Genomic DNA, 493,201 nt, shown 5'->3' with positions numbered 1-493,201 from the left:
AGTGCACGCTCTGCTATTGGCGGCCCAGGTTCAGATCCCGGGCGCGCACCGATGCACCGCTTCTCCGGCCATGCTGAGGCTGCGTCCCACATACAGCAACTAGAAGGATGTGCAACTATCTACTGGGGCTTTGGCGAAAAAAAAGGAGGAGGATTGGCAATAGATGTTAGCTCAGAGCTGGTCTTCCTCAGAAAAAAAAAAAAAAAAAGAAAAGAAATCCATTTCTTCCCCAGAAATAATGAACTTAAATCATTTGTCTGAACTGAAGCTCTCATGATCTTTGGAAGGGCTGCCTTTGCCAGTGAGGTTTCTGAGAAATGACTGCTTGTTCCCGAAACCAGAGGGAGCTGGCTGGAAGCACCACCGTTCTTCTTCAGAGTCTCTTGTTCTGGAGAGAGGCAGGGTTGTCACTGGCATACTAAATCCTGCTCCTTGAGCCAACTCCTCCCTCTTCGGCTTCACCACTTCCCCACCTCTGCAGAGTCATTTTCAGGTGTCAACATGATTTATTTGCTCTGATCTTTTCATTCTCTGAGCTATTTAAATGCCCCATGAAAATTTTCTTCCTTGAATCATCATGCAACAAACTGGAGGAAATATTTGTCAAACCAGCCCGGGAGGCCGCATGGTATGGTTGGAAAGAATAAACTGAAAGAAGACTGGGCGAGCTGTTATTCGTTTACTTCTTTTGGCTTGGTTTCCTTATGTGGAAACCGAGATTGGACAAGGTAAGAACTGCCACCATTCCTGGAAGACTGACATGCTAGGTACTGTGCAGTGCCTTCACAGCCATGACCTCACGACCCTCATGAAGCACCAGAGGCGGTCAGAACTGTCATTCTCCTATGTTATGGGTAAGGAAACCAAGACTCAGAGAGGTGAAGAACATTCCTGAGGTCACATATAAGAGGCGGAGTCGGAACACAAACGCAGTCTCTGACGCCAGAGTCTGTCCCCTTGACCTTGTTGCTGAAGTGATTTAGTTATTCGCACAGCTCTACAGCAGGAAGGGCCCCTCCAGACGAGAGTGTTTTTCATGGACACTCACACTGCCAGAGCTGATTTTGAAGAAGTGACTGCCAGTCTGAAGATCCAAGGTGTGTGTCTTGGGATCCTTTATGTACACAAAGTGTCACAGACAGAACAGAGAGGGATGAAGAGCAGCCTCGGTCCTCAGGAAGACAGCTAAATGAGTCAGGAAACAGATTCCAGCAGCACCTCTTCCCTCATAAGACCTCGGGCAAGTTATCTCACCTCACGTCAGTAGACTGGAAAAGATCCCCACCCCTCAAGTGTGCTGACAGCACTGGTGACCAAGATGCTTGTGCGGGCCAGGATTCCTGGAACACAGCAGGTGCTCAGTATAGGCTGATGGAGTTCGGAGAGAAAATGTAGGCGTTGGCAGGAGCTGTCGTCTTCCTGACTTTCAGAAACCAAGCTAAGGGTTCTTAACCTGAAGATCCCCTAGAAGTCCGTGGACCTCTGAAATTGTATACAGAAGTCTGTATTTTTGTATTTTCATAATATATATTAATATGTTAATTAACGTTAATATAGTTAACATATTTAATGCTTACTGTGTGGTACGTTCTGCATATGTTATCTTATTTCTTCTTCTCAATAACCCCGTGGAAGTAAGTACTATTTATTATCTCCATGTTATGTCTGTGCACTGTGAGGTTCAGACATCTAGGAATGGCAGAACCAGAGAGTGTGCCTGGTCTGTGGCTCCACACCCCAGCCTCTTACCACTGCGCCAGTTGCTCTGACACTTTGCTGGGAGAAGGAACAGATTCTCCAGGCACTCGTGATACAGAGAAATCTACAGCCCGTGGATCTGAGTGAAAGGAGAAGAAATTCAAGTAGGTTTGCTCTGTCAGGATGAAGGGCCTGAGTGGGGAGTGCTGCCTCAGGGAAGGCCTTTTTCGTTTTTGTTGTTCTTGCTTCCTTGCTGTGGGTATTAAAGCTCCAGTGTACTGGATTTGCAAAGTTCTTGGAACCACTTGTATTCCAGAAGGGTCAGAGGGGCGATTTACTGTGGGAGAGAGGAGTCCATTTCCCCCCCGGGTTCTGGAAAGGGTGGCAACAGGAGGGTACGTATACTGGCCCTATCTCACCGTCATCTCTCTCAGACTGCAGCTCCGCACGCCTGATGGCATTGCGTTCTTCATAACTCCAGAGGGAACCCTGTCCTTCTGACATCTCGGGAATGTGGCAGCTGTGTGTCAAGAGTCGTCCAGGGCAATGTGACAATGAGCTGCCCTCACAGAAGGCCCCTTTCAGGTGTGCAGTCGGGATGAGCTGTTCCCAGTAGAGAGCAGATGGGAGTAGAAAGACAAGGTGTCAGAGGGTAAGGGCAAGGCAGGACTTAGGCCCAGATCCTGTGCAGGTAACCCTCAGGCCGAACAGATCGGCACTTTTGGGGTAAAATTGCCATAGAGCAAATCATTACATTGTATGATGTCCCTTAGATAAAGACTTTTGGGACAGATCTCTCTGAGCCTAGACCTGGGAGGTAATTTTGCTTCCTATTTAGCTAGTCTTCATTTTCTACTGTGTTTTCCTTTTTGCCCTGGCTGTGAGGAAATTCCCCTTGTGTTGGGGATTGCTACGGTTTCCTCTGTCAGGGTTTCTTAATAAAGTTCTTACCCCACCTCACCCCATTTCAGTCATTTTATGTTTAGTGTTTTTGTGCTCGGATGTGTGTTGTAAACTTTTGGAAAAGAAGCAGGGTGTGAAGAAAGCTAATTGTGTGGTACAGGAGGTCAGACTGCAGAGAAGAGGGTAGCTTCGTGGAGGAGGTGGGATGGGTGGCTCCATGTGGAGGGTGGGGCATTCTAGGCAGAGGGCACAGCCTGAGGGGAGGTACAGAGGCCACTGGCACTCAGGGCTGCTTTTACTAGTGAACCCCTAGAGTTCTTGGGAAATCTGCATCTGGTTGGAAATAGTGTTTTCCAAACCAAGCATAGGGACAATAGAAAGGAAGTAGTAAGAGTAAGGTCAAGAACCCAGAAGAGCAGGAGACAAGCAGTACACACAGAGTGTACACATAGAGTTGATGGCCCACTTTGAGCTTGGCCCACATGCCATCCTTCCCTTCTTCCCTGTTCCCTCGTCTCCCAAACACACCTCATCAGTGCTTTGACCGTGAATTGAGTAATCCTTTGCTGTGGGACCGAAGAGAGGGGAATCCCTCAGTTTTATTGCCAGCTCTGTGTTCAGTCATGTGCCTAGTGATGTGGGTGTGGGTTCTGGGGGTGACAAAGATGACATGTGGTTAGATCTTGGCGCTGACAGTAGGTCACTGTGCCCTGGGGAGGTGCTTAACCTCTAAGCTTCAGCGAAGTCGTCTGTAAAATGACGATCGTAGCACCCGTCTCTGGGTGGCAGGGTCAATATGAATTGAAAAATAGCAGCTGCCTAATAAATGATCCTTTTTTCCTCCTTTCCCATGGCCATTTGCCAAGGAATAAAGGATCTTACCATGGCTGCTGTGAATCTTCACCCATCCCTATTCCCCAGTGCCACCTCCATCCCCCTTGGAATACTGCGTCAAGCCAGAACAGGTTGCTTTTCACTGGGGTGTTGGCTGAAACCACACCTTGGGCCTGGCGGTACCTGCTCTTATTCCACAGACCGCTCCCATGGCCACCTGCAGGAACTGCCCTCCTTGAAGCCGAAATGGGAAGGAGTGCAGAAGTGCGTGATGGGATGGATGTGTGAGCTTCGGTTGCATGGGACACCAGGGAGGTGCTGGAGTGGGCTGAAAGAGTCTGGTGAGAATTTGTCAGCTCATCCTAATGAAAACCTTTGAAAATTGCCGCATAGTAGAGGAATGAGAGCAGTACCTCCCCCTTGGTGTGGTCGGTAAGATTAAACAAGTTCATGTACATCAGGGGCTTTAGAACAGTGACCACCCGCGGTGCTCAGTGAGTGCTCCCTAGCTGGCAGCTCTGGCTCAGCAATTCCCCTTTGTTCCTGTATCCTAAGGAAATGACTGTGCAGCATTTTTTATAATAGAGTGAGAACTGGAAACAACCTAAATTTCCAACACTAGGGGAGATAGGCTATGATTCACTCGTGGGCTGCAGTAGTATGCGATCATGAAATAAATCATTTCAAGCCAGAAGAATTTCATGATAAACTACTGAGTGAATAAACAAAGGTTATAAAATAATCGAGAATGGATCCAGTTTTAAAAGTAAACTTTTTATTTGGAATAGTTTTAAGTTTACAGAAAAGTTTCAAGGATAGTACAAAGGGTTTCTGCATAACACTTCACCCAGCTTCCCCTAATGTTAACATCTTACATAACCATATACGTTTGTCAAAACTAAGAGACTAACACTGGGACGTTATAGACTCTGACTTGATTTGGTTTTCACTAGTTCTTCCACTAATGCCCTTTGTTGCTCTTCCGGGATCCAACCCAACATATCACATTGCATTCAGTTAGCTTCTTTTTTTTTTTTAAGTTTATGTACATAGAAAAGCATCTGGAAAGTTATGGATGAAAACATCAACTGTGATCATAGCTGAGTGGTGGAACTAAAGCACATTTTTTTTTTTATAATTTATTTATTATTTTTTCCCCTAAAGCCCCAGTAGATAGTTTTTTTTTTTTAACAATTTTATTTATTTATTTTTCCCCCCAAAGCCCCAGTAGATAGTTGTATGTCATAGTTGCACATCCTTCTAGTTGCTGCATGTGGGACGCGGCCTCAGCATGGCCAGAAAAGCAGTGCGTTGGTGCGCACCCTGGATCCAAACTCCAGCCGCCAGCAGTGGAGCGCGCACACTTAACCACTAAGCCACGGGGCCGGCCCCGCCCCAGTAGATAGTTGTATGTCATAGCTGCACATCCTTCTAGTTGCTGTATGTGGGACGTGGCCTCAGCATGGCCTGAGAAGCGGTGCTTCAGTACGCACCCGGGATCCGAACCCCAGGCCGCTAGCAGCGGAGTGCACGCACTTAACCGCTAAGCCATGGGGCCGGCCCTAAAGCACACTTTTATTTTAAAATTTTTCTTGGGTCTTCTAATTTTTCTATTTTAATGTGTCACATAATTAACAAAAACAAAACTAGTGCCTTCAGGCTGACCTGGTGCCCTCTGTGATTACTCTGACTGTGGCTACTCTGTGTTGTGATCATTCATTTGTCCTTCTCTTTAGACGGAGCTCAAAAGGAGGGGCCGTGTCTGCTTCATCCCTCTTTCCCCATCTGGCAGCACAGGCTCAGGCATGGGGGAGGCACTGATGTCTGGTTGAATGAGCCAGTAAAGTCAGAGAAGTTTATTGCTACCAACTCTCAGAGATTAACTAGTTTTAGCACTCTTTGAGCTCAAGGAAATCCCAGGCTTACGTTTCCCCAGTTTAGGGACCCTGGCAGAAGTACAGGACCTGTTCTTAAAGTTTGCAGTCTCAGGGCTGACTCTCATGCCCATCACTGAATGAGCCATTGTGGCCAGGGGCATGGACTATGCCAATAGGTCAATTGACCAGTCCTTTAGATGGTATCCAAAGAAAAGTCAGGGTTCTCCTATCCAAAGGAGCAGGGACGGATGATGAGCAGGTTAAATGCAACATCAGAGCCAGGCCAAAAAGCAGGCATTTTAATCCATGATTCTTTCTACCAGACTATAAACTTGAGGAGGGTAGGACCACATCAATACTGTTCATTCTTAAATCCCTAACACTTAGCATAGTGCTTGGTATGTAGTAGGGGCCTAATTAATAAATGAGTGAATAAATACATCTTTTGGTAAACAAAATCGTTTAACTAGATGGTGTTTGAATCAGGATGATTGTTTTTTGGCTTAGCTTAGATCATGTGCCTCACCCTTACAGTGGGGGGCAGGATGGAGTAGAATCAGCTTCCCTGAAACCATGTGGATTCCCAATGGGAACTGAGACTTTGGAGAAGAGGAAAGCAGTCTAGATCCTGAGGAGGTGACTAACTTAGCTGAGGTGGGTCGGGGAAGGCCTCAGAGGAAGGGACATCTGAGCCACACCTTAAAAGATGAGTAGGAGTTTACCAGGCAGCCATCAGGGACAGAGTTTTTGTGTCAAATAAATGTGTTTTATAAATTGGGCTGCCTTTCCCTGCTAGGCTCCTACCTGAGCCCACCTTGCTCCTGTGGGAAACAAAGAAATGCCCTGGAAACCCATCCCCAGGCCAAGAGTTCTTAGAACAAGGGGCAGGAAGGAGTATCACCTGCAGGGTAAAGTCTGGACTCATCAGCCTGCCACACAGAGGCCCATCCAGCTTTGTCTCCCCTCATATTTTACCCTCTGGCATAACAGAGGTGCCTGAAATCAGCACCACCGTGTCTCTCCTCCCTGAGTCTCCCTCCTCTCCACACCCACATGGCAAGCTCCAGTTCATCTCCTAGAAACGTGACTGGTCCCACACCCCACTCAAGCCACGTGGGCACCTTTTTATTTGTCCTACCTCCCCAAATGACTGGGGCTCCTTCAAGGACAAAGAGTAAGTCTCAGTCTCCTCTGCTCCCCTGATGCCTAGCACAGGGACTGACCCTGAGCTGCCTTTCTGGATGGATGGTTGGAAGTCCTTCACTTCAGCAAACATCAGGCATCTGCCTCCAGCCTGCTGGTGCTGAGCCAGGCAGAGGATACAAGAAGCACAGGGGACAGTCCAGGGAGAAGCTCACCTGTTAACAGGTCATTGCAGTGTTGGGTGATACGAGGGGAACTCAGGAGAGAGCGACTGCTTTGTCTGGGTGCCCTGGGGAAGGTCTGCTGGAGTCAACATCTGACTGGGCCTTGCAAGTGGTGCAGGAATTTGCTGGGTGGTGAAAGAAGGAAAGACTAGCTTGTACAAGGCAGAGAGGCATAAAAAAGCACAGCGTGCTCCAGAGATAGCAAGTATGTGTTATGGCTGGAGCATGGGAGGAATAGAAGGGGGCTGGGAGAGGAGGCTAGGGAAGCAGGCAGGGGCCACAGAGGCACAGACCTTGCCCTCATGCCAAGGAGTTTGGATGCATGTCTTACTGCCAGTTGTTGAAGCTTTTCAAACAGGGAAGGAATGATGTGGTCAGTTTGTGTTTTAATGCAGAGGAGAGAGGGCATAGAGATGTCCAGGGATTTGGGCCACTTTAATAGTAATAACAACAGTTAACACTTATTCAGTGATCACTTTGTATGGGCCCTGTTCTACATATTACCTCATACATATTAACTGATTTAATTCTCCCACGACCCTATTTTAAAGATTCAAAACCTGAGGCAGGGCTGGCCCAGTGGCGTAGTGGTTAAGTTCCTGTGCTCTGCTTTGGCGACCTGGGGTTCGCAGGTTCGGATCCTGGGTGCGGACCTATGCGCTGCTTATCAAGCCATGCTGTGGCGGTGTCCCATATAAAGTGGAGGAAGATGGGCACGGATGTTAGCCCAGGGCCAATCTTCCTCAGCAAAAAGAGGAGGATTGGCATCAGATGTTAGCTCAGGGCTAATCTTCCTCACTGAAAAAAAAAAAAAAACACCAACAACAAAAAACCTGAGGCATAAAGAAGTTAAGGACCTTGCTTTACTTGGTAAGCAGTAGAGCCTGGGTTTGCATTCTGGCTGGCTCACTTCTGGGCCTGTACTTTTAGTTACTGTGCTATATGGGTTCTCATCATCATCATAGTAATAATAATGATGCTATGCTAGTGGATGTTTGTTGAGTGCTTCTTCCATGCTGGACTGTGCTCTGTGCTCTTCAGACTGTTATTGCAGGTTTAATCAGATTCTAATCAGATTGGCAAGGAGGACACTGTCCAGCTGGAACGCCAGCCCCAAAGCCTATAGTCCAGTGCAGACACTGCTCCAGGCCTTGCTGTGTCTGAGCCACCCAGAGGGAAGTGACCTGGCCACCTCTCCAAATTGCTGACAGTGACCTTTGGCAGGGGTAACCAGAGCCTCGTGCTGCAACTGGCTGAGAGCCCGGCCAGAAGGGCTGAGCCAGTATGGAGTGAGCAGCTGTAGGGGCTGGGCCCCCGGGGCCTCCAGGCACCCTGGCCTAATGCCAGAACGCTGTGCAAGACTGCTTCAGCCCAGAGCTGGGGACAAAGCATCAGGACCCCTGGGTTTGGGGCCCAACATGGTCACTGATGTGCTATAGGATCTTGGGCAAATCCCTACCACTCCATGGGCCTCAATTTCCTGGAGGGTAAATGACTAAGATTGCCCCTGTTCTTGACCTTGCTCCCATATATCGCCTATGATGGGCAGGGCACTGGGCGTATCACAAAGTAGTCTCTCCTGGTGCCGGGCCCTGTGCTGGGCACTGGGGCCACAGAGCGGGGCTGAGCTGACCCCTGCCTTCAAGTAGCTCCCAGTCAGTGGTGGGTTGGGAAACAGACAGGAAAACCAGTCAGAGCACAGTGTGGTAGGTACTGTACTGCCTAGAGAGAAGGATACCCAAGGGGGGCTGTGGGGCTCCAAGGAGGGAGCAACTGACTCTGCCTGCAGTGACCTGGAAGTCTTCCAAATAGGAAGAACATGGAGGTGAATTGTCTTGCATCTTCCAGGTAGAGAAGAGGATATGCATTCCTGTTGAGGGAACAACTATACAAAGGCCTGGAGGCAGTAAAGACCTGGTCTGTTGAGGAAAGGGTGAGCTCCATGTGGCAGGTGGTAGAAAGGGGAGTGTGTGTGAGTGCAAGGAAATGGGGCTATAGGGACAGGTGGAGGCAGCAAGGGGCTGAATTGAGCACCAAGTTGCCGGAGCCACAGCCAAAGGCTCCTAGGCTAGAAAGAGCAGGGCCCACATACAGGCCTCACAGGCCTCTGGGAGGGTCCAGAACCTCTGGAGTCCCAGCTTGGCCCACGCCACCTCCTCCCTTCCCCCAAGGCCAAGGCCATCCTGCCTTCCTATTCAAGGCGCTCTCTCCCCTCCAATCTCAGATGAAGCCCTTCACAGAGCAGCCCGTTCATCCCCGACACCTCACACTGTCAGCCTCATCCTCTATTTTCCAGGTTTCTCCAGCAGCCCAGTGAGGCAGCTGAGACTCAAAGAACCTGCCAGGTGATGCAGAAACAATTACTGAGCACCTAGGGGTCAGGCCCCATGTTGACCTCTGGAGAACAGGCCAGACAGGATTTCTGCAAGGACCCCACAGTCTGGTTGGGAGGACAGACACTAAACAAGTGAGCATGTCAATAATTAAATATTTACCATTGTTTTGGTTGTTTAGAAAAATATAGGTAGCTGGGGAACAGAACTGACCTCTCTGGGCAGACAGGGAAGGTCTGAGGATGTGGAGGAACCAGCTTACTCAATGAAGCAGCAGGGGGAAGAGTGTTACCAAGTCAAGATGACTTGTCCAAGGTCATCTGGCCATAGGGGGGATCTGACTCTAGGCCCTTGGCCTCACAGTCCCCTCCCATCAGTATTTTGCTCTCATCATTCAAATGTCAACAGCAAAGAATTTTCACATCTTTGATCTTGCTGGATCCTCTGTGAGGTAGGCCCCATGATGCCCATTCAGAGAGAAACTGAAACCTAGGAAGTCCAAATGATTCACCCATGTCCACACAGCAAGTCAGAACCAGGACAAGAACCCACATCTCTGGGCTCTGAGATAGTCAGATCATGGAGGAAAATTGCAGCTGTCTTTCCCAGCTTTGCCTTTGACCAGACCATCCCTGGGATGACAGACACCCAAGGGACTTTCCTGGGAAACAACTTCCTGGAGGGACATGAGGGCGGCCCAAGGAATATTTTTGACTTGGGGACAGCCCCGTGCTGAGCCTAAGGGTGCCCATGAACCCCAAATAGTTTTCCTAGGCTTGCTGGTAGCCCAGAGCTCAGAGAAGACACTCAGAGTATGGTTCTTTCTGCCCTTGAGGTTACAAACAGGACTGCTTTTGGATGAAATGGCGCATAAGCCCCACCAAGGGCTGGACAGGCCTCTCTAGGGATATGGGCACTACCATCAGAAAGACCTGTAAACTGTAGGAAGCTCTAAGCCTTTGGGCACTGGGCCTTCAAGCCCTGAAGTGGGATGGGTATCTCTGGAACCTAAGGGAGTCTCGACCCCATTCAGAGGCCTCTGGGTCCCAGTGGGAGGGTCTCTAGACCCTTGTAGAGAGGATCTTTGCGGTCTGATGAGGGATCTTTGGATACTGTGGACCTGGGGAAGGGGGTTCTAATAGTAACAGATCACTCGGCAGAAAGATGGGAACAGTTGAAGTGTTTGAATATATTTGGGTGCATATATTTGCTGTATCTATGGAGTTTCTTCAGTCCCTTTCATTCTTAGAGCACTCACCCATTGATTGTCTTATGCATTCCACATTGGCCCTCAGAGCCACATTTTATGGAGCTAAAGAGATTGAAGATGGAGAAATGAAGAGAGCTGCCCAAGACCCCACAGAAAGGCACACATCTGGAGTCAGACCTGACCCTCTCCTGTGGCTTCCATCTACATTTGTACCCTCTGCCAGCCTGGGGCCCTCCCTCCCCCAACCCAGCCTGGCCTGGCCTTTCCAGCTCTTGCTGAGCTGCAGGCCTTAGGAGCAAAAGAACCAACCCCACTCCTTATCTGAGTTCTTCTTTCTGAGAAAGCCCTGTCTGGGGAGGTGGGAGGAACTGGGGCCTTTAATCCTGGCTCTGCCTCCTTCCCTGCATTGCTGTGAGTTTAAGGGAAATCGTGGATCTGAAAGTGCTTCATAAACTGAAAAATGTTGAACCAACACAAAGAAGGGGAAACCACCACTCTGTTATGTACAGAGATGAGTGATTTGGAGTCAGGCCTTCGCGGGGCTCACAGTCAGAGGAGACAGACCCACAACCCCAACATAGCATAAATAATGTGACAGCCAAGGAGTGTGCTGGGCACTGTGACGGCACAGATAGCTCCCAGGCAAGGTAAAGAAAGCCCTGAGAGGAGGACACCTTAGAGATGGGCCCTGAGGGATGTGTGAGAGTTTACCGAGTAGACAGAAGAGAAGACACACGTTTCAAAGGAGGGAACAGTTGGTGCAAAGGCTGGAAAGGGGACTGACTCGAAAGGATATGGGGTCCAGCTAGAGCGTCCAGTCGGTGATGGGGAAATGGGTCTTGGCAAGGCAGGCCAGGGTGGGACAGGGGAGAGAAGAATGTTGGAATACTGGCGAAGAAGTTTTGGAGCTCTTTTCAGTAAATGATGGGAATTCTAAAGCAGGAAAGTGGTACTTATGCAAGGAATTATTATTTCCATTTTTCACAAATTTCACAATAGAGAAACAGAACCAAGCAAATGGAGATATATATAGATATCTCCATACATATATTTTTATATACACTTATGTTTATATGTTTATATATACTTATATCTCTAAGAGATTTATTATATATATTACATATGTAAGAGACTTATTATAAAGAATTGGCTTATGTGATTATGGAAGCCAGCAAGTCCCAAGATCTGCAGGGTGAGTCAGCAAGCTGGAGACCCAGGAAAGCCAAAGGTTTATTTCCAGTCCAAGTCCAAAGCTATCTGGGCGCCCTGTGAGCCAGTCAAGTTGACACATAAAATTATCACAGCCTTACAGCTTAAAAGTGGCAGGGCTGGGGTTCAAACCCAGGTCTGTGTGACTCGAGAAACTTTTGCTGCAGCAGCCACTAGGCAGAGATCCAGGGCTCTCCTTTCCCAGCCTGGACTCCAGCCCCATGCCAGCTGGAAAGAAGCAGCCAGTCACCAGCCAGGTTAGGCTGTGGGTCAGTGAGATAACCCAGCAGGACTTGGGGAAGGAGCTAACCAGCAGCCTCTTTGTTTTAGGCAAGGCTTTACAAAGGGCTTTATATCCTCTTGGGAGGAGAGGTGAGGCCAAGGGGGTTGAGGCTTCAAAGGAACTGCTGGGTGGGAGCAAGACCTCCTCCTCCTTAGTCAGGCTGTGCCTGACTGAACAGCTGTGCCTCTGTCTCACTTCTCCCCCTGCTCCCTGGCCTGGAGAGTCATTGCTTTCAAGATTGTTGAAACTGGGAAAGCCCCCAACCTTCCCTTCTTCAAATCAATTCCACATCATTATGCAGATGGCAGAACAGAGATCCAGAGGGAAAAAGGGCTTCCCTATGGTCACTCAGCCAGTCCAGTTCTCTTCAACCCATGTTTGTAGGTCTTACTATGTTCTACTGTGTAAGGGGCTTAAAATGTAAAGGGAGTAAATAGGCAAGTCCAGAAGTGTGATTGAGGGACCCTCTCCCCACCAGCCTGGGGCCCCTAAGGAATAAATATTGACCCACCTCTGTGCCTCCAGTGTCAGCACAGGACCTAGCATAAAGGAGGTGTGTGGCTATTCAATAATATCCCCACATGTTCCACAAGGTCCTGGGGTATCAGAGAGACACAGAGGATGGACTCTCAGCAGAATCTTCGTGATGTGGGGCTCGTATAAATGTGGGTGGTGAGAGAAAAGGAGTTGAGGATGATACATCCCAGGTTCTAGGCTTCAGCTCCTGGGTACTCTAACTTTGAGGATAGTTGGAAGAGGAGCAGATCTGGAGGGAAGATGACAAGTACAACTGGGACCTTGAAATCACGAGTAAAGGTCTGGAGGAGGAAACGTACCAGGCTTGCTTGAAGAAGGTTGTTGTTGTGTCTTTGAGAACGGGAAGAATTAGGTATGAGTGGTAGAGGGTTTCGAATGGAGGCTGAGGTTGCTTCTTGATCCCTTTTGGGAGAGCCACTGAAGGTCTTTAAGCAGATCCTCACGGAGATGATTCCAAAGGTCACTTCCAGCAAGCATCATGGGAATAGGACACCCCAGATTCCTCAGGCAGTCAGGAGAGATAAAGCTGGGCCATGCACATATCAGTGTCCAGTTTCTTCCCTGTTCACCCTATTTGAGCTCAGCAACCCTGAGAGTGGCGAGGGGTAGAATACCCATTGGGCAGATGGAGAAACTAAGTCACGGAGAGATGAAGTGGCTTGCCCAGGGTCACAGCTGGGAAACAGAATCACAGGGCCCAGGACATTTGGAGCCCATCCCCCTCCTTTTTTACGAGAAGGAACAAGAGGCCCAAAGGGGAATGTCCCCATTTTGCCCATGAGGAAGTAGAAACACAGGAAGGTTGGGTCTTCTCCAAGACATACAGTGAATAGTGATCAAGCCCAACTGTCCTGGGTGTTTTTCCTCTCTCCACAGGACTGAGCCTTTCTACTGCCCCCAACCCAGAATTTACAAAATACTTGTCTTGGCCACAGTATCTTGGGTTCAAGATCATGCCACTGCAGAGCCAGATGCAACTTCACTGTCACTCAGTACTGAGATGCAGAGAGGGGAAACAAAACTCCCATGTCACCAGCAAATCAGGAGCCAACTCCAAAGGCTCTTTCCCTCGGCCATCCCTTGGAGCAGCAGAACAGCGCTTGACTGGTGGCACCAGCCTCTGGGTGACCCTGGGAAACCTCTCTGGGGAGAGGGAGGTTCTGAGGCCCAGAGATGGCAAGTGGCTGGCCTGAGGCTCCACAAGCTAAGACCTGTTGCTGCCCTATCACAGCACTTGGTGAACACCAGGTACTTTCTGAGGTGATGGAGGATGGGCGGGGCACAGCGCCTGCCCCAGATCCCACCATGAGAACTCATCAGGAGCAAGGGGCTTTCCACCCAGATCCCCGAAAAGTTGCTCCATCATTCTGTCTCACCACAACTGTTTCCTTCTCTAAAAACTCCCTTTCCCACAGGCCCTGAGACCAGCCAGGCTCTCAACACAGAGGACCCAGACTAGCTTCTTCAGCTGTAGCCACACCAGGCTCAGGACTGTCCCAGGAGGCCCTCTTACCTCTGCCACTGCCACAAGCTGAGGGTGTATGTGGGTTTGGCCGAAGGAAGGGCTGGGCCTGAAGCTACCCGCGGAGAGTAAGAGGAATATGCTCCCAACCCTTGCAAAGCAGTTTATGTAGACAGCTCACTTAACCCTCACAGCCATCCCGTGGGGGTGGGAACAGTTACTGTCAATGGCTGTTTTACAGGTAAGGAAACTGAAGGCACGGAAGGAGCTCAGGGTAACACAGCTTTTCCGTTTGACTCTGAACTCTGCTGCTGCTAAGGGTCTGCTCAGTGGTGTCGAGTATCAGGTTTTGGTTTTGCTTTTGCTTTCGGAGATTTTTTTGGAGCTCGCCTGGGAAAGAGTTAAGATTCCCAACCTTGCCAAAGCGGAAGGGTTTCCAGGGATGGGGAAACTGGAACGGGTAAGGAGATCTGTCTTAGCAAAGGTCACACAGCAAGTGAACTAACTGGCTGGGGTCAGATTCGGGGCGGGAACCACCTGCCAGACTTGCACCCTGACACCCGGACGGCCGCCTCCCATCCCTAAGGCCTCAATTTCTCGGCTATCTACGTCGGGTGCCCTTGCAGAGCTCATGCCTCGCGGGGGGGCCGCAGACTGTGGGGGCTGCATTTGTGGAAACCGGTTTGGTTGTGTGGGTGCATAGGTTCCGGCCCCGCCTCCTTAGGCGTGGGCCACACCCCCAGCCCGGGCTGGCCTCCTGGACCCCCTCCAGCCCCGCCCCAGCCCCGCCCATACACACCCATCCCGTGAGGCCTTGAAAGGCTCCGCCCCCAGCGACGCTCCTGCTGTGAGGGGCGGGGCCTCTCGTCCCAGTCCTGGCCAGGCAGGAGCCCCGCCCACCCACCTGGTGAGGCCCACATTGGGAGATGGAGAGTTCGCTCCCCTTAGGAGAAAAGAGGGTTGGGCTGGTGGGCGACGCCTGCTGCTACTGACTCATTCATACATTCATCCATGCACGTGTTCAATCTTCCCGACGTTTAGTCATCCATTCCTTCAACAAATTCCTATACAGCACCTTCTAATTCTCTCACGCACACTTCCTGACAGCCACACTGGGTCACGCCTTCTGCTGGACCCTGGGGACACAGAAATGAACAAGATGGACATGATCTCTGCCCTGGAGGAGTTTAAGAGTGTAGGGGGCACGGCAGCGCGTGTCGATGCATTAACAGAAGGGCGAACGCGGGCCAGAAGCAAGACAGGGAGTGCGAAGTGTGGGAGCAGCCAGGGAAGGCTACAAAGGGGAGTGGCCTGCGCCTGACCTGGATCAGGAAGGGAGCAGCAGTTGGCCCGGTGACGAGTTAATAATAGTGACAACCCCATATAAACTCTTTGCAGGCTCTTACTGTGAGAGAAATGAAAGGATTAATTTTCACCTTTACCACAATCCTGGGAAGTAGATATTATCACCCCCATTTTACAGATGAGGAAACCAAGGCTCCAAGAGGTTAAATACATTGTCCAAAGTGATACAACCAATAAATACGGAAGCCAGAATTTGAACCAGGTCTATCTCCAAATCCAGTGCTAAGTTTAGACCCAGATTTAAGTTTAAAAATACAGGACGTTAACTGTAAAGGCCTGGAGGCTATACCCAAAATATTAGCAATGGTAGTCTCTGGGAAATGAGTTTATATTGTTATACACTGACATACATTTGAATTATATATGAGACAGAGATATCTACATATGTTAGAATTCACAATTATCCCTATGGTACATTAGTTTTGTCTCCAATTCTTTTTCTTCCCCCAGAAATAGAAATTGCTTGAATGTGGATTTTTTTTCTTGGTTACAAAAATGTAGGATCATATTTGAAAATCAGCCCATTTAAAAATAACCATTACCGGTGATTGTATTTCCTTTGTGTTTTCCTAACTTACTGCATCAAGCATGTACTATCTTTGTAATTCGAAAGTAAATGTTATTTGTCAGCAGTGAATTGCACACATCAAGAACTGGAGTGACCCAACCAGCCAGAGCTCAGGCAGTTCCTGAGAAAAAAGCCTGGGGGTTTTGGTTGACCTCAGACCAAAATGAGTCAGCGGGGTGAAGCAGCTGCGAAACGCCAGACAGACAAGTAGAAACAGGGCTCCCGGATTAGAGAAGGAACCTCCCCTGCTGCTCAGGGCTGGTCAGACCTCGTCTGAGGCTCAGGCATGCTGGAGAGAGACTTGAGCACAGCTGAGGGAGCATGGAGAAGAGGCACCTGGGAGGAGGTCTTCATAATGCATGCACAGTTGGCATGCAGGTATGAGCAGGTGTCGACCAGGGGGCTTATCCTGCCTGGAGAAATAGTGAGCAAGGAGAGGCTGGAAGACAGCTGTGTGGGTGACAGGTTGCATTAGGAGACCTCCCTAATATGTACAGTGTTTGTAGGACGTGAGGGGGGAGAGATACATGCCCAACTCAACATCTCAGAGGAATGTGCTAGAACTACCAATAGTAAACAATAATGGTAACAGTAATGAGAATTGTTTGTCAGGTGCTTATCGTGTGCCAAGCTCTGTGTGCCTAGCACATTATATGTAATATAATATATATTATACAATATATAATTATATTCATTATGTTAAATATTATATATAATATATGGTATATTATATAATGTATAATATAATTTTATATATATATAGTGCTAGGCATAAAGAATATCAGTGGCCGGGCCGGCCCTGTGGCTTAGCAGTTCAGTGTGTGCGCTCCGCTACTGGTGGCCCCGGTTTGGATCCCGGGCACACACCGACGCCCCGCTTGTCCGGCCATGCTGAGGCGTGTCCCACATACAGCAACTAGAAGGATGTGCAACTATGACATACAACTATCTAGTGGGGCTTTGGGGAAAAAAAAAAAGGAGGAGGATTGGCAATAGATGTTAGCTCAGAGCCGGTCTTCCTCAGCAAAAAGAGGATTAGCATGGATGTTAGCTCAGGGCTGATCTTCCTCACACACACACACACAAAAACAGAATATCAATGGCTTTCAAACTTGAGCTACACCAGAACTCTCTGGAAGGCTTCTTGCAACACAGATTGCAGGGCCCCACCCCAAGAGTCTCTGATTCAGAATGTCAGGGGTGGGGCTAATTCACAGGAGATATTAATGAGGCTGGTCTGGGAACCACGCTTTGAGAACCACAATATACGTTATCTTATTTATTTGTCACAACCACCTTACAATAGAGGTTCTGTTATTATCCGCATTTTACAGATCAAAAACAAAACAAAACACATCATCTGAGGCTCCTCACAGAGGTAAAATTACTGTTTACAGCTAGTAAGTGGCAGAGCCTAGGTTTGAATCCAGGTCTTTCTGACTCCAAAGATCATGCTTAACCAAAACAATCAGTTCTTTTTTTCAATTAACTGATAAATAGAAATCAAGATTCTATTCTATGGTAACAAACTTGTAAACTGTTTCTTCAAGACAAAAAATAAGAACAAAAATTTTGATACCTAGAAGAGACTGGGCAGGAGTTACCAGTATTCCAGGGGCAGAGAAATAGCAATGCTTTGGGGGAGGAGGGGGTGATGATTCAGTCCCCCTTCCCACGTTGGGAGGGGCCTTGGGTTCTATCATACCCAGGATTTCTCAGCTCTTGCAGCTCCAGTATCTCACGTTATGGGCTCTCTGCTGGGGCAGTAGTTTTTCCCTTTCTTATGATGTGATTCACCAAACATGTGTTGAGCATCTTGCTCAATGGAGCAAGGTAGGCTGAAGAATGTCCACTCAAAGGTATCAGGTCCTAATCCCCAGAGCCTGTGAGTGTTACCTTATATGGCAAAAGGGACACATTTTACGGATGAGATTAAGGATCTTAAAATGGGGAGATCATCTGGATTATCGGGGGGCAGCACAATGTAATCACAAGGGTCCTTATAAGAAAGAAGGCAGTGTGTGAAGACAGAAGCAGAGAGAGAGAGAGAGATTTGAAGATGCTCTGCTGCTGGCTTTGAAGATGAAGGAAGGGCCACAAGCCAAGGAGTGCAGCTCTAGAAGCTGAAAAGGCAAGGAAACAGATTCTTCCCTGGAGCCTCCAGAAGAAATGCAAGCCCTACCAACACCTTGACGTTAGCCCCTGTAAGACCCATTTTGAACTTCTGACCTCCAACTGTAAGATAAAATTGTCTTTTTTTTTTTTTGCTGAGGAAGATTCGCCCTGAGCTAACATCTTTGTCAATCTTCCTCTATTTTTTTAGTATGTGGGCCGCCAGCACAGCATGGCCATAGGTCCGCGCCAGGAACCAAACCCGGGCCACCAAGGCAGAGCATGCTGAAGTTAACCACTAGGCCACCGGGGCTGGCCCAGAATTGTCTTCTTTTAAGCCACTAAGTTTGTGGTAATTTGTTCCAGCAGCAATAGGAAACTGATACAAATGTAACTGTCAAAAATAGCAAACTGCCTCTGGTCCTCACATAAGTGTGTGAGAAAATAAATATACACACATCCACATTCACACTCACACTGCCTCTGGCATGTGCATGCAGGGGAGCAGGTGCACACAGATGCATAAGTGGCTTCCGGCCTTGAATAGTGAGAGCACCTGTGGCCACCTAGCCCCACACAGACCACTTCTGGTTTTATTTCCACAAGTAAGTAAGTATGATTCATTCCTTCAATAATTGTTTACTGAATACCTGCTCTATGCCCAGCATGGTGCTGGATATGGGTACAGAGAGATGAGCCAAACAGATCCTCATGGGGCTTCTGGGGTAGGGTGGGGGACAGAAATTCAATACTCTTTCACATTCATAATTATAGCAAGGGTGTCTCTGAAGGGGCTTCAGTTCTAAAATCAGCATTCAAGTGGAAAGGGCATATTATTCAAAATTACATTTGAAAGCCCTTAAATTACCTATAATGCACAATAATTCTTTTGCATGCTTATGTCTGAGAACTAGGCTGAAGGAAGTAACTAAAGGAAAGGGTGTCTTGAGATACCTGGACACCGAAGCCACTCTGCCTTTAAGAAAAAGCCTCCATCTCTAGGGATGAATTGAGGTTGGGCAGAGAATTCAAGAGTGCTCCTGGCTGCTGCAGGGGTGATTCCAATCTGCCTCTATATTAAGCATCTGTCATCTTAGTGCATGTTAAAAAGTTAGTTTGTTTCTGTGAGGATAATACCAAATTCTGGAGTTGCATCTTTGGAGGTCAGTGGTTGGAGGATAAGTTCCAAAGTTGGTATTAGTTAAATGTGCCTCTGATGTGAGTCCACAGCAAACCATGGTCAGTGCCATTATGGAAAAGAGCTGGACCCATGCGAATCTATGGTTGGGGGAATGTGGGGGCTCAAGGAGGCCTTTCCAAAGGAAGTGACATGAACTGACACCTGAAGGACAAGAGGGCATTAACCAGGCAAAGCAACAGAAGGCGAGAATATTCTGGGCACAAAAACCACCCTAGCAAGTAGCTGGAGTTGAGGCCTCCTCTGTAGGCCTCAAAAAGTGACACCCACAGCCCCCTTGGTGTCCAGAGGAATGCTGAGACTCTCTGCCCTAACCCTGAGACCGCTAGGCAATCCCTGTCTGTGAACCTCGGGCCCTGTTCCATTTCCCGGGAGATGCTGGGGATTTCTTAAGACTTGAGATTTCTTGTTTATGCCTGGGGCACTTTTTGTTTCTGGAATGGTGTGGTGAAGCTTTTCAGAAAGTGGTCCCAGAATCTGCTCTGACATTGACTTGCTGTGTGACCTCGGGCCTTGATTTGTCCCTCTGTAAAGCGGGGGTCGGGGGCAGACTGAGCCCTTCCAGCTCTGATGCGGTCTCTCTGGGACTGAGGAGAAATAGTGCCCTATAGTGGATTGAAACCCAGGCTGTGGCACGAGCTCTTAGCGTGAGTTCTGACTCCACCATTTACTGGGACCTTGGGCAACTCATTCCACTTCTCTGAGGCTCCGTCTCCTCATCTGAAAACAGGGGCCTTTGTTCCCATCCCTCCGGATTGCATGAGGATTAAACGAGATCATGGACATAAAGCATTTGTTGCTGTGCCAAGCCCAGCAAATGGCCGCTGCTGTCCTTTTTTGTAATGGTTGTGAAATGGAACATGTTAACTCTGCTAATTGCTGTGAAATGCACCACCCTCGGGGTTTACCATCAGTATAATCTCTACAAGCAGCGTCAGAAGGTCCTCTGATGGGTGTTCAGGGAAACACCCAGAACTGGGGAGCTTCATTTTGGCAGGAAATGAGGAAACTCCTCACAGGGAAAAGTCTGCTGGGTAGGCGGTAGCTGCACTGACTTGTGGGTACAAAGACGATTCCCAGACTGAGCTGCAAGGGTGGGCCTGGGATGGAGTCTGGGTGGCCCTAATTAGCTCAGGGTAGGAAAGGAAATGTCCCTTGCCCTCAGCTGGTTCCAGGGCCAGGACAGGCTGGGGCAGGACGGACAGGAGGAAAACTGAGTCTTCCCTCACCCATGGGCCCCGCCCCACCATCACTCTGATTCTTACCAGCTGGTGTCTACTCATATTGCAGCTTATACAGTCTAACTACTCTTTATAGAAGGGATGGGAAACTGAGTCCCAGAAAGGGGCAGCAACTTTCCCAAGATCACACAGAACCAGACTCGAAGTCTCCAGGGCTCAGATCCAAGAATCTGACAGCATCAGGCAGCCTCCTTGACTCTGTCAAGTGAGTGAGGAGCTGGTTGTTGCCTGGCAACCGCAGTAGTCCCAGATGTTTTCTATCTCCACATTTCCATGGGAATCAGGCCAGCCAGTGACAGTTGGGCTCAGACCTCAGAGAGAAAATGTCTCTGGCTTAAGGGGCAGTAGGGAGAAACCTTCTCTTGTCCAGGCACTGACCGCGCAGGGCACAGTCAGTTCCCCTCAGGGTTCTGGAGCTCCTCCCCAGCAGCCCAGACCCGTTTATCTTTCTGGCTTAGGGACAGACTCACGTGATTCCTTCTCTCCAGGCAGAGCTGAGCTGTGGGCTATCATCAAGAGAGCAGCAAGTGCTGGAGGAGAAAATCCTGCCAGGCCCTTTTAGTCACCTTTGGGAGGCACCTTAAGAGAGCAATTTGGAGTCACACCTGGGCCGAAACCCTGGCTCTGCCACTCATCGTCTATGTGACCTTAGTCAAGTCACTCTGCCTCTCTAAGTTGGTTCCCTCATCTGTAAAATAGGGTTAATAATATCTACCTCTCAGGCCTATATAAGGAGTAAATGAAATAATAAGTGTAAGGTATCAGGCATAGAAGTAGGTACTCGGTATTGATAACTGTATTAGTTAGCTTTCTCAATTGTAAACAAGAGTCCACTCTAGATCATCTCGCAGAAAAGAGCCAGAGAATCAGGCTGGGAGGCCACACAGCAAGGAACAATAGCTCCAGAATGCTACTCCAGTAGAGACCTTAGATGCCCCCAGCTGCCAGCACACAGCACAAATATGGCAACGTGCACCAGGGATGCTCTGCAGGCTCAAGTCCACCATGGCATCCCTTGTCCTTCTCCTTTCCGTTTTGGGATCAGGTACAGGAGGAAGGAAGTAGAGTCCTGGCTCCCATGGCTGGGCTGCATAAGGGAAAAACCAATAACATACATAAGCACTATACACCAGGCACTGCTTTGAGTGCTTACAACCCTAGGAGAGGGATACTATTATGAGACCAGTTTATAGATCTGGAAACTGAGGCAGAGAGAGATTTCCCTAACTTGCTTGAGATCACACAGCTAGTAAGTAGTGGCACCAGGACTGGAATCCTTGAAGCCTGGCTCCAGAGTCTATGCTCTTAACTACTATCTCTGTTCCTAACGTCCTGAACTGGAACTCGGAATAAGGTACCCTGAGAAACAGTGTTATACATGATGGGGAGGTTTTATCATAAATATGACTAGATGGATGGATGAATGGACTTAATTAACTAATTCAACTAGTATTAAGTGCTTTCCATGTTCTCTATGATCAGCACTGAACAAGACTAACATGGCCTCTGCCTATAAGGAGCTTAGGGCTAGTGGAGGAAACAAACAAGAAATAAGCCAACACTCAAATAAATAAAATAATCACAAATTATGATAATACTGATGAAGGAAGCACAAAGCGTGGTATGAGAAAGAAGGAGTGAGGGGGTGTCAGGGGTAGGGAACACTCTCTCCTGGCTCATTCTGTTCCAGCCATACTGGCTCCGTGCTGCTCTTTGAAATCACATGAGCACACTTAGGGCTTTTGCATCGGCTGTTCTGCTTAGAAAAAGGTTTCCCCAGGTACTTAGATGGCTAAGTGCTTCACCGCCTTAAGACTTTGCATACATATCACCTTCTCAGTGAGGCTTTGCCTGATACCACTATTTAACAGTGCATCCTCCCTCCACCCCCACCCCCACCCCCACCCCCACCCCCATCAGCACTCCTTATCCTCCTCACCCAGTTCAGCCCTTATCACGTTCTAATATAATTTACTTACTGTGTTTACAATTTGTCTGTTCCCCCTTGTAGAATGTAAGCACCATGAGAGCAGGAATCCTCGTTCCATTCACTGAACAGTGTGTAGCACATAGTAGATGCTCAAAAATATTCATTGAATGAATGTAAATAACGTCCCCCAGGTCACACGGCTGGGATACAGCATGGCTGTGATTTGAATCCAATTTTATTAAGCTCCAAAGCTATAGAATCTTCTTCCTAGGGCTGTTATAAGGCTCAAATGAGGTCACATGTGTCAGCCACTTAGCACAGTGCCTTGTACAAAGGTTAATGTACAATAAATATGAGCCATCATCATCATCATTATTGTTATTATTATTATTATTGAGGGGAGCCCCCTCCCTCCTCCTGGGCTGATTTTTCTAAATACCGTAATAGTTAGGTCTGCTCTTTGGGGTGGGACTTCAAGCCTGACTTGGGCAGACACACTGACATGACCCGCAGGCAGGAAAATGCAGGTATCTCTGGTCAGTCCAAGTCACAGGGATCCCTGCCCACTGCAGGACCCAATCTTCTATGTGGCCTCGTCCACTTTGTAACTGACCTGAAATTGTTCTCCCACAATTGCAAACAACACAGACTTCCTATGTTTTGAGAAAGAGGAAGTCCTGCCAGCAATTTACCTTGAGTCATTTGTTTCGAGAAGGAAGCCTGGGCAGTTGGCAGAAGGTAGCATAAGGAGGAGGGGTGCCCAAAGAGAGAAAGGAGGCTTGGGTTCTAGAAAGACGTCCACCACATCTCAGCTGACTACACTGAGCAAGTCCCCTCTCTGGCCTTAATTTTCTCATTTGGAAAATGGGACAATGATCTTTACCTCACATGCTTCTCTACACAGTACTAGTATCGATGAGTGCCTGTGTGTCAAGAGCTGGGAATACTAAGCACTGTGCAGCTGGGAGGACTTGGAATGGCATCAAAGTCCAGAAATTACAAATACACAGATCTGGATTCAAATCCTGCCTCTATCACTTTCTAGCTGTGTGTCCCTGGGCAAGTAATGGAACCTCCCTGAGTCTTGGTTTCTTTTCCTATAAAACAGATTCTTGGTTTCCTCAGCTGTGAAATAATAGCTTATCTCCTAAACTGGTTTTGAGGGTTGAGATATGCCTATCAAGAGTTAGGAAGGAGCTAGGCTCAGAGCAAGCTCTTAGGAATTGTGGCTCTTGTTTTTAATCCTCGATGACCTCTCACTTCCTCACATCTCCCCTGCATGCTGTCTTGTCTAGTCCCAGCTGTGTTCAGGACAAAGCCCCATCTGAGATGGTTTCTAATAGACCTTCTCCCACATCTGTGAGGCCACATACAATTGTTAAAATAGAGGATAATTTTATTTTATTTTTTTACCGATTACAAAAGTATTAAGTCCATGGTAGGAAAAAAAATATATAAGCAAATAAGTAAAAAGAAGAAAATAGAGATTACACATAACTTCACCACCCAGAGATAATCACTGTTGACAGTTGGGTGACTTTCCTTCCTGATTTCTTTTTAACGCACGTGTAACAGGATGCGAAATGCAAGTTTCCTGTCGTTTTTTTATTTTGGAGCAGAGGCAACGAATGCCAAAGACCACCCAGGCAGGGCATGCTGAACCGGTTCTACCAGCATTAACCCATCACCCACCTCTGGTTGTCACGGAGTGTGTGTGTGAGAGAGACAGAGAGGGAGACAGACAGACAGACAGACAGAGAGGAGAGGCTGGTTGTGGGGGATTTCTTTTGAAGAGGATTGTTGATTATTGTTTGGTCCCCACTGCAACACTCCCTCCACCCCGGAAGGGAGGGGTGGGGGTGTGTCTCTTCCTCACTTTAGGGTAGAGGGACTTGAAGGGAACCACTTGGCGAGTTTCAGATGTGCCTCAGGGTTCAGGGAGCAAGGAGAAGGGCAAGTCTAAGGCAATGGCCCACTCCTCCATCACATGCACTTCCCTAGCAGACAGCTCATCATGCTGAATTATAAATGTCCGTTGAGTTGTCTGCCTCCCCAACTTGTCTGGAAATGTCTTTCAGACAGTCTGGATCTTTTACCCCCTGCCCCTGCAGAAGGCCAGGCACTTAGATGCTTCATAAATGGTGAATGAAGGGAAGACTGAAGAAGCTGCGGAATAGAAAGCGGAAAGAAAAAGGATTTTAGAACCACACAGATCTAAATTCAAATCCTGCCTCTGCCACTTTCTAGCTGTCTTCCCCTTGGGGAAGTCATGTCATCTCTCTAACCTCATTTTTCTCACTTGTAAAATGAGGATAATTTGAGTATCTGTTCTTCAGAGTTTTGAATGAAATGAGATAAATCACTACAGCATAGTAGGCGTTCCAGCAAGGACGAATGAATGAAGACACAGTAGCGTTGGAAACTCTGCAAACCAGCTGGGCCTTCTGAGAATTTTCTGTCTGAACTGATTCAGTTCTGGAACTTCCAGATCCTGGTTTCCTTCCTTGCTCCTTCCTCAGTTGTCAGCATCAGCAGCATCATCATCAGCAGCAGCAGCAGCAGCAGCAGCAGCATCAATTATCATCATCTTTATAGCAGCAACAACAGCTGCTGTTTGTATGGCAATTCACAGAAATTCTGTGGCCTGATCTCATGTAACTCTCACAATAATCCTGTGAGGTCTGTATCATAATCCCCATGTAACAAATGAGGGAACTGAGGCCCACAGACGGTGAATGACTTGCCCAATAGGCACAAAGATCTGAGACCTGAGGGCACTGCTTTTGGCCTTCCTTAAACAAATTGACTCAACATGTACTCAGCACTCACTGTGTGCCAGGCCCTTGAAGTTAGTGGCGTGGCTCCTGCCCCCTTAAAGATGAGTGGGGAGGACAGACATGCAAGTGAAAACAGTACCTGTCATTCTACACGGTAAGTGCTGTCCAGGAAAACCCCAGACAAAATGACAGGGGTTTTGCTGGGGGCAATCGGCTGGGGAGCAGGTCCAGTCCACTATTTTCTCTCTGTGGCTTTGGGCAAGTCACTTCACCTCTCTGGGCTTTAACGTCTTCACCTGTAATATAGGGATTATAATAATAGTGCCTCTCTCATACAATCACTGTGGGGTAACAGAGAGACTATGTCTGTAGCACAGTGGCTGCCACAAGCAAGCACTCAATAAATTGCAGCTGGTTCTTCATTATTGTAACCTAGATGTCAGCAGTGGCCTCCTGACCCCTTGAGAGCCTCACAGGATGAGCCCAAGCACCCATTCCAAAACCCTCTCCAAGATTATTGCAAATTCCCAGGAGGTTTTATTTCTCCCCTGTTCAACTCCTGCTTCGGCCTGTGCTGTCTTGGTTAGCACTATACCAAAACAGATGTACAACTTGACCCCTTCAGCCATTTCCACCAACACCCTAGTCAGGGCAGCCTCGGTGAGTACAGAAGACTTTTTTGAGGATTGTGAGGGATGGGAGACAGAGGAGGAGATAACACCATAGCTACAAAAAACCTCAGGGTGAGCTGAAAATACCCTGGTTCCCAAGACAGCCTCAGCTGGCTCTTCTGCTTCTCTCGACACTGTCCCCAGCCCCTCAGCTGTGGGCCAACTCCTGTCTCCTGGCAATGGACACTTGCCATTGTTTGGCTATTGTCTCCACTCTCTCTTCCTAAGGAGCTCTCCTATTTCCGTTCCAGGCATTATTCCACTGTGTGCAGCCTTAGGGGTTGGGGAGGTTGGCTTCCTCTCCTATCTCCCCCTCACCGGCCCCCACCCCACAAGTCAAAGCACTACAGGGCTCCTCTCTGGCCTTCAGGTAGCCCCCATAAGGATGGGAGGAAATGCTCGCTGTCATTCATGGAAGTTGATGCTGGTGGGTGGGTGACCCTGGCTGGCTTCCTGCTGCCTACCCCTCCCTAATACCCTCGGTTCCTGCACATTTCCCAAACCCAGTCCTGCAGTTCTGGTAGATTCTCTGAGTCTTTGGTAGCTTAAAACAGTCATTTTAGGAACAAATCCAAATTCCAGTCTTCTTCTTTGCTGCCTCCACAACAGCTGCTTCTCAGAGCTTCAAGACCACACCTTCACTCTGAACAGTTTTTCAAAGTTTTTTCCCAATGAAAGCCTCTGTTTCCTAAGAGAGGAGGTCACGCGCTAAGGATCTATGAGCTGCATCTGATTTGCAGGGATGTTTAAAAAAATAAATCAACATTTAAAAATTGAGAGAGGGGCCAGCCCGGTGGCACAAGTGGTTAAGTGCGTGTGCTCTGCTGCGGCGGCCCGGGGTTTGCCGGTTCGGATCCCGGGCACGTACCGATGCACCACTTGGCAAGCCATGCTAGGGCGGCATCCCATATAAAGTGGAGGAAGATGTCGCATGGATGTTATCCCAGGGCTAGTCTTCCTCAGCAAAAAAAAGAGGAGGATTGGCAGATGTTAGCACAGGGCTGATCTCACAAAAAAAATAAAATAAAAAAATAAAAATTGAGAGATTACACATAAAAATCTAGATCTGTGGCTTTTCTTATAAACTCAGAAAATCTGGAATCATAGGACCCACATTCCCCGCAAGGAGCATGTTGGCCTGAACAGAGAGCAGGGTCCCTGCTCTTCAGACAGGTTTTTCTTAGGCCCCTGCCTTCTGGCCTTAATTTATTTCTCCTGCTTGACCCCTGTAGGCTTTCAACTTCATCACCTTTGCTAGGAAGCATTTCAGTGTCAGTTCCCACCCTCTGTTTCATTATTATAATAAAGTTGGGTCTACGAATGAATTTGCTAAGCTCACAAAGGGCACCCTAGGCAGAAGGTACAACAACAGCAGTCACTTAAGTATGCAAGCGATGGCTGTTCCTGGAAGGAACAAGGCAAGGGGCCCAAAGGGACTGGGTCTCTGGTGCAAGAGGGCAGTGGGGCTGAAAAGGTTAAGCTGGGGCTTGTATGAAGGGTCTTAATGCCCTCTTATAGGGCACTAGGGGCCAGTGTGGGGTTTGAAGCAGGTCGACACAGCATGAGGTGTGCATATGAGAAATGTGGCTGGGAAGCTCGTGGGGCAGGGTAGATAGAAACCCTCCCATCCCCCGCTGTCCCCGCAGGAAGCCCAGCGAGAGGCTGGGGCAGTGTTCCAGGAGGGCGAGAGATGCTGCGGCCGACTGCGTGGCAGCGGCGGTGGGAATGGCTGGGAGGACGGCAACGGAGGGATTCCGGAGGCAGCCTTGTTCGGGAGTGGGTAAGCCTGACCTTGACGGAAAAGACTGCAGGCGCTAGGGCTGCCACTCGTTCGCCTCCCCTCTCCTCCCCCGCGCCGCAGGGGACTGCGGTGGAATTCCCGGCCCCTCGCCGGAGCGCCCCCCCGCACAGCTGCGGCACGCGACGGGCAGGGGCGGGATGGCGAGGTGGCAGGATGGCGGGGATGCCCGTCTTCCCTGGAAGGCCGGGGAGGGGAGGGAAGGGGAAGCTGGTCACGTGTCGCCGCCACCGGGCGCAGCGCGATTGGCTGGTCCAGGCAGCCCGGGCTGCTCGGGTTTGCAGGCACGGAGCAGCGCCCTCCCCTCGTTCCGGCGCCCGGGCTGGAGTGGGGGGTGGGGTGTGGGGAGGTGCACTGGTTCCGCGCGCGAGCTGGCTATGGCGGAGGTCCTGCTCTCTCCGCAGCTCGTATCTCTGCCAGGTCCTACGCTGCTCACTACGGTCCTCACTGCAGCTTGGGAGGTCTGGTTATTGTCTCCATGAACATATCCATTCTCTGCTTCTCTCCTGCCTTCCCCGACTTGCCTCTCTTCCTACCGGGAGGCCAGCTTTGTTTGGTCTGGCTGAAGCAGGTTTCTGTTAACTTGCCACAATTTTGTAGTTTTGGGCAAATTAATTAACCTGGCTGGAGGTGGGGAAGATCAAAACAGAAATCCCACAGACACCTAAGTCCCACACATCCAAACCAACCTTATTATCTCCCCAAACTGTTCCTTCTTTGTGTCCCCATATTTGTTTTCAGTAGAAACCCAAAAGCCATCTCCATCTCACTGTCCCCCATCAGATCTATGACAAGTCCAATCAAATTTACTCCAAATATTTCTTTTTGTGTGTGTGAGATCAGCCATGTGCTAACATCTGCCAATCCTCCTCTTATTTTGCTGAGGAAGACTGGCCCTGGGCTAACATCCGTGCCCATCTTCCTCCACTTTATATGGGACACCGCCACAGCACGGCTTGCCAAGCAGTGCGTTGGTCTGCGCCCGGGATCCAAACCGGCGAACCCTGGGCCGCCGCAGCGGAGCGCGCAAACTTAACGCTTGCGCCACTGGGCCGGCCCTCCAAAATATTTCTTAAACCTCAGCATCCAGTATTTTTCCTTAGCATTTATCCTGATTTGTAACTATGTTTATTTGTAACTGTTTTTGTATGTTTTTTTCCCCGCTGACTGTAAGCTCCAATGAGATCAGGGACCTTGTCTATTTTGCTCATTGCTATATCGCCAGACAATACCAGGCACATAGTAGGTGCTTAGTAAATGTTAACTGAATGAATAGATAGATGCGTAGCAAGTCCTGTGCTAGATACTAGGTATGGAAGGGGGCACAGATGAAATATGCAGTTCTATCCTCAAGAAGTCATCTATCCCACAAACATCCCTGAGGCCTTCTCTACACCAGGCCCCGGGAGGGGCCAGTGCACAAGATGAGTAAGACTCCATGTCTACCTTCCCCCCCATTCTAGGGGGACCACACATGACTAACCTAGACAATAAGACTGGTATTGGAGGGGTCAGGTGGTGGTACATACCGACCTCTGGAGTCAGTAGAGTCCAGGATTTAGAATCCAATGATCTGGCTTCCCAGACCAGTTTTGCCGCCTTCTGGTTGTGTGACCACAAATCTCTCTCTCTGAGGCTCCATGTTGTCATCTTAAAAATAGGGATAACAATACCATCTCAAAGGTCTGACAGATATGAATGAGATAAATGAAAGCAACAAGTGCCAGGTTTTATGACAATGTTTAGTGTAGATGTGTGACCATACCTTCTAGTTTGCCTGGAACAGATCAATTAACACTTGTTGAACCAGAGCAATCCGTAATAGCATTCCCTTTCATTCTCAAAAGTATCCTGGATTTGGATAGTAAATTATGTGGTCATCCTAGTAATAGGTGTGACACTAGAGTTATCTACATTGTGCCCTGGAGACACAAAGGAGGAAGGGAGGTGGGTCTGACGGTAGAAAGGGGGGTGGTGACCATGGAAATGAGCCAGGAAGTATGCATGGGATGACACCAAGTAGAGAGGGATAAGAAAGGCATAACAGGCAGAGAAACCAACATTTGCAAAGAAGCACAGCTTGATAATTCTGAGCACGTTTAGATAATGTCAAGAAGCCCAAATGCCTCTATTCCCAGAAGCACAGAAGGAGATGAGGCTGGCAGTGGGAACTGTAGAAAGTTTTCAGTAGGGGTTGATATGAGCCCATGGCTTCACAAGCTAGACCAATGGAGGAGCTGAGGCGAAAGTCCAGGCAAGGGAGATAATGAGGCCTGAACCAGGGTGAGGTTCCATATGCACTTTGGAGGTTCCACAAGCACTTTGGAGGTTCCACAAGCACTTTGGAGGCAAATAGGACTTGAATTTCGTGGTCGCAGGACAGGTCAGAGGCAGGAGGATTTCCAGGTGGATGGGGAGGCCATTCACTGAGGTGGGGGGGAGGAGGAAGGGCCAGGAGACCCACGAGACAGGAGGCAACCCAGATTGGACTGACTAGGCCCAGTGGCATTCAGCATCCTGATCCAGAGGAAAAAGGTAGGGGTCACAACAGATAGCAGTCACTCCTGAGGCCAGAGGAAGGTGCAGTCAGTATTCAGGTGACATCTGATTAAAATTAGCTTTCAGAGCAACCTTGAAAGGCAAGAGAAAGCTCAAAATAGAGCCTCAAGTAAAGAAAAAGCAGGTCTTGCAGGCTAACTTCATTGTATGTATGGCTCTCCTTGATCAAAATGTTCCCACAATGCCCCACTACCTAACAGAATATAGGGTGAGGTCTTCAGCCTGACGTTCAAGGCTCTTGGTGACCTGGCGCCAACCTATCTCTGGTGAACTTTTCATATTTCACTTGCTTATGTTTGGCCCCTCCCTTCTTGTGAAAACACAAGAATTGCTCCTCCCCCTGGTCCAACCACATGGTCCAAGTGAGGACTATCAATCATGGCATCCCATCCCCCATGACCAAGGGCCCAGTTGCCATAGTACTTGTCCCAAATGGTTACACAAGCCAAAAATCACTCTTTTGGCCTAGGCTAGTTCATGTTGGGCTTCTTTTCCTTGTAGCCAAAGGAGTCATTATACAGAACCTTTCCATTCTGTCATCTCTCTCACATCCTTTCAAACATTCTCTACTCCTGTCACACTCTGCCACTCACACTTCCTCAGACTCAGATCATGCATTCATACCCCTAAGCCTTTCCTCCAGCTCCCTCAGTTTGGAAGGTCCTTTCCCCTTCTTACAACTTGTCAACTCCTACTCATCCTTTGAGACCCAGCTCAAAGGGCTCTTCCTCAGGAAAGCCATCCCTGACCACCCTGAGCAAGGCTTACTAGGCCCTCCTCTGGCCTGTCACAGCTTTTTGTACATGTCCTCATCACCTAGTATCCCAATGATCTGCTTTCTTGTCTGTAACCCCCATGAGGCTATGTTTTTCATCTCCATGACCCTAGTGTCTGGCAAAGGGCCTACCACACAGTCAGTATAACAAATGTTTACTGAATGAGTGAATAGATGAGTGAGAGTCCTTCTCTCTCTCATGCCATCTCCCTGAGTCACTACTCAGTTTTTATCAAGTGAAGACACAGAAATAAAGTGGGAAGAATTGCTTTAGTCCGTGATTCAAAGTTGGTGGATTCAGGGGAGAATAAAACCCAGTAGAAATGGGGCCATTGCAAAGTCCAATGGCATTTATGAGAGGTCAGTTTTCTGCCAAAGCACGGATGGTGGCAGCTTTGAGCTGAGGCAGAGTTTGTTTGGGAGCCAGAACCAAGATAAGCAAACACTCGGTGTGTTGAGCTTTTCAGCAAGCTAGGATTCTAACAGCTGGTTCTGTCCGCTGCACAGGGAGAAGCATCTGAAAGCATCTGGGTCTGCCTGGAATCAGGGGTCCCCATCTTCTTCAGCACAATCTAACCCAAGGAACAAGTCAGCCCTCTCCCTGACCCTTCATCCCCACCAGAGGCACACACCTCCTCAAAGGGGGCTCTGTAACTTATCAGGCCATTGGGCACTGAGAACAGAGTCAAAATTGACTATAGGAAACTGTGGCTGAGATAATATTGCTTATTAAGTAGTCCATGGTTCCGCTCTACATTTCCCAGCCTCCCTTACAGTTAAATTGGGCCTGTGTAACAAGTTCTGGCTAATAGTCTGTGAATGGAAATAACATGTCATTTCCAGGCTGAAGTATTTAATTGCAGGTGCACAACCCTCCAGCTCTCTCTTTCCCCTATTGAGGCAATCCTAAAAGCCTCGTGTTGAGGTGGTGGAGCCCAGGATGGAAGGGGCCTGGATCTCTGAGTTACCTAATGGAGTAGAGGAGAGCTACTCTGGAAAGTACCTTGACCCATAACAAATTTTGCATGAGTGGGAAAAATATACCATTGTTGTATTAAGCCATTGAGATATTTGGGTTGTCTGTTAGCACAGCAGAGTGTAGCCTCTCTGACCAATATAGAGAAATTAATTGTTGTTTTAGCCATCCAGCATCAACCCTTCTTCCTCCATGAAGGGAAACACTCCTCTTCCTTATAAGACTCTTCAGTATTGCCAAATCCAGGGGTCACTTCCCTGTTCTTATCTTTCTTGATTTCTCAGCAGCATTTGTCACAATTAACCACTCCTCCCCAGAAACATTTTATCTTGGTGTTTGTGACATCATGCCTGCTTGGTTTTTCTCCTATCTCACAGCCTCTGCTTCTCAGTTTCTTTTCCTGGCTCTTCTTCCAGTTTTACCTCAAAAGTTTGAAGTTTCTCAGGACTTATTCCTGGGGACCTTTCTCATGGTTTTAAATACCACCCATGAAAAAGACAGCTGGTTACCTTCCAGTATTCATTCTACCATCCTTGATTAATAACAGAGCCCCTATTTTTAAGGGCACATTGTGCCCAGTTAAAAAGACTACACTTCCCAGTACAGCCATGTGACTATAGTTTGGCCAATGAGATGTAAGCAAAAATGTGCAGGACTTCCAAGGCAGCCTTCTTAAAAAGAAAAGGGTGCATCTTTCTTCCCTTTTTCCTCCTCACTGTCTGGAATGTGGGCCATAATGAGGTGACCTTAAAATTGGAAACCAAATGCTGAGGATGGCAGAGTAGCCCTGAATTGCCTTTTTTTGAACTTATTTTTCATTAAGAGAGAAATAAATTTCTATTGTAAGCTATTTTTTTTCTTTTATTTGCAACTGAATCTAATCCTAACTGATACATTCCCATTGCTTGCATTCCATTTGGAAGCGAGTCCAGATCCTCCCTCAGTCAGAATAGGAAATTAGCAGAAGAGAGGCACTTCCAAGCAGAGAAAAAATGCTGGCCCTCCTTCCACAAAGTGTAAGTAACCAAGCTACCAGGAGGACAGAATGGGAGATGGGCCTAAGAATACAGTTTATTAGCTCACAGAGAGTATTGAATGCTAGATTAATAAATTTGGACTTTACTTTGTAAGTCCCTTGCAAATAGGGAGACCCTGTCTGTCTTATCTAGCAATCCCTTCACTTCACAGATGCTCAATGAATGATTATATTCTTTATTTATTAATGCTGTTTGCTTAATAAACAAAGGAAATGTTGCAAGGTGGACCAGTTGGGAATCACCATGTCATTTACCCTTATCTGCTTTCTACAGATGAAGTAACTGAAGCATCAATTGCTGGAAGTGGCAATCAGCCTGTCCGTGAGGAACGGCAAACCGAAAACTCTACCTTGGGGATGACAGAGGTAGGAGTGACACCATCGAGAGACCTGACCACAAAAGGCAGTAGGATTGCCGTGTCCTCAAGATGGCTGCCCCGGAACCACATGACCGGGAGGGGGCGGAGCTCCGCCCCAGCACGTCCGGCCCCACCCCACTCGGCCCCGCCCAGCGCCCCCCTCCGGCCGGGGCTGGGGCGCGGGTTGTGAGGCGTCTCGGTGAGGCGCCTGCGCAGTGGGCAGCGGCCCGCGGGGCGGAGGCTTTATAACCACTTCGTCGGCAACGTTCTCCTTCTATCTCGGGGAGGGCGGCTGGGGCGGCGGTGGCCGGGGCGCCAGCTGAGGGGGCGCTGAGGCAGGAGCTGTGGCGGCGCTGGGCGCCCGTTGCCCCTCGGCCTCTGGGGACCATGGGCTCCGAGAAGGACTCCGAGTCGCCGCGCTCTACATCCCTACACGCGGCCGCGCCGGACCCCAAGTGCCGCAGCGGCGGCCGGCGCCGGCGCCTCCCGTTTCACAGCGTCTTCTCCGCCTCGGCCCGCGGCCGCCGCGCCCGGGCCAAGCCGCAGGCCGAGCCGCCGCCCCCGGCCGCGCCACCGCCGCCCGCCGCGGCCCCGGCCGCCGCCCAGCCCCCGCCGCCCGAGGCGCTGCCCACCGAGCCGGCCGCCGAGGCCGAGGAGGAGGCCGCGGCGGCGGCGGGGCCCGGGCTCGACGATGAGGAGGCGGCGGAGGGCGGCGGCCCGGGCCCGGAGGAGGTGGAGTGCCCGCTGTGCCTGGTGCGGCTGCCGCCCGAGCGGGCCCCGCGCCTCCTCAGCTGCCCGCACCGCTCGTGCCGGGACTGCCTCCGCCACTACCTGCGCCTGGAGATCAGCGAGAGCCGCGTCCCCATCAGCTGCCCTGAGTGCAGCGAGCGGCTCAACCCGCACGACATCCGCCTGCTGCTGGCCGACCCGCCGCTCATGCACAAGTACGAGGAGTTCATGCTGCGCCGCTACCTGGCCTCGGACCCCGACTGCCGCTGGTGCCCGGCCCCGGACTGCGGGTGAGCGCGGGGGCGTGGCCGCGGGCTGCGGAGGGCCCCCGGGCCTGAGAGCTGGCCCCGCTTGTGGCCGCCCGTGGAGGCGGTCCTCGGCGCAGCGCGTGTGTGTCACGGGAGGGAGAGGTGAGAGACGACCGGTGGGAGGGACAGGAAGGCGGCAGCTGTGGCGGATGGTAACCGGTACCCATCGGCAAGCCCAGACGAGTGGGGCGAAGGCACGCTACACCCCACCCATGCCTGAGGGCTGGAGGTAGGGGCTGAGCGGTCGGCGAGGGGAAGGAGCTGTCCATCAAGTCAGGAGGCAGGGAGAGGCAGTTTTTTGTGGGGTGAATGCCCGTCTGTCCAGAGGGAGGCGATATCTCTTAATGAGGGGATACCTGGCAAAGGACGGAATGAGAATATCATTCTGAGGGGCAACGCTTCAGAGGGGCGTGTCCACTGGCTAGGGGCAGACGTCGCAGCCTTGCAGGAGAAGGTGTGTACTTCCTGACCACCCCTGCTAAAGTTGGGATGGACGTGCCGGGAATGGCACTAGCGGTAAAGGACAGCTCGCTGGCAGAGCTCTGGGGGCTCCCTGGACATGGTGTGTCTTCTGTGCCAAGCTATTGGGAGGCCCGCTGTGGTTCTTACACTGCTGCCTTGGGCAGGGTGAGGGGTGGACAGACCCTTTCTTTATCCAGAGAAGCAATGGGTCACTGAGAAGAAGGATGCCCAGAGGTTGATATGGTAGGAGAAAGTGTTTCCCACATTCGCTATCTTGAGTTCTCGATGATGGTCTTTTTAATACACTATGTATGCTGAATTTTTAAGGTCAGTGAGAAAATATGCGATATCTGCAGAGACATAATACCACCGGATATCACTATCTGGAGCATTCAGTGGAGACTCCCTTTCCCCCACTTTTTAAAATCTGATTGTGTGCTACTGTCAGTACATCCCATGAATGTATGCAGCAAAGAGGGGCTCATCTAAGTGGTTGGGAGTCAGACTGTGCCATTACCTGCTCTGTGACCTTGGGCAGATCATTTTATTCTTGTGTGTCATGTTTTGGGGACAAAAAGATGCTAGGGACTCCTTGAGTGTGTAAATGTAATGCTAGTAAATAGCTGCATGATCCTTTGCTTCAAAGGAGTTAAGAAAGGCTTTTAATTGTAGCCTATATATCAAGGCTGTTTTAAGATTGCGGTGATGCTGCCGTTTGTCTCCTTCAAAAGAAATCCTCTTCGAGTGTTTAGAAGAGTAAGAGTTAACTTGTTCTATTTTTCTTTTCTGCCAAACTTGTTTAGAGATGGGTGTGTTATTTAACCTCACTGAGATGAGGTTTCTAATTTTCTTTGAACTGTTGTGGTCAAAGGTACCCTGTAGATCTATAGTAGATCACTTTCACTTTCAGTTAATAAGTATCAGAAATAACCTTGTAGGCTCTTGGAAGAGTTTGCTTATATCTGGTGATCTGGTGATCTTACTGGCCTTAAAAGGTTAATTTATATAGTATTCACGTTTTACAGACACTGTTAATCTATTGTCTGAACCAAAGGAATATTTACTTAAGAGAACACTGCATGGTTAATTTTGGAATAGTGCTTTAACTCCTTTTTGAGATGTGAATTTCCTTGAATTTTAACTCAGAAATATGGCACCACTGATTATCTTTCTGGAAAAGCTCACTTTTTGTTTTTTATTTCTCTGAAGTCAATCTCTGTCTTTGCCACATCAATAAAAATGGACAGGAATTAATACAATCTTGATGATGACAGCTCTAAACCATTATGGATTTGGAAGTTATTAAAGAAGTGGCCATTTCTTATTTTAGCCAACTATTGAATTAGTGTCATCCAGAGTTGTTTTTTTTCTAATTAGTTAAGAGAATTATAACAATTTTATACATAATATTAAAAAATGTGTTATATGTGGGTCTAAAGAAAGTGAAGTCTGGGGAAAGAAAGCAAACTGGCATCGGAGTACCCTTGTGCCAGGTGTTCATAATTTAATTTGATCCTTACAACATTGAAGAAACTGAAGTTTAAATAAATTGAGTAACTTATTCAGGGTCATATAACTAGTGGGTAGTGGAATCAGGCTTGGAACACTGGTCTTAACTCCAACCAAGGCCAATATTCTTTCCTCTCAACCTCTGTTTTATTTTTTTATTTTTTATTTTTTAAAAAGTGCCTTTTCTTTTTTTTAAATAATTTTATTTATTTATTTTTTTCCCCCAAAGCCCCAGTAGATAGTTGTATGTCATAGCTGCACATCCTTCTAGTTGCTGTATGTGGGACGCGGCCTCAGCATGGCCGGAGAAGCAGTGCGTCGGTGCGCACCCAGGATCCGAACCCCGGGCCGCCAGCAGCAGAGCTCGCACTTAACCGCTAAGCCAGGGGGCCGGCCCTCAACCTCTGTTTTAAAAAGTGTGGGCTTGTCAGCTTTATTGGGGATGCTACTATTTTGATCATTTCATCATGTGGCCTACGGACAACATTGAGAGAGCCAAAGATGCTAGAATCTAATTTCTTTTATGATTCTTATTGTTAACAGCCTCTTACCTAGTGTATTTTTCTTGTCTGAAATAGGCCTAATCCTTTCCTGTCTTGAGAGGCTTAATTAATGTTTGCAGAGTGTTTTGAGATCTTCAGTTGAAGGTGTTAGATAAACAGGGAGTAATTTGAACATTCTTTCACTTCCCAAACTGCTGTCTGAGTCCCCTGGGGATGTGGCCAGTGGTTTTCACCTCTTTTTAATGCTAGGAGAAAAATAGCTTGTTTTGTTTTGTTTTAATCAAACTATTCTATTCTTTGGGGTCTGTTAAAAATCACGGAAGAGAAGCCTAAGCCTCGGTTACCTCTTCTTCTCATACCTGGCCATCCTTACTGCCCACAGATCAAGTTCTTGCCATCGAAATTTGTCAAGTCCACCCTTTGCTCTGTGTGTGTGTTTGTGTGTGTATTTGGCAGGGTAAGGGAGCATGTGAGTGATCTTACAGAGTTCTGATCATTAGTTCATGGTGATTACTCATGATAATGAGAACACTATATATTAAAAGATTCATTATTTGTTTAGAAAATATTTGTAGAACAGAAGAGAGAGTCTTGAATTTTTCTTTTCCCATACTTGAATATGATTTATGTTATTTGTGAGTAAGGGAACCAATTTCAGTGGGGAAACATTTGCATTATTATTTAATATTATGTACAATATTACCAAGTGAATCTTCCCCCCCCCCCCCAAAACCCCAGTAGAGAGTTGTATGTCATAGTTGCACATCCTTCTAGTTGCTGTATGTGGGACACGGCCTCAGCATGGCCAGAGAAGCGGTGCGTCGCACCTGGGATCCGAACCCAGGCCGCCAGCAGCGGAGCACGCGCCCTTAACTGCTAAGCCACGGGGCCGGCCCCCAAGTGAATCTTTAAAACATACTTTGAAATGAGATAAAATTAATTCAAAATACAAATAACTGACATTTATATAGTTGTTTATAATCTTCAGACTATAACCTCATTCAGAAATAATTTTATTTTAGTTTCATCCAGGTAGATGGTGGTAAACTCAAAGGAGAAGCCAGTTCAAAGAAGTTTAAGTGTGTGGTCCAATGTCTCACAGCTAATAAATGGTGTGGTTGATCTGTTACCCCTTAGAGCCTTTGCTTAAGCATGTCTTTTTAGAAACCCCCAAATCATGTAAACATAATGTTACCAATCTTTAAACCCTTTCAGAATCTCTAGAAGACAGAGGGGTGAGCAAAGGAGGCACTGGAAAATTGACTGGTGTACAAGGGCAGATCTTTCTGTACAGATGAATAGGAGAAAAGGCTGTCTTGACCTAAATTCTTTGTGCAGGTCCACCTCTCCAGCCTCTCATTGCTGCCTCTGTCTCCTGCAGAGTTCCCCCTCCCACATGACCCCAGCAGGTACTATCAACTATTGGTCTTCCTGGACAACTGGACTGGACCATCCCATAAACAGGAAGCTGCTGTTCATCTCTAGCGCATTTATGAGGGAAGAGCAAGTTCCCTGAGCAAGACAAATTTCTCAGTCAGTGAAGAATTTTTTCCTTTCTGAAGCCATCCTGGACCTCTTCTCTTAATTTAGCTCTGTACCTTCTGTTTCACAACTCTTCTTTCTCTCCCCCCCCCCCCCCCCCCGGCCAGCACCATCTACATCATCCTCTAGCCCAATACGTCTTTCTCATATTTGCCAAAGTACTCATTCTGAAGTGGAACATTTTATATCACTCCCCTGTGTAAAACTGTTCATACCTGACCTGTAAGATGACTTCTTACATCTTTAAGAGCTTATTATTTATATGATCTGTCCTTATAATTTAAGCCCCTTTACAGTTTCCAACCATCTTTTGATCTTATTTTCTATTTTTCACCTATATCAATATTTCACAAGATATATTATAGGCATTACTGGAAAGAAAAATGTTTTGTGATCAAATAAGCTTGGGAAATATTGAATTGAACAAAATAAAGCAAATTTATTTCTGAGCTTCTTAGGCCCTTTAAACATGCTAATATACACTATAAATCTTGTTAATACTAACATGCAGTATAAATCTTCAATCTGGTATAATTTCCCCATACTTTGATCACCAGGAAACATGTTTTTGTTTTTTTCTATGGCATCTTGAAGGCTTCACTGAAATTTTCCCTGACTATTTGCAGTTTTCTAAATTCCTTTAGTAGTTATTCTGGCCTGCCTCCTGTTAGTGTCCTTATTTAACAATGAGTCTTATGCTCTGAGTAGATTGAGAGCGCCTCTAGTCAAGGATATCTGTATTCCAACTTTTTCTACAACTCTATGAACAAAATCTTTCAATTAGGCCCCAGAAGAATGGGATGAATTGTTGAATTTTGATAAGAAAGATAAAGAATACGAACAGCAGCATTTTTGGAAGAGACGACATAGATAAGAGGAGGGTGGGCAAGAAAAGGACAGACAGGTGATCATTCAACAGACACTTTTGAGGAATTACGTAGTGTTGAACCTTAGGTGAGTACTGAGTATTACAAAAAGGTCTTAGACGTGGTCCTCTTGACGGGAAGTTTGGCCTGGTAGAGGAGATAGATGGAGGGATGGAGGGATGGATGAATAGAAATGCAGTGTAATAAATACTACAGCAAATACAAGTGTTCTTAGAGGATAGATGAAAGGTTTTGCATGATGGTATCAAGAAAGACTTCATAGAGGAGGTGATATTTGATCTGGGCCTTGAGGAATATGAGTAGGAATTCATCCCAGGAAAGCAAAGATTAGGGTAGAGAAAAAAGCATCTCAAAGCGGAGTGTTATGAGCAAATGCGTGGAGGTATAAAAATACAAGACTAAGTCTGGAGTCTAGTTTGGTTAGCCTCAGGATGCACAATATGGGGAGCATGATCTGGGAAGTGACTAGAGATCAATCTGAAACGGTAGGTTGCATTCAAGTTGGTGGGCCTATCTGTGCTATGCAGAGTAGGACTTTGAAGGACTTTTTTCTTTTTTGTTGAAGGATTTTAAGCAAAAGAGTAACATATGATACTCTGGAATTGGAATTTGGATTAGAGTAGGGAATAAGGAGACCAGATAGTAGTCTCTTGCAGTTGTCTGGCCAAGAGATGACATGGTTTTTGAACTAGGGCAGGAAAAAGGAAGATAGTAAGGGTACGGCTGGCTCATTGTGACAACTTGGCCCATGTCTACCACCCTTACACCTGCTTGGGGTCCATTTGTAAATGAAGTTATGTGGCCTGGAGCTGGGAAGTACAGACACAATATAGGAACACATTTCTTTAACTACCGGAGTCTGTTGGAGCATAATCAAATTCATACTAATGGGATTTTTTTCCCCGGGGCTGAAGTTAGGTAACGCTGTGGTCTAGCTTGTCATACATTATGATGTTTCTGAAGACTTAGGAAATTACTAACAAAATTAGTAAAAGTTGTATCAATTTAAGGGGGAAAAAAGGATGCATCTGTATTTGTAGCAGCATATAATTTCCTACACCTTCCATTTACCTTCTAATTAGCAAACGTGAATGCTTAGTTAAGCTAAGAGAGCAGGATAGGAGAGAGGCTCCAGTGTAGGACATGGAAGAGAAGGAACAAATAGTCAAGGCAGATTTGGTCTCGAGGATGAGGTTTTTTCCAACTACCTGGGGAAGAAGATTGCCCTTTTCAGAATGTAGGAGTTTATCCCTAAAATGGGCTTATATAAAATTTTAGGATTAAGTTGTAGTACCTGGCATATATAGTAAGCCAGTTGATACATGGATAAGTTTAAAAAATTGCTTCAGGGCAGAGTAGTGGCTTAGGAGAAGAGATAGAATGCCCTGGGGACAGCCAAAAACCCAAGCAGGAGAGAATCTCTATCATTCATTCAACACAGCTATTTTAAACATGAATCAGTGTGGTAGACCCTGGAGATTAAAAAAATGGATGATACTTTTCCTTGAGTATCTGGTTGGGGAAACACATATAAACATAATTAAAATATAGTGTGATAAGTATTATAAAGTAATTATGCACAGGCATGAAGTAGGCAGCCAGCTGCCTGGAGAGGTTAAATGGATTTTATAGAGAAGATGACGTTTGAGCTGGTTCTTAAATGGATTAAGTATTTGCCAGGGCAAGAAGTAAGGAAAGGACATTTCTAGGCAGAAGGAATAGAGTATGCTAAAGCCCAGGATGTAGGACAAAATGTGCTGTGTTTTTATACCATACCTTTCAGGGCAAGATCTCAAATGCGGTTTTAGAACATGTTTAGTTACACTTGAAGGTGGCAAGCACCTATACCTCCATTTTGGGGATAGAAGCTAAGGTTTGGAGATTTTAATTAGCTCAGTGTCATGCAGAATGAATCAGGGGCAAGGAGCCCAGGCCAGTCGCTCAAAAACAGGAATGCCAAGTCTCATGCCCTGAGTAATTCTGTGTCATTAATAGATTGCTGTGGGTTCATGAGTATTTGGGGTTATTTTACTTCCTTGGAATCAAATTCCACACCCAAAATTGACATTGTCAATCTTATCAAATGTTCTTATTTAAAAAAAAAAGAATCCGTTAAATATTTACTCCCACCATGGGAAGTAGGAATGGATCCTGAAATGCTCAAGGGCTTCCTGACTGGCAGTATATCTAATTTGTATCATCAGAAGTTGACTTAATACTTTTCTGAGATCATTCAGTACCTTTCCATTTAACACAAAATAGCAAGCAAATCACTTTCTTCAGGAGAAACGTTGTTTATCTTTAGTAGTTATTTTGCAACCAGGTGGGGTAAATTTGCTCAGAACTCCTACAGGATATGAATCATTTGCATTCATACATTGACCTATTCTCACTTTGCTCTTTCTGAGAAGAGTTTTAATACAGCCTGTATTATATAACATAGATGATACCTTGTCATCGGTATTTTCAGTGTCATTCTCAAATCAACTTGCAGAATCTATGATAAACCTGAGAGCTTGAGCTCCTATTATGAACGTTCAAGTAAACAAGCTGTAGAATAAATCCAAGAAAATGTTATTAGCCTTTTGTGTAAGTTCTTTGAGGTCTTTAGCTGTTGGAGGAGAGTGTGGAATAGGGAGCAGCAAAGCCCAGATGGCAACACCTAAGCTGCAATCATTGACCTGTCTAAAAATGATGTGAACTTTCACCACTGCTGTCTTCTTGTCTCTTTTTGTTTCTTTAAATTACTTTTAAAAAAATTTTTTGTTTTAAACGAGTGTCCACTTGTTAGGGTAATCTGAGCATTTAGTTGACAGAATTAGTCAGAAAGGCTAATAGTAGTAAAAATATCGGATTGTTTGTGGGAGGGTAATTCTTGGTAAATAAACATGAATTATAAGAGGCAGTTGATGCTGGTGCTGATAGATTCTGAATCGCCCATCTTTACTAAGAGTATGTGTCAGGAGAGAGAGAGAGAGAGCAAGAAAGAGGGAGATATGGCCTTATTGTATATATTAATTAATAAGATAGATGAGTGATATTCTTGGATTCTGGAGCCTGTCAAGAAAGAAGGTATTCAAGGTATAGATTTGAATTGGAAAAAACAGAAAGAAAAAGAAAAAAGTATAGACAGATAAAATGAGCTTTCAATAGATGTTGACCATGAATCCATCTATGGCTGTTGTCTCTCAGGCTGTGGTCAGACCAGCTTCACTGTGGAACTTAAAAATGAAAAAGTATACTTGCTTTAATTTTTGCTATTTATTTTACAAATGTTCTGTCCTTTAAACAAATTCTGATTTCTCTAAATATAGCAAACCATCAGAAGGAAATAGTTTTGTACACTGTTATTTATGAAACTTGCTCTGGCCAACTGCTCCTAAAGCAGTTTAAACTGTGACTGAATACATGTTAGAAATTCAGGCTACGTATGATATTTTCCTCTGTTTTTCCAGGAAATAAATGATTTGTGTTTTTAGAATCTCAAGGAGGAACTTACTTTCTCACACAGAATATGTTTTACGGTTTGTTAGGCCCACTGGTGCATGTGTGTTCTTTTGTCTACATCATATGTAGTAGTGGGGGGCGCCAAACAGTGTCACCCCACTGTAACTGATGAGTAATGTCTGTCTTGGTTAGAGCATTCTTACCTTACTGATATCTCTGACTATTTCCTTACCCAGTTATGCTGTTATTGCCTATGGCTGTGCCAGCTGCCCAAAGCTGACCTGTGAGAGGGAAGGCTGCCAGACTGAGTTCTGCTACCACTGCAAGCAAATATGGCATCCAAATCAGACATGCGACATGGCCCGTCAGCAGAGGGCACAGACTTTGCGAGTCCGGACCAAGCACACTTCAGGTCTCAGTTATGGGCAAGAATCTGGACCAGGTATAAGTTGGCACTGTCTCATTTATCTCTTTATTTCATATTTCATAATATGAGCCCAAAGCTGAGAGAGATTACCTTACTGTATAACCAAGTATTTTCTGGGATCAGAGAGCAGAAAATATTTGGTAATATTTCAATATTATATTTAATATGTAGCGTCCCTCTCTGACCATCATAGGTTATCCAACCCACGTAAAATCGGAATACACACAAAATTGAATTCTCTAGTTTCTACCTTCTTAATAATATGTCTCATATTGGAGCGCAGTTAGGTCCTTTTGCTAGGGGCTTTTTCAAAACTTCCATTGTGAACAGAAGGACATTTAATTAGTGTTAAACCTGTGCTGTTTTCCCCTAGCTTTAAGTGCATTGCTGCTTTTGGAAATAGGGTACAGATTGAAGGAAAGGAAATATTAATGTGGGTTAATGATTAACCTTAAAAGGAAGACTATCACACATTCAGTTCCCACTTTCACAAGTCAGGGTAAACCTATTAAAAATGTCAGTAGGTTTATTGCCTTTTATAAATGTACTTTATTTCACTGATGTCATTTGGGAGAGGCTAGTAGGAAAGATTTTACCATTCACTTTTTCCTGGCACAGCATAATCTCCTAAACTGTCATTTTAATAGGATAGTTTCCTAGCTTGCTGTGAAAATTACCAGGTGTATGCTACACAGCATACGCAATTCTTTTTAGATTTTGAATTTGAAAGTATCATGGGAAGGGGCTGTGGGTTGTATTAACAGCAAATTACAGTGATACTTGCTGAGCCTGAGAAATGAGTTTCCTGAGCTAAAGTTTTTTAAAACTTAAAGCCACTTCCAGGCTGCAGACTATTCTTCCCACAGGAAGACTCTACTTTTAATTCTGCCAGCCTATTGGCTGGTGAAATTCCATTTTTCTTGGAACCGTCTTTCTCTCTAGGGAAGTCTCCTTGCTCAGAGTGTGCTGTGTAGGATGCCAATTTTTGGGATAGGCAGCTCAATACGAGACAGGATCTGTTTTATGAAATTTCCTGAGGTCTAGACATAGCCAGCCTTCCAACGAAGTGAGCTGCACAATGTGGAATCCTCTGTCAAGAGTTCTTGACTGTCTCCTCATTTCTTATATATATTCCAAGGAATAATAAAGTCAAACAAAGTTTAACTGGGGGTATTTTTCTACCCATTCTTCTTTCCCCCCTTAGCAGATGACATCAAGCCATGCCCCCGATGCAGTGCTTACATTATCAAGATGAATGATGGAAGCTGTAATCATATGACCTGTGCAGTGTGTGGCTGTGAATTCTGTTGGCTTTGTATGAAAGAGATCTCAGACTTGCATTACCTCAGGTGAGAGAGGAAATGTGTCCATTGCTTTTATAGTCTTGTTCTGTTATTGATTTAGGGAAAAGGATGTCAAAGAGATGTAGTTGTCCTCTCATTAGAGCATAAGGAAGCCATAAAAAGTTCCTCTGAAGCACCTCTCTGATCATGTTTTTCTCCAGCTCAGCAACTTCCAGGGACCATCTCCATTACCTTCCAGATAGAATTCAGTTTACCTAGCGTGACTTTTAAGGCTTTCCACAGTCTGGCCCTAATTTACTTTTCTAGCTTTTTCCATTTTGCTTTCATACATGCTATATTCCAGATAATCGGGGCTTGCTGTTCCCTGTATCTCTTCTGTTCTGTTTTACCTCCAGACTTGTTCATGTTCTTTCCTTTACCTGGAATGCTTTCCAATCACCTCACCCTCCCAGCATCCCCCCTTTTATGTCAACCTGTTCAATTCTTATCGACACTGCAAGGGCTGCTTAAATACCATTTCATCTGTGATGCCTTCCCTAGTTTTTTCTGCCTCATTCTTCTCTATTGACATTCCTTTCTTTTTTTTTTTTCCTTGTGAGGAAGATCAGCCCTGAGCTAACATCCATGCTAATCCTCCTCTTTTTTTGCTGAGGAAGACTGGCTCTGAGCTAGCATCTATTGCCAGTCCTCCTCCTTTTTTTCCCCAAAGCCCTAGTAGATAGTTGTAGGTCATAGTTGCATATCCTTCTAGTTGCTGTATGTGGGACGCGGCCTCAGCATGGCCGGAGAAGCGGTGCATCGGTGCGCGCCCGGGATCGGAAGCCAGGCCGCCAGTAGCTGAGCGCGCGCACTTAACCGCTAAGCCACGGGGCCGGCCCCTCTATTGACGTTCCTTAAACGTTTCTTTATAAACATCATCACTACTTTTACTTAATGTACATGTCTAATTTTATTAAACTACGTAAGTCTAAGGTTGGAGTTACCTCTTTACAGTTCCTTGCGTGTAGTGAGTTTCCAAAGAATTCTTGAGTGAATATTAAAATATTGTCCTGAAGGAGTTACTATTTACAAACTTAACATTCATTCACGTTGTGTGGATGAAGCACTTTCATTTCCAATTTAGCAAACATTTGAGTTTTTACAGTGTACCAATTACTGGGGACACAGAGGTGAATAAAACATGATCCCTACTTTCAAAATTGCTTATCCCTTCTAGTAGAGAAGACAGAACAAAGGAAGTGAGCAAAAAAGTTTGGACACAGGTGTAAAAGTAGCCAAACTCAGAGTACAAAACTGATGTAAAGGGTGTGACAAGTCTTTTTATGTCCTTTCCCAGGAACATGATTTACAGTATCTATCAGATGTAGTAGGAGGTATGCCAAGAAAACTATGCAAATCAGAGTGTTCGCTAGGTACAGGGCACAATGCGTTTGGATAAGATGTCAAGTGCGTAAGCTGTACAGCATATCAGGTAGTATCAGTCAAGGAAGCTGGGCCGGTTTTGAGGGATTAGGGAGGACAGAGTTCAGCAGGAAGTAATAGAAAAGAGGTTTCAAGCCTGGAGCCCTGCCTTTCCAAAAAAAAAAGAGAAAGGAAGAAAGAGCCTAGAGCCCTAAGAGTCTGGCCTTGTCCTTTGCTTCCCCTTGTGTAATCTACTCATTTCCTGTAATCTCTTGTAACTGTTAATCACTCCTATTGAAAAGAAGGCTCTTGCTCTTATCAAGCCTCTGGTGACAGCAGCTGCATTTGTAATATTGACATTAATTTCAGCATGTTTCCTCTGCAGCCCTTCTGGCTGCACATTCTGGGGAAAGAAGCCATGGAGCCGTAAGAAGAAAATTCTTTGGCAGCTGGGCACATTGATTGGTGCTCCAGTGGGGATTTCCCTCATTGCTGGCATTGCCATTCCTGCCATGGTCATCGGCATTCCTGTTTATGTTGGCAGGAAGGTAAGACATGCTGAGTTCTGTGCATGTTCCGTCTTCAGGTTTATTGGTAAAGGTTTGAAGGAAATGGGGAGGAGCTTATGTTTCAGAGCTGCCTGAAAACCAGCTGGTTCATAGATAAAAATAACTTTAATTTTTTAAAGGGATTTTCGTAAACCCCCAAGAGATCTGAAAGTTCTTATTAACATCCTGGACCTAGTTTGTCTCAGTGACTTAAAGGTGAAATGCTTAGTTCACTCCCCTGAGTTATTTTTTCTCTTCTTGGATTAACTTTTTCTGTATTAGTTTATATTGTTCTGGTCTGAGTTAGGTTAAAATTTGAGAAAGATGCCTCTTTGGGGTGGGGAATATATTTTAATATAGATGACTTATAAAGGAATGTTCACTTGTCCTTTTTATCCCTGGTGAAAAGATTGATGTCCTAACCTGCTGACCTGCATTTTCTTTCTTATTCTTAGATTCACAGCAGGTATGAGGGAAGGAAAACCTCCAAACATAAGAGGAATTTGGCTATCACGGGAGGAGTGACTTTGTCAGTTATTGCGTCCCCAGTCATCGCTGCAGTTAGTGTTGGTAAGCTAGCCAGGACTGCTACTCTCCTCACTCCCCCCACTCCCACCTCCCTTCTGTCTGTCTCTCTCTCTCTGCCCCCTCTGTCTCTCTCTCCTCCGCTCCCCTCATCAGCTTTCTGACTATAGCAGTTTAGCCACCTGGCCAAATGTTTCACCCTAGAGGCTCCTATATTTTATGCCAAACCCACTTCAGGAGTTAACTGTATTAGGCACTATTGTTATGATTATCAGCCACGCTAAGTTATCAGAGTTGGGGGTCTTTCCTTCTTAAATTAGTGCCTAGAACTCCACCTGGCACATACAAAAGGTTGAATTAAAGAATATTACTTTAAGGCCTGGTTTTTCACCTTTCATCTTCCTTCTTCTCCACTTGCCATGGAACCCAGAGAACAAAATTAGTTTTATTTTGATTTGCTTAATGCCTCACAGTATTTTGGGACACATGAGGGTTTGTTTTAGAATAATAATAATATAACTAACATTTATTGAGGTTTTTCCATGTGCCAGGAGCAGTTCTGAGTTTTTTGCATGTGTTAATTCATTTAATCCTCACAGCAGCACAATTATAACAGAAGAGTGCATTAATTTGCCCAAGGTCACTTAGCTGGGACATGAATCCAGGCAATCTGACTTCAGAGCTTGTGCTCTTAACAACTAAGCCATTCTGCCTTACACAGCAGTAAGGTTTTGGAATTAACACTCTGGGAGGGGGATCCTAAATCCCAGGACTCACTTATTCAGTGGTTTTTTTTTTTTTTTTTTTTTTTTTGTGAGGAAGATCAGCCCTGAGCTAACATCCATGCTAATCCTCCTCCTCTTGCTAAGGAAGACCGGCTCTGAGCCAACATCTATTGCCAATCCTCCTCCCCCTTTTTCCCCAAAGCCCCAGCAAATAGTTGCATGTCACAGTTGCACATTCCTCCAGTTGCTGTATGTGGGACGCGGCCTCAGCATGGCTGGAGAAGCGGTGCGTCGGTGTGTGCCCGGGATCTGAACCCGGGCCACCAGTAGCAGAGCGCACGCACCCAACCGCTAAGCCATGGGGCCAGCCCTATTCAATGTTTGATTAGTGATTGGTTCTTGGATTAGCACTTCAGCAGTGACTAGATGGGGAAAATGAAAGCAACATATATTTACTGTGCTGGGCACTATATGTGCATTCTCTTTTGATCATTGACAACCCTGGGAAGATATGTCCAAAGTCATACAGCTAGTAAATTAGAGCCAGGATTCTAATCCAGGCCTTTCTGATTCCAAGTTCAGCCATCATTCTGTTATACCAGGCTGCCTCTTTGGGACAGCTGTCTTTTGTCATACCTTGGTCATTTGTAAAGTGGTTTGTCTGTGCTCAGGCTAGGAAAGAAAATTCAGGGCAGTTGCAACCTGATGGCCTGCTGACATGTTTCCTTCTCTTCCCCCAGGTATTGGCGTCCCCATTATGCTGGCATATGTCTATGGGGTTGTGCCCATTTCTCTCTGTCGCGGAGGCGGCTGTGGAGTTAGCACGGCCAACGGAAAGGGAGTGAAAATTGAGTTTGATGAAGATGATGGTCCAATCACAGGTAAAAGGAGGATTTTTAATTTCCCTTTGAATTTATGGGACACAAGATAAAAATCAGTAAAATTCAGCACATTTTACAAAGAGATTGTCATTGAATTGCTTTAGATAATGAGCTTTGTAGGGGGCAGAGTATTTTTAGCTTTTCATTTCTTTGTTCCAGTTATTAGGTGAATTCCTCTGGTACTTGCCTCTGTGTGGCAGGTACAAACTAGTAGGATTCCAGTAACTCTAAGTATGCTGATAATAGTAGCGAGTATAATAAAGTCTTATATCTGCACAGTACTTTATAATTTTCAGAGGACTTTGCACAGTTATTATCTCACTTGGTTTTTACAACAGCTCTCTGGAGAGAGAGGACGTAGGCTAAAATTATCTCCATTTAATGGGAACTTCTTTTAAGCCTTTGTCTCAACATCTGTTAAGTGGGTTTAAGAGCATCTGCAGAGCTAGAACTAGAGCAGGTCTTCTGACTTCTACTTTGATGTTGTTTCCACTTCGCCGTATTAACTAACCTGGAGCACAGAGATCCCCAAAGGTTTTTCAAGCTTCCTACTAGAATCAGCATGTGGCCTAAACATATTTTGAAATCTTCTTGTTTGATCAGATGGCATCTATGGTGTCGTGGAAAGAATAGTGGGCATGGAATCAGAATTGTACTTTTGTGTGACTAGCCATGACCTTGGACAAGTCATTTAGTTCTAGGCTTTCATTTCCTCATCTAAAATTAGGGCTATTAGTGCCTAGTTTGGGGGAAGATTAAATATTAGCATATGTTAAAATACCTGGTGTGTGGTGGTTGCATATAGTAGCCGTTCATTAAGTGAATAAATGAGTATTTTTCTGCATGAATATTCTCCACTCTGAAGAGTCATTGCAGGAAAATGCCAGACTCTGTTTTGATGCTATGCTATCTTGAATTGAGATGTTTGGTTCCATCCCCAGTGGCAGATGCCTGGCGAGCCCTCAAAAATCCCAGCATTGGGGAAAGCAGCATTGAAGGTCTGACTAGTGTATTGAGCACCAGTGGAAGCCCTACAGATGGACTCAGTGTTATGCAGGGTCCATACAGCGAAACAGCCAGCTTTGCAGCCCTCTCAGGGGGTACACTGAGTGGTGGCATTCTTTCCAGTGGCAAGGGAAAATACAGCAGGTAAGCAAATAGACAATTTCTGACAGAACCAGTTGGAATTGTAAGAAGTAACATACCTGTATTGAGTCATTTCTCTGTGCCAGGCATGCCCCGTATATCATCTCATTTTCGTTTAATCATCAGTGGTATTTTTTTTTTACAATTAGAAAACTGGCTCAGAAAGGTTAAGTGACACAAAGTTCAATGTTCTTTCCATTGCACCTCCATATGAAGAATGACCTTGACTTCAGATCCTCCCTCTACTACCTTAGGCTGTCTGCTTCAGGAAGAAAAGCACTCATTTTTGTAGAATTCCCAAGGCTGTGCTCTCCATTAGGCTTGTCACTGGCTTTTAGTTGAACGGCGTTTATGCTGTATTTTGTTGGCTTATTGGTGCTGTGATCCTTATTACATTCCTATTCCCGTTTTATAGATAAGGACAATCAATTCTATGGACTTATGTTGAGAATATGTAAAGCTTTATGACCAAAAAGGTTGTGACTTGCATAGTCATTTCACCATTAGACAAACCAGAACATCTTCAGCGGAGCCTAACAGATGTTACATGAAAAGCAGTTAGTTGAGTGCATTGGAGAAGAAAGGCCTGAGGGGGTAGGGGGAGGAATAAAGGTGGGACAAAACAAGGTAAGGGAGGTAGGAGAGATGGTTGCCTTTAGATATCTGAAGGGCCTTGAACTGGAAAACAGGATTAGACTTCTGATGCATGCCAAGAGGTAGATTAAGACGACTTGGCAGAAGCTATAGGGAAACTAATTTTGTTTCTTTATAGAAGTCCAAAGAAGGAATAGATTACCTTTGTAGATACTGAGCTGCCTATCCCTGGAAGTGTTTAAAGTGAGACCAGATGGCCATTTGGCTATTAGAGGGAGTCAAGCAACAGATGGCAGCTGGAGTGGATCCGACACCTGAGTGCCTGTCAGTCACCTAGGAGACTCTTAAAAATAGATTTCAGGGCCCTATCACAGATTAATAAATTAGAATCTCCTGGAGTGAGACCTAAGGATCGGTGTTTTGAAAAGGCTCCCCAGGTGATTCAGACTAGCATGTGGGAACCACCTAAGTAGATGGCCCTTGTGAAGGCCTCTTCCAATTCTGAGAGTGATTCTGTGTCAGAGCTGAAACTAGAGCTCAGGTCTTTGACTTGATGCACTTGCCATTGCACTACCTCATTTTCCTGGACCGTGTCACGTTCCTGAGGGACATCTGAGGCTGGAGCAGCAAAGCAAAGACACAGGCAGAGGGATGGAGGTTGCTTGAATGTGCAGCTGCAGGCTGATGCTGACCTGTCTGCATCTCATGACTCGAGTTGTCTCTTGTTAGGGGATCCCGCCCCCACATGCCAGAGAATTCACTGTTGCGCTTTCTTAAAACCAACACCCCTGTAAATAAGCAGACATAACTGGAGACTGACTTGCTGAAACTGTAGCTTAGCCAGTCCAGCTGTTCCAGTTCTGTGAAAGCCTTTTATAGGAAGTGAATGAGTCAGACGGGTTTGACTGTGAAACTCATTATGAGGAAATACTTAGTGTGCAACAAAATGGTGTTGGAGCCAAGAAAGGAAATAGTTATGGGTTCTCAGCTCTGAGACACCACTGGGAAAGTTTGCTGCTCTTGGAGGAGGTTGGCTCCTGTATGTCCTTCAATCTCATAGCCTGGGGGTAATTTGGTTGCTAAATGTTTGAGTTCCTAGTATGTGTAAGACACAGAGGGTAAAGTGTGAATGAGATGTGGTCTCTCCTTTCCAGCTCACAGATGAGTGGGAGAGAGATACATAAATTGATATAATGAATAGATAGGTGCTGTGGGAGCACTTAGCAGGAAGTGACTGGTTTGCTGGGAGAGTGAGGGGAGATGATACTTGTTTTGTTCTTAAGCACTGGTATGAGTTTGTCACATAGAGAAAGGAAACTTTCAGAGAGAGGGAATAGCATGTGCAAAGTCATGGAGGTATAAAATGTGTATAGGTGTGTGAGGAAAGAAAAAATTCATGGTGATTATGATTTTAGGACCTATGGTGAGAGATGGAACTGGAAAGAGAGCTTGGAGGCAGATCAGGAAAACCTTAAATGCCTGCTGGCAATAGGGAGCCAGGAGAGGACTGTTGGAGTGATTGGATCTTTGTCCACATTGTCACTGATCTGGAAGTGGTTTGACTTGGACTGAGGGCTCCTGGAGAAAGAGCCCAGTTGCAGTTATGCAGGCAGGAGATGTGGAGGGCCTGAAGTTGAGCAGAAGCAGTGGGGATAGAAAGGAGGGGACGATTTCAGTAGATATTTAAGAGAGAAAATGTGTGAGCATCTATTTGACAATTGGAGACGATCAGATCAACTCAATTTGCAAGAGAATAATGGAAGAGATCTGTGCCAGGAAGCAGACTGTCTCGGAATACCCAGGTCTGATATTAACTTGAACGTCCCCTCTTTACACAGGTTAGAAGTCCAAGCCGATGTCCAAAAGGAAATTTTCCCTAAAGACACAGCCAGTCTTGGTGCAATTAGTGACAACGCAAGCACTCGTGCTATGGCCGGTTCCATAATCAGTTCCTACAACCCACAGGACAGGTATGTGAACAGTCAGATGCCCAGGAGAGGTTGCATTTTTGGTTGGGTACTAGGCCTTCAGAAGCTCACAGCCTCATGTTAGGGCTCTGTGTACCATCTAGTGGGGTGTGCGGTGTGTGTACCGTGTGATTTCATTGAGCAAGTTCTTGGTATGGGAGTTTTTGGCATCTCTTGATTGATTCTTCTTGTTAGCACTTGATTTTCAGAGGTTTTTTTCTTTCTTTCTTTTTTCCTTTTTTTTTTGGTCTTTTCTTGGCTACTGCAACTGTAATTATTCACATGGAACTTAAAGAGTTTGGTTGGTGTTCATTGATGTCTGTGGTCTATGGTTCCCGCTCTCATGTGGCTCCTGTAGGCTATTTCTCTTTGTTTCTGAGAAGCTAGTGTATCTGCTGTGGTGTGATTGCAGCGCTCCCTGCTGGAGAGATTCTGATTTCTTCTCATTGTGGCGTAGTAGTAAAAAGCTACGCATCTTCTTTCACTCTCATATTTTGAGTAAGATACTGTAAGGCTCTGACCCTTAGTTGAATTTTGGAAGCTCTTTTTTAGTTGTTTAAAGAAATTGGCAAAGATATGTGTGTGTGTGTTTTAAATCAACAAAAAGGATCTAATTGTTCTTCTCCATCTTATTTTAATGTTAGGTTAAATTTTTATTTTTGTTAAAAGTGAGCTCTAGTCTACTTTTTACCTATGTTTTTGGACTTTCTAATTCTGAACCCACAAACTGCTTTTACCAACAGGTATAGCATGACCCATACATGACTCAGCAAAGTGGATTTTGTCTCCACAGAGAATGCAACAATATGGAAATACAAGTGGACATTGAAGCCAAACCAAGCCACTATCAGCTGGTCAGTGGAAGCAGCACGGAGGACTCGCTCCATGTTCATGCTCAGATGGCAGAGAATGAAGAAGAAGGTGGTGGTGGTGGTGGTGGTGGCAGCAATGAAGAGGATCCCCGCTGCAAACACCAAAGCTGTGAACAGAAAGACTGCCTGGCCAGCAAACCTTGGGACATCAGCCTGGCCCAGCCCGAGAGCATCCGCAGTGACCTGGAGAGCTCCGATACACAGTCAGACGATGTGCCAGACATCACCTCAGATGAGTGTGGCTCCCCTCGCTCCCATACGGCAGCCTGCCCCTCGACTCCTAGAGCCCAAGGTGCACCAAGCCCAAGTGCCCATATGAACCTCTCTGCCCCAGCTGAGGGGAAGACTGTCTTGAAGCCAGAAGGTGCAGAAGTCAGAGTATGAAGTGGAATGAATGCTCCTGTTCTGAGAAGCACACTTGTAACTGCATCTTTTGGAATCTTTTGGGGGGAGGGGTGGGGATTTATGTATTTTATTTCAAAGATTCTCTGGTCACAGGTTTTCCCCAGGGAAATTCTGAGAAATTTGCAATTTCTTACCAGATAAAACGTGGAAATATTGCCCTTAGTCCCACCCCAGCTCCTCCCTTTTTTAGTTTTAATTTATTGGTTAAACTGATGGTGGCAATCCGTGAGGTCTGTCAAAGAGTGTACAGATGTATGTGTGTATATTGTATGTATGCTAACATTACTGAAGGACACATTTTAATAAAGATTTCTGTCGTAATTCAACTCATCTCATTTTCCTCAGCTTGGATAGTCCTATGGAGCCAAGTGTTTGATTGAAACAGACCCACTATGTCTTTAACAGTCTCTAGATCTGAGTTTTCCTAACCCCAGGGAAGAAGGATTGTATTCTAATCAGACTGCAGTGGAGTCATTTATAAACCCATGACTCCTAGCATGACAGGAAGCAAAGCTAGGCTTGTTTTAGACTATGTAGTCAGACTGAAGGATTAGCTGAGTCAGCCAGATAGTGAAGCTGTAGATAAAAATGAACCTTGTTTGCCCTCTAGAGGCAGCTGGGCAGTTTTCCTGTTAAAGCTTTATTTACCCTTTTCTGCATTATAGTCACTTATTAGAAATATGCTTCAGGGGAGGGAAGGGCTGGCAGTTCCAGTGGCTCTTCAGAGATCCCAGTGAATGTTGTAGGTTTACAACTTGGGGAACAGAGTATTCTTACTGAGGAAGAAATGTGCTTGATTCTGCACAAACACCAAGCAATGACCTAGATGTTTGTTATGCTCTCAGGTTCACATGCCCTGTTCTGAAAAGCTTTCTCAGTTTTGTCAGTCTAGTTTAAATAAGAGAGGCTAAGGAATCTGACTAAAATTTGTAGTAAGAGGAGAGACGAGACATGCTATCAAAATCTCAACATATTTAATTTTTTCTGGTCTTATAAATTCATCAGAATTGAGCTTAGTACCACTTGGGATTTTGTCTGTCTAGAATAATGGCATTAAGAAATGAAAGCTCATACATGGTATAGCAGAAAAGTTAAAAGATGCATGAGACTTGATGTAAGATTCCAAATCTGGCAGTAACTTACTTTGTAACTGTGTGAGTCAGTTACTATCCCATGCCCCTAATTTCCCCAACTCTCAGACAGTATTGAAAGAGCTTCCAGTGCCAAACTTCTCTGTCACCTTAGCTCTGGGCCCAGAGGAAGAATTGAAAACATACTTTCCCTGAGGACCAGATGGCTTTCTGTTTCCTTTCACAGATGCACCTGCTCTCTGTCGTCCTGGCCTGTGCTTTACTACAATGAGGAGGATGAGTCTGGACAACAGCCAACTTGGAAGATTCTTATCTCGTGGCCACTGTAGCCAGACTTAGCACGTTTCCCTGCACCTGGGACAGGAAGTGCCGTTAGTGGACTTTGGGTCTCTGGAAGAGAGTGCCCTAGAGGGTATCATTGTGTGAAAAAGGGAACCTGTTGGGAAAAGGGGCAGACAGTCTGAAAATCTCTGAAATGCAAATTATCAACTCACGACTTGCATTTCTCTTAAAGCCTCATCAAGAGAGCAGTTAACTTGGATAAAGTCAAAGACATCTGTTGGAGGGACAGGAGTTTGCAGCAAAATCTGTGTTATCTAGGCTCCACTTCTTATTGCTGTGAGACTTGGGCAACTTTGAGTCTGTTTTTACTTAGAATGGGGATAATAATCCTAATTATGGAGTTGTAAAGATTAAGTGAGATGGTGTACTGAAAAGGCTTTTGGTAAAGGCCCACGTTTTTTCCTCCTTCAGGAATAAGAAGAAATAAGAGAGATTAGGGGTGTCATTTAAGAAAAGCCCAGAGGCTATGAAAAACTAAGCTTACCCTAATCCTTTGCAACACTAATGTTGTATCTCCTAGACATTAGCTGCTGAAAAGGCCCATCAGCACCATCTAGAGGAGAACATGAGTAATGCATTGGAAAAGTTGGTTCTCAGCTTAGAAAATGTGGAAAGTTTAATTTCCTTTTTGAACAGCATGCATTCATTCTGAAATACCTACTGTGTTTCAGGTATAGGATGCAGCAATAAGGAAAACACAGACTTTCTGTCCCCATACAACTTACACTCTAGTGGGGAAAGGCAGTGGGGTATATAATCTGGATGAGGATAAGTGCGCTGAAGAAAACAAAGCAGGAGGAGTGAGGAGAGAGTGGTAGCTGGTGCTAGGTGGGTGGCATAGTCCTGAATGGAGTGAGAAAGAGCCTAGAAAGTCATCTAAAAACAGAACACACCAGACATGAGGAATAAAATAACAAAGCCCCTTTGGTGGAACATCCTTAGTCTGCTTAAACACACACACACACAGCGTAAGAGTCCTGTATGCTGGAACTAAGTGGACCAAGGAGGAGAGGAGTAGATTAGTTGAAGAGGTGGCTGAGGACGAGGTTAGGTAGATTAGCAAAACAATTCTGAAGACAAGGACATTTTAGGTTTCTCTGAGGCCCGGAAGAGAGGTAATTTTCAAAGCCAGAGACAGATGGAGTGCTTGCAGTCAACTTGCAAAGAGGCTAAAACTGGGAGAGGGCATGTGTGGTCACCAGTCCTAGTTGGATGGGCCAATGGAAAGAAACGTGTGGATATGGTAAATGGATACTTACTCATTCCAACCTCTTTCTAGTACAATTTCCTGTACTCCAGAGGCTTGAAAGCTAAAAGCTACATATCTTAAACTTCCTTGAAACCAATGTTCTGAATGTAATTTAAGTTTTGCCAGTTAGATGCACAAACAAGATGTGGAAGGAGAAAGTGATTCAGGGGTCATCTTCAGCTACTCTGACTGTTGCTGCACAGGATGTAGAGATGTTAGGTTTCTCTTCAATGATATTCCAGTATCCATCAGTAGTTTTGTGGGTGTTGAAGGGCTTCCTGATCCATAAATAACAGTGATGTGTGTTCTCGTAGTCAGCCTGTGGTGGTTTCCTGATTTCTCATCTTCATGACAGTGGCAGAGGTAGCATCTCCCATGCTAGACCAATCTGGGAGTCTTTCCTGGAGGCCCAGCCTAGAGCCCACTTTCCTAGGCTTTCCAACTCTGGTAAGCATCTAATTTACATATATTGAATCCTTTTCTACTTAAAATAGGTAGAAGGGTTTTGTTTCCTGGCAACTACTGAACCCTGACTGATAGAGTATTTGGTTCCAAAAGTGGTTATAGGCAATAGGCCCTCAAATGGAACTCTTAGAATAGTTATGACTAAGTTGGATTTGAAGGAAATGAGAATCTAGTTGCCATTGGAAAATGACAAACTAGTAGGCAAAGATTGCTTACATCTGTGGTCATCTGAAATGAAATGTCTTTTGGAGGAAAGACTTTGGCAGACCAAGTGGCTGCCATGATAGACCATCTTGTAAGAAATGAGGGCTTAAATGATGGTGGCTATGCTAGACAGGTTAAAGAAAGAAAACGAAAGGCTCAAGACTTAAATTTTTGGCTCAAGGCATGTATGGGAGAGCCCCAAAAGAACTTTTTCTCTTGTAGCCGTAAAGCTGACATGAAAATCAGATGGAGATTCTGTGTTATTGAATTACAATATAAGTTAAATTCATATCCTTACCATGTCTCTTATGTGAAAATTAGGACATTGTTTGGGAAAAAGTAGGACCCTGAAATGAGGACATTTGAGTGGATTTGGATAAATCCTAGTGTTCTGAATCCACAGACTCCACTTAGCTTCTCTTACCAAGCCAAAGCAGCCCTTCTTCCCTTCTCTTACCAAGCCAAAGCAGCCCTTCTTCCCTTCTCTTACCAAGCCAAAGCAGCCCTTCTTCCCCTCACTGATATGGCTGGTCTCGTCTTACTTGGAGACCCTGGGGTAGTTGCCTTGAAAGGGAATGCCAGTACTTCTCGTGTCCCACCCACTAACCCTTATTGCCAACAGATCTGTAACTAGACTCAGATCCCAATATGCTTCTGGAAGGCAAACACAAAGTCTGATCTGAGAGAAGGCTACAGAAGAATTGTAAGATTTTGCTAATTTGAATCAGCAGAAACCTGGGGAATGCATGTGGACTGGATTCTAAAGGTATTAGACCAGGAAGAAAACATAATTTTATTCTCATTTGGGTTGAATTTATTAATATGGACGTGCTAGAGATTCTGGATTTAGTATATTGGCTTTAGCGGCTAAGAGTGGCTCTTAGCTGGTTGGTTGGATGAAAGCTGGACTTAACAGTGGTCTACACACAAAGAAATTGAAATGCCAAAAATTCCTTAGTATAGCATTAGAAGACAAATCCAAACATATATGAAGATAGAAACGTTGATACCAGTTTATCATGTGTGATCTGCTCATCTAATTTTGCCCTCCAAATTGCTCAGAGGATATTCCTTTCACTAAGGAATTGGAAAGTACATAGATAAGGGGAACACTCTATCTTGAAAAGTGCTGTAGTGTATATCCTCCATAGGCTGGGAATGAACCTAAGAGATGCTGCCATTGAAATGGAATCCCCGATGTCAGCAGAGATGATGGGATCCTGGAGTGGCAGGGGCCAAGGGGCCATACCAAGGCAACAGAGCTGGAATGATGAAATATAACCTACCTGGTTTGTATAACACAAAACAAAACTCCAGGTCTGGCAAAGAAAAGCCTGTTTTGAGTCACCAAAATGGAGAGTTACGGACACTCACTAAATTCTCAGACCCAAGGCCCTTGAATAAAGGGATACCCTTTATTCCTCCAGAGATACCCTGGAGGAAGCACACAGCAATATCACTATAACTGAATTGTAAATCTTAGTCTTTCACAAAGGAATCTTAAGGCATTTACCTATGTTCCTCTGCTTAGGGAAATGGAAGTACCCAGGTCTTTAGGGAATACTTAGAAACTGGCCCTTAGCCACCAGTAATCCCAAAGGACCTAAAAGGTCCTTGTGTTCCACTAGTTAGAATAGAGGGTTATGGGGGTGTTATGGGTTGAATTATGTCCCCCAAAATCAACCTGTTGGACTCCTAACCCCCAATACCTCAGAATGTGACCTTATTTGGAAATAGAGTTGTCACAGATGTAGTTAAATTGAGGTCATACTGGAGTAGGGTGGGCCCCTAACCCAATATGATTGGTGCCATATAAAAAGGGGAGATTTGGACACACAGACACAAATGCAGGGAGAATGCCATGTGAAGATGAAGGCAGAGATGGGGATGATGCAGCAGAAGACAACGAATGCCAAAGATTGCCAGCAAACCACCAGAAGCTAGGAGAGAGGCCTGGAACAGATTCTCCCTCACCACCCTCCGAAGGAACCAACTCTGCCAACACCTTGATCTCGGACTTCCAGCCTCCCAAACTGTGAGACAATAAATTTGTGTTGTTTAAGCCACCCAGTTTGTGGTATTTTGTTACGCAGCCCTAGCAAACTAATACATGAGGGTCAAGTAATTTAAAAGGAATTTTGGCCTGTGTCTATCTTGCATATTCACCCTGTGGTTATTTTTCAGTTCCTGCAGGCACAATTGTAATAGACATACTTGGCCACTGGCAGAATCTTCACGTTGACCCATAGAGTGAAAGCTATTGTGGTAAGAAGAGCAAAGGAAAGCCCCTGGAGCTGTACTTCCCCACCAGAATCATCATCCAAAAGCAATAGTGCATCCCTGAGGGCATGACAGACATTACTGCCACCAGCAAAGACTGAGAAATTCGGGAGTGTTAATCTCTGTCTTATCTGCATTGAAATGATTTGTTTGCGCTGTACAGGACTTGACTTGTAGCTGTTCTAATCTCTTTATGAAGCAAATCAACACCTGTCCTGGCACCTGCAGCCATGCAACTATTGATCTGAAATATGCCTATTTTCTGTAGCCCAAAGAGCAGAAAACATCAAAGCAAATTTCTTTCACCTGTCAGGGTCAACAGTCCATCTTACTGTCCCACGCCTGGGTTATATCACCTCTCCAGCTCTGTTGAAATCTCATCTGCAGGCACTTTAATCATCTCACATTTCCCAGAACATCACTCTACATGTGATGACATCATGTTTTTGGACCTAATAAGCAAGAAGTAGCAGGTATCTAAATGCCTTGGTACAACACATGTGTTCTAGAGGATAGCAGATAACCCCTGTGGGAATTAAGGGCACTTCCACCTCCATGTAGTTTTTAGGGATCCACAGTGGTAGTCTGGAGCATGGCAGGTTATCTAAAGTGAAAGGTGAGCTGTTGCCCTGTATATCACCCACCACTAGGAAAAATCTTGAGCATCTGATGGATCTCTTTTGATTTGGGATGTGACATACCACGTTTGGTTATGCTTCACTGACTTGTTTACCAGGTAACTCATAAGGCTACCAGCTTTGATGGGCCCAGCTTAAGAGAATGGTCACCACTTGGTACAGGATGCAGTGTAATGGTTTGAGGTTTATGACTTAGCAGATCCAGTGGTGTGGAAATTGGCAAATAAGCATACTGTAAACACACTGTGGCAAACTTCCATAAAAGAATCACAGCACAGAACCTTAACATTTTGGAGTCAAGCCGTGTGTTTTTTGGCAATGGATATCCTTTGGAGAAGCTGATGTTGGTTTACTGCTGAGCCCTGCTCCATGCTCTGGGGGGACCAGCTGGGCACTTAATAGCAGATCAGATCCCTTCTGTCACAGAGAACACAGGGATTTGTCCTCACTGGAAAAGATGCTCATACAAGATATGGATTGTTTCCATGCATGCCTAAAATATTCACCAAGAATAAATTTTAAATGAGAAAAATCCCAATTATTATGAAACCAAAGACATGCCCCCTAGTTATTCTAAATTTGATTATATGTTCACATTGAGAAGCGTAGTGGTTAAGATGATAGACTCTAGGAGCCAGAAAGCCTGGGTAGGAATTCTGACTCCACCATTTGAGTAACTTATGACCTTGAGCAAATTGCTTAACCTCTCTCTCAGTTTCTTCGCTTGGGACTGTGAGGATTCGATGAATACATATAACAGTGCCTGGCCTGTAGTAAGTGCTTTAAGTATTAGCTAGTATCATTTTCATTTATTATTATCATGATCACGATCATCGTCGTCATTATTATCCGCGAACTTACTGAATGCCTTATTCGTCATGGAGTATTCCATACAACACTGCCTCTCATCAAGTGAGGCAATGGGCTAAGACCCATGGGATCATCCCGAAGCAGCAGGCCTTACAGAACAGCAGAATGACTCAATAAAGACTCCTTTATGGTGCTACTGGAAGACAATATCTTGTGAAGTCGAAGGTTTTGTCTTATAGGATGAGGTATGTATTCTGGAACAGTGACCACTGTATACAACCCACTCACAAAAGTTTTGCTTCTTTTCCTGTGACTTTGGTCTTTGTTAGTTTGGGAGTCTCAATACCTAGAGGAGAAATACTTCCACCAGGGGACACAGCAATGAGTCCATTGAACCAGAAGTTTTCTGGCCCACTTGGGCTCCTCATCCACTGAACCAATAGCCTTAAAGGGGGCAATTGTGTTATGTGGAGTGATTGATCTTGATCATCAAGACAGATAGGTTTGCTGTTGTTCGATGAGGGCAGGAAGGGGTATATCTGGAGCCTAAAGGACCCTCTGGGGGCTACTTCTAGTACTGCCATATTAAGGAGTCAAAGTTCTGAAAGGCTAGACCAGCAAGGGCTCACTTCCTTTAGGAATGAAAATTGGGTCACCACATCAGATAAAGAACTTCATCCAGCTAAGGTACTGGCTGGGGGAAGATGAACTTAGAATGAGTAGTAGAGAAAGAAAGTTGTGAATATAAATAACTAATTCATGAAAAGTTGAGAAATGAGGACTATATTAGCACTTCATATTTTTCCTTGCTCTATTGTGTATGTATTTATAGACACCAACCCATTTCTTTCCCACTTCCCACATTTTCCCTAGTATTGTAAGATGTGTTGTTGGTAACGATCGTTTAGTCCTCAGGTTACAGTTTGCTGAGGTAGAATCATGACTGAACTAGAATGAACATCACCCAGAGATGGATTTTGGATCTCTTCTCCTAGGGAGAGGGCTTAGATCCCTAAAAGGCCAAAGGATGAGTTGGCGTAGATATGGTGAATTGTCTGTCAGCATCCATTCCAATCTCTTCCTCATCCTGCCAAGGCTGCGAAGTCAAACACTACATTGCCCAGAATCCCTTGCAGTTAACATTTTGCATGCAAATTAGGGTCTATAAATTGTATCCATTTATATAAGAGTTGGGAGGAGAAAGTGAGGCCAAGGCCATCTCCCAGCTGTGTGGTTGTTGCTTCATTTTTGTGGCAAAGTAGGGTTGCTTCAGCAGCATTCCAGTGTCCAATCACTAGCTTCATGTGGTTGAAAAGCAGTCGTGGCAGCAGCAGAGGTGACGTTTAGTTTGCAGCCACAATGGGTGTGTGTATTTTAACCATCCTATTTTTTTTATTGAGATATAATTCTTATAACAAAGTTCACCATTTTAAACTGTACAAATCAGTAGATTTTAAATATATTCACAAAGTTGTGCAACTATCACCATCTAATTCCAGAACATTCCCATCACCCGCAAAGAAACCTATTAGCAGTTATTCCCAATTCTGTCCTCCTTCCTGCCCTGGCAAATACTACTCCACTTTCTGTCTCTATGAATTTGCCTATTCTGGATATTTTGTATAACTGAAATCATACAATATGTAGCCTTTTGTGTCTTGGCAAGAGGTTTTCAAGTTTCATCCATGTCATAGCATGTATCAGTACTTCATTTCTTTTTATGGCTGAATAATATTTCATTGGATATTATGTGGATATTGTATGGATATACCACATTTTGTTTATCCATTCATCAACTGATGGACATTTAGGTTGCTTCCACTTTTTGACTATTGTATCAGTGCTGCTATGAATATTGGTGCACCAATATGTGTTCAAGTCCTTGCTTTCAATTCTTTTGGGTATACACCAAGAAGTGGAATTGCTGGATCATACAGAAATTATATGTTTAATTTTTTGAGGAACCATCATCCTGTTTCCACAGAGGCTATATACCATTTTACCTACCAGAAATGCACAGGGGTTCCAATTTCTCTACATCCTTGCCAAGAATTGTTATTGTCTTTTTCATTATGGCCATCCTAGTGGGCATGAAATGGTATCTCATTGTGGTTTTGATTTGCATTTCCCTAATGACTAGCGATGTTGAGCATCTTTTCATATACTCCTTTGTTATCTGTATGTCTTCTTTGAAGATATATCTATTCAAATCTTTTGCTCATTTTTTTTTTTTTTTTTGTGAGGAAGGTCGACCCTGAGCTAACATCTGCCAATCCTCCTCTTTTTGCTGAGGAAGACTGGCCCTGGGCTAACATCCATGCCCATCTTCCTCTACTTTATATGGGATGCCGCCATAGCATGGCTTGACAAGCAGTACGTCGGTGCGCGCCCGGGATCCGAACCGGCGAACCCCCCGGCCGCTGCAGGGGAGCGCATGCACTTACCCACTTGTGCCACCGGGCTGGCCCCTCTTTGCTCATTTTTTAATTGGGTTATTTGTCTTTTTGTTGAGTTATAAGACTTCCTTGTGTTTTCTGGTTACAAGTCCCTTAACAGATGTATGATTTGCAAATATTTTCTCCCATTTTGTGGGTTGTCTTTTCACCTGATATATTCTTCAATGCAACTATTCTAGTAGTGCCCTCGTGACTCATCACCTTCATGATTGTGCCAGAGTAGGCAGCTATTCTGGGGTCTTGTTCTGAGAGTCACTCCTGGAGGCTCATCCTAGAGCCCACTCCTCCAAGCCCTTCCAACTAGTTTTTTTTTCTTTATTGTGAAATTTTTGTTGTACATTATTGTTTGTCAGTCACCATATAAATGCATCCCTTCACCCCTTGTGCCCACCCCCCATGCCCCTTGCCTCTGGTAGCCACTAAACAGTTCTCTCTGTCCGTGTGTTGGTTTATCTTCCACTTATGAGTGAAATCATGTGGTGTTTGTCTTCCTCTTTCTGGTTTATTTCACTTAACATAATACCCTCCAGGTCCATCCATGTTGTTGCAAATGGGACGGTTTTGTCTTTTTTTATGGCTGACTAGTATGCAACTAGTTTTTTAAATATCTAATTCCCTGTATTAAATCCCTTTCTGCTTAAAATAATTAGAATAGTTTCTGTTTCCTGTGGCTGATCCCTGACTGATATACAACACAACTTGAAACCTTCGAGCAGGGATATGATATGCCATTTCACTAGAGCTGATGTGCAGCCAAACTATAATAATAATAAATTCCTAGAAAGTCAGATTTGGAAGTACCTTTGAAGATCAATTGATTCAACCCCTTCATTTGTCAAAGGAAGGAAGGAAATTGAGCCACAATGAGGAAGACACGAAAACCATGAAGCTGAGTGCCTGCAACTCCCTCAGCCTCCTCCTGAGGCCAGCAGACCTGAGCTGATCTTGCTTCGTGAAATCACTGTGATGTAGGTCACGTAAATCTAATGAGGCCAGCCCTGCCAACCTTCCTGCAGCTGACTGGACACAGGATTTGGGCCCACGCCAAACACTGCTGTGAACAAGCTACATGTGGTGGAGGCCAACCGCCTGTGTGAGCCTGTCTGGTATGGGAGATATAAGTGCTAGGAGCACAGCCAGGGCACCTCACTGGATCATTGTTCCTATTCCCCAGGGACCTGCTTGGGGCTGCTGAGATGGCTTCCCCTGATAACCTCACCTCCTCTGTGTCCTTATTGTAGCCCTCATCACTGACTATCATCTGAGCATGGCTTTTCCTTGCATACCTGAAGAAGTTCACGAACAGACACCAAACATGGCCACTGATTTTCTGGAGATCACACAGCCAGATCAAAAAAGCAGCAGACCACAAACCCAGATCCGGAATGCCAGATATCATGCTCTTTCCACTCTGACACGGCTGTCTTACATGCAAATGTGAGAGAGAGGGCTTCCTGGGTGGAGGGTGACAACGAGAGAAGACTGCTGGCACTGTGGGGTTGAGTTCTGAGGCCTGAGTAGTCATCAGAAGGATCTAGCGAGGGCAGGATAACTGCCCCTCCTCTTAACCTTCATTGGAGATGCTACTTAAGTTTTCTTTTGTGGGGTCTGCCTTTGTGAGTGGCTTGGGATATAGTTCCAGATCTGGATATGGTTCCCCGCTTTGCCATTCCTTAGGCACCTGCCTTTGAGGAAATCCATTCATTGCCCACTATATATGGACAGTTGCTCCGTTCAGGCTTTGTGCGGTGTCAATAGAAATTGACACCCACAGACAGACCCAGGCCCTGGAGATGGGGAATCACCCATGAAAAAATGGCACTTGAAACCATAGATGTGAGTAAAAGGGGAATTGGCTTTCTCTTCTCATAAACCTTTAACCAGTGACCACAGGGATAGGAGCAACCAGAAAAGGGAGAAGGAGAGCCAGGAATGAACAAAGTTATGGAAGCCAAGTGGGGTGAGAATTTCAGGAAGGAAAACATGGTGAGCTGACGTGTGAGATGGGTCAAGCTAGCCGAGGACTGGATTTGTCATGTGGAAAGTGGTTGGTAATTTAGAGAGAGCGATTTCAGAAGACAGCAGCAACAGAAAACTGATTTCATTTAGTTGAGGTGTGAGTGAAAGGTGAGGAGGTAGAAATCGCAGACAACTCTCCTAAGAAGGGGAGGAGGTTTGTTTTTTCAGGAGGATAGACTTAAGCATGTTTGGAGGCTCAGGAGAAAATAGAGAGGGAGAGAGTGACAACATAAGAGCAAGAGGAAGATATTTGATGATGTTTTTTCTCTAGGAAGAGAGAGGGATTGGAGCAAGCGCAGAGGCAGAGGGTTGACTATGGACACAAAAAAGAGCCCCTCCCCTCTCAGCTTGGAGGGAGGTGGAGACGACCATGAGACTTTGTTTTCTTCCTCAAACAGGATAATCCTCACCATGAGAAGATATAAAATGCCTGCTACAGAATAGCTGGTTGATAAATATCAGTCCTTTCCTCCCCTCCCTGGCTGTGCAGCTTCAGTCCTCTGAGGCCACATGTGACGTCGCTCTGGGATGTCACGAGGCTAAAGAACATAGCTATTTTTTTAAATAATTTTATTTATTTATTTTTTTTTTCCTCAAAGCCCCAGTAGATAGTTGTATGTCATAGCTGCACATCCTTCTAGTTGCTGTACGTGGGACGCGGCCTCAGCATGTCCGGAGAAGTGGTGCGTTGGTGCGCGCCTGGGATCCGAACCCAGGCCACCAGCAGCGGAGCGTGCACTTAACCGCTAAGCCACGGGGCCGGCCCTAAAGAACATAACTAGAGCTGAAGAAATTAAAGGCAATTCCAAGCTTTTCTGGAATTCCAGGAGAGTAGAGGCTGCTTTCTCCCGAGGTTCCTAAGCTGAGAAGTTGTAAGCATGGATCCTCCACTACGTGGACAGAGACTGCCTGATATTGAAACCAACACAGAGGAAGGCAGAGCTGAGAAATGGAGAAAGGACAAGACACTGAGACACCGTGGGAACACACCAGATGACATCATCTCAGTGCTGGGATCTAACCATGTCTGAAGCCCCTGAACTTTCCCGTAATGTAATCCAACAAATTCCTTCCCCCTTACGCAAAGCCCATTTCTGTTAGGATTCTGTCACCTGTAGCTGAAGAAGTTCTGACTAATATAGGAAGTGGGGTGTTGCTAAGGATGCCCGTAACTCGTGGAATTGGCTGAGTTGAGGGAGTAAAGAACAGTGAGGATTTCCCTATCCCAGGCTCAGAGGTCAGCATTCCCGGCCATGCGGCTGCACAGCCAGGGTCTCCTGAAGCTCAGCCCATGCATCTAACATCAGTGAGAGCTTTAGGGAACTTGGTAGAAATAAGTCAGGAGGTTGTGTGTGTGGGCTATTTTCCCAAGACTTCAGTTCAGAGTCAAAGAGACAGATTTGGCAGAGAGAATAATGAATAATAAAAGATAACATTTCTGAGGCACTCATCATGTACCAGGCTCTATTCTAAGTGCTTTACACTTATTAATTCATTTAATCTTCACAGTAACACAAAGAAGTGGCTACCGCTGTTATTCCCCATTTTATATTTGAGGAACTGAGGCCCGGAACAATTCGCCCAAGGTCACGAAGCTACACAGCAGTACAGCTGTGACTTGAATCCAGGCAGCCTGGCCCCTGAGCTCATGTGCCTACAGCTTTGCTAAGAGAGATTGCCTGTAGCCAGCAATCCAAGCTGATGCAGGCTGATGGTCACGTGCTTTGCAGGATTGAAAAAGCTCTTCTCTTTCTGTCAAAGCTGAAGTGAGTGGGAACAAAGGCAGGGAGGCAGGAAACACAGCCCCTTCCCAAGCCCTTCCTACCTGTCCCCACTGGGAGAACAGTTACCCTAGATAAAGAGCCTTCCACTGGGATGCAGCCTAGTGGTGGGGGGCAGCCAGCTGTGCCTTCCTCCCGGGCCTGGTGTTCACAGTGCTCCAAGACAGAGGTGAAGAAGGAGGCCCTGAGCCGAAGACTGGGAGGTCCTGTTGCTAAGAAAGACTCCTTCTCTTTCCCTGGCACACCAAGATTCAGGGACCATGACTCACAATTCTTCTGACTTGGTTATTAGCCTATGGCATTATCCAAATGTGAACAGTCAGAAAATGTGCCCAACTTTCAAGGGAGTGGTTTTGCCAGAGAAACACCAATCCTGGCACCTAGGAGCCTGCAATTGATCAACCACTAAGGCAATGTCTTGGCTCCAAACAATACCAACAGGAAATCCTCAAAATCCTTCTAAGATGTGGCCACAGAGTTACAACGGTTAGGGGTGACTCCCCAACATGGCAGAGCAACAGACTGGCCTCACTCAACCAAGACACGGAATCCTTGCTGTTTTTGATCTGCAGGATGCAATACACACCAAGGACCATTGGGTGTTGTTTCCCCTCCTATCTTTTTCCAAATGGGGTGGCTTATTTATAATTATCTTGTGTTCCTTCCACCAATCCTCCAAGGTATTAGGGGCTGATTAACTTCATTATTTATCTATAGCAGTGTTTCCCAAACTTTTTGGACCTCTTTACAATCTGAAAAATTGAAGACCTGAAAGAGCTTTTGTTTATGTGGGTTACATTATTGATGCTTGTCATATTAAACATTAAAATTAAGAATTAAAAAAATATTTATTGAGCCAGCCCTGATGGCCTAATGGTTAAAGTTTGGCACACTCTGCTTCAGCAGCCTGGGTTCAGTTCCTGGGCTCAGAACCACGCCACCTGTCTGTCAGTAGCCATGCTGTGGCAGCTGCTCACATAGAAGAACTAGAAGGACTTATGACTAGAATATACAATTGTGTACTGGGGCTTTGGGGAGGGGGAAAAAAAAGAGGAAGATTGGCAACAGATGTGAGCTCAGGGTGAATCTTTCCCAGCAAAAAAATATGTATATATTTATTAATTTAAAAATAATAAGCCCATTAATGTCAACATAAATAACATCTTTTTCAATGCAAAATAATGACATTTTCCATATCAAAAAAATTAGTGAGAATGACATTTTTGCAAATCTCTTTAGTGTCTGGCTTAATAAAAGGCAGCTAGATTTTCATATCTGCTTCTCTGTTCAATCTGTTGAGATATGTTGTTTTGGTTTAAGTACATGAAGAAAATTCAGCCTCATGCAGATGCATAATTGGAAAAAGGAGTATTTTTAAAGCCTTTTTAGGTAATTGTGTATATTCCTCTCTGATACTATACCAAAACTTGACAAATGATAGTTTTGTACAATTTAGTTTCAATGTGGAATCTGAAACCATATTGATGAACTTTTCATTAAATTAAAATACAGTGGTCTATCTTGCACTTTGAATGCATCCTTTATCCATGCATGATTTTGTAACATCATGTATTGGTCACTTGGAAAATATTGGTTCAGTAAGTTATATAGCTCTTTCAAATGTTAATACATTTCATTATACAATATTAAAAATCATATTCATTAATGTCACCACTGATCTTATCAAAAAGTCTTTAAGTATTGGGAAGCTATTAAGCTCACAGTGGTGGATACAAATTTTGCAAAAGTCTCATTTTCATTCAAAAGCTCAAATTTTATCATTGGCAGCAAATACTGTCAATTTTTTCCCTTGAATTGACAGTCTCATTTCCTTCATTTTAGAGAAAATGTCTGCAAAAAACCCACATTTGCATAACCATCATATGTCTTTCAATCCTTCTTTCAAGTAGAAATGGTGTTCAGGAAAAAAAGCAGCTAGTTCAGCTTGCAACTCAAACAATTGCACAAGTGCTTTTCCTTGAGACAACTGTGGTACTTAGGCTCCAGCAGAATTCTTCCTATTCTGTCAAAATATTGAAAAGAAGTATACTCAAGGGTGGAGATTTAATAAAGTTAATAATTTTTACTGTTTCATCAAGTCATTCTTAAGTGAAACTGGTATATTTATTTCTTTTACTGTGCATGCATGGCAGTGATGAACACAGCGACCATAAGTACAGCCTGAAGCCACAGCCTTGCTTTGTGCTCAGGGGCCAGCTGTTTTGCCCACCATTGCTTTTCCACCATCCAAAAGGCAAAATAATGCCTTAGTATTATTATGAAAATAGGTTTGACTTCACAGACCCTCTGAAAACTCTTGGGGACCCTCAGGAGTGGGCAGACCACACTTTGAGAACCACTGATTTGATGCTTTATTCATCAGTTGACAAATACGTATCAAGCACCTTCCATGTCCCGGACACTCTTCTAGGTACTGAGTATTGAGTGGTGAGCTGTAGCTGAGATACTCAAGGCCTCTGCTCTCATAGGGCCAACATTCTTGTGCTAAAAGTAGAAAATTGATAAATGAACAAGATTATTTCATCTAGAGAAAAGTACTTGAAGAAAATAAAACAGGATAATTTAATAGAGAGTGGCTTGGGGATAATGTACCTTCATGCTTCAATACAGTATCCACTAGCCCCTTGTGCCTATTTAAATTTAAATTTTAATTACTTAAATAATTCAGTTTCTCAGTCACACCAGCCACATTGCAAGTGCTCGATAACCGCATGTGGCTAGTGGCTATCATATTGGACCGTGTGAACACAGAACATTTCCATGATTAAAGAAAGCTCTATTGGACAGTGCAGATTTAGACCGTGTGATAGAGAAAAGCTCACTGAAGATTTGAGGACAGAGTGTTGAAGGCAGAGGGGACAGCAAGAGCAAAGATCCTAAGATGGAAAGCACTCTGGTGCGTTGAAAGAAAAGAAAGATGAGCAGTGTGGCTGAAGTGCAGCAATTGAGAGGAAAGTGGGAGGACATGATATCACGGAGGTGGTAGGAGCCAGGGCGTGTCGGACATTGCAGGCCCGGTGAATCCCTGCATAGGCCGTTAAAGGAGGGCGTTGATATGACCTGATTTATGTTTTCGAAAGATCGCTCTGGCTGCTATGTGGAAAATGTATTGTAGGGGTGGAAGTAGAGGGGCCAGTTAGGAGGCTACTGGATGCAACGAGTGACAATGGAAATGGAGAGAAGCTGTTTGATTTAAGATGTATTTTGGAGATAGAGAGACAGGACTGGCAGATGGAAAGAATTTGGAGAATGAGAAAAAGGGAGGAATCAGGAATGGCTTTTATGCTTTTGGCTTGAGCAACTAGTTAGATAATGGTGCCGTTTACTGAGATGGGGAAGGCTGGGGGAAGAATGAATTGAAGAGAGTGGAACTAAGAGCTTTTCTTGGGTATATTAAGCTTAGATGGCAAGTAGGCATTCAAGTAAGAGATGACAAGTAAGCAGTTGGATGCACAAGTTTGGCATTTAGTGAGAGATCAGAGCTGGAGATATACATAGGAGTCATTGACATATTGATAGTGTAGAAAGACAAGGGACTGGGTGAGATCACTGAAAAAGAGGGTGCAAGTATAGAGAAGAAAAGGCCTTTGACCAAATTCTCAGGCATGCCATCATGAAGGATCGAGAGAGGGAGATCTCAAGAAGCTGAAGAATTGTTGAGAAGGTATTAGAGTGAACGAGCTGGGAAGAAAGGAGATGGGTGTCAGGGAGTAGGGTGCTGAGATGTGAGGTCTTAGAGGTAGTATATTATTGATGATGATAAGGTCAAGGCTTTGACCTTCGAATGGGTAGTTGAGGACCGGACTTAGAGATTCAAGTCCAGGAGAGGGAAATCAACTAAAGAGAGCAAGCATGAGTGGTTACAGAGGTAGGAGGAAAACCTGAAGGGTGTGGGGTCACAGAACCAAGAGAAGCACGTTTTAAGCAGGATGGAGTAGAAAATTTCTGCAGAAAAAAGGCATCTGGGTTGACTATTGCTGAGAGGTTAAGATGACAACCGAAAAGTGACCATGGGGTTTAGCAACATGGATGGCGTCCTTGACGAGAGCAGTTTCAGTGGAGTGGTGAGGTTGGAGGCCAAAGAGAGTAAGTGAGTTGAAGAGTGATGAGATTTGAGAAAGTAGGAAGGGAGGCAGAGAAATGAGTAGTGGCTGAAGGGCAGGTAGAGTCCAGGGAGGTTTTGTTTTGTAATCGTTTTAAGATGGAGATATACAGTACGTTTGGGTGTTGACTGGAATGATCCATTGGAGAAGAAGCACTTGATGTAGGGAGAAAAAGGATATAATTACAGAAGCAAAGCCCTTGATAAGGAGAGAGTTTAGCCTTAAAAAAGAGCAAGGGGACTTCATTTATGGTAACAGAGAAGAAGGCAGAGAGTGTGGGTTCCTGTTCTGGGTGTGGTGATATAATTATGACTAAGCCTGGTCTGAACATTCTTGTACAAATTTTTGTATGAATACATGTCTTCAATTCTCTTGGGTACGTACCTAGGAATGAAATAGCTAGGTCATATGGCAATTCTATGTTTAACTTTTTGAGGAACTGCCAAACTATTTTCCAAAGTGGCTGCACCATTTTACATTCCCACCAGCAGTGCATGAGGGTTCCAATTTCTCCACATCCTCGTCAACTCGTTACTGTCTGTCTTTTTGGTTACAGCCATCCTAGTAGAGATGAAGTGGTATCTTATAGTTTTTATTTGCATTGCACTAATGACTAATGGTGTTAAGCATCTTTTCGTGTGCTTATTGGCCATTTGTATATCTTCTTTGGAGAAATGTCTATTTGAATCCTTTGCCTATTTTTCAGTTAGATTATTTATCTTTTTACTATTGAGTTGTAATAGTTCTTTTTACATTCTGGATGCTAGACCCTTATCAGACATATGATTCGCAGATATTTTCTCCCTGTCAGAGCTTTGTCTTTTCACTTTTTTTTTTTTTTTTTTTTGTGAGGGAGATCAGCCCTGAGCTAACACCCATGCTAATCCTCCTCTTTTTGCTGAGGAAGACCGGCTCTGAGCTAACATCTATTGCCAATCCTCCTCCTTTTATTCCCCAAAGCCCCGGTAGATAGTTGTATGTCATAGGTGCACATCCTTCTAGTTGCTGTATGTGGGACGCGGCCTCAGCATGGCCAGAGAAGCGGTGCGTCAGTGGGCGCCCGGGATCCGAACCCGGGCCGCCAGTAGCGGAGCGCTCGCACTTAACCGCTAACACACGGGCCAGCCCTCACTTTCTTGATAATGTGCTTTGAAGCACAAAAGTTTTTAATTTTGATGAAGTCAAATTTATCTATCTTTTCTTTGGTTGCTTGTGCTTTTGGTGTCATATCTAAGAAACCATTGCAAAATGCAAGGTCATAAAGACTTACACCTATGTTTTCTTCTAAGAGTTTTATAGTTTAAGTCTTTGATTCATTTTGAGTTAATTTTTGTATATGGTATGAGGTAGGGGTCCAATCTCGTCCTTTTGTCTGTGGATACCCAGTCGTTTCAGCTACAGTTGTTGAAAAGACTATTCTTTCTTCCTTGAATCATCTTGGTACCCTTGTCAAAAATCAATTGACCATGTATGTATTTTTATTTCTGGTATCTTTATTTATTTCTGGACTCTCAATTCTATTCCACTGATCTATATGTCTATCCTTATGCCAGTACCACATTGTCTTTATTACTGTAGCTTTGTAGTAAATTTTGAAGTTGGGAAGTGTGAATACTCCAACTTGTTTCTTCTTCAAGATTATTTTGGCTATTCTGGATCTTTTGCATTTCCGTATGAATTTTAGAATCGGCTTATCAATTTCTGCAGAAAAAAGGCAGCTTGGATTTTGATAGGGATTGCACTGAATCTGTAGGTCAGTCTGGGGAGAATTGCCATCCTAACAATATTAAGCCTTGCAATCGATGAACCTGGGATGTCTTGCCATTTATTTATATCCTCTTTAATTTCTTTTATGTTACTGATGTTAAGCAGAGGAGTGACATGATCTGATTTATACTTTAGGAAGATTACTCAGTAATGAGGAAAAATGATTGAGGGGCAAGAGATGCTACATGAACAAGGACAATAGCAGCAGGGACAAAGAGGAAGGCACCTGTTAACAGAAATATTCATGAACTAAATCAGCAGGACCGAATGATTGACTTTATGTAGAAAGAGAGGGAAAAGTAAAGAGTGACTGCCAGGTTTTTGGCTTGGGTACATCATGAGGCCACGAACTGAGACAGAAAATACACAAGAAGCAGTTTCGGGGAAGAGAAGAAATGATCAGTGGGTCTGTACCTGTTGAGCTTGAGATGACTGGGACACCCAGGTGGAGAGGTAAGGTAATTAGATATTTGAGCCTGATGCTCAGGAGAGTTGTCTAGTCTGGGGACAGTGATTTGAGAATCATCATATAAAAGGGGAACCGTGAGACTGCATGAACCAACCAATGGGAACAATAGGGGAAGTAGAGAGGATGCAAAGGAATACCAATATTTAAAGGTTGAGCTGATGACAAAAAGTCCACAAAGGAGACTCAGAAGGAACAACCAGAGAGGCAGGAAGATAACCAGGAAAGAGGTGGTCTTTAGGAGTGCAGGGGGAGTGGCGAGTAATAATAAGCTATGAACTGGGATGCTTCCGTTGGATTCAGCAGAGTTAGAAGTCACTGGTGACCTAGACAAGGGCTCTTCCTGTGGGGGGCTGAACCACACTGCTGTGGATTGAGGAGGAGGTAGGAGTTGAGAAGATGGAGACAGCAAGTAAACAGAATCCATTCCAGAAGTTTGGAGGGGAAGGGAAAGGAAGCGGTAACTAGAACTTTAAAGTAAGTTGAGGGAAGGTGTGTTTTTGTAGGATAGAAAAGACTTGGGTATGCTTACAGGCTGATGGGGAGGACTTAGCAGAAAGGGGGAGGATAAGGGATGGAGTGGGGTCCAAGTGGAGCTGGAGGAACCACTGGGAGAAGGAGTAAGGAGGTGAGAGGATTTAGAATAGTGCTTTTCAAATTTCAATGTGCATACAAATCACATGTCTCAAATCTCCCTTCTTCTCTCCATCTCCACAGCCACCATCCTGGTCCAAGTCCAAGAACCCTATACTTCTCATCTCTCCCTGGACAGCTGAGCTGGCCTTCAGATCCTCCACCTTGTGGTGTAGGCTTGGTGGTGGAGAGGCCAGGAGGGGCCTAGCTGAATGGAAGAAAATAGAACAGGCCAGTGGCCTCTGTGAAGTGAGAGGATGAGGCAGTGGGAGTCAGAAGATGGGCATGCTGTAGGAGAGGGCTTTGTGGGATGCCTGAGGTTGGGATTTCAGAGGGGACCATTCAAGGCATGGCCCTGGAGAGAATGGCTAGGGTCATGAGGAAGGTCACTGAGGAGCTCAAGGAAGGGTATTGGAGGGTCCTTCACATGGATGAGCAGGACATTAGGACAGATCACCTGACCAAGATCTGGAAACCCAAGTGCTTGACGGATGGAGACGGGGAGAGCAGGGGCAGCAGATCAAGTGATGAGAAAGGGGTGGCAGAGTAGAGCCAAGCGACGGGAGTCTCAGAGGAGAAGGAGAAAATGACATATGCACATAGGAAAAATCCTCCAAAATGTGAATGGTGGTTGTCCGTGGGGTAGGGAGGATTATGGGTAGTTGTGATTCCTTCTCTATATTTTCCTATTTTTCCCCTAAGTTTTCTACAAGGAGTTTTTTTTTTTTTTGGTAATATAAAAGAAAAAAATACAAAGAATGACAAACAGCCCATTCACACCATCTAGCATTCGTCGTTGTAAACATGCTACAGTCCTCTTTAATCACCTCCTCTTCTCAGACAAGCGTGACCAGCTGGCTTTTCATTTTATGTTCATGTACATACACACCTAAGATAGAACATGGCAGGGTTTGTGTGCAATAATTTTATTTACCTGGAGGAACTGTTCTTATAATCAGGAAAAAACAAAAATCTTTTTTAAGGTGAGGAGGGGTTGCACAGGGACTGGAAGCCTGAAGCCCCCTCCCCAGCTGAGCAGCCCAGCAGGGAGGCTGCCCTGGGAAGACCCAGCCTCCGGGTTAAGTGCACCGGGCCACACTTGGTCGTTAAATGTTCCAGGAAGAGAGGATTACGCCTTATATTTCTCTGGCTAGGTTTCAGCTCACTCGCATATCTCTCAAGTCGTTTATGCCTCAGAAATCTGGGAAGCAGGGAAGGCAATCATTATCCCCATTTGACAGATGGGGAAACTGCCAGGGAAAGGCAGTGAGCTGCCAGGGTGTCACAGTGAGTTGGTGGAGGACAAGGGACTAGAGCTCTGGCCTGCAGTTCTTCCCAGAACTTCAGGCCAGTGTACAGAGGGGTGGGGCAGAGGCAAGGGACACCATGTGGCTGGACTTTGGCCTCTTGGCAATAAGGAAGAGAATTGGCAGTAACTTCAGGCAGCTAAAGCTAGGCCACTGCCAGGAAAGTGTGTCTGGGGAGAAACAGGTGGGACTGTTCCTCCTCAGAAGCCCCAGAGAGCAGGCCCACGCCCTGGGGGCTATGGCTCCCCCCATTCCCCCCCCCACACACACACACTCAGAAGTTAGGAGCAGCCTTCACAGTTAGACAGGCCTGGATCCAAGTCTCAACTCTACCATTGATTCATGCTGTGTGATGTTCGAAAAGCCTTTACCTTTCTGGGCCTCAATTTTCTCATCTGTAAAATGAGGTAATAATCTTTAACTCTCAGTATTGTTCCAAGGAGAAAAAGAGAGAATCCTCATCTTTGCATCTGAAAGCAGAGACATTTGAAAGGTCTGGTCCCCAACCTAATTCCAGAAGGTCCCAGATGGGCTCGGTGTTGATGAGACTGCCTGACACCAACTGGTAGAGAGGTCGCATGCACGCACGTGAGATTTGACATCAGCTTTGCAGTGACCACAGGTGCTCACCAGGGCAGCCCTTGGGAGGTGGCCTTTGTCATCAGAAAGTTGTTGGTGGGGGCCGGCCCCGTGGCATAGCAGTTAAGTGCGAGCACTCCGCTGCTGGCGGCCCAGGTTCGGATCCCAGGTGCGCACAGAGGCACTGCTTGTCAGGCCATGCTGTGGCAGCATCCCATATAAAGTGAAGTAAGGTGGGCACAGGTGTTAGCCCAGGGCCAGTCTTCTTCAGCAAAATAGAGGAGGATTGGCATGGGTGTTAGCTCAGGGCTGATCTTCCTCACAAAAAAAAAAAGAGAAAGTAGTTGGTGGAGTGGGGGCAGGGTGGTAGTGATGGGGCCTTTCCTTCCTTCCTTCCTTTCTTCCTTCCTTCTTTCCTTTCAACAAAAGCAAGACATAAATGAATGCTTATTGTAAGATTCCAACAATGCAGCCATGTGCAAAACAAAAAGCCAAGTCCTTCCCCTCGCTCTCCTCCAGGCCCCCTCCTCTCTTGGCTTTCACTTCGGTGCTATCTTGCTCTTAGGAACAACTTGTCCATAAACATCATGAAACGCATGCGTATCTTTGCACTCTTTGGTCTGTAGGATAAAGACCTAGAAATGGAATTGCTGGGTCACAAACGCAGTCTGACCATTTACCATAGGAATGTGTACTGCCCAGTTACTAAAAGACTGTCTTCATGGACAACAACCTTTGAATGCCAGCCTGGGAGGGCACCAGCCCCATGGCTTAATGAACTGTCCCCATCTTCCCTTCCACCTTGCAAGCCTTTCTCTCCACCCTACACCCGCTGTGCACTGTCCCCCTTCAGACAACAGATGACAGGGAAACACGTCTGCCAAGGGTTTACCAGACAGGCCTGCCTGACTGTGGTGGTCTGCAGATGCCCTGGGGGCTTCCTAGGTGTGGTTCCCTAGGGCTCTGCTCCCTCCTTTGGTGCTACTGTGCTCTCCAAACTCCAGGGGCTCTGTGTGCTGACCCAGGCGCCCGACTCACAAGGCACACAGTAGGCACTGGAACAGGTGTGCAGAAAGGCACGCATTCGCCAGACATCTGGTGTCGGATGCATCTAGCCAGCCCCTGCCCTCAAGGCCACCGACCAGTGCCATGAGGGGTGCAGACTGTGAATAGATGCTGTCCAGATACCACGTAAGCGCCTCCCAGAGGCCTGCTCTGAGGGCCCAGAAAGCCCAGGGAGGCAGACACAGCATGGCCACATGGGAGAACATGTCACAGAGGGCTGGGTGGGAATCTAGTCTCCAGCTGGCTCCACCACTTCTGGCTGGGCCCTCTTGGGTGAGGGCACTTCTGGGCGCTGGGGATGAAACAAGGCAGGGCATGGGTCCATCCTGGTACATTAAAAGGGCTCAGTAACCAAAAGCCAGGGTTAGTAAAGCTCCTACTATGTGCTCCTGCTAGGTCTGCCTTTGTAAAGATACTCTAGAGTTTTCAAAGCACTTTCTTATCTCATTTTTGTATCTCGTTTTGTCTCACCACCTTAGGGGACAGGAATTATGATTCCTGATTTTCCAATGAGGGAACAGAGAACCCCCCCAAGACGGAGAAGTAAAGCGCCTTGCTCAGCGTGGCAGATGGAAGAATCCCAGGCCAGGGCAGAGAGAGACAGTGATTTGCCTGAGGCCACCCACTGCTGCCCCTCCCCTCCTCTAGGAAGAAGTGGATTCTCAACCTTCACCCTGGGGGCTTTCCCGTCCAGGTGCCCACCAGGTCACGGTAACCGCAGCTCACACGCGTGTGGCCCCCAACTCACTCCCTAGGCCGGACGACAGCGGCTCCTCTGAGTTTCCATCTGTAAAATGGGCATAACTGGAGTGGAGGTGGGCCACGAGAGTGTGTGTCGGGGGTGGGGGGCGGGGGTGCAGGCACCAGCCGGGATGCGAGGCGGGCTCGGGTGGGTGGGGCCAGCGCCGTGACTCGACCGGGCAGGCCAGGAAGGGTTGCCCAGCCGGTCAGACAGGCCCGGGATGCAAACGAGCCGCCAGGGCCCTCCCGGGGCTGGGTCGCCTGCGGGGTGACGGGAAGGGAGGCGGGCCGGGCGCCGGGATCCCGGGGCTCGAGGCGGGAAGTGGGCGCGGCGCGGGCTGTACCGGGCGCGCGGCGGCTGCGGACGAGGATGGGAGCGGGGGCCCCCGGCCTCCCGCAGCCTCTGGAGCCCCGCTGAAACCGGCCGCGGAGACCCCGCGCGGGAGCCGAAATGTGTCTGCGCTTTGGTGAGCGGCGGGGGGCGGCCCGAACCCGCCCCAAATCCTCCTGCAGGGGGCGGAGCACTGTAGTGGGAGCCCGGGGTCCAGGCCGCCTGCTCTGCAGGTCATTTTCCGCTCTCGGCCTCAGTTTCCCCAGCAGTGAGATGGAGGGAGGAGGGCTGCTGGTATCTTCTCGATGTGGGGTAGCACCTTTGCCTCTCGCCCCCACTTACCTTTCTTGCGGAGGAGGGACCCGCCCAGGCGGGAGAAGAGACGCTGGAGAGAGCAGCCCCCACATCCCCCAGAAGGAAGAGCAGAGGGAGGGGGATCCAGGGCCCAGGGAGTTCTGAGCCTGAGGCTGCCTGCTCTTAGGCTTCCTCAGCCTTGCAAGGGGCTCCCACTTCTGTACCCTCCTCTCCCCCAGCCAGGCAAGGAGGGAAGGGCCATTGGCAAACAGGATCTGGACGGGAGTGAGAGGGATCTGTCGCCTCCCCTCACTCCCTGGGCACAGGGATGCTGCTCTTGGGCATCAGACAGACCTGAGGAGTCCCCACTCTCTAGCTAAGAGACCTTGTGAGCCTCAGTTTCCTCGTCTGTAAAATGGGGATGGTAGCTCCACCTTCTAGGACTACCCTGAGGGTGGAGTTAGCTCCTAAGAGTAAAGAGCTGACCACTCTGCCAGCCACACTGCTAAGTGCTCCAAGAATGGTAACTTAGAAACAAAGGAGACTGTCCAGTGTCCAGGCACAGCCCCGCGCTGGCACTGTGCCTCCAGTTTGACCAAGTCTTGGTCCTGGGATGCTGTTGTTGTTACTGAGCCCAGCCCTGAGCCAGGTGGTGTCTGGGCTGCCAGGTAGGTGGGTGGATGGGGTGAAGTGGGTCAGGCCCCTGGGACGAAGCTGCCTGCCCCTTCCTGTTTGGCTGGCAGTGAATCTGGGTGATGCCACTCCCGTTCCACGGTGCCTGTCCAGCCCATGGTCTGCCCTCTGCTTCTCCTAGACCTGGTCCAGCTCCAGAGGGTTCTGCAGGTTCCAGGGGTCTCAGAGAACAGCTAGACCAACCCATCCCGATTTACAAATGGGAAATCTGGGGCCCAGAAAGGGAGGGTCTGGTGCAAGGTCACGCAGAGGGCCTGTGACTGAGTGGCGCCATCCCTCCCTGCCTCCTGGGGACTGCCTCTTGGCACAGAGCCCTCAAGAACATCCAGTCAGTCTAGTGATTTCTTTCTTTTTTTTTTAAGCTGCAGAGCTCCCATGTATGAAATATGATCCAATCGTCTCGGCCACAGATGGGGAGACTGAGGTCTAGGAAGGGACTCACAGGTCCCACCAGGAGCAGCTAAACAAACAAGGGAGCTGTTTAGTTCTGGGGGCCCGGCCAGTCTTCCAGTCTCTCAGAGCTGGTCAGAGTAAGGGGGATGGCGGGGTCAGAGGGCCAGCCTGGTGTGTGCCCTCGAGGGCAGAGCCAGAACCCATAGGGGAAATCCAGGGAGCAGATCTGGAACAGCCCGAGCTACCCAAGGAGTGGGCGTCCTATTCCTGGAGGTGTGCAGAGAGGGGCTGGGCAGCCACTTGGCCATTCAGTGAGAATCTGCTTATGAGTCCCTGGCCTTCTTTTGACCCCAGCCTCCCCCGCTTGCCCCCTCCCTCCCCAGTGCCCCTGCACCGAGAGCTTGCTTTTCCTAGCACGCCCAGCGTATGTCCCACTTTCCCATCCATCTCCTCATGGGACCCTCCTTCCCCGTGGGGAGACAAGGGTTCTTCTTCCCATTTTACAGATGGGGAAATGGAGACTCAGAGGCTTGAGTTTCTTGCCTGGAGTCAGTTCAGCAACTGTGAGTTGGATATCTACCCTGTGCCGGGCCCTATCCACCAAACTGAATCCCGAGCAGGATTTGATCCCTGTCCAATGAAGTAGGGGCTCCTTGGGGCCTGGACAGTGACTATCAAGCTCACTGTGGCACCTTGGGGCCTGGCACAGAGCAGGCACTCAGTGACCATGAGTATCAGTGAATGGGGAACTTGGTGGAAGGATCATAGAGCTAGAGACCAGGGTTCAAATCCTGGCGCTGCCACTACTACCCTTTATTAAGTACCACCTGTGTGCTTTTCCAACCTTGGATTCCAAGGACTCTCAGGAAGGCATTGTGAACCCCTTTTCCAGATAAGGAAACTGAGGCTCAGAGAAGACAAGTCACTGGCCCCAAGTCATCCAGAAGTAGACTTAGAATCTAGTGTCCATCACTCCTGCCAGGGCCTCGGTTTTCTCCTCTGCCCCACCCAGGACCCTGACACGGCTGTCCCCGACAGGTGGCCTGAGTGTGGATGACTTCCGGAAGGTGCTGATGAAGACGGGGCTGGTGCTGGTGGTGCTGGGCCATGTGAGCTTCATCGCAGCTGCTCTCCTCCATGGCACAGTGCTGCGCTACGTGGCTGCCCCCCACGACGCTGTGGCTCTGCAGTACTGCGTGGTCAACATCCTCTCTGTCACTTCTGCCATTGTGGTATGGCCTGGTTGGGAGGGTGGCTGGCAGGAGGAGGTGGAGGGGGCCTGAACAATCTTTGCTGAGTCCCACCCAGAGCCTGGAGTGGGCAAACAGAGAGCCATAAGCACTAACCCCCACTCCTCCACTTACCAACTGCCCAAGTCACTCAACCTCTCTTTGCCTCAGCATCCTCATCTGTAAGATGGGGATGGTAACAGTGTCCACCTCAGAGGGTCCTGGTGAGTATTGAATGAGATCATCCATATGAAGTGCTTAGCACAGTGCCTGGCACATGGTTAGTGCTCACTCCTGAGAGCTAAGATTATTATTACAACAGGGAAATACTCAAGACAGCGTTGAACAGAAGGAAGGAGCATCAGCTCAGCTTGGGAGGGTGCACAGAGGTGGAGGCCCCTGAGCTGGGTACTGATGGATGAGTAGGAGTTCAGAGATAGGCTGAAATTACCATCCCCCAGGTATGAGGCATGCTGGGGCTGGCCAGTAGGAAAGGAAGCAGGGATGGCATTGCAAGGACAGAGAGTGCCAGATACAAAGGTGTGGAGGTAGGAAGGGCTAAGATTTGTTCCGGAGACACTGAAAAACACAATTGGGCAGGAGCTTGCATTAGGCCTGGTCTCTGGCAAGTGCTCAATAACGGTGGCCATGGTATGACCAGCTGTCAGACCCTGTCTGATGAATCCATGAATGAAGGGGCCTGGTATTCTCAACTTCACAAAACCCTTGCCACCTGTCAGCAGAGGTGGCTGCAGCCTTTGAGGAACACCCACACATCAGTGTCTGGGTTCTGTCCTTGCCACCTCCTGGCTGAGGGACTTATTTCTCTCTCTAAGCCTGTTCCCTCCCCTGCAAAATGAAGCTCAGACAGCCTGCTGGCCCCAGGGCTTGGGTGAATGAGGCTCATAGGCCCCAGCAGGTAGGAGAGCCTCGGCCGGTGGGACAAGGCTGGGCTGTGCAGATGTGTGCGGGGTCCCTTGGAGGTACTATTATTGCTGTTTGTTCCTCTCTTCAGCTTGTGCAGAAGGCAGGGAAGGCAGTGAGCTCAGGGTTAGGAGGTCCACCAGGGATGGGCTCTGGGCTGGACCACTTCAGCCTTGCCCTCATTTCCTCTGTTAATCCTTACTGCTCCCAGCAACATGGGGCCATTATTATCCCCACTTTCCAGAGGGGGAAACCGAGACTCAGGGATTCACCCAACCTCTTGCTGATACAAAGAAACCACGCTGGATTTGAAACAACTTGTGTCTGACACCCAAGCCAGCGTTCTTTCCGTGAGCTCATCCTGCAGAGCAGGGCTTAGCCCAGAGAGGTTGAGGCACTTACTTGTGGCTGCACAGTGAACTAAAGACACTGTTGGGCCCCGCATCGTCTCACCTGCCTCCCATGGGTCCAGCCCATGCCTGGTGCAGTGAGGAAACTCAAGGAGGAAGCCTGGCTGAATGGAGCCCCAAAGATCCAGAGGGCAGCTGGTAGGGTAAACAGTGGGCCCACCTCTTGGGACTGCGGATGGTTGGGGAGGCCTGCAGGAGGAGGAACCAAGCAGGTAAAGAGGAGCAGGAAGAGTGTTCCAGAGAGGGCACTGTGTGGGTAGCATCATGAGCAGGTATGTGTGGGTGTCCATATCCAGGGCAATGAGGGAAGACACTGGCCGGGGTGGTTGAGAAGCTGATGGGACTGGGGCCAGGTCATAGGAGCCTGGGATAATTTAAAATACTCCTAAGGGATTTTGAATTCTACTCCATAAAGTGTCCTGATTTGTTTTAAATAACAATTTTGTTTTTAGCTCTTTGCCAGTTCCTTATTTTCTTCCAAAATCTTTTCCACTCCAAGGAGACGTGTCGTATTTATCCTGTGATATGCCCCTGCGGCCCTGGGATGCACAGCCCCCTGTTTGAGATAGACAGCTGTAGGCAGTGGGGAGTCGTGGAAGGTTGTGGGCAGGGAGTGATTGTGCTTTAAAACATCACCTCAGGGCTGGACCATGAGGAGGCAGTGCTTCTGTGCAGATCTGGGTAATGACCCCAAAGCTAAGCAGGGGTAAGGGGTGGGGGTTTGAAGGGCCAGAGTTGGCACTGGTAGAATCTTTACCCAGAGTTGCCTTGACCCCTGCCCACTCTCCTCCAGCAGGGGGTCAGGGCTGACTTGCGCCTCCCCTACAGGTCATCGCCTCGGGCATCGTAGCCATCGTTTTGTCACGTTACCTCTCCAGCATCCCCCTGGTATGTGACACCTCCTGGGATGGGGCTGTAGGGGTAGGGGCAGCAGCGCACGCAAGGGCCGGGGCTGCTTGGAGGGGGTGAGGCTGACCCCATGGGGGCCAAGCCTGACATCCACTGACCAGTGGCTTCCCCCGTCCAGCGCTGGACAGTGTTTAGCTCGAGCGTGGCCTGTGCCCTTCTTTCTCTGACCTGTGCTCTTGGCCTCTTGGCCTCGATCGCCGTGACCTTTGCCACCCAGGGCCGGGCACTGCTGGCCACCTGCACCTTTGGGAGCCCCGAAGTCCTGGCGCTGGCACCCGACTGTCCCTATGACCCCACACGCATTTATGTGAGTGCTTAGGCCTGGGATGGTGGGGAGGGGAAAGGGGGGACCCCAAGGTGCTCATCAGGGGTGGGAAGGGTTCTTGGAGTCCTGCCCTCCACCCCCAATCCCAGGTGGCCATCTCTGTCCCCTGTGCCCCCACAGAGCTCCAGCCTGTGCCTCTGGGGCATCTCGCTAGTGTTCTGCGTGGCGGAGAGTGTGTTTGCTGTGCGCTGTGCCCAGCTCGCCCACCAGCTGCTGAAATTGAGGTCCTGGTGGGGGAAAAGCAGCCACCACATGGTAAGGCCTACTATCCCCTCCACAGCCCTGACTCCCCATATTTCCTGGGAGCCCCTGCTGGGGAGCCCAGGCTGGGCCGCCCCCACCCCTCTGGATGGGGCCCTCACCTTGAGACCTGGGGCAAGTTTTTCTCCCCAGGGCCAAAGGGAGAGGCCTGGAGGCTCAGAGAGGTCAGATCTCCCCGCTAAGTCACACAGCTGACATGTGGCTCTCCCCCTGCCCAGGATGAGTCTTGAGGGAGGGGGAGGAGTATCTGGGCTGGAACTGGGGGCACTCCAAGGGTACAGCTTGGCCGTTGCTTGGGGAGGAGTAGTGATGCCCCTTTGCCCAGCCCTCCCCTCCTCCCGTTCCCTGGGTCTTCTGGAGGAGGAGACCCAGACGCAGACCTAGACCCAGACCCAGCAGGCCTGACAGCCTCCCGTGTCTCCGCAAACACAGGAGAGCCCAGAGCCCGTGGAGGGCCAAGACCTGCTGAGCTGCACCGCCTCGGAGCCGCTGACACTCTGACAGCTGATGCCTCGCCTGGGCCCTCTAGCCACTGGATCCCTGCAACCAAGTCTGCACCGTGACCTGGCTAGGATTCCTGCAGCCAGCCCAAGAGGGCTCAGTGGCCCCTCGGGGACCCAGGTGGGGCTTTCAACCGCGTCCGCCGGCCACTCAGCCTACTGCACTGAAAGAGACTTTATTCTGAAGTTATTAAAAAGAACAGAGATGCTCCACATGGTTGCATGCAGCGGGGGAGGGGGCTCAGCCAGGGGGCCTGTGCTTCCTTCTCACACAGGACACTGTGGGTGGGGCTCTAGGTGTGTCTGCCCATGTGTCTGTGGGCCTTTGTGTGTGTCTGAGAGAGGCAAAATACATAGAGGGCTCCGTGGTCTGTGTTCCTCCAAGTGCTGAAAGGTGGGCGGACATTCATGGGACCCACAGCTGGGGGGCTGGAAGCCGGAGGTTTTCCTTTTGCACTGTGGCCTCCAGGCCAACAAGAGCAGGTGCAGGAAGGGTGGAGGCCCTCCTGCAGGGAAGGATGGCTCAAGGAAAGCTTTTCCCCGCAAGCCCCCACACGTCTGGAATCCTTGTCTCCCCTCCAAATAAAAAGACAGCCTCCTCACCTGGGCATGATTCCCCCTTCCAGCCAGGCTGAGATCTACAAGGTGAGGGGAGCTTGCTCGGTGGTTGGGGGAGGGAAGTCTGGCCTCGTGGCTGTGTGTGAGGGGTGGGGGAGGAATGGTTGAAGTTCTATCTAGGTAAGGTAGGGCTGACTCGGAGGCGCAGACCAAGCCAGAGCCTGTGTCTGTCTATCATTGCCCAAGGGAGATACTGTCTCTTGGATTGGGGGATGCAAACCACTTGCTTGCTTGGGCCTTGGGGGGACTGCAGGGTTCCCTTCTCCATAGGCCCCCAGAGTGCAGACCCTGAGGGGGTGCAATCTGACCCCCAGCCTGGATAGACACAAGGGAGAGGAAGCTGAGAGCCGGGAGAGGGCCCGTGAGGGCAGGGAGGCGGGGGAACCTGGCTCCTCGCCCTCAGAACTGGGAGGCGCTGCTGGGGTCGCACTGCAGCAGACGCACGATGGACGGGTCGCTTTTGGCCCCGCGGATGAACTCCTCCAGGGACAGCTTGCCTGCGGGACGAGGGGAGAAGTGATGGAGGAGAAGGCAGCCACGAGGCAAGGGGAGGCCGAGGAGAGCCGCGGGAGAGGCAGGGGGAGTGGCGCCCGCCCCGCCCCTGCCCCTGCCCCCTCACCGTCGTTGTTTGTGTCCATTTGGCGGAAGATTTTCTCAGTCCTCTTTTCCGGGGTCGACTCGTCCTCCGGCATCTTCATCACGGACGAAACCATCTTGTAAATGGCCTAGGGGGCGGGAGGGGAAGGCAGGGAGTGAGGAGCGTGCCTGAGCCCCCCACCCCCAACATCCAAAAACACCCCCAGGTGCGCTGATGATCGCCGCCCCCGCCAGAGTGAGGTGGCGAGGGGCTCACGGAGCCGTGGAGAACTAGGGGGTTCAGGAAGGAGTGTCTGGGAAGGCTTCCCAGAAGAGGGGGCTGACCAAGTTCCCTCGGAGCGCTAGTTGGGAAAGGAATCGCTGGCAGAGGGATCTACATGAACAAAGGCACCGCGACGCGAAGCTCTAAGTGGGCGCTGAGAATTTTGGGGTGGCTGAGTGCAGGGGGTCAAGAAAGATGATGGAGGACATCGGTGCCCAGGTGGTGAAGGGAGGTCCTAGAAGGCTGGTTTTAGGAGCTCGTGGCCAGCTAAGTACTAAGTGAGAGCTGCTTGTCAGCAACACTGGGGCTCGGCGGCCCGCGCTCGGTGGCCCACAGGGGACGCTGGGCCGAGCAGGTGGCACTGGGCTGCGGTGCCGCTGTGGCCGGCAGGGGGCGCAGGGCCACACTGAGGGCTGAGGGCCCGAGGCAGCTGGGCCCAGAGGGGGCGTGGATATTATGCAAATAAACGCAAATAAGCATCTGCTGGGGGCGGGCCCAGGGCTGCAGCCGCCACGTGCAGGAGCTCCGGAGGCGACAGGAAGGACGTGTTTTGCGCAAAATGTACACAGAACGCGTAGGGCTTGGCCTGTGGGAAAGGCTGAGTCCCGGTGTCCCGGAGCTCAAGCAGCTGCCCAGTCGCCTTAATCTTCCAGCTCTTTGCTACTGACACCTCCTCCAAGAAGCCTCCCTTCTCCCATCCCATAAACTTCCCTTGCCTCAGATCCAGCTTCAGCTTCTGCCCTGCTCTCTTCCCGCCGCATTTCCTTGGGTCTGTCCTCCATGCGGCCTCTGAAAGCTCTTTTCAAACACGGATCTCCCCCATCACGTCCTCCGCCCAGTGATACGCCCCCTCATTCCCATCACACAGGCCTTCCTCCAGGCCCGCCATGCACCCGGCTCCTTCTGGATGCTGCCCCACGCTCCTTCTGCTGCCTCCCACTCCTCCTTAGGGCTCAGCTTACACGGCGCTTTCTTAAGGAGGCCTTCTCTGATCCAGGGTGGCTCAGAGCCCATTAACTGGTCCAGAGCCTCCTGGGCTTTTCCTCTGGGGACACCTCTCCGGAAGTATTTATGCTTTTGTAGGATTGCTCCTAGTCCTCAGCATACAGACAAGGACCATCCACATCTAGCTAGTGCCCATATTCCCAGAATGCACAGGGCCTGGCATCTGGCAGGGACTCCCCTATTTAAAAGCTGTTGGCACCTCTTGCTGCCCTCTGTACCAAGTCCAAACCATTCATCCCTTGGCAGTCAAGGCACTTCACGCTCTGGTCCCTGCTGACCTCTCCACCATCAGGCATCCCCTGGTGATTCTGCCACAACCAAGCCTCCCTGCTCCTTTCAGGTTTCCCAGCATTTACAGCCTCTCCCTGGAACAATAATACTAGCCACCATTTATCAGGCACCTACTATGTGCCAGGGACTTTACATGCATTATTTCTAAACTTCACAACAGTCCTGAAAAACGGGTGATAAGAAATCAAGGCTCAGACAGGGAATTGATAGCAGACACTGGATTAGAACCTGCTCCCTCTTAGCGGTTGGACAGATGCTTGTGGGGTGGTGATGACCAGCAGGGGCTTTGAAGTAAGGTGGACCTCGAGTGGTATCCTGGTTCCACTAGTCATTTGCTGTGTAGCCTTGGACGAGTACTTAACCTCTGTGAGCCTCAGTTTCCTCATCTGTAAAATGGGTGTAATTACATCTCCCTTATTAGGATTGTCTACAGGATTTTTTTTTTCACTTTTTTTTTTTTGTGAGGAAGATCAGCCCTGAGCTAACATCCATGCTACTCCTCCTCTTTTTTTTGCTGAGGAAGACGGGCTCTGAGCTAACATCTATTGCCAATCCTCCTCCTTTTTTTCTCTCCCCAAAGCCCCAGTAGATAGTTGTATGTCATAGTTGCACATCCTTCTAGTTGCTGTATGTGGGACGCCGCCTCAGCATGGCCAGAGAAGCAGTGCATTGATGCTCACCCGGGATCTGAACCCGGGCCACCAGTAGCAGAGCGTGCGCACTTAACCGCTAAGCCACGGGGCCGGCCCTGTCTAGAGGATTAAATGAGGTAATATGTGTAGAACAGTTGGAACAGTGGCTGGCTAGAGTAAGTGTGAGTAAATAGCTCATATTATAATCTTTACTCATCCACCACATCCTCAGGTCTTCCTTGCCCTTCAGTCCCCTGGACTCCCAGATGTCACATTTATACCCCTGTCCCCGAGGTGGTCAGTGTGGCCTGCACACTTGTCTCTCCCACCAGAGTGGGAGCCTGGAGATGCAGCGCAGACCACAGGGCTGGGAACCAAGAAGAACTGAGTGAGTGACTTAGAGAGTTCTGCTCCCCTTGTGACAACCCTTCTCCTGGGCCTCCTAATTAATTGTCTGGAATTGCTGTTCACTCATTGTTTCACTGGAGCCAACTTGTAATTAATCAGTCACCAGGGTTTGCAGAGCTCTGTCTGCACCGGCCGTCAGGGGCCGCCGGGCTGCTGTAAAGGAAACCAGGAGAGAGAGAGCAGAGGCCAGCCAGGAAAGGATGCCCAAGGAATGGGACTGGCTTGACCAATGCCCTGGCTTGGCGCCTCCATCAGGGCTAAGATTTACGAGTATACACCAGTGCAACCACACTAAGTGGTAAAACTTGAACATCCCTTTGGATTGGTTGGTATCCAGCTGCTGCCCAATCCCTGAATGTTTCTCCACCACCCTGACTACCCTGACTCTTCTGCCAGGACCCCCAGAACTCCTGCTATACATCAACTAAAGTTAACACCAGGCCCACTGGAGTCACTGACAAACATTAAGACTTCCCCCTAGTAATGGGCGTAGAGAGGGCACTACATCCTGAGGCTGCCCATTCTACTCTGGCTGGAGAGAGCAGACCCAGACCCTTAGCGAGAGAGAAGCCAACATCAGGAGTCCAGTAGGGACTGGATGAGTTGGAAGGGGGAGCAGTCAGCAGAGCTGAGGGACCAGAAGGGAAAGGATTCAGAGAGGCAGAAGGAAAGGGAGCAGGAGCTTGTGCAAAGCTGTGCGGCAGGATTACTCAGGGCACACTCCAAGGATGTTGAAAAGGCCATTCTGGCTAGAGCAGAGAACGTGCAGAGGAGAAAACAATAACCGACACTGGCTAACGTGTACCGAGTACCGATTACATGCCAGGCCCTCTGCTCCAGTCCCTATCCGACTTGATGCCTACACTAGCCTTCTGAAGTAGGGGGTTAACACCCTCACCTTACAGGTGAAGGAACCGGCTCAGGGAAAAAGTGAACACAGAACTGGATAGGTAAAATCGAACCAGAGGCCTGAGGGTCTTCAATGCTGGGCTGAGGGGATGGGTTTTTGAGATAAAGGTTTTTGAGATAAAGCTAACATGTGTCACATTTAAATTGGTAGTAAGAAAGGGCATTCATATTAGGTCCTTAAATCTCCCCGTGAGGTCGGCATTACCAGCCCCACTTTACAGATGAGCAATCTAAGTGTTGAGGTCACCTCCAGAACTGGAAGCCAGACCCCTTTCAAGAGGAAGCTCTTAGCGATGGCCAACTTGAGCTTGACTCTACTCACATGCTGTGTGACCTTGGGCAAGTCACTTCACCTCTCTGAGCCTCATGGGGTTATTGTAAGGATGCACTGAGTTCACGGGTATAAGCACCTCACTTAGCACTAGGTTCTTGGTGGGCCCTTAATCAATTAGTTGGAAGGTGGCTGAGTATCCAGATGGAATGTGGATGATGGAGCCAGGTGGCTCACTCACAAGCTGTGTGGCCTCGAGTAAATGTCTTTACTTCTCTGAGCATCCCTTTTCTCCTGAGTAAATGAGGATCAATAAAACATAACTGCCCTGTATTCTGCAGAAATGTCAAGTCTTAAAAGACAAAGAAAGGTTGAGGAGCTCTTACAGATTAAAGGGAACTAAAGAGACATGACGACTAAATGCAACGTGTGATCCTAGACCAGGGCAAACGATGTATAAGGAACATTATTGAGACAGTTGGGGGCCGGCCCCGTGGCTTAGCGGTTAAGTGTGCACGCTCTGATACTGGCGGCCCGGGTTTGGATTCCGGACGCGCACCGACGCACCGCTTCTCCGGCCATGCTGAGGTCACGTGCCACATACAGCAACTGTAAGGATGTGCAACCATGACATACAACTATCTACTGGGGCTTTGGGGAAACAAAAAAAAGGAGGAGGATTGGCAATAGCTGTTAGCTCAGAGCCGGTCTTCCTCAGCAAAAAGAGGAGGATTAGTATGGGTGCTAGCTCAGGGCTGATCTTCCTCACAAAAAAATAAATAAATAAATCAAACTGTTAAAAAAAAAAAAAAGACAGTTGGCAAAATTGGAATATGGTCTGTAACTTGGATAATAGCATTGTCTCTGTTAAATGTCCTGACCTTGATAATCATATTATAGATTATGTAAGAGAAGGTCCCTGTTCTTAGGAAACATATCTTGATGTATTTGGGGTAAAGGGTCATGTTCAGAACAACAACAAAACATCACACACACGTGCATACACACGATGATAAAGCAAATATAGTAAAACGTTAATTGCTGAATCTGAGTAAAGGGTATATGGGAGTTTTCTCAACTTGTCTTAAATTGGAAATTATTTCCTAATAAAGAGTTTTTTAAATAGGTCGTAAGAATAGCACCTGCCACTACCTACCCACAAGGGCTGTGGAGAGGATAAAAAGGCAGGGTGGGTGCAAGCTGCTGGGCCCTGCGCCTGGCATTCTCAGGGGCCCAGGGGCCCACCTGTACAATCTCGAGCATCTCCTCGCGGCTGATGTAGCCGTTGCCGTCCAGGTCGTACATGCTGAAGGCCCACATGAGCTTCTGCTCCAGGCGGCCCCGCGAGGTCACGCTCAGCGCGATGATGAACTCCCGGAAGTCGATGGTGCCATCGCTGTTGGTGTCGAAGGTGCGGAAGACGTGCTCGGCGAACTTGGAGGCATCGCCGTAGGGGAAGAAGTTGGCGTAGATCTTCTTGAACTCGTCCACGTTGAGGATGCCCGTGGGGCAGTCCTTGAGGAAGCCCTTGTACCACTCCTGTAGCTCCAGCTCTGAGAACTCCGTGTTCTCCCGCAGGTCCTGCAGCATCTCGGGCCGCAGCTTGCTGTTCTGTTTGCCCATGGCCGCCGAGCCAAGTCCCACCTGGGTCCCCCAGGGGGTCAAGGGGCAGAGAGGAGTGGTCAGGCCCTCCTGGCCCATTGACACCACTCCAGGAGGGCCCCCAGACACCAGACACCCAGGCCTCTTTTTTGACCCAGTGAGAGGGAAGAGCTGGCCCAAGGTCACACAGCCTGTACCCAGGCATCCTGCCTCTGTGACATGCTCCACACCATTTCCCCAGACCTGACAGTTCCCCAGGGAACAGACCTGGGGACGGAGGAAGGGAAGGGGGCTCACATTTACTGAGGCCCTTCTCAGTGCCAGCCACTGAGCCTTCACAGGTGTGTACCTTTCACCCTCACAAAGTGAAGCCTGGGGGTCAGCCCCATTTTACAGATAAGAAAGCAGGCTCAAGGAAGTGAGGTGACCTGGTTCAGGTCACACAGCCATGGAGTGAGAGGGCTGACTCCCAGAGTGGACCAGGAAGGTGCAGAAAGGCCTTCTGGTCCTCCTCCCTCCTACCCACTGCCCCCTTGTTGCCTCCCATACACCTGCTCACCACGAAATACACCTGCAGCCCAGACACTGACCTGGTCTCTCCCACACACACGTGTGCCTGACAAGGGCAGCATAAGGCAGGTGTTAGCCTGGGCTCCAGAGCCAGACCACCTGGGTTTGAATCCCAGTTCTGCCTCTTACCAGCTATGTGACCTTGGGCAAATTCCTTAAATTCTCTCTGCCTCATCTGTTAAGCGGGGATAACAGTACCTACCTCATTATTGTTGTGATTAAATTAGTTAATACATGGGAAGCACTTAGAACGACGCCTGCACATGTAAGTGCTACATAAATGTTAAATAAATAAAAATAATTTACGTGTACCCAGATGCCACAAGACTCATGCACAACAATACACAAATGAATACATACTGACACATATGCTACACAGCTCACCAAATCCACACACTGGATCTCATGCCACTCACATACCAGCCCATACTCACCCATGGGTCACCATGCCTCCACACATGACAACATTCCCTCTGCCCCACAGCTCACATGTACCGACACACGGCACCACGCACGCACAACTCCCATACCCTGTGCATTGAGACACACCAGCCCACAACCCCACATCTCAGACATGCCATCACAAGCCAACTCCCATGCTGACACCTCTCACATGGCCAGCTGCACGTGGGACCCTCAGGCACCCTTGTCATCTTTCTTTCTTTTCCCAGGGGTGCTGCCAGGTCCCAGGAGAGGAAACTGCAGCCCTTCTCAGACCTACTAGGGGACCCTTTTCCAGGGATAACCCTAGCCAGCCAACCCTCCCCCAACACTTACCTTTCATCTGGTTCAGAAAGGCCCCCTCAGTGCAGGCGGCTAGTGTGTGGAAGGCTGAAGGGAAGGCACTGGAGTGGAGACAGCCAGGCAGTTCCGGGCAGGGATGTAGGGGTGTGTGCTGGTGACTCTGCCCCCAGTGTGGGGCTGTGAGACAGGGCGAGGGGGGTTGCCTGTGAGTGCATGTGCTGAAGCTCTGTGCACATGTGGGTGAGTGTGCGAGAGCATGTGCTCGTGTATGCATGTGTCCTCGCTTTCTGCATTGCATGCCTCTCCGTGTGTTTCAGTCCATATCTGTGCATGTGCACATATGTGCTTGTGACTAGGTATGCACTCATCATAGTGTGAAGGGATGTGACTGTGTGGCCGTTTGGGGGACCTGTGTGTGTCCTCAGCAGTGTGTCACATGCATGTTTTTGTAAGTTGGTGATCCTCCTTTCTAAATCAGCCTCTTCTGCCCCAGGCTGAGGACCCACTGAACAAGTGTGTGGGAGGGGACTGAGGAAATGCATGGGGCTGGGGCGGCGGTGTCCCTTAGTCCCCTCCTCAAGGTCTAAGGAATTGGGTCATCAGGGCGGAGGCAGAGAGATGCGTTGGGCAGAAGAGATCTTCCAGTGCCCCCTCTTCCCTGCCACCCTCAGAGTTGCCCCTCCCAACTGGAAGACTTGGAAACGAGGGTGGTAGAAGATTCTGTTGTCCCCGCCAAGACCCCCCGTCCCCAAAATGGGAAGGACCCACAGCTCGAACTGAGAAACCTGCTCCGGGGACCCTCTCCAAACCTGTCCCCAGCTGTCGCCCTGAGCCCCCGCCTCAATCCTTTCAGCCCTCGGAGAGCGCCGGGCGCGTGGCCCCTCCTGGAGGGGGCGCTCCGAGGCGGCCGAAACGCGACTCCTCCAGGCTGGCCACCGGCGGTCAGGACCCTGGAGAGCTCCGCGCGTTTCCTCGGGGGAGCCCCCAGTCCCTGCGCCCGCAGAGGGAGGATTCCCGCGAGGCGCGGGAGAAGCGGGGTTGGGGAGCCCTGGACGCGGCCCCTCCCTCGGGCATGCCGCCTCCCCGCAGCCCCCAGCCCCGGCCGGAGCGGCCCCCACTCACCCAGCGACGCGGAGACACCGACTGCGCAGGGAAGGCGGCGCTGCTGCGGCGCGCGGCGGCAGAGGCGGCCGGAGGGGCGGGCGGGGGGCGGGGGGACGACTGCGAGGGAAACGCCCCGCAGCGTTCGCCCGGAGCCCCTCCCCTGGGGGGTCCCCGATCCTCCCTTTCCCCTCTAGTCCTGTGGCGGGGAGCGTTGGGCTAGGCTCCGCCCCCGCCCCTGCTGGGAGAGGGAAGGGGACGCCCTCACTTCTCCGGCCTCCCTCACGAGGGAGCACCCCACCGAGGGAGGAGGACTGTGGTCCCCATCTCCTCAGCGTCTCAACTCAGGTAGCCTGAACGGGGTGGGGGCGTCAGTGCCCAGAGACCTCTTTCCTAAGCGCCGCTCCACCCGCGTTCCTCCTCCATCCCTACCTGGACGCGGAGCCGCACTTCGCTCCGAGGGCGGAATCCGAATCCTGGGCGGCTCGCTAGGCACCCTGCCTGCCCCTGCGCCTCAACTCCGGAGCTAACTGAGCTGGAGGTGCTTCGCAGAGGGGGCAGCGCCCACTCCTCCAGTTGGTGAGGTCTTCCAGGGCCAGACACGCCCCCTACCCCACCTCCGCCTTTGAGAGCCCCGCCCCCATCTCCTGCCCGCCTGTTCGGATCTCATGCCCAGGACCCCCTCACAATGAATCCCACCTCCCACCATTGATCTGAACTGCTCCTCCCACTCCCCCAAACTCCAGTCAAGGAGTTTGGGAGGAAGGGAGGAAACCCCCTTCCTCCCTTCCCAGCCTGTGCCAGTGCAAGAGTGTGACACAGAGGGCTGGGGAGCATTTCTAGCCTGGGGGTTCTGAGGTAGAGAGGCCCCCTGCCTGCAGACAGGACAGCCCCTTTCCAGAGTCGTTGACCCCATCCCAGCTCCTCCTGCCCTCAGCCTCATCAACAAGCTCCCCACCCCCACATTGTCCCCACCTCACAGGTGAGAAAACGGAGGTTCAGAGGGGTTAAATGATGTTTCCAATGTCTCACAGCTAGTGAGGGGAAGGCTTGGACTTGAATCCGCGAGCCCTCATCCATTCATTGCACAAGTATTTATCAAGCACTAGTTCTGTGCCCAGCACTGCTCTAGGCAGGGGGGTTACAGGAGCCGACAGTGAACAATGGACATAATACACAAGTCAATTCTATAGTGTGTTAGATAAGTGTGTTGGGAAAAGCTGAGATTGGTGTGCGGAGGTTGGGATACTGGCAGTGCTTAGGACTATGCCTGGTACTTTAGGTTTTGTTCCAGGCGAGATGGGAAGCTCTTGGGGTTTTGAGCAGAGTGAGAGGGTCTGACTTCCAGGTCAAGCTTACCTGGGCATTCTGCCAAGAACAGACTTCGAGGTGGGGGCCAGGGTGGGAGCAGGGGGCCATCTCAGGGTGAGAGATGACCAGGGTGGCAGGGATGGGTCTGGTTTCTGGGCCTACTTTGAAGGTGAACTGACAGCATTTGCCTTCTGACTGGACAGCTCTTTCCAGTTCAGTGGTGCCAGCTGGGACCCTCCTGGCTCCGTGGGGCTCAGGCCAAAGCTCCACCTCCAGGTTCCCAGACCAAGCCTCTCAGGTGGTCAAAGTCTAGCCTGAGTCTCTCCTGCTTGAAGGCAAGTGAGGAGTCTCAACTGGAGGAGCTGGGGAGCCAGGCTGCCGGCAGGGGGTGGGGGTGGGGGTGCAGCTGGGCCCTCCAGAACACCAGTTCTTCTGTGTGCCTTGGCTCTGGTGTTGGGACCCCCGTAGAGGCGTGAGAGACGCCAGACATGTGTGGGTGGTTCCCAGCTGCCTCCTGCCTGAGGACCTGGGGGTGGGGAGAGACTTGCTGCTCAGCCCCCACCCCAGGCCCCTTGAGTGACAAGCTGCCTCCCTTCTCCACACTAGGCCTGGAGGGCCTGCTGTGCTCAGGGCGGGGAGAGGGGTCTGCCCTGCAGTCACTGCCTCAGCCCCTCCTCCCCCTCCTCCTCCTTCCTCTCTCGCCTGCCTGAAGCCTGAATCTTCCCAGCCTGCTCTGGATCCTCCTCTCCATCCTTGCAGGGTCTCAGTTCACTCTCATGGGGGCTGCGCAAACACTCTCACTGCTTCCTCCCACTGCCCTGCCCCAGCTTCACCTCCTCCAGGCTGACTCCTTGACTCAGCCCCTTAGGAGCCTACTTCTCCCCAACCCACTGTTTTTCTTCTCTGTGAAGATGTCTCTGATGCGCTGCCCTCAGGACCCTAGTCTGCATTCTGTCTCTCCAGCAGGTGAGGCTTCTGAAGGCATCTTCCACGGGGTGATCCCCCTCCCTTTGACTTTCCCCGCACCTCAAATGAGTAGAGTGGATCAGGGAGCAGAGTTTGGGCCCTGGTAGGCTCTGCTGGTTACTTCCCATTAGCCACCTCGACCCTCCCCGGGGCCTAAGAAGCACTGGGAGGCCCCCCTGAGCCAGAGAGAAGGCTTGGGGCTCCCCACACTGCACACCAAGGCCCCTGGACCAAGACCTAGTACCCTGAGATATAGCCCAGGAAAGGGGGGCAGAGGACCAGCTGTCAGGAGGCCTGGGTCCCTCACTTCTGGATGACCTGGAGCAAGTCTCTTCCTTTTCTGAGCAGAGAGGTTAGACAGGTGACCTTGGTGCCTTGAGATCCCCCATTGAAACCCCTGACCAGAGTACTGACAAGACAAGGTCTCATTCACAGACTCCCTGGCCCCTCAGGCCTGAGATTCTGGACATGAGCATGCATCGACGAGGCCCCGTGACCCTGGAACCCTGCCGATTCGCCTTCTAGGAAGGCCTGTTGCCAGGGTAGGGGTGGGGGGTGTCCTTGCTGATGATACTCAGTCCCCTGCCTCCCCAGACTGAGGGCTTTAGGAGGCAGGGAGAGGCACGGCTTAGGGTAACTGTAGAGGGGAGTTATTGAGAGAACCGAGCAGTGGACAGGTCCGTGGGAGATGGAAGAGAGAGCAAGTCCCAGAGGAGAGGATGTCCCCAGCATCTGAGGAGTGAGGTGAGGGGTACAGAAACCAGAGGTGGCTACCGACCTCCAGCACTAAAGAGGGGCAGCCCAGCTCCTGGATGCCAGAGAGAGAAGCAAGTGGAGAATGAGTGGAAAGGGGACCACATGTCTCTTGAGCACCTACTGTATGCAGAGTGCTTTGCACAGTTCACCTCATTTGATCCGCACTAATCCTGAGGAGTCAATAATGTTACTGCCATTTTACTGATGTGGAGACTGAGGCTTCAGAGAAGTGAAGTCACCTGCCCAGGGTAATATAGCAAGAAAGTGACAGTGCCAGAATTTGAACCCAATTTCGTGTGACTCAGGAGCCCAGGTTCCTCCCTAGGAGCCTCTCAGTGAGGTAAGTGGAGGTAGCCCCTCTCCAGCCCCCTCAGAGACCCAGCCCCCACCCTCCCCCCTTTGGTCCCAAATGGTTTGGAAAATCCTGATGGGAGCAGATGGTGGGGACAGATGGAGGGAAAAGCATCTCGGGGCTGAATTACACAAACAAACATTGATAAAGTGATTAAAACCTCAAGCCACCCCTTTCCAAAGGGCCCTGCCCACCCAGCCTGGAGCACAATGGACACTGAGGTGGGGACCTGGGGGTCTCTGGATGCCCCGCATCTTAGCGCAGTTGATCCCAGCTTCTGCCAGCCCCCCTTACTTCCTGGGGACCACCCCCGGACCAGAGCCCAGGGCGGCAGAGCTGCCAGGAGCACAGCCCGGGAGGGGGAGCAGGGTAGGCCTGGCTGTTCCCACAGAAGCTGGGCCACGAGGAACAGAATGGGGGCGGAGGTGGGGATGTTGGGAAAGTCCTGGGAGCTAGGACTGCAGACCTGGTCAGGGTGAGCGGGGGGTTGTGGTGGGGCTGGGGTCCCTTGAACAAAGCTCGATTTACAGATGAGGCTCAGAGAGCTGCCGTGCCTGCCCCAGTCACACAGCCTTGTGGCTCCCACAGAGGAAGGATGGACCCTGACCCACCTCCCACCCCCACAGTGTAGGGGGAAGACCCTGGAAGCTTTAGATGGTTCCTTCATCTGTAAACTGGAAAGAATAATAATAGACCCCCTTTGAAGGGTCATTGTGAGGATGAAGTGAGAGCAAGCCTGTCAAGTACAGGCGCTGGCCTGCACGTAGGCAGTGCCCAACTAATGTGGGCTTCAGGCGGCTAATAGGGAATCCCTAGTGTTGGGGGATCCGGAAGGTTGGGGCTGGTTGGAGATGGTCCCTCTACAGAGCCGAAGTTTGGGCTTGAAGATCCTGCTCACAGAGCCCCCAAGGCTGCCAGGATCTGCAGCAGAGGGATGGCTGCAATGGCCCCAAGAAGAGCATCAACTCTCCCCTGGGTAAATGCGTCTGATCCCTCTGCCAAGCCCAGAATCCAGGGCCCCCAGGGAGAGAGACAGAGGCCGCACCTTTGCTTGTCCCTCACTACGAGCTTACAGACTTCCTAGGATGATGGACCTGGGTCAAGATCCTGGGGCGACCCTTTCCCAGCTTTGGGAAAGTTGGCAAAAACAACCCCCCTGACCCTCTGGCTCCTCCTCAGTGAAGCCCGCATTTCCAGCTGCTTCCTGGACTTGCTCCCAGAAGCCCAAAGTCACCCCGGACTCAGGCCAGCCGATATCTAACTCATCACCTTCCACCCAGCCTGCCCTGCACCTGGGTCCCCCTCCACCCACCAGACAGCCCAAGGCCCCACCCCACCCCACCCCATCCAGGACCTCTCCCTCCTCTGCATCCTATGCCTTCCTTCTCTCGGGCCTGCCCTCTCCTCCCCCGCCACCTGCCCCACCCCACTCCCTCCTCTGGCCCTCTTACAGCTCTCCCTGCCTTCAGTTTTTCTAAATCCAATCCCCTTCCTCCCTGCTTAATAACCTTCCATGGCTCCCAACTGCCTGCCGTGGGAAGCGGACATTCGAGGCTCTGCATGACATGCCCCAACCCTGCTCTCCCACTGCAGCTCTTACCATCCACCTTCTTTAATAACTCCCACCAGTCCAGCACCTCCTCTCCCAGAGGGCCCGGCTCTCCCCTGTGCCGAGAGAGGAGGTCTGGAGTCAGGCTGGGGAAGAAGGGCTCCCTGACCCCCATATCCCTGCATGTGAGTTTTACCCTAGGTGGGGGCGGGGTGCGGTGGTGCAGGCAGCTGGGGTCACGTGTCCGCCAACCCTTGCCTGCACAGTAATCCTCTTCCCTCTGCTGGTGAAAGCAACTCCTAGCTGGAAGGGCCTCCGGCTCAGCCAGAGAGGGACAGTGACTTGCCTGAGGCCACCCGGCCAGGCCCACCCTGTTGCCCCCTCCTCAAATCAGAAGTGACACTTCTGTGACAGCTTTTCTGACAGATAAGCATGTGGATCTTTCTTACGCATTTCCACCGCTGGGGAGCTCGATCTTGCTGCTCCTGTTGTCTCTGACCATTTGAAAATTGTTCCTCGGTTCATAGAAAATGGAGCGATCACTCTTGGAGGGCACGAGGCTGAGTGTTCATTGTAACTTTATAAGCAGTTCTGTCTGGATGAATGACAACCTGCATGCAGGACATTCGAGACTTGAGTCAACTTCTAAAGAGTCTAGATTTTAAAAAGAAAATTTTTCCTGAACTGGGATCTGCCTCCCAGAAGCCTCTCGGCAGCCCATCTCTGCCCTGAGGGTTTTCCCAGGCTGAAAGGTCACCCGGTGCCCGTGGTCCGGGGTGACTCTCCTCCCGGCCTGCTCCTCACAACTCAGAAAAGTGGTTGGACTCCCCAGTCACCTGTGGTGTGGCTCCATGGGCTGAGGGATTGCACGTATGGTGCAGGGCTGGGCCCGTGGAGTGGAGGCAGCAGACTTGACCCCACCACTAGCCAGCTGTGTCCTCCTGGAGCCGCAGCCTTCTTCTGGGAAATGCCCCCTTCCCAGGGCTGCTGGGAGGAGCCCGCAGGACACTGTGGAGGGGAGTGCACATGAAGGAAGCTGCTCTGTGACACTCCAGGGCTCAGGGGTGCACACTCATACAGCCTTGAGGGCAGGTGCCCTTGGGAGAGGAAAGGCAACACCCAGCTCAAGGCTACTGCTAGCGCCTGCTATTATCCCCACTTTTCAGAAGAGGAAACTGAGGCACAAAGAGATCAATTTCCCGGCCTAAGACTGTCTGGGCTTAGAGCCGGATACAAGATGGACCCCGCTCTATTTCCCGAGCTCTTTCCAGTGGGCCAGGATGCCTGGGAGTAGTGAGGGCTTCCCAGAGGGTCCAGAGGGACCCAGAGTCCCAGAACCCAAACCCCAGAGGCCGAGGTTGCCACATCCCAGTGACCTCATGCTCCTGATCTGTCTCTCTTGCTGGGAAGACCAAGTCAGCTCTCATTTTTGGCACTTTAGGCTCTCCCGGAGGCTGGGGATTGCCTCTTTGTCTCCATAGTAACAGTGAACAGAGGGGCCTCCGAATCAGTGCAGGGATAATGCACGGGCACGTGCAAGGACGCCTGTGCCCTGGGAATCCCCGGGATGGGCAGCCTCGGGTACACGCACACATACACATGCACACTCACACTCATGTATGTGTGTGTATCCATTGCACATGCATACACACCCAATGCATGTGTGTTTGCACGTCCATGCCCCCTGTGAACACACATGCATACACAGGCACGTGCACAGCCACCTGCCATGACCCACTGCCATAACCACCCTGGCCCACTCAGGTGCAGGGAAGGTCATGGGGAAATGAGGGACTTCCACTTAATAATAAAACCCACTGCTGCATTTATAGATACTTACTGTGTGCCTGGTGTTGCATTTTCCTTCTTACATATAACATCTCCTGTACTCCCCACAATACCACTCTAAGATAGGTGCCCGGTGAGGAAACAGGCTCAGAGAGGTGGACTGATTTGCCTGAGGTCACCCAGTAGGCATGGGCCAAGCCAAGATTTGAGCCCAGGACTATTTGGCTCCTTCCCTCCCTGCCAGACCCCTCGGTGCCAGACCCATGAGCACTCACCCTGGACCCACAGACACGGATGGGGAGGCCTGGCAGCAGGTGGGAGCGGAGCTGAGGCCTCCCAACTAGAATGCCAGGGTTCCTGGGCTTGTGGCTCAGGGTCATCAGATTCCTGTCTGTCCTCCAGCCATTCTTGAGACTGAGGTGTGAAGGGAGGTCCGGAGGACAGGAGGGGCTTTCCTTCCTCTTATTTCTTCCCAGTCAGCAGAAAAGGAAGCTTGAATAGCAAGAACAAGACCCCCCGGGAATCTCTTGTGGGTGAAGCCCCCTGGGTTCCCTTGTGAGCTCCCTGCCCTTCCAGCAAAGGCAGGAATCCAGCTGCTGGGGTTCGGGCTCCCTGACCTGTCGGGCCTCTCAGGCAGACCTTGGAGAAATGAAGGGTCCTGACCCCAGAGGCTAGGCCAGGGGGCCACCCTGAGCAGGGAGTTGGGTGGGGGGATGTCTTCCAGAAGGCAGCTTACCGCAAGAGGATGATCTGATGGTGAAAACACGCTGCTGGGAAGGTAGTGAGCTCCCTGTCACTGGCGGCATCCCAGGTCGGTAGGCACTGGATGCTCGCTGGTTAGAAATTTCAAGATAAGCAGTGACTGAGTCCTGCATCAGTATCATCATTGTTGTCGTCACAGCTACCAATGACCTTCGTGTCAGGCACTTTAAGATACAACACAACTGCCACCACCGCTGATAAAATAGCAGCGTCTATGTATTCAGCCTTACATGGTGGATCTTCATTGCCTCCCACAGAACCCTGTGAGGCAGGCACTACTGCTAGGCCCATGTACAGAGGAGGAACCTGAGGCTCAGGGAGGCAGTGACTTGTGCACAGGGCAGAGGCAGCAAGATTCAGGCTCTGCCTGGCTGCTGAGTCTGTGGTCTGTCCACCTGGGAGCTGGTCTCCTGGGACTGGGGCCGGAGGGAGCAAATCAGGGGGCGGGGTGGCCTCGCCCACCTAGGGCTCTCAGTCCCTGGAGCCTTTCCTGTTCTGGGCAACACTGGCCTCACTATGGCCAAGGCGGGCGCCCTCTGCTGGCCATTCCTGGCTCTGCAGAGCCATGTTCCTTCAGGCTGAGGGATGCCCTCTGGTACCAGGGATGCGGGAGGAGGGCAGACCCCTGTGCCTTGGCCCCTCACTTCAGATGGTGGTACCTGAGGTCACCCAGCCAGGGGTCAGCTGAACTGAAGTTTGAGCCTAAGGGTTGTCTGATTCCCAGGCTCTTGTCCTTCCACCCCTCCCTGGTGGGGAAGCGTTTTCCCTCCAGCTGCCACACTTCTTGCCACACCCCCTCCACACCTGGGCCCCCTGAAATAGGGCCTCTGACCCCACTGCTCTTGAGGGGTCTTGGTGACTGTGGTTTGTAGCTGAGAATCTGTCTCCAAAGACAAAGCTGGGGTCCAGGGTTTGAGGCAATTTGAGGCATTGAAGCAGTCACTGACTGGCTGTGTGACATTGGGCAAGATTCTCAACCTCTCTGAGCACCGTCAGATGGGAGTCGGTTCCTTTGTAGACTCTGAAGAACCGAAGAATTTTTGCGAGGTCTCCTTTACCCAACTAGAAGGCCTTGACTCAGCCCTCTCCAGCTCCTCCCGCTCCTCCCTTTCTCTCTTCCTCCTCTTTTCCACCCCTCAGCATTACTTCCACCACTCTGTGCTGTGGATATTATTATTACCTTCCCTTTCAAGAGGAGGCTTTTGAGGCTCAGAGAGGCAGAGTAACTGGCCCAGCGGCACCCAGCCAGGTGTTTCTGGCTTAGAATCCAGACTTCAGAGAGTGGACCCCTGCCCTGTTCCCTCTTCCTCTCCTCCCTCGTCACTCACCGCACGTCATCCATCAGCTCCTTCTACAGAAAGTGTCTCAAATCCTCCATAATTTCTCTCCCTGGCCCTTGCCACCACCCAGACCAAGACGGGTCATTTCTGGCCTGGCGACTGCAGCAGCCTCCTTGCCTCCTCACGGGTCACCTGGCCCTGTTTCCTGCAGTCTGGTCTACCCACTGGAGCAGGCAAAGTGAGCCTTTTAAAATGTAAATCGTATCACCTCATCACATCTCTCTTTAAAGCTTCCACTGCAAGTGGAATTCGTCTAAATTCTCTTCCACACCCCCAGGCCCTGGGCTGTCACCCTAGCCACCTTCATTTCTTTCTTCTTGCTCATGAAGCCCCAGTCTCACTGGCTTCTTTGAGTTTCCCGAACATGCCAACCTTGCTCCTGCCCCAGGGCCTTTGAACTTGCGGGTCCTGTGGTTGGAGCACCTTTCCTGTGATGTGTGCTATCCCTGCCCCCTTTCTCTTCTTCAGATCTTAGCTCAGACGTCACCCCCTCAGACCACACTACTTAACATGACCCCACCCAACCATTCTTGACCACTTTACTCTTTTTTTCATAGCCCCGTAAGTCTCTGAAGATATTTTATTTAGTCATCAGCTCACTTGTTTATTGCCTGTCTCTGCTACTGGAATGTGAGATCCCTGGGGGTGGGGATCTCGTCATCCTGTTCACAGCCGTGTCCCCAGGACCTAGCGTGGCGCCTGGCACTCGGGAGGCGCTCAGTCAGTATCTGTGGAATGCATGAAGCCCTCCTCAGCCCTGACTTCTCTTGCAAGCTCAGAACAGTCTTTCAACTCAGTCCTAGTTCTCCTGCTCCCACTGTCACAGCCCAGAGCTGGCAGCAACCCCTCCCGCCCCCCCAACTCCCTGCCACCCTACTCTGCTGCCCCTGCTTCCCCTCCACGTGAACACTGTGCTCTCCCAGGCCCAGGGCCAACAATTCCTTTTTCCCTCGGCCCCTTTCCCCTCATTTGACTAACTCCCACCTGACTGTCAGTACTTAAGCTCAGGTATCACCTCCTCCCAGAAGGCCTCCTTGCTTTCCTTTCAAGTTAATGCTCCCTTCCGGCCCCTGTAGATCCTTGGTGCCTCCTGGTCCAGAGGGCAGTCCCCTCTCTGTATTTTAAAAGTGTGTCTCGGGCCGGCCCCGTGGCTTAGCGGTTAAGTGCGCATGCTCCGCTGCTGGCGGCCCGGGTTCGGATCCCGGGCGCGCACCGACGCACTGCTTCTCCGGCCATGCTGAGGCCGCGTCCCACATACAGCAACTAGAAGGATGTGCAGCTATGACATACAACTATCTACTGGGGCTTTGGGGGAAAAAAATTAAAAAATAAATAAATAAATAAAAATTTCAAAAAAAAAAAAATAAGAGTGTGTCTCCCCTTCTCTACCATGGGAGCCTCAAGGGCTAGGACCAGTCTGGTTCATCACTATGTCCTCAGCGCTCAGCCCCAGGCTGGCCTGGTGCAGGCATTCAGGAAACAGTGAGCTGAGCTGGCCTCATCACTTCTGGGATGAGGATTTGGGGGACTGAACAGGCCAGACTGCGTCTCCCAGCTGGATGACCCATGTGAGATGCTTCCTCTTTGAGCCTCAGTTTCCTCATCTGTAAAATGGATATAACAATCCCGACTTCTCAGGATTGTGAGGATTCAAAAGAAGCTTCTCTCATGTATGTAACATGCCAGCACGTGGAAAATGTTGGCTGAGTGGTGGGTCCCTTCCCCGGTGCGGTCTCGGCCCTGGGCTTAGCCACTGTGTCTGTGAGCAGCAAGCCCCCTCGTGTCCTCCAGGGAAGGAACATGTATGTCCTCTCACAAGCCCTGGGCCCCAGACCCCGCCCTGGGAAGTCTCCAGAGGTGAAGGGAGGAGGGAGGCAGACTGGATCAAGCCCTGAACTTGGAGCCACGTAACTGAATTTGAGACATGGCTCCATAATTCACTGGCTGTGTGACCCAGGGCAAGTCCCCACACCTCTCTGAGCCTCAGCTTCCCAAGCTGGGATGGGAGCTAATAACACGTACCAGCCTACGACTCCAAATAACACGGACAAAAAGCCAAGTCCTTGGTAGGCATTTGGTTATTATATTCCCAAAGTGATCTCCTCAGTTCTCCTGATTCTTCCTGTGATTTGGAGTGTGTGTATCTTGGGGGCCCCTAGACAGGGCCATGACCATTCTAGGTGGTGAAGATGAGCCTCCCCATTCTAAATGGTCACCTGGGATCTGGCTTGGGCACCTGCAGCCTGAGTTAGGTGCTGGGACTCCGGACTCTGGACACTGAGGAGGATCCAAATGCTCATGACCTCAACGGGTGTCCATGTGTAAGTGACCAGCCAGCCCTTAGGAGTTGTCCGTGGAGTTCTCCAAATGGAGACCAGCGCAGCTGGGTAGGACAGAGGCCCACCCCTCAAACCCCACCCAGATCCCCGCCCACGCAGTCACTTATTCTTCCACTGCTGTATTTCCAGAATGCTGCACAGAGCCTGGTACAGAATAGGTGCTCAATGAACACACGCTGGAAGAACAAATTGATTCCACGCATCCAACAGACGTTTACTGAGTGTCTACCACTCTTAGCCCTGAGCTGATAGATGGTGTCCAGATGGTATAAAGTAACTGGTCCTGACAGCCTCTCCAAGATCACCCAGGCAGCCTCTAGATCCTCCCAGCTCTTCCCACCCCGACCCAGCTTCCACTGGTCCCAGGCTCCAGGCATCAGGACTTTTCCCAGAATCGAGGTAATGCGGAAGCACCGCCTGTCTTTCACGCCCCCTCCTCCAGCCACCCTTTCCCATCCCTCTCAAACCCTCAGACACAGCCATCTCCCCCCTCCCAATGCCCTACATCTACCTGGGGATATACCTGGAGAGGCCAGAAGGTGGCGCCAAGGCTCCCTTTTCCCGAGCACTGAACTGGACTCCAGACCCCACCAGGACCCTGTCCCTCCCTCCCTTTCTCCCCAGCAGGGACAGGAGTGGATTCTGTGACCTCTAACTGACCCTTCTCCTTCCTGCTGGCTCCTGCGATGAGGTCTGAGGAGATTCCAGTTGCTCCTGCAGGCCCCGGGTTGTCTTTTCCTGCCTGGTGAGGGGGTCCCTAGGGGCCAAGCTGCAGCTGCTGGGGCGGACTGGGCGGGGTGGGGCCGACAGCAGCTGCGGAGAGAGAAGAAAGAGGGAGAAGAGAAAAAGGAGAGAGAGCTGCTCTGGTTCCCTGGCTCCTATCCCAAACAGGTGGAGGTCTCCACTGAGGCTGACCCCAGGACCAGGTATGTGGCTGAGGAAGCAGATGGGGCTGGGAGGGGGTCAGTCTGCCAAGTGGAGCAGGCCTGGGGGTCCTGAGGGGCTGGCCAGTTAGACTGTGCTGCTCAGCAAGAACACCTGAGCCCCCTCCCATCTCACCCCTTCCAAGGTGACCGAGTAGAAACTTGGGGGGCAGTGCGAGGAGTCCTGGAGTGAGTATTGGCAGATGGGGGCTCTATTGCTGCTCTTGACTCACTGCGTGGATTTGCACCAAGCTCTTCCCATCTCTGGACCTCAGTTTCTTTTTTTTTTTTTTGTGAGGAGATCAGCCCTGAGCTAACATCTGCCAATCCTCCTCTTTTTTTGCTGAGGAAGACCGCCCTGGGCTAACACCTGTGCCCATCTTCCTCCACTTTATATGGGACGCCGCCACAGCATGGCTTACCAAGCAGTGCGTCGGTGCGCGCCCGGGATCCGAACCAGCGAACCCCGGGCCGCCGCAGCGGAGCGCGCGCACTTAACCGCTTGCGCCACCGGGCCGGCCCCCTGGACCTCAGTTTCTTAGTCTAAATTTGTAGTAGTGGGGGGAGATCTTGACGATGTTCCGGGGGGATAACTTTGCAAGGTGTCCCCTTTCCAAAAAGGATTAGCCCTTCCAGAGGCCTCTGGAAGACCAGAAGACCTTCAAGACCCAAAGGAATGCCCCCCTAATGGTGGAATTTCAGACTGGGGGCCAGGGGAGGGCTCATTTGCAGAGATGGGTGGGGCTCTGGGGCCCTGGTCAATGCCTCTCTCCTCAACCTTGTTTCTCTGACTGGGACTCAGGGTGGAGAGTGTCACAGGGTGGGGGTGGGGGTGGGGGTGGGGGTGGGGGTGGGGGTGGGGCCCTCCCTAGCTGCGGGGTTCCAGAGATCCTCTCATCAGGGAGAGGGTGGTAGGTGCAGATGAGGGCATTTCTCTGCCACTCCAAGATCAGAAAAGGAGTGGATTGGACAGAAGCGTGTGTGGGACGAGGTAGGGACGGTGTCCCCATATGGATGTCCCCAAGGAAGTGAGGGAGGGGTCATCCAAGCCCTTGTATGAACTGTGGCTGCTCGCCAAGTCCCCAAAGCCCCCTGCACTTTAGAGGCATTAGCTCATTCATGGCTCTCAGTATTCAGCCGGCGGAAAAAGGGGGGTGGGGTGGGATGGAGCCACTCCTCCTTCACCTTGCTCTTGGGAAGAGATTGTTCCAGATTGTTCTCCGGCTGGGGAGGAGCTGGCACAGTCAAGTGCTAGGATCTCAGGGATCCCAGGGTGGGTGTGTTCGCTCTGGATGGGGAGACAGTCCAGGCAAGCACAGGTTTGGGAGTCGGATCAGCCTGTGTTCAAATCCTGGCTCTGCCTTGGGTCCTTGGACAAGTAGCCTCTGCAAGCTGCCCTCTCCTCCTGTGCACAATGCGGACAGCAGAGCAGGCCTTATAGGGTCGCAGTGAGAACTAAGCCACAGAACGCAAGTAAAGCCCTCTGCACACCTAGGAGACCCTCATTGTCACTCTCGTTATGGGGATAAAAATGGAGGCCCACAGAAGGGGAAGGATGGGCCCGGGGTCACAGAGCTAGGTCCTCCAGTGAGTCAGAGGACCCTCTTCTTGGCCCAACGGTAAACACCGAGCACGGACTGTATGCACCCCAGCACCTACTCAGCACTCTATAGTGGCCCCAGCCCCGCGATGATTACTTCCCTCTGCCCACTCCCGCCCCAGCCAGCAAGGCCTCGGGTGCGGTGGAGTGAGGCTGGGGACTCGCAGGCCGCGGGAGGGGAGGTCAGCTGTGGGGTGGGGTCACAGATGGGCATCTCCGTGGCACTTGTCCTCCCTGTCTCTTGGGAAAGGGCAGAGAGGGGGTCGGGTCAGGGCTGTGGGGAGAGAGGGGCTGCCAGGCTGGAGCTGAGCACGGTGGGGCGCAGAGAGCCCGGCTTGCACGGGCGAGAGGGGGAGCCGCCCATCCGCGAAGCCCCGGCGCGCCCCGGCCCGGGCGGATCGGGGAGTGGGGGCGGGAGTGGGGGCGCCCTCCGCCCCTCACCCCGCCCCCGCGCCTCTCCCCGCAGCGGGGGCGCCCCGCCCCCCGGGCGCCCGACGTGGACGCCGCCGCCGCCGCCGCCGCCGCCGCCGCCGCCGCCGCCGCCGCCGCGCGGGAGTCGCTGTCCGCGGAGCCGACATGCAGGCGGCGCGGGGCGGCGCGGGGCGGCCGGGCCGGGCGGGCCGCGGGCCGGAGCGCGAGCTCGAGCGGCCGCCGGGCGCCGGAGCCGCGTCCCCCTGCGCCGCCCCGGGCCGGCCGGCCGAAGGGGCCGCCATGCCCCCCGGGCCGCCCCGCGCCGCGCTCCGCCTGTGGCTGGGCTGCGTCTGCCTCGCGCTGGTGCAGGCGGGTAAGGGGGCCCGGGCGGGGGGCTCGGCGCGGGCCGGCGGGCGGGCTCCTCTCCTGCCCCAGCCTCGGCAGTCAGCTCCCTTCCCTGCTCCGTGGGGAACCCGTCCCTGCCCTACTCACTGCCCCCCTAACCCCACCCCCAGCCTCCTCCCTGCCTTCCTGACCCCCAGAGCCGTCCTCCAGCCCCTAAACTCCTTCCCACCAGCCTGGCCTTGGCGTCTAGGGTCTTGTGATCCAGTCCCCTCATCCCATTCCCCTGACCCCAGGCCTTTGCCTCAGGTGCCCTAGCTCTCTTCTCTGGCCCAGGGAGCAGCTGAGGACACCAGTCCCCCACCTTGGGCCTCCCTCCCTGTCCCCAAAGCCCTGCAGGCCAACTCTGCAGTTCGGAGCGGGATGGGGTCCCAGTGTGCGTGAGCGTGTGTGAGGGGGATGGGGGGGACTGGCACCCTCCGGCTGGGGTGGGTGGGGGTGGCCCCCTGAGCCTGGTGCAGTCAGGGTCTGGCCTGCCCTGTGGGGCCCGGCCTCAGCCTCCCCCAGCCTCTCCTGACGCCCTGTCTCTGTCCCTTTGGCTGCTGCTGCCTCGCTTATCTCTCCCTCCACCCATCTCTCGGTGGCTCAGTGCTCGCTCTCTCTGCTTCCGTCTCTGTGTCTGTCTCTGATACCCCACTGTCTGTTCTTTGGTTCTGTGTCTGCCACCACCTGTCTGTGTCTGTCTCTTTCCATCTCCACGTCTGGCTTTGTCTCCCAGCCCCTTGGGCCTGGAGTCCACTCATCTGTGGGATGAAGGGTGCTTCTCAGGCCCCCATCTTCCCCTGGCAGTACCTGCCCGTTGGGAGAGCTATAGAGGCTTGTGTGACTCCACTGCTCCTCTCCTGGAAGGTTCTTCCTTCCCTGACCCCCACCATCCTCATCACTCTCCCTCCTACTCCCTTCTTCACTGCTCCTCTTTCATCCTTTTCCTGCATCCAGAAGGCCCTACCTTGTACTCTTGACTCCACTGAGGGGCCCTACTCTAAGTGACCCATCTTCCCCTGCCACCTCCCCACCGGCCGCTTGGGGCTTGCAGAGAGTGGAGAAGAGGCTCACATAGACCCTTCTCCAGGCTGGTTCTGCCTGGGTCACCACAATACTGGGGATTCCTCTCTTGATCCTCGCTCTCATCCCAGGGCTCACCCAAGCCTGGCTCTTCTCGACCTCTGGCTCTTTCTCCTTCCCTCAAGGTCACTGACTTGACAGGGCAGTACTGTGGAAAAAGTACTGGATTGGGAGTCCTTTTAACTGCTTTTCATGAGACTAACCTTCAGCTCCTGCAACCCCAAGTCACCTATGTCTCCTCCATGCCTGTCCCCTCACCTCTTACCACCCCTCCATTAGATCTGGCCCTGGCCCAGGCCCATCAACCTTAGCTTGGACCCCTGGTAGGGCCAGCTGTGGCCACCAGGGGCTCCCACCCTGGACACAAGGAGCCTGGGGCCTCTCAGGCCTGGGTCTTCAACCCGCTAGGAAACTGAGACCCATGTGCCAACCCCATTGGAGGCCTGGGTTCTTCCTTCCCCCACTGCATGGCCTTCCCCAGGTTCCCCTTTCTCATGTATGGGACAGTGGGCTGGGCCTCTCAGCAGGGGGTGCTGAGGCTCAGGCGCCTCCCCACCCCCAGACAGCCCTTCGGCCCCAGTGAATGTCACTGTCAGGCACCTCAAGGCCAACTCTGCGGTGGTGAGCTGGGACGTCCTGGAGGACGAGGTTGTCATCGGATTTGCCATCTCTCAGCAGGTAACCCTCCAGGGTCCCTGGGAGGGAAGAACACATCCAGGTAGTAGTGGTGGATGGGGGAGGAGGGGTGCAGAAAGAGGAGAGAGGAGCAAGCAAGATGGGCAGAAAGTTGCACATATGGCTTGAAAGAGGGGCCCAGAAGGGAATCGGTCAGTGAAAGAGGGCTCGGGAGCCTTTGATTGGAATCTGGGAATTAAGAGCATGGTTTTGATCTTAAACAGACCTGAGTTTGGGACCTGGCTGCAGTTCTCACTAAGTGTATGGCCTTGGGCAACTTCCCTAACCTCTCTGAACCAATCTCCTTATCTGTAAAATGGAGATAATGATACGTCCCACGGAGATGATGAGATGCGTAAATAAGATTGTGTGTAAAAGGTTTAGCAGGTAGCCAGGTGAACCCTGTGGGTAAGCCGCAGCGTGGGGTGGGGGACGGGGCACTGAAAACAGTGGGCCCGGCCTTTGCCTTGGCAGAAGAAGGACGTGCGGATGCTGCGCTTCATCCAGGAGGTGAACACCACCACCCGCTCGTGCGCCCTCTGGGACCTGGAGGAGGACACTGAGTACATTGTGCACGTGCAGGCCATCTCCATTCAGGGCCAGAGTCCAGCTAGCGAGCCAGTGCTCTTCAAGACGCCGCGCGAGGCTGAGAAGATGGCCTCCAAGAACAAAGGCAGGCCCGGGTCACCGTCAGGAGGGACCGGGTGGGGTGAGGGGTGCTCAGGACCAAAGCAGTGGGTGGCCTCAGGAGAGCAGTAACTCCCCCATGGCTCCCCCCGCCCCCTGCTGCCTAGTGAAAGAGTACCTGGGAGAGAGGAGGCTCATGCTAGTCCCCTAAGACAATGGGTATGTAAACGCTGAACTGTGGACTGAGTCCTGTCGCTCCACCCCAAGTAGCCGCTCCACCCCAAGTAGCCGTCAGCAAGTTCTCGAATCTCTTTTTCTTAGATGTGTGGGCACCTATAGAAATGAGCACTTCCTCTCTTGGGCTTGGCCCTGGAGGAGTGGCTGGGGAGGAAAGGAGCCCTGAACCTAGTGTCCCTCTCCCCACAGATGAGGTGACCATGAAGGAGATGGGGAGGAACCAACAGCTGCGGACAGGCGAGGTGCTGATCATCGTCGTGGTCCTGTTCATGTGGGCCGGTGAGTCCGGCCTCCGAGCCCTTCTTCACTTAACCTCTGGGGAATGGAGGACCCTGACCAGACCCCTTCTCTCACAGAAACGAAGGGTAAGGGGCTTGGAGACAGCTGAGAGAAGAGGTGAGGAGTCTCTAAGTCCTGCTCTGGGGACCAGACCCAATCCCTTCCCTAACTCACCCCTCACCAAAAAAATAGCACATTGAGCGCTGTCTTTTAGGATTACAGGAGCACCTGCCCTTCCCCTCCCTCAGGAGCGGTGCAGGCTCCTGGGGGTGGGCACATCCACAGCCCCTTTGCCTTCTGGCCATGGCTGCTGCAGGCTCTCCTCCCTCTTCCAGGTCGCTGGGCCTCCAAGTGCTTCAGGCCTGGGCAGCTCAGGGTTGGGACACCCTCTTAACCCACTCATCCTTCTAGACCCTGCTCTGAGACCGCCTCCCTAAAACCTCCCCAGCCACACATCGTGTGCCTCAACGCCCCCAGCACACGAGTTAGTTGGGCTCATGTCTCTCTTTTCCCACTTGCCTGTGAGCTCCCTGAGGATAAAGACCCAAGTTCATCTTTGTACTCAATTCAACCAGCATTTACTGAACAGCCACTCCATTCCAGAGAGTGGTGCTACGATCATGACTAAGAGGAGCCCTGTGCTTGCAAGGCACTCGGTCTGGTAGAAGCCAGGCCCATACTTAACTATAATTCAGTGTGATGAGAGCGGAGGAGATGGAATTAATTCTGGGGCTAGGAGTAGAAATCAGGAAAAACAGAGAGAGGAGGTCACATGGGAATTGAGCTTTGAAGGATGAATAGGAGTTCACCAGGCAGCCAAAATAAGGAAGGGTGTTCTGGGCACGGTGTCTTCAAGAAACAAATTAAGCTCCGTCTGGCTCAGTGCAGCTGTGACCCAAGAGAGAAGGCAGAAAGTGGGGTAGTAAAGGAGAGTGAGGCTGTACAGCGAGCTGGAGTCCATTTTGAGGGACTTGACCCCCAGGCCAAAGCCGTATTAGCATGGTCGTTGAGAGGGCACGCTCTACTGTAAAAGCGTTTGGAAAAAAATGTTTCGTAGGCACATAGAAAAACAGGCACTTGAAAAAAAGCAGGAAAAACAAAGGATTTTACAAAAGAGGAGGTTTGCTTATGGTGCATTATTAGACTTGGCACAGACAGTATTTACATAATCATCACAATATAAACACAGTGAATTAACCCGAAATTGTGCTGTAATTTTGTTAGGATTATGGGGAAGGAAGTAGGAGTTGTTACGCTTTATCTACCATGATGGGAAGTCAACAGATAATATCTAAAACAGATCAAGAAATAGCACTATAAATCAAATATAGAGGTAAAAATGGGGAAAACGCCTACAAGAATTGGAGTTGGCTGCCTTATAACTATGTGATTTTCAAAAAATGGTATGTTCATGTATTATCAGTCTGAAAGCAATAAACATTTAGCAGAGTGCAGGCCCACATCCCAGCTTCACCACCACGTGAACTTGAGTGAGTTGTCTAAGCTCTGCATCAGCATCCTCGCTCCTGACCTGGGGCTGATGATACCAGGTACCCTTGGAGAGCTGTGAGGATTAAGGGAGATAGAAAATGTCAGTGCACAGCACAGGGCCTGGCACATGCTCCATAAATGCTGTTGTTTCTATTTCCCCCTAAAGGAAAAAGGGGAGCTTTCTGAGGTTTAAAAGAAGGGAAGGGAGGAGACATGATCCGATGCATGTTGTAGGAAGATCAAGCCAGCAGCAGTGAAGGGGATGGCTGGTAAAGGGACAGGTGGCGCAGGAGCCAGAGGCCAGAGGCAGACTGTGGCAGTAGTGCAGGTGAGAGACCATCTGGAGCTTGGTACCCAACAGGAGCTCAGCAGGTGCTGGTGGGAATGAAGCGGGAGGGCAAGGATTTGGGGTATGGCCTCTGACTGCTCTCCCTTGTCCCCCCCAGGCGTCATCGCCCTCTTCTGCCGCCAGTATGACATTATCAAGGACAATGAACCCAATAACAACAAGGAAAAAACCAAGAGTGCGTCAGAAACCAGCACACCAGAGCACCAAGGCGGGGGTCTTCTCCGCAGCAAGGTGAGGGCAGGACTCTGGTGGGCAGCCCCATGGCTTGTGCACTGGTAGGCCCTGGACTGCAGAAGGGTCAGCTCAGGGCCTGGTATGGCTACAGCTGGGCAGAGCCAAGCTTGGCCACTGTGTGACACGGGGGACACTGCAAATTGATTTTGGATCCTCTCCTTTTACAGGGTGCCAGGGTCCAGTGGAGTTTTTTTTTTTAAAAAAAGGCAGTGAATGGGGAGGGCAGAATTCTTGGTTGGGGTGAGACAGCAAGAGTCAGGGGTTCAGGTGCTTCACCTCTTTGTGCCTTCATTTCCTCTTCTGTAAAACAGATATGAAAACCTTTTCAGTGCTTGCTCTGAGCAGCTCAGAAGACAGACATAGAGAATGTGTGAGGATCTCATGGTTCTGACGATGATTACCCAACAAACATCTGGCCCTCTCTACATTTCCTCCTCCTTCCATCTCCTTACCCGTCCTCTCTCTTGGCTTCTCTCTTCCTGGCGCATTTTCCTGAAGCCTCTTATTAACCCCCATCTCCAGAAGCACCTCAACAATGTCAGTGGCTGAGGCTGCGCTCAGAGGCAGATCTGCAGGATGTGAGAGAACCAGCCAGCAGGATGGCTCTGCTGGGGGTGGACTGGGAACCAGGGGCCGTGGGCCCAGGACCTAGTCTTGGCTTTTCAGTGAGTGAGGCCGAAGGCTGGGTTTGAGAAGGCAGAGAGACAAGACATCCAGGCAGGGCTACTCCTTTCCTTCCACACGAGACAAGAGCCTGGCTTTTAGGCTGCAGCCTGCTGCTCCGTTCTTTCTCGTGTCCTCTCCCTGTTTCCAGCCTTGCAAGGAGTCTATTCAATTAGCCCTGGCCGCTTCTCTCATTTTCTTCCTCCCAGTTTCCAAACAAGCTCTCAGTGAACATCATCGAAGCGTGACTGCCTGTCTGCAGGGAGAAGGATTTCATTGTTCTCTGCCGATCCCCGGGTCCACGGGCACAGGGAAAGGGAAGACTGTGGTGGGGGAGGCACAGCTAGCTGCAGTTCTCCCTCTCTCCCCGTCCTAGTCTGGTGAAGGAGGCTGAACTACAAACCCAAATTCTGCAAAAAAAAAAAAACAAGCCACAAAACTAAAAGGCCTTGCCCTGTTCTGGAAAAGGCAAAGCTGCGTGAGACACAGCCTTCTTTCTGCCTCCTCACCTCTCCTGGACTGGCTTCCTGAGAAAATACGCAAAGCTCCTGGGAGATGACAAGCACCTGGACTGACTCAAGCTGTGTCTTTCAGACCAAGAACCATCAGGGAAGCCATGGGGCTGCCTGCTTGGCAGGGTCATGGCTGCCATCAAGCCTTTTCTGGATCCAGCCATCAAGAACTTGTTTGTGGTGTGATGCAAAACTTTGCGTGCGTGTAAGATGTTATCTGTTTTGTTACTTTTGGAAAACGTAATCGAAGGGCTTCACTCTAGAGGGCAGAGGGATTCCCCGAGCTGGTTGCCTACATCCTCTGTCTTCTTTGGCCCTTATTTTGACTGTAAGATCATCAGTCTGGGGTCTTAAGAAGACAAAATAGGAAAGAGACCTGGAAGGTATTGGCCCCATTTCTTGAGAAAGTTCTCTTGGAGTTGTAACATTGCTGGCTTGCACAACTGAAAAGGTACGTCCACATGGGACATCCTGAGGGCTGCTAAATCACCCACTCTGGGGTGGAAGCTGCTGGAAGGCAGGACTGAGCCATTCACCACGGACAGTCAGAGCAGCCCTGGCTTCTGGGGTCTCCATATCTTGCCATCTCATCCAGGGTTCTGTGAAAGCTACCCAGGATCCTCATGTCCTTCCCTAGAGCCTGAGTTGTATGAGGTGACAGGTCTCTCTCTCCACTGCCCCTTTCTGGTTAAAAAAAAAAAATGGTGCTTGATAAGGGAAGGCAGACTCCTCCCTAGGACTGACAAGTTATGGCCGCTGAATGCCTGCATGGGAAGAGATGGACTTCTGCATCTTCCATTGGTGGCTAAGGACGGGCATGCGGGAGGACTGCGCCTAGCACAAGCCTGGCACAAGCCTGGCACAGTAGGTGCTCAGTGGATACCTGTTGAACTGAATGATAAGAGCAACGGCCCCCAAGCCAGAGAGCTGAAAGCCATTACCCAATGACCGTCCCTTCCTTCCAGTCTACAAGAGCTCTCATGGCTGGGTGGGCCACCACTCTGCTTTGCCTGAGTGTGGCAGCACAAGGAGGGAGGAGAGATAGGGTGAAAGGCAGATGTCAGCAATACTAAGGGCTTCCTCATGGGAGGGCATGAGGCTCCACTCATTGTCCTGTGACTTCCATCCCTGCTGAATGGGGCTGCAAGGCCAAGGCTCCTTAGGGGAGAGGTCCTTACCTCTGATCCAGTTAGAGCAATAACCACTTTTTAAATGTAAAATAAAAAGACAAATGAAAAGGCACATCCTTGTCTTCTGGTAAATGCCCAAATGTTGCCCTCTTTTTCTGGCAATTGGCAGCAAGTCAGGATGTGTGGAGGAGGAAGTCAGTTCTCTCTCTCCATTTTGGCCTGCAGCTTCTCAGGGACATGCCTGCCAGCCAAGCTAGAGTTGGAAGGGAAATCTTGAACAGATGGGGGTGCACGTGTCGGAGGAGAAAATAGCTGCTCCATCATCCTATTACTGAGGCCCCCCCCAAATCAAGCTTGGGCTGCCTCACTGCATAGGTATGCAGGCTGGTGCTCAGTTTTTAAAACAAAGGGTTTTCCCCTCTGCATGGGCTGGGTGCTTTCCCTGGCCAAAGGAATGCAGTTCTCTTTCTCCACAGGGTGGAGGAGGGGAGTGAAGAACTGCAAAAGCTGCTTGCTGCAGCTCAGTATTCACAGCATGCTGTTCTGGGCTGTTAAAGGAACATCGTCATGATCCCAACGGCAGGCTGAAAGGTAGAGTAATGGTGCCATTAGCCCATGAGCAAACCAGTAAATGGTGCACCTCAAACATTTCTGTCCAGAGCCAGCAAGAGCTTGGAAAGAAAATGTCAGGTGAGCAGGGCTTAGGGTAGGCTGTTCTGGAAGTTTCTGAGAGCAGAAGGAAAGCAAGTCTTAGAGGCTGGGTGGGAAAGTGAGAAATCGATTAGCACACAGAACTCTAATAAGCCCGACCTCAGAGAGGTACTTCCCAGGCCCTCTGTGCCCGTCCAGTGCCAAATGATGGAGAAGCCCCCAAGTCAGTATCAGGTATAGATAAGCTGTCAGTGGAGTCCAGGGAGCACTGCTCATGGGAGAGTCCTGTCTTCAACTGATCTGTGCCTAGAGTACATCAGCTGGGGATATAAGGTGTGAGGGGAGAGGAGTGAACAATACTCCTGGCTTAGATAAACTCCATTCCCTTTAATCACCTCCCTAAACCCCCAGGTTCTACAACAACTGAGCTTTTCCTGGATCAACTGTAGTTGCACAGTAGAACCCTACAGCTGTGGCTTGTGATGTGGTCTTGTGGTCACCACTCACTTAGGTCTGCATATTCCTCACAGCTTGGGAAGGGCCCAGGCAAGTTCTTTGAGGCTAAGAGACCTACTTGACCACAGCAGGCTTGTGGAAGGAAAGCTGGACTGAGAGGCAGAAGACCCTGCCTTGTAATCATGTAACACCTCATTACTTCTCTGAGGGGGGACCTTGGTTTCCTATCTCATAAACAAAAGAATGAGAACAGAGGATTCCCAGACCCCATCACCACCTAGAGTAGGAGCCAAGGGGCTTCCTCACACCAACAAGAGGGAAACCCCAGGGTCTGAGGAGAGGAAAGACTGGTGAGTGTTTCTGTGGGGAAGGAGTCCTTTCCTCTTTTTTTTTTTTTTTATAATTTTCCCCCCCCAAAGCCCCAGTAGATAGTTGTATGTCATAGTTGCATAGCCTTCTAGTTGCTGTATGTGGGACGCGGCCTCAGCATGGCCGGAGAGGCGGTGCATTGGTGCGCGCCCAGGGTCCGAACCTGGGCTGCCAGCAGCGGAGCACGCGCACTTAACCGCTAAGCCACGGGGCCGGCCCTATAATCCACTTTTAAGATCTCTAATTCAACCCTTACAGAAATATGTAACATTTCCTCCCTCCAGTCCTGTGATCTTTCAGACTTCTATTTTATTTCTCACCCTCTTTAAACCTATTTGACAATTTTTGGATTTTGCTTTTTAGAAGTAGCTTCTAAGAACAAATTGCTTCTATAAATGGGACACCCCCCGAATCCAGCCCCACCAAGCTCCATCAGTATATTCCCAAACCCTCAAATGTCTCTTGAAGCTAAGCTGAAGGAGATCTTTGTATACAAATAGTTCCTTAATGATACATTCCAGGACTATCACATGGACTCTTTAAAGGTCGTCCAAAGGATTACATTCCAGCCCCTTCTCAATGGGTGCCGGGGAGGGTTAGATTTTCTGTCTATGGCATGTTCCAGTTGTCCTAAGGGGAGGACAGGTGGGGAGGATTGACAAGGCAGGAGCTTGTTCACTAAGGAATTCCACCACTGACCAGCTGATACTTCCTGTGACAAGTGGAAATTTTTTTCCTGACAGGTGCTCTGGCATACAAAGCAAGCATACCCTAGAATCAGCTTAGGAATAATTGTTTTCTTTTAGAAAAGCAGGACGATGTGAAGAAAAGCAGGGAACTCTTGCTTTCTAGTTGAGGTTTTTTCTTCTTGTAAAAGCTCAAAACAGGCTGGTTAGAGAATGAACCCATTCATTTTAGAGAAGGTCCATTTCTCCTCCTCCTCCTCCTCACTTTTTCATAACCTAAAACAAGCTGAGGGTAAGGGACATCACCATTTCAGAGAATGCAGCCTGGTCTCTGGAACCTTTGATGCCTACAATAATACACTTTTAAAAAGGAAATAAGCAATTACTGGGCAAAGGATCATCTATAGCTGACAGGAACAAAATGGATATGTATAGGTCAAGAGTACTTCTGACTCAGACAACAATATCAAATAGCTGAGTAATTAGCAAATTTATATTGAACCTTTTGCCTGGACCATAGAATATATACTAGACAAAACTTATAGAACAGCAGGACAGAGAGCCTGTCCAAACACGTTGCTACTTATTTTCTCAGCACGAGTTGAGATTTTAGAAGCATTGGCTAATAGAGGTGATAAGCTATTATTGCCTTCCCTTTTATCCTTGCTCCCAGGGGTAAGTCTAAGAAGCTTGGTTCATAAAAGGGATCTAAGGAACGCTATATCTCCCAAAGCTACCCACACTTATGCAAACTTCACCCCAGGTTCTAGGAGCAGTCAACTTCTGAGAAGTTGGGTTAAGAACAACCATCAATTTTGTACTATCAATTCTGGTTTTTCACATCCCTTTCAAAGGGAGAATGTCCCAGGATAGCTCGGCTTCTTCCTTAATCAGTGCTAGCTCTGGAGAGGCAGAGATGGGGCGGGGGGTGGGGGGTGGTGGTCAACCACACAGCCATGGGAAGGAATGCAAGGCAATACCTGTCTGATGGGGCTGAGCCACCTTCCCCCTCTGCAAAAACAGCAGCACAGAGATATTTCAGGCTCTCTGTACATCAGGCTCCTGACATGCACTATATGTAGCTGCAAATTCCAATCAATTTAAACATTTCTTAACTGCTGGAACGCCTTTCTCAACACTGTAATTTACCCTCAAAAGAACAGGGAGCATTCACCCTCGCCTCCCCAGTACCACATTCTACTAACTGCCACCCCCTCCCAAACCCCACTAACCTACCTACGCAAAGGAGGGAGGAACCCTCTTTCAAAGCCCGCAACAGACGGCCACAGCACATATGCCACTGACAAGAACTTTTATTTCTTTTTAATGACATTAAACACAACTGCTACAAGGGAAAAAACATGATAAAGAGGAGGCACCAAACTTCAGTTTCATAATCGATCCTGACAACAACTCCAGTAAATCAGGGCCTGTGTTAGATATAAAACTACAGGTTATTTCAGGCTCTTTACTTACAAGTAAACTATGTAAACAGCACATTTTTACTCTGCTTTGTCAGGACCCCTGTGGTGAGAATGTCATCATGAAGAAAGCTAGGTAGGCAGTTAAATGCACATAATGCTTACTCAAATAAAACAATAAGGCAAGAATTCCACACGAAATATTAGACTTAGGGGTCAACACCAAATATGATTAAAATCCAGATTCTACCCACTACCATCTTTAAGGCAAACATGCCTGATAATGAGTTTTCTTTGGCTTTGCTTTTCTTCTTAAAGAATATCATGTTAACCGCTAGAGAAGAGTTCTCTCCTCCCCCTGTCCAACAGATTTAATGAAGCTGCTAAAGCTTTGGAAAAACAGAATTATTTGAGCATAGAAGAAATGTGATCGTCACATTTTCTAGTTAACCCGTCACTCATTTGATTTGGCAAAGGCGATGCTCCCATTACACATTCAGATGTAAACCCTCCTGTACCAGGAAAGTGGAACAGGAGTCTTACATTTTTGCCTAAGCAAAATGCTGTCCCTTCACTCCTTGGGTTATTGTGGGGAACTACACAGTTGCAATGCTAGTTATTCCAGCTACAATTAATTTTAACTATGCTATGGTTCCAAAGGTGGATGTTTGCTTATCTCCATCAAGCTAATTTAGGGAAACCTGGAAAAGTGATTATGTAGTAAATGCCAATTATGCCAACTGAAATAACAGATTTTGACTCTTGCCTTTCAACAGAACTTCTTTGCATTTTGGTCCCAGAATCTGTACCAAATGTCCAAGAAAAAGAGAATCCTTGACTGGATAAAAACAGTAAACATTTGGGGATATCGATCTAAATTTAGTGATGGCTTGAATGACCAAACTTTTCCCAAGTCAGTTTCTAAACCAGGGTAGGATATTTAAGACGGGATACTCACATAAAAAGATAGGGCTGATGAAACAACAAAACCAGACAGATGCAGCTAGCCCAATATCACAGGCTGTGCTACAGCAACTATGTACAACCTTCACAGAGACTGAACAACAATAGCACAAATGCCGGACTGCAAAATCTCCCAAAAGATGTCTAGCAGTGTCTGTAAAAGAGAGTAACAAACTCCTAAGACATCCACTAAGATGGCTGCACAAAGTCTGTCAACTTGAATTAAAACACCAAACCTTAAGATCAGGTAATGCTTTTGTGCGGAAGCTTCATCACAACTATATTAGACCCACTTGAGCAGTTTTGTGAAACTGCACCCGAGTTTTGACCAAATGAGGAGATGGTAACATCCAGGGTGTCTAAAGGCACCTCTTGTTAACTAATAAGGGAGAGAAAAAAGTACCTCTCCAAAGTCTCTCCCATAGGATGGAGGCTCACTGACCAACACATCAACTCATACTTGAAGTTGGGGTTCAGTAGATGAAACTGAAAACCAACTGACACCTCAATAGCACTGGCTTTCTGGCCTGTCCCCTACAGTCAAGACTCTGGGTGGCCAACTCGTCAATAAAGACAGCAGGGAGGCTCTTCTTAAGAGGCATATATATTTCTAACAGGATACAGGACAACACTGGTAGAACCCTAAGGAGCATAGTGGTCACTGGGGGAAAAACAAGGAAAATCCTTGAAGAAAGGCCGAGAAGACAATCACAAGACCAGTCACAAGACCACAAATCAACAAGGGTTAGTCAGTAGTCTTCTGTCAGAGTTAAGATGTGTAAGATTTGTAAACACTATTGTGCAAAATCAATTTAATGAAGAATGAAAAAAAGCCAAAAAAATAAAGGCAGCTAGTAGGTACAGAAAGGAGAAGATTTACACTCTTAATTTGTCCTTTCAACAGGATTTTTGTCCTGCTCCATCCTACTTCAAAGGTCACCAACTTTAAAATACTGACAGGTATTCGGAGATTCAAATAAAAAAATAAGAGGGGTTGTTAGAAGTGACTTGTGTCCATTTTTAAGTCAGCAGCAATAATTAACACTGGTTTGCAGCCTGATAAAGAATCTCTTCCTTACAGGAGATTTTGGGCACCAGAAGTAGACTCTACCTCTGCATAGAGGTGGGTGTTTTGCTTGAGCCTGAGTGTTTTGGCTTAATGTTGGCTTTCAGGAGGCAGCCACCTTCACTTTAAATAAAAAAATAAAAACTAAATCAACTTAACACTGCTTAAAAACATACATACATACACACACACAAACAGGAAGGACCTTATACAAAAAAATTCAAGTCAGCAATGGGCATTTCCAAAAGGTGACAAGTTCTTTAAATAAAAATCTTGTGAAAAATAAAATTCAAAATCTACAAAGCACAAAACAGCACAAGAAGATGAGATGCTGCTCTGGACAGGACCTTGGATAGGGACCTTCACTGCTGATGGGGTGAGACAAATGGACTGGACCGGAAATCTGAAAGACGCTGGAACCGATGGTGGCTTCGCATGTTCCTGTCAACCCACTGAGTCAGACTATATCTTTGCAGAGGTTTCTGTCGTTTCCGGGCGTAGTTTCTATCAGGAAAGAGGGAAAATAAAAACAGGAAAGATGCTAGGGTTTCAGCTAGAATGGCTATTTGTATACAAAAAAGGCCAAGACAACTATTTTAAGAATATCATTACTTTTGGAAATCGGATATTAATTTTATATTTCGATTCTCACAATTTTAGAAATTTTATACTATTTATATGAAAGTCATAACATTATAAGTGCTATTTCCTTTCAACTTTCAAAGCCACCTAATTCCCATGCAGGTATTATGGTGATATGTGCCATATACACAAACGTTCTAAGAAACCTAATGTATAATGTACACTAATGTTTAAGTAGGAAAAAAATATTTTCTCCCTCCAGAAACACTTAGAACAGGATCTATATTTCATTGCTTGCATCAGACCTGTACCTCCAAGCGGACCTCATTGTCTGACACTGCTTAAGGTTGCTCAGGACACAGCAGTTAAAATTAGAATAAAATTCCCAGAGAAGGTAAATCATCATGTGAGTATCACATTGCAAGTTCAGAGGCTGAAACATTAATAGCACAGACTCAAAGTAAAGTTTCTTGAGAGTCTCCTTTAGTCATATGCTGGGCTAGGGTTCTGAAGAGGACCCTCTGAGATAACATCATCCCATTCTCAACTCCAGTTGCTCCTAATAGCCACCTGGGAAGCTTTTTAAAGATACAGATTCTTGGTCCCCCCTCTCCCTCCCAGACTTAAAGACTTAGAATCCCTGGAGTCAGGGCCTGGACATCTGTATTTTTAGACATCTCCAAAGGTGATTATGAGCAGTAGCCAGGGTTGAAAATAATTATAACAGTACCTGACATTTATCTAGCCCTATATGCAAAGTCCTTGTTGAATTCTTTAAATACCTCATCTCATTTAACGCTAATGACAATCCTACCCCAGAAAAGGACTCTCATTAACTCCTTGAACAGGTAAGGAAACTGAGCCTCAGGTTAGGTAACTTGCCCAAGGTCACACAGTGGAGTAAGTAGAAGAGCCTGGATTTAAATTCACATCTGACTCCAGAATTTATTTCATAACCATTACACTACACTGCCTTTCTGAGAACTGCCGTCATTTTGGCAACTATAGAGGAAACACTAAGTGTAAAGGCCTTGGAGGTGGGAGCATGTCTGACATATCTGAGAAATAGCTAGGAAGCCAGTGTGACTAGAGCAGAGTGAGCAAGGCAAAGAGTAGCAGGAAAAGAGGTCGGTGAAAACCAAGTAAGCCCAGGCCAAAGCATATAGGCCCTTGCAGGGGATGGTGAAGATGGGAAGATGTGAAATGGGAAGCCACTGGAAAATTCTGTGCAAATAAGAGAATCCAACTTATGCTTTAAAAGAATCTCTTTGGCTGCTGAGTTGAGAATAGTAGACAGGCAAGGGCAGAAATGGTGAGACCATTTAGGAGACTTGCAATAATCTAGGTGAAGATGATGAGAAATGATCAGGTTTTGGATATATTTTGTATGTAGAGCTTACAGAATTTGCTAATATACTGAATATGGGGTAAGAGAGAAAAGAGTCAAAGATGACTCCAAGGTTTCTGAGTAACTGGATCAAAGTAACAATAAATCTGTAAAATCACACTGCATCAAGAATCCAGAAAATCTCAGAACTAGAAAGGCCCTTTGACATCAATTAGTCCATCATCTTAATTTTACTGATGTGAGGGCCAGTGAAGTGACTTGACCAAAATCATATAGTTAGTTAAAAATTGCAAAGCTAGTATTAGAACGCAGGTTTCCTGAATTTCAGTCCAGTTCTTATTCTATTATACTGTATAACTTCTTTTTCTACCCCTGGAATTAAACAACAATCACAACCCCCAACTCCCCACCACATCCCTCCTGCAGCCAAATTCTACCCTTTTCCTCTTTCTTATAATTACCCACTCACCGCATGGTGAGGTCTGAAGGATGCTGCCATTTTGGGTCCTGCATATGAACTTGATCCACCAAGGCATGCAGCTCCCCCAGCATACCTGTGATACAGAGGGATCAGTGATTAGGAAGCAGCTCAGTGAACTACCATGTCAGCCTACGTCAAAGCATGTGCTTTCAGGGAAAGAGAAAACAGGCACTGGTCCTAATACTATCTAATTTATGATTATCACAAGCAGTCAGCACAAAAACGACAAGCCAGAGAGGGGAGCTTGCCAATCTTGGATAATGATGATGATGAGGAGGAGGAGGAGGAGGAGGAGGAGGAGGAGGCAATAATGACAGTCACTATTCATTCATTCAACATTTATTAGTTCCTACAATGTGTGAGGAACTTTACTTGTCCCTAGAATACAGCATTAGACAAGGCACTGTACCTCAATGAAGTTTATAAAGGACACAGGCAATTGCCAAACTTGTGATAAGTGCAGTTGACAGGAAGAATACAGGGTGCTATGTGAGCACAGAGACTGGGGAGTGGGGGTTAGAGAAAGCCCCCTCCAGGGGAAGTAGACTATAAGCAGGAATGTATAGAAGTTAGTGAGGTAAAGAGGGGTGGGAGGTGGGGGTGTCCAAGAGAAATAGCTAATACAAAGACCCAGAGATACAAGACAGCAAAATAGATTCAAGAAACAAGAGAAGCTGAGACTAGAAGGCGGATGGGTTCTTTTTGCTAAACAAGAAAAATTGCTGGAGGAAATTTCTCCAACATGTGAGAGCCTGGCAAGGTATAAGGCACTTTACACATACCTTACTTAATTCTAAAAAAATGTTATATGGAGATAGATGTTATTAACATCATTTTAGAGATGGGAAACTGTGGCTTAGGGAGGTGAACTTGCCTTAAATGCTTATTAAAGTGGACTCAAAACTAGCTCCTGTTTGATTCCATGCTTTTGCCACTATTCAGTAATGCTAATTTTGCACTTAAGGGGTGAGACTTAGGCTGAAGCTTACAAAATCAGCAATTATGGTTACAGAGAATGAAATAGTTTCCCTAGACCAGTGGCTCTCAAATTTTAACAGGCATCATAATCAGCTGGAAGTATTATAAAACAGATTGTTGGGCTCCAACTCCAGAGTTTCTGATTCTGTAGCTGTAGAGTGGGACCTGAGAATCTGCATTTCTAACGAAGGCCCAAGTGATGCTGATGCTGCAGGTCTGGGAACCACACTTTTGAGAACCACCGCCCTAGACAGTGGAGACCTTTCTTCCAGCTAGTTTACATATTTCTCATTACCTTATCTATTATCTACTATGCTCTCAAGAACCAAGAGCAGTTTAACTAGGCTACAGACCATCTTTTCAAGTTGTGGTAAAAGATACATACTTAACTTTTAGGACCAATTTAATTTATTTGAAGCCTCAAGAAGCCAAGCTTTGTAGAATAAGTACATACTTTGGAGTTACGCAGACATGAGTTAAAATTCCAATCCAGCCCCTAACTAGCTCTGTGACCCTGGACATATCATTTTACTTCTTCTAGCCCCACTTTACTCATCTATGAAATGTGGATAATAATAATATTTAGCTTGAAGTTGAGTATTAGGAATATACTACATAAAAGACCTAGCATATTGCCTGGCACACAGACAGTGTGCGTAAGTGGTAGCTATTGTTATTATGGTGTTACAGCCTCAGGCTTATGTTAGTTTGCAAAGACTCTTCAAATCCTGTGACAATCAATTTTCCTATTTGTAAGGAAAAATGCTTATTAAATGGATCAGTCTACACATAAACTATGACATGTTTTATAGCACTGAGCAGAAATTTCTTCTCTAACCATGAGATGATACTTTTCAGGAAAAATTTATAGATTCATTACATTAAAAGGTTCTGTGCAGTTAAAAAAGCACAACCAAGGGTAAAAAAGACAATTGACGAAATGAAAGATATATCTGAAACATATTTGGCAAAGGTTTAATTATTCTACAAAGGTAAGTCTTCTCATAAAACAAAAGAGGTCAAGGATACAAACAGGTAATTCACAAAAGTAATATAAGTGATTAGTAAACATAATGTAAGATGTTCAATCTCATTAACACAGAAAGCAAATATATTAATCTCACTTCTTGAGAAGGAAATATAAATCAGAAATGAGTTTCCCCTTTAAGAAGGGAAGTAGCTTTTGATTAGAAAATCCTTTGCCTGCTGGATTTATTAAGCTAAAATCAAAGCTCTCCATTCAAATTGCCTTTTCTGTACCCTACTTTCACATCAGTAGCACCCCACTCCCTCTAGCCCCCACAAAAGGATGTTTCAGTGGGAGGAAAAAATCGGCTTTGTAAGAATTTCAAGATATAGTTTCTCTGCCAAAGCATCACCAAAGGAGGACTGGCAAGATTTGGAAATTCTGGTGTCCAATCTCAAAATGGAACAAGAACACCTGTAGACCATGTCCTTCAGTTCATTCATCTCTTACCACTTAGATTCTATAAAATTGTCCTGATGATGGAGACTAAAGATACACTATAAACCTCCTACAAAGAAACCTCTTCACTTTAAACTAAAAGAAGAAGACTGGTCGATTAGACTCAAGGAGGCTTCAAGTATTCAACTGCTAGGAGTAATAATCTAGCAGCAGCAACTTACATATAGCACCATTTATCAGGCACTGTCCTATGCGCTTTACATATATTAACTTATTTATTCCTTATAACAATCCTATGAGGTATTTTCCTAATTTTACAGATGAAGAAACTGAGGAACAGAGAAGTAATTTGTCCAAGGTCATACACCCAAATTCCAACAGTATAATACCATCATAATGTGAGTTTCCTTAACAATTTTTCTGGGACTAACATTTCATAGTGGGGATTAGAAAGCAAGAATCATATCACAATGTCTCTTGTATACCCAGTTGGTACCTGGCACAGCACTGAGTAAACAGTGGCTCAATAATTAGGTCTTAGCTCGTGTACCAAGAAGTGTTAGTTTTCATTAGCACAAAGAACTTACTGATGTACTACGGTAACCTTTATTATTAATCAGACTTAATGATCTAGAGATAACGGGAGCTAACATTTATCAAGCATGTTTTATGTGCCAGGCACTTTGCTAAGTGCTTTGCATGTATCCTATGATTTAGTCCTAACAACCACATGAGGCAAATCCCATAAACTCCATTTTATTCATGAGTAAATTGAAGCTTAGAAAAGATACTCATCTATCTTCTAGGAAATTGGAAAGCCAGGATTCAAACCCATGTGGGGCTAATAATCAAAAAACCTTATTTCAGCTCATAGCTGCAATCTCTTCTTCCTCCAAATTTAGAGATGCTACAAGAATGGAAATATCTGAATTTTCTCTTCTCTTCATAGTCTCTAACAGATGGGCTTTCTTGGACCAACAATCAGTACCATGGGTTTATTTTAAGTTGTGGCTAAAAGGTGTAAAGGCTGTTCCTTGTTTTGGGCTAAGAATGAAATTAAGAGGAAAAAAACGCAACATTTCAAGAATGAGATCAGCAATTCATCTAAACTTTAATCTATAAATATGTAGATGACTAGTTTGGGGGAAAATCCAGTCTAATAACTGTCTTTAGTAAGATAAAAGTGAATCAATTGTTATAAAGGAGGAGGAATGATAATGCTGAGTGCTTGCTATGCCAATGGCCCTTCTGACAGGTTTTATATGTCACCATACTCTGTACCACATGACCCTACTCAATCAAGTGTGGCACATGACCCAAGAACAGAGAATCTCTCAGCTGGCTAATGACCTAAGAGCTCCCATGGCACCAACAGGTCATTAAGTGAATCAATCAGATACTCTCCTTTGGAATGTGAATGTGAACTTTGGTAATGAGAACAGCACACAGGCAGGGCTCTAGGAGAAACAAGACACTTGAGATAGCTAATAGAGAGCAAAAGAAGAACTGGTCAGAGAGACAGATAAGATTAGAAGTATGAGAATCACTAAATCAGTGGGGAAACCTGAATAGGGAACAAAGGCACCCATTTTTGAGAGGGCCTGGCTCTATGGCTAATTCTTTCTACTTTGAGGCCTGGCTATGTTGTTGAGCATCTAATCTTCATCTTTTCCTGTAAATCCTTAAACTCAGTTACTTAAAGGCAATCACAATGTCTCTATCTCATGCAATCAAAAAAATACCTAATACAGGGAGGGAATGAAGAGGGAAGGAAGGGAAAAAATGTGCTATAGGGGTGTAGGCCACTGCTTTTACAAATAGATGAATGAAATAGGAATAAAAAGGAAAAAGAGATTAAGTAGAAAGCAAGAAAGCAAATGTGTCACCTCTAGGTCAACAAAATTGCAACGATATAGTACAAATCTTAGCTGCTTTTCCTTACAGACAAGGCAAAAAAGCGAAAGAAAGAAACAGGAATTATCATGTAACTCATTTCTGAAGTGATTATATAGGGGATATTGAGTGACATGTGAATGTCCTCAACAGCAATGGCAAATGCAGAATCAGAATTTACATCACCATTGCTGCTTATGATCTTCAGTAAAAATCAAAGCAGAGACTTTCACTTCTAGTCACGATGAATGGGCCTACCTCCCATTGTAAGCAACTAGAAACGGCAAAACAACTATTTTCACACTGCTCAGAAGTGTGATCCCTGAGGGAAGAGAAACAACTGAAGTGAGTCTTGAAACTTCTTATGAGTCTATGAGTCTATGATTTTTCAAAATAAAAAGTTTTCGTGTGTGTGTGTGTGTGTGAGGAAGATCAGCCCTGAGCTAACATCCATGCTAATCCTCCTCTTTTTGCTGAGCAAGACCAGCTCTGAGCTAAGATCTATTGCCAATCCTCCTCCTTTTTCCCCCAAAGCCCCAGTAGATAGTTGTATGTCATAGTTGCACTTCCCTCTAGTTGCTGTATGTGGGACGCGGCCTCAGCATGGCCAGAGTAGTGGTGCGTCGGAGCGCGCCCGGGATCCGAACCTGGGCCGCCAGGAGCGTAGCGTGCGCACTTAACCGCTAAGCCACGGGGCCGGCCCCTAAAAGGTTTTTTTAAATGAAGGCAAAACAAACACTTTGTAAATAAACAAAAGCAGACCTGCACCTTTTGTAAGAAACTAAAAGGAGTTCATCAGGAAAAATGAAAATACCAGATGGAAAGGAATCAAGAGCACTGGAAATGGTAAATATGTGAATAAATATACAAGACTATTCTTTTGGCCGGCCCCTGTGGCTTAGCAGTTAAGTGCGCACGCTCCGCTGCTCGTGGCCTGGGTTCGGATCCCGGGTGCGCACCAACACACCGCTTCTCCGGCCATGCTGAGGCCGCGTCCCACATACAGCAACTAGAAGGATGTGCAGCTATGACATACAACTATCTACTGGGGCTTTGGGGGGAAAAAAAAAAGATCTTGCACGCTTTTGTTAGATTTATTTCTACTGCTTATGGGTTTTATAAATAAATTAAAAAAAATTAAAAGACTATTCTTTTCATTTAAAAAATGTCCTTAAAAGATAACTGACTGTTTAAAGTAAAAATAATGTATTCAAGGGTTTAAAATATATGTATATGTAAAACATGAAAATAACAAAAACAGAATGGAGATTTCGAAGTATACTGTTGTTAGGGCCTTCAATTATATGTTAAGTGGTACATTATCTGAAGGCAGACTGACAAGTTAAAGATCCATATTGTAGGGCCGGCCCGGTGGCGCAAGCAGTTAAGTGCTGCGCTCCGCTGTGGCGGCCTGGGGTTCGCCGGTTCAGATCCCAGGCGCGCACCGAGGCACCGCTTGTCAAGCCATGCTGTGGCAGCGTCCCATATAAAGTAGAGGAAGATGGGCATGGATGTTAGCCCAGGGCCTGTCTTCCTCAGCAAAAAAAAAAAAAAAAAAAAAAAAAAAGAGGATTGGCAGATGTTAGCTCAGGGCCAATCTTCCTCACACAAAAAAACAAGATCCATATTGTAAACTATACAGCAATGGTTTTCAAAGTGTCTCCAAGGATCCCTGGGAGTCCTCAACACCCTTCTGAGGCTTCACAGGGTTAAAACTATTTTCATAACAACACTAAGATGTACTTGGCTTTTCCACTTGCATTCTCTCAAAAATGTACGGAAGTTTTTTCAAGAGGCTACATGACATGACATGGAATGTAGAACCACATATGGGAATCTAGCAGTCTTCTATTAAGCCAGACATTAAAAGAGTTTTGTAAAAATGTAAATCAATGCCATTCTTCTCTCTAAATTTTTGGTTTTGTTTTGGAAAATATAGTTATTTTTAATAAAAACATGTTATTTATGTTAACATGCAATAAGTTGTTTTTTTTTTAAGTTCTTTTTTTTTTTTTTAATTTTATTTATTTATTTTTTTCCCCCTAAAGCCCCAGTAGATAGTTGTATGCCATAGCTGCACATCCCTCTACTTGCTGTATGTGGGACGCAGCCTCAGCATGGCCGGAGAAGCAGTGCGTCGGTGTGCTCCCGAGATCCAAACCCAGGCCACCAGCAGCAGAGTGTGCACACTTAACCACTAAGCCACGGGGCCAGCCCTACTGTTATTTTAAAATATATTAATAAAAATTTTAACTATTTATCAGTTCTAACTTTTAATATGGTTTGAATATAGATAGATATAACCCACATGAACAAAACACTTTGGGGTCCTCAATTTTTAATAGTATGAATAATCCGTAAGAATGTAAATTGGTCCTGAGACCAAAACCTTTGAGAACTACTACCCTAGAGCAACCACCAAAAATAAAACAAAGAAGCAAAGGTAGTAAGTCAAGCATGGAGACAAAATGGAATACTAAAAAATACAAAAAAAAGGCCAGGAAAAGATGAAAGAAGAAACATAGATAGACAAAAAGAAAACAAGTAGCAAGATGGTAGATTTAAATCCAACCATATTGATATTACATTAAATGTGATTGGACTAACACTTGAATTAAAAGACTGAGACTGTGAGACTGGAAGAAAAAAACCAAGACCCAACTATGTGCTGTCTATAAGACATCCACTTTAAACATAAAGATATAGATAGGTTAAAAGTAAAAGGATGAAGAAAACATATCATGCAAACACTAGTGAAAAGAAAGCTGGAATGGCTATATTAATATCAAAGTAGACACCAAAACAAAGAATATTACGAAGAGTAAAAACAGACAGTTCCAAATGATAAAGGGGTCAATATATCATGAGGATATAATATTCCTAAATGTGTATGCATCCAATAGCAGAGTTTCAAAATACACGAGGCAAAATTGACAGAACTGAAAGGACAAACAGAAAAATCCACAATTAGAATTGGAGATATGGGGCTGGCCCCATGGCTTAGCCGTTAAGTGTGCACGCTCTGCTGCTGGTGGCCCGAGTTCGGATCCCGGGCGCGCACTGACGCACCACTTGTCCAGCCATGCTGGGGCGGCGTCCCACATACAGCACATAGAAGGATGTGCAACTATGACATACAACTATCTACTGGGGCTTTGGGGAGAAAAAGGGGAAAAAAAAAAAAGAAGGAGGATTGGCAATAGATGTTAGCTCAGGGCTGGTCTTCCTCAACAAAAAGAAGAGGATTGGCATGGATGTTAGCTCAGGGCTGATCTTCCTCACCAAAAAAAAAAAAAAAAAAAGAATTGGAGATATGAACACTCCTCTTTTAGTAAGAAAATCTGTAAGGATATAAAATCGAACAACACCATCAACCAACAAAACCTCACTGAAATTTATAGAATGCTCCACCAACATGAGAATATACAATTTCAAGTGAACATGGAACATTCACCAAGATAGACTATATGCTGGAATATAAAGTCAGTCTCAGTATATTTAACGGGATTGAAATCATACTGAGTATATTCTCTGACTACAACAGAATTAAACTAGAAATTAATAATAGGAAGATAGCTGAAAACTCCCAAATATTTGGAAATTAAGCAACATACTTCTAAGTAACCCATAGGTCAAAAACGAAATCACAAGGGAAATTAGAAATTGCTTTGAACCAAATGAAAATGAAAACATAACATCAAAATTTGTGGGATGCACCTAAGCAGCACTCAAAGGGAAACCTGCAGCTTTAAATGCTTACGGAAAATGGAAAGGTTCCATATTAAAGGTTCCATATTAAAAAGCTAGAGTACAAGAGCAAATTAAACCCAAAGTAAGTGGGAGAAAAGAAATAATAAGCATTAAGTGAAGAAAAAGACAAAATAATAGCCAAAAACAATACAGAAATATGAAACTAAAAACCTACTTTAGGGGAAAAAAATCAATAAAATCGATAAATCTTTAGATTGTGCAAGAAAAAAAGGCAAATTACCTGTATTATGAAGCAGTGACCATCACTACAGAGCCTATAGTAATTAAAGGAATAAGGGAATATTGTGAATAATTTTATGCCAATGAACTCATCAACTTAGATAAAAGGCACAAATTCCTTGTAAGATACAAATTACCAAAATGGACTCAAGAAGATAAAGAAATTCTCAAAAGCCCTATATCTATTACATCTGTAGTTAGAAACCTTGCAGAAAAGAAAACTCCAGGCTCAGACAGCTTCATCGGTAAACTCTATCCAAAATTTAAAGGAAGAAATGATACCAACCCTACACAAACTGAGAATACAGAGGAGAAAACAATTCCCAACTCATTTTATGAAGCCGGCATTACCATGATACTTAAACCAGAGGAGGACAATACAAGAAAAACTAAAGACCAATATTCCTCATGAACAAGACATAAAAATCCTTAAAAATATTCACAAATTAAATACAGGATAATTCATCAAGACCAAGTGAATTTATCCCAGGAATGTAAGTTGGCCTAATAGTCAAAAACTCAATATATGTAATACACCATATTACAGAATAAAGGAGAAACACCATATGACCTTCTAAATAAATGCAGAAAATTCATTTGACAAAATTCACCACTCATTCATGATAAAAACTCTCACCAAACTACAAACAGAAGGTCAACTGCCTCACTCCATAAAGGGCATATATGATAAACCTACAGCTAATATCATACTTAATATACTAGAGGTCCTAACCAGTGCAGTAAACCAAGAAAAAGAAATAAAAGTCTTCTAGATTGGAAAGGAAGAAATAAACTGTCCTTATTTGCAGATAATATTATCATGTTAACATAGAAAATTCTAAGGGGTCAATTAAAAATTTAACAAAACAGGAAAATTTAGCATGGTTGTAGGGCATAAGGTCAACATATAAAAATCAATTGTAGGCTGGCCCCGTGGCTTAGAGGTTAAGTGCGCGTGCTCCGCTGCTGGCGGCCCGGGTTCGGATCCCGGGCGCGCACCGAGGCACTGCTTCTCTGGCCATGCTGAGGCCGCGTCCCACATACAGCAACTAGAAGGATGTGCAGCTATGACATACAACTAGCTACTGGGGCTTTGGGGGGAAAAAAATAAATAAATAAAATCTTGAAAAAAAAAAAATCAATTGTATACCTGTATGCTAGCAATGACCAGTTGGAAATTGAAAATTTAAAAATTACCATTTATAATACCATAAAAAAGCATAAGAAACTTATGAATGAATTAACCAAATATGTACAAAATCTGTACAATAAATACTACACAACACTGCTGAGAGAAATTAAAGACGACATAAATAAATGGAGAAATATATCCTGTTCATGAATTGGAAGGCTCAATATTGTTATCATGTCAGTTCTCCCCAAACTGATCTACAGATTCAGACGAGATCGGGCGCGTTCAGGGTGGTATGGCCGTAGACTGATCTACAGATTCAATACAATCCCAATGAAAGACCCAACAGGTATTTTTTAACAAATTGACAAGCAGAAGATGATTTAAAAAAAAAAAACTATGGAAATCCAAAAGACCAAAACAATTTCAAGACTTACTACAAAGTTACAATCAAGACAGTGTAATATTGGCATAAGAATAGACATATATATATCAATGGAACAGAATATAGAATTCAGAAATAAACCCATAGAAAGGATAATCTTCTCAAGAAACGGTGCTAGAAGAACTAGATATCCATATACAAAAAAAAGAACCCAAGCCTTTGCCTTACAAAAGCCACAAAAAATAGTATAATCACTTTGGAAAACAGTTTGGCGGTTTGTCATAAAGTTAAAAAAACACTTACTATATGACTTAGCAATTCCACTCTTAATTATTTACCCTAGAGAAATGAAACCACACATCCTCACAAAAACCCATATATGAATGTTCAGAGATGCTTTATGCATAATAGCCAAAAACTAGGAACACAAATGTCCATCAACATGTGACTAGATTAAACTGTGGTATGTTTTAATCTAGTCAGTAAAAGTATAGAACTATTGATACATGCAACAACATGGATGAATATTTTAAAAATTATTGCAAGTAAAAGAAGCCAAACACAAAAGAGCACCTACTGCATGATTCTGTTTATATGAAACTCTAGAAAAGACAAATGTGATCTATAGTGACCAAAAAGAAATTAGTGCTTTCCTAGGACTGGGGTGGGGGCAGGGACACACTGACTGGGATGGAACACAAGGGAAATTTTTGGGATGGTGGGAGTGTTCTATGAATTTTGATTGTTGTCATGATTTCACAGGTATATAAATTGTTCAAAACTCACCACAATGTACACTTAAAATGGGTGCATTTTATTGCATGTAAAGTATACCTCAATAAAGTTGATTTAAAAAAAAAAGTCAAGGCATACTCTCAGATAAACATAGCAGGCTGACTGTGTCAGTTTACTACGATCATCTCAATAGATGCAGAGAAAGTATTTAACAAAATCCAATATCCATTTCTAATAAAAACTCTAAAATTAGAAATAGGAGGAAACGTCCTCAAGTTGATAAAGGGTATTCAAGGGACACCTATAGCTAACATAATCGTTAACAGTGGGAGACTAAACGTTCTCCTTCTAAGATCAGCAACAAGTTACTTGTATTACTTGTATTCAACATTAAACTGAAGGTCCTAGCCAGTGCCAATATGGCAAGAAAAGTAAATAAACGGCAGCCACATTGGAAAGGAACAAGTAAAAATGTCTTTATTTGCTGATGACATGACTGTATATGTAGAAACTGATGGAATCTACAAAAAAGGTACCAAAACTAATAAGTGAATTTAGCAAGGCTGCAGAATATAAGCTCAATGTAAAAGAATCAACTAAATTTCAATATATTACCAATGAACAATCCTTGGTAAGGATGGGAGCAACGGGAATTCCTACACTGCTGGAGGGAATATAAGATAGTACGACCACTTTGGAAAACAGTTTGGTAGTTTCTTTTTTTTTTTTTTTTTTTTTTTACCATTTATTTATTTTTATTTTTATTTTCTTGTTGTTGTTGAGGGAGATTTGCCCTGAGCTAATATCTGTGCCAATCTTCCTCCATTTTGTATGTGGGCTGCCACCACAGTATGACTGACGAGTGGTATAGGCCTGTGCCCGGGATCCGAACCCACGAACCTGAGCTGCCAAAGCAGACTGCATGAACTTAACCACTAGACCACCAGGCCAGCCCCTGGTAGTTTCTTAAAAAGTTAAATATATACCTACCATATGACCCAGTCATTTTACTCTTAGATATTTACTGAAGAGACATGAAAGCATATCTATACAAAGATTTGTGTATGAATGTTCATAACAGCTTTATCTGTAATAGCCAGTTAGAAACAACCTAAATGCCTATCAGTAGGTGAATAGATACACAAATTGTGGTATATCTATATAATGGAATACTATTCAGGAATAAAAAGCAATAAACTACCAACAAAACGATGAATTTCAAAATAATTATGCTTTGAGAAAGAAGCCAGCCTCCAAAGAGTATATACTGTATGATTCCATTTATATAAAACTCTAGAAATTACAAACTAATCTATAATGACAGCAGATCAGTGGTTGCCTGGGGACTGGAGGGAGCAAGGAAACACAGAGGGAGGAATTACAAAGTGGCACAAAGAAACTTTTTGGTGTGGTACGTTTATCTTAATTGCAATGATAGTTTCATGGGTGTATACATAAGTCAAAACTCAACAAATTGTATACTTTAAATTTGTGCAATTTAATGTATATCAATTGTAACTCAAAACAGAAAAATTATCTTGGGACAGATAATAAATAAATTCATAAAATAAGAACAACATGATATGAAAAGGTAACAAAACCGGAAAGACCTCTTGGAAATCATAAATGTGAATGTAAAAATAAAGTGAACAAAAAGATAGTAAATATCCTGGAAAGCAGAATAAAGAGACAGAGGCAAAATAAAGAGAGAAAAGATAAGAGATATAGAAGATCAAATCTTGGAAATTCAATATCTAACTATTAGGAGTTCCTTAAACAGAGAACAGATTATACAGGAGGGAAACAATTATCAAAGAAATATAAGAAATTCTCATAACTGAGAGATGTATGCCCAGATTAAAAGGCCCACTAAGTACCTACTATAAAGAATGGAGGGAAAAAGAAAAAGAAAGACCTGCACCAAGACATCTCAATAATTAGTACAAATTTTCAGAATACAATGGATAAAGAGAAGACTAAGAACTTCCGGAGAGAAAAAGAAAGGTCACATACAAAGGAATAAAAATTAAATTGACAACAGACTTCTTAACAGCAACACTGGATGGATGCCTTCAAAATTCTGAGGAAAAATGATTTTTCAATTTAGAATTCTTTATCAAACTATCAATCAAGTATGAGGATAGAATAAAGACATTTACAGATATGGAGGGGCTTCCCAAATGTATCTCCTATGCACCCTTTCTTAGAAGTTCTGAGGATGTACTCCACTAAAACAAAACATCAGGAAAGAGGAAGAGGAGCCAGCCCAGTGGCGTAGTGGTTAAGTTTGGCACACTCTGCTTCAGCGGCCCGGGTTCACAGGTTCAGATTCCAGGCGCAAACCTACACCACTCATCAGCCATGCTGTGGTGGTAACCCACATACAAAATAGAGGAAGACTGGCACAGATGTTAGCTCAGGGCCAATCTTCCTCAAGCAAAAAGAGGAGGATTGGCAAGAGGTGTTAGCCCAGGGCCGATCTTCCTCACCAAAAAAAAAAAGAAGAAAGAGGAAGAAATGAGATCCAGGGCCGGCCCCGTGGCTTAGCGGTTGAGTGCACGCGCTCCGCTGCTGGTGGCCCGGGTTCGGGTCCCGGGTGCGCACCGACGCACCGCTTCTCCCGCCATGCTGAGGCCATGTCCCACATGCAGTGACTGGAAGGATGTGCAGCTATGACATACAACTATCTACTGGGGTTTTGGGGGAAAAAATAAATAAATAAAATTAAAAAAAAAAAAAAAAAGAAGTTTAAAAAAAAAAAAGAAATGAGATCCAGGAAACAGGATTCAATCCAGGAGGGCGGCAAAGGGAAATACCAAGATGACAGCTCCGTAGCAGGCCTAGAGAATAACCAGTGCAGACTGGAAAAAAAGAACATAAGGCTCTAGGAAGAAGGCTCCAGAAAAAAATAAGAAAAGAATTAACAGATTACGGGGTATGTCTGAGCATTTTCAGGGAAGACAGGGGAACAACTGCATTTGTAAAAAATTTAAGAATAAATTCATTTGTAGTTTAAAAAAAAAGTGAGATAATTAACAACTCCAGAAAAACAAATAATTCAAGAAAGACAATGAAACCATAGTATACTACTTGGCTTTCCAGTGAACAATATTTGATTAGCTGTAATACAATCAATATGGTAGACCCCCCTTATCTGAGGGGGATACATTCCAAGACCCCCAGTGGATGCCTGAAACTGCAGATAGTACCCAACCCTATATATACGATGTTTTTTCCTATCCATACATGCCTATGATAAAGTTTAATTTATAAATTAGGCAAAGTATGAGATTAACAACAGTAACTAATAATAAAATAGAGCAATTACAACAATATACTGTAATACAAGTTATATGAACATGGTCTCTCTCTCTCAAAATATCTTGTTGTACTGTATGCACCCTTCTTCTTGTGAAGATTTGAGATGATAACAATGCCTCCATGAGGAGATGAAGTGAGGTGAATGAGGTTTGCATTGTGATGTAGCATTAGGCTACTACTGACCTTCTGAGGATACATCAGAAGGAGAATCATCGAGTCATGATGATGTCGATGGTTACCTGAACTGCCGCAACAGTTGATCTGATAACTAAGACATCTACTAAGTGACTAACAGGTAGGTCGTGTATATAGTAGACAAAGTGGGTACAATGGACAAAGGGATGATTCATATCCTGGGCAGGAGGGAGCAGGACGGCATGAGATTTCATCATGATACTCAGAACAGCATGCAATTTAAAACTTATAAATTGTTTATTTCTGGAATTTTCCATTTAATATTTTCAGACTGAGGTTGACAGTGGGTAACTGAAAGCACAGAAAGCAAAACCACGGATAAGGGGGGACTACTATAGTGATTTAACAACCATTAGGATAGCTACTACCAGAAAACAGAAAATAACAAGTGTTGGCAGGGATATAGAGAAACTGGAACCTTTGGGCACTGTTGGTGAGACTGTAAAATAGTGCAACCACTGTGTTAAACAGTATGAGGTTTAAAAATTAAAAAGTAGAGGTCAAAAAATTAAAAGTAGAACTACCATATAATCCAGCAATTTCACTTCTGGGTACATATCCAAAAGAGCTGAAAGCAAGGTCTCGAAGAGATATCAGCACACCCATGTTCCTAGCAGCACTATTAATAATAGCCAAGAGGAGGAAACAACCCAAATGTCCACTGAAGGATGAATGGATAAACAAAATGTGGTATATACATACAATGGAATATGATTCAGCCATAAAAAGAAAGGAAATTCTGGCACATGCTACACCATGGATGAACCATGAGGATATCATGCTAAGTGAAATAAGCCAATCACAAAAAGACAAGTACTGTATGATTCTCCTTCTGTGAGGTATCTAAAGTAGTCAAATTCAGAGGAACAGAAAGTAGAATGGTGGTTAATAGGGGCTTTGGGGAGAGGGAAAAGGCTAGTTGTTTTTTAATGAGTATAGAGTTTGAGATTTGCAAGATAAAAAAAGTTCTAGAGGTCTGTTTCACAATAATATGAATAAACTTAGCAGTACTGAAGTGTACAATTAAAAATGGTTAAGACGATAAACTTTATGTTATTTTTTTACCACAATTAAAAAAAAAAGATTAATAGGATCATGCCAGAAGACACAGGAGCCCACTTGAAGGAGTTCCCATTGGTCAAATTTGGCATAAATTGAGCATCAAAAAGAATAATGACTATAATTGATTATAACACATTGATTTTTTTAAAAAATCCATGAGGTAATAGTGATACTAAAAAAAATTAAAAATCTTTATAGAAGAATGCTAGCTAATAATTGTAGAAGACATGATATATTTAGAAAATGAACTTTTTCTGTGCAACTCTGTGTAGTAGCTGATTCAGGCAAGGATCATCAATGAATGCTCAAACCATTAAGTGAACAATTGTGAAACAGGATGTTAGAATGGTACCAAAGCATTACCTTCTGATGACTTACTAATTACAAAGGGAAAAATGTACCTTACAATGGAACGATATGGCAATTAACACTTTAACAAAGTGATCAAACTTAGAATCACTATTAGCGGAACAACCTATCATTAGGTGGTGCCTCCTAATTTGATACAAGATGAATACACCAAAGTACCTGTGAATTATTCCAGACAAAAATGCTTAATCTGAATCTCATCCTTCCTCTAGACCCAACTTCTAGTTTACAGGAAATACAGGGGATGGAGGAACAAGTTAAACACCACCACAAGGAAACAATCAAACACAATTCAGAATGTGGGACAATCTACAAAACAAGTGACCTAGATTAAGAGAGACTAAGGATACAATAACTAAACACATGAACTTTGATTAGATCCTGTTTTAACAATTTACAAGAGGGGCCCAGCCCCGTGGTGTAGCAGTTAAGTGCATGCACTCCACTGCTGTCAGCCCGGGCTCAGATCCCGGGCGTGCACCGACACACCGCTTGTCAGGCCATGCTGTGGCGGTGGCCCACATGAAGTGGAGGAAGATGGGCACGGATATTAGCTCAGGGCCAGTCATCCTCAGCAAAAAAAGAGGATTGGCATGGATGTTAGCTCACGGCTGATCTTCCTCACAAAAAAAAAAAAAAAACCACAATTTACAAGAAGATATTTTGGGGACAACTGGGGAAATTGGAATATGAACTAGATATTAGATGAAATTTTAAGAAATTATGATTAAACATAAATTTCCAATAAACATAAAAAATGCTTAACCTCACTATTAAAACAAAATATGTTAAAATTTACCTATCAAATTGGTGACAATAAAAATAAATAAACTTTGGGGGGGCAGGACAATCTGGTAACATATAACAAAGGTTTTTAAAATATTTATATACTTTACCCAGCAATTCCACTTTTAGGCATTCATCCTATAGAAATAAGAGTTGTATACAAACATTTATTGACCAGAATGTTCACTGCAGCATTACTAATGTAAATGGACATGACCTAATTAACCAATGGAATAAACTGTATAATACTTTGTAATCATTAAAAATCTTATTTTGAGATATTTAACATGGAAAGGTCCTTAAAATACATTAAGTAACTGGAAGAGGGTAGTAATTTTTTGTGATCCTAGAGGGCAGAACTAGGAACTACCAATGGAAAAAGGGAAGCAGAGTTCGGCTCAATGTAAGGAATAACTTTCTAACAATTAGAATTTTCTAAGCAGTGAATGGCCTTCTTGAGCTAATGAGTTTTACATTATTAGAACTCTAAGCAAAGGCTGAATGGTCACTTGGCAAAGATATAAAGAATAGATTTATGTATTAGGAGATTAAAGAGAAGATCTTAATGGTCCTTTTCTACTCTAAGAAATAAGTCCATATAACGTTTTCCATTAGCTAGGATGTCAGGAAGGAAGTGGTTGGTATTTCTTTGTAAATGCTATCAAAGACTCATCTGGCACTAAACTAAAAAGAGACTATACCTATATTAGAATAATGGAGTTGAAGGATGATTTATATTATCATATTCTATATCAATAATATACACATTGAAAGAAGATGATTATCCCAATGGAGAGGATTCAAACTGAATTGGCAGGAACTACATTTGAATCTGCCCCCTGCTAATTTCTCTGTGTCTAACAAAGAACCTGAAGAGTTATACTTTTCCACAGTGAAACAGTACTAAACATCTCAAAAAGAAGGATAGGAGGCACTACGCTCCCTCTTTTTGCTTCTCGCTGCCCTGTAATTCATATATAGAGGAGATGAAGAATCTGCTCCTGCCTCCCCTGCAGTATGGTATATAAAAATCTTTAAAATTTGGATGTATAAATACTGGGCAGTGGGAAGTGACACAAGAACTTAGTATCACACTGGGTTCCTGGAAGGCCTGTGAAATTTTTAGAATAACTGGTAATGTTGAAAATTCTTAGATGTCAAAAAGGAATCCCCTGAAAGATGCATTTTAAAAAACCTTTTATTACGGAAATTTTCAAATATACACAAAAGTAGAGAACAGTATAATGAACCCCCACATACCCATCACTCAGCTTCATTTATCAACATTTTGTTAAAGTTGTTTTCTCTAATTTTCCAGGTTGGTTTTCTTTGAGATTTAAAAATAAACACGATGTCATACTATTTTAGCTATAAAAACTTCAGTATGGAAAGATACACTTTCTTGCTAATAATACTAAGTATTAAATAAATGTTAGTTGCTATGACTAGGTACTGTTCTATGCATTATACTTGTACTTACATGTAAAATTTTCACATAGGCTAAATAAGCCTCTTTATTATTCCCATTTTACAAATGAGAAAACTGAGTTTTTACTGGCTCAAGGTCACACAGCCAGTAAGCAGTGGTGATAGGATACGAATCCAGAAGTTAACTCTAGACTAGACTTTACTCTCCCAACCACTAAAGTATGCTGCCTTTCCTCTACACTAGTTGTTCCAGTTGTTCCTCATGGGATATAGATTGTTGTGAGAAAATGGGAGAGGGACTGCTAAATGGGGAAGAGACTGGAAAAGATGTTATACTATGAGCAGCTGCTCATTGCTTTTCTTGTGAAATTTTCTTTTTAAATGCCCCAAATGAGAAAGGAAAATGTAAATGGATATCATCAGTGTCAACTGCCTAGGCTATAAAAGAAAGTCAGTCATCTCATGGAGGGAAAAGCAATGAACAAGTCTCTTCCACAGAGGTTGAATATAGACAAACTTCTTTTAATCTTCCCCTCCAATGATCTGAGGGGTCGGGGGAGGACTGTATCTAGTTCCACCAAACCTTTAAAATAGTTCAAGCATAAGGATCTCACAAGCAGAGGGCTGAACAATCAGTACAAGAAGTATTTGACGGCTTAAAGAAATCTTTGAGTAAAAAAATTAAAGGACCTGGAATAAAAAATTCTTCTGGCTGATGTCTCAGAGTTCTAAACCTTTCACTCATAGCCTTATAACAAACAGAAAACTACTAAATAATTCAAGATTTGTCAAAGAAAGGGGAGTGTTCTTCAATCTTCAGCCAAAAATCCCCCTCAAACCCTCCCTAGTGATTTACAATAGATCTTAGCATAATTGAAATAATTATCTTCTCTGTGGAGCCCACCTAGGGCAGCCTCCATCCTCCACTCTCCCCAAACACAAACAGAAGGGCTCCTTCCCTGCTCCTACCGCACTTTATACATACAGTCATGCATCACTTAATGATGCGGATACATTCTGAGAAATGCATCATAGTGCGAACATCATAGAATGTATTTTCACAAACCTAGATGGTATAGCCTACTACATTCCTAGGCTATGTGGTACTAATCTTATGGGACCACTGTTGTACATGTGGTCCATTGTTGACCGAAATGTCGTTACGCGGCACACGACTGAAATTCTATTAGAGCACTAATCAATATTGTGGTGTAATTATCTTTTCCTTCTCTAGACTACCAATTCCCAGAAAGCCAAGACCCTATCTTACTCCTCTTTATATTTCCAATCCCTAATCTTCAAACCTAGCACCACTGAAAGTACTTGAGAAAGGTGTGCTGAATGAATAAAGAAAGAAGCTAAAGATGACAGAATATGGAGTGATCTTTATGAGAAGAAATTCTTTAATCAGTATCTCTAACCTCTGCACCTTCAGTACAGCCCACAAGTTTCCCTTTAGGAGTTTTCCCATCAGCCAATAGTTCAGAATAAATGATAACCTGGACTATAGTCTCTTGAGGGCTGGAGAAAGAATCTAGCCATTTTGGTTTGCAATAGCTTTTAATGAAGCAGAGAGAACTCAACTGGAAGGATCTGGAAGGTAGTCAAAGCCTTTCAAGAGCTTTTATTTAGATGCCAAGATGCACGATGGTATTTGAAATGCCTGCTTTTTACATTTAAATGCTGAAGGCAACAGAGAAAATAAGTAATTCCAAATAAAAACCCAATGATTACTAAGCAGCACCTGGTCATCCACTTCTACTATTTTTCAGACAGAAAATCCCCAGCAAAAAAGTACAAGTCTGGTTACAGCCCTCAAGCACAGGGGAGGCACTCTTCATGTATTAGTATGAGTCTCCTTAGACTCCTCTCTAATACTGGTCAGCCAAACCACTTTGAGGATTATCAGGTTAGGCAATCCCTTGAAGTGAAAATCTTTGGGTAAGGAGGTTATCCTTCTCACCAATTAAAGAAAATTCAAAACAATCTCCCAGTTTAAACTATGGGGGCCAGCCCCGTGGCTTAGCGGTTAAGTGCGCGCGCTCCGCTGCTGGCGGCCCAGGTTCGCATCGCGGGCGCGCACCGGCGCACCACTTCTCCGGCCATGCTGAGGCCGCGTCCCACATACAGCAACTAGAGGGATGTGCAACTATGACATACAACTATCTGCTGGGGCTTTGGGGGAAAAAAATAAATAAATAAAAATTATTAAAAAAAAAAAAAAACCTCCCAGTTTAAACTATATTCCACTGGAAAAAAAAGTCCCATCACATCTTTTACATGCCATTCTTTGGTTACCATGTTACCTTGGTTCGAGTCCTCTATATGAGCAATGACACTTCTCAGATATTTTTGCTTCTGCTGCTCTAGATCCGATTGTGAAAACGTCGTAACATTAGTCCTTGAACAAAGCAAACCAGGAGTGAAAAACAGTCCATTAGAACTATGAGTACAGTGCTTTGTAGAGAGAAGTCACATACTGCTAATCAGTTAGAACAACTAACTTCCAGAGGCAAAATACTCTCTAAGATCCAGTGACAGAAGACAGTATTAGTGTTATGTGTTAGTAGTATGAAGGTGAAATCAAGTATGGAGTTGAGAGACAAAGGAAGAGAAAAAATAGATACAACCTCCTGTTAACAAGACATGGCAAAGTGAAGAATACCCAGTCCCCAGAGAAACAAAGTATTTGTCGAGTAATTCAACATTAGTCAGGAAATAGCTAAATTCATAGAGCCACAGAAACACTGAGATAAAGACCAAAAAGAACCAGCTGGATCTGGTTATTAGAACATTGGTGACCTTGGCAAGAACAATTTCTGGCCCTTGCTCATACTGACTGCACTGTACTGAGAAATGTGTGGATGAGAATATTGAGATAGTAAATTTATTACTGTTCCAAGTAGCCTGATTTTGAGTTCCTTGGTATAATTCCCATTGTAAGCAATTCACAAAGTTTCCATCACATATGCAAACAAAACAAAAGAAAAAAACCCAGGAAACTGGAATTAGGGGTGGTAGTCAAAGGGGACTTTAGCCTTATTTGTAATATTTAAAATTTTTTAAAGCAGAATAAATATAATATCTATGTAATAAAAAATTTTTTAAAAATCTCATTGTAAGGAAGCCAATCTGACTCAACTTAAAAAAACAGCTTTGCTAACTGAAAAGGCCCATGTAGAGACACTGCCATCTCCTGGCAACAAGAGAACAGACTGAAAAGGTGACCCAAATTTGCAACCTCGGTAAGAATTTTTCCCTAAGGGCAGCTGTATGCAAGTTGGGAGAGATGACTAAATGATTTTCTACATAGTTATATTTTAACATCTTTGTTAAAACTATTCTAACCTATCATATCTGTGATCAGGCTTCTCCACACACGGAAAAAGAAATCTTACATTTGTACAGTGCTTTCGCTAATGTGTCTTTTTTTTACTCTTCAAAATAACCCTGTAAGGCAGCAGAGAAGGTATCATTAGCCTCATTTTATTGACAAAGAAACTGAGGTCAGAGATTATTTGACTTGCCCAAGGTCACACAGCTTGTTACTGGTGGTCCCAGAACTTCAAGTAAGCTTACTCCTGGTGCAGGGTTTTTTTCTCCACACTAACAGGAAACTGAGGAGGGGAAGAAAGCAATTTAAGAGAACTAACAGAAACCAGGATATTTCATTATACTGTTACCTTGTTTTGGCTTGCAGAACAGGAATGACTTTACCTAGTCTTCTCTCAGGGACTTTCAGCTTCCCAGAATCCTTGTCAAGAACTTCCTGCTTTTTTTCAGCAGAGAAGGAATGCAGAAGCAAAGACGGTCTTTAGTTATAACAAAACAACTCAAGACACTATTTATGGAAATATTCTTGAACTAAAGGCTACATAGGCATATCCTTGAACCCTACTGTGTACCAGGCACTACGGCAAGTGCTTTAAATGAGCTACCATAGTGACTGTAATCTTAAGAAACCCTAAGTGGTAGGGATTATTATACCTATTTAACAGATAAGGAATCAGGCTCAAAGAGGTTAGGTAAATTGTCCAAGACTTTTCAGCTCTTCAGTGGCTGACTCAGAGCTGGTACTGTATCTAATATAGCATGGCAACCAAAGATCGAGATTTAGGCTGAAACCCAAAGGAAGGAGAAATAATAGTAAAATCTTCATCATCTTAGTAATTATTTAATAAATGGTAATTTAATATTATGTACCAGTTACTATAAATACATTATTTCATTAATCTTTACTATACTATGAAGTATTTACTCCAATTTACAGATAAGAAACATGAGGGTACAGAGAGGCTAAGTAATTTAATTTGCCCAGGGTCACACTGTTAGTCAGGATTCAAACCCCAAAGCTCAGCTATACATCTTCTGAATGAAAATAATTTCATTTTTCTCTTCACTTTGGAAAAATATACTTACTTTGTTTGATGAACTGGAAACAACCGGAAACCTCATTTCACAACTTGATTCATGTGATCCACTTCTCCAGGATGACCCCGTATTAGGAGTCTCTGAATGGTCCAAGATCTGAGAGAATACAGGCGTAGGTTTCTTACTGTCAGGCATATTTTTATCAGAGACAGTTTGCTGAAAGTTATTGTTTGAAGAAGGGAGCAGGGGCCCATCCCAGGCAGAGTTATTGGGGCTGATCCCTTCAAATTCAGTGCAAAGTTTGCTCTCATTTGGGCTAAGACCATCTTCTCTCATCTCTTCTCCAAGGGAGGAGGGTTTTTCAATATCTTTGGACGTATCAGTCTTGTCCTTATCAAGCACAGCATCACAAACTGTTGGATCAAATGGTGCAACTGTTATTTTTATAAGATTCTTTTCTAGTGCAAAGCGTCTGTTTAATGGTTTAGTAGGAGTTGGTCCACGACCAACTGATGTACTTAGTTGAGGTAGTTTGGAGAGGCCAGGGGTCTCAGGTACTGGTCCCAAGCTGTACAACGAATTTTTCTCTTGGGGAGTGTCAAGGAGAATTTGACTCCCTCTCCCTCCCTTCTCAACATGCCTGCTGTCATCTTTAAGCAACCCTCCTCCCCAAGAAAAGTGCTCATTTGACAGGTCATCATCAAGAGCATCATCATCCTTCAAGAGCTCCTGAATCTCTTCCTCCGTTAAACTCAAATGGCCATCATCTTCTTCTCCATCAGACAGCTCCAGCAAGGAGTCATCCAATCCATCCTCATCCAAGGAACCCCATGAAAATGGGGCATTGTCTTTAGGCAAGAGAGAAGTACCAGAAGACTGTTCAGAGGGCACTAGTGAGCACGTCATATCTGGAGAAATAAGAGGCAGTTTCGCTGAGGAACAGGAAATACCCTTATACCAACTCCAATCTGCTCTATAGAGTGGTGGTGTCCTAATATTTCAAAATCTTTGCGCTGTGACTTGTAACATGAGAAATAATTTTAAAATATTCAACCTTACCAGGATCACGGAAACACGTATTAGAACAATGAGATACTTTTTTCCCTATCTAAATGGTAAAAATTAAGATGACATGATAATCTAGGTTGGTGAGGATGTGAGAAACAAGCATCCTCACACACTATTAGTGAGAGTAGAAGTCAGCACAATATGTTGTGGAGAGTAATCTGGCAATACCATTAGACCCAGCAATTTTTTTTTTTTTTTGTGAGGAAGATCAGCCCTGAACTAATATCTGATGCCAATCCTCCTCTTTTTTGCTGAGGAAGATTGGCCCTGGGCTAACACCCATGCCCATCTTCCTCTACTTTATATGGGATGCCACCACAGCATGGCTTGACAAGCGATGCGTTGGTGCACCCCCAGGATCTGAACCCGCGAACCCTCGGCCACCAAAGCTGAGCGCTACGCCATGGGGCGGGCCCCAGACCCAGCAATTTAATTCCTAGAAATTTATCCTGCAGAATTATCTGTACAAATGCACATGGATACATTTACAAGGATGTTCAAAACAGCCAAATACTGGAGACCTTAAATGTCCATTGCCAGAACTGTTTAGTAAAACCATGGTACATTCATGCTATGGAATACTGTACAACTATTTAAAAACACAATGAAGTAGATCTGTAATTACTATCATGGAATAATATCTAAAACATACAAATACATAATGTAAAATACTTGGATTTCAGTTGACACTTTTTAAAAAACAAACATGTATTACTTTTGAAATTAAAAAAAAAAAACAAACAACTTTAAGAATACAAGATAAAGAATTGTCTTCCATACTGTGTGGAGCTGCTGGCGGGATCTCTGCCTTTGCCACGAGACCAAATGGAAAAAGGTTTCAGCTCCTGCTAGCTGTTCCTTTCAGGAGACTTGTCAAAATGATTGACTCCCACCTTCCTGCAGGCATAAAGAAAATTAGAGGATCTTTTCATCACTTTCAACTCTGCTAATTACAAAGTCAACTGTATTATGCTTTAAGGTGCTCCATCTATTAATTTTGATCTTGGTTTTTTTAAATACCCCAGAAAGTTGGATTTTGAGTCAAGAACATCAAAGAAAAACCTTTAGAGGAAAAATTATGCAACTAAGAAACTAGTTTTGTTCCTCCCAACACTTTGTACTTTTTTAAGAATATAACTTGCTCTAGTAGAATGAATACTGGCTTGGGAGTCCAAAGAACTAGGTTGTATGTAGTCCTGGTGCTGTCACTAATCACCTGTAACAATTTGGGCAAGCCACTTAACCATTTGGACTTGTTTCCTCATTTATAAAATGGGGAAAAGGATGGAGTAGGGGGACTAGGTGATGTCTAAAATTTCATCAAGATCTAAGAGTTAATCATAACCGCACATACAAAAGTTTCATTTTAAGTACATATATAAATGCAAAGAACAGTTTTGGAAAAATACAACACAAAATTGATGACTGTTATAACCTGCAGGGGGATCAAGAGAGGTCAAGAGGAGACTTTAATATCATTTTACTTTTCTACCTGAATATTTATATATTACTTGTATAATTAAAACCTAGTTCTTAAAGAGCTAATGATGGGCTAATGTATAATTATTTTCTAGGTGGGAAAGGTGATAGATAGCTGATATTTCACATATCACATGTCAACATCTCAGAAGCTATAAGAAATGCTTAAACACTGAATTCAATACTTTGGAAAATTCCTTGTAGCCTTTTAACTGTGCATTTTCCCCCACCCAACTTCCCTCTGTACTACACCCTGAATTTTAGCTTTAGTTCATGCATTCTTTCAGAAAACATTTTCTGAGCTACTATCATCACACAACACCGAGCTAGGTAGTGTCTCTATGTGACTTCTAAGAAACAGATACAGTTTCTACCCTCAAGGAATATATAATCTTGCTAGGGAGACAACATTGAAAGTTATGCACCAATATGAGAAAATATAAAATGGTATGGACAATAAAGTATTAGAAAAAGTTAGAGGGGAGGAATAACAGAATTTTAGAATTAGCAGGGATCTATGTAACATACAGCATGATGACTATAGTTAACAATACTGTATATTTGAAAGTTGCTAAGAGAGATCTTAAAAGTTCTCATCACAAGAAAAAAAAATCTGTAACTATGTGAGGTGATGTACGTTAAGAAACTTATTGTGGTAACTATTTCCCAATATGTACATATATCAAATCATTCTGTTGTATACTTGAAACTAATATAATGTTATATGTCAATTATATCTCAATAAAACTGGGGAAAAAATAAATAAAAGAAAAAAAAAAGAAGGAACCTGGTTAAACTTACTCATCTTAGAAATGAGATGGGATAGACAGGGAAGAAATATTAAATACCTATTACAAACCACGCACTGTGAGACATGTTTTACAACTATTAATTTAACCCCTCAACATAACTCTATAAAACAGAACTTACCAAAGAAACTAAGCTTTCTGTTCTATTTAAACTTAGAGCTGCTAAGACTTTTTATATTATTTTACCAATATTCCAGCAATTGTTGTAAGAGAGTTCCAGGCACTGAAGCAGATGCCTCTATGAAGAGAAAAGTAATTTCTCTGCCCAGTGACTGGGTTATTTTATAAAGTGAAGTTATTTCTTTAGGCAGCAGTAACAAAAAAATTCACTTTTGGAAAATTTTTTCTTTTACTTAAAGTCTGTGGTTGTCAAGCACAAGTATTACAGACACTGGGGTTAAGCAGCTACATTTCTGAGAAGCCCTTTCTGAGCCACTATCCCCAATCTCACTCCAACTCCTTCCAAAAGGTCTAGTCCAAGCACTTGCTTGACCAAATGAAGAGTTGAATAGATTTCCACACTTGGGAAACTAAAGTTCAAGGGCATTAAGCACACAGAACTAATAATGCTAGAACAAGGATCCAAACCCAGATCTAATTCCAAAGGCAATATTTTTTCTTCTGTTTCTTCTACCACCCTTGTGAAAGACTTGCCCAAGGTCAGTCAGCAAATGGCAGAGCCTTCTAAACTCAGTATAGTCTCTAATATACTATGAAAGATGTAGGCACCAAAGAGGCCTTTTGGTCCCTTGGCAAAAATAATTTAAGCCACTTATCATGCACAAGCTTCCCTTGACTTTCCAGGTGGAATGGAAGAACATGAGAAATACCCCTGAATGTGTCACCGGAAGAAAAAAAAAAATCATTATTTGCACTGTACTGTGCATACATAGGACCAATATCCTTCACAACCACTGAAAGGATCAATTCCTATGCCACATGACATCCAGAGGCACAGAGCTGGCTCTTCTGAGCTTCTCTCCTAGAACATTCCAATAGGTCTGGGAGCAAAAGCATGCAAAAAAATACCATATACATATAATTTTTAACTTGCACAAATCATTCTCTTCACAGTTTTATTTCCTCATTTTTTTTTAAAGATTTTATTTATTTATTTTTTCCCCCCAAAGCCCCAGTAGATAGTTGTATGTCATAGCTGCACATCCCTCCAGTTGCTGTATGTGGGACGCGGCCCCAGCACGGCCGGAGAAGCGGTGCGCGCCCAGGATCCGAACCCGGGCTGTCAGCAGCAGAGCGCGCGCACTTAACCGCTAAGCCACGGGGCCGGCCCCATTTCCTCATTTTTAAAAATAATTTTTATTATAATTTACAATATGTAAAAAAATAACACAATAGTATAATGAACCCCCATATACCCATCACCCAGCCCCAAAAGCTGCTGACCCCTGGGTAATCTTGCCCCATCCACCTCCTCCCTTTGCTGAACTATTTTGAAGCAAATCCCAGGCATCACATCACTTCATCTGGAAATAACACGAATTTCTTTCATAAAATATCCTGTTCAGATTTCCAATTATTTTGTTTTTTTTTTTTAAGATTAAAAAAATCAGTATCCAAATAAGTTCCATACATTGTGACTGGCTGATAGATCTTTTAATCTATAGATTAAAGTGAGTATTTTAATCTAGAGATTCTCCATTTTTTTCCTTGCAATTTATTTGTTAAAGCAATACCATAAATTGTATATGGATACATATATATTATTAAATTATAAAAACGTGCATGGGAATAAGAAACACCAAATTCAGGAGAGCGGTTACCTCTGGTGGTGTGGAGGAGAGAGGAATGCCAAGTAAGCATGGGTAGCTTCAATTCTATCTGTAACGTTTTATTTCTCAAAAAAAATTAACAAGAAAAGATCTCAAACAAATATGGCAACATAAGATAAAGCTGGATGGTGTGTATAATGGTATTCAATTATTACTTTGCTTCCTATAATTTTTATATGTTTGAAATATTTAATAAAAACATCTTAAAATTAAGACAGTGGGCAAAGATACAATGATTACATTCTGAAGCTTCAAACGTCCTCCCCTGTAAAACAGGGACCATCATAGTACCTACCTCATAGAGCTGTTGCAAGAATTAAATGAGGTCATGAACATAAAGCACGTAGCACACTACAGGCACGATGTAAGAGCTCAATAAGTAGTGGCTATAGTTATTATTTCATCCCATCATCATCATCTCCCTAACCCCTGCAAAGTCTTAAGCATAAGAATGGTAGGAAAAAAGAATGCTAAACTGGTAGGGAATTTCCCCTAGTCCTTGCTTGTTAAGAAATTACCCAAGGCTGGGCCAGTGGCATAGCGGTTAAGTATGTGCTCCACTTCGGTGGACCAGGTTCACGGGTTCAGATCCCAGGCGTGCACCAACGCACCGCTTTTCAAGCCATGCTGTGGCGGCGTCCCATATAAAGTAGAGGAAGATGGGCATGGATGTCAGCCCAGGGCCAAACTTCCTCAGCAAAAAGAGGAGGATTGGTAACAGATGTTAGCTCAGGGCTAATCTTCCTCACAAAAAAAGAAAAGAAAAGAAATTATCCAGTATGCTCTAATCTCTTCTAGTTTAACCCAGCATTCAACCACATTGTCACTAAATTAAAGACCAGGCTGTATGACAAATTCTGCAAATTAATGGTCACTGACGTGTATAGAGGCATTGGACTAAAATTCAGAGACCTCAGCAATTTACTTGAAGTCTGTGAACCTCAATACACATGAGAATACTCCTCTGAAAAATGGGGGATAATTATTCATTGTTAACTTCACACACATTATCGTGACAATGAAATGAGGGGATGTTTATGAAAACACGACAAACCTAAAAGCCCTATACTAATGAAAGTTGATATTTAATGAATTTGCAAGGGTGGGGAGAATCTCAGTTAAAACTGAAGTTCTAAAGTGCAGTTCCACAAGACAGCCTTAGTATTTCTGTCTGCCATTCTACCATCAACTGCCTTTCTTGGCACTTGCTTTGTAACCTCCACCCAAAATATGAGGATCTCTTTATTTTTAAGGGAAGAATCTTCTTGCCATCCCCCAAGTCTCTCTTAATTCCTCTGCTCCCCATCCCTTCTGTGACCCTATTCTGTCCTTCCACGTCTCTCTCACCTGTCCACCCCCTTCTTCACACTTCAGTTTACCACACCCTCGCTGTTCTCTAACCTCCTGGTTGCAACCTCAGAAACTGGTTCCCTTTCTATTTTTATCGTACCTAAGAAAACCTATTGCCTTAAAGCACAAAGCTTTATTTTGTTCAGGCCACTTAAATTGCAACACCAGACACAATCCCATATCCCTCTTTCAAGGCTTTAAAACCAAGACCCTTACCAAGCTGGATCTGACAGGTATGGCCAAGGGTAAGGATTATTTCCAAGGGATAGGACTTCCCCACCAGCCTTTCATTTCCAACCTTTCCCATATGCAATACATGCGAGGGACAGAACACAAAAGGCACTAGGTAGGCTTTCTCACGCCACAAAACGGGCATGTTTAAACAAAATCAAAGTGAACTGAAATTATCTGTACGAATTCTGCAACTCCCTTTGAGGTAACTGGAAACACTGTGGGACAAAAAACAACCCAGTGCTGGAAATCTCTGCTTTAGGTAACATTTCACTAGATAAGGGTGGCAGGACTCTTCTCCTACATGGGCATAGAGACCAAATATTACTAAGCTGCAGTAACAGGTTTCTTTTTAAAAATAAATAATTTAAATAACGTAAACAGGTTTGCTAAAGCTTGGGGCTTCTAACACATCCACAAGAAACTGGAGATCAGGTTGGGGCAGGAGGCCGGCAATTCGATCACTTCTTGGCCCTCTCTGGGCACCCCCCAGCGGTGCCAACTGCCTTCCCTCCCGCCCAGGAAGGAATGGGTGGCGCCCCCAGGTCCTGAGAGCCAGGGGGAAGAGTGGCCCAAGTCCGCTCGCCCTAGGATACAGCTTGGCCTCCCCCTGCTCTCCCGGAGAAATGCAACAGCCGCGTCTCAGCATCACCCTCGGGGCAGGCCCTTCGCACTTGCCTCCTCCCTCGTCCGAAAAGCCCAAAAATTCCCGCCTCCCCGTGGAAGGCGGGAGAAGCGCGGGCTGGCTCCCCGCTCCTCCCCCACGCAGGGGCAAAGCCGGTCCCTCGGCGGGCCAGCGCGGGGCACCCCGCACCCCGAGGATGGCTGCTCACGCCCCCTGCCCAGCCGGACCCAGGCCCCGGCTCTCTCGAGGGCTGGGGCATCCTTCTCTCCGCCACCTGCAAGGCCCCGCGGAAAGACCGCGATCTTCTCCCTAGTAACACCCTCCCCTAGCGGGTCAGGGGGTGGCGGCATCCCCCCACCTACACAGCGCTTCCCCACCCCCACAGGGCGGAAGCACCGACGTCGCTCCGCTGTCTCAGGTGGCCAGACGGCCTCCCTTTTCCTCAGCCGGGTGAGGGGCAACTCTCGCCCGCCGACATGTACGTGGGGGGCAGGGACACTCCCCCGTCCCGCCGCCATCACCTCAGGGACGAGAACGAGCCCTTCTCTCAGGAGGGCGAGGGCTTCCCAACCCTTCAACGGGGCGGACGGGTGTGCAACCCCCTGGAGAAGCAACAGGCGTCCCCATCCCCCTCCCGGCCGGGGACCGCCGACCCCCTCGTCCCTCCCGCTCTTCACCTCTGGAAGCTGGGCCGAAGCCTGTGCGAACGACTGGGCCTCACTCCGCCCCCAGCGCCATTTTATCGCCCCCTCCCCGACCTCCCCCACCCCGAGGCAACCGGGCCAACGCCAGGGGGAGGGCAAACAGGCAGTGATTGGCAGGAAACCGCCCCGCCTCTCAGAGGGTTGCGCCCCGCGCAGGCGCCGCAGCCCCGCCCGCCGCAGCCCCGCCCTTCGCACCACCAACCCCGCCTACTGGCTCCACCCCTCCTCGTCTCATCGACCCGTTCGACTCTCCGCTGCTCCTGACTCTTTCCCGGCCACTGCCTGGCGGAGAAGGGCCCAGGCCGAGCAAGCCGAGCGACGAGCTCAGCTGATGCAACCTAACCGGACCCGCGTGACACTTCCCGGCACGCGGCGGCGGCGGCGGCGGCGACCGAGGAAGGGGCGCGAGTGCCGGGCCGAGCGCGGGAGACAGGTGACGGAGCCATGGGAGACGCTCCGAGCCCTGAAGAGAAGCTGCACCTTATCACCCGGAACCTGCAGGTCGGGCCTCGGGGTTGGAAATGCGCCGTTGGGGACTGGGGGCCCGAGGTCCAGTGATCCTAAGCCCCACTACTGGGTCCTAAGTGTGTGGGCCCGGGGACTCCGCGCCAAGGCAGCTCGGAGAGTCTGCAGCTCTCACTTCCGGTCGGTCAGTCAGTCAAAAAGTCAAGCAGCAGTTATCTGGGTGCCACAGAAATCACAGTGGGCTCACCTCCTGTGTGCAGTTACCGTGTGTTGAACCAGGCTTTAATCCAGGACTCCCACCTCACCCACCCTATTGTGCGCCAGGCGCGATGCTAGGCGCTGGGGATACGTCAGGGCCCTGCCCTCCCAGAACTTGTGTGGAGGGAATCAGGGGTTAAAAATGAGCCATAATCCAAATACTTAATTACAGTTGAAGCATGTTCTGGAAGGTACTATACGTGGGGCTTTGATAGGAAATTAGGAGAGAGGGCTAGGGTAGTGTCAGGGAAGGCTGAGGAAGTGACCTCTAAACTGCGCCCAGAGGATGTGGATCACCTCTTCACTCCCATGTGTTCCTGCTGCTACCAGGAAGTGCAGAAGTTAACCAGAGGAAGAATGGGGGGGAAGCATCTCCGGTAGAAGAAACCCAGGTCAAGACCTAGTGGTTCAGAGGAGGCTAATTTGGCTGGAGTAGAGTGAGCAAAGTGCGGATGAGATACTTAATAAATATTTATATTGTTCATTCCCTTGCCTCCTGCAGGCCTCTGATTATTGTCACATCAGGAAGGCCTTTCCTGACCACTTTATTTAAATAACAAACTCCCTGCCACCAGAACTGTCTCATTCCTTGTTCTGCCTTTTTGTGGTGTTGTTTCTCCATAGAATTTATCACCATCTGACATACTATATGTTTTACTTGTTTGTTTAGGAGGAGTAGTTTAGGGACCAGATCATGAGGGCCTTGTTTAAAATTGAGGTGAGCAGTCTAAGAGCATTTACATTGGTTGAGCCACAGCTTGTTTTTTTCTCTTTGTTGAGATATAATTCACATGCCATAAAATACACCCGTTTAAAGTGTACAATTCTCGGGCCGGCCCTGTGGCTTAGCGGTTAGGTGCGCGCGCTGCGCTGCTGGGGGCTTGGGTTCGGATCCCGGGTTCGGATGCCGGGTGCGCACCGAGGCACCGCTTCTCTGACCACGCTGAGGCGGCGTCCCACGTACAGCAACTAGAAGGATGTGCAGCTATGACGTACAACTGTCTACTGGGGCTTTGGGGGAAATAAATAAATAAATAAAATTATTTAAAGAAAAATGTACAATTCAGTGGGTTTTAGTATAGTCACAAAATTGGCAACTATCACCATTATCTAATTCCAGAACATTTTCATCACCCCAGAAAAAACCTGGACTCATTAGGAATCAGTGCCCATTTCTCCCCTCCCCCCAGTCCTAGGGAAACACTAATCTACTTTCTGTCTCTACCTTTTGCCTATTCTGGACATTTCATATAAGTAGAATCATACAATATGTGGCCTTTTGTGTCTGACTTCCTTCAGTTAGCATAACGTTTTCAAGGTTCATCCATATTGGTGCACCTGTCGGAACTTTATGCCTTTTTTATGGCTGAATAATATTCCATTATGTGAATATACCATGTTTTGCTTATCCATTCATCAGTTAATGGACATTTGGGTTATTTCCATTCATAAGTTGTTCTTAACCAGAGGTGCTTGCATGCTTCCCGTTAGCCAGATCCTTCGTTTTCTACCTCTCTCCATAAAAATAGTGCTGATTGGGGCAAAGGATAGACAAAACTAGTGGTGTTGACTCACTCAGGTTTTGAAGGGTAAGTGATATGACCTTCCCTTGGGCGATGAGAACCATCCAAGTGTCCAAATAGCCAGGGGGTCAGAGGATGCAGAATCAGCCTCCAGCTGGCTTGGAACACAGGATTTATAACAAGTCCTCCTAATAGATGATTCAAACCAGCAAAATAGTTTTTGTTTGTCATGGCTTTCAACAGCCTCCCCAACCATCACTTGAAGAAACACTAAAGTCTTTTTTATCAGCAGCGTACTGGCCTATTAGGATTTTTCCAATGTTATCTTAGGGCAAAAGAAAATCATTAAAGTATTTAAACAGGGGAATGAGTTAATCAGATTTTGGGTTTTAAGATCTCTCTGCCTACTTTTTGGAACATGGAGAGAGGAAGAGTAGATATGGGAGACCTGTCAGGAGGCTATTCCAGTGATCCTGGTGTGATCTGATGGGGGCCTAGACTAGGGTGGTGGCATAGAGACAGAGCTGTTTCAAAGTAACTTATGCAACTTGGTGAATGAGAGTACCATTTACTGACCTAGGGATGAAACCAAAAGTGAAAAAGATGCTTGGGGAGGGAGGCAGGAAGGAGAGAGCATGAGTTTAATTTTGAACACATTGAGTTTGAATTAACTGGGCTGATAACAAGTACACAGTTCTGTATATGTAGATGTGAGCAGGAGATCTGGGAGTTACTAGCTCATAAGTAGTAATGGAAGCAAGGGGATCAGTTAGGGAGAATGCAGAATTAAGAAAAGGAGAATAGGGGCGAGTCCCGTGGCCTAGTGGTTAAGTTCAGTGTGCTCTGCTTTGGTGGCCCAGGTTTAGTTCCTCGGCGCGGGCCTACACCGCTTGTTGGCAGCCGTGCTGTGGCAGTGACCCACATACAAAATAGAGGAAGACTGGCAAAGATGTTAGCTCAGGGTAAATCTTCCTCAGCAAAAAAAAACAAAAAAACAAAAAAAAAAGAAGAGGAGAGATAGGGCCCCAAGGATTGCTAATATTTAATGATTAGGAAGAAGAAGAGTGGGCTGGCCCCGTGGCTTAGCGGTTAAGTGCGCGCGCGCTCCGCTGCTGGCAGCCTGGGTTCGGATCCCGGGCGCGCACCGCCACACCGCTTCTCCGGCCATGCTGGGGCTGCGTCTCACATACAGCAACTAGAAGGATGTGCAGCTATGACATACAACTATCTACTGGGGCTTTGGGGTGAAAAAATAAATAAATAAAATCTTTAAAAAAAAAAGGGAAGAAGAAGAGTAGCTGCAAAGAAATCTGAGACCCAGCAGCCAGAGAAGTAGGAGGAAAACTGAGAGAATAAAATAGAGGAGACCAAAAGAGGAGAATGTTTCAGGGAGGAAGTTAGGCCTAAAAAGTATTCGTTGAATTTAGCAACGTGGAGGCCATCTGTGATCTTAGCAAGAGCATTTTCGGTCTTGTGATGCTTGGAATGGGAGATGAGGAATGGAGACCAGAAGTAGGGACAACTATTTCAAGAAGTTGGCTATAAAAGGAAGGAGCATGAGTTAGAGGTAGTTGGAGGGGAAGATGTGGTTAGGGACATGCCCCATTCCCCTAACATCAGTGTCATTTTGCTGGAATGGTATTAGCAACAGCACCAACCTAGGTTGGCTCTCACTCAACACTGAGAGCATGGCTGGACCTCCCTGCTGGCTCTGAGCCTGGACCCCTAGTGACACATGCCTTTGTTTTCCTTGTCACAGGGTAAAGGATGAGCAAGGTGGGGCACCAGCATTAAACCAGCTCTTCTGCTTCCACAACAGGAGGTTCTGGGGGAAGAGAAGCTGAAGGAGATACTGAAGGAGCGGGAACTTAAAGTTTACTGGGGAACGGCAACCACAGGCAAGCCTCATGTGGCTTACTTCGTGCCTATGTCTAAGATTGCAGACTTCCTGAAAGCAGGATGTGAGGTAAGAATGAATGTTATAAACCAAGCACTTGCCTTATGGGAATGGCCAAAAAAGAGACTTAACAAGGGCAGAGCAGGGAGGGTGGTTTGGAGGTATGTGGACAAAGTCACATTGTGGTGGCCCCTTATCTCTTATGTCCAGGTAACGATTCTGTTCGCGGACCTTCATGCATATCTGGATAACATGAAAGCCCCCTGGGAACTTCTAGAACTTCGAGCCAGCTACTATGAGAATGTGATCAAGGCAATGCTGGAGAGTATTGGTGTGCCCTTGGAAAAGCTCAAGTTCATCAAAGGCACTGATTACCAGCTCAGCAAGTAAGTGTTTGATCATCCACCCTCCTCATGGCTCTGGTGCTTCTAGCTAATTACAGCCCTGTGGAGTGCAGGCACTCTTTAAATTTGGATTAGAAGCTGTTTGGCTCTACCTATTAAGAACCATTTAAAAATTTGTACTCTTTGTCTTTTTAATTCCTCCATCAAAAATGTACTGACTAGTAAATGCCTGGGTACTGTCCTATTTGCTGGAGATACCAGTGTAACCATAACAAAGTCCTTGGCCTTGCAGAGCTCATAGCATATGGGAGCATGATGATGAACAATTCAGCCTCCCTTTCTCCTTCCAGCCTCTGCAAATAGTGATAAAAGAAATGTGAAAGAAAAATATTTCTCATTTCTCACTTCCGCAGCAATTTGTATTGCTTCGTATCTTTGTCAATTTTTTTCATATTTGTAATGTTAGCATACATATAATTTTGTGTCCGAATTTTTTAACTTACAGTTTCCTAAGAAATTCCCCCATGGTACCTCATAGTCTCCACATTTTTTTATTTTTAAAACCTCTCAAATAAGCCATGTATCACTCTACTAGTCACTTTTGCATTTAAACCCTTAGAACATCTTTCTAAGGTAAGCACTGTTTTATCCTATTTCACAGATAAGGAAAGAGATTGAGATTGTTTCCCAAGTTCATACAGCTAGTAAGTAGAAGAGCTAGGCTGTGAACACAGATCTTTTGCTTACAAGTCAATTTCTCTTTTTACTTCATCTAACGTAATTTTCTTTACCATTCCCCACTGTTATGTAGAAACATATAAAGCATGTAAACATCCTTATATAGACAAATATTTGAATCTACAGTCTCGGTAGAGTGCCTGAGATTTCATTCATTTTTACATTTATTCTGCATATATTTATGGAGCATTTATTATATGGTAAGCACTGTTCTAGGTGCTGGGTTTAAAAAAGTACATTAAAACAAAAGTCCCTGTCCTGAGGGGCTTACATTCCAGCGAGGGAATACAGAGGCAAAACAAATAAACAGGTTTTTTATATAGGTGGTGATAGGTGCTACAAAGCAGGCAGGCGGAGAGGAGAAAGTTCTCGGGGAGTGGAGGGTTTCTATTTAAATAGAGTGGTTAGAGAAGACCTCTATGATAAGATGACATTAGACAGAGACCTGAGGAAGGTGAAAGAGTGAGTCATGCAAATATTTATTGAGTTCTTACTACATGCCAGACACTGTTCTGGGTGTTGGGATTATAACAGTGAATAACTCAGGCAAGGTTTTTATTCTCCTAGAATTGAACAGAATTGGGGGGAAGATGGGATAAATAAAACTATCTTGTTTCAAAAGTCCCTTTGATCTTTTTCTCTATACAAAAGTGACTTCAAAGGAAGATGGCTTTGTAAGTGCATGCTTTGATGCACTCCTTCTGTTCCAGACACAGCAGTGATAGATAAAAATATAAAAATAAAAAACCAAAGGACAAACGAAAAACAAGCTAAACATCTCTGTGGTAAGAGAGACAGAGTTGTAATGCAAATTGGTGAGTTGGGCTGAAGTTATCAGTCTGCTGTGTTCCAGTCTGGAAGCCATCAGTGGGGACAAACCAGGCTTACTGCTTAAAGCCAGAGAATAAAGTAGGGCTTTCCCCCTTTTCCCATTCCCACCCCTACCCCTCAAATAGAACCCGGGAGTGGGAGCCTGAGTCTTTAGGGACTTTTTATCAAGCTTCAGGCCTATGGAGACTGGAGTATGTGCAAACCAAGAATTGAACCAAGCTGCCCACCATTTATGATTGTTATATCCCTGATATTACCAAAAAGACATAAGTTCTAAAATGCCAAGGAATTATGTCCATTAAAAAAAGGAAATTATAAAACAGAGGCAGAAATGAAACATGAATATATAAAAATAAAAAGAATCATTTAGAAATCTTGGAAATGTAAAAGTCAGTCATTAAAGTCATTAAACATTTCATTGTTTCATTAAAAACAATGAAACAGAAAACCTTGAAACGAACCTTCAATAGAGAAGATCAACTCAAGAGTGAACACAGTTGAAGAGAAAGTTAGAGATTTGAAAGGTAAATACTAAGAAATTCACCCAGGGTGCAGCCTAGAGAGATGGACAGAAAAACTGTAGGAGTGTTTGAGATGTAGCTAGGGACTTTTGTTTTCATCAGTCTGGCAGACTAGGTACTCTGACCAGCCTTCCTGCTGAAAACAACTAAAAATGCTAGATAAATTTTTTTTTAAACTTCCTAAATACTTCAAATTAGTCAATTGATGAATTAGTGAAGAATACTCAGTGGCCAGAAACCAAGTGAAAGTGGGAATACAAAAAGATACTGTATTTCAGTTAATCTAAGATGCCTTAAAAAATACTGCTAATTAATCTATAACATGCCATTGTTTAAAAGACTTATCTAGATTTCAGAGATGTTAAATGTTAAAAAAAAAACGTGTCTTGGGGCCGGCCCGGTGGCACACGCAGTTAAGTGCCCACGCTACACTGCACTGGCCCAGGGTTTGCTGGTTTGGATCCCGGGCACTCACCAATGCACCACTTGTCAAGCCATGCTGTAGTGGCTTCCCATATAAAGTAGAGGAAGATGGGCATGGATGTTAGCCCAGGGCCAGTCTTCCTCAGCAAAAAAGAGGAAAATTGGCATTGGATGTTAGCTCAGGGTTGGTCCTCCTCACAACAACAACAACAAAAAAATGTGTCTTAGAATCTATAAAATATAGATTTTATAAAATACTCAATATAATGTCCAGTAGAACACTGAAGACTACTTGCACTTTGAGGGAGTTCACTGAATTGTATGCACTTGAACTTTGGTTTTCGTGGCCTCACAGAGCACAATGGAAAAAAAAGAGAAAAAAACATAAGAGAACTAGAGTACTAGGCCAGGAGGTCAAATATTTGAATAACAAGTGTTCCAGAAAAGAGAACAAAGAATCAGAGCGGAGGAAATCATCAGTGAAGTAATTTAAGGAAATAATTAAATGACGTGAGTTTCCAGATTGAAAGGGCCCATCAGGTACCTAGCACAATGAATGAACATAAACGCACATTACAGTGTATTACCTTGAAATTTCAAAACACTGGGGACAAAAAAAAGTATTCTACAAATTTCCAAAGGGACAAAAGAAGTCATATACAAACTGTCAGGAATCAGAATGGCCCTGCGTTTCTCAAAAGGGACACCGAAAGCCAAAAGGTGATGAAGGAAAGCCTTTTAAATTCTGAAGAATTCCCAATGTAAAACTCTATACCTACCCGAACTATACCATTCAAGTGTAGGGGTAAAATATCTGAAAAAAAATATTTTCATGTTTTTGGCCATTTGTGTTTCCTCTTCACAAGTGTCTATACAAGTGTTTGGGCCCATTTTCTACTTTTTTCTTTTAGGAGTTCTTTATGTATTCTGGATGCCAAATCCTTTGTCATTTATATATCATGGGGATAGAAAATTAACCACTGGAATAGACTAGAGAGTTCAGAAATAGATCCTCACAAATATGGGAACTTGATATATGACAGAGCTGGCATTGCAGATCAGCAGAGATAAAAATAAACTTTTTAAGAAAAAATGGTGCAGAGACAATTGGTTATCCATATGGGGGAGAAAATGATCCCTCTATTCCAAGTGGATTAAAGATTTAATTGTAAAGGCCAAACTATAAAACATTTAAAAGACAGTATATAAGACTCTCTTATGATCTCAGGTTAGGGAAAATTAAACAAGACACACCAAAAGCACAAATCACAGGAAAATAATGATGAATCCAACTTTAATACATATAACTGGCAGAGGTTTACCATCTGGTATTATATGTCAAAAACTACAAAATTAGTTGTCAAAAAATGAGTCAATCCAATAGAAAAAACTTAAATAGGCATTTTGCAGAAGAAACTGAATGACTAATATGGACCAGAAAGATGCTTAACCTCCTTGGTTGTTATTTAAAGAAATATAGACTAAAACTGCAGTGAGAAACCCTTCATGCTTACCAAATTGGCAAAATTTAAAACAACGACAGTACTAAGTAATAAAATTGGTAAAAGACACTTTGGAAAATAGTTTAGCATTATCCACTAAAGTTCAGGATGCAAATCCCCTATGATCCAGAAATTCTACTCCTAGGCGGATATAAAGAAACTTACACATATATACCAGGATGCATATATAAGAATATTTACAACATATTATTTAGAGATACAAACAGTATAAAACTGGAAAGAAATAGAAAAGTTGAGGATAGGGCCGGCCCCGTGGCTTAGGGGTTAAGTGCGCGTGCTCCACTGCTGGTGGCCTGGGTTCAAATCCCGGGCGCGCACCGACACACCGCTTCTCCGGCCATGCTGAGGCCACGTCCCACGTACAGCAACTAGAAGGATGTGCAACTATGACATACAACTATCTACTGGGGCTTTGGGGGAAAAATAAATAAATAAAATTATAAAAAAAAAAAGAAAAGAAAAGTTGAGGATAGCAGTTACTCTGGAGGAGGAGGAAGCAGGACAGGATCATGGAGGGGCACCTAGGAGCTTCAGAAGTAATTAGGTCCTTTTCCTTAAACTGAGTGATGGGTTGTTGTTAGTGGCATGGAGTTGATTCCCACTCCTGTCGACCCTCTGTACAGCAGAGCAGAACCCTGCCAGTGTTTTTGTGCCATCCTGTCACTCCGGCACTGTATCAGACAATTCCAGCGCTATATCAGACAGTGCGCCACTGCTATTCATAGGGTTTTCATGGCCAATTTTTTCAGAAGTGGATGGTCAGGTCCTTCTTCCTGGTCTGTCTTAGTCTGGAAGGTCTGCTGAAATCTGTCCACCATGGGTGACCCTGCTGGTATTTGAAATACCAGTGGCATAGCTTTCAGCATCACAGCCACACGCAGCCACCACAGTATGATGACCAACAGACAAGTGTGGTTCCCTGACCAGGAAGCAAACCCGGGCTGAGGTGGTGAGAGCGCCAGATCTTAACCACTAGACCCCCAGAGTGAGTGATGGGTACACTGTTATTCATATTGTTAATTATTCCTTACATGTATTTAAGTTAAAACAAAACAAAACAAAAACATGGGAGATAGATTGAGAAATTCTGGAGTTTATTTAATAGGCGTTCCAGAAGAAGAGAATGGAGGGGAATAGCAGAGAATCTGTATTTCAAGAGATAAGTGAAGAAAAGGGTTAATTAAAGCCATCTTTAAAAAGGAAAAACATAAAAATGAAGTAGTATTTTGAATGAGAGGATGGAGCACTCACATTTTAGAAATTCCCAGGCAGTGTTCTCTTTGAATGGCTTAAGACTGGGAGAGTGAATTAATGTGCTTTAGGATTCATCTGAGGCCTGAGCCCAGTCTTAACAGCTGCCCCTCTCGTTTTCTCTTCAGAGAGTACACGCTAGATGTGTACAGACTCTCCTCCCTGGTCACACAGCACGATGCCAAGAAAGCTGGAGCTGAGGTGGTAAAGCAAGTGGAGCACCCTTTGCTGAGTGGTCTGCTGTACCCCGGACTACAGGTACTCAGGAGGGATGGAGTTGCCCGATGACCTTTTCTGCTCTGTTTCTACCTACTGGTCACAAACCTCTCTCTCAGCCCCAGTTAAGCTGACGTACTTGCTGTTCCTTGACCGTGGTGTAGGCCTTCCTTCCTATCTCCCTCCTCCCATCCCCCCTTCCTGGAACCCTCTTTGACTTCTTCAGCTGTAGGTCCTCCTCTACCTGTCTGTCCTTTAAAACACTGCTCATCTCACCCATCTTCTTTATGTTAATCATAATCTGTTAACTGAAGAAAATTAATTTCAGAGTGACGTGAAAATGAATTTTAGGCATGATCCTATTTTCCATTGAACAAAACAAACACATCATATTTTGTGTATGTGCATATTTGTATGAGTCAGGAGAAAGACTGAAAAATGCAAACCAAGCTGTTAATACTGGTTACAAGCTCAGGAAGGTGGGATGAAAATGAAGACAGACTTAACTTTGTCTTTGTATCTTTCTGTGATGTTTGATATTAGAAAATTAAGTCGTCCCTTGGTCACCTCCAAGTGATCTTTCCAAAGGTTAAACTCAGAGACATTCTGGATCTGCACTGCCCACTATGTGGCCTCTAGTCATAATCATATGTGGCTGTTAGCTATTAAAAGTAATTAAGGGCCGGCCCCGTGGCTTAGCGGTTAAGTGCGCATGCTCCGCTACTGGCGGCCCAGGTTCGGATCCCGGGCGCGCCCCGACGCACCGCTTCTCCGGCCATGCTGAGGCCGTGTCCCACATATAGCAACTAGAAGAATGTGCAACTATGGCATACAGCTATCTACTGGGGCTTTGGGGGGCAAAAAAAAAAGGAGGAGGATTGGCAATAGATGTTAGCTCAGAGCCGGTCTTCCTCAGCAAAAAGAGGAGGATTAGCACGGATGTTAGCTCAGGGCTGATCTTCCTCACAAAAAAATAAAAGTAATTAAAATTGAAATTTTTAGTTCTTCAGTTACATGGGCTACATTTCAAGTGCTCCCAAGCCACCTGTGGCTAGTGGCTAACCTTTTGGACAGCAGGGATAGAGAACATATTCTTCGTCACAGAAAGTTCTATTGGACAGTGCTGTTCTAGATTCTTCCTGCTTGCTCGCCTTTCTCTTCCTCTCCTTCCTCTTGCCCCCATCCAGTTAGACACTAAATTTTATCAATTAAGTCTTAAAAATCTCTTAAATTCGTTCTTGCTCTACATCCCCACTGACTTGGTTCATCGTTATTTCTTACCTGGACTCTCACAGCAGCCTTCTAGCTATTTTCTTTGTCTCCAGCCCACAGGCCTCCACTCCGTGCTCTGCCCTCTTACTGGTGTGATCTTTCTATAGAACAGGTCAGGTTTCTCCCCTCCTTAAAACTCTTCACTGGCCAGGATGATGCTAGGCACCCTAGCATGACATTCAGGGTCCTTACCTACTTTTCTAACCTCTTCACTAACCACTTCCCACATCCCTTGAAGTTTGTGCTTTTGCAAGCTGAATCGCTCATCATTTACCTCAACACTTCACACCTCGGTGCTGTCTCACATTCCGTTTCCTCTGCACAGCGAAAAATATCTGTGTATTCAAAACCAAGCTCAGACCACAAATCTGATTCTAGGAAGCCTTCACTGCCACCTGTCTGACCAGGTAGAGATAATCATTTCTTTCCTGGTGTTAGCATTGTTTCTTAAGTGAGCATTTAGGTTAGCCCTTAGCACACTGTATTGAAATGATCTGTTTACATGTCTCGCTCCTCAGCTGGGTAATTGGCTTCTTGACGGCAGAGTCTGGGTCTCATTCATCTCTGCATCCACAGGGCTGGCACTAGGCCTGGCATGTAACTGTTTGTTTACTAGTTCAGTCTTGCCTTTTTTTCCTGAGCTGTCACCGCACTTACTTCTTATGCCACTTATTTGACATTTGTCACAGGCTACCTTATTCACTGGGTAACTTTGATGTGACTATGGTCTGTCTTCTCCTTCTTCCCTCCCTTCCTTACTGGATTGTGGCAGAGACCCTTCTTATTTTTTTACCCCAGTCCATCCACATGGAGTACTGTTCACTGCAGGCACTCAGCAAATGTTTGTGCAGCTCTTGAGGCCAGCAGGGAGGCTGAATGCTGCTTATTTGCTTCCCGGCCCTGCCTTCTGAAAAATCGAGTGGTTTTCACAAGTTTCTGATTCCTCAAACTCGTGTAGAAGTAATACAAGTGCAGTTTATACTCGTGTGTTTCTTTCCACAGGCCTTGGATGAAGAATATTTGAAAGTAGATGCCCAGTTTGGAGGCATTGATCAGAGAAAGATCTTCACCTTTGCAGAGAAGGTCAGTGTCCTCCTTCCTACCTTTGTTCTTTTGAGCCTCAGAGGTATACGATAGAGTTTATTGAATGTGTCGCTCCCACCAGTCATAACCATATGGTATGGCAGGTATTTGTCTCCTTCTTTTGCAGATGAGAAAACTGAGGGTAGAGAGAGTGAGAAAGTTGTCCAGTATCACACAGTTAGTGATTGAGCAAGAATTAGCACCCAGATCTGTCTGACTCAGAAGCCTCTGCTCCTGCTGCAACCACCAGGATGCTGCCCCCAGACCTGTGGGATTTGCTTCTTTCCTAATAGCTCAGTTTCCAGGGAAGGACACTACTAGTCAGAATTACTGCTCTTTCCCAGAGTCTTTGGGCCGTATTGCTCTGGATCTTACATAAACCATTCGTCTCTGAGATGAGGTTTAACAGGGTTTAAAGGAGGAAATCAGCACAAACTCACAATAGTTCTTTTCTAGGAAAGAAACTGAGTAAGTTGAAAGGGGCTGTTGAGAAGTGGTTGATATTATTGAGAGCTCAAAACCTCACATTGGCAAGGGTGTAAAGAAAACACTGGTAGTGGAAATGTGACTGCCTGCAGCATGATTTGATATCTCTAAAATGTCTCTACCATTTTCCCTAATAATTTTAAAAATTTGTCCTAAGCAGATAATTTTAAAAATGCAACTTGAGTTATGTATAAAAGTATTTATCACCTTATCAATTTAAAGCAAAAATCCAGAAATAAACTTATATCCAATGGCAAGAGGTGGGTTAATACATTATGATAAAACTTCACAATGGAACATTATATAATATTTTTAAATGGTTTTTGGATATTTAATGAATGGGGAAATGTTTACACTGTAAATTTTTTTGATTAATCAAGTATTTCTTATTATTCCATTTTTGTCTCCTCTATTAACATCTTAGTTGAACCTTCTTTTGTTATTCTAGCAGAGATATGGCCCATAGCTTGTTTTTGTATGACTCAGAAGCTCTAAGAGGGGCCGGCCCCGTGGCTTAGCGGTTAAGTACACGTGCTCCGCTACTGGCGGCCCGGGTTCGGATCCCGGGTACGCACCGACGCACCGCTTCTCTGGCCATGCTGAGGCCGCGTCCCACATACGGCAACTAGAAGGATGTGCAACTATGACATACAACTATCTACTGGGGCTTTGGGGGAAAAAAAAAAGGAAGAGGATTGGCAATAGATGTTAGCCCAGAGCCGGTCTTCCTCAGCAAAAAAAGAGGAGGATTAGCATGGATGTTATAGCTCAGGGCTGATCTTCCTCACAAAAAAATTAATTAATTAAGAAAAAAAAGAAGCTCTAAGAATGGTTTTGGGCTATAAAAATTATGAAGAAGAATATGCAATAGAGATCATATGTGGCCCACAAGGCCTAAAATATTTATTATCTGGCCTTTATAGAAAAGTTTTGCCCACCCCTGCCCTATTGAATACATGTATCTTTGTAATTTATTACAGTTTGTTAGATATTTTTACCATTTCCCAACAATGCAAGAACCTACAACAATTTTACTCCATTTAACACCCTCCTGCCTTTTGTGCTATTGTTGTCATATATTTTACTTTGACATATATTTTAAATCCCAAAAACTTTATTATAATAGTTTTTTAAACAGTCAATTTTCATGTATATTTACCCCTACTCACCCTTTCTGATATTCTTGATTCCTTTATGCGGTTTTGTGTCTCTCTGCTTCCATCTGGGATCATTTTCCTTTGGCCTAAAGATCCCCCGCTTAGTATTTTACGTTTGTAGTCCAGGTCTCTTGGTAATGAGTTCTTTCAGTATTCTTTTGTCTGAAAACATCTTTCTTTTGCTTTCACTGAGTGTTAAATTCTAGGTTTGCAGTTATTTTTCTTTCAGCACTCTAAAGAATTGTCCTGTTACCTCTGACTTCCATAGTTTCCATTGAAAAGTCAGGTATTATTGTAGGTATTATTGTTTCTCCTTTGAAAATAATGTATCTTTTCTTTGTCTCGATTTTCAGCAATTGGACTATGATGTTTTTAGCTATAGTTTTCTTTGTACTTATCCTGCTTGGGTTTTGCTGAGCTTTTTGAGTCTGTGGGTTGATGTTGTCATCAAATTTGGAAAATTGTCTCCTATTATTTCCTTAAATTTTGCTTCTGTCCTATTCTCTGTTGCCTCCCCTGGGACTCTAATTTTATAAAGGTTTGACATCTTGATCATGTCCCACATGAGTCTCATATCCTCCTCTGTTGTTTTCCTGTCTTTGTGCCCTCTGTGCTTTAGTTTGGATATTATCTGCTGACTTTTCTTCAAGTTCATTAGTCCTGTCTTCTGATAAATCCACCCAATGTTGTACTGTGCCATTTTAGAACTTCCATTTGATTCTTTTCTATAGATTCCAATTCTCTTTTACAGTTCTCCTTTATCAATTTTGTCCATCTTTTCCTCTCTTCCCTTTAACACACCAATTATAGTTATTTTCTCATCTTGATCTGCTTATTCCAATATCTGGATTGTTTCTGGGTCTGCTTTTATGACTGTTTTCTCTTGACTATCAGTCACTTTTTTCTGCTTCCCATTTCTACTACTTTTTATTGTATCAAAGACACTGTAGATATGTTGTAGAGGTTCTGGATTATGTTTATAGAGTGCTATGGTTTCTGTGGGCTGTTAGATTACTTATTTATCTCCTTGATCCTGTCGGGGGTTGGTTTTAGGCTTTGTTAGAACAGATCTGTTTCAGTTTTGCCCTTATTCCTATGATGTGGTCCTTATTCTTAGGATGTGTCCTTTCTGGGGTCGCAAACTGGAATCTCAGGGCGTTCACAAAGCTCTGTCTGCTTTGATTGGACCTAAACTTCAACCTCTGTCTCCCCACCACTGTGCAGCCTCTGAAATCTCTGCTCAGGTCTCCAGTCTCTCGGAGCCTATTCTCTGCTGGGCTTCCTGGCATCTCTCTCTTTGCATGCATAGCTATGAGTCAATCAAGAAATCAGCGGAGCCAGCCCTGATGGCCTAGTGGTTGAAGTTCGGCGCTCTCACTGCTTCAGCAGCCTGGGTTCATTTCCCAGTAGCAAAGCCACACCACCTATCAGTTGCCAGGCTGTGGTGGCGGCTCACACGGAAGAACTAGAAGGATTTACAACTAGAATATACAACCATGCATACATTCTTTGGGGCTTTGGGGAGGAAAAAAAATAATAAATCAATGGAGACTTTTGCCTTAGATTTTTGGATGGGGTTCCCTTCTCCCTAGAGCCCTTCCCAAATCCTAGCCTCCTGGCAGCCGTGACCTCCAATCTCTGTCTTCTCTGCTTAGTCAGACTGCTACCCTCTGCTTGGTCTCTTTATCTCAGCACTTGTTTTGGAAAAAACACCCTCAAGGAGAAAGCCAAGGTGAGTGTGGGGTCACCTTTGCTTCCCTTCTCTCAAGATTTGTAGCCCTACACTGGTTGCTGTCCAGCATCTGCAAATGGTTATTTTATATATTTCCAGCTTTTATAGTTCTTTGTGGTGGGAGGATAAGTCCAATAGCCTCACAACGTAATACTAATAGAAAAGCAGTAGGGAAAAAAGCTGTGTTTATATTATGATCACCACTGAAAAGTTATATATTCGGTACAAAAAAGATTGGAAAGAATACATCAAACAATTAAGTGACTGGCCAAGTTAGATGAGACAGCGGCACCGAGGAAGAATTTATACTAATATCTGCTTTTGTGTGTTTCTTTCTAACCCCTCAGTACCTCCCTGCACTTGGCTACTCAAAACGGGTCCATCTGATGAATCCTATGGTTCCAGGATTAACTGGTAGCAAAATGAGCTCTTCAGAAGAGGTGGGTTGCCAACTCTGAGTTGAGTTTAGAAATCTTCTGCAAGAGACAAAGAGATTGAGGACTCAAAAGAACAATAACCTGGCTAACTAGAATTCTCAAATATTTGAATTATAAGGCATCTTAAGTTATCTAATTAGTTCTAGTGGTTCTTGAGTATTGAAGGACCCAGGAAGCAGTCCTGATGGGATCCAATCCTAATTTTAACAGTTTTACTGCTACTGATAAAAAGCACAAGCAAAAGTAATTTCTTCATGCATAGAACTGTGATAAAATTCAGCATTGTTGGGGCCGGCCCAGTGACATAGTGGTTAAGTTCGCGCGCACCACTTCAGCGGCCCAGGGTTCACTGGTTCGGATCCCAGGCGTGGACCTACACACTGCTCGTCAAGCCATGCTGTGGCGGCATCCCACATACAAAATAGAGGAAGATTGGCATGGATGTTAGCTCAGGGACAATCTTTTCAAGCAAAAACAGGAAGATTGGCAACAGATGTTAGCTCAAGACCAATCTTCCTCACCAAAAAAAAAAAATTCAGCCTATTAATGAGAAGGGTGTGGTTGCATTTCACCAATTAGCATCTTGAATCTTAGGGTGATATTTGAGATAACTAACATGATAAAATGATATCTTTTAACATTTAAAAGTCCTGCCTAGGGGAAGTACACTTTTGTTCTGATCACTAAGGCCATCAAATAGAGGAATTAGTGGAACCCAAAGATGTGAAAGGTGGAGTTCTGGGTTCCCAAACGTGACTGATCTTCAGAATTACCTAGGGAATTAAAAAAAAAAAAGAGTTGATTAGACCCTGTCCTTAGAGATTCTGATAAAGTGGTTCTGGGGAACAACTCAGGAATCTGTGTTTTCTTTCAAATCCTATGAGGTGATTCTGATTGAAATCATATTTGGACACTCATCTAGTTCTTTAAGTCTGACTTCTCGATCTTAGTCTGAGCAGAAATTGGTAAATATATACATGGAAACTGTTACTGTTTTTTTGGGTTTTTCTTTTTGAGGAAGATTAACCCTGAGCCAATCCTCCTCTTTTTTGCTGAGGAAGATTGGCCCTGGGCTAACATCCGTGCCCATCTTCCCCTACTTTGTATGGGACACCGCCATAGCATGGCTCGACAAGCAGTGTGTAGGTCCATGCCTGGGATCCAAAACTGTGAACCCCAGGCCGCTGAAGTGGAGCGTGCGAACTTAACCGCTATGCCACCAGGCCGGCCCCTGTTATTGTTGTTTTTAAAGGAATAGGCTCATTCCTTTTTCTCCCACGTTAAAATGCTCCATGTGTCAGTTGTTTCTCTAACAAAGTATCATGTCACTTTTCCTATTTGGTGACATTCACCATATGTTAACCCTGGAAATCGGTGCTAGCAGTGGTTCCCAAACATGACTGCATCAGAGTCACTTGGAGAGCTTTTTAAAATACAAATGCCTGGCCCAACCCCAAGAAATTTTGATTCACTAGGTTTGGGTGGAGCCCAGTAATTTATTTATTTATTTATTTATTTGCTGAGGAAGATTGGCCCTGGGCTAACATCCGTGCCCATCTTCCTCCACTTTATATGGGATGCCGCCACAGCATGGCTTGCCAAGCGGTGCGTCAGTGCGCGCCCAGGATCCGAACCTGTGAACCCCGGGCCGCCGCAGTGGAGCACGCACACTTAACTGCTTGCGCCACCGAGCCGGCCTCAATTTATATTTTTTAAAAGCACTCCAGGTGATTCATATACAGTCATATGTGGACTAGAATTTGGTAACCACTAAACACACATGAGCAATGAGCTCTGTCTCACTCTGAAATGAGACACAAAACCTAGTACTCTAGAAACGAAAAATGGCTCTAGGTAATATATAATACCTGGTTTTGGTGATTGCTCTGAAACAAGTATCCTCACACATTGCTGATGGTGATGTCAATTAGTATACCCCTTTCAGAAAACAGTTTTGGGCCTAGCAGTTTTTGGTAGCTTAAGGAAATAATCCTAGAGAAGGCAAAAAAAACCTCTGCAAAGATACTCATCATGGCATCATACAGTCATGCACCACATAACAATGTTTCGGTCAGTGACAGTCTGCATGTATGACAGTGGTCCCATTAGATTAGTACCATACAGTCTAGGTATGTAGTAGGCTATGTCGTCTAGGTTTGTGTAAGTACACTCTCTGATGTTTGCACAACGAAGTCACCGAACAATGCATTTCTCAGAGCATATCCCCATCATTAAGTGACATTTGACTGTATATAATTTGTAAAAATTAGAACATATCTAACAGTTCAGAAATTGTTCAATAAATGATATTGTCACTAATAATTGGGAATATAATACAGCATAGAAATTATAAGTGAAGGCTAGGTAGCCACTCAGAAATACTTACGATAAGTCTTAAGTGAAAAAACAGAACATTTATTCTTTTTTTTTTTTTTTTTGTGAGGAAGATCAGCCCTGAGCTAACATCCATGCCAATCCTCCTCCTTTTGCTGAGGAAGACTGGCCCTGGGCTAACATCTGTGCCCATCTTCCTCTACTTTGTATGGGACGCCGCCACAGCATGGCCTGATAAGCAGTGTATCTGTGCGCCTGGGATCCGAACCCGGGTCACCAGCAGCAGAGCGCGTGCACATAACCACTACGCCACGGGGCTGGCCCCAGGACATTTATTCTCTAACTGCAAATTTGTAACAGTTCCAAATGCTGTTGGCAAGGCCAGGGAAGAACACAGAAAAATTAATAGTTTTATTTGTTGGGTGGCAGTATTGTGAGTGATCCTTCACTCTGATTAATTCTGCTTTTGTTAGAGTTGTTTAATGTTTAAATCTTTGTTTAAAAAAATTAAATTACACAGATTAGTTGAACGTATTCTCATTTTCAACCACAAGAGGTCCTCTTCTCCTCCATGGCTTCTAGGATTCCAAGATTGATCTCCTTGATCGGAAGGAAGATGTGAAGAAAAAACTGAAGAAGGCCTTCTGTGAGCCAGGGAATGTGGAGAACAATGGGGTTCTGTCCTTCATCAAGCACGTCCTCTTTCCTCTCAAGTCTGGTAAGACACTCCCTGTTTTCTTCTCAGAGGCCAGGCTGAAAGAGCAGAACTAGTGCTGTGATAATGCTTGTGATTTGTCAGAGATCTTCTTCCAGGGACAGGCTTCCCTGAGTCCCTGCTCTGCTTTCGCATATATTAATGTGTGATTAGAGTTGGGATATCATTTAGTTGTCCATGTGTTTGTTACCAGGTTAGGTTCTAAGTGGGGTGTCAGGGTGCGCAGAGGTGGTAGAAATGAGGGTGGAGGCAGGCATGTTGAACTAGAGGAATGCAAAGGAAAAGTGAGACATGATTCTTCCCTTTGAGCTTGGATGCTATCTAGGTATATACAACATTGCCACTGATCCAACTTAAAAACATTAAAATGCCGTATTTTAAAGTTCAAAATATATGGCAGAAACTACAAGTACCCATACATTTGGGCTAGGAATGCTGACTCTGCCATTATCAATGAGTTTGTTGGTATGGATCCTTTTTCTTATAGAGTTTGTGATCCTTCGAGATGAGAAATGGGGTGGAAACAAAACCTACACAGCTTACTTGGACCTGGAAAAGGACTTTGCTGATGAGGTAATACCAGAGGAGAAGTAATCCACACTGAACTCATTCTGACAAACCTCTCTGTCTTGGCCTAGCCAAGTTTCTAGTTATGTGCCACAGGGCTCTCTGTCTTGATGCTCTCCAGGGCTATATATTTTGTTAATGGCTTAGATGAGGATTCGGGTGGTTCACAGATTAAGTGGGCAAATGGCACAAAGCTAATATATTGATGTCCTAATCACTCTCCAAAGGACTTAACCTGGAATGAGGGAGCAAACCCAAGAAGATGAAGCATTTCAGGAACGGGTCAAAATCAAGGTTCAAAAAGAGACACAACTATAAAAGGACAGAACAGAGGCTACTGTTGATTTCAACAAACAGTTTAACGGAAGACTTACTAGGTGCCCACATGTTAGGCACTGTGCTAGGGGGCTGGCATTACAAAGAGGATTAAATCCTCATGAAGCTCATAGTCCAGTAAGGGATGTAGACATGTAAACAAGTATCATTCACTGTGTTACTGTACAATGAAGACATATACATGGTCCAGAAATAAAATAGGAGGAAGGAATTAACTGGCTCTCTGGGAAAGCTTTGTGGAGGGGACAAGATCCAAACGCTGTTTCACTTGAGGATTAGGAGCTCATGAGGAAATCTGTGAGGGAATAAATAGTGCAAAGACATGGTAAGATGAAACAGCGTGGTATATAAAAATACAAGTGGTTTGGTCTGACTAGAGTCTAAAAGGTGAGGGGGAGCATTGTGGGAGAGATAGGCAGGGCCAGGTCATAAAGGGAAGTCGTAATACTAGTGTATATGGGGAATAAAATGGGGGATTTTGATAGACTCTGAATTTGAGTTGAATTGGCAATGTGATGGGACTGTAAGAAATGTTAATGATGCCTTGACCTGAGTCATCAGAAATGTAGAGTCCAGAACCAGGGAGTTGATAGTCCATTCAGTTCTCCATTGTTCTGAGTACCTTTGGGGTTGTGCACTCAGTCCTGGACTTCAATTTTATAAGGTTTATTTGACCATCTGGGTGTGTGGGTGGGGAGAGGAAGGATGCTGTGATAGGGAACAGACTCAAAACCATGTCACAAAAGCATAGTTGAAAAAACTGGGGATGTTTAGCTGGGAAGCAAGAATGTGTTCAGTCATCCTCAAATACGTGAAGGACTCTCATGGGAGACGGGTTGAGTTCCTTCTTGTGGCCCCAGAGGGCTAAACCAGGACTGCGGATGGGGAGCACAGGGAGGCGTGTTTAAGTTCAGCGTCAGGAAGAACTTGCTAATGACCTCAATTGTGTGGGGAAGGACAGGGCTACCTCACTTGACCTTGGGTTCCCATCACTGAGCTGTCCTGGCAGAGGCCAGGGGATCACTGGAGGCAATGTTGTATAAGGGTTTGAGCATCAAATAGAGGAAAACACTTGGTGACCTCTGAGCTTTGACGGGCCTTAAAAAGCCATTTTTTGATGTTTCACAGCTGTTGCTCTGAAACCCTTCTTACTACAGTCTGAGGCAGGCCACAGAACCCACAGTTCACGCCTCAAACCTATGAATAGTCCTTTGTGGAAATAATGAGAAGGAATAGAAGAAATGCTGCTGAGAAAAGAGCCTGGAGCATGTTATCCAAGAGTACTTTCTGCGTGGTGGACATGTTCTGTCTGCACTAACACAGCCGCCACTGGCCACATGTGGCTGTTGAGCTGGACAGTGTGACCTCAGTGCAACTAAGTAACTGCATTTTAATTTACATTTAAATATCCACACAAGGCTAGTAGTTACCATACTGGACAGTGCAGGTCTAAAGATTTTCTATCGTTAAAAATTAAACATTCCTGGGGCCAGCCCAGTGGCTTAGCGGTTAAGTGCATGCACTCCGCTACTGGCGGCCCGGGTTGGGATCCCGGGCGTGCACTGATGCACCGCTTCTCCGGCCATGCTGAGGCGGCGTCCCACATACAGCAACTAGAAGGATGTGCCACTGTGACATACAACTATCTACTGGGGCTTTGGGGAAAAAAAGGAGGAGGATTGGCAATAGATGTTAGCTCAGGGCCGGTCTTCCTCAGCAAAAAAAAGAGGAGGATTGGCATGGATGTTAGCTCAGGGCTGATCTTAGACACACACACACTCTCCCCTCCCCCGCCCCGGGAAAACACCCTGCATCCTGTACTCACGTTATTCTTGGTATATTCAGGTGTCATGTGCCCCGCTTGAGTGTCCCATCTCACCAGGCCTTGTACACTTTTGCAGGTCCTACACCCTGGAGACCTAAAGAATTCTGTTGAAGTCGCCCTGAACAAGTTGCTGGATCCCATCCGGGAAAAGTTTAATACCCCTGCGCTGAAGAAACTGGCCAGCTCTGCCTACCCAGATCCCTCGAAGCAGAGTAAGGCCACTTGGGGAGTGGGAGGGCCAGGTAGGGGGGTGACATCATTGGGATAGAGAGTCTGTCAGTGGGCCTCAGAAAAAGGTCTGTCTTAAATTGAGGGCCCAAGAAGCCAGGGGATCTGAAGGGCAAGAACATCATACCCCATTGACTCCTGGGAAGGAACTTGACTCATCTTGATTTGGGTTTGGTCGATACTATGAGGTGATTACATCCTGCTGTACCAGCACTGCTGGAGATGCTGGTGTGAGACATGTACTTAGATCCTTGGAGTCTGTGTTCACTAAATTCACCTCCTCAGTTAAGGAGATCAGTTGGGTTAGACCATGAGGGTGACACAGCAGCTTCTTAGAGAAGCTCATCTGTAGACTCACCCAGTTCCTTTCCGTGTGCTTCTGACTGGCTCTTTGTTGGCCATCCACTTATCCATGATGCTGAGATATTAACATTGATAGTTTTGTGTGACTCTCCCAGAAAGATTCCATAAATATATGTGGAATACATGAATGGAAATGCCTAAGGGTGGCGAAGCTACTACTGTGCCCTCCCCTCCCCTCCCCTCCCGCCTAATAGCTGTGGGAGAGAATAGAGGAATATCTGGCATGCCACTTCTCAAAGGTTGCCAACCCTGTTTTAAGGAAGGTGTAGCTCAGTGGGTGGATTCTGGGGATTCTGCACTAAATCCTGCTAGTGTCCTCATTTGGTGGGATCGGTAGTTGACCTGTCATGGGGAAGGAGGAGAGTTCTGACCCCTTGGGGTTCTTCTCATTCCTAGAGCCAACTGCTAAAGGCCTTGCGAAGAATTCAGAACCAGAGGAGGTCATCCCATCCCGGCTGGATATCCGTGTGGGGAAAGTCATTAGTGTGGACAAGGTACTCGTTTTGCACCACATCCCGGAGAGGCAGATACGAGTCAGGTTTGTCTGTTTCCATCTGGAGGAAGCCTGGCCTGGGATGGGAAGTAACATCCCTGAGGTCATATTGCAAGTCAGAACCCAGGTGTCTAATTCCAGGCGTCAGCCTTTTCCCTTTGCTGCCCCGGACCTTATGCAACCAAACACAGCCAGGAACTCAGAGTAGGGGGCGGATGTTAGTCAGAAGGAACTTGTTTATCTGTTAAATCCGGTCTGATGGGCTCACCTGCTCTCTACCAGCTTGTCTAGACTAGCTGCAGGCCTTATGGATCAGCCACTTTGTCTCCCAGTATTCCCCATCCCCCAGAAAATGGTGAAGGGAGAAGGACTTCCTTTTCCTAGAGACAAAAGATTATGCAACCAGTAGCCTGGGACCATTGCTGTGGGCTCCGTTTTCTCCCAGCATTGATTTGCTTTTCACTGTATAGACCCAACCACCAAAACTACTCTGAGATAGCTGCTGATGCTCTTTCAGATGGTGAGGCCAGCAGTGTCCTCCCATCTTCCAGTCCACCTAGGACTGCTCTCGTGCAGCATGTGGCCATAATAGTAGCCGCCCAGACAGTCAGGCCCTTTAATCTCTGTTAGAGATTCCTTCCACCTCTTACACAAGTAATTAGGCTCATTGTACTCAAATCCTGCCTCGATTGAGAGGACAAGGTACCTTCAAGAACCATTCCCCTGGAATCATGGACCTGGAAAGAGAGTTAGCTCTAGAGGGTCCCTCGGGGGCCTCTGTAGGGAGTGGATACCCCTTTCTGGAGTCGGTTCACCAGGCCCCTGATCTATTCCATTATGATACTCTCCGGGACTGACATCTCATACTGGCAGCACCCAGATGCAGACAGCCTGTATGTGGAGAAGATTGATGTGGGGGAAGCTGAGGCACGGACTGTGGTGAGCGGCCTGGTGCAGTTCGTGCCCAAGGAGGAACTACAGGACCGGCTGGTGGTGGTGCTGTGCAACCTGAAACCCCAGAAGATGAGAGGAGTCGAGTCTCAAGGCATGCTTCTGTGTGCTTCTATGTGAGTGAGGACTTGAGGGGCGCAGGACCGGGGGAGGCCAAGAGGAGTGGGGAATTGGCCCACGTGATGCCCTTCCACATGCTAGGTGGAAGCCCTGAGAATACTTTCCAAAAAATGATGCATGGATTATTTCCTGTACAAGTACTGTGAATGAAGCATTTTACCTAAAGTTAATTTTATTAAAACAGAATTTGAAGGTTCAAAACAGTGTGTACAATGCCCAAGTCTCACTACTAGTATTAGGTGGAGCCAGGATTCAAACCCAGTTCTGAGTGGCTGTTAAGGCCTTGCTCTCTCTGTTATGTCATACTTCCTCCCTAAAAGCCCAGATTGGGATCTCTCTCCTGACACAGGATTTCCGTTTAACCCAGGTTAATCCAACCCTGGTGATATCCAGAGATGTGGTACCGCAGTGAGGACCCCCCCCTGGGGCTCTGGTGTTGAGGATGCCCTAAATCCCATCAGGGCCCTGATGTAAAAGCCCTGGTGCTTTGGCCTCCACAACAGCTGGAGGCAAGCGATAGCCTCACTCTTCCCTTGTCCTGTGTGTCTTCCCAGAGAAGGAGGGAGCCGCAAGGTTGAGCCTCTGGACCCTCCTGCAGGCTCTGCTCCTGGTGAGCGAGTGTTTGTGAAGGGCTTTGAGAAGGGCCAACCCGATGAAGAGCTCAAGCCCAAGAAGAAAGTCTTTGAGAAGTTGCAGGTAAGAAGCTGTCGGTGTTCCCCTCTTACCTGGGCCACCTGGGCTATGTTCTGGACTGCTCTGTTACTGACTCCACAGCTGGGCTTTCCTGCATCTAAGCCCCTCTCTTCCCTCTTCATTCCAGACCTTTCTGAATGAGGTACCTGAGGAGCATGGGGGCCCTCACATGCACTGAGCACTGACGCTATTTGAGGCATTTCCTCCCTTAATCTTCAGTCCATGATAGGAGATTATCCCCATTTTACCTAGCAGGATGCCTGCCAAGTCCACACAGGTCACCAGAAGTAATGGAGCCAGGGTCCTTCCTGCCCACCTTGACCTTAGAGCCCTCATTCTCTCTTCACCCTCGGGACATTGACACACATATGGCCTGCCCCTGTGATCCCTGAATTCATTCATTTAACAAATACTGAGTCACAAATGTATATGTCAGGTACTGTTCTATGTGCCAGCCTACATCAATGAATAGGGCAGCAAAAATACACTCTCCTCGTGGAACTAACACCCCATGTGACTTTTTCTAGTTAATTACCTTGTTGCCTCAATTAGACAGTGTTTCTGGAGGTCGTGTAGAGTGGTTTCTATCTCTTTCCATCCTCCTGCATGTGGCAAATGGCTTTGTCCCCTCCCTCCTTTCCTGGCTTTGCAGGCTGGTTTTTTGGATCGTTTTTTTCCTGGCTATAAAATATTCATTGTAGAAATATAGGGAAATAAATATATAAAATTATATATATTTATATAAAACATAGGGGGAAAGGAATAAAATAAAATATTCATAGTCCTGCCACCTAGAGATACTGAAAAATGTCATTTAGTGATTGTTTTCTTCTGCACTTTTTTATGCATGGAGATAATATATTTGCAGTTTGTGTCATACGATGGTGTTTATTCTGCTTTTCTATTTAACTTTTTGCATGAAAAATTTCCCCATCTTCTTAAATATTGAAGGTAGAATCTTTATTATATATAGTATTATGTCATAATTATCATAATTTAACCCTCATTAGACCTTGAAGTTGTTCTCAGTTTCTCATATTAGAATGCTCTGATGGATGTCCTGGCACATAGTTCTTTGCACTTATTCATTATTATTTTCTTAAACTAAATCCCTAACATGAACTTACCTGAGTCAAAAGATATGAACATGAAGGCTTTTGACAAACTGCTCTCTTAGAGAAGCTGAGTCAGTCCACACTACTAGTACAAAGAGGGTCTTTGTTTTCTTGCAGTCCCACCACCATCACTATAATCACTTGTTTGTTTGTGTTGCCCAGGCTGACTTTAAAATTTCTGAGGAGTGCATCGCACAGTGGAAGCAAACCAACTTCATGACCAAGCTGGGTTATGTCTCCTGTAAATCGCTGAGAGGGGGGATCATTAGCTAGCCAACCCAGCATCGTCCTCCCTTCTCCCATCATCCCAAGTCATCTGCTGTCTCCTCAACGTGCTCCTCCATCACCCATTTGCCCATTTCCCAGGACACTGAAGCAGGAAATTTGGGACTTTATTAGGTGCAGAACTTGGTAAGGGGCAGCTAGCTCATTCTTCCCCGAATCCCGGATCATCCTGCCTGGCTGCAGTGCGGGGCTGACCTCCCAGGTAGTAACAGGGGCAGGGCAGCAGCAGGGAGTCCAGCTCTACCTTCTTCCCTTGGCAGCTGACTTGAGAAATCTGGTTTCAATATAACTCAAAAAAAAGTTTGTACCACAATCCTTCTAATTTGAAAAATATTCGTTCCCAAGTTTTCCTCGAGTTATCCCAGCAGCTGTGCCTCTGGCTGTGATCTGGTGCCTGAACTGGGCTAATTACAGCTTCTCTCCAAACAGGAAATTGTGGGATTTGAGAAGGGAAAACAGAGAACCTAGTGGTCTACCAAGTGGTTGGCCACTTTTCCCAGTGCCTGCCAACCCTGAGGCTTGGCACTGGGGGGCAAGGCTTGCCCCCAGAGCTCCTGGAATTTTCCTTGATCCTGCTAGGTTGGGACACTCCCTAAACCAGCCATGTGTTGTTAACATCAGAAGTGGGGTGGATGGCACAGCCTGGTTCTTTCTTCAGAGAGGGTGGGGTACTTCTCCATAAGGCATCTCCATCAGAATCACTAACCATCACTGTCATGAATTCAAATAAAATGTCTGAACAAGGGTATCTGGATGGGGCCTGTGTGAGCTGGGCATCTCAGCAAAGAGGAACACAAGTGTGAAGCAGCTGCTGGGCCCCTCACCCAGCCTGGGGCTGCTTGTATCTTGGACTTTTGACCCTATAATGGGAGGGGAGGGAGGAGAGAGAGAATGGATGACCGACACCTTGAGTTTCCCTTTGGCAGTACTAAGCAGAAGAGGCCCACTTTTGGGGTCCAATGCTTGCAGCGGACATAACATTTTTCCTTCTAAATGTGGGCCCGGCCCACCGCCCTGTCCCTCCCCCATTAAGAAGCAGCAGCCACAGCCAAGTTTTAATCATTTAATTAACACCTTTGAATGAAACACACAGAGCTTTTTCCTGTGTCTCACTCAGGCTTCAGGGAAGAGGGAATGGATTGTTTGTATAGACATATCAAAGACTCAAAATTTTAAAGAAATATATATATATATATACTTCTCTCTCTAACATTTTCATGGAAATTAAAAATCAGAGGCTTTTGGTCTTTCCATTTTCACTAGGTCAAGCTCATTTACCCCAGAGGACAAAGAAGGGTTGCCTCTTCTAGATCCTCCCTTCTCCTTAGTACTCTGTCCCACCCAGGGGGGAAACAAGCTCAGGAGATTCTGAGGATAAGGAGCTCAAGTAACATTGGGAAGAGAGGGAATGGAAAGAGATGGAAGGTGGGCTCCCTCCCACCTCCAGCAGCTCTGAGGCTGCCAGGGCCTGGTTTCATAGAGGCTTTGACCGGGTCCTGGTTCCCAGGGGGCTGGATCAGGAGCTCTGAGCAGAGCAGTGCTTACTGACTGTCCTTCCCCAACTCACTGGGCAGGCGCAACACAGACCCAGCAGCAGCTTGCTGTTACCCAAAGGGCAAGGGAAGAACATTGGTTTATAGCTACAGGGAGAAGACAGTAGTGAAAGAGGGCCAGAGGAACCGAGGCTCTCCTACCACATCCCCTGTGTTCCCAGCTCTTGTTCCGGGAGGGGGCCAATCTCTCTCCTTAGTGGAGGAGAAGCAGCTAAAAGCAACGTTCCTTGCCAGGCTCAAGCTTGAGTCACTGTTGAGGAAAGAGGGTCAAGACAGAAGGGGTGGCAGCCATGCTGCTGCGGAAGTCCCAGGGGCCAGTGGGGAAGCCATCTTACCTAGATAGGTAGCACAGGCTGAAAACAGAAAGGTTGTTAAAATTCCTGGAGAAGAGATCAGTAGAAGAGGCTGATGTCTAGGGGGCAACCACCCAGCCTGCTCCCTAGGAGCATGGAATGCCCCTCTCACTGACTAGGGAAGAGTCTGGAATAGAATGCACTTTTGGCTTCCCCTCCTTGTCACTCAGCATCTGCTCCCCCCAGTGGAACCACCTGTGCTGAAAGGCAGCTGCAGAAAGGACATGCATGGAGACAAAGAGAAAGGTCAGAGAATGAAATCCACAGGGCCAGGCCAAATAAGCTCTTCCCCTGCCAGACCCTCCCCTCCGTCCACCTCCTCAGTACTTCCTGCAGAGCTGAAAGGGACCCAGCTTTGCCACAGCCCATGGGCTCCTGCCTCTGAAGTGTCATGCCTGCCTACCCCAACCTGATCAAGTGAGACAGGGCAGATGCCTGGCATTGCCAAGTGCCCACCGAGATGACCCCCTATTCTGTTCTCCTGCTGAGGACACAGAGCCTGTGGACCTCCCCTCCTCTGGTTCTTTCTCCCCCAACCCACTTGGGGCCTGGCAAACTCCCGCTTCTTGTCCTCTGCATGGAGCACCTGGCAGAACTGGAAGGCAGAAGGGTGGTTGGTGGTAAGTTGAGGCACAGGAAGGCTAATGCCCACTGCACCTTTGTGCTTTGGAATTCCACAGTCCCACTCCTGCCTCCAGCCTGGCGAAGCCTGTGGGAATACAATGACTTGCCCACCTCTAAGAACTAAGAAAAGGAGCAAACTGGATCAGAGGGAGGGGACAGACTGGTCCCAGCTATTGGGCTGGCTACCAGGGATTGACGCTGCTGCCATGTAAACAGGCCCTTGGAATGTGGCTTCACGGGCCCTGGAGGATGGACATGCAGCCACTTTTCAAAAGTGCTTTGATTCTGGACTACAGTATGTGCATGATTTGGACATGAAAAAAAAAGGAAACAAAAGAAACTCGAGGTGTTCTGCTCCCAACTCTGTGGCCTCAGGGCCAGCAGGGGGCGCAACCACCCACTCCCACCAGCTACCTCTTCAAGATGAGGCTAAGGCCAAGACTGAAGTGGCAGCTGCCAGAGGTGAATCCAATCCGGAAAAGGCATGAGTGCTGGGTGACGGAGGACAGATCAACACCAGGCTTGCATAAATATTGAAGGCTGTGGGTTAAGGCTGCAGGCATCCTCTCTGTTAGGTTAAGTTTCTGCTGTATCTTCTCATCCTTGGAGCTGCTCAGGTCCCTGAGATTGTATTCCTGGGATGGGCCAGCAGTGCCAGTGAGGTGCCTGGTGGTCAGACCAGCTCTTTCTGTGGGTCTGTGGGAAAAAAGAAGGAACACTCAGCAAAGGGACCTCCCGCCTTGGTTCTGATCACTAAGGGCCCAAGGCACATCCTCACCCCCTCAATTTACTGACCATGCAGCAGCACTGGGCTAGACACTTCACAAATGCTGACACTCATGCAGTATCACTGCCCCACACTTTACAGCAAGGAACTGGAGGCCAGGATCGGTAGATAAAATGGCAAAGTTGGAATCAAACTCTAGTTCTGACTCCAAAGCCCCACACACCATGCTCTTTCACTGTAGCTCATCAAGGTGACAGTTCACCCTTCCCAGGCATCCTGAGACCAGAAGAGTCTTAAAGATCCAAGAGCAACTCCCTAAAGGCAGAACTGCAGCTACCTATTTCCCATCACCAGTGATGGGCCCCACTGCCCGCGGTACCTGAGCTAGGCAGGCCCAGCTTCCGCTCCTCTGGATCCACCAGCTGCAGGACACCTCCATTCTCCGCTAGCTCCCCCTTAGTCCTGTCCTCGGCAGGGGGGAGCCCGTTGGTGGGAGGAGCAGTAAGAGGCTCAGCCTGAGAAAAGCTGGGGGAGGCAGGTGGTGGGGCTCCCACAGAGGGCTTGCGGGCCACGGGTGGGGGAGCCTTATGTGGCTTCTTTGTGGCCTGGAGTGGCCGTTGCTCCGAGATGCTCCGAAGTTCAGCCACCAGATTCCGCTGGAGATCAGCCTGGGTCTCGGGGGACACGGACCGCTCCAGCTGCAGCTTCTTAGTGCCCTTGGAGAAGATGAAGCTGGCCGTAGAGGCAGAGGACTGGGGAGACCGTGGCTCACCCTCAGGTGGTCCATTGGGCTGGGCACTCACAGGGCCCTCACTGGCAGCCAGACTGGAGGCCTTCAGTCGGACAGCAGCATGGAGCCCTGAGGAGGGGGCAGGTGCTGGGCTGGCCCGCCCTGACAGGGCCCTTCGAAGTGGCTTCTGGGGGGCCAATGGCCCTGATGCTGGGGTTGCAGCCACTGTGGGACCACCCACAGAGCGCAGTCGGACCATCTGCAGGAGCGAGGGCGTGACCAGGGGTGCACCAGCATCCTCCCTGGGAACCCCACTGCCCTTGCTGCAGCCCACGGGTTCTCTCCGAGGGGCCTTGGCCAGAAGCCGTGTGACAGAACCAGCAGGAGGTGGGGCTGGTGGAGCTGGAGGAGGGTCTGGGGTACCATGGGGCTGGCTCTGGGAAGAGACAGTAGCTGAGGAGGGCAAAGCAGCCAGGGAGCTGACAGGAGGCTCTGGGGGGTCTGAAGGACCTGCAGGCTCAGGGCCAGTCACGGAGAAAAAGGCCTCCTCGGGTGGAGGGAAGTCAGCCATGGAGAGGTCCTGCTCCTCAGGTGCAGGAGGTGGCGGTGGGGGCCAGTTGGGATCTTGCAGGGGCTCCTCAGCAATCTCTGGGGCAGACGGGACCTCCTCAACCACCTCTGGCTTCTTAGTGGGTGGTGGGGGTGGATGATAAGATGGGGGTGGAGATGGTGGGGGTGACTGGTCTTTGGAGGCAAGGGAAGACTCCTGTGGTGGAGTCAGGGATGTCTGGGGAGTGGGAGGGAACTCAGGACTCACATCAGCGGTAGAGGTGGGCCCAGGGACCACAGCAGGGGCAGCCAGAGCAGGGGCAGCTTGGTTAGGGCTCTTAGGCTTGGAGGGAGGTGGGGAGAAGGGGGCAGGCACCTTGGGGTGAGGAGGTATGACAAACCTGTCACCCAGGATGGTCGACATCTGTGGACCAGAGCGTTCTGAGGGGGCTGGGTCAGAGGAGGAGGAGCATAGAGACGTGAGGGAGGAGGAGACAGAGGCCCCAGGAGATCGAAGGGAAGTGACACGCTCTGGCTTAAGAGGTTGAACCTTGCCTGGGGAAGCAGGGGCCCCTGCTAGACTCTTGGGAGGGAGGGTAGGGGTACCACTTTGGCTCGAGTATCCACTGGAAGGTGAGAGTGTCCGTTCTGGGGAGCGTGGGGGGCGCCGGGAGCCACCGGGAGACAAGCCAGGCACCCAGCTGCCTGCTGAGTTGGATGGACAGGGTGCTGCCCCCATCCCTTCTGACCCACCAGTGGTGGGCGGCCGAGGCAGCTGTGGCTGCTGCTTCCGCTCAGGCTTGGGTGGCAACCCCAAGGGCCCATCAGGTGCTGCTGAGCCCCGCTGATGGAGCGAGTGGGTCCGGCGGGGAGGAGGTGGGGGCCGCTTCAGCTTACGTAGGGACACACTCCGGCCAGACAGCTGCCCACTACTCCGAATGCTGACAGTGTCTGAGGCTTCAGCCGTGCTGCCCCCACTGGGAGAGCCCCTCCCACTGCCCCCCTGGGGAGGGGGTGCCACACTATTGCTAGCCACAGAGCCCTCTGGCCGGCCCTCAGAGCCACCCTTAGAGGAAAGGGTGGAGCCATCAGACACAATGGTCTCGGAGGACTGAGAGTGACTCCAGGTGTCACTGGAGGAGGAAGGGTGGCGGCTGTGGGGACGTGGGCTGGAGACTGAGGAGAAGCGGCCCAGTGAGCGGACGGAGGCCGGGCTGGCCGAGAGCAGGCTGCAGCGGCTCAGTGTGCGCAAGCTGCAGCGGCCCAGGGCCACCACATCCACCGTGGGTGGCAGCACAGCATGTGGGATCAACTTCGACAAGTAGGTGGCCTGGGGCGAGATGGACATGGCCGGGCTCATGGGCTCTGGAGGCCCGGCCCCTCCTGTCAGTCCAGGCACTGCTAGGGACATGGGCCGGCTCAGTGGTGGGGGCCGGGCCCCTGTGGACCGGCCAACGAGGGTGTCATCCCGGTAAACGCGGTCGATGTGGCGCTGCAGCATGGCCTCTGCCTCGGCACCGGCCTCCGCCTCTGCCTCCAGCGCCTGCAGGGACACTCGGGCCCCTGTTGCTGAGGCCAAGCCCACCGGGTGGCCATCCACTGTGGGGATGCGCACAGCATCCCGTGGACCAGGAGGCCGAGGAGTACCTGGTGCCTCACGCTCGTTCCGCAGGCCTGGAATGGACAGGGAGGACGTGGCAGTCAGCAGAGGGGGTGGCCAGGGCTCCCCACCCACCACTGCTGCCCTCCTAATGCGGTGCTCACCGAGTTCCTTCTGCACATGCTGCGGCAGCCCCAGCACGGTGCTCCTCCGCTCCCGCCGCCGCCGCCCTGACTTTCCGGATGACTTGGGAAACGAGTCATGGGGTCGGAAGGTGGAGCCTGGGGGCCAGTCCAGAGGAGAGAAACCGTTAGAGCAGGTCTCAGGGCACAATGTGCAGAGCACTACTTCTGTAGAATATTAATAAGAGCTCTGCGAAAAAAGATTTCCATAGTCAAGTAGGCGTGGGCAAAGCTAGGTTAAACAAAGCTAGATGCTTTTTTTCTGTAAGACTTCTGGAAGGCTTTATTAGATCAATAATGATCATTTCCACTTAGTGAACACTTAACGATGTGTTAGTCAGCATGCTAAACATTTGTCATTCATTCCAATAATATAAGTACTCTTATCCTCATTTTTATAGAACATCAAACAGAAGCTCAGAGAGATTAAGGGTTGGCCCAAGGTCACACAGCTGGTAAACAGCAACACCAGGCTCAAACCCAGGTTTCCCGACTCTTAACTGTCCTGCTTTGCAGTTAATGTGCATCATGAACCTCCAAGAGGACACAGGGTACAGTGTTTCCTGAATTCACTGAATCACAGAGCCTTGGGAAACACTAGATTAGGAGGAAAAGGGGAAGCTGCAGGTGCTGGGACCCAGATGGTGCCCACCACCCCCCTCCCTGTCCAAGAACCCTGGCTGATGAGCAGACACCTTTGCGCTGGATCATCTCCGAGCGGATGGAGAGAGCATCCTCTGCCGTGGAGCTCTCAGCTGTGTAGGATGTGGTCTGGCTGCAGAAGGAGATGCTATCTTCATCCGGCCCTGTCCGGGAGGACTGTTGAGGGAAGAAGGCGATCAGGCCCTGGCTCCAGACCCAGGACCACCCCAGAGGCCTGGGTAGGGCTCACTGTTGCCTCTTCAAGGCTCTTCTTTGGAACTTTTGACTCAGATTCCCCCACCCAGCATCACCCAGCACTGAGCAGACATCAGCTAGAATAGCCCTCAGGGGTCACCTAGTCGAGCCCTTCATGATACAGGAAGGAAACTGACATCCAGAAGGGTTCAAAGACATACTTGCCAACGATCAAGCAGAGACGGAAGAGTAGTCAGGACTGAGCTGGGGGCAGGGCTCACCTGGATGCTTTGGGTGTCTCCATGGTCCCAGCCACCCTTGTTCAGTTTCTGTTTTTCTGGAAGACACCAGAAAGGTGTGTTAGGCTTGACCCCTGACCTTGGGAGCTGAGAGTAGCACTGGAGGGGAGTGGAAGGTTACCTTGGTGCTGTAGGGAACGGAGCCCCTCCTGGGCCTGTGTGTGCAGCTCTTCCAGGTGAGGCGGCCGCCCGCTGGGGAAGAAGACGTTGTCCTGGTGCTCATCCACCACAGAGCCTGGCCCCTGGCCCGGCCCCACACTTAGACGTTTGTCACTCTCAGCTTTGGCAGAGCCTAGTGGGATGGAGGAGGAAGAGAAGTGAGGCCCGAAGGCATCTGGGCCCTGGGGATGCACAGGCACCATAACAAGGGCACCTACAGTCCCCAGACTGCACACGGCCCCTGCACATACGTGCAATGCCCACTTCCCCCAATCTGTACACACAGCCCACAGTTCTGCGGTATACACTCAATACACACAGCCCCCATGTACATACACAAACTATACCCAAGTGTACATATATCTGAGCATCCATACCACACAAAGGGCCCCAGAGAGGGCAGCACATGCAGGGCACACTGGCCCACCGTATATGCACACACCACCCACAGGCTTCAGTATGTATACAAACAAATAGCACCCACGTATAAACACATCTGGGTACTCACACAGCACACAAGGGCCCACACAGAGCACACCCAATCCCTAGGTATACACACAACACCCACAGTCCCCGTTCTATGCTTACACAAACAGTACTCAAACATACACACAACTGCGTATCCACACATCACTCAGGGGACCATGCAAGACACCCCAGTACACATAGCCCATAACAAATACACTTCTCGTCTCCAGAGCCCAAGCTCTACTTTACAGGAAAACAAACCACCCTTTTTGTACACCTCCTTGGCCCAGGTCCAGGAAGAAGACACATGGGACACTAGGAAGGGGTGGGGGCTTGAAGGGGTCATAACCAGATCCCCAGGAAGTCCTGGGGGGAGGGACAAACCAGGGATATGGCCTCTTGAGTCCCCTACTCACCCATGTGGCTGTCCCTTAGTGGAAGGATGGGCAGGGGAGGGGAGGAGGACCTGCGCCCCTCTACCCCTAGAAAGGCAACTCCATCCTCTCTTGGGGGAACAGTCCCAGGTATCCCCCTCTCCTGGAGGCCCTGGCCTCTGATGCAGAGGAGCCAGAGATCCATTACAAAGGATCCTGTTACAGGCCCCGCCCATGGGGGAGCTGGTCATCTAATCCTGGGAATGGGGGGCTGTGTCAGCACTTTGCAGCCCCAGCCCCCCTTTAAATGGAACCCACAACATAAGCAAAAGCGCTGGGAGGGTCATGTGACCTTGGCAGCACCTTGTAGAGGGGCAGGAACAAAACAAGCCCTTTAAAGGGCCACACCCCAGGATGCCCCAGGATCCGGGTCTTCAGTTCAGACACCTGCCCTGTCCTTCCTCAGCCCATTCTTCAACAGCCAGCTCCTGCCCCAGGGAATCCGCAGGAATCCCACAAAGTCAGAGCTGGGAGGTCTCCCAGGAATCCATCTAGCCAAGTCTCACCTAATCCCCTGATTTTACAAGTTGGGAAAACAGGCTCAAAGAGGCAAGGCCTTCCCAAGGTCACCTGCAAATCAGAGTCAGACAGAGCCAGGACTAAACTCCAGGTTCCTAGAGGGGATTCCTGGATCACACTCAGATGGGGACCCTCTGGCCCCCACGTCTTACCCCAGGCCTGAAAGCCAAGCTCCTAGGGGGAGGAAGTGGCATAGGCCCCTCCCTCCAAAACTTCACCCCAGGGCCTCTAAACAGGATTTCCCTGACCATGCTCCCCAACTTCCAGGGGCACTACATTCCCCTCTACTCTGCTCCTCACATCCCATCCTCCTCCACACACTGACTGACCTGGCAGCCGGTGCCCTACCTCTCAGAACTGAGGTACTGGGATGTACCCAGTAAGGTGTGGGTACCCCTGGAGGGAGGCAGTCTCGCCCAAGGGCTGCAGGCTTCAAGGTCAGAGCCACCCGGATCCATCCTCCCAAAGACAAGCAAGGCCCAGACAAAGGCAGCGGGGGAGCGGCTGGACAAAGGCTGGGCGGACAGGGGAGTCTGGCCTCATTACTGGACCCATCCCCCACCCATTACCCTTCCCCGGCCTTGATCCCTCATTCTACATAAGGGTCTGGCAAACGGAGGTGTCGGGGATCCCTCCTGTCCCCCCAGCCACACCCACTCACCCTTCTTCTTAAAGACCCCGAGGAGCGCCGGGAGGTGGCGGCCCAGGAACACCACCATGACTGCGGGTACCACTCGGACCGTCCCCTATTCCGACCTCTCCAGAAAGCCGGGCGGCGCCTTCACCATAACCCAGCACTAAGGGGATGCGAGGCCGCCCGCCCAGCCGCAGAGCGCCGGCTCCAGGCAGAGGAGGGGGAGGGGCTGCTCTCCAGGTCCTCCTCCCACCTTCGCCACTGAGCCCGCCCACCCGCCGGCCCCGCCCCTCAAGCAGAGGGCAGGGGCATGAGACATCCCAGACTCTTGAGGGGGAAACTGAGGCCCGGAGTCTGTGGCTGCTCAGCTTTGGTGGAGAGGATGACTAGGAGGGCCAAAGATACTCGATTCCAGGGGCAGACCAGTAACCCTGTCCCTAAGTCATTTTCCAGTCAGGAGCCAGAGCTAAGGCAGGGGTCTCGGCTGCCAGATGGTAGGCGGAAGAGCCACTAGACTAGACTTGGCATGGTGCCGACCCCCACGTCCTCCTGGCTGGTGAGGGTAACTCCCAGGGGAAGGAGCTCAGAGCATGGAGTGGCCAGGCAGAAGCCCAGGACTGCCTGTGGTGAGGGAGCTAGCCCAGGACACAGTACTGCCCAGAGTGGAATCACAGTGGCTGGTGGTAACAACCTCTCATGTGTATGTTCAGCCTCCCACTTTCCAAAGGACTTTCTTCCCACTGTGGTAATGTGACATCAGCAGCCCAGAGAAGCACTGTGAACTCTCCAGGGTCACACAGCAACAGGCCTTCAACACAGACCTCTTGCTGCTCTAGCCTAGGATTCTCCCCACTGGCCTCACTCTGTGACTCGGTGACTCTGCTGCATCACCAGGTGGGGAAAACAGAATTAGCCAAGAAACAGCTCATAGGTAAGGGCCGGGGGTTGGGAGGTTACTTGGAGGGAAGTAAGGTCTAGGTTCAAATCCAGCTCCATCACACACAAGTCATGACTTCACATGGAAACAAGGCCAATAACTCCTTTTTATAAGATTGTTGTATCCATTCATTCAATCAGCAAATCTTTATTAGACTAGTATTGGGAGCTACGGCTAATGGAGGAGAACTTTATGTTGTTCACCAGTATATCCCTAGTGCCTACATCAGTGCCTGGCACATACTGTGAGTTCAATAAGTAGTTGACAAATATGCAAATGAGGTAAACTAACAATACAATTTTAGATAATGAAAACCAAGGAGCTGTGACAGGAAGGGGGTGCCTTTGGGGGCATCAAAGAAAGCCTCCCTAAGGAAAGGCCATTGGAACTGAGACCTAAAGAATGAGAAGGAGCCAGCCAGGGCAAGTGCTGGGTGCAGAGCCTTCTAGACAGAGGCAACAGCAAAGGCCTTGAGGCAGGAGTGGTGAGTTTCCCAGGACAGAGAGGAGGCCAGTGTGGCTGGAATGGTGAGCAAGGGAGAGAATAGCAGGAGGTGAGAGGAGGGCAGGAGCCAGGTTAGGGAGGGCCCCAGAGGCCTTGGCAGAGTCTGGATTTTATTCAAAGAGCCCCAGGAGGTCAGTACCAAAGGTTAAGCCGGGAGTGACAGTGTTAAAATAGATGCCCTTGGCAACTCCAAAGAGTCGCTGAGACTGTGGAAGAGCAAGTCTGTGAGCTGTGCAGTGCTGTCCCCCAAACTCGCCTAAGGACACCCCTCTCTCACAGCACCTCTCTCTCTGAGGCCCTAGGGAATCTAAGAACCCACAGTGGCGCCCATGCTGCAAGGCCCCTCTGCAGCCCCTTCCCCATTTGCTGCCCCACCTCTCAGGGAGCAGTCAAGCAGAAGGCTGAGCCCTTGCTCTCTGGAGAACAAACTTCTGTGGAGCTGGAGAGTATATACCCACAAATCACTGAAATCTAAACAACAAGCCCAAGAAGTAGGCACTTTTACCCCCATTTTACAAATGAGGAAACATAGGCCAGAGCGGGCAAGCAATATAAAGCTGGTAAGTGGCGGGGTGGCATTTGCACTCAGGACAACTTGAATCCAAAAGCCACGCTCTGTCTGCTGTGCCAGCTACAAACCTGACCTCCCCTCTGAAGAAGGCTGCCAGACTCTATCATCCCCACGAGTTCCTGGTTTCTTGACCACATCCTCCCCTCTTCTCTCTCTTAGGGCAGACCCATCCACCGCTCTTATTAGTCCCACTCCAACAGAAAAAAGCAGGAAACTGTCACTTGTGATGAATTCATGCCAGGCACCACGCCAGGTGCTGCTGGAAGGCAAAGTCTTCCTGCCCTCATGGATCTGACAACAGCCCTCCAAGACCAGCTATGCAAAGATACTCTCCCCGTAATTGATCATGGACCTGTGAGGCTCAGAGAGCTAGGTGACTTCCCAAGCTCTGGCTGGCTCCAAAACTGGAGCCTTTAACCATACAGGACACAGTCACCCTTAGCTTCCCCCTAACCAGGGAAACTAAGAGCTGAGCTTCCCCTAAGTCGGGGGTGGGGGAACATCAGCTTATCAAGGTCTCAGGTCCACAGCTGGCAGTCAGGGCCACAGCTGCAAATTCCTGATCCAAGGCTCTCACACTTGATAACATCTGGTTGCTCCAGCAACACCCCTCCCCCCAACCACCCACAGCTTGGCCAGCGCCCCAGGCTTCTCTGAGCCACCCCAGACACAGGTCTACACACCTGTGGGTTGCTTGGGGCGGAGCTCAGCAACCTGAGTCTCAGGTGGAGAGCAGGTGCCTCACAAAGAAACTGAGGCCCAGACAGTGGAAGGACCTCGCCCAAGGTCACACTTTGAGTCCGTGTTCCAGGACCTTCTGCCCCAGCACAGTCCAGAGGTGCAGCCTGGGGCTGAGGCTCACCTAGCAGCCTCCGCCTTCCCCTCCTCCAGGACCTGCCTGTGGGAGGATTCCCGGAGCTGAGAAAACAGCTTGCTCCTGGCCACGCCTCCCAACATGCAGGGCACACCAGGAAGCATACATGCAAGTTCCTGAGCTCGGATACAGTGCCCCAGCAGAGGTACGTGGCACACACCTCCAAAATGTCACTGGGGCCATCCTCATAGGTGGGCGCCCTCAGGACCACGTCCACAAAGCACACTCAGGCCACTCTAGTCCATGTCCTCCTCACGCCCGAGTGCCACCGCACAGACTCACGCACGGCCCTGCCAGGCGGCTGCATGTACAGGAAGGCAGGTGCATGTACCCACCACTCTGGGGCTTTCCTGAGCCTGGGGACAGAGAGAAATGGGGGAGGGAGCCCCCACCCCCAAGGCCACATGCACATCTGTGCGCATGCGTACCCACTGTCTTGGCAACATCCTCCATGGGGTGAGGCCTCAACCTGCCCCATTCCAGAACAAGGGGCGGGGGCTGTGGCGCGCCCACAGCCAGGCAGGCCTGACTCAGGGGAGAGGAATGAAGCGGGGAGGGCACAGCTGCCCAGGTGGCCTCACTCAGGAGCTGGAACCCTCCAGAACTGACCCTGCCCCCAGCCCCCTCCCACCCCTCTCAGGGCTTAACTGCCCCTGGCCAGCCCAGGAGCCAGGATTCAGGGTGTTCAGAGGCCCTAAGTCTCAACCCCTCACTGTACCTGTTGACAAACCAAGGCCCAGAGGGCCTTCCCATAGGAGCAGAACCCAGGGTGTATGTAGATTTTATTCTTTTAGAAGCAGGACAAAGGGAAGTGAATATAACAAAAGCTTTCAGGTGGAGGCACTTTACAGTTCTCTAAACACTCTCTTCTACTGTCTAGCAGAACACCTAATAAGAAACCTGAAAGGTATACGTGACATTCCCTTTTTACAAATGAGCACAAGGAGGCTTGAGGGAAAGTGACTTGCTCAAGGTCACCCAACCAGGAAGTGCCTGAGCACACATTCGAACCTGGGGCTCACCCCAAAGGCCTTAGTGGTCCTAAGTCTGAGGAAGTTAAGGGGTCAGGGAGGCTGCAGCCCCAATCCCTGCCTCAAGAGGGGGAGCTCTGCACCCCACGTCTGCAGAAGGGGAATCTCCCTCTTTCCTTCCCTCAATGAGAAGCCCCGCCCTAGCAGGGGCAGAGTTGACAAGCTGGTTCTAAGGTAAATATTGGGGGGCAGGGAGTGCCCGGGACAGGGAGGGGAGGATCCCATCCCACAGGTGCCTGGGGGAACAGGCAGCAGTGCAGGGAGGAATTAGCTACAATAGTATTAATAAATGTCATAATGAGTTTCCAGGTCAGTATCTGCTCCCCAAAATGACATAATAATCTCTTTCCACCAGGGTGCAATTCTGACTTTCCAAAGTCCTTTCCTTTGTTGCTTCAAGGCATGACTATCCTCATTTTATAGATGCAGGAGAGGCAGCCACCATGAAGCCAGGAGAGGAAAAGGCTGGGAGTCAGGAGGTCTGGATCCCAGGCCTTGAACAAATGAATTAGCCTCTCTGGGCCTCAGTTTCCTCATCTGTAAAATGGGACTAATACCCACCTCACAGAGTGCCTGGGAAAGTTAAAGAAAACCATGCAACCAAGTGTGAACACAAAATGTTGTAATCGGAGGGAGCTTCTGCCTCTCCGGATATGGGGGTAGGTAAAGGGCTCTCTCAGGCCCTTCTGCCTTTCTACTTACAACACAATGATAATACACTAGCATTTACTGAGTGTCAATTGATTGAGACACACATGGTTTCACTTAATCCCCCTCACCATACAGAGGTACTCCCTGAGGGTCAGTGACTTGCCCAAGGTCACATGGCTAGGAATGGCAGAATCAGGATGTGAAACTAGCTCTGATTGGCTGCAAAATCATGTTCTTCCCATGCCACCAGAGGCCTCCTCTCCCACCCACTTCCGAGCTCTCTTCAAGTCTCAAGTGGAGTTAAGGACCATTATTAAGATAAGGTCTGATAAGGGACACTTAACATCAGCTCCCTATCAGCTCCTCAGTGACCTCGCCCTATCTGGCAGCCCTAATCCCCATTTGTGAGGGAGAGAATTCCAAGTCCAGACCAGATATCCCACTGCCCTGGGAGTTAGGAGTCCTAGGTTTGAACTCTCACTGCCTCTCAATCACAGTAGGACCCTGAGCCAGGCACTGCCCCTTTCTGGGCCTCAGGTTCTTCATCTGTGAGGTGGGAGGGTTGGAGAGATGATCTCTAAAGAGCCCTCAGCATGCATGACTCTGCCCCTAGAAGGAGGGCAGTGGTCCCACACTTTGGGGCAGGGCCTGGAGCAGCAAGGAGGTTCACCTTATCTCAAATCCCTCAGACCAGAGAGGGCTCGGCCAGCCCCTTATCTGGAAGCCCAGAGCTCCCCAGAAGCAAGTCCGGATACACAGTTGATCACAAGTCTCCCCGAACCCCCAGAAAGGGGAGGAGACAGAGGGAGAAGCTCAGGGGTGGAGGGGTAGAGGAACTGGTCTTCTCCCAGCTGTGGGACCTAACAAAGACCCCTGGCATTCCAGTTCCAGAGGCAGGGGAGGGATGACAAGAATTCTAGGTGGTCTGACTCCACCAACAACTCAGTCCCTTCCCTTGGTCTCCTTATCTGCAAGATGGGAACAATAAACGCAACCAGGAAGAGGGCCCTGTGTCTACCTGACAGTGCAATGCATGGGAATTGGAGGAGGGTGGTGCGGTGGGGGTGCTCCCTGGGCTCCCAATTCATATCCTCCACCATTCCCCCAACCTGCCAGGACCAAGTGCCCAGCTGGCCTGGGGAGGGGAGGGTTGGTCTGGATTCCTGAGAACCAAGGCCAATCCATCCCAGCAGGTTACAGTGTCTTTCCAGCAGTGGGGAGGCCTCTCCCCATCCACCCTCAGCCCTCACCCTTCTCTCCTGTCCAAGGGCATTTGGTCCACCAGGACCCACCCTTCCTTGAATCTCAGTTTCTCCCTCCTACTTCTCACCTGCTCCCTCTCAGAGCCCCTGGGGGCTTCAAATCCTGCTCCCCCACCCCCAGCACTTCCTCCACTTGTGCTTCCTACAGAGCCCAAACCCTCCAGGGCCCCAGGCTTTCTTCGCCCAGAGGACTTGCAGGCCCCTCAACCATAAGAGGAAACCCATCTGTCCACAAACTGGTTAAGGGCACAGGCTTTGGAATCTGACAGCTCGGGTTTGAATCCCAGTTCAGCCACCTCCTTGCTGAGTGGCCTTGGGCAAGTAACTTCACTTCTCTGGGCTCCAGCTTCCTATCTGTAAAATAGGGAGAATAACAGCTTCCAGCTTGTAAGACTATTGGAGGACAAATGGATTAATCCATGTAAGGGGTTAGCATAGGGGCTTAGTATCCCTGCTACCGTCCCCCAGCCACATAGCCTCAAGCACAGAGCCTTCACAGCCCTCTCTGGCCCTTACTCACAACATCGGATTAATCCCAGGTCCTATCCCTTCTGCCACCTCCTCTGCAGTCTCTGCAGCTGCCACTCCTCGCCACTCCCACAGCCGCCACCCTGTCCCCAGTCCTCACCCCATCACCTCTTCCCTGGATTACTGCAACAGCCTCCAGACTGCTCTCTGAGCTTCCACTCTCACCACTCCACCCTCCAACTTGTTCTGCCTGGCCCCGCCCCCGCCCTGAAGCCATCTTCCTAATATCTCACTTTCATAGGTCCCTCCCTTACTCAAACACCTTCACTAGCTCCCTATGGCCTGTAGACTCCAGCCCTCTCAGCTTGCCTTGCATTCTTTCCCTCCTCCTCTCACAGACTAATCATATGTCCTCAAGCCCCAGTCCCATACCTGGGCCTGTGACAGGAGAGGCTGAGGCTGGGGAGGCTTTAGAATCCTCGGCACAAGTAAAACCAAAGGGACTGAAGTTTGCATTCACAATGGAACTTGTCCCAGGCACAGGGAAAGAGCCTCAACTACTTTCCTCTCCAACCTCCATGCTCAGTTTCTACTCCATGCCTTTGCTCACGACCACTCCCCGCAGCTGAAATGTATCCGTGGCCATGTTCTCTCATTTAATCAACAATTCAGGACTAATTCCAACCCTGCAGTTACTTCAAAGTCCAAATTAAGACCATCTCCTCAGTTTTCTAAAAACTGGCCCCAACCCAACAGCCTTTTGATATATAGCCTAGAACACTCCCCAACCCCCAACACTTACTTCTCTGTTGTCTTGACATTGTTTTCTGGTTTTTTAGGAGCACCTTACAGCCTGGTTGACTCGAGTCACAGCAGGAACTGGCAGAGCACAGGGCTGCTAGAAGGCGCTTAAGGGCCAGCGGGCAGGAGACTGTAAACAGCCCTCTTAATCTCTCTCTCCCCCACCACCGACGGTCACATGTCTGGACCCACAGTTGGTTTTCAGGAAACCGTCAGATCAGAGTGGCCATGGGAGGGCAGATGAAGAGCCCCATCCCAGGCCCAGCCCCACTCCCTCAGTGCAGACTCTAAGAGCAGAGAAAGGTGGGCACAGCCCGGATTTCAGGATTGCTGGGCCAAGCTGTACTGGGAGGTCCTGGAGTCTCTCATCAACCCACCTTCTGAGGAATCCTAAGAGATCCTACCAGAACTTAATTAACCCTTTTCCTATTGTTATTTTGATTATCATTATTATTTCTCAAACCACCGCAGGCAAAAGCCTTGGACAAGGCCTCCTTCTCTAGACCTCAGTCTTTTCATCCACGAAATCAGGTAGCAAGGACTGTAAGGGTCCCAGAAGTCACCTAAGCTAAGCCCCTCTAACTTCACAGACAAGGCCCCCTGTAGGAGCCAGGGAGGTCCAGAGAAGTGAAAGCAATCTGCTCAAGGTCACCAGATCCATATCGAGAACCCAGACCCCCTAATTCCCAGCCCAGGCTCTTTCTATCCCCCCTGAGTGGAGGGATGAGATCATCAGGCTCAGTTCTGAACCTCTAGGAATGTGGGCCATCCTGGGAAGACGTGGGTGGATTCTCCCACCACAGCAGGGGGCCCCCCCAACCTTCTCCAGGATTCTCTCACTCCCAGAGCAAGTACCCGCCTCTGTCAGAGACCCCTTATCTTCCTGGGAGGCAGTGGATCCACCACCCTGCCCCTACCCCATCTGTGGATTCACCAGGTGGGGGAACTAGGCACGCTCGACAGCTCCTCCTCCAGCACCCCCTGGGACTCTGGGGGATACCCTGAACTGCAGCACCCGCTGGGGGAAACCAGGAATCCTGTCTTCCAGCCCTGGGGTTGGAGGCCTTCCCCATTCTCCCCACCTCCCCCCAACTTGGAGGCTGGAATGTGACCCGCGGAGGGATCCCGCAGCACGCCGGCAAAGGCTGCGTTCCAGCTCGGTGGCTGCACTGAAAAGGGGGAGATGCGGCAGCGACCACAGGGGTGGGGGGAAGGGGGACGCAGAGAGGCAGCGCCGGCGCGGGCGGGGGTGGGGAGGGAGCCCAGAAAACCAGTCCGACTCCCAATCGCGCCAGATGGAGGCGGCCCCGAGCCTCCAGCCCCCCGTTTCCTGCTTCCCCTCTCCACCTTTGTCTCCCCTCCCTCCTGCAAACTTTCAGCCTGTTGGGGGCTAAAGCCTGGGGAACAAGTGTGTGTGTGTATGCACAAGTGCCTTCGGGTCTTGCAGCCTGAGTGTGTGTCTGGTTGGTTGTGCAGTTTTGAACCCGTGTGTACATCTGCGTGCCTAAGACAGTGGGCAACTGTACCTACATGACTGATGTGTGTATATGATTGTGTCTGGATCTGCGTGTGTGGTGTAGTTCGTGTGGCTGTGTAAACCGTATGGATAGGTATATGCACAGTGTCTCAAGATCTGTGCGTCCTACAGGGATGGTGTGGGTGTGTTTGTGTGACTTCGTGTCTGCATGTCCGTACATTTGAGTGGGTGTTGTGTGACTGTGTCAATTGCGAACATGTACGTGTGCCCGCCTGTGGGTACTCGTGTGTACGTGTGTCTCTGTGTGCATGTGAGGTGTGGGATCTGTGCGGGGGATTCCCGGCCCCCCACACTCACACCCACCAAGCCCCGGGAGGGGGCAGCAGCGGTGGTGGCAGCTGCGGCAGGGAGACCCTCCTCCCCGCCTGCCCCGCCCCCACTCCCGGCCCCTACCTGCCGGCCGCTTCGCCGACCGCCCGAACCGCCAGAAACTGCGGACCCGGGGGCCGCTAGGGGCCTTCCTCTTGTGGTGTGAGTTGCCCATGGCGGGCGCGGGAGCCGGCGCGGTAACCCGAGCGCAGCCCAAGCAGCCCGGCCGCCGGGCCCGCAGCCCGCGGAGCGAGGCAGTGAGACGCGCGGGCGGCCACCGCAGGCGCCCCCAGCCCCAGCTTGGCCACACCCCCGGGTCCTGCGGCCAATGGTCGGGCCGGGGCGGGGCCGATGGAGGGGCGGGGCCTGGTGCGCGTCCCGTAGGCTCCGCCCCTCCTAGGACCTGGGAGACCTGCTGAGCCGCCCTGCCCAGAGTGCTTCGGAAAAGGCCCGTCCCGTCCAGGTGGGGCAGGAAGGTCGCCTGCTCCCCTAGCCCAGGGGCTGCCTCTCTGAGGACTGCAATGGCGCCGAGAGAACTAGGGGACGGGCTCCAGCAGGCGGGGTCCAGAGATCTGCTGCTGCTTGGGCCCACCAACCACTACCCCGTGAGTGTCTCTGTGCCTGTGTGTACAAATGTATCGATCTGACTGTATTTCTGTAGTGATGGTGTTCAAAGTAATGGTAGCACTTTTTATACAGCAGTCCCCTTTATCCCAGGGATACGTTCTAAGACCTCCAGTGGATGCCTGAAACCGCAGATAGGACCAAATCCTATATATACTATGTTTTTTCCTACATATACATACCTATGATAAAGTGTAATTTATAAATTAGGCACAGTAAGAGATTAACAATAATAACTAATAATAAAACAGAACAATTATAACAATATACTGTAATAAAAATTACTGTAGATCTTAGCAACCTCAGCATATAATTTTTCTCTTTCCTTATTAAGTGGAGAACTTTCACCTTTTCACTTAAAGGAAGCTCTTTATGGCTTCTTTTTGACATACCGGAATTGCCAGCATCACTACTCTTGCGCTTTGGGGCCATTATTAAGTAAAATAAGGATTACCTGAACACAAGCACACAAGCACTGTGATATAGCGACAAGGTGACCTGATAACCCAGATGGCTACTAGGTGACTAACGGGCAGTAGTGTATACATGGATACACTGGACAAAGGGATGATTCATGTCCCAGTCAGGAGGGAGCTAGACGGCGAGAGATTCCATCGAGCTACTCAGAACGGCAGGCAATTTAAAACTTATGAATTGTTTATTTCTAGAATTTTCCATGTCATATTTTCAGACTGCAGTTGACCACAGGTAACTGAAACTGCGAGAGGAGAAATCATGGATAAGGAGGACTCCTGTATAGCACTTACTATGTGCCAGGCACTGTGATAACCACTTTCATGCATTACTTCATTTTTCCACAAAACAATTCTGTAAGGCAGGTACTTTTATCATCCCCATTTTACGGATGGGGAAATTGAGGTTCCATGAAGTCAACTGACTAGCCCAATATCAAACAGCATTAAGCTCAGAGCTAGTACTCAAACCCAGACTGACTCCAATACCCACTGCTCCATGCTACTTACCCCTCCACTTTATCTGTGCCTCTGCACGACCTTGAAGGCAAGCACGCAGTTGGGCATTTGTAATTGTGTGCTTTAAGGTGACTGTGTAGTTGTGTATCTGTGACCCTGAACATGTGGGTTCCCCTCTGTGTAATCATGTGTATGACTGTGTGCCTGTATCCATATAGTTGAGTCTGTTTACATGTCTGGATGTGTGCTTTTGTGTATCTTCCTATGTAATTGTGACTGTCTCTCAGGGTGGCTGAATATCACTGATTTTTGTGTATTTGAGTGTGTAACAGTCTGCCTGTGTGCATGTAAGTGAAAGTTTGTAAGACTGTGTAATTGCATGTGCTTTTGTGTATCGATATGACTGTACAATTGTTTGTTGAGTGGATGCCCACATCTACATTTGGAGGGTGTGTTAAGTAATGGAGTATATAGGTAAACGTACGTGAAACCACCCATGTCTGTGCATCTGTGGAGCTATGTGCCCCTCACTCATCTCCCCTTATACAAGTCTTGGTCTTTCAAAGCTCAGGCCAAGCTTCACCTCTCCTGAAAGCCTTCCAAGCTGCCCGAGGCCCCCACCTCTGTATCCTCGCAAGTGCCCTTGTGCCCAGGGACCTGTCCAGGGCCCCATATCCTGGGCAGTGACTCTCCTTTACCATCACTCTGTCCTGTCTCTCCAACTAGGGGCAGCATGGTGTAGCAGAGAGAGCACTGGGCTGGGAGTCCAGGGCCTTCAGTGCTAATCCTCATATGGCTCATCCTTTCTGCCACCTGGGCAAGCCCCTCACTACACCACGCTGCCTCTTATACCCAGTGGCTCCAAGACACCCTGTTCTCTTCCTGCAAAAAGAGTCATAGCTGTTCCCCATCCTCCCTGAGGCCCATCTCTTGCTAAAAGTCTGAGCTCGACAACAGTGTAGTCCCTGAGGGGCTGGTATTTTCTTCATCTATCCAGAAAATACTCATTGAGCATACACTGTATACCAAGCTGTGTGCACGAGGCCCCTGCTTTGCACAGAGAAGAGGGTCCTAGTGTCAAATCTGGAAGAGATCTCAGAGATCTGCGAGCCCAATTCCCTTAATTTAGAGATGAGGAAACTGAGGCCCGTGAAGAAGAAAGGTGGTATGGGGGAGCAGAGCGAACACTCAAGAGTAAAGTGCAAATCCCTTGGCATGAATGGAGTGAGGACAGGCATGCAAAGAGCCTAGAAGGATGTCTGGAACCTGGTGGGTGCCTTGGCCTTTGCAGGAGGCCTTACAGGAGCTCCCTCCGCCCACCAGTTCAGCCTCATCTCTGACCACGCCCTCTCATTCTCAGAACCCCACCCACACAAAACTGTCTGCCACTCCCCAGTGCACACCTCCAGGCCTTCAGACATGGTCCTTTCCTCTTCCACCTTCGCCTGGAAGATTCCTTGCTATCCTCAAAGCCCTGCTCAACAGTCTACTCCTCCAGGCAGTCTTCTTTGCATCCCCATCTCCCACAGGCATTAGTGCTGTCCTCTGACATAGTATTGATCACACCCTGTGTAACACCATCCAGCACTTGTCTCAAGACAATGGTTTGTTTTGGTATCTCCCTTTCCAAACAGAAAACAAGCTCCTCGAGGGCAGTGACTGTCTCACTCCTCTTAGTAACCCCAGGCTCAGCATAGTGTCTGGCACACAGTAGGTGTGTCACATGTGTTGAACAGAAACTGGTGGAGGTGGTGATGATGGCACTTCCTACTGGTGGAGATGAAGAGGCACAGGCAGGAGAGTCCAAGACACTTTCCCATCTTACATTCTTTCACGACAAAGGCTGAGCTTCAGGATCCAGAAGGAGGAGTTCTGCCTACAGCCAAGGGCATGAGAGAGCCTGAGGTAGGACTGGTGGGAGGAAGTAGGTGGTATGGAAGGCGTATGGACCAGAACTCCAGGAACCACAAGACAGGGCTTGAGTGCCTTGTGACCCTCTTGGAGAAGGGTGGTAAAGGCCTCGCCTGGCTAGGGGCTTGGAGGAGAGGATATCCTAAACAGACCGGAGGCCCTACTTGGAACAGACCCCACCAGCAGCCTCCTGGGAATCATGCACTTTGCCAGAAAATTTGGGGTTGAAACTCTCCGCAAGCTGAGCTGTCTCCCCTCCATGCCAAGCACAGAGCTGGGCACCCTGTGAGTGGAGCTGAGAGCCTTTGATGAACCGACCCCCAAGGACAGTGGAGCACAAGAGCATCGAGTCCCGTGGAGTGCAATAAGAGGGGAGGTGGACAAAGATTTCATCCTTCCTGCCCGAGGACGCTGCTTCCACCTACTTCCTTCCCCAAGCCCGCCAAGGAGGTGGTTGTGGCGTCTGCAGATGGAAGGTGGAGGTGTGTATACCTGCTCTCCCCACCCCACCACGTTCACTGTGGCCCAAACAATATACAATGCTTCCTCTCATTAGTTTTCTTCAGCATGTGACAGGCCAGGAGCAGCTGAGACAGCTTTGAGGGTGTGGGGAGAGGGGGATTTCCAAGGGGCAGGTGGGTGAGTGGAGGCTCTCCCTCCACCCTCTACTGACAACCGAGTATAGATTTTTCTGCCCACAGGATTTAGCCACCCCAGTGCAGACCTTGCTGGCAGCCTTGCTTCAGGGGCAGGAGAGGGAGAGAATAGTGGGTGGAGGGCCCCTCCCAGCCTGAGGGGGATTTCCAGGAGAGCGCTGGGATGTGTGCCATGGTGGGGATTCGGGCCTCCACGAGGAGGGAGAGGGAGAGACAGCTGGAATGAGCACCTGAAGGTGTCGGTCTTCCTTGGCCTCAGCTTCCTGCTCATCTCGTCCTACCCCTGGCAGACGCACCTCTTTGGGAGGGATTTTGCATTTGAGGTCTGAACAAAGGAGCGGAGAAGCTGAGGTCAGCCTGGCAGGTGTGGGCTCCTGCTCCACCTCTAACATTGGCTGGCTGTATGACCTTGAGCAAGTCACTTCCTCCTCTGGGCCTCAACTGCCTATCTGTATGTGCCATGAGGGCTTCCTGTGACATCTCAGGCTGTTAACTCTGAGCCTCTTGGATCCAGAGATGCCCATGCTTTGGGGGCCCATATCAGATCACCCACCTATCACCCAAAGCCACTTAGTGCCAGTCCCTGTGCTGGGCAGGGCAGAGGGAAAAGACAGTCAACCCAGCTCCTGCACTCAGGATGTTCAGAACAGTGAGGTACGGCACTCCCTGTGCCCCACAGGACCCCAGACAGCCAGGTGGTCTCAGCCCCTAGCAGATGCCTTGCCTGATTCTGGCGCTGCAAATCCCTCAACCCCAGCTTCCCCTCATCCTTCCATTTTAGCTCAAGTGTCACCTCCTCAGGGAAGCTGTCCCTGATCTCCCCCTGGGATCGCTGTGCTCCCTCGTTTGTCACACTTCTTGACCCTCAATTACTGCTCAATGTCTGCCCCACCACCACCACCACCAAATTGTGAGGTTCGTGAGGACTGGGACCTTGTCTCTCATTCATCCCCAGGACAGGGTCTGGCACACAGTTGGTACTTGTTATCTGATAAATACTTAATAAGTATTTGTGAAATAAATTACTGAGGTGCCCTCTCCCATCTGGACCCAAGACAGACAATGCCCATCCCTTCACAGGGGCCTGGAGAAGGCAGACCCAGACTCCTCTATAGAAGCCACTCCCCCCTTGGATGTATCCTACAGCAGAGGGAGCCCTAGCCCTATCACAGTAGTCCAGGCCCCAGGCTAAGACACTGAGATGCCCCCACCCAAGACGACGGTGGCCAGAAAAGCATATACTGTCCAACTCTAAATCTCTTAAGCACCCTGCTCTAGAGTCTGGGGGGCATTAATTTCCCCAGGAGTCTCACAGAGATGATGACACTGGAGCCAGGCCTTGAGGGATGAATAGGAGTTCACTGGATAGAAAAGTGAAGAGAAGGGGGAACAGCACATGCAATGGCATAGAATGTGGAAATCCATGGAGTGTCCATTGAAAGGCAAACAGATACCACCCTGACCTCAGAGAGGCGAAGTGCCCACCAACCAAAGTGCCTTTGGGTCCTCACTTTGCTTTACAAATACACAGGCCCCTTGCTCAGCACAGAGATGGCATAATTCACACTGCAGTCTCCTCACCCACCTTCCTATGACATCTAGGCCACTGGGTCCCGATGTCTCGTCCACCTGACTGGCCAAAGGTGGGCTCTCCTTTCCTGGACATAGCTCCCACCCCCATGCTCCTGGCCCCTACCAGCTTGCTCCTCCAGCCCATTCTCAAACCCATAGAATTCTAGAACTACAAAGGGTCTCAGAGGCTTTTAAACCCCATCTTTGTCAAGATAGGGCATGTCTTGCTGAGAGCAGGGCAGAACTTGCCCAAGGTCATACAGCAGAGCAGAACTCAAACACAGGAGTGTCCCCACAACTGCACACCAAGGGCAGTTCTGCCTGAGTAGCCAGCGTTCATGGGGTCCAATCTGCTGGGCCTGGCGGGGTGGCTGCTGAAGTCTTGCTATGAGAATCAGAGCCATCCCCACTCCTTCTACCCCCCAGCCACTGCCCAGTGCCTGAGAAAAACCTTCGAGGGGCTATATACTCCTTTCCCCAAAGCTGGTTCTAAGATTCTACAGAGTCAGAAACACATCCATCTCATATTATTTTGTTGGGAGGGTGGCCTCTGGAGGCAGACTCAGGGGTTCTGTCACTGCCACATCCCTCTCATGCAAGCAGGAACCTTGCTTGTCTTGTCCCACGTATCTGCGTCACCCTGAACAGTGCCTGACACTATATAGTAAAGAATATATCGGGCCGGCCCCGTGGCTTAGCGGTTAAGTGCGTGCGCTCTGCTGCTGGCGGCCCGGGTTCGGAACCCCGGGCGCGCACTGACGCGCCGCTTCTCCGGCCATGCTGAGGCCGCGTCCCACATACAGCAACTAGAAGGATGTGCAGCTATGACATACAACTATCTCCTGGGGCTTTGGGGGAAAAATAAATAAATTAAAAAAAAAAAAAAAGAATATATCTTTTTCAAATGAATGAAGCTGAGTGACCCTTGATCAACTTACTTTCACCCTCTGGGCCTACTTTCTCACCTATACGTGGTGACAACTGCCCACCTCCCAGGTTGTTGTGAGGACAACAAGGGAAACCATTCATGAAAATGCCTGCCCAGGGTCTGGCACATAGCAGCCTTCATGTTCCCCTTCAAATTAGCCAGCACCCTGCTGTCCTTCCACACTCTGCTCACCTCCTCCAGAAAGCCTCCCTTGATTATCTACTGGGCTCCAGTCCTGGCATCTGTCCCAGAAACACTTCCTCCCCACATACTTGTCTAAAGTCCAGGTGATATTTCTGGAAAATATGGATTACTGTTTGTTTTTTGACTTTTTCTTATGCCTGAGTCCTCCTGTTGGACAAAGGTAAGACTCCACCTTCTGTGGATCCCCCACAACAGGGTATCTGAGGTGTAACCAAGTGAGTTGTTTTCCAAACATGGATCAGGATGAACTTAGCTAATGCCCAAGTCCTCAGCATCACACCAGCAGAAACCTGCTACCGTCTAGACCATGCTCCACAGTGCACAAAGCATTTGCATGTCTGTTATTTAATTTGATCTTTGAAACACCCCTGTAAAGCCAGGATTTATTATCCCTATTTTAGAGGTAAGGAAACTGAGGCTTGGAGGTGTTAATAACCTGCCGTGCCATGTGGCCTGAAAGGGGCAGAGTAGGGCCCAGGAGAGAGTTGTCCTGTCAGCCTCAGAGCCCATTGCATCTAGACTGGGTCCTTACAACTCAGGTGATGAAACTCATCAACACAGTAACAGCAACCCCTGGCATTTCTAGAATGACTCCACTTTCATATATTTTTCACATTCTCTCGTGAGAAGCTTGGAGAGACAGAAAGCTCACAGACTCATCAAGACAACATCTAGACAGAAGGTCACCCCTGTGAGAAGGTCCCCCCTCTCTTCCCTGAGACAGTAATGGAATCAGTGAGGCCACAGAGAAGTTGCCTGCCCAATGTCACGGGGCTGGCTAATAGCTGAGCCAGGATCTGAACACTGATTTGCCTGACTCGGACGCTATCAAGTTCCCTCACTTCTCTCTGGGCCTTTTCCCATCTGTAGAATGGGTTGGATAAAAAGATCTTTAAGCCTTACCCCTTGGTCTGTGTCCTTGGGAAAGTCACGAAAACAGTACCAGTTTTGGAGGCAGGTGATTTGAGTTCAAATCCCAGTTTAAGCAAATCAATCACTCTTTGTCCCTGAGCCTCAATTTTTTCATCTGCAAATGGGCTCAAATGAGATAATGGATACAGGGCTCCTGGCACACTCAAAGTAATCAATAAATGTCAGATGTCCTCTCTTCTTTCTGTGCAGGGCAGTGAAGGGAGCAGAAGAGTCCTGGAAGCCAGGTGCTCAAAATCTATTCCAAGCTCAGTTTTCTCATCTTGTAGTAGGGGAGTCAAATTAGGGCAGCCGAGACCTGCATCTATGGGTCTTTGGTTCAGAGATGGGGATCAGGGAGAGAATGACCTCCCCAGCAAAGGCCCCTGACCTCCCAGGAATTTTCTGTGTGTGCCTCTTCTCTATCTTCCGCAATCTCCATTCTAAACATTTTCCCCAGAAAGAGTTAAGCCTTCTTTGGGCTTCCCCTTCCTGATCAGCGGTGCCAGTGGAGATTAGAGAGATCAGATTTATTTCTCTTAATAAACAGAAAAGAAGTTAGGCCAGGCAGGTGACAAGGAAACAATTGGAATAATAGAAGGTTGGAGCAAAAGGGAGCAGGACTTCCTCCAGTTGTACCTGAGGCCACCCCCCCCCCACCTGAGGAAACAACAGCCAGGGGCAGGGAGGTATTGCCCAAGCACGTGGGCCCAAATCAGGCCGACCTGCTGCCCAGAAAGCCCAGCGCTACCTGACACCAAACACGAGGCAGGGGGAGGCCTGGCCACTGACCTAATGACCCCTAACCAGACTGTTGGAGCAGGGACCTACAGGGTCAGCTTTTCCAGCTCCTGCCTCGACACTGGTCTCCCAGGGGAAAAGTGTCCACTACCAGCCTTCTAACTCCAATCTCGACAGTCTGACCACAATCCATCCTGCTGCAGTTCTGATCCACACCCTCTTGAGCGAAATGGGGATGACTTCAGACTGAATCCCAGTGGGGCAGCCCTGGAACAGACTCCACGTCCTGTTGGGGTTGCAGAGAACTTGCAAACACTCCTCACCCAAACCCTTCCTCAGGGCCTGGCCCAGCCATCCCAGCCCCAGCACCCTGACTTCTATTTGTGGCTGGGCCACAGTGGGGAAGGGCCCATATCCAAAAGGAAGATCATCCCGGATGCAATCACACAAGAGGCTTTTCACCCTCTTCCTGGCCCCTAAAGCGTTCCTTCAAATTCTCCTCCAGAGGCGGTTAAAGGACACTGGGAGAGTAAACACAAGCGGAATGGGATGGGCCCACACACGCCATTTCCTCACCTCTAACACGGCAGCAGGAACCTAGGACAGGTAGACAGCAGGCCCCAAGGAAGCCCCACCCTCTTGCAGAGTCTCATGCCCTCTCCCTCAAACAGGAGACAGAGGGGAAGATGAGGGAAGAAACAAGCAAGAGGCCAAAAGAAAAGTGACCCCAGCAGAGATGAGCCAGGTCAGCCTCCCTTCATCCCGCCCATCCACCAGGCCAGAGGGAGCCCAGAGGCAGGGAATTAGCTGTTGTATTTCAAGTACCCACCCCAGCCCAGGTACAGCCTCTCCATTAACTTGGGCCTCAGTTTCCCCATCTGTAAGCACACTTCCAACACTGGCAGTTTCTACCAAGGCTGGGGGGAAGGAGTGATGGGGAGGGGCGGTTGGTTCACATCAGTGAGCTGACCACCCCAGGAGGTGGATGTTTGTGGTTTGGCCCAGGTGAGTGGTGAGAAGGGCCAGGTGGGAAAAGCTAACACTGTTAAGAACCTAAAGCATGCTATGGTCCACGTTGGGTCCTTTGTGGGGTTAGACACTCATATCCACCTGGACGGCTGACACACCTTTTGAATGCAGTTGACCCTCCAGACCCAGAGGGACCCCCCTACCAGAGATGCAAGGCCACTTGCCTCTCCCATTGGCCCCAGGCCAGAGTCAAGTCCCTGACCCCCTGACTCAGCAGAGGGCAGAACCTGGGTGAGCTTGGGGGAGGGCGATTGCCTCACCGTCCCAAGAACCAGGCTGTCCGCACTTCCTGCTCAAGCCAGGGGATCCCTGCCCCAGCCGGGGGTCCCCTCCCCCTAGAACCGGGCAAGGCTGAGTCTGGGAAATTCCGGGGTCGGCGCAGAATGAGGGTGCTCCGGCTGAGCCTGGGGCTCTTCCCTCCCCACGCCGCGGACCCTCAGCGGAGCCACCCTGGCCGCACCCTCGGCGCCGCCCGCTGCGCAGCCCAGGTGCCCGGCCGCCTTACCTCGGCCTTTCCCCTTGGCCCTCCTGGCCTTGTCGTCCGCCTTCTTGGCCCGAGGGGCGGCCGGTTCGGCGCCCTCGGCCCCCGCCGCCTTCTTCTTGCGCCGCTTGCCCCGCAGCCAGCTGAAGGCGCGGCGGAGGCCGGACGCGCCCGAGCGGGACTTCTTCCTGCGCGGGGGGCCGCCCGGGCCCCCCGGCTCGTCGGCCGCAGGTGCGGCGGGGGGCGCGCGGGCCGCCATGGCGCGGCGGGCGGAGCTGGCGGCGGGGCCCCCTGCGGCGGGGCGCCCATGCGCCGGGGGCGGGCGGGCAGGCGGCCGCCGCGGGGAGACGCGCCCGGAGAAAAGTTTGGGCGGCGGAGGCAGAGCGAGCGAGGAGCCGGCGGGCGGGCGGGCGGCGGGAGCGGCGCCGGAGGGGCGGGCCGGGCGGCGGGCGGGGCGCGGAGGCCGGCCGGGAGGGAAGGAGCCGGCGAGGGAGCGGCCGCGGGCGGGATTGGCGCTGCCTGCCGCCCCTCCCCGCCTCCTCGGCCCGCAGCCCCGGGCTGGGCGCTCCGGCCTCGGGGAGGGCGAGGTCCGGGCCAGAGAGAGGTGGTCCGGAGCCCCCGGAGTCGCGCGGACCGCCTGGGACCGAGAGGGCGGGGCCGCGGGGCAGGGCCGGGAGGGGCGGTCCTGAGGGTCTGTCTCCGCGGGCGCACGAAAGGGACCTGGGTTTGGGGAGGTGGCGGAGCGCTCAGGGAAGAAGGGAAGAGAAATGCTGGAGTTGGACCCCAAGAGAACTTGATATCCTGAGTTTGGTCTGGGAAGAGATGGGGTATTCTGGAATAAGGGAATTCTGAGAATTCTTTTCAGGGCCCAGTCACTATTGGAGGTTTTGCTCTAGAGACCGAGGCTTCAGCCCACCTGAGACCTGTGACCGACAGTGGGCCTTCCTCTCCCATCTGGCGGGTGGGAGTGCCCCTTCCCTTCTTTCCTTTCCCTCCCCACACCCTCCCCCAGACTCCGACAATCTCCATGTGGAGCTGGGACTCAGGCCTCCTGGGTTCCCTCCCATTTCACCCTTTGGTGCCGAGGATGAGGAGAGCCATGCCTCAGTTTACCCTTGGGCTAGGCCTGGGTTTGGATTTCCCACTGGGATGCTCAGCACTGATTAGGGCTGATCTTGGCCTTGAACTCACAGCTTCTAAGGTGCTTTGAGATCCTCTGTAGGTGAGAAGTGTGACTAAGGAAGGTAGTAAGGAAGAAAGGCTTTCAGAATCATGAAACTGCTGTGCTCATTTCCTCCAGGCCTCTGGCTCTTTATTGTGGCTGACCAAACACTTTTATATCATCTGATCCCACAACAAGCTATGAGGGAAGCAGGGCAGGGAGTGTTACCCCACAGCACAGAAGGGACACTGAGGCCAGGAGAGCACAGAGGTGGTCAGCAGCAGAGGAGCCAAGGCCAGCAATCTAGATTTTGTCTCCGCCTGGTCCCCACGGGCTGGAAATTGCCCTAGGGGCCAGCTGTGGGTTCAGCACTCTTGGACTCCCTTCCTGGGTCCCCAGAAGGGCATCGTGATCACTCCACCCTTAGAGTTTGTCTTCATCACCCAATGTGACCCTTGTCACATGGCTTTCTCCTGGGCCTGGTCTTCATGAGGGCAAAGACTCGTTTGTCTGGGGCACCCAGCCCAGTCAGGCCTGGCATAGTGTACACGGCACTCACTACAATATTGTAGAATGATTAGAGTGCAGAGTGTGACCTCCCTAACCTGCCTTAGCCCCCTCAGTGTCCGCAGGGGCTCGGCTGTGGTAAACCTGCGCCATCACTGACGTTCCCCCCACTGGGGGGCCTGGGGCAGATCACTGTCTTTGCTGGGCCTGTCTCCTACCTAACCATTATTCATTCAGGTCCAGCCCGCAATCCTGGAGCACCCATTCTGGATCAGGCACTGTGCCATGTGCAGGGATCACTGGGCCCTGTCCTCACAGGGCCTAGCACGAGCCCTGAGGACCCTGCCTCTCCCTCAGTTGGTGAGTACCAAAGGAAAAGTAAATAGGCAGGGCTGAGACTTGGAGAGAGAGCAGTGCACAGGGCCTTGGCCTGTTGGATAGCCTGCATGCATTGGGAGAAAGGAAAGCAAACATACTCTGGCTTTTGGAAGGGGTGATCAGGACAGTAATATTAGTCAGTCTTGCCCCCACCAACTCTTTCAGCGCCTCCTTCTTCCCAGTGGCCAGGACTGGCTACATAGTTTGCAGGGCCTTTTGTTAAAAAATTATTAAAAATTTCAAGAGGGCAACAGCAGGGCATTCAACCAAGCATGGGGCCTTTCTGAGAGCAGGACCATGTGTGACTATGCCCGTGAAGTTGGCCCTGCCAGTGGCTCATATAATTCTTCAGCAAAGGCTCCGCTCAAACCAGAATCCTCAGGAGTCAACTCATAGATTGGGTCCCCTGATTTGGAGGTGGGGAGAAGAAGGAGGGGAGTGGGGAAAGGTCAGGGTTGTATTCCCTTCGCTGCTCCCAACTGTAATTCCCAGACATTCTACCTGCCATCCCCAGCCTGGACCACCCTCAGGCCAGCAGCCCCAGCTTTCCCTCTTGTCCCCTGGCCTGCGGGACAGACATGCTTCTGAGACACAAAGAGAGGGCTAGCCTGGGAAGGGCTAGCCTGCAACCCTGCTCTCTGGATTCATGAATGCTCAGCTCAGCCACATTTCTTTGCTGGCCCTATGGACATCTGAGGAAATTGACTTGCCAGCAGCCCCTGTCGGCAGGGCCCAAAGTCCATCCTGGAGCCAGACTGTTACCTGACCAGGCAGGAAGCTGCCAGCCTGTCCCCAGGGAGGAACCAGCAACAACCAGGCTTGGGGCAGCAGCCCCTGGGCCCTCCAGCTTTGTCTCCTCTGTTTTTGGAAAACCCAGGTCTACCCCGATGTTACCCTCACACCCACCCAATGCTCCCCCACCCCCCACCCTTGGGAGACCTGCCTCTCACAGGCTCCAGCTTTGTCCCCTGCTGGGCCTGGCCTCCTCCCCACAGACTCCAGACTGGGCAGCCAGGCCAAGGTGTGGCTGAGCCTCCCTCATTTTACAGGGAACATCAGGAAGGGAAAGCACCTGTATATCACACAGCCGGGGTAGGGGCACCTGTGGCTTCCCTCAGTTCTTAGACCAGTTAGAGGAGCTGGAATTGTAGCGGAGGGTGGGGCAGTTCTGCAAAGTTGAAGATGTCGACAGATTAATAGTATTCCTGTTCCACGGACAAGGAAGCCTAAGGAGAGGTGGAGTGACTTGCCAACAGTCACACAGCTCACCTTTGGGCAGAGGTGGAATTTAAACTTGATTTCTGTTCGTGTGTGTTTGTATGTGTGTGTTTCCTAAGCGAACACCGGTTTGTACCAGGCACCTGCCGCCCCACCCAAGCTGCTTTCAAGAGTTGGCAGTTAGATCCTAGAAAAGGGGAGTATTTATCCTGAGGCGACAGCTTGGCCTCCAGGAACCTCCAGAAATGTTCTGCTTAACTTTGAATGCACCTGCTTGCATTCTTCTGGGGAAACGGTCCACAGTGTTAACCAGATTCTCAAAGGGGTTCCTGTTTCAGGCTGGACTAAGATTCTACCCTTTGATCCTTCTCAGTGGGGAGAGAGGATAGAAAGGAAGTCCTCGAATCTGGGGGATGCCCTCTGCCTCTCTCCTCCCTAACCTGGGGGTGTGGGGACGCTGCAGGTCCCATCTCCACAGGGGCCATTCTTGTGTCCCTTACTCTGTGGCTCCTGGCATCTGTGGCAGGGTCTTAACATTTCAAACAACTTCCCTGCTGAGGTCTTCTTGGATCCTCCCAGCAACTCTTAGAATCAGGCCCCAAGCCTAATTCCACCCATTTACCCTGCTGAGTTGAGAGGTGAAATAAGGCCCAAGGTGTTAGTGGTGTGTGGCTGGAATCCTGGAGTCTTGTGGCCTCCCAGCTCTGAGTTGGTGCCAGCTCCTAGGAGGTTGAGGGAGGGAAGGAAAGAGAGAGAGGAGGGGGAGGCAGGAGAGAAAGCAGAGATAGCTGTTGCCACAGCCCAGTCTCCAGTTGGAATGAATTCTCATTCCCTTCATTCTTTCAACAAATATCTTCTGAGCACCAGCCCGGTGCTTCAGGCTTCCAGACTGACCAGTTATTCTGTGATCAGATTGTCAGTCTCTTAGCCGTATGCAGTGGAGAAAAGTGGTTTTCAAACATTTTCTCTTAGCAGTGGAACTTGTATTTTTCCCCTCAAACAAAAGCCACTTGAATTTTATCTGATAGATAAAATGGATAAGAGCTATGTTTTATAAGTATATATTTATTTTATAAATCAAAATTTATAATCCTTCGGGGCCGGCCCGGTGGTGTAGCGGTTAAGTTTGCCCGCTCTGCTTTGGCGGCCTGGGGTTCGCCAGTTCAGATCCTGGGCGTGGACCTACTCACCGCTCATCAAGCCATGCTGAGACGACGTCCCACATAGAGCAACCAAAAGGATGTACAACTATGACATACAACTATCTACTGGGGCTTTGGGGAAAAAAAGAAGAGGAAGATTGGCAATAGATGTTAGCGCAGGGCCAATCCTCCTCAAAAAAAAAAAAAAGACTTGTAACTTTTAGTTACCACAAAGTAAATCAGCAGAAACAATGACGATATTTTGATGGATTAAAAATTTGAAACCCTGCTGAGTTATAGGTGATGGTTATGGTTTTAACTGAGAGCCAGCATTCAATTTATTTCTGCGGCAGTTTGTTTCAGTCGGTAATTAGAAAATACTGTGCCTCATAGACAAGCAGAGGCAAAAGGTAAGAGGTTTAACAACTTGGTAGAAATGTCAGGAGAAGCTTTATTCTGAGGTCTGCACAGAAATGAGTTATCCAGCCAGCCCAGCTTAATGGCTTGTCAAAAGTTAGCCTAACCTGGTTCTCAGCTCAGTCCTGCCACTAACTTGCTAGGTGTCCTTGGGCAAGACAGTTGCTCTCTCTGGGCACCAGTATCCCCACCTGAACATCCGATTTCACCTAGGAGAGGAGAGTGAGTGTGGAGGTATCTGAGTGTGTTGAGGTGTGTGTGTGGGGTGCAGCACACATATGTGGAAGCTTCATTACTCATCCTCACTGCCCACTCCCATCCCAGTGCTGGGCTGAAGAAGGGGCCCCAAAACCACTGAACTGCCCAAGTCCGAAAGCAGAGGCGAGTTGCCATGGAGACGTGCTTTGTTTCCCAACTGTCTGGCTGCATCTGACAAGCACAAAAAGCCAGGCCAGATGGACACTGACCTAGGCTGAGAGAGCAGGGATTTCCTGACCCCATGATCCACAGGGCTCACTGCTCTCCAAGGAGAGGGGTTCAGTTCTCCGTTTTCACTCCTCCAACAGGGGGATGACCAGCCTGGCCTGCCAGCTGATAAGGCTTCGTGTAGGGGGCTGCTGGGTAGGGCTCTCAAGGTGTTTGCGTACACCCACTCCACCAGTCCTGGGCAGCAAGACTGGCCCTGTGCCCAAGGGCAGGGCTAGGAGGAAAACACCCACACTCAGAGCCTTCTGGAAGCTGGGGGAGAGGTCAAGATGTGTGGGCAGAGCTCCCTGCCCATGGTCAGCGGGAAATAGCTGGATATGGATTCTCAGGGGCCTACACAAACACACTGAGACACACAGGTTGACACACCTACATGCACACCAGTTCACGCTGGCATACCCAGAAACATGGATATACACACCAAAACACAAATCCAGATACACACTGACACATCTAGATACCCATAAACACTCAGGTACACTAAGACTGACCTCTAAACACATATAAACACACACAGATACAGGCACATACTGAAACACAAACTCATATACAGATGTATCACACACACACACTAATAACACACCCAAACACATACCCAATTACACACAGACATGCTAATACACAGACACACATAGATACACAAATGCACACATTCCCAATTGCACAGACCCTCATACACAGACATCCATGGATACAAAAACAGGACACACACACATACTCACCGGCTCGTAAACCAGAGAGAGAGATACAGAAGGCCTGTTACACATAGGTAGCTAGATAGAGATATAAAGAAACAAACAGTTACACATAGAAACACAGATGCACAAATACCCAACACAGATCCAGGCAAGGGGAAGAGAAGAGAGGAAACTAACACCTGGTGAGGGTCAACTCTGCACAGGCAGCATGAAAGGGTTTGGTTTTTTTTTTTTCTTTTTGTGAGGAAGATCAGCCCTAAGCTAACCTCCGATGCCAATCCTCCTCTTTTTGCTGAGGAAGATTGGCCCTGGGCTAACCTCCGTGGCCATCTTCCTCTACTTTATATGGGACGCCACCACAGGATGGCTTGACAAGTGGTGCCTTGACGCGCACCCGGGATCCAAACCTGCGAACCCCGGGGTGCCAAAGAGGAGTGTATGAACTTAACCACTATGCCACCGGGCTGGCCCCATGAAAGGGGTTTTATCTGTATGATCTTTTTAAAATCCTTCCAACAATCTATGAAGTTGGTAGTATTATCCTCGCTTTTTACAAATGCGATAATATAGAATATACACACCTATAAAAGACCCAAACAGGGCCACCCCCATGGCGTAGTGGTTAAGTTTGGTCACTCTGCTTTGGTGGCCCGGGTTCACAGGTTCGGATCCACGCACAAAATAGAGGAAGATGGGCACAGATGTTAGCTCAGGGCCAATCTTCCTCAGAAAAAATAATAATAATAATAATAAAATAAATTAAAAATAAATTTAAAAAGGCCCAAACAATGAAGTAAATAGAGTAAAATGTGAAGGTGCCTCTTCACACACACGTGGGGTTCCCCGGGTGGATATTAGTGGGCAGTATATACTTTTTCTATGCATTTACTTTGAAGCCTTTAAAAATACTACAAGTTTGAACAAAACCAACTCAGAGAGGTGAGGAAATTTGACCAAGCCCAGACAACTAGTTAGTAGCCAAATCAGGAGTTGGATTTAGCTCTGGCTCGCTCCAAAACGCTCTTTCTGCTGCCTCAGCCCACAGACAACCACAGAGATACAAATTCACAAAGGGGAGGCCCAGGGGCAGGGGGCGGGGCCGCCCCTCTGGGCTGGAGCAGAAGGCGGGCCCAGCAGGCTCTCGGCCTGATTGCTCTGGGTCTCTTGGGTGGCTCCTCTGGCTAAAGGCGTTGTCCTTGTAAATTCCTGTTAAGGGGCAGATATATTCCTGGGACTGAAACCTTTGATTCATTGACCCCAGGTGAGCACCAGGCAGGTGACTAAGTGACACACACACAGCTCCAACCCCCAGGACTATCACACCAGCTTCCCCCAGTCTCCTAACCTCTCCTCCCTCGATCTCTTCGCCACACGCCTCAGAGGGACCTTTTCTTAGGCTAAATCTAGACCTTGTCCTTCCGCTGCTTAAATCCCTTCCTGTTGTCTCCAGGATAAAGCGCAACCTCTTGGACACACAGGGCCCTTCATTCTCCACCCAGCCTGCCTCTCCCCACTTTTCCATTTGGCAAAGCGCTTCTCCTCCTTTAGGACCAGCTCAAATACTCTTCTTGTTGAGCCTCCACGGATACCCTGAGCAGCTTCCAGGTCCTACCCTAAGTGCCTTATGTAATCACCTCCCTCAATCTTTACAACAGCCCTAAAGAGAGAAAAAGTATTGTCCCTATTTTACAGATGGGTAAATGGAGGCCCAGAGAGGCTAAGTCCCTTCCTCAAGGTCTGATTTTCTCAAAAGTTGGTCCTTGATCATGTCACGTACAATCACATTATAGCGAACGTGTTTTCATCACCCTCCCAGCTAGACTAGGTGCCCTGGAGAGCAGGGACTGGCCTCCATTTCTGACTCTCTGGTGCCACCACAGGCTTGGCACAGTGGGGAGGGGCCCAGTGAATGTTGTTGAATGGGGTACCCATCCATTTGCTGTCCCCATGAGTGACAGAATAAGAGAGAATAGGAGAGACATGTTGGGGGTCTGGGGTTCCCTGGGAAGGCCCCTGCTAGCTGGATTCCCCAGGAAGTCACTGAAGGCAAGAGTTCCCTCAGGATCTGGCTGTGGCTGCCCCTGGACCCCAGGGACACCTGCACAGACCCTGCTGGGGGAGCAGGCGTCCTCTGGCTCATCCACATGTCCCTTCAGTCAGGAGCTCTCAGCCAATCTGTTATTAAATATTTACTGTTTCCCACTCTGCTCAGCTTGGTGCCAGGCCCCAGTGGAGGGGACCAGAGAGCAGGAGACAGGGAACTGTTTACAGTTAATGATCACCTACCAGGTGCCATGGAATCCTCCCAACAGCCCTGCAGGTTGGGTTCTCAGCTCTATTTTTGCAGCTGGAGAAATGAAGCTCAGAGAGGGGAAGACACTGGTCTCCGCTCACACAGCCTGTGAGCCAGGAACCAGAGTCAGGTGTGTGCACATCGTCCCCCTGCATCCTGCACCCCACCCCCAGCCGGAGAGGATGTGGGCCGACTCGGAGGAGACTCGAGGAGGCCGTTTTCGAGGTGGGGCTGCAGCTGGAACACAGCCTGCCCTGGTGGATTTTCTACAATAACAGCTTGTGTTTGTGCAGCACTTTCCCTTCCATTAGCTCACTCAGCCCTCCCCAACATCCCCTCGGGTGCCTATTATTATCTCCATTTGACAGATGAGGGATGGAAGCTCAGTGAGGTCAAGTGATTTTCCCAAGGTTGCACAGCCCGTGCACAGCAAAGCAGGAGTAAACTTTTGAACCCTAATCCTCCTCCTGGGTCTCCCTGCTGCCTCCACTTCTGCCCCCTCCCAAAAGTCCTCCATGCTGCCCCCAGGGAGCCCTCTGAAACAGAAATGTGAGCTTCTAGCTCTAAGGAGCCGCCAGTCTCCGCCTCTCATACCTCACACTGCTGCACCTTTGCCCATGGCTGATCTTGCCCTTAAGGTGTTCACAGTCTGGTGAGGGACATGGAAAAACAATTAAATATAACAAGATAATTGCTGTATTAGAGGTTTGTATGGAGGAAGCCAATCCAAGAAGCCTTCCTAGAGAAGGCAAGTGTCCCTTTCAAGCTCCTATTCAGCAGACAAGTGCCAACTCAAATGCTACCTTCTTTAGGAAGGCTTCCTGGATTGGCTTCCCCCATACAAACCTCTAATACAGCAATTATCTTATTATATTTGTTTTTCTGTCTCCCTCACCAGAGTCTGAGCTCCTGAAGGGCAAAGACAATGATTGTTCAAGTCTGTCTTTCCTGCTCATAGCTTTGCATTCTCAGTAAGTACTTGTTGAATGAATGGACAACATCCCTGAGGGCTGGACCTGGTGGAAGACTGTGGGGCATTAACAGAAACTGGGGCATCAAGAAGAGAAGCTGGTGTTTGGGGAAGAAAAAGAAGGGATGAGATTTTGCTTTTGGCCATTTGGAGTCAAGTTGCCTCTGGGACATCCAGCTGGACGTGCCCAGTAGGCAGGAGTTGGGGGTGGGGTGGAGAGGAAAACTGACCAGGAAAAAAGGATATTAACAGCAACTACCAGTAACTGAATACTTACTATGCGCCAGACCCAGTGTGGAATGCTTTACGTGTATTATCCTATTTGATCCTCAGGAGGTAGGAAATATTAACCCATTTGATGGAGGAGGAAGTTGAGGCTCAGAGAAGTAAACTAATTTATTCAAAATTACATAGCTAGTAAAAGGTAGAGTCAGGGTTTGAACCCAGGTCCACATGATGCCCAAGTCCATACACTTAATCCCTCCTCCATACGGTAGACCAGCAAGGACTGAGGTTATAGAATATCTATCTTTAACAGGGAGAGTAGGAAGCTGAGATCAGAGAGGGAGCTGTCCAAGAGATAGAAGGGAAACCAGCAGGGTGGTGTTTGAGGCCAAGAAAAGAGCTCCAAGAAGGGCCAGGTCAGCAGTGATCTACTGTCCCTGAGAGATCGAGCTGGGTTGAGTGAGGCATTTGGCAACTAGGAGGCAACCTTCCAGAGAGCTGCTTCCATGTGTTTCGAGGAGTCAGTCACAGGACCTGCCGAGTGGGAGGCGAGGAAGTGGAGGTGGTTGGCTGGTAAGAGAAGGAGAGAACAGGGAAGGAAGGGAGCACCCTGTGAGTATGTGGGCCTAGGGAGGCGGGGCAAACAGGTTTAGACTGGCCTGGAAATACTGAGGATAGCAGCGCAAGCAGGTGGGAGGAGGAGGAGGGGGTGAGTATTTGAGCATTTTAGGGTGAGTCAGCGACTGGACTCAAGGACACCCTCTTCCTCAAAGAATCTCTGCCTTGAGAGCCCCGATATCATCCTCCTCTTCTGTCCCATCCCCATCTTGCAGGCCAAGCCATGCTATCCTCATTCCTCCTTTCCTCCCCTCCCCCACTGGTCCCCTGAGGATGTTCAGGACCAGCTACCCCCCTCCACTCTGCTGTCTCACCCTCCCTGGCCCTGCCTGGTGAGGCAGGCAGGGAGGAGTTTCCAGGCAGGAAAAGGCTGAGTCACTCGGCCACACATCTGGTCTCAGATCTTGATACCCAGCTGGAAGGGGCAGGAAGGAAGAGAGCTCCTCCCCCACTAGCTTTCCTGGCCAGTGCTCACATTGCTGGCTGTGTGTGGCAGGCTGGGAGAGGAGAGCCCCTGTCATACCAACAATCAGCCTTTGCTGGGCTGCTTCACCCACTCTAGCCAGGGTCCTTTGCTTCCGTGATTGCCTTTTCATGCTCAGAGCAGCCCTGAAAAGTAGGGTTTGTCACCTCCCTTTCACAGGTGAGGAAGCTCAGAGAGACAAAGTGGCTTGGGCAAGGTCACACAGATTTGGAGAGCTGGTCCATTGGTGTCCCCATCCCATGCTCTAGGCACACAGGAGGGGGTGGTGTTTAGAAACAATGGACAAAGGGGCAGAGGGGCTCAGGCATACCAGTGGGTGGTGACTGCAAAAGTTGGGTGGGGAGAGCATGGTGGCCTATGCTCCTGCCAAAATGGCCGCTTCCCAAAGTCCCAGTGGCGGGAAGACCCTCCTTCCTTCCCCACCCCCTGCTCTGCCCCTGCTGTTGTTGGCTCAGCTCTGAGCCATCCCTGCCTCATTCCTCAGCATCATCTTTCATCCTCTCCTCACCCCACCATGCTGAGAGGAATAGCAGGGGCCTTGGCAGGAGGTGTCCTGCCCTCCTGCACTCTGCCAGGGCACAGTGTTCCCATTGTCTGGAGCAGACAGAGGTGTCCAGGTCCTGGGGAGGGCGGGGGGTTCATGCCAGGCCTCTGCTCTCTCCCCGAGCTGCTCAGCAGCCTTCTCTGGGGCCCGGGCTGTTTTTTCACACACCATCCAGAGTAACATTGGGCAAGTCCCTTTCTTCTTCCTATATGGGGCATCCCACATATCTTATACAGAACAGCATGCAAATCGGCATTCTTCCATAGACCCAGACCATCCCTGAATTAACTTTTGATTGATTTAATGGTATTTAATGTGGCTAGAGTCACAGCTGTGCCACTTGCTATGTGATCTTGGGGCAAATTTCTGGATTTCCCTAAGTCTTGGTTTCTTCCTCTGTAAAATGGGTATAGCAATAATAACACGTCCCTCCCCAAGTGGTTGTCAGGGTTGATTTAGATAATGCCTAAAGCAGGTACCACATAGTGTTTTTTTGTTTTTTTGTTTTTTTTTTAAAAAGAGCTAGTATTGGGCCAGCCCCTTGGCTTAGCGGTTAAGTGCACGTGCTCCGCTGCTGGTGGCCTGGGTTCGGATCCCGGGTGCGCACCAACGCACCGCTTCTCTGGCCATGCTGAGGCCGCGTCCCACATACAGCAACTAAAAGGATGTACGGCTATGACATACAACTATCTACTGGGGCTTTGGGGGAAAAAATAAATAAATAAATAAAAGTTTAAAAAAAAAGCTAGTATTATTGAGGGATTTCGTATTACAAAATGAATTCATGCTCGAAGAGAATCTGGGAAATGCAGAACAGCACAATGTCATCAATAAAAGTCACCTGTAATTCCACCCAGAAGGACCTTTTGTGATGATTTTCTTACAGAGTAGAATTGCCCTCCCTCACCCTCCAGGGGAATGACCATGTGCTTCCAGGCTGGGCAGATAGTGTTGGCGGTAGATATAATCTGCATTTTCTGCACTCTCTCTGGGCCTCAGTTTCCCTGTCTGGAAAGGAAAAGGTTGAACTAATCAGGGAAGACAGATTTAATGTCACATGCTAACTGCTGCCTCAGTGAAGTGGCTCTGGGCTCAGAGTGCCATGATCAACTAGTCATGTCTGCCATGGATGCAGAAAGGGGTGGTGGTGGTATGTGTATCCTGTGTAGCCACTGTGTAGAGTCTAAGAAATCCCTAAGAACCACTTCAGGTTTCAACCTTCTAAGAACGTGTTCTCCTTCTCATTCTACTCCTTGTTCTAGATCATGGCTTCCTCTGTGGAATGGGGAGGGAATCCTTGCCTCTTCTCCCACCTCAAGCCTGTCCTCAGCATAATTCTGGGGTCTAGTACCCAAAACAGCTCCTATTTAACATTCTGCATTGTGGTACCTTCTCTGCAGAGCCCAACTAAGGCTCTCCTCCAGTCAGGCTCCAAACAGGGGAGCTGGGGAGGGAGGATGGTTTGAGTGTTCTCCTCACTAGAAAGGAACTATGCAAATAGCATGCATACTAGCAGCCATTCCTCACCAGCCCAGGCTTGGATATTTGAATATTAAATGATCCTATGCAAATGGATGCAAATTAGCAATTCTCTCATTAGCAGCCCCTGCAGTTCTTTGGGCAGTAGGGCCTCTGCCCAGCCTGAGTGGATGGGCCCAGGGTCAAGACAGCCCACCCTGCAGGTGAGAAAGGGCAGTGCCTGAAGCACTCAACTGAAAGATTTAAAACTGGATAGGGCCAACCCAGGATGCCATATAACTTTCTGGAAGCTGCCTCCAGCCTACAGGACTCCAGAGGTGAGAGGAAACTCCCAGCAAATAAGAAAACTTGGGAAAGGCTCCCTTGCTCTCCATGGCCCCAGGCCAGACCTCCATCTCATTGGCTTCCAGGGACTCAATCCCAGCCCTGGCTCCCTAGCCCCTAAGGCCTCACTGTTTGTTGCTCAGGACTGTTTGGTGTTGCCTGCCTGAGCCCCCATCCCTGCACTGAGCCCCCATCCCCTCACTGAGCCCCCATCCCCACACTGAGCCCCCACTCCCTCACTGAGCCCCCATCCACACACTGAGCCCCCATCCCCTCACTGAGCCCCACCCCATCACTGAGCCCCCATCCCCTCACTGAGCCCCCACCCCCTCACTGAGCCCCCATCCCCTCACTGAGCCCCCATCCCCTCACTTAACCCCCACCCCCTCACTGAGCCCCCACCCCTTCACTGAGCCCCCACCCCCTCACTGAGCCCCCACCCTCCTCACTGAGCCCCCATCCCCCTCACTGAGCCCCACCCACTCACTGAGCCCCCATCCCCTCACTGAGCCCCACCCCATCACTGAGCCCCCATCCCCTCACTGAGCCCCCACCCCCTCACTGAGCCCCCATCCCCTCACTGAGCCCCCATCCCCTCACTTAACCCCCACCCCCTCACTGAGCCCCCATCCTCCTCACTGAGCCCCCATCCCCTCATTGAGCCCCCATCCCCCTCACTGAGGCCCCATCCCCCTCACTGAGGCCCCATCCCCCTCACTGAGCCCCCATCCCCCTTACTGAGCCCCCATCCCCTCACTTAACCCCCATCCCCTCACTGAGCCCCCATCCCCACACTGAGCCCCTATCCCCCTTACTGAGCCCCCACCCCCTCACTGAGCCCCCATCCCCCTCACTGAGCCCCCATCCCCCTCACTGAGGCCCCATCCCCCTCACTGAGCCCCCATCTTCCTCACTGAGGCCCCCATCCCCCTCACTGAGCCCCCATCCCCCTCACTGAACCCCCATCCCCCTCACTGAGCCCCACACCCTCACTGACTCTTTATCTTCCTAATCAAGCCTTGTTGGTAAACCTCCAGTTGAAACTGCAGCCCTGAGACCAGTGTTGTGTGCACCCAGCCTCTGGCCATAGCCATACCAGCGACATCCTTGTCTATATCATGGCCCACTGCCACAGATCCTGAGATGGAGGAGCTAGAGGCAAGGGGATCAATAATAGCCTGGAAGGAGAGCCCAGCTAAGGGCCTTCTGGATCAGCTTCCGCAGTGGCTCTGGGCCTGCTCTGCCAGCGGAACGGATGCTGCGATGGTGCCACAGGCAGAGAGGCAGCTCACCCTCTGGCTAAGACTCAAGCCAGGAGCTGGAACACAAGAGCAGGCATTGGTCTCACCCTGATCCCCTGAACAAGAGCTGCACTGTGCACACCCCTCCCATCCCCCCACCCTGCCCCTCAGGCCAGGACAGGGTCAGGCAGGGCCACCCATGGAGGCCGGAAACAGAAGGACACCCAGGCAGCGAGGGAGCAAAGGAGAGAGGCTTTGAGATATAAAGTCAGACCTGCAGGCAAAGAGAGGCTGTGTGCTCACACCCCTGAGTCTGGAAGGGCAGGGGTGGCCACCAGGTGTTCCAGGCGTCTCCAGGACACAAAGAAGCAGACCCATGTGAGGGAGACCCAAGCCCACAGGCATAGAAGCAGGAAGGTTCGAGGTGATGGTGATCCTGGAGTGCCCTGGACAAGGACACAGGAATCACAGGCCCCACTGCACAGCCACAGCCTTCAACAGAGCCCCAAGGCTCCTTGGCTGACTTCACTCACTTGTCCATCAACAGAGTCGCTGCAGCTCAACTCTGCCAGCCCTGTGTTGGCACTAGCAACAGAGAGATGAAAAGGCACTGTCCTTGACTTCATGGACACAGCTGAAATCCAGGTCTGGATTCAAGGGAGTTGTTGATGCTCTAAGTGCCTGCCTTGCCCACAGTCCTTTCTAAGGTTTTCTTTCATTTTTTTTTTTTTTTGTGAGGAAGATCAGCCCTGAGTTAACATCCATGCTAATCCTCCTCTTTTTGCTGAGGAAGACTGGCTCTGAGCTAACATCTATTGCCAATCCTCCTCCTTTTTTTTTCCCCCAAAGCCCTAGTAGACAGTTGTATGTCATAGTTGCACAACTATGTTGCCGTATGTAGTTGCACCGGAGAAGCGGTGCGGCGGTGCGCGCCCGGGATCCAAACCCGGGCCGCCGGTAGCGGAGCGTGCGCACTTAACCGCTAAGCCATGGGGCTGGCCCTCTAAGGTTTTCTTAAGTCACCATACTCTGAACAAAGTGTCCCAACTGCCCTGCCACTAACTGGACCAGAGGTGGGCCTGGCCCTCACTCAGCTGGCCAGTGGCCCATGAAGCGGTCTGGCTGGAAACTGCTCTCCAGGAATCAGATTCACTGCACCAAGTAGATCCTCTCCCGGGGAATAAGGGAGCAACCCAGAGAAAGCTGTGAGCAGGATCATGAGGCCGCAGGAGCCAAGCCCAGGAAGAACAGACGTGAAGATCCAGAGTGACCGAGCCTTGGTGACCACCAACACATCAGACCAAGCATCTCGGGCGCCTGCAGCCATGGCAGACATCAGGTCGGTGGAGCTGTTCTGCTTCCTGAACGCCCACGGAGATGCCACCGTGAGACCTGGAGGAGGGGGCACCTTCTCTGTCTTCCTTACATCCCTACGTAGCCTCACAACAAGCCCTGTCTCCGGAAGCACTTGGGTGAGTGTTTCTCTGGTCCTCCTCATCCAAAAGAGCCAAACGAACACTGCCTTTCACAGCCCTGCCTCTCTGGCCTCCTCTCAGCAAAGCCAGCCTTGGGATCCAAGAGAACCACATATGGTAGGAAGAGCGCTGGACTTGAAGTCCAAAGATGAGATTCAAGTCCTGTTTTTGCCAGGTATCTGCCTCTCAGAGCCTGTTTCCTCATCAGAAACATGAGAGGAAAGCCTGTTGCCCCAGAAGCTGTTGGGAGAATGAAATGCAAAGCAGGTGAGAAGAGCTGTTCCAGCCTCCCCCAGGGGCCCACCCTTCACACTCCCTCTGGCCCCTTGTCCCATTTTCATTGCTTCCATCCCTATTCCAGAAGGGCATCCAGGACTTCCATCAGTCTGGGACCCTCACTCTAACCAGATTCCCTCAGGCTGGGTTAGGGGCTCTAGACACCTCTCCCAGAGCCTAGGGTTGTGATCTCAAAGAGGATCCTCCAGGGGACAGAGGGTAATGGAATGGTGGAATTTCAACCTCTTGTGACCAGCCAGTGCGGAGGCTGCTCAAGCCTGGGCCCACTTAGTCATGTTTTCCCCCAACCCTGTGCCTCAGTCCAGGGGAGGGGGCCCGGGACAGGGAGCCAGACTCCCGTTAGAACAGGAAGTCCAGCCAGGCTGTTGGGGCTCACATGAGACTGCGTCACCTTGGGTCTGAGTGTGATGCCGCAAGGGAACTGTCTCGAGCCACCTTTCCTCATTTCTACTCATGTCTCGTCATCTGTCTGCCTCTCTCTCAGCGACTAGCAGGACTGACTCCTCCACCCCAGCCTGGCCCCTAAAAGCATGAGCTCTGGAGCCAGAGAGACCTGGGTTCAAATCCCGTCTCAGCTACTTTCTGATTGTGACCCTGAGCAAGCTGCCTCACCTCTCTGAGCAAGAATGAAGCAAATGAAATGACAACATGGGAGGGGCCAAGCAAGTGGCTGGTGGGGGCGTCCCCTAATGTCAGTTCCCTTTCTCCTTCCCAGGTCCAGAGCCCTGAGCTGGGGCCGCTGATGAGGCTGGAGGAGGCCAGGGATCCTACCCTGAGCTTAAACACACGTGTCCACTGTGTGACCTGCAGCAGGTCACAGTGCTTTGAGCCTCATGTTTTCATTTGTCAAATGGAGGTACAATAGAACATGCTTAACTAATGTTAGGTCCCCTTCTCTGATCACAGAAGGCTGCCTGGAGGAAGGGACTGAGACCCCCTTTGGGTGGGAAGAGGGCAAACTGGCAAGAGAGGGACTGTCCTTGAAGGCAGGAGGCTGGGGGTGGGGGGCAGGGATGGCAGGGAGGTGAGTCACCAGGAAGGGAGGGGGCACAGGGGCTGGGCTATTCTGAAGGGTGGGGCAGGCTTTATGCCTGTCAGTCAGAGGTCAGTTGGAGAGGGGCTGCTGGACGTGGACTCACACAGGCTCAGACCTATTCTGAGAGGACTCTGCTGGCAACACACAGAGTCACACACACACTTGTCCACGTGGTCACACAAAGGCACTCTTGAAACACAGACACATTCACATACTCCTGTACACTCAAGGACATTCACATAGTCACCCACAGACACAAAGATACACTCAGAGACATTCACAAACTCATCCACCCAAAGGCACACATGCAGATATATTCATATGAGCTCCTGTATACGACATCCACACAGACAAAAGGGCAAATACACACTTGTACACTCAAGTACGTTCACACAGACACCATAGGAACACACTCAGACACAATCATACTCACTCTTGCACACCAGGGACAGCCACAGACACAAAGGCACACATAAAGATGTGCTCAGAGACATTCACGCATTCTTGCACACTTGAGTACATTCTCATAGTCAAAGGCACACACCTATTTTGTACACTCCTGTATACTCTGGAACACTCAGACGTTCAGTCAGATTTACTCACACACACAGCCTCCCTCACCCCCCCTGCAGCCCCAGCGCCCCCCCCACCCCCCCTTCCAGCTAACTAGGCTCAGCGCTCTCCCCCCAACCACTTCCCACCGTCCTCTGGGGCCTCTGGGGCCTCCCTCTGGAGCTGGGGGAGGGGACAGGGCGGGGCTCCCCCTGCTGATGTGGCAACTCTGCTCACCTGCAGCCCTGCCGGCCGCACCCTCCACAGAGAAAGGCATAAAGGAGCAGGAATCCTAAGTGCTGCCCTCACCAGGTCTCTCTGCCCTTGTTCCTCAGATGAAGAAGGTGAGGCCCAGAGAGGGGTCAGATGGTGAATGGGACTTGAACCTAGGAGCTGAGTGAGGAGGGGATGCTTGTGCTGGGAACGGGGAAAACTGGGTTCCAGGCCCAGGCCCGCCTCCTGCCTGCCCTGGCTGGCCGCCTGTGGAACCTGCTCCTCCTCACTGTTCCCCGCCTCCCTAAACAGGCCCTCTCATCCTCTGGTAGTCCTTGTCTCCTAGCCAGCGCCACAGGCCTGAGCCAGAAACCTGGGCATATGAGATACACACACACACACACCCGCAGTCACTGCAACTTGTGGAATCTATCTCCCCAATGTTTCCTAACCCTGGACGGAAGGCAGCCTCTGCAGCGGGAAGCCCAGCTCTGCCACTTCCCAGCTATGTGACTTAGGGCAAGTCACTGCTTTTCTCTGAGCCCCAGTTTCCTAATCTATAAGTGGGGTGATGATCACACCTACCTTCCAGAATTGGATTGGTGAGAGAATTAAAGAACATAACAGAGGCGGAGTGGTGCAGAGCCACGCCCCCGGGCTCCGGATGGGTTTGGTGAGTGAATCGAAGACACGTGAATGAGTTGTCAGGACAAATGGAGTTGGGCCAGGCCACCCCTTGCTGAAGCCTCTCTGATCCTGCCACCTCCTAAGGGACCCTGCAGGACCAGCCTCTCACAGAGTGGCTTCCAAAGTCCTGGCAGCCTAGCCCAGCCCAGCCCAGGCTGTACCATGGTGCGAGGAGGGCCTGGTTGGTGGGCAGGTGGCAAGGGTGGAGAGGGGTCAGCAGGACACAGCCATGCCCTTGGGAGCCACCCATCTGACAGGGAAGATCCAGCTCAGTTCTGCTCCTGTAGCACCCAGCTTAATCAGACCCGTTCTGTCCTTGGAGCCCCAAGACTACTTAGTGGGGGAGATACAGCCCTGTCCCAAGGGCTCCGAATCCGATGTGGGAGACAGCCTAACCCCAGGGCTCCCAAGCTTGTAGAGAAAACACTCCCTGGGTCAGGCCCCCAAACTACTTGGGGAGACCTAACAATTCCTCTAGGATTCCCAGTCTGATGGGGGTGATTCACCCTCTCCTAGGGGCTACCAGGCTGGTAAAGGAGACTTTATTATTATTAAGGTAACACTGGTTTATAATATTATATAAATTTCAGGTGTACATCATTATATTTTGACTTCTGTATCGACTGCATTTGTTCTCCACCAAAAGTCTAGTTGCCACCCATCACCGTACACGTGTACCCCTTTACCCCTTTTGCCCTCCCCCCAAGGAAACACAACTCTTGTTCTCAGGAACCCCAAGTCACAGAAGAAGAGAGTGAATACATACCTCGGACACAAAGGTACCCAGACACAGAGAGGCAGAAACGAGCACAGGTGAATTCAGCTTTGTGCCTGTGCCTCTTGCATGTGACTGTGACTCTGTGCATGCATGTGACTCTGTGTGCGTTGCCTCTGAGTGTGTGCCTCTGAGCTGAGGCTGAGAAGGCTCACTGAGCGGACCCAGCTGGGTCTAGTCCCTCCTCCACTGGACGTGCATTTATTGAGCCTTAACTTTGTTCCAGACACTAGGCTTGGCCCTCAGATACTATGGAGCCCTCCATAGGTGCAGTTTCTGCTCTGGGGGTATCACGATGTAAAGGCCATAGATGAAGCACTAAATAAGCAATCCCCTAGGTTGTGTCCTATTTAGAGGAAGCACAGGGGGCTGCAGGAACGTAGTGGAGGGGGACTTCCTGGAAGAAGTGGCATTTAAGCTGTGCCCTGAGTGGCAGGCTTTAGGGCAGGGGGAAAGGGCGTTCCAAGTAGAGGGAACAGCATGTGCAAAGGCTGTGGACCTGGAGAGAGAGAGCCCAGGAAGGGTTTTCTGGAGGAGGTAACTGGATGAGGTCTTGGAAGAGGTAGGTAGGCAAGAAGAGGGGGCATAGCTTCAGGTGTGTGTGGGGGGTGGGTAGTGGGAATAGCCAGAGGAAGTTTGCTGGCCTGAACCTGTACCTGGAAGGACCGTGTCCAGAGGAGCCTAAGGGTCTGAGGGTGAACGGGCAACTCCAGAGAGGAGAGGAGACGCTGCTGGGTGGTGGGTTTAGGGGGTGAGCTCCCGGATTGGCCTCCAGGCTGTGCTAGGAGAGAGAGACCCAAGGAGACCCTGGGGAGCCAGGGAAAGGCCTCCAGTGGATCTTCAGCTATAAAGGGAGTTTAAAAATAGCTCCCTCACGGGGTAGAGGTGAGAATGACAATAAATGCACTTCTCCAAGCTGCTCTCCGATGAGCTCTCCAGGAGCTCATTTACTCCTCTCAAGAATTATATTATTATGTTTCCCATTTTAAAGCTGATGAGGCAGGCTCAGAGCGGCCCAAGGTACAGAGCGGAGCGTGCGAGTGAGCGGTCTGGGCTGGGACCCGGTCTGAGACTAAGCCTGGCGCCTTCCCTTGAGTCCCACAGACTCCCAGCACGCGAATACGCCTCTTAAATCGGTAACAGCTGGTTACCGGTGGATCTGGTGCTGTTACTATTATTATATTTATTATTAATTATCACTGCGATCCGAAAACATCCTTGATTCAGCTCAGGCTCTGACTTCCCTGCAGCCCGCGCCCCCCCGGTCGCGGAAAACTCCAGGCCCAGGCGGCCCCGCGCGGCCGCGGTGGGAACAACCACCCCCGGGGCGCGGGGCGGGGGTGGGGGGTGGGGGGGGGGGGTCGGCGTGGTGGCGCCCCCTAGAGGCACCGCTCGGCATTGCCGCGAGAGTCCGACCGCGGAGCGCCGAGCGCTCTGCACTGGGGTCAGCAGTGCAGGCCCATGGGCCCCAGACAGCGGTCCCAGCGGACAGGGAGGAAAGAGGAAATTAAAAGAATACCATTTATCAAGCGACTCTTGTATACCAGGCAAGGTGCTGGGCATTTCCTCCACATTTTCTCGTTAACGCCCTCCTAACCTCATTTCCCGGAAGTGGAAGCTGGGGTTCAGAGAGGTTAAGTAAATTGCCCAGGGATGCAGAACTGGATTTGAACCCAAGTGTGCGGCCATGCCTGGGCCCCTCCCGGGTAAGTCTGAGGAGGAAAAGGCAACCGGACTCTCACTGGACTAGAAGATGAGCCTCTGGAGGTCAGGGATAATGACAACAATGATGATAAAAAATAATTCAGTCACTGGTAGAAGCAGTACACTGAACTGGAGCATACAGGCCTTGTGTGATAGGGCTGTCATTCTGAGCACTCACTGCAACCATGCAGATCAAATGCTTAGCTTAGCACCTGGCGTGTAGTAGATGCTCAAGAAAATAACTAATATATTTACTCATTCAGCCACTATTTACTGAAAACCTAGGAGCTAAGGATACAGATACTATTTTGCTTTAATGACTTCCTAGTGTCTGTGTTCCTAAGATCTAGCACATTGTCTGGCTTAATAAATGTTGAAATAAATGAATGAACAAATAAAGGAACAAATGAATGAATGAATGAGGGGACATACTGTACTCAGTCAGTCCCTAGTTGCAGTTTCAAGGAGAGTAAGAGAGAGAAAAAGGAGTTTTAGAAATAATGGTTACTATTTCTTGGGCACTTACAATGCATCAGGTACTCGACTACATGCTTTCTGTGTTGTCAGTGCATCCTCACAGCAAACCTGTGAGGTAACAGAAGAAAACAATCTCTGAGGCAGAGTGACTTTCCTGAGGTTGCATGATGAGTGAGCGCAGAGGCAGGTTTTAGGTTCGGGCCTGACGCCACCAGAGCTTGGATTTGTCCCCTGGCTCCCCTGAAGCAGTGGGCGGGAGGGCCCTGCTCGGCGTCTCTCACCATCCTCCTGCCCCCTCTAGATGGTTTGCTGGAGCTCTTGGCACACAGAAACAGCAGAATGGCCTCCACCTGCACCAGTAATAATGGGGAACATGCTCCTCTCCGCTTTCGAGCAAGTTCACTTCCACTCGCTCCTGTGCTGACCCTCACATTTGATTACTCTTCACAAGAATCCTGTGAAGAGAATATTCATTGCCTATTTCACAGGCAGGGAACTGAGGTTCAGGGAGGCTGGCTTCCCAAGGGCATGTAGGGCACGCTCTGGGGTAGAGACTGCTGCCAAGGCCGCACACCCCCCTGCTGCCCTCTGGTGCCTTCACTTCCAAGCTCACCTCTCTGCCAGTCGTCCCCCCATTCCTGTTCACCTAGGGTGGAATTTGGATCAGTTCACATCTTTTCTGATTCTGGTTTTGCGTGGTGATTTAGAAAGAGGTTCTCGGGGCCGGCCCAGTGGCGCAAGTGGTTAAGTGTGCACGCTGCGGTGGCCCGGGGTTTGCTGGTTCCGATCCCGGGCACGCACCGACGCACCGCTTGTCAAGCCATGCTGTGGTGGAGTCCCATATAAAGTGGAGGAAGATGGGCACGGATGTTAGCCCAGGGCCAATCTTCCTCAGCAAAAAGAGGAGGATTGGCAGATGTTAGCTCAGGGTCAATCATCCTCACAAAAAAATTAAAAAGTTAAACATTTAAAAAAAGAAAAAAAGAAAGAGGTTCTCCCCAAATTCTCTGCCAAGGGCTCATCTTCCCTGGGTTTAGTTCTTACCTTAGGGGTCTCAGCAGAAAACAGGGGAACACTCAAAGTGTTTGCCAGAAGAGGGTTTAACGAAGGGACTGCCACACAGAGGTGTGGGCAGGAATGGTGAAGCACCCTGGGGTTCCCAACCGTGGGACGGAGTCACTACGCCCAGGCCTGAAGGGGCAAAGGGACGGAGCCTTGTTAACGAACCTGGTGAGGGCTGTACCCAGGGGTGCAGGCCACTCAACAGAACTGTGACTTTCAGCGGAGGTGCCAAAATCACGGAGGAGGGGGTATTATAAATATCCTCATCTTATTCTCTTCCTTCCCTCTATCTCCTGCCAATGTCTCCTATGGCCAAACTCCACCTGAAACCATAGGCAAGGGGGCCCAGGTGAGACTGCCTGCAGGAGTCAGCCCCAAGACACAGGGCAGGGCGGATAAGCAGGGACAACAGAGGTCAGGCAGAGTAGCTAGCCCAGGGGTTTCACTTCTCTTCCTGGACTCAGCTTTGTGGAGGGGCTGAGAGACTGAATGGGCTGCATTTGTCTTTCAAAGCAGTCTGCCTGACGCCGGAACACCCTTTCTCGTCCTTCCAGGCCCAGGTTGCTTTGTCTACAAGGCTGTCCTAGAGTTAATCTCTCCCACCCCTGGCTTCCCTGAGTCTCAGTGCCCGTCCCATCACTCTGCTCAGTGATCTGGTATTATTCTCTGCATGGGTTCGTCTCCCCAGGAGACAGTCCGGCATCTTCTACCCTGTGAGCTCTTTGCAGGCAGGGGGCTGGGCCAAGTAAAGGTGTTTGCTCTGACATAGGGCCTGGCACAAAGCGAGTGCCAATGTTTGTCAAGTGAACTGAGTCCTGTGGCCTCACTTACCTAACTCTGCCCTGGTACACACAATCTGGGCACATGTGTATGTCTGTTTCCCTGAGCACACTAGGGCTCCTTGGTGGGGAGTGCCCAGGCCTGGCACACAGCAGGCATCAAATGTTGCCTGAATGGGCTTAGGGAGGAACTTCCTTCTTCCCTTCATTCGTTCAACAATTTTTTGGAGATCCTACTGTGTGCCACGTCCTGTGCTGGGCCCTGAGGACACAGCAGTGAACAAGATACACAAAGTCCGTGCCCTCATGGGGCTTCCATTCTCGTGGGGGAAGCGGAGAAAGAAGGAATTGAAAAGATTATTATTGCAGATTGTAATAAGTGTTGTACAGAAAATAAACAAGGTGATGGGATAAACAGTAAATGGGTGGACATTTATGTGGGGCGTGGGGGACACATCAGGGTGGGCCTTTCTGAGGAGATGACATGTAAGCTGAGACCTGAAGAAGGATAGAAACTGGGATATGAAGAGCTGGGAAGGGTGTTCTAGGCAGAGGGAATAGCAAAAACAAAGGCGTGCAGGTGGAGGAGTTTCTGGGACCCTGAGGGATTCAGTGTTTCAGCCTAAAGAAGGGCTTAGGAAGAGGTTAGGAGGGGTTAAGGAATTCAGTCTTGGGAAATGCCTAGGCCCAGTTTCTGGGCTAGGGGGTTGGAAGGAAAGGGATGACCCTTCTTAATGCCACCCATGTTGCCTGTTGCCTAGTGCCGACAGCAAACAGTGCTGCTGGCCGGCCTTACCCTTGCTCCCTCAGCTCCCCTCTGACTGGCAGCAGCTGTCAAATGACCAGCAGCTGAGGCTTTGCCAACCTCCTCCCCTGGAATATTTCAGGAGTAAGTCAGAAAACGACCAGCAGCCTCCAAAACTCGACTTTTTCTCGTTCATACCTTACAAGGATGTATTTGGCTGCCCTGGGTGTTAATCTCCCACCCCCTTGCTTTAGACAGAGAGACATAAATATACAGCCACAGGCGGCGCGCTCAGATACATGGATTAATGAACCCTTACTCAGGCCCCACTTCCACACAGAGGACACATCACACATCTTCTTGTGAGCACCCACCCCTCTCACACACATTAGCCCCCAGTCACTCAGGCACACACACACAGGACCATGCACACACCCCACAAACACATCACAACAGACCACTACACACACAGACACTCCACAACTGGCACGACCACTACACACTTAATCACTCCCTCCAGGATTATACCATCACACATCCACGTGCCCACGCACAGACATGTACCCCACAACCATCACAGTCACACATGGGCACACAGTCCCACAATCCCCCTCCACACACCACACACAACCATGTGGTGTTCATACAGCCAGCAGTGGGCCCATTGGTACAACACACAGCCCAGACACGTTCAACACAGCGCACCATTACCCCACCCCATACTCGGCATCTCCGATTAAACACATCCAGCCCCTCGCTTGTTATAGTGCACAACATTCTTCTGCGATTGAGTCAAAGACCTCCCCGGACGGAGGGGCTCAGTGGAAAAAAGGCATCAGAAGGGGGAATGCTCGAGGCCCGGGTCTGGAAAGCGGGCTTTTCGCTTGGGGAGAAAGACCTCAATGTTGAAGTTTGACTCTGACACGGATGAGCTAAGGACTTGGGGGAGGGGCGTGCCCTGGAGCGGACAGAAGCAGGGCTGGGTGGGGTGACAGGTGGAGCACGAGGAGAGACCCCAGGAAACCTCGCAGCGTGGGGGCGGAAAGCGGAGTTAAATATGGACTCAACCATACGTGCTTAAACCCCTCCCACGCAGCCCTCCCACCGCCCTTCCCCAAACCCGGCCACAGGCTCCCAGGCTCCCGACTGTCCCCAAAGGCACGGGGTGTGGCCGTTACCCTTCCTCCCTAGTCCTTCACGACAGCTGCGGGGCACAGCGCTGGGGCGCGGGCCCGCTCCTCCCCCTGCGCGGCTGGGGATCCAAACTCGGGCGGGCCGGCGGGGGGTGCTGGTCCCTCTCAGTCCCCCATCCCCCAACCCTGCCCCCTTCCCCGGCCGGCTGGCGGGGCAGGGGAACTGCTCTCCTGGGACTGCAGAGCCACCCTCCTCCTCTGCCCCCCCCCAACTGGGACCCTTGGAAGGGAAGGGTGGAGAGAAAGAAGGTTCGGCAAGATCTCGCGGCTGGCCGGTTTTGGAGACGCGGATAAGTCACCCCCTACCCCCACCCCACCCCAGGCTGGTCCCGGGAGGGGCGGCCTCTCCCCGCCCCCGGCCGCGCGGCCCGCTCCCTCCTCCCGCGGGCTGGAGCCCCGGCCAAGTGGGCGCGCCCGGCCCAGGGCGGCCGGGATCCGGTGTCGGCTGCAGCTGGCAGTGCGGCGGGCGCGGAGCGGGCGGCCGGCGGGCGCTATTAATAACGCGGCGGCCGAGCCGGGGTCGCGCAGCCATGGCCAGCCCGGAGCCCCGGCGCGGCGGGGACGGCGCCGCCCAGGCCGCGAGGTAGGACCGTCCAGGGCCCGCGTCGCCGTCCCTGTGGGGAAGGGGCGCTGGACGAATTCCCTACCCCCACCCACGAGCACCTTTCGCTTCGCTGGGGGATAGTGGTCCAGCCGGGGTGGGGCACGGGGCGGAGCCACCCGGCCACGGGCGAGAGGGGAGAGCTGGCCCGGGGTCCTTGGAAACCTCCGTTTGTCTGTGGCTTTTTATAAAATCTCTTCACCCTCCCGCAGGCTGTGTGAGAATTAACCCTTTCAGACTAGTGGGCATCAACCGTCAAATGCCATTTGGCCCATAGTGGCCAAAGATGCTACTTATTTTCTTTCATTCCTCACCCCGAATTCAACTGGAGATGGAGGCCTCCAGTGCTGAATTCGCCGTGTAGAAGATAACTTGGTGCAAGGTTGGGCGTCTTCCAGCTTCGAGTTAAGAATCTGTTCCGGCAGGCAGCTTGTTGTCTCCTATCTGGGGCCTGGGATAGGGGTTGGGAAGGAGGGTCTACTGTCCCAGACCAGCAGAAGGGCCTTGGCTGGCCAGGGGCCCTTGACGGGAGGCCCTCTTCCATCCATCCCCACTGTCAGCTTACCACTGGTTAGGGGGAAAGGACCTGTGGCTGAGGGATTTGGGGGAGTAGGGAGTATTTGTGCCCCAGGTCAGACTGTAGCCCTGGACTTCTCAATGTACCAAGAGATGGAGGTGCAAATACACACACCCCGACACCCCTTCACTGTCACACACGGCACAACGCTGAGCATAGTTTTACACATAGACTCACCTGTACTGCCATACCCACATGCAGGTACACACAGTCAGACACACACCAGCTCAGGCCTGCACAGCATCACACACACTCCCAGCCACAGCCCTAATGGGCAGAGCTGCTGGAGTCCTCTGGGGACAGAGACAAGGTGGCAGAGGCAGGCTGCCTGGGGCCTAAGGAAGCCTGAGGTCAGGGGCCCCAGCTGGGCTGGCTCCCTTGCCCCTAGACCTCCCATAATCTACTTTTTCTGCAGCTCCTTAGAGAGAGGCAGCCATGTGAGGGCAGCATCTAGCAGAGGCCTGGCACTGTGGGTGGGGTGACTGAGGAGACATGGTGTGTGCTAACAGCATTGTTTCGAAGCCAGGAGGCCTGTGTGCTACTTCCAGCTTTGTCACTCGACCTTGGGGGCAAGTTTTCTCCTTGGATCTATTGGTTTCTGCCTGCCTTCCTGCCTGCCTTCTACAGAGCCCCACCTTGGAGAGAGAGAGAAAGAGAACTATACTTGTGCTTAGGAAACTGACTATCAGGGAGACAGACACATGTACTTCTAGAATACAAAGCGATAAGTGCAAAGATGAGCTGCATACAAAGTGCGATGAGAACTCAAGAATAGGGGTTGTCTGGGAAACACTTCCCAGAGAGGTGGAGTTTGAGGGGGTTTGAAGGATGAATAGAAATTTGTTAGATAAATAGATATAAATATATTTTGAACGCTGTGTGCCTAGCTCTATTATGTGCTGTAGTTGCACCTCTTTTAGACCTTACGCTTACCCTAAGAGGACAGTGGAATCAGTCGTGGAATCTCAAGTGAGTTCTTGACTCTGCTTTGGTTTCCTCATCTATAAAATGAGGATAATAGATGAACATTATATAAATGAGTATTCATGTAAAATGCATAGAATACTGCCTTGAACACAATTACGTCATTCCCGAGTGGAGGACTCAGCACGAGCATGATGTGAGAGGCGTCCGCTGGGCAAGCAGGGACTCTGCTGAGGATCGGGGTGGGTCTGGCTGGCTGAGCAGGTACATCCTTCCTGGCGCTAGAACTCTACCTTTCCAGGTAGTGCAGGACTGTTCTCTAGTCAGGTGGTGTACAATGAGCTGTATTTTCTCAGCTGGATCTTGTAGACATTCTGGGCTACGAGTAGGAGGTGTAAAAAGTTAACGCTTGTTCCAAATTGTCAAACGTTGGGTGGGCTGCAGGGAGTAATGTGAGATGAGGCTGAAAAGGTATGTTGGCCCCACATCTTTTTCTTTTTTTTATTTTTTTGTGAGGAGATCAGCCCTGTGCTAACATCTGCCAATCCTCCTCGTTTTTTTGCTAAGGAAGACTGGCCCTGGGCTAACATCCGTGCCCATCTTCCTCCACTTTATATGGGATGCCACCACAGCATGGCCTAGCCAAGCGGTGCGTCGGTGCGCGCCCAGGATCCGAACCGGTGAACCCTGGGCTGCCACAGCAGAGCGCATGCACTTAACCGCTTGTGCCACCGGGCCGGCCCCTGGGGCCACATCTTTAAGGGCCTTGAATCTATGCTCAGCAGTTGGCTATCTCTGGGTGGAGTGGGGCGACATGGTTTGCTTTATGTTGTACCAGCTGTGGCACTATAGGGAAGAAACTGGGATGAGAAGCGAGAAGGCCCGTTAGAAGGCTGGTACAAAAGTGCAGGTGAGAGTAATGACTTGGACTAGGGCCCTCGCTCTGGAATGAAGAGGCGGATGGGGACTAGAGACTTTCTGAGATAGAAAAGTCAGTTCTCAGTGAGCTGGCTATATAAGGAGGAAAAGAGCTGTTTAAAGATTTCTTGGTGTATGGTGTATCATCAACCTGGTGTATGGTCATGCGTTTCTCTGAGCTGGAAAACACAGGTGCAGCAAGCTTGGGGAGGATATTTTGGGGGCAGTTGAGTTTGAGGTGCCAAGAAACATCAGACGAGGATATCTAAAAAACACTTCCTCTCTGGTAAAGTGATGTGAATGGACTAGGTGACTGCTGAGGTTGTCTTCAAGCTTTAAGTTTTGGTGCTCGTGCTAGGTTGAGTGAGGCCAGTGATGTCTGGGGCCTGGTGAAGCCACACTTTTGTGGTTTCCCAAGGGCCACCATGAGACACAGAAAGGGAAGCCAGGGATTCCTGGGGGGTTAGGGACAAGGGCAGAGTACACAATGATTTAGAATAATCTTTAGGAACTTAGAGTTAAGATATAGAGCTTAAAACCTGGACACAAGTAGGCCTTTTCAAGACAGATAAATCAAATTCTTTGATACGTGGGGCTTTTCATTGATACTTTATATTAAAAAAAAAATAAAGCTTCTTGAAAGCTAAACTCAAATTGAGTCTGTTGTATAACTGGTGCACACTATCTGAGTTTCCTTGAGCAAGTTACTTAATCTCTTTTAACCTCAGTTTCCTGATATCAAAAATGGGATAGTGGATGTAACTACCTCATAGAATTGTTATGAGGATTAAATGAGTTGATATATGTAAAGCATTTAGAACAGGGCCTGGCACATATGAAGAACTTTATGAATGTAATTTATTATTATTATTTCCATGTCATTTTATATTTTCAAAGAACTACTGAGACATCTAAGGTAGGTAAGATGCATTTGAAACAGGAAAGACCAAAGCCACTTGAGGGGCAAAAAAGCAGAATATTCCTTAAGAGGAACTGATTAAGCTAGCAGGCAACAGGCAGCTGGTTAAGGGGCTCATCTGTTAGAATCACAGAATCTCAATTCAAGAGCCTTTGACAGGCTAGAAGGATGGTCAGATTCTAAAAAGATGAATTAAGTTTTACAGGAACAAGAGGTGTGGCTTAAAAACACTTGGTGTGAAAAAGTCTTAAGGATTTTTGTCAAACTCAGCATTTGTCAAGCATATGAGGGCGCTGCCTTATATGCTAAGGGAACCTTGGCTGCATCAATAAGAGTATAGTGTCCAGAGAGTCACTGCTCAGAACACACCTGGGTACTGCTTTCCATACCCATCCCCAAGGGACAGTGACAATTTGGAGCCTGGTCAGGAAGAAGTGACCCAAATGAGGAGGCCACTTGGCATGCATGGAAAAATTGAAAGAAAAGTTACTTCTCTTTAAGTGTTTAAAGAACTTACATGGAAAAGAAGTTAGATTTGTCTGATTCTAGAAAGAAGAATCAAGTCCAGGTAAAAATTGCAGGGAAGGTTTTACCTCAACACTAGAGTTTTCTTATGACAGTGGAACCAATAGTGGTGGCTCAGGTGTGAGTTTCCTGTCCTTGAAGGTATGTAAGCCGAGACTAGACATTGACATTATGGATGGGGATGTTGTCAGGGGATCTAAGCAATGAGCTGTATGGGGATAGATTGATGGAGGGACGGGCGCAGACAAGTGCCCTCTGAGATGCAAGAAGCTGATGTAATCTAGGCCTGTGGCCTAATGGCTCCAGTCACGAACCATCCTGGGATTGTGGCTGCCCTCTCACTTGAAGTCATTTCTCTTGCAGGAAAACAAGACCAGAGGCCAAGTCTCCTCTTCAAGACGAGGAGAACTCTGAATCCCTGGATGAGGCGGGGACCTTGAACCCAGAGGTTACTCTATCTTTGGAGGGGACTTTGAGTTTAGAGGACATTCTGTACCTAGGGGACATAGACGACTTTGAGACACTGTATATGGAAGCGACTGAGCAGCCTGAGGAGACACTGTATATCGAGGAGACCAGGCAGCCAGAAGAGGCACTGTACGTGGAAGAGCCTGTGAAGTGGGAGGAGACACTGGATGTGGAGGACACTGTGAAGCCAGATGAGATACAGTTTGTAGAAGAGCCCGTGAAGCCAGAAAAGACCGTAAATCCAGAGCAGATTGTTTATGGGGGAGAGATGGTTACAAGCGAAGAGAAACCTAACCCTGAGGAGAGCCTGAGAGCCGGGCCTACTCCCAGCACAGAGGTGAGCCCGAGCATGGAGGACCTGGAATTGCTAGAGGGGCGTTTCCAGCAATGTATCCAAGCTGTGGCCCAGCTGGAAGAGGAGAGGGATCAGCTCATCCATGAGCTTGTGTTGCTCCGGGAACCCGCCCTACAGGAGGTGCAACAAGTCCATCAGGACATCCTGGCTGCCTACAAACTGCATGCCCAAGCGGAGCTGGAGAGGGATGCGCTAAGAGAGGAGATCCGGCTGGTTAAGCAGAAGCTGTTCAAGGTGATGAAAGAATGTGTGGCCTACCAATACCAGCTGGAGAGCCGCCGGCAGGATGTGGCCCACTTTGCCGATTTCCGGGAAGTGCTGACTAAACGGGTAGCCCAACTCTCGGAGGAACTGGCCCAGCTCCGGGATGCCTATCAGAAGCAGAAGGAGCAGTTACGGCAGCAACTAGAAGCACCTCCAAGCCAGAGGGATGGGCACTTCCTCCAGGAGAGCCGGCGGCTCTCTGCCCGGTTTGAGAACCTCATGGCAGAGAGTCGCCAGGGCCTAGAGGAGGAGTATGAGCCTCAGCTGCTGCGGCTCCTAGAGAGGAAAGAAGCTGCTGCCAAAGCTCTGCAGAAAACGCAGGCCGAGATCCAGGAGATGAAGGAGGCTCTGAGACCCCTACAAGCAGAGGCCCGGCAGCTCCACCTGCAAAACAAGAACCTGGAGGACCAGATCACACTTGTGAGGCAAAAACGGGACGAGGAGGTGCAGCAGTACAGGGTAGGCCCACTGGGCAGGAAAGGAAGTGCAGTCACTTAGCCTGGGGCAGGAAAGGGTGACCGGGTCAGATGTCTTTTGGGCTAAAGGATAGTATCATGGGTAGGAAGAACAACTTCTTCTTTGGGGCCATTCACTCACTTTTTCACTCCATTCTTCATTTCATTCATTCAGGCCTGTGCTAGGGGCTGAAAATTATCTGCACTTACTTTACATAGCACTTTTACAGCAATTCTCTCTTTTGATCCACTCATTAATCCTCCAAGTCAAATATTATCATTTTTGTATAGATGAGGAAACTGAGGCTCAGTGAGCTCGAGTAATTTGAACTCTGGTCTGACCAACTCCAAATATTTCAAGGCTCTTTCCATGGCACAATTTTCCAATTCTAAGTGAATCACACTTTATATACAGGAGGGAATGAGGCAAGGTAGAATGAATTCTTTCTCTACCCTCCCTCCATATTCATCCTCAAGTCCCACCTATCTGATCTCTGCCTTGAAGCTTTCCAGTCTTAAAACCGGGGTGAAACCTATAAATCTCTATTGCTCCTTTTCCTTTTTTGTGCATTTGTCATCATTTCACTTGTATTCAAGTTATTTCTGATTAAGTGTGAGCCAGTTCTAAGCCCTTCATAGAACAAAGTGGGATATAAATACTAAGTGAATAAACAATTATGTCTGTCTCTCCCACAGAGCTTTCAGAAGGTAGGGAGTATGTTTTACTTATCTCTGCCACTCAGGCTCAGAGTACACATCAGTTAAGTGCTGACTTACGTGCTGCTGGGCACTATGAGGAGACTACAACATGGCGCCTTTCCGAGCAGTAGTTTTGTCTTTTGAAACACACATTCCTTTGGATAAACTTAAAAACCCTATGCCTCCCAGAAATTCTGATATATTTCTAAGAGAATGTCTTCTGTTGAAAATGGCTGCATTCACTTCACTCAAGATTTTGTCAAGCTTTCTGTAGCCTGTATTATGAAAACGGTGGTTTTTTTTGGGTCACAATATTCAGTGTTTTCAAATTATGCATATGTGTTCCACCCTCACCCACCCAACCCCCCTCCACTGCTGTTTTATTGGTTCAAAATCTAGTGAAAGGGCACTTATTTTTTCTTTCTGCATAAATACTATCTTTAACAGCTTATACTCACACAGACATTACATTAATAATTGTAACCCAGGGTAGTTAAGTAACATGTTATTTAAGAGAGGTACAGGAAAGACTGCTATGGACAATGAGATTATTTTTAGCCATGGGTTAAATTAGAGAATCCTTCATGGAAGAAATATAATAAAAGCCACATACATAATTTTAAATTTTCTAATAGCCACATAAAAAAGTAAAGATAAATAGCCATAACTAATATTTTATTTAACCCAGTATATCCAAAATATAATTAGTAACTTGGCTGCATGTGAAAGGTGAAAAACTGAAAGGCAAGTTGAACTGTAAAAGTAGGTTGGGGCAGATCACATTGGACTTTGAAATCCACTAGGGAGTCTGGACTTTATGCAGTGTCAGTTGCATCATTAAAGGTACTTAATCAAGAGAGTAACATGATTCTCTCTCTACTTTTAAAAAAAGTGCTGGTTGGGCCGGCCCCGTGGCTTAGCGGTTAAGTGCTGGTGCTCCGCTACTGGCAGCCCGGGTTCGGATCCCGGGTACGCACCGACACACCGCTTGTCCGGCCATGCTGAGGCCGCGTCCCACATACAGCAACTAGAAGGATGTGCAACTATGACATACAACTATCTACTGGGGCTTTGGGGAAAAAAAGGAGGAGGATTGGCAATAGATGTTAGCGCAGAGCCGGTCTTCCTCAGCAAAAAGAGGAGGATTAGCATGGATTTCAGCTCAGGGCTGATCTTCCTCACACACACACACACACACAAAAAATAAATAAAAGAAGTGCTGGTGGCAGTGTGCAAAATGGGCTAGAGACCCAGAGGCAACGGAGACTAATTAGGAAGCTACTGTAAGTAAGAGGAAACAATACTGTGGGAATAAAAGGAAGGGGGAGGCTGCAAGAACAAATGCAGAATAAACTTGGTGACAATGAATGGGGCAGAGAGGTGAGAAGTCAGAGGATGCTGAGATTTCAGGGAAGGCTAACTAGGATGGTGGTCCCATTAAGTAGGGAATTCTCTGGATTGGTTTTCTGACAGTATTAGAGTTGTAGGATTTTTCTCCCCAGTGATTTTCATCACTGTACTGGATTTGTTTCCGATTTGATGATCTGTGCAGCCTTCCAAAGATCATTCTACGAAAACACTCTTAAAGAGTGTCTCCTATCATTATACCATAGTAAAAGTATGAATTAAGGTCTGAAGGAGCTAATTCTTCTTTCTGAAATGGCTTCCTAAACTGTGTTTGCCAAAGGTCATTTATGGCATGATTACTTTTCAAGGGTACACTTCCCTCTTAAAATCGTAAACTTCGCCTTTCATCGTCACCTATTCATTCAACAAATATTTTCTAAGTGCCTACTTACTATGTGCCAGGCAGTGAGCTACGTGCCAAGAGAGATGAGAAATGGGGCGGGGGTGGGGGGGAGTTCCTGCCCTCAGTTTACAGCCCAGGAAGGATACCAGATAAAATGAACATATTTCATAAAATCTAAGACACGTGATTTTAAGATGCATCCTGATCTGAGATGTTAAAATGTGAAATTCTTAGAATCAATGAAATAACATGCTTCAATGTGATAAACACTGTAATAGTTGTAGGAATAAGGCATTGTACTGATGAAGCAGGTTTATCTATCTGTGCCAGGGGCAACAATGGGGAAATTTCCTAAGAGGATCAACAATAGCTAGTGTGTACCTGAAGTTCTTTACCTGTAATTCATTTAATCCTTACCTATAAGATAGGTACGAACTACTGTCATCATTTGAAAAATGAGCAAACAGAGATAAGACAGAGACATGAAGTCATTTTCCAGGGTTATACGGCTAGGAAGTGATGGAAGGATACAACCCTGCGCAACCTAGCTGAAGTCCACACTCAACCACTACAAGGTGTTTGAGCTGGGCCTTGAAGAATGAATTCATTGGGTAGACAAGGGAAAGGCATTCGAAGCAGGAGGAATGACATACAAAAGAATGAAACACACAAAGACATGTTATGGGAAGTGAGCAGCTTAGTGTGGCTGGATCATAAGGAATGTGAGAAGTAGAGTGATGAGGCTGGAGAAGTGGATTGGGACCACAACATCAAGAGCTTTATGTATTTTAGCTCAGTGGTTTTCAAAAAAAAAGGTTTTCTGCAAAGCCACAGATCCTTTTCCCAAAACAGAACTTCATGTGAAATGCCAATATATAAAACAGGTAAGAGTGGAGCTAGTTTCTGATTAAAGAGTGGCAAAGGCACTCCAATTTGGCCTCCTCCTGGGGTTTCGTGGGAAAAAGTTTGAAGACCACTGAAGAGCCTATATATATGAAGGCAACAAAGCAGTTAAGAATATGAGCTCTAAGCCAATGGCAAATCCTGGTCTACCACTTCCTAGCTAGGAAACTTTGGACAAATTACTTAACCTCTGTGGCTCAGCTCCCTTACACGTAAAATGGAATTAATAATGATACACATCGTAGGGCTGCTGCAAGGAATGACTAGAGTATTTGTAAAATACCTGCAATGGTGCCTGGCACATAGGTTTGTACTCTTGAAAGTGGCAGTGTGGAGGGTGGATTGAAAGAGCCTGGAAAGACTACCTAGACCTTATGAGTGAGAATGTGAGGTAAAATGGGTAGGATTTGGTGACTGGTTGCAGTGGGTGGGGGGAGGAATTTGCTGAGAATGATCTCAAAGTTTTTAGCTTGAAATTGGCAGATTGAGAATGCTTAATATGCTTACTATGTGCATGTTTCACATCAACAAGCCTTATGTGTAGGGTGCTGGACACACTAAGAACCAGGAACCTACAATGAGATTGGGAGTTGGACGTAAAAAAGATAAACAGCAATATAATAAAGCAGATGCTGTCTAGATGACAGAAGAGGCAGGAGCAGAGGCACAGAGATCTGTGGGTTGGTCAGGCTGGAGCAGTGCTGTCCAAAAGTACAAGGCAAGCCAGAGATTTTAAAATTTCTAGTAGCCACATTAACAAAAACTTAATAGGTGAAATTAATACATTTTTCTAACCAAGCATATAAATAATATTTCAACATGTAATTAATATCAAAATTTGAGGTATTTTACATTCTCTTTTTTGTGCCAAGTGTTAAAAATCTACTGTGTATCTTACACTTACAGCACATCTCAATTTGGACTAGCCGTATTTCAAGTATTCAATAGTGACATGTGGTTAGTGGCTTCCATATTGGACAGTGTGGGCGACAGGAAAATATTCATAAGAACAGTAATGGAGGTGAGTTAGAGGTAGGGGTCAAACTAGAGGGAGTCTGAATGCCAGACTAAAGAAAGTAGAAAGCCTTTGAAAGACTGAGATAATAACAGTTTTTAGAAAGTTAATCTAGTGGTGCTACATAGGATTAAGACTGGAGATGGTTCCTAATGCCAGTCACTGTAGCAATACTTCCTTCATTCTGTGACACTGCTCCTCTGTCAGAGCACTAATGGTGCAGACTGCCTTCCCAAGCGTGTACTTTTGTGCTTCACCAAAAGAACAGGTTTGCTAGATAGTGAGGATTGGGAAATTGGGGCAGAAGTAGGCAGATGCTTCCCTTCAGATGACACGCTCTTAGATGGTAAGGCTGCATCTCTGTGTGGTGCCAAAGCATGGCTAGGCACTAAAAAAAGGCCTTTTGACAGTGTTGATGAAAGCTGAGTTTCAGCCAGAGCATCAAACATTGCAGACTGAAGTGCCACAGGTATATCAAGGATGACTCAGAGAACAAATTATTTAGATCCTTCTAATAACAGCATGTACCCAAACTGGATTCCTATCTTCTTATTCTTCAAAATCTGAGGTGAAGTCATCACCCCTTTAAAATATGCTTTCCAACTTCAACCCTCCCTTCCCTTCTCAACTCCCTCCTGCTTCCTAGGGATCCATGCCAGCTGCAACTAAGCCAGAGACTATTTGCTGACATCTTCCTTACCTCATTCCTCAGGCATTCATCCTAGGCAGAGACAATTTACAGAATGCATCCTGCCTGGATCTGGCAGAATGGGAAATGGACAGTTATCTGAAGGCTCCTGAGGGCCTGCAGGGCATAGTATCTTCATCTTTCAACTTAGCACTTTTGATCAAATTAAGTCTTTTTAAGTAATGAGTTAAAGATACAGGAAATTAACAACCAATAGCCAACATCCTCACTAATAAACCATCTATTTGCATATGATGTTACAGTAAGTACTAAGTAGAGATATCTCTAACTTCAAGGAGCTTCAAATACAAAACTATATTTACCGTTTTTCCTGTAAACTAACTCAAATATCTTCTAAATATGGACTTCTGGTAGTTGAACAACTCTCCTAGAATTCTAGTCAATATTTAATAGGGGCCGGCCAGGTGGCGCAAGCAGTGGGGTGCGTGCTCTGCTGTGGCAGCCCGGGGTTCACCGGTTCGGATCCTGGGCACGCACCGATGCATCGCTTGTTGGGCCGTGCTGTGGCGGCGTCCCATATAAAGTGGAGGAAGATGGGCACGGATGTTAGCCCAGGGACAGTCTTCCTCAGCAAAAAACGAGGAGGATTGGCAGATGTTAGCTCAGGGCCGATCTTCCTCACACACACACAAAAAAATATTAAGAATAATTGCTTACACAAAGACTTGGTTTCTTTCAACTTAAATTGTTTAAGTTGTAGGATATTATAAAAACTCTACTTATTATCTTAATGGAAATAAACTTGCATACAGAGCCAGAGGTCTATAAAATTCTCAGTTCACTGACTAGAGGATCAAAATCTTCCCCAACACTTCTTAAAATTGTGAAATTAAAAAATCCCTCTGAGTACCTGTCCACCCTTTGCAGGATTCTATTAAGAAGCTGTGGTTAACAGAAAAGACTCCTTTTAGGTCACCATTTTCAAAAGCAGTATCACTTTGTCAAAACACAACCTCTTTGAATTTCAGTTTCTCAACCTCAATACTGCTATGAAGACTGAACAATGAACAAGAAAGTGCTTTATAAACTATAATGGACAGTGTCAGGTTTTTATTGTTTGGCTCATTAGAAATGTTCTTGGCCCTCTCATGCAGGAACAGCTGGAGGAAATGGAAGAACGACAGAGGCAGTTAAGAAGCGGAGTGCAACTGCAGCAACAGAAGAACAGAGAGATGGAGCAGCTAAGAATCAGCCTTGCAGAAGAGCTCTCAACTTACAGGTCAGTTTTTGCTGCTACCCAAATCTCAACTAACACTTGCTGAGGGGCCGACGGGGAGGGCAGATGTTGCTCAGGGGATATTTTACTTAACAGTGAAAAACAAAAAAATGATTTGGGAAATGATTTTCAAACATGCTGATCCGTGAACAGATGGAAAATGGCTCTCTTTCTTTTCAAGGGCTATGCTACTCAAGAGCCTGGAACAGGCTAGTGCTCCCACTTCTCAGGCAGGTGGAATCGAGACACAGTCTCAAGGTGATCCTTGTGGGTACAAGAATGGTGTTTGCATCGTTGCTGCTTTCCTAATTTAACAATACTAATGCCTTAAAAAAATTTAAGTGTGTGTCTAACGACAAGTCATTTAGGAATAACACATATCTCCAAATTGCCTGGTTCAAGCATTCAAAGTTCATTTGGAATGTTTCAATTTCTAGTAGGACTCAAAATATGCCCTAATTATCACTAGGAATTCTGTAACAGGATAAAATATCCAGGCTCTGTACATTCTTACTTTCCTCACCCTCCCCTACCCCATCTGCTATTCACCGTTTCCTTAGAATAGCAGAGAAGGCAGTTATGCTATATAATTCAGACTGTGACAAAGAAGGCCAAGAAGGCTAAATTAATCTGTTAAGTCATAAAAAAAAAAAGCTGAAGAGGGTGTTGTTTATAGGATGAGGGACAGGATTATTGCTTAATATGTGAAACAAGCAACACATCTATCCATTAATTTCTTTATATACCAATATGTTCTCATATTCTTTATAGTCTTAAATTCTCTTGCATAAAGAAACTAACGATAAAAAAGGTCAGTGCTGACTTGCATACTAGACAGACGCCCATTAATTTTATTCTTCATTTCCTAGTTAACGTTACACCTTGGATACAAATTCACAGTTAACTATTGTAACTGACGCTTTTCCTATATTACTAGGATTTTCTTTTACTGTGTTCTATCCAGGCATAATTGATTACACTTATTGTTTGGGAGATTATTAGAACCTTGTAATTGAGGAAAATGATCTGCTAAACACCTTTGTGTGAATCAGATTAAAAGTATAATGGGGAAAAGGCAATGATTAATCCAAAGGAAAGAAACTACAGAATTTCAGGCATTGTAATTAATACCTGTGTAAAGTTAACCTGGGCACAGAAAATTTTTAGCTAGCCCCTCCCATCACCATCACATACGTTACCACTCATTCTATTTTGCAAATTGGAGGCACTCAAATATTTGCTCGGGAAAGTCATCCCTGATGAAACGTAAATCACACTCTAGCAATCTCTCCCCAACACAGCATGCCCTAACTAAACTTCAGAAGTTCACTGTTATAAACTTTATTCTGTATTATTTCAAGTTGCAGAAAGTATAAACTTAATTCTTTTTTCTCTCAACCTTGCAGGGGCTGTTTAGAAATGTATGGCCGAATCTGTAACCCAGAAACCACAAAAAAAAACTTCTTAGCCAAGGATCACTAAGTACCCTTTGGACATACTTTTTTCCAAACAGAGAAGGGAGTGCCAGGGACTTGGCAAGCAATTCACCCTGGAAAGTTACAAATGATGGCTGACCTGTTTAAAAAGATTCTAGGGCTGGCTGGACACAGAACACCATCAGTCAACTCTTAGCTGGATTCTATTTTATAGGCTGCTGGTACTGATCTCAATGCACCGAGGAACGGAAAAATGAGCTTCCTGTCCTGCAGCAGCAACGCTCACATGCAGAGTAAAAGATGATGTACACACACACCTTGCAGTGTTGTGAAGAATGTATCTTGCCTGTGTTGACCCAAACCAAAAAGTTTTTTGGAGCACAGGTAGGGTCAAAAAGGCAGCCTGTTTTCATTGCATGGGTTCACAATTTGAATTCTTTTGTGCCATGAGTGTTAGACTTTAAAGGAATCCTTTTACAAAGTTTACTTTTCTTTAAGTCTATGCCGACTCACATAGTTTACTCCTAATTGTGTCAAGATAATTTTCACTATACTCTAAAAGAACTACAGACTTGGAAAGAAACCAATCCAGATTTCAACATAAAGGTTGAGGATTTTCAGATTTCCCCAAAGATCTTACCTCATGAAAATGATCTGGGGTCAGAGTGATCTACTCAGTTAAATTGAGTGATTAGCAAAGAACCAGGCATTTTACCTGGTTATGGCTCTTGGTGATAAAGGCTATAAAGAACCTATTATTTCCAACCTCTAAGTGCAGGCCCCAGTGAAAAACATACTGGGGAGATTCAACCTCTCTAAGAGAAAAGGTTCAAACGCCTTTTCCAAATTTAAATTTTGCCTTAAATTCTCTCTGCCACACTGCCTTTGAGATTCTTCAAAGTCCATGTAGTTCTCTGGGGACAGACTTCAAAATGATGTTACTTTATCAAAGATTAATCTGTGCACCTCTGATTCAGTGTTTTATGTCTTTCACTTTCCCTGGGAAGGAGTAAAGCTCTTTTCTATAGCTCTGGGTCTATTATATTTAATTCTGCTCTTGATGGTCAAAGACCATAGAAAATAACTGTCATCTGAACAACTCTTCTAGAAGCCAGAGACTGGCGTTTGATGGATGTTATATACTAAATAAAACCCATCAGCATGGGGTTATGTAGAAAAGCAATTTATTCCATTATAAGCACTTACACAGTTAGTCATGGAGAGTAACAGGCCTGCTGGTGAAACAGGTCACCCAAAATAGAGATGGTATCAAACTAGTGGTCAAGAACTACCTCCTAAAAAAAAAAAAGCAACTCTTATCCAGGATTAATTTAATTTTAAAAACAAATACAAGCTATTGATTCACTCTTCTCAACTTAACTTGACAGTCTACCTGTGGTATAACTGTCAGGTAAAAACATACATCTTTACAACTTGGTGGTCCCAAGTTTTTTAAAAAAACCATTTCACAGAAAGGAAAGAAATAATATGAAAACAGCTCAAGAAATACACTAACAAGCAAAAATATATGGGGAAAGAGGAACACATAGTTTTGACTTAATTGAAGAAACTGAGAGGTCTACATAGGAAAATGTGCATCCTGGAAAGTCAGGTGTGAAAATTTTAGAGTAGGAATTTGTATGACTTGAATCTCCCCTATTTCCCAAATAAAAATGACACCTTGCAGTATTTATACTTGATGGCTCAGACACCTACCTCACTTGGCTCTATTCCTTACTCACTCTAGCCTTTACTTAAATGAGTCTGAAAAACTTGGGGATACAGCATAAGAAGAAAAATAACCACACACAATATTCCCCTTTCTGTGGCTACTTTAGACCTTTGTTACTAGAAAATTCCTGAAGAAAATTTAAATATAAGTCTGTGGCTTTACTGAATCAAGTCCCCCAGTTAATATTTAGAAAACACCCTCTGTTTGCGCTAATAGCATTGTTGATGGTACCTATCATAGAGGGATAGCCAAACAAAGTCTGTGTCTCAAAACCAGTGTTATATCAATCTCAGGGTTGAGAGGAAAAAAAGGGGAGTCTAAAATCACAAGAAGTGCAGACATATCTAGGACCCTTGTCCTTCTGGATCCACGCTTCCTTCAGGGTCTTCATCATTATAAATGTTCTCTGCCTGCCCAAAAACAAGAAAAAGAGAAATGGGTATTTAGTAAACATGAAGGTTACTTCTTCTTCTTCTTCTTTTTTTGTGAGGAAGATCAGCCCTGAGCTAACATCCATGCTAATCCTCCTCTTTTTGTTGAGGAAGACCGGCTCTGAGTCAACATCTATTGTCAATCCTCCTCCTTTTTTCTCCCCAAAGCCCCAGTAGGTAGTGGTATGTCACAGTTGCACATCCTTCTACTTGCTGTGTTTGGGACGCGGTCTCAGCATGGCTGGCGAAGCAGTGTGTCGGTGAGTGCCCGGGATCCAAACCCCGGCCACTAGTAGCGGAGCGCGTGCACTTAACCACCAAGCCACAGAGCCGGCCCTGAAAGCTACTTTTTTTGTTTTTTTCATAATTTTATTTATTTATTTTTCCCCCAAAGCCCCAGTAGATAGTTGTATGTCATAGCTGCACATCCTTCTAGTTGCTGTATGTGGGACGCGGCCTCAGCATGGCCCGACAAGCGGTGCATCGGTGCGCGCCCGGATCCGAACCCGGGCCGCCAGTAGCGGAGCGCGCGCACTTAACCACTAAGCCACAGGGCAGCCCCTGAAGGCTACTTCTTGAAGTTAAGGTTTCAAAAACAGATTAGGCCAGAGGCAGATTGTAGGTCATATAGTCTCTGTTTCAACTATTCAGTTGTTGGATGAAAGCAGCCATAGACAATCTGCAAATGAATGGGTATGGCTGTGTTCCAATAAAAGCGGGCAGCTATGGGCCAGCCCCGTGGCTTAGCGGTTAAGTGCATGCGCGCGCTCCGCTGCTGGCGGCCCGGGTTCAGATCCCGGGATCGCACCGACGCACCGCTTCTCCGGCCATGCTGAGGCCGGGTCCCACATACAGCAACTAGGAGGATGTGCAGCTGTGACAGACAGCTATCTACTGGGGCGTTGGGGGAAAAATAAATAAACAAAATCTTAAAAAAAAAAAAAAAAAAAAAAAAAAGCGGGCAGCTGGCCCACAGGCCAACCTCCTTGGATGAGAACATTCCCACAAAACTGAAGTATGGTTACTGTTTGTCTTGCTAATCAACCTCGAGCCCTTTAACCAGACATTATGCCTAATAGTCAAAAAGTAAAAACAACACAAATATCCATCAACTAATGAACTGATAAATAAAATGATATATCCATATAATGGAATACTATTTGGCAATAAAAAAAGAAGCCAGTCACATATTGTATGATTTCATTTATATTAAATGTTCAGAATAGGCAAATCATAGAGAAAGTAGATCGGTGGGTGACTGGAAGAAAATGGGGAGTGATGGCTAATAGGTATAGGGTTTCTCTTTGTGGTAACTGACTGTGTTGATAATTGCACAATCCTGTGAATATACTAAAAATCACCCAACTGTGCATTAAAAAAAAAGACACCCCCCCCCAGAACCATATGTTCCAAATCTCAATTTATAATTATTTTAAAGGAAAACTGCTCTTGCATAAAATAAACTATACTTCTATTACTTGATGAAATACCTATATTCAAAGGCATCATCTTCAATAAACAAACCACTTTTTGTTTTTTTTGCTGAGGAAGTCACCCTGAGCTAACATCTGTGACAATCTTCCTCTATTTTGTATGTGGGTCGCCGCCACAGCATGGCCACCAATGAGCAGTGTAGGTCCGTGCCTGGGAACCAAACCTGGGCCACTGAAGCAGAGCGCCGAACTTAACCACTAGGTCATGGTGCCAGCCCCTAGAAACCACTTTTATTTGGGCAAAGTTTACTGTTCTTAGCATCTACTATGCACAAGTCATAGGCTAAGTGTTGCAGAAGAAGGGATAGTCTTGTCTTCAGAGAGTTTATGATCTGACTGCAGGGATAAGGAATGTATACAAATGTATGATGTCTTCTGACAACAAATGTGCAGTGTTTTTTCCCGACACCAACTGGGTGTCTAACAATTCAGTTCTGACACTAACTATGGGGAAGTAGCATCAGATCCCATAGGTCTAAGGGCTGTGACTAAGGGCTCAGTCTCACAAGACTGTCCTCACCTTTAGAGGCCAGTGTCAAGCCCTGAGTGCCCAGGATACCTGCATACTTCTGTCCAACTTGGCTACAAATTTGAGGGTTTCCACAACCCCCGCCTCAGGTTTTATAATTCACCGGAATGACTCACAGAACTCAGGAAAATGCTTTACTTACTATTTCTGGTTTATTATAATGGTTATAACTCAGGAACAGCCAAATGGAACCAGAGATACATAAGGCAAGGTAGGGAGGGAGCACAGAGCTTCCATGCCCTCTCTGGGTGGCATTTATATATTCACCAACCTGGAAGCTCATCAAATCAAGAGCTTTTTACAGAGCTTTTTCAAGAGTTTCTATAGAGCTCAATCCCACCCCACCTCCATGCCTGTGGGTGAGTGGAACTGAAAATTCCAGATCTCTAATCAAGTGTTTGGTCTTTCCGGAGACTAGTTCCACCCCGAGCCTATATATGGCCTCTATAAGTCACACCTAAACTCAGGTGTGACCAAAAGGGGATCCTTATAGCAATAGATTCCTATCACTCAGGAAATCCCAAGGATTTTAGGAACTCTGTGCCAAGAATCTGGACAAAGACCAGGTATTTACTTTTTCTTATACCATAATAATTCTTAAAAAGCTGAGCAGGGCCGGCCCCGTGGCTTAGCGGTTAAGTGCGCGCACTCCTCTGCTGGCGGCCTGGGTTCGGATCCCGGACGCGCACCAACGCACCGCTTCTCCGGCCATGCTGAGACCGTGTCCCACATACAGCAACTAGAAGGATGTGCAACTATGACATACAACTATCTACTGGGGCTCTGGGGGGAAAAATAAATAAAATTAAAAAAAAAAAAAAAAAAAAAAAAGCTGAGTAAAATAACAACCTGGCCTGGGGGTAATGGCCTTGAAGGTGATATAGTTCAATCTACAACATTCCTACAGCAACTATTAAAATACCTTTAATTGACAGGCTATTCAAGGCAGCCCATTTCTCTTTTCTGTCAGAATTCTTAATTTTTTATATTAATTTTGTGTGGGTGTATTACAAGGAAAAGGGTGAGGTGGATTGTCTGTTTACACATGTAACCCATTCTTATAAAAAATTACAATACAGAATGATATTAAGAAGAAATCAAGAATTCCCTAAATATACCAACCACATTTTGGCAAATAGCCTTCTAAATAGCTACGTATAATTAAACACAAGACTACATACACATAATTTTAACATGAAGGATTCCATCATGCTGTTCTGCAATCTGCTTTTTTCATACTTATCTTATAAAACTAAGCATACTTCTTTTTGATACAAATTATTCCAAACTATGGATGTCATATACAATTTGTTAATCTCACAGGCCACAAATACTCCTTTTATTTATCTTTAATAGTGCTATTCTGTAAGAAAACTCAGATTATTAAAACATTTGTCCTCATGTTGAGCCAAAACCTTTCCCCTGGAGCTTATTCCTGGCTCTAGATCTACCGAGACACTAAAAGTTTCTTCTGAACTCTTTTCATTTATTAGGCTATCGTCATTCAAAAGTTACACATTTTTAAGAAATGTGTAAAATACACATAAAATTTACCATCTTAATTATTATTATTATTTTTTTTGGTGAGGAAAATCAGCCCTGAGCTAACATCCGATGCCAACCCTCTTTTTTTTTTTTTTTTTTTTTACTGAGGCAGATGGGCCCTGAGCTAACATCCATGCCTATCTTCCTCTACTTTATATGGGACGCCACCACAGCAGAGCTTGACAAGCAGTGCGTCAGTGCACACCCAGGATCCGAACCTGTGAACCTCTGGCCGCCTAAGCGGAGTGCGTGCACTTAACCACTTGCACCACCGGGCCGGCCCCCATCTTAACTATTTTTAATAAGTATACAGTTCAGTTCCATTAAGTCCCTTCACCTTGTGTGCAACTATCACCACCATCCATCTCCAGAATGTAACAGTTTGTTCTATTGCTATATATTAGATATTATTTATTTTTATTAAATTCCAGGAGCTCTGAAAATTCAAACAAGGGCAGTCACCTCCAGTTGGAATATTATAATAAGGCAAGGAATGTTTCTGAAGTCTGGTAAAGTTTCATGGACAAATGGCAGTATTTAATGCTGTGACGTTGTGGTAGGAATTGTGCTAGGCACGTTCACAAGTCATTTCAAGGGAATGACCATTCCTTAAGATACAACTGCTAGCAAAGATGGAGAAAGAGGAGGCAAGTCAACAATTAGGCGGCTATTGCAACAGACCAGCAAGTGGTAATGAGAACCTGACCAAAAAACAAGGGTGTTGAGTAGAAACAGGAAAGTTGGGCATGCATGTTTATATTTGTAAGATGAGTATAGACTGGAGAAACAAGAGACAGACAATACAAAATCTGACAAGCAAACTAGACCTAGAGGTGAATAGACAATGGAGGAGAAATCTTGAGTTTTCTAGGCTGGTGAGCTGGGAAAACACTGGAGCCATGCAGAACACAGAAAAGTCAGAAGGAAAGGGGAGTAAGGAGACGGGGAAAAGAAGAAAAGTTCAGTTTTGTTTAGTTGAGTTTGAGAAACCAGTGGGACAACCAGATAAAGGTAAAGAGCAGGCAGCTGAAAATGATAACGTGCATACAAGCGCTAAAGTCACATTTGTGAGTAAACAGAACAGAGATGCCAGTTGCATTCATGAAGTATATAAATATGAAATGATACTACGTCTCCTTTAACTCACCTCCCCAAAATAACTGAACACTTACCATTTGCCACACTTGCATGATATTGTCTTCTGATACAGAACAAATCACCCAAGGCTCATTGGGATTCCAAGAGAAATCAGATATCTTGGCAGTGTGACCACCATGAATAAACTGGAAGAGAGGAAAACAAAGAAATGAAAAGCAGACAGAGGACAATAAATTGCAGACTATTGCAATACTGCTCAATGTTTGTAACATACCAATAACTCTGGTGGCCCATCTTCTGCATCTTCTGGGGACTGTTCCTCTCCAATTTTACTAGCACAAAAAGATTTTTAAAAGTTAAAACAGATTTATCTTGAGCAACTAATTTTGGAAAGTATAAATAAAGAAAATAACTCCACAAAGAGTAACTAACACAAGACTTACCTTAAATCCCAAACATTCAGTCTGCGATCGGTACCACTGGAAGCCAAAATAGTCTCATTGTGAGGTGACCATTGAACCTACACATAAGAATGAAGGAAACAGAAAGCTGTATGTTGGAAAACTTATCTATTCTTATTGTCTAATTCTGACCTCTAGCCAAATGTAATCCAATTCTGACCTAAGAACTAAACTACAGAACACACACACACACACACACACATTATTTCCCCAAGTACTTATTATGAATTCAATATTACACATAAGATTGATTAAAAATGACTCCCTCCAACAATGATTTTATTCACGTTAGCTCTACATATGCAACAATCACAAATTGTTATACTGTTTGGTAAGAAAGTCCTAGCTTCACAGTACAGATAAGCTGGCATTATGTGACCAGTATTTAGGGAAGAATTTGGATACTCTCCAGGCAAGAACACCATTACAAGCAAGGACAAAGAGATAGAGTGAAGACAAAATGTTCGTTGGAGCTGGCTGAAGAGTAGAAATAAGGTTAAGAAACTAATGAGTATGAGTATGGCTTACCTAGAGCCCAGTTCAAATGCCACATTTACACACTAAAATTAATTTTGACCACCCTTAGGTTCTTAACACTTGACAAAACAATTTTTTATTGTAGTGATTCTAAATGGGCCTTTCCTCACTATAAAATTTTAGGCTCTTTGAAAGCAAAGACTATAATGTATTCCTCATAGTGCCCTCGCAAGGAGCTGTGAACATAGTGTAACTATTATTTCTTGAATTGAGTCAGAGGGCTTTGCATGTTAAGAAAGGAACTTAAACTGATGAGGCAGAGAACATGGAGCCAGTACTTTAGGCTTGAACTGCGAAATCAATAGACATGGCAAGTTATAAAGGATGAAGGAACAGAAATAAAGGAAGAGGGGCCAGCCCGGTGGCACAGCGGTTCGGCGGCCCGAGAGTTTGCAGGTTCGAATCCCAGGCGCGCACCGACGCACCGCTTGTCAAGCCATGCTGTGGCGGCATCCCATATAAAATAGAGGAAGATAGGCATGGATGTTAGCCCAGGGCCGGTCTTCCTCGGCAAAAAGAGGAGGATTGGCACGGATATTAGCTCAGGGCTGATCTTCCTCAAGGAAAAAAAAAAAAAAAAATAAATAAATAAAGGAAGAGACAAGTGTTAGGAACAAGGCTGATAAAATAATCAGACACTAGTTTTCTTATCAGGCACTAGTTTTCTCAATACCTTAAGAATGTAGGTGGCCAAAGACCAGTTTGAGAAAGTACAGACATAACGGAGGAAAAACAATCCCAATTCCCATAGAGATTAGCATAGGCATATAGAAGATTTCCATTATTTATAGCAATAAGATAAAGCACAAGTGTGCCCACTCACACACCCAGGCTTTCCTTAGGAAAAAAAAAGCAGCATTAGTTTCTTACCTGGAATATTTCATCCTTATGTGATTCAAAGGAATGCAACTTAAGTTTCAGATTTCTCAGATCCCACAAGGCAACAGTCTACGTACAAAAGGGAAAGCAATCAATTTCTTTGTTATGAGAAGAAAAAGAAAACCCGTAACTAAAACAGCTCTGTGCATTCAAAAGAAGCCAGAGAAATTCACCCTATATTTTCTCTTAAAATAAATCACACTGACCTTGTCAGCTGATCCTGTGGCAAGAATGAACTCACTATAAGGATTGAAAGAAAGGCAGTTCACTTCAGCAGTGTGAGCATCAACTGAGTGGCTTGGTTTGGAAGTATTGTTTGAACGAGTATCCCAGCTTCGGTAAAAAAGGAAAAAAGCTTGAAATGAGTAACTGAATATAAAACTTAGATAATATATGAAGAAAAAATTAAAAAATGGATCCTACTCACATCATAAGTTTCTGATCATCAGCAACTGACCCAAACAGAGACTCATGGAGCAGATGCCAGGAAACATCTTCTACTACTGCTGTATGCCCTGTAAAGATGGTCTTCGCATCCACAACTTTTCCTTCCTTTGGAACAGCACTGATGTCCCATAGGCAGATGGTCTTAAATGTAAAATTAACTATTATATAAAAGAAAGATTCTCACTCCCCCACACACCCTAGAAAAGAAACCAACTGATGACTAGCCCAGTTTTTCTTCAAAATGGGAAGGATACGCACATGGTCATCTGAAGCACTAAGTAAGTGCCCACTGAGATTTGGGTTCCAAGAAAGCCCATAGCCTTCTTTCTGATGTCCTCGGAGACGCAAGTCTGGATTGCACTCTCCAGAAGGGTCTGCAAAGTAACAGACACATCAAGACCGTCTAGTTCACTGCCTCTTTGAGTCTACTAAGCATAAGAGAATTTTGATCAAGAGGTCTAAAGCTCTTAATATTTATAAGTAATACAGACCCATTACGACCAAATATATAATGCTTAAGCTGCACCATTATTCTGTTCTATGTAAAGAAGCATTTTTTTCCCACCTAAGGAAGAACCAAGGAAGAATATCCAGACATATCAATATAAATTATAAAATGTTAAACTATACAAAGACTAACAAGCAACTAAACTCAGACTGAGTGGAGCAAAGTATTCCCATAGTGCCTCATTATTTGTATTTGAATTGAAGAGGGCAGGTACCTGGTTTAGAAGGATGTTTCGTATAATCAAAAACAAGAACATCACTGGATGGAGTCTTGGTTGCAATGATGCAAGGGTTCTGGGGCATATAACGTGCCCTGTTTACTTCTCCTTCATGGTTGATCTTGATTTCTATTTCAATTTTTCCACTAACTGAGCCAAAACCTCCAAATTCTGTAAATAAGATAAATTAATTGCAAATGAGCACGAAGCAAGAGCTACTCTGTATATGTCACTCAAAGTACAACTCAGGCAAGGCTTTTTATCAGCGAACTGGTATAATACTAGAAGTAAACTAAACATCTGTCAGCACTGTAAAGTGCGTTCACACCCTTATTTCATTTGATTCTTACCACAGCCCTACATAGCAGGGAAGAAGGGTCATTATTTCCAAAAATTTTACATGGGAAACCAAAGCTCAGAGTACCTGCACTAATTTGTTCATGGTGACATGACTGTGGCAGAACCTAAACTGAATCCCTATTTTTCTGATTCCTAGCCAGTACCTACAACGACTGTACCTACAATGACTCTAGGTAGTTATATATCTAATAAGAATATATTACTACCTAAAAGTAAGGAACATTACCAACTCCACTTCAAAAGTAGGTTCTCAATAGGCAGTTTTCAAACCTCACAGTAACAAAAAAGTGTGCCGCACAAATTTAACCCAAGTTACTATTTTAATGACTATTAAGTACACAGTGTGCTAGGTACCAAAGAGTCCCTCTTACACCATTTATTTGAAGCTCTAGTTTGGGATGACCTTTCTGAAATACCATCACACCCTTTCTTCTCCCTACACCGTTTCTCTTAGTCCGGTGAGGAAAAACAGAGCCACAACAGCTATTTCCATTTTCCTAACCCCCCACTTACACTTGCCAACCACAGGCCTTCGTTGAAATAAACCAGGTAGGCGAGGACTAGACAAAAGCATTTTTTTAATTCACTTCTGACTACTGTATGCATGTAGAGGGTTCTCCCAAGTACCACTATAAAATGTATAACAATATAATTTGTGATTATGTAAATCTTGGCAAAGCAATATATAAACAAAGGTAGTTAATAATTAGTCAAATAATTATAGAAGGCAGCATGACAAGGTACCTAAGTAAGAGCCTTGACCTAACTGACTCTGCCACTTATTAGCTTGGTGATTTGGGGAAGGCTTTCAATTTCTCTGAGCTTCAAATACCTTTGCCATAAAGCAAAGTTGTGAGAGTAACTTATAAACGAAAATGCTGTCAACAGCATTGTTATACAAGTGTTACACTTTGAAGGACAAAAATCTGTTCTAAAAGCAAGGACATAGATGGGTAATATGGCTGGCATATTAAATAACTTTCAACTTCAAAATAACTTTTATAAGTTGAAAAGCAAATGTTTCAAACAGGCTAAAAACCTAAAAATAAAAAGTTCAAAATAGCCTCTAAAGGAGGGAAAAAAAAAAACAACACACACACACACACACACACACACACACACACACACACACACACATTAAAGGAATTTTCTTCCAGAACTCTAGACCATGAGCAACTACAATGTACAAAAAAGAAGGCACAATATGATACGTGATCTCAAGGAACTTTTAGTCCAAGCACATGGAGATAGGCACACAACTACAGATGACTTATGACAAAAAAGCATAACAACTGCCAGAAAAGAGATAACCAATAATAAGGGAAGAGCAACAGCTGGCATGGAGCCCACAGAATAACAGGTAATCATTATATAATGTGGGTTATTTCAGTACTGAGTATATGCTAAAGTATATACTCCCTAACTGCAAAGTACAGTAATAAGAAGTCAGCTTATAGGATTCACAATTGAATTTTTAGGAAGAAAATAAATAAATCCTCGGACTTATTTATTTAAAATAATTATTTTTTAAAATATTTTAAATAAATAAATTTATTTATTTAAAAAATAATTAAGGGTTGAAGCAGATATGCAAAAGGCCAAATTTGAAGTAGGAAAGATTGAGGTATCAATGTACAATACACTGAATGGCTATCAAGCTCCAACTGTATTCCTATTTTGTTTGCTTCTCTCCATATAAAACACTATTAAAAAATTGAGGTGTAACAATATAGTAAACATCTAGCTTGATGAATTTTTACATATGTATACACCACGGGAAACAACCACCCAGATCAAAATATAGAACATTTCCAGCTCCCCAAAAGGCACTATTGTGTCCCTCCCAACCAATACTCCCCCCATAAACTAGGTAACCAGCATTCTGATTTCTACCAAGCCACTTTTTGAGCTCATAAACATTGTGAAACTAAGAATAAGTTCTAACATTTTGAGTCAGGTATTCAATTATTCATCACGTTTTAATAGTAGTTTATGATATATAATTCAGACAACAGACTAAAGATATCCTTTAAAAAAAAAAAAAAAAACCAATCCCCCATATAAGTTGCTAAAAATAAACTTGTCGATATTTGAAGATCTCGGTAACAGAGTCTGAAGTAAAATTTTACATCTAACCTATTTTCAGGGCTTGAAATGTGACCATAGCCAGACTGAATCTAACATAAACACACAAATCCTTTTAAATGTCAAAACAGGGGCCGGCCCCGTGGCTTAGCGGTTAAGTGCGCGCGCTCAGCTACTGGCGGCCCGGGTTTGGATCCCGGGCGCGCACCGACGCACCACTTCTCCGGCCATGCTGAGGCGGCATCCCACATACAGCAACTAGAAGGATGTGCAACTATGACATACAACTATCTACTGGGGCTTTGGAGGAAAAAAAGGGAGGAGGATTGGCAATAGATGTTAGCTCAGAGCCAGTCTTCCTCAGCAAAAAGAGGAGGATTAGCATGGATGTTAGCTCAGGGCTGATGTTCCTCATCAAAAAAAAAGTCAAAACAGGCCTAAGCCAGTTTTTAGTTCTTTCACTCTGAAAGTTCAATGATCTTTTGAAGCTGCCTGCCACCAATCACCTCAAACGAAGCAGAGGCTGAAGTAGATGGTAATCAATTAATAGTTCAATCTGAGAGTCCAGAACATTTTATCTGAGAGCAAGGAGAGACTAGGAAGCTATCTACCTAACAACCACCCAAGAAACTCTAAGACACATTAGGATATATCTACTTCTACCATTGCTGAGACTATATGGAGAGAGCAGCTCCCTGCCCCTTTTAAGCACCAAGCCTATCAAGTGATCTGAAGAACATCTGGGAGGGGGAGGTGAGAGGAAGAAATGGGAGACATGCTGTGTAACCTTAGGGCAAGTTACAAAACATCTATGAGTATCAATTTCCTTGTGAGGATTAAATAGGATGATATATATAGTTGTACATACATATCATACATATTTACTGGTATTTTAAATTATTCGTCTATTAAGCATTAGTAAGAGGGATAAAGGTATTATCGGAACATAAAAGCAAACTGGCTTAATGCCACTCAAAAAACTTGGTCACCAGAAAAAGATTTAAGTATACATGTTAAAAGATACCATTTCAAAAACCAGTGGAGAAAATGGAGTAGTCAGCAAATGGTAAAAAAAAAAAAAAGAAAAAAAAAAATTAATTAATTTAAAAAAAAATATTGCTAACCACTTAGAAAAAACCTTGGATTCCTATTCCATACCTAACACGAAAACAAACACCAGAAAGATTAAACCTTTAATGGTCAAAACATAAAAAGTACCAGAAAACAACAGCTAAGAATTTTTAAATCTTGACATGATGAAAGCCTTTCAAAGAATGACACAAAATCTCAGGGACATCAGAGGAAAGTTGGACAATTAAAAATTTTTAGCTTCTAAATAAGACTTAAGATTATATGGGGCAACCCCGTGGCTTAGCAGTTAAGCGCTGGTGCTCTGCTACTGGTGGCCCGAGTTCGGATCCCGGGCGCGCACCGACGCACCGCTTCTCCGGCCATGCTGAGGCCGCGTCCCACATACAGCAACTAGAAGGATGTGCAACTATGACGTACAACTATCTACTGGGGCTTTGGGGGAAAACAAGGAGGAGGAGTGGCAATAGATGTTAGCTCAGAGCCGGTCTTCCTCAGCAAAAAGAAGAGGATTAGCATAGATGTTAGCTCAGGGCTGATCTTCCTCACAAAAAAAAAAAAGATTATAAGATAAACTGGGAAAAAATTATCTGCAACTTATCTGTTGGGGATAACTTACCTTGCATATAAAGAGATAACCCAAAATAAAAAATGAGCAAAAAACATAAATATGCAGCTAAATGGAGAGGCAGACAAAAGACAAGAATTTTAAAATAAGTTCAACATCACAAATAACTTAAAAAGCAAAGTAAAATAAGATTGTAGTATCAAGTCCAATGTTGGCGAGGGCACAGAGAAACAGACATACACACACCTGCTACTGGTGGGATTGTGAATCTTTTTTGAAGAGCAACTTAGCAGTATCAATTATACTTGAAAACGTTCTTGCCCTTTGATCGGCATTCCACTTCAGAAATTACTGTACAGCAAAACTATGAAAGATGTATGTACAAGAACTGTTTTTGAAGCCAAAAGATTGGAAACCACTTGAATGTCAACAAATATAAGCAATGGTTAATTGCAGCACAGTATATACAGCCATCAAAAGGAGGTAGGTCTCCAAGTCTCCAAACGCTTACACAGAAAGATAGTGACCTATACGGGATGGGTTTATGGGGAGGGGTCACACTGTTTCACATTTGCTTTGATTTTTTAAATAATTTATTAGATTACCAACCAGAGTATTTGCTTTGTGCCTAAATAACCAAAAGTACTATTTATGGGCCAGCCCCGTGGCTTAGTGGTTAAGTGCGCGCGCTCCGCTACTGGCGCCCGGGTTTGGATCCCGGGCGCGCACTGATGCACCGCTTGTCTGGCCATGCTGAGGCCGCGTCCCACATACAGCAACTAGAAGTGTGTGCAACTATGACATACAACTACTGGGGCTTTGGGGAAAAAAAGGAGGATTGGCAATGGATGTTAGCTCAGAGCAGGTTCTCCTCAACAAAAAAGAGGAGGATTAGCACCGATGTTAGCTCAGGGCTGATCTTCCTCACACACACAGAAAAAAACACAAAAGCACTATTTAAAGACAACTTATCTTCACTTAATAGAAAGGAAACTGAGGCTCAGAGAGGCTAAATGATTTACCCAAAACCACACACCTAGTGAGTGGCACAACAGAGCCACAAGCCCAGCCGTTCTGACACTGAAGTTCAGTGTTCTTTTTCCTCCTTCACTGTTGCCTACACAGAGAATAACTTTCTGGTAATCATATCCTATAGTTACACACTTGGGTCAGTGACACAAAATCATGTTTGCTGACCTTTATCCTAAGAACTTATTTTGCATTCTGCATCACCCTAAGCTAAATATGGAATGACCAAAAGATTAACTGCACATTACAATCCTGGCAAATAACCGTAGCCCAAAAGAACTTAGATAAAAGAATGGATTCTGCTAATCAGGAGAAATCTAAGATAAGAAACATTAAACAACCATTTTTTAGAGCACAAATCTCAATAATGAGAGCTTATCTTCCACCTCTTGGTAACAACTTGAGTTAAAGGACAACAATAAAGGAAATTCATTCATTTCCACCTCCTCTGAAAGGGAGAAAGTATTTCATGAACAGTTAAACCCTTAGGTTACCTCCTAAAAATAGGATATAATTAAATGGCTCATTTAATTTTTATATGTATAGCAAGTGTCATGATTAAGTCATTCCTACCACTTCAAACCTGCAAAGAGTGATTTAAGCCAGTGCTTCTTAATCTTTTTTCATTATTGCCCCTCTAAGAAACCCTGTAATACATTTTTTCTGCTCCCCTCCCAAGAAATTTTAATACCAAAGAGAGCCTATGTATGCTACGTGTATCTGTGCTTTATACATTCAAAGAATAAGACTGTTTTCACACACACACCGCCCCCTCCAAGAACCAATTTTCACCCCCTTAGGGGCAACATCTCCCATGTTGAGAATGCTTGCATGCACAGCAATAATATATGGTGGTTCTTTGCTTCTTTCAATTTTATACATTACCCCACCACCAAATTTAGTAGAGGAAAGTTTATAGAAAAGTACAGAACCCAGTACGTGTTAAGTATGTCTTCTGACACCTAATACCTATACTGCAAACTCGGGCTTTCCAAAGCTTAAAATTTTGTTTCTAACCTGAGAGGCTATTTTATCAAACTATACATCCTTTTTATGATAATTCAAAGGTATGAAAGATATAACCCATACATTATTCCTTCTTTCACCTTTAAGATTCCTACCTCCTTTCTCACTGTCGTAGTGTGAAGCATCAAACTGAGCATCATCGTTAGGGAGCTGCACACTGGCTATCACAAGGTGGTTTTGTTCATCCGACGTGTGTGTCCCCAGGACAAGTCGATGAATGCTGAAATCCTTCCCTTCTGGTCTGTAATAGCGGTATATGGTCACTAGTCAAATTAGTAACACTAAGAAAGACTACAAAGTCTGTGATACACATGTATACAAAAGGCACTATTACAACCAGGTTTTGAGAGAAGCAAGTCATCATGAGCCACATTTTCTACTTTTAATGAATCTTCCACAGAGCAGAGTATAAGGAGGACCACATAGCACTTAATTTTCTAAGTATTTCTTAACTTGGCCAAAAATTTACAATTATTTTAGGGAAAAAGTCTAACGAAATAAAATGTGGATTAACTACTCACTCTTTTACAACGGATTGGAGGGAAAGAAAACAATTGTTGGGTACACAAATACTTGACGTTAATTCATTAGGTTAACTTCATTAAAAGGGAAAGGAAAGGAAGTAACAGTAGGTAAACTAATTGTTCAAGTATTTACTAAGTGCCTAATCAATGGACATATTGCTCCAAACACTATGGAAGAACAAAGAAGATTAAGATGTGATTCCTGTTCTCAGAAAACAAGGGGTTGGGGCAAGCCTGGGGGCGTAGTGGTTAAGTTCGCACACTCTGCTTCGGCAGCCAGGGGTTTGCAGGTTTGGATCCCAGGCCCGGACCTATACAACGCTCATCAAGCCATGCTGTGGCAGCATCCCACATACAAAATAGAGGAAGACTGGCACAGATGTTAAGCTTGGGGCCAATCTTCCTCACCAAAAAACAAACAAACAAACAAACAAAAAACCACAAACAAACCCCGGTCCAGTGGCACAAGCAGTTAAGTGCTTCAGCAGCCCTGGGTTCGCAGGTTTGGATCCTGGGGGCGCACCAAGGCACCGGTTGTCAAGCCATGCTGTGGCAGTGTCCCATACAAAGTAGAGGAAGATGGGCACAGATGTTGGCCCAGGGCCAATCTTCCTCAGCAAAAAAAAAAAGAGGAGGATTGGCCTCGGATGTTAGCTCAGGGCTGATTTTCCTCACCAAAAAAAAAAAAAAAAAAAACAAAAAACACCACAAACCCCCAAATCAGGAGCAATTTGGCAGTCACGTACAAAAACAATTAAAATACAAGTCAATACATAGTATATGAAAAGTACACAAGAATGTAAGAGTTTAGATAAGAAAGATTACTTCTGGAATAAGAAAGTGTTCATGGAAGAGGTGATACCTGAGCAGTTCTCAAAATGAGAGATAAAACCTGGAAGTTTGGGTCAAGCTTTGGAAGACAGTATTCCAAGGAAAGGGATTTGAGCAAAAGGGAAGGTTGACAAAGTGCCAGACACTATGGTAAGCACTTCACATACCTTCTATCATTTAAACACCATAATAACACTATGAAGTATTACTGCAATTTAAAGATGAAAATACTCGAGGTTTAGGAAAATTAAACAACTTGCCTAAGATCACACAACCACTAAGTAACAGAACTAGGACTCAAGTCCAAATCTGACTTTGGATATGGGAAAACACAGTGGGAGAAAAGGCTAGAAAGCAGATTAAAATCAGACTCTAGGGTATTGAATACCAGCGTAAGAAATTCTGGACTCTATGCTGTAGGGGACAAAGGACTATGGAAAATTTCTAAGGGACACAGCACCATTTAAGTTATCTCAGATGGATTAATCTAACAGCGTAAAGCAGAGGTTTTTAAAGTATGGTATCAGGACCAACAGCATCAGCGTCACATCAGAACTTTTGCTAGAAATGCAAATTCCCAGACCCACTGTAGAGACCTACTGAATCAGAAACTCGAGTTGGGCACTTGAGGAACTCAACAATCTGTTTTACAATCTCTCTATCTGATTGTGATGCTACACAAGTAGAATTCATCAGGGCTTATAAATGGACTGTCAAGTGGAGAAAGGGAAAAACCTAGGAAACGTCAAACCAAAGTCAACTATGACAGGGAGAAAGTTGGGGTGGGACCTCCACTGAAAGAACACATGCAGTTTAGAACATGTGTTGGGGAAGCCAATAAGATACTGCAAAGACACCAGTAGGCACCTGAAAATTCAGGAAGAGCCCAGAAGTTGGGTCTAGAGATACTAATAGGAATTCCTTTGCAGAGAGGTAACAGCCATATATATCCTACATAGAAAAAGTAGAGGAAAGAAAAGTGGGCTGTCAACAGAAAATTAGAAATGCTTACGCTCAGGTTAAACAAAGAACCAAAGGAAGTGAGGTAGGGAAAAAGAGAATTATAGAAGTAAAATTGTGTTTTGTTTTTACAAAAGATATGAAAATACACATAAACACACAAAAAACTAAACACCTGGCATTAGGGATACTTGCTTATAAGTAAGTCTCATCTTAAAAAAATTAACATTGTTAGGTGAGTAGAAATACCAAAAAAAGGAAGGAAAAAAGCAAGGTATTTGGACTAATGTCACACATTGCAGAAAGGTTTATTTACCTAGATCAGCTAAAGTAGAAAGCTACTAACACGATAGTGCAGATCCCAGCCTTGGGGAATTGAGTCTAATTCACTGCTTTCCAAACCTAGTTAATCACTACATTATATGGGAAGCTTTTTAAGAACACGGGTTCCAGATTTAGTAGGTATGGGGTGGCCAATATTTGGGATCCACTGGTCCAATATACATAATTTATTACATGATCACAGTAAATCTGGAATCACCATTCAACTACTTCTCATCAAGTACTCTGCCACAGGTTCCTAAATCATTTGAACTATCACTGAACTGACAGAAATGACTCCACTTACCCCAAACTCAAGTAATTCTGATGATCAGTTGAATATGGGAACCGCTGGTCATGATAAAGAAGCTTCCAACCCTAAGTGTCTAGGTATTTATTACAGTTCTGTTTAACACCCTTAGAATAGATTTCCCCATTTTCTTTAATGTCACTGTGAAGGTAACTGCCTCATTCTTCAGTTAACCAATAAAATTTATATCAAATTTCTATTATTTGTTGAGCTGAAGAATAGCCTAATAACCATGTTTTGCAAATATCTTGACATCTGAAGACCTGAGTTTTGAGTGAATTTAGTTATTTAGCACACAATCTAATTTCTAAATGTTATTCTGAAGAGTGAAGCAGTTTCACACTAGAAAATTCATCATTCCAACAGGCACACTGGCTTTGCTAAAACTTTATATTATCTAAATTCACCTTCATCTTTGCATTGTTACTTCCTCCTGGAAGCCCTTCCCGATACCCCAAGTTGAGGTAATTTTTCTTCTCTCTGATCATTTTATCTGTGCCACTCATGATAATTACTGTTACATTTTATACACACACAGTCAAGGCAAGGGCAGGCGTCTTACTTAAATTTATACCCCCTGATATGTGACACCTAGTGGACCCCGAACAAACGCAAACTAAATTAAATAATATTTTACATCTTCTATTAGAAGTAAGCTACCCATGTGTAAGAAATACAAGTGATTATAACTTCTTATCATGTAAACTCCCATACACATAAACCACCCCTCCTTCAGGTGTTAGTTCTAAGCATCTCTCTAAAACTGCTCTTAGCACATATAACTGTAATTATTAGTTTATATCTGCCTTTCCAACTAGACGTGTGCTCCTTGAAGGCAGGACCATGTCTATACTCATCTTTGTATTAACCAGCTAGTACCAATGAGAGAGTCAAGTGTTTTGCTGAAAAAACTGGATTCATCACAATACTTCATGAAAGTTGACATGTTTTAATTACCCGGTCAACTAGCTATAATATGGCTACTCAACTCAGTACCAGAAACAGAAAACATCGACACGTTTTCCCCTTATCAGGTAAGTTACAAAATAACTTTACATTTTGCCTAGAAAAGATGCCACCAATAGGTTTTGATCACGTGCCTTCTACCGGCGACTGGCGAGAAGAAAACAGGGTATATCAACGTGAGAAATCTACACTGAGGACGCAACAAAATAACGTTCAAGGCATTCCTATTACCTGGTTACATCTGGAAGCCACTGTGCAGTCAGGCTGGGCCACTCCAGAGCGTGGGTCATCACCAAATCGTAAAGAAAAGGGGTGTTCTTTTTCCATATTTTGTACTCTTCGTTGATCACACGTTCTTCTACTGCGTCATCAAAGGCTGCTAAAAAGTTAAAAACAAATCAAGTTAGCGAACACAAATGGAAACTCAGTTAACACTTCCAAAGCTACCGGCCCGAGTCCCGATTCTGAAATGGGGGGATGTGTCTAAATCCCCCCGAGGCGGAGGCACCAACACGCCTCCACACCTTCGCGGGCCCGGAACCGCGCTCGGGTCCTCCCGGCCGTACGCTCCGTTAGCCGCTCGGGCGACGGCGCCGGGCCTCGGGAGACCGCTCCCTACGCGCCAATCTGCGGCCCCAGTGAGGAGGCCCGAGCGCCGGCCCCCGGGGGAGGGAGCGCGGCCGGCAGCACCTGGAGAAGCGGGCAGACCGACACAGAGCGCGGGGAGGGAGCAAACCGCCGCCGCGGCCCCCACCGCCAGCTTCACGCCGCTGCGACGGGCCTCCGCTCCCGAGGAGCTGGCGCGCCGTTAGCCCGCCCCGCGGGGCGATTCCTCCTCACGCCTTCGATGGTGGGGACGGCACTCGGCAGAGTCGGGCCTGCCCTCGCTGTTAGGCCGTGTCGAGGCCGCGGCGCAAGCCCGGCATCCCCTGCCCTCCTGGGGCGGCCCCGGCACCCTCACCTTCCTTGTCGGCCATGGCGGACAGGCGAGCCGGGGATCCCGGGGTCGAGCGTTGCCGGAGGGGCGGGGAGGCAGCGGGCGCTCGCTCTGCGCGCGCGGCCTCTATTGTTTCCTGCTGCCCCTGCGTGAGGGCCGACTCGCGCACCTTCGCGCCAACACTGACCAATCGGAGCGCGCCGAACGGCGAGGTGGGCGGGGAAGCCGTGTTCGCAGCCTATCCAGACGCGCGGAGTCGCTTTTCGAGGGGGCCAAGGCGCGCGCTCCGCCCCTGCCCCCACACGGCCCGGAGCCGACTTCTTTCGATCGCGCGCGCGCGCGCGCGCGCGGGGCTGGTGGGAGTGCGCCTGCCTGGGGTCACGTGAGAGTTTTAGTCCGCACTCCCTTGGGGGCAGCCATTTTCTTAAAGGCTGTTAAGCTGAGGACCCTTTCAAAGTACTCAAATAAGAAGTCTAGGGTGCTTTCAGGTCTAGTTATGAACTCGGGGTGAGGCGGCGAGAAAAGGCCTCTATCACTCAAACCTAGGGGTGTCTAATTCAAGTGTCCCCTACTCCTGACTCCTCCAATTTATTGCCTTAGTCCTTAGGAAAAAACTATGGATGAAGCCAGCGCAGAAAATGGGGCCTTGGCCTTTTAAGCATGTGCTCCAGGCGGCGGAGCCTCAGACAGAAGTCTTAGGGTATAAAAGTACGTCCCCGAGAACGGAGTCCTGGTTCTTTAAGGGTCTGTGCCTAGGGGCGGAGTCTAGAGCGGAAGTTGTATGTCAGGGCCGAAGTCCGGCTGATGAAGGGCGGAAGGAGAGTGTCTAATGCTGCAATCATGGCGCAGGAAGGGGAAGATATTAGAGATTACAACTTGACTGAGGAGCAGAAGGCGATCAAGGCTAAGTATCCTCCAGTCAATCGGAAGTACGAGTGTGAGTAGGTGGCTGACTTCTCTCATCCCCTCTCCTTGCCCGGGGCTTCCGGCCTCGCCTTCTACTTTGCCCCAGAAGGTGCTTCAGGCATGGTCCCATTTCGCCCTGTATTGTAGTTTCTTGTGCTTATTTGGGGGATGCTGAAGGAAAAAGCCACCTGGTCTAAGAGTTGGGACACCTTGGCTCCCACGTTTACAGTCTCTTGAACTTTTTCCACATGTGCTTAATCACATGTATCTTGTGAGAGTTTTACTTGTGTCTTAATTCTGAAGATAATCATATTTTCAAGCGTTTGCGGGTTTGTCGCCCCCATGTATCTCCATCAGTGGGATAGTTAAGAGTGTGGCTAGGTTCGAGGACTCGGAGAGCCAAGTAGGGAACTTCTAACATGGCATTTTAACTGGATCGTGTGTTAGTAAAAAAACCCAAACCTGGTTTTGCCATTTATTAGCTTAGTGACTGCAGGCAAATCGCATAACCTCTCTGCATCTTAGTTCCTTTAGCTGAGGAATAAATGAGATAATAAATATGAAAGTATAGTGCAGAATCTAAAGTTCTATGTAAACGTTAAGTTGTCATCCCTAAAGGTGGCTGTGGTTGGGAGAGCACAAATCGAACTCTTATTTCCCCGCTTAAAATATTTCACTAATCTCCCATTATCCTCTGTATGGAGTCCAACTATTTACCATAGCATACTAGGCTCGTACTTGCTGGACCCTGCATATCTCCCTAGCTCATTTTTCTCTCACTTAAAACAATTTTTAAAATTTGTTTTTAATAGGTGGTATATATGATTCAAGATTCAAAAAGTACAACAGGTGTGCAGTGAAAAGTCAGTCTTTCAACTCTGGTCCCCTGCCACCTAGTTTTCCACTCTAGATCAACCATCCTTACCATTTTCTTAAGTGTACATGCAAAGATGTTCTAGCATTTACTTGAATTTGTTTAACCAATTTCCAGTTGATGGACGTTTATGATATTTCTACTCTTTTGCTCTTAGAAACAATGCAGCAATGAATATACTTGTACATCCATTGTTTTGCACAAGTGCAAGTGTATCTGTAGAATAAATTTCCAGAAGTTACATTGCTTTGTCAAGTATATGCATTTTTAACTTCAACAATTATTGCCAATCTCCATTGAGGTTGCTCCAGTTTATACTCAACTAGCATTGTATGAGTTTGCCTTTTTCCTCACAATTTTACCAATTTGCTGTTTTACTATACTTTTTGGTCTTTTCCAATTTAAGTATCTTGTCATACTAATTGCGTTTTTCTTATTATAAATGGGGTTGAACATATTTTAGTATGTTTGGAGTTATTTGTATTTTCCCTTCTGGCATGTGTATATTCATGGTCTTTATTTTCTGTTGGGTTGTTGGTCTTCTTTACTATACAGAAATTTATTTTTATGTAGTGAAATTTATTAACTCTTTTTATGGCTTCTGGGATGTTACACTTAAGAAGGCCTTGCCCACTCTGAGATTGTAAAATAATTCTCCTGTGTTTTCTTTTACTACATTGAAAATAAAAGTTTTATTGAAGTATAATATATTTATAGAAGAGTGCACATATCCTAAGTGAATTTTCACAAACTGAATACACCTGTATAACTAGTAACCAGATCTATAAACAGAATATTACAGCATCCCAGAAGCCCCTCTCATGCTCCTTTCCAATCACCATCACTCTCCCTACTTCTCCCAGTAGCCTAACTTCTTTTTTTTTTTTGGTGAGGAAGAGTGGTCCTGAGCTAACATCTGTGGCAGTCTTCCTCCATTTTGTTTGTGGGTGGCTGCCACAGCATGGCTTGGCAAGTGGTGTAGGTCCACACCCGGGATCCGAATTTGCAAACCCCAGGCTGTCAAAGCGGAGTGCGTGAAACTTAACCACTATGTCACCAGGCTGGCCCTGCATTAGCCTAACTTCTAACATCATAGATTAGCTTTGTCTATTTTTGAACATTTTATTAATGGAGTCATACAGTATGTATGCCTTTTGTGTTTGGCTTTTTTTGCTCATATTTGTGAGAACTATATTTTTCCTGGTAGTTATAGATTATTCTTGCTCCTAGTATTTATGTGTTTTTTTAACATTTAAATCTTGAGTACATCAGGATTAGGGTAAGGTAGAAACTAAGTAGCCAATTTAATTATTTTCCAGATGATTTACCAGATGTTCTAACATCATTTATTCAACAGTCTGTCTTTTCCCTTTGATTGAAATGCAACATCTTTATCATGTATAGAATTCCTCTGCCTATATTTAGGTCTGTAGCTAGACTTACTATTCTATTCTTTTCTTCTCTCTCTCTTCATGTGTCAGTGCCACAGATTTAATTATCGAGGCTTTATTCTATCTTTTAATATCCTGTAGGACAATCTTCTGCTCAGTACTTGCCCCTTTCCTGCCATTTTTGCTTTTTTTTTCCTATATGTAGGTAAAAATCAGCTTGCTCAGATCCGTAAAAATCACTACTGGTATTTTTTTAACTTTTTATTTTATTTTATTATTATTATTTTTTGGGGGGGGGAGGAAGATCGGTCCTGAGCTAACATCTGCCAATCCTCCTGTTTTTGCTGAGGAAGACTGGCCATGGGCTGACATCCATGCCCACCTTCCTCTACTTTATATGGGGCGCCGCCACAGCATGGCTTGCCAAGCGGTGCGTTGGTGCGCGCCCGGGATCCAAACGGGCGAACCCTGGGCTGCTGCAGTGGAGCGCGCACACTTAACCACTTGCGCCACCGAGCCGGCCCCAAACTTTTTATTTTAAAAGTTCCAAATATGTACAAAACTAGGCAGATAGTATGATGACTTCTGTGCGCATATTGCCCAGCTTCATCAATTACCAAATAATGGCTTATCTTTTTTCCTCTCTACCACCATATTCCCCTGTAGGGGAAGAAAAAAAACTTCCTGTACCCTTCTTAGGTTCATTGGCTGAGGCCCTACAAATTAGACTGACAAAAGACAGATTAACTAGAGAATAACAAACAAGTTTATTAACATGGGCAACACACATACACATAGGAGTACTCAGTGATGAGTAACTCAAAGGGATGCTTAGAACTTGAGCTTATATAGCATCTTAACAAACACAGTGATTTTGTAGAGAAGTGACAAGACAAAGGAAAAGCGCTTTGCACTTCTAGGGCAGCAAATTGTGGGAAGGTAAATATGTGGGGAAACTAATGGAATCTAAGGGCTGTTACTAAGTTTATTATATAGATTCCTCTGGTGCTGACTCTGGATGCATAAGGATCTAGACTTTTCTCTGGTGATTAATTTCTGTCCTTGCTGATACAGAGGCAAAGGGGAACACCTTTACAAATTTATGTCCTACTTTTAGGCAAATAGTTCTTTGTATCTGCTTCCCTCACTTGTCTTCAGCTCAAAGTAATCTTTGTGCCAAAGTGGCATATTTTGGGGTGGTATATTCTGCTGCTTTTCACCTCCTTTCCTGTTACTTTAAAGTAAACCACAGACAAAAAATTGCTATTGGTATTTTTCAGTCATGTTAATTATAAACAGGGAGAATTAAAGCTTTGATATTTATATGAGTCTTTTTCTCCAGGAATAACGTATGCTTTTCCATTTTTCATATATTATTTTGTGTAACCCGAGAAGATTATTTCTAGGTATTTCATCTTTTTTGTTTCTGATGTAAATGATCTTCTCTTCCATGATGTTTTCTCTATGGTTATTGATTATATTTGTGAAAGCTGTGGAATTTTATAATTAAGTTTTTACACTGCCTCTATGAATTCTCTTACAGTTAGTATAATTTTCATTTGATCCTCTTGAGCAGTCATCTCCAAGCTTTTTTCATTGCACACTCTGAATTTTTGTATGTTCTACTGTATTAATATATACATTATAAAGGTGTGTTTTCTTTCCTCTGACACCACTTCTGGCACTAAATGTGTGGTTTGTCCACAGCAAGCAATTCTTCAGTTCTCTGACACCAGCTGGGTGTCCAGCAATTCAGTTCTGACACCCAGAGTTAGCACAGACACCACAGGTTAAGGACTCAGTCCCACAAGACTGCTCCTACTTCAGACACCAGCCCCAAATGGAGTACCCAGACTACCCACACATCTGCCTTGCCAACTGCAAATTCTGGTGTTCCCGTGACCCCCCAATGAGGCTCAGGTTCAATAATTTGCTAGAACAACTCACAGAACTCAGATAAACACCTTACTTATGTTTACCAGTTTATTATAAGGGCTACAACTCAGGAACAGCCACATAGAGGAGATGCATAGGGCAAGATACCAGAGGAGGGGCTTGGAGCTTCCATGCCTTCCCTGGGCTTTTCATCCTCCCAGCACCTGATAAGTTCACCAGTCCAGATGTTCTCCGAATCTCTTTGTTGAAGAGTTTTTTTGTTTTTTGTTGTTGTTGTTGATGTCTTAATAGTTTATAACATTGTGAAATTTTGGTTGTACATTTTTGTTTGTCAATCACCATATATATGTCTCCCTTCACCCCTTGTGCCCACCCCCACCCTCTTTGCCCCTGGTAACCACAATACGGTTCTTTCTGACCATGTGTTGCTTTATATTCCACATATGAGTGAAATCATGCAGTGTTTGTCTTTCTCTTTCGGCTTATTTCAGTTAGCATAATACCCTCCAGGTCCATCCATGTTGTTGCAAATGGGACAATTTTGTCTTTTTTATGGCTGAGTAGTATTCCACTGTATATATATACACACCACATTTTCTTGATCCAATCATCAGTCAAGGGACGCTTGGGTTGCCTCCACTTCTTGGCTGTAGTAAATAAGGGTGCAATGAACATAGGGGTGCATAAGCCTCTTTGGATTGTTGATTTCAGGTTCTTTGGATATATTCCCAGCAGTGGGATAGCTGGATCATAGAGTATTTCTATTTTTAATTTTTTGAGGAATCTCCATACCGTTTTCCATAGAGGCTGCACCAGTTGAAGAGTTATTTATTTATTTTTGTTTGTGAGGAAGATCGGCCCTGAGCTAACATCTGCCAATCCTCCTCTTTTTTTTGCTGAGGAAGACTGGCCGTGGGCTAACATCCATGCCCATCTTCCTCCACTTTATATGGGACGCTGCCACGGCATGGTGTGACAAGCGGTGCATCGTGGGTGCCTGGAATCCGGACTGGCGAACCCTGGGCCGCCGCAGCGGAGCGCGCGCACTTAACCACTTGCGCCGCTGGGCCGGCCCCAGTTGAAGAGTTTTTATAACCCAATCTCCTGCTCCACCCTCCATGCCCTCTCACCACCCCACACCCACACCCATTGGTGGTGGGGGATGGGGCTGAAAGTTCCCACCCTTTAATCATCTGTTTCATCTTCTCTTCTTGGTGACTGCTTCATTGTAAGGGGTCCCACCCTGAGTCACCTCATTAGTGCAGACTCAGGAGTAGTCAAAAGGGGATCACTATAAATAGCAAAAGACACTCCTAATCACTCAGGAAATTCCAAAGGTTTTAGGAGCTCTGTGCTAGGAATCAGGAACAAAGACAAAATAGATATTTTTATTATACCTCAAAAATATTCGATAAAAAACAGCAATGTAGAGTGAGAGAAAAAATAAACAGTAGTTTAACTTTTTTATTTATTGTGCAGAAAAAACCTTTTGCTCAAAAATCCTGTAATTATTTTTGTGATATGCTTCATGCTTACGTCTATGAGATGACTGTATATTTATATGAATTACATTGATCTATTGCCTAATAATTGAATCTTTGCATTTAATGGATAAATCCCGCTTAGTGGTAGATTCTACTTGCCAACGTTTTGTGCAGAATCTTTGCATTAATGTAGCGTGAGATTAGTCTGTATTTTCTTCCAGCTTCATTTCTTGCCACTGACCTCTCCTAGATCTACCTACAAGCTTTCCCGGTAGCTCTGTTTTTCCTTTAAGACTCAACTCAGGGGCCGGCCTGGTGGAGTAGTGGTTAAGTGTGCGCGCTCTGCTGCGGTGGCCCAGGGTTCGGATCCGGGTGCGCACCGACGCACTGCTTGTCAAGACGTGCTCTGGCGGCGTCCCAGATAAAGTGGAGGAAGATGGGCACGGATGTTAGCCCAGGGCCAGTCTTCCTTAGCAAAAAGAGGATTGGCAGATGTTAGCTCAGGGCTGATCTTCCTCCAAAAGAAAAAAAAAAATTTGTCATTTCATTTATTCATTCAGCAATATTATTGAGCACCTGTTGTGTATCAAGCACTGAGCAGAAGTAGGGAATAAAAGAATGAGCAAACAGATATAGATCACCTGTAGTCTCTGGGTATTTAAAGTGTTAAGTCTTGTTTCCTTTGGGAATTCTTACCTGAACCCTGTGGTCTAAGTTAAGTTCATTTCCTAGTCTCTCCTATAGTAGCAGTTCTCAAAGTGTGGTCTGTGGATCCCTGGGGTTCCCTAGACTCTTTCAGAGGATCTGTGATGTCAGACTATTTACAGAATAATACTGAGATGTTGTTTGCTCTTTTCACTGTGTTGATATTTGCACATATTTATTGATGGTGCAAAAGCAATGGTAGGTAAAACTTCTGGCCCCTTAGCACAATTTGAGGCAGCAGCACCAAACTGTACTGGTAGTCGTTGTATTCTTGACCACATGTACTTAAAATTAAAAAAAGAACAAGTCATTTTTACTTAAAAATGTCCGTGATGAATTGGTAAGAACTATTAATTTCATTAAGTCTTGACCATTTAATACATACCTTTTTAATATGCTGTGTAACAGAATGGGAAATGTGCGTAAGTGTTTCTGCTGTGTGTCAAAGAATTGATGATTACCTTGAGGAAAAGAACTTGTGTAATTGTGGGAGTTGTGAGCTGCTTTTTTTTCACTAAACACTATTTTTTTCTCAAAAGAATGACTGGAAGACATACTATCGTTATTCAGACTTGGGTATTTGGCAGATATTTTCTTGAAAATAAAGTGATCTGTCACATCAAGGAAAATAACACAGTATTTGTTGGCAATGATAAAATTCAAGCTTTCAAATGAAATTAGAATTTTGGAATGCTTGTATCTGCCATTATGAACTTGACAGTTTCCCAGTACTTAAAGACTTTTCTGATGAGATTGGTGGTGATATTAACAAATATTTTTTTTAATTCTACATAATTAAATTTGTCAATATTATCAGTATAACTCAGTGAACTAATATTTTCTCAAAAAACCAGGCTTGATGTTACCTAGTCAGGCATGAGTAAGATCCATTCTAAGCAGAAGACAGAGCAATGGATTTTAATGTTATAGAGTGTGAAAAGTTCATTGTTACAGCTTCAGATTGCAACTAACCTTTAAAAAACTACCATGTTTCTAGATTTGGTGTAGCATCAAAGAAGATTATATACAATTTTTTGAAAAGCTATTGAAATACTGCTCCCTTTTCTTGATCTACGTACTTCAACTAAATCAACATATTGCAACACATTGAAAGACATTAAAAATATTTTCAAAAATGCTAATCATTGCCACTCTTCTCACTAAATTTTTTGGAAAATATAGTTATTTTTCATAAAAATATGCAATTTATGTTAAAATGGGTTTATTGTTATTTTTAAATGAATTAATAAGTATTTAAAAAATTTTTCAGTTAAAATTTCTAGTATGGTTAATGTTGCCAGATACAACCCATATAAACAAAAGCTCTGGGGTCCTCAATAACTTTTAAGAGAGTAAAGTGTTCCTGAGACCAAGAAATTTGAGAACCACTGCCCTATAGCAATCTGTCATTGTCTTTTTAAACTGTTTTTTTAAAATTGAGGTATAATTTACATATAGTAAAAGTGCTCAGATTTAAGTATAAAGTCCAATGAGTGTTGATAACATCTGTGTAACCAACGCTCCAATCAAGCTATAGAACATTTCCATCACCCTAGAAAGTTCTCTTTTGCTCCTTTCCAGTTAGTCCCCTACTCCCTTACCTAAGGCAAACACTGTTCTGATTTCTGTCACCATAGCTTAATTTTGCCTGTTTTAGAGTTTCGTGTAAGTGGAATCCTGGTGGTCTAGTGGTTAAGATTCGGTGCTCTCACGGCCTTGGCCCGGGTTCATTTCCTGGTCAGGGGACCACACTACCAGTGTGTCAGGTGTCATATTGTGGTAGCTGCATGTTGCTGTGACGCTGAAAGCTAAGCCACTGGTATTTTAAATACCAGCAGGGTCACCCATGATGGACAGGTTTCAGTGGAGCTTCTAGACTAAGACAAACTAGAAAGGAGGACCTAGCCACCGACTTCAAAAAAAATTGGCCATGAAAACCCTATGAATAGCAGTGGAGCATTGTCTGCTATAGTGCTGGAAGGTGAGAGGATGGTACGGAAAGACTGGGCAGGGTTCTGCTCTGCTGGACACAGGGTCACCAGGAGTCAGAATCGACTTGATGGCACTAACAACATAAGTGGAATCACACAGTATAGATTCTTTTATGTCTGGCTTCATTCAATATAAAAGATAAACACAGCCAGACGTTAAAATGGTGAACGGATTTTGTTCAGTAATTACTGACAGTAGGGGAAAGAGCTGAGCTCCATTCCGATTTGTGCAGAGGTGATTGGGCCTTTTAAAGGGAGAATGAGGGGGTCGGGGGCTCAGTAGAATCAGCGAAGTGAAAAATTACAAAAGGTTGGTCAGTGTAAATTCGATTAGGCCAGCTACGTTTGCTAGCTGGGAGTTATCCAAGTTAGGATTCTATCCTCCCACAGAGACTGGGAGTCCTTCCTGATGATTATATTTCAAAGGAATGGCTCTCGAGTCCTTGAGAAAGACACTTGTGAGTTGTAAGAGATAAATATTCACAATTGTAAGCCGTTTTCAGTAAATGCTCTGAGGGAGGTCAAGGGCCTATTGTCAGGTGGTGGCTAGAACGAACGGTAAATTCTCCTGGCACTGTGGAGCTTTCTCAGGCAGGCAGTGTAAGGGGCGGGGCTGGGCTGATCTTAGGAACACAGCCTTACGCTGCTAGAAGCCATACTCAAGTTTGGTCAAGTCTCTTAGTGCAGGAGTTTGGATGGAATAGTCATGTGCCCAGAGTTCTGCAGTCCTCACTTAACGTTTTTGAGACTCATGTTAACGCGTGTATCAGTAGCCCATGCTTTTTTATTGCTGAATACTATGGCATTGTATGATTATTCCTCAGTTTGCTTATCTGTTCTCTTATTGATGAACATTGAGTTTTTAATTTTTGGGAATCAAATTGCTATGGACATTCTTATATGTCTTTTTGTGAACACATGCTTTCATTTCTCTAGGGTTAATACCTGTCATTTTCTTTTAACTTGTTTGTTGTCTCTGCTGGTCAGTGAGCCCCTTAGTGCCTAAAATGTATTAAGTCCTTGGTAATATTTTTGAATGAGTTAGAGAAGAATTTGAACCTTGAGTGCCACCAAAAGACTCTTTGTTATGGTGCAAAGTGTACTAAATTGGGAGTCAGAAAATCTAAATTCTAGTCTCAACTCTCCCTCTAATCAACAATGTAGCCCTGAACAAGTCACACAATCTCCCTGGATTTCAGGTTTCTTCTTGTAAGTGAAGGAATTATATTAAATGATCTCCAAGACTTCCTTCTAGCCTGAATAGTCTATGATCCTGGATGGGAAAATTGACGGAAGTTATGATATGAGTGAAAAATAGACTCTGAGAGCCAGCCCTGATGGCCTGGTGGTTGAAGTTCGGCGCTCACTGCTTTGGTGGCCTGGGTTTGTTTCCTGGTCACGGAACCACACCACCCATCTGTCAGTTGCCATGCTGTGGCTGCAGCTCACATAGAAGAACTAGAAGGACTTACAGCTAGGATATACAACCATGCACTGGGGCTTTGGGGAGGAAAAAAAAAGGAATAAACCCTGAAATATTGAGATAACAGATCAATGGGAGCTTGCTAGAGTAGCAGTTGTTAATTTCTGGTATTCCTGTGAGAATAGCAGGAAAAAGCTCATAATACATATTGTGATATGTAGAGTTTATGTTCTAAAACTGTTTTATCAGCCAAGGATATCATTGAGAAGTACTTCAAATGCAGGAAATCAGCAAATAAAAAACTTGGCTGTTGTTTAAAAAAAAAGCACAAAAAGTCCTATTTTATCTAGGATTTGGCTAGCTGTTGATGAGACAGAGAAATCTGGAATTTTATATCTTTGATGATGTAGTTCCTAGAATTTTGGTCATTCATACAATAGATTTTTAGAAGAGATTGTTTTATTGAGGAAAAGTAACTAATGGCAGGAAATGGTATTTGTTTATTAAGAAACTAAAATGTATTAGACATTTTTTAGATTACCCAGAGACTGTGGCCCTGCTGCCTTCCAGAAATTGTCATTCACTTAAATATAAATCCTGGCAGGGGCTGGCCCGGTAGCACAGTGGTTAAGTGCGCGCGGTCCATTGAGGCGGCCCAGGGTTCACAGGTTCAGATCCTGGGCGCGCACCAACGCACTACTCGTCAAGCCATGCTGTGGCAGCATCCCATATAAAGTAGAAGAAGATGGGCATGGATGTTAGCCCAGGGCCAGTCTTCCTCAGCAAAAAGAAGAGGATTGGCAACAGATGTTAGCTCAGGGCGAATCTTCCTCTACATACACGTACATATGTACATACTAATCTTCCTCTACATACATACATACATGCATAAATAAAAATAAATAAATAAATAAATAAATCTTGGCTTTTTAAAAAATAACCCTTCACAAAGCAATTAACTTTGTTGTGTAAGTGAATAGCAAAAGGTATGGTCTGTCCCACATTTTCTTGCTCTTCAAGGATGATGTTCTTATTTATTTATTTATTTTTTGTGAGGAAGATCAGCCCTGAGCTAACATCCATGCTAATCCTCCTCTTTTTGCTGAGGAAGACCGGCTCTGTGCTAACATCTATTGCCAATCCTCCTCCTTTTTTTTTTTTTTCCCAAAGCCCCAGTAGATAGTTGTATGTCATAGTTGCACATCCTTCCAGTTGCTGTATGTGGGACATGGCCTCAGCATGGCCGGAGAAGCCGTGCGTCGGTGCTCGCCCAGGATCCGAACCCGGGCTGCCAGTAGTGGAGCGCACTCACTTAACCACTAAGCCATGGGGCTGGCCCGGATGATGTTCTTAATAATGAACTAGAGTTATTTTCCTGTGACTTGCAAGTCAAATGTAGTGACATAAGTGTTTTTCCCTCTCTCCCTTAGATTTGGATCATACAGCGGATGTCCAGTGAGTATAGCGGGAGTTTATGCCTATGAAACCATGTGCTTAAATAGGAGGGCTGATGTTTTAATCTTGATGTTCTTAGTTTTAATTTTTTTCCTCCTGTTTTGGGTCCTTAGAACATGAGAATGATGGATTAAAAGCATCCAGTTTCTGTGCCATTTAATTTATTGAGGCCTGTGGTTTTGTATTTATCGTATTGATTTTATTTTGACTTTGCTGTCAGGTTCTCTCTCTTGCATTGGTTTATATTACACGGGGCATGAATGTATTTCTTTAGGTTACACGCCTGGGGAGAGACTCTGGAGGAAGCATTTGAGCAATGTGCAATGGCCATGTTTGGTTACATGACAGATACTGGGACAGTGGAGCCCCTGCAAACAGTAGAAGTAGAAACCCAAGGTAACCAGTTTATTCACAAGGAAGAAATTGTTATACAAATGTGCAATATTCTACATAATTTCAGTATATTTTCACCATAAGAACAGCAAAATTGATTATGAGCCTATTCTTCCTCTTTCAACTAGTCTAAGAAATTCATTGCACTTTTAAATTCAAACAAGTTTTTAGAGATGAGAATTATTAAACATCATGCTATCATGGTTCTTTTTGATCCTCTGTAGGAGATGACTTACAATCTCTTCTGTTTCACTTTTTGGATGAGTGGCTTTATAAGTTTAGTGCTGATGAATACTTCATACCCAGGGTAAGCAAGGGTTTTGTTTTGTTTTTTACTGAGCAAATGGGTTCTTTTTAGTTCATATTTTAAAATGAACAAGTGATTTCAAATAGAACATGCAATGCAAAACCAAGCCATACAGATATGTTAGATGATACTGATTTGCAGAAATTATAATGACCATAGGCGCTTCTTGGTTAACCTGAGTTTCCCTGTGTATATGCATTTTGTATTTAGATCTCTTGTTATATACTTGTCACTAATCGGTATTGTGTCATAGGAATGCACCTACTGTCTTCATCCGCACTTTTTATGTCTCCCAAGTTTAAGCTATATTTCTGTCCATCCATATGTTCCTTTTGTCCCCTTTGAAATTTAGCAGCTCTGCCATGTTGGCCTAAGTTAAAAAATTGCTGCTTTTAGTTTTCTTTGACGTGAGAAAGGAAAAGCCAAATGAAGATTGCTTGTTGCCATCAACCTCTAGAAAGGAACACCTCTCCAACATCATTGTTATCTAACACACGTGGCCCTCCCTGCTTCCGTAGTTACTCCGTTCTCTCCCTTACTGGCTCCTCTACAGCTACTCTTCCAACTGGGTCTTTCATCCTACAAAGTTCAAGTGCCTACAATATTACATAAAAATAGGCTGACAGTGATTGAAATCCTGTATCATTCTACTCTATTTATCTGACAGAGAAATTGTTTTGACTCATGTTTTTAGATTGTACATTTTTCAAGAATACCTCCCTTGAATATGTAAGAAAAACCTTATTTCCTTGAAATATATTTAGTTTGTTGTTCTATTTTAGTTGACATTTTAATTTTCTTTGCTTCAGAGAAGTTGTATTATTTTGTAGAAAAGGTGGTAACCTAGCCATGTTTTAGTAGATGGTCTGTTATGAACTTTTTTTTAAATTAAAAAAAAATTCTTTTCCTCTTTAGGAAGTGAAAGTACTTAATATCGATCAAAGAAATTTCAAATTACGATCCATTGGGTAAGTTTTGAAAATCTTTTAAGTAGCAAGTCATGAAAGATGTTAAAGTTGTCACTGAACTTAGTGAGCAGGAAGACAGAAATGTTAAGTCGGAGGACCAATTGCATCCCATGGGGCTTTGCAGGTTAAGCTTTGTGAGGCACCTAGGAACAAGGGCTCACCTCAGCTTTGGAGGACCAGAAACTTGTCAGAACAAAGTTGATTTGGGTTCCGAAGCCTGATTTCCAATATGGTGATTTTTAACACAAAAAGATATGTAATTGCTAGATGGCACAGATATTTCCATAAAGCCTAGCTTGGCAATGGGAAACACTGATGCATCGTTTCTCATAGATCCTCACGCCTGGACTCCATTCAAACCAGTTCCTTCTGTCAACAAAGTGTACTTTTCCTTCCAGAGTTTGCGAACATTTCATTAGCTCACTTTGATTGGACTTTGTCTTCCACAAATTTCTTCAGTTACTTAGTGATATCTTTTAGGTTATTTCTATGTAGAACTATTTTTTCCATTTTATGTTGAATTTTATTTGTTTCTTTTTGTAAAGTGAGGTCTTTCATTATCTGCCCCTCCTTTTTTTTTATAGGTAAGGAAACAGGCTTATCCAAGGGTGCTTAGCTAATAAATAGTCGAACAGAATTTTAAAACTTTGCTCTTTCTACTACTGCTACTGCTTCTGCTCTGTGATCTTCAGCCACATTAGTGTTGAAGGCAGACAGGATGCTCATCCCAAGTGCTAGGAGAGTATCTTTCTAGGGCCTTCTATATGCAGACCAGGGACATTTTTTTTTAAGTTATAAAATACAAGTCCAGTTCAGACCATATTGCAGAATCTAGTATTTTTCCTCTATGGTCCTCAGACCTGCTTTCTCCAATAGGAGATATTATTTAATAAGTTCTATAGCCCTGAGTACAGTGAACATTTTGAACATGCTACTCTGTTATGAAACGATATTTATTAAGTATTGTTTATTGAGAATCTACCATATGCACACTATACTAGGGCACTTTTTTTTTAGAGCAACTATCAACGTTGTAAGAATGGCTGTTGCACATGTCTCTCAACAGCTGTATCTGCTGGCAGTCAAACTGAAATTTATAGCTTCCTTACCCCTCCCATCTCTTTTGGCTTTCTAGTATCTTAACTACTTTTATAACGCTTATTTTAAAATATATAAAGAGAGGGCCGGCCCCGTGGCTTAGTGGTTAAGTGCGTGCACTCTGCTGCTGGCGGCCCGGGTTCGGATCCCGGGTGCGCACCGACGCACTGCTTCTCCGGCCATGCTGAGGCTGCGTCCCACATACAGCAACTAGAAGGATGTGCAGCTATGACATACAACTATCTACTGGGGCTTTGGGGGGAAAATAAATAAATAAATAAAATCTTTAAAATATATGAAGAGAGAATAAATATTAAATCTTGGAAATCTTAATCATGTTTTAATTTTACTTTTCAAGGTGGGGAGAAGAATTCTCATTGTCCAAACACCCTCAGGTAAGGTTTTAATCCAGCCATTAAAAACATTTTATACCTCTTTACCATAAAGTCAGTATATGTAACAGTAAACTTCAGTGAGTTCTAATAATTGGTGTAAAGTGGTTAGTTTTCTCAGACTTCTCTCACCTGTCTGGACTCATGTTAAAACCCAGTGGTCTCACACATCTGATCTGGTGGATGAGGAGTCAGCCCTGGGTTCCAGGGGCGGTCGTGTTAAGGATTGTCATGGGGCTTAAAAGTCCCTTTGCCTTTTCCAGCTTTGGTGTCTTCTCCTGTAATGAAGTGTTGGACTAGATGTTCTCTAAAGTACCTGCTACCTTCTGTGCTGCTCCAGATTCTGAATCTGCCAGCCTGTAAGGCTTCACTCTCTACTAGTCAAATCTGTTGGAATAGGGTAGGCAAATTTTTCCTGTAAAGGGCTAGGTAAAGGTTTAAGCTTTGGGGGCAGAGAGTGATGGAAGGGCAGCTGCTCAGCTCTTCTGCTACAGCGCTAAAGCAGCCGTGGACAGTACGTCAACGGATGAATGTGACTGTGTTCCCGTAACACTTTATTCATGGATATCGAAATTTGAATTTTATATCATTTTCAAATGTTATTATTTTTTTAACCATTTAGAAATGTGAAAACCCTTCTTAGTTTGTGGGGCTGTACAAAAATAGGTGGCAGGCCGGATTTGGCCCCTGATTTGTAGTGTTGCTGACCCAAGGAGACCCAAATTAGTTGGAGGTGACTGGGAAATCCTGGTTGCTTCCAGTGGCTGCAGTGTCATTTCTTCAACCACAATATAATGAAATGAAGCCTGGTGAGGGAGCCTCAGGGGAGAGAAACTTAAAAAGAAGAGAAACCAGTAGAGGGGGGAGTGTGAATAGAAAACAAATTATTTTTATTATACAAATGACAGTGGAATTTTCTTCTTAACTTACTATGTTTGAGATGCCTATTAGACATCTAAATGGAGATGTCAGATAATAGGCATTTGTGTGTATGATGACTGTCGTTCAGAGGATAAGTGTGTCTGGAAATATGAATTTAGGAGTCATCACTGAATAGATGATATTTATAGCCATGTGGCTAGATAAGATCACCAAGGAGGGAGTGTAAATAAGAGACAGTAGTAGAGAGGACTGAACCCTGGGGCACTAAGTTTGAAAGAGAAGGAGCCATAAAGGAAAAGAAGGAGGAGAGCCTAGTGAGAGGGGGCGAAAGACGAGGGGTTCCTTAGAGGCCAGATAGCTAATGCTCTTGAGACTGCTCAGAGGTTAAGATAAGGGTTGAGTCTTGACCATGGATTTACTAATCGTGGAAAGATGTGTGTAAATATTTGGGGTGGGTTAGAGAGGGAATGAGAGGTGGGAGAGTAGAGGCAGTATATTGAGACAATTCTTTAGAAGAGTTTGCAGAAAAGGGGAACATGGATAGAACAGTAATAGCTAGTGGGGACTGTGTCTGGTCAGGGAGAAGAGTTTTGTCTTGTTTTAACTAAGATTTTGTAGCACCATTGTATGCTAAGTGGAAATGATCTAGAAATCGGGAAAAATTGATCATGCTGGAGAGGGAGAGAATAATTTCAGAGCAGAGACCTTAAGTTGGTAAGGATGGGTATGGGATAGAGTGTTGAAGTGGTGTGGGATAGAATGTTGAAGTGGAGAAGTCTGCCTTCTGATAGGAACAGGGACGGGCCATTCATTGTAACAGGAGGAAAGGCTAATGGGAGTACAGATACAGTCAGAGGGTAGATTTGATGGGGGGAAGAGGAGTCAGTTCTTACTGATTGCTCTTGTTTTCTCTAGGAAGCATGGTTGATTGAGAATGAGAATGAGAATGAGAATGAGGGAAGGATGCTAGAGGTGAAGATGTGAAATAATTGCCTCAGACAGTGAGAAAGTGAATTTAGTGGTAAATGTAGGATTAGTGGTCAGTGCTGAGTAGCCTTGTGAGATTTGTGGACATACATTTAAGGTGATGCCAGCTAGCATGATGTGTGCTGCCACTGGCAGAGAGTTGAATTTGATTTAGGTTGTAGTTTTGCCAGGTGATTATAGCAGAGGGGGGACAAGCAAAGGTAGGCGCCATTCAAATCCGTCTGTGAAATCTTCAGATTTCTTTTGTGCTATAGAGCCAGCAAATGCCAATCACCTATTCTCTGATAGATTTTGTGGTGCACAGAATTATCGTAGATTCTTTTCTAGAACTGGAAGGAACTAAGAGAACATCTAATCCTGTGGTTCTAAACTGGGGTCCGGTAGTGGGGAGTGTCATATATCATAAACCTATGGGGAGAGAAGAGCCCCACAAGGTAAAGTGAATATTGGCAGCGAGGAGAAGAGACTAGGCCGAGTTCCTAGGGCCCGGGTTAGACTGCAAGGAGAGAGTCTTGAGAAGGAGCCCGGAGCCAAACAGTAGGAAAGCTTTGTATTCTTTGATTCAACCCACTTGATAAATGAAAGAGAGGTCAGGCAGCTTCCATATCCAAGTGGAAACAAAGCCGGGATTAGAGTTCATCTCCTAACTCCAGGTCAGTGCTCTTTCTACTGTGCTCATGTTGCTGCTCGTTTCTATTGGATCAGTGTATAATACTATACTAATTTGATAACCAGTTGTTTTATGTGAGTTTTTAGTTTTTCAGAATAATATTAACATTTTGACTTTCTGCCAATTGTTGCTAGAGTTAATGATTCTGATTTCAATGTCCTTTTTTTCCTATTTGTTTTTTCTCTAACCCCAACTTTAGGGAACTGAAGTCAAGGCAATAACATATTCAGCAATGCAGGTCTATAATGAAGAGAAGCCAGAAGTTTTTGTGATCATTGACATTTAAGACACCAAAAAAAAAAAAAAAAAAAAAAGACTCCTATGAAGAACTGTTTTTTCTCTTCCTTTTGAGAAGATATCATGATTTAAATTCTACACTACAGTATCTGTTGAAATATGGAGATTTGCAGAACAGAAAATTTTAACTTAAAGTGTGACTTTCAGAAATGGAAAATCAGAGCACAGCCTTGGTCTATGTTACTCAAATATTCAAACTTTAAAGAATTCTTCGGGTGGCAAGTATGGTTCCTCATTTATTAATTCCCTGCTGTAGCAGCAGGTGCGTCACACCCTTCCAGTGGAATGCAGGCCCTCCAGGGGTCCCAAAAGGGATCACTGATGTAAGCAGCAAGCCAAGAGACTCCAAAGCCTCTGTGTTCTTACTGAATCCAGTTTGAAAAAAAAATAATTTGAGAAATCCTACACCCAGTATTTTGCTTTTCTTCCGCATTGGTTAAGACATCTATTTTCTGTATGTTCATTAAGAGAGGTTGTGTTTTAGATTGCTGTAGGACAGAGCCATTCTGTATTCCAGTTGGTTTTCTTAGTTGGAAGTCTTCTCTAGGAAGAGCCCTGAGTTTCTCTTTCACTTTTTAGAAACACCGATGTATTGACACTTTCCTATTTTCCCATAAGAAAAATTCAATGCCCTTACAAATGGGCCTTTCCTTCTAAGATGTAATTTTATAATAAAGCCAGTATATTTATACAGTTAGAGAAGAAAAGGAGAATTTAAAAAAAGTTTTTTTTAAATTACTTAAGCTCTTCATTTCTAAGGAGACAGGAGGCCAGGAAAACAACTTTAAAATGATCTGAACTTTTCAAAGTAGATAACTTTTTAAAAATGAAACTGTTTTCATTTGATTTGCAACATTATTCTATTCTCTATTCCTTGATTGAGGTGTTCTTTCAATACAAGAGTTTGCAAAGTTGCTATTGATTCACAGGTACATGAGAAAAGATTGTCACTGGGTGGTGCCAAATATCTTACAGTAAGCAGAGCTTGACTTAAAAGGAAGAATTTGTCTGTGCACTTTCTAAGTGTTCTGTCTGAGCACTGCATTATTTTTCCCTGGGTATTTAACAAAGTACAAGTAAAGAAGACTAGGCCAAGAGCCTGTGATTTGAATAGTAACTCTTCAAATGAATACATAGGATCACTGGGGTAGCGTCCTTGTTAACCTTCTTTATTCTCAGGCAAGTTTTGTAAATTTGAATTGTGGCCCTCCAAGCGAAAAATGTCTAGAAGAACCTGTTTACCTTGTGTTAGGATGAATTACCAGGCTGAGGTGGGGTCCTTTTTTTGTGGACCCCTTTGCATATCCTGGGCTGCTTGGCGGGGTTGGTTGTGAAATGAGCAATGGGATACCACGAAGGCAATGGAAGAGCCAAATCCAGAGTAAGAAGAGCTCTTGGGATGTATTAAGCCAAGTAGAGTAGAAACTCGACTAGGAAAAAAAGCATAGCCACATGGGCTGGCCCTGGGGTGTAGTGTTTAAGTTTGGCGTGCTCTGCTTCAGTGGCCCAGATTCGCAGGTTCAGATCCTGGGTGTGGACCTATACCATTTGTCAGCCATGCTGTGGTGGCTACCCCCATACAAAATAGAGGAAGATGGGCTCAGATGTTAGCTCAGGGCTAATCTTTCTCAAGCAAAAAGGAAAAAGAGGAAGATTGGCAATGGATGTTAGCTCAGGGCGACTCTTCCTCAGCCAAAAAAAAAAAGAACATAGCCATATCTCTTACCACCAGTGCTGTATAATGGGGTTCAGTAAAAACAAGTCAGATGTAATTATACAGTACAAATTATATTTCTTTTTATTAAAACAGATGACTGACAAAGACCACCCCACTTTCTCTGCTGCTTATTCTAAAAGTTCAAAAGCTAATGTTATTTAGCAAAAATATTTTAACTGTAGAAACATCTAGTTTCTTAGGACAAGACAGTAGAGAATAGTGGATTTCAATTGTTTTTTCCCACCACCAAATAAATACACAACTGTGTGTGTTTTTAAAATTACCTCCAAGTATAAACTTGAAGGACGTTAAGTCATGGATTCAAATCCTGACCCTGTCATTCACTAGCTATATGACTTTGGGGAATTTTCTTAACCTCTCTAAGGCTCAGTTTCCTCAACTCTGACATGGAGATAATGACTACTCACAGACCAGGTGTCCCCAGCATTGTTAGGATAGTTAAGAATTTTATTTTGTAAATGAAGAGAAAGGGAGTCATTTTGGAATTACACCTGGAGCTGTGGAGTTTAGACATTACTGTACTAACATTTTTATTTCGAGGGTTTGGGGATGTAGTGGTTAATAGCACAAACTGGAGTGAGATCACTGGGGTTCAAGTCCTGGTTCTGCCACTTACTGTCCATTTGGGGCATGTTGCTTAACCTCTCTGTGCCTTAATTTCCTCATTTTAAGTGGTGATGATAGTACTTGTAGGGTTCTTGTAGGGTTGTTGAGAGGAATAAATAAATGTATACACATAAAGCTCTTAGGACAGTGCCTGACACAGGGTAAATGCCCAGTCTGTGAGGGCTGGTATTATTATCGGGACAAGCACAAATGCGAATAGCTCCCTTTTTCTCCTTAATTTTTTAAAAAGTCCATAGTGCTTGCTTAGGGGGTGTGGCCAGCGTAGAGATACCCAGTAGCCAGTGCCATTCTGCTAGAGTCTCCGTTTATTAAGAAAGGCAAACAAAGCCGCTCCTTTTTGCCGCTCCCTCTCTTGCCTTCTCTTCAGACTTCTTTTCCTTTCCTGCTTCTCTGCTCCGGGTCTTTCCTCTGTTAACCTAGTTTCTTCCACATCCGAGTTGAGCATCTATTCAAAAGCTGTGCCCATCCATTTATGCCAAACCAATTGCCTGTCTAGGAGGCTCCCTTCTGTTTATTATCTGTTCCTGATTCCTTTTCAGCTCACAGTATTAAACATTCAGGGGGTGTATCACAATGAGAAGAAAGACAAATTATTGGGTGACTGTGTTTCTGCCTATATCGTTTTACCATGGCCTCTCCAGAGTCTTCTCTCAGTACCAGTGCAGCCCACCCACTATCACCCACCAGGCAAGTTCGCACCAAAATAACTCACCAGTAACTACCCTTGAGTTTTTGCCCAGATTCTTTTTCTCTTTGTTTTCGTAACACCTTTATTGAGATATAATTCACATACCATACAATTCAGCCATTCAACAGTTTTTAGTATATTTTCACAGTTGTGCATCATCGCTACAATGAATTTTAGAACATTTTCACTTCAAAAAGAAACACACTAGTATTTAAGCAGTCACCTCCCACCCTCATCCCCCCATCCCTCCCATCCCTAACCAACCACTAATTTACTTTCTTCTTCTTTTTTTTTTTAGTGAGGAAGATTGGCCCTGAGCTAACATCTCTTGCTGGTCTTCCTCTTTTTGCTGAGTAAGGTTGGCTCTGAGCTAACATCTGTGCCCATCTTCTTCTATTTTGTATGTGGGATGCTGCCACAGCATGGCTTGATGAGCAGTGCGTCAGTCCACGCCTAGGATTCGAACCTGTGAACCTTGGGCTGCCGAAGTGGAGCATGTGAACTTAACCACTACGCCACAGGGCTGGCCCCCCACTAATCTACTTTCTGTTTTGTAGATCTAACTATTCTTTTGCCCAGATTCTTACCTGCCAATCTTGTCCTTTTTCAATATATGTAACTGGAAATTCACCTCTTAGAAGCTATTTGGACTCATCCCACTTGCTTGATCCCTGCTTTACTGGGTCCTGTCAGTTCCAATGAAATACGCGGACAACATTTTAAATTTACCGATACATTGCTGCATAAAGTTCCTTAAGTCAATTAATATATGTAGTCAACTCCCCTTTGAAGTTGCAAGTACTTTAAGGAGTGAGGGAACTGGCTCCTGGTTATTTTGTATACCTTCTTTGAAGCAGTCTGTTTCTTGTAGTGGTCTGTTTCAGTGACACTTAATCCAGGTCTTCCTGATTCCAAAGCCCCTCGTGACATGCTCTTTAGGGAGAGATCCTTTATGTCAGGTTTTCATATCCAAATTCTACTTTCTTTATTTCTATCAATAGTGCCCTTATCCTCCCACTCTCCAGACTGGAGTTGTCTTGGACTCCGCCCACACTTCCATTCCCTGCACTCAGCTATTTGCTAGTTTTCCTCAGTTATATTGACCAACTGTCTTTTCCCTTCATTGTGTCTCCTAATTGGTGTCCTTTCCATTCTTCAAGGCATAGCTCAAAATCGTCCTTTTTTTAAGTATCAGCAGAGGTTATTTGCATGTTGGGATTAACGACCATTTTTATCTATATTCATCTTTGTGTAAAAACAAAACTCTTCCTGCCCAAATTATTTGTCTGAATTCCATCTAGGGATTTGGGTGCTTGGAGGAGGCTACAAATGGTAGATACTAAGATATTTGTTGAATGAATAAATGGATGTACTTCTGGCACTTGGTGCTTTCTACCTCACATCATTATTGGCCATATGTATGTCTCCCCAGCTGGAGTGTAAAGTTCCTCCAGGACTTCATTTATTCCTCTGCCTTGCATGTGATGGGGCTCCTGAAGTCATTATAAATGCTTCATCTTCAATATGTGGATATTTCTGTGTGTGTTACATTACGGTAGGAGCCAAGGCCTCTGCTTCCAGTTTTTCTTGAAACTTCCAAACTGATCTTGGCCCATTCTTTTCACCACTCTAATTCAGTTTCTTCATCTGCCATAATAGTGCCAACTTTACAGGTCTGTCAAGTTAAAAACATTTGTTGCTCAATGTTTCTCTTAAAAGGGTTATAACCCCCTCAAAAAGAAAAGAAGAGAGGGAGGTAATAGAGGAAGAAAGAATAGAGAAAAGGCAGGCACTCTGGGTAAACTTGAGACGGTCAGTGAGGTGCCCCTGGTGGAAGCTGACCAGCATAAATTCCCAGAGTGGGAGTCGTTCTCTCCAATGGCAGGTCCAGGTTCTGCCCAGGGTGTCTTTTCCCAGTTCCTATTGGCTTGACTGCAGGGAGTGCCTAAGATGATTGGCCCTGGGCTAACATTCATGCCCATCCTCCTCTACTTTATACGTGGGACACCTGCCATGGCATGGCTTGATAAGTGGTGTATAGGTCTGCGCCTGGAATCCGAACTGAGGAACCCCAACCCCAGGGCCGCCAAAGCAGAGGGCGTGAACTTAACCACTAAGCTACCGGGCCACCCGCGCGTAAGGCTTTTATTGGCCGACAGGCCACCTCTCCCAGCTGCAGGTGCTGTCCCCGCTGTGTGTTGAAGGGGACCCCCAAGATGATAAAGTGCTTCGTTGCACAGACCACGACCACAGTATTATAACCGAGAGTCGGGATGAAATAGACTGGCTCTCTGGCAGTAGAGCACTGGCTACCGCATCCCATTTCTGGGCTCGAATCCCCACAGCGCTCTGAGTTGTTGGTGGCTTTTGGGTCAGTCATTCAACTTCTGAAGCCTCACGTTACTTCTGTTTTAAATGGGGACGGTGCGAGTGCCTACCGCAGAGGACCGCGATCTAGTAGGTACTCGGCAAATGTGGGCTCTTTATTGGGCGCCCACTACGTAGGACAGAAGACTTTAAATTTCTCCTCCTTCACCCCCCAAACTAGCATTAGGGGTGTCTGGTAGGTCGGGGGCCTCTCCGAGGGTCCAGCGGCCCCCAACTCTGTGATAACTTCCAGGAGAAGTAGTTGTGGGGGAAAGCAGGACTGAAAAGGAAAAGAAAGGTTCCTACTCCTTAATCCCACACACTGGTGTAGTCGTCCCTGAAAATAAAATATAAAGCCACGCCGGTCACCCGCCTGAACGTGAATAAATGTCGCTGCTGGTTAGGGGAAAAAAAACCCAGGCTTTCATTTTTTAACATGGCCCCAAAATACTGGAGCGTCTGGTGCCAATACTTACAGGCGCCATTTTCCAATGCCGGGGTTCTTGTGGCGTTTTTTTCTCCAGGGGAAAAAAAATGTTTTAAGTCAACTCAAATGCGCAACAAAAGGCACAGTATCTATTTTTATTTTATTTCAGCATTTAACCTTTTTGAATTATGTAAAAAAGAACCACTTCGTTACTGGATGCAATTCTTTTCTGTAGGAGACTAAGCGAGGGAGTGTCTGTATATACAGTACTGCTGAAGGAATATACTTGTGTTTGAATTGCAAACATAACTTTAGAAGTGGAAATGAGGATGGTTACTCTACTCAAAAGTCGTTTAAAGTTATTTTTAAAATAAATTTTTAATGGCAATACTTGAAAAGGTAAAGAAGAAATTTATTTTTGTTTCCAGATTTGTCCGAAAGCTTCTTTAAATAACACATCTTAGAATTGAGTCCTACTTCTCTAGTGTGACATTTAACTTGAATTTTTAAAAAAATGATTTAATTCAATTCATGGATAGATATCTAATGTGTAGCAGTTAAGCTCCATAGTGCTTAGAGAGTGTTCTGCTTCCCTTTTCAAAAGCAAAGAAAACATTAAAGCTTGCAAAATTTCAGGATATAGTATTTCAGTCACATATTCCTAATATAATTCTTTTATTAATCTGAAGTACTGTGTGAATTCCCAGAATGCAATGCCCATAATCAAATAAAATCCAAATGCATCCCAAAGTAAAAATGGGCTATTGTAAGACTACCCAATAATTTAGAGTGTCATTGTTTATCCCTAATAAAAACTTTAACTCAGGAAATCATACATAGTATCTTGAAATTTCACAAAAATAAATATTTTCTTGGACTGGACTTCATATTGTAAAACTTTTTCCTTATTGATAGGGTTGAGATGCAGTCGACTGGAAGGTCAAATGGTCCACTTGCCCATCCCTAGCATCTGTGTGGGGAGGACAGAGGGAAACTTTGCATAGAGGACCTATTTTGCACATAAAAAATGCTGGGAAGATTTTGGAAAATATTTATGCCCAGACCCCATCTGCCAGAAATTCTGATTTTCCTAGGCATCTGTATTTTTAAAAGCTCCACAAGTGACTCTAATGTGCAGCTGAGGTTGAGAGCTATGGTTTAGGCAGAAATGTTGTTCCATTTTTTTCCCTTACGGGCTGAATAAAAATAACTTACTCTTTAATAAAGGAATTAAGTAGCTGTAAATAACATCAATAAGAAATTAAAAGATTTTCCCAATGGGAAAAATCAAGAAACTGTATAATGGATTTGTGTATCTAGAAATCTGAAAGAGCAAAACCAAGTATAATCAATTCTTAGATGAACTTTACAATCTGTATTCAACGTAATAATGTTTGCAAATGATCTAATCAAACCCAAAGGTAAAGAGGTGACTGGCATTACCCTGGTCACTGTTTTCCTATGTAAAGGTGATAAAGTATCCAAAGGCTTTTACTGGTGTGAATAAAACAAAAAGGGATGGGGAAAGTGTTATCATGTGATTTAAGTAAGTACATTTCAAATAATTTGCCTTTAAAAGTTAAGAGGCCTGTGGCTTCTCTCATGGTTTATTGCTTATTAACATATTTGACTTTTTGTTGGCATTAATACAAGTTCTGTAGGGAGAAAGTGACTAACATGTTAGAAAATGAAGTTTATAGATCCTCTGTGGATTTCATTTTCCTGGTCTATTCATGGCTCCATTAGCATGAATAGTTAAGAAACTCCTGATCAAAATAAAATATTAATTTTACTTCACAATATATAAAGCTGCTGGCTAAGTAGTGCCACTTCTGTGATAATCTGAATTTTATCATTGAAACTCTTGTAATTAAAGTCTCATCCTTTACATAATATTTATTCTGTATAGGATTTATCCACATACAATAATGTCAGCTTTAAAACAATTGACTGTTATTTGTATAAAGCCATCTTACAAAATAGAATAATACACAAACACACCTCAGAGAATTAAGCTGATATTCTAGGATTCAGAAAATCTGATCATTCTAATTCCTATTTTTGCCATTGTTTCACTGGGTTGTCTCAGGTAGGTTGCTTTACTGTCTGTGCCTCAATTTCCTGACCTTTCCTGTGGGATAACTGTCCTATTTCATAGATATATAAAGAATAACATAAAAATTATTAAATATTTTGCAAATATAAAATGCTATATAAATGATAAATAGTAATACTGATCCACTCCAATATAAAATAACATAGAACTTTCCATTTATAATCTAAAGTTTGGTCCTCCAGTACCTATTATTATGACCCTTCCCAGTTAAACACATCTTATGCTGTACTGTTTTTAGTGGTTTTCCATAGTATTACTTTTAGGACTCAAAAATATATACATATAAAAACCCAATATGAGTGGAAGTTTCAATATATCTTAGCATGACTTGGCAAAATAACTTTAATGCATTGAGTTCTGAGCTCATAAGTAATTGAAACACCAAACTTTTATCCATTAAGCAGTAACTTGGTAACACAAAAGTAGTAACTATATTTGTTTTGATTTCATTACTCAAAAATATAATATTGAAAAATTTGTTCTTGAAAAGTCTTAAGACATGATAACTATAGAAGGAGCATTGTATACTAAGGATGTGATTTGCGGCTCTGAGAGACCCTACTGTTACTGGCTTATAAGCACAGTAAGAGGAGTAAGGAAATGAGACTGCAATGCTCAAAGGGAATTCAAAACGTTATCTTGTTCCAAGGTTTTCAATGCCGTACTCCTGAGCTCTGCAGAGGTGTCTGGGGAAAGGCCTGTAGGGAGCTTTAACCAGAGCAGCTCTGATTTTAGTTTCTCCCTTCAAGATTGAACTTCTCTATGAAACAATTCATTTCAAGAAAAGGTTTCTTGGGTAAAAAAAAAAAATCTTTTAAACTGCTAATCTAGTCCATTTTGCTTCCTCCAGACACTAGGCACAACTGGACTGGTGCTTTATATTTGCAAAACATCATCCCATCAACCAGACACTCTTGAGGACCATAGAGTTAGAAGGGCCTTCAGAAGCTGATAAACAGCATTACTGTAAGAGCAAACTTTGGTCTAACCAACTCTCATTATTTTCCTAACATTAAAAAAAAATTCTTGGCATAAATAAAGCTTATATTAACAGATTATACCCCTATGTAACATTTTCCCACATTTAAAAGCCAAAGAATTCAGTTTTCTAAGAAACCATTCATAGACAGTTTCACTCTAGGAAAGAATTGGTCTCTAAGGTCTTAGGTATATATGATACAACAAGTTATTATTTACAACTTACAAACATGTCACGAATGTTCTTTTATGATACTAAAATAATAGAACAGATGCGCTGTCTAGTTGGGTGAACTTAGCTGTTTTGTGGGGATTGCTTGATGCTTGTTATAAACAATTATGAGAAAGCGTTATTTCTGATAAGGCTCTATAAGTGCTGGTGGCACTGTGTTCAGTGGACTTTGCTGACATTCATGCTGATGTATATAAAATCTGCATGCAAAAGATAATAGCATAAAAAAATTTAGATCATAAAGTGCATTAGAGTGTATACATGCAAGCACTACGTCATTTCTATGAATAAAGCTCAAATCAGTCATTTTTCCAACGACTAAAAATCAGATTATAATTTTGAAAGATGTTGCAATCATCTGGTGAGACTAGAGAATGACAAGTGTTCCCTTCCTCATTTGGATACAACTTAATTGTTAAGAATCCTGATTCAGGAATGGTTATGTTGGGAGAACAATGAACTCATGCACATCATCCAGTCTTGAAGCAACTGGAAATTTACCATCAGGGGAATCTTGAGTCTCAGAATTAAGTACCATAAAACAAAGTTGTTATTCATCTATTTATAAAAAATTTTAAAAGAAATTAACCATTTCAGCCCACAAATTGGTATTAAGGACAATCATTAATTAAAGAATAAGAGAAAAAAACAAAGAAAGTATCGTCTTGAGGTATGCCATGGCATTTACAAATACACTGTAATACATGGAGTCTCTATCAAAATTAAATTACATCAAGCTTAACTGTGATAACTTGCAGAGACCTTTATGAAGGTCAGTTCTTCTGGTATTTAGATTTTATCTTTAGAACTAAAATAATCCTCCAATTTAACTATAATTTTGGAATGTTTCATAATTCATGCAGAGGAGGAGTTTAAACTTAACTTTTTATCGTAAGAGAAAAGTTTGTTTTGAAAAATTATATAAACAAGCAAAAATGCTTAAAGCATTTAAGAGAATAACTTGCTCAAATAGTTTTATATATAAAAATTACATATAAATAATGACATAAAAACATGTCAATAGATACTGTAGGGACATTATTTAGGACTATTTGAATAACTCTAGTTCAAGATATTATATGTTGTTGAAGATGATGAAATTATTTTTCTTTTATACTTTCTAATTCTGATAGGCTTCTTTTTATAATTACTGCAGATTGGTGAGATTTGACTTAATTCTTCGGTATTTCAGGAGACAATACAAGGAGAGAAAGTTGAAAGAGGACCGTTTAAAATCAAAACCTGCTAGTCACCAGTCCCACCACTTAAACTTTCTGACCTTAATTTCCTCATTTGTAAATCAGAGACAACAATATTTACCGTGCTGATTAGGTGAGAAAATATGAGAGAGCACTTGATAAATAATACAGCAGTACATAAATGTTAGAAATCACTCTTAAAAACTGGTAAAAGTTCTTAACTCTACTTTAGGTTTTTGGTTTTTTTTTTTTAAACAATACTAACTACGTAAGACTAATTTTTAACTTAATGACAAAAATTTCAAATATGAACAATTTCAAACAGTTTAGATTTGTCTTCTGCCACAATCCTAAAACATTTAGGATATTAGAATAATGATAGGTTGTTTTATTTCTGAAGTTAATAGAAAGACTTATTAGGTCAGTCAGGAGGGTGCCAGACCCTTAAATGTGCTCTTACCTGGTTCCCTGTGAAAATTCAATATTGGTAGTTTATGTGTTTTTGAAACACCTTGAAATTATCTTATGTAAAGTTTGGTTGTGGTAAATTTATTTAAAATATTTTCTTTGAGAAGAGTTTACTAAGTAGATCTTCCAATATTAAAAGAAAAAGGTATCTCTGTAATAAAAGTAAGAGGATTAATTGTTCATCCATCATGCCAACTCAAGCTAGGTCTTTCTTTCCAGTGCAGCAACATATTTTAGGGCAACAAAGTTCAGAATGGATACAATGGCCTGTTCAGAAAGCATGCAAGTTATATCAGGTCATTACTTATAAGTCAGTCTGATCAATTTGTTAACCAGACTCTGACCATGGAGAGAGAGACACAAGAAGTCAGTGTAAGTTGCAGACATGCAGCTCTGTTGGTTCACATTACAACTACCTAATGTTGGGCTTTATTTCCTTTTCTTCTTCTTCTTCACTGTCATCAACCTGTTGTATGACCAGATCAGCAGACCCATCCTCTACAATCTCCACGTATGATCTATTCTCATCTTCACTCAAGTGCCATCTGGAATCCTTATCTCCATCTGATGGTGACATAAGATGCTGTTCAGCTTCCAAATCAACGGGGAGGCTGTCTATGCCGACTTCAGCAAGGCACTCATTACAGAGTCTGTAGCGCCTGGTTCCTTCCTGTACCACTTGACCTGTTAGATCAGTCACATGGCGTTTGCATTTTCTGCAGATTAGTTTGCATGCCTGGTGAATCTGTGTAGAGATTTAAATAGTGAAAAAAAGGATTTTTCAAAAGCAAGACAGTTTGATATTCTAGGTACCAGTTCATAAACTTAAGATGTTCAAAGCCAAGCATTAATATTAAATTAATATCTAGTTATTAGAAAAAGATCACAGGTTTTGGTGATAAATTGATGTCACAGAAATACTGAAACCAGCTTTCTATAAATAATGGCTATAATGTTTTTATGATTAATATTAAATATTTAATAATTTCACATATCCCTTAATCCATTAGTATTTTGATATCTGAGGTAAGAAGAGATACCTACCCAGATTAACAATAATTGCAAGCACTTAATATATGCTGTGTACTATTTTAAGGACTTTATAAATCTTAATTTGGGGGAAAAAACCTCTTATTTCATGTGAGTATTACATTTTTGTTATTTTTCTAGAGAAAGAAAATTTTTTTTAATCAAATTTAATTTTATGAAAAAACATTTTTGGACAGAAGCACTGCTGCCACTTTTATTAAGGAAAGATCTGGCAGAAGGAGGACTGGACTAGAAATTGGAAGGCTTGGGTTCTAGTCCTGGTTTTGTCACTTACTAACCTAGTCATTTACTAACCATGTATCTTGAAGCAAGTAATTTAAAACATTATAAACCTGCTTCTAGGGCAAGAGTCAAAATATTTAACAACTGGTAAGGTATGGGCACCATCCAAACAGAATAGAAGCCTGACTAATCAGAATGGACACTGGTTATAAACAACCACTGTGGTGGTTCTGCTACATATCAGCCTATTATTATCCCTGCCTGCTTCCTTACTGGGCAATACAATCCCCATTAATCCCCTTAGTGGGGTTACAAATCAGGTTGTGAGGACCAAATGAGTTAATATGTGTGAAATATTTGGGGAAAAATCTGTAATTGATGAATAGTTATGTATTATAGTTGGTAATAAACAACTTTGTTCAATAGCTGTCAGAGCAATAGATTATAGGTTCTAATCTAAAATTATTCTAATTAATTGAATAATGCAGAATTAACATTTATGGCATATTCATTTAGATAAAGTCAGAACAGTATGGACAGAAGTAGGCCACCAAACACAAAGAGTAGAAAAACCAAGAGAACTAATACAGTCTGGTAAAATATCTAAAAATGTATGGGACTACCACTGAGGACAGTTATTATCTTTTGCCTAACCACTGATATATCAATCGGTAAATACTAAAAGTACACAATTTGAGTGTACCCTTATTTCTCCTGAGATAGTAATATTATGGTTATCATGAGGCATTTGTTTTTGTTACAAAGTTCTGACAGAGATTCATGTTCATCCACCCCCTCCCAATTCCAATGCAATTATGAAGTCAAAGAAATTAAGTGAAACACTATAATAATGTTAAAATTGAAAATATCATCATGAACTTATTATTTAAAAAATATATATCTTCTAGCTCTGTCCACTGAAACAGTCTGAAAAGAATGACACCCTAATAACAATGAGCACTCTAGGTGTCCAAATTTTGGTTTCTAATTTCACTCTCCACTAAAAGGAACCAAAGCTCCTTTGAGAAATGGTTGATCCCGGTTTTGTGGCAGAGAAAGTAGAAGATGAGCTTAGGGCTCTTTTGGAGCCAGAGAACAAGGACACTTGCAAAATTTAATGGAGTTATGACAAAAGCACACAAGAGCCAGCTTCAAGGTATTCCCACTGGACAAAACTGAAAATCTGAGTATCAGAAATAATAATAACTGTTATGGATCCAAACACAATGAACCAATGAAAATTCATGAGACCATATGCTATTCAAAAAAAGCCATAAAAAAAACTCATCTATCATTTGAGGCTACTATTAAATCAACTCTTTACTTTGAAAATTGGTAATTAAAGGGAAAGAATTAAACATTTATCCTGCTGCTCCTGTAGGAACCCTATTTCAAAGTAACCAAATAGCCCAAAGTGATGAGCAAAAGCTTTACTTTATAGAATTCCAGCTAATAAGGTAGAAGGAAGGATAAAATTAGTAAATCATTCCACAACTCCAAGTAAAATTAATAATTGGGACAGAGATTATCAATTGGTGTTAATACCACTAAATGAATGGTTGATGAGGAAATGGATAGTCATATAATACCAAAATAGCTCCACACAGATTCCTTTCTAATCACAAGGCAGCACCTCTAACTGTACAATGGTGAGATCACAGTATCATCACCCTAATCCAGTGATGACTCTTAACAACATGAAGGATGGGTCCACCAGATATTATGTGTCTCCTAATGTGACACAACATGAAATAGACAATTTCACCCTTGATGTGTTCTAGCCCAAAGTATTTAACCTAAATCCATTAAGCCTTTGGATAAAAGTTTTAGTTTACAGAAAATGCAAGGGGGATAGAAGAAGAAGCTAAATGACACAATGTGGAAGCAAGCAGAAAAATCCAGAGGTAGGACAGTTGATGAAACAATTGGCTCAATATCTTCAGTAATACAGTGTTGTGGAAAAAAAAGGGGGTGGGGGGAACTATGCTAGCTTAAAAAACATATTTAAGGGACCTAACAATGAGATGGAATACATGGTTCTGGATTGGATTCTGGCTTGGATAAACAGCTATAAAAGGTATTTGGGGGATTATGGGGAAATTTGAAATTGAAGTGGGTGTTATATAAAATTTTATTGTGATGGAGAAAGGTAGAGACCAGTCACTAAAGAAAGGTTATAAAATAGCATGTACAGTATGATCTAATTTTGGAAAAACAAAAAACCATATATATGCATACGGTAAAGTACTACGAATGGTAATATCTGGGTGATAAAAATATGGTATTTTTATCTTATTATTTTTAGTTTTTACAATACATATTCATTGCTTTTGTGATAATAAAAGGTTGTTTTTAATTTAAAAAAATCTAGCTTCATGAGATTGATGAAGGCAGAGATTTTGTCTGTTCTGCTCACTGCTGTATACCTAGCACTTAGAAAAGGGGCTGGCACATAGGTGCTCAAAACATATTTGTTGAGTAACTAACTATAAAGCAACACAAGAAGAAATCACCTTAAGTGACTTGGTGTCCTTTAAAATTAAAATGAGTTTGTATAAATGGAATAAAAGGATGAGTAATAGAACATAGATTTTGGAAAAAATTCTTGCTGCAAGATGAACAGCAGAATAATTCCAATGTCACTACCTTATTAAACCAGCAGAGCATTGAACAGCAAATTCCCTGAGATTTTTCTGACGGCTGACAGTCCAGGCTCTGGGTGGGAATGGCTCTACTGCTCACCTTGCTCCTTCCTTCAGATTATAGAGAAACTAGAAAGACTAGAAAGGGGTGTAGTGGAAAGAGGTTGGACAGCAGAAACTAGACCGAGAACCTACCAGATAAGGACTCAAGAAATCACTAGTAGATGCTGAATATCTGAAGTGGTGATTCTGACCGAGACATTTAAAATATTTTTACAGTTTACATTGTCTTTGGCTCTGAAAAGACCAGTATATAAAAACATATTAGATTTTCAGTGAATTAAAATGGATATTCAAAAGAATATCTCTTACTTTGAGGTCTCAAAGGAGAATAAAAATCAATGTGTACATATTAAATTATGCATTATGTGCAAAGTAAAAACATTAAGTTGGAAAATTTTTTAGTACAGACTTGTATGAAAAGATTTCCCTCAGTAAATTAGGTTATCCTAAAACAGATAAATGCACATATTTCTTAAGAAGTAAAATGATGAAAAATCATATACATACTGTTCGAAAATGGCTACTTAAATGGTCTAGCCTGCTAAATCTTTTTCCACAAGCTTGACATGGATAGGGCCTCTCTCCTGTGTGACAACGAAGGTGGCGCTTTAGGTCTGCTTTCCGCTTCACCACATGCGTACAGTATGGGCACTTGAATCGCATCCTGGGCAGATCATCTGTGAGGAGACAGTTTGATTAAATCACTGGAGAGTTCATAATAACAATTCTAATAACATAAAGCATCCAAAAGGAGTTGGTGAGTTGACTCTCAGAAAGGTAGGAGAGAAGAAAGAAATTTTATTAAGACTAGCTTGTCAATGTAATCCAAAGTACAGAAATATAACTTCAGTGTTTGATATATTTACAAAGTCTGGGTAAATTTAGACTGTCACACTTATCTTTTTATTTAATGTCATAGAATCACTAAATTTTAAATGCGAAAAGGTAGTACTGGATTTTAAAACTGTAGACACAATTCAAAAGTAAAAGTATTTAATATTTAAGCTTTTAAGTAACTTGTTTTATTTACATATTTTTATCCCCTGGCCTTTACTGTTCATACACTTGTAATACTTTTCTTTTAAAGGTGAAAAAATTTCAAGCATCTTTAATTTTTTTTTTTTTGTGAGGAAGATCGGCCCTGAGCTAACATATGCCAATCCTCCTCTTTTTTTGCTGAGGAAGACTGGCCCTGGGCTAACATCCATGCCCATCTTCCTCTACTTTATATGGGATACTGCCACAGCATGGCTTGCCAAGCAGTGCATCGGTCCGCGCCCGGGATCCGAACCAGCGACCACCCCGGGCCGCCACAGCGGAGCGGGCGCACTTAACCACTTGCGCCACTGGCCTGGCCCCTAATTTTTGGTTTTAAAACTCATATGTAGGGGCTGGCCCCATGGCGTAGTGGTTAAGTGCTCGCGCTCCGCTACTGGCGGCCCGGGTTCGGATCCCGGGCACGCACCGACGCACTGCTTGTCCGGCCATGCTGAGGCCGCATCCCACATACAGCAACTAGAAGCATGTGCAACTATGACATACAACTATCTACTGGGGCTTTGGGGAAAAAAAAAAGGAGGAGGATTGGCAATAGATGTTAGCTCAGAGCCAGTCTTCCTCAGCAAAAAGAGGAGGATTGACATGGATGTTAGCTCAGGGCTGATCTTCCTCACAAAAAATAAAATAAAATAAAACTCATATGTATTCAAAATATTTGTTGTGATTGGAGGCAAACTTCATCAATTTATCAGCTGTTAAATTCAGCTGTTCATTATTGAAGTTAGATATAAATAACCTAGAATTATAAAAGTGCAGAGCCCAGGGGCCGGCCCGGTGGCGCAAGCGGTTAAGTGCGCGCGCTCCGCTGCGGCGGCCCGGGGTTCGCTGGTTCGGATCCCGGGCGCGCACCGACGCACTGCTTGGTAAGCCATGCTGTGGCGGCGTCCCATATAAAGTGGAGGAAGATAGGCACAGATGTTAGCCCAGGGCCGTCTTCCTCAGCAAAAAAAGAGGAGAATTGGCGGATGTTAGCTCAGGGCTGATCTCCTCACAAAAAAAAAAAAAAAAAAAAAAAAGTGCAGAGCCCAAATAAAGATCACCTTTTTGCTGTTTTAAAATGCAACAAAGATTTCCCATTTTTGCTCTGTTATTTCTGCTTGCTTTCATCAATGGTTAGAGCTCAGCAGGACTTTCAGGAAGCTCTATGATATGATATACAATTTCATATATTTTCAAGTTAGTAACCCATAGGAAAATGTGATTAGTAAAGATCAGTCAGGTTGCCTATTATTTTAAAATACATTATCTACAACCAAATTATTTTTAAAAATTTATTATGACAGGGCTGGCCCAGTGGTGTAGTAGTTAAGTTCACACGCTCTGCTTTAGCACCCTGGGGTTCACAGGTTTGGATCCCAGGTGAGGACCAAAACACTGCTCATCAAGCCATGCTGTGGCAGGCATCCCACATACAAAACAGAGGAAGGCTGGCACAGATGTTAGCTCAGAGACAATCTTCCTCAAGCAAAAAGAGGAGGATTGGCAACACATGGGAGCTCAGAGCCAATCTTTCTCATCAAAAAAAAAAAAAAATTTTTTTTATATGACAACCAGGGAAACGTGACTACTGACTGACTATTTAGTGGCTGTTAAGGAATTGTTAATTTTGTTTAGGTACAGTAATGATATTGTAGTGGGGTTTTTTTAAGACTATTTTAGGGATATATTCTGAAATATTTACAGATGAAAACTTCTGATGTCTGAGATTTGCTTAGGAGTAGAGGTGCAGATGAAATAAGATTGGCCATGAGTTGAAAGTTTTTGGGACTGGGTAATGGGTGCATGGAGGTTAATTATACTATTCTCTTTACTTCTGTATGTTTGAAATTTTTCTAAAATAAAAATTTTAAAATATATAATCTAATATCTAATATATAATCTTATAATCTGCAAGAGTTTCATTTTATCATAAGTTTCCTTTAAATTCACATGTAAACTATTACGCAAATTTACTAACTGATTAACTGGGTGTAAAACTGGATGATATGCACTTCTCATCCCTATTTTCTACTTCAGTCTTATGGGGCTGAGGGGAGGATTACTTTGAAACTATCAACCTACATAAACTCTCTGCATGTTACTACTATCATAAAAATGAGATGCCTCATGCTATTGCTGCACACAGAACTATAGTATCAGTGTTATGGGTTGTGTGTGTTTTTTTTTAAATTTTATATTTCTATCTTAAAAAAATCAGATATAGTCTAATTTCTTTTAGATCTTGAGTCTGTGAACCTTTGCAAATATGTATGGTTGCTCTATTTAACTTTTCTGTATAAAAATACTCCTCCCCAGTGAATACTCAGAAAAAAAATATTTAAAGTGAAAATATGTGAGTTAGGGATTAAACCATTTAGAAAAGAGCTTTAAACATTTAACAGTAATCTAATCACCCATAGACACAGGTTTAGAAAATCATGGGCTTTGAATCTCAGAACTTGATTGTTTTGACTCTTATTAAATTTATTCAATATTATTTTTAATTAAAAATTTTTTAATTTACGTTTTATGAATTAATTTTTTTAAAATTAAATTTTAAAAAATCACTTGGTTCAACTGCCCATAACACTTAAAAGTAAGGCCATGTTGAGATAAGACTGATTTATGTAGGAGTCTTGGAACCTGACTGAGGGACTGATTCTTTTTTTGGGTACCTGCAAAATTTCTGGATGTGACATCAGATCCTTGACCATACTGATAGCCAACGGGAGTAGAGTCCATTTCAGCATCAATTTGTGCTTGTTCGTCAGATTGGGAAATGTGGCTAGAAGAATCAGATGCTCGTGCTTCTCGTTTGCTTGACTTATAATGGGCAACTTCAGAAGGCTGTGACAACCTCAAATGTTTGGATTTTTTAATGGCATCTTTCCTTTGTTCATGCTTGGCCAAAGGTTGTTGAGTATTCCTTTGGGAGGCTGGATGGTAATTATACTTACTCCAAGATTTTCCACTTATTATACCTGTTCCTTGATCTGGGCTTAGGTGAGAAGGTGGAGAACTGCTTTCTTCTCGCCAGCCACCGCTATAAAAAGAGGAACGTTCTATACCATTAGAATTGGCGTCTTTATCAGAGAGACTGAAATAGCGATCTTTTTCTTTCTCACTAATGTCTAAAGAAGATTTAATAAAGGTCTTACATACACTAATGACATCAGTCATCTGAAGGAAACTAGCAGCTGACATCACTTCTATGACATTCTGACCAGTAAGAGAGAGTTTGCCGGAATAGACGAAGTCCAGGATCACTGTAAAAGTGTCAGGAGAGAAAGCCTGAAATGTAGCCGTGGTTGGCTGACTGGTCTCCTTCGAATTCTGAGAAAGAAGCATTTTAAAGTAGCCACTACTAGCAAATAATACATTCCGATGTGCTTTGAAGACCTTCCCTTCAACTAGGATACTGCAGTCACAGAACACATCTTGCCTGCGCTGCTCATTCAGTTGTTGCAGGAGGTGAGACTGATGAGAGGAGATCTCCATTCTAAAGAGGAAAAGACACATGTGGTTACCAAAAACGAAATAACACTTTTTCTAAGATGAGTCAACTAAAATAATGATCAGAAACCTCTGCCTTTTTTCCATTAAAAACACTTTCTTCTTAAAAGAATACTAAAATTCATATGGGGCAACAAAAGACCCCGAATAGCTAAAGCGATCCTAAGAAAAAAGAACAAAGCTGGAGGCATCACAATCCCTGACTTCAAAACATCCCACATAGGGGCCGGCCCGGTGGCGCAAGCGGTTAAGTGTGCGCGCTCCGCTGCGGCGGCCCGGGGTTCGCTGGTTCGGATCCCGGGCGCGCACCGACGCACTGCTTGGCAGGCCATGCTGTGGCAGCGCCCCATATAAAGTGGAGGAAGATGGGCACAGATGTTAGCCCAGGGCCGTCTTCCTCAGCAAAAAAAGAGGAGGATTGGCGGATGTTAGCACAGGGCTGATCTCCTCACCAAAAAAAAAAAAAAAAAACATCCCACAAAGCAATAGTAATCAAAACAGCATGGTACTGGTACAAAAACAGACACACAGATCGATGGAACAGAATTGAAAGCCCAGAAATAAAACCACACATATACGGACAGCTAATTTTCGACAAAGGAGCTAAGAACATACAATGGAGAAAGAAAAGTCTCTTCAATAAATGGTATTGGGAAAACTGGACAGCTACATGCAAAAGAATGAAAGTGGACCATCTGCTATTGCCATTCACAAAAATTAACTCAAAATGGATCAAAGACCTGAAGGTGAGACCTGCAACTATAAAACTCATAGAAGAAAATATAGGCAACACACTATTTGACATTGGTCATAAAGGAATCTTTTCAGATGACATGCCTACCCAGACTAGGAAAACTAAAGAAAAAATAAGCAAGTGGGACTTTATCAGATTAAAGAGCTTCTACAAGACAAACGAAACCAGGATCAAGAAGAACAGACAACCCACCAGCTGGGAGAAAATATTTGCAAAACATGTATCTGACAAGGGGTTAATCTCCATAATACATAAATAACTCACACAACTGAACAACAAAAAAACAAACAACCCTATCAAAAAATGGGCAGGGGAAATGAACAGACACTTCTCCAAAGAAGATACACAGATGGCCAATAGGCACATGAAAAGATGTTCAACATCACTAATCATCAGGGAAATGCAAATCAAAACAACACTAAGCTATCACCTTACGCCCATTAGAATGGCTATAATCACCAAGACAAAAAACAACAAATGTTGGAGAGGATGTGGAGAAACAGGAACCCTTATACATAGCTGGTGGGAATGCAAACTGGTGCAGCGTCTATGGAAAATGGTATGGAGATTCCTCAAAAAATTAAAAATAGAAATACCCTATGATCCAGCTATCTCATTACTGGGAATCTATCCAGCGAACCTGAAATCAACAATCCAAAGAGGCTTATGCACCCCTGTGTTCACTGCAGCATTATTCACTATAGCCAAGAAGTGGAAGCAACGTAAGTGTCCTTCGACTGACGACTGGATCAAGAAGATGTGGTATATATATACAATGGAAGACTACTCAGCCATAAAAAAAGACAAAATCGTCCCATTTGCAACAACATGGATGGACCTGGAGGGTATTATGTTAAGCGAAATAAGCCAGAAAGAGAAAGACAAACACTGTATGATCTCACTCATATGTGGAATATAAACGAACACACGGACAGAGAAAACTGTATTGTGGTTACCAGGGGCAACGGGGGTAGGGGGTGGGCACAAGGGGTGAAGGGAGACATATATATGGTGATGGACAAACAAAAATGCACAACCCAAAATTTCATAATGTTATAAACTATTAAAACATCAATTAAAAAAAAAAACACTTTCGGGGCCGGCCCGGTGGCGCAAGCGGTTAAGTGCGCGCGCTCCGCTGCGGCGGCCCGGGGTTCGCTGGTTCGGATCCCGGGCGCGCACCGACGCACTACTTGGTAAGCCATGCTGTGGCGGCGTCCCATATAAAGTGGAGGAAGATAGGCACCGATGTTAGCCCAGGGCCGTCTTCCTCAGCAAAAAAGGAGGAGGATTGGCGGATGTTAGCTCAGGGCTGATCTCCTCACAAAAAAACAAAAAACAAACAAACAAAAAAAAACACTTTCTTCTTAGAGCATATAGTCTCCAAGACACAGAAGATAATAGATTTCAAGATATCATTTAAGATTATACTATTAGTTATTAGATTTTTAGATAATTATTTGTTCTGGACTCAGCACACTTTATTGAGCATCTTCTATAAATCAGCCCTTTTGCTCTATGCTGAACTAAGCAGGCTTGATTCTTGCCTTCATGTAGTTTTCAGTCTAGAGGGGGTATCAGGTATTAAACAAATAGTCATATGAAGTTATAAATGACAAGTTAAGTGCTAAGACAGAAAGAGGGGCTATGAGTAGTAAAAAAGAGTAAACTAGCTTCGATTGGAATGGAGAGGGTTAAGGAATACCTCTCTGAGAAGTAACATTTAACTTGAGACCTCAAAGGTGACCAGGAATTAGACAAGTGAAGAGTGAGGGGAAAGATTTTGGTTCCAGCAAAACGGTGGTCTAGAAAGTGCTGAAACTTTCCTGCCACCAATCTCTAGAGATGCTTGCTAAACTATAACCAAAACTTTTAAAATGTATGGCTGGGCTTGCAAGAAAGAATAAGAAATCCCTCGGTGCCAGAAGTGGAGATGCAGCAGAGCTGGAGCAGCGATATGGGCTCTGGTTTTTATCAGTAACACAAGTTGGAACCCTCTCAGGACCACAACCTTAATGAAAAGGGACTAGTACCCTTTGCCTGTAAGTCCAGGGAGAAGGTAAAGAAAGGTTTGTCTTCGCAGGGGCTTGGGTGGAAAAAAAAAGTGCCTAGATGAGATATTCAAACCCCAGGTTGTACCCTTTGAGGTTCTGGAGTGCAAATTTATTTACCTGCTTGGTGTGGGAAACCTCAAGCTGAAAAATTAACGTGAAAATTGGTCCTGTGCTGGTGGTGCCCGTGGGGCCCCCTGCAGAAGCAAATGCAAAACTACTCAGGAGGGACGCTCTCAGAACCCAAGCCAGGTAGGAAATAAACTCTGCAAAATCATTCCCCTCTTTATACAAAGTGGATCATTTCCACCATCGAACAACCATATCTAATACCTCTTATCTTAAAAACAAACAAGCAAATAAAAACCTTCCCTTGATTTCACATCTACCTCTGGCTACTACTCCATTTCTCTGTTTCCTTCACACAAAATTCATTGAAAGAGTTTTTTGTTTTGTTGTTTTCATTTGCCATCTTCACTTCTTCTCCCATTCCTTCTTGAACCCATCCATCAAAACCATTTTTTTAAGATCGTTAGTAACTTGTGTGTTGTCAGATCCAATGGTCATTTCTTTGTCCTCATTTTACAGACACAGTGGATCTCTCTCTTGATCCTTAAACACTTCACTTGATTGCCAAGACACCACTCCTTCACAGTTCTTCTCCTATTGGCCACTCCTTCTCAGTCTCCTTTGCTGGTTCTTCATTTTCCTAATCTCTAAATGCTGTGAGATTCAGAACATGCTAGCCCAAAATATGGCACCTTGGCATATGGAATATTTTGAATTGAAGGAGTCTGAGACAGCAGGAGGAGCAGGAAGGTGTTCCCCCTCCCTTCTCCCCTGCAACAGGTCATAAAACCCTCATGTGAGAGGTGCTCTCCCTATACCCAGAGGAAAGGAGCATCCTCACCTCAGAAGACAAAGGGATGCTGAGAAGAATCTGAACAAACAGGCTTTGCTGAGTTTCCCCGAGTTTACTAAACTTACCTCATACTCCTTAACCTACCATATTCCTCCACGACTGTTGACTCTTCATCAAACCTAGCATAAAAATACTCAGGCCTAGGGGCCAGCCCGGTGGCGCAGGCGGTTAAGTGTGCGCGTTCCGCTATGGCGGCCGGGGGTTCGCCGGTTCGGATCCCGGGCGCACACCGACGCACCGCTTGTCAAGCCATGCTGTGGCGGCGTCCCATATAAAGTGGAGGAAGATGGGCATGGATGTTAGCCCAGGGCCAGTCCTCCTCAACAAAAAGAGGAGGATTGGCAGATGTTAGCTCAGGGCCGATCTCCCTCACCAAAAAAAAAAAAAATACTCAGGTCTAACTGTTCCTTCAGGTCTTCATTTCCTTATGAAGGCTTCTGTGTCAGGTAAAACTTATATTAAGTAAATTTGTTTGCGTTTCTCCTGTTAATCTGTCTTTGTCAGTTTAATTTTCAGACCCCGCCAGGAGGAGGGTCAGGGAAAATTCTTCCTCCTCTACAGCTGCAATGCCCCAGGCCTCAGGGCTCAGACCTCTTCTCTACTGGTATCATTCCCTAGATGAGCCCACCCACTCTCATTGTTTTAAATACCATATTTGAGCTTATGACTCACAAATTTACATATCTAGCCCCCAACCTCTTCCCTGAACCTCAGACTCATGTATCTGTTTACCTGCATCTCCACTTAGATGTTTAATAGGCATCCTAAGCTCAACATATCCAAAACCATACTCTTCATTCACCCTCATCTGAAACCTGCCTTTCCTACAGTCTTATCCATCTCAGAAAATGGTAACTCCATTCCAGCTGTTTAGACCAAAAACATTAAGAGTCATCTTTGACTCCATGTTGTTAGCTTTACCTTCAAAATAAATCCAAAATTCTACCACTTCTGTCTACTACTGCTGTTACCATCTTTTTTTTTTTTTTTTTGTGAGGAGATCAGCCCTGAGCTAACATCCGCCAATCCTCCTCTTTTTTTGCTGAGGAAGACGGCCCTGGGCTAACATCGGTGCCTATCTTCCTCCACTTTATATGGGACGCCGCCACAGCATGGCTTACCAAGCAGTACTTCGGTGCGTGCCCGGGATCCGAACCAGCGAACCCCGGGCCGCCGCAGAGGAGCGCGCGCACTTAACCGCTTGCGCCACCGGGCCGGCCCCTGCTGTTACCATCTTGATCCAAGTCACCATCACCTATCATCAATAGCCTCTTAATTACTCTCCCTGCAACTTTAGTCTAGGGTGACCCTTCTAAAACAAGTGAAATCATGTCACTCCTCTGTGCAAAACCCTCCAACGGTTCCCCATCCAACTCCAAAGTTCTTCTCATGACCTAAAAGGCCCTACATGACCTGCATCTCCCCACTCCCAGTACCTCTCTGCCCTCATAGCCTCTGCTCCACCCTCATGCTCTGCATTCCAGCTACAAGGACCTCTGCTCATTCCTGAACATTCAAGGCATGTTCCTGCCATGCAGCCTTTGTACTCGCTTTTCCCTTTGCTTTGAAATTCTTCCCCCAGATATACGCATAGCTCACATTCTCACATCTTTGGTCTCTGCTCAAATGTCACCTTATCAGAGAGGCTTGCCTTTACCATCCTATATAAGCACTCCTCCCACTCTCTATCCCCTTATTTATTTGTTTATTGCCTGTTTTCTCCTACTAGAATTTAAGGTCCAAGAGAGCAAAGATTTTGCCTCTTGGCAAAACAAAGGTTTTGTTTACTTTTGTATCCCCAGTTCCTTGAACAGCACTTGAGCACACAGTAGATGCTCAGCCAATGTTGCTGCACGAATAAATCAAAAATATTAAAACATCAGGGCTGGCCTGGTGGTGCAAGTGGTTAAGTGCGCACGCTCCGCTGAAGCGGCCTGGAGTTCGCCAGTTCGGATCCTGGACACGCACCGACACACCGCTTGTCAAGCCATCCTGTGGCGGCGTCCCATATAAAGTGGAGGAAGATGGGCACAGATGTTAGCCTAGGGCCAGTCTTCCTCAGCAAAAAAAAAAAAAAGAAAGAAAAAAGAAAAAAAGAGGAGAATCGATTGGCAGATGTTAGCTCAGGGCTGATCTTCCTCACAAAAAAAAAAATGTTAAAACATAGAAGGAAACTGTTCTTTTATTTATTTATTTATTTATTTCCCCAAAGCCCCAGTAGATAGTTATATGTCATAGTTGCACATCCTTCTAGTTGCTGTATGTGGGACTCAGCCTCAGCATGGCCGGAGAAGCAGCGCGTCGGTGCGGGCCTGGGATCCGAACCCGGGCCGCCAGCAGTGGAGCGTGCGCACTTAACCGCTAAGCCACGGGGCCGGCCCAGAAGGAAATTGTTTTTTATGAAGAATAACCAGCAGGCATAATAGGAGAATTAGAACCCTAAGAATTTCAGAAAATAGAATAAAAATCTGATAGACTATTAAATAAGTTATTAAATATAGACTATTAAATACATTTAAAAATAAGACTATTAAATACATTTAAAATGGTCAAAGAGATAAAAGTTGATATAGACTAGCATACAGTTATGAACATAGACACTAGAGCCAAGTAGCTTGATCTGGAATTCTAGCTCCCCCACTTAATAGCTGTGTGAACCTGGGCAATTTATTTAACCTCTGTATCCCTGTTTCCTCATCTGTAAAATGGAACAAAAACAGCACTTATTTCATAGGATTATTGTGAGGACTGAACTGATATACATAAAGCACTCAAAACAGTGTTGGGCATGTAGTAAATACTCCACAAATGTTAGCCATTGTCCTTTTACTTTGCTTTATTATTATTACCTATAAGAAAAGAAACCAGGAAAAAAGGAAGAGGTACCAAATGAATTTAATACATGAAAAATATAATTAATGAAATTAAAATGCCTCATGTTGCAAATGGCTGCCCCATTTCCAGCCTCATGTCCACAATCCTGGCAGGAAGAAGAGGAAAAGACAAAAGGCAATCACCAGCCCAGCCTAGCTTCTTTTTTATCAGTCAAAAAAAAAAAAAAAAAGCTTTCCTGGATGCCTCATCCAGGGGACTTACACTTGCAACTCAATCGCCAGAACCACGTCACCTAGTTTTTAAATGTGCACTCACACTCACTAATAGTATATATTACTTTTCACTTCTCATTTTTACCAACACTTAGTATTAGCAGACTTGTTAATTTTGCCAATCTTATGGATATGCAATGCTATAACATTGATTTTATTTGTATGGACTGAACAAGTTTTAATGTTTATTGATCATGATTCAGTGAATTGCTTGCTCATTACAATGTTGTTAACTAACACTGTGTAACACTAACCACAAAAACAATGTTCTACGATAATAAGTATTTAGTTAGCTCCCATGCCTGTGGGTTGGCTACTTTAGGCTGGACTTGTCAGGGCAGCTCTGCTAATCTTGCCTGGGCTCACTCACATATCTAGGAGTCAGCTGATTTAGGCTGGATGTTGACGGGACAGCCTGTCTGGGGTGGTTTGTTATTACACGGTCTCACATCTTCCTCCTGGGACCAGTGGGCTAGCCTAGACAATTTCTTCTCATGACAATGGCAGAAGTACAAAAGGCCAAGTGGAAAAATATGAGGCCTCTTAAGGCTTAGGCTGCAACTGGCAGACTGTCACATCTACATAGTCTAAGAGACTAAAGCAAATCACATGGCCAAATCCAAAGTCAAAGAAAGAAGAAATATCCTCTGCTCTGTTAGCAGGAAGAACTGAAAAGTCACTCAACAAAGGGTGTGAATATAAATAGGGGATGATGAACTGGGGCCAATAATGCTATCTACACAGTATCCTTTCTTATTTTTTTAATTGGGTTGTCTTTTTCTTATTGATTTATAGATATCCTTTATATATCCTATATACTAATCCTTAATCAGTTATACACCTTGCAAATATCTTCTGCCGTTCTGTGGTTTGTCTTTTTAAATTTATTTAAGGTGGTTTTCATTAAAAAGAAGCTTTTAGTTTTAATACAGTCAAATTTATCAATCTATTGATGGCATGTGTTTTCTTTTTCTTCTTTGTAAGGAAGATCAGCCCTGAGCTAACATCCATGCCAATCCTCCTCTTTTTGCTGAGGAAGACTGGCCCTGAGCTAACATCTGTGCCGATCTTCCTCCACTTTATGTGGGACACCGCCACAGCATGGCCTAATAAGGCCATGCGTCGGTGCTTGCCCGGAATCCAAACCCGGGCTGCCAACAGCAGAGCGCGCACACTTAACTGCTACACCACGGGGCCGGCCCTGGCATGTGTTTTCTGTATCTTGTTTAAGAAATTCTTCCCTATCTCAAGGACACAAAGATATTTTTTAAAGTTCTGTTTTTCACTTTTGGAGATTTAATCTACTATTTATTTTGCATATAGTATTCTAATTTTTTCATATAGATAACCAATTTTTCTGGCACTATTTATTGAACAGTCTGTCCTTTCCCCACTAATTTGTAATGCTATCTCTGTTATACATCTAGTTTCCATAAATTTGTGGATCTATTTCTGAGCTCTCTGTTCAGTTCAGTTGGTCTATTTGCCTGTCTCTGCACCAATACTTTACAGTATTAATCACCAAAACTTTAAAATGAATCTCCCCATCTCCCCCTACCCCAGTTCTTCTTCAAGTAACATTTAAAAAAAAATTCTGATTGGTCTTTTGTTCTTCCATATAAATATCAGGATAAGCTTATCAAGTTTCAATTCAAAAAAGAAAAAAATATCCTATAAGGATTTTTTTCTGGAATTGAATTGAATTTACAGATTAATTTATGGGAGAGCTCTCATCTTAATAATATTGAGTCATACCATCCATGAGCATGGTATAATTCTCAATTTATTCAGATCTCCTTTCATATTCTTCAGTAGTGTTTCCTTATTTTCTCTATTAAGATCTTGCATGGGGCTGGCCCCATGGCTTAGCAGTTAAGTGCACGCGCTCCACTGCTGGCGACCCAGGTTCAGATCCCAGGAGCGCACCGACGCACCGCTTCTCTGGCCACGCTGAGGCCACGTCCCACATACAGTGACTAGAAGGATGTGCAACTATGGCGTACAACTATCTACTGGGGCTTTGGGGGGGGGAAAGATCTTGCACGTTTTTGTTATATTTATTTCTACTGCTTATAGGTTTTATCACTATAGTGAATGGGCACTTTTTTTCTACTGCATTTGTACTGGTTTCTAGGCTTGCTATTGATATTTGTATATTAATCTTGTATCTAGAAACCTTGTTAAACTCTCTATTAGCGCTAATAGTTTATCTGAAGAGTTTCTGGAATATTCTCTATAGATAATCACATGTCTGAAAATAAGGACAGTTTTATTTCATCTGTTTCCATTTTTCATCTCATTTCTTGTGTTTATCCTATTGCATGGGCTACGATCTCCCATAAAGTATGGAATAGAAGCCATGATAACAGGCATCATTGACTGAATGGAAATGCTGCTAAAATTTCACCATTAAGAATGATGTTTAGTATAGAAATTTGATGGGTACTCTTTTATTTCCAATTTGTTAAAAATTTTTATTATAAATGAGTGCTAACTTTTATTAAATGTTTATTCTGTATTTATATGTTTTTTCCTTTTAATCTCTGTATTAGTTTCCTAGGGCTGTGGTAACAAAGTACCACAAACTGGGTGACTTAAAATAATAGAAATTTATTGTCTCACAGACTGGAGGCTAGATATCTGAAATCAAGGTGTGAGCAGGGCCATGCTCCTTCTGCAACCTATAAGGGGGGACACATAAATACACAAAGAAAAGAGAGCTATGTGAAGAAACAGGTAGAGATTGGAATGATGCAGCCACAAGTCAAGGAATACCTAGAGCCACCAGAAGCTAGAAGAGGCAAGGAAAGATTCTCGTCTAGAGCCTTCAAAGGGAGCATGGCCCTGCCAACACCTTGATTTCTGACTTCTGGCCTCCAGAACTGGGAGAATAAATTTCAGTTGTTTTAAGCCACCCCGTTGGTGGTACTTTGTTGCAGCAGCCCTAGGAAACTAATACAAAATGCATGAAATTGCCAACATTCAACTGTTTTTGACCAATTTCATATAGTTGGCCTAAAATCTTGATTTAAAATGAATTGGTAAAAGGGAAAAACATTTATTTCTGTATTAATAGAAGCTGTTGCTATTTAAAAGCTGTTACTTTGTTTCAGTGGACATTTTTGTTTACCAGCCTATTATATAATTTCCCTTCTGCTTATTCATTATTCTATTCCTACTATTCCTTCTACTCACTCAATGGCTTTCTCTGGTAATAGCTCTCCCAACTCTCCTTAAGAGGATCACTCCTTTATCTCTTTTGGTTCTTATGATTTGGGAGGTATTGACTTGACTCATCACTCCAGAGGTCAACCTGTGACCTAGACCTGCAAATCAGAGCACTGCATTCTCATGGCCAGTTACTGGTTTGGGGATGGACACAACAAGGCAAGCAAAGGAGGTTCAATCAAAGTGAATCTTAGCATTTTTATTGGCACATGTGGACAAGAAGACCACTCTTGCACAGGTGTGAGGATGGGAGCCTGGAGCTACTGTAGATGTTCTGCCACAATGAGGAAACAGCCTATATGAGAAAGGACCAACACTGAGGAAAGCAGAGTAGAGAAACAGAGAAATGCCAGATCCTACTAACATCATTTTGTTCCCTAGACCAGAGGTTGGTCATTCTTTTCTGTGAAGGGCCAGACAGAAAACATTTTAGGGTTTGTGAGTGTAAGACTGTGATTTATATATATATTTTGGATTTCATCCATGGTTCCTAGCTCAGAGCTCCCAAAACCATTGGAAGTTCCTAAGCAATAAGAGCAATGGGAACATATTTTGTCCTCAGTTCCTGAAATGCTCAGAGCCTTAAAGGTGAAATGGGTGTCTTGTTATTCATAACAAGCCCCTTTCAAGCACAAGCGAGTTTATGTTAATTAAGTGACTTTTGAAAATCCCCTAAAGATTGGGGGGGTGGCGCCACGGGACTGGTTGCCAGGGAAACCAACCATTATATTAGATCAGATTGATTAAATTAGAGGGTTGGAATTTTCAGTCCCACACCTTGACCTCTGGGGATGGGAGAGGGGCTGGAGGTTGAATCAATCACCAATGGCCAATGGTTTAATCAATCATGCCTATGCAATGAAACCTCCATAAAAACCCAAAAGAATGGGATTCGAAGAGCTTCCAGGTTCGGGAACCAGAATGTATCCACATGCCAAGTCCCAAACTCCATGGGGACAGAGGCTCTTATGTTGGAGACCTCGCCCTATGTATCTCTTCATCTGGCTGTTGACTCATATCCTTTAATACCCTTTGTAATAAACCAGTAATCTAGTAAGTTTTATTATGAATGAGTGCTCTGGTTTCCTGAGGTCTGTGAGCCACTCTAGCAAATTAATCAAACCCAAGGAGGGGGTTGTGGGAATCTCTGATTTATAGCCAGTCAGTCAGAAGCACAGGTAACAACCTGGACTTGAGATTGGCATCTGAAATGGGCAGTCCTGTGGGACTGAACCCTTAACCTGTGGAATCTGATACTATCTCCAGGTAGAAAACATCAGAATTGAATTGAATTAGTGTTGGAGAATCGCTTGGTGTGGGGAAAAAACTCACACATTGTAGTGGGCCACAGGTCTCTCTCACAACTACTCAATTCCACTTTATTACTCACTTCTGCCACTGTAGCACAAAAGCAGCCACAGACAAGATGAGAAGGAATGGACACGGCTGTGTTCCAATAAAGCTTTATTTACCAAACAGCTACAGGCCATCTTTTGCCAACTCCAGCCCCAGACCCAGCCATACCTTAAGCTATATTTATACTTGAACTTTTCAGTTACTTGAGCCAATAAATGCCCTTTTCCTTAAGCCAATTAAGTTGGCTTACCTTTTACTTGTGAATAGAGAATCCCAATTTATACGTTATTTCTGAAGACTGAATTTTTTTGGTAACTTCCATCTTAATTATTAGTGCAACTTTTCTTTAAAATCTACTCCTAACCCTGAAAGCAAACAAAGTTTGTTTCATAGATGAATGATTAATTGATGTCCCAGTCATTGCCAGTTCTTTTCCAGACATAAAGGTGTTATACAAATACTTTAATTCTATTCTTAAAAGTTTTAGTAAAAAGTTAACTCCTTGAGGGAAAACACAGAATTTTTTCTTTTATTTTAAGTTTCAATAAGAATTTGCTTTCCAGGCAATTTGTAGAAGTTCTAAGTGAGCATCGGTATTGTTAAGAGTTGCAAACAGTAGTCACTGTGTGCAAATTTTTTAAAACAGGCTTCTAACTGAGAGTTGATAGGGCGTGAGAGGATATTTAACAGTGAAAGCAAAGTAGAAAATTATCTTCTCCTGACTGGAGAGACTTGAGCACTGCCTTTGACAAGCGGAAGGAGCAACAGAGGACCTCTGAAAGAAAAGGCTGAGAGCTGTAGAGAATGACATCAGCAGCAGACTGTGTCAAAGGGTAGTCACAAGATTATTCCCTAAAGTGAAATACCTCACATTGGCAGCCGAATTCCTAGTGCTGTATACTCCAGCCCTAAAAAGGAGGATGTAATTTCAAGATAGGATTAAGAGTGAGTTTAAGGGGTTTAATGAAAAGACTCCAATAGATAAAAGGGAAAAGGGAATTCACACACACACACACACACACACACACACACATACACACAGAACAACAACAACTAGGGAACAAGCATATGGCAGGGAAGAGACAGAGAACAATCAAGAATGACCCCAAGGTTTATGGCTTGAGTACTGGCAGAATGGAGCTACCATGTATTGAAATGGGAAAGAGTAGGAGAGGAACAGACTGTGAGGGCTGATATCTGGAGCTCAGTTTTGGACCTGTTAGGATTAACGTGTCCTATTATTCATCCAATGAAAGATAAAGAGTAGGCAGCTGAATATATGAGTAGAGTTGAGGAAATAGATCTAGGCTAGGGATATAAGATTGGGAATCATCAGCATACAGAAGGTCTTTAAAGTCATGAGATTAGATGTGATTACCAAAGGAGGCTGGCCACTCAGACTAAAGATGAGTCCCTGGCATTCCCATATTTAGAGGTCAGGGAGATGATAAGGAATAAGCAAAGGTACCTGAAAGGAAAGCCAGAAAGAAAGGAAGAAACACATATCCTGTAAGTGAAGAAAGTGTTTCAAGGAACAAGGGATGATCAATTGTGCTAGTTACAGTTAGATGAGAACCAAGAGTTGACCGCTGGATCTATCAGTGGGATATGTGTGTGTGTTAGAGTGGATTTAAGGGAGAATGAGATGAGAGAAGTCATAGGAGAAAAGTGCACACAACTCTTTTCAAAGAGTTTTGCTGTACAGGGAAAGAGAGAATGAGGGAGGAAGTGACAGTAGGGGAAGTGGGATCAAGACTGAAAAAGAAAAAAATAAACTGAAGAAATAAATTTCCAGTGAAGCAAGAAGGGATGAGATTGAGAACACAACTAAAATGGTTATCGTTAGAAAGGATCAGTGAGGGGTGGGAGGAGAGGGTACCTTCTTTGCAACAGGAAGAGGGGGTGAAAAAGTGTACAGATATCTCAGGGAAGGGGCTCATATGGGAGCTCATTTCAGATGCCTTTGATCTCTACGTAAAATATAATTATTTGTGAAAATGATGAAGATGGGGGAAATGTGGTAGAATTACAGTAGTTAATATAAAAATGTATATCTGATTTTTAATCTACTCTCATCTATACTTTTCACTTAAGTCACAAAAGTATCACAGCACAAGCTGAGCTTGAACCATAGTAGATACTCAATAAATATTCAGTGGATTTCTACTGGTGAAACTGTTTCATTGACAGACTACAGCAATCGGCAGGCAGGAAAAGCTGCCATTTTTCTTTTCTTTTCTTTTTTTTTTTTTGAGGAATATTGGCCCTGAGCTGACATCTGTTGCCAATCTTCCTCCTTTTTTCCTTTTTTCTCCCTGAAGCCCCAGTACATAGTTGTATGTCATAGTTGTACATCCTTCTATTTGCTCTACGTGGGATGCCACCTCAGCATGGCTTGATGAGTGGTGCGCAGGTCCGTGTCCAGGATCTGAACCAGCGAACCCCGGGCCGCCAAAATGGAGTGCGCGAACTTAATCACTACACCACCGGGCTGGTCCCTATTCTGCTCTATTCTGATGGAGCTGGGAGTCTGCAAACTACATTACCCAGGATCTCTCATCACTGGCTTCCTGTAGAATATGCTAAATGGGTCATTAGTGGGAGATCAGAAGACCAGAGGAAGAGGGAAATTTCCAGCTGCTAGTTCTGACAGTTGCTGGTGGTAGCTGGAGTAGCAGCAGGGTTGGATGATTCTGGACCACAGCATCTCGGGCAGATGCAGAATCTTTTTGGTGGTTCCACCTCTTCAACTGTCTCCAACAGTGCGGCAGCAGGTATAGGCTTGTGGGCTCCAGCTTCAAGGGGCATTAGCAGCTTGTGATCTCTGAGTATCATTTCCTTCTTTTTGTTTCTCTAGCCCCCATCCTCATTTGTGCTCTTCCAGGCCTTCCTACATCCTTGTAATTTCCTGTATTAAATGACCTATGTCTAGAATGGCTTCTGTTTTCCGAATAGGACTCTTACTATATAATCTTGGTGACAGAAAAGGTCCTGGGAAATAGACTCTCCAAGACAAAATTTTGCGAATGGTTTGCTGACTTTTTGAGCTTGAACAGAGTGATGGCCTTACTGCCAATGAAAAATGGAAATACTGGTAATCTGTCATGTAGTGGCATTATGATCACTTACCTTATCACCTGCGTTTGCTTAGGATGACATCCTATTGAAGGCAAGGCTTTGGGAGACGAAGTGGCTGCTGCATTTGACCATCATGATAGTAATGATGACTACAAGGACTTGGGAGGCTAGTTGCTTCAGACTGTGCTACAACACCTACAGAAACATGACAAGCTCCAGGCTTTAAACTCTCAGTTCAAGTCACCATCAGAGAACCAAGAACTGTGACAGTGGCCCTAAAGGAACCTATTTGTGAAGTCACAGGGTGGATACGTAAAAAATTAGGCCCTGAAGGTAATTGTATGGGTTGCAAAATTACAACATAAGTTGATTTACATCCTGACCAAGTCTCTTATGTGAAGAAGACCCTGAGACTTGGAATGGGAACATTTGAACAGATTCAGACAATCTGAGAACCTTGAACCTCTAAATTCCTATGACCCTCCCTTGCCAGAGAAGTAGCATCTCCTTCTCTGCCTGGAGAGATTAGCCTCCCTTTTCTTGTAGACTCTGTAATAACTCACCTGAGGCGATTGCCTTGCAAGGGGATGCCAGTTTTCTTCCAGACACAGGTCACCACCCTTCATTGCCACCAAACCATAACCAGAGTCAGGTCCCAGTATTTTCCAGGGGGGGAAATGCAAAAATATCATGCGGGAGGAGATAATTTATACATCAAAAATCCTGCAACATTTTTCTAATTTACCTTGGCACAAGCATGAGAATATGTTTGATACTGGATTCTGAGGGATAGAATGCTGACACAGGCTGAATTTATTGATATGGGTGCACTTACCAGAGATTCTGGATTTTGTGTGTCAGTTCAATCACTTGGAAATGGCTCTAAAAATTTGTTTCACTGGCTGACTGCAACTTGAACTCAGGGGTAGACTATATTCAGTGAGGTTGAGGTGTCAGAACTTCTGGCATAATGTGGGGGAAAAAACCCAAATGTCCAGAGGATACTTCCTTCACTAAGATATTGTGGCTGTCATCTGTAGGATGGGGATGACAAAAGCAGATGGCCTCACTAAAAAGGGGATGACGAAATCCCAGCATGGCAAAGGCTGAGTGACAGTGGTTAAACGCCAGAGACAATGTGTGCACAATTACCATAATGTACAGGAGGGGTGGATCTTTGGTGATGGCTAGTTGCTCATGTTGTCTCTAGGAACTGTCTAGATGAATAGTTTACTAAAGTATTAATTGATCTACATAACCAAAAAACCAACCAACAAACTAAAGCAAAAACAAAGAAACAGAAACTCTAGGTCTACTGAGCAGGAATCTGACTTGGTTGGTTATATTGGAGCATGAAAGCCTGTCATCCATACCTCAGATCTAAGCCAATATATGGAAATGAATTTATAGAACCTTTGATTGAAGAAGGACGCTACACTACCACAAGTGCATACTGGAAAACTTCCTTGAAGTCTTCCTCAAAGGGACCAAAATAATGTCCTAGTAAGTCGTTGCTAAATGAATCTAAATGAAGCCATTTCCTAGGATGACTGAACACTGGGAAAAGGGAAAGATCTAGATCTTTGAGGGATTGCTAGACATTCGTTCTGAACTGCTACTAAACCCCAGGTACCCAAAGACCACTGTGATCCACCAAAATAGGGGCTTATTGAGGTCAAGTGATTAATGGAGTTCTGGTCTGAGTCTATCTCACCCTATGGCTATTTCCACAGTTTCTGAAGTACAGGTCCAAAAAGTCCTACTTAGCAACTGACAGAAGCCCCACATTTGCTCCCTGATTATGGTGTAAGGGCTATTATGGTAAAAGAAACAAACAGAAGCTCTTAACCTCCCCTCTCTACCAGGATAAACCAAAACCTATACTGCATCTCTCGGGGATATGCAGAGATTAGTGCCACCACCAAAGGCTTCAAAGATATTAGGGTGGTGATTCCTATCACTTCTGCAATTTAATTGCCTATTTGGCCTCTGCACAAGGTGGATGGGTCTTGGAGACTGACTGTAGATTACAGTATACTTAATCAGTGGGTAATTGTCATTGTAGCTGTTGTTCCAGATGTGATCCTCCTATTGGAGCAAATCTACATAGAACCTGGCACTTGGAATACAGCCATTGACTTGCAGAGATGCTTTTGTCTCTATATGGATGAGCAAGATACACAAGCAGCAGTTTGCTTTCACTTGTCAGGGACAACAGTTCACCACATTGATGACATAATGCTGATTGGACATAATGAGCAGAAAGTAGCAAGTATCCTAGATACCTTACTAAGATAGATGCATGCTAGAAGGTGGGAGACAAACACCATGAAGACTGAGGGTCTTGGGGCCGGCCCGGTGGTGCAAGCAGTTAAGTGCGCGCGCGCGTTCCTCTGCGGCGGCCCGGGGTTCGCTGGTTCGGATCCCAGGCGCGCACCGATGCACCGCTTGTCAAGCCATGCTGTGGCGGCGTCCCACATAAAGTAGAGGAAGATGGGCACGGATGTTAGCTCAGGGCCAGTCTTCCTCAGAAAAAAGAGGAGGACTGGCATCAGATGTTAGCTCAGGGCTGATCTTCCTCACAAAAAAAAAAAAAAAGATTGAGGGTCTTGGTTCCTCACTGAAATTTTTAGGAGTCAAATGATCTGGGATATGTTGGGATTAGCTCAATCCAAAGCAAAAGACAAACTGCTGTACCTTGTACCATCCACCATAAAAAGAGAGATAATAAGTTGTAGGAATCTTTTGATTTTTGAGGTAACTATATACCTCATTTGGAGTGCTATTCCAACCTATATACCGAATAACTCATAAGATGGCCGGTTTTAACTGGCCCAGAGCAAGAAAAGATTCTGCAAAAGGTCCAGGCTGCAGTGCAAACTGCTCTGCTACATAGCCCTGATGACACAGCAACTCCAAAGATGTTAGAGGTCTATGGTAAATAGGGGATGCTGTACGGAGGCTCTGGCAAGCCCAAATAGGGCAATGACAGCCCAAATTTGGAAGAAAATCCATGACCTCTTATATTAGTCAGGCTTCTCCAGAGAAATGAAAGCAATAGGATGCATATAATATATAAAAGGAGATTTATTATAAGGAATTGGCTCACGTGACTATGGAGGCTAACAGGTCCCAAAATCTGCTGTTGGCAAGCTAGAGACCCAGGAGAGCTGATGGTGTAGTTCCAGTCCAAGTCTGAAGGCCTGAGAACCAGAAGAGCCAATAGTGTGGTTCTAGTCAGAAGGCTGGCAAGCTCAAGACCCAGGAAGAGTCAATGTTTCAGTTCTGAGTCCAAAGGCAGGAGGAAAAAAAACGTCCCAGCTCAATGCAGTCAGGCAGGAGGAAATTCCCTCTTATTCAAGAGAGGGTCAGCCTTTTGTTCTATTCAGGCCTTCAATTAATTGGATGAGGCCCACCCACATTAGCGAGGGCACTTTGCTTTACTTAGTCTATTGATCTAAATGTTAAACTTATCCAAAAACATTCTCAGAGAAACACCCAGAATAATGTTTGACCAAATTACTGGGTACAATGTAGACCAGTCAGGTTGTCATATAAAATCAACCATCATACCTCTCCAGCAGATAACTATTCTCCTTTTGAAAAAAAGCTTTTGGAATGCTACCAGCCTTGCTTAGAGCTTGACGCCGACCATGGGACACCAAGTGGCCATGCCTGAGTTGCCTGTCATGGGTGTTACTAATGTACCAGATGAGACATTTGGGCATGTGCAGCAGCACTCCATCATCAAGAGGAAGTGCTATGTACAAGATTGGACTGAACAGGTCCTGAATCCACAAATAAGTTCATGAGCAGGTGGCACAGTTCCCACAGCACCTACTCCTAGTACCTTGCTGCTTTCCCTCAACTCACACATATGGCCCCATGGTGAGCTCCCTACAACTAGCTGACTGAGGAAGAAAAAGTTAAGGTCTGATTTAGACATGGTTCTGCACAATATGCTGGCACCAGCTGGAAGTGGATGGCTCAAACATCGCAATTCCAATCACGAGTGTGTGAAAGACATGGGGAAGGGAAATCTCCCCAGTGGGCCTCTGGTTGTCTGCTTTGCATGGACATAGAGATAGACACACGTAAAGATTTTACTCTGATTCATGGACAATGGACAACTAACAAGTTGGCCAAATGGTCAAGGATTTAGAAAGAACCAGAAAGAAGGAATGGTAGCCAAAAGGCATATGGGGAAGAGGCAGGTGGATATTCCTCTTGGAATGGGCACAGGGTATGAGGTTTTAGTGTCCTGTGTGAATGCTTAATAAAGGGTACCTACTGCAAAGGAAGTTCTCAGAAATCAGGTAGACAAGATGACCTGTTCTGTGGATGTCAGCTGACCTCCTTCCCTAGCCACCATGAAGCTTGCCATGTACTCCATCACCAAGAAGCAGCTCGCCTGATAAAATGGTAGAATAACCAACTGAATATTCCATTATGGCTCCATCTGAGAGAGGATACCTTGAGAGACTGGGGTGCTACCCAAATGGATGTGGTATGTGCTTTTAATCACTGACCAATATATGATGCTATTTTTTTCATAGATAGAATACTTACTTCTGGAAATCAAGGGATGAAAGTGGCAGTGCCTCCTTTCACTTTTACCTCTAATAACCCACTTACAGAATTTTTGTTTTCTGTCCCTGCAGAGGTCTTAGCTCCCAAGATAGGAATGCTTGCCCCAGGAAAACATTGCATGGTTCCATTAAGTTGGATTGTGACTGACCTAAAAGAAGAATTAACATCACCCAAATTGGGGAGAGGTGAGAATGTCCTTGTTTGTATGAAAAATAGTTGCATATTATAACGCAGACTCATGAACTTGTTGTTTAGAATTTTAAATATGGGAAGAGTGATTCGTGTAGATGCCAAGTAGCCAAAACGGTGGACTATGCTGGTCATTTACCTGTTGTCTCTCAGCTCAACACCTGCCACACTCTACCCTACTCTCTACTGATGGAATCACAATTCTGCAAATGATATGTCCCAGGCTTCCTTCCTTGCAGCTGGCTTCTTGTTAGATTTTATCAATAGAAGGCACTAATAGGAGATCAGAAAAAGGAAAAGAAGTTGCCTGCTTTGGGCAGTGGAAATGCAGCAATTGCTGGTGGCTGCTGGCTGTTGGTGCAGTGGCAGCAGGAGTAGGGTGATTCTGGACTCCAGTAGACTTTCTATCCTTTGGATTTTCTATCTTTGATAGAAATGGTACTTCCTTGGCATATCCAGAACTGACTGTGACAGCAATTCCAACTGTACAGCAGCTGGCACAGACTTGTGGGCTCCAGCTCAGGGGCATAGAAGCTTCTATCTATGATTAGAATCCTTCCTCTAGCTCCCCCTGGCCCCTCTTTCCCCTTTTGCTGTTCCAGCCCTTATTAGACTTTTGGAACCAATTTCATATATTAAATTCCCTCTCTTTCAAATACCCAGAGTGGTTTCTGTTTTCCTGAGTAGACCCTGACTGATAATGTTTCTAGAACCAAAAATAGATAAATTAGCTTTCTAAGAAAAGGATCTATCCTGAGACTTGCCTTCTGGACAAATGACATATAATCTTCCCTCTTAGCATCTCTCTTACCTTTTACTTCCTGTAGACAATCGTAGTCAATTAGAAACTGAATTTATTTTGTTGCTGTTATTGTTGGTGTTTTTTGTCATTAAAGTTTTACACAAAATTTTAAACACTCACCAAAGCAGAGTTCATAATACAAGAAATGCTCATTAGGGCCAGCCCCGTGGCTGAGCGGTTAAGTGTGCGTGCTCTGCTACTGGCAGCCCAGGTTCAGATCCTGGGTGCGCACCGACGTACCACTTGTCTGGCCATGCTGAGGCCGCGTCCCACATACAGTAACTAGAAGGATGTGCAACTATGACATACAACTATCTACTGGGGCTTTGGGGAAAAAAAAAAAAGAAATGCTCATGTACTTATGACCCAGTTTTAACATTGATCACTTTTGTCAATTTTGTGTCTTCCATCTGCCTCCACTTTTCCCCCCAAGAATATTTACAAATTGAATCACAGGCATCAAGTTATTTCACTCATAACCTTTCAGGTGTACTTTTTACATGTGCCTCCTTCCCTTTATTATTATAGCTGGACCTCTGCTGTCTTTTGAATGCACAGCATCCCTTTCGCTTCCTCAGCATAGGATTCCTCTTTTGCTTTTGGGACCTGCCTTCCACAGTCTGGTGATGCTCTTCATCCCTTGGCCTCCTGACCCCATGGACACATGACCTACACTATCAGAGTCCTTCTTTGGGGTGTGTCATGGAAGCTACAGATGAAGGTCTCACTCCCTGAGAACATGGGTCTTAAGAATCATATAAGCCTAGAAATGCAAAATGTTATCTTCGATAAGTGAGAAGGCCCACCTAGAAATGATGCTAACACAGAAGAAAGCCAGACAAAACTGTTTTAGAAAGAGTCCTGATGACATTATTTTAACTCCTAGCTCCAGCTCTGCCTACAGCCAATGCTCCCTCTGGATTTTTAGTTATGTGAGACAATAAATTTCCTTTTCTGCTTAAATTTAAGTTGGATTTCTATTATGTGTGACCAAGAGTCATTTATTCCTAATTTATGACACTCTCCAGGGCTCCAACTATAGCCCATTCAAGAATATTCTATTTAGCAGGGATAACACATTTTTACAAACAGGAACTTTAATGGAATCAGTGCAATTAAGGTCATCATATCACTAAAGCATAGTTTCTGATGTTGTTATATTGTAGGTGTTTTTTTCCTTCATATTTCCTGAAGTCCTGGCATGCCTCCAGGCAAAAGTTTCTTTCAACTTTGCTCATTCAGATAGCTGTGAGTCATTTGTTCTCAGGCTACAATAACTTTTATGATAACTTTCATGATGTCAGAAGTCTTCCACTAAACTCGAATTAACAGCTGATCAGTTTTTTGAAGGTGTTTTCCTGGTTCAAGCCACTGTAAAACATCGATTTTAACATCTAAAGTAATAATTTTATTTAGTACTCTTGTAGTAACTTCAGCCTTAACATTTGCACACCTGTGATAAGTCATTATGGATCAAAATCATTCAGCAGAACATAAAATAATAACAGAAAGTGAGATCCTGGCCTAGAAACACAAATAGATTAGCAAGGCCTCTCAGATTCAGGAACATACAATCTGCTAAGTCAGCTCTCATTAGTGCTAACTGTATCGAACTGGCTGAGCAGTTATTTTTAAAACGCATTAACTACAATTTAGTATTGTATAGAATTTATAAATATGAACATACAGAGAGATGAAGAGCACAATAATAAATTAGTGCTCAAGGAGTTATGTCTATAATGAAGTTTCTTCCATGTTTAATGTAATCCAGGTTCTAGCTAATAATAGGCTTCAAAATCCCAAACCTCCCAGAAATGATTATATAAAAAAGATTGAATTACTTGGCTAGAGATTGGGGTCTTCACATTCTCATTATGTGCCCAAAGACCCAGATTTTGCTGAGTCCTTATATGACCATGTCTCCTGAGTACAGACAAACCAGGGATACTACACTAACAGAGGTAGAATACATTCAAGGTTATGTGAGACAACTTCTGAAACAAGACATCTGGGAATATTGCTAGAGAAGAATCAAATTAATACCCAATTGTTTACTATCATATCCTGTCAGTTAAAATCTAATAATTCCTCTGTTTTCATTTGAAACACGGTAATGGGTCATGACTTTACAATTTTTTCTATTATAAATAATGCTGCAACAAGTAACTTTGCTCGTCGATTCTTGAGCATTTGTGAAATAATTTGATTTAGAAATGGAGTTGCTAAAAGCAGAAAGTAGTCTGCTAGACAGACTACTTTCCCAAAACGTTATATCAACTTATATCTTCACCAACACTATATGACAGTGCCCTTTTCCTTCAACACTTTCATGAACTCTGGTTATTATCTCTTTAAAATGTTTTCCCATCTACCCTTAGGGAAAAATACCAGGAAAATATCAATACTATTATTTAACGTTGTCCTGAAGTAATAGCCAATGAATTAGGCAAGATAATTAAATATGCAGTATGAATAATGGAAAGAATGAAACAGTTATTGTTATTGCAGATGATATTATATATCTGTAAAATGCAAAAGTAAAATTAGAAAACTATAAAAGTAAAATCTTGGGCTTTTGCCATGTTGGAATAACTAGTACTAGACTTGGCCTTCTGCTATAAACAATTAGAAAACTGGACAAAATACATGAAAAAACTGTTTTCAGACAATGAAAACAGGGAAAGTGGGACTGTGATCCTAAAGAGAAGAGAACCAAATGAGGTAGGCCTATTATCACTTTGGCTTTCTGGATTGTGACACAGGGAGGGGAAATCAAACTGGACTGAACAGACAGAGTTGGTGTCCAGGAGTTGAGGTATCTAGAAGTTGTGGGGCAAAGTACCAGAGGAGGCAACTACATAGGTAAAGAGATCAATAAATCTGCACAGGACTATTCTAGAGTCTGTGCTGAACACTAATTTGTGCATGTGTAAGGGGAAACTTCAAGAGTCCGGGTAAAGAACAATTGGGGAACTGTGAGCAGAAAAATTCCCAGAGCTCACATAGGGTTGAAGAGACAATTAAGTTTTGACCAGCCAGAGTAAAGATTCTTTGCTGAAGATCCAGGCATTTAGTAGAGACCCCAGGAGAGTAACATTTTAGTGTAGGACTAACCTAATTAAACAGTAAAGATCACTCTAGAACCGCCCCAAAGCTCAAAAACAAGCCTCAAAATCATCAAGCTGATCCATTAGCAACTTAACTAACAAGTAAACCAAAATTTAAAAGTCTTTAAAGAAAGACAATAAAATTCAGACACTCAAAAACATATATTTACAATGTCCTTCTTTCCATGAAAAATTACTAGACATGTGAAAAAGCAAAAAAAAAAAATGTCACCCTAAAATCAAAATAAAATTTAGTCAATAGAAACAGACTCAGAAATGAGAGATGCTGGATTTAGCCAACAAGGATGTAAATACAGTTATTATACATATACTCAAAGATTTAAAGAAAAATATGAACATATTGAGAGAAACAGAAGATAAAAAATTATCAAATAAAATTTCTAGAAACAAAAAATACAATATCTGAAATTAAAAATTCATTAGATGGGTTTAATAGCAGATTACAAACTGTAGAAGAATAATCCATGAATGTGAAGATATAGCAATGGAAATCATCTGAACTGAAGTTAAAAAAAAAAAGACTGACAAAAAATTTAATGACGTGGAAGAATATCAAATGGTCTAATATGTTTGTAATTGAAGTTCCAGAAAAGGGAGGGAGGGCAAAAAAAATATTTGAAGAAAAGAGGAAAAACAGAAATATACTGTTTAAGGTACTTACACTGTACATCAGAGGTTGGCAAACTTTTTCTGTAAAAGGTCAGATAGTAAATATTTTAGGCTTTGCAGGCTAGTGGTCTCTGTTGCAATTACTCAACTCTGCCATTGTAGCACAATACGCCATAAATAATATGCAAATGAATGGCTGTGGTTGTGTCCCAATAAAACTTTATTTACAAAAGCAGGTGGTAATCCAGATTTGGCCTGAAGGCTGTAGTTTGACAACCCCTGTTATATATGAAGTGTTATAATATATGTGAATAATAAGTGAAATACGTATCATGATAAGGGAAAATGCATGTTGTAACCACAAGAGCAATCACTAAATATAAAACAAAGAGGGCCAGCCCCATGGCTTAGCAGTTAAGTGCGGGCGCTCCGCTGCTGGTGGCCCCGGGGTTCGGATCCCGGGTGCGCACCGACGCACTGCTTCTCCGGCCATGCTGAGGCCACATCCCACATACAGCAACTAGAAGGATGTGCAGCTATGACACAACTATCTACTGGGGCTTTGGGGGAAAAAATAAATAATAAAATTATAAAATAAATAAATAAATAAATAAAACTAAGAGATTAAGCTAATAAGCCAATAGTGGAGATAAAATAGAATACTAAAAACTACTCAACATTCTTTTATTAAGGCAGGACAAGGAAAAGGCAGGAAAAGAGGGGAAAAGGAATAAAAAAACAGATGGTATAAATAGAAAACAAATAGCAAGATGGTATACTTAAATCCAACTATGTTGATAATTATATAAATGCAAATATTCTGAACACCATTTAAAAAGGAGATTATCAGACTAGATGAAGAAGGAAGACTCAAATATATGCTGTCTTAAAGAAATGCACTTTATGGGCGGGCCCCGTGGCTTAGCGGTGAAGTGCGCGTGCTCCGATGCTGGCGGCCAGGGTTCGGATCCCCGGCGCGCATCGACGCACCGCTTCTCTGGCCATGCTGAGGCCGCGTCCCACGTACAGCAACTAGAAGGATGTGCAACTAGGACGTACAACTATCTACTGGGGCTTTGGGGGAAATAAATAAATAAATAAGTAAAAAATGTAAAAAAAAAAAAAAAGAAATGCACTTTAGGGCCGGCCCCGTGGCTTAGTGGTTAAGTGCGCGCGCTCCGCTGCCGGCAGCCCGGGTTCGGATCCCAGGCGCGCACCGACGCACTGCTTCTCCGGCCATGTTGAGGCCCCGTCCCACATACAGCAACTAGAAGGAAGTGCAGCTATGACATACAACTATCTACTGGGGCTTTGGGGGAAAAAATAAATAAAATTATAAAAAAAAAAAAAGAAATGCATAAAGATACAAATATGTTCAAAGTAAAGAGATGTAAAAAAGTATACCATGAAAACACTAATTGTAAGAGAGCTGGAATGGTTATTTAATATCAGATGAAATAGGCTCAAGACAATACCAGAGCTAAAAAGATATTTCACAATGATAAAAGGATTAATTCATCAAGAAAATATAACAACTATAAGTATATATGCACCTAATAACAGAGCTTCAAAATACATAAAGTAAAAACTGACAGAAGGGAAAAGAGAAATACTGAAATTCATAATTATTATTGTATATTTCAATACTCCTCTCTCAGTAATTGATAGAAAGAATAGATGGAAAAATCAATAAGGATATTAAACACTTGACCAACACTATCAACCAACTGAACAAAATTGACATTTATAGAACACTTTTTAAGTGCATTTCAAACATTCACCAAGATAGACCATAGGCTGGGCCATAAAACAAGTTTTTAATATATTTAATGGATTGAAATCATACAGAGTATGTTCTCTGAACACACAGAATTAAATTAGAAGTCAACAGCAAATGAAAATCCCCAAATATTTGGAAATTAAAGATGAAACTTCTAAATAACCTATGTGTAAAAGAAATCACAAGAGATACTAGAAAATGTTTTGAACTGCATGAAAACACAACATATCAAAAATTTGTTGTTTGCAGCTAAAGCAATGTTTAGTGGGAAATGTATAGTGTTAAATGCTTACACTTAAAAAGTTCTAAAAATCAATGAGTTAAGATAGGGAACAGGGCAAAGATTTATGCTCTCACCACTTCTATTCAACATTGTCCTAGAGATCTTGGTCAGTGCAATAAGAAATGAAAAAATTAAAAAATAAAAAGCATAGAGAGTAAAAAGGAAGAAGAAAAACTGTCATTGTTTACAGATGACACGATCACGTGCATAGAAAATCCCAAGAGATCTAGAAAGACTTTCTAGAACTAATAATTGAATTTAACAAGGTCACAGGATACAGGGTCAACATATGAAAATCAATTCTATTTCTGTAAGTTAGTAATGAACAATTGGAAAATGAAATTGAAAAAACAATGAATTCATAAGAGCATCAAAAACATGAAATACTTAGGGACCAATTTAACAAAGTATATGCAAACTCTGTATTCTGAAAACTACAAAATGGGCTGAGAGAAATGTAAAAAATCTAAACAAATGAAGAGACAGGCCATGTACATTGATAATATGTCAATTCTATTCAAATTGACCTATAGAATCAACCTAATCTCAACCAAAATTCAAACAAGCTTCTTTTTCTAGAAATTACCAAGCTGATTCTAAAATGTATAGGAAATGCAATGGACCTAGAATAGCCAAAACAATTTTGAAAAAAAGAAGAAAAGAGAACTTATCCTACCTGATTTCAAGACTTACTATAACTACAGTAACCAAGACAGTGCAGTATTGACATTAGGATAGGCACATACATCAATGGAATAGAACAGAGTCCAGAAATAGACATACAAATATATTATCAATTGATTTTTTTAGTTAGGTTCATTTTATCAGTTTTTTTTTTTGACAAAGGTACTATAGTAATTCAATGGGGGAAATATTAATATTTTCAAACAAATGGTGCCAGAACAACTGAATATCCATTATAGGAAAAAAAAAGAAACTTAACCCTTACTTTATACCACATAGAAATTTTAACTCAAAATAGATCATAGAATTAAATGTAAAAGTTAAATTTCTAGAAGAAAACACAGAAGAAAATCTTCAGGACCTGAGGGTAGGCAGAGATTTCTTAGGACACAGAAAGCATGGATCATAAAGAAAAACTTGACAAATTCTGCTCTTTGAGAGATACCATTAAGGAAATAAAAAGCCAAGCCATGAACTAGGATAAAATATTTGCTATATATCTGACAAAAGACTTGTATCTAGAATATATAAAGAACTCAAAACAATAATAGGACAAACAAACCATTGGCAAACGATTTGAATAGACATTTCACAAAAGAAGATATACAAATTAGCACATGAAAAGATGTTCAATGTCATTTGTCTTCCAGGAAATGCAAATTAAAACCACAATGAAATGTCAGTACACACCCACTATAATGGCTAAAACTAAAAAGACTGACAGTACTAAGTGTTGGCGAGGATGCATAGAAACTGGATCTCATCCATTGCTGGTGGGAATGTAAAATGGTACAATCCATCACTTTGGAAAATTGTTTAGCAGTTCTAATAAAGTTAAAGCTACTCTATGACCCAGTACAAGTCTTTTTGTACAAGAATTTTCATAGCAGCTTCTTTCATATTAGCCCCAAACTGGAAAGAAAATGCCCATCAATTGGTGAATAAATTGTGGGGCATCCACTCCATGGAATAGTACTGGGCAATAGAAAGGAACAAGTCTCTGACACACACAATGATATGAATGAATCTCAAAAGCTTTAGCCTCCACAAAAGGAGCCTGACACAAAAGAGTACATATTGTGTGATTCCAGTTACATGAAATTCTGGAACAGGCAAAACTAATCTACAGTGACAGAAAAGAGATTAATAATTGCCCAAGGCTGGGAGTGGGGATGGGGGTTACTACAAAAAGGCATAAGGAAAACAAAAAAAGGACATGAGGGAAATTTGGGGTGATAGAAATGTTCTGTATCTTATTTATAGTGATTATTACACACGAAGATATATCAAAGTTCATTGAACTGTACACTTAAAACGGTGCATTTTATTGTATGTAAATTATACCCTAATAAAGTCAATTACATGAAACTTTTAGAAATGAAAGAATTTGATATTATAGCCAGTTATAAAATTAATACACAAAAAAGTGAGCAGCCAGTTAGCAGATACAATGGAAGATCCCTTTTGCAAAAAATAGTTGAAATTAAGTATTTTAATAAGAAATATGCTACAACTTTTTAAAGAAAATGATAAAAATCGACTGGGAATCATAAAAGAACGCTTGAATAAATAGACTACTATATTAGTTTCCTCACTGGTCTCTGCGTTTACCAAAGGGATCTGTTCAAAGGTAAGTCAGATCAGATCATTCCTCTACACAAAATGTCCAATGGCTTCCATCTCACTTGAAAAGAATTCCAAAATCTTTACCCCAGTCTAAAAGGCTGCAAGATCTCCTCTCCTCCCATCTCCCCCACCCCCAGCCCTAACCTCACTGGTTTTGATGTTTCCCAAGGTGCCAAACTCACCCCTGATGGCCCCTGTGTCAGGAAAAATGCTCCCCCAGAACTTCACATAACTTGTTCCCCAACTTTATACAAGTCTTCGCTTCGATGTCACTTCAACAGAGGTTATCTTGACAACCTCATCGTTAGTATGGGGAGTTTTAGTTGATCACCATAACTCAACAGCTATTGTCATAGAAACTACGTCATATGAGGCATCGTTTAGAAACCAAGGGAAAGGATTAAAAGGAAATATGATAGTTGTCTTCCTACTGAAGGGCAGATATATGGAAAAGGAAGTAGAATTATTCTTTTAGTAGGTCCAGTAGACTAGTCCTCTGCACTGAGCACTAGAGTAAGCTCCAAAAAGGCCGAGACTTTTGCTTTGCTCACCTCAGCATCCCTAGCACAGAGCATAACATCTGGCACGTGGGTGCGTAATCAGTATTTGTTGAATGAATGTTTAGTGTCGTTCTGAAAAGCAAAATGGACCAACGGACAGGACTAAAGGGAGACAGATTTCAGCTCAATATAAAGAACAGCTTTTTAAAAATGAGAACCTTATGGGATTTTTTTGAGCTCAGGTGTCCTGATCTAGAGCCTTTATATTTAGATACAAGCAAACTAAGCTTTGGTAAGTTTTACATGAATGGTTATCATACTGCTGTCTCAATCCATTAGAGGGCTTTGAAATCAACTTAGTGGGTCATAACCAGAATTTTAAAGAATACAAAACAGAATTTAAAATTTAAAATATTAGAGTTTATTGCAAAGTGGTAAGAATTCTTACATGATTTTTTCGTTTGAGAGAGAGAGAGAGATTAATATGCAGAATCACAAGTATGTCTGTATCGGGTCATGATGAAAAATGTATTTCTTACTGAGGGTTTTGGTTAAAAAAAAATTGAGAAATACCGGTTTGAGCTGTTCAGCAACAGAATAACCCTCCTTGCAAAGAAACAAGTTCTATGTTGCTTGTTGTAGCAGAGGCAGAATGTCGACGGTTTAGGCGTGACTGCACTTGGAGAGAGGTGGACTAGATGATCTCTGAGGATTCTTCCAACTTCTACGCTGTTAAACTATTTTGTTGTAATTAAATGTTATACTATATAGTAGTCAGCCCCAGTGGCCTAGTAGTTAAATTCGGCACTCTCTGCTTCAGTGGCCTGGGGTTCGGTTCCTGGGCACAGACCTATACCACTTGTCTGTCAGTGGCCATGTTGTGGCAGTGGCTCACACATAAAAAGAGGAAGACTGGCAACAGATGTTAGCTCAGGGCAAATCTTCCTCAGCAAAAAAACCCATAAATATTATACTATATATGTTTAAGTTTCTTACAATAAGATCCTGAAATAAATCAAGTTTATTATAAGATGCCAGTATAAGTTGGTTTTTTTTTTGGTCACTCTCAGTATGATAGAAACTATTTGTTCCACTATATGTATCAATTGTTTTAGGTATATTTTGCTGTTGAACATGTGTACTCATGATATATTTAGTCTTTTATGGATGTGGAAAGATTATAGACAGAGAAATGAATCCTTTCTCCTAAAGAAGTAGAGGCCAAAGGCCTGGTTGGGGTAGGGGATTTGTCTGATATATCTGGAAAAGAGCAAATGGAGAAAGAATTTCATTCTGCTTCTGAATAATTCTGTTGAAAACAAGTACTTTGCCTCATTTACTTAAACATCTGTGTTACATTTCCACTTAGCTAATAGAGCCCAGCCTTAAAGCGGCCAAAGAGTATTACGGTTGCATCACAGCTTATAAAATAAAAATTCTAACATATCAATCATACTAGAAAAAGTAGTAAAGATCCTGGCACTGTGATGGAGTAGGCATGGTAAAATCCCATTTATCTAGAATTCTTAGGGATGAATCATTCTGGTAGCACAATTTTCTAGGGAGTGAAAACCTACTTACAGCAATCAAGTCCTTTGTGGCCCTAAGCTAAAGAAGTCACAGAGGAGGTCACCAAGACGGCAGGATAGGAAGCTCCTGACTTTCTGTCCTCCCATAGGTGCACAAAATAGACAGCTATACACGGGTCAATTCCCCCAAGAGAAATCCAGAAACAAGTTGAGTGACTTCTCATTGGACAACACTCCCTGAGGAATGAAGGATTTGGACCACACACCTAGCACCCCAACTTTTAAGTTTGCCACCTGAGGAATGGGCCCCCCAAATCAGCCCGAAAGAGCTGGTGGACAGTTCCCCCTCTGTTTCCCTCTAGCTCACTCCAGTAATAAACCCAAGTTGCCAGTGTCCTCTGGAAGAAGCTTGTCCACACATCTAGCACCCCAAATTTTGTGGCTGCCACCTTAAGGATGGGCTCCCAAATCACCCGGCTCTGATAGCCAAAGGGGCTTGAATGCATGAGTCCCACAGGACTATATTCAACAAAGAAGCAGTTTTTAAACAGGCACTCAACACTTCCCTTATGTCCCTACCCTCCAGCCCAGTGCAGAGGGAGCAGGAAAAAACCCCATCTCCCAGTTTCTCCCTGGAAAGGATTTGACTGCATACTTTCCTAGCTGCTGCCTGAGGGTCCAGCTTCTAATCAGCACGTGGCTGCTGCCTGGGATCTTGAAAGAGCTGGTAGGCACATCCCTCACCTTCTCCCCTGGCTTGCTACAACAGAAAAACCAAGTCTCCAGCTTCTCCCTGGAAGGAACTTGTCTACACATCTAGCACTCCAACTTTTATGGCTGCCTGAAGGTCAGGCTTCCAATTAGCCCACGTGGAGAGCTGAAAGGTCAGGTAATTAGTAATCCTCTGGGAGCCTGAACAGGTGTGTGGGCATTCCCATGCCTTTGGAACATGGATGGGTCTCGGCACACTCTCATCTCCTGGGAGCCACAAAGAACAAAGATGACAGCTTGGACAAACACAAAGGTTTGAGAAGCAATTAGGAGCTTGGGCTCATCTCCCCTTCTTAAACTATATGGCAGTTTCCAGGCACACTATACCCTTCATGCTGCCAAGCTTTTGTACACATTGTTCCACCCTTCTCAATGTGAGAAACTCTTACTCCTCCTTCAGAGTCAGCTCAAACAGGGCCTCCCTTGGGAAGTTTTCCTTGACTTCCCTGGGCTGACGTTAATTGCTATTTCCTCCGTGTCCCCATTGTACCTCATACATATACTTCATGGCAATTGCTGGACTGCATTTTACCTGCCTATTTTAAGGTATGTTCCCCTGCTATACTATAGTATCAGTATGAGTAGAGACCATGTCTGTGTGTATGCCCAGCCTTTGTTTAACGTTTGGTATGTCAGAGGCATTCAATAAATATCTTTACCAGTGTCCTTACTGAACTAACAAAGGCTCTTTACATGACTTTCCCTATATGTTGCCTCTAAAGTCAAGGTCATTCTATAATTAATTCAATGAAAACATTTCAATAGCAAACTAAGCTAGTATGCTTTGAGTACACTGTTCTTTGGAATTTTATCTTGACATGGAGCTCAAGCTGATTAGCTATCTCCCTTTTTTGTGTCTGCACTGTATCCTGTACGTAACCTACTGTGATACCTGTAACACTAATGTTTATGTCTGTCTTTTCCTGTAAGCTCTTTGAAGGCAGGTAGAGTCATACTCCTTTTCTTTTCTTTTCTTGTTTTTTTTGGTGAGGAAGATTAGTCCTGAGCTAACATCTGTTGCCAATCTTCCTCTTGTTGCTGAGGAAGATTGGCCCTGGGCTAACATCCATGCCCATCTTCCTCTACCTTATATGTGGGACGCCTGCCACAGCATGGCTTGATAAGTGGTACGTGGGTCTGTGCCCGGGATCCGAACTTGCGAACCCTGGGCCGCCGAAGCAGAACATGCGAACTTAACCACTATGCCACCGGCCGGCCCTGTCATTTTCTTTTTTTAATCTTTCTTTTTTTATAAACCAGGCAGAGTCTGGTCTATAATCTGTTCTCAATAAAAGCTTGCTGGTGATAAAATATATCTATCTAAGTCCAAAATCTAGCATCTTTATTTATTTTCTTTTATTGCGGTAACATTGGTTTATAACATTGTATAAATTTCAGGTGTACATCATTATACCTCTATTTCTGTATAGATTACATCATGTTCACCACCCAAATACTAATTACAATTCATCACCACATATATGTGCCTAATCATCCCTTTCACCCTCTCCCTCCCCCCACCCCTCTGGTAACCACCAATCCAATCTCTGTCTCTATGTGTTTGTTTGTTGTTGTTTTTATCTTCTACTTATGAGTGAGATCATAGGGTATTTGACCTCCCTCTGACTTATTTCACTTAGCATAATACCTTCAATGTCCATCCATGTTGTCCAAAATCTAGCATCTTAATAGAAGCATTCCAGTAAAAATGCCCACTACTACCATTACTTAACACTGTTTTGGAGGCATTGGCCAATGCAATTAGACTTGAGAAAGAATCAGAGAAAGGACTACTGGAAAGTAGGAGGTAAAATTATCATTAAAGGGTAATCTCCCTAATATACACCGGGGCTTCTAAGAAATTGGCAAGAAAAAGAACAATAACCTAAGACAAAATAGGACAAAGGACAGCTAACAGAAAAATACAAATGTCACTTATCATATGAAAGGATGTTCAACGTCGGTCATAACAATATAACTGCAAATTAAAACCACACTGATGTATCATTTTCCCCCTCTCAAAGCCAGTAAAAATCCAAAGTTTGATAATATTGATAGGCTTGTAGGAAAACAGGCACTCTCAATCATTGCTGATGGGAGTATAACTTGGTATGACCCCATGGAGGGCAATTTGGCAATAGTTCTCAAAATTACAAATGCTTGTATTCTCTGACCAAGCAATTTCATCTGTGGGAATTTATCCTGCAGGTATACTGGTACATGATGAAAATGACACATGTACATGGTTATTCACTGCAGCACTGTTTGCAATAATAAAAAATTAGAAAAACGCCCATCAATAGGGGATAGTTATATGGAAAGATGGCCATGATACACAGTTAAAATGTTAAAAAAGCAAGGAATAGAGCATATCTCTATATATAATACAAGGGAAAAAATAATAGAAACTCTGGAAGGATTAACAAGAAACCTGCAAGACTGGTTGCCAATTAGAGGTGATGTGGGATCTGGGAGACAGGAGACAAGGATGGGAGGGAGACTTTACACGATATATTTTTTAATATTTTGAGTCTTGAATCATACGACTATATTTAAAAACAAAATTTTTAAAAGTTTGTCAAACAAGTGGTGAAATATTAACTATCAGTCTCACATTTAGCCAGATCTAGGTTGTAATTCGAGATTAAGATATCTTGGGAGCTCCCAAAGTAATGATATTCTGTGTCTTTACTTAAATCAAGATTCATGTGCTACATGAACAGGTGACAAGTCGACATTCCATCATGAAAAATCAAGAGATTGTATTTCTTGAGACAGAAAGAGAGAATGAACCAAGCTACTTTCAGGTGACCAAATAGCTCCTCTATTGCAAATGTCAGTCTGGTTAATGGCCTGAATGAACACAGTGATGATGGCAGGAATAGAAAAGAAGAAAAAGATACAAAAGACTTGAATGGGAAATAAATCCATGGGTCTTGATTGCTGATTGGCTGTGGAAGACTAGGGAGATATAAAGAGAACACAGTGATTTTTAAAGCCTAGGTGTATCACTAACAGAAATTAGGAAGTCAGGAGGAAGAACTGGTTTAGAGGAAAAGCAGTGACTTCGGTTTTAAGTACACTGTGTTTGAGGTGAGTGGGAAATCAGGTAGAGATGGCCACTGGGTCACTGGAAATGCTGATCTGCCGTTCAGAGGGGAAGTCAGACTTGAAGATAGCAATGTGGGAGATATCTGCAAATAGAGATGAGGGGCTCAGAGGAAACAGGCTGAGACGAGTACCTGGAGGATTGCCCACAACTGTGGAGCAAGATGGGGAAGAGAAGCCAGTGTTATAGACAGGGAATTACAGGATAATCAGGAGAGCACTGTGACATGTTAGCCAAGGGTGAGGAGTTTCAAGAAGCAGTGAAGGGGTCAACACGGTGAGAAATGAAAGGGCCACAGGCAATAATAATAATAGCAATATGCATTGTCTCCTTTAATCCCTCCACCCAACAACCTCTCAGGCAGGTGGTATTATTATCCTCATCTTACAGAAAAGGGTATTAACCCAGAGAGTGACTCCAAAGCTGCAAGATGTAACTGCTGAGCTATACTCTTTCACCACTGCCGCAGTTGTGGGGGGAGCTGAGATCAGAATTCTGACAGTAGTTCTACCACTAAATTAGCTATATATCCATGGACCAGTAACTTTACCTTTCTAGGCTTACTTTCCTTCTCTGCAAATTGAGGGGATTGGTCTAGATAATCTCCAGCCTTTATGTAATATGAGTCTTTAATTAAGGTAGAATGGAAGAGATATGTACACAAGAGAGGCAATGAATTAAAAATTTAGCAATAAGCAAACAAGGAGTTCTGGACAAGAAGATCATAATGTTGAATGTTTTATACACTGAATTTTCATGTAATAAATCCATTCTCTGCTCTATAAAATCTGCAAGTGCAAAATTCTACTTTTGACTGACTGATTCTTTTATGTATTTAAGTTAGGTATAATATCAAGAATTAAAAATTTTCATACCTGGAAATTTACAAATGCTGCTCTTGAAACCCTGCTAAGTCAATTGAATGGAGTGAAAACGGGAAGATTCCAAGTCAAACACAGTCTATACGTGAAGGATTGTCCTGTAGAGAGAGAAAATAGCTATTTATAAGGTACTCTTGTAAGGTACAGAATATTTATTTAAATAAATTAAATGGAAGCATTTATCAGGTATCATTTTTTGGCATGTAAAAGGAGATAATCTGGCACAGGTTATTAGCTAACGGAAATTTATTTATTTATTTAATTTTAACCTGAACCATAATATTAAAATCTGCGAGATTTCCAATATTAAAATATATTATGGCAAGTTGAAAGCAAACATACTTTTCAGCTTTGACAATAAAATAGACTTCTTAAGACAACAGCTATTCAAAGGCAGGCCGGCAGATGAGATACCAAGACAACAACCCATGTCCTATTATCCTTTTCCCGCAAGTGGCTTCAATATGATTTTCGAGAAAACCAAACAGAATAGCTTTAAAGATTCAACTTGAAAAATTCAACATTTCTTAAAAACTGTTTGGTTAAGAGGGAAGTGGGGGAAAAAAAAATCCTCCTACATATGTTCAGAAAGCCCCACTGCAGTTACCCAATCTTTTATAACTCTTATTCTATTTGCCAGATTGTACCAGAGTGTAACACAATTTATAACAGCAGCTGTAACAACTCTTGTTATAAAGAAGTATCAGTTCCTACTATATTCCAAACCTTTTTTAATTACAATATATATATAGTGTGTGTATGTGCATATGTGTGTGTGTGTGTTCAACTATTTTTTTTCATTGATCATGAAGTTTTGTTAACATAGAGACTGTTAAGGCTTTATGTCCATAGGCAGTGGGAAAATGAATTCGATGCTTTTTTTTTTTATAATTTTATTTATTTATTTTTCCACCAAAGCCCCAGTAGATAGTTGTATGTCATAGCTGCACATCCTTCTAGTTGCTGTATGTGGGACACGGTCTCAGCATGGCCAGACAAGCGGGTGTGTGGGTGCGCACCCGGGATCCGAACCCGGGCCGCCAGCAGTGGAGCACGTGCACTTAACCGCTAAGCCACGGGGCCGGCCCTTGATGCTTTTTAAACCAATCAATTAAGCTAAGAATTCCTGCCAAAATAATTTTGACTAAATTAATGGAATCACCTTTTAAAATAATATGTATTTTTTTCTGATTGTAAAAGTATTACATACTTATAGAAAATTTAGAAAATATAGGCAAGTATAAAGAAGAAAAATTGAAATAAGTTTTAAATAAGCATCCTGAAAACACCACCAGACAAAGGAGAACTGCTCAAATATACTTTAAATTAGCAAAACAAATGCATCAACCACCCACTCACGACACGATCTGAATTCTGGCAATTTAAACCATTAAAAACACTGCTGACCTAGAGGTTTACAAAAAAATGTTTGAGCAACAACCAATAGAAAAAATAGCCCAGATGATCCGAGTATTCCACAAAATGTAATGTGATTCCTTCTTATGATTGGCAAAGATTATAAAAAACAAGTCCCACAGTCTCTATAGCTGGAAAGAAAGGGAGAAATAAAAAGAAATTTAAATTAAGGGACAAAGGCAAGCTGAGAGAGCCCAAGGTGATGGAGGTGGAAGCAGGAAACCTCTGCTGGCGGGTTACCAACACTTTTTAAGGGTTACATTTAAAGAACAGTAAAGAATAGAATTGGCTATGAAAAGGATTTTTAAGAAACACCCATAATTAAAACAGCAGGATCAAATTTAGGGATAAACTAGGATTCTGTAGTTGGGGAAACAAAATCAATAATTTTGGAGAACTCCTTGCTACGCTAAAAGCTCATCTCTCACCTAGCCCCAGTGAGCCAGGAGGGCACTCAGGAAAGGGTATTTACTTTGATAGCTTTAGCTTCACTGTTTCGATAATGCCCCTTAAGAGCACGCTAACTAGTACTGTCCAGTGTCCTGGGTCTGGACAGTGGCAAGCAGGAGTTAATTCTGTGATTTCTGAACATAGTCTGTGCCCTAAACAGTTTTTACATACTGACGAAATGTCATTTTTAGGGATAACCACCAAGTTCTAACCCTAGCAGATATTAGAGTAGATTTGTGTATTAACCCTCAGCATCCTTTCTAACATCCTTCTGGAAAATTAAAAAGTACGTTTCCCAGACTCCTTTACAGTTAAGTTTCCTCGTGTGAAAGGGGGTCCATCCATCAGATGTTCTTCTGTGAGATTTGGAAAGCAGAAATGAGGCGGGAACCATCTTTCTGCTGTTTGGGCTGTTAATGCTGGCAAGCACATTTATGGAAACACTGGGTTTTTCTGCAGCAGCATTCCAGTGTCCAGAGCTTCATGGCTGTCAAGAGAAAAGTTTTGTGGAGACAGCCGTCACTAGTTTGTGGGTGTTCAGGGGCAGTTTTGGGGTAGCAATGTCTTGAACCTTGAATTACAGTTAACAATGTCATGTGGAACTCGGCAGTGCCAGTGGCGGCTTCCTGATTCCCTCGCCTGGAAGGCCTGTTTGGCTGTCTGGTTCTGGGAACAACTTCTGAAGGCATAGCCTGGAACTCATTCCTCCCAGCCCTTCCAATAATTTTGTAAGCACTCAATTCCCTTTAGTAAACACATTAAAACCCTAGAGTGGTTTCTGTTTCCTGCAACTAGATCCAGACGACATATTAGTACATCATTTACCTCAAAATTTAAGCAAAAGGGTGAATTAGTCTGTGAGTGGCAGTACTGGGCAGTGTGCTCAGGGGTACAGGCTCTGGGATCAGACTGTCTGGGTAACAAGGGAAGTTAACCTCCCTGTGCCTCAGTTTCTTCATCTGTAAAATGGGAATAGCAATACTTTACAGAGGTGTGGGAAAGAGTAAATGAAAAGATAATCTAAGAAAAGTGCTTACAACAGTGCCTGGCTTATAAAAAGCCCTTGATAAATGTTAGCTATTATTATAGTAATAATAATAATTACTATTATTATTATTATTATTAATTATTCAGACCACTCTAAAACAGTTTTAATCGAGAACAAAATGTAAACATTTTAGAATTTTATTACCACACATTTTCCTGTGGCCTACAAAATGCTAACTTATACCAAGGTGGACACACAAAAAAATTGACTGCTTGCATCATATTTGTGTACCCAGAGAGAGTGATCATTTCAAAACTACAGTGTACCTGAGGATAGCAAAGCTCTGCTCTAGTTATAACTAGTTATAACAGTTATAACTAGTCAACTAGTTAGATAACTATACAATAACGCTAACTAGTTATTGTAGATCTCACCCTAAGGAAGAATTTTTCTTTAGAAAAAACTTTTGCCATTTTCCCACTTCAAAAATGTTACTTCATTAATTATGCTCTATGAACCAGTGTGTTTGTTATTCACACTTTTTTTTTAGCTTTAGTGAGAGGTAATTGACAGAAAATTGTAAGATAAAGATATTTAAAGTGTACATTGTGGTGATCTGATACATTATGAAAGGATTCCCACCATCTAGTTAATTAACATATCCATCACCTCACATCTTTATCTTTTTTTTTTTTGGTGAGAACATTTAAATTCTACTCTTTTAGTCAATTTCAATTATACAATACAGTGTTATCAACATAGTCACCATGTTTTACATTATCGTCAGAGCTTATTCACCTTGGAGCTGAAAGTTTGTACCCTTTTTCCAACCTCTCCCTATTTTCCCCATCCCCCAGCCCCTGGGAACCACTCGTCTACCCTGTTTCTATGGGTTTGACTTTTTTTTTTTTTTAGATTCCACATGTAAGTGATATCATGCAGTAGTTGTCTTTCTCTGTCTGGCTTATTTCACTTAGCATAATGCCCTCAAGTTCTATCCGCGTTGTTGCAAATGACAGGATTTCTCTCTCTCTCATGGCTAAATATTATTCCATTACATTTAGATATATAGATATAGATAAAGATACAGATATAGATATGTCTCACATCTTTAGCCATTCACCCGTTGATGGACACTTAGGTTGTTTTGTTACTCAGATTTTTAAAATGTTATCACAGAGGAGATTTCATGAGAATGAGATCTGTACTCTATAAGATTTGCAAACTTATAAGTCCTGAAAGTTTAAAATTTTAGTGTTAGGCTTAGAATACTATTCCAATGTACATTTTTTTTTTTAATTTCTTTTTTTTTTATTTATTTGTTTTTTTCCCCCAAAGCCCCAGTAGATAGTTGTATGCCACAGTCGCACATCCTTCCAGTTGCTGCATGTGGGACGCGGCCTCAGCATGGCCGGAGAAGCGGCGCGTCGGTGCGCACCCGGGATCTGAACCTGGGCCGCCAGCAGCGGAGCGCACGCACTTAACTGCTAAACCACGGGGCCAGCCCCCAATGTACATATTAAGAAGGTCTTAGAGGGCTGGCCTGGTGGCACAGCAGTTAAGTTCATGCATTCTGCTTTGGTGGCCTGGGGTTCACAGGTTCGGATCCCGGACACAGACCAACACACTGCTTGTCAAGCCATGCTATGGCGGCGTCCCATATAAAGTAGAGGAAGATGGGCATGGATGTTAGCCCAGGGCCAATCTTCCTCAGCAAAAAAAGGAGGATTGGCAACGGACGTTAGCTCAGGGCTAATCTTCCTCAAAAAAAAAAATAAATAAAATAAAAAATAAAAAGAAGGGGCCAGCCCGGTGGCGTAGTGGTCAAGTTCCAGCACTCCGCTTCAGGGGCCAGGGATTCTCAGCCCAGATCCCGGACGTGGGCCTACACACTGCTCATCAAGCCATGCTGTGGCGGTATCCCATATACAAAATGGAGGAAGACTGGCACAGATGTCAGGGCTAATCTTCCTCAGCAAAAAGAAGAAGACTGGCAGTGGATGTTCGCTCAGAGCTGATCTTCCTTACCAAGAAAAAAGAAAAGAAGGTCTTAGATAAAATACTGGCCTGGTTTGGTTTGCTGAAGTGTCTTCTGATGATGAAAAATACATTGTAGATTTTGGAATAAAGCTTCCCCCAAACATTCTGAAATTGTAAGAACCATACATTGCACCTTATCTATCAGCGCCAGTGAGATAGAGGGAACTGAAGCTGATACAAAGGTGTTGGTTACATCTTTGATGTTTCAGATGCTGCTGAGAGCCAAGGACTCAAAGCAGTGGAGGCTTCCTGAAGGGTTAGAAAAACAATTGAAAGAAAGCAACTTCATCCTTTGATTCAGTAATTACTTTTACACTGTTATGAACTCCATACAGCTATATGTGTTTTCTTTTCCCATTTTTTAAAGCAAAAATCTTTTATTCTATTTTTTATGAGAAGGGCAGATATTCAAACTGAAAGGTATTCATTCAATACAGATTTGTTGAGCACCTACTTTGTGCCAGGCTATCCCGGCCCTGGGAATACGAAGACGATGACATGTCAAAGGTCAGTGCTTTCGAACACCTCAAGGTCTATCAGAAGAGAGAGAGTTAGAGAGAGAGAGAGAGAGAGAGAGAGAGAGAGAGAGAGAGAGAGGAAGAGAGGCCTTGAAACAAAGTTACAATACAATGCAGAAAATACTCACAGTAGAAGGGAACAGTAAAACCAAGCAAACGACTGTGCCCGGGAGTTTCCAGAAAAGTTTCCAAAAGGCAGTAACAGTTGAGGTGGGTCTTGAAGGATGAGTAGAAGTTCATACATGAAAAAGAGGACAAAGGGCATTTTAGACAGAAAGCATCAAGGGCAAAGGCACAGACAGGTATTAAACAGCATGACCTCTACAGGTATGATTAAAAATCTGTCATATGCCTAGAGACTTAGGGCCTGTGGGAGATGAAAAGAGAAAAGTATGTCGGCACCAGATCCCGAAGCTCCTCCACTTTTGTAGGTTCGGGGATTTTTGAAGGATTTTAAGAAGAGTGACATGATTAGAGGTCTACCAATGACTAGCTGTGTGACTTAGGCAAGTTACTTAACTCTAAGCATCAGTTTCTTTTTTGTAAAATGAGGATATTGACTGTTAAGAGGCTCTAAGGAAGTCTGTTAAGAGGATTAAATAAGATAATAGCTAAGATAAATAAGATTAATAGAAATAAGAAATAAATTAAGACAAATAGCAATAAGTACATGAAGATGTGTTTAACATCATTAGTCATTAGGGAAATGCAAATCAAAATCACAATGAGATACCACTTCACACCCACGAGGATGGCTACAATACACACACACACACATATGCATGCACACACGAAAATAACAAGTGTTGGGCCAGCCCCGTGGCTTAGCGGTTAAGTGCGCGCGCTCCACTGCTGGCGGCCGGGGTTCGGACCCCGGGCGCGCACCGACACACCGCTTCTCCCGCCACGCTGAGGCCGCGTCCCACATACAGCAACTAGAAGGATGTGCAGCTATGACATACAACTATCTACTGGGGCTTTGGGGGAAAAATCAATAAATAAAATTATATTAAAAAAAAAAAAAAGAAAATAACAAGTGTTGGCCAGAATGTGGAGAAATCAGAACCTTCATATACTGCTGGTGGGAAGGTAAAATGGTACAGCGATTTTGGAAAACAGTTTGGTAGTTCCTCAAATGATTAAACATAGAGTTACCACAGGACCCGGCAATTCCACTCCTAGATATATATCCAAGAGAAATGAGAACATACGTTCCCACAGAAACTTGTATACAAATGTTTGTAGCAGCATTATTCATAATAGCTTAAAGGTGGAAACAACCTAATGTCCATCAACTGGAAAATGGATAAACAAAATGTGGTATATCCATACAATGGAATGTTATTCAGCCATAGAAAGGAATGAAGTACTGGTACAGGCTACAATGTGGATGAACCTTGAAAACACCATGGAAAGTGAAAGAAGCCAATCTCAAAAGACCACATACTATATGACTTAATTCATATGAAAGTCCAGAATAGGAAAATCTATGGAGACCAGAGAGTAGATAAGTGGTTACCAAGGGCTAGTAAGAAGGGGATGGGAGGAGGGGGATGGGATGGGGGGCGTGATAGCTAAAGGGTGCAGAGTTTCCTTTCAAGGTGATGAAAATGTTCTAAAATTGTGGTGATAGTTGTACATATCTATGAATATACTGAAAACCATTGAATTGTACACTTTAAATAGGTGAATTGTATGGTATGTGAATTATATTTCAATAAAGCTATTCAGAAAAAAAAAGCTATATGATCCAGTGAGTCCACTCCTAGATATACACCCAAGACAAATGAAAACATATGTCCACATAAGAACTCACACATGAATGTTCATAGAGGCATTATTCATAACAGCCAAAAAAATGTCCCAACCCAGATGTCCATCAACTGGTGAATGGATGTGCAAAATGTAGTATATCCATACAACAGAACGTTATTCAGCCATAAAAAGCAATGAAGTATTGATATATGCTACGACATGGATGAACCTTAAAAATCACAAGCTAAGTGAAAGAAGCTAGTCACAAAAGACCATATATTTCATTATTTCATTTATATGAAATGTCCAGAACAGGCAGATGATAGAGACAGAGAGTAGATTAGTGGTTGTCAGGGGCTAGGGAGATGTGGGAATGATGAGTGACAATTAATGGGTACAGGGTTTCTTTAGGTGGTGGCGAAAATGTGCTGGAATTAGATGGTGGCGATGGTTGCACAATTTTGTGAATACGCTAAAAAACATTGAATTGTACACTTTAAAATAGTGAATTTTATGGCATATGAGTTATATCTCAATAAAAATAGCTAATATTTGAACGTCTACTAGGCACTGTGCTAAACACTTTATACTCATTATCTTATTTCAGTCCTCACAATAGCATAATGAGGTAAGTGCTGCTGCGACCCACACTGTACAGAAAAGGAAACTGAGGCACAGAGAAATTAAAAGAAAATCTCCAAGACTGCACAAGGAGCAAGTGAACAGATTGGAATTCAGGCTGACTCCTGCTAGCTATAACTTAGGTACTCTTCTGCTAGCTATAACATAGGCACAATACTTGGCATGCAGCTAGGGCTCAATAAATACTAGGTATTATTGTGATGATGATTCAGTTTGCACACCCAGAAGACCTGAGACAGCACGGAGGAAGAGAAACGGTGGGAGAGGCAGGGCCAGGGAGACCAATATAAAGGCTTAATGTGATTGTCAAAGCCAGAAATGGTGAGAAACTGAACTAAGAGTGACAGCAGAGACAGAGGAAGGAGCAAAAATAGGAACTTTTCCAAGAAAATAGGAACTGTCCTATAAATGGGAGTCAGTTACAACTTGGTAACATTTACATCTACTGGGCATTAACATAACTTGCATTCATAGTAGTACTCTTGAGTCATCAAGAAAGTTTTAAGGTTATTCTCAAAATATATGTTTAAGTCATTGAAATGGCTAATACGGTTCAAATTTTCTTCTTTCAGTAGATTGACCTTATTAGATGAAACAGCAAGTTATACTAATTCATGTGGGACATCCAAAAGTCAATTGGAAACATTTTAAATATCTGTAAGAGCTAGATATCTATAAAAGTCCCAAGAATATTAAAGAAATCAAGATCTCCATCAACTTCAAAGACCTTTAAAAAGGTGGATGGAAAAAACAATTATGTATTTTATAAACCATTAAGTTCAAAGATCTTTGGAATAGAAGGAAAAGACAAGAATTTCTATGAGTAGACTGAAGATTTAGGTAACGAGTGTAACTTGAATTAAGGTTGTGGGCTAGAAGACTACCTCTTTTAAGATATATAGTCATTTATCTAGAATTTAGTGTGTCCCATCAGGGTCACCCAAACAAATCTCATCAGCCTCCTTGGCAAAAACCCCCGGGTCAGAAGGAACTTCAGCTAACTGCATGGTAATTGTATTCTTTGGTGGATAAACATCTTTTAACACTGGAAAAGATTTAGAATTAAGTATAAAACGTTTAAGAGAATCAAAACCATAGCTGGGAAAGTCTTACTGAGAAGATGGCATTTAAGTCAAGTCCAAAGGAGAGAGAGAGAGTCATGTGGCTATCTGGGGGAAGAGTGTTCCAGGCAGATGGAACAGCAAGTGCAAAGGCTCTGAGGTGGAGCAGGCAAGGAGGGCTGGGGAGAGCAATGAGAGATGGAGTCAGAGAGGAAGGGCAGATTGTGAGGTGGGTAGGATATCATGGGACCAGTTCCTGCAGGGCCTTGTAGACTATGTGGGGGCCTCTGGCTTTTCATCTGAGTAAGATGGGGAGCCACTGACCAATTTTGAGCTAAGAAGTGACAAAAACTTCTCTCAAGGGGAATCAAACAACTTACATCAAATCCTTTAAATATTATAAACATGTAATTATGTCACTGAAAGGGTTAAGCCTATTAGATGGAAATTTTGTTTTAGCTAGAAAATACGATTTAAATGATAGAGGATGAATTAAGTATTACTCTATTTTACACAGTTATTGCTGGGCCCAAATCTTTACCAGCAGAGCTGGTAATTTCAAGGCCATGAGATAAGGTCTGGCAAGGTGCCCTCTTTCATGGCGCTGGAAATTTATCTGACCTAGGAGTCCAGGTACTCATGATGCCTCCTACGGACATCTTATACCCGAACCCACACGCACCCATTTGGTTAAATTCTCACTTCCCCTTTACTGCCTGTGTGGCCAGAAAGGTCCCCAAGAATAACGACATGAGACCCCTGGTTACCAGTGAAGGGCGCTTGCTCCCGGGCTCCCAGAAACCCATCCATACCTGAGGCTTGGGTGAAATTAGACTAGAGAGGAAGTATGGGCCTTGGTTCTTCTGAGGATTTTGGACTTTCTTTCTGATAAAAACCAGTTAAGGTTTTTAGAGCAGGGGAGCGACGTGACCGACTTGCTTTCCATAAGACTCTGGAGGTGCCTTTAGGAGGGAATGAAGAGCAAGAACAGGAAGCGAAGGCGGTTGGGAGGCTGCCATGGTTCGCCTCCTGGCTTAACGCTTAAACTCCGCGCTTACCGCGTTTCCTCATCTGAAAAGTGGAATGACTATCGGCCCGACTGGGTGGTTGTTTTATGTGAAACAATTCGTAGAGGTGAAAGCACTCCATTTACTAAATAAAGTTCTGCAAATATAAACGTTTATTAAGAATAGAAGTAATACTGACGTGTGTCGTTAAAAGCCCACTAGGTGGGAATCTAGCGCTCCCAAATACGTCTTGGCCTAAACGTTAGACCAATGTTATATGTCAATTACATCTCAGTTTAAAAAAAAAAAATCAAAAGAAAACACGTCTTTGAAAGATGTGCAGTCTAGCTACTGGCACAATCAACGATCAATAAGCGCATTTGAAGGGGAAGGGGCCAAACCGCTAACTTACAGAAGAGCCAGTCTACACGGGTAGAAGGTGCGTATGTGTGCTTCCGTCATAAAATAATTACAGCTCGATATTTGTTAGGTGCAGACAAGTCTGCCTTCGGTTCTAAGCCCGGATCTGTCGCATCATGATAAAAAACCAAAGGATGGAGGATGTACCGAGACACTCGGACTACCGCCCCGGGAACCACCCTCCCGAGGAAGCGCCCGGGACGGCGGGGGAGAAGCCCCGGGCCCCCCGCCCGCCCGGCCCCCGACGCCCCATTGGGCGGCCCGCCCGTCACTCGCCGCGCAGCCCGAGCCCCGCCGGCCGCCGACCCGCCGGGAGTCCGCGGCGCCCGACGGCTGCAGACACGCCCGGCACCGTCCCCGCGCCGCCTTCCCGCCGCCGCCGCCGCCGGGAGACTCCGCGCGCCTTCCCGCCTTTCCCCGCGCCGCGGCCGGCCGGGCGGCGACGGCGAGCCATTGTCCCGCAGCCCCTCCCGGGCGCGGGGAGGGGCGGCCGCGGAGTCCCGGAGCCGGTGCGCCCCGGCGCCGCCCGCCTCTCCCCGCGGGCCGCCCGGGCCGCCGCCCCGAGGCCGCGTCCTCCGCCGCCGGCGCCCGCGCCTCCTTTGTGACCGTCTCCAGCCCCTCGGAGCCGGCGCGCCGCCGCCGCCGCTGCGCCCCGGGCTGCAAATGGCGCCCGCTCGCCTCTGCGCCTCCCGCCGCTCTCCCGCCCCGGGACGTCTGGGGGCGCCGCGCCCGGGCCGCATCCCGCCGCCAACGCCGCCCGGGCGGTCAGAGCCCGCGGCGCCTCCGCCCGCAGCGAAGCTCGCGGCCGGCCCGGCAGCCCCGACGCCCCGCCCGCCCTCCGCCCGCGCCGCGCGCAGCCACTTACCGCGGGCCGCGGCGCACCGGCGGGTCGCGCGCGCGGGCTGGGGGAAGACTCCCGGTTCCCGGCAGGGGAAATACCCCCTCTCGAAGCCGTTCCTTTACGCCCTAAAACAAGTAGCCCCAACGTGAGAGAAACAAAAGGTATTTGCTGACGTGGGCGTTGGACAGAAACGCCCGAGGGCTGGGGACACAATTAAAGGGGCAACGCACAGATTTCAGGCACCAACCAGCAGCTTCGCCCACTCCCCCTGCCCTTGCCTACGCCCCGCTGCACCCTCCGGAGGCACTGGGGTGCCCAGATTCCCCGGCAGTTGACTACGGAATCATTATTTAGTCAGGAGCTGAAATTTAAAATTGTGCTTTACGTTGGGAAAGGCGCCTCCGGAGGGCAGAAGGGCTGGATTTCTAGGATCTGGGGAATTTGGTTTAGGAAAGAGGGAGGGACTTAGGCGTGCCCACAATTACTGTATAAGTACATGTGACATTATTGTACTTAAGTTTTGCAACGTCAAATGTAAGAGATTTCCACAGAATTTTTCCCTTTATTGCGGCAGTTATTTTAGTCGGGGATAACCTTTTTTAAACCTCTACAGGCCACAAGCAGTTTATCTGAAGAGGAAAATCCAGAGAGGCTGAGATAAGAGAAAATAAATCTTGGTTAAGTTCAGAGAAAACATAAAACCAGTAAAAATAGCAGGTTTTGTGTTTTCAAATACCGAAATTCATTGTACATCAAGCCTTTCTTCTGACATATTTATGTCCTTAATATTTAGAGTACAAACAGGTTATATATTTGCTAGAATCTTAAATCACTGAACTTTCACTGTTACTACAAAAACATTAATTCTATAAACTAAATTTGTTTCCTAGTTTCTTATGCTGGGGTCAGGTACTGAAAAGTACTGAGATATAGTAAAACTGAAAAAAAGACTCAAAATGTCAAGACATTTAGTTTTTTGATGGATTCCTCTCCTATGTAATAATCAGTCATGTACAAAGTTTATTACTTTGGTTCATCAATAATTAGCTATGCATTTTGAGGATCATACTGTCTATGAGAAGGATACAAAATATTCACAACTATCTCTTAATGTCACTTCAGTATTACTCTTGAGGTGTGTTGCTATTTAGTTGCATTTCCTCACATTCTGAACAGGTAAGTGGAAATGTTTGAAAACCACTAGGTGTCAGGAGTGTTGATGTACTCAAGCTGCTCTGCTAGCATCCCCATTGAGAATTCTCTCAGAAAGATCTGGGCATTGTTATAGCGAAAGGTTTTATTTTAGCCTTAGTTAATGAAAAACATGCAAAAGAGTTCTACAAACTTGTTCCTCAAGAGAGCACATCAGATTGGTGATAAACTCTTTGTTGCAAGGAAGAAGTAATGGGAGTTTTTTCCTCGCTTTCCCCCTCCTAGCTTCTGAAACTCATATATATATTTGGAGAATTCCTTATGATTAATTGATGGGAGGTTTCTGCAATAGAATCTGGAAATGCTAGTGACTTGATTTCCCAGAATCTCTTGCAACTAGGACAATGGCCATGGTCTATATTTTGACAATCAGATCTATCCACCAGTGATTTTGAAGAGGGAGCTCTGACACCAAAAAGCGGAAACCTCAGAGTCTTTTCTGGCGGTGGTGACGGTTGCAGCAAGATAATATCTCCAGGTGCCCTAGTGGCAGTGCTGCTGGTGGCAGCATCCACTGTCCAGTGCTAATGCTGTCAATGGTGCCAGCTGCCATGTCTCTGTTTGCTGAGAGCAGTGTTGGTATCATCACCGGGAAGTTCTGTGCTATGACTTGGGCTGTTCTCTCTGTCCACTTAGCATAGGCTCCAGCCCCTGTGCTCTGCTCTTCCTGTGATTCTGTGAACTTTTAATACATTCGTTTCTGCTTAAATCAGCCAAGGCCAGTCTCTGTGCAACTAAGAACCCTGACTAGTACAAAATGTTAAGAAGTTATCTGGACATATGAACTGGAGCTTAATAGATGAAATTGGTTGAGATAAAATGTTGTCGTCAATGTCCTGTAGCTGGGAATTAAAACCATGGATATGGATAGAGAGAAAGACTATTGTTGGAGGAAGAGGGAGAATCCCCCTCTGCCCCTTCCCTTAAGGTTCTTATGGCTGGCCAAATAATTAACAAGACAGGTTAGCAGGAGAAAATAATACCAAGTTTAATAACATGTATACATAGGAGAAACTCAGAAATGAGCAACTCGTCCCTCTGTCTAAGCTGCTTGCTTAAGTATTGTAGCTAAAGGCGAGGAAGGTGTTGCGGGTGGGTAGTGGTCTGGGACTTCAGAGGGCAAGAAGACAATTCTTTTCAGGGTCATCTATAGATAATGTGGTCAGGGAGAGAGAGAGTTTTTTGATAAAAGGGGCTTGGTGCCCCTCCCATTGTAACATCTATTTTACATTATCATTACAGCCATCATGATAGAAGATCTGTCCCAGGAAGGAGCCACCATGTCAAATTCTTTAGGCAGTTAGTGGGGGAGGTCAAATGTCCCTCAGAGAAAACAATCAAGGTAAAGAGATAGATTTCAGGGTGGCCAAATCTTGATCTCGCACACTATAAAGTAAGAAGAGAAGGCTTAGAACCAAGCTTGAGGAACTTCATCATCTAGTGGCTGGTTACAGGAAGGTGAAATTGCAAATAAGACTGAGAAGTGGCTAGAGAGGAAGGAAGAGACTTGGAATAATGTGGTGTTATGGAAACTAGAAGAGAGTAATTCAAGAAGGAAGAATTAGACAATAGTGTTAACTACTTCTCTTAGCACTAAGAGAAAATGTCTATTAGATTTAACAACTTGGAGATCATTGACTTCAGAGAACATTATTAAGCTTGAAAGAAAGGAGCAAAACCTATATAAGAGGAATAAGTGGAGGATGAAGAAATAGAGATGATGAGAGTAGACGACTCCTTTGAGAGAGTTGGTTGTAAAGGGGATGTTCCAGTTACTATTGCTGTGTAACAAACCAACCCAAACTTAGTGGCATAAAACAAAAACTATTGTATTATGCTCATGGATTCCATGGGTCAAGAATTTGGCAAGGTACAGCAAGGATGGCTTGTCTCTATTCCACGATGTCTGGAGTCTCAGCTGGGAAGTCTTAAATGGCTGAAGATAGCTTGAACTGCTGGGAACTGGAAACTATTTCTTCGCTCATAGGTCTGGTGCCAAGGCTGAGATCACTTGAAAGCTGGGCTCGGCTGTCACTGTTATCTGGAGCACATACACATGGCCTCTCCATGCAGCTTGGGCTTCTTGCAGCGTGGTGGCTGGATTCTGAGAGTGAGTGTCCCGAGAGAGCATATAAAGAGGGGGTATTCCAAGAGAACTAGGAGGGAGCTGCATGATCTTTCATACCCTTCTACAGAAGTTGTATTGCCTCACTTACCATATTCCATTGGTTAAAGTAGTCACAAGCCTACCAAGATTCAAGCAGAAGGGGACATATATGCTGTCTCTTAATGGGAAGAATGTAAGAGAATTTAAGGCCATGTTTTAAAACTACTCCAGGCAAATAGAGAGGGTATTAGCTAGAAGGGGATATGGGTAAAAGACTTTAAAAATGTTTAACTGCTGATGGAAAACAGGAAGATGAGAGAGAGATATTGAGTATATCGGAGTAATAATTAATAGTGGCTGAATTTCTGCAAATTCAGGGAGAAGGAGATCAAAATCTCAATAGAGGAACAGCCCCTGGGTAGGAAAAGTGATAACTCCACTATCCTTATTGAAACTGGAGGGCAAAGAGAAGAGCATGGATAGGTGTGATGGTTTTAAAATGCCTACATATTCTTTGACACTCCTCCCTTCAAGAGATAGATCCTAATTCACCTCCTCACGAGTGTGAGCCGGGACTGACTGACTTGCTTCTAAAGAATAGAATAAAGCAGAAATGATAGCATGTGATTTCAGAGTGTTGGTGATAAAAGTCAAAGCAGTTTCCTGCTTGTTCTTTATCTTGGATCAGTTGCTCTAGGAGAAGCCAGCTGCCTGAGGATACGCAGGCAGCCATGCGGAGATGAATTGAGGCTTTCTGCCAACAGCCATATGAGTGAGCTATCTTGGAATATATCCTCCAGCCCCAGACCAGCCTTCAGCTGACTGCAGCCCCAGCTAACAGCTTGACTGAAACCTCATGAGAGACCCTGAGCCAGAACCAGCTAAGCTGCTCCCAGATTCCTGGCCCTTAGAAACCTTCTGAAGTAATCAATGTTTGTTGTTTTAAGCCATTAATCTGTGGGGGGTAATTTGTTATGCAGCAATAGATAACTATTACAGATTGTGGTCCCTAAAAGTGCTACCATAACAAAAACCTAAAAATATAACTGCAACTGGGCAGTGGGTGGAAGCTGGAAGGACTTTGAGATGAGTGTTAGTGAAAGTTTGAGCCTTTCAAAAAAGAGTCGAGTCCTGATGGCCTTTGAGGAAGCTGAAAGTGAGGGCTTAAAGGAAAATCATGAAAATCTTATTGGGCGCTGGAGGAAAGGGGGTCTTTGTTACGTATTGGCAGAAATGTAGCAACACTATTGCCTGCAGTAAGGTGAAAAGTAGAAAATGTACCTAATGAATTGGGTGATCTAACTAAGGAGATTTCCAAGCAGAGGGTTGAAGGGGTCACCTGGTCTCTTCTTGCCACATGTAGTAAAAGATGTAAGAAGAGAGATAAGCTAAAGGAAGGACTGTTAAGCAAAAGGAAGCCAGAAATTGCTGGTTTTGAAAATCCCCAGCCTCTCTAGGTGGCAAATAATGCTAAAATTAAGAAATAGTTTCTGAGCAAAGATTAAATCCAGGACAATGCCAGGAAAACAAAATCTAAAGATGAAATCAGGAGAGTGGCTGTAAAATCCTTTGTTAAGACCTAAAAAAGATCTAAGGTGGTACCTCAGAGTGCTGTTCAGTTAGATAAAAAGTCCTCTAAAGATTTAAGGATATGATTCATGGATCTTCTCAATCAAACAATCGAGTTCTGAGAAGCTTAAGGGCATTGACTCTCAGCAGAAGCCCAAGATAGAGAAAGGCTTATCTTGAAGAGCTTTGTGAGGGTGGCTTTTGTCTAATGGAGTGAATCCCAGAAAGACTCACAAGAGACCCATAACATTTTTAAGAAAGTGTTCAGAGGAACACTGCCAGCTTGGACTGAAAGGGTCCAAGGCAATACAAAATGAAAAGATGTCTTCTGACCCGCAAAATTCTACTGGTAGGATGCAATCTGTGAAAACCACACAACTGCAAATATGGGCTGTCTTTCATGCAAAAGAAAGGATGGCTCAGAGGGCAGAACCAAGGGCCCAGAGGATAGAATCAAGAACCATGGATGATTATCCCCAGGTCTTGAGTCGTAATCAAGGAATTTCCAACATTTGCCCAGCTGGATTTCAGCATTGCTGTGGACCAGTGATTCATGTGTGCCTGCATTTCTGCCCTTTTTGAACAGGAATGTCTATAGTCGTTATCCTATACGTTCCATCATTGCCTGTTGGGTGTGTATAAGGCAGATAACTTGTATCTTTAGTCCATAGGTCTTCAGATCAAGAGGAATTGTACTCCAGGAGCTGTATTTAAGAAACTGTACCCTTGGGAGTTATTGTAGGATGTGGTCAAGGACTGAATAATATGGAATTTTAAATCAATCTCTGAAATATGAATAGGAGGTTAATGGACAGGGAGGAAGGATGTGTATTTTATGAATTGGAGGAATGGTTTATTGGTCATTGATTCATTTAAATTAGACTTGGCTGAGAGTGACAGAAAACCCAAAGTAACAATGGCTTCCACAAGATGGAATTTTATTTTTCTCTCATATAAAAATCTGGAGGTAAATGATCCAGGGCTAGTATAGGAGCTCTGTTCTATAAAGCCCTTGGGAAACCAGGCTGTTACCAACTTTCTGTTCCACCATTCCTAGGTGTGGCCCTCATGCTCCTATTCTAAAATGGACCTCCAACCCCACATTCCAAGCAAAAGGCTCGAGGAAGGGGGAAGAAGGGGTAAAGGGCGTGTATTTGTTGTCTTTTAAGGAAGATTGCTGGAATCTGCCACATCACACTTTTATTTACATCCCATTGGTGAGAACTTAATCACATGGTCACATCTAGCTGTAAGGAAATCTGGGAAATATAATCTTTATATGGGGTAGTAATGTGTATAGCTAAATGTTCTATTACTAATGAAGAAAGAGAGGAAAGATATTGAAGGACAGCTAACAGTCTTCTATAGTCAATATTGTTACTTGTAGAGAATAGAATCCGCTCTAGGTAGTTTAAAAGAAAGGGCTTTATTAGACAATATTAGGTAGCTTATGAATCTCCAGAGCATCGTTTAGATGCTGAAAGTTCAGGACAACAGCAGCCAGGATAAGCTCCCAACCACACCACATGGCTATTGTCATGGGACTCCCAATGCTGCCACCTCCTGATACTGTGACGTTAGGAATAGATACTGAAATCTCTGCCAGAGCTACCCCAAAAGAACCAAATGCCTTCAGACTATGCTTGCAAGAGAAATTGATCTACCCGTGAGCATGGCTTCTGCCTCACATTTCTTATTTCCTCCTTTCCAGTCTCATGTGGATGCATCTATTTGAATTATAGCTGCAGGGGAGTCTGGGAAATGTAGTTTTTAGCTTTCCAGCCTATGCAGTATAGGAAGGCATACTAGAAGGGGATTGGAAAGTGTGTTGAGTGAGCCAATACACAGTGTATGCCACAGTCCATCATGTTGTATACTGCCTATCCATACAAACTTCCCATACTTAAATTTCAAAAAACAACAATAGCAACAAAATGTTCCCACCTAATATAATTCAACTATCATTATAGGAAAAAATCTTTCACCCTTTTTGTGAAAGGGAATACCCAATGTTTCATCAGGAACTGCATCAATCTCTGGGAAATGTTTGTGTCTCATCTATTCAGTCATAATATGATATTCTGTAATCAAGAAAGAAAATGTGTGTAGCAACTACAATCCTTGTTTCTGAAACTGGTCACAAAGCAATAGCTGGCATTTATAATTTCCTTCCTCTACTCTCTATTTTATGTTCCATAGCGTCTTTTGTCTTATGACATTTTTTACTTTAAATCCTATTTTATTAAATTTTAGGATTACTATCTTCTGGATTCTTTTGGTTCATATATGCCTGGGGTAACTTTTTCTATTCTGTTTTCAACCTTTCCATTTCTTTTTGCTTTAAATATGTGCTTTGATAAATCGTGTTGATGGATTTTTAAAAATTGGTCTGAGAGTCTTGACCTTTTAGTTTTGAATTTAACACAATTACATTTATTGTATTTACAGTTAAATTGGGATTTACTTCAGTCATATTATTTTATATTTCACATGCTTCAAGTTTCATTCCCTCTATGCTATGTAGTTCTTCCCTATAGCCCATTGGTTAGGTTGAGTTTTCTTCTGCTGATTTAAAAGTTATATATTTATATTTTGTTTGTATTGTGGTTGCCCTTAATTTATTACCTATATTCATGTTTTTGAATATGAATATAGGTATTTGAATAGATAATGTATCAATATCTATTTCTTCCCCTTAACAAGAAAGCACTTAAGTATACCCTCATATCTCTTTTTCTCCACCCGCTTCCAATATTGATATTATTTGTTATGGATGTGTTTTATCTTTTTATCTTTTTTGATACAAACCTTTTTCTTTAAAGGCAAAGATAGACTTTACCGAAGTTTTTTTTTTTTTTTTTTTTTTTTTGGTGAGGGAGATTGGCCCTGTGCTAACATCTGTTGCCAATCTTCCTCTTTTTGCTTGCGGAAGATTGTCTCTGAGCTAACATCTGTGCCAATATTCCTATACTTTGTATATGGGATGCTGCCACAGCATGGCTTGATGAGCAGTGTGTAGGTCCATGCCTGGGATCCAAACCTATGAACCCTGAGCCACCGAAGCGGAGCATGCAAACTTAACCACTATGTCATGGGGCTGGTCACTTACCAAAGTATTTGAACATTCTTATTTCTCCTATCTCTTGGAGCATCTCCTGAATTTGTTTCTCATCTTGAGTACTTTATTCAAGATTGTTTTCAATGTTTGTCTTTGTGTGGCAAAGCTTCTAAGGCTTTGTGTGCTGGAGAATATTTTAATTATGCTCTAACATTTGAATGACAATTTGCATGTAAAATTCTAGAATCAAAGTTCTCTTCCTTTGATACTTTAAAACACATTGTTCTATTCTTATCTTGCATCTAGTGTTGCTGTTGAGTAGTATGATATTGATTTGCTCTTTCTAGTTACAATTTTCTCTTTATCCTTCATATTCTTACATTTTACATTTTATATTATTACATTTTGTTATAATGTGTTTAAGTGTAGATTTTTTCCCTAATACTCCTGGTTGGCACTCTATGGGCCCTTTTAATCTAAGACTTTTCATCTTTCTTCAATTCTGGGTAGGTTACCTTCATTATTTAAAATATTATTTACTCCTCTGCATTTTTTCCCCTTCCTTCTGGAACTCCTAATTTTCCAGATGTTGGCGTTTCTACTCCTATCCTCCATATCTCTTGATTTTTCTTTTTATATTCCCTATCTCTTTGTCCTTTTCTGCTATCTCATTGGAAAGGTCCTTGATATGATCTTGAAATTTACTAATTTTTTCTTCAGCCTTATCTATCCTTCCATTTATTCTATCTCTGTGTTCTTTCTCTCAACTATTACATTTTCAATTCTAATATTTCTTCTTGATTCTTTTTTTGTGAATTCTCATTATTGCCTCATATTGTTAATATAATTTGTTCTCTAAGTATATTTATCATTCTTATTTTGTTTTTGATCCTTCTATTCCAGTAATTCTTAGATTAATGTGTGTGTGTGTGTGTGTGTGTGTGTGTGTGTGTGTGTGTGTAATATAGTTTATTGTTTTTCTCATGGTGGCTGTATTTTGGCCCGTGAACTCCATCTGCTAATGCAGTGCTTCCCAAACTGTGGTGAAGAACCAGATTACTTTTGTTCCCAATCTATTGCAGGCCTATTTATTCTATAAAACTTTTTAAATGCCTACTTTCACTTTCTGTATGTATTAAAGACCAGGGATGTCAGTCCTTGGATCACACTTTGACTAGTATTGTCCTAATGTATATTGGGAAAGAGTATTGGTTCAGGGTGGTTTATTGTATTAGCCTTTCCAACTGTTCCTTTCCTTCACTCTGAGAAGATATATACATCACCACCTATTGCTATGTGATTTTCAATGCCTCTATGGAGACAGAGTGCACTTTCTTGCCCTATTGTCTGGCTTGGTTTTGTGACTTGCTTGGGCCAATGAAATATGGGCAGTGACAGCAATGCCAGTTCTGAACAGGAGCTTTAAGAGGCATCATGTGTTTCCACCAGCTCTCTTTTTACTTCCTCTCTGCTTTAAGAATAGTATGACCCAAATAGGGGCTGCTCCTACAGCCAAGCCTAGGTCCTAGAGTGATGCACATCGAGCCACAGAAGCTGACCTGCAATCACCAACATGTAATGTAAGCAAGAAATATATATTAGTTGTTGTAAACCAAGAATTGGCAAACTATATTCCATGGGCCAAATTCAATCTACTGTCTGTTTTTGTTTTTTTTTTATAATTTTATTTATTTATTTTTTCCCCCAAAGCCCCAGTAGATGGTTTTATGTCATACCTGCACATCCTTCTAGTTGCTGTATGTGGGACACGGCCTCAGCATGGCCGGAGAAGCAGTGCGTCGGTGCATGCCCGGGATCTGAACCCGGGCCGCCAGCAGCGGAGCGTGAGCACTTAACTGCTAAGCCACGGGGCCGGCCCTACTGTCTGTTTTTGTAAGGCCCATAAGCTAAGAATTTTTTTTCACTTTTGAAAGGTTGAAAAGTAATCAAAACACACACATATGGTAAATTAATTTATCACAAAAGAGTCAAGAATATACAATGGGGAAAGAACAATCTCTTCAATAAATGATGTTGGGAAAACTGGATAGCCACATGCAAAAGAATAAAACTGGACCACTATCTTACATCATACCCAAATATTAACTCAAATGGATTAAAGACTTGAACATAAGACCTGAAACCATAAAACTCCTGAAAGAAAACATAGGCAGTGGCTCCTTGACATGGGTTCTGGTGATGATTTTTTGGATTTGACACCAAAAGCAAAAGCAACAAAAGCAAAAAATAAACAAGTGGGACTACATCAAAATAAAAAGCTTCTGCACAGCAAAGGAAACCACCAACAAAATGAAGAGGCAATCTACAGAGTGGGAGAAAATATTTGCAAATCATATCTCTGATAAGGAGTTAATATCCAAAATATTTAAAGAACTCATAAAACTCAATAGCAAAAAAAAAATCCAATTAAAAAATGGGCAGAAGATCTGAATAGATAATTTTCCAAAGAAGACATACAGATGGCCAACAGACATATGAAAAAGTGTTCAACACCACTAATCATGAGGGAAATGCAAATCAAAACCACAATGATATATCACCTCACACCTGTTAGAATGGCTGTTGTCAAAAAGATGAGATAAGAAGTGTTGGCAAGGATGTAGAGAAAAGGGAACTCTTGTGCATTGTTAGTGGGAATGTAAATTGGTACAGCCATTATGTAAAACAGTATGGCTTCCTCAAAAAAATTAAAAATAGAACTACCTTATGATCCAGCAATTCCACTTCTGGATATTTATCTGAAGGAAACAAAAACACTAACTTGAAAAGATATATGCACCCCCATGTGCATTGCAGCATTATTTACAATAGCCAACAGACGGAAGCAACCTAAGTGTCCATCGGTGGTGAATGGATAAGGAAAATGTGGTATATACATACAATGGAATATTATTCAGCCTTAAAAAAAGAAGGAAATCTTGCCATTTGTGAAAATATGGATGGACCTTGAGGGCGCTATGCTAAGTGAAATAAGTCAGAGAAAGACAAATACCATATGATCTCACTTATATGTGGAATTTAAACAAAACAAAAAAACACAAACTCATAGATACAGAGAGCAGATTGGTGGTTTCCAGAGGTGGGGAAGTGGAGGGTGGGTGAAATGAGTGAAGGGGATCAAAAGATACAAACTTCCAATTATAAAATAAATGTAATGGGGATGTAATGTACAGCATAGTGACTATAGTTAATAATACTATACTGTATATTTGAAAGTTGCTAAGAGAGTAGATCTTAAAAATTCTCACCATAATGAAAAAAATTTGTAACTATGTGTAGTGAGGGATGTTATCTAGACTTATTGTGATGATCATCTAGCAATATATACAAATATCAAATCATTATGTTGTACACCTGACACTAATATAATGCTATATGTCAATTATATCTCAATTAAGGAAGTAATCAAGAGCCAGCCCGATGGCCTAGTGGTTGAAGTTCGGTGCTCACTGCTTTGGTGGCCTGGATTCACTTCCTGGTTACAGAACCACACCACTCATCTGTCAGTGGCCATGCTGTGGCAGCGGCTTACATAGAAGAACTAGAACGACTTACAACTAGGATATACAACCACGCCCTGGGGCTTTGGGGAGGGGAAAAAAAAGAGGAAGATTGATAACAGATGTTAGCTCGGGGTGAATCTTTCCCTGCAAAGAAAAATAAAGTAATCAAAAGAAGAATAGGGGCTGGCCCGGTGGCATAGTGGTTAAGTTCATGCATTCCACTTCAGCGGCCCGGGGTTTGCTGGTTCGGATCCTGGGGGCAGACCTACTCACCATTCATCAAGTCATGCTGAGGCAGTGTCCCACACAGAAGAGCTACAACTCTAGAACTATGATGTACAACTATGTACTGGGGCTTTAGGGAGAAAAAATAAAAGAGGAAGATTGGCAGCAGATGTTAGCGCAGGGCCAATCTCCCTCAAAAAAAAAAAAAGGAGGAAGAATATTTTGTGACACGTGAAAACTATCGGAAGTTCAAATTTTAGTGTTCATGAAGCTTTATCAGAACACAACCACACTTATTCATTTACATATTGTCTATGGCTGCTTTCATGCTACCAGGGCAGAGCTGAGTAGCTGCAACAGAGACCATAGTGTCCCACAAAGCCCAAAATATTTACTATCTGGCCCTTCGCAGAAAAGTTTGCCAGCTTCTGTTGTAAGCTACAGAGATTTTGAGGTTGGTTGTTACCTCAGCAAAAATGACTAATATGGTCAAGATGAGTTTAAGGAGAAAGAGGGGAGTAGCCCCAGAGAAGGGAGTGCCAGGCACCACAGAACTACTCTGGATCATTCCCATTTGCTGTCACTGTGGACCGGCAGCCCTTCTGAGCTTTTTACCTCTCAACTCTTCGGGAGAAGCAGCACTGGGACATGGTGGTCTCTTAGCTTATAATTCCTTGGCCCGCAGAGAGAATGCCCACCTCCCATCTTTAATCCCCCAGCAGGACTTGGCACTGCCCCTATATTTAGTCTATCAGTGCTGCTGCCTGGATTTCTGCTCTCTGCACTGCAGCCTGAACCTGTTGAAAATATTTTTATTTCTCTGGGCCCATTCAAAGTTGGCAGTCCTTTGGGTTACTTGGTAAATGGAGCAGAGCAGCACCCCAATGTGCTAAATGTTGCCTCCAAAATTCATACTCCCACCAGTGTGCTTCTTAATGGCAGGTGCTGCAAAGTGCAGCAACTTGCTTTTTACTTAAAGGAAATAGCCTTACATACCTTAGGCCATTGGAACCTAGAAAGTTCATTGAGGTGGCCTGAATTATCATGGAGTTTACCTTGCATGGTTTGGTCCTTTAGTGGTTTACCAATGCATCCAGGTCCTTGTTCCTTTCTCTTCACCAGGTCCTGTTGCTATGACATCATCATTGAAGTAGCAGGCATCTTGTATGAGTGACCTCACTACCCAGTATAACTAGTTGTAGGGAAGTCCCAGTAGAGGGCTAGCCAGACAACCAGCCAGGAATGATGATGCCTGTGGTTGGGCTCCAGGATCCAGAACTATGGTAGGTCATTCCACCCAAGGGAGCCGCAAAGAGTCAAATATGATTACAAGCCAAATCCTTGGAGAACATTCAAGATTAAGCCAGGGAAACTAAGTTCAATGGTGGAAATGGGATAAAAATGTGGTATCAGAGCAGACTAGGAGAAAGGTAATGTATGAGCCTTCACATATGAATAGTATCTTGGTTGGGTGTAGGATTCTTGGATCACAGTCCTTATTTCACCACAGACTGTAATGTTCCATTATCTTCTAGATTCCAATTTTGCTAATGAGTTGTCTGATGCCAGTAAAATTCTCTTTCCTTGGCAAGAAAGTTATTCTCTCTATCTGGAAGCTTGTAAAATTTTCTTTTGATCCTTAGAGGTCAGCAATTTCACCAGAATTGGTCTGGATATGTGTCCTTTTTCGTTTGTCTCTTTCCTCTCTCTCCCTCAACCACTTGACTCCATCCACCTTACTATCTCTCAGTCTGAAAAGCCAATTCCTGCCTCAGGGCCCTTTACTCTCTCTTTTTTTAAATTGTGGTAAAATGTACATAACATAAAATTTGCCATTTTAACCATTTTTAAGTGTACAATTCAGTGGTGTTAATGACATTCACAATGTTGTGCAACCATCACCACTATCCATTTCCAGAACTTTTTCATCATCCCAAACAGAAACTCTGTACCCATTAAACAAAAACTCCCCATCCACTCCAACCCCTAGTTACCTCTAATCTATGAATTTGCCTATTTTAGATACCTGTTCAGGGCCCTTTACTCCTGTTCCCTCTGCCTGGCTTCATAGTCACATCTCAGTTCCATTGCCACCACCTCAGAGAAGCCTTCCTTGACCACCTCACCAAAGCAGCACTCCCCTATCCACTAAGTCTCTAAATACTCTAACCTTATCACCATCTGAAAATTATGTTACGTATGTTTTGTTACTGTCTATCTTCCCAGTTAAAATTATGTTTCATGCCTTGTCTGTCTTGATTACTTTGTATCCTTAGCATACAGGCCAAGTCTTAGAAAGTGTTTGTTGAATGAATGAGTAACAGTGGAATATAAAGTGTGTGTTTTTTCTCCAGGGGGCTTAGAGTGAACAGTTGGCAAGCTGGGATCTCTCTATTGAGGTATGTGGAGGTGTCCTTTCTGTGTGCTGGGGGCCAGCAGGAAGAGTTGAGCTCCGCCCAGTACAGCAGCTTCCTTCATGCTGCCTGCATCTGGGCCATAGCAAGCCTCCCCCAGAGCTGCGTGCAGCAAGCAGGTGTCAGTATCTTTGCTGGGGCAGCCTCCTGAGAGGAAACTGTTTTCAAACCTTGCATCCTTTTACCTCTCCCCCAACTGTACTCCATTCTGCAAGTACTGATGGTCTGTGCCTTCTTCCCAAGAACTCAGGGTCTTAGATGTGCCTGAGATCTCCTCCAGACTCCAACAATTGGTTAGTTATTTAGTGGTTCAGCTGTCCCAGCAGGGAGTTGGAGGCGGTGGAGGGGAACGTATGCATCCTGATATGTTTTCTTAAATGGAAGAGAAAGAGTTGGAGTTAGAGCCAGGGATTTTGTGTAACACACGGCCTATCTTATCTATGCCATGGATGGTAATGAGCTACCATTACTGAGGTTCCATTTATAGTTGCAGGAACTATGAATTACAGATGCTTTGTTACACCCTCAAATTAGGGGAGGGTGTTTCAGCAAAAACCTGGCACAGGTATGGAACTGTTATGAGTATGACCATGATCTGTTACGGGTGTCTTGGTGCAAAGTAGGTTGAAAATCCCTGGCCTGGAGCCCTAAATCCCAACTACTTACAGTGGCTCACAAGATCTTTCACGTTCCTTACCACCCTTTCCAGCCTCCTCTCCCCCAGGGTCATGGAACGACCCCACTGACACTCCCCAAAATGCAATGTGCTTCCTCTCACCTCTGCACATACTTTCTTCCCTCCGTCTGGATTATACTACTCTCCACCTTCATTTCCCTGGAGAACTCCTATTTTCCCTCAAGATTCAGTTCAGACATCTCCTCTCCTGTGAAGCCTTGTGATATCCCAAGAGGTGAGTACTCCCAGCTCTCTGCTTCTGTAGGGCCCTCAACAAACGTCTCCACTAGTGTTCTCATGATATGTTTCCATAACTTTCCCTTAGTCCATTTCTTTCAACTACTGAGGGCAGGCATTTTATCTTATTTTACTATGATCATCCTCATGTACATGCCCTGTATCATGTACAAATTATCACAAATTTAAACATGAAAACGTTAGTATAAAGAATTATTGACTAGTAAAAGGTTTACATATATATAGAGAGAGAGAGAGAGAGAGGGAGGAAGGGAGGGAGGGAGGGAGACACCCTACCATTAACATTTTACTAGACTTGCTTTATCTCATATCTATCCATCTCTCCATCCCCCTGTCTATTCATACATTCATTTTCCTTTTCAATGCATTCCAAAGTAAATTGCAGGCATCAGTACATTTCCCCCTTAAAAAAATCAGCATACATATCATTAAATAGAGTTCAATAGTTGTATACACTTTTTTCATTCAAGGTAAAATTTACGTACAATGAAATGCACAAATCTTAAGTCTGCTTTTGCTGAGTTTTTAAAAATTCATACACTTGTGTAATCAGAACCCATGTAAAGACATAGAACAATATCATCACCCCCAGCAAGTTCCCTCATGCCCCCTCCAGGTCAATTCCTGCCCCTAATCCCCCATAGGCAAAAATTGTTCCAATTTTATTCTATCAAAGTTTAGTTTTTACCTGTTCTAGGACTTCATATAAATGGGATTATAAAACATGTGCTCTTTTGTGTAACCTGTGTGATTTCACTCAGCATAATCTTTCTGAGATTCACCCCTGTTGCAGGTAACAGCAGTTCACTCCTTTATATCATTGAGTAGTATTCCATTGTATGAATACACGAGTTTATATAGCTGTTCTCCTACTGATGGACCCCTGATCTATTTCCAGGTTTGACTATTATGAATAGAGCTGCTACGCATGTTCTTGTACAAGTCTTCTTATGTACATAAGTTTTCATTTCTCTTGAGCAAATACCAAGGAATCGAATTGCTGGTTCATAGGGTAGATGTATGTTTAGTTTTATAAGAAACTGCCATGCTTTTTCCAAAGTGGCTATAGCATTTTACACTTCCAAAAACACCATACATGAGTGCTAGTTACTACACATCCATGCCAGCGCTTGGTGTTGTCATTTTTATTCATGTTAGACATTCTGGTTGGTGTGTAGTGATATTGCATTGTGGGGATCTCATTCCTTTTAAGGGCTGCACAGTATTCCATCGTATATGTATACCACAACTTTCTTGACTATTCCCGCCTCAATGCACATTAAAGTTGTTTCCAATTTCTCCTATCACAAACAATGCTGCACGGATATGTATCTGCTCATATGTCCAATTTGTAATGTGTCAATTTGGCTGGGCTAAACTACATTTCCCAGAATTTCCTTTCGTGTGTGTTTTTCCTTTAGAGTGGGCCAGAAGGGAGATGTGGGGGAGATTTGGCAGGCAGAAGGAAAGCAGCAGCCGTTTTGTAGTTCATACACAGTGCTGGTGATCTGCTGACTCACCACCTTGGAGGCGAAGCAGCAGCTGGACCTGCAACTTCTTTTTTCCCCTGGATCCTCCTTCAGCTTCTCCATCTCCTGGGCCCCGTGTATGTGTTTTGCTCTGTGACAAAGGGCCCTGGCTTCTGCAGGACACCCACATCAGCAAGATTGGAAGCAGTGAAAACTGATGCGGCTTCCAGTCCATCCCTGTGGGGTGCTAGCTCTCGCTTGTGGGTTCAGCCTGCTCCTGATCTCCTCACTTACATCCATCTTCCCTTCCCATTGCCTACCTGCATTTCTGTAAGAGATTCCCTGGAAGGAGAGTTGCTAGGTCAAAGGGGATGCATATTTAAAAATTTAACATACTGACAAATTGCCCTTCAAAAAGACTCTACCAACTTGCACTCTCACAAACGGTGTATCAGAGTGCTCATTTTCCTGCATCTTCAAAATTAGATATTATGAATCATTTTAATTATTGCCAATTTGACTGGTTAAAAAATGGTAACTGGGGGCCGGCCTGGTGGCGTAAGTGGTTAAGTGCGCGTGCTCCGCTGCGGTGGCCAGGGTTCACCCATTGGGATCCCAGGCGCCCACTGATGCACCGCTTGGCAGGCCATGCTGCGGCGGCATCCCGTATAAAATGGAGGAAGATGGGCACGGATGTTAGCCCAGAGCCAGTCTTCCTCAGCAAAAAAAAAAAAAAAAAAAAAAAGAGGAGGATTGGCAGATGTTAGCACAGGGCTGATCTTCCTCACAAAAAGAAAGGAAAAGAAAAGAAAAGAAAAGTGGTAACTGTCTATTGTTTTGATTTGCATTCTTGCTGATCAGTGAGGCTGAACATCTTTTCATATGATAATGGATGTTACGTTTCTTCTTCTGTAAATTCCTGTCCATAGCCTTTGTCTTTTCTTTCTATTGAGATATTTGGGCTTTCTCTTAAGGAGTTTTTTATGTATTATCGATATTAATCCTTTCTCTGTTGTATGTTTGGCAAATATATGACTCTAATCTTTCTTATCTTTTCACTTTGCTTATAATATCTTTCACTCTACAAAAGATTTTATTTTGGGGCCGACCCGGTGGCATAGTGGTTAAGTTTGTGTGCTCTGCTTCAGCAGCTCAGAGTTCGCAGGTTTGGATCCCAGGCACGGACCTACACACCGCTCATCAAGCCCTGCTGTGGTGGCATCCCATATACAAAATAGAGGAAGATGGGCACAGATGTTAACTCAGGGCCACTCTTCCTCACCAAAAATAAAATAAAATAAAATAAAATAAAATTTTGATATAGCAAAACCTGTCCATCCTTTTCTTTTATGGTCTCTGGGTTTTATATTCTTCCTTAGGAAATATTTTCCCACATCAAGATTATAAAATATTATCCTTTATTTTCCTTTGGTACTTTCATAACTTTGTCTTTTTATATTTAGAACTCTGATCCATCTAAATTTTATTTTGATGTATAGGATCTAATTTTTTTTCCAATATAGCTATCCAATTGTCTCAATGATGTTTATATAATAAGTCATCCTTTACTTATGAGTTTAAAAAGCCACTTTTATCAGATATTAAATTTACATATATTCAAGAGTCTTTTTCTGGATGTGATATTCTGTTCCATTCGTCTATTATCCATTGAAGTGCTAATACAATACTGCTTTTAATTACTGTAGCTTTGTATTATATTTTGAAACATTAATTTTAAATAGAATAACCTTTTTCTTAAGGCTTAATAAGGTACATTTCCTTTTCTGGCCATTTTGGTACTCATTTTTAAACTAAAATTAAAATATATAATTTCAGCAAGTAACCTTGTACAAAAGCACCAAGAAAATGTTTACTATTGTCATTACCTCCTATGTAGTCAACTGACTTTGGCTTATTGCCACAATTGTGTAGGCTTTTCATACTAGTCTAGAGTGAACGGGTTTAAGACTGGAGTGCCTTGTTACAGGTTGGGTATTTGGGAAGCAGATGCTGAGAAAGAGTTGAGAGTATGAAAGGATTAATGGGGAGTAACACCTGTGAAGGAGAGGGAGCAGAAGCAGGACTGAGAAAAGAGACCAGTCAGTGACAAAGTCTCTGCCAGCCCACGGGGATCCCCAGAGCAAACATCGCCTGATGGAGGAGTCCCATGTTTTGGCCGGGCTTCTGGAAACTGAAGCAGTTGAAGGCACTAGCAGTTGGAGGCTGTCAGCCAGTTCTTTCATGAAGGACATCTCAGTGGCACATCTCTCCATGTCTGCCACATCACTCTGCTCAGCTCTGTGGTGGTGAGCACAGGGAGGTCTTTTAGTCATTCAATAAACATTTATTAAGCAGTTTTTATACACCGGGCACTAAGCTAGATACTAGTGGTACAAAGATGACTGGAATATGTTCCTTGAGCTCTTTTTCTCAAATAAGGCTCAGTCCCTGTAAAGGTAGGATAGGAGCTCACCATCCAGTGGGAGAAAAGCCAGCAGTACTTGTGGGGTGTTTTTTAAATGCACGAACTTTTACTTATCCATAATATAAGATGAAATGTGCTAAATGCGAAAGATTCAAAAGCTCTAGAACCTAGCCTAGGATCTGGCAAATAGTAGGCATTGAATAAGTATTGTTGACTGAAAGGCTATGAGAGTTCAGAGGAGAGAAAAATCATTGTGTTCTGGGGAGCAGATTTGTTTGTTACCTACCAATCAGTCAACAATAAAATTTTAAAAAATCAGTTACAATCTATCCAGCTGAAGCAAAGATTCGAATAAAACTCACAAAGTAGACAAGAGTTTGTCTTGATACTTCTCCCATCCTCCTGTCTCTTTCAAGCCCTCCCACCCATAATTTTCTTTCCTGCCTCCCAATCATAATCAAAACTCTCATTCCTTAGCTCAGGGTGTCAATCTGATTAATTTACTGTAATGCTTCACATCAATTTAAGAATAATGTTTAAATTCCTGCAAATTTATTTGCATTTTAAAAGAGGAGATGTTTGAACACAAATCACTCTGTAATTGATACAGGAGCTGGATCAGTCCTCTTGCCAACCACCGGGACGATCAGCAACATCACTCCCTCCCTTCTTCAGAAACGCCCTTTCTTCCTTAGAAGTTGGAAATAAAGTATGTGCCTTTAGCATTACAGCCTCATCTATTGCTCCTCCCCACTTTTGAAAGTAAATTGAGAAGAATATTAGAAGCGCCAAATCCAGGGCTCCTGGGGCTTGTGGCAGCTGACTTCTGTGTATGTCATTTGATGGCTCAGGCCTGGAGAGGATTGGCAGATGCGGCCGCTCGCCCAGGGACGTGGCCCCCAGGATTGCTACTTGGGCGAATTGTTTCTTTTTCTTTTTTTTTTTTTTAAGATTTTATTTATTTACCCCTCAAAGCCCCAGTAGATAGTTGTATGTCATAGTTGCACATCCTTCTAGTTGCTGTATGTGGGACGCGGCCTCAGCATGGCCAGAGAAGCAGTGTGTTGGTGCGTGCCCAGGATCCGAACCTGGGCCGCCAGCAGCGGAGCGCGAGCGCTTAACTGCTAAGCCACGGGGCCGGCCCTGAATTGTTTCTTTAGCGTGGTGCAGGCAGGGGTTTCCAAGGGAGGAGCATACTGGGGAGTTTTCACCAAGGGACGAGACTGCGGGGATGCACCCACAGTACAGTATTAGGGGAAATGAGAGAAAGGGTGCCTAACATCTGTGCTCACTCTCCTAGTGACCTCCACTTAAGTGACCCCCCAAATAAAACTCAGCCAATGGCTGGCTGAGGCTGAGTAGGCACAGGGACTCGCGCAAGACCCACCCTGAACTGACTTCCACAGTGACCTCTTAAAGGAAAATGGAAAGGGACTAGCTCAGAGGTTGTGCAGGAAAAGTTGGCCTTCCCAGCACTGAGTTTGGTTCCCCTCCTAGACACTCCCAAGCACTGTGCTTTTTGGCACTTGGCAAAGTGTATTAAGGTGCCTCTTTAATCTGTCTGTCATCCCCACCGGACCACAAGATACTTGGGGGCAGGGCTGTATCCCATTCACTCAGGTATCTCCAGCACCTAGAGGTACTCAATAAATGTTAGAAGAAACAACAGTGTCGAGGGCCCACTGTGTAAACAATAAGGCATGGTTCCAGCCCTCTGGAGCAGGCATTTGGGGAAAAGGATGTCCACTGGGATTGGGTCTTAAGGGAGAAGTAAGTTTTCACCAGAGTAGAGAAGTGTGTATGGGTGTGTGGAGTGAGGAAGAGATAAGAGCAGAAGAAAATGAGAGCAAATGCAACATGAAAGGGAATGGCATTTTCAGGGAGTATTCCAGAAGATGCAAGTGAGGGAGTGAGGTCACCTTTGAAGATGATGCCAGTTTGGATGCATTAGCAAGAATATGACTCCCTTGAGTTAATATTTTTATAACTTTTCATTACGATTAAGATTTTTGCAAGTCTGATAATTTTCAGTAGTATATTACACTTGGTGGAAATATCATACTATTTATTTGATGATAGCTGCTCAGGGCTGGAAACACCTACCCTCATTATTTTTTCAGGTCAAGGTCTAGACCTGCACTGCCCACTACGGTAGTCTCTAGCCACATGTGGCTGCTGAGCACTTGAAATGTGCCCAGTCCAAATTGACATGTCCTGGAAGCGTAAGATACCAGATTCCAGAGACTTAGTACGAAGAAAAGAATGTAAAATATCTCCTTAATAATTTCTTATATTGGAGGGGCCGGCCTGGTGGCGTAGCGGTTAAGTTCGCGTGTTCTGCTTCGGCGGCCCAGGGTTTGCAGGTTTGGATCCTGGACGCAGACCTACTCACCACATCATCAAGCCATGCTGAGGCAGCGTCCCGTATAGCAGAGCTACAACTCTACAACTAGGATGTACAACTATGTACTGGGGCTTTGGGGAGAAAAAAGAAAAAGAGGAAGATTGGCAACAGATGTTAGCACAGGGCCAATCTTCCTCAAAAAAAAAAAAAGAATAAAGTACATTTAAAAAATAATAATAATAATTTCTTATATTGGAAAACAGTATGGAGATTTCTCAAAAAATTAAAACTAGAAATACCATATGATCCAGCTATTCCACTACTGGGTATTTATCCAAAGAACATGAAATCAGTAATTCAAAAAGATATATGCACTCCTATGTTCATCGCAGCATTATTCACAATAGCCAAGACGTGGAAGCAACCCAAGTGCCTATCAATGGATGAGTGGATAAAGAAGACGTGGTGTATATATATAATGGAATACTACTCAGCCATAAAAAAAGACAAAATCGTCTTTTGCGACATTTACGACAACACGGATAGACCATGAGGGTATTATGCTAAGCAAAATAAGTCAGACAGAGAAAGACAAATACCATATGATTTCACCCATGTGGAAGATAAACAGACAAATACATAGATAAGGAGAATAGATTGATGGTTGCAAGAGGGGAAGGAGGTGGGGAGAGGGCAAAAGGGGGAAAGGAACACATATGTATGGTGATGGATAAAAACTAGATAATTGGTGGTGAACACGATGCAGTCTACACAGAAACTGAAATATAATAATGTACACCTGATATTTACACAATGTTATGCTCCAAAATAATTTTTAAAAAAACAAGTTTTACTAAAAAAAATTCTTACATTGATTACAAGTTGAAATGATAATATTTTGAGTATACTGAATTAAAATATATTATTAAACTAATAATATTAATTTTAATATTGTTATTTAATCTTTTATCTTTTTCAAAGTGGCCACTAGAAAATTTACATTTTTATTTTTTAATTAACATACAGTAAAATTCACTCTTTTTGGTGTGCAGTTCTATGAGTCATGTAACTAGTACCACAGTCAAGATACAGGACAATTCTCTCACCCCTGAAAAGCCTCCCTTATGCTGAACTTTAGTAGTTAACCTGCCTCCCATCCCCTGGCAACCACTGATCTGTTCTCTGTCCCTATAGCTTTGCTTTTTCCAGAATGATGTATAAATGGAATCCTACGGTATGTAGTCATTTTTTTTATTGTGATAAAATATATATAACATAAAATTTGCCATTTTAACCATTAGGTGGTAGTCTTTTGAGTCTGTTTTCTCTCACTTAATGTAATGCATATGAGATTCATCCATGTTGCTGCATGTAACACTAGTTCCTTACTTTTTTATTACTGAGTAATATTCCATTGTATGGATATACCACCCATTTATCTGCTCACCAGTGAAGAACATTTGGATTGTTTCCAGCTGGAGGCATTTATGAAAAAAGCTGCTATAAACATTCACATATGGATTTGTGGGAAAACCTAAGTTTTCATTTCTCTTAGGTAAATACTTAGGAGGATTTCCGGGTCATATGCTAGGTGTGCATTTAACTTTAGAAAAAACTGCCAAACTATTTTCCAAAGTAGACGTACCATTTTGCCTTCTGACCAGCAACATATGAGAGTTCCAGTGCCTGTATCCTTGCCAGCGCTTGTTTTTGTTTTTGTTTTGTTTGTAACATTTCTAATAGGTATGTGATGGTTTTCCTTTGCATTGCAGTTTTAATTCATATTTCCCTAATGACTAATGCTATTGAGCAACTTTACATGTGCTTATTTGCCATCCATATATCTTTGGTGAAGTTCAAATTTTTTGCTCACTTTTAAAAATTGTTGTTTGTTTCTGATGAGTTCCAAGATTTTTTTTAAAGAAAGCTTTACAGGGCCGGCCCGGTGGCACAGCAGTTAAGTGCGTGCGCTCCGCTTCAGTGGCCCGGGGTTCGCAGGTTCAGATCCTGGGAGTGCACCGATGCACCATTTGTCATGCCATGCTGTGGTGGCATCCCATATAAAGTAGAGGAATATGGGCACAGATGTTAGCCCAAGGCCAATCTTCCTCAGCAAAAAGAGGAGGATTGGCATCAGATATTAGCTCAGGGCTGATCTTCCTCACAAAAAAAAAAAAAAAATAGAAAGCCTTAGCCCTGCCCCCAGTCTTTAGCCCCCCACTCAATGTTGAGATATTGTCAGCATTGCCACCTTCTTTTCTTGTGTTTTAAAGCATGTAAGGAACTACCTTCAATCAACATGACAAACTTCTTGCAATCCAGATATACATCACAAAATTTATTTTTAAAATAATTGGCTACTGACAAGCCCTTGCCAAAAGCCTGGTTGATATGATTGCTCATAGGGTCAAAGGAATGTGCACCCATTCATTCCTCTAGACTGTACAAGCTCTGTCCCTGAATCAAGCTACACACTTAGATGAGTTTATGATTTAGTGCTGAGTACTTGGATTTTATTGATGGTCCATATTAGAAAAAGCCCTTGTGAATCCTATAAAACTGCTGATAAAGAATTCGCCCATTATATTTTTCAATATCCTTTATAGAGGGAACTGTTTAATAAATTTATTTTAAAGTTTAGTGCCAGAAAAACTTCCTTTCCCCTGACAAATAACCATCTTTCCTATTATTATGCAATGAAAACTATTATATTTAGCAATCTTTCTGCTTATACTTTTAGTTGCTAGAAAACTCAAAACTATATATATTTATTTATTTATTTTATTTAAAAAAATTTTTTTGAGGGAGATTGGCCCTGTGCTAACATCTGTTGCCAATCTTCCTCTTTTTCTTTTTTCTCCCCAAAGCCTCAGTACACAGTTGTGTGTCATAGTTGTAGAATTATAGATCTTCTAGGTGGGACACCACCTCAGCATGGCTTGATGAGCAGTGAGTAGGTGCACGCCCAGGATCGGATCCGGCGAACTGTGGGCCACCAAAGCGGATGCGCGAACTTAACTGCTACGCCACCAGGCCAGCCCAGCACTATATTTAATATTCAGTTATACTAACTACCTTTAGCTTTAATTATCCCTCCACTCTCCATGGCTTTTTATTGTTTATACTTATTTTATATGTAATATAAAGTCATATGTAAGGTCCTTTATTGAGAGGATGTTATTCCAGTTACTATTGCTGCACAACACCTACCCAAACTTAATGGTATAAAACAACCACCATTTTATCATGCTTATTGATTCTGTGGGTCAGGAATTCTGAAAGGGCACAGTGAGGGCTGCTCTTCTCTGTCCTGAGCCTCAGCTGGGGACTAACAGCTAGGAGCCAGAAAGGCCGGGGCAGCAGGAGTCACTTTAAGGTGGCTTCTTCACTCACGTGGCTGATCCTGGGCTGGAAAGGCTGAAGGCTGGGCTCAACTGCAACTGTCGTGCAGAGCACCTAGACGCAGCTTCTCCATGTGGCTTCACCACGCGTGGCTGGGTTCCATGGCAGAGCAAACCCAAAGACAGTGTCCCAAAAGCCAGCATTCCAAAAGAGCTAGGTGGAAGGTACATGGCCTTTCCCAGCCTCAGAAGTCACACTTCCACCATACTTTACAGGGTACAGCAGTCACAAGCCCACCTAGATTCAGGGGGAGAGTACAAAGACCCCACCTCTCAATGGGAGAAGTATTAAAATAATTTATTGCCACTTTCAAAAACTACAGACACAAATAATTAAAATTATAAACTCATGACTATTTGGTCCAAGAGATCTAAATAGAAGCTGTCCCAGGCCTCTGCAGCATTACTTCCCACATTTGTTATGGAGCCATTTTAAAAATTCACCAAAGCTTCTGCAAAGTTAAGGGGGAATACTAGTTAAAATTAGATGTTTTACTAATTTGGTAGCAACAAGATTATTTTGGCCCCAAATAACTTTTTTTTGTCCTCCTCAAAGGCCCAGTACATAGTTGTATATTCTAGTTGTAAGTCCTTCTAGTTCTTCTATGTGAGCTGCCGCCATAGCATGGCTACTGACAGATGGGTGGTGTGGTTCTGTGCCTGGAACCAAACCTGGGCTCCAGGCCACCAGGCTGCCAAAGTGGACCATGCAGAACTTTAACCACTAGGCCATCAGGGCTGGCTCCCAAATAACTTTTTTAAAGGACATTTAAGAAGCTATTATTTTAGCCATGAAACATTGATGAAAGACATCTTCCTTTTTTTTTTTTTTTTTATTAACCACATTTTTTTTTTTTATTGATGTTTTAATGGTTTCTAACATTGTGAAATTTTGGGTTGTACATTTTTGTTTGTCCATCACCCCATATATGACTCCCTTCACCCCTTGTGCCCACCCCCCACCCCCACTGCCCGGGTAACCACAGTCCAGTTTTCTCTGTCCATGTGTTGGTTTATATTCCACATATGAGTGAGATCATACAGTGTTTGTCTTTCTCTTTCTGGCTTATTTCACTTAACATAATACGCTCCAGGCCCATCCATGTTGTTGCAAATGGGACGATTTTGTCTTTTTTTAATAGCTGAGTAGTAAGGACATCTTCCTTTTTAATGATTGGAGAGAAAACATCTTTTCCACTGGTTGGGAATAATAAATTCAGCAGATGCCTGAAAAGAGACCTGTCTAAAAACCATTATCCCTCTTCCTCATCTTCCTCTACTCCCATCCCTTCCTGAATTATTTGGAAGAAATTCCTTTATTAAGCACCTAAAATGTGCTAAGTATTATTATTGTCACTTCCATAACATTTCAAAGCACAGATTATGCAGCCAATTTACTAACATGACTAAGATACAATATTTCAGGGGTTGGCAAACTTTTTCTGTTAAGGGCCAAATAGTATTTTATGCTTTGCAGGCAATACAGTCTCTTTTACAAGTATTCAACTCTGCTGTTGCAGGGAAAAACAGCCATAGACAATATATAAATGAATATGCATGACTGTGTTCCAATGAAACTTAATTTATGGACATTTAAATTTGAATTGCATACAATTTTCACGTCACAAAATATTATTCCTCTCTTGATTTTGTTTCAACCATTTAAAACTTAAAAACCAATTTTAGTTCATGGACAAAAACAGGCAGTGGGCTAGGTTTGGCCTGTAGGCTGTAATTTGCCTACACCTGCAAAACTGACTGAGAAAACACAGGGTACAGAATTGTATTTACAGTATGATTTCCTGTAACTCAAAAGGGGAGACCTACACACAAAGAAAAGGCTGAAAGTAAATCTAAAAAATGTGGTTGTTATTTTTATGCTGAGATTATGGTTGATTTTCTTCCCTTTACTTTTTGGTAGTTTCAAATTTTATTTATAGGAATATTTTACTTTAATGATGGAGATAAAGTTTTTGAAAGAATAAATGTAGTAGTGTTCACCTTAACAGCACATATAGCAAAAATCATGAAGAGGGAGAAAATGAGAATGAATCCTGTGGTGTTGAATTAGACCTGGAGTTATCTATCTATATATCAATCTCTATCTATATATCTATATCTAGATATCAATCTCTCACTCTATTTATCTCTCCATCTGTGGAAATGTCCACTGAGAGGGCATGAAAGCAGCAACACTTCAAAAGCAATGAGCACACATAGCATCCAGATCTTGGTTTCCAAATAATGGCTCTACACTAAAAAGAACCAAGGCTCCTCGGAGAAGTATCTGATTCCAGGGCGGCAGCAAGGATAAAGTACAAGATACGCCTGGAACATCTTGTGCAAGAAAGGAAGTGTTCAAGAAGGACAGAGACATGTCAAATGGACACAAAAGCTGGCTTGAGGGCTGGCCTCGTGGCTTAGCGGTTAAGTGCGCACGCTCCGCTGCTGGCGGCACGGGCTTGGATCCCGGGCGCACACCGACGCACCGCTTCTCCGGCCATGCTGAGGCCGCGTCCCACATACAGCAACTAGAAGGATGTGCAGCTATGACATACAACTATCTACTGGGGCTTTGGGGGAAAAGATAAATAAAAATTTTAAAAAAGTTAATGTTAAATGGGGCACACCTCATTTAAAAAAAAAAAAGCTGGCTTGAATGGGCTTTCACTGGCCAAATCTGGGACAATTTGAGCATTAAAATAAATTATAGCAACAGATTATAGCCCAATGAATAAAAGAGGAAACCATGAGCCCATACGACATTAAAAAAAATGAATAACATTTAAACGGTTTGATGAGAAGCAGGTTATTTATGTAGTTTCAAACTCCCTGCCTATGTAATACTTTACAAAAGGAAAAAGTGTGACTTTACAGTGGAGAGACTTGGCAGACATCATTTTAATCAAGGATTAAAGAGAACATCATCAGTAATGAGACAGGTTGACAAGCTGAAATTGTGCACCACTTGATATGATGCGCTGAGAAGAACGCAGCACCACTCCTGTGATGGTGCTGCTTGGAATGCATAATCTGAATCTAGTCAAGATTAGATACACGGAGATTCTGCAAATTAGCTAGCCCGCCCCCAACGCCCTATTGGGCGGCCCGCCAGTCACTCCGCGCGCAGCCGGAGCCCCGCCGGGAGTCCGCGGCGCCCGACGGCTGCAGACACGCCCGGCACCGTCCCCGCGCCGCCTTCCCGCCGCCGCCGCCGCCGCCGCCGCCGGGAGACTCCGCGCGCCTTCCCGCCTTTCCCCGCGCCGCGGCCGGCCGGGCGGCGACGGCGAGCCATTGTCCCGCAGCCCCTCCCGGGCGCGGGGAGGGGCGGCCGCGGAGTCCCGGAGCCGGTGCGCCCCGGCGCCGCCCGCCTCTCCCCGCGGGCCGCCCGGGCCGCCGCCCCGAGGCCGCGTCCTCCGCCGCCGGCGCCCGCGCCTCCTTTGTGACCGTCTCCAGCCCCTCGGAGCCGGCGCGCCGCCGCCGCCGCTGCGCCCCGGGCTGCAAATGGCGCCCGCTCGCCTCTGCGCCTCCCGCCGCTCTCCCGCCCCGGGACGTCTGGGGGCGCCGCGCCCGGGCCGCATCCCGCCGCCAACGCCGCCCGGGCGGTCAGAGCCCGCGGCGCCTCCGCCCGCAGCGAAGCTCGCGGCCGGCCCGGCAGCCCCGACGCCCCGCCCGCCCGTGAATGCCTACGGGGCTCCCAAAAATAACTAAATAGACTACAGTTAACTCAGCTCCATGACATATATGAAAATTGTTCAGAGAGTAAATCCTAAGAGTTCTCATCACAAGGAAAAAAATGTTTTTTCTTTACATCTGTTTACTTTTTATTGTACCTACATGAGATGATGGATGTTAACCAAACTTATAGTGGTAATCATTTCACAATACATATAAATCAAACTATTATGCTGTACAACTTAAACTTACACAGTGATGTATGTCAACTATATCTCAATAAAACTGGAAAAAATAACTCGACTTTTTTTAAATTGTGGTGAAATAGATATAAATTTTTTGTCTGTGTGAGGAAGATCAGCCCTGAGCTAACATCCATGTCAATCCTCCTTTTTTTGCTGAGGAAGACTGGGTCTGAGCTAACATCTATTGCCAATCCTCCTCCTTTTTTTCCTTTTTCTCCCCAAAGCCCCAGTAGATAGTTGTATGTCATAGTTGCACATCCTTCTAGTTGCTGTATGTGGGATGCGGCCTCAGCATGGCCGGACAAGTGGTGCTTCAGTGCGCACGCAGTATCTGAACTCAGGCCGCCAGTAGCGGAGCACATGCACTTAACCGCTAAGCCACCAGCTGGCCCCGGATATAAAACTTACCATTTTAAAGTACAATTCAATAGCATTAAATATACTCACAGTGTTATGCAATCATCACCACTGTATATTTCCAAAACTTTTTCAGCACCTCAGAGGAAAACCTGTACCCATTAGTAGTCATTCTCTCCTCCCTCCCCAGTCTCTGGCAACCACACTCTCTTTTTGTCCCTATGAATTTGTCTGTTCTGGATATTTTATATAAATGGAATTATACCATATGACGTCCTTTGTGACTGGCTTCTCTCACCTAGCATGTTTTCAAAGTTCATCCATGTTGTAGCATGTATCAGAACTTCATTCCTTTTAGGGGATGAATAATATTCCAGCGAATGCATATACCACATTTTGTTTATCCATTCATCAGTTGATGGACATTTGGGTGTTTCCACCTTTCCGCTATTGTGAACAGAGCTGCTATGAACGTTTGCGTACAAATTTTTGTTTAAACACCTGTTCTCAAATTCAATTTTTTTTTTTTGCAGGGAAAGATTCGCTCTGAGCTAACATCTGTTGCCAGTCTTCCTCTCTGTCTTTTTTTCCCTCCCCCAAGCCCCAGTACAAGGTTGTATATCCTAGTTGTAAGTCGTGCTAGTTCTATGTGAGCTGCCACCACAGCATGGTGACGGACAGACAGATGGTATGGTTCTGCCACCCGGGAACGAACCCAGGCCGCGGAAGCGGTAAGAGCGCTGAACTTGAACCATTAGGACATCAGGGCTGGCTCTCAAACTCAATTGTTTTGTGTATATAGCTAAATAGACTTTTGCTCCCCTGTTGTTAGTGCCATCCTAATGACCCTGTGTACAGCAGAGCAGAACCCTGCCCGGTCTTTTCACGCCATCCTTTCAACTTCTGGCGCTCTATCAAACAATGCTCTGTTTCACGGCCAGTTTTTTCGGAAGTGGGTGGCCAGGTCTTAGTCTGTCTTAGTCTGGAAGCTCCGTTGAAACGTGTCCTCCATGGGTGACTCTGCTGATATTTGAAATACCGGTGGCATAGCTTTCAGCATCACAGCAACACGCAGCCACCACAATATGACAATCGACAGACACGTGGTGTGGTTCCCTGAGCAGGAGACAATCCTAGCCCTTGCGGTGAGAGCACTGAATCTTAACCACTAGACCACCAGAGCTGGCTCCCCTACTAATGGAAAACCTTGCAGCCACCTGCTGTTTTCCTCCCATTGATTCTGGGAACTCCTGGAGGTGTATCAGGCATGCTCCCAAAAAATTGCCTGTCTGCTTTGATTTTCTTGATATAGGAGACATGTAGGTCAATATTCCTGCCTTCTCCAGGGCCCCTTCTCGGGGAATCTGTCCCCCATACCACTACCCAGCCCCAGCTTCCAAGTAACACTCCCTTCCCCCTCCACACTTCCACCTCTGGCCAGAGCCCTCTGCTGCCTAACCCAAGGTGCCACGTGATCCAAGAGAACCCACTTTTCACTGGGCAGAAACTGAGGTGTTTTCCTTTGGAGGATTGAACAAACACAGGGCAGCGGTCAGGTCCGGGCTGGGACAGCTGATGAATGTGCAGAAGAAACTAGTCTTCTTTTTTTTTTTTTTTAACTGCTGAACTGAAAGGTATTTATTGAGTGTTTATGGTGTGACAGGCATTCCTCTAACAAAAGTTTAAATTAAGTTCTACTATTATCTTCATTTTACAAATAAGGAAAGCAGAGCCTTTAGCTGAGCAACTTAGTTTGCCCCAGGTTGTACAACTGGGCTGTTTAGAAGTCTCTGAGTGTCTGTTAAGTAAAGGTTACTGTTAGGAAGAGCTAGCTTTGGTGCTTCATCACTAACAAACTTCTCACTTGTTACCTAACTTAATAAACTGCTAAATAACATTCATATAAGTGGGGACTTTTTTTACTTTTTCAGTAAGTAAAAATAAATAGAAACTAGTCTTCTGAGAGTGCCTGGGGAACCTCACACAGGCACAGAGAGAAGTGGACAAGGAGCATGGACAAGGAGCATGGGAGACCAGGAGCAGTCTCAGTCCTTACTTTCTAATTCCAAGTGACCTGATTTCCTCTCCTAGGATGCTCATAAAATCACTCATTTTAATCTTGAAACAATCCTTTTAAAATGGCTCTCAAATTTCAGTTTGTATCAGAATCCCCTGGGCATGATGCTGATGCTGCTGGTGCTGGGACCACACATTGACAGCCATTGCCTTAAGCTTGCTTGAGGATCTGTTCCTTGAAGCCAAAAGTGCCCTGATCAAGACAGGTCTCTGATGTCTGGTGCCGAATTGGTAGGTGCCTGGAAAGGTGAAATCCTAACTGCCTCCAGTGCTGGCCATTAGAGCCCATTCAGCTGGATTTAACCTCTCTTGCTACTGCCTGTGAGCCACAGCTGTGCTGAGACTACACCGAGGACTTGCCGAGCTGCAGAAGTGCAGGGCAGTCAGTACTCCTGCCCTCCCACTCTGCCTCATGCTTTGGCATCAGGTGTTCAAAGCAGTGCAGTTTGAGCTTCCAGCAACTGACCAAGATTTTGGATCATGCTCCTTTAGTTTCAGCCTGTAGCTCTCACATTGAAGGCTCAGGCACACTACCTTGGAGCTGAGCCAAGTGACCATCTTTTCCCCTGGTCAGATCCTTCCAGCAACTTCTTCCCAAAAACTTAATACAGATCAGCTGTGCCCCTCCACTGACCCTCATACATACTAGACATGTTTTTTTTTTTTTTAAAGATTTTATTTATTTATTTTTCCCTCAAAGCCCCAGTAGATAGTTGTCTGTCATAGCTGCACATCCTTCTAGTTGCTGTATGTGGGACGCGGCCTCAGCATGGCCGGAGGAGCGGTGCGTCGGTTCACACCCGGGATCCGGACCCGGGCCGCCGGCAGCCGAGCGCACGCACTTAACCGTTAAGCCACGGGGCCGGCCCCATACTAGACATGTTTAACACTTAGTGATGCTCAGCGATTGATCCATACATACCAGATTGGTTTAAATCCTAGTGATACTCACAGATTGGTCCATACATATCAGATTGGTTTAAATCCTAGTGATGCTCACAGATTGGTGGGACCGATCCCACCTCCATCATCCCTACATAAGAAATAACAGATGTGTTGTCTTGACCAAAGTTGTAGATCACTGGTGGACGAACTCTGTAAAGCGTCAGATAGTAACTACTTTGGGTTTGCAGATGAAAGGTGTCTATCACAACCATTCAACTTTGCCATTGTAGTGCATATACAATATGGAAAGGAATGGGTGTGCCTGTGTTCCAATAAAACTTTATTTGCAAAAACCAGGGAGCAGGCAGGATTTGGCCCAATCTCTGTTTTAGATAGAAAAAAAAGTTACCACTACTAAATGAAGTCAGTGAGTCTTCAAACAGTTGGAAAGTGTATTTAGTTTTATCAGTTCTATATCGTTATGGGAACTCTTAAAAATCTATAGGCTATAAATGCTTTTCTCAAGAGCTGGCAGTGAGCCCAGCCAATCTTAAATAAACCCAGCCTCAACATTTTTAAAAAACATAAAATTATATCAATATATTGCTAACACTGAACCAACTTCCTGTCTTCAAAAGATAAATATTTCAAACTGTTATTTAGGCAGAAATAATTTTTAAAACAAAAATATGCACATATGTCTTACAGATTTATATTTAAAATGGAATGCCAAGACCACAGAAATGAGAAGTCAGATCTAGATTATATACATTATATCCACTAATGTATTACTTTATTCTCTTCTTTTTAGTTCTTTATATATAAAAAGTGAAAATAGCAAAACAACACACAACCTGGACAACATTGAACCATAGAAACAGATCTGGCACATAACCACTTTGACGTAAAGACCAACTCAGTTCCAAAAAGCAGAAAGTTTCCCATCCCTTAAAAAAAGTACATGTTGCTATTGTTTTAATAGTCAGGATCATTTCCAACTTCATCTTCTTTCTTTTTTTTAATAGCAGTTTTGACAAGTGCCTTTGTAAAAGGAACTAATCCACTTGGAAAGTTGGCAACCAAAGATAAAGTCAGTTTCTATCTTTCTTCTAAGAGTTGTTGGAAAGTGACTGTAGAGCTCACAGCTTCAAATGGCTGTGCCTCTTCTGATTTTTGTGTTGTCTGCCATTACCTTTTGCTTACATCGCATCCTGCATTACCCATTCATCAAGCAGTGGTCCATCTTCTTTCACAGAATCTAAAACATCTGCCCAGAAACTGTCTCATACAAGGAAATAATTGGTCTTAACACCATGGGACAGAGAGGTGGGAAAAGGTGTTTAATGGAAGCTTCCTCTGTTTAGAGCTCTCTCTAATAGTTCTCTTTATTTTGTGTTTTTTCATTGTTGTTGTTCACCAATATCTTATTCATAAAATTCCTCATTAGAATGTCATGCAAAATAACTGCACTGAGAAAAATAGTTAACTAAACTTAAATTATGAAGGATTATTAACTCATCCATATGAGGAGATCAATCCTCAATTTCATTCATTCATTCCAAAGAAAATGTTTTAACCGTTTTGACCTTAACCATTCTAAAATTTGCAGTTATCTAATTTAGGTCAATTTTAAATTCTGGAAGGTACAGAAAGTAGTTAAATTACATTTGTTTCTGAAGACAAAATGAGCAATAAAGGAACAAAAGACTTTTTCTTGAACCTGGCTGAGGCTGTTCCTATTCTAAATTTGTCGCTAGGGTGTTTCAGTCTGACTTATGTAAATCAAACAAAAATTTAGTTTGAGACTGTTTCTTGTTTACTCCCAGGTTGATTTGACCAAATTAAAAGATGATTTGCATTAATTTTAATCCCAAACTTGATAAATATTTCATTAACAACTGGGATCACTGCTTCTAGGTATTTTTAGATTGTAAAGTGGCTAATCTGTTTTACTAATAACTATTACATATTATTGCAGACCTTTAAATAAAATTAGCTTTTTGCAGTAAATTTATTAAAATCCACTCAGTCAAGAAATACCTAAAATACACTTTCATTCAATACCATAATATTATATGGTCTGCTGACTTAAAAATATGTGGGTTTTTTTCCCAAATAAGATTGTCCTTGTCAGCTTCCCTGAATCATGCCCAATTTATATCAAAAGTCAGTTAGAGAGGTTAGCAAAAGTAATTTCAAGATAATGTTGTATATCTTTTCATTTTGAAAGTTTTTTACAAAGTAAATATATTAAAATCAAATACATGATACATAATAAGTGGACAATAAAGATTTCGATTTGCTGTGTGTGTGTGTGCGCGCGTGTGTGTTGATGGTGGTTTCTGTTGTTTCAGATGTGTGTGGGTATTATAGGCAAAGAAATTAAATTAACTCCTCCATGCCCAACATGTGATGTCCCCCTCCCTGTCTAAGCATTACAAGATTGCAGGCCATGATCACGCAAAGCCACACGAGGCTAAAACAGCATTTTCCTCTTCTGTGGTTTTAGTCTGATGGGCACCCAAGGAAACAAATGTTATCTACGGATGGTCTTAGCTGCCTGCCCAAACATATTTGTTATCAGCATTGGCTGGGCAGGATCTGGTTTCTGATCCTAACTAGTTGTATGGGAATTAGGAACTAGTCATTTCATCTCTCTGTAAAATGGAGTTGGACTAGACTATCTCAAAAGTCCCTTCTATTTCTCAAATCCTTTGATTTTATGGTTCTGTTCCACGTCTATCTAGTTTCTGGGGTATTAACTAGTTTACATGGCCAGCCAAGACCCAAACCAGATGCAGTGGGGCTCCTCCACAGTAACAATACCTTTGTTCTGTCTTATTATACTGGATCAAGATACTGGGAAGTTATTTATTATTGTTGTTGATTTTTAAATTAGAAAACCATAGCATCTGATGTATATTTTCTAAAGTCTAGGATATTCTGAAATGTTTATAGTATTTTTACATACCTGAATAAAACAGGTAATTTAAAGACTGTTAATGTCCAAAGCCACCACGTTTGGAAAAGGTAGGAAATGTCAGAAACTGTTTAAGTTGCTTATAAATTGTATCCCAAAGCTAAAAGTTTACTGGATGGAAAGGACCACAATACCAGCAGCTTAGACTAGAAAGCCTTCTCTCAGGCTCTAACATTGAACTAGGTGCCCTACCTAACCTCTCGCAGAGCACCCTGCCCTTGCCCCTATTGTCACACCCAAAACTGTGTTTTAACAGCTTAATTGCTACTCTCCCTGATTACACACTGCAAGTTCCTTGAGGACAGGGATTGTGGTTGCCCACTGATGCATCCCTGACACATAGTAAGGGCTCCATAAATAATTGTTGGATAACTGTTGAATAAATAACCAGCTGTCTTCACTTATTGATCTGCCAGGAGTAACAGAAGCAGGTAAGAGTAGCATCACGTGACATAGCAATAAGAGGCACTGTACCAAGAGCCTAGTGTTTGGTGTTGCCAGGTGGACACAGGTTCCCATCAAAGAAATTTCCATTCAATAATGTCCCCACAGTATGTCATACTATACCAGCCTACTATGAGTAGCACCAAAGGATACATGACATTTTGTTGGGACCATTTTGACTATTTATCCAACTCTTACATATACCTCAGCAAAATTTGCAAACAGTGTATTAATCACAAGCAGCTAAGCACAAAGAATGACAACTCTTCGAGAGAGGAAAAATGAGCTGGTGTTGGCTATATTTTAATAGGAAATTCCTCTGGCTATATTTTATAGGAACTAGGTGGAGTATCTATTGTGCGAGTGCTTAGCATACTATTTGGTAAAGGATTAACAGAACCTTTTCCCCTTCTGTGAGAGAATTTGACCTTTGGTTAACTTTCTAGCTCTGTTCCCTGGCAACCTAATAAAAAGTAGTATGTCAACGATGTTGCTAGGCAACATTACATATGGTAGAAATGACCCCTAATTGGTAAAATGCATCTGGACTGGGAGAATTATAAATTCCTGATAGGAAGGCACAGCTCTGGGCTTCCCTGAGTACAGTGACTCTTGGAATAGACATGTCTCTTAACGGGGATCCTGGAAACTGTGTCTATGGAGTTGCTATAAGGGACACTTGCTCCCATGGAACAAGAGGCTTTTAAGCCAGGGTAGCTTCCATATTTGCCTGAGGTGGCTCTATCTCCTTGCACCTGAGCCATGGCACATGGACAGCTGCAGAGACTCCGACAGAAGAGCAATATTTGGTTATGTTTGCTGGCAAACTGTGCTTCCCATCCTATAACCTTCTAAGTGAATCTGACGCCAAGTGTGGCAGTTTAGGAGTTTAAATGTTTCTAAACATTCAGTTGAGCCTAAGGAGACCCCTGAAGAACTCTGTTGTACTATTTGCTTGTTTTATCTGGTGGTAGTACACTCCACATGGACTATGGATAGTAGAAAGATGTGAAACTGTCTGGCATGTTTTTCTGCTTCCAAAAAATCCTGATCAGACCCTTCACTGTCTGCATGACAGATAATCCACATCCTTTGCACGTCACCAAGACATATATCTCCAACTGACGCCTTCCCTTAAAATCCCCAAGTTTGTTACTATTAAACCTTCTCCATTCAAGCACATAATTCCCACCCTATCCCCCACTGATTTTTAATATGCTACTGACAAAGGTCCAAAAATCAAATGATGAATATAAAAATTGCTCCCCTAAAGCACAGTTGTCAATGAAGAACTGGCAGTAGTAAAATTATCTACGTGGAGGGTCAGAACAAATGCTAAATGTCATCCTTAAGTTATGAAGGTTCCATATCATCTGATCACAATGGTGTGAGTTAGTGTCACCTTTTAAAACTAGGACATGTTAGAAACCAACCAAACTACTACTGCCAAACAAAAAACTTTTCATTTATCTCTACACAAGCATTATTGGAAGAAAATAATGCAAATTTTCAGCATTATAATGAAAGGTTTGAGGAATATAGTAATATTTGGTGGAAATATTGAACAAAAACCAATGAATACATTGCCGATCATAAGCAACTGAATAAAGTGCCTCCTTTTTGGGGTTAGAAGGTAGTGTGACCACGTAAAAGCACAAGGCAAGCTACAAGAGACCACCACCAACAGGAAGTACAGTAGCAATGCTTAAAACAGAGTGCAATAGGAACATTTCACCAGCCCCAACCCTTTGCCCCTCCCTACCCCATTACTCTAGACTTCACAGAGAATTTTATTATCAATGCACAAGGGACACGTAAGAAAAACCTAGCAGTCCAAATGAAGGAGTCTGAATTCAGTTGATCAAAGGCCACTCCAGGCTTCCCCACTGCCCTCAGAATCAGCACATGTAGCCCTATGTGTAGCCTTTCTCTCTGTGAGGTTTATCACAACACCAATTAACAACAACAACAACAACAAAACCCATCACGGTATTCTGAACCTCTGGCATACTCAATTTCACATTTTTCAGACCACTAGGTCAGTAGGTTTCTTAAGGAATATTCAAAGTCTAGTGACCACCAAAGTATTTACATCAGAATGGCATCTTTCTGCCAAATGACCAGAAGTCATGATGCTCTATGTCATTTCTTAATTTATTACAGACACAGGCCTTATTTACATTCCTTCCCAATCCTTGCTATGAAAGCCTGAAAAGAAACAACTTCCCAAGGATTCCATTTTCTAATTCCATGACAAGTAAGAATCCTATTCCCACCCATGCAATATATCTAATATAAGACAGAAGTATCCCTTTGTGAACTTGGACTGAATGTGCCAGAAAGATGCCAGAATATAAACTAAATCACTAATGGTCTGTGTTGGGCCCAACTGTGAACTTACTTACGATAAAAATATCACCAACTCCATGAATTAAACCTCAAAGACACTGTGCAGATTATAAATACTGACCACCAAATGTGAACATAAATTTAAAACAAAGGACAGCTGATGATCTGATAGTCCAGACATAGGAAGCATCTCCTTTAAAAATGAGAGAATTCAGCGATCCAGTTATTACCAATGCCAACACACAAACTCCAAACAGCCAACCAGAAATGCAACAATCTGAGACACTATGGAAAAAAGAGAATCATTTAAATATTAAGCTTTGTGTTCTACTTTCTTCCCAAAGATTCTGCTGCTTTAAACTTTAATAAAATGATCAGAGCCTAGTAATGGTCCTGGGGGTATGAATCAGAGTCAGAATTCGAAGTTTCCACATCACAAACCTAATCAGATCTTGGGCAAGTTGTGAACAATTTGGCCTCAGCTCCCCACTATTTTCCAAAACCTGTGGGAGTATAATGGCCTATTAAATATTATGACGGTAAAAAGTAGCCTAAAATATAACACAAAATTAAGTTCACTCATTAAAGGTCATTTTTTAAATCCTACTTTATCTTACAGCAGGCTTTCTGAACCTTGGTACTCTTGACTTGATTTTGGACTACATAATTCTTTGTTGTAAGCGGCCATCCTATGCATTGTAGGGTATTTAGCAACATCCCTTGCTTCTACCCACTAGTGCCAGCAGCACTTTGCCCTGAGTTGTAACAACTGAGAATGTCTACAGACATTGCCAAATGTCCCCTCGGGGGCAAAATCGCCCCCGTTGAGAATCGCCGTCTTACAGTGAAATCTCTAATGTAAAATTTTTTACTTTGCATCCAGTGATATGAATAGGTCATGGGGTCACAGAAGAGGATCATTGCCCTACTGGAAAAGTAGGCAGAGAAGTTGAACTGTGAGGTAGAAAAGTCATATTAAACATCAGAAATGAATTTAAACAGAGGGAACAAAAACATCAAACATAACTTCCTGGCAAAGTATGTCTTTTACACATCCATTTAAGTTTCCCTTTTGCTAAGATCACGCTTTTAAAACAACAGCTAATATTTTCATTTCAGGTAAGAAAAGTGTTTCTGGTCTTCAATAATTTTCAATTTGTAACTCTTGATCTAGAACAATAATTTTCAAACTATCTGTGGCAAAAGACCAGTTTTTAAATTTCCAGTCTACTGCAGACCAATACGTAGTCCTATTGTGTGGATTGGTGTCAAACGATTCACAGATTAGCAGCTGTCTATGGGCCACAGGTTGAGGAGCACTGTTCTGGAGTTCTAACTTCTCTTCAGAAGTATGGTTTAAACACCTTCCGAACTCTTTAATGACCAACATTCACAAGCCAATTTATAATGTTTTTGATTACCTTTTTGTTCAAGAGGCAGAAAGAAAAGTGATTTTACCACCTTTTGAAACACAACAATACTAAAATTGAAGGAAGAAAAATAGATTTCTTTTAAAATCCATTTTGGATACTTTAACGTAAGACAGAATTATGAAAGCGCCTTAAATATCCTTAATCCCTAATATTTCCTGCTCTAGCCCTTTAAAGAAGTACAGCCTCTTTTGTTAGAACAATTGTATGGCTGCAAAGTGGGTGAAAAGCAGACTGGTTTTAAAATCCTGATTCTTCTGCTAACCTTCTCTTTCCCTCCAGAGGATCTTTTAAAAGGTAAACAATTTAGAAATATCACTCGTTTATATAGGCTGACACTCTCCCTCCAATTAAACTTCTATTCATAAATGAAGTAAAAGAATCTCAGCTGGGGCTACATTTCCAGGTTACACAGCAGTGGCTCTTGGAAATGGCTGGAAAAAGCAGGGGACCATTTTGAGTTTAGCCCAAATGACTTGTTTCATGATCACGAAACAGGTTTTGTGTATGTAGATTTGTATCTGTGTATGTAGAATTGTCTATACTAAACCAGACAAGGAACCACCCAGACCTGGGCTCACAGCTCCCGTCCTGGGGCTAACTTAAAATTTAATTCAACAGGGCAAGTCAGAGTGCCACAAGGAGTCTTTCAGCTCATTTCCATGCTTGTCTGCACATACATACCCCCAGCCTTTAAAATTGTAGTCTTAGATTTAGAAATTACCTTTTATAATCAGACAGCCCTGCCTGCTTTATATCAATGAGGCTTTCTCTTTAATACTTCACCAGAAAATTAAAACACGGAATTCATTAGGAAATGCCTGGCAAAGGCAAGATGGATATGGGAACTTAATGTATTCCTGCCCACCTTTTCAGAGAAAGAGGATGATGACACAGGAATGCAGAGGATTGAGACAATATGAAAAAAGCATGAAGATTTTCTTATCTTTTTCCAAACTCAAGTTTGGATGCACAGCAGGAAAAAACAGGAAGCCTCAGGGCCAGCCTTGATTCACTCAGAAAGCCCTCATAAACCAAGGGCACCACACTAACAAGTCATTAGTCCTCTGAGTCACAAAATCCAACCTCCACCATGTCGTCTAACAAAAATGCAAAATATTAACAGTGAAAAAATGTTCTCCTCAGGGTTCTGCAAAATTGGACAAACGGTGGCTTTCAACCACAGAATGAGTAAGAACAAATTCTAAAACCTCTTCCCCATCAACTGACTGCTACATAAGTGTCTCTCGATCTGATAAGTTGGGCTGAATTTGTGGTCTGTGGTCAGAATCATCTCCGGTGGGGTCGTTTTCCTCACCAGACTCCACATAGATGGGCCAGTCATTGTCTGTGTCACTCTTTTCTTGGCTTTCGGATGAAGCCTCCACCAGGCTAAGGTTGATGGGCATCAAATCGTCCTCGTCGTCATGCGTGTCTGTGATGCAGGTGCAGCTGTCGCACAGCCCGAAGCGCCGCAGCCCCTGCGACAGGTGACTCGTGAAGGTTCTTCTGCAGCCCTTGCAGATGATTGGACGGTTGGATCTGTGGACCTAAAGTCAGAAGCAGACACAGTAAATGTTACAGAAAGGGGGCTGAGCCATGGCCTACAAGGCCCCATGTGATCTGGCCCCTGGCTGACCCTCCACCCTCATCATTTCTCCCCACTCTCCCCCTCATTCTCTTTGCCACAGTCTCAGCCTCACCAAGGTCCTTTCCACCCCAGGGCCATTGGACATGCGTGGAATGTGCCCTCCTCCCCGTCACCAACTCCTCCCCCTTACTAATGCCTTTGAAGGAAGTCTTCTCTGATGCCCCAGACCAGGTTAGGTTCCCTAGCTATGTATTCTCACCTATACTCTCTCCTTTGTTGTATTTCTGACAATCATTGGCAAAAATCACTAGACTGTAAGCTCCAAGGGGGCAGGGACTTCCTTACTCACATTCTCTGTCCTCTGTCACATTTGTTACTATATCCCTAGTGCCTGGCATATAAAGGGCACTCAGTGAACTGATTAGGATTTTAGGCATGGCTTTTTATGTACCTTGGATTGGTTAGTTATTAGGAAGGCAGATTTGCTAGACAGTGTATTCCCCAAATGCGACAGCAGATGCTTCATCCTTGACTTTTCTGTTGATAAATGCATTCCTTATTTATGAGAACTTTGCATATGAGGAAAGAGAGCCTGATCTCTTTTCAGCAGCCCCAGGGGTCCCCTCTGTATAAAGAACCCTCCTTCCAATGTGTGCCCTCTTCAGGAACTCCAGCCAACAGTGGATCTGTGAACCAATCAGAGCCTCTCTTTTAGAGAGCTCCAGATGCAGGATACATACAAGAGGCAGAGACAGAGAGAAACAGATGCAGAAGGGCCAAGAACATGACACCCAGTTTGCTGGAGCTGCCATTACATCCTGACCAATGTCCCTGCTTTCCATGAAGTTTCCTGGGCTTCCTACACTGAACCCCCAACACTTGAGCCAACCTGAGTGTGTATCTGACCTTTGCAACCTGACAGGGCCTTTGAATACCACCTCTTTGGGCTGCAGTAGACTGCACTATGTATAACGTAGAAAGATAGAGGGAATGAGGATTCCAAGCAATGAAACATCTTACAGGCACCCAGGGACCAACTGCTGCCAAGACAGACTGAAAATATAATTTGAAATGAAAAAGACAAACAAAACTTAAGGCCTTGGGATGAGGCCATCTTCAGACAAGTGTGCTGGGGCCAGCACCAAGAGCAGAGGCAGTTAGTAACCTTGTACTTATCTCAAATCTGGATTCTTTCAAAACCATAATTCACATACCATAAAATCCACCCTCTTAAAGTGTACAATTCAGTGGTTTTTACTATATTCACAAGGTTGTGCAACCATCACCACCATCTAATTCCAGAACATTTTCATCACTTCATAAAGAACGCTATACTCATTAATAGTCATCCTTCTCCCATTCCCACATTCCCCCAGCCCCTGGTAACCACTAATCTACTCTCTATCTCCACGCCCATTTTGAACATTTCATATAAATGGAATCATACAAAATGTGGCCTTTTGTGACTGGCTGCTTTCATGTAGCATAATGCTTTCAAGGTTCATCCATGTTGCAGCATGTATCAGAACTTTATTCTGTTTTATGGCTGAATGTAGTCCATTGTATGGATATAACACATTTTGTTTATTAATTCATCAGTTGATGGACATTTGGGTTCTTTCCACTTTTTGGCTATTATGAATAATGCTGCTATGAACATTCATGAGCAAGTTTTTGTGCAAATGTATGTTTTCAGTTCTCTTGGGTATATACCTAGATGTGGAATTGCTGGGTCCTATGGTAATTATGCTTAAATTTTTGAGGAACCGCCAAAATGTTTTCCACAGTGGCTGCATCATTTTACATTCCCACCAGCAATATATGAGGGTTCCAATTTCTCCACATCCCCACATAACGCTTTATTATTATTCATTTTTTGATTAGCAATCCTAGTGTGAAGTGGCATCTCATTGCGGCTTTGATTTCCATTTTCCTAACGACTCATAATGTTGAGCATCTTTTCATGTGTTTATTGGCCATTTGTATATCTTATTTGGAAAAATGTCTACTCTTGCCCATTGTTTAATTGGCTTGTCTTTTTATTGTTGAATTGTAAGAGTTCTTTATATATTCTGGCTACTAGATCCTTAGCAGATAAATGATTCGCAAATATTTTCTCCCCTTCTGTGGGTTGTCTTTTCACATTCTTGATAGCATCCTTTGAGGTCCAAACCATTTTTATGGTGGACTTTCCAAAGACTGATTGACTTGCTCAAAGATGATCTTAAATGCAATGCCTTTCTAAATAGCCTGAATGCTTTTTAAGTAGGTAGGAATCACCCACTCACGTGGGAGACAAAATCCTCTGGGGGTAGCCAGTGGCAGGGGAGGTCCCCTTGGGCTAGGGCCCTCTTTGCTGCCCACAGGTAGCACTATAAATGGCAGTATAACCCTCCCACTCCCAGGTGCTGGGATGCTGAGTGGGAAACTAAGGATACAGCTTACCTTTGGCACCACACCAGCGGGAACAGACCCACAACCCCCTGTCCAAGCCTCAATATTCTCTGACTTATGACAACCATCCCTGACTAGGATCTAAACTTTCTTGACTCTTCTAAGAAAACTAGTCTGTTACCATATAAATATTAACTTTCTCTATGTACCACCAACCCAGCTTTTGTTTAGTAATAGAAACATTATGTTTAAAATTCTCTGAAAATACTCCAGTGGACAGAGAAGTGAAAGACAGGCTGGCTTTACCCTTACATTAGACAAATAGCATGAACCACCCCCTCCCGCCACCTACCACGAGAGAATTGCCAGCCCAGACACTTACGCTCAGCGCGTGGCTCCGCAGGTGCTCCTGGCGAGTGAACCTCTTGCCACAGGTCTCACAGGGGTAGGGCCGCTCGCCTGTGTGTGAGCGGATGTGCCGTTTAAGGATGCCCTTCTGTTTGGCAGTGTAAGGGCAGAAAGGACACTTGTGGAGCTTAATGGGGACCACCAGCACATCACCTGGGGAACCAAATGGATTGATTCAGTTGTATTGTAAGCAGCAACAACACTAGCCACCCTCCGATGGATGGGATCCGGAGCTGGGGAATACCATCAGCCAGATCAAGGGGGAGGACACCCACTGTACCATCAGCTAACCACAAGAGACTGTCTGCAAATGTCAACTCCGTCTGGCTCCCAATCAGCCAGAGGGTAGAGTGGGCTTCTGATATAGAGTTGCAAGGAATGCCATAAGGCACTGGCTTCAAAATTCTCTGTGACTCACAGTTAGAAACACAGCTTACACCACAACCTCAAAACACACAGGCCTTCACGTGGACCACTGGAAAAGCTTCCCAAAATAACACTCACTCTGATAGTGTCTATTCTATTTGATTTCATTGTAAAGCAATACTGATTGAGACCCTGTTATGGACAAAATTACTTCCCCCCAAAACTCATAACGTTGAAGTTCTAACCTCTGATGTGACTGTATTAGGAGACAGAGCCTTTTAGGAGGTAATTTAGGGTAAATGAGGTCGTAAGGGGGGAGCCCTAATCTGATAGGACTGTGTCCTTATGAGAAGAGGAAGAGATATCAGAGATCTCTTTCTCTCTCTGCTCATGCACAGAGGAAAGGCCATGTGAGGACCAGCAAGAAGCAGTCACCTGCAAGCCAGGAAGAGAGCTCTCACCAGAAACCAGCCCTGCTGGCACCGTGATCTTGGACTCTGAGCCTCCAAAACTGTGCAAAAATAAATTTCTGTTGTTTAAGCCACTCAGTCTGTGGTATGCCGTTATGGCAGCCTGAGCTGACTAATACAGACCTCCTGAATTGATCTCATGACCCTCAAAATCTTGAAAAATCTCTGGCCCAGGATTCATGCTTTCTTTGACAGTAGTTCCTAAGATTAGCTTCCAGGCATGTGTAGAAGAGTTTTGCGATGAGGCAGAACCTGAATTGTTTGGAATTCATATTAACTCTATATATGTGAAATCACCAAATATCCAGGAATTCACTTAAATCTTTTTCCAACTCTTTTTTTTTTACTGAGGAAGATTCACCCTGAGCCAATATCTGTTGCCAATCTTCCTCTTTTTTCTGCTTGAGGAAGATTAGCCCTGACCTAACATCCATGCCAATCTTCCTCTATTTTCTATGTGGCTCACCACCACAGCATGGCTGACAAGTGGTGTAGGTCCATGCCCAGGATCCAAACCTGCGAACCTGGGCAGCCAAAGTGGAGCATACTGAACTTAACCACCATGCCACAGGGCCAGCCCCAACTTTTTTTTTCCCCCCATCTTGCTCATACAACCATTAAGGTGATAACACGATTATCATCCACGTGTATAGAAACTATGCCTTTCAAATTTCCTGAGTTCTCCTTATTGCAATATTCCGAGACTTGTTCCCTCTATCCATGCCCTTCAGGATTTTACAGACTTTGGTCATATCATCTATGAAGGCACTAATGATCAAGTTTTCCAGGCACAGAAACCTGGGTTCAAGTCCTGGCTCTACTACTGACCAACCGTGTGACCTTGGACATCTCATTTAACTTCTCTGTGCCTTACTTTACTCACCTGTAAAATAGGGACGATGACCGTTCCCACCACACGGGATTGTGGTCAGAAGGAAATAAAGTACACCTAAAACACAGCACCTGGCACAGAGTGAGCTCTTGTAAATGTCAGCCATTTTTGTCCCCATCATCATCTCCTTGGTGCTTCTTCACTGATTAAGCGGGCCAGGCTGTTGCGGTCTCTCTCAACAGTAGAGACCACACTTGTGGTCTCTCTCAACTCCTTTTCTCTGGGACCCTCTCAGGACACCTAAATGGGCTTTGTCTTTCCTGAGGTGCAGCCAAAAGTATGGCAAGCTGAATTCCAGGTGAGACCCAACATCATTGTATGTAAAGGTAGAGATGGTTCTCTTTGGTTTCTAGTTTCCATCCTGACAATGCCTAACATTTTGCATAATCTATTGTGACTCCAAAACCTGTTTCCTAGAATAAAAACAGCAGCTCATAGCTCATCACTGCATACATATGTTGGATTATTTATTTCTCACTGATCACACTGGTACTGAGATGCCAGTTTCCTGCTCACTCCTCTGGCATTGTGGAATTTTCCTATCATTTATCCCCACCAGCCTGGCATTGTACTATAACCTTCTTCCCGATTATCTACAAAAATATTGAATAAGGGGCCGGCCGGTGGAGCAGGCGGTTAAGTGCGCACGTTCCACTGCGGCGGCCCGCGGTTCGCCGGTTCAGACCCCGGGCGCGCACCGATGCACTGCTTGTCAAGCCATGCTGTGGCGGCGTCCCATATAAAGTAGAGGAAGATGGGCATGGATGTTAGCCCAGGGCCAGTCTTCCTCAGCAAAAAGAGGAGGATTGGCAGATGTTAGCTCAGCGCCAATCTTCCTCACCAAAAGAATATATATATATTGAATAAAATGGGTCCAGTCCTTAGTCCTTGGAAAAACCAACTGTTAACTATTTTTCCATCAGAAAAGTATGAATTATCGCAACACTTTCCTCCCTCTCTCACGATCTTATTCCCTACAACACAACAGTTCACTTGAATGCCTATTAGGCGCCAGGCACTATCAAGGTCCGTCTTTACCAAGACACCAGTTTCCTCCCTCAAGAAGTTAAATCTAGGTGCCGTCCCAGTGTCATAGTGGTTAAGTTTGCCGCCCTCCACTTCAGCGGCCCTGGTTTGTGGGTTTGGAGCCTGGATGTGGACCTGCGCCATTCATCAGCCATGCTGTGGCAGCAACCCACATACAAAAATAGAGGGAAGATTGGCACAGATGTTAGCTCAGGGAAAATCTTCCTCACCTCCCCCCAAAAAAGAAGTTAAATCTAAGAAGAGGCAAAGACATATAAACAAATTCATACAATATAATATAACACATGCAAAGTTCAAAGTGATGAAGAAATATAGATGAGAAAGTAATCAATTCTCTCTAGGAGTTCAGAGAAGATTTCATAGAAGAGGTGATCTTTGAGCAAGGTTTTTTTTTTAAAGATTTTATTTATTTATTTTTCCCCCCAAAGCCCCAGTAGATAGCTGTATGTCATAGCTGCACATCCTTCCAGCTGCTGTACGTGGGACACGGCCTCAGCACGGCTGGAGAAGTGGTGCGTTGGTGCACGCCCGGGATCCGAACCCGGGCCGCCAGCAGCGGAGCGCGCGCACCCAACCGCAAAGCCACGGGGCCGGCCCTGAGCAAGGTTTTAAAGGATGAATAGGAGTTCACCAGGAGTCCAAGATTGAGAAAAGTATCTCAGACAGAGGAACAACACGTGCTTAGGCTCAGAAGTAAATGAGAATATGGAATATAAAGTGGAGTGGAGGGGAATGAGGCCGAGGAAGAGGCAAGAACCAGACTGTAAAGGCCACATTCATTCATTTATTCAACAAATTAATACTGAGCAGCTACAATGTGTCACACTGTATTCTAGGCCCTGGGGATACAGTAGTGAACAGTAAAGACAAAAATCCCTGCCTTCGTGATGCTGACATGTTAAGGAACTTGGACTTTATTCTGTAAGCAGTTAGGATTTCAAGCAGGGGAAGTACGTGGTCAGATCTGACTTTTGAAAGATCCCTCTGGGGACAATGCAAGGGAAGGATTTAAGAGAGAGGCAAGATTAAAGGCAGGAAGTCCAGGTGGGAGGGGATGAGAGAAGACATGAACTAAAGCAGTGGCTGTGGAGGTCGAGAGGAGGAGATAAGTCTGAGGAGAAGTAAAATTAATAGGACTCCATGCCCACATGGGGGATGGGAGAGAAGGGAAAGAGAAGATTCTAAATGACATAGATTCTGGGTTAGCTGACTTGGTGGAATAAACTGAGGCAGGAAACACAGGAGGAAAAGCAAGTACAGGAGGAATGAGGAATTCAGTTTGGATTTTACGACGTCTGAGGCAGGCCCAGAGCATCCACAGGGGAATATCTGGGTTAGACAGATAAATCTGGAGCTTAGGGGAAAATACAGGTTTGAGAGTCCTCAGCAGATTGGAGTGGTTGCTTTCACTGGCTTCCCCCTGAGCACCCAGCTTCCCTTATCCCATGGCCCTGACACCCTTGGGTCAGAGGTGGGTAGGGTCCTCCTCGTGCCTTATTGTCATTTCCAGACCACTGTCCCTCTCTCCTTCCTTACAAATCTTAAGATCTTTTGAAGCTCATACCATCAGATGATACCACTGCTACCTCTCCTTGTTACAGTCGTCCAGGAGCCTAGGTCATGTCACTCCTTGGAGATTTGATCCCATTGCCCTCAAACACAAGTCCTGGCATAACTCTTTGGTATGAATGCCAAAAATGATCCTTCCAACACCCTGGCCTCTCTGTTCCTCAACCTCCTTTTTCCAAAGACCTTGTCTTCCACCCCCCGTCAGCCACCCAGTCCTAGACCAAGGGCTCCCAACTCTGCCTGCATATTAGAATCACATGGGAAACTTAAAACAAAAAAATGCTAATGTCCAATGCCCATCTCATGCATCATATTTTTATTTTTTGTTTTTTTTTGTATGTGTGTGTGAGGAAGATTAGCCCTGAGCTAACATCTGTTGCCAATCCTCCACTTTTTGCTGAGGAAGATTGGCCCTGGGCTAACATCCGTGCCCATCTTCCTCTACTTTATATGTGGGATGCCTGCCACAGCATGGCTTGATAGGCAGTGCGTAGGTCTGTGCCCGGAATCCAGGCCTGCAAACCCCAGGCCGCTGAAGCAGAGTGCACAAACTTAACCACTACGCCACTGGGCCGGCCCCAAGTAAGCATCATATTTGTAAAGCACCCTTCCCTTTCTAATGTATGGTCAGAGGTGAGAATCATGGCCCCATACCTAGATATTGCCAATAACTGTATTCACTCCATAACTCACATTTCAAGCACCCACTTCTCAATCAACATCTCTTATCTTTCCGGCTCACCCCAAGTGTCCTTTCTTTGCTGGGAACTTGAAGCCATGGACTATACCACCATTTTACTGCGTATACCCCTCCTTCCCCAGTTTAGTGCCCATAGTCCATCAATGAAATCACTCCTTTGCATACACTCTCTACTGCTTTGGTCCTTTCTCTCCCTCTATCTGTATTGGTTAAACCTGAAGTCTGGTTAAATACAACTCTCTGCCTATTCCATACCTGAAAGAAGGCAAGTTACCATCACTGGAGAAAAATACACAACTGTGTGTTCTGGTCTCACTTTAAATCCATCCAACCATCACCATCTGACCACTAACATCAAAAGAGCCCTTGGTTCTGCCCATGCATCCCAATTACCTCCCTGGTTCATTCAGTCTCCCACTCTTCTCAATGACTATTTTTCACCTTCCTTCTGCTCAAACCTCCAACCCCTCCTACCCTTTCCTCACTTTCAGCTGCTGTCTTGCTTCTCATTTCATTGAGAAGGAGAAACAACCGAAAGAGAACGTCTACATGCTCCTAGCCATCCCTCAACCTCCCATGTGAACAAATGATCTGCTTTCACAATTACAATGAATGAATTGTCCTTCCTCCCATCCAAGGCGAGATCGTCCCCTCCACTTGTACATGGGATCCCATCTCCCCTTTGCTCTATCAACTGTCCCTCTCTCTTCCACCATCAATTATCCTCCTCTCTCCTGGATCATTCCCATCCGTAAATAAACACGGTTTTAGATCCTTTACCTTAATAAAAACCTTGACCTCGTATCCCCCTTCAGCCACTGATGCAATTCTTTGCTCCCATCACAGCAAAATTCCTTGAAAGAAGCATTTATACCCACTATCTTCACATCTATTTCTGCAGCTCTCTTTTAAGCCTACTCCACCCAGTCTTCTGCCCCACCACTTCACTGACACCGCTCTTAAGCTCACCAATGACCTCTTCGTTATTAAACCCAGTGATCAGTTCTCAATCTGCCTATATGCAGTATTGGACATTGTTTTTTTTTTTTATTTTTTTTAAAGATTTTATTTATTTATTTTTTCCCTCCAAAGCCCCAGCAGATCGTTGCATGTCATAGCTGCACATCCTTCCAGTTGCTGTATGTGGGACGCGGCCTCAGCATGGCCGGAGAAGCGGTGCGTCCTGCACGCCCGGGATCCGAACCCGGGCCGCCAGCAGCGGAGCCCGTGCACTTAACCGCTAAGCCACGGGTCCGGCCCCTGGACATTGTTGATTTCTCCTTTTACTTGAAACACTTTTTCCTCTTGGCACCCATCACTCCTTCTTGATTCTCCTTCTACCTCACTGGCTGCCCCTTCTCAGTCTCCTTTGCTGGCTTCTCTCTATTTTCCTGACCTCTAAATGTTGGAGTTCCAGGGCCCAGTCCTTAGATCTCTTATCTTCTCCTTCTAGATCTATAAGTTTATGGAATATATAGGTTTTTAACTCCGTGGACCCATTAATGACTCCCAAATTTATATCTCAGCTCTGACTTCTCCCCAGATCTGTAAACTAATAGATGCAATTGCTTACTGAACATCTCCACTTGGATATCCAATAGGCATCACAAACATAACATGTTTGAATCAATTGCTCAAGCTAAAAACCTAGGGTCATCCTTAACTCCCCTCTTTCTTACACCACTCATACAAGCCATGAGCAAATCTGGTCAGCTCTACCTTTGCGAGTCAGTATAGTCCTAATCCAACCACTTCTCACCTCTCTACTGCTGCCACACTGATTCAAGGAGCAGGGTCTCACCTGGGTTATTGCAGTAACCTCCTAAGTGATTCTTCCTGCAAGGGTGGAAACAAGAGGACCACTGAGGAGGTTACTGCACACAGTACCCAAGGGATCCTTGTAATATATGTGATTTCAAGTCACTCTCTGCCAAGACCCTCTAGTGGCTTCTCTTCTCAGACTGGTATCAAAGGCCTTCTCATGGCCTTCAAGGACCTCACCCAAATTTCTGACTTCATCCCCTAATACTCTGTCTTGCTCACTCCAATCCAGCCACCCCAGCGTCCTTGCTGTTCCTTTGGTTCACTCGCCAAGTGTGATCCTGCACCTGGGCCTTTGTGCCTTGCTCTTCTGCCTGGAATGTTCTTCTCCATTATATCTGCATAGTTTGCTTTCTCACTCCCTTGAGGTTTCTGCTCAAAGGCAACTTGTTAGGAAGGCCTTCCTGGTCAACACTAAATAAAATGGCATCCCCTTCACTCTCTATCAACCTTTCCCTGCTTTAGTTCGTCTTCATACCATATATTTATTTATTTGTCTATTGTTTCTCTCCCTACACTGGAATGTCAGCTCCACGAAACAAGGATAGTCTTTTATTCACTGGGATTAACAGTGTCTGGTATATAGTAAGTGTTCAATAGATATCTGTTAAATGAATGAATAAAAGAACAGGAATGATAAGATGTTGAAGCAGCAAGCCAGTGATGGAATGCTGGACACACTGACACTAAATAACCCCATGATGAGGCTGAAAAGGAATGGGCACAGGTAACAGCAGTTGGTACTTGTGATGTCAGAAGCCAGGGGAAGAAAGAATTTCAAGAAGGAGAGAAAGGTCAGAGTCAACAACCGAGAGAAGTCAAGTAAGATAACACCTGAAAATCACTCGCTGGATCAGCTCTGGAAATGTATAGCTGACCTCATGACAGCGGTTTCAGTGCTGTGTAGGGGGTGGAAGCCAGACCACAGTGGGCTGAGAAAAGAGTGGGAAGTAAAACAGCGGAGGTAGCCAATGTAGATGAACTTTCCAGGAAGCAATGCGAGGTGCTGGACGTGGAGTTAGGAGGTCTAGGGGAGGAATTACAGGAGGACCTTGTGATTTGACAGCATCTGCTAATGTCAGGGATGAGCAACACGGGTACAGAACTATTACAGCAGCTTCTAGATGGTTTTCCTGCCCTGGTGTCCCATCTCCACACCATCTTGTGCTGAGGCCAAATTAACCTCCCTGAAGCACAGATCCTGTCCACTCCCAAGCTCAGAAACTACCCAAAATACCCCCTGTGTCTACAGATAAAACCTTACCTCTTAGCATTTAAGATTTTCCATGATCTGACTCCTATCAATTTCTCTTTCAATGTCTCTTCTTCTTACCCTCAGATGCCACTTTCATAAAGCCTCCCCCATCTCCCAGGAGGAAGCCAGATCTCCTGCTTTTGGGCTACTATGAAACTCACACCTCCGTCTGTCTTCCAGCCCTAGTACCTGTCCACCGTGTGATACCAATTACACACATCATATCTCCTCTAAGACACCATCAGTTCTTCAAGGGCTGGATTCATGTCTGACTTATCTTTGTATCTTCACAAGGAAGATGCTCAATATTTGAGCAAATAATTGAGTGACCAAACAAATCAGTCCTACTCTGTGCCTTGGCACTTGGAATAAATGTACCCTAGAGCCGTGTGAATGGAATCAAAACCTGGCAGACAACAGGCGTGGCCAGGGGCCAGGGTGGCTGCCTCGCCATAGCACCCTATAGTTAGAACCTGACTGCACAGACTGATAGACTGGACTTGAATGAAAATCGCATAGAGCTGAATTACTATTTCTTGATACTTGTGCTCACAGACAGAGGGGCTGAAAGATATCATTGCACTGAAATCCTCTATCCACGTGTGTTGCCTTCACAGTTTGTTTAATGAATGAAACTAAGCCCAGGTTTCCAGTTTAGCTGTGCTACTTACCAGCTCTGCATTCCTAGGAAATTCACTAAACCCCTAAATGTGAAAGCACGGTCACAGTCTGTGAAGTGCTATTATACACACGGAAATGAGATTTCAATAAGTTCCCACAGTGTCTTCACTGAAACAGCCACTACCTTCTAAATGCTGGCTAAGCCAGTGTCTCTGAGGACCAGAAACAGCATTTTCAAATTTTTCAAGTCTAGATTTAATCAGACACACAGAACCTTCTTGCTTTACAAAAAACGAAATTAAAAAGTCTTAAGACAGCCATTTAGTAATGAATAAAGGCAGCTGATCTCCCCTTATTTAACAGACTTTCACTACTAATATTGAAGGATGAATTAGAAATGTGATTTATTTATTTCTTGGCTTGAGGTTCTGGAAGCTATAGGGTACATTCAACAGTAAGGTGGGAGCCAAGTTTATTTCTGTCTCCTACAAGACACTTTGCAACACAATTACCTCACCTGTTAAGAGTTAACCATGTTAGGGCCAGCCTCCTGGCTTAGGGGTTAAGTGTGCGCGCTCCGCCGCTGGCGGCCCGGGTTCGGATCCCGGGCGCGCACCGACACACCGCTTCTCCGGCCATGCTGAGGCCGCGTCCCACATACAGCAACTAGAAGGATGTGCAGCTATGACATACAACTATCTACTGGGGCTTTGGGGGGAAAATAAATAAATAAAATCTTTAAAAAAAAAAAAAGAGTTAACCATGTTAACTCATCTCTCAGAATTGTTCAGGGAGGGGCCGGCCCAGTGGCCTAGTGGTTAAGTTCGCTCATTCTGCTTCAGCAGCCGGGGGTTCACCGGTTTGGATCCTGGGTGCGGACCTACTCACCGTTCATCAAGCCACGCTGAGGTGGTGTCCTACATAGAAGAGCTACAATTCAACAGCTATGATGTACAACTATGTACTGGGACTTTGGGGAGAAAAAAAAAGAAAAAGAGTAAGATTGGCAACAGACATTAGCACAGGGCGAATCTTCCAAAAAAAAAGAAAAAACAGAAAAATTAAAAAAAAAAAAAGTTGTTCAGGGAAACAACCAAGTTCTCTCAAACCACAAAATCCTACCAAAGGATATAAGAAATTTACTCACATGAAGCCAAATGCCAACTCCAAAATATTCTCAAGTAGATAGCACCATTGACCATGACATGTTAACTGAGTGTCTACTACGTGCCAGACACCATGGTTGACACAAAGAAGGATAAATTTCCTACCTGTCTAGAACATGTTATCATGTATGAAAACCTTCCATTGGGTCCTCAACCCTGTGAGATGATGATCTCCTGAACAAAACAGGTTCAAAGAGATTTAATGATTTAACCAAAGTCCCACTGCTGGTTAGTGGAAGACAGTATTTTCTTTCCATGTCTTCAAACTGCCCTCAACACGATTACACTCTAGTTGTAGAAGTAAAATACTAACATACACGAAGAGACAATGCCCTGGAGACAGCAGGTGCTCAGTTAATACCTATTGGTGGTGGCGATAATGTGGTGATAATGATGGTGGTGACAATGATGGTAGTGACAATGATGATGATGATGATCATGATGATGGGAGACTATAAGGCACAGATGTGTGTGCTAAATGACCGACAGAGATGATGAATGATAATGGAGCTCACCTGAGTCCTCTCCATACCAATCAGTCTGGACATCAATCACAGAACTCATGGCTCCTCCTGCACCTTCTGGTCTTCCCTCCAAACTCCTAGAAAAGTGATGGTCTGCACCATCTTTGCTCTGGACAGCACTGTTGCGCAGGAGTGCCTCCAGGAATTGCTTCACGTGGTAGTTACTGTAAGCCAAGTCGACGGCCTGGCCACTGGGTAAACCCTCCTCCAGGTGGGCCAGGCCCAGCGGGGCAGCATACCGCTGCAGCCGTTCACCAACCTCCACCTCCACTTCATCAGCATCAAACTCCACCTTGGGCTCTATCTGTTTTGGCAGAGTAGAGAGGTCACTGTCAGCTGAGCCACTGCCCTGGCTGTCTTTCACCACCAGTTCCAGGGGGTGGCAGCCTCTGCAGTCACCACAAGGGGACTCTCTTGGACAGTCCACACTCGCTTCTCCCTCGGCTGGGGGGGAGACCAAGCTCTTGGTATCACAGGAGGTCCCTTCCCTGCCTGAACTGGGGCTTCCACTGTCAACCTGGTGAGCTGCCGCCGCCGCCGCAGCTGCTGCCGCCGCCGCCGCCGCTGCTGCCACTGCTGCCGCCACGGCTGCCTCCTTCTCCATCTTTCGGCAGATATCAAGGGATGACCTGATGTAGGACTTGCAGAAGTTCACCACGTCGTTCATCTGCAGGTAGCTGGCAGCCGACATAACTTCAATAACGTTCTCCCCACACAAATCCAACTTTCCAGAATAGAGGAAATCTAAGATGGTGGAGAAGGCATCGGAGGTGACAATATCCAAGGAGGCGGTGCTGTGCCGCCCGCTGTCCTGGATATAGTGAATGAGCAGGGCTCGGAAGTAGCCGCTGTTGGCAAACAAAATGTTCCTGTGGGCCTTGAAGATCCGCCCTTCCACTATGATGCTGCAGTCACAGAAAAAGTCCCTCTTTCGCTGTTCGTTCAACTCTCCCAAGAGCTTGGCATAATAGGATTGCATCTCCATTTCTCCACCAGGTGCCGCTGCTTTGGAGTAGCCTGTATCTCTGCCAAGATGTTTTTTAAGTTAATTCACAAATCCCAACTTTACAAATAAGATGTTCATTTTTAATTAAAAAAAAATTCCACAAACACTGTTTCAATAGTGTCTTATGATATGGGTATTTTGGATCTAACAAAAATCACTTGTTGTCCAACTGGGTTAATTTACGAAAAACAACAAAAATAACTGCACATGAGCACAGTATGTGGTTTACATGGATTCTTTCAATGAATTTTTTATAAAAACACTATGATAAAGTACCAATATTGTCCCCATATTGATGACCCAGGTGTAACAGAGCCAGGACTCAAAACCAGGTCTATTAACCTTCAGAGTTCATGCTCTTATGCACTACACTCTACTTTCTTCAAGCCTCAAAATATAGATAATACTCAAATCTAAGAATTACTGTTCAGTCTCCAGGGTCCTGATATGGAACTTAGAGACTGACAAGTGCAGTCTCAGCTCACACCTATTATCATCACTTTGTGGAAACATCTGGTGGATTCTTGGGCTAGTCAGCATGCATTCACCATTCTTATGGTTTTAGCACCCATCCCCCATTCTTGGCCAACGTGCTTTGCATCATGCTGGCGCCATGCCCAGGCTCCGGGTGTGTAAGACGTAACGTAAGCCACCCTCTGACCACAGTGATTGGCTCCGAGATGGCCATGTGGCTTCATCAGAGCCAATGAAAAGCAATGAAACATTTGCTGGGGGTTCCAAAAAGGAGCACTCTTTGCTCTGTGGACATGTGGGATGTGAGGGATGCTGCTGCCACACCTCCAGGGGAACCAGCCTAACAAAGATGACAGCCCAGCTCAGGCAGAAGCAACAGATGGAACCCGGGGACCCCCTCTGAGCTCCAACTCATGCTGTGCCAGAAGCCAATTAAGTCCCTTTTTGCTTTAGCTGGTCTGAGTTGGGTTTTCCATCTCTTGCAACTGAGAGACCCCTAATTGATTGACTCCACCACCCTTGGCTTACCCCTCCATATTTTTATGTCCTGCCCTTGTCTGTCAGTGGACTACAAGCCCTTTGAAGGCATGAGCCATGTCTTATTTCATTTGACATCCCCCACAGCACCTGGCAGAGTGCTTTGACCAAAGTAGGTTTGCTAAGTACAAAGGAATACTTTCTTAACTGCTAAGTAGAAAAGTATAAATCAAATTTAATATCCTTCTGCTAGTGAGGAAGACAGGTGCTGACCTTCCACCCGAGCTCTCTTCTGCATCTTTTCCCATCATACCAACCACATAGCCATCCATCAACTACCCGTACTTTTACGTACTGACCCATTGAGCTCAGAGAAGTTCCTCAACCCAGTACATCATCACCCTCTACTGGAATCACGAAAGGCCTAGTTAGAGCTGCCAACCACGGCTAACAACTCTTTAGTACTCTTCCTTTCTAGAAATGGAGCACCAACAATACCTCACCCAACCAGAAATCAGACACCACGCCCCCCAAAAGAGTCCTTCCACAGGCAGAATACATTCACCAAGGCCTATGTACTAACTGCACAGATTTTACTCATAAAAGACCCACAACAACCTTATCAAATGGCAATTTATACCTACTTTATACATATAGTATTTATAACAAGTGTTGCATTAAGTTTAGACATCCGAGAACCAATTAGGGAGAGAAGTGGAGAGGAGCCTCTATAAGCAAGCAAACTGACAATCTTAAAAGTGAGAACTGGGGGCCGGCCCGGTGGCGCAAGCGGTTAAGTGCGTGCGCTCCGCTGCGGCGGCCCGGGGTTCGCTGGTTCGGATCCCGGGCGCGCACCGACGCCCTGCTTGGTAAGCCATGCTGTGGCGGCGTCCCATATAAAGTGGAGGAAGATGGGCACCGATGTTAGCCCAGGGCCGTCTTCCTCAGCAAAAAAAAAAGAGGAGGATTGGTGGATGTTAGCTCAGGGCTGGTCTCCTCACAAAAAAAAAAAAAAAAAGTGAGAACTGACAGCTAGGAAGAGGTAAAAAATTATTTAAAAAAATAGACCTTGGGCTGGCCCCATGGCTTAGCGGTTAAGTGCGTGCGCTCCACTGCTGGCGGCCCGGGTTCGGATCCCGGGCTCCCACCGCTTCTCCGGCCATGCTGAGACCGCGTCCCACATACAGCAACTAGAAGGATGTGCAACTATGACATACAACTATCTACTGGGGCTTTGGGGAAAAAGAAAGAAATAAATAAAATTATAAAAAATAGACCTAGGAATTTTTTCAAAATATCAGCCTGAGGCCATTTAGCTAAAGGTATTAAATGATCCTACATATTCAAAATGGCCTAAGGATATCACTAAATTATAGCCCAGGGCTATAATTGATGGGCCTAAGCCATCAAGAAGATTCTTATCTTTTTATATTCATTTTTAACTCAAGGAAGTTATGTCATAATTTCGGAAATATTTTCATCCCACATAGGCAAAAATAACATTTTGGTTCAGAAAGGAAGAAAAACGTCAGATATCAGAAAAATTCTACTATTCTCAAATAAATCAACCCTGAAAGTTTTCCCAGGACTAAGGTTTCACTGTCGTTCTCCCCTCTTGCACCAACCAAGCCTTCCCAGCAGTTCCTGCTACTGCCTTTGGCAATCAAAATATTAAGGGAAAATCAAGATATAGGAAAATGCTACACTTAAAATGTCACATCCTATTCTTCCTCAGAACGGAAAGAAAACCTATCAGACTGGTAAAATCACATTTTTCAATGTAATAATATCTACTTGTCGATGCAAATAATCCATAATCAATCCATAAATCAAAATTGGTGTGAGTTTATCATGAGCCAGGTTTGAGGACTATAGCCTGGGGCCTTCCTTCCCCAAGGAAAGAAGGGCACTAAAGAAGTGGGGTGTACAGAGTGGTTGTGTACTGTCTTGGAACAAAGAGCATACATCACATATGACAGGAATGTCCCTTTTACAATAATCATGAGATTGCTCTGCTGGCACAGCAGGTGAGTGGTCACAAGATGAGCACAGCAAGTCAGTAATTATCCTTAGTTTTTAAGAAGAGATGCTTATCCTTAAGGGAATGCTGATATGGGGGAAGATACGTCCTTATCTTTATGGGCATCATTCTTGCCTTTGGGACATTGTGAATATGTAAAGCAGCTGTACAATGCATGCTCAACACGCCACGTCAGGCCCTTTTGGAAAAACAAGGTCAGGCCAAATTAGTTTTAAACCAAATGGCTTCCACATATACTCCAATATATCACATTACTTTTCATTTATTTATCACACTGTTGATGGGAATGTAATTTGGAACACCATTTTAGAAGGGAATTTGGCAATATTTATCAAAACTTAAAATACAGACATCTTTTGTCCCAGAAATTTCATTGCTAAAAATTTACCCTTTTGGATGTATTTGTGAAAACACATCAAATTATAAATTCCGAGATGTCCATTGCAGCAGATTTTTGTACTAGCACAAAAACAGACACAATCTGAATGTTCACAATAGGGGACAGGTTAAATCAATGAGGTACATTCACACAGTGGAATACTATGCAACCACGCTTTTAATGAGCTACAGTTGTGTCTGTGCATATGAAAAGGTCACCAAGATATATTAAGAGAACCTGAAATTGATACAATGTTATAAACCAATGTTACTGCAATAAACAAAAAATTTTTAAAAAAAGATATATTAAGAGAAAAAGGCTAGATGCAAATATACACTATGATCCCATCTGTGCATATGTTTTTTCTGGTATATGTATGAATTTTTTTCTGGAAGGTTAACAAGCAAGTTCTGGAAGAGATAACAAGCAGATATCCTTGAGGAGAGGAACTAGGAGAAAGAGGTGTGTGGAGGGACCTTCACTTTCATTTTCAACCTTTCTGTACTGTTAAGATGTTTTACTATGTGCATGTATTGCTTTTTTCTTTTTTAACAAAGAATAAAAAGGAGGAGAGGCAGAGGAGTAAGGAGTTGGCAAACCAGGCAGATAAATATCTAAGTAGGCACAACACTCCTTAACTTGCAGAATAGTCTTTTCTACAGGGTCTCCTCCTAGGGACTTGCATTTTTCACTAGAAGATGCTCATTTCCAGCAATAGCACCCAAAACCCATTTCCTTTGGCTTCCTCTCTGCAAATATTCTAGATTCTACTGGGTCATGTAAACATACTCCCTGACTTTGCAAAAGTCTATCCACATGCTTTCTTCAAACCTTTCCCCAATCCTGCATTTGGCATATAATGTGGAAATACTTATTCAAATCAAGTCCACTCACCTTCTATACTCTGCAGTACACCAGGATCATCACTTCTCCCAGAAAAGAAGCTCCTAGGGTATATTGCTGTCAGAAGTACATTCACCCACACTCTGGCGGGGACCCTCCCAACCTTCCCACAGTTCCAATTCAATTCAACAGTTACTAGAATAGTTACTGGCTCCATACAACGCCTGACACAAGGAAGATGCCAGGAATAGAAAAATCAACCAAGTATAGTGCACGTCATCCAGGAGAGGGCAGATGCCAGCACTACCACTTGCAATAAACTCCCACATTCCCCAGAGGGAATCCTAGCCAGATCACAAGACTGTCTTCATTCATTCTTGAATGCACCAAAAGCAGCCTTGAATTCCACCAACTCTTTCTGACAAGACACCCCTAGGCTCACCAACCTAAGAATAATGAAAATCTGCTCAACTGTCAGCCTCTACTGAGCACTATTCCTCATGAAGCACTGTCCCAAGTACTTTACTAGCATTCGTTAATTTTAACCTCACAATAACCCAGTGCAGTAGATATGATCATTACACCCTCCTTTTCAGAGGAGGAAATTGAGGTTCAAATTTACAGATAACACGCCCAAGCTAGGTTTGGAACCGAGATGTTTGATTACAGAGTTGACATCCTTAAGCACTATGCCAACCTGACTCCCCAGACTCTCCAGGACAGTGAGAAGGGTTGGGGAAGTCACTCCTTTCGCAGCGCATGGAATGGAAGGGAACGACACGGGAGAAGAGTTTCCATTTCCACAGAAAGAATTTCAGGGTCAACTGCATCTTTGGTTCACCTGCTAAACTGCTCGCAAGACAAGGAGATTCTCCCCCGTCCAGAGCCAGACGATCCTGCGGAGATCACCGGAACCAGTTGCTGGACACGGTGTTTGGCCCCCGAGGGTGGGGAACCGAGGCCTTACCCCTCCCATGGCCTCCTGCGGACAAAGTGACCATCGCTGCGGCGGGCACTGCCACAGCCTGGCAGAGCCCTCGCGCCCCGGCACCATCGGAACGAGTTGGCTCTGGGACCACCCGGCTGTACGACTCAGGGGCGGGGGGCCAGTCCCACATCAGGGAAGTGGGGGGCATCTGCCGCCGCGCCGCCCCTGCCCACGCTAGAGGGGAGGGGGGGCTCGGTCATCCAGCCCGGGTTCCCGCGGCAAGGGGTCCCCAGGGCGGGGTGGTCCTAAGGAGGCCAACCGAGAGAGGGCATCCCTGCCCGCTGCCCCCCCGGGCCGACCTCCCTAGGTACCCTGAATCCTCCCCAAACCAATGAAAGCGGCAGCGTGAACCTGCTTCTCGGCTCTCACCTTTCAGCGGGTTCCAGCCGCGCCGCCGCCGAGCTACGCGCTCCGACACGCCCCCCTTTCATTCACCTGTCGTCCCCTCCGATGAGAGGCGGGCAGCTGACCAATCATGGGGGCTCCTGGGCTCAGGAAGGCGGGCCCTTCTGCCAGCAGGTTAGTCAATGGCGCCCACGCCCCCTCCGGAGGATGCGCTCTGAGGGCTCCAGTGCTCGCGGGGTGATGGGAGTTGTGGTCTCAGAGTTCGTTTTTCCAGCCAAGATTAGTGGACAAAACTACAAGTACCAAGATGCCCAAAGGGGCAAGACCCAGCGGTTGTAAAAGCTGGAGCTTGGTTCGGTCTTCTGAGTCCCACTTGAGGGACCTGCGAAGTATTAGTCCCTTTGTCCAGAGAGCTAAAAGCACGTCGTGCATATTAATACAGCCTGGAGAAGGAGAGCTATGACTTACCAGTCCGCACACATTTTACCTGCCGGCACTCTCGCAAAAAACCTAGATCGCAAAAAACCTAGAAACCAAGGAAATGGTTTAATCTACTCAACAGGTTTTTTGTGTGTGTGTGTGTGAGGAAGACCAGCCCTGTGCTAACATCTGCCAATCCTTCCTTTTGCTGAGGAAGACCGGCCCTGAGCTAACATCCGTGCCCATCTTCCTCCACTTTATATGGGACGCCGCCACGGCATGGCTTGACGGACGGTGCGTCTGTGCGTCCCCAGGATCCGAACCAACAAACCCCGGGCCGCCGCAGCTGAGCGCGCACTTAACCGCTTGCGCCACCAGCCGGCCCCTACTCAACAGGTTTTGATTGAACACCTGCAACACTCTCTTTCCTTGCAAGGTTTTTGGGTTCATATATACAAGTGAATCTGTTAAATAGCAGTACAAGATGCTAAGTAACAGTACATATAGGCAAGTTCTGGGACGGCTGTGAACAAGACAAACCGGGTTCCCTCTCTCAGGGAGCTTAGTTGTAATGTGGGGTGTATTAGTTTGCTAGGGCTGCTGTAACAAACTACCACAAGCTGGCTTAAACAACAGAAATTTATTGTCTCACAATTCTGGAGGCCAGAAGTCCAAAATCAAGTTGTGGGCAGGATTGGTTCTTTCAGAGGGCTACGAAGAAAGGATCTGTTCCAGGCCTCTCTCCTTGGCTTCTAGATGGCCATCTTCATGTTCACATGGCGTTCTCCCTGTATATGTCTCTGTGGACAGAGTTCCCCTTTTTATAAGGATACCAGTCATATTGGATTAGGGGTTCACTCTACTCCAGGACAACCTCATCTTAATGAATTACATCTGTGATAATTCTATTTCCAAATAAGGGCGCATTCTGGGGTACTGAGGGTTGGAATTTCAACATAGGAATTTCGGGAGGGGGACACAATTCAATCCATAGCAGGGGAAGATGGCCAATAAATAAATAAACAACTAAAAACAGGAAATAGATGAAATGCCTTGCAAAGAATCAAAACAGGATGGTGATGAAACAAAGAGTGATTTGGTGGCTACATTAGGTTGAGGGTCAGGGATGACCTCTCGCAGTTGGTGACCTTTCAACTGAGACCCAAATGAGGAGGAATGAGCCATGCTAAGATTAAACAGAAGAGCATTCCGGGCAGAGGAAGAGCTAGTACAAAGGCTCTAAAACAGATTGGTAAGTGTCTAAGAAACAGGAGGATGGCCACTGGGCTGAAGCGGTGGATGACAGACAGACCAGCTTGATGGGCATGCAGGCTGCACAGTTGCACAGAGCCCTGCACTCAGAAGGGCCCCATGCTTGGTCTAATGCTCTGCTGTTACCTTCTTGCAATTCTTAATTATTTTTGAACAAAGAGCCCTGCATTTTCATTTTGTACTGGCCCCACAAATTATGTGACCAGGCTAGGTGACAGGAAATGTGAATGGATAGAGAGGCAGAGGCCAGATCACAAAGGAATTTGTAGGTCAAGTGAAGAGGGTTGGATTTTTTTTTTTTTAATGTGATGAGATACATTTGAAGGATCTTAAGCTGGGGAGAGATACAATAGTAGTGGTCCCAGGGAAAGATGCTGATAGCTGGGGTTAGAGCCGAGGTGGTAGAGATGGGGAGGGCTGGCTTAGAATATATTTTAGAGCTTGTCAAAGACTAAACTGCAGCTTACTCTAAAGATAACTCAGATCATTCAGATAAAGGTAATTTAGGAGGCAAAATGTCAGCCAAACACCACTGTACAATCCGTCAAAGGAAAGCAGTTTACTTATCTCTTGCAAAGCCAGATTGTCAGAGAGAGAAAACAGCAGTCATATCTTTACTCTCAGTAAACTGTCACCCAGTTCCCAATGGCCAGCTCAGGTCCCAGGGAAGTTTGATCCTCATGGCAGTGGAGAAGTCATCAGAAGTAAGGAGCACCGAGCATCTCCAGGCTCAGTCTTTCATATCTGCTAACTTAGGAAGTCATGTCATTGGTGACTTAACCTTAATTATAACCATACATGGAACTCACCTTGTGGATTAATTCCACATTTCCTGCACCTAGGATCCAAACTTAAGAAATCAAATTTCATGGCTGTGGCACATGTGCCCTGTGCTAGAGGACCTGGTAACATCCCAGACTGCTAAAATAAAAGGGCTTTTTAGGGTGGCCGGAATAAGGGATGTCCCTAGCAACTGGACATAGGGGATATTCTTTTGATGTCTAGATTTGATCTAGTCTGTTGTGGGGCTCGTTATCTCCACCCAGACCAAGGAAACCTGTGGTGTTAAATGCCCTGAACCTCGGTATATCATTCAGGGTTCAGTTGCAGGAAGGAAACCACCCTGGCTAGTTTAAACAGAAAAGGATTCATACCAGGAATTAGGTGATACAAATTATTGGGAAGCCTGGAAAAGTGGACCTGTGGGAATGACTCCAAACTGTCCCACCAGGGTAGCTGCTATCTTTGCTGCAACCAGGAAAGAGAGAAGTCAGGAGGCCACCACTGTACCTATGGAGTTCAACACCACAAAACTGTGGCTGCAATCCAGGGATCAGGAAGCCACCATCACCATTGCTGCCTCCAAAACAGCCTCTCAACCCCCACGAGGCTGGTGACTGGTACCCTGGAACCCTGCCGCAGAAACTCCTCACACCTCTTCTGCCATGCTTGCCATTGGCAACAAGCAGCAGGAAGATGGTCCCACCTCACTTCTGCCTTCCAAATCTTGGCCATGGTGTTTTAGCTCTCCAGTTTCTGCAGCACAGGAACGGACACTAGAAGGAGGTGGAAAAGGATGCTGACTGCCAATCGACAATATCCAGCACACCCAGCAGCATAAATGGCACAGCACCGTGACACTGAATCTAAAACCTAGGAGCTCCAAAGCAAAAATAGAGAATTAAAAACTCCCTAGTGATTATTTCCTAGAGGACAATCAACCCTATCTCCCCAAAGGAACATGAGAAACTGATGCAGCCAGCACCATTTCTTTCCCTTCCCTATTCCTTAATCATTTTGATTTAAAATATAACGGGATATTTTGAGCTGCTGGTTGTGATTAGTTTCTACCACACCAGAGCAATTGATTTAAGTATCAGGGTATCCCCCCCTCTTTGGTAGCTAACAAGTTATTGAGTACTGTCTGATGTTGGGAGACTGCTTCTGTCAAGAAGTTGACCTCTTTCTGGAGTGCTACAAAGGATACATTCATGAAAACCTCTAGTGGTTAGGGGAAAATCATGAATACCCACATGGTATTCTTCTGCTCCATAAAAAAGGAAAAAACAAATCCCTAACCCTAACGTCAGGACCTATTCTGGCCTGATGGTGCCCTGTAGAAGCACTTGTTCCAGCTGGGTAGAGGGACAGTGTCATGATGCCAGCTGGCTCTGAGTAACTAATGGTGCAGGTACTTGACCCAGGATCAGGCGCTGTAGACTTATTCCTCAGCGAACCACGACAGTCCTCCCACTAATATATGCAGAGGGCCAGCGGTCTTGTACTTTACCCAGATGGGTGCCAAGTAGGGTGAGAGGCAGACTCCCTTTTAATGCATGTCAATGCTTTGCATGAAAACACAGTAGGAGAGAAATGTATGATGCCTCCTTTTCTGACCTGTGAGTATCCCTCCGGTGATGCCTGGTTAGGAATTATCAGCTGGCTAAACACAAGATTTTCCCTATTGTAGGTGGCCCAATCCAGAGGCTGTGGAAAAGAAGTTTCTAGGAAGGAACGTGAAGGTGGCATTTTATGATGATATCCAGGAGGCTTCTCCCCCAGGTCCCTTCTATTTGCATTGTCTTCTCTCTGGTTGATACATTTACAAGATGTTCATTTTCCCAACTTGGTGCCATATGGATTGTGGATAGAGATGCACAGGGGCCATTACACCTGCAGAGTTTGAGTACATTGAAATCACTGAACAGACTAATCACAGGACAATGTATATTCCGCCCAGACGAATAAAGAATGACAACAGTGGCTGCATGTTCAAGGCCATGGAGCCCATATGGAGATACCCAGCTACCAGATTGTATACATTAACTATATTTATTTCTGTTTTGGGAAGATAGAAAAAGGCTGCACTCCTTCACTAAAATTATCTATGTTTCTCCCAGAGCAGGAGGGGCTGGAACAACCGCAAATCTACCACACCTATAGCTACCCTGGCAAGTCACAGAGCATGTTCTGATGTCAGGAAGAGGCCACCAATAAAAGCTCTCCAGTCAGCATTCAGGTAGCCTCCGCAATGACCAAAAACTTATGACACTCAAGCTCTCACTGGGCAGCCACACTACTGGTGCCCCCAGGATTTGGCCTATTACAGGGGCCATTTATAAGATGGTGGTCATGACAGTTGCTATAGAGCTAAACCTAAAAACACTGAAGATTGTATTCTTTCCAGTATAATCTCTGCATTTACTGTGGACAGCCACTGTCAACATCTGTCCTAGTGAGGAGCACCTGGAAGAATGAGATGGTTTCTCTCCACAGAGAGCCACTTGAGGGACTACAGACAGTTCACCTCTTCTCCAGGGTTTCCTAAGGTTTCCATTGAGAGTGGATGTGTGGGATACTTGAATAGTAGAGTCAGGCAATTCCCAACAGGATGCAGGAACAGAAGTTGCACATCTGGTCAGGAGACATCTGATTTGTCAAGAGCAATATACTAGAGTATGAATGGTTTGTACTGCAACACAGGTATGTTGCACCTGCCCTCCCCTGAACAAGGAATTATAATGTCCTGGTCTGTAATTGATACTAAGGGCAAAGCCATCCCCTGACATACCACCTGCTCTGCATCTCCAGGTTCTGGACCATAATTTCTCCTCTCTTGGGAGGAATTGTGAAGTGGGCACCACCAAATATGTTGCTCCTCAATAGAAGTCAGACTTAAAAAAAAAAAAAATCAGTTTAACCCAAGGGCAACTCTGGGTTGACCTGCCAATGTGAGTAGTTGGCCTTATTCTTAGGTGAACAAATTTTTCTCTGGGTTGAACACTGTAAATTTTCTTCTGGGTTGAATTCTGCCTCCTGGTTCACCTTCCAAATGGCCCTTCGATCCATATTTTGCTCCCAGTCGAATGCCTGACCTCACAGAGAATGGACTTTTTGGCACTCTGACAGGCATGCGAATGGTCCTCTGGCATGAATGCTTCAATTTTGTTGCTGTTTTGTTTTATTTTACTTTTTATTATGGAGAATTTTTAATATACAAAGTACATTTATTATAAATATCCTTTATGGGATTAAGGAAGTTCCCTAATGGGAGGGAAAGTGTTAACAGCAAGCCTGCAACTCATTTCCTTTCTCTCCTTGGATCTGGGGGAAAAGAAATGTCCCTGGCCAAGTCTTATAAACATGCTAATAACTCATGCTCTTGGTAAACACATTAATAGTACTCACTGGCAGAAAAATAACAGAGAATCCTTATCTATGAAATGTTTTTAATAGGATATACCTGGCCTTCTAGATTGTTTACTGTAAATAACTCTGGAGTTTATGGATTTATGGGGAACATGGCAAGCCAGAGAATGGGGGATAGTCATATAAACTGTGTAATTAATCAGATATAAGATGGAGATATTCCGTAACCAAAATTGTCCCCTCTGTGTAAGCAATGGCTTCCTATACATTGCTCAGAACATACCTCACTTGTTAAATCTGAAACTAAAACACGTCCTAATGTGAGAGAGAAAGGACACTCTCTCTAAATGGGGAGCTGCATCTAACAGTGTTGGACTTCTCCAAAGAATACTTTACCTATGCGTTGTGATTTCTTTTACCTCTTAAATCATTAGTCAAATTTAGTATGGGGTAAGATCTATGATTTAAGTGAGCCTGATTCAACAATTCAGTTCCTCGTATTATCACTCCTTCAGTTTTTATTTAAATCATGAATGGGTGTTGAATTTTGCAAATACTTTTTCTACCTTTATTGAGGCGAATGTGTAATTTTTCTTGTTTAATTTGCAAATACAGTGAACTATATTAATTGATTTTTTAATAGTCAGATGAATCTTACATTCCTGGGATAAACTTAACTTGGCCATGATTTATTTTCTTTTTCATAAATTGCTGGATTTGATTTGTTAACATTTTGTTTAGGATTTTTGCATCCATATTCATTTAATTTTTATTCTTGTCCTATCCATCTGAGGTTTGGTTTCGTGGTTATGTCAGTTTCATAAAATGCATTGGAGAGTGTTCCCACTTTTTCTCTTCCCTGGAAGAACTTGTGTAGGATGGTAATTACTCCATCTCTGCATAGTCCACCTCTTTGGCTACACCTTATCCACACTCATTCTTCTTCCCAAACATAAAACATGGCCATCTCCTCCCTGAGAGACAAGCTGAAGTCCCACCTAGTTACTACATCTCACACAGAGTCTCTGTGTGACATGCAGTCTTCTCTATCAAGGCCTGATGAGGAAAACATCTGCCTGTCATTGAACACTCCCAGTATACAATAGTAGAGAAGAAACAGGAACACTGCAATTAAAAAAACATAAAAACAGGGGCCAGCCCCGTGGCGCAGCGGTTAAGTGCGCGAGCTCCGCTTTGATGGCCCCGGGTTCACCAGTTCGGATCCCGGGTGCGCACCGACGCACCGCTTGTCAATCCATGCTGTGGCAGCGTCCCATATAGCATAGAGGAAGATGGGAAGGGATATTAGCCCAGGGCCAATCTTCCTCAGCAAAAAAAGGAGAATTGATATCAGATGTTAGCTCAGGGCTGATCTTTCTCACAAAAAGTAAATAAATAAATAAATAAATAAAATAATAAATAAATAAATAAAATTGGGGAAAAAAAACAAAAAACAGGGGCTGGCCCAGTGGCATAGTGATTAAGTTCACGTGCTCCACTTCGGTGGCCCGGGGTTCACAGGTTCAGATCCCGGGTATGAACCTACACACTGCTCATCAAGCCACGTTGTAGTGGCATCCCACATACAAAATAGAGGAAGATTAGCACACATGTTAGCTCAGGAACAATCTTCCTCAAGCAAAAAGAGGAAAACTGGCAACAGATGTTAGCTCAGGACCAATCTTCCTTACAAAAAAAAAATTATAAAAAACTCATTCGAAAAGAAGAGATTGTGTGGGGCCGGCCCGATGGCGCAAGCGGTCAGTTGCGCATGCTCCGCTGCGGCGGCCTGGGGTTCGCCAGTTCGGATCCTGGGCGCGCACCGATGCACCGCTTGTCAAGCCATGCTGTGGCGGCGTCCCATGTAAAGTGGAGGAAGATGGGCACGGATGTTAGCCCAGGCCCAGTCTTCCTCAGCAAAAAAAGAGGAGGATTGGCAGACGTTAGCTTAGGGCCGATCTTCCTCACAAAAAAAAAAAGAAGAAGAAACAGCGATTGTGAACCCCAGAAGCCATTGTCCATGGCAATTATTAAAACCTCTGGGGCAGGAATAGTGAGGATTCCCTGCCCAGCAGTATTGTAAATTCTTGATCAGCCAGCCCCTGGATCTCTTCTCTGGAAATACCTTTCTAGTCCATTGTTCTCTGGGTCCACATCTGAGGTGGGCATTGGAGAAAATGTCCTTCTTGGCATCTGTCCAGCTGTTCTGCTTATTAATCTATTGTGTCTCAGCTTCAAAGTCACCCTCTGCACTCTGCTTTGTGATACCAGAGCTGAGACTCAGAAAACCCCAATTCCTTTCTGCCAGCTGTCAATAGGGGACAACAGAGGGAGATTGCAAGGCTGGAAGAGGGAGAAGGGGTATCCTTCTTCCTGTCTACTTGGTCTTCCCGCCAACATAACCTCAGCAATGATTTTTCACCCTGGCAGCTGCAGTTTGTTGCAGAAGCAGCAGCTGTTGATTTCAGTTTGTACTTTTCTAACATTCACAAATTCTGTTTCATTGTGCCCCCCTCAGAGACACCAGTTATTGCCAAGCAGCCTCCTCTCTCCTTACAGGTCTGGGTTCCAGTTAGAGTTGCCAGGTTTAGCAAGAAAAACACAGGACATCAGTTAAATTTGAATTTCAGATAAACAATGAATTTGGTTTTAGTATAAATATATCCCAAATATTGCATGGGACATATTTTTTACTAAAAAACTGTTTGTAGTTTATCTGAAATGCAAATTTAATGAGTTTCCAGTGTTTTTCTCTGCTAAATCTGACAACCCTAGTTCCGGTTTCTAAATTGAAATAATTCCACCCTCTTCCCTGATCCCCAGCAGTAGAGGTGGTAGGTGCCTCTTGCAGTTACTCTCTTGGTGACACTTCAGTTTCTCTTTTGCCTTTGTGAAAGATGACATGAATGGAACCATATTAAAATAGAGCCGGAGCAGCCGTTTCAGAAGAATTGTTTTCTTTAGCTTCCAAACTAGACCAAACCACCAACATTCCAAGAAGTCAGTAAAGACAAGAATATCATGTTTGTAAGGACTGATAAAACTGCACTGTGCTGATGACTGAATCGCTAACCAATCAATGAAGTACAAGTCTAGCCTGTTGTCTGATGACCAGCTCTCAAGCCAATCTATGAAATACAAACTTAGCCTTACCTCATCCAGCACCAATGAACTGTTCCTTAATACAACTTGCCTCATCTTCCTCCCTCTTTCCTATAAAACCCTGAGCCCCTCTCCTGTAATCGGAACACAGCTGAGTTTCTACTTGAATCTGTGTCTCCCAAATTGCAATTCTTGAGACCCGAAATGAACTTTTTTCTTCTCTTACAGTCTATGCCTCTTATTTGTTGACACTTTTTTGGTTCTCTAACACCTGGTTAATAATTGTTTATATTAAACTTTCTTAACATAATTGATATATTTTCTATCTCCTGATTGGATCCTGACTGATAGACGAGCATAGCCCACTTCCTGGTAGTGTAGATTCCAGGGACCCAGGAAAGGCCTTAAAGGTTAAAGAGTTACACAGGCTTTCACCAGCCAGGCCCAGCGTGTTGTTTGGTGACACAGGCCCTCAAATTTGCTTCCAGTAAATTTGCTTCCGTATATAAACAGCTCTAGCCCAAACTCTCCCCTAAGATTGTTGGCTCTTTATTGCTGACCGCTGAGCTTTACCCACAACCCCTCTCTTAACTTAATGGCTACTGCCAAAGAAACAATATATGAGCTCATTCCTGAGGGCTGGCAGGCAAAAGATGCTTTTTGTGTGTGTGTGAGGAAGATTAGCCCTGAGCTAACACTTGTTGCCAATCCTCCTCTTTTTTTTTTGCTGAGGAAGATTGGCCCTGGGCTAACATCTGTGCCCATCTTCCTCTACTTTATATAGGATGCCGCCATAGCATGGCTTGACAAGCAGTGCATAGGTCCGTGCCCAAGATCCGCACTTGTGAACCCTGGGCCGCCGAAGCAGAGCACGCAAACTTAACCACTATGCCATGGGGCCAGCCCCAAAAGATGATTTTAAAAAGTCATAGAGCCACAGTCTTATCTCCTCACAAGGTCACCACTTTGCTACCATCGCAAATAGCCTGTCCAATTTGGGATACGGTTTTTTCAGCTGTGCAAGGTGTTAACCTAAAAATAAAGAGCCATAATGAGAGGCAGAGAGGCATTTATTTTGGGATCGAAGAATTGTAATTCCGGGTACACAGATGTGGTGGCAACTCAAATAATATCTCACTAGAGAGTAAGAGGCAGGGGCTTTTAAATGAAAAAGGGAGGTTTGCATTACAAAGAATGTTAATTGGGGTTGGCAGCAGAAAGCATATCTTGGCTAAACGTAATTGATTGCTAAGGCTAGCTAGAGCGGGGCAAAAGTCTGTCACTGGGATGAGCTGCAGGTTTCTTGCAGGGTTACTCAGTTTAAAAGTTCACGGTCTGCCCAATGAGGATGTGTTACCGCACAAAATTGGGGTGTTCTGCATGATGTGCATAAATGAGCCAGTTAATTATGGCATCAGCCTTTGGGGGAGAAATAAGCTTTTATTCTACAAGATCTATCTGCAGGGAGACAGGTGGCATGTGCCCTCAGATCTGTCTGCCCAATTCAGAATTTGGGGTGAAATTTAGGAGGTTAGGGAGAACAGGCTGGCACACAGAAACATTGGTGGAGCAGGCTTTGATTGGTGGGCTTCAAGCATTTATGGTAAGGTTTTAAACATCTATGACAGGGTTCTAAACATTTATGATGGGGTTCTAAACATTTTTTATGAGGTGGGGAAGGAATTTTAACACCGGATCTTCCTTTTTTTTTTTTTGTGAGGAAGATCAGCCCTGAGCTAACATCCATGCCAATCCTTCCTCTTTTTGCTGAGGAAGACTGGCCCTGGGCTAACATCTGTGCCTATCTTCCTCCTGTTTATATGGGACACTGCCACAGCATGGCCTGACAAGTGGTGCCTGGCTTGGCGCCCAAGATCCAAACCCTGGCCACCAGCAGCAGAGCACACGCACTTAACTGCTATGCCACAGGGCCAGCCCCCCGGATCTTCCTGAATAAGGGACACCCCGATTCTTTTTTGTTGTTGTTGTTAAGAGTCGCCCTGAGCTAACATCTGTTGCCAATCTTCCTCTTTTTTGCTTGAGGAAGATTTGCCCTGAGCTAATATCTGTGCCAATCTTCCTCTATTTTGTATGTGGGTCACTGCCACAGCATGGCTGCCAACAAGTGGTATAGGTCCATGCCTGAGAACCGACCCTGGGCCACCAAAGTGGAGCATGCCAAACTTAACTACTAGGCCACAGGGCCAGCACCCCTCACTTCTGAAAAAAGTCTGATTTTCCAGTTCCGTTCATGTCCCGGTCCTTGGATTCTGTGGGGAGGAGGATCTTTAGTTCTGAGGTCATTTCAGGTCACAATTTCTTCTTTTACGCATGCTCTGGCTATGTGACTTTGCAGTTTTTCTGAAAGACAATTCTTAATCCTTCTGTTGATAAGAGATGGGTTCAGCTGAACTGGTCCTGGAGGGCCTGTGCTTACAGACATGCATAAGACCCATTTCCTTAATGGCTTCCAGGCTCCATTTTATTTTATTTTATTTTATTTATTTTATTTTACTTTATTTATTTTATTTTACTTTTGGTGAGGAAGATTGGCCCTGAGCTAACATCCATTGCCAATCTTTCTCTTTTTGCTTGAGGAATATTGTCCCTGAGCTAACATCTGTGCCAATCTTCCTGTACTTTTTTGTATGTGGGACGCTGCCACAGCATGGCTTGATGAGCAGTGTGTAGGTCTGGACCCAGGATCCAAACCCATGAACCCCAGGCCACTGAAGCAGAGCATGCAAACTTAACCACTATACCACCAGGCTTTCCCTTCCAATCTCCATTTTAAAACCCTTGGACATAAGTGGCCTTGTTTTGTTTCATATTTCACATTTTTCCCTTTCGATCAAGATCTTTCTCTGAGAGCATTGCTAATCAACCACAGATTTGTTTAGTCCCACATCACTGGGATGCACCTGTCCCAGCAAGTCATGTCCCATGTTGGGGGGGGAATTTTCTTTTTTTCCAATGGTTATTCCAAGTAGTCACTGTCATAAGAATTAAGCCACATTTGAGCAACAAAGAGGCATTAAGGAAATGACTTTTAAGGCAGTTTCCTCACCTAGAAATTTCATCCAGTTACCTGAAGGTTCAGGTAAACAAGCCTTACCTATCATTTCAGTATGTTGAGCAACCATAATCTTGGTGTTTGTAGGAGTTCTGGAGCAGATCTGAGTGAGTAGTAGTATAGGAAGTTTAAACACAAATACACATAGCAAAATTCCAATAATAATAAAAACAATATGTGAAGTTCTGACCTTATCCAAGTACCTACACCTGAAGGAAGCCAGGTGAAAACATCGATAGGGAACCAGAGGGTGTCATTAAAAGACGTTCGACCAGAGACGTCCTGTGCTATTTTTCTAATTTTTCCGAGTTCTAACTCAGCTTCACCAGAAGAGTTGATCCAGGTACAGCAGGAGGTGTTGGCTGTGGCACAGATGCTGCACTGCTCTGCAAGGAGATAGTCGAGTGCCATTTGATTATCCAACACAATCCTTGCTAGGGAATCTAAGGATCATTGTTGTTGAGCCAAGTCTCTAGCAGTAGAATTTGCCAGTTTAGCTACAGTTAGGGACAAATTTTTTATCAATAGGTCATTATGGACTATGCCAATCCAAGGGACAAATTCTTTGGCGATGGTAATCAATGGAGAGTAGATGGGGTATAAAAAGGGTGTTGCCAATTCTCGCCTAGACCTATGAGATTGCAGTTGGCTTTCTTCTTTAACAAGAATTGAAATGGAATATTATAGTATCCTAAAAGTCATTTTTCTGCCTAATACCAGTTGTCTAGACATTCATAAGCCCATGGTTCCCCACTGTAATCACACTAAGGTGTTCCTGGATGGGATGCAATGCCTTCTATTTCTGCAGCAGTGTCAGTGGTCAGGAGCACTTGGTAAGGTCCTTTCCTTCAGGGCTGTCTTCCTCTGATGATGCTTCCAGAATACCCAGTCACTAGACTGTGACCAACAGGTTTCTTTAAATCAGAATCTGGGAAAGCTTCTTTAACCTGTTGGTGATAGGCTTGAGCATAAGACATGAGAAACTTACAGTAGCTGGTCATCCTAGCATAAGACAACAAGGGATCAGCAGGAGGTTGTATACCAATAGACGTTGGTCTGCCGGTGATTATCTTGTATGGAGTGAGTTTATGTTTTCCAAAGAGGGTACTGTGAACAATCGGCAAGACCAAAGGCAATACTTTAGGCTAGAGGAACTCAGTCTATAGATATATAACAAAACCTCAAAGACAATTAACAGGACTAGAATCTAATATCTACAAAGGCGCAAACATAATTCTTCTCTGTATAATTACCCCCACCTTTTTTTTTTTTTTTTTTTTTACCAAAGATAGTCACAGTAAAACTAATTTGCTTGTATTAAAACTTGGCCTGATTATTTATATAAGTGAGAGTTTCTGAATTTTGGGGGGATCAGGCAGAAAGAAAAAGTAAATGTTTCATCTTTGTTCATAAAAGTATCTTACCAAAGAGAAAGGATTTCTTTAAATCTGGAAAAACAAAACATTAGAGCATCCTCCTCAGTTCATGCAGTCCCATGTAATTAATGCTTGCTCTGCTTGAATCCAGTTTTTCTATTAGTTTTCTCTACTTGGCCTGATGATTAAGGGTGAAAGGGACAGTGATAATTCTAAGAAGTTTGCAAGGTTTTCATTAAGGCTCGTATGATTTGCCCAGTGAAGTGGGTGCCTCAAACAATGGAGATTGTGGAAGGTATACCCCAAGTGGCAAATACATTTTCTAGTCATTTCTTTGCCACTGTGAGGGCATCAGCTTGGTGGCAAGGGAAGGCTTTAACCCATCCAGAAAACAGACATACAATAACAAGAACATATTGATAACCCATATTAAATGTCAATTGAGTTAAATCCAACTGCATGTGCTCAAAGGACCCAGAGCAAGGGGGTTTGAGGTTTCTGGGGACAGAAATAGTTTTTCTTAATGCACTCTGGTGGCTGTAGGAATGCAACAATGAAAAAATGGGCTTTGCCAGGCAGCCAAGAAGAGCCAAGCAGCCATCTTGGTTTTCCCATAACCCTGACTTTTCCTTTAATTTACAGCGATTGTCTATCCATCTTAATTTCTCCGATTCAGCAGACTGTTGCCATGTTACAAGGATTTAAAGATGGCAAAAGTCTTGCAATGAGTGGTCTTTTTTTGTTTTTTGTTTTTCCTGCAGAAGCAGAATGGACTTCATCCACACATGCCCATTTTTATAGATTCTGTCATTGCTGCTTTTACATGGATATCAGCTAAGGCATTTCCCTGATATTCAGATTCAGTCCTTTTAGTGTGAGCCTCAATTTTGATGACAGACAGCATTTTATACCAGGACATATTAGACTTCCAATAATTTCGTATAATATCTGGAACACTTATAACATATAAAGAAGGCTTAGTGTTATTTTGTATTTGACAATGCTTCCCACATAATTTAACATATCAAATAAGCCTAATTAGTTTAATAGCCCTCATTTATAAGGAGTGAGAATAAATCTTTTGAGATGTTTCAGGGATCTTCTGAAAAATTCCAAAGTTACCTAGAGGTCAAAAAAGACTTCATTTAGAATCTGATTTTGGGAAGTTTGTCAAAAATATCAAAAAAACAGTTTTAAAACACTTTGTCAAATACAATCATAGGTCACTGTGAAATAAAAGTTATCCATTTAACTATGGTGACAATTAAAGACTTTCAAGCAAACATAGAAAGTTAAATAGCTGTAAGAAAAACCTTAACTCTGTAGTCAAAGACCTGATAAAACAACGCTGGAAATTATTTTGATAAAACATAAAATCTCTGCCTTTTAGGCAGATTACTTAAAGGTAAAGAAAAACCTTTCATAATCTCTTTATCAAGAGCAGACCAAAAGCCCAAGAAAACCTTGTCCTTATAACAGCAAGAAAATCAAATTCTAATTTCGCACCAGCTTATTTTGATATTAAAACTCATTTACTTAATTAAATTCATTCCAAACTTAGCCAGCTTGACTATGCATAAAACTTCTTTTCTCAGGGTTCCTTTTCCATAAATCTTCTATAACTTTCTATGTTCATTTTAGTCTGTCCCTTGCTCTCATTTTCATTCAGAAATAACTAGCTTTATTTTGGGACAAAATTATTTTTCTTTCTCTCAAAAAGAAATGTATCTCCATTCCTCATACTTTTTCTTACCAAAAACATACATGTTATTTTCCTTGTATACAGAGGTTTTTTCCTTATTATTTTTAGTAGTTTTAAATACATATATTAATTAGAATTCTTAACCCTTATAAATCTTAATGTCTAGTGGAAACTAAGAAGTAAGCAGTTGTGAACTGTATGTTATACCCATATTCTTTAGATTGGCAAATTTATGAATACATTTTATAATTTCTAGAAACATATGTTTTTTCGTAGTGTAATCTTTCAATAAAGCAAAAAACATGTTTATTAACAGACCCAAATTTATCTTCTAGTTTCTCTGTAATAAGAAGCAAAAAGTAGATAAACCTCTGTTCAATAATTAATGTTTTACTATTTTATCGTATCTGCAAATGATTTAGATATTCAGTGAATTTCCCATCATTTAACTTAACTTAGCAAAACTCTAAAGTTTCAAGTTACCAAAAGGTTTTGAAGTTATTTTTAAGTACATATACCATAATACAAAATTATTGATAAAAAAGTTCACCTAAAAACCTTTTATCTTACTTACATCTATTAATTTACTTGCTCCCAATAATTATGTTTAGATTATCTACAAAAATTTAATGAGACATTAGACAAAGTCAGCCATCAATTATTTTTGCTGACAAATTTTGTAACAGACATAACATGAATTCATTTGACTTTTAGTAAACCAAGGTAGGACAAAAGTTTTATATTTAATGTTGATAACTCTGAATACATGCTTATTTAATTAAACCAACAAACTTAAACAAGCTTCTATTTACCAAAGATTATTTTATATCATGTTAGCTTGAAAAACATTTGGGTTAGTTTCTTTTATATTTAGAAATAGTTTGTATAAGTGCTTACTTTCAGTTAATTAAATAGAACTCTTTTTAGAAATTAATTTTGTTAATACCATCCAGAGATAGAAAAATACCATACATAAATAATGTACATATATATATAGAAACAGACACAGACAGAAATTTCATAGCTTTTGTTTAAAAATTTTAGCCATGAATCAAGTACAATACATAAAACTCACCAGTTTATAAATAATTGTGTTTCTAGCAGATGAAACCAGTTAAAGTTGCCTGCTTGAATTTTATTGTTGTTAATATTTGTAGAGAAAACTTTTAGGATTTATTTGCCTTAGACAGTGAGACTGTGAATTAGATTTTGGGCACAAGAGCCTTTCCATCAGCCTGCATTCTAAAATGGAACACTTTTCCTTTTTTTTCCTTTTGACTTCAGGCTTTCCTGATTGAACTATCTGGGCTTAGTCTCAGCCAATTGTGGGCTGTTATCTCCTGGGTTGTTTACATACCAAAGACACAGTAAAATTTACAACTTCAAAGGATAGAGAGAAAAAAAATGCAAGGTTTTTTTCCCCTACAAGTTTTGGGGTAATTGCTATTTAAATTTTCCTTCAGTTTTAGGATTTGGGGATGGTCTAGAAAAGAGTTCTCAGAGAGGTTATAAGCTTTTTGAGAGGAGGTTTTGAGATTGGTGAAAGGGAATGAGTGGAATATAAACTGCCCTTAGGGCCACATTTCCAGTTTTGCAAAGATTTGTAAGATAAGGACAGTTACTCTGAAGTCCTCAGGAATTGGGATGTAACTTAAATGACATCATAGGTTGATTTACCTGTCCAATTATATTATTCCTAATTTGCTTCTTTCCCTCTGGGCACATAGCATTATTTTAGCTTAAGGGAGAAATCCTAAAAAAAAAAATTCTGGGGCCAGCTCCATGGTGTAGTCGTTGAGTTTGGCTTGGTCCAATTCGGTGGCTCAGGTTGACAGGTTCGGATCCCAGGCATAGACCTACACCACTCACCAGCCATGCTGTGGTGGTGACCCACATCCAAAATAGAGGAAGATTGGCACAAATGTTAGATCAGGGTGAATCTTCCTCAGAAAAAAAAAAAAAACATATCTTTAATTTTTCGTTAGCATTTTGCAACAAAACTTTCAATGAAACTATTTTAGAATTTTGAAGCTTTTGCTTTTAAGCCCTGTATAAGCACTTACTTTAAGTTAATTAAGCTTTTGCTTTTAAATGATCTTATCTAATTAGAACATTCTTCCTACAGACCATTGTAATTTTAAATTATCCTTAGTAATTTTGGTCCATTGAGATAGAAATTTAAAAGAGAAGGGACTATAGTCCCATTCTTAAATGTAAAACCATCTAGAGTTCCCAACGGAGGAACTTCTCGGGAAACTTTAGAAAACAAAAGTCCCATGTTAAAGAAAAGCATGCAAACAGGAATGACAATAGAGAAATCCCTCAATTATGTCAGAGTACTCACCAATCAAGGGAAAAAAAACCCTGTCAAGGGAAGCTCCTCCTGTGGCAATGACCGTGAGCCAAAAAACTGTGCCAGCACTGAGACAACTGTCTCCTGGGCAGTCACCCCGATCCTAAAAAAAAAAAAGCACCAACCTCAACCAAATGGAGGGAGGTCAGAACCTGAGAGGACCCATGATTGGAGGAGGTGGCAATCTGTGGAAATGATGAACCCAATGGGCTCATGTAGGTACCCTATCTGGTTCCAGAGGATGCCCAACCACAAAGATGAGATCACTTCAGATCCCACTTCTGACACCATGTATGTTAACTAAAAATAAAGAGCCAAAATGAGAGGCAGAGAGGCATCTATTTTAGGATCAAAAAATTGCAATTCAGGGTACACAGATTTCAGTAGCAACCCAAATAGTATCCTGCTAGAGACTAAGAAGCAGGGGCTTTTAAAGGAAAAAGAGAGAGGTTTGCATTATAAAGAATGTTAATTGGGGTTGGTGGCAGAAAGCTAATCTTGGCTAAACATAATTGATTGCTGAGGTTAGCTAGAGGGAGGAAAAAGTCCATCACTGTGGCAAGCTGCAGGTTTCTTGCAGGTTACTCAGTTCAAAAGTTCATGTTCTGCCCAATGGGGATGTGCATAAGATCTATCTCCTTAATGGCTTCCTGGCTTCATTTTAAAGTCCTTAGACATAAGTGACCCCATTTTGTTTCACATTTCACAAAGGGACCAAATTATGGGATTCTAGTCATTTTAGTTTTCAGGCTTTAGGCAGAGTTCCTTCCTTAGTAAAGCTATGCTCCAATCATTCCTTCTTGCAGACTGGCTACCTCTGCTGTGAGTTCTTCTTTCCATCAAAAGACTTTGCTAAATGTGGCAAAAAGGAGCCATACACACCAACAATCTGAATTTTCTTACCACTCCCCTAAAGCTACTGCCTCAGTTGGCTTATGACCTGCTTTCCAAGATAAAACAGGCAATACTGGGAATAAATATTTCACTTCTGCATTAAAAAAAGTCCCCTGTTTTCCAGCCTGGAAAATTCTGTTTCATCACTGTCCCTAAACCCTACCTCCTCTGTGAATATACCCTCTTTAGATTCTGTTTCCTGCAGCAACAGGTACGAAATTCTGATTAAAGTACGAATTGTAAGTAATAGAGACCTGAAAACCTCATAACTCAAGTTCTGGATTTAATTTTTCTAATGAAATGAGAAACCTAGAGGTAGGCAGCCAGGGCTGTGTAGTTCCATAAAATCATCAGGGATTCAGGTTCCTTTGTTATCCTGTTCTGTCACCTTTAGCAGATAGCTTTCATATTCAAGATTCCCTCATGGTCATGGGATAACTGCTGGAGCTCCAATCATTAAAGCCAAGTTCCAGGAAGGAAGAATGGGAATGTAAAGGGGCAAAATATATATACCAACTGAGCTATCCCATCTTTTAAAGGAGTTTTTCTGGAAGCCCTACCCAATAATTCCTACTTATATTTTGTAAGCCACAATGTAGTCAGTCACATGGCCACTCCTATCTGCAAGAGATGCTGAAGAATGTAATTTCTTAGCTGGGAATATTGCTGTCCCAGGACTGTGTTATTAAGAAAGAAAGTGGGAAGTGAATATTGGTAAGCATATCTCAGCTAGGTGGATCAGCATTGACAGGGCATACTAGAGCGTAGCCCACTAGCCACAAACATTCCACATGCTATGGGCATCAGCCAGTATGTTTAAAGAGAGCATGGACAAAACACAAAAATCGGTTTTGATTCTATATACCAGCAATGAACAATCTGAAAAGGAAATTAAGAAACAATTCCATTTACAATAGCATCCAAAAGAATAAAATACCTAGGAATAAATTTAATCAAGGAGGTGAAAGACTTGGATACTGAGAATTACAAAGCATTGCTGAAATTAAGAAGAGCTAAATAAATGGAAAGACATCTCATGTTTATGGACTGGAAGACTTAATATTATTAAGATGACAATAGTCCCCACAACAATCTACAGACTCAATAAAATCCCTATTAAAACCTCAATGACCTTTCTTGCAGGAATAGAAAAGCTGATCCTCAAATTAATACAGAACTGCAAGGGAGTCTGAATAGCCAAAACAATGTTGAAAAAGAAAAGTTGGAGGACTGAGTTGGAGGATGTATACTTACTGATTTCAAAGCTTACTTCAAAGTTACAGTAATCAAAACAATGTGGTACTGGTATAAAGACAGACATATAGACAAATAGAATAGAACTGAGAGTTCAGAAAAAAATCCAAACATCTATGACCAACTGACTTTCAAGAAGGGGACCAAGACTAGTGAGGAAAGAATAGTCCTTTCAACAAATGGTGCTGGAACAATTGGATAACCACTTGCCGAAGAGAGAAGTTGGATCCCTACCTCACTCTATATATAAAAATTAACTCAAAATGGATTAATGACCTAAGTGTAAGATCTAAAACTATAAAACTCTTAGAAGGAAACATAGAAGTAAATCTTCATGAGCTTAGATGTGGCAGTGGATTCTTAGATTTGACACCAAAAGCACAATCAACAAAAGAAAAAATAGATGAATTGAACTTCAAAAAATTAAAAACTTTTGTTTTATCAAGAATGTGAAAAGCAACCTACAGAATGGGAGGAAATACTTGCAAATCATATATCTGATAAAGTTTCAGAAGATATAAAGAACACTTATAACTCAACAACAAAAAAGACAAACGACCCAATTTTAAAATGGCCAAAGGATTTGAATAGACATTTCTTTAAAGAAGATATACAAATGTCCAATACACACATGAAAAGATGCTCAACACCATTGGTCATTATGAAAATGCAAATCAAAACCATAATGAGATACCACTTCGCAGCCACTAGGACGAAAAGACAGATAATAAAATTTATTAACAAGGATGTGGAGAAATAGAAATCCTTGAACATTGCTGATGGGAATGTAAAATGGTGTAGCCGCTGTGGAAAACAGTTTTGGCTGTTCCTCAAAAAGTTAAACATAGGATTACTATATGACCCAGAAATTCCACTCTTAGGTATATATACAAGAGAAATAGAAACATAAGCAAAGTGTGGTATATACATACAAATGGAATATTATTCAGCCATAAGAAGGAACAAAGTCAGGGCCAGCCCAATGGCGCAAGCCATTAAGTGCGTGCACTCCACTGCTGGCAGCCCAAGTTCGGATCCCGGGCACGCACCGATGCACCGCTTGTCAGGCCATGCTGTGACAGGTGTCCCATATAAAGCAGAGGAAGATGGGCATGGATGTTAGCCCAGGGCCAGTCTTCCTCAGCAAAAAAACAGAGGAGGATTGGCAGATGTTAGCTCAGCGCCGATCTGCCTCACAAAAAAAAAAAAAAAAGAAGGAACAAAGTACTGATACATGCTACAGCTTGAATGAACCTCAAAAACATGCTAAGCGAAAGAAACCAGACACAAAAGGTCACATTTTGTATGATTCCTTTTATAGGATATATTGAGAATAAACAAATCCATAGAGACAGAAAACAGATTAGTAGTTACCAGGGGATAGGGGAGGGGAAAATAAGGAGTAATTGCTTAATGGAGATAAGGTGTTTCCTGGGTTGATAAAAGAGTTGAAACTAGAAAGAGGTGGTGATTGTACAGCATTGTGAATACACTAAAGGCCACTGAATTGTACACTTTGAAATCGTTAATTGTATGTTGTGTGAATTTTACCTCAATTTTTTTAAAAAATGGGGAGAAAAAAGTGGTCATGGAGATATCAGTTAGTCCAGCAAGTCAGTTAAGTGTAGGTCAGTTAAGAGAGGTTCTTCTAATAAATTTAGTCCAGTCTCATAACTTGCAAGAGTGTAGAGGGTTGTCTACTGAGCTCCAAGGAGGTGTTCCCTCCTCCCTTACCTGAAGAATTTGATCCTCCCTTAATTCTCTCATTGCTGGAGAAACTAACAAGTCCCTTCTTGCCCCTTGGCCAGAACCAATGTCCAAACCTAAGTTGTCCTGGAGGATGAAAAGTAGACAAAAAATAGGGAAAAGGAGGTCTGCCCAAAGAAAAAATTGCAGGAATTTGCTATTTTATTTAATGAAAAAGCAGGGGAATATTTAAGGAGGTGGATTTGAAGGGTACTTAACTAAGGAAAGCCTGAATATAATTTCAGATCAAAATGAATTTATTAATTTGAGTGTACTCACTGGAGAGTCTGCATCCAATGTGCTCCCTCTGACAGTGGCAGCTATTATTCAAGCAATCTGAAGTGTTAGTGTATGTAAAGCTGGATACAATACTGACCCATCATTAATTTGTACAACAGTGGAAATCTCTTGGCATGAACTAGAGGAAGAAATTCAAAGATGTCAGGAGGTAGGATGATTTGTTGAACTTGTGTATGCATCTTGTTGACCAGCCAACCAAATAATTATATTCCTTGGAAAGGCCCAGAATTCACCTCCTTTACCAAAGCTAAAGGACAATTGATGAAGGAAGTGCCAAAATCATTAAAAAGCACTTTATGGACCATCCTCTCTAAGCCAGGAATGGTGGCAGATGGATCTACAATTGAAACGGACTCTCATTTCAAGGAAGATGAGAAAAGTCTAGGGTGGTAGAGCCCAGGTGATGGCAGTTACCCAACAAATACAATGTGGGAAGTGTTGCTAATAATCAACAGGGTTGGCATGAAATGAGAGTGACCTGATTCACAATCTTTGGAATCAACTAAACGATCACGGACAGCCTACTAAGTTCCCACTTAATTTTTATAACAATAACAGAAAAGGGGCTGGCCCCGTGGCTTAGCGTTTAAGTGCCCGAGCTCCGCTGCTGGCAGCCCGGGTTCGGATCCCTGGCGCGCACTGACAAACCGCTTCTCGGGCCATGCTGAGGCCGCGTCCCACATACAGCAACTAGAAGGATGTGCAACTACGACATACAACTATCTACTGGGGCTTTGGGGAAAAAAAAAGGAGGAGGATTGGTGATGGATGTTGGCTCAGGGCTGATCTTTCTCACAAAAAAAAAAAGAAAGAAAAGAAAAAACAACCCTCCATACCCAGTGAACAAAGGCCTATCTTGACACAATAGACAATCTTTCACCCAATTCCCATACCTGAGTCAATTCACAGATACACAGACCACTGAATAAAAAGAAAGTTAAGGACCTTTAAGGAAACATCCAGCAATAACACTACAAGACCATACTGGAAGTCTTTCTCCTGCCTTTCTCCAAAGAACTTGTGCTTGGAAAAACACCCAAACCCTTTGGGAACAATCTGACCCTGGCCACACTAATTCCTAGACACCCAGAATGCTTCTGTACTGCACTAGAGTGTAGGCTTATGGAAATGTATGAGTCAGTGTCCAGTCAGGAAAAGAGAGACCATTCTATGTATTTCAAGCAGAGAGGAATTTAATGCAGGGACTTGGTGACAAAGATAGTGGGAATGCTGAGGAGCAAGGGGCAAAAGGTGGTATTATCCAGAGCTCGGGAAACTGCTACCACCCTTGCGCTGAAGGCTACAACCCCACACTCACTACTGACAATGCTGGAAGACCCACTGCTGCCAAAGCTAAGGTACCTCCTGGAGCAGAAAGGCCTCTCCCTTCTTCCCACCTTCAAATATAACCAAGTGCCTCCACTGGCAGAACCTAACTGGGGTCCAACTATCAATGGAGTCTGGGAAATGTAGTTTGTAGGATCTAGCCCTGGCTGTACAGGGAAGATCGCAGAGGGACAGGTGAGAGGCTAAGTACCAAGAGACTATTACCAGACATAGGGAGTCAGGTAATAAATGGGGTTTTGACCAAAGTCCGTTAAGGATAGATCTAGCCCCCAAATCCTTCTGCTAGCTTTGTCTTCATTTGTATAATTGGAATAAATATCTTAAACTACTGGCAGAATCCTACATTGGCTCCCAGCCATAGGTTTAAAGCTTTTTTTTTTTTTGTGAGGAAGATCAGCCCTGAGCTAACATCCGTGCTAATCCTCCTCTTTTTTGCTAGGAAGACTGGCTCTGAGCTAACATCTATTGCCAATCCTCCTCCTTTTTTTCCCCCAAAGCCCCAGTAGATAGTTGTATGTCATAGTTGCACATTCTTCTAGTTGCTGTATGTGGGACGCGGCCTCAGCATGGCCGGAGAAGCAGTGTGTCGGTGCGTGGGTGCACGCCTGGATCCGAACCAGGGCCGCCAGTAGTGGAGCGTGCGCACTTAACTGCTAAGCCACGGGCCCGGCCCCTAAAGCTTTTATTATAAGAAAAACAAAGTAGAAGTTACTGAAGTTCCTCATTCCTACCAAAATGTAAATTACATGTAAATAAAATGTAAATAAATGTAAATGAAAACTCCTGAGAGCATTGCAAAGATTAATGCCACCGTTAAAGACTTAAAATATGCAGAGGTGGTGACTTTTGTCACATCCGTATCCATGTCTTTGTTTGGACAGTGGAAAAGACAGATGGTCTTGAAGAATGCAGAGGAATATTGTAAACAATCAAATGGTGACCCCCAATTGCAAATGCTGCTCCTCATGTTGCTTTTTGGGGGCAGTATATCAGTACAACCCCCAAAATCTGATTAGGTAAATGCATTTTTCTCTATTATGACAGAGACTATAAGAAGCAATTAACTTTATAATCCTGCCTCGAAGAAAAGCCAACTCTTCTGCTCTATGCCCTAATTTAATCTGCAGGAATCTTGACCCTGCTACCCTCTGTCTCAGTCAGTTCAGTGCAGGAAACAGAAACCACTCCACGTATTTCAAGCAGATCTTGCTTGCCAGCAGCCACAGCTGCAGAAAGTTGCCTTCTGCCTTAACTTCTGTTTTCCCAAATCTCATGTGGGTGCATCTACTTGAAAGAACTTAATTCACACCCAGAACCTTAGCTGCAAGGGAGTCCAGGAAATGTTGTTTTTAGCTTTACAACTCCTCAAACAGAAGGAAATGGAATACAGGTCAAGAGTCAATCCAAGCATCTGTCACTTCATCCCATAGGCTGTCACACTGGACGCTCCATACTGATAGAACAGTGCCAAAGGGCAGGAGATAAATCCAGTGAAAACATAGCAGCCTGACACTTTATTAAAATTCTGGGAGTCACAAGGTCTGACACACATCACGACATTCCATCCAAAACAAAGGACAGTTGCTGCACTTTGGGCTTCTGTCCTCTGAGAAGGAGACCCAATGCTTAGTGGGCCTCTTTGGGTTTTGGAGGAAACATGCGACATTATTGGTGCAGTACTCCTACCCATTTGCCAGTTTCCAGCTTTGAGTAAGACACAGAGCAAGAGAGGGCAAGAGAGCCCTCTCTAACTGGTCCAGGCTTCAGTGCAAGTTTTGGCCCTGATGACTGAACAGATCCATGGCTCAAAGTGCCTTAGGAAAATTAGGATACTACATGGACTCTATTTAAAACACTGGTGGAGGGATCACAGTAGACAGGCCCTAAGGGTTTGGCAGCAAAGTCATGCTTCATTCAAAAATGAATATTTTGGGCCGGCCCCGTGGCTTGGTGGTTAAGCGCACGCGCTCCGATGCTGGTGGCCCGGGTTCGGATCCCGGGTGCGCACCGAGGCACCACTTCTCCGTCCATCCTGAGGCCGAGTCCCACATACAGCAACTAAAAGGATGTGCAGCTATGACATACAACTATCTACTGGGGCTTTGGGGAGAAAAAAATAAATAAAATCTTTAAAAAAAATGAATATTTTTCTTTTGAGAAATATCTCCTGGATTTTTACTGGCCTCTGGTAGACTGCACACCTGAACACAGGGCACCAGGTGACCTTGTAACCTGAGTTGCCCATGGTGAACGGATGCTTTCGCATCCATCCGTATGCCCAGCAGTTCTCAAGGGGAAATGGTCCATATAGAACCTGGCCCAAACAGCCCTGAGGGGGCAATGAGCAGGTTGTTCTCACTCCCTCCCAGTGTGCACATTCTTGCCACACTGTTACAGTGAATTCAACTCAGATGATTGAGAAGGAAAAAATGTGGAATTGCTTAATACATAGCTCTAATATGATGTGCTGGTACTAGCCAGAGATGGACTGTTGTGGCTTGAGCACCTCACGCAAGATGACCCTGAAGGAGAGCAGAGGATGGAAATGGTCCTGGTGGCAGAACTTTGAGCAGGGCATGTGGTTTTCCGCTTTGTCTCAAAGGAGAGATGACCTGAAATCAGAATCAACACTGAATCATAGGCAGTGGCTACAGAGGCTCGGGAACAAAAAGTTTGGGACAGAGGAACAAGGATTGATCTGCTGGAATAGGCCAGACTGTTAGAATGTTCACAGCTATGTGAGTGATTGTGACAAGTCTCCACTGTAAAGGAAAAAATATTAGAGCCTGGTTTTCAGATGGCAGATTCTGAAACAACAAGAAATGGTTTTTATGGAAATGGTTATGTGGCCTCAAAGGATAGCAGAGAAGGAAATCCCTCAGCGGGCAGAACTGTAAGCTGTATATCTCATTGTCCACTTTGCCTAGAAGAAGGGATGGCCTGAGGTCAGGATCTATACCAGTTTAAGGGCAGTGACTAATGATTTGAGCAGCACAGAGTCATAAAGATTGGAAGTTCATGACAAAGAAGTTTGGGAAAGATGAATTTCTTAGAATGGTCCTAGATCGTGAGACAGCAGGTATGCCATATAAATGATGACCATAGGACCTCTTTGTGGGGGAAGCTTTTAATAATCAGCAAATAGGATGTTCTGTGGATGTTAACTAGATGGCCTTTTTCCCCAGCCAGTCCTGCTCTTGTTCAATGGATCCATGGACAAAGAACCATGATGAAATGAGTGGAGACTATGCATGGGCTCAGGAACAGGGACATGTCCCCACCAAGGCCAACCTGGCAGCCACCACTACTGGCATCCAGTTTGCCTGCAGCAGCAACCAGCTCTGAACCCTTGATTTGGTGTCATCCTTGAGGGAACCAGCCAACTACTTGCTGGCAGATTGATTACATAGGACCAAGTCCCTCGTGAAGGAGGCAGGAATTTGTCTCGCTAGAAGAGGCACTTACTCTGGATTTGGATTTGCTTTTCCTGCCTCACATGCCTCTGCCAGAACCTCCATCTGTGGACTCAACTCACAGTCTTGGTATCCCACACAATATTGTTTTCGACACGGAAGTCATTGCACAAGAAAAGAAGTGAGACGTTGAGCTGACACCCACAGGATTCACTGGTCTTACCGAGCACTCCATCAGTCAGCCTTCTAGAATGGTGGAAATGCCTACTAAAGGCCCAAGTAAGGTACCAGCCATTAGACAAGACTGTGTGAGATAGAGAGCCATCTACCGGATGCAGTAACGCTCTGAATCAGTGTTCTGTTTCTCCTTTAGCCAGCCACATAGCTCAGGAACCAAGGGGCTGGGTATAGGAGTGGCTCCTTTCACAATGAAACTTTTGACTCACTCAAAAATTATTTGCTTCTTGACCCCATGACTATAGGAAGGGGAGGTATGTTAAAAGCTTTTACTGCCCAATAGAGGAATGCCTCCACCAAGTGACACAGTTTTTCCACCAAAGTGGAATTTGTTAACCTAAAAATAAAGAGCCAAAATGAGAGACAGTGGAGAGTTTATTTTGGGAACAAAGAATTGCAATTCCGGGAGCACAGATTCAGGTAGAAACCCAAATTGCGGCCCAATTACAGGAGAAGGGCTTAGGGTTTTTACGGGAAAAAGGGAGGATGAGGTGACCTGTATTAAAGAAGAGTTTACTGGTGCTAGATAAGGTAAGGCTAGGTTTGTACTTCATAGATTGTCGGTCATCAGGCAAAAGGCTAGACTTGTACTTCATTGACCAGTTAGTGATCGGTCACCAGCAAAGTCCAGTCTCATCAGTCCTTACAAACAGGATATTCTTTTTTTTTTTTGGCTGAGGAAGAGTCACCCTGAACTAACATTTGCTGCCTATCTTCCTCTTTTTGTATGTGAGCCACCACCACAGCATGGCCACTGACAGACAAGTGGTGTAGGTCCGCACCTGGGAACTGAACCTGGGCCACTGAAGCGGAATGTGCTTAACCACTAGGCCACTGGGGCTGGCCCAGGATATTATTGTCCTTACTGACTTCTTTGGAATGTTAGTGGTTTGGTCCAGTTTGGAAGATAAAGAAAATAAGACGTGCAAGACAATTCCTCTGAAATGGCTGCTCCAGCTCTATTTTAATATGGCGTCACCCATGTCATCTATCACTAAGTTAAAACGGCCACTCACGGGCCGGCCCTGTGGCTTAGCGGTTAAGTGCATGCGCTCTGCTACTGGCGGCCCAGGTTCGGATCCTGGGCGTGCACCGAGGCACTGCTTGTCTGGCCATGCTGAGGCGGTGTCCCACATACAGCAACCAGAAGGATGTGCAACTATGACATACAACTATCTACTGGGGCTTTGGGGGAAAAAAAGGAGGAGGATTGGCAATAGATGTTAGCTCAGAGCCGGTCTTCCTCAGCAAAAAGAGGAGGATTATCATGGATGTTAGCTCAGGGCTGATCTTTCTCACACACACACACAAAAAAACAACTTAATAAAGGAATCAAGTTTAAAAAAAAAACGGCCACTCAACCATTTTGAACACCTCATGCCACTGAACAGACAAGCAAAGAAGAAATCAAGGTGTTTTGGGGGGGTTAAAACCTCTGGCTATCAAGGGGAAATAAGTTATTACCACACTGTGGGGGCAGGAAGGCTCAGTAACACTCAGTTGTATTCCCTAAGGATCCTATTCCTACCACAAATCCTGTGATCCAAGTTACTGCAAGACCACTGCAATTCCATACAAGAGGATCTCCCAGAGCACAGATCTCTCAGGATTGAAGGGTTGGGTCTCTTCTGTGGGCAAAGATTTAACCATCTGTTGCTGACTGAAGGCAGAAGGAACCTGGAATAGATAGTAAGGAAGGAAAGTCATAAATACAAGATCAGCCTTAGAATGGGTTACAGAGGTGAGGATTGTAGCCTCTACTTGAACTTCCTTCCTTGACGTATATATTTACATATTTGAAATACCTTTCCTTCTCTTCCTTCTCCCTTTCCCCTACTATTGTCTCTAGGTGGTTGCATACAGAGGTTAACTTCACCATTTCGTCATAGATTGCAGATTTTTGAGAAGGGATTGCGAGAAATCTAGAGGAGGAATATGGGGTGCCTCCCTTGGGGAGGAAGGGTGTTTGTAATTATAGAGGCAACAGCTGCTCTCTGCTAAGTGGGAAGCAAGTCTAAGTTTGGGACACAGGGTGTGTGTGCTTGGCAGCAAATGGGATACATAGGACACTTCATGTTTGGGCCATCCACATTATAGAGGAGAGAGACTTTCCCTCCACCTTCCTAGGCTCGATAGCTGGGTCTATGAAATAAACTGACAACAGGCAGATTAACAGGAGAAAATGTATACAAATTTATTCATTTTTAATATACATGCATGGGGACATCACAGGGAAAAAAAAGGAAATACCAAAAAAAGTGGTGGGATTTGAAAGCTTATTGACCATCTCGATAGGGGAAGAGGAGGGGAGGTGTGGGCCACTTAGGGGAGAGAGTAAATGATTTTTAGGAAAGATGAATGGGCTCTTAGATGAATAGATGTGAGGTGTGACAAAGTTTGTCTGAGTGTGGTGTCGACTTCTAGTCTCCTCTCCTGTGATAAAAGTCAATCTTCCCTGGTTGATGAAATGCCAGGGGAGAGAATTCATGACAATTGAAGTCCTTTTGGAGGATCTGTTATTAAGCAGATAAGGGGAATTCAGAGAAAGCAGCTCCCTGGATTTGCTGTTTTTCAAATGCCTTCAGCTCAAAATAATCAATATACCAAAGCAGGATTATTTTGGGCTGGCATTTCCTGAACTCCTAAAGCATCCAACGCCAGTCTCCCTTTTGGGAAAAACCCTCACTGTCTGTTGTCACAGTAAGAAGGAAATGCCAGTCCTCACCTCCCACTGCTTGTCCTTCTACAGAAGCAGAGGGGGCTAGATCTTTCCTCTACCCACTCCCAGATACAGCCAAGGAGCAGGCTTATGATGCACGAGCCCCAAGAACAGTGCTGGAGGTGGCTAGAAAGACATTATTGTTATTATCACTTTACCAATGCAGAGAAAGCCACAGAAAGGTAATGTGGCTTGCTTCCCTGAGCCAGCCCACAACACCCCCTTCCAGGACCCTTGGTAAGAGCCACCCTAGGAGACGAAGATATCAGCTCTTCTGTGGCAATATTCTTTGCTCTTTGGACCACAATAAGCTACCTCCTGGGTGGTTGTAAGAGTTACATGAGACAACAGTGCCCAGCACACAAACGATGCCCCCCATTTGTAAATTATAAAGTGATGCATAAACATACGGAGGCTGGAAGGAACAGGGTTTGGCTCAAGATCATGCAACACAGCACGTTAGGAGCATAACCAGGACAGGGGTGTACTGGTAAAAGTTTAACAACTGGTTTGGGTAGCGGGGACATGACTTGTAGTATTTGTAGATTTTGGTGATGTAAACACTCCCACCTTCATCGATTTTAAACTACCAATGTGATACCACTGAATGGAGAGTTGGGAAGAGATGCACAGTAAGCAACACACCATTATATAGTATTTCCGCCATATAGATACGATAAATGTAAGTTACTACAAAAGCATAGATGGTAGTGAAATGTATAAAAAGAATTACATGTGATGAGTTTGGGATATTTAGCACCTTTGTTTTTATATAATTTATTTAAGTGTAAGTTTATATCATTTAATTTTTTTATAATGGCTGTCTTCAACAGCCAGGTCATAAAATCCATGAAATTTTAACAGTCAGCTCTAGAAGGGTGAACTAGAACCATTTTGCTGGCTTTTAGGCATGCCCTGTGCTGTCTCTACCGGCAATGTAGGCATTTTCATTTTGCACTGTGTTCCACACGTTGTGGAACTGGTCCTGCTGCCAACTCTATGCTGGAATCTCCACAGCAGAACTAGGGCAGGCTTTGGAAACTTCACCTCCCTGGAGCTCCCGGGCCTGGCTGCCTTCCAGGGAGGAAGCCCAGCCTCTCCAGAGGAGCCAGAAGGGCATCCTAGGACCACTCCTGTCAGCCCTGCCTGGAGACTGGGAGCCAGCTTCACCTGAATGAGTCCACAGCACCACCTGGTGGCACCTGGGTGTCAGGGCTCCCTGGGAGCAAAAGCCGGGAGGATCCCGGGGCAAGAATCATCAGCCAAGAGGGGTCCAGTAGCGCAGGAGGTGGGATGTGGATCATAGGAGGGTCTGAGGGTCGAGGATGGGGTGAATTTATGCATTCATACTTCGCCTAAGAGCTAGAAGAGACCTTAGAGAGAGATCCCAAGGATGGTAAAAAAACAGTTCTAAAGAGAAGTGAACAATGCCCATAACCCGGGATTAAAATCTACCTCTGCTGACTCCCAGTCCAGTGCTCTTTCAACATACTGTCTAATTCAACAGATGTTTATTAACCCTCTACCAGTGCCTAGCATTGTGTTAGGCTCTGAGGACAGGGGTAAGGGGACTAAGACAATAATAACTACCACATTAAAGACTTTATGCCATATGATGTGTTAAGTAAACACCTACTTATTTTACTTAATCCTCACAACAACCAGGAGTAGTATCCCCATTTTAATGATAAGACACTAAAGCCAGGGGAAGTTAATTTGTCCAAGGCCACATTGCTGAGAAATGGCTGAGCTGGATTTGAATCCAGGTCTGCTTGATGTCAGTGGTCATGCTACTGCGAAGGGAGTCAAGGGTCAAGGTGTGGGGATGGACAGATGGGGAAGGTCAAAGAGATCCAAGCAGACGGTCCCCCTTAGTCCACACACACTGAGGACTTCATGAGCAGGCATGGGGATGCTAGAATGAGATAAGGCGAATGCAGTCCTTGCCTGTCTGCAGTTTATCGTCCGAGTGGGGAGGCAGGACATGAGGCTGGACAAAGTTAAGACATATGAGATGCTCAGAAACTTGATTTTATTAGACAGCCTTGTTCAAATCAAAGTTCTGCCATTTCCTAGCTGTGTGACCGTGGGAAAGTCACTCCATCTCTCTGAATCTCAGCTTCTTCAATTATAAAATGGAGATTAAAAATAGTTCCTACCTCATAGGGCTACCGGGAAGATCACACAAGGTATACTGTGTAAAATGCTCACCTATTTAATGAATGGCACCATTAGACCTATTCACAGTAGTGCATGGCCATTTGGTCACATCATCTTTACAGCATAAGTCATTTCCTTATTCAAAAACCTTTGGTGACTCTCCTCTGTCCGCGGATTAGATTTGAATTTCTAGCCCTGCATCCAAGACTTTCAGGAATCTAGATGTTAATGACCCTTACAGTCTCATCTCCACCTTCTCTTTTCTCTTTTCATTTTAGCCACTCCAGATTGCTCCAAATTAGTCCGGTGTTTGTCTTTGCTCTCCTTACACTTATTCTTTCATTTGCTCAACAAATATTGAGTGTCTATTATGTTCCAGGCACTGTTCCAGGTGCTAGTGGTAGACAGGTAAACAAGACAAACAAAAATCCCTACTTCACAGAGGTCACATTTCTAGTCAGAGGGAGGCAGATATTAAAAAAAAAAAAAAAGTAAAATGTATAGCATGTCAGATGGTGATAAATGGTGAGGAGAAAAATATTAAGCAGGGGAGAGGAATGGAAATGCTGGGGTTGCAAGTTGCAATTTTAAACAACATGGTCAGGGTGGATAAGAAGATGACATTTTTGTAAAGATTTGAAGAAGGTGAAGGTTTGAAGCACATGGATATCCGGGGCAAGAACATTCTAAGCGAGGGAACAGCAAGTTGAAAGGCCATGAGTCAGGAGAGTGCTGGGAATTTTGAGGAAACATCAAAGTGGCCAACATGGCTAGAGCAGAGGGACTAAGGAGGCCCGTAGTTCAGGTTCGGATCAACTATGTAGGGCCTTAAAGGGGATTGTGAGGACTTAATTGGTTTTTCCTCTGAGTGAAATAAGAAGACACTGGAGAATTTTGAGCAGAGGAGGGTCATGATCTTACATATTTTTTTTTATTTTGGTAATACATACATAACATAAAATTTACTATTTAAACTATTTTTAAGTATACATTACAATGGCATTAAGTACATTCACATTGTTGTACAACCATCACCATCATCCATCTCCAGAACTTTTTCATCTTCCCAAAGTCAAACTCTGTACCCATTAAATGATAACTCCCTATTCCGTCCTCTCCATAGCCCCTGGTAACCACCATTCTACTCTGTCTCTATGAATTTGACTACTCCGGTTAACTCATATAAGTGGAATCATTAAATACTTGTCCTTTTGTGACTGGCTTATTTCACTTAGTGTAATGTCTTTAAGGTTCATCCATGTTATAGCATGTATTAGAATTTCCTCCTTTTTTAAGGCTGAATAATATTCCATTGTATGTATATACATTTTGTTTACCCATTCATCTGTCAATGGACACTTGGGTTGCTTCCACCTTGAATAATGGAGCTATGAATATGGATGTACAAATATCTGTTCAGGTTCCTGCTTTCAATTCTTTTGGGTATATACCTAGAGGTGGAATTGCTGGATCATATGGTAATTCTACGTTTAATTTTTTGAGGAATCCACAGCAGCTGCACCATTTTACACTCCCACTGTCTCATGTTTTTTAAAGGATTACTTTCAGGATGAATGAAGACTAGACTATAGGAAGACGAGTGGATGCAGAGATACCAGTTAAGAGGCTCTTGCATTTATCCAGGTGAGAAATGATGGTGGTTCGGACCTACATAGTAGCAGTGGAAGTGGTGAGAAGAGACTGGATCCTGGTTTTGTTTTAAGGGTACAACCAACTGAATTTGCCAAGGGATTAGCTTTGAAGAGGGAAAGAAAGTGACGAATCAAGGATGTCTCCCAGGTTTTTGGCTTTAGCCACTGGAAGGATGAGGTTGCCATTTGCAGCCATGAGGAAGTTTGTGGGAAGTTGAGGTAGATAAATCAGGAGTTTGGGGACATGTTAAACTTAATATGCCTATTATACATCCAAATAGAGTTGATGATCCTGGTGTTCAGAGAAGATGTGTGGGTTGGAGAGAAAAGCTGAGAGTAGCCAGTGTATAGATGGCATTTAAAATCATGAGACTTGATGAGATCATCTGCGGAATGATTACAGACATCAAAAAAGAGGTCAAGACTGAGCCCTGGGACATTCCAGCAACAAGAGGTCAATGAGCAGAGAAAACAGCAAAGAACACAAAGAAGGAAATGCCAGTGAGGCAAGAGAAAAGTCACAGGACATGGTGTCCTGAAAGTCAAGCCAAGAAAGTGTTCGAAGGAGAAGGAAAGTGATCAATTGTGTCAAATCAGATGCTGATGGTTCATGTAAGATAAGCACTGAAAACTGGCCATCGCTCTTGGCACCTTAACAGAAGTTATTTCAAAGGATTGTGGGGAGACAAAACCCTGACTGAAGTGAGTTCAAGAGAGAACGGGAGGAGACCGGAGTTGGAGACAGTGAGTATAGGCGACTCTTTCAGGAGTTTTGCTGTAAAGGACAGTAGAGAAATGGTGTAGGGTTAAGAGAGGGTTGATTTTTGTCTGCATGCTTTTAGGATGGGAGAAATAACACCACGTATGACAGGAATAATCCTGTAAAGAAGAAGGACAGAATGGGATTGGGGGAGAGAATTTCTAAAGCTATGCTCTTAGACAAGAGGCAATGGGATTTAGTGCAAAGTATGGGGGTAGCATTTGAGGCAATAAGAGCAGAGGAAGCCTCCTCCTCCGGGAAGTCCCCCTCTCTCTCACAACTCAGTCTCCCTCCTCCAGGCTGTCTCCGCATTTTTCCTGACCACAGCCAGCTCGCGTTGTTCTGAGTTGGGCCGCCAAGAGTTGAGGTAATTGAATGTGTGTCTGTTTCCCCAATATCCTGAGAGCCCCTCCAAAGGCTGCATCGATGTCACCTCTCCATACACCTCCAAACTCTAGCGCAGAGCCCCACAGTCTGCGTTTGTTGAATGCCCGAAGAGACCCCAAGCAGCGGCTACGCGGCTGGTTTCACAAAGGGGGGCGGTCCTAGCCCTGCGCTCTGAGATCCAGACGTTCGAGCTCTAGCCGGGCTCCCTGCCCTCTTCCCCTGTATTCCCAGTTCGCCAACGCCCCAGCCAAGGGGCCGGCCGTGGCCCACTGCGGCCGCCGTATCGGACGACTGCTGATACCTATAAAACTCGAGGTTGGTGGGGGTGGGGCTAAGGCTCGGGGTGGGTGGGCCTGAAGACAGAACTGAGTGAGGATTGGACAGGTCGTTCAGAGGCGGAGTTTAAGGGCGAACTCCGGAATACAGGACCGAGCACAAGGAGGCGGGGCCTAATGATGGAACGGGGCGGGGATTGGGCTGAGGGCGGTTTCAGCGCAAGGATTGGGCTGAGCGCTGCGAAGCGGCGCTTGAGGGGGCGGTGCCGTGTCGGAAGTCAAAGTTCAGTAAATAGTGGTGATGTCATGCGGGCAAGATGGCGGAAGGGTGAGCCCGTCATCCAGCTCTCGGGGGTTGGGGCCTGAATTCTCCCAGGGTTGGGGTGCTGGGCGAGGGTCCCCGTGGGGAACAGGGGGCCAGCGCGGGCGTGGACGGAGCTGAAGAGGCGGGGTGGAGTCTCAGTGTGAGGAGGTGGGGAGGCGGTCTGCGAAGCCTCGGCCCCGCGGGCCGCATCCGAGGGGGAAACAGACCCGATGATTGCGCGGGCGGGAGTCTCACGGCACAGCCGCCAGATGTGTCTGTCTTCCACAGGGAGGACGTGGGATGGTGGCGGAGCTGGCTGCAGCAGAGCTACCAGGCGGTCAAGGAGAAGGTAAGCCGGGCCGGCGCCCTTCCTCCGCAGGCCCCGTGCCGCCTCACTGCAACCTGGTCCGAGCGGCCCCGCCCGGCCTGTGTGGGCGCCGGGCCCCAGGGATGAGGCCGGACCCTGACTCAGACCAGTGTGACACTAGCCACAGTGAAATAAAGATTGTTTTAAAGGCCGGAGCGACCCTTTCGTAGGAATCCATAGGAAGGCGCAATTTACTTCAGCTCGGGAAATTCACAACTTTGTAAAAGAGAGAACATTTGGTTGTAGGCCTTGAAGAAAAAGGATTCTGGCAATAGAAACTTACTCCTATAATCATTCAAATATTAGCGTATGTGCCACAGTCAGCACTCTCTGCCATGTGCTGAGGATACAGACATTAGCCAAATAGATGCAATCCTGGGCCTCACAAAGCTCACAGTCTAGTGGGGAGACGGCAGTCCCTGTGGGATGAGTGAGGCTTGCCTCTGCCAAAGGACAATGCTATTGTCTGTTACTGTTTCATGCCATGCTAGTTTGTGAAAACCAGCCCAGCAGAATTCTGGAAAGAGTCAATTACTATTTACCTCAAGCAACTGGGGTGAGTCCTGCTTCAGGGCAGACTCCAGGAGGCTTCTGACCTCAGTTAATCAGTCCTCTACTTGGAGAGCGTTTTTATTCCTCCGCTGGCCTGCATACTCCTGAACAGCCTCTCCACTCCAGCCCAGCAAATCTGAGAATGTCCTGAGCTGTTTATGTGGTTGATGAGGACTAAGAGAGAGAATTTCACGCTGAGGTTTGATAGAAGAGACTCCCAAGTACCTTGCTTCCTGTTGAACAATTTCCTAGAAGGAGAGTCTGACATTCATTCAGCAAGTGTGTGAGGGCCTGCTGTGTGTTTCCCTCAAGGTTGGTCTTACCATAACTCATGAAAAATAGACAGTTGGTTAGCCTTCCATCTTTGTTTTTGGGGAACTCCCAGTTTGAAGCAGGGGTGTGGGATTCCCCATTGGGAAAGAGAAGACTTAATTTCCCTCTCTTAGCTTCTTACTCTTACATGAACCTGGGCGAACCTAGAGACTTATAATCTCTCTAGGCCTCAGTCCCTCATCTGTAAAATGGGAATACTAATAACACCTACTTGATAGTGTTGTGAGGATTAAATGAAAATATAAGTAAAGCACTAAGAACAATATCTAATTGGGGCCAGCCCAGGGGCATAGTGGTTAAGTTTGCGTGCTCCGCTTCAGGGCCCAGAGTTCGCAGGTTCAGATCCCGGGTGCAGACCTACGCACCGCTCATTAAGCCATACTGTGGCAGCATCCCATATACAAAATAGAGGAAGATGGGCACACATGTTAGCTCAGGGCTAATCTTCCTCAGCAAAAAGAGGAAGATTGGCAGCAGATGTTAGCTCAGGGCCGATCTTCCTCACCAACAAACAAACAAACAAAAAAGAACAATACCTAGCACACGGTAAGTAGTATATAAGCATTAGCTATTTTTATTAAGTGCTGGCGGTGATGGGGAAACCTCAGAAGCACCACTAGTCCACTTTTCTTTCCATTTTTTTCTTGGTCTGTCAGTGCTTTCCTGGCCTTGCCTCCTTCCCTTCCCATCCTGGCTCCATTTGGACCAGTCATTTCCCAGCACCTTCAGTTCCCTTGCACCCTTAGCATACATTGCCCCAGAGATTACAGCTCCTAGATGGTGCTAAAATCTGCCTTCCTGTGCCCCTTACCTCCTCCTCTAGTGTGTGTGTGTGTTTGTGTTTGTCCATGGACACTGGTAGAGAAAGTCACATTGCTCTTTGGCCCAACTACAGATTCCCCAACCTCATCTGGGCCTGAGCAGCCCCCAGCAAGCTTTTTGTCTCTAATTTGCTTCTCTTCCCCTTGCCTTCAGAAACTCCCCAAACCTAACTCTTCCCTCAAGTCCCCTGTTCAGCCACTTCCTCTTTTACTTCGAGGAGACAAATTCACCTCCTACTTTTTAAAATTTGAAGTCAACAACATGATCTCTCTTATCTCCCTCCCCACCCCTGTAGCCACCACATCTAAACTTATCTATATTCACAGTCAGCTTCACCCAGCACTTGCCAAATCCAGTGGGTGGTTTTTAGCCCTTATCTTCCCTGGACCTTTTGGCTGCATTTGACACTAGTGATCAGTCCCTCTTTCTTGAAACTATTCCCTTGGTTTTTGTGACATGATTCTCTCTCAGTTCTCCACGTACTTGTCCAGGCTTTCCTCTCCTCACTGTTTCCTGAATTCCTCTTCTTCTGCCTGCCCCTTAAAGGTGATGTTTGTGGGGCCTTGTCCTCAGCCCACTGCTCTGTTTACTCTACAGACTTCCTGGGTGACTGTCTCCACTTTCATGTTGGGGTGACTCCTAGTCCTTTTCTCTGAGCTTTAGTCTTTGAAAACAGCTCTTGCTGGACAACTATCCCAGATATCCCACAGTCACCGCGGATTTTATGTGACCAAAGTCATTGTCATATTTTCTCTAAACCTGCTCCCCCTTCAGCATTTTCTCTCAGCTGGCGGCACTGCATCTACCCGATCACCTATTTTAGTAGTCAGTGGCTGTTCCTTGACTCTTTTCTTGCCCTCTGACTCACATCTGTTTAATCACCAAATCCACCTTTTTGGCCTAATCTTTCTTGAACCAATCCCACCCTTCTCAGCACTGTCCTTATTCACGTTCTGTTTTCTTGCCTGCACTATTGCAACAGCGTCCTGAACAGTCTTCCTCCCTCTTCTAATATTGTCACTCTTGTGACTCTGTCCTCCGTGGCAGTCACTGGAGTGACCTATCAAAAATGCACATCTCGTGTCCCACCTTCTTTAAGCCTTTGGTGGCTGCCCATGGTTGCCCTCCGCAACCTCTCCAGCTTTGTCCCTCACCACTTCTGCTTCACGTTTTATATTCATTAGGACTAAAATGCTTGTAGGCCTCAGTAAACCCCATGCCCCATCATGCCCAGGCTCCCTTAGCTGACTCCTGCTCCTTCTCCAGGGTGCAGTCCAGGCCTCCCTTCACCGAGTCTTTCCAGCCTCCCCATAATAACACTGGTGACCATTCTGCCCTTGCACATCAGCACTATTATCTGAGCATTTTCCCCAGGAGACTTGGACCTTGAGGGCAAGCACCATGTCTGTTTATATTTGTCCCCTCAGAGCTCACAGTCTAGTGAGGAAGACAACCATTCATCAAATAATCATGCAAATGGTTGTGTAATTAAAATTGCCCTGGTACATGTAGATTTAACAAGCAAGCATTTTTTGAGTGCCTACTCTATGCCAGGCTTTCTGTCAGACACTGGGAAAGCATCAGTGAACAAAAACATGGGCTCTGTCTTCATGGAATTCACAGTTTATCCAGGAGGATAGGCACTGAACGGGTAATCATGAGTCTGAAGTATGATTAATGTTAAAGAAGAGAACGTGCAGGTGCCCTGAGAACGTGAAGCAGAGGAGCCTGTTGGTGACATAAGAGAAGCTTCTCCAGGGAAGTGACATTTCAGTGTAGATCTGAAGGATGAACAGGAGTTAGCCAGGTTTTGAATGAAACACATTCATTGTGTTTGCTTGCTTGTTTGTTTTGAAGAGTTAGAACTATGTGTCAAGGAGAGGGAATAACGTGTAGAGACAGCCTTAGGTAGGGAAGATGCTAGAACATTTGAGAAACTTGAGGAAGGCCAGCTGGAGTTCAGTGAGGGGTGCAATGGTAGAGGATGAGAGTCTGCCAGAGGTGAGATTATATGGGCCCTGTAAGTGCCTGGTATAGATTTTATACTTGCTCGTAGGATACTGTGTAACCACAGAAGAATGTAAAGCAGGGGCAACATGGTCTACTCCAACTTGCAAAGCTTCCACTGGTGTCACAAGGAGAATGTAGTAGAGATATCTAATGCAACCCAGGAGGAGTCCAGAGGAAAGAGTAGGTTGGCATGCACTAAGGTGGTGGCAGTGTGGATGGAGAGAGCAAATTAATAAATGACTCCTCCACCCCAGTTAAGGAGTCCTGAGTCTGAAATGGAGGCATGAGTCCCACCCCCAGAGAAGCCTCTGGCTGATAGATGAGACTGTCCCATTCAGAGATTTCCCAGGCTGATGAAAACTAGCCAGGTTCTTCCCCAAAGAAAAAAACCACCAGAAAACTCAAAAGTATGCTAAAAAAAAATGCAGGTTATTATCCCTGTGTAAAATGAGAGGGCTTGCAGGGGTGAGCACAGAGAAAGTCCAGGAAGGAGTCCTTGAGTGGGTGGGATGAAGCAAGACGGGGCAAGACTTAGACAAGAGCTGAGGGCCTGCTCTCTCAAGCTGGGTCTGAGTACAGGGTGAGATTAGATTGGTCCAAAAGAAGCAAATATCATTTCTGCCCAGAGGAGCTCTGTGGATGAATAGAACCCTGGAATGATGGAACCAGGAAGGCCTGGAAAGAATCCGGTCCAATATTTCTCTTAACACCCGCTTTGTTGAATGTAAAAATCACATACATTTTTACTGGTATTAAATTGTCAAGGATTACTCATAAAAGTTTTCTAAACTATTGCTGTTACTAATGCAACGTGTTTATTAAACCTTTCAGACAGATAATTTCATATACTGCCTCCCATTTCAACTGAATTTCCCTGAGACAAAAACAGTAAAAATAGAAACACTTTCCTTTGATTAAAACATCACACACCGGGGCCGGCCCCGTGGCGTAGCCGTTAAGTGCGCACACTCCACTGCTGGCAGTCCGGGTTCGCATCCCAGGTGCGCACCTACACACCGCTCATCAGGCCATGCTGTGGTGGCGTCCTGTATAAAGTGGAGGAAGATGGCCATGGATGTTAGCCCAGGGCCAGTCTTCCTCGGCAAAAAGAGGAGGATTGGCATGGATGTTAGCTCAGGGCTGATCTTCCTCAAAAAAAAAAAAAAAAATCACACCCTTTTCTTCATGTTGTTTGAAGTTTGAAACCAATATCGTGACTTTTAAAGCACTCAAAGCATATCACATCGTGACTTTTAAAGCATAATCAAAGACTTAGCATCAAAGTCTGTTCTGTTTTCAAACTATATGTCTGTTCTGTTTTCAAACTATATATGCCATCTTCCACAGTCTGCTCTTGATAATTGCTGATCTAGTCTACCTCCCTCATTTTCTAGGGGAAAACCAGGAACTAGATGAGAGGTACTCATGGCCACATAGCTTGTAAGTGTCTGGGCTGAGACTCAGTCCCCATTCTCAGAGTAGCAGGAAGTTCCTCTGTGCTCTCTGCTGTCAGGTAATCCCAGGTCGTGGAGTTGGGACAAGTAAGCATTGTTTCTGAGCCCAGGCTTCTCACATCACTTCAGGTTTCCATGTGTCTGTCTGGTACTGAAAAAGCACAGGGAACAGGAACAAAGTTGTGGTGGAGCCAGCTGGCTCTGTTATCCGTCTCTGTCTTCCCATAGTCCTCCGAAGCCTTGGAGTTCATGAAGCGGGACCTGACAGAGTTCACCCAAGTGGTGCAGCATGACACGGCCTGCACTATTGCAGCCACAGCCAGTGTGGTCAAGGAGAAGCTGGCTGTGAGTACTACCTACACCCTCCAAGTGACTGTCCCTCACAACCTGACCTGCCCTGGGACCCCGGTGGGGGCTGCCAACCTTTCTACCATTAAGTGATTGTTTTTCCCCGTAGGCTCCCCTTTTGAAAGAGAAAGAATTGTGTCTGTCAAGCAAACAAACTACATGTATTTAGTAATGATAATCTTTCCCACTTCTGTATTGTTTTAGCGAATGTTTTCCTATTAGCAAAGTCATTCATTGTAGACAATTTAGAAAATACAGATAAGTAAAAGAAAGAAAGACAGACCTAGAGACCTCCATAATTCCATCTCCCAGAGATAACTACTATTAATATTTTGGGAGTATATCCCATATGTACGCTTTCTTTTTCAAAACTGGAATCAACTGAATACCATATTTTGTAACCTACTTTTTGACTTAATCATTGCAAACCTCATTCAATAGCATCATAAATGGCATGGTATTTTATTATGTATTTAACCAGTTCCTAGTTTCCTATTTCAGTTTTTTCCAGTATTGTAAACAGAGCTACAGTGAACATTCTGACTGCTGAATCTTTGCCCTTAATATTTTTTTTATAATAAAATATTGGGAAGGCTCATAGTGTGAGTACAGTTTTAGTTTGTTATATCTTTTAATATCTATTGTGAAACTACCTTCTGGAAAGGTTGTGTCAACTTATAGTCTCACTGGCCTTGTTTTTATTAATCAGAGCTGTATAATGGAATCTTCTTGTGAGAGAGGAGTTAGATTCTAAAGTAAGTGTGAAAAGTGAAAATTGTGTATGGTCAGAGAGACCCCTGCAAATCTCAAGTTTCCGATGGAGTAGTTGACTGGTTTTGTAGTACAGCTTCTGCTTTAGAATTGGAACAGATGGTAGTTTCTTCATTTGATCACCAGCTAAATCAATTGCCTTGCGATTAGAGGTCATGTTATGAAAAATATGTTTTGGAGTTTTTTTAGCCAAGCTTATTTTGTTGAATCTTCTTGTAAAATACTGTCTGCCTGCTAACCACAGCTACTGATGAGCATGAATGACAAGTAGCAAGCCTGTTGAACTGCTGTAAGTCCAGCCAGTAGCAGAGAGACCACTTGTCTCTTTCATTTATTTATTCCTTTTTTCCATTCAACAAATGTGATTGTATACCTGTGCCGACATGTGCCAGGCACTATGATAGGTTCTAGGTTTAAAATGCCTGGGCAGTTTAATCAGGAGTAAATATTACAGTTTTCCTTGAGGTTTTTAGAGCCTGACCCTGTCTCTCAGCATCCCTTCCCTGCTTGCTCGAGGGCATTCTGGCCAGTGTGGCTCAAGCTTGGTGTCCCACTTGCCCCTTCTAGGAGGCCCACACATTGACCCTCAGCTGGTCCCAGGTTTGCCTCTAGGCGGGGCTATCTGTTCTTATCCTGCCGATATTTCTCCAACCTTCTGTACAAAATACTCTACTTCCTGAGCAATGATGATGATGAAATTATAATACTGCTCTTTTAATGTTTGCTACATACTACACATTGTACCTGCCTTATCTCTTTTAATCTTCATAGCAGCCCTCTGAAGGAAGTATATTTATCCACATTTTACAGATAAGGAAACTGAGACTCAAGGTTTAGGTCTCATAACCAACACGTAGAAGAGTTGGCATTCAAATCCAAGTTTGACTCCAAAGCTAGTACCTTTCCCATCACTCTCCCCATAGGTCCTCTTCCTCACTGAATGCCTATGACGTGGATCCTTTCCTGTCAATTTTTGATCAGCCTGACTGGCCTTGAAATTTTGATGAAACAGCCAGTTAGGGAGCTCTGCTCTGACCTACACAGGTCTGCAGCAGGCCCTGTTCCACACCCCCATCTAGAGGATGGAGACCCTGGCTGCCTCTCTCTCCTTCTCCAGCCCCAGAGATGGGGTGAGAGGTCGTGAGCGCTTCCTTGATCCCTACACACACAGTACATTTTTGCCTCCGATGATGCTTCACCCCTCTGTACCCCATATCCCAGATTGCAGCCCGCTCCTGGGCCACTTGCTTCCTCTGCTGGCTTCTCTCTGCAGACTGAAGGCTCCTCAGGAGCGACAGAGAAAATGAAGAAGGGGTTGTCTGACTTCCTAGGGGTGATCTCTGATGCCTTTGCTCCCTCACCGGACAAAACCATCGACTGTGATGTCATCACCCTGATGGGCACGCCCTCTGGCACAGCTGAGCCCTATGATGGCACCAAGGTATTCACTAGCGATTCACTAGATGCTTAACAGCACTGGGCTCTAGCTTCCAACCTATACTCAAAAGCAAGACATGTTCAGGCTAAAAGATAAATATATGGACATAACTAAATTGGAGACTACCAATAAGCAGGAAGATAATTATTTCCAAGCTCATAATCCCATAACTCAAAGAGAACCACTGATTTCTCGGTGTATAAACTTCCATTTGTTTTTGTTTGCAAACATTGGTAAAGATGGTTTGGGTTATTTGTTTTTTTAAAAAAAAGGCGCTTTATGCATGAAATACCTGCTTTAAAAAAAAATTTAGCAGTAAACTATCAGCATCTTTCCTAGTCATCATCATTTTTTAATGTCTTTAGATTCTTACAAGTGAATATAGCATAATTCATTTTGTCATTTCCCTAGTGTTGCACATTTGGATTCCTTTCAGCTTTTAACCATAATAGGGAATGCTACAGGGAGCATCTTACAGGCATGATCTTCACCACACTTGGGTTATTTAAGACTAATTTCCAATAAAAATAAATGTATGAATGGAGAATGTCTTCAAAGCACTTAAATCACCAACAATGGTAGCATATTTCTCCCGCATTTTATTTTCTCATCATTACTTCTCGTATTTCGTGGAGTGTTTTCTCCTGAATTCACAGTTGGGCCTTCTTCATAGCATTTTACCACACTGAGTTTCCATTCCCAATGTACTGATTTTTCAGGCATGTTTTTTAGCGCTAGTATTAGCACCACCACTTAATGAACATTTGAGTGGAATTGTGAAAATTTTTAAATTATAGAATTTTAAATTATAACAGTCAATCACCAAAACTACTTGCTGAAGTTCTGATGCAGATGGCCAGCCCATACTTCACATCCTGCTGAGAAAGGAAGATGGGCTTTCCATTTACCAGCTAAAGTTTGCCACTCTGGTGGCCCTAATGGGAACACGGTTCACAGTTCACTTGGCACATTGGGTATGAAATTAAGAAATTCTTGATGAATGGCTTTAATTTAGGGGAGTTACTTTATTTCAAAATGTGCCCATAAATTTGGGCTTTACTAATATATTTGCACTAGCATTTTTCAAATTTCACATAATTCAAAAGCATTTTATACATTTAATTTTGTAGCCTGCTTACACTGTTAATTCCCAGAGGTGGAATACTGGGTGAAAGACCATTTTTCTGAGAGCCCTAGTTTTGGACTCCTTGCCAAGTGCTCCACTCCCTAGCTACAGTGTTAATTGACAAGTGCCCTGTGGGTGTGGTAGCCAACAGGAGAGAAGCTGAGTTGTGGTTGATTGGGTACTCTGGCAGAGAGGAGGTGCTTTCTATGCCTAGCACCCCAGAATTACTGTTCTCTGTTTCTTACAGGCTCGCCTCTACAGCCTGCAGTCAGACCCGGCAACCTACTGCAATGAACCAGATGGTGAGGGGGTAGTGGTGAGGGGACGGGCTTGCAGGGCAGGGAGACCAAGGGGGTCTGGGCTGTGCACCCTGTTTGTCTCTGGTAGCAGTAGCCAGGCACCCCCTGTGTAGAGGGACCAGAGTGGGGCTAGTGTGTACCTTACATCTGATGGGATGGGTTGATTGTACCTTTTCCTACCTGAACCTGGACTGTCTTCATCCCCATCTACAGAGGCTTTGCTCCCTGCCTCCCCCTCAACCTCAGCTCAGGCTCCCTCCCAGCCCTGTTACCCTGCCTCCCTTCCCTTCAGCACCTGTTTACTAAATCCCTGCCATGCATCAAGCCCTGGATTGGGAATTGGAGATCACAAATTAGTCAAACTCTCAACCCGGTCCAGACCTCCAGGAACCTGCTATTAGAAGAGAGAAACAGGAAATAAAGCAAAGCTAGTAGAGATGGAGTGACTCCTTCCACAGAAAGATGGGAGCAGTGGGAACCCAGCCTGGGGAACCTAGGATGTGACACTTGAATTGAAGTTTTAAAGATGAACTAGAAGTAAACTAATTTTACTTTTAGTAGTTGGGGAAGGGTGTTCAAACATGGCAACAGGACATTTGAAGGTCCAGAAAGAACAGGGAGCACCTGGCATTTGAGAAGCCTGGATTAAAGTGTGCATGTGAGGGACTAAAGGCAGTGAGAGCTGCTGGTGGGAGCCAGAGCAGCAAGGCTTTGGGTGCCAGATTAAGTAGTTTGAATTTTGTCCTAACAGGCTCAAGGTAGTGGTTAACCTTTTTTCAGTCACAAAGGCCTTTAAAAATCTGTTGAAAATGACAAGCCCTCTCTTCATAAAATTTTATATGCAATATGGGGATTCTTTGACCCTTTGAAGCACATCTTTGGACCCTAGCTGGAAAAGCCCTCAAAGAGAACTATTGAAGGGTTTTGAGGCCTGAGGTGATCCGTTTTTGCATTTGATAAAAGAGCCTCTGGCTTGGTTGTGAAGGGTGAAATAAAGAGGGAGAGACAGAAGACGGAAGACCAGTGAGGAGGCTTGGTAGGAATCCCCATGTCAGAGGAAGGCCAGAACCTAGGAAGTGGCAGGTGGAATGAAGAGGAAGATGTGCATAGAAGAAACACTAAGGAAGTGGAATCCAGAGTGATTGGATAAGGGAGGAGTCTAGGATGGCCCCCAGGCTTCCAGTGGATAACTGGGTGGGACAGGTTGAGGAGAGAAGAAAATGGGCGCACATTGGGTGTGCAGCTCCTGTGCAGGTGGACGTGTCCAGGGGACACCTGAACCTCTGGATCTGGTGCCCAGAAGGGTAGCCTGGGCTGTAAAGACAGACTGAGGAATTGTCAGTGGAGGGAGAGGTTGAAACTCGTGGTTTAGTGGAGGTTATCCTGGGAGAAAATGGAGGAGAAGAGAGAAGGAAAGGAAAGGAAAGGACAAAGAGGAGCCCATTGAAGACTCAGATGGAACAACTAGGGAAGTGGGAGGAAAATCACAAAAGAGTGAGAAGCCAGGAGAGAAGACGGCGTCAGAGCTCGGCAGTGGCTCCCAGGGTCAGAAACTGGAGAATGGTCACACGACGGAGGACAGAGAAGTAGCCATTGGATCTGGCAACATGATATCACTGGTGACCTGCGAACAGCTGTTTCAGAGAGAGGAGGGGATTCAGAAGCCAGGTGCAGTGGGCTAAAAAGCAAACAGGCCCAGGAGAGAATGGAGACTGCAGCCCCTTCTAGAGATCACTTAGGCGCCACGCTCTGGTATCAGTGAGGCCCACCCACCCCTTTACCCTGCCTGACCTCCCACCTTGGGCCAAACGGTTTTGAAAAAAACCTTAAGCTTTCCTTATTATCCATGTCCAGGATTAGGTGTGTTTTCTGTAGGCCCAGTGTTCTGTCCTCAGACCCAGGGAACTGACCATCAGTGTCTGTCCCTCTGCAGGGCCCCCGGAATTGTTTGACGCCTGGCTTTCCCAGTTCTGCTTGGAGGAGAAGAAGGGGGAGATCTCAGAGCTCCTTGTAGGCAGCCCCTCCGTCCGGGCCCTCTACACCAAGATGGTGAGAGCCCAGCTGGCAGCATCTCAGCCAGCTTCTGCCTTGAGGTATCGGGAAGTGGGAGGGACGTGTCCAGATTCACTGCAGAGTCACCTGGTCCTGGAGAGCAGTGGGAGACCCTGTAGAACCGGACCAGCCAGGTCCTGAGCCAAGAATCCACATGGGGGGATGCTGATTCACCAGGCTTCTGGCAGTCATGGGAGAAGTGGAAGGGCCAGCAAAGCCTGATGGGAGTTCTTTTCTCCCTCTTTGGCCAAGCTGGGCCAAGAAGGTGGGTCTCGGGGGATGGAAGTCCTCTGAGAATCACTGCTCAGCCACTTACCAGGTCTGAAATCCAGAGAAGCTGGGAACAGGCTGATAAGGCTGGGGACGCAGACCCCACACAACCACTCCCAAAGTCTCATCTCTGTTGTCCCCTCCCTCCAGGTCCCTGCAGCTGTTTCCCATTCAGAATTCTGGCATCGGTATTTCTATAAAGTCCATCAACTGGAGCAGGTATGCTGGCCTAGCCCAGGGAGGTACTCCACTCAGCCCTAGGGGAAGTAGACTGGATTTTGTTAAGAGAAGAAGGGGCACAGAGTACCAAGAGTTCTGGGGTCAGGACAAGGGTCTGGGAAGAGAGTGCCCTGACTGCTCTTGGCCATCTGCTCTTAGGAGCAGGCCCGGAGGGATGCCCTGAAGCAGCGGGCGGAAAAGAGCATCTCTGAAGAGCCTGGCTGGGAAGAGGAGGAAGGTAAGAGGTATTGAGAGGTGATGGGCAGGTAACAGGTCCTGCTTGTGGGGGAACTGTCTGGGCCATTCTTTCTGAAACCTGGTGAGACTTGGCACCCCAGGGAAGAGTAGGGAATGAGTACTGTGTTTGTGCATGCTGAAGACAGGCTGAGCTAACAAGGAAATGTTTACCAAGGCTGGTGGAATCCCAGGTTTAGATACAGAAATCAAATGTGTCAGTTGTAGCAGATTCCCCTACCAGCTCAGGGACCAGCTACTTCAGAGTCACCTAGGATGCTTATTGAAATTCCAGATTCCCTTCCCCCACTTCTAAATAAGACTTTGGGGATGTGACCAAACTTGTATTTTTAACAAGCTACCTTTGTAATGTTAATGTCCAGCCAGGTTTGAGAACCAGTGGCTTAGGGAGGGAGCTGAGCATCCTCTACCTGGATCCTCTGCTGTTCTAGCTCAGCTTAGGACAGTGTGTTTGAGCCACCTGCATGATATAATATTAACACATTTGTTAAGTACTTGTATGCCCAACCTGTCCTAAGAGCTTTACATGTATAGTCCTTACCACAACTCCATTATTCCTGTTTATAAATGAGGCAGGTAAGTTAAAGAAAAGTTCAGTACCTTGCCCAAGATCATAGGATGTAGCAGAGCCTGACTTGAATCATCTTGGGCTGTGTTGCTGGAAGCCAAATGCCCACCCACATGTGCTAGGCCCCACAGGTAGAAGAGACTTTGACCAACAGGGAGTATCTGCAGAATAACCATGATGGGGAGGAGGTGGGGAAACGGGCACCCTTTAGTCTGCATCAGACTAAACTTTGGCAGGAACCTGAGGTCTGTCTTCAGAGACCTCGAAGGTTGTCTTGGGGCTGACCAGCGTACACTGCCCTCTTTCCCTACCTATCTCTCTTGACAGAGGAGCTTGTGGGCATTTCACCCACATCTCCAAAAGAGGCAAAGGTTCCTGTGACCAAAACTTCCACATCCTTTGAAGGAGGACCTGGCCCCCGGAGTCCTTGTGAAAAGAATCTGGTAACCCCAGCTGAGCCTCCAACAGAAGTGACTCCGTCAGAGAGCAGCGAGAGCACCTCCCTCGTGACACAGATTGCCAAACCTGCCACTGCGCCTGAGGCACCAGTGCTGCCCAAGGACCTGTCCCAAAAGCTTCTAGAGGCGTCTTTGGAGGAACAGAGCCTGGCTGTGGATGTGGGCGAGACTGGACCCCCACCCCTAGCTCAGTCCAAGCCCCACACCCCTACTGGCCGCCCCAGTGGCCCAGAGCCCAGACCTCCAGCCAGAGTAGAGACTCTGAGGGAGGAGGTGCTCACAGACTTACGGGTGTTCGAGCTGAACTCAGACAGTGGGAAGTCTACACCCTCCAACAATGGAAAGAAAGGTAAGTCAAGGCCAAAGCCAGAGAGTATGTGGGGGCAGGGCAGGTGAGAGTTGCCACCTCCCAAGGCAGACTTGTTTGCTTGTCCCTTGTGAGGATCTTAGGAGCAGATGTCCTTCATTTGTGATACTGGTGATGATGATGACAGTTGCTAGATATTGACTATTACTATATTTCATCAATTCTAAGATGCACATATTCTCTGAAATAAGGATGCATCTTACAGTTGTTGGGGTCTTAAATTCAACAAAATAAGGTTTATGTCAGGTCCTATGCTAGATATGTTATATTGCATTTAATTTCTCACTTATATCTCACAACCCAGTGAGGTCGGTATTACTGTCCTTATTTTACGGATGAAGAAAGGCTCAGAAATGTTAAGTAACTTGCTCAAATTCACACAGCTAGGAAGTGGCAAGCCTAGATTCAGACTCAAAGCCCATGCCCTTAACTACCACACCGTGCCAATTTCTATCCTTTTGGACAATTCAACCTTATCCTGGGTTGGGAATCCCTGTGATATTGATTGATGTCAATGGTCTTCTCCCCTGGGTGATCTCAGGAAAGTCATTTAGCTTCCCTAAGCCTTCATTAATTATCATCATGAAATATATAAACAAAACTTACATGTTTTGTTTAGAGAAGAATAAAGTGAACACTCAAGAAATTGCTATGACCTAACTTAAGTAATAGAGCTTTCATTTCTGATCTGTATAACGGAATTTTAGACTGGAGACTCTGACTTGATGGCAAAGGGAAACCTCTCTAACTCCTGGAATTAAAGGACAGTGATAGCTCTGGTGTCAACTTTTTTGCCACATTCAAAATATCTCTCCAGAGATAGGGGCTGAGTGACACCCTCAACCCCTCACACACACGCATCCTGTCTTTGCTATGACTTGGTACTGGTCAGCCACAAAGCTTGCCCAGTGGTTGAGCCCTGACCTGCTGGCTCAGTGAGGGACTGGTTTGCTGCAGTGGATGGGAAACAAGCCCCACCCCACCTTTGCCCTGCTCCCTGATGGAAACTGCGGGGTTTCCAGTTTCCAATACAGTGTTTTCCTTCTGACTCTGCTTCAGTGAGGTCGTCTGAGCTCCTACCTACTCTTTATGAGACACTGAGGAGGGAGGGGCAAAAGCTGCAGTCTTTATGATGAAGCGTGAAGCAGTACGAGACAAGTTTGGTACTAGAAGAGTTCAGAGAAAGAAGGAATCTGGGCATCAGCGGGTATTTCACTGAGGAAACAGGCACTGTGTAGGAGAGTTGGAGAGTTTGGGGCAGGTGTGGGGAAGTGGTAGTTCAAGCTGAGGGGGCCTACAAAGTCCAGATAGCAGAGGGCATGGGGCACGTTTAAGGGGTGGTGACGAAAGCCCATTTTTCTGTATTGTCTCCCAGGAGAGGGAAGAATAAGAAGGGTGGATGGGTTGGCTCAGAAATAGAACTTAAGAACTTAAAATCTTCAGCTGGATTCAGAAGGTTGGACTTGGTGCCATAAAGCTTCAGAGCATGGAGACAAAGGGCTCAGGCTCTGGAGTTTGGTCAGTTCTGGGTTCAAATCTCAACTTTGTTCATAAGCCATGTAACTTCAGAAAAGTTAATGATCTTCTCTAAGCCTCTGTTTACTCCTCTGTAAATTGAGGGTAATTGTTTCACAATAGGTCCTCAGTCAGGGAAGAAATTTGAGTAGAGCCCTGCTTTGGGGAAATGGTGATGATAATAAGAGGTACCATTCTCTGAGCACTTTATATCTGTACAGCTCTGTGCTAAGCACTTGATATGCCTATCACTCAATCCTCAGAAAAGCCCTATGAGAGCTGTATTATTTTCCCCATTTTTTTATGGTAGGAAACTGAGATCAATCACTCACCCAATAAGTATTTAGTGTGAAAGTCCCTTAGGAGACTGGAAGCATAGATGATAGACCCGACAGGTGGTATGGGGTTGCTGGGTGGCTGGTCCTCAGGGCCCATTTGAGGTAGTGGTCATGGATCTTGAGACCAGATAGCACTGTTGTGCTTTTGTCCAGCCACGTTCAGTTGCTCAGGTGCAGGCACAGAGCAGACAGGGAGTTGGATTTCACCAGGGTTCAAGTTTAGCCAGGTGGAATCAGTGGAAGAAAAGAAGAGAGTCCAAGTAAATGCAAGAAGTGATCAGAGTGATGACTCGTGGACTCTGAGCTGGGTAAGGGAGGAAATGACAGTGGAACAGTTGGGGGGAATTATAGAATTATAGGTTCTATTTGGAATTGGGCTACTAGAGAGCATGATCAGAAAAAATGAGTGGTGGGTGGAGACCGGATGAAATGAGATTATGGGGAGATGTGGCATAAGCTCTTAACCGCTCTGCTGTACTGCCGCTGACGCACTCAGGGGTATGCAAAAGGAGGGGCTGGGGGTTCGATGCAGAAGACCTACCAGAAGTAGTTGTAGTCACTTAGTGAGGGGAGGAGCCAGGGTAGGACTGGCTCCTACCCAGTTTTGGACTAGGGTAGGACAGTGGGAACAGAGTAAAGGGAATAAATCTTAAAAGGAAGAATGGAGGCTTGGAGACAGAGTGACTCTTTTTTCCTCTTATGTCCACATCCTAGGATGACAGGAGGGAGGCCTGGTCTTTGGGTACAGCAGAGTCTCTTAGAGTGGCCCAGCCACAGGGTCTCCCAGTTCCCAGGGTCCCTGTCATTACAGAGCTGCTTCCCACCTGCATTTTGTCCCTAGATCCATTTGATCTAAGAGACTGACCCTGCTCTGGTTCCCTCAGCAGGGAGAGGGGAGGGGAGATTGGCATTGGCCTGTGGCCTGTGGCCTGTAGCCTGTAGCCTGGAAGGAGCCCTGGGCTTAAGGCTGCACTTCACCACTGACTGACCTGGGAGTGGCTTTTGCCTCCATATCTTCTTTGGGGAAGCAGAGATCCAATTAAACAGAAGAAAATGAGCTGTGAGTGACAGTACTGTGAGGTTAGTAACCACCTGAAAACCCCCCCTTCCTTTAAAAAAAAGAACAGTTGGGCCGGCCCCGTGGCTTAGCGGTTAAGTGCGCACGCTCCACTACTGGCGGCCCGGGTTCGGATCCTGGGCGCACACCGACACACCACTTCTCCGGCTGTGCTGAGGCCACGTCCCACATACAGCAACTAGAAGGATGTGCAGCTATGACATACAACTATTTACTGGGGCTTTGGGGGGAAAAAAAGGAGGAGGATCGGCAATAAATGTTAGCTCAGAACCGGTCTTCCTCAGCAAAAAGAGGAGGATTAGCATGGATGTTAGCTCAGGGCTGATCTTCCTCACAAAAAAAACAAAAAAAAACAAAAAAACACACACACAGTAAAACTCCATCATGAAGTCTTAAATTGTTGCGTAGGTCAGTTCTCTGCCACATGCACAGTATAATGGAGATCTTAATACACTCATTGTGTGACAGGACAGGATGGTGGGAGGAGGCAGACAGCGGAGGAAGCCCAAATTCACATCTCTGCCACTCGAAACCTTCATTTCCTCATCTGTAAATTGGGACTTTTAGTACCCACCCCAGAGGGTGGATGTGAAGTGCTCCAAAAATGTTAGCTGATGCTCTGTTTTCTACCCCTGAAAGGGTCTGGTCTAGCGTTTAAGCCTGAAGAAGAGAGTTTAAAATCCCTAGAGGGTGGGCCGGCCCCGTGGCTTAGCGGTTGGGTGCGCGTGCTCCGCTACTGGCGGCCCGAGTTCAGATCCCAGGTGCGCACCGACGCACCGCTTCTCCGGCCATGCCGAGGCCACGTCCCACATACAGCAACTAGAAGAATGTGCAACTATGACGTAGAACTATCTACTGAGGCTTAGGGGAAAAAAAGATCCCTAGAGGGCAGCCTGAAATTAGGGGAAGCTGTCGTGGCCATGGCCACAGCTCTGAAGTAAGGAATCAGCCAGGAGTCTGGCTTCTAACTCACAGGAGGCCTGCACTGACAGCCAGGTGCATGCCACCAAAGTGTCCTGAAGGCAGGAGGAGACTTAGATATGGAATCAGAAGAACTGGGTCTTGGTTTCAGATCTGCCCCTGACTAGCTGTGGGACCATGTGCAAAATTACTTAACTCTGAGACGAGGCCTTTAACAGCTCCATTTATTAAATATGCACTATGTATATATGTTATAGGCACTTTACATTGATACCTCCAATCTAAACACTGTTGTATCTCAAACTGCAGGCCCAAGCTACACAGAATCACCCCGGTACCTGTTTATAATGCAGAATTCTGGCCCACCACCTAGGAGGTGGTGGGCCAGAGAGGAGAGGAGGCAGGAATCTGCATCCTAATAAGCTCCTCCAGTTAGACTGAAGCCCAGAATAACTTGCCCAAGACTGCACAATAGATAAAAGAGGAGCTGTTCCACTCAGGTTGGCTCCAGAGACCATGCTCTTACCACACTGCTCGTGGCTAGCCAGGTGGCTAGGAAGAGAGAATAGTGCAAGACCTCTTATAAGGAACATGGGGACAGGGTGTAGCGGGAGGTCTCAGAGCCTGGGCGCCTCGCGAGGAGCAAGCTGGACAAGAAGAAACAAGGAGATGCCATTGGGGGATCAGGGGCCTCCTCGTTTTAAAGGTGCTTTAAAAAATGATTACAAAGTAATATGTGTTCATTTTAGGAAAAAAAAACACCAAGAAAAATTACCCATGACCTCATCACCTAGAGATAACTATTGTTAGTATTTTGCTCATCTTTTCTGTATGTGTGCATGCATCTGTGAGCATATTTTTTAAATGGAATCATACTGCGTAAACTTTTTTTAAAGAAACTATTTTTGTAGTTTTCTTCTTAGTAATAACTTTCACATGTACATTTTGTTCTAGAGAGTGGTTGTCAAACTTGAGCAGACATCAGAATCACCTTGAGCAGGGACTGGTAAACCTTTTCTGTATGGGGCCAGATCACAGATCTTTTAGGCTTTTTGGAGCATACAGTCTGTCCCAGCTACTCAGCTCTGCTGTTGTAGCATGAAAGCAGCCATGGACAATATGCAAAAAAATGGCCATGGCTGTGTTCCAAAATTTTATTTCCAAAAACAGGCAGTAGGCTGGATTTAGTCCACGGGCCATAGTTTGCTAACCCCTGGTTTACAGAAACGGTCCGTGAATATTTATTGAGTATAAACTATGTGTTCTGGTCACTTGGAATACATAAGAAAACGAAACAAAGATCCCTGCCCCTGGGGAGCTCACATTCTAGCTCCTCTATTATTAGACAATAAGCATATTAAATCTGATTATGTAATATGCTAGAAAGTGATAACTACAATGGAAAAAAGAACAGCTAGAGCAGAGCGAGGGGGATGGGTTGCGATTTAAAATAGGATGGTCAGGGCAGGCCACATTTAGGTGGTGAGATTTGAGCAAAGGCGTGAAGGAAGCGAGGAAGGTGTCCTGTGGATATCTGAGGAAGAGAGTTCCAAGTACAGGGAACAGCCCATGCAAAGGCCTTAAGGTCGAGATGTGCCTGGTGTGTTCGGGAGTGGCAAGATCGCTGTAGGTAGAATGGAGTGAGTGAGGAGGAAGAGGTTCATTGTTTATTTCTTCTGGAAGATTTCTGTGGCTCCCAGGGAGCCCCTGGGCCAAAGTGCTTCTCCACTGTTCAGTAACTTGCTTTTTCTCACTTAATAGTTTGACTATTTTGCCATGTGTATAAATGTTCTACAGCCTAACCTTCAAAAGCCACATAATGTTCCGTCATCTGACTACACCATTTATTTATTTTAGTAATTCCCTATCAGTGGACTTGCAGGTGGTTTTTTAAGTTTTCATCACTATAGGGAATATCCTTTTGGCTAAATTTTTGACTGAATCCAGAATTTTTCCTTAGGATGGATTCCTAAAAGTGGGATCCCTGAGCCAGAATGAAAGCAGAATGTAAAGACCTTTGATGTGTATTTGTCAGGCCCTTTTAAAGAGTGTCATCCAGGGCCGGCCCCGTGGCTTAGCGGTTGAGTGCGCGCGCTCCGCTGCTGGCGGCCTGGGTTCGGATCCCGGGCGCGCACCAACGCACTGCTTCTCCGGCCATGCTGAGGCCACGTCCCACATACAGCAACTAGAGGGATATGCAGCTATGACATACAACTATCTACTGGGGCTTTGGGGGAAAAATAAATAAATAAAATTAATAAAGAGTGTCATCTGGGCCGGCCCCATGGCTTAGCGGTTAAGTGCGCGCGCTCCGCTACTGGCGGCCCGGGTGTGGATCCCGGGCGCACACCGACGCACCGCTTCTCCGGCCATGCCGAGGCCGCGTCCCACATACAGCAACTAGAAGGATGTGCAACTATGACATACAACTATCTACTGGGGCTTTGGGGAAAAAAAAAAGGAGGAGGATTGGCAATAGCTGTTAGCTCAGAGCCAGTCTTCCTCAGCAAAAAAGAGGAGGCTTAGCGTGGATGTCAGCTCAGGGCTGATCTTCCTCACAAAAAAATAAAAAATAAAAAAAAAATAAAGAGTGTCATCTCCCCCAGCTACAACCTCTTCACATACCCCTTTGTGCCTTTCACACTGTGGATCATGGTTCCAGGCTCAAGCACGGACATCAGCGAGGACTGGGAGAAGGACTTTGACTTGGACATGACTGAAGAAGAAGTGCAGATGGCACTTTCCAAAGTGGATGCCTCTGGTGAGGTGAGTGGGCCTGGCTGGCCACAGGGAAGCAAGCCCAGTGATCCCAGGGTCTGAGGACTCTCCCCACCAAGCCCAACTGTCCCCTCCAGGTGGATCCCTGCTCCTATCTAAGGTGGCAGGCTGCAGGAAGGGAGCTGGGGCTTCCCACTCAGGCCCTGACCAGTTGTCATCAGCAGGCTCTGCTTCCCCTCAGTTCTAGCATGGACGGATTGGAGAGTTCTTGACATTAGCTCTGTATCCAAATCGCCTGAGGAACTACTGAAAAATGTAGACACCAAACCCTGCCCCAGATCTTCTGACTCATGGTCCCCAGGTGTGGGATCTGAGCAGATTCCTGGCCTTGGAGACAAAAGACAATGTGATCTAGGGCAAGTCACTTAACCTGAGCCTCTGTTTCCCCATCTAAAACATGAATTGATAATTATAAGCTTTAAGCTGTGATAAACAATGCATTTGACACATCAGGCACAGCGCCTGGGACATGGAGCACTAATAGATGTTACTGAAACCACCACAGAACCCAGTCCAGTTTTAAGCTCAGAGGCCTTATTACTACTCTTATTCTTCACTACCTCTCAGAATCAAGAATGGGTCATGTTGAATGAGAGACTAGGGAAAAAAGCGCTCACAGCAATAAGTGACAGGACTGAGGCTTCAGCCCAGACATCTGATTCAAGTCAGTGTTACCTCCGGTGGCACACAAGAACCACGTGATTCCTTCCATCGTGTAGCTCATGAACCTGCTATAAAGAGGTGAACAGATTAGAGAGACGGGAAGGGCCTCGTTTTTCATATTGGGAAACTGAAGCCTGAGGGGAGGTAGAGACCTATGCGAGGGTATTTTGCACCTGTGACCTCACTATACTCAGGGCAGAGAAGGCCCATGGCACCCTTTCATGCCACAGGGACTTGATGGCTTTTTTGTCTTCGTGGCCCTCTTTAAATCCTAACATTCAGTATACCCAAGCAGAGTCATTCTATAACCCGTCATACCAGGGATCAGCTGACGCAGGCCAAGAGAAAGTTCCCAGGGCAGACCCTGGGGATTAGGGTGCTGGAGCCCTAGTGAAGACCCTGTGAGCACCTGCAGTCCAGTGCCACGCTTGCCTCTGATCCCAGTGCTACTCTCAAGTTCTCTGCCTCTCAGAGCCATGTTCTTATCTGCTCAGCAGGAGATAAGTTCTTAAGGGATTGACTTGGTTCCTATAGGCATAGTGTCCTCTTATAGTGTCCAGTGTTGGTTGGTGGAAGCATTTCCTTTGGGTCTAGAATGATCAAAGCAGCAGACCCACCCCTTAGGCAGACACATTCCTTAAGACTAGTGGTTCACTCGCATAGGGGGCAGTGTATGCCCAAGGTGGCAGGAGGGGTTGGGAGAGCTCTCTGGAAATGGAGGCAACAAGGGGAGCTTGGGTCTGGGCTTGACTCAGAGGAGTAAATACGTGTTTATGCTCTCCATTATCCCCTCCCGTTTGCAGCTGGAAGACGTAGAGTGGGAGGACTGGGAATGAGAGGAGCCAGAGCGAGCAGCTCCCCCACCACCGCACCTCCCACCTCCCTCACTCGTCTCAGCCCAGCCCTGGAAGACACTGACTGAGAATGTCCCCCCAAATGGCCTCTGTCAACCAGAGCTCTGGGCACAGATTCTGGGTTGCTCCTTGCTGGCCCTTTGGGCCTCTGTTCACATCTGGGAAGGGGCTCACTAAATCCAAACCAAGAACTCTGACTTGTGCCAACCATAAGATGACCTAACGGGGAGGAAACCTACCCCCCTCACCGGAAGAGCCTATACATCTCTACTGAACACCCACTGTTCTGGGGACTCTTGCGGGGAAGTCCCAAGGGATAGCTCTAGCCCTTCTGCCTTTGTAGGCAGAAGCTAAACCACCAGTCTCTTGGGGGAAGCTGAAACAACACACACTGTCTACCCATCAGCAGGCAAGGAAGCCATGCCACCTGCCCTTGGCTACACAGGGATGGCGGGCACATTTTGGTTCCTATCCCAGCGGGTGAGAGGCATTTGCCTCTGGGAAATTTGCTTCTCTTGGGAGTCTTCCCCTCCCAGGCATTGTCCATTCCTGTAAAGATTCCTTGTGGTTCAGAATCTAGAGACCAAACCCTGAGTTCCCACCTCCTTCCTTTCATCCGGCCCAGGCTGTTATGTCCCCAACGCCTTTCCCAGGGCTTCTTCATGTCAGATGCACCCAAGTCCTTAGCCCAGCTGTGCCACCTGCAAGAGTCTGCTCTTGCATTTCTCCCCCTCCCCAAGAAGGGAGGGGGCCACTTCAGGCCCTTCTGTGCGTTGCCTGGCAGGATACCTTGTCCAACCAGCTACCCACCTCGACTCCCCTGTAGCTTAGGACACAAGCCAGCTACCAGCGGTACAGAGCAGTGATCAAAGCCGAGTACTCACAACTCTGGTAAGCCCAGCTTCTCCGCCTCAACCCTTCTGCTGCTTGAAGGGATATGCTGGGGGTGAACTTCTTGAGGCTCTCATCAGGCTTCTGCAGAAGCTCTTCTTCCTGAAGACAGATCCAGTCTTTGTGGCTCTCACCCTCCACTCTGGTAAAGCTGCACCTCTCTTGGGGAATGAGGGGCTGCAGGAATCCCTGGAGACCCTGGTGCTTCACGATGCTGCTCTGGTGATTCTTGTACATAATCTGGTGTGTTCACCAATGATTTAAAGGGATGGTGGTCAGGGATGCCAAGAGAGTGGTGTTCATTTCCACTTCAAACCTTCAATGAGGGGGTGGGATGGAGAGAATGCTGAATCTTTTTTTGATGGGATGGGATTTTTCTCTTTGTAATTATTTCTTTAGTTTAATTAACCTTTTGGTTGTTTGTGCAATATTATATATTTTAAATTATAATGCATCTCCCCAGAGTATTTTGTAGCTGGGAAAAGAAAAAAGGAAAAAAAAAAAAGATTCTAACAGCTGTTAGTTTTGTAATTAAAAAAGAAAGAAAAAAGAACTTTGTCCTGAACCTTTTCCAGACTTGCCGTTAACAGCATTAAAGAGATTCAACAGAAGCTGGAAGGTGTCTGGGGGTCTGTTCTTGTCCCCCATGGCAGCTGCCCTTGGAGGCAAGGCAGAATGCACGCCATGTGCAGGGTGGCTGCCCACTTGGAGCCTGGGGGAGGGGGAGGGATGGGGGTTAGCCTGGGTCGTGGGGAAGTCCCTTGTCCTCATCCCAGACTCAGCTTGGCCTTTGGGATGAGGAAGGGACAGGGCCTCCAACAGACCTCTCACCAAGACAAGGAATCAAGACCATTTCTGCATTCCCAACACTTCTGCTTTTATTTGGAAAGAAAGTTGCAACAACAGTGGTTCCGATTGCTCTTGGTCATTTTTCTCCTCTCCTCCCCGTGTATGTGTATGATTCTGGGGTCTATTTTTAATTAACTTTAGTTAAACACCTGTATGAAAATCACTTGTCAGCCTTAATAAAAGGGAAGTCTGAACGAGGCCCTCTGGTTCCATGAAGATCTTTAAAGGAAAAGAGAAGTAAGGCTGGGGAGGGTGTAGGTAAGTTTTAGGATAAGTAAACTTAAAGTGTAAAATATATATCACCATTTTAGAAGCGGGTTTTGGGTTTGCTTTCTCCCCCTACTTTATTGGGGAGGACTTGCCATTGCTTTTACGAAGTGCTTGCTAGCCATGGATGCCAACTAACTTCTTCGATGGAAGGCCGGAGAGTCATGTCTGGTTCCAGGAGCCGCTTGAGCAGGTCCTGGCATTCAGCCGAGATGCCCAGATGAGTGGGGAAGGACACCCCCTTCTGCTGCTGCCACAGCATCTTGGGGATGTCTGTGTCGTCAAAAGGTAGGCTGGCACAGAGCATGACGTACAGGACCACACCCATGCTCCAGACATCACCCTTCTTGCTATCGTGGGGAATACCCTGCAGCACCTCAGGGGCAGCATAGGCTGTGCTGCCGCAGAAGGTTTGGCTCAGCTCCCGGCGTGACTTGGGCAGCACCTTGGCGAAGCCAAAGTCAGTCAGCTTCAGGTTGAAGCCTTGCAACAAGGCGTTCTCGCACTTGAGGTCTCGGTGGGCCACGCCACAGCCGTGGCAGTAGCGGATGGCCTCGACCATCTGACGGAAGAGGGCCTTAGCCTGGCTCTCAGGCAGTGGCCCCCCATTCAGCACGCAGTCAAAGACATCCCCTCCCTCAGCCAGCTCCATCACCAGGTAGATTTTCCCATCGGCGGACTCCAGCATCTCATACACCTGGATGATGTTCTTGTGGTCCAGGATACGGACGATCTGGAGCTCCCGAGGCAGGAATCTCTGGATAAACTCTGAGGAAACAAGGGGAAAAGAGATGGGGTATCAAGGCTGGAAGGGCCTAACTCCTTACTCCTGTCTCCTACCTTCCAGCTTCTGTCTGCCCATCACGTCTGGGTCTTGTGCCTTGGTTGCCTTTAACAGTCTTAAATGTCTAGCTGCTTGGACATTGCAAAGAATGTTCACCTCTATTATTTTTGCATTAATATATTATTCAAAGGAACTAGTCCCTGCCAGCCTCAGGGACTGTTGTGAGCAGCCTGTGAGACCTTGGATATCAAGGTGCTTTGGGGACTTGTAGACAAAGCCATTGAATCTCAGTTATTAGGCCTGATTTGCCCACAGTGAGGTGAGCGAACTCCTTCCACCCCTGCCTCCTGACCCACAGTTCTTTCCATGAGCCCTGTCTTTCCCATCTCTACCTGCCTTGGCACCAACTCCTGCCCTCTGCTAGCCCTGGCCGTGGCCTCTCTCTGTTCCCCTCCTGGAATAAGAGAGGCCTGGCAGGCTCAAGTTCTGCCTCTGAGGACTCTCCACCTCCTGCCACCTTAATTTTGGGTTTTGGAGGGTGTGATGTTCCTGGACTCCCAGCATTCTCTGTTCCCCACTGACCTACCCCAGAGGCACCATCTCTCTTGCTTTCCCTGGTTCCAGACTAAAGGGAGGAAGGAATGAGCCTTCTGACTGGAGGAAGCACCCACCCACCTCAGCCAGCCCTCCCTTCTTCCAAAGGGGCCCCAGCTCACCTTCTGGCCCTCCCATCTTGTCTATAATTTTAATTGCCACTTTTCTTTGGTGTTTTTTGGAAAATGCTTCTTTGACTTTTGAGTAGGTCCCTTCCCCAATGGTCTTGCCCAGCTGGTACCCATTGGAGAGCAGAAAGTCCTCCATGCTGTCTAGCGCCTCCTTCCTATCACCCTCTCAGCTCATGCTGCCTCCAGGAGGCAGCTCTACTCCACCATTGCCCTTGGCCAGCTACTTTTCCCCCCAAGGACTTCATCCGCAGCCGCCCCCAGCGCTAGAACATTCTCCGTCTGTACACAGCAGCCGCGGGTAGTGGGAAGGGAGATGGCCGGACATTTTAAAACTTCGGCCCAATTGTGATGTAAATGCTGTGTGACCCTTAGCCAAAATGGGCAGAGCCCGTACCTGCCCTCAAACGACCACCACCAAACCCAGCGCGGGTTAAGTCACTGGTGCGCCCCCGCCCCCACGCCAGGCAGTGAGTCGCAGGCTTTTCGGGGGGGGCGGCGCACACGGGTGTCTGCGCGGCCCAGGATGCCGAGCTCCCTTTGGTGGACGCTGCCTCGCAGCTGGTTGCCGTCTCCTCCTGCGCCCCCATCGGGCAGCTGGGGGTCTGCGCGACCCAGTGTCAAGGCGCCATGGCAAAAGCCCTCCGGCACCTGGCTCGCGGCCGCGCTAAGTGCCGGGGCGGCGGGGAGCGCTGGGGGATTCCTCAGTGGGAGGAACGGGTTCTGTGAGGTCAGCGCGCCGCGGCCCGGGTCACAATGCAGCCCTCCCCCTCGACGCCCGGGCCCGGACACGCCGCAGACACCTGCCCGGCTCCGCTTGGACCGGAGCGTCCTCCCGCAGCCAGGGCTCAGGCAGCTGCTTTCAGCCTGGGTCCGGCCTCGGCCTCCGGCAGGTGAGCAACGACCCAGGGCGCGGGCGCGGGGAGGGGGCGCCTGGCGGCCCGGGAGCAGCCTGAACGCCACTCCCCGCGCAGAGCGCCCCGGGGCCTGGACATGAGTGCCCGGGAGCCCCCGCAGGGTCGGAGATTCCCCATTGAGGCCGGAGACTCCCCTGGCCTTGCTGCCGCCCCCGAATCCCAGGACAGCCCAGAGCCGGTAACCACGGAGCACAACCCAGTCAGGTGAGGCCGGCGCCCCTCCCCCCGCGAGCCCTCTTGCCGTCCCGGCCCTCCCCACCGTCCCGAGGGGGAGCTGGGCGGACGGCTGCGCGCCGAGCGCTTCCGGCCCCGCCCCTGTCCCACTTCCCATCCCCAGACACCCCCGTCCCCCCAGTAGATGACCACATCCACGCCCAAACCTCGGGGACCCCAGGTGCCCTCCCCGGGAGCGTCCCCGACAAGATAGGCCGGGACCCCGCCTCAGCGTCCCCTGTCGCGCCCCGTCTCTCCAGGCCGCTTCGACGCTGCCCGGGCTGCCACTGCCTGACGCTGCTGCACGTGCCCATCGACGTCTATCTGGCCATGGGCGGGAGCCCCCGGGCCCGCGCCACCTGAGTGCGCCTGCGCACGGCGGCTCCGCGGGAGCCGGGCGGGAACGAGGCCCGCCGCGGGCCACCACGCTGAAATCGCGCACACAGAGCACGAGACAATGATGCACATTTTAAAATAAAAGAATGATGCACATTTTAATAAAGCACAGCATAAACTGTTCTTTCCACTCCGGGCTGGCTGTGTATGTCTATCCCGTCGGACCGGGCCGACCTACTGCTCCGCCCCATCCAATAGCACCTTCCCTTGGGCTGTCTCCTCCTTTGGACCCAGCCCTAGGGGCATGCTTTTCCGGGTCCCCTTTCTTCTTGCTGGGGGCCAACCCCTCCCCCCATTTGTTGCTGGTCCTGACCTCTTTCAGGACTACCTTTCAGCTTGGGCCCTCCCTCATCCTTCTTCCCATCCCTCTCCTTGGTTCTTGAATGGAATTCGCATTACTGTGCTGGACTCAGGGAGCCCAGAGCAGCTCACCACTGGAGAGGGATGGATAGACAACTTAGAGTAGAGAGAATGGCCACCCACACCAGGCTCACTTAATTCTCCCAGGATGGAATTAGCTTTTGCTACCTGCTGTTTGTTACCCTGGGCACCTCTGGCTTTGTTGGAGGGGTTAGGAGCTGCCCTGTCCATCTTGAGTCTTGGTTATTCCTAGAAAGAAGATTGAGGAAGAAGTTGTTTGAAAAACTTTGATTTCTTATTCCTATTTTACAGGTGAGGGAACTGAGGCTTGAAAGACTTGTCCCAGGTCCCCCAGATGATGGGTGATGCTAGCACATTCCTCAGTGTCCTCAGACTTAATGCTCTAAAAGCCATCCATAAGAGGGGCCATGACACGAAGGCTGCCTGGAAGTGCAGTATTTAAGCTGAACGAGTATTTTCCCACTTTCTAATTTTGCTTTGAAGAACCTGCATTATTATATATTTTTTTGCTGTCCTTTTTTTATTTTATTGAGGTCATAATAGTTTATAACATTGTGAAATTTCAGTTGTATATTATTATTTGTCATCACCATATATATGTGCCCCTTTACCCCTTATGCCCACCCACCAAGCCCCTTCCCCTCTGGTAACCACTAATCTATTCTCTCTGTGTGTTAGTTTATCTTCCACATATGAGTGAAATCGTATGGTGTTGGTCTTTCTCTGTCTGGCTTATTTCACATAACATAATACTCTCCAGGTCCATCCATGTTGTTGCACATGGGATGATTTTGTCTTTTTTTATGGCTGAGTAGTATTCCATTGTATATATATAACACATCTTCTTTATCCATTCATCAGTCAGTGGACACTTGGGTTGCTTCCACTTCTTGGCTATAGTGAATAATGCTGCAGTGAACATAGGGGAGCAAAAGTCTCTTTGAATTGTTGATTTCAAGTTCTTTGGCTAAATACCCAGTAGTGGGATAGCTGCATCGTATGGTATTTCTATTTTTAATTTTTTGAGAAATCTCCATACTGTTTTCCATAGAGGCTACACCAGTTTGCATTCCCACCAGCAGTGTATGAGGGTTCCCTTTTCTCCACAACCTCTCCAACATTTGTTGTTTTTTGTCTTGGTGATTATAGCCATTCTAACATGAACCTGTACTATTTTAACACTGGAAATAATATATGTAACCCAAACGTCAGGTTCAGTCTCCTGTCCCCTGAGATCTAAATACAATTGACTCAACACCCCTCCCCTAATCCACATGGGGTAGAAGTCCAAGCCCTCCCCAGAGCACTTCAGAATCCCATGGTCACGCTGAAGGGCAACCTTTCTCAACTTCCACACAAAATACCCTCCCAGGCAGTCCCAAACGTTATTGGGACTTATTGGCTTATTGAAGGAGAGGACGTTTGCCAAAAAAAAGTCTACTTCAAAGTGAGGACTTTAGACTTGACCATTCAGTCCTCTGGTCCTTTAAATACCCTGGCTCTTGAAAGCCCCTCCATGCCTATCTTTCCCCTTCACCAGGATAATCCCTGGCTTCAGGCCATAGAACTGGCCTCTCTCTCCTTCACTCCTCTCCTCCTCCACCCTGACCTCCTGCAGAGCCCTACTCCACCCCCCAGGGACTCTCGGTTCCTCTCTCTATTAAGTAGAGTAATCCAGCTGTTCCCATTCCCACCATACTCCATGTAAGCCCTACTCAGCCTAGCAACCTATGCTGCTGCTCTGCAGAAAAAGGGCCTTCCCCCCCCCCCCCCCCCCCGTAAACAGTACTCACCCTCCTTAGGAGGCCATTGTAATTTCAGAGAGAAAAAATTATTGGCCTCTGTATTGATAAGTTCTCTCCACTGCGAGCAACTGAAGTTAGCTTAAGCAAAAAAGGAATTGATTGTTTGAAGTGGCTGGGAAGGACATAAGCTAGTGATTAAAGGAAGAACTGTAGGAACCAGGGCATCCTTGGGCTGGAACCAAGGATTCAACCCCACCAGACTGCCCCATCATTCTTGATTATCTCCTCTGGGCAGGGAACATGGCTGCAGCAGCTTGGAAATCCCAGGAAGGGAGCTGCTTTCTCCAGTCTCAGTATACCTATCCCTGGAAGGGCAATAACTGGCCCTTCTTAAATCATGTGCACACTCCTTGGGCCAATCACCATTGTCAGAGAGATGGGAGACTATAATTGACCAGGCTGAGCCATAGGTAAGCCTTCCCTTGAGGTGCAAGCATAGCCGGATGATTGACAGCATCATCAGAAAATAATGAGCAGAAGTTGAAGAAAAAACATTCTGGGATCAGAGACAGCTTATGCAAAGATTGGAAGATTGGGTATGCTGGGAGAAAAAGATACCTGCAAAAAAGGGGTAGAGAGTGGCAGGAGTCAGGATTCCACGGAACTCTGTTCCATGGCGATCAGGAGCCTTGGACAGTGTTACCAGTCATCAGATCACTGGGTTCTAGTTCAGGCTATGTCCCTGACTCAGACAGTACAGGTCTACCAGCCAGGCCCGTGCAGGGCACTGGGGATTCAGCAGTGACCTTGACAGACATGGACCTCGGCCCTCATAGATCTCACATAGCCTACTAACGACCTGCTGGCAGGCCTCACTCAGTCAATTCCCTTCCCTCTGGGCCCATTTCCTCACTGGTATAAAAAAAAGAAAAAACAAAAGGCACCAGCTGATCTCTAGGACCTTGCCAGCACCAAAATGCTGAATCCTTCCCATTCTTCCTTTCTCTCTTCTCTTTTCCCTTACTTCCTTTCTCCCATCTTCTCAACCCTCCTTTCCTTTAAAAGATTTATTGCCACCTCCCATATGCTTGGATATTGAGGGATGCCAAGATTCCAAACACAAGCCTTGCCAATGGGCCAGACCCTGGGGCTAGTTAGCTCTAGAGTGTCCATGAGCAAGGGGAAAGGGCATGCCAGGTGGAGGGAACATTGTGGGCAAAGGCCCAGAGGCAAGAAAGTAGAGGGCAAGTTCAAGGAATTCAGTTCAGTCAACTTCCACCAATACCTACTTGAGCCACACCAGGTGCTGAGAACCCAGGCCTGAACCTGACAGATCCCTTGCCTTTGCTCAGAATTGAGGGGATCCAGGGAGGGGTTCACAGAAGAGAAACTGGGTCAAGGAGGCCTTGAGTTTGAACTTTATTCTGTAGGTGACAGGGAGCATGACAGGCTCCAACCTGGGTCACTTCGCTCTCCTATTTCTCTTCTTTTCCATCCTGGTTCTTCTTCCTCTTTCTTTCCCCCTGGAAAAGTCACTGGCCTAAATTCTAGTCCTGGGTTTGAGTCCTGACTCTGCTATTTACTAGCTGTGCAACCTTGAGCTACTTACTTAGCCTCTCTGAGGCCCCATTTCCAAATCTGTGAAATGGGGTTAATGACACCTGCTGGAAGGTTTCAGTAAAGTCACATGTACGGTGCCAGGCAGGAATCTTGGGCACAGCTAGCACTTGATGAGCAAGAGAGGCTGCCGCTCCTACCTTTGGCTTCAAGGGGCAGCAGAGAGCCAGCCAGCCCTGTCCCCAGGGGCTGGGTGATGTCCAGCCTTGGAGAGGGTTGGGGAATCCCTCTTGCCTCCATCTGCCAACTTCCCAGCAGTTCTACTCAGGAGCCGAGGAACTTGGCGGGGGGAGGGCATTTCCAGGGGAATCCCCAGATGGGAAAGGCAGAGCTGCTTCCCTCACCCTAGAGGGTAAAGCTGTCCCCAGACCCCAAAGCAGGACCCCCAGATCCCAGCCTTATTCTCTGGGACTGAGGAACGGGGAGGGGCCCAGGGAAAGGGGAATGCTCGAATCACTGCCTTCCCTGACTTCTGTCTCAGATACCTTATTAGCCAGCCCCTCCCTAAGGGACCCCCTTTTAGAAGGAGGGGGTGAAGTACATATGGGCCCCCCAGGTTACCATGGAGATGGCAGGGAAAGGGTTGCTGTATTGCCATGGTAACAACTGATGTCAGCACTACCCTTTCCCATTGCTTGATATGAGAGGGAAGCAGCCACCCCATCCACAAACAAATCCCGCACAAAGCCTCCTCCCCTTAGTGAGCCAACCAACCAGGGGGTCGACAGGCTTAATATAGCACAGGAGTTAAAAGCACAGACTCTGATGTCAGTCAAACCTTGATGCAAATCCTCGTTCTGCCTTGTTTTAGCTGTGTGAATGTGAGCAAGTTCTTTAACTGCTAGAAGTTTCATGTGTACAGTGGGGATACATAAGCTACGTGCCTCCGAGGGTTAGCGTGAGGATTGTAGGGGATCACGCAGCTAATGGGTGTTGGGCCAGCTCATGAGAAGTGCGCTGCGCACTGACTTTAGCAACTGTCCAGAGTCGTGGGGATCTGTTAGGAGATTGCGGCCTTTCAGATGTAGACTCACAGCCCCTAGAGGGCCCTCAGGGCTTCCAAGGACTGGGCCCCTGAGTTTGAGCATCTCAGAATTTGGGGGTCTCAGGGTGAAGCCAGAGACAGTGGAATTTCCAGACTCTGAGGAAACCCCAGATGCCACTTACCCTGAAACCCCATTACATCCTGACTCTGACCCAACTTCCCCTTTCTCCTCATCTCTGCCCCCTCCCAGGTCTTAGCAGCCTTCTACCTCTTAGGTCTCCATCTGCTCCTCTAGGAAGAAGGATGGATGAGGGCCCATAGGAAGACATCAGGCAACCTGACACCAGGTAGATCAGTGGGTTGGACACCACAGGGCTATGGGTGTCCCAGGTCCCACTGGCCTCTCCCCACCTGCCCTTGGGGTAAGGTCTCTGCAATCATTCTCATGCCCCCTCTCTTCCCCAGCCCCCAGGCCAGGTGACCACATTCTGACCAAATGCCAGTCCCACCACCGTGAATCAGGCCTCCATCACTACTCATCTAGACAACTCCAGCAGCCTCCTGACTGGTCTCCATGATTCCCTCCTCCCTTGATTCTTCCAGTCCAGAATTACTTTATAAAGACTCTGTCATTCTCCTATTTAAATCTCATCAATGACTTTTTTTTTTCTCTTGTGAGGAAGATCTGCCCTGAGCTAACATCCATACCAATCCTCCTCTTTTTGCTGAGGAATACTGGCCCTGAGCTAACATCCATTGCCAATCCTCCTCCTTTTTTTCTCTTTTTCTCCCCAAAGCCCCAGTAGACAGTTGTACGTCATAGTTGCACATCCTTCTAGCTGCTATATGTGGGATGCCACCTCAGCATGGCCGGACAAGCGGTGCGTCGGTGTTTGCCCAGAATCCAAACCCGGGCGGCCAGCAGTGGAGCACGCACACTACCGCTAAGCCACGGCCCGGCCCCTCATCAATGACTTCTTTACATCACTTGTCCAGCCACACTGGACACCCCTCAGCTCTTCACAAAACATTCTTCCCACCTTTAAGCAATGCTGTTCCTTCTGCCTGGAATAGCCTCCCTCTCAATCTCACTTATCCTTCAGATCTCCACCAATTGTCACTTCTCAAAGAGGCCTCCCCTGACCACCTGCGCTCCTCCCACAGCACCTGCTTGTCCCACTGTATACTTATCTATTCCTTGATCCCTGTTGAATGCCTGTCTTCCCCACTACACTATGGACTCACTGAAGGCAGGGGCTGTTTCATACTCATTCTGACATCCTTAGAGCCTAGAATGGGAGGGCTCAGGAGGTTGCAGAATGTCTGCAGTTTAGACTAGCTAGTGAATGACTGCTTGATAAATCCACAGAACAGAGGCCCCAGTGCTGTGAGGAAATGGAATAGCAGAGCCAGCTGGGGGTTCAGAATGGCTTCCCTGAGGAACTGACACTGGTGCTGAGATGAGAAGCAGTTACCCAGGCAAAGACATCCCTGGGGAAATGTCCTCGGCTGGGACTGGTATGTGCCATGGATAAACCTGGTGCTGAAGACACTGTGCAGAGGGACGTACTCATGTTATGGAAAGACAGCGCAGGCTGCTCTGTGGGAACAGACCAGGTAAGAGCTGGAGAGTGGCAGCGGGGAGACAATTCAGGAGGCTGCTGCAGCCTCCCAGGTGAAAGGCGATGGAGCCTTGAGCCAGGTGCTAGCAGTGGAAACAGAGAGAAGCAATGGGATTTAGATATGTCCTGGAGAGGACAGGATTTCATAGCTGCTTGAATATGAAAAGGGAGAGAGAGGGAAGAGTCTAGAATCAAGCCCAGATTTCCAGTTCAGGCAACTGAGAAAACAGCCAAGCTGAGGAATATGGGAGGAAGTGCAGATGTGGGACATGTTTCCTGTGAGGTGGGACATCAGGGAGAGGGGTCCAGGAGACAGATGTGCGGCAGGGAAGAGAGGTCAGGGCTGAAATCGAGAAGCGAGTCTGACACAGAAAGCAAGGGAACCAATGAGATGCCCCTGGGACAGACTGTAGAGGGCCCAAGAACACCCAAGATGAGGCAGTGAGCAAAGGATGAGAAATTTGCCATGTGGCAGAAACCAGTAAGAGAACAAGAAAATCAAGAGAGCACAGTGCCCAGAAAAACAAGGGCACAAAAGTGTTTCAAATAGGAGGGAGTATTTGACTGTGTCGACGTTGGCCACTGCTAAGGGGTCAAGTCAGATCAAGCCTCAGGAGCATCCCCTGGATCTAGCACTAAGGACCTCAGCGGTGACCTTGACGAGCTGTTCCTGTGGAATAGTGGGGGAGGAAGCCAGATTGCAGGGGTTGAGTGAGGAAGTGGAAACAGCGTGTGCACACAACTCTTTCAAGAATGTTGGCTGTGAAGGGGAGCTGGAGAAGGACGCCGGGTTGAAGGAGGGCTTTCTTCTTTTTCAAAGATAGGAAGGACTGGAGCCTGTTTGTTTGCTGCTGGGAAGGAGCCATTAGGGAGGGAGAGGTTAGAGACAGGGAAAAGAGGAAGGGATGAGAGGAGGGAGATTCCCCAAGGACGGAAAAGAGGAGATTAAATCTCCAAATATGGCTGCACAGTAGGGGGCAAGTCAGGGCCTGTACTGGGCTCTGGGGGCTCAGAACAGCTGCCCACTCTCCCCAGCAGCCAGTGTGAGTCACTCGGGGGGGGAAATAGCCCAAACTGGCAACGTGGGAAAGAGAGCTGGGCCAGCACGTTCCTCAGGATCCCCAGGGGGTCAGGGACATGGCCCAGCCTGGGCTCTGAGCCCTGAGCCCTGAACTCCATGCTCTGAGCAGAACAAGGGTACAAAGTGTTGTCTCACTCTTTGTGGGGACAGGCAGAGTAGCAGGGTTTTACTTTTGGCTTCTCTCTGTCCCTTTCTGAACCTCAGTTTCCCCTTCTGCAAAAAGAGTGGGTTAAACCAGATAAGAGCTTTTAACTTTTTTGGGGAGGAGATGGGGTTGTCAGGGATCTTTCCTAGGTTTTTTTCCAAAAATATATGTGTTTGGAACTTTGCAAACAGTTGAGGTGGTCCTGGAGCCCCAGAAGCTCATTCATGGCCTCCAGAAAACAACTCCTGAACTAGGGTTGGCTGAGGAGCCTTCTGCCTCTGACATTTAAGAGTGCCCTAGGGGCTGGCCCCGTGGCTTAGCGGTTAAGTGCACACGCTCCGCTGCTGGCAGCCTGGGTTCAGATCCCGAGCGCGCACCGACGCACCGCTTCTCCCGCCATGCTGAGGCCGTGTCCCACATCCAGCAACTAGAAGGATGTGCAACTATGACATACAACTATCTACTGGGGCTCTGGGGGAGGGGCAAAGAGTGCCCTGGAGGGAGGGAAAAGGCTCTTATAGGGCCATGAGGGGCAGAGGTGGGGGGCTCCTAAGCCTTTTGAGGCGTGGGTTCTGCCTGAGCACCCCATCAGGGGTCTGTGAGCAGAGTCTGAAGGCCCCTGGGAGGGATGGGAAGGGTTTATCCAAGGGGCAGCTGACCTTCCTGCCCTCGGCCCACTCTTGCTGCCTCTGCTTGTCCTTGCGCTCTGTCCTTGGTCTTGGGTCGCAGTGTCTCAGGGGATCTTGGAGATCTGGTGACCGCTCCCTCCTCCTGAAGCAGCTGGTGAAGGCACACCATGGACTAGACCCCTCCAGAGGGGCTGGCGCTGCCCCCACCCCCTCTGCCAGCTGACAGAGCCTCTTGCTAAAAACAGCCAGGCCTGGGGCACTATGGACTATCAGGCCAACCCCTCCAGGCGCGGGCAGGTATTAAAGAGGCAGAAGCTGGGCCAGGCGGGCTGGACACCATGCTGTTCACCGAGACTGCCCACTTCGTGGTGAATTTTCTTCTGCCCCAGTGAGGGGGCCGGGGGAGGACGCCGGCAGGATAAAGAGCCCTGGTCTGGCAGTGGGTGGGGAGGAAGCGCCCGGGTCCTTGGGAAGGCCCCAGTGGGGGCCTCCAATCCCCCTCCCCTGTCGACCCTCTAAGTCGACCAGGAGTGACCCTGGCCGTCGCCCCGCCGCGTCCGATCCGAGGCGGTCCCCTCCTCCCCGCCCGTCGCGCCTCCTAGGACGACCGCTGCTCCATCTCCCCCGCAGGCCTCCCGTGCCACGACCCCGCATCGCCTGGACCAGGAGTTGTGTTTCTGGGGCTGCCGAGGCCCGGTCCTGCCGGCGCCCGCCTCCCGCCGCAGCCCGGACGACTAGCGGCTGAGTCCGCAGGGCCGCCGCCCGCCGGGCGCGGCCTGGCGCTGGCCTGCGCGCAACCTGCTCCTGTGGCCGGGGTCCCCGCGCCTGGCAGACGTGCCCTCGGAGCGCTGGCCCAGCTGCTACGGCGCGCGCCCGCGCCTCACGTGAGCGCTCGGGGCGGGGCCCTGGAGAGAGAGGGGCGGGTCATATTGCAGAGGGGCGGGGTCTTGAGAACGGGGCGGATCCCCAGAGCCAGGGCCGGTCAGGGGTTGGATAGGCTGGTCTTGACGGTACCTGGGAGCGGGAGGAGGGGGCGAAAGGGGGTGGGAAGGGCGGGGCCTGAGGCGGCTGAGAGCTGAGGAAGGGGAGGGACTAGGCAGAGTGGGCGTAACCCGGAGGGAGGGGGAGACTTGCCTCCATCCTGTGGGCCCAATTTCCCTGGCTCCAGGTGGAAGCACCGGTGACAGAATATTAACCGCCAATTCTTGGGCAAAAGGAAGAGACATCTGGTTCCCCTGCGCCCGTGAGAGCTGGTGAGGGGCGGGGCCAGAAGAGGGTGCGACCTCCGAGGGGCGGGTCTAGAGGCGGGGCCTAGCGGAGGTGTGGGGGAAGGGCGAGGCCTGAGCACGAGGTCGTCCCCGGTGGCCGCTGCCTTGCCGGCTTGAGGACCCAGTGGCGGGGTGGGGATTGAGCCGCGATCGGAGATCCACCGCGGGCCCCGCGTGGGTCTCTGCGGGGTTATTCATCCCTGCCCTTCTCGGACCGCGACAAGTATGTTTTTAAAAATTAACAAATTTTACTATATTAAAATTTCTGTTCGTCAGAAGACACCTAAAAAAATAGTAGAGCTCCCAACAGGGCTCCTCAAACATAATGCCAGCTTTGTGCCCGGCGTGGGAAGCGCGGGGACCAGGATAGGTGGTGCCTTCCGGCATCAGCTGGGTCAGCCCCAGGCCAGAATGACTCTAGCCGAGGGCCTGGTGACCAGGCTGAATGACCTAAGGGAAGGAGGGCTCAGGGTCAGCTTGAAGGGCACTGTCTTGGCCATTATCCTGTGTGTGCTTCACATTTTTGTGCATCTCTGAATGTCTACACCCACCTCTTAGCATGGCTCTGTTTCTCTGAGTGTCCGTTTGTTTATTCAACAAGTATTTATCAAGGGCCCATTTCAGTGGTTTGTGCCAGGTTTGTACACTGAGTCACTGGATTCACTTGGGTGAAACAAACAGTTGAAGTCCCTGCCCTCAGGAGCTTACATTCTGGTTGGAGAGACAGACAATAACAAGAGGTCAGAGGGCCAGGCCGGTGGTGCAAGCAGTTAAGTGCGCGCGCTCCGCTACAGCGGCCCCGGGTTCGCTGGTTCAGATCCTGGGCGTGCACTGATGCACCGCTTGGCAAGCCATGCTGTGGCGACGTCCCATATAAAGTGGAGGAAGATGGGCATGGATGTTAGCCCAGGGCCAGTCTTCGTCAGCAAAAAGAGGATTGGCAGATGTTAGCTCAGGGCCGATCTTCCTCACACAAAAAAAAATAATAATAAAAAAATTTTTTTTAAATAAAAATAAAAACAAGAGATCAGAGATAAACAGTGTCCTGTGTTTGAAAAGAACAAAGTGGGCGAGCTGCTACTTTATATGGACTGGGCAGGGCCTTTGTCTTATCACAGATCTAGAACAGTGCCTGACTCATAACTGGGGCTCAGTAAAAGTTGAATGAATGCATGGGTTGGTCAGGAGGTCCTGTCTGAGGAGGTAACTCTCAATCAAGGCTTGAAGGATGAGAGGTCAGCCACTCCAGACCCTAGGAAGAGTGTTCAGGGTAGAGGGAACAGCATATGTCTACTGGGTCGTCTCTTTCCTCTTGCCATCTGTCCTAGAATATCCTGTTGCTGTGTCTCTGCTGTCTGTTGTCTCTGTCATCTTGGGAGCCGTGGGGCAGGTTTAAACAGAGCCCCTCCAGGGTCTCTGGAAGTCAGGTCACTACCGAGCTGATCCACCCACTGGCCCACTCTGGCCTAAGCATTCCCCTGGAAGAAACCCCTTCCCCTAGCAGCCTTAGTCTCATGACCTCTGGCTCCTTCCCAAGGTAGCATCCTGCAGCCCGGAAGGAAGTCCTTCGTCCTGTCTAACCACAGTCCCTGCTGAGGCAACCCCAGGCCTTTCCTCTCATTCTGCCTTGTGGGCAGAGGGGAGGAGATGGGCTGGCCCTGTGGCAGTGGGTCCCGCCTAGACAGAGACCCCCGTAAAGACCTAATGGAGTGGGGGTGACAACCCTCCTGCAGCCCCAGGGAGGTGAATCTCAGAGGGGCAGAGACACTCACTCATCCTAGAAGCTTCTGCTGCTTCCGTTATCTCATTTAATCCTGCAACAATTCTGTACAGACAGAAACTCAGGCAGGGCCAGAGAGGAAAATGTGGCAGAAGGGGGACCAGAACCTAGGTCTCTTGATAAAAGACTAAAAATCACAACAGCTAATATTTATTGCACATTTACTCTCTGCCAGGTACTATGCTACAACTGCATGCATTTTCTTTTTTAAGCCTCATCACAACCCTATGAGTTGGGTAGGTTGTGAATCATTATTCCTATCACCCTCAGATGAGGAGACTGAGGCTCAGAGCCATTAAGCGACTTGCCCAAGGACACCCAGCTAGTTCATGGCAGAGCTGCGTGCGAGCCCAGGCAGTCTGGCATGCTCAGCTATACACGCTGTGCCCCAGGGTTCCAGAGGAGCATCACAGATGTCTGTTTTCCAGGGATTCGGGGAAACAGGCCTCAGGTTCATCACATGATGGTCCCGAGGCCGACTTGTGCTAAGCCAGGATGAGCAGGAAGATGGCCTGGGAGCACTGCCTAATCTCATATCCCCTCTCTGTGGCCAAAGATTATCCACCTTTGCACTCTCTCCTGAGGTCTCTGTGTTTGTGCCCTTCACTGCCCACATAAAGCAGCTTTCGCCTCTCTCTGGCTCTCTCCACTTTGGGGTCGATGATGTCAGTTCCTTCCATTCACATACACTGAGTTAGACTGAACCCAAGGGCTAGGGGGCATCTGCTGCCACCCCTGACCTCCCCCTGCACCCATCTCCCCTGTGAACCCCACAATGGGATAGACTAGATGAACCAGACCTGGCTCCTGCTCTACGGATTCTCACAGTGCCATAGAAAGAGACAGGAAGAGACATACACCAGCTCAGTAAAGTGCCACAGGAGGGTGACATTAGTTTAGGACACAGTGAGTCCCCTGGTGGGTCAGGAAAGCCTTCAGGAGGAGTACCTTGAGCTGAATCTCGACGAGTGGGCAGGCGCTGGGTAGGCATACATGCATAGCAGCGCTCCAGGCAGAATTGGCAGCACAGAGAAAGGTTTGGTGATTTGCAGCCTGAAATCGTCATCCCACTGAGGGATCTGTGAGGCTGGCAGCCAAGTGGGCTCCGCTTAAAATGAGGCTAGCTGGGCCTGGAGCTTCCAAGACCTTGAAGGCCAGAATAGGGAGTTGGACATTCTCCAGGAGGAAGTAGGGAGCCATGGACAAGTTTAAAACAGAGGAGATGGGCCAGCCCCGTGGCTTAGCGGTTAAGTGCGCGCGCTCCACTACTGGCGGCCCGGGTTCACATCCCGGGCACACACCGACGCACCGCTTCTCCGACCATGCTGAGGCCGCATCCCACATACAGCAACTAGAAGGATGTGCAGCTATGACATACAACTATCTACTGGGGCTTTGGGGGAAAAAAAAAGGAGGAGGATTGGCAATAGATGTTAGCTCAGAGCCCGTCTTCCTCAGCAAAAAGAGGAAGATTAGCATGGATGTTAGCTCAGGGCTGATCTTTCCAACAAAAAAAATTAAATAAAAATAAAACAGAGGAGAGACATGGTCCCAGCATGGCATCTCCAGGCCTAGAGAGTCTCAGAGTCCACTCTAGTGGGCAATGAGTGGTCTCCAGCCCTCAACTACATCCAAGGCCTCCAGCACCTGTCCCTGTGCTTTCCCTTACTCTCTCCCAGATCCTACTCAGGACTGAGGCCAGCAGTGCGTCCTGCCCAAGCCTCCCAGCAAAGGTCTGGCACAGAGTGCTGATGGCTAAAGGAAGCAGTTATGGGCTGTTATCCTGACTCATCCACTCGGTGGTCAACAGCAGCCCCCCTTCCTCACCCCATAAAACCCACTTATGACCCATCCCCTGCCCTTCGTGGGGGTCCCAGTCACATAAACAGGCAACTACAGGGCAGCCCCACCCCAGCTTCCCACACCCAGCAGACTCCTAGAGCCATCTCCCTCCTCGAGCCCCCTCCCTCTCTGAACTTCATCTTCTCCTCCTCTGCCCTCCGGCCTCGCCTAGTTCAAGCCACCATTGCCCTGTCTGGACCAGATGATCGATTCTTTGGTTTTCTTGCCTCCAACTCTGGCCCCGCTAATCTGTGTCCATCTGAGCCTGTTCTTCTGTGTCTTGTAGGTCTCTGTGGGATGTCTGGGTGATCCCCAAGGGCAGCTGGAGTTCTGGAGAGATCTGGGCTGGAGATAGAGATTTCAGAGTTGTCACCATATAGATTCTATCATAGATACACAGAAAAAAGGAGAGAGAAGAGAGAGAGGGAGAGAGATCTCTTTTTTTCTCTTTCTTTCCAACACGGATTTCTCTCCAGACCCATAGACATCATTTGATGCTAATGACATCATGTGATCCTAATGACATCCCAAAGTTACCTCAACCCAAGCTGTCCAAAATTGACCTCTCCGTTTCCATGTGCAACCCTCTGCTCTTCCTCTAGGCTTCCTATGTACGGCTTGGCACCTCCTTCCAGATCCTTGGGCACCATCTGCAGTGCTTCTTCCTTCTTCCTCCCAACATCTTTAGTCCTTTCCTAAGTCCTGTCACTTCTGCCCTCTGAACACCTCCCATGCCTCTCTCCCTCTATCTTCCTCCACCCTTCAGCAGCGTTTGACATGGTGGATCACTTATTCCTTCTGTAAACCATTTCTTCCCTCAGCCTTCAGGACACCCCTGTTCTTGGATCTCTTCCTTTCTCACTGGCCATCAGCTGAATCTCCCTGCTGGCTCTCCTTCCTGAGTCTAAATGTTGAGAAGCCCCCAGTGCTGTCTTCTTGAGATATTCCTTCTCTCTAGTGGATCCCATCCAGTCCTGTGGCTTCAAATTTTGGACATCCACAAACTCTCCTCTGAAGTCCAGGCTCATAGATCCATTGCCTGCAGCCTGATACCTCCACGGGGACTCTAGTAGGCATCGCAAACTTAAACTCCAAGGCTACACTGGTGATCCCCAGCACTGAGAACAGTCTCTAACTCAAGAAACGTTGATGTTGGCTGACTCTCCCCCTATTCTTAGTTCAGGCCCCCACCCTCGCTTGCCTGCATCGACCCCATGTTTGCCTGCTGCATAGCAGGGAAGGACAGTTCAGGCAGAGGAACTGCCTGCGTGAAGGCAGGAAGGAGAGCAAGGTTACGGCTTGGCGGGAAGCCCAGAGCGTGCTATGGGGATCACAGTGTGAAGACCTTAAATGTGAGGCACAGACTTTGTCCTGAGGGCAGTAGGGAGCCACAAAAAGCTTTAAAGCCGAGGGGGACATGCTTCATTTTACATTTCTTTCATTCCTTCATTCATTCCTTCACTCATTTACTCCATCAGTCAACAAATACTTATTGAGCACCCTCTATTGGAAAGTAACCCTGAGACAGTGGAGAACGGCTGGAGGGGCTGGACTAGTGACAGAGAGACAAGTGAGAAGGCTGATGAAATGGCACACGCCCTGGCCCAGGTGAGAAGGGCAGTGGTCTTGGAGGTGGAGATGAGAGGATGATGAGCTGAGGTAGATGGCCTGAGAAGTGGGAACCCTAAGTCCAGAGGTGTGGAGTGTGTGGTGGGGAGAGCCATCCTTTCCTCCTAGGGAATCTGGAACGTCCTCAGGAGTGGTTTGATGTGGGTTTTAAAAGAAGAGTAGAAATTCAACAAGTAGAGAAGTGGAGAGAGGCATTCTAGATGGAGGGAACAGCATGTTCAAAGGCCCTGAGGTGGGAGAAGCTCAGAACTCTGAGGAACTGAAAAGCCAGTAGAGCTGAAGTTCAGTGGGCCGAGGAGAAAGAGGGCGGAAATGAAGCCGGGGCCTCAATCTTTCTGGGGCATAGCCTGGAGCACTGGGGAAGAGTCACCAGGATGTCAGGCCTCCCCATGCAGACAGGAGAGAAGGAGAATGGGGGAGGGGACAGACAGATGAATTATGTGTTGGAGGCGGGCTCCAGAGTATGTCTTTCTGGGAAAAGTCACTAAAAAGAGGTCCCAGTGGGACACTTCTGGGGTGCCAGAGGATAGGGAGAGAATCTTCAGGTTTCTGGGGAGAGGCACATTCCTTTACCATTTAAGGAATCAATTGAGCCAAATAAATTTCCCTCTGAACAATTCAGCATCCTTAGAACAGCCCGGTCAATCCCTCTACCACCTGCCCCAGAAGAAAGTTGATGGAGGAGTCACAAGGTGATCTCGGGGTGGTCCTAGACTCCCACCTCCTCTCCCCAGGGCAGGAAGGGAAGAGAAGGGAAGAGAATGGGCACACTGTTGAGTGCCAGGTTTGTATCAGGCCCTTGCCCAGCATTTCATGGAATTACACTTAGGAAGATTGTTGAATGCTTCCCGGGTGCTCTGTGCCTAGGTGCTCAGTTTTAAGGGCTTTACTTGGTGGTACTAGGTCATTTATCTCACAGTAACCCTAAGAAGTGGGTACTATCATCATTCCCATTTTACAGATGAGGCTACTGAGGCTCAGAGAGGGCCTAAAGCCACACAGCTAGGACATGATGGAGCCAGCTCTTCACCACTACAGTTGCCTCAACACAACAATATCTCAGTGAACCCTTGCCACAAGCTGAAGTGCCGTCAGTGTCCTCGTTTTACAGAGTGGGCATCACGAGGCTCAGCAAGGGGAAGGGATGTATTCAGGGTCACAAAGCTGGAAGGTAGCAGTAGTTTGAGGCCAGAGCATGTGGGGAAGAAACTGAATGGGAGAGGTGGTGGGGCCAGGCCTGGGCAGTGTGGAGAGGAAGGAGTGGGACGGGAGGCTGGACTAGGAGAGAGTTTCAGTTTCTCTTTTAAAGGGACTTCCCCCAAGTAGGGGATTTTGGTTGGAAAGTTGTAAGCAATCCACATTCCACCGGTTCAGCCACCTCTTCCCCAAAGGCACCCAGGATCTGAAAAGAAACTGAAAGTTGGGAAGAGGGGAGAGAAGGGGGAAGGGAGAGGCTGAGGGCAGCCCAGAATAATTGGGTTGAATTTCTGGTGACCTCATCAAGCCTGGAGGAGATAGGCAGGTGAGCTGGGATTACACACTTCTTTGCTATTGGGGAAATTGAGCCGAGAGACAGCTCTATTAGGTTGTGGCTGGGCCCTGTCCAGTTTACACAACCACCCGTACCCCATACACTCACACACACACACACAGTTGCACGCGGCACATTCACACACACAGACCAGGGGAAGAGGGAGGGGAAGGGAGAAATAAAAGATCTGGGCTGCCTAAAATTCTGAAAGGGAACTTTCAGAATCCCTGTCCCTCTGATTTGGTGACTGGTTGGATGGTGAGTCCCAGTGAAGGGCCCCTGAGGCGTCCCAGTACCCAGACCTGGGTTCAAGGCCCATGATTGGCAAGGAGGCTGCAGATCTGGGTCCTGCTGACAACCAAGCCAGAACCCAGCATGCCCAGGGTTCTGGAGAGTCATCCCTGAGGTTCCAGCCCTGCAGGTGTCTTGCCTCTTCCTGCCCACCTCCCTAAGTGCTCCCCCCAAACCTGAAACATCAGAACCCTTTGTTGATGCCTCCGACTGAACCTAGCACTGCCACGCTCCTCAGAGCTCCTGGAAACCACTTTCTGCTAGTTCCACCTCCTCCTCTTCTTCTCACATAAACTCTGCCTCCCTGGCCGTCAGCTTCCTCCTGTGTAAATGGGAACAATGACGGTACACATCTCACCATCTCACCGGGGGTCGGGTAGTGAGGTAATGTATGGAAAGTAGTTGACACTGGGCGTGGCATACAATGGGAATGTAATCAATGCTAGCAGCTATGTTGGTCATTCCTGCCTTTTCAAAACTCTCCCAGGGACTGGCCCCGTGGCTTAGCGGTTAAGTGCGTGCTCCGCTACTGGCGGCCCGGGTTCGGATCCTGGGCGCGCACCGACACACCACTTGTCCGGCCATGCTGAGGCGGCGTCCCACATACAGCAACTAGAAGGATGTGCAACTATGACATACAACTATCTACTGGGGCTTTGGGGAGAAAAAGAGGGGGGGAAAAAAAGGAGGATTGGCAATAGACGTTAGCTCAGGGCTGGTCTTCCTTACAAAAAAAAAAAAAAAAAAAAAAAACTCTCCCCAATGGTCAAGGATCTCCAGGATTCCGTGCTCTGGGATTTTTCCTCCCCCCTCTGCTGGCTCCCTCTCAGGCTCCTCCCTGGGGCCCTCTGCTGCCTGCTCCTCCAATGGCAGTGCTCCCTCCTGCCCTGGTACTTCCTGGGTGACCTCATGCACTGCTTGGCTCCAGTTATTCTCTTACGAGCAATGACTAGAGGCCCAGATTTCCTGGGGTCAGTTCTGACTTAAAAGCTTCTGTCTGTTTTCTCTGTAAGGTCACTAGCCAGACTGAGCCCTGGCTTTTGGCTCAGGAAATGTGATTGCATGTCTGTGTGCTGAAGCATATAGACTTCAGGCTGCCTCCTGGATGTTCCCCTGAATGTTCCCTGGGTACCTCAAACTCAACAAGGCTGGAGTCACTAACTCTCTCCAAAGTTCTTTTTTCCTCTGATGCCCTGTCTCAGTCAATGGATCCACTTTGTCAGCTGTCACCCAAAACAGAAATGTGGCAACATCATCACTCCCTTCTCCCTACTCCATCCCTGCACCCAGCCGGTCACTGAATCATAGGGGGTCACTGAATCGTAGGGGGTCACTGAATCGTAGGGATCCTGCCTCTCCTAAACCTGGCTCCAGACTAGGCCTCTCCCTCCATCCCCACCATCACACAAACCATTTGCTTTTCCCACTTTGTCCTGCTCTCAGCTCCTCCTCCATCCCCTGTCCCAGCACATGCCCCTCCTCCATGCATCCCACAGGCCCCTCTTCTGACCCTCATCTGGCTCTTTCTTCTCTCCTTAAGGCACTGCTTGTCTCTTCCCCCGATGGGAAACCCCTGAGGGCAGGGGCCGAGGATGAGTCACAGCTGATGCTCTGCCACATGGCAGCAGAAGGAGGAACTCCAGTCTTGGTGAGTATGAATCATGGAGCCCAACCTCTCACTGTACAGATGAGTAAACTGAGGCCCAAAAGGAGAGGACTGGCTCACAGTTACACAGCAGGAGGGGGACCTTGGACTAGAACTAAGGTCTCTGGGTCCAGCTGATGGTCCCTAGAAGGAGACGGAGACCCTGGGGCTGGGAACTAGGTCAAGTCACCATTCCTGAGACCTCCATTGGAACCTAACCATTCTCTGCTGTCTCTTCCCATCCCCAGGCTTTCGCATATGCTGGTCCCTCCGCTAGGAAGGCCCATCCTCCATCTCTGACTACATATTGCCCACTCACTTGGCATCTAATCTGATCTCCACCACAGGGACCCCCTCAGAGGCCTCAAAGTGCCCCCCCGAACCTCCTTTATGGGGCAGTGTTTTCTTCTGCCTTCCTTCCACCTTCAGCCCCACGCTGTGTCTCTCCTGAGGTCCCAGGCTTCCTGCCCAGGAAATTCATTCCCTTCTGTCCATGGGGGCTAGGAGTATCTCAGGCCAGGGCCAGGGTCTGAGCCCTTACTGGACAACTGGGACAGATGGGGGATGTGTGCACATGGGATGACTTCCCCCTGTCCATCCCAGAGTCCTTCCCATTCCTCCTTTCCCTGCCATTCTGTCCTGGCGAAAGCTCACATCTCAAAGGTTCGGACCACCACACCCTCTGTGACCCACTGGGGCACATACAGCCACCCACAGGGACACTCACACAAAGTAACCACTCTTCCATGCACGCACTCATAGATATTCTCTCACACAGCCACACACACTCATAGTTACATACCCAGTCACAGTCAGACACAGTCACCAACACACAAGGACAGACAGGCACACACCCAGAAAGTCTCAGAGAGTCACCAAGAGTTACCAAGCCTCTCTCTCTCACCCTGAATACACACAGCCAAACAAAGATGCAGACTCACACAACCACAAACATACACCTGGTCACACACACACACACAGAGTCACAAAGTCTCTCACACAGACAGATACAGAGAAATACACAGTCACACACAGAGAAAAACAGACACACACAGTTGTATACAGGGCCCTGGAGACGCAGAACAATGGGCGCATTGTCTGGGCTGGCAGCAGCTGGGGAGGAAGGAGCCACAGTGTGGACGGAGGAGGCCATGGGGGTTGCTGTACCCACCCCCTCTTCGCCCCCACAGCATCCTAAGCCTCTTCCCTCTTCCAGAAGGCAGATTCTGCATGGCCCTAGATTTGCTGAGGGATTGGGCTCCCAGAGGCCCCTCCTCAGCCTCCTGCGATGTCTGGTGGGAGATGCAGGGGCTCCCCTGTGGACCAGGCTCCCTCTGGGGCTCTGGGGACTCAGGGTCCTTTAGCCCTTCTTTCCTCCTGGAATCATCCAGGCAATTTGCCTCTTATCCCCTCACGGCAGTGCCTAGAAATGGGGAGTCTTGGGATCTGCTCTTAGCCTCTGACCCCAACCCCTCCAGGACTTACACACTCTCCATCTGAGCCCTGCCAGCCGGTGCAGGCAGCGCCTGGCAGCATTGTGAGTTCCCTATTGTGGCCGAGACAGAGATGCAGGTCACAACATCCCTCCCTTAGTGGCAGTGGGTGGAGAAGTCACTGTCTTGTGAGTGAGGTGCAGTGGGGCATGGCGCCCCTCCCGGTCCCAAAGCTAGCTCTTCTCGCCTCCCACTCTGACAGGCAGCCCTAAATCTCGACAGCGAAGTCTTCCAGGGGTTTCCTTACAGCCCCCAGCCCATTTCAGCAGATCTCTCTGAACTCTTTCTCTCCCTCAGCTACTGCTGTCTGCTGTGTGCCCTGGGACATGTCACTTTCCCTTTCTGAATGTCAACATCCCAGTCTCTAAAATGGGGGAGAGGGGTTCTACTGAAGCTGAGTATTCTGTAGTCTCAGGGTGGGGTGGGGATGGAGGATACAAGAGCAAGTGCTGAATGTAGAAGCCACCTCCGCCCTCCCCCACTCCTCTGTGGTCAGACCTGTAAGGAGTTCCTGATTTCTCAGGCCCTGGGGTGTCTCCATACCTCAGAGTCTCAGGTCTCCCAGGAGGCCTTACCCT

General features: G+C 45.5%; 15 protein-coding genes across 32 annotated transcripts; 8 read left to right on the top strand and 7 right to left on the bottom strand.

Annotated features, from left to right (window-relative positions):
* The first annotated feature begins 33,370 nt into the window (after positions 1–33,370).
* On the top strand, positions 33,371–53,586 carry RNF19B (ring finger protein 19B). 3 transcript variants are annotated; one of them, XM_058553585.1, is made up of 9 exons: positions 33,372–34,097; positions 42,702–42,907; positions 44,097–44,241; positions 45,983–46,145; positions 46,601–46,715; positions 48,136–48,276; positions 49,218–49,425; positions 51,855–51,986; positions 52,777–53,586. In XM_058553585.1, exons 1-9 carry the CDS (start codon positions 33,466–33,468, stop codon positions 53,237–53,239), a joined length of 2,205 nt encoding a protein of 734 aa, XP_058409568.1. In that variant the 5' UTR covers positions 33,372–33,465; the 3' UTR covers positions 53,240–53,586. The 3 variants fall into 3 exon arrangements, with proteins under 3 accessions (XP_058409571.1, XP_058409568.1, XP_058409569.1); XM_058553586.1 differs by having other exon boundaries at positions 33,373–34,097; positions 44,100–44,241; XM_058553588.1 differs by lacking the exon at positions 51,855–51,986 and having other exon boundaries at positions 33,371–34,097.
* A 24,041-nt stretch (positions 53,587–77,627) lies between these two features.
* Positions 77,628–83,759, top strand: TMEM54 (transmembrane protein 54). Of its 2 annotated transcripts, none has more exons than XM_058553576.1 (6): positions 77,628–77,744; positions 80,027–80,220; positions 82,380–82,439; positions 82,678–82,767; positions 82,906–83,040; positions 83,479–83,759. In XM_058553576.1, exons 1-6 carry the CDS (start codon positions 77,729–77,731, stop codon positions 83,545–83,547), a joined length of 564 nt encoding a protein of 187 aa, XP_058409559.1. In that variant the 5' UTR covers positions 77,628–77,728; the 3' UTR covers positions 83,548–83,759. The 2 variants fall into 2 exon arrangements, with proteins under 2 accessions (XP_058409559.1, XP_058409558.1); XM_058553575.1 differs by having other exon boundaries at positions 77,632–77,744; positions 82,579–82,767.
* Positions 83,707–93,112, bottom strand: HPCA (hippocalcin). 2 transcript variants are annotated; one of them, XM_058553579.1, is made up of 4 exons: positions 92,989–93,112; positions 89,785–90,183; positions 84,784–84,889; positions 83,707–84,661 (listed from the first exon to the last, which is right to left on the bottom strand). In XM_058553579.1, the coding sequence occupies exons 2-4, from the start codon at positions 90,160–90,162 to the stop codon at positions 84,564–84,566; spliced, it is 582 nt and encodes a 193-aa protein (XP_058409562.1). In that variant the 5' UTR covers positions 90,163–90,183; positions 92,989–93,112; the 3' UTR covers positions 83,707–84,563. The 2 variants fall into 2 exon arrangements, with proteins under 2 accessions (XP_058409562.1, XP_058409560.1); XM_058553577.1 differs by lacking the exon at positions 92,989–93,112 and having other exon boundaries at positions 89,785–92,153.
* Positions 93,113–104,523: 11,411 nt separating this feature from the next.
* Positions 104,524–114,618, top strand: FNDC5 (fibronectin type III domain containing 5). 6 transcript variants are annotated; one of them, XM_058553572.1, is made up of 7 exons: positions 104,524–104,645; positions 106,709–107,026; positions 108,687–108,798; positions 109,270–109,468; positions 109,849–109,938; positions 111,876–112,009; positions 112,885–114,615. In XM_058553572.1, the coding sequence occupies exons 4-7, from the start codon at positions 109,285–109,287 to the stop codon at positions 112,921–112,923; spliced, it is 447 nt and encodes a 148-aa protein (XP_058409555.1). In that variant the 5' UTR covers positions 104,524–104,645; positions 106,709–107,026; positions 108,687–108,798; positions 109,270–109,284; the 3' UTR covers positions 112,924–114,615. The 6 variants fall into 6 exon arrangements, with proteins under 6 accessions (XP_058409555.1, XP_058409557.1, XP_058409556.1 ...); XM_058553573.1 differs by lacking the exon at positions 104,524–104,645 and adding an exon at positions 106,120–106,261; XM_058553574.1 differs by lacking the exon at positions 106,709–107,026 and having other exon boundaries at positions 108,683–108,798.
* A 3,156-nt stretch (positions 114,619–117,774) lies between these two features.
* S100PBP (S100P binding protein) lies at positions 117,775–152,500 on the bottom strand. 3 transcript variants are annotated; one of them, XM_058553565.1, is made up of 7 exons: positions 152,441–152,500; positions 146,260–146,376; positions 144,460–145,319; positions 143,724–143,812; positions 142,347–142,441; positions 122,329–122,413; positions 117,775–120,433 (listed from the first exon to the last, which is right to left on the bottom strand). In XM_058553565.1, exons 3-7 carry the CDS (start codon positions 145,315–145,317, stop codon positions 120,292–120,294), a joined length of 1,269 nt encoding a protein of 422 aa, XP_058409548.1. In that variant the 5' UTR covers positions 145,318–145,319; positions 146,260–146,376; positions 152,441–152,500; the 3' UTR covers positions 117,775–120,291. The 3 variants fall into 3 exon arrangements, with proteins under 3 accessions (XP_058409548.1, XP_058409549.1, XP_058409550.1); XM_058553566.1 differs by lacking the exon at positions 152,441–152,500 and having other exon boundaries at positions 143,724–143,809; XM_058553567.1 differs by lacking the exons at positions 122,329–122,413; positions 152,441–152,500 and having other exon boundaries at positions 120,380–120,433.
* Positions 152,501–152,785: 285 nt separating this feature from the next.
* YARS1 (tyrosyl-tRNA synthetase 1) lies at positions 152,786–179,394 on the top strand. Its single transcript, XM_058553562.1, has 13 exons — positions 152,786–152,968; positions 156,533–156,679; positions 156,821–156,996; positions 162,370–162,499; positions 164,732–164,812; positions 168,535–168,627; positions 171,541–171,676; positions 172,161–172,246; positions 174,478–174,613; positions 175,389–175,486; positions 176,359–176,552; positions 177,111–177,252; positions 178,527–179,394. Exons 1-13 carry the CDS (start codon positions 152,912–152,914, stop codon positions 178,635–178,637), a joined length of 1,587 nt encoding a protein of 528 aa, XP_058409545.1. The 5' UTR covers positions 152,786–152,911; the 3' UTR covers positions 178,638–179,394.
* Positions 179,395–179,698: 304 nt separating this feature from the next.
* KIAA1522 (KIAA1522 ortholog) lies at positions 179,699–207,652 on the bottom strand. Of its 3 annotated transcripts, none has more exons than XM_058553558.1 (7): positions 207,274–207,652; positions 186,225–186,395; positions 186,086–186,141; positions 185,663–185,786; positions 184,950–185,066; positions 182,286–184,859; positions 179,699–181,875 (listed from the first exon to the last, which is right to left on the bottom strand). In XM_058553558.1, the coding sequence occupies exons 1-7, from the start codon at positions 207,506–207,508 to the stop codon at positions 181,853–181,855; spliced, it is 3,300 nt and encodes a 1,099-aa protein (XP_058409541.1). In that variant the 5' UTR covers positions 207,509–207,652; the 3' UTR covers positions 179,699–181,852. The 3 variants fall into 3 exon arrangements, with proteins under 3 accessions (XP_058409541.1, XP_058409543.1, XP_058409544.1); XM_058553560.1 differs by lacking the exon at positions 207,274–207,652 and adding an exon at positions 197,347–197,494; XM_058553561.1 differs by lacking the exon at positions 207,274–207,652 and adding an exon at positions 188,345–188,517.
* Positions 207,653–232,891: 25,239 nt separating this feature from the next.
* On the top strand, positions 232,892–247,422 carry SYNC (syncoilin, intermediate filament protein). Its single transcript, XM_058553584.1, has 4 exons — positions 232,892–233,013; positions 237,258–238,440; positions 244,607–244,731; positions 246,135–247,422. The coding sequence occupies exons 1-4, from the start codon at positions 232,961–232,963 to the stop codon at positions 246,208–246,210; spliced, it is 1,437 nt and encodes a 478-aa protein (XP_058409567.1). The 5' UTR covers positions 232,892–232,960; the 3' UTR covers positions 246,211–247,422.
* On the bottom strand, positions 247,332–267,178 carry RBBP4 (RB binding protein 4, chromatin remodeling factor). The gene is made up of 12 exons (XM_058553564.1): positions 267,072–267,178; positions 266,342–266,489; positions 262,294–262,439; positions 256,039–256,212; positions 255,575–255,690; positions 255,297–255,457; positions 255,076–255,202; positions 254,861–254,938; positions 253,436–253,512; positions 253,267–253,324; positions 253,067–253,177; positions 247,332–248,306 (listed from the first exon to the last, which is right to left on the bottom strand). The coding sequence occupies exons 1-12, from the start codon at positions 267,085–267,087 to the stop codon at positions 248,241–248,243; spliced, it is 1,278 nt and encodes a 425-aa protein (XP_058409547.1). The 5' UTR covers positions 267,088–267,178; the 3' UTR covers positions 247,332–248,240.
* A 299-nt stretch (positions 267,179–267,477) lies between these two features.
* On the top strand, positions 267,478–285,696 carry ZBTB8OS (zinc finger and BTB domain containing 8 opposite strand). Of its 4 annotated transcripts, none has more exons than XM_058553583.1 (7): positions 267,478–267,747; positions 279,148–279,172; positions 279,447–279,568; positions 279,790–279,872; positions 280,788–280,840; positions 282,297–282,333; positions 285,069–285,696. In XM_058553583.1, the coding sequence occupies exons 3-7, from the start codon at positions 279,496–279,498 to the stop codon at positions 285,153–285,155; spliced, it is 333 nt and encodes a 110-aa protein (XP_058409566.1). In that variant the 5' UTR covers positions 267,478–267,747; positions 279,148–279,172; positions 279,447–279,495; the 3' UTR covers positions 285,156–285,696. The 4 variants fall into 4 exon arrangements, with proteins under 4 accessions (XP_058409566.1, XP_058409563.1, XP_058409565.1 ...); XM_058553580.1 differs by lacking the exon at positions 267,478–267,747 and adding an exon at positions 267,768–267,984; XM_058553582.1 differs by lacking the exon at positions 267,478–267,747 and adding an exon at positions 267,900–267,976.
* A 6,582-nt stretch (positions 285,697–292,278) lies between these two features.
* Positions 292,279–351,000, bottom strand: ZBTB8A (zinc finger and BTB domain containing 8A). Its single transcript, XM_058553563.1, has 5 exons — positions 350,674–351,000; positions 339,506–339,609; positions 303,697–304,520; positions 300,491–300,660; positions 292,279–296,751 (listed from the first exon to the last, which is right to left on the bottom strand). The coding sequence occupies exons 3-5, from the start codon at positions 304,517–304,519 to the stop codon at positions 296,419–296,421; spliced, it is 1,326 nt and encodes a 441-aa protein (XP_058409546.1). The 5' UTR covers position 304,520; positions 339,506–339,609; positions 350,674–351,000; the 3' UTR covers positions 292,279–296,418.
* Positions 351,001–390,298: 39,298 nt separating this feature from the next.
* On the bottom strand, positions 390,299–411,235 carry ZBTB8B (zinc finger and BTB domain containing 8B). Of its 2 annotated transcripts, none has more exons than XM_058553556.1 (4): positions 411,174–411,235; positions 404,588–405,621; positions 394,140–394,318; positions 390,299–391,322 (listed from the first exon to the last, which is right to left on the bottom strand). In XM_058553556.1, the coding sequence occupies exons 1-4, from the start codon at positions 411,233–411,235 to the stop codon at positions 391,005–391,007; spliced, it is 1,593 nt and encodes a 530-aa protein (XP_058409539.1). In that variant the 3' UTR covers positions 390,299–391,004. The 2 variants fall into 2 exon arrangements, with proteins under 2 accessions (XP_058409539.1, XP_058409540.1); XM_058553557.1 differs by lacking the exon at positions 411,174–411,235 and adding an exon at positions 410,658–411,138.
* A 34,812-nt stretch (positions 411,236–446,047) lies between these two features.
* Positions 446,048–469,514, top strand: BSDC1 (BSD domain containing 1). Its single transcript, XM_058553553.1, has 11 exons — positions 446,048–446,068; positions 446,333–446,393; positions 451,811–451,927; positions 453,975–454,142; positions 455,513–455,567; positions 457,498–457,613; positions 458,037–458,105; positions 458,265–458,343; positions 459,256–459,735; positions 466,268–466,371; positions 467,850–469,514. The coding sequence occupies exons 1-11, from the start codon at positions 446,058–446,060 to the stop codon at positions 467,880–467,882; spliced, it is 1,293 nt and encodes a 430-aa protein (XP_058409536.1). The 5' UTR covers positions 446,048–446,057; the 3' UTR covers positions 467,883–469,514.
* Positions 469,512–471,552, bottom strand: TSSK3 (testis specific serine kinase 3). The gene is made up of 2 exons (XM_058553555.1): positions 471,408–471,552; positions 469,512–470,675 (listed from the first exon to the last, which is right to left on the bottom strand). The coding sequence occupies exons 1-2, from the start codon at positions 471,550–471,552 to the stop codon at positions 470,011–470,013; spliced, it is 810 nt and encodes a 269-aa protein (XP_058409538.1). The 3' UTR covers positions 469,512–470,010.
* Positions 471,553–472,161: 609 nt separating this feature from the next.
* On the top strand, positions 472,162–473,069 carry FAM229A (family with sequence similarity 229 member A). Its single transcript, XM_058553554.1, has 3 exons — positions 472,162–472,306; positions 472,388–472,534; positions 472,804–473,069. The coding sequence occupies exons 1-3, from the start codon at positions 472,170–472,172 to the stop codon at positions 472,904–472,906; spliced, it is 387 nt and encodes a 128-aa protein (XP_058409537.1). The 5' UTR covers positions 472,162–472,169; the 3' UTR covers positions 472,907–473,069.
* The last annotated feature ends 20,132 nt before the right edge of the window (positions 473,070–493,201 follow it).

The sequence above is a fragment of the Diceros bicornis genome, chromosome 13 (assembly GCF_020826845.1).
Source record: "Diceros bicornis minor isolate mBicDic1 chromosome 13, mDicBic1.mat.cur, whole genome shotgun sequence".
Lineage (NCBI taxonomy): Eukaryota > Metazoa > Chordata > Mammalia > Perissodactyla > Rhinocerotidae > Diceros > Diceros bicornis.
This window is presented reverse-complemented; position numbering and strand designations above follow the sequence as displayed.

Excerpts from the sequence above, each read along its gene's own strand:
- RNF19B (XM_058553585.1), top strand. The coding sequence starts at position 33,466 with ATGGGCTCCGAGAAGGACTCCGAGTCGCCGCGCTCTACATCCCTACAC. Across the intron at positions 34,098-42,701 it reads TGCCCGGCCCCGGACTGCGG|TTATGCTGTTATTGCCTATG; the intron begins GTGAGCGCGGGG and ends TTCCTTACCCAG. Across the intron at positions 46,146-46,600 it reads CTGTTTATGTTGGCAGGAAG|ATTCACAGCAGGTATGAGGG; the intron begins GTAAGACATGCT and ends TCTTATTCTTAG.
- TMEM54 (XM_058553575.1), top strand. Across the intron at positions 80,221-82,379 it reads CTGTCACTTCTGCCATTGTG|GTCATCGCCTCGGGCATCGT; the intron begins GTATGGCCTGGT and ends CCTCCCCTACAG. Across the intron at positions 82,768-82,905 it reads ATGACCCCACACGCATTTAT|AGCTCCAGCCTGTGCCTCTG; the intron begins GTGAGTGCTTAG and ends GTGCCCCCACAG.
- HPCA (XM_058553577.1), bottom strand. The coding sequence starts at position 90,240 with ATGGGCCAGGAGGGCCTGACCACTCCTCTCTGCCCCTTGACCCCCTGG. Across the intron at positions 84,890-89,784 it reads AGATGCTCGAGATTGTACAG|GCCATTTACAAGATGGTTTC; the intron begins GTGGGCCCCTGG and ends CCCGCCCCCTAG. Across the intron at positions 84,662-84,783 it reads AATGGACACAAACAACGACG|GCAAGCTGTCCCTGGAGGAG; the intron begins GTGAGGGGGCAG and ends CTCGTCCCGCAG.
- FNDC5 (XM_058553569.1), top strand. The coding sequence starts at position 106,819 with ATGCAGGCGGCGCGGGGCGGCGCGGGGCGGCCGGGCCGGGCGGGCCGC. Across the intron at positions 107,027-108,682 it reads CCTCGCGCTGGTGCAGGCGG|ACAGCCCTTCGGCCCCAGTG; the intron begins GTAAGGGGGCCC and ends CCCCACCCCCAG. Across the intron at positions 112,010-112,884 it reads GGGGTCTTCTCCGCAGCAAG|TTTCCAAACAAGCTCTCAGT; the intron begins GTGAGGGCAGGA and ends TCTTCCTCCCAG.
- S100PBP (XM_058553565.1), bottom strand. The coding sequence starts at position 145,317 with ATGACGTGCTCACTAGTGCCCTCTGAACAGTCTTCTGGTACTTCTCTC. Across the intron at positions 142,442-143,723 it reads GTTCTGCAAGCCAAAACAAG|GACTAATGTTACGACGTTTT; the intron begins GTAACAGTATAA and ends GCTTTGTTCAAG. Across the intron at positions 122,414-142,346 it reads TATAGAGGACTCGAACCAAG|GTATGCTGGGGGAGCTGCAT; the intron begins GTAACATGGTAA and ends TCTGTATCACAG.
- YARS1 (XM_058553562.1), top strand. The coding sequence starts at position 152,912 with ATGGGAGACGCTCCGAGCCCTGAAGAGAAGCTGCACCTTATCACCCGG. Across the intron at positions 156,997-162,369 it reads ACTGATTACCAGCTCAGCAA|AGAGTACACGCTAGATGTGT; the intron begins GTAAGTGTTTGA and ends TTTTCTCTTCAG. Across the intron at positions 175,487-176,358 it reads AAGTCATTAGTGTGGACAAG|CACCCAGATGCAGACAGCCT; the intron begins GTACTCGTTTTG and ends TCATACTGGCAG.
- KIAA1522 (XM_058553558.1), bottom strand. The coding sequence starts at position 207,508 with ATGGCGGCCCGCGCGCCCCCCGCCGCACCTGCGGCCGACGAGCCGGGG. Across the intron at positions 186,142-186,224 it reads CCGTTCCCTACAGCACCAAG|AAAAACAGAAACTGAACAAG; the intron begins GTAACCTTCCAC and ends GGTGTCTTCCAG. Across the intron at positions 185,787-186,085 it reads GAGACACCCAAAGCATCCAG|TCCTCCCGGACAGGGCCGGA; the intron begins GTGAGCCCTGCC and ends TTCCCTCAACAG.
- SYNC (XM_058553584.1), top strand. The coding sequence starts at position 232,961 with ATGGCCAGCCCGGAGCCCCGGCGCGGCGGGGACGGCGCCGCCCAGGCC. Across the intron at positions 233,014-237,257 it reads GGCGCCGCCCAGGCCGCGAG|GAAAACAAGACCAGAGGCCA; the intron begins GTAGGACCGTCC and ends TTTCTCTTGCAG. Across the intron at positions 244,732-246,134 it reads GAAGAGCTCTCAACTTACAG|GGGCTGTTTAGAAATGTATG; the intron begins GTCAGTTTTTGC and ends TCAACCTTGCAG.
- RBBP4 (XM_058553564.1), bottom strand. Across the intron at positions 255,691-256,038 it reads GAAACATCCTTCTAAACCAG|ACCCTTCTGGAGAGTGCAAT; the intron begins GTACCTGCCCTC and ends GTTACTTTGCAG. Across the intron at positions 253,325-253,435 it reads CTGAATGTTTGGGATTTAAG|TAAAATTGGAGAGGAACAGT; the intron begins GTAAGTCTTGTG and ends TTTTTGTGCTAG.
- ZBTB8OS (XM_058553580.1), top strand. The coding sequence starts at position 267,852 with ATGAAGGGCGGAAGGAGAGTGTCTAATGCTGCAATCATGGCGCAGGAA. Across the intron at positions 267,985-279,147 it reads AGTCAATCGGAAGTACGAGT|ATTTGGATCATACAGCGGAT; the intron begins GTGAGTAGGTGG and ends TCTCTCCCTTAG. Across the intron at positions 282,334-285,068 it reads CATTGTCCAAACACCCTCAG|GGAACTGAAGTCAAGGCAAT; the intron begins GTAAGGTTTTAA and ends CCCCAACTTTAG.
- ZBTB8A (XM_058553563.1), bottom strand. The coding sequence starts at position 304,519 with ATGGAGATCTCCTCTCATCAGTCTCACCTCCTGCAACAACTGAATGAG. Across the intron at positions 300,661-303,696 it reads CACATCCAGAAATTTTGCAG|ATGATCTGCCCAGGATGCGA; the intron begins GTACCCAAAAAA and ends GTCTCCTCACAG. Across the intron at positions 296,752-300,490 it reads TAAGTAGCCATTTTCGAACA|ATTCACCAGGCATGCAAACT; the intron begins GTATGTATATGA and ends ATCTCTACACAG.
- ZBTB8B (XM_058553556.1), bottom strand. The coding sequence starts at position 411,235 with ATGAAAGGGGGGCGTGTCGGAGCGCGTAGCTCGGCGGCGGCGCGGCTG. Across the intron at positions 394,319-404,587 it reads TTGGTATGGAGAGGACTCAG|GTGATGTGCTGGTGGTCCCC; the intron begins GTGAGCTCCATT and ends TTGGTTCCCCAG. Across the intron at positions 391,323-394,139 it reads TGCGGAGCCACGCGCTGAGC|GTCCACAGATCCAACCGTCC; the intron begins GTAAGTGTCTGG and ends TTCTGACTTTAG.
- BSDC1 (XM_058553553.1), top strand. Across the intron at positions 454,143-455,512 it reads AGCCCTATGATGGCACCAAG|GCTCGCCTCTACAGCCTGCA; the intron begins GTATTCACTAGC and ends TGTTTCTTACAG. Across the intron at positions 455,568-457,497 it reads CTACTGCAATGAACCAGATG|GGCCCCCGGAATTGTTTGAC; the intron begins GTGAGGGGGTAG and ends GTCCCTCTGCAG.
- TSSK3 (XM_058553555.1), bottom strand. The coding sequence starts at position 471,552 with ATGGAGGACTTTCTGCTCTCCAATGGGTACCAGCTGGGCAAGACCATT. Across the intron at positions 470,676-471,407 it reads CAAGATGGGAGGGCCAGAAG|AGTTTATCCAGAGATTCCTG; the intron begins GTGAGCTGGGGC and ends TTGTTTCCTCAG.
- FAM229A (XM_058553554.1), top strand. The coding sequence starts at position 472,170 with ATGCAGCCCTCCCCCTCGACGCCCGGGCCCGGACACGCCGCAGACACC. Across the intron at positions 472,307-472,387 it reads CCGGCCTCGGCCTCCGGCAG|AGCGCCCCGGGGCCTGGACA; the intron begins GTGAGCAACGAC and ends CTCCCCGCGCAG. Across the intron at positions 472,535-472,803 it reads ACGGAGCACAACCCAGTCAG|GCCGCTTCGACGCTGCCCGG; the intron begins GTGAGGCCGGCG and ends CCGTCTCTCCAG.